Genomic DNA, 576,716 nt, shown 5'->3' on the forward strand with positions numbered 1-576,716 from the left:
CTGATTATGTGATCATCACGCTTTCCGCAACTGATTAGAGATTTGACTACACTTTCTATCTAGACTCCTCACTCAGTTTTCTTGATACACTTTTTAAAATTTTTTTTATATTTTTTATTTTTTAGAGGCTGGGGGTAGGGAGAGGGAGATAGAGAATCTCAAGCAGATTCCACGCCTAGTGCAGAGCCTGACTCGAGGCTTGATCTCACGACCCTGAGATCACAGCTGAACTGCCGTGAAGAGTCAGACGCTTTACTGACTGTGCCACCCAGGCACCCAATAAACATTTTCTAAATTGAAGAGCAGATATAATGAACCAGGATTTTTGGGGATGTGTGAGTGAAAATCCCAAAGAAGCCAGAGGGAGGGATAAAGGGACTGAGCAGGGCAGGAAGGCAGGCAGACAAGATGGTTTGTTACTCATCAGGAAGTGGACTGTCCATCTGTGTGGACTCAGAACTGTCCTTAGGAGGGAGGTGGGGAGGATCTATCCTGTGGGTCCTCCTGTCTGTCTCCCATTGTCAAAGCCCCTTCATGGACCATCAGCTGTTTGTACTTGTGGCTCCTGCCTCAGGGGTTGGAATCCCTCATGGGGAGCTGTCACCCCTTCTCTGGTCAGCCTGGCTTACTTAGGGAACATGGAGTTTTTGTTCTGTCTTTCCCCAGGGCCCTTCTGGTTGGTGGTAGAATGACCATTACCCTCTGCATTAAAAGTGGTCCTGCTGGGTGAAATGGTCCCCAGGATGCTTCCCACTCAGGGATGCTGTCACTTCCACTAACATGACTGATGACCTTCCTCCTGGGGTGGAAAGTGCCAAGAGCAGTGCAGACAGCACCGAGAGAGGCTGGAGATGGTAAGATCAGGCAGGTTTCACCGGAGGCCTGATCTGTGCCCATGGGCTCTCCTATCTTCTCAGTTCTGCTTCTAGCCAGCCTCTCAGACTCCTACTTGTCCATGGGACCCCCATGGCTGCTTTTCTTGGTCCATGGGGCCCCCATGCCATGTTGGCAGATGTCTATGTGTCTATGAAGTGTGTTCCCACCGTGTCTGTTTCTCCCTTTGTTGTCCTGTTTTATCTCCCGCTTCTCTGCCCTTTACCCCCTTCCTTCCTTAGCTCAGCTTTGGAAGAACCTTAGAGATCATTTAGAGCCGTGGTCCTCACATTTGAACAGGCATCAGAATTACCCCGAGGTCTTGTTAAAGGCAGATTGCTGGGTCCCATCCCAGACCCCCAGAGTTGCTGATCCCATAGTTTCTGGTGGGGCCTGAGAATTTGTATTTCTTTTTTTTCTTAAATATTTTATTTATTTATTTGACAGACAGATCACAAGTGGGCAGAGAGGCAGGCAGAGAGAGAGGGGGAAGCAGGCTCCCCGCCTAGCAGAGAGCCCGATGCGGGGCTCCATCCCAGGACCCTGGGATCATGACCCGAGTCGAAGGCAGAGGCTTTAACACACTGAGCCACCCAGGTGCCCTGAGAATTTGTATTTCTATCAAGTTTCCCAGGTGCTGCTGGCCCAGGGACCATGCTCTGAGAAGCACTGATGTAGACCGCCCTCCTCAGTGGTCTCACAGATACGTAAGGTGCATACACAGTAGCTTGGAGTGAAGAATTGGGGTCCCACTTGCCTGGGCTCAAATCCAGGCTGTGGGCAAATTCCTTAACTTCTTTATGCCTCACTTTCCCTGTCTGTGAAATTGGATGATGATAGGGTTGTGAGGGTTTGGAGTGGTACCTCGCTCATTCTTAGGCCTGTATATAAATGTAGGTGGAGGTGATTCTTGTTTGGCTCATGGGGAAAGGGAAACTGAGGGAGTGAAAATCAGATCCAAGCTGGCAAGCCATACATTCTGGAAGCCTAGACTTCTTGTCTTCTCAGTCCAGGGAATTACCTTTCCACTTACGACACAACTCCTTTCGGTCTTTTGGTCCTGCAGCTGCTTAAATCTGCTCTGAGGAGGACTGTTTTGTTACTCAGCCTGGAAGAACATGGCATCGTTTAGCAGAAACCCCAGCAGGTGCCCAACACTTAAGCTGGGGGAAAGGATGCTGTGCGTGGCAGATGGAACACAGGCAGAGGGTGGCCAGTCTCAGCTCCTGAACTTCCAGCCTGCCTCTGTCGGGTCCTGTCCCCTCATGTGTGGGAGACCTACCTCTGAGATTTGGGCAAAGGCTAAATTGATAATGCATTGGCCAAATGCTTAGCACGGCGTCTGGCACAGAGTGAGCGCTCCATGGACGTTTGTTACCAGTTCTTCCCCAGCAGAATAGTGGTGTGTCGGTCACACTGCCAACACAGGGTTTCTCTGGATCAGTTGTCCGGTTGGTTTATACCCCCATCTCTTTATCTCTTCAGGAGGCCTTCTGATGTGTGGGCCCAGCTGTCAAAACAGATGGTTTTGAAAACCATCCATCATGGACACTATTAGAGAGAAATGGTCCCAAGAGAAACCTCGTGATAGGTGGCCACACTGTGCTTCTTCAAGGGGTGTGCCTCCCCAGCCGCCCCCATTGTGCCCTCCGACCACCATACAGAATGACTCATATTTTCTATGTTGTTTTAAACCACTCCTGGTAGTTCTAATCCCACGGTCCCACATTTGTATTGGAAAACCTCTCTGATCATTGGATGTGGTTTTGCCCAAAGTCCTGTCCTCTGGCTTTAATCATTAAACAGTGAAGCCAGACTGACACATTTGAGACAATTTGAGAAAATTCTTCCTTTTTGAAACTCTCCCTTTAGGGAAAAAGACAAATCATAAGAAGAAAACCAGGAGGGGTGCCTGGGTGGCTCAGTGGGTTAAAGCCTCTGCCTTCAGCTCAGGTCATGATCCCAGGATCCTGGGACTGAGCCCTGCATCGGGCTCTCTGCTCCGCAGGGAGCCTGCTTCCTCCCCTCTCTCTGCCTGCTTCTCTGACTACTTGTGATCTCTGTCAAATAAATAAATAAAATCTTAAAAAAAAAAGGAAGAAAGAAAACCAGGAGAGCCAGGGTGGCTCAGTTGGTTAAGCATCTGCCTTTGGCTCCCGTCATGATCTCAGGGTCCTGGGATCCAGCCCCATCTTGGGCTCCCTGCTCAGTAGGGAGCCTGCTTCTCCTTCTCCCTCTGCTGCTTCCCCTGCTTGTGCTTGCTCTCTGGAAAATAAATAAATAAAATCTTAAAAAAGAGAAAATCAGCAAACAAAAACAAGAGACATCGATGATGTATTTAAAACAACTGGGAGGGTGTGTCCTCACATCCCCTACCATTATCACTGGGAGCATGGCCAATGCACATGGAACCCGGGCCAGCCTGAAGCTTGTATTATTTGGGGGGGGGGTTCACTTAAAAAACGAATAATATTAAGTTATGAATGTAGAGTTAGGTATGACAGTAAATATTTACGTAGGAAAGAAAAAATCATCCTCAGTTATAAATTAGATAACATACACATTAAAAAGTCCAGAAAATAACCCAATATTTTATTTTTTAATATGCGTCAATTTATCTTTTTCTTTAAAATTTTAATTTAACTTCAATTTAGTTAACATATACTGTATTATTAGTTTCAGGGGCAGAATTTAGTGATTCATCAGTTGCATATAACACCCAGTGCTCTTTCCGTCATGTGCCCTCCTTAATGCCCATCACCCAGTTACTCCATCCCTCTACCCCCTCCAGCAGCTCTGTTTGTTTCCTAGAGTTCAGAGTCTCTTTTGGTTTGCCTCCTTCTCTGTTTTCATCATTTTATTTTTCCTTCCCTTCCCCTGTGTCCATCTGTTTTGTTTCTTAAGTTCCATATATGAGTAAAATCATATGGTACTTTTCTTTCTCTGACTGACTTATTTTGCTTAGCATAATGCCCTCTCGTTCCATTCATATCATTGCAAATGTCAAGATTTCATTCTTTTTGATGGCTGAATAATATTCCAATGTATGTGTGTGCATGTGTACATCTTTCTCCATCTGTCAGTGGACAGCTGGGATCTTTCCAAAGTGTGGCTATTGTGGACATTGCTGCTATAAACACTGGGTGCATGTGCCCCTTTGGATCACTATGTTTGTATCCTTTGGAATAAATACCTAGTAGTGCGATAGCTGGGTCTTAGGGTAGCTCTATTTTCAACTTTTTGAGGAACCTCCATGCTCTTTTCCAGAGTGACTGCACCAACTTGCATCCCCACCAGTAGTGTAGGAGGGTTCCCCTTTCTCTGCATCCTCTCCAACATTTGTTGTTTCCTGACTTGTTTATTTTAGCCATTCTGACTGGTGTGAGGTGGTATCTCATTGTGGTTTTGATTTGTATTTCCCTGACGTCGAGTGATGTTGAGTATTTTTTCATGTATCTGTTGGCCATTTGTATGTCTCCTTTGGAGAAGTGTCTGTTCATGTCTTCTGCCCATTTCTTGATTGGATTATTTGTTTTTTGGGTGTTGAGTTTGATAAGTTCTTTATAGATCTTGGATACCAGCCATTTATCTGTTATGTCATTTGCAAATATCTTCTCCCATTCCGTAGGTTGCCTTTTTGTTTTGTTGACTGTTTCCTTTGCTGTGCAAAAGCTTTTTATCCTAATATTTTATTAATTAACTGCCTAAACCCCCTCTTTTTCTCTTTATATAGCTTTTTGGGCTGCATTTTCTTTGTTCTCCTCCTCATATGACAAGGTGTTAAGACACAGTATAAAATATATTTAAATAGAGAGAATAGATTGGCAATGCAATCTTTCCTCTATCATCTGTGACCAACATGCATTAATCATTGACAGTTGAGAAAAGATTGAGCAATTGATTGGCTTTTAGCTTTACAACTCATTATTGGTAATGTCAGGTAAAGTTTTAGGACGGTCGTTAAAATGGGACAATGTTTATTGAGTTTCTTTTACACATGAGCTTTACGATTTCAAGGCATTTTAAGTTTTCTTGTGAGTGACTCTTTCTAAATATTCTTTGATTCGACATCTATCACTAACCAGATGGTCATCGATGTCCTTGTTGTGATGTGGGCTACTTATGTACTTATGTTGTGATGTGGACTACTTATGTGACACTGAATACTGACACTGATAAGGATAGTCTCTTAGGACTTTTAGACTATCTTTTAGAGGACTTTTAGACTATCTTTATTCGTGTCAGTATTCAGTGTCACATAAGCAAGAAATTGAAATTTTGTTGCAATGTGTTCCTCTGATTCACTTATTACTAATTGGATATCAAATTATTAAAAATCTATTATTTCTATTATAAATTTACTTGCCTTCATGATATGCTGTTTTGATATAATCTAAACTTTTTTGCTATTAAAATTCTCTATTCAATATTGAAATAATTTCTGTTGTTCGTTTTCATCTGTATAGCTTAAAAATATTCTATTAATTTTTAGAAGCATTTTTCTCTCAATGATATAACAAATTTTAAAGTGTCAAAGCAGCATTTTTCATACATGTCTTATAAGATGTCTGTAATTTCTCACCTTTTTTATTGAAACATTCCAAAACATCTTTTCAAATTGCAGTTAAATGGCATATTCAAGCTTCATTAATTTTTTGAATAATTTTTTTGCATTCCTGTTGTGTTTGGGTTTCTCTCTTGAATGTTTAAAAACATATATCAAAGTACTTATAATATTGTCATATCCAAGTTGCAAGGTTTGGACAGAACATATATTAGAGTACTTATGATATTGTCATATCCAAGTTGCAAGGCTTGACAGATTTTTATGGCATTTCTCTGTAATTAGACTCTTCAAAGAAAAGCCAGTTTATATGTGTGGTTAACATACTCCATCAACGCACCTGAAAAAAAAAACACATAACTCTTGCAATATATCATACTAGTTCACAACTTTAGGTCTTGTTCAGGCAGATTTTCCTCCTAGGAAGCTAAAGAAATGAGATGCACAAGGCAAATATATTGTGATATTGTGATATTTTGTCACCAAACCAGGTGAGTTGTTACAGTGGGCAGGAGGAGTGTTCTTGGAAATTGTTCATGCAGTAGACTAGCTAACAACAACTTAATTTTACATGGAAGTGATTGTGACTCATATACATTTATTTTATTAAACCCAAACTCATGGTAAACCCCAACCCCCTTTAGTGAGATCCCCCAAATTGCTGAGGTACTCCTATTCTGTCAGTCATGAAGGGAAGTAGGATAGAGGACAAGTAGAAGTGGACAGCGACAGTGGTCTAATTCTTGGGTCCCTGTGTTGATGTCATTCATCAGTTTTGGAAACAAATTTTAGCTAGTATCTTTCCAAATAGTTATTCTGACTCATTCTCTCTCTCTCTCTGCCCTTCTCTCCCTCCCATCTCCCCTCCTCTGGGACTCTTATTTACATATACATTGGATTGTTCCATATTGTCTCATATTTCTCTCACTTTTTTCATTCTTTTTTCTATGTTTCAATTTAGAGAATTTCTGCTGATGTATTTCTACTGACATTTCTACATAGAGCTTATGCTCACTAGACTTTTTTTTCAGTCTGCTATTAAGCCCACTCAATGAATTCTTTAATTTGGTACTTTTTTTTTTTTTTTTAGTTCTACAATTTCCATTTGGTTCTTTTTTAGGGTTTTCACTTCTCTGCTTAAATTTTTTGTATTTTTTCCATTTTGCCAATATTTCCACTGAAAGTGCTCACACTTATTCATTAATAAAGTCTTTATTTGCTCATGCGAGTTCTGGATCATCTGTGGGCCTGTTTCTATTGGCTATTTGTTTTCCTTTTAATTGTGGGGCACATTTTCTGGCTTATTCACATGTCTCATAGGTTCTTGTTGTTTGGTTTTTTTGTATTAAGTGCAGCAGTTTATATACAACAGAGTAGAGGAGACTGAGAGAAGTAATAATTTTTCCAGAAAGTGCTTCGCCTTTTGTGAGTTGGATATCTTGGATCAGGATCTGAGCTCTACAATCAAATCATCAGTTGGACCAAGTTAGGACTTGGGTTGCCACTCTAGTTAATTAGGCTTACCTCTGGTTTCAAACGTCTTGAGAATGGGATCACCCTTCCTCTAGCAGGGCTGTGAGATCTAAGCACCATGACACCACAAAATTCCTCTCTACTTTCCTCTGTGTCATCTCTTGAGTTCCTGGCCACCATTCACTGAGGGAATTTCTGTGGGAGAGAGTTGGCAGCCAGTGATGTCCAATTTTTTGTTTGGGTTCCTCCAGATTCAAGTCTACTCATCAGCCATTAATTTCTCAGTTAGTTTCCCTTTATCCCCAACAATTTTTTTCTGCTTGTAGCAGATTGCTTTTCTGCCCACCCATGCTCCCATGCTTAAACTTTGAATCTATAGCTCTTCAATGACTTTTAAGAAAAACACAGTGTAAAAGTGCTTTCCAGTTTATCCAGTGCGTTCTCATTGCTCAGTGTTAGTTTTTTATCATCTTTCATATCCTAGCTGGAATTTGAATCTCTTCATTTCTTTTTGATTTTCTTAAATTCCCTCTTTTACATATTGTTTCTTTTAAGCCATTATTTGTTTTGTTTATTGGCTCTGATGTGCCTTCTAATTTAGTATTTATTTCTGAAAAAATTCCCTTGTATGTCCAATTTTGTTCTGAGTTCTGTCATCTATCTTCTCAAATCTTATATTTCTGAATGTTTCGAATGGTGATTTAAGTTACATTTTTATTTTTTAAAAGATTTTTAAAAAAATTTATTTGACAGAACACAGTGAGAGAGGGAATACAAGCAGAGGGAGTTGGAGAGGGAGAAGCAGGCTTCCCACCAAGCAGAGAGCCTGATTCAGGATTCCAACCCAGCACCCTGGGATCATGACTTGAGCCGAAGGCAGACGCTTAATGACTGTGCCACCCAGGAGCCCCTAAGTTACATTTTAAAAAGATTTTATTTATTTATTTATCCGAGAGAATGAGAGCGAGCAAGAGGAAGAGAGAGAGAGAGCACAAGTGAGGGAATGGGCAGAGGGAAGGGGAGAGAGAATCTCAAGCAGACCCTCTGCCCTGTGTGATGGAGCCTGACCTCGGACTGGGTCTCATGACCCTGAGATCATGACTTGAGCCAAAATCAAGAGTCAAATGCTTAACTTACTGAGCCACCAAGGCACACCAAAGTTATGTTTTAATAACATGTATTATTTTCTTAATTCCTTTCATCTCATTTCAAATATGAAGTTACATTTGAATCTGCATTTTATAGTGTATCTTTTGTTATACTTGTGTTGTCTGTAGGGACAGTATTATGTTCTTATTCTCTTTTCTCTTATAATAAGTTTGTATAAGAATTGTCCATGATGCTTTTCCATTACTCTTTCTTTTCTTCTTTCCCCATTCCTTCCCCTCTCTTCTCTTCTCTCCTTCCTCTTCTCTTCTTTTCTCTTCTCTTCCCTTCTCTTCTCTTATTCTACCTCCCTCCCTCCCTTCCTCCCTCCCTTCCTTATTCTTTCCTTCCTTCTTTCAAGTGAAATGAGTGTTTATGTATTTATAAGAGTGAAGGATAGGTCATGATAGGTTTCCTAGCTTCATGGCTCTACCACTCCCTCTTCTGCTGCTTTTGCAAAGTGATGAAAAAATTACTGCCTTGTGTTTTCTGAGATCTGGCTTTCTCATCAATTCCCCCACTTTTTTTTTCTGTAATTCTCTTTTCTTTGCACCATTTGTTCCTGTTCTGCTCATTGTGGAGTTTGTCTTGAAAGGAAGCTTTACTCTGCTATTTTTGAGGGTGTATAGACTGCTCCACCATGGCCAGATTAGTGTATCGTCTCCTCTTGTCTCACCCATGAATTGGATCCTACTATTCTCAGATTGGACCTCTGTGTTTTCAATGAACGTGGGTCATCAATGTGGTTTTCCTGTTCTCTGGACTGTTGGAATCCCTCCTTTCCTCCTACTCAGATCCTCAACCACACAGGTCATTTGGATGTAGATGATTTACCCTACATGCTCATTTTGTGAGATTTATTGGGAAACCTTGAGACTTATTTTGTTGTAGGAGTTCCAGGTCTTTGATTTTGATATACTAGTTGCTTGGTTTCTTTTTATGTGGGAATTTGGGGGGATTAAAATATACCCTATAATTTCTCCAGAATCCTTGCCATAATTATCTTTAAACAATTATTATAAGAGAACAATAAAAGAGAGTTTATATGGCTTCACTTATTTGTGGAGCATAACAAATGACATGAAGGACATTGGGAGATGGAGAGGAGAAGGAAGTTGAGGGAAATTGGAAGGGGAGGCGAACCATAAGAGACTATGGACTCTGAAAAACAACCTGAGGGTTTTGAAGGGGCGGGGGTGAGAGGTTGGGGGAACCAGGTGGTGGGTAATAGGGAGGGCATGTATTGCATTGAGCACTGGGTGTTGTGCAAAAACAATGAATACGGTTACGCTGAAAAAAATAAATAAATAAATTTAAAAAAAAAGAGAGAGTTTAGTGATGGTTTGCTTCTGATGTCAGTCATTTGGGATAATTCTAGAGAGGATATTTGTCTCCCAGTTTGGTAGCTAGGAAAGGCCATGTCACCATCTATGACTGTTTGAATGGACCTTCCCCTGCATAAATCTCTTAATCTGGTTACTTCACATTTTGTGTTTTCTCTGTTATGAGCTGAATTGTGTTTCCCCCAAATGGTGCTGAAGTCCTAACCCCCAGTACCTCAGACTGTGACTGTATTTGCAGATAGACTCTCTCAAGAAGTAATTAAGTTAAAATGAGGTCATATCTGTGGGCCCTAATCCAATCTGACTGTATCTTTATAGAAGAGAAGATTAGGACACAGACGCACACAGAGGAAAGACTATGTGAAGACACACGGTGAAGATAGCCATCTATAAGCCAAGGAGAGAAGCCTCAGAAGAAACTAATTCTGATGCCCTCTTGATCTCATACTCTTGGCCTTCAGATCTGTGAAAAATAAATTTCTTTTGTTTAAACCACCCTGTCTGGGGTACTTTGTTATGGCAACGTTAGCAAACTAATTTTCTCTGTCTTCTCTCTCTCTCTCAATCTCTCTCTCTCTCTCTCTCTCACACACACACACACACACAGTGCTTGGGAGAATCTCTCACTGCTTGTGAGAATCTGTTCCCAGTTCACCAAACCCTGTGTTGAAAGATTATACCAGGGCTCTATTTTTAATTTTGGTATCTAAGAATAGCTCTCTAGACATTTCACTTCTTTAAAAACTCATTTTGTGGAAAGAATAAGTTGCAATAATTTTTCTTCTATTTTGTGATCTTGGTTCAAGGAGAACCAGGAGGTGTTTGACTTTTCGTGTTTTCTTATTACCTATTCTCTTTATAGCTATGCTTAAAAGTGTTAAAATTATACTAAATATATTCTCTGCATTCTCCTCTCCAACCCCACTCAGAGTTTCACTCCAAGGGCTTTCTGGAGAGGGAGCATGGTAGAAAGAAAGGGAGCTTTGCTGGCAGAGAGGAGTGGGTTCAAACCTTGAGTCTGCTGTTCACTTGTGGGATGTTGGTGAGGCACCTAACATCTCAGAGCCTTTGCTTCTTCCTTTGTTACTGTGAAATGATGTTCCCTTTTGAAGGATGGGTGTGACAGTTACATGAGATAAAGCTGTAATTTTTTTCCTGACACATAAGGGACCCCAAATAAATGCCGTTTTCCATTTTTTCCTCTTCCTTTCCCCAACCATAGTTAGAAAAAAAAATCAATTCTGGACCAAAGAAAAGTCCTGTTAATTGAATATAGGTTTAAATTTGTATAAATTAGAAACATTACTTACTGTATTCCACAATAAATACCACCAGCAAAAATTCAAAGAGGTGCTACTTCCAAACTCAGGAAGCACATCACTAAGCTGTTCCATTAACAGCATCCTGAGTGTGGTCTTCTCTGCAAAAACAGAGGCTGTTTCAAGAATTCTATATGCATTATATTTATTCTGTGACTGGCAAGCTGGTGTCCCACCTAGTGGTCAACAGGGGATAGCCCATTTCAAAAAGAGATGAGAAGGCAATGCACATTATCTTCTGCTGGCAGAAGCCTGAAGATCATTATCTGTTCATCCTTTTCTCCCCATTTGCAGTGACCCAGGTCATGTAAAGCATGAGACATGGCAGGGGGTGCAGTAGGTATGTATGTGTTGTGGGAACGGTGGGATTGAGAAGTTCTGCTTGAGAAAGAGTCATCAGACTAGGAGGCATGTTGGTGAATGGTTTTCTTAAAATATGAGATATTTCAAATATACAGAAAAATTCATAAAAAATCGGTACATTTGTTGGCCATCTCTACTGAGTGTTAACATTTTGGCACATTTGCATCCTGTTTCTTTAAGAAGCAAAATAACATAAATGCAGCACAGCTCCCAGTATAACCTTCTAGGATCCCTGTCTCCTCCCAGAGGAGACCCAGAGGTAACCACCATCTCAAATATGATGTTTGCCTTTAATGGCATTTAAAAATTGTGCTAACATCCCATGTGTGAATCCATGTTTTTGCATGTTTTCAAAGTATACTGATGTCATACTGGATATGTTTTTTCTACTTTAAACAAGTAATGCAATAACTTTCTTGTGGCATTTTCCCTATGGAACTTCTGCAAGAGTTTTTCTGTTACTTTCCTAGAAGTAGATTGAAGAGCAAGTATTTTCTTTCCTGAGAGATTGTACCAAATTACCTTTCAGTTTGGTCATTGTGCCAAATTACTCTTCACCAAATTACCCAATGGTGTAGGTGGTCCCCATTGCTCTGCATCTGCAATGATACTGAAATTGTTAGGCTTTGAAATATTTTCAAAGTTGATAGTTATGAAATATTTCACAGTACTTGAATTTGCATTTCCCTAATTAGTATTTATATTGGGTGTCTTTTTATATGGTTTTTGGCCCTGTATTTTGCTCTCTTGTGAATGGGCTGTTCATATATTTTGCCTTTTATAGTCCAATTGGATTATTTTCTTATTGATTCTAAAGAGTTCCTGATATATTCCAGATATGAATCCCTTTTTTTCCATTATATGTTTGCAAGCATCTTCTCCCAGCCTGTGACTTACAGGTTTTTAGTAAAAATTTTAAGTTGAATTATTTAATAGGTACACAAAATGCATAGATCATAAATACAGAGCCCAGGGATTTAAAATTTTTTTTTATTTTTACAAATAACCACCCAGATAAGGAATAAGAATATAACTAGCTCCCAATTCAGAACCTTTCCAAAATCTGTCACGGCCCAGAGGTAACTACTATGTAGATTTCTGAGTAATTTTGTCCTGTTTTGAACTTTAAATAAATCAAATCTTATAGTACACACATTTTGATTTCTGGTTTCTTTCAGTTAATGGTATTTTTGTGAGATTCATTTATAATATTGAGTGTAGCAGTGGTTTTTAAATTTTCCATTGCTATTTAGTATTTTATTGCATGCATATATTACATTCATGAATCCATTTGACTGTTAAAAATATCTAGGTAATTTCCATATTTGGACAATTATGAATAATGGTGCCGTGAACATTCTGGTGCATGTCTTTTGGTGCATGAGGAGAGGAAGTGCTAGTTCCTAGGGCTTACACATGTTTAGCTTTAGTAAATGCTTCCTGTAGTGATGCTGTGGGCACTACCTGGATCCCCCCTTTGTGACTGAACACTCATCCCCACTTCTCAGGAGTTTGGTTGATAATAGATCTCAGCTGAGGCCTTCCACAGGCATTGCGTTCAGCTGAAAGGAGCTGCCTGACTAGACCATATACCCTCAACATTGTGGCAGCCTAGGCCCAGGGAATGGTAGATGTGAGGATAGAAAAGCTCAGCTACCATGTTACTTCTGGACATCTCTGAAAGGTCATCCTACCTTTTAACAGCAATGTCCACAGTAGCCAAAATATGGAAAGAGCCCAGATGTCAGCTGACAGATGAAAGGAGAAAGAAGATTTTATATATCTAGATATATAAAATCTTATATATAATATAATATATATCATATAATATAAAATAACATTTAATATTATATAATAAAATATTATGTCATATAATATAAAATACATTTTATGTCATATAATATATATTATATATGAGGTATTTAAGATTTTATATATATATAAAATCTTCTTTCTCCATTCATCCATTTATTATCTATTTATCCATTTTATATATAAAATCTTATATATAATATATATGTCGTATATATTATACTCAGCCATCAAAAAGAATGAAATCTTGACATTTGCAATGATGTCAATGGAACTAAAGGGCATTATGCTAAGCAAAATAAGTCAGTCAGAGAAAGAAAAATACTGTATGATTTCACTCATATGTGGAATTTAATGAAACAAAACAGAGGAACACAGGGGAAGAGAAGGATAAATAAAATAAGATGAAGACAGAGAGGAGGGTAAATCATAAGAGGCTCTGAACTCTAGGAAACAAACTGAGGGTTGCTGGAGGGGAGGTGGGTGGGGTGATGGGGTAACTGGGTGATGGGCACTAAGTGATGTAATGAGAACTGAGTGTTAGGTGTAACTGATGAATCACTAAATTCTACCTCTGAAAATAAAAATAAAAAAAGAAAAAAGGAAAAAAAAAACAGTGAGGGTTAACATCTTTGCTTTGTTACCAATATGAGGAGGAAAGCAACCTTGTATCCCTGGAATGAACTGCATTGGTCATGATGTATTATTACTTTTATATTTTCCTGGATTCTATTTGGTGTTATTTTGTTACAGATTTTTGGATCTAACCTGAGGGATATTGTACTGTGGTTTTCTTTTCTCATCTTATCTTTGTCATAAAATGGGAGTAGACAAGTGTTTCCTCCTATATTTCTAAAAAAGACTGGCATTGGGCGCCTGGGTGTCTCAGTGGGTTAAAGCCTCTGCCTTTGGCTCAGGTCATGATCCCGGGGTCCTGGGATCGAGCTCCACATCGCTCCACATCAGGCTCTCTGCTCGGTAGGGAGCCTGCTTCCCTTCCTCTTTCTCTGCCTGCCTCTCTGCCTACTTGTGATCTCTGTCTGTCAAATAAATAAATAAAATCTTTAAAAAAAAAGACTGGCATTTTATTTCTATTTAATATAATTTACTAGTGAAACCATCTGGACCTAGTAATGTCTTTGTGAGGATTTTTTTTTCTTTTAAATTGAGGTATGATTGACAATGTGTGAGAACATAAACTATAAATGCAGTATCATATATATATTTTTTCTTTTTTTCCTATTTCTTCTTGTGCCCATATTTTGAAATATATAGCTATATATAACTATAATTGCTGCTTTGTCTATTTCTTCTTAAGTTCTCTTATTTTTATTTCACATATTTTTAAACTTTATAATTGATCATTGATCATATTTAATATCATTATGGCTTCTTATGTAATTGGTCCTTTTAGCTTTATAAAATCTCTTTCTGTATCTCAGGTAATTCCTGATCTTGACATCTACTATGTCTAATTTAATATAATCATTACAGCTATTTCATGATTAGTATTTGCTTGGCATACTTTTTCTAATTTTTTTATGTTTCACTTATTTGTGTCTCTATATTTTAAAATGCATTTTTTGTTGGGTTCTGCTTATTTTATCAATATGATAATCTTTACTTTTAATTGGTGTGTTTAGATCATTTATATTTAATATAATTACTGATGAATGGGTTTAAATCTATCGTCTTGCTATGCATCTTGCTACTTGTCCCATCTGTTCTTTATTCCTTTTTTCTTCCCTTTACGCTGCATTTATGTTTGAGTATTTTTTTAAAAGAATTTTGTTTTATCTCTTATATTGGTTTCCATATACATTACAAACCAATAAATCTGTCAACCCAGCATAGGTGGTATCCCTCTCCTGTTTCAGAGCAGGTAGGCTTTGACCTCCTGGAAGTAAATACATTTTTCTTGTTCTTAGAAATTGCCCCCTGAAATATAGCAAATGCAGGTCATCCTGACAAATAAAAGCAACAATTTTTTTTAGTATTACTGACAAAATTCTTCATTGAGACGAGCATTTGACCTATGTTATATGAGATCAACATACGACCTGCATTGTACAGTTCAACTTTTATAATTCTCCAATTAAGGAGAACTTAAATCTCCAGGAAAACTTAAGCCACGTGTTTCTCATTGTCTATGGACTTCCCTCAGATCTTCCTGCCCCAGAGTCTCCCTGATTTTAGTTCCCAGACCTTATGCTCATCCTTGGTGATCTTGAACCTCACTTTGTCCCCTTCCATAGGCCTTGGCATTCTTAAGCTCCTAACAGTTCCACTCTCAAAGCACCTGTGGCCTGCCAGCTCCCCTCCCAAGGTCCTCATTCCTGGGGCTCCAGTACCTGTGTCTGTGACACTCCTGCCCAGGAGGAAGGAGTTGTGTATGAGAACACTGGTGGTGACAGGTTCTGGTCCTGAAGCCACTGGATCTGTTTCTTCAGTTTTCTGTTTGCTTGATTGCTGCTTTGAGACCTTCTTCAAACTTTAGACCAGTTAGCCCGAGTCAATTACAGATGCTCATTTTAATCAGTAGGTATCAGAAGATATGGTTCACACAGAAGTTAGAGCCTCTGTAACTTAGAGAGGTAGAAAGGAAGAAGGGAAAAGGAGATGAGGGTGAGGATTTGGCAGCAGACCCTGCCTCCTTCCTGATTCTAAGGATGCAGGTGCCTTGTGGATTTTTAATGGGAAAACCTGATTTGCAGTTACCTGCACAACCTTGTAAGACCCATTTTGCTAGCACAAAAACAAAGACAGCAACGATAACAATGATCAGAACAACTTACTATTACGTACTGTGTAAAATCTCTTCTTTTCAAAACTGTTCCTGGATGTCTAAGTTACCTGTAACCAAGAGAACAAGGGGATGCCCACCAATTCTGAATGGAGACTCCCACTTACTCAAAAGGGAGGTGATGCTGAGGCAGGAGGAGATGTGCTTCCATCCCTGGGGTCTCTGAGGCTAAAATTAATAGCACTTCAAATCCCTGATGCTGGAGGAACCAGAGCCAGGGCTGCAGGGCCCTCAGGACAGTAGGTTTAGTTCTGTGTTCTTTTGGTGGTTGATTTTATGTGTCAACCTGACTGGGCTAAGGGATGTCCAGATGGCTAGAGAAACAATTTCTGGGTGTATCTCCAGAAGAAATTAGCATTTGAATCAGCAGACTGAGTAAAGAAGACTACTCTCACCAGAGCAGGTGGGCATCATCTAATTCATAGAGGTCCGGTACAGAGCAAAAAGACAGAGAACATTTGAATCTTTTTTCTCCTTGAGTTGGGACATCCATCTTCTCCTGGCCTTTGACGTTGGTGCTCCTGGTTCTCAGCCTTTGGACTTGGAGTTACACCATCCACTTGTCTTTGGACTCAGATTGAATTATGCCATTGGCTTCCCTGAATTCTCCAGCTTGTAGATAGCAGATTGTGGGGCTTGGTCTCCATAATCATGTGAGCCAATTTCTATAATAAGTTTATCTATCTATATTGGTTCTGATTCTCTTGAGAACCCTTATTAATACAGTTTCCTTCTCAACCTGTAAAGAGACAAAGGACCCAGGTAAATTCCCACCTTTCTGGGGTCCCCCAGGATGATGCTTAGTATAGTCCAGAGCTCTGTGATTTAGCACCTGTGAGAGCAATTTGGTAGGAGCAGATATCTCAGACCTACAACACGCTTTGTAGGTTCATTTCTAGCATCATTCTGAGCAGGTAAGATGCTCTTGGAGGAAAATGCTCCTATTTTCCAACTGGCAGAACCCAATCACAACTCATGGAGAAACAGTTACAGGAGAGTGCTGGGCATGAAATGAGCACTGAGCCCTCTGACTGATGCACCAGCCATCCACAGTTCGGATATCAGTCACAAATCCCAGGCCCCCACATCTTCTGACAGATGTATAAATCAGAGGTTCCCAAGACCTCCATCCTTCAGGTTTGATAATCATTTGGAATGACAGAGGCAGGAAGGCACTTTACTTACTAGTACCAGTTTGTTATAGAGGAGTTAACTCAGGAACAGCCAAATAGGAGAGACGCAAAGGGGCAGGAAGACACAGAGCCTGGATTTCAGCCTCACTCCCTGACCTCTAGGGAGGCAAGAGGGACTGGAGGTTGAATCAATCACCAATGGCCAGTGATTGAATCAGCCATGCCTACATAATGGAATCTTCATGAAATCCCCCAAACAACGGGATTTAGGGAATGTCCACATTGCTGAGCACATAGAAGAACATAGAAGCGTTGGGAGGGTGAGACACCTGGAGAAGGCAGGAAGGCTCTGTGTCTGAACAGGGGAACAGAACTGAGACCTTTAGCTTGTGGGATCTGATGCTGATGCCAGGTAGATGCTGTCAAGTTGAGTTGAATTGTTGGACACCCAGTTGGTGTTGGATGATCAAAGAAGTGGTGTTAGAAAAGACATCAGGTATTTGGTATCAGGAGGAAAAAGACCTCAGGACTGTACATCCTGTATGTGTGGGGCCAGTCCCAGAGTTAGCAGTTTACAAATTCATTCATTTAGTCCACACATATTTATTGCACAACAGCTTCACACCAGACACTGGGTGGTGAGTAAAATATAAGAAGTCCCTTCCCATATGGGCTTAGATCCTGATAGGGTGGAAGAAAACAATAAATAAGCATGTAACAAGTCAGGCAGTACATGTTTTCTAGGACTGCCTTAACCAAACACTGCAGACTAGTCAGTTTAAACCAATGGAAACATTTGTTTCGCAGTTCTAGAGGCCCGATGTCTGGGATCAAGGGATCCACAGGGATGATTCTTTCTAAGGGCTGTGAGGGAAAACCCTTCCAGGCCTCTTCCCTTTGCTTGTTGGGGGCTGGCTTCTCCCTGTGTCTTCACATTCTCTCCCCTCTCTGTCCAATTTTCCCCTTTATAAGGACACCAGTCCTATTAGATTAGGGCCACCTCCAATGAGCGCGTTTTAACTTGATCACTTCTCTAAAGATCCTATCTCCAAATAACGTTACTCTCTGAGGCAAATGGGGGTTAGAACTCCAACATAATTTTTTTGGCCATGGGGAGGAGACTCAGTTCAGCTCATAATACTGGAGAAGAATATGGAGAGCCAAGAGTGGGTAGGCTTTTGTATGTATAGAGAGAGAGTGGTTAGGGAGGTATTAAAAAGTGGTATCAGAGCCAAGACCTGAAAGGTAGGAGGGAGCAAATCCTGAGGTTGTCAGGAGGAAGAGCGGCCGAGGCAGGTGGGAGATCCGAGACCCTTGCAGGGGTGGGAGTGTCAGTGAGGAGGCCAGTGAGGTCATGGAGGTGTCCATTCCCATATGAAGGACTGTATTCATTTCTTGGCATTAGTATAACAAAGGACACAAACTGGGTGGCTTAAAACAACAGAAATTTGTTCTCCAGTTTGGGAGACTAGAGGCCTGGATTCAAGGTGCTGGCACGGCCATGCTCTCTCTCTTTGCTTCTGGTGGTCGTCAGCAGTTCTCCACTCCCCTGGGCTCGTGGACACATCAGTCCAGTCTCTGGCTCCACTATCTTATGGCCACCTTCCGTCTGTGGGTCTTTATCCTCACACGGAGCTCCTCTCTATGTGTGTCCATGAATCTTTTTCTTATAAGGACACCAGTCATATTGGATTAGGAGCCCACCCTACTCCCGGTAACCCTCACCCCAGTTCACATCCTAATTCCATCTGCAAAGATCCTGTTTCCATGTCAGGTCACATTCACAGGTACCGGGGGTCAGCACTTCAGCATAAATTTTTGGGGGGGCATCATACAAAGCACACAAGGACCTTGCCCTTATTTTGTGAGGCAGGGCCACTAGACGGTAGGCATTCCTGTGTGTCTTGTTTCCTGGTCAGTACCCTTCGATGCACAGAGGCAGCGCCTGGGATGGTGCATTTAGTCTTTCTAGAAATGCATCCCTTGCCTGCTTTAGGAAAACTTGGACACAGCTTACAAAGTTAAGTGCACAGGCAACAGGGCAATTACAAACATCCAATCAAAGGACAGAGAAATAATTATTTCCTGGCCCTAAGAATGTACCAAAGACTGAATTCACTGTCTCCTTAACGCTGAACTTCCGGGCCTTGAAGATAAAAGGAGGAAATTTACTTAGTTTCCATAAATCAGCTATTTAAAAATGAAACGTGAAAGCCACAGGTTAGTATGATGACCACGCTCTTTAGCTGCTGTTTGGCCAAGTCGTGGAAACTCCCCCAGTGTCTCCGGTGTGGATGGGCTCTCAGCCTCACGGGAAAGTTGGTGACCTGGGCGTGGTTCTCTTTGAAAGCCAAAGCATCACACCGCATCTCGATCTAAGGAAGCCTTTCTCTATACAGAGCTGCAACAACACACATAAATCCTCCCAAGGATTTATGTGAGCACACGGTTTGCACTGAGAAATTTGAGAGGGAGGCCTGGCTAATGGAATCCGAAGAAGGAGTCTCAAATGTCAGATGCTCAGCCAGCTTTTGACCTGCCCTGAATTGACCTCAAATCACTGTGAGACTCACCGCACCTGTCAAATCGCTCCCATTTCTCGGGTCTGTGTCGCCTGAACTCCTGCCTCTGCTTTCCTGCCCTGTGCCAGCAGCGCCACGTCCTGGCACGTCTACCTGCAGCTTTATTAGCTTCAGCCTCCTCTGCTCTCAGAGGAATCTTCTCAACACACAGCACGAGCACGGCAGTCCCTTCTCTAAAGATTGTCATGGTCCGGGCCCTTCCGCCTGGCCTCAGAGGACAAGTGGACTTCAGAGCCAGACAGCCCTGCATCCCAATCCTGCCCTGTATTCATCCTCTCTGGGCCTTAATTTCCCCCAGTGAAAACTGGCCAAATTGATGGATGGGGTGGCCACGTGGGAATCCTGCCAACTGGCTTAACCCTGCCGTGCCCAGTAAGGATGCGGGTGTCCTAAGGGCTCTGCTCTGCTCCCCTCTCCTGCTGAAACCACGGTTCAGTGCTCAGGAGCAGTCTTCGATCTTTCGCTTTCAGGTTTTTCGGGGATGTACCACCATGCACCAGCCCCCACTCTTGTAACTCCGCCGGATTCAGGGGCTTTGAGCAATCGGGACTGAGCTCAGTGATGAAATGCTGAGCGTTCTGATTTCTCAGATGACTGCCATCGATGCACCATCCGTGCAGGACTGAGGGGCACATCTCTCTGAGAAGAGAGCTCTCTTAGAAAGCAGAAGGTGGGGGGGGCTCCTTATTTCAGTCCTTTTTAACCCGATATGGATAATATTCTTATTTTAGGGGCTGAGTTAGCAAAGATGAGAGCAACTCTGGGGAAGAAATGATAACTTTCAGTCATGCCCAAAATATTCGTCTCAGGGAGGTGATAAGCAGCAAAGGGTTGCTAATGAAATAATTGGAAATTGCTGCTTGAAGTTTTCCCAGTCTTAATAATGCTGACATTCTTGATTTGGTCTGACAGATGAGACTGACAGGCATTTTGACAGCCAAACCCACCAGAAACATTTATTTTACAGATAAATTATTACCATTCAGGCATTCAAAGCTTCCAGAACTTTCTGATAATGAGTGGGCACGGGGTGCATGGAACTCTTAGTTTCAGTCATTAGAGGGTTCTGGACATACATGGGGAGGGCTTCCCAGTTGCTTTGTGTAGATGCTGGTCAGAATGTAGACTAGACGCTTGGCTCCCACTTGCTACCCTCGAGGCCTGGGACTGGTTCCCGAAACCCTCTGAGCTCGATTATCTCATCTTGGAAACAGGGATAAGTAAGCCTAGCTCATCATTCTGTTGTGCAGAATCTCATGGAGTAATGTTCATGAAGCACGTAGCTCAGTTCCCGGCAGTGGGAGGCCTGGCGGCCACTGTTTTTACTCTACACAACAAATGTTCACAAGTAGAACTTTCTGTGTTAACCAGTCACGTGGCCAGTCTGTTTTTCTTCCTCCAAATGTCTTTCTTTGAAGGAAGAATGAGAAAAGAACTTAAGACTCCAGACTTAGAGGCAGTTGCTTGTTCTAAGCAGGGCCTCCAGGAGGCTGATAATATTAAAGTCTGGGAAGGCTGGAAGGTCAGGGTGTGGGATTCGCTTTCTCCTTTCACACTTTCCAGAAGGGGCTAGTTAGCTTCTGGGGATGTGTTCCCAAAGTTTTCAGGTTCAGAAAAAGAAGGATCTGTCTTTGAATTTGACTTGGGCAGCCTTCCTCCTCCATGCTGTGAGTGCAAAGGCCAGCCCTGTATGCAGGGGCAGCGCCGAGGTAGAGAGGGAGCAATGACACCAAGCATGGTTTGACCTGGTCTTCACTGGGCAACAAGATTAGAAATATGGATGATGGCAGGCCGGCACTGGGATGAAGTAGTAGTCATGGGTCACTGGGGTTTTCTGTCCCATCTCTGGGGTTCTCTGCTTAGGTTATCTTGGAAATTCAGGATGACAAGTTGGATTTTTCCAGTGCAGGAATTTAGAAGGTAATTGATGATACATATCATGACTATAATTGTTGAACACAAGTATGGTCCAGGCACTCAACTAAGCTTTTTTCTCATAGTATCTCATCCACCCTGGCAACACAATTTGATAGAGGTTCTGCTGAGGTGCTGAGGCTCAGGGAGGTTGAGTGACTAGCCCAGAGATACACCAAGTATGACAGATATTTCCTCCCTGAGCCCAGAGCAGGTACATATAGCCTCTGTGCTGTGTCTGTCCTCCAGAACTTTCCCCTGGTCAGCATTCCCAGGTGACCTTGGCAGAGCAGACACTGGCAGCTGGGCCTCCTTCCTGGGCCATGAGCCACCTGAACTTTGTGTTCAAAGAGCTGGCAGGGTCGATGTACATGGGTGGCATTGAACACTGTCATCCTGGCTGTGACTGCAAGGTGCAGAGAAGCATCCTGGTGGACCGATGGCAGGAGGTCCAGGTCCTGTTTCTGACTGTCACTGCTGGAAAGGTGACTTTTGGCCACCTGCAACTCCTTCTGGCCTTCAGCTATGGGATGAGGGATGGGATCGTGTCCTCCTGGTGTAAACCCTTAGAATTCTAGATCTCTGTGTGCTATAGGGTTTTAGGAAAAAAGGAAGCCATATACAACTAGATGAAGTCGAGAATGTGTTAGTGTCCTTTGCCAAGCGAAAGGCAGCAGCTGTGTTTTCTAGGCTATTATGGGCCTTGTCTTGCCCCATGGTGAGCCCTGGCCCTGCCCCTGGGTAAGTCCTGATCCTGCTCCCCAGTAAGCCCTAGCCTTGCCCCAGGGTAGCCCTGGCCTTGCTCCAGATGAACCTTGGTCTTGCCCTAAGTGTTCCCTGGTCCTGCCCCCCAGGGGAGCCCTGATCCTACTCTAGGTGATCCCTGCTACTTACCTGGTTGAACTCTGGGCCTACTCTTTGCACAGCCCCTGGGGAGCATCTAGAAGGCTGTCATGTGCCACGTAAGCAGGGTGAGTTGGTCCAGCAATCCAGCAGGACCTGCTCTGCTCCCAGTGCACAAATCTGGATGACCTGACCTCTTTCTTCGTGGAGGCATTCCCCTTGCCCTCCTTCCTCCTAGAAATGAAGAACTCAGGAAGGACCCCAGACCCCCTTCTCCCTCATGGGACCCGCTAAGATCTTGGATAAGAAGGGGGCCATTGCTTCCTGCAGAAAGCCCGTCCTGAGCCTGTGCTTGGGCTTCATGCTGACAGGCTGTGGCCCCCAGAGAATGGGATGTAGCCAGAAGGGAAGGCATAATGAATCTTAATGCTATTTTTTTTCCTTTAAAAAATGTACTGGGAAAGTATAACTAAATATGGAGAACAAATATCACTCCACAGGCTCATTTCTCTTTTTCGTAACGTGCTTCCGAGCATGGCTGACCTTTCTAGTCTTCTCATTCTCTCACTCTGAAGGATGGCAGTGTGCAAAATTTAGAGCCTTTTATTTGCCAAACAGTGAAGACAGCCATGTGCTATAGAGGTGGTTGACATTTAGACTGTGATCCAGGGGTTGCACGACACCGTCTTTGCTGGGTCATGCCACATTCCTAAAGTCCTTGTGCCCTGTGATTCCTTCCCTGGGCTTGACCCCAGCATAGGCTCCAGGTGGGCAATCGCTTCATCCCTCAGAGCTTTCATCCTTGCCTACAGTGGATGCTACCAGCTCCCGCCTCCCCTGCTGTCGAGGCTGATGGGATAACACGAGCTCCTTCATTCACTTTATTCCCCATGAGCCACGAGGGACAGTGGCTATCAGAGAAAGCTACAGAGGTGACATCTTCCTGCCAGTTCAGGATGCTACAGCTGTGTCTTGGTGGAGCCCAGACACAGATCAGATCCCTCCTGCTCAGGTGGGAGAAGTGTGGACCTGGTGTCTCCTGAGATCAGGGAAACCACGCTCAGTCCTGGACCCAGCAGTGTGGCCAATTCCATCTTGCTGCCTTTGTGTGTGTGGTTCTGTTTCTGAACTTCCCTTTCTTTGCTGATTTGACACTGGGCTCTGAGCTCTGTATTCAGTTTCCAGGATTGCTGTAACAAACCATCACAGACGGGGAGGCTTAAAACAAGAGAAATTTACTCTCTCACAGCTCTGGAGGGCAGAAGTCCGACATCAAGGTGTGGACAGGCCCATGCTTCCTCTGCAGGTTCTAGGGGAGAATGCTTCCTACCTCTTCCAGCTTCTGGTGCCTCCTTGGGTTCCTTGGCTTGTGGCTGCATCTCTCCAGTCTCTGCTCTGCCTTCGCTTGGCCTTCTTTTTGGTGTGTGTCTTTTCCTTTTCTTATAAGGACACCAGTCATTGGATTTACAGCCCACCCTATACTCTCAACTTGATCCTTAACTAATCACATTTGCAAAGACCGTATTTCCAATAAGATCATATTCTGAGATTCTGGGTGGGCATAAATTTCTTGGGAATATTATCTAACCTACTACAGGTGCTAGTGTTGGCGTCAGCATGTGGTAGCAAGACATTCAAGTCTCAGTGGCCTGGAAGCTTCCTCCTCTAGCCCTGAGACAGGCCCACCGATGCTGACCGGACAGGAGAATGTCCCTCTACTCCCCTCCTTCAGCACCAAAGAAGCCCTGAGTTCTTTCTTGCTCCCCTTTGTCATCTCCCGACTCTTCTTGCAGACATATCTTTTGAGAGTTTCCTTTTTTTCTGTCATTTCAAGTAGCCTGCAATGAAACCAAAGCCATAGCCTGAATTCTGTGGTTCTTGAGAAGATAAAAATGAAAAAAAAAATGGTAAAAGCAAATATGATTTTTAAAGATTTTATTTATTTATCAGATAGAGATCACAAGTAGGCAGAGAGGCAGGCGGGGGTGTTGGGGAAGCAGGCTCCCTGCTGAGCAGAGAGCCTGATGCGGGGCTTGATTCTAGGACGCTGGGATCATGATCTGAGCTGAAGGCAGAGGCTTTAACCCACTGAGCCACCCAGGTGCCCCAAAGCAAATATTTTTAATTCAAAAATATCATTGAGACAGTCGCAGTATATAAATAGAAACCGGTGGGGGACTTATATTGGGGTCTTTCTGTTCTTCCCCCTCTCAGCTCTGTTATATGTCTCCGCACTCCTCTTGGGCTCTGTGGGGAATCTCATGCTGCCTGCTTTGTGCATACATAATAGGCTTCCAGGTCTTGGCAGTCCTTAGGGACCAGGCTCTGGCTAGTAATTATGGCCCAGGCTCCGGGCGCCTGGGTGGCTCTGTGGATTAAGCCGCTGCCTTTGGCTCGGGTCATGATCTCAGGGTCCTGGGATCGAGCCCCACATCGGACTCTCTGCTCCGCAGGGAGCCTGCTTCCTCCTCTCTCTCTGCCTGCCTCTCTGCCTACTTGTGATCTCTCTCTCTGTCAAATAAATAAATAAAATCTTTAAAAAAAATTATGGCCCAGGCTCCCTTCCGTTTAGGAGCTCATACACCATTATGGGCTTATACAACTCATCGATACTTAAAAGTAGAGTTTGTCACTTAGAGACCTATCTCCCCATGCATAGATATGTTAGTTGCAGGTGACTAAGTGTCCCATTTGGCTTGGCCCACGGTGAGTGAAGGTACAGCTCAAGGTATTGGTTTTCCAATTTCTGGCAATATGGCTCGTCAGGGGGAGGTGGCAGGGGTGGCAGGTTAAGTCCCACCTAATTTGTTTCTCCTGGATCTTTGGCCCTGGCAGCCTCCCTTTTGCATTTCAAAGTGTGGACAAGACCCCAGAGACTGTTTGTTTGGATTCCACTTGACACCAATTACCTTGGTCAAGCTGCATCCTAGGGCCATCTGAACAGCTGTCTGACTGCATTTCTCATCTAGGGCTTCTCCCATCCAAGGCTTGTTAAGGCCCATTAACTGGTTGTTCATCTCTTATGAGCATATCGTTTTATAGGGCGAGTTTGCTGTGGCTTCCACACAGGTGGAAACTCAGGAATGACAGGAATAGCTGTTGTGTTGTCGTCGGGGAGTCACTACCCTGCTTTAACTGGAATGCTATCAGTATGTGAGGTTCTGGGGCGCCTGGGTGGCTCAATGGGTTAGGCCTCTGCCTTCAGCTCAGGTCATGATCTCAGGGTCCTGGGATCGAGCCCCACATCAAGCTCTCTGCTCAGCAGGGAGCCTGCTTTCCCCTCTCTCTCTGCCTGCCTCTCTGCCTACTTGTGATCTCGCTCTCTCCCTCTGTCAAATAAATAAAATCTTAAAAAAAAATATGTGAGGTTCTGCTTTTCTCACTGTTGTTTTTTGTGGGAGAAGACGTATGTGAACCACAGGGGAGGCAGTGGGTGAGGCCTGGTGTGTGCTGCCCAGGCGGGTGTAGAAGTGGGCAGGGACAGTGCCCAACTCAGGGAGAGAGAGGTAAACCTTTCACTGCGCCTTCCAAGCCAACATCAGAGTGGAAGGGATGGCTGTGCCCTTCAGTGTGGCAGACGGGGTTTTCCTGAGATGACCGCAGTCTCGGGGTCTCAGGGTCTCGGCTTCCTAGGGTAGGCATGGGGACTATGGCCAACCCAATGTGGTGACAAAAGGCTCAGTTCCTGGAGCTGCCCTTCACTGAGTAGCTAGGGCTTCTCACTTCTTGGGAGCGTTGTCCTGTGAGAGGTGAGTCACCTGGAGATGTCTGCAATGGGAAAAGCCCCCATCCTCTGGATATCCTAGCCCATGAGCTTCCACCTGGAGACAGAACAAGTTAAGGAAACTGAGGCAACCAGCCGATGGCCCAAGGATCCGAGACATACTCTCTTGGCATACCCTACTCAAATTCCTGACTCACAAAATTGTGAGCAAAATAAATGATTGTGTAAAACCTCTAATTTGGAGAGGTTTCACATAGTAATGCATTAACTGGGATATTTAGTCAAGACAAGATTGGTCACACAGCTGGGTTGGGGAGAAGGTTATATAAGAAAAGATATCTGATGAAATGGTAGGTAAAGATTTCAGCTCCTCTCCAGGTAAAAGTGAAGAGAGGGGTCTGGTATACCATGCTGTGCCCCAATCTTGCTTGCCCCGATGAGGCCCTGATCTTGCTGCCTTTGGGTGTGAGCAGGGCACTTGGGATAATGAACATACACGATCCACACCCCCAAGGTCTCAACATTTGTTTTGCCACTTAGCAAATGCCTACTGCGAGGCGCACTGAGACAAGAGGGCCAGACAGACACAAGCTGGGCTCTCAGGAACTTACAGTGCAGCGGACAGTCCCAAGAAATCCCTGCATGTCTCCCAGAGAGGAAGGCCATGCAGAGTGGAGTCACTGCCCAGACGTAGGATAGCAGTGGAGTAAGGGTGGGCATGCTGGGAGTTTGGTCTTCATACCTGCTCACGTCCTGGTCTGTCTGAACCATCTCTGCCTTCTAACACAGTGCTCTGGGACGTCCTACTTCATGGTGAGCTTGGAGAGAGACCCAAGCAGGCCTAGTGGAGTGACCCTGCTGAGGAAGTCACTGACACCCCACCAGCTAGTTTCCTCTAACGTTAGCCAGTGTTGAGCCCCTGCTGGCCCTGACTCCTTGGCTAATGTTCTGCTGCCCCCTCCTGGCTGGATCCTAATGACCCTTTCATCACATGGGTAATGACGGTTGGTGCTGGATTCTTTCTCTCGTCCTGAATGGATGAATATCCTGGATCATCTCAGAATGTTTGATATGTAACTGACAGCATAACTTTCAATTCAGTATTATAATTGAGTGGTTATAATTGTAGCTTGCAATTATAGCAAGCAAATAGCAAATTGCAAAAATCTAATTTTGGACTAAATATTATAATCTCTGTGCCCCTGTTTTCTTACTTAGAAAACGGGACTATTATTACTGATTGTGCAGGGCTGTAAGGATTAAAGGTAATGTACACGGAATACCCTGAACCTATACATTAATATGCTAATGAGTGGTGGATGTTATTACTGTGGGTGTGCCCATGATACAACCAGAGTCCAGAAAGGGGAGGAGTCATCTGCTTGCCTTGAGTCTATAAAAGTGGAAAAACAGTGTTTTATGAGAATAGCCTGGTGGGGAAAAAAGTTGGAAATGAGATTTAAAATGTATTGACTACGGCCTTCAACAAGGCTTCTCTGTCATCAGTTTATCCATTCTGGTAAGGACAAGCATGGTTTGAGGAGCTGGTCTTCTCATTCTCTTGCCTTTGGGATTCCTTGATGCTGGAATGCAGAGAGGAAGAGCCTGGTCTGCTCAAAGCATCCTTTGGGGATGGTAGTTAGCTCTGAAGTCTTCTTTCTAGAGATGACTTCAGGATTTTGAGAAAATGAGGCATGAAGTTGTGATTTAGGAAAATTATAACCCAAGCAATTGTTGAGAAGACATAAAAGAATATATTTCTTTATAAGAAAAGAAAGATCAGGGGTGCCTGGGTGGCTCAGTGGGTTAAGGCCTCTGCCTTCGGCTCAGGTCATGATTCCAGGGTCCTGGGATCGAGCCCCTCATCAGGCTCTCTGCTCAGCAGGAAGCCTGCTTCCCCCCCTCTCTCTGCCTGCCTTTCTGCCTACTTGTGATCTCTGTCTGTCAAATAAATAAATAAAATCTAAAAAAAGAGAAAAGAAAGATCATATTGTTTGAGCAAAACTTGTGAAAGGATGTGTGCATTGTGCTTGCTAAAGAAAGTTCAGAGTGACATTCAGGAAAGCATTAGCTGTGAGAGATGCTGGATGTTTAGAGTCTCCACTCTATGGTGTTCTTCTGAGTCCTTTCGGCTACAATGTCCATTCCTCCTGATGGGCCCTGCCCAAGTTATGAATGTGGAAGCACTTGCCTTTCTGTGGGGTATATACTGACCTTAGGTGGCTGAATTGTAGCCTCCTGATTTTAAATAGCTGGGTCACAGTAATGAGTAAAGACAAGACAAGAGGACTTCTTTGCCAAATGTAAATCAATGAATTTCACAGAAATCATGTGTAAGGTTGTGCTGAGATGTGAGCAGTGTGTTATGTTTCGCCAAGATGTCAGATGATGTGATCTGGTAGAAGAACCACTTGACCATATATGGGAGAACATACCAGGTTACTCCAGCTGGCAAAGAGAGAGATTTTCAAACTATGATGTAAGTCTGAGCCAGTAATAGGTGTTTCAGTGACCGCTGTAGTCACGTGAATGGCAAACAATATTCTACTCTTTCTCTTCCTCCATCTACTCTCCTGTCTGCTCATTCCTCTGTCTGTCCATTCAACCACCCACCCACCCGTTCATCCATCCGCCTGCCCACCCATCTTCCTATCCACTCATCCATCCACCACTCATCCATTACTCACATACTTATCCATCCACTCACCCACTCATCCGTCCATCCATCCATCTGTCTGTCCGTCCATCCATCCATCCATCCATCCATCCATCTGTCTGTCCATCCACCCATCCAACCATCCATCCATCCATCCATCCATCCGTCCGTCTGTCCGTCCACCCACCCATCCATCCATCCATCCATCCATCCATCCAATAAATAACCACCGAGAACCAACTAGTGCTAAGCCTTGTGGAAGGTGTCAGGGACATGGATGAGTGAAATAATCTTTGAATGTGAGGAGTTTATTGTCTACCGAGTAAGACAGACAGGAAGAGTTAAAACACAATGCAGTGCTAGTTTATGAGTTCTGAAGACCTATCTTCAGAAGCCAGATGGAATCAGGAGGAGTTTGGGAAAGATGTCTGAGCTCTTCCAGTGGCTCTGGGTTCACATTCCATGCAGAAGGAACAATGTTTTCAGAGCTAGGTGGCCTGGGAAGGTGCATCCTGTCAGAAGAATGTAGACATTTAATAAGGAGTGTAATGAGGTGGAATATTGATCTGGAGAGGGTCCTGGGGCCCATAACCTACAATTCCTTATAGGTCCAGCAAAGGGGTTTGGGCATAATACTGCACAGTGGTGATTATTTTATTTTATTTTTAAAATTTTTTTATTTTTTACTAACATATAATGTATTATTTTCCCCAGGGGTACAGGTCTGTGAATCGTCAGGCTTACACACTTCACGGCACTCACCATAGCACATACCCTTCCCAATGTACCTTGTGAAACTCAACAGTGGTGATTATTAACCTGTGCTCCAAGAAGAGGGGCCCCAGGCACTTGGGCTTGAGGTGCAGGCTTCTGACCTTCTACCCCTGCTGTATCAGGGCAACTTGGCTTTTGTCTGACTTAAATGCTGAGCTTCTGCTTGAGAGTTCCTGCAGAAGAAAGTTTTTCCTGCTTAGTTTGAAACCAACTGGAGTGGATGATGAGGCTCCAGGTATAGAGATAGTCAGGGAGTTGGTTTAGACAATGCCTCTGGGATGATGTGGAGGGTAGTTCCAAGGGAGTCCGTAAGCAGCAGAGATGGGGGCTCTTCCATTGGTGCCTGAAGGAGTGGATGCATCTCCATGGGTTTCTGTTGGGCATAATGAGTGCTAAGTGGAACAGATGCATCAAGGGCTACATGGATGCAGATGATGGATTAGTAACTCTATCAAGCACAACAGCGATGCTGGGCAGGGATCTCAGGAAAAGTGGGATGAAGCAGTGATGGTGTCCTGTCTTTTCTCAACATCTGGCAGCATCTGGGAAAGGAGGTAACCTAGGTATATTTTTATGTTACTTCTTTTGTTCACTTTACAGTGTTCTGTGGTCAGCATGACTCAGAGGCTTCCTTCATACTTCCCTGGAGAGGACTGGCTGGCCATGCTACCAGGTTTCTCCAGGAGCCGGAGCTGAGGTGCTGGGGTCAGGCAAAGCCAACCCATGCAAAATGGACAACTGAGAACATGGAAACTCTTTTATAAATATTTCTTTAGTTTAACATTGGACTTCATCATGTGTTGTTAAAACCCTCTGACCGAGACACTTTGAGCTGTGGCAAGTGGCAAGATGAGCTGCCCTGAAGGTCTGTAGATTCCTTTCATTATTTAAAGTTCTACAAAGTGCAAATGGCAAATGGGCATGTGTTTAAGATGGACCCTGCTTGGGTAGGCAGTTGTGGGAAGCAGCAGAGCTGACTCATTGCTGGGATCTGGCCGCAGACAGAGCCTGGGGAGAGGTGAAGGTGGGGAGGAAGGGAGAGAGGGGAGGAGAGAATGAGAGGAGTTAATTTCAAACCTGTGATACTCTCCTTGGATTATACAGTGGGAACGTCAACATCCTGACTGGTCCTGTGGTGGGATATGGTGCTTCAGCAACAATTTGTATTCCTACCTGTAGAAAAGGCTGACTCTTTGGATACACACACACACACACACACACACACACACACACACACAAACACACACAGAAAAAACCAAGGCCATATCAAATTTTTTTTTATTGTTCCAGTCAAAAAAAAGAGGAACACCTCAATATGTAAACAGTTTCCCTAACACAGCGAGTTCTTAAAGATGTATTTTTTATTCTAAAAAAATTTGGCATTGTAGTGATTTCTCATTACATAATTTGTGCTTTCGCATGTAGCATGCTTTCGTCTCATTGTCCGTGCACAGATGTACTTGGAGTTGAGTAAAGGGGGTTACAAAAAGACCAAAAGGTGGGTCAGGAGCCAAACCAGTACTTGTGCCCTTCCTGGCTTTCCTTTCCAAAAAGCATGGTGGGAAGGCTGACAACACTGACTTTGGAAGCAAATATTAGTTACTCATCACAAGAAAAAGTCAGAAGCCTTGGTAGGATTGTTTGAAAGATGCATTTCCTTATTTTCTTTCTGTTCATATCTAAAGGATCATCTAAAGGTTTTGCCTGAATAAAACTTTATCTTGTACATGTGTTGTTTAATGTCTATAATTCTCTCCTATAATCACCCTTGTGTTTTATGATTTTGCTGGGCATGTAGTTCACTAATAATTGCTATTGAAATTCCACCAATGATTTATTCTGTTTTTCACAGATTCACTGAATTATTTCAAAGTACTTGACAGTTTTGGTGCTATGGTGGATTTATTAATACATGCTGCCCTACTATCTTACCTTAGTCTATCTACCTTAGCTTGAAACCCCAAGTCTTCTACAATTTAGCACCAGTTTTCAAAACGAATATTTTACCAAATGCTTCAATAGGCCAACCCAAGCTGTCTAGGCTGGTCTAGGCATCACTCCCCAGTCTTGCTTTGTGTGTGTTGATCTTTGGACTCTCTGCCACGCTGGTTCCTCACACTGAAAGGAAGATTCCTTCCTGGGTCTGTATCTTCCAGATTCCACCCAGTCTTCTGGAATGTCAGGACAAATGTCTTTCTCTTTCTTGGGAAACCATTCCTGATTACTTACACAGAAGCTGATCTGCTTTCTTTAAATTTCAGAACAGTTTTGTACCTTCCCTATTAGGTTGTGTTATTTCTAAAACTAGAGTATTTCTCTTTATGCCTCAGTTTATTTATAAAGTGGGAGTCAACATTTGATCACAGGGCTTTTGTGTGGTTCAATTCACTCAACACAGTGTGGTCACATGGTAAGAGCTGGTTGCCATGAAGTTATAGGCTTGTTGAAGGCAGAGGATGATGTCATTATTTCTTGGACTTTACAGCAAACTGCCTAGGACATTGTCCATTGTACTGCAAGTGTTCATGGGTCAATACTCAGTCAAACAAATGTCTACTTAGAACAATAAAGTGTGGGACATCCACTAGCTTTCAGAATATTTTGAGTGGAGTTATGTCCTTATCTAATTTTAGTTGGCAGCTTAGACACCTGAGAATGGAGATACAAGGATATGCCTACTCCCAGCATTAGTGAATTTCATGCACCTTGAAAACCAAACATTTAATTTCTTTGTAGAATGTGAGCGTCTTATAAAAAACTCAAGTTCTTAGAAACTCAAGTTCTTAAAACTCTGGGAACAATGTTGAAGGTTTTAGAAGACTTTTATTCTCTAAGAGTGGTTATTGGAACTGGAACACCAACATGTAGCCCAATGACACCTCGGCTTGATGACTTGCTTCTAAGAATGGTTAAGATTTGTTTCTTTTAAATAACTCATAACAGTTATGTGTGATGGTAGGAAAGAGAACTTCCAGGTTGATAGAAAGAAGGCATGCAGCCCTCAAACCAGATTAAGGCTTATCCTCAGTTTCATAGATTCAGGATTAAAAAGACTACTGAAGTTTAGTTACTGCTTTGGACTTTTTGAACTACTGAACTTTCCAGAATAATTTTCTTTCTATCTCAGGAAATGGATCACAAAATGACTCAGATTTTATCGGGCCTTATTAAATATATCAGGCCTTAGTATTGTGCTACTTTATTAGGAAAGGCAAATACAATGAATTATCTTTCTATTAATAGTGAAAAAGAATGATATGCTTAATATAAAAGAGTTGAATTAAAATGTTGTGGTCTAAAAAATATGTTATGTGTTAAGCTCTTTGCTTTCCTAATTACGTTACACTTGATTTAGTATAATTTTTTTTGTGTCCTGAAATCCTAGATACATGTTTAAGGGAAGGTAAAGATGGATTCAGGTTAAAAGCAACTTGCCAATAACCTTCTGGAGCTGGTTGAACTATTGATGGATGATCCAGCAAGATGTAGTCACGCACTTATTTTCTATCAAAGATGCCAACCTGTTTGGGGGCTTTTATCTACTGTAGAGGAGACTGTAGTTCTTGTCTAGTAACACTTCATTTGTCTAGAAGGAATCTAAGTCATAACTTGTCTATTTGCTATAGGGTTTAGTGGTAGTAGAGGAGAGGAGAGAAGGATGTGTTTGGTGAGAGATCCTGGAGACAAGGGTATGGATGGTGGTAGAAATCCATTGCTACAGGCATAGGAATCAATGAAACTATTAAAACAGCAAAGAGTTAAAGCTAAACCATCTGGGGCTATCTAGTTTAGGGTTAGTATAGACTGGAACTGCTATAAGAATCATAGAAGCAGAGACTGGGAGATTGAAACACTTGTTGAAAATGACAGGGAAACTAACAGCAGACATTTTCTGAAGCTCACATGGAATATTCACTAAGATAAACCACATTCTGGTCCATAAAACATACCTTAACAAACCTGAAATAATAGAAATCATATAATGCCTTCTCTAGTCCACAGTGGAATTAAGCTAAAAATCCAACAAAAAATAGATGGAAAAATCTCAAAATATTCAGAGATTCAACAACACACTTCTAAATAGCACAGAAGTCAAGGAAGAACTCTTAAGATAATTTTAAAAATTTTGAACCAAATGAAAATAAAAAATGCAATTTATCAAAATTTGTGGGATGCAGTGAAAACAGTATCACTTAGAAGGATTGGGAAGGAGGAAATGCAATTATCTTTGTTTGCAGATGATGAGAATGTCCATGTAAAAAATCTGAAAGAATAACAAAAAACATCATAGCAAGATTGCAGAATACTAAGTTAATATATAAAAAGTCAGTCGTTTTCCTATATATCATCAATGAACAAGTGGAATCAGAAATTACAAACACAATACCATATACATTAGCACTCCCCCAAATAAATTCCTTAGGTCTAAATCTAACAAAATATGTACAAGATTTTTTTGAGAAAAATTACAAAACTCTGGTGAAAGACAACAAAGGAACTAAATAAATGGAGAGATATTCCATGTTCATGGATAGGAAGACTCAATATTGTCAAGACTTCATATTGTCAAGGTCTTCCCAAATTGATCTACACATTCAATGCATTTCCAGTCAAAATCCCAGAAAGTTAATTTGTGGATATCAACAAACTGTTGTTAAAGTTTATATGGAGAGGCAAAAGACCCCGAGTAACCAATATTGAAGAAGAAGAACAAAATTAGAGGACTAGCAGTATCCAGCCTCAAGGTTTATTATATAGCTAGTGTGATCAAGGTGGTGTGATATTGGTGAAAGAATAAACAAGTAGATTAATGGAACATAACAGAAAGCCCAGAAATAAAACCCTGTAAGTGTGTAGTCAACTGATCTTTGGCAGTGGTGTAAAGGCAATACAGAGAAGCAAATATAGTCTTTTCAACAGATGATTCTGGAAAAACTATATACATTCATATGTGCATATGTCCCCCACCAAATCTGGACACAGACCTTAAATGGTTCATGAAAATCAATTCAAAATGATTTAGATGTAAATGCAGAGCTATATGACTCCTAGAGGATAATACATGGGAAAACCTAGATGATCTTGGGTATGGCAATGAACTTATACAACACCAAAGACATGATCAATCCATGAAGGGAAGAATTAATAAGCCGGTATTCATTAAAATTAAAAATTTTTGCTCTGCAAAAGATATTCTCAACAGAATGAGAAGATAAACTATGGATTGGGAGAAAATATTTGCAAAAGAAGCATCTTATCCAGAATATCCAAAGAAATCTTAAACTCAACAATAAGAAAACAGCCTGATTAAAAATGTGCAAAGACCCAAACAAGCCCCTCATCAAAGATGATGTACAGGTGGCTAATAAGTATGAAAAGATGCTCCATATCATGTAGCCAGGGAAATGCAGATGAAAACAGAAATGAGATACCAGTTCACATCTATTAGAATGGCCCAAATCCAAAATGCTGATAACACCAAATGCTGACAAGGATACGAGGCAACAGGAACTCTCATTCTTTGCTGGTGGGAGTGCAAAATGGTATAGCCACTTTGAAAGACGGTTTGGCAGTTTCTTACAAAACTGAACATAGTTTTATCACATGTTCCAACAGTTATGTTCCTTGGTGTTTACCCAAACGAATGGAAAACTTTATGTCTAACAAAAACCTGCACACAAATGTTTATAGCAGCTTTATTCATCATTGCCAAAACTTGGAAGCAACCAATAGCACGTAAATATAAACCATGGTACATCCAGCCAATAAAATATTATTCAGCCCTAAAAAAATGAGCTATCAAGCCATGAAAAGGCATGAAGTACTCTTAAATGCATACTACTAAGTGAAAAGAAGCTAATCTAAAAGACTGTATGCTGTATGATTCCAACTATATGACACTGTGGAAAAGGCAGAACTCTAAAGACAGTAAAAAGATCATTAGTTGTCAAGGGTCGTGTCAAGGGTTGGAGGGAGAGATAAATAGGCAGAGCACAGGAAATTTTTAGGTGAGTGAAACTATTTTGCATGATACTACATTGGTGGATATGTGTCGTTATACCTTATACAGTTTTCAAAACTAGAATGTACAATACCAAGAGTGAAACCTAATGTAAATTATGGACTTTGGGTGATAATGCTGAGTCACTGTAGGTCCACCAGTTGTAACAAGTGTACAATTCTGGTTGCAGAATGTTGATAATTGGGGAGATTGTAAATGTGTGGGGTAAGGGGATTGTATGAGAACTCTCTACTTTCCACTCAATTTTGCTATGAACCTAAAACTGTGCTAAAAAAATTAAGGTTATTATTTAAAGAAAAGGATGAGAAAACTATTTTTGAGAAGTCCAATGATTGATCGAAGACCATATAACTCATCTGGGGATGAAACAGGATCAGAATCCTGTTCACCTCAGACTGAATCCAAGTTTCCTACAAAACAATGAAAACAAAAAAAGTTTGCTTTGTAACCCATTGCCTGTGAGTACAGGAAAGCCTATGGTACATTTTAGAAAGAATACCACTGTGATGGCTGAGGGAGAGAATTATTGTTATTCTTAAGACTGGTTTTCTGGAAATTCACTTACATGGACTAACTCATAACTGATTAGGAGAGGTATGTGTGTGTGTGTGTGTGTGTGTGTGTGTGTGTGTGTGTGTGCGCACACACGCATGAGAGAGAGCGAGAGAGAGAGAGCGCATGTATACTTGTGTATATGTGTATATATATATGGGGAGAGAGTGTTGATGCATTTGTTAGTTAAAATGTTAGTTACAACGGACTGGAAACACTACCACCGTATCATGCAACATTCAGAGGAGCCTTCTTTCTTTTGGAAAAGGAGAAAAAAAAATATGGAAGGTACAAGTAGAGGAGAACCATGGAATAACAAACCACATGTTTTGTTGATGTCTGTTGTAACAGAACTGGAAAATAAGATGGAAGAAAAGTCTTCCAGTGTGGTTGTTCAGGTCACAGAAATTTCTCATATATTCACTAATGCCCCCTATGGACATGACCAGTGGACTGGGCAAGCTACAGACCAGGTAATCTGATCTGGCCTGATTTGCACGCTATGGGCATGACTCAGAGATTTGAACACTACAATCCTCTCTCCAAAAACAAGCTATCATCTTGTGCAAAATTTCCATGTCCAATTTCTCTGAGGTTGGCGTCTAGGGGGATTGCTGCAGAGTTGTTCTTGGTTAGCAGAGCTTATTCCTACCTGGGTTTATAGGTTCAGACCAAACTGAACTCTGAGAGTTTCAGTGCTAAATTCTACTTAATCTTTCAAGCCAATTTAAAGGAGTCTGTTCTCGGGTTCAAAGGCAGATGGAAAATAACAAGTTCATGGAGAAATGTTATTCTGGAGACTTTGCATCCTGGGGGCAAACATGAACATTTGAAATCAGGTTTTTTAAAAAGAATTTCTTTCTTTTTTTTTTTCCTAAAAAAGTTTCTAAGTAAAAATTTTAAATTGCTTTTCTTTATACTTGGGCTTATTACTAAAGCACTGTTTAGGCAGAGCTTATTTAATGATTAATAAAATGGCAGCACTTCCTTATCTGTTACACTCGATAATGGGAAATTTAGTTTTGGAGTCTCTCTCTCTCTTAAAGACAGACATGATTTGGGTGTGGGGGTGTATGTGGGATAGGGATGATGGCTTAAAGAATTGCTTTTTTAGGAGCAGTTTGGGCACCAAGTGCATACTATTCTAGGAAGAAGAGAGAACAATAGCCTACTCTTGGCCACTGAATGAGTACCTGTTTGCCTGGACGCTGCCCTGTATCTTCTAGGATGTCTGCAGGTGGACCAGCCTTTGGGAACTCCAGCCCCTTGGGGCCTCAGCCAGCTCTCCTCAGAGACTCCATATAGAGGTCTATGCTGATTGGCTGCATGTTGCCATGGCAGCAGCCATGCTGGCCTGGGTAACCAGGCACCACATGGGTACTTGGTTTTTCCCCAGAGCACAGTCTGTGCAGACAGTGGGGGAGGAAAGACCACTTTGCCAACATAGGCATATATTTAGGTAATCATTTCAGAATTCTGTACACGTGTGGGAGTTCACTGTTTTTCCTGTATAACTCTCATTTTAGAAGCTGATCCACTGGGCTGAATAAGGATATTCAGGATCGTCTTTGGCAAGCTGGATAGCCTAACTGCATATTGCAGGAGACAAGAAGATTCCCCTGGAAAAGTCCAGCTGTCCCTTTGGCACAGACCTCACTTTACGCTCTGCTCAACAATGGGCTGATGTCATAATGCCCAACCATCACTCATGGGGTCTCAAGGTGTATACAGGGACAGAAATGAAACATTCTACCTTTTTGGTCTCAGGTGGTCCGACTGTAAACACATTACGTGCTCAGTTAAAATTGGTGGTGGACAATTAGGTGGTAAGAGACGGCACTAACCCCAATAACAGGTTCTTGGCTACCACTCCAGAATGGAGTGAAAACTCGGAGGAAGGAGCCTGGAAAGATGTCTTTTGGTGGCGAGCCAAGGAAGGAATTCAGAAGAGGAGCTGGGTAGAATGCTCGGATGATGACCTGTGGTGACATGACAAACCTGTGGGCACCTGGGGACAACATAAGTTGTATCTCCATGTGTTACAATCCTGGGGAGTTCCTTGAAAATAAAGGGGAGGCTCTTGACAATGTTGTCCTTGTTTGTTGGTTCCTGTTAGAGGAAAGAGAGGGTATGTGAAATTTCTTAGCCAGGGCAACATTTGGATTGGTCCAGGGGTAGGTTGGAACAAATTACTTAAAAAAGGAATAGGCACAGACCATCTGGGGTGATGGTTGGGATTGCCTAATGAAGCAATTGAGTTTGTGCTCACAGCATCATGATATTAAAAAGTGAGAATTTCGCGAGGTTGAAGAATTAGATATGTAAAGTGAAAAAAAAAATCATCCAGGTAATCACCATGGGAAGCAGAGAACTTTCTTTGGACTCTGTACACTTACTCCATTTATGCAGTAGTATTGTTTGGTTTTGACTTAGGTATGGGAGGGGCACCCCTGTGCAGAGGGGATTGAGAAGGTCTTATTTCAGTTCTTCTAGGGAGAGTTATCACCCCTGACCCAGGTGTGTGCTCTGTAGCGTCAAGGATGCTGGCCAAGCTCAAAAGATACAGAGAGTGTCCTTTTCTATGTGAGTAGGAACCAGACCTGGAGGGAGAGGCTCATCCAGAAAGCCTGTAGCAGGTGGGCACGCCAAACTGAACTAGGGGAGGGTTGTTCACACCCACTCCCATTTGCAATAATGGTGAGAGATGATGCCAGAAAAGGCACCAACTGGATCTGAGAACAGTGTTCCATCTCCTCTGAGAATAGTGGCCATGGAGCCAGGGGCTCTGATCATGCCCAGCAGATGGAAGCTCAGTTCTCTGTGCTCTAGTCAGTCCCTTCTGTAGCTGTGTTTAGTGCTGGTAGACCCAGCATTGATATACTCCATAAGGCATTCAGCCTGGACTGGGGTTTTAGTAACCATAGAGATCTGAACTTGGGGTCCTAGCATTTTTTTGCTCCTTTGGATGGATATTTTATGATTTCTATCAGAATTTTAGAAGTAATAATGCATTACATTTTTATTTCACTAGTGCCTATTGGTCGTGGATATTTATATTGCCTGAGAAAAACAGCCCTCCATATTCTTATAAAGATTGGCTGGCTGATATCACAGCATTTATGATCAGTGTTAATACAACGAGTACAGAGTCTTAATCTTGAAATGGTCAATTACCCTTTGATTGTAGGAACATTTCATTCTTTGAAATCAAGATCTGTTGCCTTTGTGGTCGCAATGCTCTGGCCAACCACAGAGCACATTAGGATTCACGAGTAGGGGGTAGTATATAAAATTAACTTTATAAAAGCCACTTTCTTTGGTGATAAATCTTCATCACTTAATCATGCTGACCCATCTCAATGAGCTATTTTTGCATTTCTCAAAGTATTTTGTCCTTGTTTCCTTCTTAGGACTCTCCTATTTGAATTAGGTGGATGCATCAAGCATCAAGCTTTCTTTTACTAAGGCAATGAGGCCAAGTAAAAGTTTGACTCCTTTTACATTTATTTAAGTTTTATGGTGTTGAACTTTGAGATTTCTTTTTTTCCTCTCACTTAGCTATTATGCTGCTGCAGGGTCTTGAACTTTTTGCATCATCTATACTGCAAATATTATTACTATTAAGATTTAGACACAGGACCAAATTTATCTCAGTTTCCATCATTTATCTTTCAGTAGTAGATCACAATGATTTGCGATAGAATTTTTCCCCCCACCTAATTTCCAGGAAAGCACTCATAAGAGAACCTGATATATATTTTTTCCAATAGAACTAAAGAGATAAAGAACCTCCCTTGTCTGACCTATGTCTGGTGTTGGAAACGCTTTCTTGGAACACCAGTGAGGTCAGCTGAGTGATGCTAAAGAATGTCACTTAATATTGTCTAAAACCTCCATTGTCTGGATTTCTTGGATTAAATATTTCTGTAATTACTAATCTTTATCTCATGCTTCAGATTCAGAAGTGACAAATATCTGGCAACCCTTTACTACTCTGTTTCTCCCTGAGCTCTTTTCAAAGAACATCTTGGTTTTTCCAAGAGAAGCATTTAGTTCTTAATTCTCATGTTAAACTTTTGGCCAAGTTTCTGGAGAGAGCCAGAACTAGGACAGCTGGATATGAGCCATCGGTTCATCTTTATCACGTTGATCCATTGCAGGCTAGAGAGAAGTAGCAAGAAGACCCAGGCACAGCTCCATAGTCCAAGGGGGCATAAGAGAGAAGACAATTCAGGGAGGTCAAGCTGGATTGATGTGTGGCAACCACTGAAAATCCAGTTCACCCCACTGGTTGGAGACATGTGTCTCAACTATCTACTTATTTAAACACGTATAGGTTCTAATGACGCAGTGTTTGAGTCACTGGACTGGGGATTCCCATTTCTTCTTTTGTTCATTAAGGAATTGTGCCCTTTATCACTTTCTGAGTTGCCTGCTCAATCTTGGCTGGTTATTTATTTAGTGCTTTGGCAGCATGGTTCTGAAAAGGAAGGAGACTTCCTTTGATACCTGACTATATGACTGTGATATTTTTTCTTGGGACAGATCTGTGAATGACTGCAATGCATTTATATTGGAAAAGAATGTCATCATTCTAAGATGTCCGCAGTACAACATTTAACAATTAGTAATACTTAGTACATGAACAGTACTTAATAGCCTAGTATAGGGGTTAGCAAACTTTTCCTGTAAATGGCCAGATAGTGATATTTCAGTCTTCTGGCCATATGGTCTCTGTCTTAAATACTCAACTGTGCTAGTGTAGTGTGAAAGCAGTCATGGGCAATACATGAATGGGTGTGGCTGTATTCTGATAAAATTTTATTTATGGGCACTGGAATTAGAATTTCACATAATTCTCACATGTCAAAAAATATTCTTTTGTCTTTTCCCCCCAACTGCTTAAAAATGTAAAAGTCATTCTTTGCTCACAAGTGGTGTAAAAACAGGCAGTGGGCTGGAGTCCGAGTAGATTTGGTTTGCCAACCCTTTCTGTAGTAAATAGAGACCATGGCTTAAGACTTGGCCCTGGATTTGAGACTGGGATCTATTATTACTAGACTTATAACCTTGGGGAAGTTACTCAGTTTTCCCAAACCCTATTTTTCTTTTAATAAAATGTAAATTATAATACACAAGCTCTCATGGTAGATAAGAATTAAATGACATAATTTATGCAAGTGCCCTGAATGTTCCCAAACACCGCACAATGTAGAATGTACTATTGTTTTGTTAATGTATTATGTACTGATATTGTGCTTTGTCAAAATTTCTTCGTAGTCTTACAGGCTTTTGACTTCTAGATGCCTGCATCAGAAATTCTCTGAGACATTAACTGCAGAAATATTAGGAAGAGATATGTATTACTCCATTTTACATGAAAGGATTACATTTTCTTAAACAGGTTGACCACAAAATCTAGGAATAAGATAATATGATTTTATAATATTGTAATACAATATCAATGAATCATCTATTATGTATATACTATGTTTTTCAACTTTGTAGCTATCCATTGAAAGGAAATCATAGAAGATACTGTTTCCCATTTATGTAGGGTGTTTAATTTCCAACTACCCTTTTGACTTTTCTGACTCACATAGAGTATTATCCAAGTAAAGGAAAGAAAGACTGAAAACTAGTCCAGACTACTGACAAGCTATCTTGGAGATGACTATGAATATTTTGATTCTTTTTTTAATCTTGAATTACTCAGCTAATCAAATGACTTCACATTCTTTGGATGAGTTCAAGTAGTTTTCTAATGACATTTTTATAATCTTTCTGTCCACCAGCTCCCACCTTTCTAAACAGATTCTGAACATCCCAAAGACATTGGCTTAAGTCTAAATTAAAAAGCAAAGGGGAAAAAGTAAGAAACCTGAAATATAAGAAAATGTAGGGAGGGAAAGCATAAGGATGTTGCTCTTGAGACTTCAAAATTTAGGCTTTTGAAGAAGTCATAAATAATTTTTTAATCAGAGTACAATGAGAAATAGACATTTCAGAGCCCTAGTTTGGTTAAACCTGCAAGAGAAAATTGTGCTTAAGAAATAGGTTGACATTTTTAGAGACAACACCTGGATTGTTGTTAGAGAACATAAGATATTGAACTAAGTCAATGTACCTGGCACTAGGGAACTACGAACAGCACAAAAGAGAGAGACAGAGGGTGGAAGGGAGTGAGGGAAGAGGGAGATCCTTCTCATGGACATGGAGTGGCTATATGTTGGGTCAACAGGCTGGAATGCCATGTTATGAGGAAATGGATAAGCGAAGACCTAGCAGTACAGTGATTGCAAATATGTTAATTCAAAAGAGTATCATTTGCCAAGGGAACAGCCAAAAACATAAATAATTTTATTAGTTACATAAAGTTGACTTATAAACAAATTGGTTTTCCAGTTGGAAAGCATATTGGGGTGAATGGAAGTGAGAATCTGAGGGTCTCATCAGCCCTTGGGGAGGTCGTGCTTCCAGCTGAGTCTGCCCTTTTCTCCAGATTGGGGTCAACTGTGGCAAACCATAACCCTATGGTTCAAAATTCTTATCTGGCTATCAGATCTCACCATGCTTTTATGGAAAGTGACTCAAACACACCAAACTAACAGACCAAAATATCAAGTTGAGAGTGATCCTCATTGGTTATGGATATTGTTGCATTCCAATAGGCTTACTTATTTTCATAGCACTTGATTTCCTAACAAAGTGACTGTGTGAATGGGGACTCGATATGATGGAATAGAACAAGCAGAAATTGTGGGCTAGTCTTTGTTGTACAGTCTTAATGAAAAACACCATTCAATACTTGCTGCTTAGAAAATTCAGTCTTAATGAGCTTCTTTCAATTCCAAATTTTAACAGTTGACACAAAATACACTGTTAAACTGTGTTATCAACAATTGTAGAAAAATAGACATGTTTGATAGGGACATTCTAGTAAAAGGTTCTTCTGGAGCATCCTTGTTTAAAGATTCAGAGGCTCACATTACAAAAACGAGATTTGGTTCATGTTCTGTCTCCAACTACATTGACGCCAAAGACAATGAGAAATAGGGAGAGACCTCACCCCCGGGTGCCCTGTCACAGATAGAGAACTAACACGTGTGCATGACCAAAGGGTTGTCAAGGCTTTGTTTAGTTGTGCTAGAGGGCCCCGAACTACTCTTCCAACCAGACAACAGGATGTGTGTTGTCCTTTGAGCCTTAGTAATGGATTTAAAAAAGGCCCACTGAGTCGCCAAGAGCTAAATTAGCAGATTTTTTGCAGCCCATGCTTCATCTTTCTTTGTGCTACCATGCTTTGCCCTGCAAGTCTGGGGATGTTCCAGGGTTAGCACCCCCAAGTCAAGGGCGCCTTTCATAAGGCTACAGCGAGGTAAGGCCACAGTACCTCCCCACAGCCTGGCAGGAAGTGTATGGGGCTCCCTCTTCCTCCTCGACTACAACCTCCTCCTTGGATTGTGTGGAATGAATAAATGATTCAACAGATATTCAATGCAAAATGTGAAATGTTGGCAAACAGGAAAGGGCTATGGCCAACAGTTTCATTTCCAGGTAAGTCCAAGTGCCAAGAAGCAGGTGTCCTGATGCGAGGTCTCAGAAGTGGGAGAAGAGAGACCCACTGTGTTAAACCGAGGAGCCACATTCCTTATATCTGGGACATGTTTTTTAGTAGATAAGGTCCCCAACCTACAACGAAGGCCTGCGTGATCTGGTCAAGGAAGTCAAGGGCAACAGGAAGTGAGTGATAGCTAGTTTGAGTTCTTTGACCTTCATGGCACAAAGCCTCAAACTGAGCACAGCCGTAGGAGCTGAAAAGGAACTTGAGTTTGGTCAATGAATATTTATGATGGGCGACTGTTTTAGGGAACAAATAGTTTAAAATTGTGAAATTAATGTGAAAGATCTGTTACAGTGCAAAATTTCCACCTGCCCTTGAGATTTCGTCTGACATTCTCTTCCATTTATCTTTTATTTGAATTTTTTTTCATCTTGAATTTAGAGTTTTAGTACAAAATGCCTTCTTTCCTTCTCTTTTTCTCTTAATTTCTCTCTCTCTCTCCTTATATCTTTGCAGATTAAAATGAATTAAGGCCGCAGTTTTTTGCTTGTTTTCTTCTGATTGGGAGACATTTTGGATTTGATTTTCCACCCGTGGCACTCTCTAGAAAGATTTCATAGTCACCTAGATTGTTGATCTAATCTTTACTACTGAACTCTGGTCATTTCATAATAATAGAAGAATAAGAATAGTAATAAATACAAATGCAGGAAATGCTGATGGATAAGCTGGCAGGGACAGGAAGAGAGCCAGATGGATTCAAAGTTTGTAAGGTGAATGATTACAACACATGTCTCCTACTACATGCCTTCATCAATGTCATGGCTTTAGACCCAAACCATCTTCTGCTAAATTACCATGTCTTATTTTTTAAAGTCTGTAGTTTCTCACGATTACAGGGTGGAACAGCTGGAGAATCCATGGTTTTGTAGAAGAGTTTCCCAAACTCTTGTACTGCAAAGGGTGGCAGCTCATGGGAAAAGCATAAACACATCATTGGTGACATGCCAGAGGGTGTCCTCCCCCTGGAATATCCCCCCAGGCTAGTCAGTGAGGCTCTCGTTACCAAAAAAAGAGACCTCAGTTTTGTAAACATTTCACAGTATATCAGCATAATGGTGGTGGGTTTTGCCATGTACTAGACCTCCTAACTTCCCCCAGACCTATGGCTTATTAAATTCAATGAAGGAATCAGCAAGGGAACAGTGAGGTACCCAAACACTACCAGTCTGGGACAAGGAACAAAGGCCATGCACTAAGGGCCAGAGGTCAATGGGACCAAAGAAATTAAGGTAGCAAAGACATCAGAACAGAAATGCCTACTGTACATTGGGAATCTTTTTTTTTTTTTGCATCTTATTTCTAAAGTTATATATCTAAACCTACAATAATTATACATTTATGTACATTATTTAGAAGTTCTACAGTACTTTTGTACATGCTGGGCTTTATTACTAACTGCGAAAAGAAAGTAATTACATAAGGCATATATATGTACAGTGTTTTGTCTTTACCTGACCTGGGTCCTATAACTGCAATGCCTGTATGGGTCAAGCACCTCACTCTGTAGATGAAATTTATTTGAATCTATAAAACTGAGGGTTATATGCTATGTCTCGCTGCATGAATAAATAGGCACCAGAGACCTAACTTGTCATATCCCAGGTAAAATCTTTGACACACTCTTTGAGTGATCTGGTATTGTACAAGACATGCAGGTAAGTAGCTTAAATCCCTAGGAGTCAGAGGTGGTGTATTTCGGGAAGAGAGCAAGCTTGGGCCATAAATGAGGGCACGTTGCGCCTTAACCAAATCCACGTCTACCTTATCAATCTGAATAACTGAGAGAGGGCAGGTAGATATTTTACACCTTGAAGATTTGTTTTCTGATAATGTCAAAATTAAATATAAATAAATAAAGAACCAAGTAAGAGAGACAAAAAAGAAAGAGAATGAGAGACAAGAAAAGGTTGTGCGAGGGGAGAGGAGAAGGAGCTGCCCAGCTAGGAGACTAAACTTTGGATTCGTTCTCTAGGTTTGCCACATCACCATTCCTTTCTGTTTGTTCCTCGAGGTTCTTTTCTTCTTCTTCGGTCTCCAGTTCTGCATGTTGGTTGAGTTTGCTGGACACAGACCAACTCAGGGGCAGCTCCGCCCTGCTGGCTAGCTCAGCCAGCTCTTTGGCACTGAGGGATGGGGTGCTGGTCTCATAGGTCTCATGGAAACTGTTGTAATCGACTTCATAGAACCCGTCTTCCAGCGTCAGGACAGGTGTGAACCGGTAACCCCACAGGATCTCACTCGTGATGTAGGAACTCCGAGCCTGGCATGTCATCCCTGCACAGAAGGGAACAGACGGAGGCTTTAGTATGTGTGAGTGTGGGCTTTCCATCAGCGAGGGGACTCAGTGAGCTGGGCGTGGCTGCTGGTGCAGTTGGTCAGACTGCACCGTGCATGGGGTGCTGCAAATGAGGGGGCGTCATTCACATTGCAGACATACACTAACACACACAGGACCGTGTGGTGGAGCTTCTCCACTTTCCAGGGGACGTCCCAGGGGGCAACTTGAGTTCTGGCTCACATGAAATCACACTTGCCTGCAAGGCCATGCACACACACAGGAAGGCGTGTGTGCACATGCACATGCGTACACCTCATGTGGTTGTGCCTTGTCCACTTTTTGCCCTGGGAGAAACCATGACCCTAGCATCCGATTGTTTTTAGAGGCTTTGCCTGAGGCCTACTGAGACTTGACCATTCTGGCCACAGACTTAGGATGAAATTGGTTTATGGAACTACAGCTAGGATGGCTTTAAGCTGAATGCCATGGGTTACTGCTACTGTCCCACCAGCATGCCATGCAGGCCACGACTGCGGCCCCCAGATGAGTTTGGAAGGTATGCCCACCTGCTTCACATTTTCCCTAGGCTCAGTGGGGATAGTTATTTAGACTGTGCAGTGATCTAATACTTTAGTCTTTCCCCCTTCTTCTTAAAGACAAGAAGCTCTTTCCTAATTTGCACAGAAATGCGATGTGAGCTACCGGAGCCCAGGAGTCAGGGGCAGTTTATATTAATATGAAATGACAGAATGAGGGAAATGCCACCCATGTCCTTAGAGAAGAAAACTAGGTAACTGGCTTGGCATAAAATCTGGGGAATGCACTGGTGCCCTGCTCAAAGGGCTCTCTACCAAAACTTCTCAGGATGAGGAAGCATCCACTGACTAGTTCCACAGGGACGACTTCCCCCTTAGCTAGGCAGGTCCAGGATCTAGGGCCCACAGTGCTTTCAAGGACCTATGAAAGTTCTTTTAAAATCAGAAAAAAAAGATAAACTCTTAGGTGACGAAAATGTTAATATAGTCATCTTTATACTAATCTGATTGTAAAATGTAATACAATTAAACCATTTTGGGGGTCCATAAAGGTAAAACTATCCAGAACTCACAAAAGTTATCCTGTGGGCCCTGTTCATTTATTCAAGAAAACAGCCAGGCAGGCAGGGTGTCATTCACTGGGACAGCCAGTAAGGTGTATCAGGCAACTGCTTTGTGCTGAATGCAGGAAGAGTGGGGGGAAGAGGACACACATGGGTGTTTATACACAGAGTTTCAGAGTCATGGAATGTTCTCAGAGCATTGCACTTGTTCCTTGTGACCAGAAGAAACTGGGGTGCCAGGGACCTAAGCAATTTGCCCCACTCAGCTGTCAGGGCTGGAGTCAGCACTGCCCTCACTCCATCCCTGTGCTCTTCTTCTCCTTCTTTTTTTTTTTTTTTTTTTTTTACATTTAATTTTATTTTTTCAGCGTTCCAAGATTCATTGTTTATGCATCACACCCAGTGCTCCATGCAATACATGTCCTCCTTAATACCCACCACCAGGCCCTCCCAATCCAATTTCCCCCGACTCCCTTCTCCTCTCCTTCACTCAATCTCTTCTTCATCCCCAAACTGAATGCTACTGCCCTCAACCAGTGTTTCTCTTCTGAACTGCCAACTCTTTATCTGTGCTTGGGAGTGATGGGGGAGGACAGGTGATAGCACGGACTTGTGGGCTCAAAGTAATACATAGGAAGTCAAGGGGAGAAGGTGATAAAAATAACTTCAACAACTTTTTTTTTCCTTTAAAGGAGTACATGTTTATTGTAAAGTGACTAGAAAACAGAGATGGGCAAATAAAATAAAATCCACCTAGACCTTCAATTTTGGCTATTTAAATAACCAGCTACAACCAGAAATAAAAAATATAATTATTAAAATTAAAATCTAAATGGATATTTAACATCATATTGGAACTGGCTGAAGAGAGAATCAGAAACTTGGGATATTGTTATCAAGAAACAGTACTGGGTAGAGCCAAGAGGATGGCCAAGAGACAATACATGTCTGTTATTTAAGCCCCCATCATACTTTGTTATGGCAGCCCTAGCAAATGAACACACTTACTGAATTCTATGGGGATAGTAAAATAATCTTTCCATAGTACCATCTTAATGGGACTGTTGAATTTTTGTAGTAAAAAGATGAATAAGCAAGATTTAAAGAAATGCTCATGGATCATTTTCCATTTTTAAATTCATCTTGTGCTGTCCTAATTCATTTAACAAGGGATAAAAAGTAATACTAATGTATTTGCCCAACAGTACAATATTAAAAAGTGATTATTAAAAAGCTGATGTTATCATGGAGATTCAAATTAAAACTACATTGAGATACCACCTGACACCAGTTAGAATGGCCAAAATTAACAAGACAGGAAACAACGTGTATTGGAGAGGATGTGGAGAAAGGGGAACCCTCTTCCATTGTTGGTGGGAATGCCAGTTGGTGCAGCCGCTTTGGAGAACAGTGTGGAGATTCCTGAAGAAATTAAAAATAGAGCTTCCCTATGACCCTGCAATTGCACTGCTGGGTATTTACCCCAAAGATACAGATGTAGTGAAAAGACGAGCCATCTGTACCCCAATGTTCATTGCAGCAATGGTCACGGTCGCCAAACTGTGGAAAGAACCAAGATGCCCTTCAACGGATGAATGGATAAGGAAGATGTGGTCCATATACACGATGGAATATTATGCCTCCATCAGAAAGGATGAATACCCAACTTTTGTAGCAACATGGATGGGACTGGAAGAGATTATGCTGAGCGAAATAAGTCAAGCAGAGAGAGTCAAGTATCATATGGTCTCACTTATTTGTGGAGCATAACAAAGAACATGGAGGACATGGGGAGATGGAGAGGAGAGGGAGTTGAGGGAAACTGGAAGGGGAGATCAACCATGAGAGACTATGGACTCTGAAAAACAACCAGAGGGTTTTGAAGGGGCGGGGGGGTGGGAGGTTGAGGAACCAGGTGGTGGGTAATAGGGAGGGCACGTACTGCATGGAGCACTGGGTGTGGTGCAAAAACAATGAACACTGTTATGCTGAAAATAAACAAATAAAAAAAATAAATAAAAAAGAAAATAAAATGTAAAAAAAAGCTGATGTTAAAAAAATCAACATCCTAGTGTAAGTTGATAATTTTCATTTTTTTCCAGAAAGATTCCTGTCTTACCTATTGGCAGGGGTTCCAGTCCATTCTTTAAAGATGTGATTTTCATTGTACTCAAAAAAGTAACAAAATAAAACCAGCTGAGTTGACATCATAAGAAAGGCAGAGCTGCCAAGATTATATCCGTGTGTATATATGTTGTGCTTGTTTTCCACATCAAGAAGATCATCACACAGTGCCCCTGCAGTAGGTTTTTTTAGTGAGTAAAGTTCTTTTTGGGAAAAGAGATGCTTCTTTTGGTGAAGAGCAAAATGTGAGAAATCTGGTCTCCAGTTCTGATCGCCCTCCACTGTCTAGGCATACTGGCCGCCTTGCCATTTGCATTTGTACTTTGTTTTTTTTAACTCTATTTGATTTTCCTTTTTCTTTTTTAAATTTTTATTGTCTTATGTTAGTCACCATACAGTACATTATTGGTTTTTGGTGCAGTGTTCCAAGATTCATTGTTTATGCACCACACCCAGTGCTCCATGCACTATGTGCCCTCCTTAATACCCACCACCAGGCTCACCCAACCCCCACCCCGCCTCCCCTCCAAAACCCTCAGTTTGTTTCTCATAGTCCACAGTCTTTCATGGTTCGTCTCCCCCTCCAATTTCCCCCAACTCACTTCTCCTCTCCTTCTCCCCATGTCCTCTGTGTTATTCCTTATGTTCCACAAGTAAGTGAAACCATATGATAATTGACTCTCTCTGCTTGACTTATTTCACTCAGCATAATCTTCCCCAGTCCCCTCCATGTTGATACAAAAGTTGGGTATTTATGCCCGTGTTCATCTTCTTGCCTTATCTAGAATAGCCTTCTTGAGTGGGATCCTGCTCATCTGTGAAGAGCTAAATAATTTGTCATCTCCTTTCTGGAGCACTCTGTTACTGACCAGTCCCTAGCTGGAACTGTTGAGCCCAGGGTCCTCTAACACTCCAGGGACACCTTATACCATCAGTTGAAATTACCTCTAAGTGTGTGTTTGCCTTGTTGAGTTGTGATCACACTGGGGCTCATTGGTCTTGTTTATTTCTATGTTCCTAGCCTTTATCTCAGCACTTCAACATTGTAGCTTCCCAGTAAATACTCATTGTCAAGTGAAAAAAACTCAACTTAGGGACACTACAGAGAAGCAGCTTAATTAAAATTGTTGATTGGAAATGTCTGAGATGTATTATTAAATAGAAAGATGGCTTGTGAGTCCTTAGGAAAGTGGGAGGTTTCTGCTTCCAGCATTATGCCAGTCTATCTGTGAAGGCCCTCAGCTAAAATACAAACTAGGTGCTGGAAAATTAAAAATCTTAATTTAACCAAAAGTAATTTCAATTAAAAAAGTAAGGGATAGGACTTTGGTTCTTGTGAAGATGGAATAAATACAGGTTTTCACTCCTGTTGATTACAAACGACTCACTCCTCTAAACGAAACCTTCCACAGGAAGACTCTGGAAAGTAATACTGGCACGATGATGGGGAGGGGCACCAAATGTGAAGATTGACTTCTTAGGTGGTACATTTCTTGTTTTTCCATTTTCCTTTTCCATCATCTGATTTTAACCTGAGAGTGACCCCAACACAACTGAGCAGTAGATGCTAACACTCTTGGGGAGAAACCCCGTCCTTCTGACCAGAGCCCTGGGACAAGGTGCCCCTTGGAGTCGGAGGATGAGAGACAGAGTCCCCTTCAGGTACCCCATCCCCCAGGGCTGCCCCATGGGGAAGTACTCCACATACAACATAGTACAGGCCCCCCAGTTTTTCTGTCCAGAGGACTAGGAAAGGGGATTGTGGACAAAGAGTTTGTGGTGGTGTTTTTCTCATTTCTCACTGCTTTACTGAGAGTAACCTGAGTGTGTGCAACCACACAGAGCCCAGGTAGGCTAGCATTTAGAGGGAAATCCTGTCTTTCTAGACAGGAGATGGAGCAGTGCGGGTCTGGGAGCTGAAAAAAAGTAGGGAATCCTACAGAGGACAGAAATGGGGGAAAAGAATTCTGTGCATGAGCTCATGCAAGTCCTGAGCTTTGCATGCACAGGGCAGAAAGCAAAAATAAAAGATGAATTTTAGAAATTACTACATAATATTCATATATACATAATATACAATATAGTATACATAATATACAATCACATTTTAAACAGCTACCATCAAAGAAGAAACCCTACTGAAATTCAGCAATACTTGATACTGAATGATATTGAAATTCTAAATGTCATAATTATGGGATACATGGAAAGTGAGAAAAATGTATGGGTCTAAATTCTTACATTAGAAAAGAAGGAAGTCTGAAAAGGAATGTGCAGAATATCCAACTTCAAGTAGAAAAAGAAAAACAGGGTGTAGAGATGCTGAATGGCTACCTTGCTCACCTGAAACTATTGTAACATTGTGTGTTGGCATGAGCCCATGGGGAATAGGCAACAAAGATCAGTGGATACATTAATAAAACAGAAGACAAATGAAAAACAGGATTGATAAAGGCAAACATTGTTTTTTTGAAAAGTTTAACAAAAGAGACACAGCTCTGGTGAGATTGGTCCAAGTTACATCCTTGGGGAATCTCTCCTCACAGGCTCAAAAGAAAGGAGATGTTGAGTGAGGCAGATGTCATAGAGGTCTTCTGGAGCGTTCTCAGGTCCAGGCATACCTTCAACTTTGTGTTTGGGAAGGCAATGCTTGGTTTTCATAGCAGTGTTGTCTGGTCTAAGATATTTCCCCAAAGCCCAAAGCTGTGTGTGTGTGTGTGTGTGTGTGTGTGTGTGTGTGTGTGTGTACTCTTTACAAACTATTTCATTTCATAATTTCTCCACTGAGAGCTTCTCTGTTTGGAACTCTGGTTACTCTAAGAGTTTAACCCACAGGAAAGTGAATAGAAACGACCCATCTTTTAGGTAGCCATTTCGATCCTTGTGTCAGACTATGCAAGAGTAAGGAGTGGAGGGGAGGGAGGGCATGTTATCAGTGATGGATGCAAAGCCCAGTCCATTTAGAAGCCACGGAACCAAACTGTAGCACAGCTAAGAAATCTGTCATAACGACTGAGCCAACATAAGGTCAGACCCAGCAAGATGAGGATTTAACAGGCAAAGCCTTGTTTTTAGATTCCCAGCAGCAAATTACGATGGGAAGGGTTTTGAGCAGGATACCATCCTCGGGAGAGAGTCCCCGCCGAAAACCAGAGGTATTCACTCTGTAAACAGATAACGCATCAAAACTGCTTGGAGAACATGATTCCAGTGAAACAAGATGGATATAAACCACCATCACCACCTTTGAATACTGTAAAATTAATCAGTATAGATTGTCAATATTCTGAAACAAAGAACTGACTGTAGATACTTCGCCTTTTTATTTCAGAACCTGACTAAATGACGGGATGTTTCTCTCCACTCCTTGCTCTTCTCGGTAAGAACTGCACTGAATTAGCACAGTAATAAAGTGTTCTGCACTTGTGTTTGTAAGTGTTTGTGTGGGAGAAGAATGTTGGTAATTTACCAAGCCCACTGTCAGAAAGAAGCAGTATAGTGTAATTTCTGCCATAGTATAATAATAATTTTAGTTCAGTAGGTTAAGCCAACTGCTGATTATTAAACAACAGTGAGCCCTGCCTTACACTCAAGCTCAAAGTCCCTTCAATAAACAGTTGTACTTCTTCTGTTACCCAAATATTGGAGGGGCAGTGAGGTCCACCTCCAACTATGCAAAAATAAATGGAAATGTCCATTTTCTTAATGTCTAAAAGAAGACATTCTATGTGTGTGCTCCTAATTCTACTTTCACTGAAGTAGTTGATAAAATTCACAAATTAAGGATTGAATTAAATAATAAATGCTATCTGTTGAGTGCTTATTGCCTGCCTGGCACAACATACCTTATGTGTACCCACTGTTCAATCCATACAGCAGCCCTGCTATGATGTCCATCTTGCCTACGAGTGAACTAGGGCGAAGAAAGGTTAAGTAACTTTCCTAGAAAACATGGTATTGTGGACTGAATTGTGTGCCCCTAAATTTCATATGTTGGAGCCCTAACCCCCTAATGTGTATTCAGACTTCAGGGACTTCAGAGGTGTAATTAAGGCTAAATGAAGTCGTAAGTGTAGAGCCCTAATCCAATAGGACTGGTGTTGTGATAAGAGGAAGACACACCAGAGAGCTTTCTCTCCTGCAGGTACACACAGAAAGGGCCATGCCAGGATGCCACAAGAAGGTGGCTGTGTACAAGCCAGGATGAAAGACCCTCTTAAGGTGTTCTCCTTTTATTCTATAAAACTCACTTTCCTTTTAAAGTCACCCGAGCTGCTTCTGGAAGGGAGGAGAGTGATGGTAGCAGATTCTCTCATAGGTTCTGAATAAATCATTTCTAAAAAGAACTCCCCAGGGGCTGCTGCCTTTTGACACTATCAACCACAAACTTGTGAGGTAAAATTAAAAATTTCTTTGCACTTCTTCTTCATCTTAGAACATTCCCACCGAAGTAGTATGATCAAAGTACCGTGTTCAGAAGTTACTTAAATTCATTCTTTTTTCTATGTGGCTATGTCATCTATTTTAGGTCTAGTTAGGTTCGTTTGTTTCTGCATTTATTTCCTTCTAGGATTTGTTTTAGTTGTCCTTTAAAATTTTTTTAAACTATTTAAATGAAGTGTGTTGGGGCGCCTGGGGGGCTCAGTGAGTTAAGCCTCTGCCTTTGGCTCAGGTCATGATCCCAGGGTCCTGGGATCGAGCCCCGCATCGGGCTCTCTGCTCGGTGGAAACCTGCCTCCCCCTCTCTCTCTGCCTGCCTCTCTGCCTAGTTGTGATCTCTGTCAAATAAATAAAATCTTAAAAAAAAGTAAATGAAGTGTGTCTGGTTGGTGGCCTGGGGCTGGTCCCCGAGTGAGTGTGTGTGGATGTGTGTGTGCGTGCATATGAGTGCATTGTGCACGTATGTTGGTGTGTTAGTGTGTGTGCACATGCGTTTTTGTGTTTGTGTGAGCTACCCTCGTGTGTGCAAGTGTGTGTGTTCTTGAGTGTGTATGCAGGAGTGTATGTGGACAGCTTGGAGGCACTGGCAGGACCAGTGGGGAGAAGCATCCAGCAGTTCCTGACCCAGGAGCTTGGTGAGCCCTTGGAGCCCTGCAGTGAGGCCACGTGACATCCCACAGCCCTTGTGGGGAGAGCCAGGAGGCAGAATGAACATGTGCCACACCCCCCTCACCAATGCCAAAACGATATGTAACTGAATCCAATTCAGATGGCTCTTAGGGTCGGAGAGGGGAACTTTTTGAGTGGTAGTTTAGATCTGAATCAACCACGCTGAAAGCTGGAAGTGACTAAGTTACCTTTAATCCTTTAATTGGAAAAGTATGTGTTTTTTTTCTACTAGGAAACAGACAGGGAGCTTAAGAGCAGAGTTAATTTCAGTAGCAGAGAAACAAAGTCAATTCTATTTCTACTTATCTGAGTATCATGTCTATAAATTATAATCTTTCATTGAACATAGTTTTAAAAAGTTGGCTTAAAATTCTTAGAACTTATCCTTCCCCAGTAAAACAGAAAAGGACATTCCAATGAAAATGGCTTCATCCTGGAACAAAAAAAGCAGAGTCTGTGACTCTGAGAGTGCCCTCTGGAGGGTTTATAAAGCTCATGTGATTCTGTTACTCTTTGCATCATTGGACATAAACATCTTATTTCAACTGACTTTAAGATTCTAGTGAAAAACTCAGACCTTTAAGTCTTGAGTTTGATAATTAGGACAACACAGAGATGGGGATGGGATTCAGTGTTAGTAAGAGACTTAGGATCTTTTTGATGAGTAAAGGACATCCGGATGGGCCATTCTGATGGACCGATGGGCTCTTGTCTCAGCATGTTAATTCACTGGTGTTAAAAGTAAGTTTGTGTTTTTGAGAAGACCAAAACTTCCATGAACCACTGACTACACTCTTGGTGGGGCCATCAAAAGTTAAACATAGTTGAGGCAAACCCTAGATGATGATCTCATCCTACTTGTTACCCCTTCACAGAACCAAAACCTCAGGTGGGGCTACTACTACTACAGGTAACTGATTGCCTGTTAGGTCTTTGAGCTACTTCTACGTGCGAGCTCATGGGGTTGGCTCTGCTGCTGACCCCGCTGGCCATCTCCTCCTTCTAAGTCCTCTTGGCCTCTCTCTGGGGCTCTAAGGTCCTCTGTCTGTACTTTCTCCTTGGTTGATCTCCTTCATTCATGTGGTTTCATGAGCTGCTCACTTTCAGACCTCCAACCCAAATCTCATGCCTGATTTCCAAACCCATACACTCATCTGCCTACTGGGCAGCTTTCCTTGGGGGGTCTCATTCAATGCCCCTAACTGAACATGCGTAATGTGTTTCACCTTTTTCTCCAAACCTGCCACTTACCCCAGGTTCCCAATTCCAGTCAATGGTACCACTGACCAATCCCTTTACACGTATGATTGATTCTACTTCTGAAATATATCTTGGATCTCAGCTTCTTTCTGCCCCCTTTGCCATCACCACCACCTTGGCCCACACCACCCTCGTCTCCAGCAGAGATTCCTGCCTTCTGCTTTTCTTCTCTCCTCTCTTTTCTTCTCCTGACACTAGAGTGACCTAGGAACAAAGCAGATAAGATTATACCTGTGTCTGGCTTAGAGCCTCTCAGTGACTCCCTATTGCTCCTGAAATAAGATCCAAATTTCTTAGGCAGTCTCTCTGGGGCTCTGATCCCCTACATGACTTGTACACTTTCTTGAGGGGCCATATCACCTTCTCCAGCAGGCCTTTCCTGATGTCTGCATCGAGTTAGGTCTCTGCCACACTTGCCTGTCCCACCCCACCTGGTTCCCCATGAGACTTCTTGCTGATAGAACATAAATACCATGACAGGCAGGGACTGTGCCTGGCTTGTGCTTCTGGAGCTGGGGGGCAATGTGGGGCGTGGTAAGTGCTCAATAAAGATTTGGGGAGCTAAAGAAATGAGAAGGAATTACAAAGTATAACCAATATTTCTTGCACTGATATCCCTTACAATGGCATGGATCCCCCAACTCTGAAAAATATAATGGGTGGTCAAGGTAGCACATGATCAAGGCTAAGACAAGCAGCCCAGGGAGAGCCCCAGCTTAAAGACCCTGAGGCTGGCCACCTGGGAGGGCTCCCAGACGAAAAGATTCCCTTAGCTGTGCCCCAAAGAAGAGGCAGGAGGGGATTTCAGGTTGGTGGGGCCCCTGTGGGTCTTGAAACCTCCATGTGTTGCTCGCACACAAGTTTTGGACTAAGGTGATCGACATAGAACGAGACACTTCCAGAAAAGCTAAATTCAGCCTCCTCTGGACACTCGTGGCCTCAGGCCACTTAGGTGTCTAGACCACTCTTTGCCACAGAGTTGCATCTGGCCAGCTGTCTGGGTGTCTGTGAAGGCAGCACAGTGAGGGGAGACTATCAGCTGATGTGCATTTGATCTGGCAGAGGTACAAAGCCATCAACAGCTATTAAAAAAGCTTTAGTTCCCAAACTGAGATTTGTTTCTGCCTCTCAGACACATGCATACAACACGACCCTTTTTAGGAACTGGATGGTTTACGTGCGGGCAGGGAACAGAACATGGACAATCCCTCCTCCTGACTTCCTTCAGGCCTGTGGATTTGAATGTCAGGAGGAGGCGGAGACTGGAGAACAGTAGCTGGAAATTAAGGAGAGCTTGTCTTGGTCTGCCATCGTTCACTTTTAATGGCTTTTTCATAATAGCCTATGTTTTTACTATGTTCATTAACTTTGCACCTCCAGAGCCACGTTGGATTCATCTGTGGACTCATACACGTTCCACTTTCTCGAAGGACCCATTTGTGCCTTGCTTTGTTTGTTGCCTGTCAGAGGGAAGTGCCTCAGGAGAGGCACATACCTTGTAATCTCACTTAAATGTGGCGTGAAAACAAGACAAAACACCCAGGTCTTGGAAAAAAAGATTGGATCTGCAGTTACCAGAGGGGTGGAGTGGGAATGTGGACCTGGTGGAAGGTGGTTGAAAAGGACGAACTTGCAGTTAGATCAAAAAGTACCAGGGAAAGAAATTGAAGAAGACACAAAAAGATGGAAGACTGTTCCATGCTCTTGGATTGGAAGAATAAACATTGTTAAAATGTCTATACTGCCTAGAGCAATCTATACTTTTAATGCCATTCCGATCAAAATTCCACCGATATTTTTCAAAGAGCTGGAGCAAATAATCCTAAAATTTGTATGGAGCCAGAAGAGACCCCGAATTGCCAAGGAAATGTTGAAAAACAAAAACAAAACTGGCGGCATCACGTTACCCGATATCAAGCTTTACTACAAAGCTGTGATCACCAAGACAGCGTGGTACTGGCATAAAAACAGACACATAGACCAATGGAACAGAGCGGAGAGCCCAGATATGGACCCTCAACTCTATGGTCAAATAATCTTCGACAAAACAGGAAAAAATATTCAATGGAAAAAAGACAGTCTCTTCAATAAATGGTGCTGGGAAAACTGGACAGCGATATGTAGAAGAATGAAACTCGACCATTCTCTTACACTGTACACAAAGATAAACTCGAAATGGATAAAAGACCTCAACGTGAGACAGGAATCTATCAGAATCCTAGAGGAGAACATAGGCAGTAACCTCTTCGATATCAGCCACAGCAACTTCTTTCAAGATATGTCTCCAAAGGCCAAGGAAACAAAAGCAAAAATGAACTTTTGGGACTTCATCAAGATCAAAAGCTTCTGCACAGCAAAGGAAACAGTCAACAAAACAAAGAGGCAACCCACGGAATGGGAGAAGATATTTGCAAATGACAGTACAGACAAAAGGTTGATATCCAGGATCTATAAAGAACTTCTCAAACTCAACACACACAAAACAGATAATCATATCAAAAAATGGGCAGAAGATATGAACAGACACTTCTCCAACGAAGACATACAAATGGCTATCAGACACATGAAAAAATGTTCATCATCACTAGCCATCAGGGAGATTCAAATTAAAACAACATTGAGATACCACCTAACACCAGTTAGAATGGCCAAAATTAGCAAGACAGGAAACAACGTGTGTTGGAGAGGATGTGGAGAAAGGGGAACCCTCTTACACTGTTGGTGGGAATGCAAGTTAGTGCAGCCACTTTGGAGAACAGTGTGGAGATTCCTGAAGAAATTAAAAATAGAGCTTCCCTATGACCCTGCAATTGCACTGCTGGGTATTTACCCCAAAGATACAGATGTAGTGAAAAGAAGGGCCATCTGTACCCCAATGTTTATTGCAGCAATGGCTACGGTCGCCAAACTGTGGAAAGAACCAAGATGCCCTTCAACGGATGAATGGATAAGGAAGATGTGGTCCATATACACAATGGAGTATTATGCCTCCATCAGAAAGGACGAGTACCCAACTTTTGTAGCAACATGGACGGGACTGGAAGAAATTATGCTGAGCGAAATAAGTCAAGCAGAGAGAGTCAAGTATCATATGGTCTCACTTATTTGTGGAGCATAACAAAGAACATGGAGGACATGGGGAGATGGAGAGGAGAGGGAGTTGAGGGAAACTGGAAGGGGAGATGAACCATGAGAGACTATGGACTCTGAAAAACAACCAGAGGGTTATGAAGGGGCGGCAGGGGGGTGGGGGGGGGTGGGAGGTTGAGGAACCAGGTGGTGGGTAATAGGGAGGGCACGTACTGCATGGAGCACTGGGTGTGATGCCAAAACAATGAACACTGTTATTCTGTAAATAAACAAATAAAAATTAAAAAAAAAAAGTACCAGGGATGTAATGCTAATATGACTACAGTTACCACCATTGTATGGAGTGGTTGAAAGTTCAGAAAGTAGGGGCGCCTGGGTGGCTCAGTGGTTTAAGCTGCTGCCTTCAGCTCAGGTCACGATCTCAGGGTCCTGGGATCGAGTCCCACATCGGGCTCTCTGCTTGGCAGGGAGCCTGCTTCCTCCTCTCTCTCGCTCTCTGCCTGCCTCTCTCCCTACTTGTGATCTCTATCTGTCAAATAAATAAATAAAATCTTTAAAAAAAAAAAAAAGTTCAGAAAGTAGATCCCCCACGTGCTCATCACAGGGGAAAACTCTTTCCCCCCACCCTTTCCCTTTTCCTTCTTTTTTAAGGGTATCTATGTGAGATGATGAATGTTAACTAAACTTTGGTGAACATCCCACAATTTATGTATGTCCGCCTTCAACTCCCACAGTCCTGCACATCAGCTCTATCTCAGTGGAACTGGAAAAATAAGGAAATGCCCTGAGCATGTGTGAAACTCTTCCTAAAGTTGACAAGATGCCTGAAAAACAGCAACCAGACTCCCTGTCCTCCCCCCTGTCTTCTAATTCCCACAAAGATTCCAAGGTGCCCTTCCCATGGGGGAGGGGAAACGATGGACAAAAGATGGGGCACGTGTGAGAACTCACCACTGCAAGAAAACAGGTATTTTTCTTCAGAAAAACAGACTTTAAGGGATTTTTTTATCAAGGCAATGGACTTTCATTTATTTCTATTTTTTTTTTTTTTTTTGAAGTAGTCTCTATGCCTGACGTGGGCTCGAGCTCATGATGCCGAGGTCAGGAACCACACGTTCCACCAGCTGAACCAACCAGGTGCCCCAACAACGGAGTTCTAAAAACAAATAAGTTCTTCAGAGCCTGATTCACAAATCCATTGCCAGGAAGGTAATATAACAGAGGCAAGGTATTTATGAAAGCAAAGTCATCTTCTTATGAGCTGTTTAATAAATGCGGTCTTAAATTGAAATTTTGGACAAGTTTTGGAAAAGTGTAGCTCGCACCCTGCGTGTCTGTAAAGGTCTGAACGTTGGTGACTTTGGACTGACTGAACCACGTGCCATAAGTGAATTTTTTGCCTGACATAAAGGGATGGCAGTGGTTGCTAGTCTAGAAAACATTATGTGGGAGGCACTTAGGAGACTTTTCTAGAGCTTCCTCATAAATCCAGTCCTGTTCTACTATCAGAAATGTCCCAAGATGTCCGTAAGCCTCACAATAGCTATAGCCTTTCTTGCGATCTGTTGAAATGTCTCCGTTCTTAACTAACCGCAAACAGTTAAGGAAATTGTGGCAAATTCTTCTCACAACTCTATTAATGAACCTACGTCCTTTCTTCAAACTTGGAATCTTTCCTGACCTGTCAAAAACTTGGTTTGGTTTGTAGAGCGTGAGGCAAGCCTTCTGAATGAGCCCAGCCTTGTAAACATATGCGTAATACCGTTAGAAATGAGAGCCTGGTTTCGTCCAAGTCTGGTTTTGAAGTATTGATTTAAAGTAAATATACCACCTAATCTCTACGTTCCTCATTCCAACCCATTTATGGGTGAAAAATGCGGTCCAGGAGGACTGATGTTTCCAATACGGATTTTTGATGTTTAAGGAGAATCAAATATCCCCAAAGAACAGATGAAAACTCGGTGTGGCAAAATATACCCTCACCTTGGTTCATTCTTCGGCTCACAAATCACCTGCAGGTGCCCCTGTTCTGGCTCCGTGGCTGGTTCCCAGGAGTGACAGGAACAGCCCACCAGTTTGGATTCACAAGTCCCCCGTGGTGTCTCCCTGGCCGATACCATATTCTTGCAGCTGTATCATCTACCTGACCCCGCCTTTTAAGGCAAGGAGGCACCAAAGAAAGACAGTGTTCCTCCTCGGGCTAATCTCTGCCATCTCATTTTATTGTTCCTCCCGGAGGGAGGCCGGTATGTTCCGGCAGGCATGCCAGGGATGTTCAGCAGTGTTCTTGAGAGCAGGAACAGGAGGTACCAGGATTCTGTGTCATGGCATGTTTGCAATCCATTTAGACTAGTTCTAACAGCGGGGCTTGCACAAGAGGGGCCTCGGTTGTATGCATGGATCAGATGAAGGGGAGGGACAGAGCCCCACATCTGTGGCCGTGTGAGGAAGATAAGCCATCTCTTAGAGGGAATAATTCATGAGTATCTACACGGTGCAAAGTACTCAACTTGATTACAGCCCATGACACCGTTTATTAAGCCCAGGTTACTAGTGTTATCCTTATTGAATCCTAGAGGTGCTGATGGGATTCTTTCTTCTCAGCTCATTTCTTCAGATGCTGTGAGTCTTGGTCATTCTGAAAGTGTCCTATTAAATGTAAAGACCTGGCTGAGGAGCGTGTGCGTGTGTGTGTGTGTGTGTGAGTGTGTGCGCAACGGGTAGGGTGGGACAGGGGAGCAATACTTCGTGGCTCTTTCAGAAAGAGCTTGGTTCTGAGTTAATGTATTAACCACATCTTTTATCTTCTGTGTTAACTATGTTTTGACATCTGGGGACTTGATGCCCCTGGAGGGACTGCCCATCCCAGTGTGGGCCAATCCCTGCAGATAGACGGTAAATAGCTTGCCTTTGAGAGTGATTTTCTTTTTTGGGGGGAGGGTATTTATTTATATTAACATATAATGTATTATTAGCCCCAGGGGTACAGGTCTGTGAATCGCCAGGTTTACACACTTCACAGCACTCGCCATAGCACATACCTTCCCAGTGTCCATAAGCCCACCATCCTCTCCCGATTCCCCTCCCCCGGCAACCCTCAGTTTGTTTTGTGAGATTAAGAGTCTGAGAGTGATTTTCTAACACAAACCTACCAGTCCAGAGCCCACAACCCAACCTCCTCCAGGCTCTGACACTCCTGGGTAAGGTGATGAAGGTTCTCACACTGGGGCCAGGTTTCAGATCACTCAGGACAGCTCCTAGGCCCAGAGTCCACTGAAGTTATTCCAATTACCCTGCTTCTCTCCCTTCTTCCCTCGGAAGCCAAAGTAAAAGCTCTTGCCACAGTTCCCCGCCAGCCTCTGCCTCCTGACCAACCCTGGTGCTTCCCCCTGTGGTCCCTTGTGCTGTGCCATGGCCCCGTCCTCTTGAGATCTGTAGCAAACTAGCTTTGCAAGGACAGTTGTCTCCTGACCTGCTGGGCTTACTGAATCTCAGATTTTCTGTTGATGCGCTGGATTTTAAAACAGTTAACACCAGGGCGCCTGGGTGGCTCAGTGGGTTAAGCCTCTGCCTTTGGATCAGGTCATGGTCTCAGGGTCCTGGGATTGAGCCAGCATCGGGCTCTCTGCTCAGTGGGGTGCCTGCTTCCCTCTCTCTCTAGCTGCTGCTCTGCCTACTTGTGATCTCTGTCTGTCAAATAAATAAATAAAATCTTAAAAAAACCTGTTAACGCCAGGTAGAAACAGAGAGCAGAGTCCATGGCTTCGTTTACATTGATGCGGTGGGAGGAAGTAGCTACAACCCTAGTAGTGTCCGTGTTTTCTGAACCTCAAACTGGGCCAACCCCATGTCGGATGTCAAACATGTTGTCTGTGACAGTTCTGAGGCTGCCAGGAGGCCCTTCCAGCTGGAAGTAGCCAGGGATGAGCTGGGTGGCGGACAGAGATGACAGATGATGCGGCCATAACTTCCTGATGGCCTTTGGTTGACCCATTGCCTCTTGCTGATGTTTTTGAAGGGGCTGTTTCCGAATGAACCAGCCAGGGTCCCAACTTAGCCACATTAATTTCCTATAGGTTGACTCTGCGTCACTAAATAGGAAGGTGACAATGTGGCATGAACTTGATTCAATGAGTGTTTTCTCTGTGTGCTAGGGACATGCCACTCCCAAGAGCTTCATGAATAAGAAGTTATTTGAGGAATTTTAAGGAGACAGACCTGATCCGTCTTGGGAAAAGGGCTACAGGGTCACAGAATGCTGGAGTACAGTGAGGGTGGACATGGGGAGGGCAACTAGAGGCCTTGTTGATGGTCTAGTCAAGAGTCAGTGGATTGTAAACGTCACAAGAAAGAGAGAGTGGATGGATTCAAGAGATAGTTAGGAGTTGAAATGGGCTGAGCTTGATACTGGATTGGAGATGGTGGGGAAGAAGCAGGTTGTCTTTTGGGTTTCTGGGTTGAGTAACTGAATACCATGTGGACTCCAGGGAAAGGACTGGAGTTGGGGATGCTTGGGAGTTTAGTTTGGATATGTTGATGGTGATGCCTTTGACACCCAAGCTCTAAGAGGAGCTTTCAAATGGGCTGTTGGATAGAACGTTCTGGAACTCCAAGCACAGGCCTGGGTTAGAGGTAAGTTTGGGAGTCACTGGCATATGGCAACTGAAGTGAGTGGAATGAGAACTGAAGACAGAATAGAGTGAGGGAGCCAGAGGTCTTAGCTTGAGCTGTGAGAAGTTCTGACATTTCATGCTGGTTATGGGACTATGACTTTGGATGAGATCCTGAGAAAAATAGACAAGGGAAGGACAGCCTAGGAAAGAGAGGAGTGAAAAGAGAGAAGGAAAATGTGGTCAACATTGAAAACGGATTGGAGGGATAAATTAAATGAAGACCCGAACCAGCTAACTGTATTGGTAGACTGAGGTCCCTGGGGAGTTGGGTAAGAGATGCACCAGTGGGGCAGTGGGGTTAGACACCACAGGAGTGCGCTGAGGTGTGAATGGGCAAGAGGAAGCCGGAGGGAGCAGATAGAGACACTTCTCTTGAAGAATCTGCTCAAAGAGGGAAGGAGAGAGAAAGGGCGATGGGGAGCTGTGGAAGCAGGAAGGTTTTGATTTGCTTTATTTTAATAAGAGAGCCTCTGACACATTTACATCCATTGCAAAGGATTCCTTAGCAAGAGGGAGGCTGAACATTCAGGAGAAAGAGGGTATCATCTGCAGTGTTTTAGGGTGAATATCTGTCCTCATTTGTGCAGGTCAGAGGAGTGTCCTGGCACATTGTGAAACTAGAATGGCTTTGGGTGTACTGGGATGGTTGGTCACCTGAGTTTATGGAGAAGGACAAAGGGGATGAGATCCAAAGCATGGGATCAGGAACTGATATCCACAGGGGGAGGGGCAGCTTTTCTGAGGCAACGGGATCAGAAAAAAGGATGAACTGAGATGGAGGAGTGTTTGTAGGCTTGTTTGAGGGAGTTGGGGGCTGCCCAGCATTTTCTATCTCTTTTATGAAGTAAGAGATATTTCCCTCTGCTGAAGGAGGATGAGGGCAGAAAGTTGGAAATGGCCTTTGTGGAGCCTGTGAGAGCAAGTTGACTGGAGAAATCGTGTAGTGTTGCTGGATGGTGCTGAAGGGGCATGCGAGGTTGGGCACCGTGACTTTAAAACGATGCCCGTTCACCCATTTTTGCATGTGGGATCGTCCACCAGGGATGTGCAAATCAGGGGAAGTTGGTGGTTGTCTTCCTCTAGGGTTGACATTTTTCCAGGAAGTGTAACCACAACAGTAAGGAAAGTTTGGGAAGGGAAGATTTAACTTACTGCCAAGAATTTTATTGAAATGGCAGACCGTGTACCTTAGGTGGGGTGAAGACAGAAGGACAAGAGGAGTTGAGGATGCCCTGGGAGTGAGATCAGTGGGTTGGCATTCCTGGTAAGTGGGAAGGCCAGGCTCTGAGGCGACAAGGTGAGGGCTGTGGCTGAGCTGGATGTGTGCCTCGTCACCATCAGTGCCAGGGCCGTGGGGCACGAGGGCGTGAAGGGTGCAGGCACGACTGTGAATGCATGTGCTCTTGATGGGACGTGAGGACAGAGGAAGGGAGGGACGAACATACTCCAAGGGGAAAGGACAGTGAATGACTGAAGCCCGGGCGAGCTCTCCAAGCGCAGTTTGGAAATAAAGCAAATGCAGTTAGATGCATTAGGGAAATGATTATCAACTGGCTTTCCATTCTAGGATGGATGGTGTTATGGGTGGAAATGTGTCCACCTAAAATTCACACGTTGGAGTCCTAACCCCCAGGACCTCAGAATGTGACCTCATTTGGAAATAGGGTTGCTGCAGAAGTAATTAGGTTAAAATGTGGTCACCAGGGTGAGCCCTAATCCCCCATGACTGGTGTCCTTATAAAAAGGAGAGAGGTAGGCACAGAGACAGACATGCACAAAGGAAGAACGCCATGGAAGACGCAGGCAGAGATGGGGCGGTGCAGCTACAAACCAGGGAGCACCGAAGATCGCCAGCAACCACCGGCAGGTGGGAAAGAGGCTGGGAACGGACTCTCCCTCACAGCCTTGGGAGGAGCCAGCCTGCTCACATTTTGGTCTCAACTTTTGATCCAGAACCTGAGAGAAAATCCATTCCTGTTGTTTAAGACCTCCAGTCTGTGGGACTTTGTTACGGCAGGAAACACGTACGTATGGGGTGATGGGACTTGGGTCGGTATTTGATGCATTCTCCTCTTCCGCATCCCTCCTGGACTCCAGCTCCAGCTCTGGTGTAATTCTAGTTTAGCATTCCTTTAACTACCTTGTCTTTCTTATTTTCCAGTGAGATATTTTTCATGCTTAACCCGGGCTGCACTAGGTAAGAATGTATGACCTGTTTTATATACTGAAAGACTTCGCACAGAAAGTCAGAGGCGTGTTCTTCATTATAACAACTTGCAGACAAACTAGGTCAGATGAATGTGAACTATGAACGACAGTCCTCAGAGTGTGAAGTAAGGCCACCAGCCAGACCCCATGACGACGAGGTGGCTCAGGCGTTGGAGACTCCGACGGGATCTGGACCCAGGTGCTCCAGATACTTGGGAAGCACTTCTGGCGAGAATGTCCTCAGGCAACTTTTGCCACCTCTCAGAACCTGATATCCCACCTCTCGGGATTTTTATGAGCGTCAGAGGTTGGGGATGTCAAGCGTCAAGCCTGGGGCTGGTGTGTTAGCTCTTCCTCCATCTTTTCGGTTTTTCATTCATTTGTTCGTGGAATCAGTGGGCACATGTCGCTCAGTGCTGCGATGGTCTAGGCACCAGAAAGGGGCTGGGGACATGAAACGTGAGTGTGAGCCCAGCGTCCCCTCTTTGTGAGCTCAGCAGAGCGAAGCTACTGGAAGCTCTTCTCTGTGATTCTGGCTGTCTCCTGCCTGCCCGATCTCACATTTCTGTGCTGGACTGATAAATGGGAGAAAAAGAGTGGGTGTCTCCTGATAGCTCCTCCTGGCATGCTTTCTGTGGGTGACAGTCACAGATTCCCTGCCTCACAGCCCCTGGACAGAGCAGGAGCAGGAGCCTGGCCGGTGTCAGAGCCCCAGCTGTGTCCCTGGGTAGTCGTGTGACTCCTCATAGTCAGGACCAGCACACACCTTCCTCCCACTTACAGTGGTATCCACTCACTTTCTCAGCCACTCTGGGAAGCAGCTGCTTGCCACTCCTGCTCCACGGATGAGCAAACGTATGATATGAAGTGTCTCGCTTGAGGGAGAGGGCAGATTAATGGAAGAGGCTGGAGGTGGTGGACGTGTGTGGTTTGCCTCCCCAGCACACTCTTCCTCATCCTCTCTGCCAAGCCACATGGACATCCCCTGGCCAGGTGGGACCCACGTCAGCCACAGGGATTCTCAGAACGTCTGGGATCTACAGGAAAGGAGTGCAGCCCTTCCCCACTGAACTTGAGCCTGAGAGGGTGTGAGGCAGAGGCAGCACAGAGACAGCAGAGCCAAGAGACAGGAGAAGGGAAGGGCCCACAACAACATTGAACTCATGGGTTGAGCCATATCTTCACTAGCTCTCCTGCTCATTGAACACACTTCCTCCGTGCTGCAGAGCATGTATGGGTACTTGTGTGTTTGAGCTACTAGCAGCGAAGGGGTATCTGATCCCCAGGGCTGGGATGTGAATCTCGGAGCTCTTCGATTAACAGCCTCCACGGTGGTAGCCTGATTGCTTTCTGAAGTAATTACACTGTCAAAAATTCTGTCGTTCAAAGATAGCATCTCTGAATGTGACCCACACATCAAAACCCCTGTAATTTATAAAGAAGCTGAGTGAACTCACTGGCTGTTCTTTACAAGAATTTCAACAGACTCTTTGTTCCAAGGAAGAAGTCATTCTAGATTTTATGTGGCTCTCCATGCAGGCTGTGTGAGTGTGTGAGAATGTGTGTGTCGCCGGGAGAAGGCAGGACACGGGTCGGATGGACAGGAAGAGTGATGTGAAGATCCTTTGTGAAGTTACAAGTCTCTCTCAAATGTGAAATGAGCGTCAACTACCATTCAGTTGATTCTTGGCCTTTGAAAGTGTTCCACGGGGGGCCTCCTCCTGGTTCTTGGTGATGGGCAAGGTGTTCCTGCGGCAGCGGCTCCCGTGTGGTTTCTTCCTCAGAGATCAGGACCTGGAGCCAAGTGCTGAGGCTTAAGACAGTGGTGCCGACTGGTAGGCACGGTGCAGGGAGCAGAGGTCTGGAGGCACAACCTGCCTCCTTCTTCCATTGCTTCACCACCTTCTTCTACCCTGGTTTCCATTGTTGCTGACACCCCTACCCGGACTCAGGTGCAGGTCTGTCCTGTGCATGCAGCCCGGGAGGATTGTACAGGGGGATTCCCGGGTCACACCATGGCCTTTGTCACTGGGTTTCTCTCAGCATTCCCATGGCACGTGGGGAGTTCTTGGCCACCCCTGTGGATCTAGGGATTTTGCTGGTGAACTTGGTACAGCTGGTGGGGGGCAGGGCAGGCATGGCAGCTCACATGACATCAGTGGTAGTCAGAAACGGACCTCCGCTAGACCAGTTGGGAGATGGGGACAGGAGAAACAGGTGTGTCTTGGGGGTTCTGCCCTTGTTCTGCTCTAACCCCACAAACCTTAGGGGTAGGTCTCGGGTAGAGCTCCGACATGCAGGTAGTGGTTCAGAGATGGGTGGGGATCGGCACCACTGTCCCCAGAAGAGAGCCCCTCCTCCCCGCTAGCAGTGGAAAGCCAGTCCCATCTCAGTGGGGAACAACAGGCCTTCTTCCCCTCCTTCTCTTGACCCAAGGCACCCATCCACTGGAATGGGGGTTTTTTGGGGTGACCATAAAGAAACCAGAGGGGCTCCCCTCACTTTCTGGACTTGTTGAAAATCACACTCCTCTAGTTTTGCTGTATTATTCTTGGTGAAAAGACAGTTGAATGAAGTGGTGATTTCTCATAACTGACCCGTGTGGGTCACCACCTGGTTTGGAAGGGTCCCTGCGACAGGAAGTGTAGCTCTGGGTAGGTGGGACACATTAGATCTGTGTTTCATGAAGGTGTCTTTCCCATGATTTCTTTGCACGTTGGTGAAGTGGTGAGTGGGATTGGGAGCTCAGATCTGTTGGCCACCCAAGTTCATTGCCCCATGCTGGTCTACACTCAGGTTTGGAAATTCATTCTGTCACTTGGGTGTTTTCTGTTACAATGAACTCCTGTTCCGGTAAACATTTATGGATTGTATTATTACACATATGCAAAGACATTGCTTTGCACGTGGTGGGGGCAGGAGACAGAGCCGTCTGCAGTAAGGGCCCAATTAACTGATTTCATAGCAACCACGGCATGACCAAGACATTCATTTTAGAGATTAAGTGGAAAATAAAAGCGAGCTCGGTGCATTGCAAGCATACGGCAGGAAAGCACAGCGAATTAAAATGGAGGGAGGGAAGCATTTGGTCCCCAAAGACAAGCATGACATTGCAATTTAAATTGGAAGAGAAAACTGAGATCTCTTGGATTTGCCTTCACATGTTTGAGCGTCTCTGTCAATTTCTGCTGCTGTGCAGCCATTTTAAATTGGTCCTAAAATATCTGCAGTGCAGAACATTTCAGAAGAGCTTTTCATTTGCTGAAACGTTGCAGGAAGCAGGCAGAAGGGATGTTTGTATGCAACTTTCTGATGGTTTAAAAAGCCTCGGAGAAGTGGGTGAAAGTAATAGATTTTTAAAAATTTTTTTTGGCTTGTCTGCAGAATGGATGGAAAAAGAAAAAGTACCCAAATACTGTGCCCATTCCCAAGGGCACACCAGGCAATGCAAACACCAGAAGCAGGACTTATGGGAGAAAAAGGTAGCTGAGGCCAAAGAAATTCTCTGTGGTTTGGAATCCTGGCTCATTAGGGGTGGAAAGGACTTCAGAGATCATTTCCATTCCTCTTGCTACAGATGGGGAAACAGAGGCAGCAACCACGGGCTGCAGGCTGTCCAGCAAGCTAGTTGCAGAGCTTGGGGCTTGCCTGGACCCCCCAGTTCCTAGGCTGGTCCTTTTTCCATTCTGTACCCCCCTAAAAAACATTAAGTATCTGTCTAGAAATGTTGGCTCCCACACTTAAAACAGAAAATTCCTTGCTCTCACTCCCCAAACGAATGTGCTCTCACCACTTGCATTAGCTGGAAATTGAGTTGGGAATGCTCTGAACTCATTTTTCAAACAAGATGTGTTTTAATAAAATTTCCTGGGCTTAAATGCTTTGCTGCTTTGTAAAGACTTGAGTTGGTTACAGCTCACTTCATGAAGTTCTCAGAGCCCCTGGTGGAGCTTGGAGGAAGAGTTACAGGCCGCCTCTGGTTTTGTTTTTTTTCCAGGCACTCCTGGAAACTGCAGCACGATCGGACCGCACTGTTCCACGAGAAAAATGTGACTGTGAAGCTGCATTCCTGACCATGAACTCAGTAGCAAATAAGTCATCGATGCGAACAAACTGTTGTGACCAAGAGAGGGGAGAGAACGCTCCAAGGGTGAGTCTCGGCTCTCGGGACACCCTCGCTGGCAACAAAGCCCTCGTTCAGATGGGGTAGGGGACAGCTGCCACCCGATCACACATGGGCAGATCTTTGGTGACGCCAGGTGTATAAGATTCTCTACGTACTCCTTGGGGTGTACAGGCAGGTCTGAGTTGTGGCCAAGAACATGAGCACGGAAAACAGGAAGCATGAGGAAGAGAAAGAAACAGGAATAAAAGAGGCGAATTGCTGAGAAAGGACCGGATGTGAAATCCGCCTGGAGGGGGTCGGGGGCACCTGCACTGACCACTGTCTCAGGACCGACGGGGCGTGGGCCTGGGCATCAAGCAGCCCCTCAACTTCCTCACTGTGGTGCGGCTCGAATGAACTGGCGCTCTCCTGCCTCAACCCAAAGCGGGGGCCGCTGTCATCCCCAACACATGGGGGTTGCGATGCCTCCTCAAGTTTGAGGCTTTGGGACCCAATCTTGTAGGCGTTTGGCTCCTCCTGGCCCTCCCGATGGGCAGTGATTGAAAACCTTTTGTAAAGCTACAGACACATTTTCATTTCTGGCAATACGGCTGTGCAGAGAACCTGAAAAACTGTCACCTTCCAAAATACTTAAAACCCCGAATGCACGATGAAAATGTAGGTGGCAGTGAAAAATGAAGGAAACCCTGAGAAGCCAGAAGAGGAAATGCAGACGGAGGTCCAGGCTGCTGCAGGAGCACAGGGGTGAGGTGGTCCCAGGGCAGGCTCCTGACCCCATGCCTCAGCCTCAGGCGACTGCTCTGCACCCACCTGGATGTGTGACTCTCCTGGGGGCTCAGCACAGCATCACCTGTAGAGCCTCACCCTCCAGGTAGCCTTTCCCAAGCATGTCTGTCTGGCTGCCCACCTGCAGTCTCTGCTCTCCCTTTCTTTTGTGGCTGGTCCCGTTGCACCTGACCCAGAACAAGCAAATTCCACCAGCTTCGATGCTTCCGAGTGCAAGAACCTCTGGAGACCCCAGACCACATGAAATCCCAGTGCAGTGGAAGCCCTTTCCCACGCCGCAGGTGGGCTTCGAGGCAATCCCTGTCTCCCTGGCCCCTCCCGGAGTGGGAAGCCAGGTTCTGGCCCAAGATGCGATGTTCTGAAGTCATATGCGCTGTAGCTTGGGTTGGAATCTGCTTAATCCACTGGATGCTGATTTTCCTTTAGCCACCTTGCTGCTTCCACCCCCTGCTATGGCCACAGAATGTATTGTTCCCATGAAAATGAAACAAAGATTCCTGGACTGCGGAGCCCCTCGTCACCCACACAGCAGACATGTGCAAGGCTCCACACCTGCATTAGAAATATTTGGGGGGTGCCTGGGTGACTCAGTAGGTTAAAGCCTCTGCCTTCGGCTCAGGTCATGGTCTCAAGGTCCTGGGATCGAGCCCGGCACCGAGCTCTCTGCTCAGCAGGGAGCCTGCTTCCCCCTCTCTCTCTGCCTGCCTCTCTGCCTACTTGTGATCTCTGTCAAATAAATAAATAAAATCTTTCAAAAAAAGAAATATTTGGGACTCGATAAGACAATCTGGCTTCGCTGGCTTCAGAGCTGCCCCTCTTCCTGTTCAGTCTCCTCACAGGGAGGAAGAGCTCATTAGCAAGCAGCTTATGGCACCAGGTACCGGCTGCAGGAGTCAAACACCTTACCTTTATTAACCCCACTAATCCTGGTGGTTCCCGTCTTTCATGGGTGTCTCTGTCTGTGCATCATTTGCTTGGTTTTAAGAACAAGAAGATGAAAATCACCACGTTTAGAATATTATCATGTCTTTGAGAGAAGGTCCCATTTATCAGATATAAGTTACTGTTTTAGAGTTTCTTCTACATCTATTCACGCTTATAGGGACAATATTTTTATTATCTTTTGCTAGGATTCAACTGAAACCCTATGCAGCATTTCCATATTCAACTTTTCCTTGGCAAAGGTGTGGGGAAATCATTAATATTTCCATTTTTCTAAAATTTTTTGAAAATATCAGGTTAAAAGAGATGCCTCCAGTTCTAAGAGTAACAGGTAATTAACAGCTATTTGATACACCTCGATAAAGCCCTCTTTTGTGCATAATTCCTTGAAATTGCACATGTGATTGACTATGATACAATAACAAGTGTCTTAGTAAGTCAACTGGTTTCTAATGATTTGCTTTCAACAAAACGGAAACAGGACCTAACTCATTTATCAGCCTACCGGTCATTTAAAAGAATTTTTGATGATTAATCAATATCCAATTTTTAAAACAAATGATTTCAAAGAAGATAAAAAGAACTGAGTGACTTACTATATTGATACTCATTCTAGTCCCTTTTACTTATTTATAGGAATGATGTTTATCAGCACTTGTAGCTAAACTAATAAAAAATTGTATCAGAGTGGGTGCTGATCCCCTTCTCAGACTACTGAAGTAATACTAATCTATAGCCACATATCAAAAATAAATACTCCACCCCAAATAAACATATCTATTAAAATTTTGCTATTTCTACTTAATAATTACTATCCAGAAATTAATAAATCTATTTTATGATCATTTTTATTCTACTTATTTTGTAATGAAACTATCTAGAAGGAAACAATTTCATTCTTTCAGTCTTATGGTCAGAGGATTTTTAAAAAATTTAAATTGATATACATATTCTTATTGCAAAGAAGTCTTTTTTAGGATCAAAAGATTTTGAATCATGTATAAATGTAAGACATTAGGATAAAATCTTTGGGGGAGGGTCAATGAAGATAGAAGTTCAAGGGAAAAAGGACACTAACATTTTAGACGTGTAAAGAAAAGCTTGTCTTGGGGCACCTGGGTGGCTCAGTCAGTTAAGCATCCAGCTCTTGATTTTTGGTTCAGGTCATGATTGCAGGGTTGTGAGATCGAACCCACACTGGGCTCTGTGCTCAACATGGAATCTGCTTGTCCCCCTCCTTATGTTCTTCCCCTGTTCATGCACTCTCTCTCTCTCTCTAATAAGCAAATAAAATCTTAAAAAAAATTACCTCCCCCCCCTTTTTTAAGAGACCGAGAGAGAGAGAAAGGGGGAGAGAGCATACAGGCAGGGCTGGGAAGGGGCAGAAGGAGAGGGAGAGAGAGAAACCCAAGCAGGTTCCACGCCCAGTGCAGAGCCCGACATAGGGCTTGTGTTTTTTTTTTAAATGGATGATGACTAGTGTATTGCTAGAGGTTTATATTCCATGGGACATATTTAAATGACTTGTATAATCATTTTATAGTTAATGCCAGTATTTAAATATGCCAAAAAATCTTTTGCAATTATTTGAACTTATGATAAAATTTTTTGATGTTTCTTTGAAACTATGTGAGAAGTTAATAGTTTGCCAAATTTGTTAAGTACTGTATGAACAATAGAGTTGACAAATCCCCCTTACACCACTGACTTCGAGCACTCAATTAATTCTCTAGTAAAAAGAAAAAGATGGTGCTACTGGATTTTTAGTAAATCCAGCTACATCCTGTTTGTAAGAGGCATTCCTCGAACAGAAGAACATGGAAAGGTCGAAGAAAAATTGTAGGGAGAGAACTTTCAGGCAAATAGTAGCTAAAGAACACTTGTGTAGCAATATTCATATGGGACAAATGGATGAAGGCAAAAGTTATTACAAGAGATGAAAGGGTCACTTCATAATGATAGAATGTTCTGTTCATTGAAAGATATAAAAGTGTTACATTTAAGTCCATCTAATAACATAGATTTTTTTCTTTTTTATTTCTTTTCAGTGTTCCAGAATTCATTGTTTATGCACTGCACCCAGTGCTCCATGCAATACGTGCCCTCCATAATACCCACCACCAGGCTCACCCAGCCCCCCACTCCCCTCCCCTCCAAAACCCTCAGTTTGTTTCTCAGAGTGCACAGTCTCTCATGGTTCGTCTCCCCCTCCGATTCCCCCCAACTCACTTCTCCTTTCCATCTCCCCATGCACTTGTGTTATTCCTTATGATCCACAAGTAAGCAAAACCATATGATAATTGAAAACCATATGATAATTAAAACCAATAATAAAATAATAAGTTTTAATTTTATTATTGTTTTAAATTTTCATTTATTTTATTTTATTTTTTTTACAATGGACTGATTTTTTTATTTCTTATTTTTTTATAAACATATAATGTATTTTTATCCCCAGGGGTACAGGTCTGTGAATCGCCAAGATTTACACATTTCACAGCACTCACCATAGCACATACCCTCCCCATATTTATTTAATTTTTTTAAAGATTTATTTATTTATTTGACAGATAGAGACCACAAGCAGGCAGAGAGGCAGGCAGAGAGAGAAGAAGGGAAGCAGGCTCCCTGCGGAGCAGAGAGAGAGCCCGATGCAGGACTTGATCCCAGGATACCGGGACCATGACCTGAGCTGAAGGCAGAGGCTTTAATCCACTGAGCCACCCAGGCACTCCTGTTTTTAATTTTTAAATAAATATTTCATTTGTTTTATTTGAGGGAGAGAGAGAGAGAGAACATGAGTGAGGTGGGAGTGGGTACGTGGAAGGGGCAGAGGGAGAGGGAGATACAAACTCCCCGCTGAGCAGGGAGCCTGATGCAGGGCTGGATCCCAGACCGCGGGATCATGAACTAAGCCAAAGACGGATGCTTAACCATCTGAGCCAGCCAGGTGCCCTTCACAAAGTTTTTAGACATAACAAGAAGAGTTACATCACTATTGTCATGAAGGCTCTATCAATGACTGATATAACAGACAAGACATGAGTAAGAACCCATAGTAAGAACTGAGTCTGGGTGGCTCAGTTGGGTAAGGGTCTGACTCTTGATTTTCACTCAGGTCATGGTCTCAGGGTCATGAGATCGAGCCCCATGTCAGGCTCTTTGCTGAGTACAGACTCTGCTTAAGATTCTCTTCCTCTCTCCCTTTGCCCCTCCCCCACTGCTCAGTCTAAAAATAAATACATGTAGACAACAAAAGAAACATCATGACCACATGTCAAATACTGCATCCAGTGGCTGGGACTGCATTCTTTTTAAACACATTCAGAATATTTATTAAGAGGACCGTGAACAAAGTCAGCAAACAAGAACTGATAAATCTTAAAGAACTGTCTTTTAGTTCCCTTTCTCTAACCATAATGAAATTAAATTAGGGGTCAACAACAAGGCTAATAAAATGACGTGCTTTTGGAAATAAAGTCCCATCTAAATAATTTATCAGTTAATAACATAAGATCATAGAAATGAGATAACTCTTCAGATTAATAATTAAGAACAAGTACATATCAAAACGTGTGGGATGAAACAAAAGGAAATTTTAGAAAATCAATTCTAAATTGTAGTTGAAAAGAATGAGCAAAGCAACCACTTTAAGATATTAAGGAGGAAAAGTAACAGAAGTAATCCAAAGAAACAGAGGCAGAAAGACGATTGAGATGACATTGGGAAGTAATTAAAATAGAAAATAAAGGGGCACCTGGGTGGCTCAGTGGGTTAAGCCTCTGCCTTCGGCTCAGGTCATGATCCCAGGGTCTTGGGGTAGAGCCCTGCATTGGGCTTTCTGCACAGTGGGGAGCCTGCTTCCCGCCCCCTGACCCGTCCTGCCTGCCTCTCTGCCTACTTGTGATCTTTATCTGTCAAATAAATAAATAAAATCTTTAAAAAAATAGAAAATAAAAATGTAACAAAAAGGATTAAAGTGGATTCTCTGGAAATCATGAAAATGACCAACCCCCCAGGAGATAATACAGTCTAAAAGAGAGGTTATTTAAATAAACAGCATCAGGAATTAAAAGTGTACACACCCGTAGATGCAGTAGAGATGTGAAAAAGTAACAAGAGATATTGTGAATTTATACCAGTAAGTTTGAAAATTCGTGAGGTAGACAAATTTCTAAAAAATATATAGCTTCCTAAAATGGCTCAGCTAGAAATGGGAAAACTTGAATAGTCTCACCACTGTTAAACATCTTAGATTTATAGCTGAAAGACTTCATAAGAAGGAGAACAGTGGATGGGAAAACCCAAATGGTTTTATTGTGGGTTCTCTCAAAGATTTAGGGTTTTATTGTATGTTCTCTCAAACATTTAGGGGTAGAATCTAGTTCTACAGAGATTGGAGAAAGAAGAAAAGCTTCTTCTAAGGGCTAGTCATGGTTCAATGGGTTTAGTCATCTTGGTTTAGTCATCTGCTCAATGGGATAGCAATAGGTCCAACCCCATGGGTTTGATCACTGTGAGGATTCAAGGAGATCACACATGGAAGTCACTTGGGGGAATATGCCTTCAATAAATGGTGACTGTTATTACGGTTATGGATCATGCAACGGTAAAACAGAGAGTGATGATATGGGGAGGCTGTTCCCAAGAGCCTCACTGATGAGGCAGCCCATGGCGGGGGATGCCTGTCATGGATGTCTCCATCGCCAGGAGTCATTTCTCCAGGGAAGAGGTAATCATTACTCACTCTAGTTGTATGGTAAACCTTTAGCAATTGGCAGGATACAGACATACCTCACAGGAATCAGAGGCAGCTCTGAACTGTAAAGGGAAATAGTGAGATCAGGTGGGAAGGTAACTTTTAATTATTCCACCTAATTTCTGAGTGGGGGAGGGGGAGAGAAGGTTGTTATCTTGGTGGATGAGCCTCCTTGCTCATAAGAGAGCTAGGATTCATACAGCTCTGTCTAGGAGAGGGTACCTCTCCTGCCTCTTCCCGTGGTTCAAGGAGGGGAGGAACGAGACTGAGATAGGAAAACATTCATCCATCCAACAAGTATCACAATTTTGTACTTCAAAGTTACTGCTTTTTAGCAATTTAAAGTCTATCTAAGAAACAAAATATCACAAAGGAGAGTTGGACAGCAGTTGAGGGTGATGTGTGAGCTCGTGCTGAAGGCTTGGTGGTTTAGTTACTCAGGGAATAGAAGTGTCAGACATGGTTAGGGCAGCCTTCCTGGAGGGCACATGAGTCCAGAGAATGGATTGCCTGTGGGTGGAAGGGGGAGACAAATGGGCACACGTGAGTGTGCTGTGATGCCTGGGGACTCTGATGGTTGTTTTTCATGGGGGATCTTATTTTATACCCTGTAGCTACCCTGAAAACCAGAGTGGAAGGTAATACTCCCCTTCTGTAGGTAAGAAGACCAGCATGCACAGGTTAAGTGCTTCTCTGCAAAGTGCACAACCAGGAGTGGAGGGCTTCAAACCCAGGGTGGGGGCTCAGAGAAGAGGAGAGAAGACGGGGATAAAGGATAGATTCAGGAATGCCAGCTTCTGTTGATCCAAGAGCCTCTAGTCCTGGCTTCCTGTTGGTAGTGCTAAGTCTCTGCCCCGGATTCTTTGGGCTTGCCCTAGCGGAGCTGGACCCTCGTGATCTGGACAGGACAGCCTGGTGGAGGGGCTGCTGGGTGATGAGAGAATGAGCTGTGAATAAGGATGCTGATCACCCTCCACCGCTACTGTGTCATCTCAGCTGTGAAATGGGGATAAGACCTCGTTCCTCTTCCATTGTTTCCCCTGACAAATCAAGAGACAACAAAGGCAAGGCATCCAGAGCAGAGCTGGGAGAGTAACAAATATCCATAAGTGTTGGTCCTTTTTGCTTCATCTCTAGAACCTCTAGGTCAGGGCTCCTCAGCTGCATGCCCTGGGCATTTGGAGCTGGACAATTCTTGGTTGTCAGGAACTTGACAACTCTTCCCTCCTGCACAGAGAGACCCAAGCCACATCCATCCTCTCCGGACCAGGGGTCCAGTTCAGCTGAAAGTCAGCCTACAGAACCCTAGGTGGGGGGATGGCAGCGGACTTCACAGAGCTCGGTGGGAAGCAAGAGATGGGGGTTTTGGATAGACCTTGTCAGATGTCAAGAGGCATCCCTGCTTCTGCCCAGTGCCCCTCAATCCTCCATTGTGATAACTAAGATATCTGTAAATGTTGCCAAGTGTCTTTTGGGCACAAACTTGGCCCTGACTAAGAACGACTGTTCCAGGTTCGTTTTGTGCAGGTGGGCCAGAGCCAAACTAGGCGTGGACAGAGAGAATAAGCATGCCTGCCAGGGTGGTGGTTCTCGTCCTGGATGCACACCAGCAATCCCAGGAGCTTCTCTAAAGTACAGGTCCTTGGGCTTCACCCCGAGATCTGATGTCATTGCCTGTGTTGGTCTTTCTCAAAGCTCACCAAATGGCTGTGATGCAACCATAGTTGAGAGCCACTGGGGACAGACTCCCAGGAGACTGGAGCCCACACTCCTGGTGGCCCGAGCTCAGCCCGAGTCCCACGTATATTACAAACATAGGGAGAACTTACTACCAAGGCACTCCTGAGCCCAAGAGGGGCTGTTGAGAGGGAAGCTTCCTCTTCCTCTTCCTCCCCCTTCCCTGCTTCTTTCCAAGTAGGAGCTCCTTGAGCTCATCCACCCTCACTCCTGGAGCTACTGGTTTCATTTCCTGATGCACAGGATTCATTTCCAAACCTCCAAAATGAGGGTGCATCTCAGAGCAGTTCTTTCCCTGTTCTGTGGCTGCACATGCTTTTTTCTGTGACTGGATCCAACTCACTCATCACTGCCTGTTAGGGACTGGACATTGTGCTTGACACTGGGACATGGTGAGAGGGGGATGTCAGATAAGAGGATGTAGACACTGACATGCATAGTAAGCAGATATATGGGTGCATTTAATTTTAGAGGCACATACAGGACTGGAAGGGGCAGAAATCTGGGAGGGATTTGGAAGATGGGAGTGATGCAGGGAAGTTTTCAAGAAAGATGGGCTCTGCAAAGTATGGAAAGAACCTAGATGTCCATCAGCAGATGAATGGATAAAGAAGTGTGGTGTATATCTACAATGGAATACTATGCAGCCATCAAAAACTGAAATCTTGCTATTTGCAATGACGTGGATGGAACTAGACGGTATTATGCCAAACAAAATAAGTCAATCAGAGAAAGACAATTATCATATGATCTCTCTGATATGAGGAGTTTAAGAAGCAGGGTGGGGGGTTGTTGGGGGTAGGGAGGGAAAAAATGAAACAAGATGGAATCAGGAGAGAGACAAATCACAAGAGACTCAATTTCATGAAATAAACTGAGGGTTGCTGGATGATGGGGCAGCGAGGGATAGGGTGGCTGGGTTATGGACATTGGGGAGGGTATGTGCTATGGTGGGTGCTGTGAAATGTGTAAGCCTGATGATTCACAGACCTGTACCCCTGGGGCAAATAATATATTATATGTTAATAAAAAATTAAAAAAAAGATGGGCTCTGAAGGATGAATAGGAGTTTACTAGGTGGATCACTGGAAGCAAGAAGGGGAATAAGCTCTCATCAGGACTTGTCTTGGCTGTACATTGCAGATGCTTGAAGGAGCCTTAGAAGAGAAGATGGCCGGAGAGCAGGGTTTATCTGTCCACTTTCATGGTGTGCCTGTCAACCCTGGTGCTTCCCTCTAGTGATTATAGCACATTCCGCCCATGTGAAGTCTACCTTCCTTGTAGCCAAGGATGATGGAGACAGTGAAAACAGACTATTTTGGAGTATGAGACCAGGGAGGAAACTCACAGTCCCTGTCTATGCCCAGCAGCAGATGGTGGGGCTCCCTGGCATCTCCCCCATCTTCAACCCAACCTGCCCCCACATTGCGTCTCTCTGGATTCTTTCTTTTCTGCCAGCTGCTGTCCACATATAGGGCAACCAACTCATCCAGGCTTGCTTGTGACTCTTTCATATTTAGCACTGAATGACCTATCAAGTCAGTCCCCGCAAATCAAGACATTGGTCATCCCGGCTCATATACCAGTCAGACGATCTTTTTTAAAATCACATAATACTTCACCACTCCTTGCTCGACGTTCTCTGTGGCTCCCCTCTTGGAACAAAAGCTGCAGTCCTTATAATGGTCTGCAAGGGCTCCAGGTCTTGCTTTCCTCAGCATAGTTCATGCACCTTCTCACCAGCCACATGGCCTCCTAGCCTTTCTGTAAGCTGCCCATTGCTACAAGACCTCTGCCCTGACATCCCCTCTGCCTGGAACACTCTCCCCTTACTATCTCTGTGGCTCACATCCTCTCCCATCTAGGCCTATTCTAGCACTACCTTCTCAGACAGACCTGACCTGACTCCTTGGCTCCCCAGGTGCACCGCATGTTCGGGCCTTACTTCCCTTTCCTGTATGCACATCAGACTCTGATATACTTACTTCTGACTTAGTCTCTTTCCTGCTCACTTGCATGTAAACCTGAAAGTGGGGCCTGGTTTACTCACTGCTGTGTCCCCATAACCTAGAACACAGCATAGTATGTGCTCAATTAATGATGAATGAACACCTGAACTCTGGATGACCTGCTCAGTTAGAGTGGCCAAGGAGAGGCAGGAGGGGCTCTTCCCAGACAGCTCTGTCCTGTCCCCTAGCCTCCCAGCCCTGCTCAGAGATCCTCTGGTGCCCTGGGCTTTACTCAGTAGACACCCTTCACACCACTTTCTAAGTGTCTCACTTGGACTGAACCCGTGGGCCACGGACTGTGTCCTGTTCACTGCTTTCTTGCCCTGTCTGGGAATAGTAGGTGCTCAATAAACATCTGAACTAATGGTCGGTGCAAACCCCCAAAATCTTTTCTTTAGTTTTCTGGGATTTCAGGGATGACGGCTATACCTCAGAGTTATAAACGCCACGAAGATTAAACCTCAGAGGAGAGTAATAAAATTAAGGTATGTTTTTCAACGGGTGACTTGCGCTGGTTTAACAAAATGCCCCAGGCACCCCGAGTCTGAGGACGGCTCAGCGGGGTTGTGTGGCCGCTTCACCACGCGGTGGCGCTCGCGCCCGTGTGTCTCTCGGGGCTGGGGTGGGGGGCGCCCAGGTCCCTCCGGTCTCTGCTGCCTGCGCTGGGGAAAGAGCACCCGGTGTCCCCGGGAACCTGGTAGAAAAGGTGCCCGGACTCTGCGGGCTGCCCCTCTGGCCCCAGAGCCCCAGGAGCTCTGGGAGAATCTGCGCTTGCCCTTTCCTTGGACCCTCGATTAGGGAGGGGAAGGTGCGCCTTAGTCCCTGGTGCCTGCGCTGTGTCCCCACTGGCGCATAACTTTCCACCCCGAGGAGGGCTGTGTGATGGGAGCGGGCGTCCTGACCGCGCCAACCTCTAGATTCTGACTCTGGAGGCTGTCGGTAGGGGACTTCGCTTGTCCCGGAAGCAATATCAAGTCTGCAAGCAGACTCCTACATGGCTTTGTGTGCTTGGCAAGAACTTGGAGGTTCCTCCCTGAGCGGGCCTCACGGTGTTACCCCCTTCCCAAGTTCCTACGGCCCAAACCTTTAGGGAGAGAGTCCTTGCAGTCCCCAGGTCCCTCGTTAGGAGGCAGAGCACTAACCCTGCTGGTGCATTTGTCTGATTTCCTAACTGGAGCTGGGCCCTCCACTGCTCACCGGGTCCCCTGGACCCAGCCCCAGCACGCCCTGGGAGCTGGGTGGAAAAGCAGAACCCAGACCTGCTGGATCCAAGCCGGCATTTTAACACCACCCACAGGAGATTCCTGGGTGCCCCAGAGCTTGACAAGTGCTGGCAGAAGAGATGGGAGGGCCTGTGATCCGAGGGCAGCCAGCAAGGTGGGCGAGGGGTCTGGACAGGGGACTGATCACTGGTCAGCAGCTTAGTGGGAGCCCTAGGGGATCTCACTCTAAGTGATGGTCCTGCCAGGGGTCAGGCTTGTGTCCCATGACCTCAGGGCATCCAGGGTGAGGTAGGCAGATGGTCTCTAAGCTCCCAAGGGTGGGCCATGCATTTTGCTCACCATTGGACCCCACTACCAGCTGATACAGGCGGCTGGTAAATCGTGGAATGAAACAAGAATGTGGACAGGTTGGGGCGCCTGGGTGGCTCAGTCTTTAAGCATCTGCCTTCAGCTCAGGTCATGATCCCAGGGTCCTGGGATCAAGCCCTGCATTGGGCTCCCTGCTCAGCTGGAAGCCTGGTCCTCCATCTCCCACTCCCCCTTCTTGTGTTCCCTCTCTCTCTCTCTCTCTCTGTGAAATTAAAAAAAAAAAAAAAAAGAATGCAGACAGGCAATCCCAGTGCCTATGGAAGGGCCACAGAGGGGGGCACTGAGGGCTGTGGGCAGGTGTACAGGGTGCTGGGCAGTGGGATCTGCCTGAGAGCACAGGCAGGTTGCTGCAGGGGCTGTGCTCAGGGCCATGCCCTCTGAGAGGTGACAAGTAAATGAACAAAACAGTGGGAACACAGAGGGGTTCTGTTCCTGCTGGAGCAGTGGTTCTCAGTGGAGTCCCTTTGCCCACTGGGGACATGGACCATGTCTGGAGACGCTTTTGATGGTCATAACTGGGGCAGGGCTGCTCCTGGCATCTGTAGGGTGGAGACGTGAGATGCTGCTGCAAAACACCCTACAAGACTGTCACATAGCAAAGAAGCCCCAAATGTCAGAGGTGCCAAGGTCGAGTGGTGTGAGAAAGCACAGGGGCTCTCCCTGCATTGTTGGAAATTTTTAGTCTTGTAGTGGCTCTTCATGATCTCCACTGTCCCCAGTGCTGGGACCTGAGACCTTATGGAGTGAGTACAGTATTGGTCCCAGCTGACTGTAGGGCAGGGCTCCTGGCTGGGCTGAGGCTTGCTCTCAGGAGCTGTATTTGTCCAGTGGCAAATAAAAACCAGTGTCCTCCATCCCTGGTTCTCCCCAGATGGCCAATGCCACCCGTGCCCACTGCCCTGCTGGCCTTGGACTATTGCCTCTCACTGCAGGACCCTCCTGTGGTTTAACACAGCTGCAGTGTGACAGCCTGGGTGTGGGAAGGGACCAGACTCCTCTAAGCACAGCTCCAGAGATCGTGGCTTTTCCATGGTAACAGCTCAGTGCTGGGTGTGCAGCTCTCCCAAGTCCAGACCCTGATCTGGCTGCATGCTGGGCACGTGGGACCCGCAGCCCCCCAGAGAGCAAGTTGGCGCAGAGAATTTATTTTCAATCCTTTGATTCTTGACCTACAGCAACTGTGAGACAACACATGTTTGTTGGTTCAGTCACTAAGTTTTTGGGCGAGTTGTTGTGTACCAGTAGACAACAATTACAGAAGCTGTGGGCCCTTGGGTGAGCTGATTAACTTTCAAGTCCCTCTGTTTCCTCACCCATAGAATTAGGGTAACAATCATGGTTCTCCATCTTGGAGGATCAGTAAGGATTTTGTGAGTTAGTACGCACAGAGTTCTTAGTGTCTGGCACTCAGTAAGTGCTCAATAAATGGCCATTATTTTTAACTAGCATTAGTGGTAATTGCATGAATTTGGGCAAAGGTAGGAAGATGGGGAAGAAACAGAGCCCTTGTTGAATGAATGGAAGATGGAAATCAACACTCATCTTCACCAGTTTCAAGCCCTGCCAATCCAAACTTAGCACAAGGGTTAGGATGTCTGCTGGCCAATGAGGGGGTAAAGAAAGGAGCCCATCTTCCCCGCGGGAGGACCTCTTGTGTGCTAGGGACTGTGCCAAGCCCCACACCCTGCTGTCTCAGTCCCTCGTAGCTGCTTTTGCCATGATTCAGCATTATCACACTTGCTTGCCTCTATTCTTGCTTGAAAGAACCCTGTATGTTGACCTTAAAAAGCTTTACCAAGCATCCTCATTACTCATTTTTGAAGCAACCAAGGGCATCTGTGAGCGTGGGTGCCCAGGGATGCCCTGAATTAGCATAAGGGCCAGTTACTGTCAGGGTGATTTTTATTAAAATCTTTATTTGATTATAACTAGATATTTGTATAAAATAAATGCCATACAGTGAATCATGCTTTTTATCTCTGATACAAAAGCAAAATGTGTATCTTGTTCCCTCTCTCTCAAATGGTTTCCCTGATTGGCCAGAAGTATATATAAATAACGGCCTGTTTTTAGTTGTTGCTTACTCATTTTCCCCTTTTGGAGTAAAAAGGTTAGGAAGATTCCCACTCAGTGGAGAAATTCCTAAGGAAGCAAGCCATCTCAAGACAGATTGTAGAGTGAGATATGTGGCTAAGAATGATGTGTGTGAAGGTAACAGAATTTTATAATGAGGACTAAGACTCTGGTCTGATTGGCCAGGGCCCAGGTGAGCAACTGACTCTGAATTCCTCCCCCGCCCTCACCCCCCCTTCCTCCCTTCCTCCCTCCCTCCCTCCTTCCTTCCTTCCCTCCTTTCTCTCTCTCTTCCTTCCTTTCTTCCTCCCTTCCTCCCTTTTCCTTCCTTCCTCCCTCCCTCCCTCACTTCTTTCTCCTTCCTCCCTCTCTCCCTCCCTCCCTTCTTTCTCTCCTTCCTTCCTTTTTAAAGATTTCGTTATCTATTTGAGAGAGAGAGAGAGAGTGAGAGAGCGAGCAAGCGCACAAGCAGGGGGACTGGCAGGCAGGGGAAGAGGAAGAAACAGACTCCCCACTAAGCAGGATGGACATGAGGCTCGATCCTAGGACCCTGAGATCATGACCTAACCTCAGGCAGAAGCTCAATGGACTGAGCCACAGAGGCACCCCCTGACTGTGAATTTCTAAAAGCACCTGCAAGAAATGCAAATAGCACGTATGGCCACACTGGCTTCCAAAATATTTAGCTGCTGTCAAGGGCACCTGAAACGGGCGGTTTCTCCAATTTGTGCTTTCCATGACCCTCAGCGTGGTCACCCACTCCTACCCCATACCGGAAGTTCTGAGGCTGCCCCAGGCTCCAAGGACATGCACTGCCTGAGGTGACTGGCCAAGTCTGGGTTGCGTGAGGCCACCACTGAAAGCTGAGGTATCCATACTATGGTGGTTAGTGTCACTGAAAGCTGAGGTATCCATACTATGGTGGTTAGTGTCACTGAAAGCTGAGGTATCCATACTATGGTGGTTAGTGTCACTGAAAGCTGAGGTATCCATACTATGGTGGTTAGTGTCACTGAAAGCTGAGGTATCCATACTATGGTGGTTAGTGTCACTGAAAGCTGAGGTATCCATACTATGGTGGTTAGTGTCACTGAAAGCTGAGGTATCCATACTATGGTGGTTAGTGTCACTGAAAGCTGAGGTATCCATACTATGGTGGTTAGTGTCACTGAAAGCTGAGGTATCCATACTATGGTGGTTAGTGTCACTGAAAGCTGAGGTATCCATACTATGGTGGTTAGTGTGTGTCGACCTGACACGTAGGGTGCCCAGATACTTGGTCACAAACATTATTGTGTCTGTGTGCCTGTGAGGGTGTTTCGGGCTATCCGGAATTGGTAGACTGAGGAAAGCAGAGTGCCTTCCCCAGTGTGGGTGGGCCTCATCTAATCCACTGGAGGCCTGAGTAGAACAAAATGTGGAGGAAGGGAGGATTTGCTCCTTCTGCCTGACTCTCTTTAAGCTGCAACATTGGGGTTCTGTTACCTTCTGATTTGGACCTGAACGGGAACTTATGCCATTGGTTCTCCTGTGTGTCCAGCTTGCCAACTGCAACTCTATAGCTATATGATCCAATCCCCCATAATAAACCTCTTATATCTATCTATTATATCTATCTAGCTAGCTAGCTACTTACCTACCTAGCTGTCTATCATCTCTCCATCCACCCATCCATCCATCCTCAATCTATCTCTATCCCAGTGGCTCTGTTCTCTGGAGAACCTAGATGAATACACATACTACATAGAATGCCACCACCTCTGTGACCCATCATGGAGTTTCTTTGATGCACACCTCTGGGACCTCACTGCTCACCAGAGGGTCCATTCTCCAGAGCAACACCACCCATGGCTACTTGTCGATCTCGTTTCTGCAGAGGTTCCAGTCCAGATCATGCTGGTTGTGGAGGGAGCTATGAGCCCTGGAACTGACTGCACAATTTCTAACTAATATTAAGGAATTGCTCTGTTAGCTATTGAGGAGTAAAAAGCTTAGGTCCCCATGGCCCTGGTCAGAAATAACAATGCCAAAGACCAAATTCCCTCTTCTCTAACTCTCCAGGGCTTGAGAGTTCTTATGCTTTACTTTTCCTTGAATTTTTCACTTGGTGCCAACAACTTTAAACTCTCAAATTAGGGGAGCAGATCCCCAAGGTGTAGGCAAGGATAATGTGATATAATGAAGGATGATCTAGAAGGAGCCAGATGGCAATGTGATAAGAAGCCGAGCTTCTCTGACTGGGCCCTTCCCTTCATCTTCTGTGGGTGGTTCCTGTGTTGGTTTCTGCCTGAGAGGAGACTGACAGGTGCCTACTGAGGAATTTAGCAGAGGATCCTGCATTGTCCGGGGCTAAATATAAACATGCAATTTGACTAGGAACTTCTGAAGGAAGTGAAAACTTGAGTAGTGTTTTCTCATCTTGCTGTTCATGAAACTTCCTCTCTCAGGATGCGTATGTGCCGGTGAATTCCTCTAGCGAAGTCAGCTGGCAACAACAACAACAAAGAACTGAGGGGAAGGTCAAGGTTCTGGGCAGCCATCTTAGCCCACTGAGACCACCCACCACAGAACTCCTGTGACATTTGATGTCAAGGAGCGTGAGGCTGGACCTGGCTGAGTGCTGACAGCAAGGACCACCGGCTGCTCTACTTCATGAAGGGAAAGAGGTCTGGTGTGCTGGCATGTTGACGGACTGGCTTGGCCTTCTGCTTTATCCTTGTGTAGGTTCCATTCCACAAATATTGGTGGTCTCTGAGGAGGCAGCAGGGGGCAGGGTTACTGGAGGGATGGTATATTAGATTCTTGGGGCTGCCCTAACAAATTACCACTAACTGGGGGGACTTAAAGCTACAGAAATTGATACTTTCCAAGGTCTGGAGGCCAGAAGTCTAGGTGTCAGCAGGGCTGTGCCCCTCTAAGTGCTCTAGTGGAGAAGTCTTCCTGCCTCTTCCAAGGACTTTCCTTGGCTTATAGCTGCATCCCTCCAGTCTCGCCTCTGTCTTCATTTGTCCTTTCCTCTGTGTGTACCTATGTCTTCTCCTCTTCTATTTCTTTCTTTCTTTCTTTTCTTTCTTTTTTTTTTTTTAGAGATTTTATTTATTTGAGAGAGAAAGAGAGAGAGCACAAGCAAGGAGCACAGCAGGCAGAGGGAGAGGGAGAAGCAGACTCCTCTCTGAGCAGGGAGCCTGATGCGGAACTTGATCCCAGGACTCTGGGATCATCACCTGAGCTGAAGGCAGGCACTTAACTGACTGAACCACTCAGGCACCCCTCCTCTTCTATTTCTTATAAAGACCTTTGTCACAGTGTTTAGGAGCCACGTGGGTAATTCAGAATAATCTCCTCTGGAAATCCTTAACTTGATTACATTCATGAAGTCTGTTTTTCCAAGAAGGTCATGTTCAAGGGTCCTGGGCTTAGGGCATGAACATATCCTTTTGGAGGCCATTAATCAACCCACTACAGAGGGGCTGGTGCCCAAGCAGTGACCAGAGTGGTTCTCTGTTGACCCAAGGATGTCTGGAGTGCTCCTGTCCCTGCAGCCTGTGGAGAATGTGCCCAAAGCCCTGCACTTGCCCTAGGCTTTGGAGTGGTGGTGAACCAAGCCGGGCTGCCTCAGGAAGCCACAGGCCCTTGGGAGAGGTGCTCACGCTAAACCAGAGCTCCAGCGTTCAGACCTGCCTTTGTTTTCCCAAGCGGATCCTGCTCGCTCCCACCCACCATGCTCCAGTGAGGGACGCATTCCTGGAAAAGTATGTCCTCTGAATCATGTTGCCATCCTGGTTCACATTATAATTTCTTCAGCTGTGCATTCCCAGAGGGAGGAAATCAGCTATAAGATATCACCAAAAATTTACACAGAAGCACAAAGTAAGCCCCCAAAGAAAAATCATGTTTGCAGGAAAAAGAGGGAGCCAGTGTTGCAAATGTAGATTCCCTGGTGACAAAAATGGTTGTGGACGCCATTGTCATGTGGCAGCTGAGAAGCCCTCATTCCCAGAGAGATTTTCAAGGCTTTTCCTTTTTCAAAGCAGCATTTAAAGAGAGTGGCTTTGAATGAATCCTTCTTCAGGCTTCCCTGAAGTGACTGTCTGCCCCTCCCCCACCCCCCGTGTGCAGTCAGTGCTTCCTGGTTGAGGAACCTCAGATGCACTGTCTCACTGAGGGTCAGAATGGTCTGTTTTCCCAGCTCAGCATGTTTGTTGGTTTGCAGGAAGAGGAAAAGAATGCTCAGAGCCAACCCCAGCAAGTGAGGGGGCAGAGTCCTGGTGTGACAGCAGAGGGGGTCATGCAGGTGGGTGGTCTGGCCCTGGAGCCAGGGCTCTTCCTGATGGATCACGGGTGGGGGCAACTCTCCTTGGGCAGGTGGAGCAGGGGCTGCCCTGTGCGGGATTGGTGGAGGGGGACTGGGCATGCATTTCTTCCCTGGTGTTCTACAATGCACACTGACCCTGTCTGGGAGGCTGCATCTACACAGAAGAGAGGGGCTGTGCATCGTACCTTCCCTGACAGATAATGACCTGGTTTCAGTCATAGAGAGGAAATCATGAAACGTTCCCTGTAATTGTTGTATTTGCTTGCTGGGGCTGTCATTACAACGTGCTGCAGGCTGAGTGGCTTAGACAGCAGAGCTGTATTGTCTAGATGCTCTGCAGGCTGGAAGTCCAAGATCAAGGTGTGGGCAGGGTTGGTGCCTTCTGAAGCTGTGAGGGAGAATATGCTCTACGCCCCTCTCCTGGCTTCTGGTGGTTTGCTGGCATGCTTTGTGGTTTGATGTTCTTCTGCAATGCCCCAGTCTCTGCCTCCTTCTGCACATGGCCTTCTCCCTGAGCATGTGGCTACATCCCCTTTGAGAAGGACAGCAGTCATACTGGAGTGGGGTCCACCCTGCTCCAGTATGACCTTATCTTCGCTAATGACATCTGCAACGACCCTATTTCCAAATAAGGCCACATTCTTAGGTACTTCGGGTTAGGACTTCTCCATTTGAATTCTGGGGGCACAATTCAACAATTACAGTTGTGAAAAGTGATGGTTGGCAGAGGTAACCGACAGGACCTTAGACTGATATTTGAAAGAGTTGCCATATTCCAAAGGTCAGGGATATTTATTGGCTTTCCTTTCCTTTCCTTTCCTTTCCTTTCCTTTCCTTTCCTTTCCTTTCCTTTCCTTTCCTTTCCTTTCCTTTCCTCTCCTCTCCTCTCCTTTCCTCTCCTCTCCTCTCCTTTCCTCTCCTCTCCTCTCCTCTCCACCCCTCCTCCCCTCCCCCTTCCTCTTCTCTCTCTCTCTCTCTCTCTCTTTCTTTCCTGAAGAAGGATCAGGCAAAATCACAAAGTGGAAGGTTGATGGACACTCAAGTCAATGGAGAAAAGTGGATCATTCTACAGTAGATGGTGTTAGAGCCAATCAGCTGGTTATGCAGAGCACAGTGAAAGCTGGCTCCCGGGCTGAGTCCAGCTGGCTCAAAGATGTCAGTCCAAAAGTTAAACTGTTAAAAAGGCTACAAGAAAACAGCTATTTAACGTTCATAATATAGGAATGGGGAGGGACTATTCTTTTTTTTTTTTAAAGATTTTATTTATTTATTTTTTTTGAGAGGGAGAGATCACAAGTAGGCAGAGAGGCAGGCAGAGAGAGGGGGAGGCAGGCTTGCCGCTGACCAGGGACCCTGATGTGGGACTCGATCCCAGGACCCTGAGATCATGACCTGAGCCAAAGGCAGAGGCTTTAACCCACTAAGCCACCCAGGCACCCCGGGAGGGCCTATTCTTATAACACAAATTATTTCTCAAGTCCTAAAGCACGAATATCTCAACGACGTAAAGCTGAGATCTCATGAAGGAAAATATTGATGTTCACTGCATAAAGTAAAAATATTCTGCAGAAAAAAGATACAAAACATAAGACTACAATGAATAAAGAATGCCATGGAACAAAAGACAGACTCTGAAAAATATTTGTAAGACATATAACTAACAAAGGTCTGATTTCCTTTGTACAGAACAGGACTAGGAAATGCTAAAAATCCACTAGAAAAATGGACAAAGGGCCTAAAAAAACACCAACAAATATGTTCAAAGATGCTCAACTGTACTCTAAGAAATGCAAATAACACCTCCTTTTCACTTACCCTACGGGCAAAGATCAACCAGTTGTCCGTCTCCACTGTGGACGCAAGTGTGTCCCACAGATGTGCTCCCTTCTGGAGTTGGGATTATAAGTCAACACAACCCTAGGTAGGGCAATTTGGCACTGTCTTTTATTTTTAAATATTTAAAAAATAATAATTTATTTTTTTTTAGAGGGTGTGGGGAGCAAGGAGCAGAGGAAGAGAGAGCATCCCAAGCAGGTTCCATGCCCAGCATGGAGCCCGATGCAGAGCTCAGTCTCATGACCCTGAGATCATGACCTGAGCTGAAACCAAGAGTTGGACCTTTAAACGACTGAGCTACCCTGGCTACCATGGCACTGTCTTTTAAAGCAAAATATGCATATTTTCTGTTACCTTGTCCATTTTACTGCTACAGATCTGTCCTATGGACATCAAAGAGGCTCCTTGCAGTGTTAGTGTAAGAGAAAGGGTGGAAGCTATCTAAGTATTCCTCAGCAGAGCCCTACTTTTGTAGACAGCTGCACATGCATGACCCGGAGTGTTATTCTGCAGTTTAAGAGAATATGTTAATCAGTATTTATAAGGCCAACAGACATATGAAAAAATGTTCATCTTCACTAGCCATCAGGGAAATTCAAATCAAAACCACACTGAGATGCCACCTTATGCCAGTTAGAATGGCCAAAATGAACAAGACAGTAAACGACCAGTGTTGGAGAGAATGTGGCGAAAGAAGAGCCCTCTTACACTGTTGTTGGGAATGCAGACTGGGGGAGCCCCTTTGAAAAACAGAGTGGAAGTTCCTCAGAAAATTAAAAATAGAGCTATCCTCTGACCCAGCAATTGCACTACTGGGTATTTACCCCAAAGATACAGATGCAGTGGAAAGAAGGACCATATGTACCCCAATGTTCATGGCAGAAATGGCCACAATCACCAAACTATGGAGGGAGCCAAGATGTCCTTCAGTGGATGAATGGATAAAGGAGATGTGGTCCATATATACAATGGAATACTATTCAGCCACCGGAAAGGATGAATACCCAAATTTTGCAAAAACATGGTTGGAACTGGAGGAGGTTATGCTAAGTGAAATAAGTCAAGCAGATAACCAATTATCATATAGTTTCACTAATTTGTGGAGCATAGGGAATAGCATGGAGGACATTAGGAGAAAGAAGGGAAAAATGAAGGGGGGGCGGAATCAGATGAGGAGATGAACAATGAGACACTATGGACTCTGGGAAACAAACTGGGGGTTTCCGAGGGGAGAGGGTGGAGGGATGTGTTAGCCCAATGGCGGGTGTTAAGGAGGGCACATATTTCATGGAGCACTGGGTGTTACAAGCAAAGAGTGAGTCATGGAACACTACATCGAAAACTAATGATGTACTGTACTGTGACTAACATAACATAAAAAAAAGCACAATGAACCATGTGCAAAAACACATGCTCCCATTTGTATGACAAAATATAAAATATGTTAATGTGTGTGTACATATGCTTGAATAGGTATCAGCTATTTCTGGAAGGCATCCATGTGACTATGAGCAGTGGAGGGTTTGTAGAGTAGAGGATGGGAGTGGGATGCATTTTTATTATGCATTCTTTTATGCTCTTTGAATTTCTCACCATTTGCAAGTATCACTTTTAATGCAAGAACATCAAAATTACAATAAAAAATGAGGAATAAGAAATCGATTCTTCTCTGGCAATAAAGAGGTTTTGCTCTGGGCTATTGTTCGATGCTCCCCTTTAATACACAGTTGAGGACAGTGAGAAGCAAAATTTAATTGCTTTAGACTGAAGCAAATAAAGAGAGATTCATCACACAGGTCAAATTGGAGATGCAGGCAGACGATTAAGGTGGCTGCTGTGTGGAAAGGAAAAGCTACTATGCTTTAAAAAATAATGTGCTGTTTGCAATGACATGGATGGAACTAGAAGGTTATGCTGAGCGAAATAAGTCAATCAGAGAAAGATAATTATCACATGATCTCTCTGATATGAGGAATTTGAGAGGTCGGGCAGGGGCTCGTTGAGGGGAGGGAGGGAAAAATGAAACAAGATGGGACTGGGGAGGGAGACAAACCATAACAGACTCTTAATCTCAGGAAGTAAACTGAGGGCTGCTAGAGTGGAGGGGCTTGGGAGGGATGGGGTGGCTGGGTGATGGACATTGGGGAGGGCATGTGCTATGGTGAGTGCTATGAATTGTGTAAGACTGATGAATCACAGACCTGTACCCCTGAAGCAAATAATACGTTGTGGCAAGTGTCTCAGAGGGCAGGGGTATCTAGGGAGACTTCTTCAGGCTGAGGGCATCTTTCACTCACACCACTTAAGACAAAGTTCCCAGGCTCTTAGAGGTCCTTTGCCTGCTGGCTTGGGTCCAACAGCAGGACAGCGTGCTCTCCCTCAGGACAGCCTGGGCTCAAGAAATTGGTTGCTGGAAATAAGGAAGGCTATTGGTTGGGCCCCAGTGGATGTCTCAGCAATGTGGGATCATATGCCACACAATGATTTCCCCCGATGACTGAGGTTTTTCCCTTTAAGTTGCAATATAAATAATGACCACTTCTCAGAAATCTTTGTGTATTGTGGCAAACACAGCTTCGAAGCGGACTTCACCTTGTATAACCTATGTTCTTTATGTCTCTGGGCTGTCTTGCTGAAACCTCAAATATCATTCTGTCCTGCAGTGCAGACCTAACCCCAGGAGACTGCAAGGTGGGCAGCAGCCTTGCCCTCTCTCCTGAGTGCTTCCAGACAGCTACACATTTGGGCTCTTTTTTCTCTGATGTAGGGTTCTGGGCATTTTTTTCCCCTGGCTCACTGCCAGACTCAATCCTCACTGCTTTCCATGAAACAGTTTTTAGTAAACCCATGGCCTTCTTTTATTTGCTGTTTCCAGGCTATTATGGTCTGGGACTCCAATCAACTGAACTCGTTAGGATTTCTTACTAGATGAAAGAAACATGCTTTGCTTGGGCGCCTGGGTGGCTCAGTGGGTTAAAGCCTCTGCCTTCGGCTCAGGTCATGATCCCAGGGTCCTGGGATCAAGCCCCACATGGGGCTTTCTGCTCTGCAGGGAGCCTGCTTCCTCCTCTCTCTCTCTGCCTGCCTCTCTACCTAGTTGTGATTTCTCTCTGTCAAATAAATAAAATATATATATATATATATATATATATATATATATATATATATAAAGAAACATGCTTTGCTTATCTTCACATCAGTCTCAGACACTTGTGCTCTGTGTATGGTGTTCAATGAATGGACCTTGTGGTTTCTTCTGTGGTTGCATTTCTGTCCTTGCTTTTGGGTTCTTAGTTGTGTTCTACAGTGTAGATGGATGGAGTTTGCAGAGAAGCAAGTGCTTGATTAAAAAGTCTCTTTATTCTATTTATTTTTTCAATGATTCTTGAGGATTGCAGTTTTTTATTGTTGTTCCCTGAGTCCTACCATCCAAGATGGAAGGTGTCCCTCTCGTCTGACCTATTTCAGGGGTATAAAAGGCCGGAACAAGAAGAAGAGGCCTCTCCAATCTTCAGTTCAGTGCATTTTTCTGGAAAGGTTTGGCAGACAGTTATTTTTGTCCCCTTACAAAGGTATACTTTCAGAGCAGAAGAGTTCTAACATACCTGAATCCAATGAGATTCCCAGTTCATCTTATTAAATTCAATCTAAGAATCTCCTGCTAATAAGGGGGATGAATGTTTTTTCTAATTTGACACTTTTAGATCTTTAAACCTTCTGCCATTTTACAGGTGAGTGGAACATCTGAGCACTAGAGATATACCAGCATTTTAAAAGCACCCTTTTTGGAACCCTCCTACACTGTTGGTGGGGATGCAATCTGCTACAGCCACTCCAGAAAACAATATGGTGGTTCCTCAAAAAGTTGAAAATAGAGCTACCATATAACTAACCCACCAATTGCAGTACTGGGTATTTACTCCAAAGATGCAAAGGTGGCGATTTGAAGGGGCACGTGCACCTGAATGTTTATGGCAGCAATGTCCACAATAGCTGAACTATGGAAAGAGCCTAGATGTCCATCAACAGATGAATGGATAAAGAAAATATGGTGTGTGTGTGTGTGTGTGTGTGTGTACACACACACACATTAGAATACCATGTAGTCATCAAAACCCCCAAATCTTGTTATTTGCAATGATATAGATGGAACTAGATGGTGTTAGGCTAAGTGAAATAAGTCAATCAGAGAAAGATAATTATCATATGGTCTCACTGATATGAGGAATTTGAGAAATAAGACAGAGGATAATAGGGAAAGGGAGGGAAAAATGAAACAAGATGAAACCAGAGACAGGGACAAACCATAAGAGATTCTTAACCTCAGGAAACAAACTGAGGGTTGCTGGAGTGTAGAGGAGTGGAAGGGATGGGGTGGCTGGGTGATGGACATAGGGGAGGGTATGTGCTATGGTGAGAGCTGTGAATTGTGTAAGACTGATGAATCACAGACCTGTACCACTGAAACAAATAATACATTATATGTTAATAAAAAAATAAAGCACCCCTTTTTCTCTTCAATTGTCTACTATATTTCAGATTTTATGATAGATTTTTTTGAATCATCTCATTTAAATCTCATTAAAAATCACCAAGTCAGGCAGGTATTATCACCTCTAACCAGGTAGAGGAACTGAGGTTGAGTTAGACCAGATATTTTGGTCAAGGACATGACTCATGAGGAGCCAAATTAAGTCGTGAGCGCATCTTCTGATCATAAGCCCAGGGCTTTCCCTGTGAACCTCACCTTCATTTGTCAGCCTAATGGAACCTAACAATAATATAAGTATGGGAAACATGACTCACTCCTGGTGACCAAGGCACTCCTGATCCCATGTCAGCCAGGCTCCTCTGAACCCTCTTCCCCATTGACCTTTGGACTTCTGCATTTGTCTTTGCATCGTCCAATTTTAGCAAAAGTCCTGCAAGGTCTGGTTAGCCAGAATCTCCCACTCTGATATCTGGTCATCCTCAATATCAGATCAGATTTCTCATCCTTATCCTCCATCCCCCAACGAGGTCTGATCACCTGGCTTGGCTTCAGGAAGACCCTGTGAGGTCCGTGTAGCCAGAATGGCCCTCACCTCCTGCTGGTATTTTCCCATTCACTGGCTCCCCCTTAGCTGGAATCGCTACTTGTCCGTGCTGTATTTGGCCGTAGGTCCAGTTCTGGACTGAAGTCTCTTTCCCTTATTGCAATAGCTCCTGATTAAAATCTGCTTTTACCCCTTTGACTACTGCCAGCCTCTGGTTTTTCTTGAACACTGGCTAAGCCTGTTCTGGGACATGGAATTCTAACAGCAGAGAGGTGGGGAAGAGGGAGGCAGGTGTCAGCTAAGATGCCCGAGAGTATACATTAATGAGACCCGTCTTGCAGATATTGGCTGGAAACCAGACTTGGTTGCTTGGTAAGTATTTCTCTTTGTCCTCCTGTTTCAGAAAAGGTATTTAATAGACACAGTGATATTATGGATGGCAGTGTTGGCAAAGAGAGCATGATAGAGGTCACATGGAGAAGTCTTTGAGGATATATTGAATCAGTGCAATTCAACTGCTGGGAAGATATTAAATCTGTGTATTATCACAACTGTATATATTTCAGGTCCAATTCCTGAAAGTACAGTTGAAGTGCAGGATGGAACAAGAAGTCCCTTTTCCAGAACTTTCAGGGTCTACAGCTTTTATTTTTTTAAATTCATTTATTTATTATGATTAAATAATAATATTTTTTGGCCCACAGCTTTTCCAGTGGACAGGGTCCTAATAACAAGGAAAATTTTGCTCTCCTGCCTGCCACTGTTCTCAGTGAGGTGAAATCTGGACGGATTTTCTGCTCTGGGATCACCTCACAAATATTAAATATCACAAATATTAAAAGGTCTGACAGGTTGTAGAGGAGAAGGGTGACAAGGAACGTTGGCCGGTCGGCATCTTTTCCTTTTCCTTTTCTGCTCATCTTTCCCTTAAAAGGGGCTCTACCTTGTTCTCAGGTGTTCTTATCCTGTTCCTCCCAAGAAAGGGAATTTCCAGCTCAGGTTGAGTTTTTGAGGAAGTTATCTATCCATCTACAGTCCCTAGTTCTTAGTACACTGTGGGAAATCAATATATCCCTCCCCTCTCTCTCACGAATTAACAGTGGGCATGCCTGAGTGGCTCATCTGTTAAGCGTCCTACTCTTGGTTTCAACTCAGGTGGTGATCACAGGGTCATGGGATTGGGACCCATGTGGGGCTCCATGATCAGTGGGGAATCTGCTTGAGATTCTCTCCCTCTCCCATGTCCCTCTGCCACTCATGCTTTCTCTCTCTCTTTCAAATGAATATATATTAAGAAAAAAAGGAATTGACAGTGTATTAGTAAGAAGAAGCAGTTATACCAAATGTCAGCACAGATGACATGTGAAAGGCAAGGCTTAGTCTCCTACTTCTCTCATGCCAGGCATCAGGAGTTGGGTGGGAGGCATTGAGTGGCCTAAGACCCCCTTCCTCACACCATTTAATTCACTTCAGGGAAGCAGTAGCTTCTCCCCATCAACAAAACTGCCTGGGGTCTCAGCCTGAGTCAGAAGTTGGATTTCACTGCATCAAAAACTAATGATGGGTTTTATGGTGACTAACATAACACACACACACACACACACACACACACACACACACACACAGTTGGATTTCAGAAGGCCAAGCCATTAGTGTATTCATCATCAATGGCCCATGCTACTGTATCCTTAGAAAACTTAATTTTGGATAAATAATTTGGAAGGATGGAAGACATCCACTGCAATCAACTAGAGACAATCTTTATAAGTATTTTCCTTCTCAATATAATATTAAGTAATTAAAATTGAATTTAGTTACATATGATATAATCACTTTAAGTTGTCAGTATATATGAAAAATTACCAACAGTAATTTTTATATCATTGCTATGAATTGTTTTATGTCCAGATATTTATCATTTCCATTTATTATTATTATTTGTGACATTTAAGGCTCTCTCCACTATACAGCATGCGCCCCCCCAAGCATCTCCCCCTTGAATCTTCTTTAATTTGTAGAAGTTTAAAGACTGTCTACTACCAGACTTTTCATAAAATGTCTTTTTGGATTGAAATCAGTGGACGCTTGGTGGGGTGAGTTTTTGGCTTCAGCAACTGTCCACAGGGGAGCTATACATCTTTGCATTTGTAACTGGTGTTGGTAGGAAAAAAGGCCTTGGCTGTGGAAATCTTAGGGAACCTCAAGATTTTTGAGTTTGCCCAAGGCATATGAATATCTTTGTGAGTTCTGGGGACTGTACCACAGTTACCACGAATGGCAACTAGCCCAGTTAACAACCTATGGCTGCCATCAGGGCACCAACATGAATTTTTAAAAATCCACAGAGCCTTTCCTTTCCCAAACAGAAAATGAATCATATGCATATGGATCAAGGTAACATATTTCATGGATGAATCTCCAGGTTATTTTCAATCTCGTGCCCATCTTAAGCCATACCTTTGAGGAGGAAGGATGGGGACAGCACTGTGTGGTGGCTGTCTGTATGGGTTCCTAGTCCAGTAGGTGACCACAAGATCAGCTGGCCAGGTTATGGGGATGGAGTTGCCTGAAATCACATTATCTTATCTTAAGTTTCTGACTCTTCGCCATCAGTATGGGTGAAGAGTTGGGCCTCCAAACTGCGTTCTGACTGCTTGCTTTGGACAGCCCATGTGGCACCTGGCAGCTCTTGATGGTAGCTGGAAGGAGCTGACACCCACTGGATGGAGTTCTGTGGACTCTGAGAAACAAACTGAGGGTTCTGGGGGCGGGGGAGGGGAGTGGGGGGCTGGGAGAGCCTGGTGGTGGGTATTAAGGAGGGCACGTATTGCATGGAGCACTGGGTGTGATGCATAAACAATGAATCTTGGAACACTGAAAAAAATGAAATAAAGTTAAAAAACAAAAAGCTTGTTGGTTTAAAGTAGATGGAAGAACAAGTATAATCCCTTTAGCTATACCAGACTCAGTTCCTACACTTACTGATTGTAATAATAACCTCCCTACCCACGTGTCTCATTTTAGTAGAAAAGTCTGGAAATTGATGGGAATGTGGGGGTCAGTATGACTCATGTCTCGACTGGACGTACTACCTTCTCCTGATTGTGGTAGGACTTTGGGACCTAATGGTCAAGCCCTTCCTTCTCTCTGAAATGCAGAGTTTACACCCAGCTTTGGACTGAATCAGAAAGCTGGGAGAACATTTATAATTCACTTTCAAAGAGATACAGAATATTGACAAGTGGACATTCTCTAAGACACAGATCTCCCACTGAGACCCATAGTCACCCAGTGACCTGCTGAGGAACCAACCAGTTAGCCCAAATTCCAAAGTAATTTCCCTCAAATAAATGGTTATTTAGTTAACGTTAAAATTAAAGAGCGGGATTAGATAAATTTTGCTCTTAATATAGGTACCAAAAAGGGATGGCTTGTTATATAAGCCTGTATTTGTGTTGTAAATAAGCACAGTGAAACTAATTCTGTAAGCAACCTTGTAAAGAAGGTCTTGGTAATAACTAGCTACACTTTATTTGTGTTCATTCTGTTTTTCAGCTTTTATTAAAAGGCTTAATGGGTAGAGAGAAACATTCCTGTGATAATTTCTATTTTGACAGCAGGAAATTAATAACATTAATCCAATTTGGAAATCAATCAGATCAATTATTTAAATGTCATACTTTTCTCTTCTGAAATAGATGGTACTGAATGCTATGTTGCCTCTCGAAAAGGGAATTGGTGTTGTAGGAAGTACTCAAGAAATGATGACTTCAGTGATACATAAGCAGGGGTATACAGATACGCTATTGTCTCTTGAATAATGTCACCTATTGGAGGCTGGTGGCTGAACTTCCTCTTTGACAAGAGGGTGCCCCCAGGGTCTGTCTGAGCTGAAGAAGGAAGTAACATGTAGGTCTGGGCTATGATGGGTGAGTCCACAAGAGAGAGTCCCCGGTCAGGGCTTGGAAATGACAGCTTTAGTCCAAAAGGCCAAACCTGGTGGGCAAGAGACAGATAGGAGGAGATACCAGGCAAAGCAGGCTGCGTGGTTCTGGGCCAGGACAAGAGATAGGAAGGGCAACCATATGGGTAGGTGGGAGCTTCATATGAGCCCTTGGACCTTTCTAGAGGGCAGGTGCTCTGAGAACGTGGGGCCCCTCAGACAACGGTAGGGGGAGGGTGGGTGACACAGCAGAGTTGATAATGCAAAGTGAATTGATATGTGATTTTGGACTAAACTCAGAAACACCATGGGTTGAGCTGGAAAAACAGCTTCCCAAGCCTGCAGGTAAACAATGCTAGGTGCTGCACTAGGCACTGGGTAGACAGGATCCTTCCTGGTCAAAGGGCATTGAAGGTAAATGTAGAGAAGTATCTAGAACAAAGTCCAAGCTGTGGGAACATATGTGGTGTGTAGCCATGTGTCCTCAGGATTTTCCTGAAGACACTTTCTGTGAAGACCATTGTACACATGGATGCCCTGCTCCGTGTTTCTGCCAGCAGTTCTCACAAGGACAGTGATGTGGCATTTTTGCCCAGGTCTCAACCTTCCCATCCTGGAGGGCTCGTGTAGAAACCACAAGTTCAGATGTTTCAATAAAGAGAGAAGGCTATGGGCAGCATTGAGGGAGGGACAATGGAACACTTCAGGATTTTTCCATACCGCTTGATTATGGAATAATGAGCCTAGTTCCAGTGCATTTTGCTTAATGTAATTTTAAGATAAAGCACAATTAATCCAGTCATAGATGTGGCCTTTGTTCCATTTGAGCCTGCAGAATGGCAGGTTCTGCATTCTACATGTCAGTCAAGTGTGGGGAATTTCTGTGAAGCTGTCAGCTCCTGGTGAGGATGAAAACACCGTGTTTATTTATTACTCTGACTTGGTCCACAAAGGTTATAAGCAACTTGCAGAGTGTTATGGGCTTAATTGTGTCCCACTTCCAAATTCATATGAGGAAGCCCTAAGTCCCAGTGTGACTATACCTGCAGATGGTGTCTATTTGGAGTTATAAAGGTTAAATGAGGTCATGGGGGGGGCTTATTCCAATAGGACTGGTGTCCTTTTACAAAGAGGGAGAGAGCTCCCTCTTGGAGCACAAAAAGGAAGGGCCAGATAAGGACATGGAGAGAAGGTGGCCACCTGCAAGTCAGGAAAAGACCTCCCACTAGAAACGGAATCCGCCACCACCTCAGTCTGGGCTTCCTACCTCCAGAACTGTGAGATGTCTGCTGCTGCTCACGCCATGCAGCTTGTGGTGTGCTTTATGGCCTCGACAACTAACACACAGAGCATGTAGACAGCAACTTCCATGATGGGGGTGATTGTCATCGAGAGAAACCCATCAAGGTTGGGGCTGTGGGAACCAGTAGGGTTGAGGCTTTGTGAAACACACATAATGATGTGAAGCCTTGCTACATGCACCACATATTTGGTTCTAGGCATTATTGCAACTGCAAGGGAGACCTGGCTTGTTACAGGGTTTACAGAATTCATCACATCCAAGGAAAGAAATTTCTAAGCAGAAGTACAGCTCTTCATAGTGCTATGACATGAGGAAATTTCCCCCAAGAGTTTGCAACAAGTGGTGGGGCTCTGGACTGTAGTCAACACCACCTTCTGGTATACACTCTTACATCATGCAGCAGGCTTCAAAGTACAGGGTCATTCTCTGCTTCTCTGGTAGGTGAGAAAGCTGGGTTTTGAGACTTTCTGGAAGAATGTACGAACTGTGTGGTTACATGCAGGCCTTTCCACGTGTTTCAGTCCAAATCAGCTTTCTGATAAATATTGGAGGTGATGAGCTTGGGCTTTTTCCTGACAAGCTCCTAGGGTGGAGTGTTTTTGAACTACTGGTTTAGGTCAGATAGAAACACTTATCAGCCGGTGGAGCTGGGGTAGAACTGATCTTCTCTTTTGTAACTGAAGGAGTCTAATAAGTATATCTGCTCTGTTCTCCTAGTACCTAGGTCTTGGCTTCTAAAGACCAGGCTTTACTAAAGGGAATGAAGACTCTTTGGAGAATGTCTCATTTCATAGCAGGGACTGGGCAACTATAAGGGGAGCCTAAACTATCTTTTTGTGCCATAAAGGAAGGAAGAGCACAAAAAAATGATGAAGAAATGTCTAAAGGATGAGAAGTCTGCCTGAAGAGGATTCCGCTGGCCAAATCTAGGATTATTAGATAATCTTGAATAAAAAATCATAGGAGATTGTAATCCATTGAGTAAAATAAGACTTAGTGAATCCAAACTGGTATAGATTGGTAGATAGATACATAGATAATGGAGGGAGAAAAGCTCTTACTTGTAGTTGAAAGTCAACACATAAATGAAGAAAGACTCATGGAGCTAAAAAAATCACCATTTGGTGACCATGTTAGTAATGTCTAGTTGATTTAGGTAAGCATCATCAATGAGTGCTAAAATGAAAGCTTGAGGAGGAACAGGATATTCACATGGTCTTAAAATACCTATCCTCAAAGGTTGTGTACCATGGTTGCCTGATAGAGTGCAGGGTCTTTTTGTGTGTGTGTGTGGAGGCATAATTTATAGCAAGGTTGTGTGTCTTTGTTGATGGCTAATTACTGTATTTTCCACTCAGCCTCCCAAAAAAATGGGGTGAAGGCAGAGTGGCCTTTGGACCGAAAACATCTCTTGGAGGGTGGAATGGACTTTAAAATCTTCATCCTCCAAATGGACTGATGTTAAGAATACACGTTGTTACGAGAAAAGTCGGAAAACGTGAAGTAGTGGGAGTAGTTTTCACCCAAGAGCAAAATAGAGCAAGCAAAAAAGGAAACGGGAAGTCAGTGCAAACCCTCGTTAAACAAAACTGCTCATGTCTTTTTATTTTTTCTTTTAAACATGATGCTAATAATGGTACTGTTTACTGACAAATCTCTGCTTTTGAACAGAAGTTAATTTTAGCTCTCTCTCTACGGTCAGGAAACTTCTGCTCCCTATTGTGTTCTCATTCTGGGGGATGCAGATGTGAATGATTTAATCTTTCCATGGATTATGGCTGCTTCTCCTTTTCCAGGGAGGTGTCATGCTTGCCGCCCTCATTGGCAGTGAGAATGTAGAATCTGTCTGAAATACAGTTCTGACCAGAATTACTAGAGGAGAGCTCATGTACACGGTCCCACCTCCCCATTTCCTTATGTACTTTATTCCATTTTGTGTCACATTGTGATTTGTTTGTGTCTGACTCAATGTCTAGAACAAGGGAGAGCTAAGAGTCGTTTCGACCTTTTTAAATGGTTGGGAAAAAACCCAAAGAAGAATATTTTATGACACATGAAAATTATGTGCCCATAAATAAAGTTTTATTGAGACATAGCCTCACTCCTTTTTCGCCTTACTGCCTATGGTTGCTTTCATGCAATGGCAACAGAGTTGAGTCATTGTGACAGAGATGTCGCAAAGTCTAAAATATTCACTACCTGGCCATTTAGAGAAAACATTTTGCCAAATCCCTGCTCTAAAATGTGAGTTCCCTAGGGACAGGACTGTATTTCCTAACTTTGCACAATCCTGGGCACATGGAAGTTTCTGGAAATTTCTTGCCTGCAGACTGAATACAACTCAGCCTAAAACACCTTGCCACTGAGCTTTTACTTTCAGAAAGGCCTCTTCGGAGGTGTCAGGGGTGTGGTGGTATGTCCTGATTCAGCATCGCCCCTCATCCTTCATAACTACAGCTAACAAGGGTTGTCTAGTGAGACCCTCCTTGATGGAAACTTCAGAGGCAGTCCAGAGGCCAAAAACTCCCCCAAAACAAAACAAAACAACAACAAACCCCAAACCCCCACAAAAAACCAAACCCATCATGTGTTCAGTCATTTCAGCTGCATAGGCAGGTGGTGGAGAAAGTCATAGGGTGCTTGGACAGGTGCATGACTGGGACATACAAAAGATTGGTCTTTATTCTTCACTTATTCAGAAGCTGCTGAGAATGTTCCAACTGAGGAGTGAAGGGATGGTATTTGTAGGTTACAAAGTGTTTTCTGACAATTGTAAGGAGGGGGATTGCAGAAACAAGAGTCTACAGTTAGGGAAGACAGTATGGAAGCAGGTAATAGTCCAGGGGGAGGGAGTGGTGCTGTGAATTAATGCAGTGGCCAAGATGATGAAGAGGAGAGAACATTTGGATACTTCAGACAGGTATGAGATGGAATGGACAAGCTTAGCCAGTGCTGCCACATATGGTTGTGCAGGTTGTTCACTGCACAACTTATTTACATCTAAGTACAAATTTGTTTGTTTCAGAAATTTCCCAGCAGATGGCAGTAGAGTGTCTTGAGGAGGGATGCCTTTTTCTCTTTTGCACAAAGGAGCCTGATGGGCTAGCAGCAGTCCAGGGGTCAGGGAAATGGTTAGGAGTGAGAAAACTGTAGTGCCCAAGGGAAGAAAACTGTAGTGTAGTGTAAAATGACAGCAAGTTTTCTGGCCTGGGAAACTGAGAAACTAGTGGTTTTATTCATCAAAGTGTAGACTACAGAAAATATGAATTTAGGACAAATTACATTTAAGAGACCTGAGAGCCACCCAGATGGAGGTATCCAGGACATAGCTAGCTGTCTGGGCCTGTAGCTCAGGAGACAGGTGTGGGGCTGTACCTGTGGGAACCACTGCCCACTGATAGGAGGTGAGGTCAAGATTCAGGGATGGGTTGCTTTGGGAGGATATGTGGAAGGAAGTGATAAGAGCTTAAGACAGAGCCCTGGGGAGTCACTGAAATTTTCTCTCTCACCCTCTGCGAAGATTTATTTATTTGAGGAAAAGAGACAGAAGGAGCAGAGGGACAGGGAGAGAGAATCCCAAGTGGGCTCCACATCCAGCGCAGAGCCTGATGCAGAGCTGGATCTCATGACCCTGAGGTCATGACCTGAGGTGAAACCTAGAGTCAGACACTTAACTGTCGAGTCAACCAGGCACCCTGAGCCACTGAAATTGTCAGTAGCAGATAATGGAAGGGAGCCTTGAAGAAGACTGGGAAGGAGTGGTTGGAGCTAGTTCCCAGAGTGATTCTCAATGCCAGGAGACAGAGGCTTTAGGCTAACCATGACCAGTTGGATTTTTTATTTTCTGTTGCAATTTTAAATAATCCCAGACTTCCTCAAGTGCTTGAGGGACCAATCTAGTTTGTGACACGTAGGATATCTTATTCATTCCTCCACCCATTTATTCTGGTAGCTACATATTTACCCAGTGTCTACTACAATCCAGGACTTATTCCAGGTGCTGGGACTATAGCAAAGAACAAGACGAGGAGCTGCTCTCATGGAGCTTACATTCTGATTAATAATGAACACATAATCAGATGTCAGCTGGTGAGGCGTTCCACACGGCACAATGTATGCACAGTGACTGAAGCTGGTTTCTATCAGGTGATTGGAGAAGATCTCCGTGTGGAAGGTTCCCTGTGCTTAGAATACAGAACCCATGTGGTTGCAGCATGGTGAGTCAGTTGGGAAAGTGGTTGGAGGTAAAAGCAGAGAATCAGGCTAGAGACAGGCCAGAAGGACCTTGTAGGCCATGGCAATGAATCTGGATTTTTCCAGGTGCCATGGGAATGACTTGCTCTGGTTAACATTTATTAAAAGAACTCTAGATGCCATGTGCAAAATGGACTTCTTTTGGATGGTCAAAGTAAAGCAGGGAGACTCTGCTGAATGTTGTTCCCTTCACATATGACAACTTAATCTGGGGTGGTAGCCATAGACGTAGATAAATTTTAAAAATCCTATCTGTAGGACTTCTGGATGGTAAGAGAATGAGATGAATCAAGGACACTGCTGCAGTTTTGGTGTAAGTCAATGAATGGCTGATAATGACATTTATGAGCATGGAGAAGACAAAGAGGGAAAGAAATTGTAGCACATTCTAGAATCTCTAGTTTCTGCTTTGGCCACATTAGTTATACAAGCTTGTTAGGCATCTAAATAGGGATGCCAAGTATGCAGCTGGATTTCTGAGTGCAGAACTCAGGGGAGAGGTTAGGGCCAGAGATAGAAATTTGATGTCACATGCAAAAAAGATGGTAATTGACATCAAGGGCCTGGCTGAAATGGCTCAGAGGGAAAGTGGACAATAGGACTCCAGATAGAATGGGCTCTGAGGCAAGAAGAAATAGGTTACAATGGAGGTTGGAAAGGAGCTTTCACTAAAGAAGGAGGGAAAGCAGAAGAAGCGATAAACACCAGGGGAGAAAGGTTGGGGAAAGAGGAAGTGGTAATTATGTGGAGAGGCCAAGTAGGACAGGAATAGAGGGGGTGGCCTTTGCAACTAGCAGGATGGACACTGCCAGGGAGTTTCAGTGGTGTGCTAGGAATACAAGCCCATTTGGGATGAGAAGTTAAAATATGGCAGTAGGGATGTCAGATAATTCCTTCTAGAAGTAATGTGGGAAGGAGAGTCAAGGAATGGGACAGTCCTGGAGAGGAGCATTGTGCCAAAAGATGTACAGTTTTATTTTTGTTTGTTTTTGAAGACAGCAGAGATCAGAGAATATTTTTATGTTGATGGAAATAGACTATTAAGAAAAAATTGTTGATAGAAGAAAGAGAAAGATGGTGCAGTCTGAAAATCTTTGAGTAGACTGAAGTGGTGGGATCAGAGTTGGCCCTGGGTTGAGCAGGGCTCTCCAAGAATAGGAGGGAAGACAGATAGGGGTTAGCGGCCCAAGCAGGGTGGTAGATATGGCTGTGTAAGGGAGGACCAGTGGTCCATCTTGATTGCTTCCATTTTCTCAATTAAGTTTGAAGCCAGGTTGTTATCTAGGAGAAATGGCATTAGATCAAAGAGAGGAGAAATTAGATTTTTATAGATGGGAACATGAACAGACTAACCATTTAAATTTAAATGCATACTCCTTGGATCCATTTGTGAATTTTGTTTCATCCTAGGAAGAGACTCTAGGGCAGGACATGTGAGATGCTGTGAAGGAAACTGCACATTTTTATCTAATACCCTTCCTGTCTCCTGTCCACTGGGCCATTGCCTTCCAATAATGAATGCTCATTACTCACGAGATGCCCCCTTCTACCAGGTTGAGCATGTATCAGACTGAACTCGAGGAAAGAAATGCCACTGTGTCATTCTATCCTTCATTGTGGCAATAGAGGACACCTTGCTTTGCTGATATGGGAGCTCATGGTGCCCTCAGCAACCCTCTTCAATGTCAGGAAGGGCATTTCCAATTACAGGGGAGCTTTTGCTAATTCATCCACCAAACACAGGGTGCAACTCTGTGTCCCCACAGCAGTGGAGGCTGCAAAGTTGTACTGGAAACGTCTCTGCCCTTCCTTGTTCTTGGCCTGGTTTGTCCATGGCCAATCAAGTTGCCTGCCTCCAAACACAGTCATCTGCCATTGTCTTAATGAATGTGATCTCTTTCTTCCTCTAGCTTTGGGGGCTGACACAGGGTCATCAGGCAAGACTGACTATGTTGAGGTCCCTCTGGGTGAACACAAAGGAATCATGGTGGAAAGTCTCAGGGAGGTGTTTGGAAATCTTTCTTGCCCCTTATTGGACCTTGTAGATTCTTAAAACCTTCTGCAAGAATTATGGACCAGCATCATTTTTGTTTCCCTAAAGTTTAACAATCTTTTAAACTTTGGAGAAACAGGGTGCCTGGGTGGCTCAGTGGGTTAAAGCCTCTGCCTTCGGCTCAGGTCATGATCTCAGAGTCCTGGGATTGAGCCCCACATGGGGCTCTCTGCTCCGCGGGGAGCCTGCTTCCTCCTCTCTCTGCCTGTCTCTCTGCCTGCTTGTGATTTCTGTCAAACAAATAAATAAAATCTTAAAAAAAAACTTTGGAGAAACAGACAATATAGAAAACCAAGTATCTGAAACAAATAAAGTACTAATATTCACTGCTATTTTAGCTCTCCATGTTGTACTAAACATACTTAATTTGGGGCCATTGTGAACAGGGCATTGATTCTCTTTAGACTCAGCCTTTAACTTTGTCTCCTCGGTGCTCGTATTGTGAGTTCTCCTCTAATGTCATCACCCATCAGCTCCTCAACTATTGACTTTCACAGATTCCCATTAATATTCACCCTATATAAAGTATGCTTGAGAAAGTGTAAACGGAAATGCATTTACTTAGCAAAAGTTTAATTAAAATCTTCTAAGGATGATCTCAAAGACTAGAGAAAAATTATTATCATCATCAAACCCCAAAAAGAGTCTTGTTGGACCTTTTGCAATGAAATAGAAGCCCCAAATGTTTAATTAGGATAGTCAAAGTCCAAACATTTTTATTGTTGTACTTTCTGGCAGGGTATTCAGAGTCAAAATTGATTCTTCCCTTTCAATATTAAACTTTATTTTTTTCTTCCAAAGGGTTTGTGAGCTGGCTGCTTGATTGCACTTTGGGTTATACTTGGCATGGCATCAGGTTGTTTTGGTTGGGGTTGGCCCAGAGCATCAACTGGCATGGTCACCTGATAACACTGAATTGGGCAGAATCTGGAGTATGAGTCAGTGGGTGTCTTTTCAGGAGATACAGTGTCAAACGTTAGGCAAGAGCAGATTTCCCCTGCTTTTTATGGTCAGGTGGGGTGAGCCTAATGGGCAAGCCAAGGCCACTAATGAGAAGAGAATATATCATTGAGCCATAATTGCCAGCACACTGATGAACCTGAATCAATAACCATCTCTTTAAATGTGACTGTGTGTACCATGCTGCCTCCAGAGAGACATGGGGCAGACGGACTGGGAGGTGAGCAGCTCTGAGATTGAATCCTGGCTTTATCCCTTCACTGGCTGGGTGACCTTGGAAAAGTTACTCCCCCCTCAAGTGTCAGCTCCTCATTTGTTAAATGAGGATAATACCTACCTTCCCAAATTGTTTTGAGGATTGAAAATAATCTTTGTGCAAACCATGTACTAAAGTAATTGGTATCTGATAGACACTATAAGAATGATGGACGAGAATCGCATGATTCACAGAATTACAAATTCACTCTCTAAATTTACTGAGCACTTAACTATGCACTAGGTCCCATGGTAAGTGACTTACATATATTATCTTATGGAATTTTCTTGTAGATATAAGTATCATTCTCACTTTACAGCATGGAAAAGAAAGTTTGGTGAGATTAAGGAATATGATGTACCAATTTCACTGATAGTCAGGAGTGGAGACAGAATTCGAAGTCAACCTGTCTGATCTGAAAGGCATAGCCTGTGAAGGGAGAACTTAAAGTGGGGAGGGGAAGTTCTACAAAGTAACTAACTACGGATTCAATTCATGGCTAATCTAGAGCTATTAGCAATGTACAACAGCCAAAATGTCAAAATATTAGTGTGATATTTTGTGTCAGAGAAGATAGGCTAGATATCATTATGGTAATAACCCAAATTTCAGCGGCTTAACCCAGTATTAACCAATAACATGAGGTTATTTCTCAGTCATGCTACATGATCCAAGTGACTTGATAGGGGTCTGCTTTTCAAAGCCAGTCAACAGTCCAGGATGACAGAAGCTCCACTGTGACATGCACTTTGAGTGTCGTAGAAGTGGAAGGGAACATTACACATTGGCTTGTGAATTTTCCACCAGAGTGATATGTGGGACTTATGTGTATACGTCTGGAAGAATGCACATCACATGTTCAGCAGGAACAGGGAAATGTGGATCCAAATGTGTCTAGAAGGATTAAAACTGGACATATTTGGTGAATGACTCTGTCCATTTTAAGCCTTAGCTCACAAAAAGTTTTTAACTCAGTCTCCTGGTTTTCAAAACCACTTGGTTATCTGTGGTAGATTGTATTATTCTGTTCTCAATTGTTTATTCCACATCCTATGAGGCAATTACATATGTCAATCACTGCCATATGGCTTGCTATGACTAATAAATGATGAGCTACAGTGGTGAGGTGTCCTGCTATTTTCTATTTTTTCTCCCTGCCATGAGAATGGCAAGTCCTACATAGGACTGCTTGCTCCTTCAATTTGCATCCTGGAGTAAACATGATGAGAACAGAGCTGTAGCTCACATGTAATGTATGTAATGAATGTATGTAATGAATGCATGTAATGAATGTCATGTGAAAAATAAGTCTTTGTGTTTTAAGCCCTTATGCTTGTTTGTTACTGAAGCATAACTTATAGAAATCTGACTGCTACAGTATCTTTATCTTCTTCTTAGTCAATAAAGAACAATGGAGTTGGCTATACAGAAAGTACTACTTACGTTTGACTCTTGAATAACACAGGTTTGAACTATGTGGGTCCACTATGTGTGGATTTTTTACAGTATAGTACTGTAAATGTATTTTCTCTTTCTTATGCTTTCCTTAACATTTTCTTTTTTCAAGCTTACTTTATAAGAATATAGTATATATTACATGTAACATACAAAAATATGTGTTAATCAACTATGTTATTGGTAGGCTTCTGTTCAATAGCAGGCTATCAGTTAAGTTTTGGGGAGTCAAAATTATACATGGATTTTTAAAAAAGATTTTATTTATTTGACAGAGAGAGATACAGTGTGAGAGGGAACACAAGCAGGGGGAGTTGGAGAGAGAGAAGTAGGCTTCCTGCTGGCTGGGCAGGGAGCCCGATGCGGGGTTCAATCCCAGGACCCTGAGATCATGATCCGAGCCGGAGGCAGATTCTTAAGGATTGAGCCACCCAAGCGCCTATACATGGATTTTTAACTGCATGGGGGGGAGGTCAGTGTCCCTAACCCCTGTATCTTTGAGGGTGACTATCCATTTTGTTGAAGTATATCCATAGTTTAAAGCAGAAGTATCTCTAAGGAATTAATATGTAAGTCAATATTATTTAGTTGAGTTCAGTTAAAAGCACAAAACTACATTCTCCAAATTGGGACATCACCCAATACCTCAGAGTTCTTATGAGAAATCTAGGAGGAGAACTGGGAACATGGAAACACCATTTTCAAATGCAGACTATTGGCCTTGTCCTCACTGAGCTGTTGCCTTAGAAGACCCGAGAATAATCTATATTCATGCCCACTTTGGGCAGAAATTATAATGATGAAATGTTACTATCTATAGGAATGCAAAGTCTTTTCTGAGTCCAGTGATCCTCATTAATTCACATCCCATCGATTTGTAATTCATGGTAAGTAACTGGGGCAGAGGCCAGGCTGGCATTTACTCTCAGTTGTGAGTATGCATTTCTTGAACTGGCTATCACAAGTTAACATTTGCCGTTTTGACTATTCAGAGGGCCTTCAGAGGGTCATTTGTTATTCTGTCGAGACTTCAGCTGCAAGGTTCCTGAAAACAATGGTGCCACTCTCTGTGATTGGCCCTTTGGATGGCCAGACTTCCCACCCTCTCCAAGTTTTGTTCTCTGTGGCCTTTCACCTGTGCAGTCTATGGGGAAAGAAATGATATGTTCTCACAAAATCAGGAGGTCAAAAGTTTACCTGTGTTTATTTTGCTTCAATTTTATTGTGGAGATCTCGAGGCATTGAGAGATTAAGGTAGCCAGTGAATGGAGCAACTGTGGTTTGAACCCAGGATGTTCTGGCATTATAAATGAGACCAAAAAACACTCAAGCTTAGCTGTAGCTTAGAGAGATTATTTTTAAAAAACAGGCATACTAAACAATTAATATAACAAACAAAATTTGCAAGTGGTTGGTGTAAGAGAAGAGAAGGGACTTGTTTAACTGGAGAAGAAGCACTCTGGGGGTGCCTGGGTGGCTCAGTGGGTTAAGCCGCTGCCTTTGGCTCAGGTCATGATCTCAGGGTCCTGGGATCGAGTCCCGCATCAGGCTTTCTGCTCAGTGGCAAGCCTGCTTCCCTCTCTCTCTCTCTGCCTGCCTCTCTGTCTACTTGTGATCTCTCTCTGTCAAAAAAAAAAAAAAAAAAAAAAAAAAAGAAGCACTCTGGCTGTTTAGCTCAGTAGGTAGAGTGTGTAGATGTGTATGAATAATTTACATGGTTTCCCCCCGTGATTCTCTCCTGGTCATTAGAAATTGTCCAATAGAACTGTTTCACTGGCAACACGCTGTCCCCACTCATATTGTGGAATGTCCTAAGAAAGAATAAAGCTCCATTGATTTAAGGATATGCTAATTAGACACTTCACACTATTTGACACTCATCTCTTAATTTTCATAGTGCAATTTCATCCCAACATGAGTATTCACTTTAGAGTTTGGGCCAGAGGTAACTTCTAGATGCTAATTCAATTTTTTTTTCTTGGGTTTGAATCTAAATTGTATGTATTGTGTGTCCATCATTGACTTCCATGGGACATCTATTTCAGTAGTTCCTCATGGCCTATTAAGAAAAGGAAGAACAATGGATTGTCGGGTATGGGCATTTAAATAATGAAATTGTTTGTGTCAATTTTGTCAATTTTTTTATTTTGTTAATCATAATCACAATAATATATGGTCACTTTGATGTACTACCTTCTAAATTATGGGACCCTACATGCCTTTTAAATTAGGGGAAATATTTAACAGAGTTATAGTAGTCTTTCCTTTAGAGGGGTTGTGGAAAAGCTTAAAACCTTGTGCATGCTCTGTAGCATCCCACCTCAGATTGTTGGGACATTTGGTGAACAAGTACACAGTGTTCTCAAACTACTGAGGATCACAAAAAGTTTACTCTATTTGGAAAGCAATTACCATTAGTTTTTATCCAGCCAATGACACTACTGGGATATTGAGGTAAACATTTTGGAAAGAAGCCCTGAATAAATCACTTGAACCTAATGCTCCAGGGAGAAAGGATAGTTGGATTTCTTGATGTTGATGAATGGTAGATTTCTACCTAGGAAAAATAAATTCATGTGTCCTTGAAGTTTTTTTTTTTAAATTCCTTTTTATATAGATTTACCAGGAGGTTTTCTCACTGAAGTTCATAACACTTCAGATCCCATCAATTAATTTTTTTCCTAAGTCAGGTAGTTGGGGTTATAACTCTTAAGACAAAAAAATGGTAAATCCCGAGATAATGACTTGTCAATGGAGAGATTAGCCGTTAATTTATCAAAAGGAGAAAATAAGATTTGAAAAATGTAATGGGTATGAAATATCATTACTAGAAATAGCTTAAGAGTACTGTAATGCTCGCACTCAATCATCTTATCTGTGAAGTGCCACCTTTTCAAAATCTGTGATCTCATATTCTCCTCTGTTATAATGAAGTGGCATTTTGATCACAGCAAAGAAAAATGGCACTTGGAAATCCGATCTGACAGAACACCACACTCTCCCGGGGTATTTGTGTAGACATCGCTTACATGATTTGCATTGCAGCGCTGTTCTGCGGCACGTCTCATTTTAATATGTGGCTGCTAAAAATCCACGCGAATGCATGAAGAGCTTTAAAACGAACTGGTAACACCGGAGACCCACAGAGACGCCTTAAAGAAACATAGGAGCTCATGGTACAGGAAAAGGGAGGAAGACTGACTGCACACTGTGCAAACAGAAGCGCCCCGTTTTCTTCGGGTGCGCTTCTCTGTTGAATCTTCATGAGCCAGCAGCATTCAACACGCAGAAAGCCCTGGGCTTGGAGGCTGTAAACGTCACTGAGCTTAGGTTTCAAGTTCTTGCTCTCACAGCGGCCATTTGGCTTCAGCCAAGTACTAGTCTTGTTAGCGACTCATCTTACTTGGGTCTCCATTTCCTCATCTTACTGTAAAGTAAGAGCTGGGTGAAGATCCTTCCAGCTCGGAATTCCTGTGATGGGCGGTGTGATTCTTTGATAACAAAACCCTCTCCACAAGCACGTGTCTCTAGAGACAAACGCCTTCCGATTTGGCGCCCCCACTTCCGGTTTCCGACTTCCGGTTTGCGGACACCCACTTCCGGTTTGCCTTCCCTGGCTTCCTCTCCTCCTCAGTAACCCCAGAGGCAGCGTGCCACGCTGTCAGCCTTGTTTCCTCATCTGTAGTGTTCACAGACCTGAGCTGACTTGGCCGCCTCCTACCCTCCACTTCCCCCAGTTTTCTGGGCAGTATTTAAGTCTTAATACGTAATAATTCAATTCGATTATTCAATTTATTATTTATTAATTAATTTATTAAAATTTAATGATTTTTAAATAGTTTAATAATTTAAGGATTGAGTTCTCTTCTTTGTGAAGAGGACTTCTTCAAAAACAAGTTGAAGGAGAAACGCCCCTCGGAGACGGAGGTGGATTTCGGAGACTCAGAGGCTGGACCGGGATCCCAGCCACAGCGTGTGAGCCTCATCTGGATCGCGGTTCGGACAAGCGGATGGGAAAGCAGTAAAAAAGCATTTGTGAGACGGTTGGAACTCGGACACTAGGTATTGGATCTTAAGGAAAGATCTCATTATTTTACATGTTTTAGGGGCCACAACGGTGCTCTGCTTATTTTGGAAGGCTCGTCTTTTAGAAACACGCGCGGAATGGTGTGTCGATCAAACGGGCTGATGCCCGGGGCTGTTCTCGAGCGGGGGCACAGAGGCAACGTGTTTGACGGCGAAACGACAGCTCCAGCAGTTGAAGGATGGGTCCATGGGAGTTAGTTCTACTGTCTGGTCTACTCTTGTATGAGTTTTATGATCTCCAGAATAAAAAGTGTACGAGAAAAGCTTAATGGGGATTCATCTTAACTAACAGGCCCAGTTGCTGAGGTGTTGGAAAGGACTGCTTGTCATAGTTGCATAATCGTTGGGGGTAAATATGGAAGTTCATCAATCAGAAAGGCTATAGTGAGGCGCTGGCTGGCAGTGGGCCCAGCTCTGTGTAGCTGTCATCTAGCCTCCAGGCCAATTTTCCCTCTATAAATAGCCGTCTATATGAATGCTTTACTATTTTAAAGCGCATTTGCCACAGCTGCTGAGCATGTTTGTTTACGTAGCTGTGAACCCTTCTGTAAACATCACTATCTCAAAATTGCCCATGTGTCAGGAACATAAAGGGCTCCCTTTAAAAATATATTTGCAGGATGAGATACGGCCAGTTCCCAGATGTCTGGGTGGCTGGTGTCAGAATTTTCCAGGGTTTGATTCGTTTTCAAAAATAGAATCACATGACTGGAAGGTTCTTGAGAGGTCACCATGCACATCCCTCTGACTCGGGGCTGGACCAGACTGAAGCCGTCAACCAAGGATGTGGGTCTATCTTATCTGTATCTTATCTGTGTCTTTTGTGAGTCTGTCTTTTATGAGGCTAGAGGACTTATTAGGTGGAGGACTGGGGCCAGATGTGCAGGGCATTAAAGTTGGGCAAGACTCATGTCCTGCCTTCAAGGAGCTTGCTCTCATTTGCTAAAAACATTCCTGACTCTAAGTGATAGAACCCAGCGGGCTTGCTGCAGTACAGCTGCCATGAGAATATAATACGTCAACAGAACACCACTGACCTATGCTAGGCCAGGACACTCAGCAGACTGAAGGACCCCAGTGGATACCCAGCTTACTGCAGGATAGCTCAGATTTACATATTGGGATCACTGTGTAACGACAACATGCATGCTAGGAAGAGAGTGCTGTGGTGAGGTTGCAGCCTGGGGCTCATCCTTGGAAGAGACCTGCTAATTAGGATCAGTGATAGTGGTTTAAGGCCAACTAAGACATTTTGGAAAGGAATGAATAAAACGGAAATTGTTTTGTGTCAGCTTGCTGTTTTTAAGGCTTCTGATTTCCCATCTAGCCCTACAATGAATAATTACATCCTTGCGAATTTGTTTTCCTTGGTGTGCGTTTGGTCCACATTTATTTCTTTCCTGTGGCTTTGACTCCTCGAAGCATTCCCTCTGTCATCCCTCAAAAGCCTGTTTGGTACCCATAAATCCCATTTGGGCTTCTCATTCACAAAGAAAAAGCATCTCACTGAAGTTTAAGAGATCAGATATTCTGGGAGTACTGAACTGTATGAATTCCATCAGGAAAAGATAAAGACATATCCAGCTTCAGACAAACCCAAAACTTTCTAGAACACTCTTCCCTCCACTTAACAGAAATTGGAAAATTATTTATTTTTTTTAAAAGAAAATTAACAGTAGTTACCTTTCCCCAGACACAGGATAAGTATTTTGATTCTTTTTGCTGGCAACTACCAAGTTTTCTCTAAGAAAGCAATAAGAAAGACTTCCGAATGCTCAGAGGCAAGTATCACTGTTAATTACCAAGAGAACAGTGTTCTTCCTTTTAAAACGTCTCACTCATAACAAGCTGTCATCAGAAAGACAGGGTCTGCCTCAGGGAGAATTCCAACTCAGGGAGAATACAAAGATAATTTGCTTATTCTGGATTCATTTATTTTTTGAGACTGGGCTTTGGTTTGAGGGAACATGACGCTCAGCTCCTGTGATGTGAAGCTCAGATTAACACCAATAACGGGAGGGTACATTTCCAGGAGCTTTTGCTTTTTGAACTCAGAGATACAGTGGTAAGAAGCCTTGTCCACTTCCCTCCCTTATGTCCCACTGGGAGAGTGTATAGTGAGAAATCTTTTTTGGAAATTTAAATTTAATTAGCCAACATATAGTACATCACGAATAGTGAGAAATTTAATATTAAAACCACATCATGAGCGGTCAGTTTATGCTGCCGGCAGCTGTACCACACTGGCTACCACTAGGGGGATCCAGAGTCCCTGTACTTAGCAGAGGTGGGAGAAGTTTCTGGTTTGTGAAAAAATGACAGAGCTCCCCATTTGGATTGTTTCCTCTCCTCTCTCCTCACTTTCCTTCTCTTCTCTTTTCTTCTTCCTCCGCACACACAATCATTGCCTCAGAAGTACATGGCACAGTAAGGCTCAGGGTACAGATAGCCCCGTTCACATGAGCAGCTCTTAGTATTTCACATGAATTATTTTGTTATACACTATAGCCATTTCAAATTAGGTCCGTGTTCCTTTTGTTTTATGGAAAGGAGCACATGCCAACCATTGAGCTCCATACAAAGACTTTTACTCACATTTTCATTGTTTGCTGCACTTAAAAAAAAAAAAACTAGCACAAATGTTTCCACCACTCTGAGAGAAGTTAGTTAGAGGTTATGACTTTGCCTGTTGGGTACTGGGAAGTGGAAATAGGGGATCAACGGCTTTCAAGGGATGACCAAGATCAGGTTATGGGCTGGAGAAGACTCTGGGGCCAGATTGTTGGCTGGGCATTTTTGGATTATATAGATGAACCATGAGCCTTAGGTTGCAGACTTCAAAGCACAGAAGGGCAGACTTCAAAGCACAGATCTTGCATATCTAAAGAAGATTTTAAGTCAAATACTGATAACTCCAAAGAACAGAAAAGAAAATAATGAATTTGGGTTCCAGTTAATACTTTTCCTGTAGAGCACTGTTCTTAGCTTAAGTCAGAATGTAAGGATCTATTTTGTGGATTATTACTGATGAATATGGGCAGAGCCTGCTTTGCTGTTGGGACGTATAACACGTATAAAGTTCAGATATGAGTGAAGACATCAATAAAACAGACTGTTTCTCTATTTTGAGGACAGGTCATTTTCCGAAAGACACACACATGATCAGCCATTAACAGCAGAGGGGTCAATAGGATTGCGATGAATGGATCCTCAATTTTTTTCCTTTCCTGTTAGAGTTATTTATTGGATCCACAATGTTACGTCAGTTGGGAGTTCAGCAGGTAGACTACGTGGAAAGACACCTCACCTGCACTTGATATAAAAGAAAAGCCAGTGCTATGGGTCTTGCAAATGGCTTCCAAAGAAGAGGTAAAATAACATTTTTATTAAAGCAATTTGTCAGCTTCCTTTGAAAGGCTTAACTTTTCCCTCCAGGCTTGTCAATAAATAACCTCAAGTATTTAAATTAACCAATGCTTTAGAGCCATTTAAACATGGCTTCAGAGATGGATAAGATTTTAATTTAAGGAAATACTTAGAATTTAAAATATAATAAGTGGTGCTTTCAAAAAATTATTTATTGATTTATTTTCCAAAGGTTCTTAAAAAGTTAAATTATTAGACTTCTTGGTGGGTACACCAAGGTTAGAGGACACGTAGGCATATTATTTCATGAAACAAGGGGATGGAGTGAATAGTGAGTGAAATTCAATTTTCATATTTTATCATAAATAGGTATGTCAGATCCAGCTTAAAATAAACATTGATCCCATAGAAAACCCAGGATGGAGCACGCCTTACCTGTAGCTTCCACCATTCCTTCAAGGATGACCACAATTTCCAGTTCCTCTTTGGGCAGCTGGGCTTTGGAGATCTCCCAGAAAGGACTCTGTTGGTTAATTTCGTGGCTGATGATGAGTGGTGATACCAGAAACAGACGGTCATCCCCGGTGTAATACCCTACATTGATATCTGTTTGGTTCAAGGGGATGAACTCACCCTCTGAGGTCTGTTTAGACTTGATCAACTTGGCTCGGATGGAAGCCTCAACGATGTGGGAATTCCTGAGATCTCCTACTCGGAACATCAGGCACAGTTTCCCATCCCTCATGGAGATCACTGCATGGGTGGAAAAAACCAGGGTCTCTGCCCTCTTCTTGGGTTGCGATATTTTTACAAACATGCATCCCACCATGAATGCATTGACAATGGACCCCAGCACAGACTGGATTAAGAGGAGAATAATTCCCTCTGGGCACTTGTCCGTGATGACCCGGTAGCCATAACCGATGGTGGTTTCTGTCTCTATTGAGAATAAAAAAGCAGAGACGAACCCGTTGAGGTTGGTGACACAGGGAGTCCATGAAGGGTCCTCTATGTGGTCCATATCTCCTCGGATGTATGCGATTAGCCACCAGATCATCCCAAAAAAGAGCCAAGTCACTGTGTAAACCATGACAAAAATCAACAGATTGAATCTCCACTTGAGATCTACTAAGGTGGTGAAGATATCCGTCAGGTAGCGGTAGGTTTCCCTCACATTGCCATGGTGGACGTTGCATTTCCCATCTTTCCGCACATACCTCTGGATTTTCCTTTTGGTCCGGTCTCGGCTGATGTGTCTTGGCAGGTCATCCCTGGCCTGCTTAGGCAACTTTGGCTGGTGAATGGCCACAGGGCTCTCAACATCCTGATCCATGGAGTCGCCCTCCAGGACATTAGCTGGTTAGTTTGGAAGAAAAAAAAAGAAAAATGGAATGAAATGCTGGTTCTTTTGGGATCATGGAAACCACTGTGTATGGTGTATGGTAGTGGGGTGTTAAAAGCTTCTGTTAAAGGTGTTAAAAAGGTGTTAAAAGCTTCTGTTAAAAGCTACACAAATAACATTTGTGTAGCTTTTAACAGAATAGATGAAGCCATTTTTATTTGGCATCTCTGGACAGGCCTTTAGTTGACACGGACTCTTGTGCCTTGCAATCTAGCTCATGTGAATACTACCCCACCCTCCCCACCAGGACAGAGCTTACTGCTGTGAAACTGTCTCCCTCCAGCAAGTTCTAAGAGTCAGCGCCTACATGGGACTGAGATGTCATCACATGGGAGAGGCAACACACCCTGGATAAAGAAATGTTTCAATTCAAACAGTCTTGGTTCTGCCACTTAGCAGTTGTGGACTCTTGGACATCCTATCTCTTATGGGCTGAATTGTGCCCTTCCCCCAGTCTGTGTTGAAGACCTAGCCCCCAATGTGATTGCATTTGGAGATAGGGCCTTTAAGGAGATAACTAACAATAAGGTTGGAGCCCCAATAGAATAGAAGAAGAGGGAGAGACACCAGGGGTATGCACCGGAGTAGGTGCACACAGGTGCTCATGTAAGGACACAGTGAGAAAGTAGCCATCTGCAAACTAAGAAGAGAAGTCTTCCAAACCAAACAAGGAGGACAGAAAGGAATCCTGCCAGCTTCTTAATCTTAAACCTCCAGCCCCACCTCCCACTCTGATATTCTGTTACGGCAGGCAGCCCAAGTAGACTAGCACACCATGCAAATTCCTTGTGCCCGAGTTTCCACATTTACAAAATCGTGATCATGACACCAGATTTATAGGGTTGTTATAAAGTTGAATGAAACCACATATGTGCTATGTGCTTGCATGGAACAGACCATAATAAATATTCCTTTGTCTTAAATTGTGCCTGTGCTAATACTCCCCTTATATAGGGCAAGAATTTTGAGTGAGCTCTTCAAACTGTGACCTGAATTTCAGAGCTGAAAAATAAAAATCCTGGTTTATATTGGTAAGCAGGCATGCCTTATACTCTAATGGTTGATTTCATGCCAAGGTTAGGAAAAAAAAAGTGTGGGGGAAAGTTCTCTCTCTTTCTATGTGTTACACGTTTTATTTAGTTTCTGCCTCAACATGTAACATCTGCAATTTTGGCTCATGATTATTTCCTTTCTGACAGCCTTCATGACTCATGCATTGGTACAGTCTTTAGCTAACAGTGCATTAGGAAAACTCTTCTAGAATCTGAGAGCAAAGGGAAATTTGGAAATGATACTGCTAGTAAACACATAAGCCACTGTATGAAACTACTTGTTCAGTCAATAATTTTAAAGCTTCCTAAAGGTTTTATAAGCCATTTCTTACCCCAGGCTTTCATCCTGAGTCTTTGACTCTGCCATGCATTTTCTCTGTGGTAACTACTTGTTCCCCTGGGTTAAAGGAGAAACACAGTCTGCTGAGAAAACATTTACCTGAATAAGAAAATAGTTGCACAGAGGACCTGAGTGGTACCAACTTCACTTATAGATTAACCTTGTTCATGGTTGGTTAGTCTCCTTAAAAATCAATCCCATAGATCTGTTTTTATATTTCAGCACAAGGAAGAGACAGCACCTGGTCTGCAGAACCTGCTGTTTGGTTTGACAACCTTGACTTTGAGATCACTGCCCCCAATAGCCTTCATTTGTAAAAGAGAAACTTTGCTTGTCCGTTTCCTTCTTCCAATAAAGAGACTGGGACAGGAGTCAAAGGGAAGCAGCTGGGCTCTGGACTCAGGATGGGATGGAGTTGGCTGGGGCGTCTGAATGGAAACAGAGGCCCGCACTCTTACAAGGTGGGGATGTGTGTGGCCCAGAGTGGTCATGCCTGAGCTTGAGCTACTAATTTTGCCCTGGTTGGGAGTCTGTAAATATGACTTCATGTAGGATGAACTCTGGGCTCAAACCCACCATAGTGGGGCTTTGTTTGCAGGATGCAAGGGCCCAGGTGGACCTGGTGTATGGTTTTGCCGTGACCCAGGTGGTAAGCTCTCAGACTATACAGAGCCACCTGAGTCCTGCGTCCTCAAGTCCTTCAGTCCTTCCAACCCAAAGAAGAGGGCTTGTCAGATTAGATGACTTTTAACAGTCTTCAGTGATATTTCACACTTTAAAATGTCACAGAGGAAATATACAATCCTCCTTCCCCCTCCCCCCCACTTGAAGCTGTTTCCTTGCTTTTCCTGGCTGGGCCATAACCTTCAAATTCAGGCATTTAACCTGACATAGAGGAACCTGTCTGAATGGTTAAGGAGTGAGTAGAGACAAGTGCTCTGGTTACTCCTGGGAGCCTGCCAGTTGATCCACCAAATTCTTTTTCTTGGTTGTTTTTTCCTCTTTTTCTAGTTCAGGACTGGGCCACATTTCCCAGGTTCCTTTGAGTCCTGGCCTGTCTGGAGTTGGTATCCTTGCTAATTCAAGGCCTTAAATAGAGAATGTGTCCCCTCCTATGCTCCTGCCCCTCCTATGGAAGAGTCAGAAGGTGGTAGAGGGGCCTGGGTCCCTCGTCAGTGGCAAAGAGCTGCCATATGACTAGAAACAAGAAAGAAAAAGATCATGTTTGAGCCATTATGTATTTTATGTCTATTATCAAACCCAGCCTTATCTCTCATTTTATGGGCAGCCATACTGACTCGGAGAAGCTAAAAGAAGTGTCATCTGGGGGACTGATATGGGAAAGAGGAGGGAGAGAAGAGGGACTGTTTGAGTATGGCCTGTACAATGAACTAGCATGTGGTTGACCGAGGGCTTGGGTTTGGTGTTAGGGAAAATGTAAATGCATATGCTGCTTAAGTGCCCTTTTAAAACAGTTAAAAATGGAATCAAACAAAGAAAGCCAAACCTCCTGGGGAGGGGGGTGGGAAGGTGGCCTTTAAGGGTGTCCCTGTAGATGAGGTAATGGCTGCAGGCAAGTTGCATCCATGGGAAGATGGGGAAGAGGTTCAGAATATGTCACCCCCCCCAACATGCCACATTGGCACACTGATTATTTTGAATTAAAGGTACTTACAAAGGAGCTAGTGCAAGCCCCCGACCCCCCTGTCCTCCTGAAAGCAGGAGATTAATCTCCCAGATGACAGAGGCGTTTCCCATATGAAGAGGGCGGAAGACCACAAGAGACTGGGGGGAATTTGGGGCAGAGAAGGCTGTGTAGACAAACCTTGTTAAACTAACACGCATCTTCCTCATGCCTTCTTCACAATTTATGACCCACGGCCCCAAACTCCTTTGTCTTGCCGATTCTTCACACATTGTCTCTCTGTGTGGATAGACAGCTTCCTGCTCTGTTGTCCGTCCTGTCATGTGCTCCCATGGACACGTGTGTGCTTTTCTCCTGTGATCTGGTGATTCTTAGGCCCAGCCAGAGAGCCAAGGAGAGAGGAGAGTGTTGGCTTTGGGCAGTGGGAGGTAAGGCGGGGCCTCTCTCTTCACAGGGGCCCAGGGCAGGGGCAGGCAAGGGATTGAGAAAAACCACAAAGCCAGTGACATGTGAAAGGACTTGGGGAGCAGAAGATGCCGGTGGAGGAGTCCCAAGGGGCAGAAAGGGTGAGGCCAGTGGGGAGGGGGGTGTGCAGTGCTCAGAAGGAGGGCCGAACTCCCGGGCAGTGTGCCAGGTGATTGCGGGAAGCCCTGGATGAGGGAAAGCGGGGCATCCCAGGTCTGAGCAGGGAGCGAGGCTCAGCAACCCTCAGCAGGAACGCAAATGTGTGAAAGGGAGATACAGAAGGGAACTTCAATGATGGTTCTTAACGTCCCTTTCGTGCCTGGAATCCCAGGTGTGGATTTGAGGGGGAATGTGAAGTGCATTTGCAAGAGCTTCTGAGCTGCTCAGAGCCGCATTTGGAAAGGGGACCTGTCGCCCCGGGATCCTGCGCAGCCTTTGACGCTAACGCCGGCCATATGGTCAGACCCACCCTCCGCACCTGCTGGTCCTTGCGCGTGCTTTTGCCGGTGGCCTGACCAGAGAGAAAGTAGAGGAGCGCTCTGCGGCCCGTGCAGTGTTGGACCGCGGGAAGGAGGACCGCGGCCGCAACGCCGAACATTCTCATGCTTTCTTTCCTGTGCTTTCTACGGGATTTTGGCTTAAAGTAAATGTGGGTCTGTGTGTTAAAGCCAGCTGTTTCTTATCTCCCCCTCTGTCTTTTAGAAAGGTGAGCAACTGATGGGAAACAAGCCAAGGTGCAAAATAGCGTCGTGTCGAAATTTAACCTGAGAGAAATAATAGCAGGGGACCGAGCCGCAAGCTGGAGGGGCCCGACCCCTGGACCACTGGGATCCTGTTGTGGAACCTGCAGGGCCGCGCCGGTCCAGGGAAGGCTGCTGGGGTGCCCTGGTCAGTATAAATGTTCTCCTGGTGGGAAATTGTTACATTTCAGATTACATAGGAGTTCTTCGGGTGATGCTTCCACTGACTAGGGAAACATTCGAAAAGTACCTCAAGAATCTTTAATGCCTTTCGGAAAACCCAGTAGGAAAGCAGGAGAGATCTCAAACCCTTGTGCAAAAATCAGACTTTGGAAGGACATGCACACTGATGTTAACAGGGTAACTCTGAGTGGGTGGTTTATGGGTGATTTAAAAATTAAAAAAAAAAATATTCTGGTTTTCCTGGATTTTCTAGAATGAGTTTATATCACTTTTATAATAAAAAAATTTTTTCAAATAAAACCTTGAGACCCTTTTAGTGCATGATTTAAGGTATCTGAGAAAATGATAACTAAACCCCCACTGTTGGGGTTTGAAATGAAAACACTATGTTAGGTGAAAAAAGTCAGATACGAAAGAGCAAATATAGTATGATTCCACTTACATGAGGTACCTGGGAGAAACAGATGTATAGAAACAGAAAGTGGAATAGAGGTTACCAGGGGCTAAGGGGAGAGAGGAATGGGGAATTATTTGTTTGTGATGATAAAAAAAATTCTGGAAATGGATAGTGGTCACCATTGCACAACATTATGAGTGTATTTAATGCTACCGAACTGTACACTTAAAAGTGTTTAAAATAGTAAATTTTATGTTACATATGTTTTACCAAAACTTAAAAAAATTACCTACTCAAATAGTTCATGTGTTACTGAGAGGTCTGAGATGGTCTATCAGATGTGGCTCACTTTTATTTTGCCTTACTTCTTTTTTTCCTCCCCTGAATCAAAAGAGTGTGGTCAATGTGTTTCAGCATTCTTGATTACAGGCAACTTAAAATGCGGGGCATCTTGCCATGTGAGGTCTACTACAGAGCTCTAAAAAGACCTCACTGGGAAGGAATTTCTCTGGTCAGAAGTAAGCAGCAAATTAAAATACGATATGAAACCAGACAAGGGAAAGGGGCACTGGGAAGAGATCAGCAAGCTCAAATCTAAATCTGTCTTGGGTGGAGCACAGAAGGGGTTTGCTCAAGGAGGTGATGAGTGTGTGTTTGCTTCCTGGTAGACAAAAGCTGGGATGGTGGGACATTTGAAAAGCAGGAATAGCATGTGTGAAAGTCTTGAAGGGATGAAGCAGTTTTGTTTGGGAATGACAGAGGTTTTGGAATAGAGAGCATGTGTGGGGGGAAATGGAGGGAGCTAGGAGAGCCAGGCTGGGCCTTGGAGTCTTCTATACCAGGCTGTGGAGATTGTTCTTAAAATGGGGAGTGATATGATTGAATATTTTATGTATTTTAGAAAGACCCCTCTGGAGGGTAGTCATGCAGAGTAGAGATTAGAGGGAAGCATAGGCAAACTTTTGCTATAAAGGGCCAATAGTAAATAGTTTAGTCTTTGTAGGCAACGTAAGTGTCTGCTGCATATTCTTCCTTGTTTTTTCAAAAAACTTCTTATAACCCTTAAAAAATGTAAAACTAATCCTAGCTCATGAGCAGTACAAAAAGAGGTCACAGGCTGGAGTTGCTGAATTCTGGAGGCAGGCTGCCAGCAAGAAGGAGAAAGAGCTAGGTGCTGGATGAAGGGAGCAGTCATGAGGATGCAGAGATAGCAATGGTTTTAGGGTTGAATAAGAAGCAGGATTGAGATCATTTGGAGATTAGCGACTGTGGAGGGGTGTGGGCAGGGAATCATCTGGGGGATGGCAGGATGGTGCTGGAGGCATAGGGATAGAAGAGGATGCTGGCTTGGGTTGGTTTGGTTGAGAATGTCTGCAGACACTCAGGTGGGAGCTTCTGTGGGAAATCAAGTGTGAAGCTTAGTGGTGATGGACTGGGCTCCAGGTTTGGAAGGTTATCGATGTACACAAGGGGAAGCTGCCATTGTGGGTGTGGGTAGAATTCCTGAGGGGACTGTGGAGAGTGAGAATAGGATATAGAAGAGAGGATCCTGGAGACTGATTACATTAAGAAGTCAGAAGTAGAGGGGCAGCAAGAGGGGGGCTGGAGGAAGGGATAAGAGGCATGAGGGGCAGGAGGAGAGGGCAGGAAGTCAGGAGGGACTCCAGCCCAGGGGTCAGAAAAAGGGGGCATTATTCGGCACACACTGTGGGGACAACTATAAGCCCACTTGGAAGAAAAGTCATGAGTCCTTTCCTTATTTCTTATATCCAAATAAATTCCAAGTGGATTAAGGATTTAAATGCCAAGAAAAAAAACAACAACCCTACAGAAGGCGTAGAGGGTGTATTTTTGTAATTGTAAGAGTTGAGAAAGCTTTTCTAACCACGATAGGAATCCAGAAACTATTTTCAAAGACTGGTATTTTTGTCAGTACAAAGATTTCAAGTGTTTGTTAAAAAAGTAAGATGACAAACCAGGAAAAATATTTGCAACACATAACATATATATTCCCAATTTACAAAAGCAATAAATACCTCTGTAGAAAAAAAAAAACGATCATAGGAAATGAATAAGGATTTTATAAGAGAAGAAATATACAGAGCTAAAAAGCATACGGAAAGACTGTTCAACCAAGCAAAAGCAATGCAAATATAATAACTTTTTTTTTTACTCTAAACTTGGCGCAATTAGAAAGGAATGGCAAATACAGTATGTGGAGTGTGCGTGTTGGAGAGGCAGTGGAATTGTGAATGTGCGTGTTTTGGGGCAATATAACTGACAAGGTCTTCCTGGAGGTCAGGGGACAGGAGGTCTCACATTTTAGGAGTGATTAGATGCCTTGGATCAGCAATTCAGGGTCTAGACATTTATTCTAAGGGAACAATGCCACAAATGTCCATCAATGTATGCAGGGGATATATTTCAGCCTCCCTCATAATAGTGAAAAATTAGAAACAACCTAAATGTCTGTCCACAAGCAGTGACTAAACATACTGTTGCAGATATCATCAGTGGAATGCTAAGTGGCCATTAAAAATGATTTTCCAGTATTTTCGGGTCTCCAACTCTTTGTGCCAAGATCAGCTTCTTACTGAGGACTACATTTACCCCCCTTTTATTTTATTTTATTTTATTTTTTTTTACCCCCCTTTTAAAAGTGCAGTCATTCCTGCCCAGAATTCACCTTAGTCTTCCTTGTGCTACTGTTTGCTTTTCCTGTATCAATTCTCACTCTCAAGGTCAAAGGGATTAGTTATTATGTGTCAGTGATTTTGTTGGGGGTGGTGTCATCTGAGTGATGGGGTTTAAGGTCAGACTGTAGTGGGTTCAGGAGTGATTGTTCAGGGAGAGGGTGAGAATAAAGAAGTATACACAATGTGTTTAAAGTGAAGGGGATGGGAGGAGCTGACGGAGTGGGGACCTTGTGTGTGCGTGTGTGTGTGTGTGGTGTGTGTGGTGTGTGTGTATGTGTGTGTGTTGGGTGTCTCTGTGCTGAGAAGAAGCCAAAGGGGAGAGGTTGCCCTTATAAGGAAGGGGGCAGTGGTGGAGTGAGTTGTTTCATGGACTGGAGATCAATCCAAGGTGCTGTAGGGGGAGGGCTGGGTAAATACAGAAAAAGGGACAAAACTGCATCCCAGAGAGGTGGGGAGGATAAGGGGATGGAGAAGTGGAGGGAAAGATGGGAAGAGGTGTTGGAGACATCTCTCATAGGTTTTCTGTGGTGAAGGAGATTCAAATTGGTTTCTTTTCCAGTGTGAATTCCAAACCGTACTTCAGCAGACACATTGAATTAAATCGATATCTAGCAAAGAAAATAACTGAACTTGGCATCCTCACAGACCAGGCAAAATTTCCCCATGCTTACTAGTCAGGGAAATCATATGAACGCAGCTGTCTGTACGCAACAGGCAAAAGGTGGGAGCAACTCAAGTGTCCACCAAGATGAATGGAGAGACAAAATGTGGTACACACATATTTGGCCTTGAAAAGGGAGGACATTCTGCTACAATGTGGACGAACCTTGAGGACGTTATGCTGAGTGCAACAAGCCAGACACAGAAGGACAGATACTGTCTGATTGCACTTACATGAGGTCCCTAGAGCAGTCAGATCCTTAGGGACAGAAAGGAGAGTGGTGGTTACTGGGGGCTTGGGGTGGGGGGACGGGGTTAGTGTTGCATAGGTATTTCATACATATGAAATGCATAAGTGTTTCAGTTCAGAAAGACTTACAACAATGGGAATTGTTATAAGTGCTCAGTGAGATAGAAGTATTCACTTAGAAATGGTTAGAATGGTAAATTGTATGTTTTGTATATTTTACCGCAATAAAAAAGTAAACTGTGTTAAAAAAAGAAAAGCACATATATTGGCTAAATGAGAGGAGAAGATTAGCTTTTTAAAAATGCTACAGGGGTGCCTGGGTGGCTCAGTTGGTTAAGCGACTGCCTTCAGCTCAGGTCATGATCCCAGAGTCCTGGGATCGAGTCCCGCATCGGGCTCCCTGCTCCTTGGAGAGTCTGCTTCTCCCTCTGACTTTCTCCCCTCTCATGCTCTCTCTCACTGTCTCTCTCTCAAATAAATAAAATCTTAAAAAAAAAAATGCTACAGCCTGAGGATGGGGTGGTATTTTCTTGCCTTACTCACTCCTGCATGGTTCGATTACTGTTCCCATTTAGGACCGAGACACATGTGACAGATGACCCAGAGGTGTGGTTCTAAGTGGTGCCTAAAGTTCAGAATCAGTTTCCCTCGTCCCAGTGCTCATCTTCTTGAATAAGTCCCTGTCTGAAGCTTGTGCCTTATTGGGGACTGGTGATGCTGGGCGTTTATGTCTGATATGTCATGAGAAGGTGAGGTAGATTTTATTTGTCTGGTACTTTGAGCTATTGTGACTTTGGGAGGCAACTGTAGTCAGAAATCCAGAGAGACTGGAGAGTTTAGTGGCATTGTGTGGAAGAACATCTCCTGTATCCCGCTGGCAACATGTGACAGCTACCAAAGGGCAAAGGCTCTTATTAAAATTTTAGCTTGGGGGCTCCACAACATGAACCTAAATTTAGAATGTCTAGTATGCACTGCAAGGTCAGAGGACTAATGTTGGCTGCTCTGTGCATGGATATGGCTTTATAAAATGTGCAGTTTCAATGCTCTGAGGAGAGAAGCGACAGGTTACTTTGGTCTGGATGAAGGAGACCAACATCCAAAAAACTGATTTCTCTTCTCAAAGGATTTCAGGAATCAGAACCTTAGACAGAACCACTGGGAACCTCTTAGGACCACCTCATACAATTGTGTGGGTTGTCCATTGCACAACGGTACCCACAGAAGGGGAACAGAAGGGCTCTAAATCCAGTCTGTGCCTTGTCTGCTAACCCACATGCTCTTTTTCAGGCCCGAGTCTGTTCAGAGGAAAGGGCGCCTTGACATTTGTTCTAAAGCATTTACAGGTGAGCAGCGGTCCTGGAGCCCTGGACATCATTTATTTCATCCTCTTTCTGTTTTGGATATACATGAAAAAATTAAGGCCCCAGGAAGCCTGCTGACATGAGGAGGCAGAGCCAGAGTGAGCTCTGAGACCTTGGATTCTAGCCTGGGCTCTCCTTGTATATCTATGTGTCTTCCCTGTTCTCTGAAGTGGTGGCTACTTCAGGCTTTCCCTCCCTCGGGAACCTTGACTTGCATGAATCCTTTATTACTCCCGTGTGGGCTCAGAGTTAGCCAGACCTGGTAAATCCCTGCCAGGAGACCTGTTCTTTGCAAAACAGATTCTTTGTTTGCAAAACAGGTGCAATGCCACCCTGCTGGGTTGATGGGAGAATTAGATGATGTAATGCATGTGGGGCAGTGTAGCCTGGTGACAGGCGATGGGGTTTGGCCCAGGCAGACCGGGGTTGGAACCTGCTCTCCCACCTCCAATCTGTGTGCATTTGTTCAGGCCATTTCTGTCTCTGAGTTTCATTTTCTCCAGTTAGAAAATGAGAATCGTAAGACCTATCTTGCAGGGTTACTATGAAAAAAAAATAAATCTAGCAAACATAGCATCTGGTACATAGCAGACATTGAACAAATGGTAGCAATTATGACAGGGTCTGGGTCGAAGAAGGTACATAACTTGCAGCTATAATGATCACTAGTTTTATAAGCTCAACATTGTCCTGGAGACTGTGGGAAATTCAGAAGCAATCTGAGACACAGATGGGTAGACCCATCTAGATGTTAAGAGCTGCCTGGTAACATCAGACCTACACACTGTCCTGTATAAATTGCAGTTACATTCTACACTGTGGACAAGAGATTATGAATGTTCCAGCATGCCAGAGACAGAGTCAGCAGGGGCTGGACTAATGGATAGGGAATCATGAGGGTTGTGAGAAATGACTGTGACCCTTCAGTATGAAAAGAAGAAAGCCAACCCTCACTGGACATCTACTGTGTGCCAAGTACTGGGCTGGACACAAGAGCCACACAGGAACTGTTGACCCATCTTACAGATGAGGCAATGGAGGTCTATTAGGTTGAGCTACTTGCTGAAATGTACACTTCTAAACTATGGTAGGCATTGACTTCTTAGGTTGGTATGATTGTTTTTCTTCCACTGTTGCAGACAGATGAGAAGAAGGGTGTGTACATGTGTGTGGTGTGTGTGCATGGCAGGCTCATGTGCATGTTGGGTCTGTGTGTGAAGGAAAGAGTGGCAGAGAGAAGGGCTCCCCACCCATCGCTCATGTGTCATAGCAGCAGATGGTCCTGGTGGGTAGAGGAAGGCAACCAGAGTAGTGGCCAATTTGTGGTTGCTCCTGGGGTAAGGGCCAACTCCAGAGAGGGGAAGGTGGAGCTGGAGAAAGGACAGGGTTCCAAAAAGCCTTTCTAGGACCTACTGTGTCAGCCAACTGTCTGGTAATTTGGAATATTCTGGTGTCTTTCGGGACTGACAGGGTGGAATGAATGTTTATTGACTCCCTACTCTGTGCCTGCACTGAGCTTTCTAGATTTCCATTTCATTTCTCTGTCTTCTCATCCTGCAGACAGCTGTGTGGATCACTAATTCGAGAGAGGCTGAACTGTCTACGGCCATACCACCCTGAATGCTCCTGATCTCATCTGAGAGAGGCTGAACCCCTTGCCCAAGGTTACAGTCAGAATTGTGTTTGATCCGGGGTGTTTGACTCCAACTTGAGGGCTCTTTCCTTTCACCAAACCACCACAGATATGGGAAATAACCCAGCCAGTGGGGCTAAGTGGATGGGTGAGCTAGTCCGGAGGACGAGAGTGCAGAGGGACCACCAAGGAATCAAGACCACAGGTACCCAAGGAGTGTTCACAGATGGCAGTCGGGAGGAGCAGAGGGTGGAGGAGGTTGAGAGGAGCAGTGAGTAATGGAAGTAAGAAGAAGGAGTCCAGATTGGGGGGCCATGGCAGTGCATTTGGCAGAGGAGAGGCCCTTGGGTCTGGCAGCGAGGAGAGCACGGGCAACTCCGAGTAGGTGGTCAGAATGAAAGTTGGGCTGCCAGGGAGGTGGTCATGATGGGCTGAAGCTGCAAGAGGCCTTCTGTTTGCAGGCAAAGGAGGGAGGTGGCAGAGTGGCTGGGAGCAATGAGTGTGAAGCCTGGTTTTCCAAATGATGGGGAGGCGGGGAAGGAGCCATGGGAAATTCAGGAAGGGATGCAAACAGGATCTCCTGGGGGGTTGGGAAGGAATGGAAGGCAAGCCCAAGCATTGCTCTCAGAGGGAAGACCAGCCCCTTCCTACGTGCTGAAGACACCATGCCAGGCCCCGAGGGGCTGACAAGGCTGTGCCCAGCTCAGAATGGTGACACATGTTCCAGTCCTTTCTTCTTCCTGCCAATGGATTTGGTCATTCCTCTAGGAGAACTCACACAATAATCTGATTTTCTAGTTTTGAGGAGGCATGAGGCACGATAGGGAGAGGTGAACAAGTGGTTTCTTACTTCCCCAGTAAAGCCAAAAAATGAGACCCCCCTCCCTCAGGATTTAAAATTGTGGAAAATCAAATCTTCAACCGTGAGGAGAGGGGATGCTCTTTCAGAACAACTGGCCCCGTGACTGGTGGGTGTGATGTGTCCTGGTAAATTCTCTGGGGCCAGACCAGTGGAGGCTTGCTTCTACCACACCACACTATGGGCTTTCTCAGAGGAGGAGAGAACGCTCTCCAGTGCTCACATTAGCCAGAGTTACAATTTTAGACAAATGTCTCAGCCCACTTCCCACAAATCCCTTCCTGTTAAGAATTCCAGTGAGTGGAAAATTGAATTTCATTTCCTTTGCTCTCCCTGTCCTGGGGGTGACAATGACTGGGCTTCGGAAGGAGAAGAAGGGTCCTGGGTTATTCACTGAGAGCAGTCACCACATAATTGAGGTTTTGACATGAAGAGTGCCCATGTCGATGTTGGGAGACTCCACCTGCTACCGGCAAAAAAGGAGAGGGTGCAGAGAACAGGCACTGAGGGTGTTTACCCGCTCTAAAAAGGTATGTTTCATTTTACAAGAAAAGTGTTATTTCCTTGAATCATGCCCCCCTTGAATTCACATTTAATGCACAAACTATAGGCATCACGTTGTTTAACTTTGCACTTGAAATTTATGTGTTTTGAACCGATTAATGCCGACTTCTTCTCCTCCTACGAAGGCTTGTCCTCTGAATGTATTTCAGTGATTATACTAATTCCTGCATCAATAAAAGAGAATTACTTTTACTAAGATGTGGTTTGAATTCCTAGTGAAACTCAATCAGAATGTAAAAGGCCTACATTTTGCACCTCATAAAATCTGTGCTGTTCTGGAGAAAAGTGTAGCTGGTATTTCAGAGTCTTTTGAAGAGAAGCAGGTTCCCTTCAGTCATTGTTTTAGCTGGGGTTCTGGGGGGGAATGCACTGGATTTGGGATCCCAAGATCCAAGTTGTCACATAGCCACTTAGTCCCTTATCTTGAGCCACTGACCCAGCTTCCCCGCCATCTTGGTGTCCTTAGACGGTTGCTAGATACCCTACCTTACCACCTTCCACCCTAAACAATATTACTATCCACATTTTTATTTTCCTAGGGAAAAATAAGAAATTTCTTTTAAAAAGGAAGCTTGGTGTGTTTTGTTCAACTAAGTAAATTGCACTTGATTTACTCCGGAAAGTAGATGACATACGATTTTAGCCATAAGTTCTCAAAGGCTTCGGCAAAGTTTCAGCTGAGGTGAGAGCCTTGTCTCACCATTGACTTACATGTATGAGGCTTGCAGCTCCCTCAGGTGCCAGGGAAGAAAATGCCTCCCCTCCTGCATCCGGCACTCAGGTCCATTACCTACACCTTCATTTCTTGGATAACTTGGTTTTCTGTAAGGGTGTGTCAACACTTTGCATGGTCTTCAAAATGGGACTTGACTGATGGCAGGCCGCCAGCTGCCTGAGAGGACATTCAGCCTCACTGGCTTCCCCTGTAGCTGTCTCTTGTGTTTTAAGTGTTTTTCTCATTTGTATCAATCCTTGTATGTTGTGCACCCAAGGCTCTGAGACGCTGATAAGCAGGGGCCTGAATCCTTAGGCTGGATGTGAATTCTGGTTCTCTGTGTTGCCAGGTTCCAAGGACATAATTTTTCTTCTGAAAACTGTTTCCCTGGGTGGGGATACTTTGTGAACAGCATGTGGTGGGTTTGCTTGCATTAGGGCTGAGAGTGGGGGCATGGTTTTGAAGTGTTCCCACTGGGGCGGCTATGCGTGGGATGTGGCTACCTGCACGTGTCTCTCCTTTTTAGTCTGTGCAAACAAGAAGGGGCTGAGGCCTCCAAAGTCTCTGAAAAGGGGGCCAAGTGCAAGGTCTGCATGGGGGAGGGAGCAAGATGGGAGGAGTCCTCAGCCTCCAAGCCCCCTCCAAGTTCAGGAAATTCTATAAATTAGGCTAAGTCTACTGGCGTGCTACTAAGGTGTCTGAGCGGGGCGGGGAGGGCCCACAAAAGAGCCCTGATCTGAGCATTTACCAGTATCTATGGTATTAAAAACTCTCACCATCACTGATTTCAAACCACCAACTATTGACTAGCTCTCAAAATTCCTGAATATTGAACAATCAGCTCTCAGGAGCTGGGATGAGCTTACTTAACACCCTAATGGATCAAATCCTGCATCCCAGGAGTGACGGCAACGTGATCCTATTGTGCCTGAGAGCTGGTGGGGAGAGAGGGTGAAGGGGAAGGGAAATGATAAAATAATGGGTTTAGGAAATGTTGCCTCCTCTGCCTCCCTCTTGGAGAGTTCTAGAACAGGTTAGCATAGCAATGGTTCTGAGACATCCTTATATATATATAAATTTTATCATTATAGGTAATAATACAATTACATAAAATTGAATTCTTTCAGCTCACTGAAGCTCGAGATGCCCATGACAGCCAGGTTCTGAAAATGCGTTTTTGAAATTCATATGGTTTGCAGGTTTGTGGAATACACATGGAATTGGAGAGTTTGGCTCACACTTTGCTGTCCTCACAACCTGCTCAGGGCCAGTGCCTTGCTCTCCTCTTGCTTCCAGCAGAGCCCCATGCTGCTGTCAACATGCTCTCAGCACCCCTATTGTTCCCTGAGCACACACGCACCTGTGCCCTCCTCTGCCTCCTTCGTATAAAGAGACGTGACTCAGTCACCCAGCCAGGAGTAAAGATGAGAGTGACATATTATCCAAATAGAGGCAGAGTCTCCGACACAAATGGGAGGTTAGCTTAGACTCTGTTGCTAGACTCAGAGAGGAGGATGAAAGTAAAGATTCTAAAATAGAATCACAGAACCAGAAATGGGAACAGCCCAAGGCTGGGAACTACCTACAGACTCTTGGTGGTGCTTTTCCACATTTGCCCAACCCATCTCTCTTGTCATCACCCATGAGTGTGGTGACCCCTCTCCGGATGGCAGGGAGCGCCCAGACCTCCGCACCCAGTTTTGATTTGGCAATTGGGGAGGTGATGCCAGTATCCTGGTGTAATATCCAGATCAGACTCCATTCCAAAGGATCCATGCAAGTCCCTGACCCTTCCCAGAGAGCACAGTGTGAAGCCACAGGGAAGGAAGGGGTACTGAAAGCCTGCATTAATTGACAGTCCTTGAGGTGACTTGTTTGGTGGAAACCCAGAGCTGGAGGCAGAAGACAAAGGGACATCACTTTAAATGAGGCCCAATGCAACCTCACTGGTGGAGGCTGAGGGCAAAGAGCTCATCTCTAGAGCAGCATTGGTTGCTGTTGGAACTGCATGGAATTCCTAGGGGAAAAACATGCTACAGTCAAGTGCTCTTCCTTGAAAAATGCTTGCTATCTCTGCTGTGATGGTACAGCCCATCACAGTGTTCCATGGGCCATGTACGGCTGGGCTTTTGAGGGGAGGTGGAATGGCGTCAAGGACCTCAGTGATGGGATACACCATTCGGGATGCACTTGGGGCTCAGGATTCTGTAAAGGAAGGAGGTTTCTCTCCTCCTGCCTCTCACTGGCTTCCTAGGCAGCAAGGCCATGAGTGAACTTCATGCAGAGTCTATGTGAGAAAGCAGAATGCAGTTCAGAGCTCGCTTTAAAGCAGATGAGCTGAAATATGCTTTTCCGATGTCCCAGTGCAGGCTTAGTGCTCTATCTCGGCCATTTTGGTCTCCCTACTTCAGCTGCATGCCCACCATATGCCAACCAGTGTGCTAGGTCCTGGGGACAATAGGATAAATAAAACATAAATCTCTACCAGGGGAACTCCTAGTTCTTTTGTGGCTGAAAACTGGTCTGAGGTCAGAGTCAGAGGTGGGGGAGGGAAGATAATTTTGGAATTAAATAAGATGTTCTTTTAAAAGTTGTTTTGGCATAGAGGTGACAACCTAATGGGCATGGGGTCTTTTTGGGGTGATAAGAATGTTTGAGGACAGGGGTTGTCCGACGTTGTCAATATACTAAATGCTATTGAAATGCACTATAAAATGATTCATTTTAATGTTATGTGAATTTCACCTAAAAAAGAATTTGCTTTAGAGGGTAAAAATCCAGAACTCTGATCTCTCGAGAAGGTCATGACCCCTCCATCCGCCTAAGCCTGAGAACCACATGCGTAGCTGGGAGATAGAGCATGTTGGGACACCTGCCCAGGGTCACCACCCTCATGAGGAGATGGAGAGGGACGAGGGCACCGGGCAGGTGAACCCTGCATCACCGACCTGGAGAAGGCTCTCCCTGGACACCTACTGCTGTTCATCTTTATGGGCTAGAACACCAGTAGTGGTGCCCAGAGCCAGTCTAGAATATCAGGCAAGTCAGATGTTCTAATAACCAGTGGGTGTGATGAGTGCCTCTGAGCTTCAACCGACTTTAGCATTTCATGATTACTGGACTGGAGGTACCACCCTTAATGATGTTCTTATGCAAGTTGCAAACAAGTTGTCACCTTGGTTGTTATAGTGGACAGGACGACACCAAGCTTTTCTTTTGAGATCAACTTTCCAACAAATTACTTGGGTGCATCACATTTTCCCTTTTCAGATATTGGACTTTGACTTCTATTGCTCAACACTCTCTTCCTAGGTTGGCATTGGAATGTCAGGGATGGAATTAAAAAGTTCTTAAGGAAACATTTGCTTGTTCTTTCCTTGGGGCTTCCACTCGATGTCAGAGTCTGATGCTGAGAGAAGGCCCCTTTCCGTTTGCCTCTGGGTAGGCTTGCTGGATGAGGAAGTCACATTCGGGGTTAGAATGACCAGAAGTCAGCTGGATTTGTGCCTATCATTCATTCACTCCTTGAGGCAGTGCCTCACTTCAACCTTTAATACTTTATGGGGTGTTCGACAGGCAATGGAAATATTTGCATTGTCCTTCTCCCAGGGCAGGTGGCAGGTTTCTCTTAGAAAATAAAGTGCATTTATAAAGTGAAGCAGAGGGAAAATCAAGAGGGAGCTTTCTCTGCAGTTCTTTGCTGGTTGGTTAGTTTGTTTCTGGTGTCACTTTGCTAAAAGGAGGAAAATATCCCTAACGATCTCGAATTGAGTCTCCAGTCATGGAAGGGAAAGAGGTCTGGAAAGGTCTGTTGATTTCCTCCTACCCTTTCATAGCCTCATGAGCATGAGTCTGAGTGGGCTCTGGAACAAGGTCTGAGCACCAGCAAAGGCTCTGGCTAGTTCTCTGTCCCCCAAACTCAATGCTCTGGAATGGGACTGTTTCTGTACAGAAAGGGACAAATTACTGCACAATGAACCTCTGTAGCATTCTGGTGGCCCTTTCCGGGGTATCAAGGCCATTCTGGTCCCAGGGTCTTCAAGTCTCCATTTTGAGCCAGTGGTGAATGAACTTGGCTTGAGGTTGGAAGGATCTGTGACTGAGATGTTCTTCTTATGGAAGATGCCTCCAGCAAAATGCAGAAAATTCTCAGCTCAGCTTGTAGAACTTCACTCCAGCCTCTGCATCTGATGAGCTCTCCAGGAGGCCTGGCTGGGAAGATGGGTTCAGGCCAGGGGCTTCCAGACCTTTCTAGTGCTGTATTTGTTCAGTGTCTACATGGTGCTCTTCGAGTGAGACTGTGAGCTTTCCGATTCTCTGCTCACACAGACAACTGGAGTGGGCTACGGTGACAGGCAGCCTGGGTAACTATGATGCCCTGTTTGAGTTTCTGTATCTCCTGGAGCTGACTTATTAATAGCCCATAGATTACAAATGGCCTCATGCTCCCTGGCCCTGTGGTCTGTGGGCTGCAATGCTGTTTGGGTTTCATGCAGTTGGGATCTAGTCCTTTTAAAATTACATTTTCTCCTGCTTCTGTGCTCCTCCCCTGAGGCCCACTGACACTGTTGTGTACTTTGGTCAGCCTGCACGGAATCATTTTTGCCTTTCAATTCTCTCACAAAGAGAGATTTGATTATTTGATTTCTTTAAAGTCACTTGATTGAATTCTCAACACAAGTACATACACTGAAGTAATTACATATGCTCTTTTTTAAAAAGGAAAAATAGAAATCTGTGCTCTTCTCTGGACATTGCCTTGCCTGTGAAACTCAACATTTGTAAATGGTGTGTCCTTGAAAAGTCATGTTTTATCCAGTTTGCAAACTTTTGACTTATATCATAAATTCACAGATGTTGGTATTCCTAACCTTAAATCTAATACTGTTGATCTGTAAATGATGGAGTTTTGAATCAAGTGTGTCTCTTTAATACGTTTTTAAAAAAATTTTGTTCTATTTTTTCAGTGTTCCAGGGTTCATTGTTTATGTACCACACTCAGTGCTCCATGCAATACGTGCCCTCCTTAATACCCACCACCAGGCTCACCCAACCCCTCATCCCCTTCCCCTCCAAAACCCTCAGTTTGATTCTCAGAGTCCACAGTCTCTCATGGTTCATCTCCCCCTCTGATTTCTCCCAAATCACTTCTCTCCTTCACCCAGTGTCCTCCGTGTTATTCCTTATGCTCCACAAGTAAGTGAAACCATATACTTGACTGTTTCTGCTTGACTTATCTCTTCCAGTCCCGTCCATGTTGATACAAAAGTTGGGTGTTCATCCTTTCTGATGGAGGCATAATACTCCACAGTATATATGGACCATATATTCTTTATCCATTTGTCTGTTGAAGGGCATCTTGGCTCTTTCCACAGTTTGGCGACTGTGTTCATTGCTGCTATGAACATTGGGGTACAGATGGCCCGTCTTTTCACTATGTCTGTATCTTTGGGGTATTTACCCAATAGTGCAATTGCAAGGTCATAGGGAAGCTCTATTTTTAATTTCTTAAAGAATCTCCACACTGTTTTCCAAAGTGGCTGCACCAACTTGCATTCCCACCAACAGTGTAAGAGGGTTCCCCTTTCTCCACCTCCTCTCCAACACTTGTTGTTTACTACATAAGCCAACTGTTAATCAAAATAAAGAGTCATATCGATATGAATACATTAATAGTAGGGGATCTTAACACACCACTCTCAGTAATAGGCAAATCATCCAAGCAGAAAATCAATAAAGAAACAAGAGCTTTGAATGACACATTGGACCAGATGGACCTCATAGATATATACAGAACATTCCACCCTAAAAAACAGAATACTCATTCTTCTCAAGCGCACATGGAACTTTCTCCAGAATAGGCCATATACTGGGTCACAAATCAGGGCTCAACTGATACCAAAAGACTGTGATTATTCCCTGCATATTCTCAGACCACAATGCTTTGAAACTGGAGCTCAACTACAAGAAAAAGTTTGGAAGGAATTCAAACAATTGGAAGCTAAAGACCACCCTGCTCAAGAATGTTTGGATCAGGAAATCAAAGAAGAACTTGAACAGTTCATGGAAACCAATGAGAATGAAGACACATGGGTCCAAAACCTATGGGATATGGCAAAGGCGGTCCTAAGGGGGAAATACATAGTCATCCAAGCCTCACTCAAAAAAAAAAAATTTTTTTTTTATAGTACAAGACTGTAAATGTAGTTTCTCCTCCTTATGATTTTTTAAATTAATTTATTTATTTTCAGCGTAACAGTACTCATTGTTTTTGCACCACACCCAGTGCTCCATGCAATACGTGCCCTCTCTATTACCCTCCACCTGGTTCCCCAACCTCCCATCCCCCGCCCCTTCAAAACCCTCAGGTTGTTTTTCAGAGTCTCTAGTCTCTCATGGTTCATCTCCCCTTCCAATTTCCCACAACTCCCTTCTCCTCTCCATCTCCCTATGTCCTCCATGTTCTTTGTTATGCTCCACAAATAAGTGAAACCATATGATACTTGACTCTCTCTGCTTGACTTATTTCACTCAGCATAATCTCTTCCAGTCCCGTCCATGTTGCTACAAAAGTTGGGTATTCATCCTTTCTGATGGAGGCATAATACTCCATCGTGTATATGGACCACATCTTCCTTATCCATTCGTCCGTTGAAGAGCATCTTGGTTCTTTCCACAGTTTGGCGACCGTGGCCATTGCTGCTATAAACATTGGGGTACAGATGGCTCTTCTTTTCACTACATCTGTATCTTTGGGGTAAATACCCAGCAATGCAATTGCAGGGTCATTTTTAAAATAACATTTTCTTTTCTCTAGCTTACTTTATTGTAAGAACACAGTATGTACTACATACGCTATAACAAAATATGTTAATTAACTTCCATGTTTATGTTATTGGTAAGGCTTCCAGTCAACATTAGGCCATTAGTAGTTACATTTTGGAGAGTCAAAAGTTATATGTGGATTTTTGACTACAGAGGAATCAATGCCCCTAATTCCTGTGTTGCTCAAGGGTCCACTATATTCCTATTTGTATCTTTTTCCCTGAGCCCCAAGAAATATCCTTCAAATAAAGTCTCAGGTGGACCAGGCAAAATTTTGTGTGTTTGTTTCAAATGGACCCTCCATTGACTTGGATAATGCTGATAATGTTGAAAACACAGGAAGGCATATGGATTACATGCCGCTAACCCTCTTCCAAGCCCAGCACTCTTTGATAACTTCTTGATCCACACAAAACAAAGAGATCCTCCTTAGCCTGGTTGGGCTGATGGGTTTGTTTTATCTGGAAAAAATGAGTGACTGTTGCTGGAGAGAATCCTGTGTTGGTCACCAGAGGAGGGCACAGGAAGCTTCTTGGTCTCTTGTGACCTCATAGATTTGTGCTGGCTATTGTGGCAGCCACCACCATGGGTAGCCATTGAGCACTTGAAATGAGCAAGTGTGTAAGTGAATGGTGTAAGTGTGAACTCAATGGGATTTTGAAGTTAGAGTGTGGAAAGTATGGAAAACATCTCATCAATGATTTTCATATTGATTACATGTTCGAATGACAATATTCTGTACATATTGGGTTAAATCAAATATATCCTTATATTAACTTCACTTTTTTTTAACTTTTAAATTTGCATACTAGAGCATGTAAGAGAATACATGTGGCTGGCATGATACTTCTACTGGCAGGGCTGTTTAGAGTACATCCAGGCTCAGCCCTGCCCATTCCTTCTAGCATCTTGGAAATGGAATTAATGCCAAGGAGCAGCCGATTTGTTGTCCCAAGTCAGAAAAAAAAGGATTGCCTATGAAAGGGGTTAACTTGAGGACTCTGTAATTGGAAAAAAAATAATAAGGGTTTGGAACAGAGCACAGCTCAAAGTTTGGGAGATTGCTGACCTATGAGTGTAAACAATTTTCCATCTTAGTTTGGAAGCTGTGGCCATTTAACCAGCTTGTTCCAGAGTGTACTGGCTCTCTGCACACCAACCATAACCTAATTTATGCCTGGTGGGAGAAACTAGATACAGATCACATTTTATGCCGGTGTTGTGCACAGCAAGGTGGGGAAGGCAGCTCTTGGGAAAATGAATACTTGCAAACAGAAAAAGTGATCTGAAAGAAGGTAATAAAACTTTTAATTTGGAAAATATACCTTTGTCTATTTATTTTTAATTTCTTGTCCTTTAAGATTATTTATTTTCTTTTACTTTATTTATTTATTTGACAGAGAAAGAGATCACAAGTAAGCAGAGAGGCAGGCAGAGATATAGGAAGAAGCAGGCTCCCCGCTGAGCAGAAAGCCCAATGCGGGGCCTGATCCCAGGACCCTGAGATCATGAGATCATGAGCCAAAGGCAGAAACTTAACCCACTGAGCCACCCAGGTGCTCCCTTTTAGGATTTTTTTAAAAGGGTTTTTTTTTAAAGTTTTTTTTTTTGTTTGTTTGTTTCTCTTCTTCTTTTCCCTCTTCTTCTTTCTTCTTTTTCCTCTCCTCTCCTCTTTCTTCTCCTCCTCCTCCTCTCTCCTTCTTCCTCTTCTCTTCCTTCCCCCTCCTTCTCCTCGTTCTTCATCTCCTCCCCCTCCTCCTTCTTCCTCTCCTCCTCCTCTGTCATCATCATCATCTTCTTCTTCTTCTTCTTCTTCTTCCCCTTCCACTCTTTTTCCTCCTCCTCCATAACAATAATTACCAGGAATTGGAATCTGTTGCTGAAGGAATGAGTGGTGGTCCCAGCTTCAAAGCACCGGTGATACCACCTGTGTTGATAGTTGATAGTCACAGTCTGTCACCTTGCTGTCTCCCACAAGTCAATTATTCTAGGTTGGCTTGTAAAGAATCCTTGCTGGGATTACTTTAAAAAGTATGTTCAAGCATGTGCAGACCCTGTGATTGCTAGTAACCCCTGATTGCCCTTCCCCTGGAGCCCCCAAAGATCATGTACTTCAAGTGTTCTTTATGTTTGGTGTGATTCTATACCTTTGATTTAGATCTTTGCCTAATCTACTGGTAGACCTCACTGCTGAAAAGTATGACTGAAAATCTGATAGACATTCTTGTTTGTTCCCCTAGGTCTCTGATTGGTTCTTCCTCTTAGTAAGTTTTCCTGTCTTCCCAGGGAAGACCCAGAGTTTGTCCTCAGCCTGCTTCCCTTCTCATTCCTCACTCTCTCCTAGGGAGAGGTCACCTGTTCTGAAATTCTCCTTGTATTTAGATGACTTTCACAACTAGCTCTGCAACTCAAATTTTTCTTTTAATTTCTACACTGTCATGTTGACTTGCTTGCAAGATATCTCCACCTGGATTTCCCCTAGGATCCTCAAAATGAACATTTTCAAGATGGAACTCATCATCCTCATGCTGTCTGGGCTAACAATTTTCTTTTTTTTAAAGATTTTTAAAAATTTATTGGACAGATAGAAATCACAAGTAGGCAGAGAGGCAGGCACAGAGAGAGGGGGAGGCAGGCTCCCTGCCGAGCAGAGAGCCCTTTGCGGGGCTCGGTCCCAGGACCCTGGGATCATGACCTGAGCCAAAGACAGAGGCTTTAACCCACTGATCCACCCAGGCGCCCCTGGGCTAACAATTTTCCTCGTGCCCCCAGAGAGGTTCCCTGCACCCCTCTGATGCTCCATATACCAGGTGAATGGCTCTTAGAGATGCATTAGGATCCTCATGTCTTCTGGCTTCCTGGTGGGTTTGGCTCACGGAAGGCACTGACAGGAGATCAAAGGGCAGGTGGAAAATGGAATCTCCCTCTAGGCCCCAGGCTGAGCTAAAATGGACCAAGTTCCTACCCTTACCATCATACTCTTATTCAGTAGTTCTATCTAATTTCCTCTCTTTGTACCTTTTGGCTCAGTGTGATGATAGCTCCAGCTGTTCCCAGCTCAGGGTGCCTTTCCATCCCTGGCTGGTTTCCCATAGCCTATCCCATACTTCAAGAGTCTTCTAAGCCTCCTTTGTCCCCCTGCCACCATGTGAGCTTCCTGTCTCCTAAAGACTCTGACATGTACCTCTCCCATGTATTCCTTCCCTCTATAGGACCCCAGAGATGGCACCAGCATGTGCTCAGAACCCCAAGCCAGAAGCTAGAGGCATCCTTGCCTCTCTCTTTCACCCCTATTGCCAGTAGATCCCAAGTCAGACTTCTTTTTTTTTTTAAAGATTTTATTTATTTATTTGACAGACAGAGATCACAAGGAGGCAGAGAGGCAGGCAGAGAGAGAGAGGGGGAAGCAGGCTCCCCACTGAGCAGAGAGCCCAATGCAGGGCTCAATCCCAGGACCCTGAGACCATGACCTGAGCAGAAGGCAGAGGCTTAACCCACTGAGCCACCCAGGTGCACCCCCCACGACTTCTTTATAATAGATTTTCCTCATAGTCCCTCTTTGCTATCCCTGCTGTAGCAGAACTGTTCAGGTTGAGGAATTAAGTGAAGCACAATCAATGAGAAAACAAGACTAGAATGTATTTAGAGTTTGCTACAGCAAGGTACTCAGCCATGGCACTTGCATTTTGGCAGAGACCCAAAGGCAAGCAGGGGAGTGGGAAAGCTTCATGGTGGAGATAAAGAAGGGCTTCAGGCAGGTGCTAATGGAGGCTATAAGTCAGGTGTCGCTGTAGGTAGCCAGCTAGCAGCGGGACATCCTATGTGATTAATTAGGATGCATATTTGGCTTTCTCTACTTGGCACTAAGGTAGAAGAAGAAACAAATATTAGGTAAGCTCTCAGTTATTAATCAAGTCCTGGCCATTTGGGGCCAACTGTTATGGAACTCATTGTTTAGCTTCGGGATTGTTACTAGAGACGCATCTGACTTACAGCGGGTTGGCTTCCTGGGTTGCTTACTGTCCATGAGGAGCTGATTTCCCAGGCATGTTGCTGCAGGCTGTGGGTCAGAGCTCTATTTTTATGTGGTCTGGCCATCACCCATCTGTATAGTCAGTCTCTCAGGGTCATTGCCAGTTTTTACTAAATAATAGCAACAAAGCTTTTTTGTTCTTGATTATCAAGATAATATATTCTCATGGAGAAAATTCCAAGCAACCCCAAAAAGTGTTAAGTAGGAAGAAGAGAGCAAAAACCTCACTCTGGGTACTGCCAGCAGACGTAGCCACTGTCAATATTTTAGTGAACATCTCTCTGACTATCTCTGTCCATCCACACACATTTATGTGCAAACCATCAGCCCATTCAGGTATTTTATGACCCCTCATTAGTTTCTGTCTGGATTAGCGCAGTTGCATCCAAGACTGGGCCACAGGACCAGGCTCGCCTCCTTCCACGTGCTTTTCCACAGAGCTCTCTCCCATTCAGACCTGACCATGTGCCTGCCCTGCCATAAACTGTTCAGTGGTCCCATTGACAAAATTCACAGACCTCATCTGGGGCTTCTGTCTCACCAAGCATGTCCTCTTGGGAAGGGGGCAGGGGGAAAAAGTGGTAGGACTCCCATTCCAATGCCTTTCTTGAAAGAAGAAATGCCCTATTCCAATGCCTTTCCCGTTCGTTTATAATAAGGGAGATTAAATGGTTCCTGAAGTAAGGACAGCAAGAAATAGTAAGGGCATCACAGGATTAGCAACTTCTCTCCTAGGTAATGTTTCTCAGAAAGAGCCCCAAGACACCCAAGACTAGAGACAAGGCTTATGGCGGGGCGGGGGTGGGGGTGGGGAGTACGTGTTGGAGGAGTGGCAGCAGGAGAGGGTTTTGGGATTCCGCTGGGTAGCGGTCATCGCAAATGAGGATTCAAACAAAATATGGAATTTTGAGAAAGCCATTTCCCTCTTTCTGCCCAGCAGGTTGGTGATCTGTAAAGTCCACTAACTTGCCCAGGTCTCCAAGTTCCTGACTGAGGTCAAAGCCCTTATCTTCCACAACACTCACTTTGCTCTGAGTAATTCCCCTCTGATTAAACTGGGGAGGCGGTGGGGGAGAGGGTGTGAGGTCTCTTGTGACCTTAAACTCGGAGCTTAAAACTGGGCCTGGCACATAAGAAGAGCTCAATAAATGTTTCTTGAATAAATGAATGAATGATGTCATTTCCTTCAAGACCAAACTTTTGGAGTGGTAGTCTACAAGTTTTTCATGTTTCCTAAACTGTCCTTTATTCTGTTTGATGGCTCTATAGCTTTTTGTTTTTTTACTGTTCTAACACTGTGTCCAAATAGAACCCAAGCAACAGTTTTAAGCTTTCCAGTGATAGGATTTTGTTGGCTATTGGAATTGGTGGCAAAGCTCTACATTCTTTTATATTTTCTATGACTTTTGGAGACTTGCCCAGATAAAGCCTCCACTGTTGCATGTCTTGGTGTGAAATCAATGGAACATTTGAACATATGCACAGAGCACTGTGTGAGCCCTGGTGGATGGTTCCAGGGCTATAGGATGTGGTTCCAGACCCAAACAAGCATAATGGGAGGAAGAGGCATACTGAAGGAGTTCAGACACAAGAAGGCTATTGCAGGAAAGACAACCGAGAAATTGGCTGACCTTTCTCCTTCTCTGAAAGGGGCAGGTATTTGTCCCCTTTGGAGAGGTCCAGAAAGGATTTGTGTCTTGACTTAGAGAAGTACTTTAACATTTTTTTTGATTTCCAAAGCCTTGGCTGTGGGAGGCAAAGAGCTGGATTGTTCCCAAGGGGAACAAAGGGGTGAAGGTTTGGGGTTTAGTCAGGAAAAGCTGGCAGAGGCCTTGCTTAGGGGGAGAGACACCACGGCCTGGAGAAGGTGACTGGGTTTGCAAATGTGGGGACCTGAATGTCTGAACATTACACAGGGAAGTGGCAGGCTCTCTGCAGGAGTGTGTGGCAGGCAGAATAATGGCCTCCTAAGATATTCATGTCTTAATCTCTGAAACCTGTGACTGTGTTAGCTTTCATGACAAGGGGGAATAAGATTGCAGATGGAATTAAGGTCACTAAGCAGATGACATTAAAATAGGGTGATTATCCTGGATTATCTCAGTCGGCCAGATAGCATCACAAGGGTCCCTGGAGGCAGAAGAGGGAAAACCAGAAATTGTAGCACAGGAAAGATTCAGCCCCATGTTGCTGGTCATGTGAGCCATCTCTAGAAGGCAGAGAAGGCATGGAAATGGATTCTTCCCTAGAACCTACTGAAGGGAGGCAGTCCTGCTGAAAACTTGATTGTAGCCCAGTGAGACCCACATCAAACTTCTAATCAACATCGTTGTAAGATAATAAATTTGTGTTGTTTAATATATCAAGTTTGAGATCTTTTGCTAGAGCAGGATGAGGAAACTAACACAGGAGAACATGCGCATGCCTGGGGACTAAGTCATAGTGCTGAGACACGGGAGACAGAGTGAAGGTCTTGGTGGTTTTGCTGGATGTGGAGGAGTGAACTTCATGCCCACACAGACTCACACCTTCCAATGGACTGTGTAGAGCAGAAGACCCTTCACACATTTTGTGAACCATGTGAGCCTTGTGGGCCATTTGTACAACCTGTCCATAATGCCTGATACAGGATGGCTCCCCAGCCCTGGACAGCAGGTACTCAGCGCCAGTTTCGTGCCATGGAGGGAAATCTAGGTGATGAGTCTTGCACCTGAGAGCTGTGAGCCGATCCACAGCTGCTGGGCTAATTGAAGTTTTTCTAAGAGAATATGTGAATCATTACAGATCTGTACTTGTCAGAGCCAGCCTATAAAAGGGATGGGTTTTCAGTTGTGTTTTGGACAGGTTGGAGTGGTGGGCAAGGAGGAGGGGACTGGGCTCAATAGCTTTAGGGATGGGAGGAAACAAGACTTTCAGAGACTGACGTCAGGAGTCCAACCCTAGAAATTGTAGAAGTGGGTTTTTTTTTTTTTTTTTGGTTTTGTTTTGTTTGTTTGTTTTAGAACTTTTCTCGGAGCTTGGCTTTATGTTGATGCAAATACTGCAGCGTTGGATCCTGGTTATAGATAACGGCACTGTTCATAACCACAAGGTCAGGTCTCAGCCAAAGGTTTCAGAGGTGATTTCTTTCAGTATTAGTCTGGGGCTTCTGCTTTAGCCACTGGCTATCAATTCCCAGCATGCTCTGCTGAGGTTGACACCTGCTCTAGGAACTCGCAGTTTAATTTAATTCTTGCCCACTTTACTCAAATTTGTACTCAGCTTTGTAGTACAAAGGACAAACTCAGTGGATCTGAGTGCCCCCACTGGGGTTTTATTGATCTAAACTTGGACGCCACAGAGCTGCAATGACAAGGGAAAGGTCCAGGGATAAAGCTGTGGGAGGGACCTAAGCATTATGTATTTCAAGGTAATCTTTGCATTATGCTGTTTTACTAGGTAAGGAGCAATCCATCAATCCTGAGTAGGCAATGATATTTAACCCTCACATCCATCTCTCTCTCTCACACACATGCACACACACACTTTTTGATAGGAGGCATTCATTTCAGAAATGTGTGGACCAATCCCTTTAATTTCTAGTCTTCGAGGTGGGACATGGACAGTTTAGGTGACAAGTAGGTGTCATGTTGGGTAGCACAGCACAAGTATGTAGCTGGTTATAGGGCATATTTGCCCAGGGAGAGAGGGCAGGAGCAGGCCATTGGAAAGCTGCGTTTGTGCATGTAGCCAGTAGGAGAGCCCAGGAGCAACTCTGCTTGGGAAACAGCTGGGCAGAGATGTGCATGTGGGTGAGCCTGGAAAAATAGCAACATAACTAGAAGAAACATCTTCTAGCAGTGGATGGAATGGGGCACCATGCCAGGAACCCTGCAGGAGCTGCCCAATAAACACACATGGACTTGGTTTGTCACTAGGTTGTGTGAGACGGAACTTTTATTTCACCCACACCCGGAACCTGGCCATAACTCTCTGTGCTGTGAGACAAAGTAGAGATGTCAGGGCTGTCCTGGCCACCTTCCAAGATTTAGAGGCCAGTGTAAAGGAAGGCTTCATGTTTAAGCTCATTGTATTGGAAGGAACTAGGACAGTCATCTTTGTGGGTCATGGTCCTAAGTGACTTCTAGTCTCTTAGCTTAAAGATTGAATCTACAAGATGTTGGAGGTTGAAAAACGGTCTTAAGCAAGTCCTCTGTCTTGCTGCAAAGGGATAACGTATTGAGACAGCGTGGGAAACAGGACAAACTGCTGCCTTTGGAGCCAGTGTGCCAGAGAATGAGTGACATTTGTCAAAGGCAATAATCTTACCTGCCCGCTCTGCCTCATCCTGTCACCAAAGAAGCTCCAACCAGTGCAAACTGACTATTAGTAGAATGTTGTCTTAGGAGAGGTAAGGGCTGGGCTAAAAGTCACAGCTCTGAACTTTTATCAGTGGGGTAACACATTTAGATTTATATAATTAAATCTGTTTGCTGCTTTATTGGTAGCAAAACACAGAAGCCTACATGTTGGTAATAGTTTTTTTTTAAATTAATTAATTTATTTTTTCAGCATAACAATCTTCATTGTTTTTGCACAACACCCAGTGCTCCATGCAATACGTGCCCTCCCTATTACCCACCACCTAGTTCCCCCAACCTCCCACCCCCTCCCCTTCAAAACCCTCAGGTTGTTTTTCAGAGTCCATAGTCTCTTATGGTTCGCCTCCCCTTCCAATTTCCCTCAACTCCCTTCTCCTCTCCATCTCCACAAAACAAACTGGGGGTTGCTGGGGGGAGGTGGGGTTGGGAGAGGGGGAGGGGGCTATGGACTTTGGGGAGGGTATGAGCTATGGTGAGTGCTGTGAAGTGTGTAAACCTGATGATTCACAGACCTGTACCCCTGGGGATAAAAATACATTATATGTTTATAAAAAAAAGAAAAAAGAAAGGATGAATACCCAACTTTTGTAACAACATGGACGGGACTGGAAGTGATTATGCTGAGTGAAATAAGTCAAGCAGAGAGAGTCAAGTATCATATGGTTTCACTCATTTGTGGAGCATAACAAATGACATGGAGGACATTGGGAGATGGAGAGGAGAAGGAAGTTGAGGGAAATTGGTAATAGTTTTATTAGAAACTAAAACTTGGTAAGAACTGGATGTTTAAAGCTGCGATCTTGTTACACACTCAAAGAAGCCCTTGTTGTGGGTTTGGGGTTAGTAAAATCAATGAACCTAACTACAAACCCTCTGAAATGAGAGAACCCTGTTTTTCCTTGGGTTTCCGCAATGTCCTTTTGAAGCAACGTGTGAACAACTGAGAGGACATCTTTGAGAGCCGGGAAGGAATACTGTGATTTAGACAGGACAGCTTGAGCAAATCCAAGCACCGGAGAGACAGAGCTGCACACACAGAGAGAACACCATGGCATTTGTCTTCGATCTCATGAACATTGGCTAACTGTCTAATTTCTCACTGGAATTGTTCAGGCCAAAAATAATTCATGATGTGGCTGTCCTGCGAGCCTTCCTGGACTGCTGGGCATTCTATTAGCAAAGTGTGGATAGTGTGACCTGCTGAGCTGCTGACGAGCGCAGGCTTGGTGTGCCCCCGTGCTAGCGCAGGGTCCAGGGAGAGGAGGTGGGAAGTGGGCACTTACACTGGTACGAGGATGTGCCAGTTTGCACACTCACACACGAGAGTGCTCCGGGACTGAAGTGCAGGTTGGGCTGCTCCCGTGTTTGGTGAGTCTGCACTTGCTGAGTGCAGTGAGAAGTGCTTCTTCGCTCGGCCCACCCAGGGAACTGGACCTTTGTGGGGGAACCCAGCTGTCCCCGGGCGCTCCACCTCCGAGGATACGCTTCCCTTGAAATGTGATGTTTATGGTGCCACAGAAGGGTCTGTGACTAAAAGCGGCTCAGTTCCTGTGTACTGAGTTTAAAAGTGTGACTGCGGCACCTTTTAAAACACTTCCTCCCAGATCCTCACCAGAAGGGAGAATGATGTAGAACGCGAACATGTCACAAGCCGCGTATTGTACTGTAAGCTCTTCACGGCTGTGAGGTCTCTGAAGACAGGAACTGTGTCTTCTCGACTTCCGTATTCTCAGGCCCCAGCGCGATGACATATGGCCAAGTCCTCAGTGTATTCTTGGTGGAGGAAGGAAGGTAGGAAAGGAGGAGGGAAGGCAGGCAGGCATTTTCACGAACAGAATGCACCCAGCTCAGAAGAGCGTGTTAGCATGAAGAATGGGCGGCCAGGGACGCTCTCTATCCACAGTGCGCGGGACTCTCGCTACCTCGCAAATTCAGTTCAACATTCAATGGCTACTGAAGGGAGACACCCGAAGAAGGGCTCTCCCGGCCTCTGAGCGTTGCACGCAGGCTGCTCTGCGTCCTCACGAGACTTTGGACATCAGAGCCTGCCATGCCCTCTACCCTCTTTAGGGGGTTTTTCCAGGACAAGCTTTCTTTCCCAAGCAGCCTTGCTACTCTGCTCACAGCCGATTGGAGCAGAGATGGACACCTGACTGAGAAAACAGCTGCTATAGGCTGACCTTCAGGCCTATGAGGAGGCCTGAAGTGGAGCTCTGTCCAATAGGAGATGACTATAATGGATGGTGGCTGATCACCCCGTGTTTTCCCTTGGGGAAGTCAGTGTGAGCTAGTTGGAGAGGTAGTCGTGGCGCGGAAGCTGGGAGGGACAGAGAGAGGGCAGTAAGCAGAAGCTTTGAGGTAGCAGAGGGGGTCAGATGAGGGCGGAGCAGGGCAAGGAGCAGACACGGGCAGGCCGAGTTGAAGAGGTGGAGAGGCTGGGTCGCAGACATGGCCGACCCACTGGCCTTGTGTCACCGGAGCCACCAAACCCCATTGGTGCTGGTAAATCCTGATGACAGATGAGGCTTCATTTCTTAGGAGGCCTGGCCTGGTGGCCACGGGGGACCAGCCCGGCTTCCTGCAACCTCAGGGAACCTGACACCCGCATTTCACTTCTCCGGGCCTTGGCGTTTATGCAACGGGCAGACCTGGTCTAGGAGCTGCACTGAGATGTGACTTCATAGTTCTGCAAGCTGTGGGGGTCAACAGACTCTGGAGGACTGTAAGACTTTTGTCTGCCTGGGAAGGAATTTATACTCGAGTTCGGGAGGCAGCCCAAGGTGGTATGTATTAAATTGTCAGGCAGGGAGCATGGGCAGGGCCTCTGAGAAGGCAGCCCCAGAGGCCAGGCTGCGTGTTGAATATGGCTGAGATGGCAACACAGAAATTGCCGTACAGACACATGCTCACTGGTGGCAATGGTCTCTACCATGCTGAGGAAGGCAGCCTGGGTGTCTGCAAATCTGTGGGGGCTCCCAGATGCCCAGAGGTGGAAGCAGGGCACTCTGAACTTTTGAAGCAACCAGAGTGCACAGTAGGGGCCCCAGATGGCATTTCCTGGTTTGGATCCTGGATGTTCCCTGGTGCCCCGTAATCAGAACACTGAGGGCACCTGTGTGTTTCTTCATGGGACCCCCAGATTTCTGATGGAAGACGGACTATGATGTAAGAAGCTTCACAAGTTGTAAATGGCAAAGGCGCAGAGTTCACGGTGAGTCCCAGCCTCATAAACAAAACAGAAGCAGCGGGCCGAGTCTGGAGAGATGGACAGCAGTCTGGTAGGACCACAAAGTTCTTGCCAGGTTCAGCAACCGGTGCTGAAAGAGAAATCTGGAGAGAAAGTAGGTGAAGGCCTACTTGGATGATGTTAAGAAAGAATGAATTTCCGAGAGCTCTCTGTTCTACTTTCTTCTACTTCTTTTCATCATTTGAGGTACCTGTTACTTGCAGAATGAAGGAACACTGCCACTGTAATGTGTTTTATAGGTGGGCTTTGCAAAATAAGAGACTACACTCAAAAGAATCACTGGGGCCCTCCGATTGTCAGAGCAGGGCCTGGTTTCAGTCCTCACCCTCCTCAGCCTCTGAGTCAACTGATATCATTACCCTCACTCCTCATCTCATCTTCCCTGGCTGGTGTTTTTATTCCACGGGAAATAGGGTTGGACACTTGGGTGTGTGCTAAATGACTCTAGAGCATAAGGCTGCTTCTTCAGGTCTGAGATCAAAGACGGCATGCCTGTAGCTAGTCTTCACGAATGTTTTAAAAAATCTGGGGCCTGGGAAACAGATAAGGAACTGCAGCCAGCAGAGGCTTAAACATGGGTGTCATCTGTAAATGCACCCTCTAAGTTTGGTGTATGAAAGAGGCAGTTGTGGAAGAAGAGAATCTCTAGGGCAAGGAGGGTCCAAGCCGGGCCATCACTGAGAACGTGTTCCTGTTTGTTTGTCTTTCCTCCTGTTTGTTTTAGGTTAGTGATGCTTCCCCAGAAAGAGCCTCTGGAATTCCAATAAGATGAAACTTTGTAACTCTACAGTATTGTTTGCTTGAGCAAAATGGAACTGGCTTTTTGTGAAACAGTGAGGCAGCTAAATAAGCAGGAGGCTTTTTATGGGCTTTTTTCTAATTCCACGCTTTGTTAGCAGAACACCAGACTGGTCCCAATAGCTCAAAGCTTCTGGTATGAACTGATGTATCTTTCCACAGCTTGGCACTTAGTGGGCACCCAACATGTGTCACTTTGTTGAATACATAAGTAAAAGTTTAAAACAAAGGAAGAAACACACTTTGTCCTTATCTCCAGTGGTTCTGGCTTATCTGGTTTACGACTGTGCTGTACCACAGGACACTGGATTTGGTGCTGTTTCATGACTCAGTTTCCTCACCCATACAGTGGGTTGAGTGAGACTCCAGTGGGGATGCACGTGAAGGGGCTGTGCACACTAGGAATCACAGCACAGATGCGAGGCAGTGTGTGGCTGCTGCAGGGTGAGAAGCCGTGGCCGGGTTTGCCGCATCCCTCATTTTGATACGTTTCTGGCCTAAGATGTTTGTGATGGTGGAGGAAAGGTCTGGAATTCGTCCCTGAGAATTAGAGAAGACTTGCTTTCCCTCCTGGGGGTTGTCCCCAAGACTTTGGCCGCAGCTTACGATCACAGGGTTGCATGGTCATAGGGTGGGTATGTGTGAGTGCCTCTGGGCAGTGGTACAGCTTCCAAAGTTTCATGAAGGACTTCTAGCTTCCCCAGGTAGCAAAGTGAGAAACTCCAGCCAATTCTAATATGTGTTCAATAATAAAACACATAGACTGCAATTCTGCCTGAGAAACAAATTTTAATTCTTCAAAGACCCACATGAGACCCTCTCATAATTCTAAGAAAAGAAGCAGCTGGCTTATTTGATCAAAAGTCAAACAGAATTATCTAATGTTATGGAAGGAGCAGAAATGACAATCAAGAAGGAGTAGAATCAGAAGGATCTTGGCTAACTTTTATAGTCTCTGGTTGTCTATTTCTGGAATGTCTATGCTTAGTGGCATAATGAAAATAAAAAAAAATACACAAACGCACATACAAAGATTCTCAGGGAAGGCAAGGAAAAGCTGGCCCCAGGGATGGAAGAAGCTTTTCTGAGACTTTTTCTTTCTAAGTCCTGCAAATCTTCAAATGCTACCTGAGCGCTTTTCATCTGTAGTTGAAAGTCTCTCTCTCTCTCTCTTTTTAAAGCAAAGCCAAAAATAAAGTAGGGAGAGGCCATGTTTTCTTTAAAACAACACACTGGCTTTGGATTTAGAGAAGCAAATCTGTGTGCACTTTGTCATGAGTGGCAGTTAAAGGGGTGGAGGACCTGCACCATCGTGGTTTAGATGTTCATAACTGGGAGAACAGCAAAGGTGTCCTCTCTCTGCCTTGGACCTGAAAGAAAGCACAGCTACCTTGAGTCCCTGATCAGGGCCATGTTGGGCAGGGGTGCTACCTAGGGTAGCCTTGGAGTGAGAGGGATGGAGAGAAGGAAAGTGGTATAGGCACACAGAGCTCCGTGTTGGTTGAGAGAAGGCTGCTGGTTTGTCCAGGCACTTCTCACACAGCACCTGTTGGCCCGTGGCAGAGCCGTCAACTTTTGGAGACCTCTGTGTTGGGTGAATACTTCATGCAGGACACACAGGCTGTCTGAAGTCTTTACTCAGCATCTGTATGTGGTCACTTGGTAGACATTGAGAGGGAAAATAAATGTCCAGCAGGCTTAATTTCATTGAGATTATTTTGGATTAAAGCTCTTTTGGATTCTCTGGATGGATGGATGGCAGTGCAGCTCCCTTGTTTGGAAACAGGAATGGTGGCATGCCTCTGGAGACTCTGTGGGAATTTAGTGAGATCTGCTTGTGAAACTCCTAATCCTTGATGCAGTACCTGCTGGCCTCAGTTATGACCTGGGCAGAACAGTCATTAAAAATGAACAAAAGCATAAAATTGACTCAAAGAAAATAAGCTATACCAGAGACAATTGTTCGTTCATTCCATCAGAAATGAAAGCCTGAACACTGTTTTATAATAAACATGGGGAGTGCGAGACCATTCCTTAACGGACTGTGTAGGCCACAGACGCCAGTGTTAGAGATCCGTCCTTGGAATATGGCTGGCTTGCTGCCCCAGGAAGAAGACCGCTCTTGTGTGTGGAAATGGAGGCCCATTGGGGGAGGGGGGCCCAGCCCTTGGAGTGCACCCACAGCTCTCTGCCTACCCCTCGGGAGGTCAGCCTGCCTCTCAGAGGAGTGCTCAGGACAGGGTTAATCTCATTTATTGTCAAAGCAATCATTCCATATTACAAACTTGTTTGAAGTCACACATCTAGTTACTGGCTGGCTTGAGCCCATGTTGTCAGACCCAAAATCCAATTCTACCACAAAATGCTTCCCTTAGCAAATGATTCCTTAATTAAAACAGCTACAGTCATTAAAAAGAATGAAATCTTGCATTTGCAACAACACGGTTGGAATTAAGAGGGTATTATGCTAAGCGAAATAAGTCATTTAGATAAAAACAAATACCATATGATTTCACTTATATGTGGAATTTAAGAAACAAAACAGATGAACATAGGGGAAGGGAAGGGAAGATAAAATGAGATGAAAACAGAGAGCGAGGAAAACCATAAGAAACTCTTAACTCTAGGAAACACTGAAGGTTGCTGGAGGGGAGAGGGGTGCAGAGATGGCATAACTGGATGATGGGCGTTAAGGCGGGCATGTGGTATTTTGAGCACTGGGTCTTGTATGCAACTGTTGAATCACTGAGTTCTACCCCTGAAGCTAATTATACAGTATATGTTAACTAAATTGAAGTTAAATTAAAAAAAAAGAAAAAACGAAAAGAAACACCACCATCACCACCACCATGGCCTCAGAATCTTAGATCTTGGGGTTTGATTCCTTTACATGTCTGCATTTGCTCACCACCTGTGAATGACAGTCTAGCATCTTACAGAGAAGTGGCAGTTTTTAGGTCCTAAATGGGCAGGTGGAGGGTGTGTAGGGTAGTAAGGAAAGAGTCCCCAGGTCTGCTTTGGAGGCATGCTTCACCTGGCCATGGTGGAGGGAGTTTCAAGGAAGCTGGCTCCCTCTCTCTCTCCTCTCAGGCTCCTTGGCATGAAGTCCTTAATGGAGTAGGATCATGAGGGTGTGGAGCGGGGCTCACCATGAAGGTGGCTGTGTGCCGATGTCTGCAGGGCTGATACAGTGTGACTCCTCTGAGGTCTTTGACCCAAAGGGTGTGCTGAGATCATGTTTGCACTGGTGGGAGTGTAGAGATTAATAGGAGCTGTTTGGGGACACATTGTGTTAGGTGCTGTAAATACGATCCTTGCCTTCAGTTCTTAAAGGTACACACAGAGGCAGGCTGGTAAACCAGCTCTGTGGAGGGGGTGTGGAGTTGGGGGTGTGGGGTTGTGGGGTTCGGGGTGGGGAGGAGGGTGTGTGTGGGAAGCCCTGATTTGTACTGTTTGCCGATTTCCATTGTATAAATGTTCCTATTGCTGCTGATTGCAAGCTTAGCAGTTTAGCCAGTTTACAAAATCCCTGAATATTTACCAGGCAGCTCTCATGAGCCAGAGGATAATTAAGAATCATTTGCTAAGTATTAGAGATTTTGTAGGCGAGGAAATTGAGGTGTAGAACTCATGTGGTAAGAATAGAACCCTAGTCTGAGCCTTCTTCTTCGCAGTCTCCTGGCCACTGTGTGGCCCTCAGCCCAGTGATGAACTGGTCTGAGTTCAAGCTGGGAGGAGGTAATCCCCCAGTCCAGCTTCCCACTTCTGCAGGTCAGGCAGGGCCAGCGGCTGTAGAGTGATGACTGGCTCTAGGCACATCATTGTCCTCGGCTCACTCTTGCCTTCCTCTTCTCTGCTGGTTCTGAATTGGCTTGCTGCCATGCCTCTGTCTCACCCTCAATGTCCTTGACGTATCCTGGTGCCCTCCTCCTCCCCCCACTGTTCTGGAGTGTGCCACTCTGGGGCAAGCCAGGACCCTGCACCCAGTGGCAGATTATTTGAGAACTTGGAGGTGGAGTCCAAGGGAAGGATGCCACCAGGGAGGGAGGTGGAATGCTGTCTCTCTGCCCTGGGTCTGGCAACACTCACCTGGACCCAGCCTCAGGAAGTTCTGATACCACCTTACAGATGTTCCAGAAGCCTCGAAGGTCTTTCTCTCCTTGGGCCCTTGAGCTGCAGTTCTATCCACCTGGAATGCTCTTGCCTTGATTATCTCCATCATTGGCTTCTCCTGGTTCTTCAGAAAGTCTTCCCAAGTCAAGCCATATAAGCAGCTCTCCTGGTCTTTCCTATATAGCATCCTATTTTTTTCCTTCCTGGCTTTTATATGGTCCTACAACCGTTTTATCTATGTATTCGCTATGTGTTCATCTGACCAAACACGTTGTGGTGGTTTCAAACTATGTCCTTAATTCTTTTTTTTTTAATTTGTTTATTTTCAGCGTAACAGTGTTCATTGTTTTTGCACCACACCCAGTGCTCCATGCCGTACGTGCCCTCCCTATTACCCACCACCTGGTCTATGTCCGTAATTCTTTGACAGCCCTCCCTTCCTAAGGTGAATCTTAATTCCCCTCTTTTTGGATGTGGGCTGGACTTAGTGACTCTTATAAGAGAATGTGGCTGTGGTTATGTTGTCAGAACTTCTGAGGCTGGGTCATGAAAGGGCAGCTGCCACCTGGCTCTTTCTCTTTCATGTTGCTCTTTCTGGGGGAAGCCAGACATTGTGGTGTGAGGATGCTCAAGGAGGCCTACAGGGAGGTTCATGTCAGAAGGAACTCATGATTCCACCAACAGCCAAAACCCACTGGCCAGCTCTATGCCCGAGACCCCTGGGAAGCAGAACCCCAGCCAGTCGAGCCTTCCGATGACTGTTGCTGCAGCCAACATCAGCTGGAATCTGAAGCTGTCTTGAACCTGACCTTCCCAGCCAAGCCTGCCCCAAATCTGTGGCCCATAGAAACTGCTAGAGATGATGCTTCCTGCTATTCAAGCCACTAACTTTGGGAGCATTTGCAGAACGAGGGCTATCATTGGCCTTGTTCTGTGAGTAAGGGGACAGAGATACAGAGAGGTGAAAAAACTCACCTAAGATCACAGAGAGGCAGAATTCAGACAGAGGCAGTTGAACTGTATAACCCACGCCCCTAGCCATACACCATGCTGCCCCCAAACCTTCTATACTTGCGGACCATGTACCCCAAACAAGGGACTGACTGGGTGGTGGGAAAGCCTAAGGTGCTCCTCTCCATAGCCAGTTGCAAATCTGGGCCCTGCCAATGGGAGACAGCCTTCTGGCTCATTTCAGCACTCCACCTACAGGCACTCAGAGCCCTGCTTCTTGGTCTCTGGCCGTCCCAGTGTCATGTGCTGGGGTCCCCGCTTCTGTATCTACTTTGAATTTCCAGTGAGCTCACCTCCTGTCTTCTCCTTTTATCCCTGTCTGCAGCATTTTGGATACAGGAACCTCCTCTAAGACTTGGCAAGGTCAGCCCTCTGCCTTTTACCAGAGCCTGCTTGGTCCTGTTGTTGTCTCAACCAGGGGCCCAGAATGGAAAGGGCTTGATTCCCTCTCTTCCTTATCTGTGCCAGGAGTAAGTCTTCCTTTCCTTCCAGCATGCCTTCTGAAGTTGGCATGGAGGCACTGGTAAGCCTGAGTTGAGAAGGGGTTGGCCAGAGGTCCTTGGGTGGAGTGTTTGGGCTCAAAGAGGCACACTTGGCTCAGACAAAGCCAGGGGGTGAAAAAGGAGTCAGAAGAAAGGCATGTGCCATGGGTCCTGGGGATCTGGTTCAGGCTCATGAAACTGGGCAAGCAAATGTTGCTATTCTGTGTGGTGTGTGTGTGGCATGTGCATGTACGTGAATGTGCATGTGTGTGTACGCTTTTATGTGTACACACAGGCTTACCGTGTTGAACTTTTGATACATTTTACCCCAGAGTCTGATAAAGTCCAGGGAGGAGGGCAGCAAGGTGTCTGACCTGGGTTCACTAAGAACAGAAGAGGAGAAGCTAAGAGGGATTTGGGATATCCCAGAAACTTATAGCTCCATGAAGGCAGTGATGTTTATCTGCCATCTGCTAGTTTTTTCTCAAATGTGTGGACAAGATTTGACCTGGAATCTGAGAAACTGAATGTTCATATCTTTTCCTGATGAGAACATTGCACGCGTTCCTTTTTCACCAGGAGACCTGTGACGTCCATCTGAACTCTCTCTTCTGTTCCTCCCGGTGAGCAGTACAGTTGCCCGGAGGATATAATGACCCTGTAGCTGCCATTAAACATGGCCTGGCAGTGTCCCCATGCCAGGAGTGCTCAGAACCCAGTTCTCAGTCTGACTCTGTCAAGGAGACTCCCCTTTTCTCTGGAAAAACATCTGTCCACAGTTGGTACACGGTGGACAGCAAGAAGCCTACAACCTCTTTCCCTCCGTGTCCCTGCCCCTCATCCAGAGGCCCCAAGGAAAGAGCTTAGTGTTCCAGGGAAGCTTAAGTGAAAGTAAAAACCCATCTAGAGTGGCCTCCCTGATTTCCTGGGACCCTGCTCAGGTTTGTGGCCCTGGGTGTCCCTGCTTATCCTGCCCAACTAGAGCCACGCTTCTAGTGCCTTCTGGGGGTGGGGGCAGACATATGGACTATGAAAGGCAACTCATAAAAGGAAAAGGGTGCAAGGCTTCCTGCCCAAGTTACTAGAAATTAAGAAAATCTAAAGACCAAGATTTCCAGTCCTGGGTTGACAGGCTGGCTGGTCCCAAGCCTCAGGGCAAATGGGCTCCTCCTCCTCCGGGTGCTGACTGTGCAGGACTGCTGAGCCCTCTCATGGGTGCTCCAAAAAAGAGGCCCCCAAGGACCCTGGTGAGAGCAACACTTGGACACCAACAATGCCCACACCTTGTGCACCGGCTGACAAGAGCTGAGAGGGCTTGCCACCAAGATGTGGGGTGGGTTCCCAAGGAAGCCAGCTGACAACACCATGGCCATGGGCACCCTGTCTAGAAAAGAGTCACACACCCTTGGGTCTTTGGGCACCTATGTAGCTACATTTTATGATTAGTGCTGGTGAGTTGGCATCCCCAGCCTTCTGTACTTTTGGATCCCAGAAGATTAAAAAAAATTGTGTCATCTAAGCCCCACCTGAGAGCAATGAAACCCATCTCTGGGGTGGGGACTAGCAGGGCCTATCTCTAGAAATCCCCAGCTCTTTCTCACGGGCAGTGGCTGAGAAGATGTTCAAATCTCATTCCAGCAGGGGACTCTTTCTCCCCCAGAATCTGTTCAGAGGAATGAACATGACAGATGAGGACAGGCTTCTGTGAATGACGAACTCCTCCCTGTGGTTCCCCAGGCTTCTGAGAAGCCCCGAGTCATCGAAAACCACTGATCTGCAGGATCCGCTGACAGAATGGAATCACAATAGAGGAATTTTCCAAAGTGTCTGGAGAGCACATGGACTGGCGTCATCCATCCTGAGGGTCAGAGCCTGTTGGTGCCACCTGGCCTGCACTGCTCCCTGTAGGAGGGGCCCTGCAGACCCCTTCTCCCGCCCCCAGAACATGAAGGCAGGGGCGGAGCTTGATGGGTGCAATGGAACTGTCTTTACATGATAAGATGATTCTCATTTGAACAGCTATCTCTTATATCCTCCTGTCCTGCTTCCCACTCCTCATCCCAGGAGGGCTGTGGAGCCCATCCTGGCCCCGCTGGCTCTCTGTGTGGCTAGGGTGTGCCAGCAGGGTGGTTGGCCTTGTGTGACATGAGGTCCTTGCTAGGCCCACTTCTGGGTCCTTCTCTCTCTTCCTCACTTCACTGCATCTTGGTCCCAACTGAGGGGATGGTGAAGCCTGACGTATTGGGCAGCCCCATGGACTAAGCCTTAGGGCAGGGAGGCTGCCTGAGCCCATTGATCCAGCCCCTGGGGCCCTCTGCTGCAGGAGGGAGTGGTCCCTGGGCATGGGGGCTGGGCACTGGTGTGAGCTGCCACCTGCCGCCCTCACTTTCTGTGTTACCTGTTGTCTTGTAGAAATGAGTAGAAAAGCAATTGGCTTGAAGGGACTTTCTTCTCCCAAAGTAATAGAGTGAGAACATGGATCCGTGTAAGCCATTAGCAGAGTATCTGGGAGGCACAGAAGATGAGGGAGGGAGCAGAGGAGCAGGGAGCTGTTAGCCTGGCATGTTCTGAAGAAAATATTGAAGGAATGTGTTACTTTTTGATGGGACTCCCCCAAATGAATTTCCAGGCAGTCTGCTGGCCGATTGTGTTTTTAAGGCAGGAATGTGTGCTTGGTCACTGAGTAATCTCAGCCTTTGAAAGAGTTTTCAGAACATGCCTTAACTGAGGCAGATCATGCAAACAAACTCAAAACTCCGCTCCAAAGTGCAGGTGTAGAGGCACCACAAAGATCTCACTCCCAAACTGCACCTTCTCACAGGCAGAAGCAGCCCTGGCTATCCTGGCTTGGAGGGCTGATATAAATTTTCAGGAATTTCTATGAGCTTGTTGTCAACCATAGTCATTGTTAAAGATTAAATTATGTGAGCTTACAATTAAATTAATTAAATTAAGGCGAAGGTAATCAACCCTAAAAACTCATTGCCTTTCTACTTCTTTTCCATGTCTGTGTTCTCAAGTTTATTTGCCTCTCTGGCATCTGCATGGTAGAAACACTGCATGATGGCATGCCACTGCATGTCTCTTCCCAAGGGTGATGTCACTTTGATGGCTGGAAACTGGTCAGAGCGGGAGTATTTATTTATAACATGGACTTTGTCAAACATGATCAATCAAGATTTGATTGATTGTTTTGTTGATTGTCAAGGTAAGTGATTTTGAAGTAGGGGCAGTTTTAGCCCTAGGGGACATTTGACAATGTCTGGAGATACTTCAGATGGTCACGAATGGGTTTGGTGGCAGTGGGACTGGCATCTAGTGAGTGGAAGCCAGGGGTGCCATGAAACTTCCCATATGCTCAGGACAAGCCCACAGCAAAGAACAATCCAATTCTCTTGTCTGAAATGTCAAGTGTGAAGCTGAGAAATCCTGGTCTGCATTAAGGCAGCAATTAGTAATGTGGATTATACTTAAAAGTATGACATGTCCTTACCCATTCCACTGTGAATACCACAAAGAAACTGAGGAAATGCTCTTTCAGTACAGAAAACTATGCCTCGATTCAGCAAAGAAATTGCTCAAGACGTTGATGAATGAGTGGCAGGCTGACATGCACCTCAGCTTCTTCGTTTCACTAAATGAAGATCTCAACCAATATTCATGCTGGAGCTATATGTGTTTGTCAGTTGCAGCCCTAGGTTGGCTGCAGAAGCAGGAGTCCGGCAAAAATTAAAAAAAAAATTCTGTAAGAATCAGTTGGCTATGGGGCATTTATGATAAAAATTACTATGTATATTATTAATAATAAATTATGTCTATACCTCTTTTAGACCAGCAAGATTTCTAATAATAAACATGTGCATGTGTGAGTATGTGTGTACATTCTTTTTCCTGAAGAGCCTGTTGATAAACATTTACCAACACACCATTGTTTAGAAGCTGCAAAGTTATCTGATGTTAAATGTAACACCCTCATTCTGTGTCCTACACAGTATGTTCAAGAATCTTATCTCTAGAGATAGCACGGCATAGTTCTGGGAAGCTATTTTCTGAGAGGGATTGGGATAGAGATGAATGCAAATGTGTGCATGGCTGGTCTCATGGGTGGGTGGAGTGGGTTGCCTCTCTTGCAGTGTGGTTTGGCCACACTGGAAGCCAGCCTACCTCTCCTTAAATATCTGCTCCAGGGGCCTGTCTCCAGTGTTTTACACAGGGATTTTTGGAGACAGGTGGGTTGTCACTAGGCACAGGGGCAGAAGGCATGGGGGTGGGTAAGGCATACCTGTCTGGAGTTTTGACAGGATTTTGTTCATATATTTAACCTATTATATCCCATTGTAGTCCATGTGGAGTAAAAGCCAGAGGAAAAACAAGCAGGAATAGTAAGCTTTGGTAGCAGAAACAGGATGGGAAGCCCTGGGTAGGAAGGGGTGCTGTGATGAGACCCCAGGCAGTGGAAACATCCAAAGGGCACATAGCTCTGAGAGAATTTGAGGAGGGCTCCCAACTAAGGGAAGGGGCACGCTTTACTTGCTTGTCAGTTGTATGAAAGGAAATGAAGATAGAATCTAGAAAAACAGGACTCAAGTCTTTTGAGGTCACCTTCACTCTTCTGAGGGTCTCCCTGCCCCCTATATACCATATCTTGGTGCTGGGCATTCTGTGTACAGGATCAGAATAATTCTGAACGTCATATCTGATAGCTTTCAGAATTGTGTACACATCTTTTTGTTCACGTGGGTAAGAAAGCGATACAGGTGGCCTCATCCTCACCCTAGAGAAATCCTAGGTATGTGTCCTCATTTGTTTCCAGATTGGCTTTCAAATCTACTAATGACAACACATATTGGGGTAGAAGTGTCAAACAGAGAGTAGGATTGTGGTATGCAAGATTTGCAGGGGACCCTTGAACCCTCTAGCTAAAATTCCACTGTTCCATGGGAGAGGCTTCCCACACTTGAGTCATGGCTGCCAACCCGCCTCTCACCACCACTTCCTGGCCAGGAGGGGAGGATGGGGAGAGGGCAGGGAAGCTAGAAACACAGACAAAAGAGATTTTTCCCCTCTCCCTTCCCAAATCCCGAAGTTGCCTTTAAAAATACTCTGACAAGAATTTGAATTTAAGTTTCCTGTTTCCACTGAAAGTAGTGGATTGATTAGATTTCAAAACCGGTGTTCGTATTTTATACACCAAAGCTTGGAAAATGATCTGTACTTAGAAGGAGACACAGAAGTCTGGAGGTCTGGGAAATCATATGTGAGAACTGAAAACCTTTTTAGAAATGTGGGTTTTCATGCAAATTATATTTCCAAAGGACTTGGGTAAATTTTTTAAATTAAAATATTGTAGGTGGCTGTGTATGGATTTTTTATTTTCAAGCATCTGTATGAGTCATTGCAAGTTGTCTGACTTTTTTGTCTCAGCCATATGTCAGCCTCTTCATCCTTCTTGAGCTGGTTGGTTAGTAAAGTTGATTTTCTGAGGCCACCCATACAGGTCACTGTGACACAGCAGTCAGGGACAAGTACTGTGTGACATATCAGTCAGGGATGCCTGCCATGTGACTTGGTAGGGACATCTCTGTGATGTGACATGATACTCAGGGCTGTCTACTGTGTGACACAGCAGTCAGGGACATTTGGGACGTTCGGGGAACCCTCTGAGGGATCATGTGCTTTTATTTTGGTTTCTGAATCTGCACAATAATAACACTACAGGAAAATGTCTAAGCTAGTTTAGGAGTTATTATACTTGTATCTCTAAAACTTCTGGCAGTTCCTTATTCTTACCAAATTATCAAGTTAAAGAAAGAAGGAAGAAGAGAAATGAAAAACTGAGCAACCAAAATAAAGCAGTTGAATTTAAAAGATGGAAGGTGGCATTGGAGTTACATAATACATAGACTCTCCAGGCTTCTCATTTTCTTGCTGTTTTGTAAAAGGTTAAGAACTGATCTTGATGATGTGCTACAGGCACTGTATTACGGATTTGTTACACTTGATTTATTTAATATGTATGTGCTTTTGATGCAGGTGTATCTCCAAGAAGCACATGGAATGACAGGCTCAGAGCAGAATGTCCCAGTGCTTCTAGTATGAAATTGGCTTGGAATTCACACTCAGGACTTTTAGTAATAATCGTGCCTCAGATAAACCTCATTGGCTACGATACTGTCACTGCACAAAGCTACACAGAGGAATTTTCTCTATGCTTTGTAGTTCCACTGCCTCTTAGTACAAGGTGGATGATGTGGGGAGATGGTAAAACACAACTGTATGGAAAGGTCACTTGTCTTCTGAGTTGGTGTAGAAACATGTTTTGGGGAAGCCCAGCTATTTGAAGGTGGAGGTTTACCTGAGCACAGGTAAACAGCAATCATGCAGAATCAGCCTGTGGATTACATCCCAGGAAGTGACTGTGAGTGTTGCACAGATGGGAACAGATTTAACTCCATCCAGGTGAAGGGCACTGTTTGGCTCTTCATCTCCTACCTGGATCCTGGTTAGTGCACTTGGTGTTGTGACCTCCTTTGTGGGAACCTGGGGTTCATTAGGCCCCAACACAGTGTATGGTTGGCTTGTTCCAAAGTCAAACCAATGCTGACCAGCTTGACCAACAGGTGGGTGATAGGGTTCCAAAGGGCATGGGGCAGTATGCGGTGGAGTGTGGGCATTAGGCTGAGGCTAACCTGCACTGATGCTATGTCAGTTTGGACAGCACTGCATGTTTACCCCAAGGACTCATCCATGTTACAGCTGAAAACTGAATTGTCTGCTCTTCCTGGAAATGCATGTTTGGGGTAAAAGGTGCTAATGTGTCTATGCCAGCCTGTAGACTTTCCTAGCTTAGGAACTCATGACCTGACTTGGTCTTTTTTTCAAATTTCTTTTTCCAAATACAATTTTACATAGAAACTCGACGTTTGTAACAGGTAAAAATCAAGCATCTCTGGAAGAGATAGTAGTAAGACCCACAGCTCTACTGCTCCTTTTCCCCTGGGAAATTCCAGAACTCCAGAGAAAAGAGTTTGAAAATTGCTGCAAGTAGGAAATTGATGGTGAAGGACTGAGTCCCGAGAACTGGAATGGGGACATATGAGCAGATGCTTATGAAACTGGGAACATCCAACCCCTAAATTCTGCCCAGTCTTTGCTAGTAGAAGAGCCCTCCTGCCACTGTCTGAGGAGGTTTGCCTTGCTTTGCCTCTATACTGTGGTTGCCTCAAGACACTGCTGCATGTCTTCAAGACACACCCTGTCATTGATCTAGTCCTAGGTAGAAATTCTGCGTTCAGTATTTTATCCTGAGAGAAAGAACTCCAAAGCCTTGCTGATTTGTTCAGTTGAAACACAGACTCAAAAGTGGCCTAAACCAAATGAAGTTGAAATGTCATACCTGCCTCAGTATAATGTAGAAGAGGGAAACCAAATGCTTGGGTAGATAGGAATGTTCAAGAGGAATTATCACATAAGATCTGCTTATTCAGTCAGGGAGAGTCCACAGGACATTCCCTTCACCATGAGAATGAGAAATCAATTGGTGTGGGGAAGCACAACATACTGGAGGAGTTGTGTTCTCACTGTTCTCTGCAGGACAGAAATTACAATGGTAACTGCTACCACTGAACTGAAATCCTTAAGTGCAATGAGGATAATTGGATCCCAGGGTGGCAGGGGCCAAGTATGGGTACTTAACTGCAAAATACAAGATGGTCATGGTTACTGTAATGGGCCGAGGAGTCAAAGCAGTAATCATCATATAGTCTGACTCACAGAGACCTATGGCACTGTCTGATTGATCATGATGTCTCTGGAAAAAAAATAGATGGATAGTCTATCAAATTCTTACTTGATCTGTATGAGTGGAAGAGTTTTAGATCAGTGAACAGAAATCTAATTGGATTTGCCAAAACAAAATCATGGTCCCTGATCAATTCCCAGATTTGTGCCAGTTTATAGACCCAGAATGTGTGTGTGTGTGTGTGTGTGTGTGTGAGAGAGAGAGAGAGAGAGAGAGAGAGAGAGCAAGCGAGCAGTGGGAGAGGGACAGAAAGAGAGGGAGATAGAATCTTAAGCAAGTTCCATGACCAGTGTGGGGCTAGATCTCATGACCCTGAAGTCATGACCCGAGCCAAAATCAAGAGCTGGATGTTTAACTGAGTGAGCCACCCAGGGTCCCTTAGATCCAGAACCTCTTAAATGAAGGGGAACCAGATCACCTTAAGGAAGGATCTTAACATATTGCCAAAGTTTGATACTGTTAATCTTTCTTCCATTCTTCCCCAGAGGGATCTAAAGCCATTTACCGAGGTTATTGTGCATTGGGGAAAGGAAATAAACAGACATTTTAGAGTTTTTTTTGACACTGGGTCTGAACCAACACTGATGCCAGGAGACTCAAAACATCACCATGGTCCATCAGAGTAGTCTAGTCAGAGTAGGGGCTTATGGAGGTCAGGTGATCAATGTCAGGTCCATCTCAAAGTGGACTCAGTGGGTCCTCAAAACCAACCTGTGGTTATTTCTCCAGTTCTGGAATGCATATAAATGGATATCACCAGCATCTGGTAGAATCTCCACTTTGGTTCCTTGACCTATGGAGTGAAGGCTGTTATGGTAGGCAAGGTCAAATAAAAGTCACTAGAATTGCCTCTACCTACAAAAATAGTACCCCCCCCCCCAAATACTGCATTTCTGAAGGGTTTGCAAAGATAAGTGCCACCATTAAGGACTTGAAAGATGCAGGGTTGTTGATTCTTACCACATTGCCATTTAACTTGCTTATTTGTACAAAAGACAGATGTGTCTTGGGAAATGACAGCAGATCATTACAAGCTCAATCAGATGGTTATTCCAGTTGCAGTGGCTGGTCCAGACGTGGTTTTGTTGCTTGAGCAAATTAACATATCCCTTGGTAGCTACTTGTACGCTACTATGCAGTTACTGATTTGGAAAATGCTTTTTACTTAATAGTTGTTAATAGAGACCACCAGAGACAGTTTGCTTTCAACTAGGCTAGCTGTACACCTTCACTGTCCTACCTCTGGGCTATCTCAACTCTGTAGTCTAATGTTATAACGTAGTCTTCAGAGACCTTGATTACCCCTCCCTTTACAGGACAGCACTCTGGTTCCTTAAATTGATGATGTTGTGCTGATTGGACCTGGTGAACAGGAAGTAGCAATGATTTTAAGCTTGTTGGTAGGACACTTGAATGCCAGAGGTTGGGAAACAAATCCCACAAAAAGTTTAGGGAATTTATACCTTGATGAAATACCTAGGGGTTCAGTGGCAAAGGGCCTGTTGAAATATCCTTTCCAAGCTGAAAAATGGATGATTGTATCAGGGCCCTCCAACAACAAAAATTAGGCATAATGCTTAGTGGGCCTCTTTAGATTTTGAAAGCAAATAATCCTTATTTGAGGATGCTACTCTGGCCAATTAATTGAGTGACCTGAAAAGCTGCTAGTTTTGAGTGGGACCCAGCGCAAGAGAAGGCTCTGCAACAGGTCCAGCCTGCTGTGCAAGCTGCTCTGCCACGTGGGCCATATGATCCAGCAGATCCTATCATGCTTGAAGTGTCAGTGGCAGATAGAGATGCTGTTTGAAACTATTGGCAGTCTTCTATAGTTGAATCACAGTTGAATTCTTACCGCTTTGTAACAAGCCCTGCCATCCTCTGGGATAACTATTTTCCTTCTGAAAAAAGCCTTTTGGCTTACTACTTAGCAGAGACTGAACACTTAACCATGGGATACCAAGTGACTGTGTTAAGTCACCTACACATCATGAATTGGTTATTGTCCAATCTACCAAACCATGAAGTTGGGCATGCACAGTAACATCCATTCTATTATTAAATGAAGTGATAAATATGAGATGGGCATATAGGAGAGTGGTATAAACTCCAGTCCGTACACCTGATTGATGTTCTGGAAGGAGAAATGGTCAGAGGTATGAGGTTATGCAGATTCAGGAACTGTGACAAATCGTGTGGCTGCATAGTCAGGGACTTGGAAAGATCGTGATTAGAAAACTGGTGGCAGGGAGGTCTGGGAAGAGGTATGTGATAGATCTCTTTGAATGAGCAAAGAATGTGAAGTTGTTTGTATCCCATGCAAATATTCACCAAATGTGGCCTCAGCAGAGGAAGATCCTAGTAATCAAGGAGATAGGATGATCTGTTCTGTGGATGTCAGGCAGCTTCTTTCCCCAGTTCTCCTGTCATTGCCTAAAGGACTCACGAACGAAGTGGCCATGGTGGTAGGGACAGAGGTTATGCATGAGTCAGAAACTCACCAGGCCAACCTGCCTATGGCCACTGCTGAATGTCCAATCTTTGAGAAGCAGATTGCAATATGGCACCTTTTCATGGGGGTGATCAGTCTTCTCTCTGGTGGCAAATTGATTACATTGGATGGAAGGGGCAGACAGCACTCTGCCTTTACATGAATAGATATTTAGTCTGGATTTGCCTTCCCTATATGCAATGCTTCTGCCAAAGCTGGAACTCATGGATTTAGAGAATGGCTCTCCCACCGTCACGGTATTCCACACAGCATTGTTTCTGATCAAGGAATTCACTTCACAGCAAATGAAAAATGGTAATAGGCCCATGCTCAAGGAATTCACTAATTTTACCATTTTCCCCTATCATCCTGAAGTATCTGGCCTGACAAAATGGTAGAATGGCCTTTTCTTAAAAACATTAAATTTAAAATAAAAAAAAAATTTTAGAATGACCTTCTAAAGATTCAATTAAAACACTAGCTAGACACCTTGTCCTCTAAGATGCAGTACATGCTCTAAATCAGTGTCTTTAATGTGATTAAAGTCAATAAACTACAAAACCCAATACTTGCAGTACTAATAATGATCTACACTCTTTATGAATGAAGATTTGGATCACCCTGCTCAGCAAAGATGGTGGTCTCTTAGATATATCCACATGGCTAAATGATGGTCCCTAGTTTTCATTCATACCCTTATCTCAAAGTTGCTGTGAAGGTATTTTGTAGATATGATTACAGTTCATAATCAGCAAACTTTAAGTAAAGACCATCCTAGATATTCTGGTTGTGTGACCAACTGCAGAAATGAGGACTTGTAATAGTTAAGGGTATTTCTTCCTAATATTTTAATGACTATATGTGAGTATATACAACACAAGTATTTTCCATTTTTTTCTCCTCTTATCCTCTAACATAAGATTTATTAATTGTAGTTAACTTTCTATCTCAGCATTTAAGGCAGAGAATATAAAAAAAACACTGAACATTACTCAGGGCTTTTGCACCCTTTTCTGGGGAAAAGATGAGTATGTTTTTGGTTGTATGCGGGATATGTGTGTCCAATTAAGTGGAAATAAGATTGTTGTGTCTTTATTTAGAAAACCAGTATGGTTGAAGGAGACATGTGTGACCGCCAAGTTGACAAGGGGTGGACAGTGGGGATCTTTGAGGTATATCAACATGGCTAAGCTACAGTCTCCAGTTATTCACTCACATATTAATCTAGATGTCATTGTGAAGGTATTTTTTTTAGATATTACTCAATTTCATAATTACTTGACTTTAAGTAAAGGATTATGTGGGACTGACTCAGTCAGTTGTAAATCCTTTTTAAAATATTTTTTTTAATTTTACGTTAGTCACCATACAATACATTTTTAGTTTTTGATGTAGAGTTCCAAGATTCATTGTTTACGTATAACACCCAGTGCTCCATGCAATATGTGCCCTCCTTAATCCCCATCCCCCCACCACCCTCCCCTCTAAAACCCTCAGTTTGTTTCTCAGAGTCCACAGTCTCTCATGTAAATCCTTAAAAGCAGGGCTGAAATTTCCCTCAGAGAAGAAGACTCTGCCTGTGCTAAAGTTCTACCTTCCTCGTTCATTTGTTCCTCCCTCCCTTCCTCTCTCCCTCCCACCTTCCTCCCTCCCTTCCCTCCCTCCCTCTATCCCTCCTTCTTTCTTCTGTTCATTCGTTCATTCATCCGTTCATTCATTTGTTCATTCGTTCCTTCCTTCCTTCTTTCCAGTGTAGCTGACACACAATGTTACGTTAATTTCAGGATTACACCATAGTGATTCCACCACTCTATACTCTATGCTCTGTTCACCGCAAGTGCTACCTTGCTGTTACCAACAGCTTGCCCTACCCATTTCAGATTTGCCTCAGCAATTACACAAACCAATTCTTTGTAGTGCGTTTTAATATATGTCTTCTACTCATTCTGCTTCTCTGGCAAACTTTGACTGATACACTTGCTCTAACCTTCTCGTAGGAGTGTGGATGGGTATTTGTTCATCAATTTCAGAAGTGGGAACAGAAGCATTGCTAGATCCAAGGAGATTTTGCAGATGGTTAGTTCTTATGTACAGTAAATAATGTAATGATCACCTCATTTATAGTGAATGTTTTTTGGTTGAGGTAGGTATAGTTCTATATGCATCACCTTAAACTTTCCAAATTATGCTTTTTGGGGAAAAAAAGGCAGGGGTTTCTCTGGGCAGGTACGTTTATAAAATGATTTTAGAGAGCTGTGTTTGTTTCAGGATTTCTCATAGCTTTTACAATGCTTCTGAGCACCAAGGTCCAAAAGGGACATAATACGAGGTGTTTACTAATTTTATTTGAATATGCAACATTTTCCCCCTCCAGGCATTGTAACACTAGAATTGTAAGAAACATTTATTCATATGTCTATGGTCCATAAATAACATTCTGAGTGGGGAGAATTGTCATATTAGATTTCCTTTTACTTGACTCATGGTAAATAAATGTCCCTACTTTGTAAGACATTTTATCATAAAAACAAAGAATAAGGGGCGCCTGGGTGGCTCAGTGGGTTAAGCCGCTGCCTTCGGCTCAGGTCATGATCTCAGGGTCCTGGGATCGAGTCCCGCATCGGGCTTTCTGCTTGGCAGGGAGCCTGCTTCCCTCTCTCTCTCTCTCTCTGCCTGCCTCTCTGCCTACTTGTGATCTCTCTCTCCGTCAAATAAATAAATGAAAAATCTTTAAAAAAAAACAAAGAATAAAAAATGAAAGTGTTTTAAAGTTATAGGTGAGAGGAGTTTTCGTATGCTAATCTCGAAAGGATGCCCAGCAGAGACACAGTGTTATGAGAGAATTTATCATTAGTTGCATATATTACTATGTTTATACCTAGTTGGTGAAGTGGAAATCTTCTGGTTTGCATTCTTAGGATTTCTTGATAGAAACACACACACACGTGCACATGACTTGCACGTGTGTGTACATACATATTTTACAGTAGAAATTCAACCAATTTAGGTCACAACAGATGGAAGTCACCTGTTGTTTTGTTTTTCAGGCACTTAATATTTATTTTAAAATCATCATACTCATAAACTGTACTCCATGATTTTTCCAACAGTGAAAAAAAGAGAAAGTAAAGCCATGTTGCAGAATTAAATATTCTAAATGGGTTTGATTTTAAAAGACAAAATTCTAAAGCTTGGGTAGAATATCTCATGATTATGCAGCCACCTTAGTATTTTCCAGTTTTTATCTGTTTAGCATATGTTTCTTTTGCTCTTTACTATCTTCCAGCCAAAAATTTGGGGAAGTTTATTTGGCTTTCTTATCTTTACTTTTTACATCTTTTACTTTACATTCAAAAAATTTTATTTTTCACTAAATCTGATAAAGTACATTTAAAACAGTATAAATATATAATTTACATATTTTGGTAGTATGAAGATCTCTGCCGCCATTTCCTTATGTTATACTATATATGCCATAACCCAGCATTAACTCAATAAGGATACTGTGAAATGATTGCATGTTGTTGGGGGAAAATGATGAGTTTGCTGGAAAGATCTTTTTCATCCATAATACATTAGCAAATTCATAATCAGCAAGAAAACCCATCTTTTTCTGTGCCCAACTATTGCTCTAACAAATGTTGTAGCCCCTCTAGGGCAGTCTCAGGGCCTTATGGATTTCTGTGTCCCTGGGATGTTGTAACGACTGCATGCAGTAGGAGCCAAGTAACTGCCTGTGGGTGATGATCCCTGTTTGTTGTTTTCCTTCAGCTCAGGTTGGGTAGGTGGGTTGGCTTCCTGGGATGGACCGAGAGAGTTTGGGAGGTGACAGGTGGGCCAGAGAAAGCTGTCCAGGATGTCTGGAGCTTGCTGGGTCCCAGCCAGGGCACGTCCTGGGCAGTCACTCCCCCAGGTCCTATTTATCTTGGTCTTCCCGATACCAGCATAGCTCCTGGCAAGGAAAACACAGCTGCTATTTTCTCCTCCCTGCGAGTCGGGGTAGAGGCAGGTGTGAAAGCACTAAGGCTGTCCAGGCTGTCCTTTATCCTACCCCCTTCACGTACCCCCTCCATGCCCAGGTGACATGGGACAGCACACCCACGTGGAGGTGAGTTCTTCAGAGGGGAGGATGGACTCTCCACTTTCCTTTGGAATTGTGTTCCTGGTGTGGAAACTGGGATTTAACACGTTGCGCACAGAGACCCTACCGCTAATTCTCTCCAGCCACCCTATGTGGGCACCAAACAGGCCTCCTGCCCGACACCTGCATCAGGGCCAACAGCACGGGGAACACCAGTCCCTCATCATTCTCGGACTACCTTCTGCAGTTCCAGTATGAGACATACCCTGCAGCTGTGCTGCCTTTCCCCTCGGCCACGCCCCCCATATGTGCTGGACTCCCTACTTTACCTTACCCTCTGGACCCCTCTGCGTCCTTCTCTCATTTTCCTAAAAACTGTTTTACCGCAACATACCCTGCTCATCAAACCAAACGTATTACGGTGGTGATGACAATGTGACTTGTTCATGTCTTACCATTTTTTAATCCCATACCAGGTAAGAACAGGGATTCTGGAGTCAGAAGACTGGGTCTGAAACCCAGCTCTGCCCCTGATAAATGTGTGACCCCGAGCAGCTTTCTTAATCCCTCTGGGTCTCCGTTTCCTCATCTGTGAAATGACAACAGAGCTTTTACTTTATAGGATGTTTAAGATGTTAAGTAACTGTCTGTGGCGAGTGTTTCAGGAAATAAAAGTAGCTCATGGTTTTACAAGGTTATGTTCTTATTCTCCTAGCAAATGAGGGTCCTTGCTGTCTGCCCCTGTCCCTCCTTCCCCCCCACCCCCATCTGCTCAGTCCTAGCTCTGCTGTCCTTTTCCCGGTGAATAGTTCCCTTTCCCCGCATCCTCTGGCTGATGTTGCTCAGCGTGGACCCAGCGCTCCCTTGTTCACCCTTAGGATCGATGTCTGGTCTGTACTACTTTATCTGTGGATTGTTAGACTTTTTACTTGCATTTTGTCTTCTCGCAGACATAGTCGGTGCTGCAGTCCCGCACTTAGAGTTAAGCTCATGGTTAGTATCTTTGAGAACTAAATACTAAGTATTACACTCAGCTAATTCAAGTGAAGAATTGGCATCTTTTTCTATAAGTTGAATTGCGTTTTTAAGGATTACTCTCAAGTAGGGTTAATGGCCACATTCCTGCTGTCACTTTTGGGACTCATAGAACCCAAACCTAGCCTATTCACTCAAAGGAAAACAAGCATCTGGTGCAGACTTCTCAGTCTGGCTCTTTTGTCAAGGGTCCTGGAATCCGCTGATAGAAAGAAATGCTTTGTGTGTGCTTGGGAAGGAATCTTCACCTTCACAGAAGAAAGGAAAACAAAGGGTCGCCCTGGGTGGGACTGGAATGCCAGCCTAGTGGTACAGAGCTGCACACTGGGAGTGGGCTGTACTCTGTCAGGAGCCCAGCGTGTGTCTGCTCTCTGCCAGGCAGAGTCCCAGGAATGATTTCCCGTTGTGGAGCACAGGAAAATGTTCCTGATGTCCTTAACCATCAGTTTGGTGGCAGCTGTTTGAAAAGAAGAGGGGGAAACCTGACCCAAAGCGTCAAGGCCACTCACCTTTTTCCGTGCTAGAAAAGACCAGAATTTGATGTGTAACAAGGTTGTATTTGAGCGGAAGCTTCCCGGGGGCATTTGGTGACACCTGATACTGGGGTATGATCTTGTCTTCAGTCAGGGCTTGCTTGAGTGAGAATCCCCAAAGAAAGGATCTGTTCTTCCCACCTATCGCTATTTTGTTTCTTCAAAGTCTGAGTTTCCATATACCTGACCTTTCAGTCTCCTCTGTTTCTGGGACTGTTGCACACACCCGCCTAACCGAACTACCTCTTCCTGGAGCACAGTCTGTTCTAGAGAATAGCGAAAGACAGTGTATCACAATTCTGAATGTGTTTCTCTCTTTCTTTTTGTATTTTCCGCATTTTATAGAATGAGCTTGTGTTAGTTTTACAGGGGAGCAGTACGTTATATACATAAAAGGCAGTAACACCATTGCTTCCGCTCATTAGTTCTTGCTTTTGAATCGACGTTAGAACTCCATGCTCATGAAACTACTCTTCCTATTAAATCCTTCCCAAACCGTTTGGTGACTCTTTTAGGCCTATGGACTCTGGCCCCTTCCCACCATCTTTCTTTTTATTCTTCACACCTTCTGTTTGAATCATGACAGTATCTGTCTCCTGTATTCCGTTGCCTCCTGGCATACACGCAGTGAGTGTTCTTCTGCTCGGCCCTGCCTGTTTCTGGCTCCCTTGCTGGCCCAGGCCCATCCTCCCTTCTGCTTCTGTAAACCCAACCTGCCTGCCAAAGTTCATCTCTGATTCACGATGCTTTCTTGAACCACCCGGGTCCATCCAGACACAGCTGTCTCTTCTCCGAATTGTCACTGACCTTATTATCTACAGTAATTATATGCTCGTAGTAATAGTGCCTTGCATTTGGACAGCTCTTTGCAGTTTTCAAAGCATGTTCACACCCATTATTTCATCCTAGGGCTGGAATTAGGGTGAGGATAGTGAGACGCGGATTTTCAGGGTCATGCAAGTGCTGGGTTGGAGTCTGCCTTTATTTAAAATGTTGATACTTTGTTCACCGTGAATTTTTTGGGGGTGTTCATTTTCATTTTTAAATCTATTGGCTCAAGATGGTATTTGTCTTGATTCCTGAGTTTTTTGGTGCCCTCTTGAGCTTTGCCCTCGAGGCAAGTGCCTCACCTGCTAGGGTGCTATCTTTTAACAGCCCTGTGAAGGGTGTCTAGGGTACCATGGGCCCGTTTCACACAGAACCATCTCTCTCACATGTGAGTCCTAGCTTTGTGGGGGCAGCTTTTTGGGGGGCAACTGATACTCTTCCAGCCCTTTTGGGTCAGCATCTTGAAGTATCTGTTGACAAGTTTAGTTCAAGGTGCAGCAGTAGGATTGGGAGAAGCTGGCTGTTCAGCCATGTGGGGACCATGAACTTGTGCAAAGCCCAGTCCTTGCCCTAGTGCCTGCCTGTAGACCCCACTGCACACACAGGGAGGGAATTTTCTCTGCTTCAAAGGTTTAGTGCTCATTTGACAGAACGGTCATGGAGGATGTCTGGGAGGGAAGGATTTGACTCAAGAAAACACAGTCAAGTGTCCCGAGGGAGCTCAGAGATTGCTTGGGTCCCTGGAGCTTCTGTGTCAAGCAAGCAGGAACAAGCTCCTTAAAAAGAGGCTAATATTTCCATAAAAGAACATAAACTATTGATTCTGGAACAGCTCTAACCTTTGAAGATTTGCCTGCACAGTCATGTGGCACTGAGATGAACTTTCTAGAGCCACAAATAAAAGTGTATATACTTAGAAGCATCAACTCTTTTCTTTTTTTAAGATTTATTCACTTACTTGGGAGAGAGACTGAACACAAGTGGGCGGTGGAGTGGAACAGAGGGAGAGGGACAAGGCACCCTCAACCACCTCCACCCAGGTGCCCCCAAAGCATCTATTTATTTATTTTTAACTTTTAATTTTTAAAAATTTGAATTCCATTAGCCAACATATAGTACATTATTAGTTTTTGGTATAGTGTTGAATAATTCATTAGTTGCAGATAACACCCATTGCTCATCACGTTACGTGTCCTCCTTTATGCCCATCCCCCAGTCACCTCATCCCCCACACCCTCCCTTCTGTAACCCTCAGTTTGTTTCCCAGAGTCCAGAGTCTCTCCTGGTTTGTCTCTCTCTCTGATTTCTTCCCATTCAGTTTTCCCTCCTTTTCTCTCTGGTCCTCTGTGCTATTCCTTATGTTCCACATATGAATGAAACCATATGATAATTGCCTTTCTCTGACTGACTGATTTCACTTAGCATAAGCCCCTTCAGTTCCATCCATGTCGACGCAAATGGTAGGTATTCACCCTTTCTGATGCCTGAGTAATATTCCATTGTATATATGAACCACATCTTCTTTAACCATCCAAAGCATCTGCTCTTGAAATATAAATGTAACAGCATGTGGTATGTGACTTTAGAATGTGGTTCTGTTGGATTTGGTGCGATTCAGGTTAGCTGATGGCTGGGCTCTTATCCTAGCAGGTTGTGTCATCTCACTGCACGTGTGTGTGTGTGTGTGTGTGTGTGTGTGTGTTGGGGGAGCTAGGGAGAGGGTGAGCGGGTCCCTGACTGTTGGCTCTTCCTTTGTTGGTGGGGTCATTCTGCCTGTTTTAGGATTAGAGACAGAGCATGGATCAGGATTTTTACCTTGAGAGAATAAGATAAAGAAGGCATGTGAGCATTATTCAGCAATAAAAAGAAATGAGCCATCAAGCCATGAAGAGACATGGGGAACCTAAACTGCATATTACTAAGTGAAAGAAGCTGGTTTGAAAAGGCTACATACTGTGTGATTCCAATTCTGTGACACGCTGGAAAAGGCAGATCTATGGAGACAGTGAAAAGATCAGTTGTTGCCAGGGGCTAAAGGGGAGGGAGAGAGGAACAGGCGGAGCCCAGAGGATTTTTCAGGCAGTGAGAATACTCTGTGTGATATGGTGGTGGTGGGCACGTCATTGCACATTTGTCTAACCTCATAGGATGTACAGCACAAAGGGGGAATCCTGATGTAAACCGTTGACCTCAGTTGATAATAATGTACACATATTGGCTTAGCAACAGTGTTACAATGTTTTTTTTTAAGAGAGGAAGGGAATGAGGCAGAGGGAGAGGAAAGAGAATCATTAAGCAGACTCCCTGCTAAGCAGGGAGCCTGACATGGGGCTTGATCCCAGGACCCTGAGATCATGACTTGAGCTGAAATCAAGAGTTGAAAGCTTAACTGACTGACCCACCACTGTTAAAACTGTTAACAAAATATGCTACACCGAGGCAAGGAGTTAGCAGGGAAACTGTGGTACGGAGCAAGGTGGTTAAAAGGAATTCTGTATTTTTTGTTCAGTTTTTCTGTGGATCTAAAACTATTCTAAAAAAATAAAGATATTGACTGATTAAAAAGAATGAGAAAGACCAAAAGGAAGTAAGAGAGGATGAAAGAGGTTAAGTCTGTCTCACCTTCCAACAAAGGCCTTAGTTCTAAGAAGTGACTTAGGGAGGGACAGTCACTTGGGGGCTGGTTGGGGCATGGTTCCTTGGTGCACTGGTCTGTCACACAAGACAAATAGGCTCAGAACAGCCCGATTTTTTTTCTAAAGTTTTATTTATTTATTTATTTATTTGACAGGCAGAGATCACAAGTAGGCAGAGAGGCAGGCAGAGAGAGAGGAGGAAGCAGGCTCCTTGCTGAGCAGAGAGCCCAATGTGGGGCTCGATCCCAGGACCCTGGGATCATGACCTGAGCCAAAGACAGAGGCTTAACCCACTGAGCCACCCAGGTGCCCCGCCCGATTTTTTTTAAAGACTTTATTTATTTATTTGACAGACAGAGATCACAAGTAGGCAGAGAGGCAGGCAGAGAGCGGAGGAAGCAGGCTCCTTGCTGAGCAGAGAGCCCGATGTGGGGCTTGATCCCAGAACCCTGGGATCATGACCTGAGCCAAAGGCAGAGACTTTAACCCACTGAGCCACCCAGGTGCCCCAGAACAGCCCGATTTTTTCCAACCCAGCAGCCCTGCATTTAGTCAAATGGAGTGTCTGAGATTGTGGATGGTGATGGAAGCTTCTTGACATGGCAGATGTTCTCCTGGGGATGTCAAGCTTGAGCCCTCTCTTTTGCAGAGTATCTGAGCTGTCTCGATTATGTGACAAATATTTTCACGCACAAGCATCATCCAAACCTTGGCAGAGGCTGGGTGCAGAGGCAGACAGGGAAGTGTTCTCAGAGCCTAGAAGTGTTAGGTTTAGAAAGAAGCAAAGTGCTTTTACATTCTTGACACAGGAGCCCTGAGAGGTCAGAGCAGGAATTTACTCACGAGAAGGGGATAACTCATACTTATGGAGGGGCCGGTGACGTGCTAATGATGACTATGGGATGGAACATGATCAGAGTGTCATCCACCAAAGTTTTCCATGACCCAGGCATCAGTCTAAGCCCTTTATAAGCACAAACTTACTTAATTACGGTAGCAACAGGGGTGAAGTCTGCCATTACCCCAATGTACAGATTGGAAAACTGATACTAGAAAGATTAGTCACTTGTATGTGATTGAATAGTCAGTAAGATGCAAAAGAGAATTCAAATCCAGTCTTCTGGCTCAAGACTCTGTGGACTTTGCTCAACCACGTGGCCTGTGATTAGACCCTGCTAACAGGTGACAATTGTGAGCCTAGCCCTACCTACCCAGCAGCAGTAGAGAGCAGATAGTTTCTGTCTGGAAACACCCACCTACACGATACCTAATGCAAACACTCATCCTGCTGTAATCGGAATAGTGCCTCCTAAAGATGTGTATGTCTTAACCCCCAGAACAGTGAGTACCTGATCTTGCTTGGCAAAAGGGACTTTGCCTTTAATTAAGCTAAGGACCTCGAGATGGGGAGATTATCTTGAATTATGTGGGTGGGCCTAGTGTAATCAGAAAGGTCAGTGAGGAAGAGGGTCAAAGTCAGAGAGAGGAACAGAAGTCAGAATGCAGCAAGGCCATAGCCATGGAAGAGATGAGGAGAAGGATTTTCCCTGAGAGCCCCCAGAAGGAACCAGCCCTGTTGACACCTTGATTTGAGGACTTCTGACTTTCAGAACTGTAAGAGACTGAATCTGTGTTGCTTCAAGCCACAGATAATTTGTCACAGGAGTGATAGGAAGCTGATATACATACATAATACAGAAGTCCCCCTTTATCTGCAGGGGATACCTTCCAAGACCTCCTGTGAATGTCTGAACTCTATACATACTATGTTTTTTTTTCCTATACCTAAGTGCCTATGATAAAATTTAAGTTATATATTTGACATAGTAAGAGATTAACAACAACTAATAACAAAATAGAACAATTATAATTACTGTACAAAAAGTTATATAAATGTGGTCTCTTAAAATATCTTATTTTTTAAAAGATTTTATTTATTTGAGAGAGCGAGAGTGAGTGAGAGAGAGAGTGAAAGAAGGAACAGGGGTAGGGCAGAAGCAGACTCCCTGCTGAGCAGGCTCAAAATATCTTATGGCATCATACTTGCCCTTCTTGTGATGATAGATGATAAAATGCCTGTGTGATGCGATGAAGTGAGGTGAATGACGTAAGCATGTAACCTAATGTCAGGCTACTATTGACCTCCTGATGACACATCAGAGGGAGGATCGTCTACTTCCAGACCGAGATGAGTGTGGGCAATGGAAAGCTCAGAAAGTGATCCTGGATGGGACTGGAGGAGATTATGCTGAGTGAAATAAGTCAAGCAGAGAGAGTCAGTTATCATATGGTTTCACTTACTTGTGGAGCATAAGGAATAACATGGAGGACATTAGGAGAAGGAAGGGAAAAATGAAGGGAGATGAGCCATCAGAGACTGTGGACTCTGAGAAACAAACTGAGGGTTTCAGAGGGAAGGCGGGTGGGGAGATGGGTAAGTCCCATAATGGGTATTAAGGAGGGCACATATTGCATGGCGCACTGGGTGTGGTGCATAAACAATGAATCTTGGAACACTGCATCAAAAATTAATGATGTATTTTGTGGTGACTAACATAACACAATAAAATAAATAAACAAAAGAAAGTGAAACTGTGGACAGGAGAGGGACTATGGTGCACACGCACACACACACACATATACATGTATAGGGCTATACTTGCTGACTGACTCTCAGCCCTTTTGCCTTCCTCTCAAGTGCTGGATCCCCAGAGTGGCTGCCTCCATCATGCCCATGACTCTCCCCTCTGCTTCCCTGGGGGCCCTAATCTGGACCTGGTTTGGGTGATAAATGATATGGTTGTCCTATCTCAACCCACCTCTTGGTTGCCTGCCTGTGACTTATGCCCTGAACATTTTAAATTCTGGGTAGCCTCCTCCTGTCACCCAGCAAATCCCAGATACCACTTCTTTGAAACATGGGATCATCCAAAAAAAAACCTGTCAAGCCCAACATCTTAATTTTATAGAGGAAGACACTGGGATCTACAGAAGGACACGGGGGACACGGGGAGATGGAGAGGAGAAGGGAGTTGGGGGAAATTGAAGGGGGAGAAGAACCATGTGAGACTGTGGACTTTGAGAAACAAACTGAGGGTTTTGGAGGAGAGGGGAATGAGGGGTTGGGAGGGCCTGGTGGTGGGTATTAAGAAGGGCATGTATTGCATGGAGCACTGGTTGTGGTTCATAAACAATGTATCTTGGAACACTGAAAAGAAAAAAAAATAAAAATTAAAAAAAGAAGAGGAAATTGCTCAAGGTCACATGAAGTCAGTGCCAAAGCTGTGCCTTGAGCTGAGAATCCTGCAGTGATGTTTCTAGGAGAGGAATCTTCCCCAGTGATTGACAGAGCTCAGTGCACACTGAGTGATTGTTGACCCAACAAGACCCAACGGGGAAGGAGCTTACGCACCAGACAACTATGTAACCTGCCAGGCCTGACACCTGAGCACTTGGAGTACTTGGTCTCCCGACTGAAGGTATCTTTCCCCTGATCAATAATTTTTGCTATTGTCATGGACTGAACGTTTCTGTCTTCTCCTCTCACTCCCCAATCCATATGTTAAAGCCCATATGTTAAACCTCCAGTGTGACTGTATTTGGAACCTCTATATTCGAGGCCTCTGAGGAAATAACGTTAAAAGAGGTCATAAGGGTGGGACCTTGATCCTGTAGGGTGGCTGTCTTTATAAGAAGAGATACAGAGAGCTCTCTCTCTCCTGACTCATATCTACCGAGGAGAGCAGATAGCAAGAAGGCAGCTATCTGCAAACCAGGAAGACAGATTGCTTCAGAAATGGAATCAGCCAGCACCTTGATCTTGGACTTGAAACCTCTAGAACTCTGAGAAAGAAATGCTGGTTTTTTAAGCCCCCCACCCCCCCTCCCCGCTGTGGATTTTTGTTACAGTAGTGTGAGCAAATTGCTACAGCAGCCTCCCTTGGAGTCTGCCTCTACCTAGCCTTTGTGCCCTCCATTGTTTCCTCCTTCCTTTCTAGCTTTCTCTTGCCATCCCACTCACAACTCTGCTTCCAAACACAACTCTTCCCCACTGACAAACAGGGCACCGATGTGTCCAAAATGTGGCCTGGCCTGCACTGCTCTTGCTGACCATCAGTGGTTTCCCAGCCCAGAGCCACTGCTCCCAGCTCCACATATTAAAATCCCACCCCACTGTGGGGACCTGCTGGAAGTCTGTTTTGTCCGTGGCCCTTCCCATCCTCAGCCAGACCCATCCCCCTGCCTCTGATGCTAGAGAAGTTTGGGCTTCCCAACTGCCATGTGCAGAGGGATAAAGAGGGTCCCTCACATTCATGTCTACCTAGAACTCTGGAATGTAATCTTATGGAACTAGGGTCTTTGCAGATATAATTAATTTAAAGATCTTGAGATGAGGTCATTCTGGATTTAGGGTGCATCCTAAATTGTCCTTGTAAGAAGAGGAAAGAACCACAGAGACAGAGGGAAGAAGCCGTGTGAGGACAGGAGCAGAGATTGGAGTGATATGGTCACAAGGCAAGAACACTGGGAGCCACCAGAGACTGGAAGAGGCAGGAAAGATTGTCCCCTAGAGACTTCAGAGGGAGTACCACCCTGTTAACAACTTTATTTTAGACTTCTGGCTTCCAGAGTTGTGAGAGGATACATTTCTGTTGTTTTCAGTCCCTAAGCTTGTGGTGATTTGTTGCAGAAGCTCCAGGAAGCTAATACCTCATGCATCAACAGGTATGTGATTTCACACCTGCTGGTCAGGCTAGGTGCCCCATTCTAGTTAGCACAGGGCTTGCAAACTGTTACATTGTGCTACATCACAGTAGATGTCCTCTGGTTGCTGTCACTGGTTCTGCTCCTCAGAGGTCCAGTGGCTGAGTCTGTATTTCTCAGCACAGAGCATGCCTGCTCGGCTCCAGGGACGTGTGAATTGCTGGCAGAGCTGGATGTTAAGATTCTCAACCAGTACCCCAGTTTCTCCATCTGCTTGTTATGACTTGTCTCTTAGAAATGTTCTCAGGATTCTCATAAAATGGTTCTTTTGGGTGAATTTAATATTTTCCTCCAGAAACTCACTGTAGGGTTATATGGTCTTCTAAGCCTCAACCATCAATGCGATGTGTGATTCTGAGCATCGTTTGGGACTATCCTATGGATCTATCTCCTCAGGTATAAGAACCCTCAGACTCATGTCTGGCCCCTTTCAAGGGCAGGCATTTCTGTAAAGAGGAGCGAAGAGGCACTTCCTTAGACCACAGAGCCCCAGGGACAGCTGCCCCTGAGATTGTTTATTGTCTCCTGGAGACCTTAAGGGGCACTGGTAGAGGCTGAGACCCAGCATGGGGCCCTGCAGTAGGAACCAGTAGAATCAGGTTATCATTGTTAGTGTGACTCTGTATGCACCCAAGAGTGAGGAGAATCAGGAAAACAGGCTACAAGTGACTTCTGAGCATTATAGAGAATGTTCAAAACTCACTGAAAAGGACATTTTAGACTAACACTGTATAAGCCAAGGAAAATTTACATTGGTCGATGTAAATAAATCCCATGGCAGTTTCCAGAGACCCACTGTGGTACTCCCTTAACTAGTAGGCATCCATATCTTAACATCAGGGAATGACAGTGCTGGGGAATTGCTTTATCTCAGTGGAGTGGTTTTGGCCATTGTTTCATTTTGTTTCTGTGTTGCTGACACAGGAAAACATGTGCATTAGCCCGGATGCACTATTAACAAATAGAAGCAATATCTATCATTGTTGAGTGCTTACACTAGAGAGTAGAAAGGCAATGTGCGAAGTGCTTTATGTTTGTCCTAGTTGGCTTGGGCTGCTCTAACAAAATACCATATTGTGGGACTTAAACAGACATTTATTTCTTACTGTTCTGGAAGCTGGGAAATCTAAGTAAGGTCAAGGACTGGCAGATTGGGTTCTTGGTGAGGACTCTGTTCCTGACGTGTAGACTGCTGCCTTCTTCCTATGTCCTCACTGGTGTCTCTTCCTCTTCCAGTGGGAGCACTAATCCCATCCTGGAGGCTCCACTGTCATGACCCCTTCTAAAACTAAAACCTCTGAAAGGCTCTCCATACCATCACATTGGGGAATAGGGCCAGGCATAGGCCAGGCATGAGTGCAGCTGTCCCAGTTGTGGGAGCCTTCAAGGCCACATGCACAACCTGGATCCGTTTCTCTATCGTCACTTCCACTTGGCTAATGCCACCTGTTTCTAGTGTGGAGGAAAGTTAGAGTGAACGCGAGCAGAGTTTGATTCTTGGATCTGCCTCTCATTAGCACTAAGGTCCTGGGCATCTTACCTAATTTCTTTGTGGCATGGTCTCTTTATTTTAAAATCAGCTGTTGGGAGGGCTAGCCGCTGTGAAATGGACAAAGTGACCACCATGGATCTTGGCAGATGAAAGGAACTCAGTAAATGATGGGTAAACATTTTAGCTATGGTTGTTAAGCATTACTTTCCGTTTAGATTTTATGTCTCTGAATAGACGGTAAGATTCTTAAAAGCACAGCTTCCCTCGGAGCACCTTCCAGGGCTTGCTTTGCACACAGTAGGACCTAATAAGCAAATTCTCTGAGTCATGGTTGATATACTTTTGAAAAAGATTCTGGTCTCGGTTGACCTGGCTTCTGGTTTTTTGTCTTCAACCTTGAATTCAGGCCAGCATCTTGGAAAATAGTTCATAAAACAACAGATGAAAAGGAGTTTAGATCTTAAATATCTCCCATTGTCTGTGTATGAAACTAAATGCCTAAAGCTGTATAAAAACTTGCCCAAAGCCTCTCTGGGAAGAGCTGAGGCTGGAAGGAGTCTGGGGTGGAGGGTGGTTGATTAGCAAACAGCTTCATGCTCTGCATGGATCTCTGCCTCCCTCCGTGCAGCATTCCCACAGCATACTTGTTGGGAGGCAGAATCAGGGCCTGCTTATCCTTCCCGTAATGGGGATTCTTGAACAGTATGCCGGCTGTTTTCGCATCAGGGAATACCAAAGAATGTCAAGGAACTTCACTTTCCTCTGAAATAAGGACATGGTCTCTGACAGTATTCTCTGTTCTGAGCCACATATGTGTAGCTTTTTTTCTGCAGCATATCCAAAAGGATAGATACTCTGGTTTGTCTTGGAATCCCCAAATATATGAACATATTTGTTTGGAAACTCGCAGTGAATTTTAATGAACACAGTCATGCTGGGAATAAAATAGACAAGGTGATGCCTGATGCCCATGGGAATCTGATACTGATTATTTTTGAAAGCATAAGGGAATTGGCCTACCAAAAAAAATCAGCATACTACTCTGCAATAAAATTAGAAAGAACTGGCAGAAGAACTATGAGGAATATTAATTAAAGTTATAGGTTTGAGCCTAGTCATGGAAAGGTCAGAAATGTTTTCCTTAAGGTCACAGGTCCATCAGCAGTGCCTTTAATTAAGAATAATGGGGTTGGATCCTCTCTACCTTGTCTCCATGTCTTGACCATCCTGGGTGGAGAGATTCTTTCTGCAGGTCATGAGCAGAAAGCTAATGGGATTGTGGTCTGCCTTTCACATTTCTCAAGTACTAATCATGTGCAGACATGAGGAAAAAGATCTGCTATTGCTCAAGGCATTTGTTCATGCAGTTTTAATACCATTCAGTGCTTATTGATCGCTTAATGAAGCTGCTCATGGATTTCCAGTTTTCCTCCAGAGCCCTGCATTAATTTTAAACAAATAATATTCATCAAAGTGCTTGTCATTTTTGCTTTGATGGAAGGTGAATACATGAAGATTTAACAGACTTGGGGCCCAATTCCCATAGCTAGTTATGGAATTTGGAATCCATCCATCCTTCCTTCCTTCCTTCCTTCCTCCTTCCCTCCCTCCCTCTCTCCTTTCTTTCTCTCTCTTTCTTTCTTTCTTTCTTTCTTTCGTTCGTTCTTTCTTTCTTTCTTTCCTTCTTTCTGTCTTTCTTCATTTATTTTGATATAGTGTAGAATGTTCACTTAAATTTGCTTTGGGAGTGATTACTAACATAGTTCAACAAAATACTGATTTGGAGCATCCTTCTTTCTCTTACTCCACATTTGTTCAGCATACTTCTTCTTCTTCTTTTCCAAGGAGTAGGCTCCATGCCTAGCATGGAGCCTAATGTGGGGATTGAACTTGAAACTCTGAAATCAAGAACTAAACTGAGATCAAGAGTTGGAGGCTTAACTGACTGAGTCACCCAGGCACGCCAGCAGCATACTTCTTCTAACATGACCTGTGATAGATTGTAAAATGGCCACAGTTCTCCCCCTGCCTTCCTCATGATTTTTGCAATGTGACTTGCAGCTTTTTCCAGTAGCAAGTAGTGTTTGCTCTTCTACCCCACGAATCTGGGATGACCAGGTGATTTGCTTGGGCCAGCTGAATGTGATAGAAGTGAAGGTGTAACAGTTCTCTTCCTCTGCAGACACCTGCCCAGGTGCCTTGTGAATAAGCCCGGGCTAGCCTCCTGGAGGAAGGGAGACCATGTGCAGCAGAGACAAGCCATCTCAGCCAGCCTCAGCCAACTTTATTGCAGGCCTAGATACATGTTTGAGTCCTTCCAAGACTAGAAGAATCATCTAGAGGAGCCCAACTCAAATTGCCACGCCATGGAACTATCAACTTTTGGGAATTTTTTTTTTTGATGTAGTAAAAGCTAACTAATATAGTGTGTAGCAAGTGTTCTTCTGTTAATCTATCAAGAATTCCTTAAAGACAGGGCGCCTGGGTGGCTCAGTGGGTTAAGCCGCTGCCTTCGGCTCAGGTCATGATCTCAGGGTCCTGGGATCGAGTCCCGCATCGGGCTCTCTGCTCGGCAGGGAGCCTGCTTCCCCCTCTCTCTCTCTCTCTGCCTGCCTTTCTATCTACTTGTGATCTCTCTCTGTCAAATAAATAAATAAAATCTTAAAAAAAAAAGAGTGTTCTGAATTGTTTCCTTCCACTGTTTGTATGTGAATTTAAAAAAAAAAAAAAAGAATTCCTTAAAGACAAAAATGACTCTTACCATAGACTCATCATCAAAAAGACTGAAACTCTTCTGGAAGACTAACAGTTTCACAATCTCCAGAAAGTCGTGGTAAACAGTTATATCAAACTTGGTGTGCTGCATACACAGTCAATCCCAGCCAGTTCTCCAACAGTCCCTCTCTTAATTTTTAGACTTCCCTCAACTGGGGATGACCCTGGGACATAATGGAAGCCCGTCAGAGAGTTGTATCCTGAAAAAGGGACATATTTTTTTATACTCCTTTCCTTCTTCCTATCTGACATGCAATGCCTAGACTATGGCAATGACTTCCCCCCCAGCTAGGGATTGAATTGTGTTCTCCTCATAATTCATATGTCCCATTCTTAATCCCCAATGTGACTGTATTTGGAGATAGGGCTTTTAGGAGGTAATTAAGGTGAAAGGAGGTCACAGGATGGGGTCCTAATCTGATAGGATTATAAGAAGAGGAAGAGAGAGACATCTCTGTTTTTCTCTGCATGAACATGCACTGAAAAAAGGCCATGAAAAGAAGACAGCAGTCTACAAGTCAGGAAGAGAGCCCTTCCCAGAGCCCAACCATGCTCATTTTGGATTTGCAGCCTCCAGAGAAAAGAAATTCCTGTTGCTTAAGCCACCAGACTATGGCATTTTGTTAGGGCACCTGAAGCAGACCAAGACACCCCCTGAGACGAAAAACCTGAGGATGTAAGTTTAGCTTACTAAGGTTGGCAAAGATGAAAGGAAGGCCTAAATACAGGACTTGGATGGCATCTTTGGATGACTGGGTCAATAATCACTCCCACCACCAATTTCATATTATGTGAGAAAAGCATACTGTCCACAGGCTTCTCTGTTATTTGCAGCCCAGAGCAATTTCTAAATGATGCAGGTAGATATAATTCTCCTCTGGTTCATATCTTTGAATGTATTTGGCCCTGTTGGGCACATATCCATTGGTTTGTGGTCAAAGCGGAGACTAACAGCTCTAGAGAGTGGTATAGCTCTCATGAACTCAAAGGCCACTGCAGATCCGAATGTGTGGTGATGGGGTGGGGGAAGGACTAGAGGTCCGTTCAGGGTGAAAAGACCATCCTGAGATCCTGGTGAGTCTGGGATAGATGAACGTCTAGTCTCCATTGTGACCAGTCTCATCTTCCCAACTTGGATTACCGCATCTGGGATCAGTATATCTCTCTGTGGCTTTTGGGGGCATGGGTTGTGACTTCTTGAATTGCGACTAACAGACATGCCCTCTTCAGCTCTGACTGCATCAGGGAGAAGATATCAACTCCCAGGGTGCTCTCATCAAAGGAAGATGAAGGGAAATGGGGGAAGCAGCAAGGAAGGAATGGGGGCCTTCTGTCACTTAATGCTGCACAAGACTGAAAAACAATCCTGAGCACCTATAGGGGCCCTCCTTCTGCTGGGCAGGGTCACTGAATATTTTATATGTTTCTCTTATTGAGTTTTCAAAGTAGCCTCATGCTCCTGCAAGTTATGATCCCCACTTCATAAATGAGAAGCCTGAAGCTTAAAGGGATTACATTCCTTGCCCAGGGTTGGGTGTCCTCAGGTGGCAGAGTCAGGATTAAAACATCTAGCATCTTCATACTACATAGGCTGTATGACGAAACCAAGCGATTTGGAACCCACGTGGAATTCTGATACCTGTAGGTGACCTACATATGACAGAAAGGATTGTGGCAAGAATAAATTTTGCCAGATAACTTCTTCATTTCCTCCCCTTTTGTGAGCATTTGGAGAAAACATTGTAAACAGGACTGGAACAGTAGGGCTAATCAAATCTAAACACCCTCCCCCCTTCAGAGGATCATACTGGGGTTTGCTAATGTGAATCCTTTCTGTTCAAAGTTTAATGCCTCATCCAAGGGCTCCACAATTACATTTCCATTACTTCCCACTGTTTATCACAGTTGGATTGCAAAAGCCAATTTGTGTTGTGATTTCTCCTTTGCTGGATCTTTGCTGTCTATTTTTAAATTTGTCTCACAATCCGATTGGGTGCCTCATCAAGAAGTGTTGGCTCCATGATGCTGTTGGAACGCCAGCCCTGAGAGGCACCTTGTCCTCCAGCCACACAGCGTCCTCTGGACCAGTCTCGAGGTCAGGGGAGGACTCTGTCTTTGAATACAGCGCCAGCTCTTACCCACTCCTCCAGGGCAGTTTCTGATTAACCTTACATTAAAAGACCAAAAAAAAAAAAAAAAAAAAGAGGTTTCCTTGTGCATTCTAAAATGAAGAAAAATGATAGCATTACTCCCAAATGCCTCTGATCTGGGGTCTTGAACCCAGACTTGCCCCAAGGAAAAACAAGTGCTTGCATCATCATCTGACTATCCTCCATCACGGCTCTCACAGCCCATGCTGGGGTGACTGGGGCATTGAGCAAGTGGCTGGGCTTGCTAGGGTACTAGCAGGGATGGACATGTTGTCCTCTGAGAAGAAGAAATGTTTCAAGAACAGCTTTAGAGATGGACCAGCAGTCTGGACCAAGGTTATTTTTATTGGTATAAATTACTTCTAGTTAAAGCAGGAACCAGAGTATATAAAAGAACGTAATTCTAGAATGGTTTTGACCATGACTGTCTAATACTTGAAGAAGTTTTTCTTGATGGGAGATTTTATTGCCCCCTGTCTTTGTTTTTACAGTTCTCCAGGTGACAGGTAGCCCTGCTTTCCTTAACTATTGACAAAGATTGAAGTGTTGGTTTTTGTTTTTGTTTTGTCCTTATCTTTTGCACCTGATTTTCTTTATACAAATGGAACAGGAGTTTTTATTGATATCAGAGAGATGTGACTTTATTCTTCAGTGGTTGAGTCATGTGATGCACACCCTCCTGGACCAGCAGGTTCATCGGAAGATGAAACAAGGGAAGGTAGGTGGAGAAATACCCCATCCATGGGCACAAACACTGGTGCATCCACGACCACTGTCTTACTCACTGCTCTGTGGCTGGTAAATCATCCTCTGACGTAAACCCTGGGTCTCCAGTGAACACCCGCCCCCCGCCCAACTCTAGGTGGTGCTGGTTCTGTGGTCTCGGGTCCACCCTGGCAGAGCCACCGCCTGCCCAGATCAATCACCAAGTTAATGATTTTTGTCTCTTTTGAACTCTGTTGTCCTCTCTGTATCCATCCCTGGCGCCTACTGTGAAAAAGACAACCGCGTCTGTCTTTGCCCATCTCTTAAAAGAGCACAGTGCTAAACATTTGCAAGCAACAAATCAACCCTTCATACAACACTGTGGGAAGCAAGGGGACTCCAGTATGGTAGGAAGAGGAAGTGAGATGGAATCAGTGGCTGAGATGTATTGAGAACCTACCATATGCTAAGGGTTGTCCCACTTAACCTCACACTGGGTTCAGTCATTACTGAGTTTTGTGGATGAGAATGTGAGTTCTGGTGAGGGTAGGTGATTTCCCCCATATCTCACCAGGACACCAAAGCCAGGCTCCTCTCACTCTTCCTGCACCCTTTTATCTTCTTGACAGTGACAATGTCTGTCCACTTTAGTAGGGGGCATTTTCAGGTACAGTTACATGAAACAAAATACACATGAGGCATCTTCCTAAACTCCGGAGCTCTCTACTAAAGCTAATGACTATTGCCTGGAAATCCTCTTGTTCCTAGCCACTTGGCCACTTCTGCAAAGTAGGCTGCCCAGGGTCCTGTGATGTGTGAGGCCTGGCCAAAATGCAAGGTCACAAAGCCACGAGCCACTGCTCTGGTGGTGCTATCAGCACTGGGTAAGGGTGTCCCGTGGGGGAACTTTGCTTGTCCCTTTCAGGGTTACTGGGAGTCTTATTAGGAATTAAGACCTGTCAACCCCATTAATGCCTGGGAAAAGTCATTCTTTCTGTTTATTAGGATTGAGTAGAATGGCTAATCCTGAGGAAGCTGGGAGAGATTTAGGGTTGGAAAATCTTCATGGTTTAGATGCTATTTCTAGAATGTTCCCTATCTGTTAAGGAACAGCTCCTTTTTGAGGGGTTGGTTTCTCATGACTTGTCAAGCAAAGTAGGTTATTTCAATTATACATGCAGGAATAGTGTAGGCTGTAATGGCTGTTGATATAACCAGAAGGGCCGCCCCATGAAGACGACCACATCTGTGACACTAGACGTCACCTTCTTCTCCCCTCCCCCGCCCCTCACCCCCGCTGTGGGCTGGGAGGCCTTAAGCTTCACCGGCACATCTCTCTGGAGTGAAAGGTGTGGTTAAGGGAGCAAGAGTTGCTGCAATGCAAAGTCTTCCTAAGTGCCAAGCTTGGTGACAAGCGTGATGTGCATTATCACCTGTAGCTCTGGCCAGAACAACACAAGGGAGCTGTTGGTTCCAAGGGACCCTAATGCTAGAGAGGTTAGGTAGTGTGCCCAAAGTATGCAAGTGGGAAGTTTAAGAGCCAGGTTTTAAATTTTTTTTTAAAGAAGATTTATTTATTTATTTGTTTGTTTGTTTATTTATTTATTACTTTAGAGAGAGAGAGAGAGAGAACCAAACAGACTCCCCTCTGAGCACAGAGCCCGACCCAGGGCTTGATTCCATCACCCTGAGATCATAACCTGAGCTGAAACCAAGAGTCGAACGTTGATCACCTGAGCCACTCAGGGACAGAATCTGGGGTTGAGACTGTTCGATCCCAGAGCCTGGGGTCTTAAACACATTGTCACACAGCTTAGACAGGGCTGGTGTGTAGCTTGCCATTTGAAGTGGGAATTTGCTGGAAGTAAATTAATATCACCTCTTTTATCATAAACAGAAGGCCGGAAATCACACACATACCATGTAAATAAAGGGTAACCCATATGTTAAAAAAGGAGAGGAGAAGTGAGTTGGGGGAAATTGGAGGGGAAGATGAACCATGAGAGACTGTGGTTTTGAGAAATAAACTGAGGGTTTTGGAGGGGAGAGGGGTGGAGGGCACGTATTGCATGGAGCACTGGGTGTGGTGCATAAACAATGAATCTTGGAACACTGAAAAAATAAAAAAAAAGAACTTGTAGTTTAGCATTGTTCTTCAGCTTTTTTGATGTTATCTCACAGTAAGAAATGTATTTTTTTCGTGACTCAGTGGACATACGTGTGTGTGTGTGTGCACGTGTGTGTGTGTGTGTGTGTGTGTGTGTATCGACTTAACCCAAAATTTCCATGGAATAATTCTTCTTTAACATGTACTCTATGCTGAAAGATTTTCTGTTCCTTTTTTTCTATTTCAGTGTTTTTACAGTGCTGATTAAATCCATTTCATCAAACTGGTTACTGTCACAGACCTGGTTAGTGGGGCTGCATGTCTGGAAGAAACTGAGCTGGAACTGTAGATTTTTTTACTCCTTAACTGCTTGACCTTGGGAACATTCCTTATCTTCTTATGCTTAGGTTTCCTCATCTGTAAATTGGACATAATAAAATAACACCCTCCCTAAAAATGTTAGAACCAATAGGCAAAATAGTGCAGATGACAAAGTGCTTAAACCAGAGACTGGTTAAAAAAAATCCAATTAATGTTCATTATTGTTTCCTAATTATTACACATGATTTTTCAACAACATATTTATTTTGGTAAGTTGGCTTCTATACATGCTGTTGAACAACCTTTTAAAGAATGAAGGCAGTGGGTGTCTGTTAGGAGCCATATAATTCTGTCCACAAGTGAGAGGTCTGGTAATGATCATGTCAAACCCCATTTTTCTAGGACTTAAAGGCAGATATGACTGATATAAAGTAGGAAACAGAAGAACTAAAGTTCAGACATAACTATGTCTTAGATTCAAGTGTTTTCATAATACAGACACAAAGTTGTAGACAGAAGGTTCTAAATTACACCTAGTCTAAATTCTACATAAAGAAGGTGGGGGAAAAATGTAACACTTCCTACAAGAATTTCTATGAAGATAATAAAATGAAACCAAAGTGTTGGCATTGTTGGGAGCAAACGTCTGTTATGTGGAAGACTATTTGTAAGGAGACATTCCCCACAATACCCATGAGTAAGTGAAAGGTTGTTTTATGGAATCTTTCCCATTTATGATTTATAGTTTCTACAGCATGAGGTGTTGGGATGATGGAAGTTAGGACAAAGAGAGGTTGGGTCTTTCTTAAGAAGGACAAGGGAATTTCCTTGAGTTAATCCTTTGACAAAGTGAGATCACCACACAGAGTTCACTCAGAGTTTTCTGGGGCTTAAAAAAGAAAAGAAAAAAATAATTATATAAATCCTTTGGATCCTAAATAATTTTTTGGAGTAGGTATTCTTTTATTATGCCCATTTTATAGATGAGAAAACCAAGGCACACACGGTTAAGGAATTTTCCTTAGACGTTAAGGGACATCTTAGGCATTCTGGGATTTTCCTTCACTTTATGTAGTCTGAACAAAGTCTCATCCTTCCCCTTACATTTACAAAAAATTATGCATTCTATGGGAGACTGAGGTGAAGAGGTGACTTTTAAAGAACAACATGGAAAAGACAGGGAATCTGCCATAACAGAACATTATGACTGGCCACCACTTTGCCTTGGGCCAGAAAGTGCAGTTTATGTTCTCCTTAAACCAAGATTTCTTCTAGATGTTTCTTTATGTCTTTTTTTGTGGACACTGCATGGAGGTGAAAAGACTACAATGCTGCGAAGACAAATAAGCAAACCTTTCTTAGGAGCTTGGTATACTGGAAAATAAGCAAAATTAAAGTGATATTAAAATGGATTAATCCTGTGAATGCAAGGAAAGGTTGACTTCAGTGTCAAGGAGCAAGGCAGCTGGCTACGTTGGAAGTGTAACGTGGCAAGTTCAAGGCCAGCAGCCTGACTTGAATGGCCAGAGACAGGACCAAGCTTCATGTAATTCAGAATTATGTGGGTCTTAATTCATTTTCTGGCTTCAGTTGTTTCCTATACAAAGTGAAGTACTTGGATGAGATTGTCTCTGAGATCCCTCCTTGTTCTAAAACTGAGACTTAAGATAGTCAACATAGGAATTTCCACATTCCCCAACCCCTAACTCTCACCCCATTCAGGTCTTCTTGGAGACCATTTGCCCACATGTGGCTTTCCTTACCATATAACCTAAGTTTCAGTCCTTATGGTTGCTGTTGGCAGTAAGTGGCCTCTCTGGATTCTCCTTTGTGCCTTTTGTAGTTACCATACAGAAGGATTTGGGTGTGGACTATAAAGAGTGAAACAAAAGAGATTCTTTCTGTAATCATGACAATCTGTAGAAACCCCCATCTGGAGTGAATGGACAATAGAATATTGAGTTTCAGAGTCAATAATTTGTGTGGTTGTATTTCCATGACACAGTTATAACAGCTGTAAAAAACAGTGGCAACACTATTGACTCCCTACTAATGGGTATTCTCTGTTTTTTTTTTTTTTAAACCCATCTACCGTCCACAACAGAGGTTAAAAGTGCCAGATACCTGCTTTTCCAGCTTCCCTTACAACTAGGGGGTTGGCTGTGTTTTCTGATACTGAAAAGTCAGCAGATGACTTGAGGGGAGGCAAAATGAAAGAGAAGAAGATCCTTCCTGCTCTGTCCTGCCTTTGAACCTAGTTGAGGCAGGATATGACATCTGGAGCTGTGGCAGCCTTCTTATCTCCAAGGGGTATGAGCTAGTGGCAAAGCAAGGTGGCCACTTATTCCACACTGGTTCATGGATAAGGAAGACAGAATGCAGCCCTCATTAGGCTGGGGAGAGTCCACAAGGGAATCTACTTACATAAAAGGGGGACTTTCATGTTGAATAGTGAAAAACAAAAAAGAAAGGTGTAGTTGTTGGGACTTTATCTTGAAAACTGAGACAAAAACTAGGAAAATAAGCTTGTGTTATCTTCTTTTGGATGTGGTTTTGGTTGTAATTACAACTGTGCACAAGTTCTTTGGAAAAAAGTAAGAATTAAGTGTTTTCTTCTGGGTGATTTTTCTGGAAACTCTAATCAGACAGCCTTCTTCTTACATACTGAGCTTATTAGGATGGTCATAAAGAAGGTCAGTTCTATGAAACTGTGCAGGGGCTATATTTCCCCAAGGGCATCTGCTGTCATTCTCTTTGAAGGCACTTCCTGTTTACCGCATTCCCCATCATTTCCTTCTCCTTGGTTGTCAGGGGCCCACCTCTGCATGGTCATCATACATCAATGACTTCCCCTGAGATCAGAGGATACCCCAACCTTATCACTGTCAGTGACTTCATGAAACCCTGCATCTGTTCCAAGACTTCAGATTTGTGACTCCCTTGCAATGGATTACTACACCCGTCTGTGACCCAGAGATAGAACCTATATAAGATTTAGTGCCATGGTTGGGGGTTGATGAGGGATAGAGAAGAGAGATGGTGGTGGTAAAGGGAAAGCTGTGTGTAAGGAAGAACCAGTTGCTAAAAGTAGCCAGTTCCTTGGAAAGTGTTCTTGTTTACTACAACAACTATTTCCTGACTCAACCTTTCAACTTCTCTGACTCAGATAACAAGGATCTCTTTTATAGTATCTGGACTCAGTTTCCTAGATATTTTGTATCAAAAAGTCCCTATTTTCTTTGAGTTATCTTGCAAATAGTCTCAAATTTCTGCTTAATTTACTGTTTGTGGTTTGATACTAAATGACCATTTTCTGAGCATCCACGGAATACAAAGCTCTAAGAAGACCACTAGAATTCTAAGCAAGCCCTGCCCATGTGTTTTCTCCTGCAGGGTGTCTGGAGAGCTCCATCCTACTCAAAATCAAAGCAGCACTCTGGGAAGCTTAGTTGTAGGTTCACCCACAACACTCTTCACAGAATGCACCCCTTTCTTACAACTGCAGCTACCTATGTGCAAATGTGCCCTCACCCCAACTGCCCTGCTGCGGAAGGCCGAGTGCCTGGACAGCTGATCTCCACCCTGGTCCTCTGACTTTTTCTCCACACCACTGAAGGGGAGACACATATCTTTTCCCTAACCCACAGGGGTGTGGTCAGGACAAAGGAAATAACCGTGAACAACCCACATTTATTTGGCACTTTCTCTCTAAAATTATTTTGGAATTCATGTAAATTATTTCAAAATTATTCCTCCCAGCCACCTTTTGTGGTATGAAAGATACTGTCGCCCCAGTGGGTTAATAAAATAATACCGTGACTATTCTCAGAGAAGGTGTGATTTGCCCAACGTCATGTGGCCTGTGAATGGGTACAGCTGGGGCTGACACCAAAGCCTCAGAGCTATTCATGGGCACAAAGCATGCTGAGGGCTTTGCGTGGGTTTTTTTTTTTTTTTTTTGTGTGTGTGTGTGTTTAATTAATTTATTTTTTCAGTGTAACAGTATTCATTGCTTTTGCACAACACCCAGTGCTCCATGCAAAACGTGCCCTCCCTATTACCCACCACCTGTTCCCCCAACCTCCCACCCCTGACCCTTCAAAACCCTCAGGTTGTTTTTCAGAGTCCATAGTCTCTTATGGTTCGCCTCCCCTCCCCAATGTCCATAGCCCCCTCCCCCTCTCCCAATCCCACCTCCCCCCAGCAACCCCCAGTTTGTTTTGTGAGTCATTTATGGTTTGTCTCCCTCCCAATCCCATCTTGTTTCATTTATTCTTCTCCTATCCCCCTAACCCCCCATGTTGCTTCTCCATGTCCTCATATCAGGGAGATCATATGATAGTTGTCTTTCTCTGATTGACTTATTTCACTAAGCATGATACGCTCTAGTTCCATCCACGTCGTCGCAAATGGCAAGATTTCATTTCTTTTGATGGCTGCATAGTATTCCATTGTGTATATATACCACATCTTCTTTATCCATTCATCTGTTGATGGACATCTAGGTTCTTTCCATAGTTTGGCTAATGTCTACAATAGCCAAACTTTGCGTGGGTTTTAAGGCTAACTACTGCCCCTAGTGAGAAGGGTCATCCAAGATAAGGCTGAGGTATCTAAGCATCTTTTCATTATTTACTCATCAGATGGTCTTTTTCAGTCTCCTTCCTAAGCAAGAAGCAAACTTTTTGCAGGGGAAAAGTCCCCAAATCCTCTGGTGTCCAGGTCTGGGAGACTGGCAGGCTGAACAGAGGACCTCCCCAAGATGTCCATGTCTGAGTCCTGCAATGCCTGAATAGTTTACCTTACAGGAGAAAAGAGACTTTGCAGATAGGATTAAGCTAAGAATCTTGAGATGGGGAGGTTACCCCGGATTATCTGGATGGGGCCATTGTAATCACAAAAGTTCTTAAAAGGGAAAGTCCAGAAAAAGAAAGAGGCGATGTGTTGATAGAGGAGGTAAGGGAGAGAGATTCAAAGATGCTACACGGCTGGCTTTGAAGATGCAGATATTGCCATAAGCCAAGGAGTACAGGGTGACTCTAGAAGCTGCAAAACACAAGAAAACGGATTCTTCTCTAGAATCTGCACAAGAAACTCAGCTAGGCCAATCATGTTAGATTTCTGGCCACAGAGACCCTAAGAGAATAAATCTATATTAATTTCCTATTGCTTCTATAACAAATTACTACAAACTTAGTGGCTGAAAACAACACAAATTTAGGTGTTTTATAATCATCCCACTAGAAAATAAAGTTTTAATCATTTAGAGATTCACAGGAAACCATGGCCAGAAAGAGCTGCTCAGAAATGAAAGCACAGGAGGCAGAGACGAGGTGTCTGCAGCAGTTCAGGCAGCAGTGTAACAGGGCAGCAATGACTTGCTTGTGTAGACATTGGACTTTCCCACCCAGAGGCCAGTGGGCTCCTTTGTCCTGCGCCCGCCCACTCAGACCCTTCACTCCTGACCCTGATATATTTTACCCAGGAGTGCCCACAGGACTTTCAACTCTATCAGAATCAGTAAGAATTTCAAAAACCTTTTGAAGGTGGTCGAGTTTCAAGTAGGTGACTTTCTCTGCTCACTGTTGTCCCAGCATTGGAAGGTAGTCAAGCTTTAAGCCTTTGACAATGATTTTGAAAATTACATTTCTCTCTCCAGAGCCAGTTGGAAGACCAGGAATGGGATGGGGAACAACAAATCAACCCATCACCCTGCCAGGGACTGTCCTTCTTCCTTAGTGGCCACAGAACAGCTGAGTAGACAGTGGGGCTTAATTTCTTCCTTTTAGTGCTTTTCTTCGGGCGACAGTTCTGGCTGAGATTCTGTGACCGCAAATCCACACGTCTCATAACGCAGCATTGGAACTATCTCAAAATGTACTTAGTAGGACAAGACATCCTCCCACCATAGAAATAAGTCTGAGGGATGCTGGGGCCAGAGTGGGCAGAAGACTCATGGGCTACAGTCAGTCTGCCTGGGGCCACAGTCACAAAATCTGTCAGCGTTCCTTCCACTCTAATCGGTTGAGGTCTCTACTTAGCACGGTGCTGGACAGAATTTCATCAAGGGAATTTGTTTTCGGAGTGATTTGTAACAGAAAATCACCACTGCAGCTGATGACTGCTCCCTCAAATTGATGGGGAAGCATTGCCCTGCTCATGGCAGACAGCAAACCAGAGGCAGAGCGACAAGACGGTGGTATCCTGTAGCAAATTGAAATGAACACATGACAGCTACTCTCCACTTGAAGAAATAACAATATTCTATCCACTTCTGTTTCCTTCACAGTATTTGCATCGGGCTCACCTTTTGGCTGGGTCCTCTCCATTTTAACCCCTGACCTGACTTCATGGGGGCCAGTATGGAGGGAAGAGGCATTCGTTAGTGAGTGAAGAAGCTTCCAGAGAAAATTCTACCTAATGTTGTCTGCCCTGCACTTCATTCCAAATCTCCCTTTCTGAATTTTATTTCTGGGCTCAAAATCTGTGTGAACAAAAATGTTCTGCACCTGATTAAAAAGCTGAGAAATTATTTCTCCAAAGAAGATATAAAAATTGCCCATAAGCACGTGAAAAGATGCTCAACCTCATTAGTCACTAGGGAAATGCAAATCAAAACATCAGGGAGATAGCACATCATACCCACCAGCAAGCCTATCACCAAAAAAGAGACGGACAATAACAGGGATTGGTGAGGATGTGGGGAAATTGGAAACCCCATTCATTGCTTGTAGGATAGTAAAATGATGCAGCTGCATGAGTGGTTCCTCAAAAAGTTGAAATATAAAGTTAGCAAATGACCCAGTATTTTCACTCCTAGGTCCATACTGAAGGGAACAGAAGACAAATGTACACACAAAAATTACTTCATGAATGTTCATAGCAGCATTACTCATAATAGCCAAAGGATAGACACAACTAAATGTCCATCAATTGACGAATGGATAAATATACATCCATACAGTGGGATATTATCCAGCTATAGAAAGGTATGAACACGAATGAACCTTGAAATCATTATACTAAGTAAAAGAAGGCAGACACAGAAGGTCATGTATTATACAATATGATTTATATGAAATACCCATAACAGGAAATCTACAGATTTTCAGAAAAGAGCTTAGTGATTGCCTGCGGAGGGGAATGTGGGATGACTGCTAACAGACACAGGGTTTCTTTTAAGGGTGATAGAATGTCCTGGGATTGGTAGTGGTGACGATTCTGCAACTTTGGAATATATTAAAATAAAACTCACAAAATTGTACACTTTGGAAGTGTAAATTTTATGGCATATTTCAATAAAAAATTATATGACAAAAAAGTCACCTCTGAGGAGTGATACCAGGGTTCCAAGGAGGTCCTATTCTTCTGCTTGAATTTTCAAAACTGTGCTATTTTAATGAAGATCTGATATTTGCAGGAAGAAAATATACGTTGCCAATCTCAGGTGTTGCCTCCTTCCCCTGTTGGTGTTCAATACCAAGGCAGGTGCTTGGCCATCTGAATGTGATGTTTGCTCTCTGAGCCTGGCTCTCTAATGGCGAGCCCCCCGAGGGCCTTTGTCACTACTGTATTCCCCTTTTTCTGAGGGTTAAATTGAGTCTTTTAAAAAGATATATATTCAAGTCCTAATTCCTAGGATCTGTGAACGTGACCTTAGTTGCAAACAGGGTCTTTGCCGAAGTGATCAAGGTAAAATGAGGTCCCCCAGGGTTAGGGTGGGCCCTCATCCATTGACCAGTGTCCTCAGAAGAGGTAAAATTTGGACCCATAAATATGCATGGAGGGAAGACAATGTGCAGACACATGGGGAGAATATCATGTGATGTGTGATGCAGAGATGGAATGCTGCAGTCATGAGCCAAAGTTTGCCCAGAATTGCTGGTGGCTACCAGAAGCTGCAACAGGCAAGAAGGGATGCTCCCTTACAGGTTTCAGGGAAGCACGGCCCTGCCAGCATCTTCATTTCAAATTTCTACCCTCCAGAACTATGAAAGAACTGTTCATTTTAAGCCACTCATTTTGTGACAATTTGTTATGATCACCCTAGGAAACTGATACACAACCCTAGTGGAGAACCTCACACACAGAGACCTAGGCATGTCTGCCCCACAAACTAGTCTTCTGCTTCCACGTGAACTGTCATGGCTGAAAGGCCCCAGGAACTGGCTGATAAAAAATGGAAATGTTACACATGAGGGATCCAGAGAGAGAGGAAGTGGTTTCTCCTTGTAGGGAGCAGAGTGGAGGATCTAAAATTCTGTTTAGCTCTGTCAACCCTTGGTCAACTAAGGAAGATGGGAAACAGAAATGAGCTTGTCAAGTCTTCTGTGAGTCAGGCGCTGGGGATATGGTCCAGTTTAATTCTCTACACAGCCTATGCCACAAGTATTCTTACTTCTGAGAATTAGGTAATTACCGTGAAAACACAGATTAGGACTCATACCCAAGATCACTTGGTAAATGGCAAGTCCAAAGCAGCACCTAGATCTTTAGGATTTCAAGGTTTTGCTTCCCCCAGCTTGCTAAGGAGATCTACTGATCAGACAGATTTCAAACTTCAGGGAGACCTTTCAAGTTGATTTGGAAAAGGACCAGGAGCTACTTACCTTATAAAATCAAGTTTGGGAAGAGAAGAATCAATTTCCTATTTTATAGTCACTGATTATAATGATTATAAATTCACAAATATAAACATTTTCTGTGATCAGTAGAACAAAAGTAATATTTTCATGTATATAGTGTACTTTAGCTTTCTTGAGAATAATAAATTGCTAAGAAAAATCCTATGACCAGTCAGTGAAACCTTAAACTTAACTAAGGAGATTTGGTATTTAATATTTATACATGAAGTGGCTGACAAACACTTTGGTAAAGGCATAAAATTATTTGTAGACTATATTGTTTTATCATTTTGGGAGTAGTAAATGGAAATAACTATTTAAAAAAGATTTGTTCATTTGAGAGACAGAGAGTGCGGGTGGGGGAGGGGCATTTAGCGAAGGAGGGAATCCTCAATCGGACTCTTTGCTGAGTATGGAACCAGGCTCGACCCTGGGACACTGATATCATGACCTGAGCTGAATTCAAAAGTCAGATGCTCAACTGACTGAGCCACCCAGATATCCCTGGAAATAACTTTTAATAGAATATGCAAGATGTTTTCTTTTGGGCATAATTTCTTCAAAAATAAAAATCTTTTTGGGTGCTTGGGTGCCTCAGTCATTTGGGCATTTGCCTTCAGCTCAGGTCATGATCCCAGTGTCCTGGGATCAAGCCCCACGTCGTACTCCCTGCTTGGTGGGGAGTCTGCTTCTCCCTCTCCCCTGTTTGTGCTTGCTCTTTCTCTCTCAAAAATAAATAAAATCTTAAAAAAAATAAAAATCTTTTGTTACAATTTAGAAAGATTGTTTTTCCATTTCTTTTTTCATTTTCCCACTAAATCTTTATGGGGTTTGGCTTATTTTGAACTTGCTAACAATCTGTGCAACTGGGAACAGCTTTTAAGATCTAATGACGTATGCTTGCTTACCCCTCGTGTCAGGCGCATTGAGTGTAGTTGAACGAATGTTTTTATAATCTTTGAAAAAATTACTTTTATTAGAGCAATTGCTAATGTAGTCGAGGATGATTTATTCCATTTTCCTGCAGCTTTCAGAGAAATGAACATAAAACTACATGCCATAATTAAATTAAGCCAGTGAAAAGAAATGCAACAGTTTAGCCCTGGAATGAGTCTCTCAAACTTAAAAGTTACAAGTCACAAATATGTGATTCCGATGGTCAAGGATTGTAGGACTTTCAGTAGCAGCTGTCACATTTAAGAAGATGCCCATTGGACTCTCCCTTTTGCAAAAATCTTTCTCTATGGAATTCAAGGTAGGCAAATATTTGCTATATGATAAGATTAGCATGAGTTGTGTGAATTCTTTCATGAATTAAATAATAAACAATACCTGTCAGTGAGATGACTTTAGAGTATATTTTTTTTAAATTTTTTTTTAATTTTTAAAGTTTTTAAATTTTTATTTATTTGACAGACAGAGATCACAAGTAGACAGAGAGGCAGGCAGAGAGGAAGGGAAGCAGGCTCCCTGCTGAGCAGAGAGTCCAATGCGGGGCTCGATCCCAGGACCCTGGGATCATGACCTGAGCCCAAGGCAGAGGCCTTAACCCACTGAGCCACCCAGGTGCCCCTTTAGAGTATATTTTAATTGTCTACAGAAATTTGTGGAATTCATCTTATCACAGGGCATGGGAACATTATGTTAAAAGTATTCATTGTAATACCATGCATGACCCTAAAAGAGCTAAGTATTTTGGTCATGGGTTATCAAGTTACCTTCACCATGTAATTCTGAAGATGGGGCCAATGGATCCCAGTCTGCCTTACAGAAAAGTCATGAGTATAACGACCCAAGAGAGACTATGGACTCTGAGGAACTAACTAAGGGTTTCGGAGGGGAGGGTGGTGGGAGGTTGGGTGAGTCTGGTGGTAGATATTGTGGAAGGCATGTATTGCATGGAGCACTGGGTGTGGTGCATAAACAATGAATTCTGGAACACTGAAAAGAAATTTAAAAAATTAAAAATTAAAAAAAAAGTCGTGAGTAAGAATAATAACTAAAAGATGGACTGTTGGAAACCTCAATGGAAGTCTTAGTAAACTTTCCCATGCTCCATTCCGGAAATACATGAATCATTCACTTTTATGAGATTGTGCCTGGACTACTGTGCACTTTAAAAAAGATAGTGGCAAATCCATTAATGATGCAGTTGATTTTTCACTGTGTCAAAGATCAAATTCAATAATTATCATCCTCCTTACTGCCCTAGAGATCTAAGATATCAAAACAGAAAGATGAGTGTTTGAAGGCTGAGCTCATTCCATTCTCCAAGTGCTTGTTGACTGAGGTTGGAGGCAGGAGCACCCAGGAAGAGAAGCCACCTGACCCCTGGAATAAGAGCCAGATACGCAGCTACATTGGCTCTGCATGACTCATAGCCCCTGCATTCTCTTGGGCTGGCTCTCCCAAATTGTCTCGACTTGTCTCCCTTTCTCTCTCTCTTCTATCATTCTTTCTCTTAAAAGAAGATGATATGACTCTATGAAAAAGAAATGTGCTCCAATCTTTTCTGCATATAGAGGTAATGCAAGCTCATTTGGAAAATCCAAGCAATTCAGAAAAAATATAGAAAGTGAAAATTGGTATATCTTGGTATATCTTAGATATGGGGTATTCATTCAATGCATTTCCTCTTCCCTGTGGGGACACAGCTGTGCTAACATGTCAGTCCCTCTTGTAGTTAGTGAGGCTGTGAAAGTGGGATGAGTGGTCCTCCTGAGGCTGACTCATTAAGAGACTTCCTTGCAGTGTTGCATAGTCTTTCTTTCCTCTCCAGCCTGACTGGAATGGAGAGTTCCACCAAAGTGATCGTGGGCTCCACACACTGGAGGTGGCAAAGCATAAAATGACAGGATCCTGAATTCCCTCCACAAGCGGCTAGCCCTCTCATTTGGACTTTAAATGAATGGAAAATAAAGTTCCATTGTTTTGGATCATTACATACTGGGGTTTATTTCTTAATGCAGTTTAGCCTATCCTACCCTGACTAACACAATATCTTACTAGCAGAGATAACAATGTAACATTTCAGTAAATATAATTCCATACGTCTCTTTATGAGTCATACCAATGGGGGTGCGTGAATATGTACACGTGTATGTGTGCGTGTGCACACACACACAGATTCATGCATACAAACACATTTTTTTCCTCGTAGGATCACACTACACATGACACCTTTTCCACTCGTGTATCTGGTGTGGATATTACTGTATATTGTGATCATTAATATGTACCACCCTTATAAAGGGCTTCATGCTATCCCATTGAATGATTATATCACATTAAAGAAATTAACTTTTCGTTAATGGAAATTTAGTCTGTTTCCAAATTTCATTATTATAAACAACCTTGAGATGAGTAACCTTATATATACCTCTTTGTGCACTTGTCCAATTATAACCTCAGGATAAAGTGTGGGAAGGAGAATTTTGAGAGCAAGGTTTGATCCATACTACCTAAGCTGCTCGCCAAAGGTCAAGGTAATCCACTTGTCATCTAACAGGCAGTGAAAATCACCTGTTTTCCCCACTTCCATCCACTGGGATTGTTAATCTGAAGAATCTTGGCCCATTTGTACTATGCTAAGTGAAATCAGTCAGTCAGAGAAAGACAAATATCATACACATGATTTCACTTATATGTGGAATTTAAGAAACAAAACAGATGAACATAGGGAAAGGGAAGAAAAAATAAAATAAGATAAAAACAGAGAGGGAGGCAAACCATAAGAGACTTTTAACTCTAGGAAACAAACTGAGGGTTGCTGGAGGGGCTGTGGGTGGGGGGAGGCATAACCGGGTGATGGGGATTAAGGGCGGCATGGGGGAGGCATTGACGGAATGAGCACTGGGTATTGTTTGCAACTGATGAATCACTGAATTCTATCCCTGAAACTAATAATACACTCTATGTTAACTAAATTGAATTTGAATAAAAAATTAAAAAAAAAAAAAGAATCTTGGTCCATTTAACAGGCAAGGAGAGACCACGGTGGAGATGCTGGCCTTCTGTTCCCGTGTCCATGGATCATGGACAACTTGTGTTTCTTCTTTTGTGCATAACCTGTTTGATTTTGTCCAGTTTTTGTGTTGGGAAGTTTGTCTTGTTCATATACATTTGCAAGAGTTTGTCCTAATTAATCCTTTTTTTTTTTTTTTTTTTTTTTTTTTGCCAGTGTAATATGCTTTGGAACTGATAACTACCAAGCACTGGAACTTAAGTGATCTTTGGGGGTTTAGCAGAGCCTCCTCCCAACGTCAGACATGCCAGGAAGCAGCGAATTCCTTGCGGTTTCATGGCTCATAAGGCAGAGCTCACCTGGGGAATCTGGAAGGCGACTCTGCAGAGGGGAGACAGCAGACTAGCCAAGAGACACAATACTGGTAAAACATTTTGCAAATAGAAAGGCGTCTCAGAAGGATAAATCGCACCTCTGCCAATTTGGCAAGACAATTAAATGGCAAGGCTATTTATACCACTCAGGTGGAGAGAGAGGAAGAGTTTCCTGCTTTGGAAGAGCTGAAGTACTAGGGGAAATTGGCCATCGTAGGGTCCCTCCTTCCCCATGAAATTGGAAAGAAAGTAACATTACTTTCTGAATTATAAAGCAATGCTTGTCTCTCTAGCCTTTGGGGAATCCTCCTGGCTACACTTACTCTGTCAGCCCCATTAGCCCCTTGGTCACACTGGAGAGTCACAGCCGGTATTCCACTTAGAGATGAGTGTTAAGCAGAGTAAGCATTATTTAGTCTCAGAGACTCTGTATTTTCTTGCAAATGGTTAGCTGGAAGAAAAAAAAGAAAAGGGTCCATCTAATTTGGCATTGAACTGGAAATTCAACGGAAGGGTCACCTCACTCTGTCATTACAACGTGGATGTGACGCGGGGAGGGGCTGGGGCCATGTGATATGACCTCTGGATCTTGCCTTCACCAGCCCCCAAAGCTACCTAGGTCAGGTATTGGGGTTAAGTATCCAGAATGGGGTTCTGGAGAGTCCTTCAGGGACGTCATGGGAAGTTGGTGCTCTGGGGAGCTCATCTAACCCCATCTGCTCTGCCTAGGACAATGCCCGTCTATAAAACAGCCGCAGAGGTTAAGAAACACAGATGGTGAGTGTGCATTCAGCTCCCCATAAATCTGGATGGATGGTAAGGAAACGAGGACAAGGGCTGTGGGCTCCACATAGCCAATAGCTTAGCGTGGGCATGGGTGAAGTTGGGGTGGTCTCTGGTGGAGCAGTCAGCACCCCTTTGACTCTGTCGGGTAAGTACTTTGAAGAGTACTCGAGCCCAGACTTTAGGGAATAGGGGTCTTAGTTTTCTGGAACTGTTCTCCTTGGGATGGGAGTCTGATAAAAGCTTTGAGCCCTTCTTTGGCTTTAGCCTTCACCGTGTAAGAAACTTGAGCACACACAATGTTTCAGAATCGTTCAGGTGTTTCACAGGGCCAGATGGACCCCTTACATATGGCACTAGGAGGTGGTGATGAGTCCCCAGCAGGAGCAAAGGCAAAACGAGGAGGGGGCTGGGCATCTTGGGGAACTTGGGCTCTGGTTCCTGCATGCCCACCTCCAGTCCCCGTCCCCTGCTTCCTCATTTGAGGTGACCACAGAAAAAGGTGGTGGTCGTGCTGGCCTCTGAAGGGAACAAAGCCAGGTGCAGAGGCCAAGCCCAGAGCAGCACTGGCTTCCCCACCTGGACTTCTGGAGGGTCTCCAGGGAGTACCCAGGGGCTGGGTGCCCAGTACCAGCCCTTCCCAGAGTAACTTCGGACTCTTGCTCTGGGCTGGGCACTGCCTCAGGGACCAGAGAGAGATGAGGCTCCTGATGTTTTAGGAGGCTGCCTTAAATTTGTGACAGTCAACTCTAAAACAACTCCTGGAGAGTGGGGGAGAAGTTATGTCACGGGTTTGAGGATACTTCTGTGTACTAAGTCCTGGAGATAAAATAACTGGTTTTCCAGTCCGTATCTGTGTTCTTCTTATTCAGTGTGAATGTATGCTGTGGTGATCACAAATGAGATGTTTAGGGATCAAGCCGGTTTAACTGTTTGTCATAATGCATTTCCCTAACTCTCCTGTGGGAATCCTTGAACTGTCTGAGGTTACAAAGTACTCTCGATGTTGGAGACAGGTAGCTCTGGCCTGGGGGACCTCGGGGGTGGGGGACAGGGTGGTGCTGGTTGGCGGAGGGGGCTCCTTGGTGGCTCTTGCAGTGAAATCTGCTGACCATGGATCCCCCAGCAGGAAGGGACGCAGCGGGTGCTATTTATGCTTAGGGCAGAGGGTGGGGAGGTGCGGGGTGGGGGCCTTCTCACCTTGTTCTATGCTGGCCCAGAGCTTTGGTCCAGAGAGAGGCAAGCTGCCCACCTCCCCAGGCTAACTCACACAAATGTGCTGAACCCAAGAGATGAGTCTCGGACCCGGCCACTGGCCACATATGTTTTGAAAAGGTTTCTTCTGCCACTCTTTGGGGTTTTCGGTTCCAGTTGCTCTGCAGCCTGAATGCGTGAGCTCAAACCCCAGTGCCCTCAATTTCTAGCTGTATCGCTTTGGGCAAGTTATGTTACTTCTTTGTGTCTCCATTTCCTCATCTAAAAGTCTGTTAGCACCAACTTTATAGTATTGTTGAGATGAAATACATGAATGCATGTGAGACACTTAGAATAAAAATGATTCAGTACTCTTAGCATTACACAAAGTGCTACGGTGTGGAGGCTAAGCTGCTGGGGTTACAGCTTGGGTTTGAATCCTGACTTTTCCTTCCTAGCTGTGTGATCTTGAGCAAGTTTCTTAACTGCTCTGTGCTTTTGTATTCTCACCCATAGTACAAGGTTAACACCATATTCATCTCAGAGGATTGTTGTGATGAATTAATGGGAAAATAAAGTGCTTGGCAAAGCTCCTGACACATGCTAAGTGCCATACACATACTAATTCATTAATTTTGCTTTCCAGATGGTGAAACAGAGAGGTCAAGTAACTTCTCTAAAGTCACACAGCTAATTCGCCATGGTGCTGAGGCCATGGGAGATCAGAATCCCCAATAAAAGGGGAAATGTTCTTTCATTTCCCTAAAGCATTTTCTTTATGGAGAAAGCAAGGGTGTTTCTACCACAGGCCAGAAATTCCCTTCAGGCTGTGTACAGCTCTTTCCAAATCTGTTGACAATAAACCCCCAGAACGCCCTGAGAGGGATTGTTGGCCACGGCTGTTGTTCCGGTCCAATATGGATATGTTGATGCACACAATTGCTCTGGGAAGTGATCCTGTTGTCTCCCTGGCTCCCTGCATGGTGGGGTAATGGGGTTGGGTTTTAACTCCTCACCAGGCCAGGCCCGTCAGCCCTCAGAGAAATCTTGCCCACTTGGGTACAGCGATCTTTGTAGAAGGCCCATCTGCCTGAGCCCAGGATGCAGACAAAATGGCAACCTCCTTTCATCCTCAGCTAAACACATAATCAAAAGCTTACAGAAGCTTTAAAAAAAAAAAAAAAGAAAAAAAGTCGGTTTCCTGCAAAACATCCCCCAATCATGTCCTTATTTTTCAAACTCCAGTTGCCCCTTTCAATTACCTTATATTTCTTGCTCTATATAGCCAGTTTGTGTAGCTGAGAAGAATGTGTGTGCGGGCGTGTTTGTATGTGTGCACACGCTGAGCACTGGGGCAGTTTCTCTCCCTTCTGTAGGGAATACCAGCAAAGCTGCAGAACATCTCCATGGAAACCAGCCTCTCAATCCATCGGCCTCTGCTGTGTGGAATGCATCATCTGAAGGGTGGGCGGGCGCTGACGAGGCCCTTCATAGAACACACAACATGCCATTTTTGAAGGCAGTGCCCCTTCCTCGGGACTCCTAATTAGCCAGAGGCATCTGAATGATGAGGGAATCCCATGTTTTTACTCCGTGGGAGCTTCAGTGTGCGCAAGTTCTGACCATCATGTAACTCCAAATGGGTTCACTACCCCCCATCATGCCACTAAATGCAGGTGTCTGTGGTGACCTACGATACGGCCAATTTCAAATCATAATTTCTCCATAGTGCTAAGACCGCTGCCCCTTTCCCCATTGCTTTTTGGGTCTCCTGTGTGGTCCTAATGGGTTTTCCCTTGTTCTATTGTCACAATGATATTTTTCAATTCACTGAAAAACGGGAGGTGATTTCGAGAGAAATATTCCCGATTTTTTTTTAACCTTTCTCTCACCTCCTCCTAAGTACCCATTAGAGGATGGGTATTAAGGCTCTAAACAATATATATTCAATCTGACAGGGATATTCAACCTGTTTCTGACAGGGATAAAAATTGTCATGCATCCCACTGATAAGAGAGCTAAACTGTTGGGTATGAGACTTCCAAGGTCTGTTTGAAACTTATAAGTATTAAGAGATGGGATAAAACAGATATTTGATGAGGTGAAAAAATTAAATCCACAGGCATTATTCACAGGTCTGTTTTACCTCTCTGTTAGTATTAAAGCTTTCTTTGTATTATTATCATTGTCTGAATATTTGAACGGTTTTTCAAACCATGTGATCTTATCCACCCTGGGCCAACCGGATATTTGCCTTCAGTGGTTATGGCTAAGTGTTTGTTTATAGTTCCTTCTGCTGTTCTGGATCCTTTTGGCAGCAACTAGTGAAAGATTCCAACTTTTTTTCAACTTGACCTTTTAATTTGACATTTTCCCTGGACCATTTCTCTGGGAAAACAATGGAGGATGAGATCATTTGAGAAGCAAATTGTTCTAAGTTGTCTGTGATTTTAGAACTGACCTCAGAATGTCATTGCCTCAAAACGGAAGGTTGTTCTTTTGTTTGCTTTTTAGATTCATTTAATCCTGGCATTTAAACACCATTGTTACCTGTCTCCAACATATAATAGGGTTATACCCCAAGAAAGCCATCAGGAGGGGCACCTGGGTGGCTCAGTGGGTTGGTCCTCTACCTTTGGCTCAGGTCATGATCTCAGGGTCCTGGGATCAAGGCCTGCATTGGGCTCTCTGCTCAGCGGGGAGCCTGCTTCACCCTCTCTCTGCCTGCCTCTCTGCCTGCTTGTGGTCTCTCTCTTTCTGTCAAGTAAATAAATAAACCTTTTTTTTTTTAAAAAAAGAAAGCTATCAGGAGTTGAAAATCTCCTAAGTTGAAAATGCACTTAATACACCTAACCTACTGAACACCACAGCTTAGCCTGGCCCACCCTAACTGTGCTCAGAACACGTATATTAGTCTGCAGTTCGACAAAATAATCTAACACAAAGCCTCTTTGATAATAAAGGGTTGAACATCTCATGGAATTGATTGAATATTCACTGAAAGTGAGGAACAGAATGGCTGCTTGGTTAGAGAATGGTTGCTGGTGCACGAGTGGTTACCGTCCTGAGGGCGGGCTGACTGGGAGTCGCTGCAGCTGGGGCTGCCCGGCATTATGAGGGAGGGTGGTATCTCCTGTTGGCATGAAGAACAAAATTCAAAACTCAAAGTCTGGTTTCTTTTGAGTGCACATTGTGTTTGCACCATTGTAAAGTAGGAAAATTGTAAGCCGAACCATTGTAAATGTTTATTAAAGTGGTCACGGCAAGAGACTGCAGTTTGAGAATGTTTGTAGATTGAAATTCTATGTGACAAATTTGAAAGGAAATGTGTATTTATGGGGAAAATCTTGTCTGAAGCCATATTCCCTATTAAATAATGTACTCCAATTGACCCTTGGACACTACGTGTTTTGATTGCGTGGGTCCACTCATGCACAGATTTTTCTCAATAAATACAGTATGGTGCTCTGAATGTATTTTCTCTTCCTTATGGTTTTCTTAGTAATATTTTTGTCTCTGTAGCTGACTTTATTGTAGGAATGCAGTATACTATACAACACATACAACACACAAAATATGTGTAAATTGTGTTATCGGCAAGTCTTCTGGTCAACAGCACGCTATTCATAAGGTTTTGGAGGGGTGAATAGTTATATGTGAATTTTCAACTGTGTATGGTCAAGGGATGGGGGTTGATGACCCTAACGCATGTGTAGTTCAAGGGTCAACCCTTAACAAGTGTCAATTTGTATAATTATAAAATTATATGATTATGCTTTTTCATAAATCTATGGGACTTCTTAAGTTTGGCCTTTCATTTCATCAGAATGCTACTCACTCTGATAAGTAAAGGCTCCTAAAAGAATGAGGGTATGCCTTTTAAAGCTGCTGAAAGTTGATTCATTTATCTTTTATATTTGGCTGTCAAGAAAGCCAGGTCACCAAGAAGGCATTAATTAAATTCTAAGTAATTTTCCTACCAGAAAAATCTGGAATAAATGATGAGAGGAAAAATAGGTTAAAAAAAACCCACCTACCTTCCTAATTTCATGTGAATAGGAGTAATATTTCTTCTGCTTGACAAAAAAAGAGCCAAAAATTGCATTAGGAATCTATCAGAATTCATAATTCTGAATGAAAATAAATTACTTTAATTCTGAAATAGGTTTTATTGTTTTGGCTCCCAAAGTTAAACTGTCAGAATTTTACCTGTTTAAGCATGCTTTTCACCTTGTTTGGTGAGGGGCAAATTGAAATATGACATATAAAATAAGAATTATATAATAAGCACAAAATAGATAAATATAAAACTTATAACATAACATTGGCCACAGCAACTTCTTTCAAGATGTGTCTCCGAAGGCAAAGGAAACAAAAGCAAAAATGAACTTTTTGGACTTCATCAAGATCAAAAGCTTCTGCACAGCAAAGGAAACAGTCAATAAAACAAAGAGGCAGCCCACAGAATGGGAGAAGATATTTGCAAAGATACTACAGACAAAGGGCTGATATTCATGATCTATAAAGAACTCCTCAAACTCAACACATACAGAACAGATAATCATGTCAAAAAATGGGCAGAAGACATGAAGAGATAATTCTCCAAAGAAGACATGCAAATGGCTAACAATACATGAAAAAATGTTCATTATCATTAGCCATCAGGGAGAGATTCAAATCAAAACCACATTGAGATACCACCTTACACCAGTTAAAATGGCCAAAATTAACAAGACAGTAAACAACAAATGCTTGAGAGGTTGTGGAGAAAGGGGAACCCTCTTACACTGTTGGTGGGAATGCAAGTTGGTGCAGCCACTTTGGAAAACAGTGTGGAGATTCCTTAAGAAATTAAAAATAGAGCTACCCTATGACCCTGCAATTGCACTACTGGGTATTTACCCCAAAAATACAGATGTAGTGAGAAGAAGGGCCATCTCTATCCTAGTGTTCATAGCAGCAATGGCCACAGTCTTCCAGCTGTGAAAGAGCAAAGATGCCTTCAATAGATGAATGGATAAAGAAGACATGGTGCATATATACAATGAAATATTATGCCTCCATCAGAAAGGATGAATACCCAACTTGTGTATCAACATGGACGGGACTGGAGGAGATTATGCTGAGTGAAATAAGTCAAGCAGAGAGAGTCAATTATCATATGGTTTCACTTACTTGTGGAGCATAAGGAATAACATGGAGGACATTAGGAGAAGGAAAGGAAAAATGAATTGGGGGAAATCAGAGGAGGAGATGAACCATGAGAGACTGTGGACTCTAAGAAACAAACAGGGTTTGGGGGGGGGGTGGGGGGTTAGGTGAGCCTGGTGGTGGGTGCTGAGGAGGGTGTGGTGCATAAACAATGAATCTTGGAATACTGACAAAATAAAATTAAATAAAAAATTAACACAATAAAAAAAGACCTAAAAGGCAACTTACGGAATGGGATGAGATACTTGCAGATACTGGTAAATGGTTAGATACTGCAGATCTGGTAAAGGGTTAGTATCCAAAATATATAAAGAACTGATACAACTTAACACCCATGAAAGAAATAATCTAATTAAAAATGGGCAGAAGTCATGAACAGGCACTTAGACATACAAATGGCCAACAGGCATAGGAAAAGATGTTCAACATCACTTATCATCAGGGAAACGCAAATGATAACTGCAATGAGATATAACCTCATGCCTGTCAGAATGGCTAAAATCAACAATAAAAGAAACAACAGATGTTGGCCAGGATGTGATGAAAGAGCAACACTCTTGCACTGTTGGTGGGAATGCAAACTGGTACAGCCACTCTGGAAAATAGTATGGAACTTCCTCAGAGTTAAAATTAGAACTACACTATGATCCAGCAATTACACTACCAGGTACCTCCCTAAAGAATGCAAAAATAGGGGAGCCTGGTGGTTCAGCCATTTAAGCCTCTGTCTTCTCAGGTTGTGGTCCTGGAGTCCTGGGATGGAGCCCTGTGTTGGGCTTCCTGCTTGGTAGGAAGTCTACTTCTCCCTCTCTCTCTGTCCCTCCCCCAGCTCATGTTCTCTCTCTCACACTCACCCTGTCTTTCAAATAAAAATAATTAAGATCTTAAAAAAATACAAAAATACTAGTTCAAAGGGATACATGCATATCACAATAGTTAAATTATGGAAATAGCCCAAGTGTCCATCAACTGATGAATGGATAAAGATGTGTGTGTGTGTGTGTGTGTGTATGTTGGTGTGTGTATAATGGAATATTAGCCATAAAGAAATATGAAATCTTGCCATTTGCAACAAAATGGATGAAGCTAGAGAATATAATGCTAAGCAAAATAAGTCAATCAGAGAGAGACAAATACCACATGATTTCACTCATATGTGGAATTTAAGAAACAAAACAAATAAACAGAGTAAGAAAAAAGGAGAGAGTGGCACAAGAGAAACCAAGAAACAGACTCTTAATTATGGAGAACAAACTGTGTGTTACCGGAGGAGCGGTGGGGTGGGGGGATGGGTTAAGTAGGTGATGGGGATTAAAGAGTGCACTTGTGATGACCACTGGGGAATGCATGGAAGTGTTGAATCACTATACTGTACGCCTGAAACCAATATTACACTGTATGTTAACTAAATGGAATTTAAATAAAATTAAAAAAAATCTGAAGATTCCCACAAAAAAAAACAACACAAAAAACAAAAAAACCAACTAAAACCTGTTTCTACTCTAACTGGGTGTACTGCAATTCAATTCTTCCACTAACCACCTGGCTATGCCACTGGACTCCACAAGTTAAGTGCTCAGTTGTCTACAGTATTGCCCTTTTTCAGAGGCCAGCCACATTTGGGGGGCCCTCAGATCACCTGCACTTTTGATCTTTATTTCTGACTACACTAGTAGCTATAAATTCTGGGGTTCCCATGACCCCTCCAGAGTCGATGATTTGCTGGAATGATTCACAGAACTCAGGAAAGCACTATATTTGCTATTTCAGTTTTATTATAAAGGAAACACATAGGCAGGGTCTGGGAGTGCTGAGCTTCCATGCCCCCTCTTTGGAAAGTCAGGGCACATCATCATCCTGGGATGTCAAGGTCTTTATCGACCAGGAAGCTCCACTGAGCTTATGAAATCATTGACTACATGAAAAATTCAATCTCCAACCCCATCTCCCCACTCAGTCAGGCCTGGTATTTTAGGGGAGCAGCTCCCATCCTGAAGCTACCTAGGGGCTCATCAAGAGTCACCTCATTGTCAGAGCAAAGATATTCATTACTTAGGAAATTCTGGGCCAGGACCCAGGGACAAAGACCAGATTCATTACAACATAGCTATGCATAATTGACGGGACAAGTCACTCCTGATGTCTGCTCTTATTTCCCCAGCATCAAGCACAGGCTGCTTTGTGTTGTCATTGACAAGTTTGTCACTCTCCCTCTAGCATTGTTAAGTACCTAATCCTTTATCTGATGATTTTCCCTGATTCCTGCCAAAATACATCAAAATATCATGACACATGAGTTCTGCCCAGTTTCAAAATGGCAGTCTTAATTATTTTTATCCTTTGATTCTGAGTTTCCCAACTTGGAGTTTTATGTAAAAAATGTTTCCCTTAACACAGAAATTTGGAGTCTTCTGGTTCAGGTTTGCTTTTTCTGTCTACCCCTGCCTGCCCTCCTGCACCTCTAACCTCAACAATAAATTATCCAGTAGTTTATTTACCTCAGTGTCTTCATCAATTGCATGACATTTTTATCTTATGGAAAGAACTATGGTCCCTGGGGAATTGAAGGATCTAATCTTTGCATCTTGAGGGCTTCATATTTAAGGGAAAGACTTCAAGCAGTCCAGACTCAGAAATGGATAATCTAACTGAGAAGGTCATAAACAGATGGGACACATAGAATTTTCTGGAAATACTTTTGTTTTATCAATGGGTATGGCCACCTAGAGGATTCTCTCACATAGTGATTTGTTGGCTTATGGACTGTTCTGTTGCACAGTTTTATGAAGACATGGCTAAATTTATTTTGTCCCCAGTACACCATAACTTAATATGGAAAGTAACTTAATGTTTAAAAACTGAAGTGAAATTCACATAACATAAAATGAACCATTTGAAAGTGAACAATACAGTGGCATTTAGTATATTTGTAATGTGTGACCATCCCCACTATTAGTTCTAAAACAGTTTCATCACCCCAAAAAGAAACCCTGAGCACTGGGTGTGGTGCATAAACAATGAATTCTGTTACGCTGAAAAGAAATAAAAATAAATAAATAAATAAAAGCAAGTCCGGGAAACCAGTCCCAGGTCGCAAAGCCCAGATACAGGGGTGAGTCAGGCCAGGTGGAGACATCCAATCAGTGGGGCGCCCATACTGCCTCCCTAGCTACCAAGGAGAGTGGGCCCTGCCTTTTGGGTGCCAATTCTGACCAAGGTGATAGGCTAGTTCAAATATCTACTAGGGTAAATTGAAATCCAATTGGTCACCTGTGTGTGACCTAGCATGACTGTGCACTTTTCTCTGTGTATTGCAATCTCATTGGCCACCTGTGTGTGGCCAGGCTCAACCACATGGCCTTTGCTCTGTAAAAGTTAGTCTGTGAGGCTGGGAGGGGTCGCCTCTTTGTAAGAGATGGCCCCGACCTGTTGGTTTGATTCTCGATGCTTGGCATGAACACCAGAGGGTAATTATTTTATTGTTTTTAAACAAACTTTCTGTTTTCAGGATTCGCTTAAGAAATATTTATGCCACACTGCTAGGGGTACATGCTGATTACTTTTTTCTTTGTCGTTTTCTTATTTTCCCCAAATTTATCATATATAGGTATGGGAAGATTCTAGTCAGTTGGATTTGGTTAATCAGCTGGTAAGTTCTACTCCATAGACTGAGTCCATGTCGTCCAGCAAAAGGGCAGACACAACAAATACACAGGAAATGCTGAATGACAGAGTTTTACTGTAATCCCATTGGATTAGAATTATATTATCATGCAGCCATTATCATTTTATGAGACAGCCATGCTACCTACTGTGCTAAGGAGGCACCTGCCATTATCATTTTAAAGACCTCTTTAGGCTAGCGTAAGTTAGGAGCAACCAGAGATAAGATGAATACCCAACTTTTGTAGAAACATGGATGGGACTGGAAGAGATTATGCTGAGCGAAATAAGTCAAGCAGAGAGAGTCAAGTATCATATGGTCTCACTTATTTGTGGAGCATAACAAAGAACACGGAGGACATGGGGAGATGGAGAGGAGAAGGGAGTTGAGGGAAACTGGAAGGGGAGATGAACCATGAGAAACTATGGACTCTGAAAAACAACTAGAGGGTTATGAAGGGGCGGCGGGGGGGTGGGGGGGTTGGGAGGTTGAGGAACCAGGTGGTGGGTAATAGGGAGGGCACGTACTGCATGGAGCACTGGGTGTGATGCCAAAACAATGAACACTGTTATGCTGTAAATAAACAAATAAAAAAAAAAAAGAAAAGGAAAAAAAAAAGATTGAGTATCTGAGTCAGTACTAGGATTCAGACTGTGGGGAGAATCCACGAGAAACTGTCACACCTTTTTGTTAAAAATGTGCATTGCTCACAGGGTTTCAGATGAGACCTTTTGAACTAACTGTGATCTGCTGCTACTGTACCTGGTGAACCAGGTGCCCTGAGTTTGCCTTCTGAGAGACTTTGTGAGAACAATCCAGATGCACATGGACGGTGACAAATCTCTCATTACCGAAGGTCTGGGAGTTGGGGGGTGGCCCTTAGACTTCTTTCACGATGAAGAGTTTGTCAGATACAAATGGCTATCAGACACATGAAAAAATGTTCATCATCACTAGCCATCAGGGAGATTCAAATTAAAACCACATTGAGATACCACCTAACACCAGTTAGAATGGCCAAAATTAGCAAGACAGGAAACAACGTGTGTTGGAGAGGATGTGGAGAAAGGGGAACCCTCTTACACTATTGGTGGGAATGCAAGTTAGTGCAGCCACTTTGGAGAACAGTGTGGAGATTCCTGAAGAAATTAAAAATAGAGCTTCCCTATGACCCTGCAATTGCACTGCTGGGTATTTACCCCAAAGATACAGATGTAGTGAAAAGAAGGGCCATCTGTACCCCAATGTTTATTGCAGCAATGGCTACGGTCGCCAAACTGTGGAAAGAACCAAGATGCCCTTCAACGGATGAATGGATAAGGAAGATGTGGTCCATATACACAATGGAGTATTATGCCTCCATTAGAAAGGACGAATACCCAACTTTTGTAGCAACATGGACGGGACTGGAAGAAATTATTCTGAGCGAAATAAGTCAAGCAGAGAGAGTCAAGTATCATATGGTCTCACTTATTTGTGGAGCATAACAAATAACATGGAGGACATGGGGAGATGGAGAGGAGAAGGGAGTTGAGGGAAACTGGAAGGGGAGATGAACCACGAGAGACTATGGACTCTGAAAAACAACCAGAGGGTTATGAAGGGGCAGCAGGGGGGTGGGGGGGGGTGGGAGGTTGAGGAACCAGGTGGTGGGTAATAGGGAGGGCACGTACTGCATGGAGCACTGGGTGTGATGCCAAAACAATGAACACTGTTATGCTGTAAATAAACAAATAAAAATAAATATTAAAAAAAAAGAGTTTGTCAGAAAGTAGCAGTCACCCCTCTCTTTATGGGTGGGAAGACAGGGTGCAGCCAGGTGCCTGGTTCCCTCTGCCAGACCCCACGTGGTAGCCAGCATCCCTGGACCAGCTTTGGGGCCTCTACAACCTGGGAGCTCACGTTTCTGAAAGCCTGCAGGGTCCTCTGCTTCTTGGCCTCTAAAGCACGATTGTTCTTGTCTGTCCAAAGAAAGTCCTTAACTGTCCTTTCCTCCCCAGTATTGAGAAGCAGGCTTTTGCTGAGAGGATGCTTCACATAAGAAAATGTCTTTCTTTCCTTTAGACGTAGGAGTCCACACCTTTGCCAGAGCGGGCTCTCAAAGACCAGTGGGAGACTTCTCAGAGGACACGTCTCCATGGATTAATTTCGGTTTTATAATAAAACCCTCTACTGGTCTTAGGTTTCCTGAGGGATGGCCGCTCTGCCTAGGGGCCACAGAGTCAAAGCCATTTCTAAATGAACATTTTGGCTATGTCTGATATAACAGTGCAAATTACTTCATTGGAATTGACATCAAAATGGGGCTTTTGTACAAAATAGTGAATATTTTGGTTCTGGTCAACTTAGAGGGTCAGTGAGTGTCAGGAAAATTCAAAATTCCCAATTGATACATTTACTGCATTTCCTACTAGCCAAATCTTTTCTTAATGTCATGTTTGACACCTTTATAATCTTTATGATGATATAGCTGTTAGACAAATGTAATTCAGAAGCAGAACAGTCCTTCAACTAACATCTCTCTTGCGTTCATTTCCTGGGGCTGCCGTAACAATCTACCCAAACTTGAGTGGCATGAACCAACAGTGATGCCTTCTCCACAGTTCTGGAGCTGAGAGATCTTGAGAGCAAGGCATCAGCATTGACACACTCCCTCTGGACTGTCCTCCTTGCCTCTTCCAGCCTTTAGGGGCTACTTGGACTGTGGCTGCATTACCCCAGTCTTTAAGGCAAGCACCTCCCAATCTCTCTGTTTTGTCTTCATACTACCAGCTCTGCTGTGTGATGTCAAATCTCCCCCAGCCTTCTTCTCAGGAGTGTACATGTCATTGCCCATCTGGGTAATGCAGGATAATCTACCCAAGTCAAGAATCTTAAATTAATTACATTTGCAAAGAACTCCTCGCGCTTTTTCTCCATACAAGGTAACATTCCCAGGTTCAGGGATTACGATGTGGATCTCTTCTGGAGGTCCATTTTTCACCCTACTGCAGAAGTTAGGCAGATTTCTTTACTACGGGCACCTTAGAGCTTTTTAAATACTGGTAGGCACGGGGAATCTCAAGCAGAGGGACATGTTCTTCCTAAAATAATTGCCTCACTGACACCCTGCATCAACTGTACATTTTAAAATTTGATTTTGAGGGTGTCATGGGACTAATGTCCTGAGGAATATACTTCAGAAAATGTTGGTCTGTCAGATAACTTACAAACTTCTTATCCGGCATTCAATGTCTCACTGACCCCATCCATTGTTCTTAGACTTTAATTATCTCCCTACTTAAAATATCCAGCTTTTGTCAGGACATTCTGATCATTGTTCTCCACACACCCCTGTGCTCTTCTGCCTCCATTGTGTTCTCCAAAAGAATGACCACCCACCCCATGTCCACCCCCTTTGCTCTCCATGTCCCCTTAACCTACAGCACTGGAACCCTTTCTTCTTTCCGTAGGAAAGCCTGTCCACTCTCCAAGGCCCAGATTTCCTGAAGCCTTCTTGGACCCCCACAAATGAGTCTCTTGTTTTTCACATCTCAGCTTCGGTGTTGAGAAATTCTGGGGTCAATAATACTCAAGCCCAGAAATGAGCAAATGGTTACCATTTTGTTTGACAGTGAGTAGATTCAAGGTTATCCTTGTGGATGATCTTGTCTTTGGTAAATCACAATGTACACTTGGTTCCCCCAACAAGTGTGCAGTTGAGTTGTACTTATCTGATGTGTTATGGTTTAAAAAGAATCAAAGGTGGGTGGGGTCTGCTGGTGTACCCCACTCACTTGGAATTTTGTCATTTACTTTCTTAGGACAAGACAAGAGCTCTTATAACTTACCTCACCCCCCACAAACACTCATGGTGCCTATTGGTAAGCCCTTCGCTATTACTTGGTCAATTGTTTGTGATGGACTCACTCCTGATTTTCATTAAAAAAATCAGATTTTTTTTTAAGAGGATGCAGAGAAAGATCATGCAAAGTAATTGAGGAATACAACTCGATTTGTCCAAGAAATTATTTCTTCTTTCCTCAGTGGCCACAGAGTGATATTTATAAGTTTGAAAAGAAAGGATGGTAAAAAAACCTTCTCCATGGGAGAGTCTTGGAGATGTGTCTGACACCTTTCCCTTCATTAAGGCCAAGGAAAGAGAATTTGGAACATATACAAGAGGAGAGCATTCTGAATTAAAAAAAAAAAAATCCAAACCGGCATCCTGGATTTTAGGAGAAAAATCCAGACTTGTTTCTTCCTAGCCATTATCTTACTGAGAATATTCTTGTTGAGAATGTGTGCTGGAAAACAGAAAAGGCCTGTCCCTGCAGGCTAGGGCTTAGCAACTTGGAGGAGAAAATTATCTAGGGAAGGGGATTACTTAGCACTCAGGGCACACAGATCATTGGGTTCTTTTTTTTTGATTTCATTGGACATGTAGTTCTAGGTAAGAACTAGAACCACGATCTGAGTTAAATAAATATTTAGTGAAAAACATCCCTAGTGACCCAGAAGGGAGTGACGTTTGGTTTGGGTTTGACTTCAGAAAATCAAAAGTGAGTTTTCTCTCTCTTAAATTTGAGATCTGGACTGTATGAGTCCAGGGAGCAGACACCATCAATATCACATCTGTGCCAGATGATAATGGGAGGGAAGAGTCCGTAGATTGAGTTGAAAAGAGTACCTATGTATGGCAACGAAGCCCATAAGGAGACTCTCATGAGGTCACGTGTTGGGCACAGACGTCACACAGGTAACAAACACCACACATTAACACCCTCCAAGTAGTCCAAATCATCCAACAAGAAATTTTTAGTACCTAATGCCAATTTATAAAATCATAGAGCTGTGTCATAACCCTTCGTTTTTTAAGAGACTTGGATATAGTACAAGGTGATGAAAATGGACAATATAAATATACTTATAGCAGCTAGAGAAGAGTAAAATGAGGTGCATCGATAATAGTACCTTTTGTGGGACGACTGCTGTGTTAAATGCTTTTAGGTTAGCTTTCAGTATAAGAACATATATTCTACATATATGTAAACTTTCAATGTACCTATTAACTTACACATGTGGATTCATATTTAGATGCAATTATTTATAGACATTATGTAATATATTTATATATATACATATATATATATACATAATATATTATGTCCATAAATACACATATTAGTTTGTGTGTGTGTACACACACACACACACACACACACACACATAGTTCTAATTCTATGCACATTATTAAAGCAGTGCTGGGCGGTTGCTGTGCTCAGTTGCAGAGAAGAATGGACAATATGCCAGTGGGTTCATGACTAGGATGTGGTGCAGCCAGACTCAGCAGTACCAGGGATCACAATGGCGGACAGACCTCTCTTTGGGACCCCGCATGCATGTCAGGGATGTTTGCTAATTGTGTAGAAACCTTTATAAATGCAGTTCTGGGCTGCAAAGCAATTCTCTGAGTCAATATTTAAAATCAAGATACCTCCCTCCTTTTAAAGCCTTTGTGTCTGAAATTTAATATCTTGTGAGGGAGATTAAATCAAAGCAGAAAAGCACATGAGAAATGTAGGCAGCAATGTTTTTACTGCTGACTCCCTTAGCTCTTTCCTCTTGGTGAAGCCAAGACTTGGTGAGGTCTGGGAAGTGACTTGCTCTCACTAGGTGCCACCCACCTTCACCTGATTTTAGTCTTCCCCAGTGCCAGAAGCCAGGTGCTTCCCTTGCCTGCCTCCCCTCCCCAGGCAAATTCAGGGAGGCAGTGGGAAGTGGTGAGCCCACAGCCTGTCCCAGCTTGTCATCAGGAGGGAGAGCACGGCTGAAAGTGGGAAGGAGAGTAGACCTGCAGAGGGGACCAGTCTGGTTCCCTTCCCTGGGAATATCAATGAAGCAAAAAGGGCTGCACAAGGTAAAAAGCAAATTCCTTTGCCCAAGAGATCACATCGATCCGGGTGTGAGAAAACACTGTGCACTTGTCATGGGCAGGGTCCCCTCCCCAGTCCTGGTGCTCTGTTTTCAAGCTGGAGCCTTTAGAATTCACTATTCTCCACCACTCCCTCCTATTATATGCTCACTCACATATCCTGTGCCTTATCTCAGGCTACCTGAAATGAAAACATGCACAGACCACCCCCACCCTCCCCCCCCCACACTCACATTTTCCTACTCTGGGTTGCCCATTATTGCTTGCCCTGTTGGGCATCTGTCCCTTACATTCCAGCCTTCCTCATGGCCACATCTCTGGGCAGGGCACCCTTTGCTTAGCAGCCTGTGAGAAAAGCTTGGGACCCTAACATCCAACCCCACAGCCTGCCTTGGGGTGACCCAGCCCTGGGGAGACACATCCTTTCATTCCCCCTCTGTCTTCCTTGATGAGACCTGTTGTTAGCAGAGCAGTTGATGTGGGGGGTGGGGGAAAGAATGGGGAGTGGTGGGAGGGGGGAGGGAAGGATCATGAGCTGGTGGCAGGTGGTGGGAGGCTGGAGCAGGCTCTTGGAGCCAGGTGGCAGCATGTGGGAGGAGGGAGGGGAAGGACAGTGAGACGGGGTGGCATTTGGTGGGAGGCAGGGAGGCGAGGGAGGAAGTGTGAGGGAAGAGATTTTAAAAATGTATTTGTTTACTTTTTTACTTTGGGCTGGAGCAAAGGCAAGTGGGGGTGGGTGTGTTTCCCGTTCCCTATGGGATCTGGGTCCCCATCTTGGGCCAGTAGCTCAGCCCTTGGGTCTTGAGTGGGAGCCATGGCTCTTCTTCCATAGCTCTGGGATGTCATCTGAGCACCCGACTGGCTGGGCGAAGAGGGCCTGAGGAGCACAGCCTGTTGCTGCGGCATGTGTGAATTGGAAGAGAAGACGGAGGTAGAGAGTTTTGGTTGCTTGTGGCTGCAGTGGATGGTGATAGCAGCCTGGCTTGGGCAGCTGACTCCAAGTTGCCATGGTGACTCATGCCTCCAACATCTGCCTTGCGTGTGATTACCTTCTGTAAAAGGAACAAAGTCCTCGTGATCCTAAACAAGGGAGGAAGCCACTCCAGTGAAACGCCAATGACACTGGTACCCCTGAGATGGGGACAAATGGAAACCAGTGAAGAAGGTCAGAGAGGATGTGGCTGCTCCAGAGCTGGGCTTTCCACCACCAATGGCTTGGAAGGACAAAGTGAGGGAAAAAAATCATTATTGAGAGAGTCCAGGGGAAGGTCCTAAAAACTGCTGTTTGGAAAGAAGGACACCCCTGGTAGTCTCCAGAAGAGCTCAGGTCTCCACCTCCTCCCATGCCCACTTTCCACCCCTCCAGTTTCTGCCAGTCCCAAGAGCTGTGGTATTTCCTGCTCTCTTCTTGAACACTAGTGGAAAAATCACTCCATCTTTCTGAGACTCAATTGCATCATCAATAAAATAGAAATACAAATGGCTTGGTTGTCCCCAAAGTCAGGCAGTCAAGGCAGATAGACTCTCTTGGTGGCCTCCAGGAGTGGCTCAGGTTGACCATTCCTGCATTAACCAAGTAGTGGTCGGAAGCTGGGGCATGGATGGACACTGGAGACCAAAGTCTCAGGAGGGTCTGCGGTCCACTAGCAAATCCCACCATTGCTGCGGAAGAAAAGTAATTAGCATCTGTTTCACCTTCCTCCTGCTTTTCCCTAGAACAGTGATTCCCACCCAGCCTCTCCCCAGGCCAAATCAGGGAATGTCTGAAGACACTAGCTGTCACAACCGGGGGAAGGTGCTACTGGCGTCTGGTGAGTTGAGGTAAAGGTGCTCTTAGACACCCCACCATGCACAAAACCTCACAACAAAGAATTACCCAGCTCCAAATGTGAATGGTGCCCAAGTTGAGAAACCCCAGCCACAGTGTTCCTGGTGCCAGAAAGGAGGCACAGGGGTCAGAGAAGAGTTTCTTGGTGACCAAGTCTGACATTCATCAGAAGATGGGGGTCAAAGCGACCTCTGAGATCTTGGATGGAAATAAGCTTGAGAAAACAGGTCTAGCCTCATTTCCACTGGCACCAAGACCAGTAATAACTTGTACAAATGTCGGGCACCCTATGCTGAAATTTACTCACTTTGCCATTTTGAACATTGCTGTGTGTTTCCACCAGTGAAATCCTTTAAATTACAGGCTGTTCCAGGACAGGCTGTTCCGGGGATGGCAAGGGAGGAGCTGATTGTTGGAGGCAGGCTCTGCAGTGAGAGGCAGATGGAGATCACAGGAGCAAGAAGTCCCACCTTAGGGGACAGGGAAGGGGAGGACGGGTGGCCAAGAACCCACCCCCATGGAGACCAGGCTCAGGCTGCTAAGCAGAAGGAGGACTAAAGTCCATTCCTGGCCCTCAGGCTTCTGAGCTAGGAGCTCTGATTCCACTGAACACGCCCCTGATCTCAGCTAGAGAGCAATTATCCTTGAATTTGAAAGATGCTTTCCAGTAAGGACAAGCACGTGCCTCATAGTGGAAAAAAAAAATAACAGCTTTTCCGAGGAACACAGACAGGGAAACGCCTGCTGACTGTCTTCTGCTTTGGATCAAAGGAAGTTTTTCTGCCTAGTGGTGGGACTGAGATGGTATATTGCCTGGAGACTGAATGTGCAAGCCAAACTTCTGCAAAGATCTACATTCTGCTCCCCTTGGAGCTGGGCCCTCTTGGCGTCCACCCTTGTGGCTCCTTCCCCTCATATAGGTCAGCCTATATCAGTCCGAGTTACTAGTCGAGATGTCAAAGCCAATCTGGTGAGTGTGACTGGGTGAGTTGTTTAGGGATAGGATATAGCTCCCAGGGTTAAGGGAGAATGAGAGAACCGGCTTCTAGGCTGGGCTTCCAGAACCTACTCCCAGAAGTACATGGTTGAGTGGCTTAGTACATACAGCAAGGGCTGCTGCGGTCAGCGTGAGTGCCGGCTCACACCCAGCCTGTAGCTCCTCAGCATCCGTGCGCCTGCAGGAGGGGTGGAGGCTGGTTTCCTATCTACCCAGGAGGCTGGGAGGTATGAAAGGAGGGGAGCTGGGGAACTACCGGAGGAGAGTCGAGAGGAGATACTAAATGGTCACAGTGACACACACCCTCTGTCACAGAGGAAGGCAGATGGGAAGAGGGAGAAGGGCAAGGCAGCCAGGAAGGGCTGAAGGCACCGTGCTAGAGAGGATTGATGGAGGCAGAGTGCTGGGGGCTTTACAAAGACCCGAAACTTCCCTGCTAGAAAGACCCTTTGCCTTGGTAAGAGAGGCAGCTATGCTTTACTCACTGGCTTTCACTGAGGAGCTCATTTAGAGAATGAAGTAAAGAAGCGTGATATAGACTGTGTAATGGCAGGACTGAGGAGTCAGGAACAATGAGCTGGACTTTAAGTTGGTCCCTTGTGAGATGATGCTATGACTTCCTGTGTGAGTGTGAGCTTCAGGGACAGATCTTGAAGTGTCTGAGTTTTATTGGAAAGGAGAAGGTATGCCTTAAAAAGCACTATCTGGTGGATCCCGTGGAGCTTTAGTCTCTGAGGATAAAGTGGCATTTAGCATCCCAGTGACTTCATACAAGAACAGGTCTGCCCCACCTGAACTGTCCTCCACGGCCCCTGACTCCCAGTCCTGCTGCGAGGTCTGGGCCGGCCATGAGTGGAGGCCAAGCCTGAGGGCCGTGTCTGCCTGGACCTGTAACTTTGGTCCCTTCCCATGGGGTAGGGGGTTGCAGAACTGTGCTACATTGTGCTAAAATCCTACACCCTGCCCAAGAGGGTCTAGCCTGGGGCACTGGAAATGACGCATCTGAGAGGGTGGGTGGGCGCTTTCTCCATGGTGGCTTATGATATCCCAGCAAGCAGGACAGGCCACATGGGCTGAACACGAAAGAGGATCATGCTTCCATTCTCCCTCTCTTTGGAACCCTGGAACCAAGTCACAAAGAGACTTTCAAGGAAAATTCCGATACCTGCTTTCCTGGATTCTCTGTCTTGGCTGTTCCCATCCACATTTCCTTTTCAAAGATACTTCTTCAGGATATTTCTATTTCTCTTCTAGGCCTCAGGAGGAAGGAACCTCTGGCAACAATCCCATCTCCTGTGTAGCTCCCAGATGCCACCGCCTTCCATCCCCATGACTGTAGGGTGATGGTGGTCCCCTGCCTTTGCTTGGCAGTGAGTTGTCTCCCTGCCTCTCATTCTGGCTTCTCAACATTTCCACCATACATTTCATTCAGCCACTCCATCCTTGGTTAGAGCTGGCCTTACATCCTCCCTCCAAGCACCCCTTCCATCTTGGAGGTTGGGTGTGGTGTTGGCTTGTGGCTAATGCAATGAGAGTAGAAGTGACATTTGTCACGTCTGGGTGGAATTCTAAGGTGTAGTGTTGATATGCCATGTTCTCACTATCATAGCGGTGACCCTGAAGCCATGAGAGAAGATAAAACCTTCGGGTGATCCTGAAGTGCCCAGTGCATGTCTGACCAGTGTGGGCATGTGACACGGAGGAGCAATAAATTCACGTGGGCACATTTGGGTGTGTGTAGGTGTGTGCAGGTGTGTGTGTTAGGTGGCAGAAATCCTGGTCACTCCCAACATGTTCACGGCTGCCCATTTGCACCCCTGAGAGAGGGGACACCTTTCCTACAGGCACACTGACCATGTTGACAAAGAAACTCCGAACAGGTGGAGCCTGTGCCCTACTAGGGTACATCTCCTCAGCTCAGTACCTTCAAATTTGAACCCATTGCATCATCAACACCTCAAATCACTCCTTCTCCTGTGGGCATTTCCAGCACCAGGGGCTCCTGGAAGCTTCCACCTGTTCCCTTCCCAAAGTTCAAAGCCTGTGCTGCATCCCCACATCCCTCCTTCTCCTCTCCGTCACATCAATCACTGCCTCTTTCACACATTCTGGTCTGCCCTCGTCTGCGGTCCCAGTTCCTGGTTGCCTCTGTCTGCCTTTGCCCGGATCAGAAGTGCACGCAGTGAGGTCTTTGGCAATCTTTCTAAAAGGTTGATCTGCTTAAAAATCTTAAGTGCTGCCCCTCCCCCACAGGAGAAACCCAAGCTGCACCCTTGTTCACCGTCTGACTGGTTCACGTGCCCAGCCGTCTGCTGTGTCCCTGCCCCAGCTTCTTGCTGAGGCCACATCGACACTTTGCTCTTCCCCCCACTGGCCACCACCTCACACCTCTGTCCTTCCCGGTGCTGGGAGCAGGTCCTGGCACTGACATGCCCACCGGCTGCCTGGTGGCATCTGCACACCCTTTGGGCACCTTTTTGGAAGTCCTTGGAGGGGGATCTTTGCTGGGCATCTGCCTCCAAATGGCAATGTTCGTCCAGCAGCCTCTGCCAGGACGTCCTGCTCTGTATGGCAGCTGTGAGTTTCCTGCCTCCCCCAAATGCCACACATGGTGTAGGCAGGGACCCTGTTTTTTGGTCTTTCCACACCTTACCACAATGCCAGGGTTATGATAGCATCTCCGTAAGGAGGGAATAAATGATTAAAAAAACACTGCGCTTGAATGGAGCTAATTTCATGTGCAGTGATTGTAGCTGGTTCTCACTCTTCATTTCTTTTGACACTAAACAATTTCAAATCTGGGCTAAATCTGAGCTGTTTCTTTCATCACAGGAGGAATTCCCTCTGCATTAATGCAGACAGCGAAAACCTCTAAGCACCTACAAAACAGGTTCCTGGCTCTGTTTATGGGCAGTGGGAGGAACCACAGCCCACTTGTCTCTGCCCACGCTGGGAGGGACCTCCCTGGAGCTACTCAGGGCATAGTTGGCACTCGGCTGTGTATCTGAAAATGGAAATGAGCAGCTCTTGTCTTTCCTGTGCAGGTGTGTGATGGTTGTGATAACCATAGAAACAACGGGGCGGGGAGGGTGGGTTGAGCCCAGTGGGATGGCTCCTGGGGAAGACCGGAAAGGATCCCACGGCTGGCAGAGGAAATGCTTAGGGAACATGTGCTGAGAGAGGTGGGCAGGTGTCAACAGGAAGCCGAGGAAGTCAACCCATGTTAGCATTTGGAGTGAGACACAGCTGGCCCTGGGCACCATTTGCTAATGCATTGACAGGCTGTTGCTTCCGGGAAGGAGGTGGGAGTGGGGTGCCAGCAGAGTGCCAGGTCGGGGGCCCCGGGGGGAAGGCAACAGGGCCAGCGTCCCTACCTGTTCCATCCTTGCAACCCCATCACCATGCACAAGATGGATACTTGGTTATAATCCACATTATGAAATGGCCCATGTGGTGAGACTCCCCATGCTGTGTTTGACATGTTTACTGGAGCTGGAGGTGTGGGGATGATGCATGAGCATGCACTGACCATGAAGTGAATTATCTACAGAAACTTATGTAAGCACAACCCACAGAGGTGCCTCATGCAGACCAAGATTCTGGAACCCTCAGGCCAGGTGCACGCCTTTGGACATTTCCAAACTGTCACTGCTGACCTAGATCCCAGTGACCAGGACAGGCCCTGCCCTCCCCAACCACACCTCTACCGGCAGCACAGTGCAGCATGCGGTTTCCTTGTTTGGGTCACCAGATGCTGACTTATAGACAAGGTTGTCAGTCTCCACTGGTCGGCTCAGCTCGGTTTCAATTAGTGCCTGGGGTAGTAAACTGCTGGTCACTGATGGGCAAGCTCAGAGTAATTTCTTCTAAAGTGCGTTTTGTTTGCACTGTTTGGAACTGGGTTTCTGGTGGTGTCAGTATGAATATATCCGTTTCCAAGATGCAGACAGAGCCTAAAATGTCAACTGGCAGTGATAAAAAATTAATAGCTTTGAAAGGTTGAAAGCCCACCACTGGTCAATGCAAGTGTGCGGTCCACTAATTTGAGACCCCACTAAGCCTGTCTCTGTGAACACCTCTCCTCACCTGCTGCCCTTTCTGCTTACTTGTCTCCTTTTGCTCCTCGTGATTTGGTGCCTTTCCTTTTTAACAGCTCCTTCTCTGGGTCTTTCTCATAGATACTTTTCCCCTTGTATTTTTCTCAGGTCTACTTTTACTGTCTATCTCTTCCTCCACATCCATTTTTTTTCCTTTCTGTTTTTTTTTCTTCCTTTTTCATGCCCCTCCTCATTTTAACAATGTGGCATGAAACTATTTTGAAAAGTTATCTTGCTTTGATGAAATCAATTTTCCTTTTATTAAACATTTAAAAATCTGCTAACATTTTTGTGTCTTCTGCTTGCCCTTTGAAAGAATTGGTAGATGAACATAGATTTTTTTTTTTTTTGAGGTGGTGATTAATGGCACATAGAAAAAAATACTCCTTATCCCTGGTCTAGAAGATGGAGAAGATACCATATCCCCATCGTGGTACTTGCATACCCATTGATCGCATTTGGCCCCCCATGGTGATAGGAGAAGAATCTCCATCTGATTCTGGTTAAACATAGAGATGTTCTAGTAACCAGATGGCTTTTGCTTGGCAGATTAACAAGCAAAGTGTTTACTGACTCCGGAAAACCATTCAGAGCGTTGTGTCCTAGGCATTTGTGGTTCTGTTTATGTCTCTTTCCCCCAGTGGCCATGGATTTGATGTTCCCACCAAACTTATTGTGTCGTAATTGCATGCTAATTCTTTGCTTAGCCCACTGATAGAATCTCCCTACTTGTAATTATGTATTTACTTCCTTGTAAATTTCCTATGTACCATCAACGTATAGCTGTTTGTAACATTATTAATGAGTTTAGTTTTGATGAAATGTTTATTAGTGGTGACTGCATGATTAACTTTCATAGCAGGTGCCTACAAGAATTAGGTATTTTTTATAATTGTGTTCTTTACCTTTGTAAGGGTCAGTAAACTGGAATGTTGAGTAGGATTCTAAGATCTGTTTTCACTCTCTAAATTTCCTTGTGCATTGAACATACTCATGTAATCTTTTTCATAAAGACAAAGCAAATTAGAAGAATGGTTCCACCATTTCACCTACCCAAGGGTTTAGAATTCAATTTTTACAGAATTCTCTTAAGCCAATAGATTCATAGGTCAAAGTCATTAAAATTATTGCAGAGGTAAACTTGAAACTGGAACTCAACAAATCAGCACCTTTATCAGAAATACTGACCATGTCGAAAATATTGACTCTTATAGTGCCCTTAATGTTTTACAATTCAGTTAGAAGAGTTGAAAAGTTCACTGAACTAGAACATCCATTTCTAACATGGACCTCATTGTGAAAACTGTTAGCATCCCAACTCACATGCAACACCATGCAGTTCAACCTTCTCCCACACTGAAGACTCCATTCATTGGCCGTGATGCTGCGTTCCAGGCCACTCATCCTTCTAGTGTTGGGAGAATCTGTGAGGGTCTTTTGTTCTGGTGACTTTAGACTTGGAGATTAGAGCTAAATCTGAGAATGTGCCATGGATTGTGAATAAATGGGTGCTGTCCACGGTCCCACTGCATAGTTTGGCAGCACAGGTTTGTCAGTTTTGTGCTGGTACTGAGGTGACCAGTCTGAGAGGAGAGCACATCCCATGACTTAAGGTCCTTTTCCTTACAGGGAACCAGTTTAGTGTCCTTCAAACCAAGTCACAAATACTTTGAAATGTTGCAGTCTGCAAGACTTGAGGTAGGAAGAAGAGTGGGGTCAGAGATAGGGCTGGATTGATACAGAAATGTTTGGAAGAAAGGCTTGTACATTGTGGGGCGGTGGTGCAGCCCCTGGAATCACCATTTGTATGGTTAAAATTAGCGTTCAAGATAAATGAAACCATGCATGGTTTTGGGCCAGGAATTAAAGATATGCAACGTAAGATCTTTTTAACATTATTTTTTTCTTGAAGGGGGCAGATTTTGGGGGGATTCATTCAGTATACTACAGAAGAACACTTCTATTTTAATAGTCTCATGATTTGAGGAATAGCAGAAGGAGTAAGCAGGGGCCCAGTTAAATGTGGGCAGGGTTAATGGTTAACTATGCAGGTCAAATTTAATAAGGTGTTCATGGACTGAATGATGACGGAGAAATGTCTGCAAGCTTCCCTTGTAACTTCAGATATGAATTGTATCACCAGGAAACTGCATTGTCTGTGCATTTCATATCCACATGGTCTTTAATATTCAAACTTCAATGCATGGAACTATATTTTTCATTTTGCAGGAGGATTTATTATAATTAATTCTTCTTTCCTCTTAAAAATGTGTTGTGTGTCCTGTTTATTTAACTGAACAGCTTAGAGCATTATGCCACTGATCATTCCAAACCTGAATCATTACCAGTTACTTCCACATCAAACACTCCATTTTTAAATTGTTGTATCCTAAAATTCTGAAGTACACCTGAAAGGTTTAACAGTGACAAACATTTCTTTCTTCTCTTTAGGTTACCCGGCCTATGAAATATCTGCTTTAACTAAACCTCTTAAGAGTCAGATTGGAATTATTATTATTATTTTTTAATATTTTATTTATTTGACAGAGAAATCACAACTAGGCAGAGAGGCAGGCAGAGAGAGAGGAGGAAGCAGGCTCCCCGCGGAGCAGAGAGCCCGATGCGGGGCTCGATTCCAGGACCCTGGGATCATGACCTGAGCCGAAGGCAGAGGCTTTAACCCACTGAGCCACCCAGGCGCCCCCAGATTGGAATTATTATGGGTCCCAATCCTCAACACAGACCTACAAATAAAACCCCATACATTAACAATTTCAGCACAGAGTTCAACTCCAGACAAGGCGAATTTCAAGTAATGCATATTGTAACATCAACACAATATAATATATGTAAAATAAGCCTTGGTGATCACAAGAATAGATGAGAGAGAGAGAGATAGTCATGAAGAAAGGGATTTTTTTTGCATGATTTTATGTTTTCCCATTAAAAACCAAAAATAAAGAATAAATTTCAAGTTAAAAAAATAAATTTCAAGTTACTCACTCATGGATTCTGTCAACCTGGCCATTGCTGCGGTTTCTTCTTTGTGCTTTTTCTGGAGATGAGAAGAAAAGACATTTATGTGTAAGATACCTCTGATATGGGAATAGACACAGTGGCTTTAATACAACTTTACCTCTTCCCTTTCTTTTTCCGACATTAGAGTTTGGTCACCAATCATGAACTGAATTTAAAAATCTTATATTATGGCTACACGATCAGTCAGTCACTGCAAAGAGATTTTTAGGGCATTAAAAAAAACTTGCTATTGCTCTTGGAAGGGAGTATCTGTCACACTGATCTTGGATATATATAATTGGTGACGCACGACCAATTTTCAAAACCTCTCTGACACTAGAATCTTGACATCCATATGCCAATCTTTGCTTTCTATTTTCTCCTGTTGAAGCTTTTTGGTATTTTTGGAGCTGATATTTTTGTCATCATTTGATTTCTTTTTTCCCTAAAAGCTAAGTAGATTTTATACATTTTCCTTTGTCTTACTTTTTTTGAATTCCTGGTGTCTTTTGAAAGTTATCAGTTTTAGTGGGTTTATAACCTTACCTATTTTGGGCTGAAAACATTTTGTTTCAGCTGGGATATAGGTTATTACCCACTGAGTTTGAGAGCCAGAGTGATACATATATAAATTAGATCTGTCCTAATTAAAAAATTACTTTATTACTTTATTCTGTTAAGAATAATGGTCACTTCTCCTGAAAAGCTCTCTTCAGTTTCTTCGTATTTCTTTGATTTCCTTGGGTTCTTAACATGTTCAGTAACCAAAACACTGGCCACTGTTATTTTACTTTTCTGCAACCTTATTCTTTTTCTGATTATGAAACTAATATATGCTCATCATTTAAAAACTCCAAAAATATTGAAAAATTATAAATCAGAACGTACAGTTCTCTCCCCGACTGCCAGAGGACACCCCTGTTACGTTTTGGTGAATGCTTTTCATTCCCATTTCTGTACTTGTGAATACATATGGGTATGGAACTATAATTCCTTTTTTATAAGTGTATCTATACTCTATGTGCAATGTTGCCAGCTACTCTCTTATTTAACATCGTGTCACACTCTTTCTATGTCAATTAAGGTAGAATACACCATCATTTTTAAGTGACTGCATAGCATTCATCATGGGTAAATGCACCATAATTTCTTCAGCCAGTTCCATTTAATTCACTTATGATTTTCCACTATTTTATAAAAATGCTGTGATGAGCCTCCTTGAACTCATCTTGGTGCCCTTGTCCTGTTAAGTACTGAGGACAAATCTTAGGGTTAAGATTGATCAAAAAGTGTGAATATTAAGAATTTTGACATATATTACTCAATGGTTCCCCCCGCAGAGATTGGATCTGACAGTGTATAAAGGTGTTTATTTCCTTACATTCTTGCCAACTTGCCAGTGGCACGAGAACTTCTTCCCCTTCAATCTTGGTCAAACCAATAGGCAAAAAATAGTTTCTTGTCATTATTCCTCTTCTGACCTTTTGTTGATGAACAACAACTGTAGCATTCTGTCCATGGAAACGTGTGGCATTGACTCCTGGCTGCCTGTGGTCATGCTGCAGCGCCTCTGGCGTCAATATTTTAGTTCTTAGAAGCCAGAGGTGGCATTTCTTATTCCCGGTGGCCATGGTACAGTGTTAAGCAAGGCACAGTGGCTCAACTAGCCCTAGAGAGGATGTGTCATGACTTGGGTATTGGAGCACAGCTAACAATGATTATTCATCCTTCTGGCACCACTATTCCCAAACCAGAAGACTCTCTTTGAGAGTCAGCAAACAACTTTGTACATCACGAATACACTTGATTTTCACTAGCCCTGTATTCATAGCAATGAAATTAGTGTGATGCCTCTTACTTAAACTGGTACATGCCCTTGAGAACAGAAAGACCTATGATCTACCATCCTACCCACAGTGGCATCCAACCCTTCACAGTTAGCCTGCCATCTGGTTCTATTGAGATGCACAGATAGCATGATTATGGAGAGGTTAAGAGCACCATGTAGCGGAGACAATGAAAACAGGCAGAAAGGGACTTGTCACAGCAACACAGGTTCACGGGCGTGGGCATTAAGGCTGCTTCAAAATGGGCCCACTCTAGCAGTTCCTGACAATTCATGCAGAGAAGCAACTCCATGATGAGGACTTAATGACACTCATCCTTGACCAGTAGGAACCTCATTCTGTCTCTGCTGGCTCTGTGTTGACTCTCCACTTCAAGCCCTAGCCTAACTCTCTCTTAGCCTGATTCTCCTTCATTCTCTGTCTCCGTGCTTGTAGGTCCTCACCCTGGATCTCAGATCGCTTCAGCTTGACGGCCTTTTTTGTGGTAAAGGTCCCCACAGTATAGGCACCCTGATTCCAGGCATTATGTCCTTATAAGGCCTTGTCAGTTTTGGCCATCTTCCCATGTGTGTCACCACTTTACTTTTGGGATACAAGGACCCTGCCGACTTTTGTACCCCAGTCCTGCTAGTGGGTGGACATTCCAGCTACTTTTATTCAGATGTGTTGAATATCCTAGTCCTTGAGAAATAAAATACAGCCTGTATCAGGGTTTTTCTCTTCCCTATAGTTAGGTGGAAACGTCTGACATCAATGGGGGAGGGGCCTTTAAAAACTCTAAATTTAGCTCTCTCGGTTTGACTCATCTATACCATAACTTATTGTAGAAATCATTTCTGTTTAAGTAGTTCAGTCATTCTGTGAAATGCCTTTATTTCATTTTATTTTTAAAATTTGTATTGTGTTATTTTAGTCACCATACAATACATCATTATTTTTTGATGTAGTGCTCCAAGATTCATTGTTTATGTATAACACCCAGTGCTCCGTGCAATACGAGCCCTCCTTAATACCCACCACCAGGCTCCCCCATGTTCCCACCCACTCCCCTCTAAAACCCTCAGTTTGTTTCTCAGAGTCCACAGTCTCTCATGGTTTATCTCCTCCTCTGATTTATCCCCCTTCACTTTTCCTTTCCTTTTCCCAATGTCCTTGTGTTAGTCCTTACGCTCCACAAGTAAGTGAGACCATATGATAATTGACTTTCTCTGCTTGACTTATTTCACTCAGCATAATCTCCACCAGTCCCATCCATGTTGATGCAAAGGTTGGGTATTCTTCCTTTCTGATGGATGTCTTTAAATTCCTTCTGTCCTTCCCTCATGATCAGAGAGTTGAGAGTTGCAACCGCGTGGCACATAGAGCCAATAAAGCATTGATATTCCACTCTCAGTCTCGGGAAAATCTTCTTCCTTTTCTAAAGGTAAGATTTTTCCTCCAGAGTAAATATGTTGGCTACCAGATTTACAATAGTGGAGAGAGGTTTATAATTACAACATATTAAACCTGGAAGAGATCTTTTTGGATATTGTCAAGTCCGGCCCTATGGTGATACGGTTGAGGAAATTGGAACCCCTGCCCAGAGAGTAATTTCCATCATGCTGGGCTCTTCCCTTTATCAACAACCTCTACTCCTCTGGAAATGTTCAGGCCCACCACCCGTGGGTATATTGAGACAAGATTTCTCAAATGGCAATCCTTAGTGTCATGTCAGGTTTTTCCGGATTTGCCTTTTCTGTATTCTACAAAAATATCCCTGATTCCACAAATGGCCGATGACTTCCTAGCTTATATACCCAGTTCTGACCTCTCCACTGAACCTTTGCTGTGAACTGAATGGCCCCACCCAGATGTTCAATGGATTCTCCAAATCAACATGCTCAACACTACTCTGTCCCCCACAGACTTCCACCAGCTCTCATACCTGGCCTTCTTTCTCCATTCTCTGTCTTCAGTTTATAGGATCACCACCCACATTGTGCCTAAGCCAGAAGTCTGAGAACACATATCCCTCTCTTTCTTCCTTGCTTCCAGTATTTCATGTATCTTAAATCTTACCCCCCTTAGCTGCTGTCTCTGAAAGAGATTATTAATGTTACTTCCATCTGCCTCTGCACCTACCTCCTTTCACACCTGCAACACTGAGGGTTTATTGTGAAACAGCCCTGGGGATATATCTAAAATGCAGACTTGACCCAGGCACTCCCAGGTTGAGATCTTCAAGTCCTTGTCTAGCAAGTAGATATGTAATCGTTGTCTTTTAGCCAAGGCCACATGGATGGATGGTTCTGTCTTACACACTCACAGTCTAGTTATAGCTACGTTACTTCTGTGGCAATCACTATTCCCTCTGCCTGGACACTCTATTTCTTCCTTGTGCTCCCAAATTTATCCTTAAGAACTCCACTGGTTATAAAGTAACCTTTGCAGTTTTCCCCTACTCTTCTGACTATGTTTCCTGAGTTTTATTTCTACACAACTTCATGCTCAAATGCATCCTTGTATCACATTGCATCATTTGTTATGGGGATAAGAGAGTCCAGGACCTTTGGGAAAGTCAAGCCCTGCCTCCCAGTAGCCTCCTCTGGAGGCCCCCACCAGTACCACCATCATAGCTGAGAGGCACTGCTTGGTAGACCAGAAGTCTCTGCTCCTAAAAAGCCCTGTGGTCTTGAGCAAGTCATTTTACATTTTAGGCTAGTTTCCTGGACCTTCTCTTTCTGATCTGGTTAGAAGTATGCTAAGGTGTTCCCAAGACTAGTCGTTATGTGAAGAGGATGTAAATGCTTATGAGTATTGGTGACATTTTAAGATGGAAAAAAAAACCCCAGATGTGTTCACTTCAAAAATTTTCCTTAAGAAATATCTTTCCCCTGGGAGGCAAGAGTTTTGATATTTGATATAATCAACAGGTTTACCCCTTGTAGAATTAAAAGAAAACCAGAAATACAGAGGAATCTTACTATTCTAAAGCAAAGAGCTTACTGTGGCCTGAAAATTCATTGTTCTGAGACAGTGCAAGTCAGTGGGAAGTACAGAAGATGGGGAGTCTAGGAAAGAGCCTAGGTCTAGAAAGATGTTTGACTTGGCTTTGCCGTTTCTTAGCCAGTTACTCTGACCCTCTGGAAGCTGCAGTTTGCTCATCTGTAAGATGGGATAGGTAGTATGTATGTGTTTCTTCATTCCCAGGCTTGTTGTGAGTAACCAATGAGGAAGTGTGTGTTAATCCACTCAAGGGTTATATGCCTGTGTGTGAGTGTCTGTGTGCGTCATCATTCCCTTTGGCTACCATGTGAGGACCGAGGGTTGTAGCCTGTTCTTGCTATTTGAGCATGAATAGTGACCTCTGGCATGTGTGCCAAAAACATCAGTGCACTTTTCCCTGAGGCTAAGAAGTTGCAAGCCTGCCTGTCTCCCAGGGACTACTCATGATTTCAATGGCTTGTGGCAATGCACCTCACACCCCTATTTCCAGAACCCTCCACCAGAAGATAAAGTTCCTCCTTGAAGAGCTGAAATCATTTGCTTTAGAAGCCATTCCACTTACAATTGTGGGGTCATACATTTAATAGTATAACAGAAACATTTGGCTCAGTGGGTTGAGCCACTGCCTTTGGCTCAAGTCATGATCTCAGGGTCCTGGGATCGAGTCCCGCATCGGGCTCTCTGCTCGGTAGGGAGCCTGCTTCTCTCTCTGCCTGCCTCTCTGCTTACTTGTGATCTTTCTATGTCAAATAAATAAATAAGATCTTTAAAGTTTGCAGGAATCATGATGACATGTTTGAGCAAAACATGCCCACACACACTGGAAGAAATTCTATGTGGGTTGTTAAAATCATACGGACTCCTCAGGTAGAATATAGACCCTCAGGGACAGTGGGTATTTCATTTTCTTATTGTTTGACTGTGTTCTTTCTATACTGGGAATGTAAATAAAAGCTCAAAAATTTGGGGTGTGTGTGTGTGTGTCTATGTGTGTGTGTGTGTGTGTGTGTGTGTGTGAAAGAGAGAGAGAGAGAGATATTTATACCCACATTTCTGTTTCAGCTAAGACGTGTGTGGCTTTCTACTGGGACCATGCCAGAGATATACTTCTGTCTGAAACAACAGAGTGGTTTTTAATGAGGGCAATTATAACTGAATCTGACTGTAGCTCTAAGCTAGGACTAAGAAGTGTGTGTGTGCATGTGTGTGTGTGCGCGCACGTGCGTGTGTGTGTTTATGGGGGTGTGGAGAGAGGGAGAGAGAGAGTCACGAATGCAAAGCTTTTGGAGAAGGTAGAGGGAGTGCTCTTCTGCAAATGCCAAGGGCTCCCTTGCACAGAGGGCAGGGATGGCAGGGCTGAGTGAGGTCTGCATGTGAGCAGCACTCCCGCCTTGCTTTCTGCTATCCAGGGCTTTTATGGACGTTGGGAAAACGCATCATAGTTGATATATTTCAAACCAGTCATATTTACATCTAGGATATTTTTATCTCTCTAAAATATGTCCTTATATTCGTCAGAAAACTGTGATTTTTTTCAAGTTGCAACTGTTTAAAGGAACATTTATATCAAGTGGGAAATGGTAAAGTTATTTTATGAGTTTGTATCCTCAACTGGACCTCACCTCCCAGTTAAAGCCGAGGCCCTCCAATCTCACACCCCGCTTTTAGGGTTCTCAATAAACGTGCCAACTGTGGTCTCTAGTTCAACATCCCCCTTCCTCTTTCCTGACATGATGCCATTGTAGGTCACCTAAGGACTGATTTAAAAGGAAAATGCCACATCCTCAAATAGCCAATTAGATAAGTGTTCTTATAAATGGTACCATATATATTGCCTGAGTTGCTGCTGAAAAATAAAAAGCAGAGGATTTAAGAATCACACATTAGCTTTTTGTCAGCATGCAAGTATGGCTTGGGGCAATAAAAACAGTAATCTCTAACATTTATTTCACATAACTGCAGCATGGTTAAGTGCATTACTGGACCATCTACCTCATTTATTCTCACAGTGACCCTATGAAATAGATACCGCCATTCTCATTTTGCTGATGGAAAGATTGAGGCATGGAGAGGTTGAGCAAATTGCCCCAGGCCACACAGCTGGAAGAGGAGCAGAGTTGGGTGTCAAGCACAAGAAGTCTTCATTTAGCACCTGTGTTTTTCACCATGCCACCTCCTGCAATCCTAAGAACTAGTGATAGGCTGGAAATGAAGGCTGCTAGAGCAGGAGGCAGTGTGGTAAGGACCCAGGTCCAAGATCCTTCCTAGGCTCACCCATTACTTAAACATTTATTGATTTACACAAGGTGGGAACTAAATATAACAGGAGAGAAGTCTCTCTACCTGCCTTCAGGGAGCTTCCAGCGTAATCAGGGAGCTCAGATGGACACATACATAGCTGTAATACATGGTATTGAGGGGAAGCTACTAAGGGACTTCCATAGGACATCAAAGGGAAGAGGGCAGAGGAAGAGAAAGGAGTGGGATGGGAGAGAACAGAGGGGAGAGGAGGAAAGAGAGAGATCAGAGAAAGATAGGAGAGAAGGAAGTTCTAACTCAAAGAACCAGAGCAGACTTACAGAGGAAGAGCTTCAGTGTGTCAAGAAGGAAGGAAGAATAATGAGGGAAAGGGAAACACAAGGCAGAGTGTTTTAGGTGGAGAAACAGTATGAGTAAAGGTGGAGAACTTGGGTGTCTGAGGAATGGAAGGTAGCAGGTGAACTGCAGCCAAGTATGAGAAGTACGGTAGGGGACTGACTCTGAAATTAAAGTGTACATTGTGGAGGGCCATGGTGTCAGGTGCCATGGTGTGAGGCTGAGTTGAAGACCAGGGAAGCCTGGTCTTCAAATTCACAGTCACAGAGGGAGACTGTGACTGGGAATGGGGTGGCGTTTGAAGCTGTGGAAGGAGGATGGGGGCCAAGGTCTGAACCTGCATGAATACCTTGGGGAAGTAGTACGTACTCGCTCCTGGAAGACAAGCAATAGAGGGGTTTGAAGAATTGAAAACTCACCCATTAGAGTGTGATACAATTTCATGTAGAAAGTTAGTATTTGTCCTTGATTTACTCAGTGGAAGGCTCCTGCAGTAATCTAAAGTTTTCTTGGTTTGGGGTAAAAAGTCTGGAAGGGACTGTTTGAAGGAGGACCATGAAGGTTGCCCTTGGTGATACAGCCCTCTTTGCAACAGGTGGGGCGCCCTTGCCTTACCCAGACAGCCTTTCTAAGATCTGTATAGGTTGCCCTGCTGTGTTCCTTATGAGGAAATCACTGGCTATCTTGACCAGACTAGACTAGGGAGGGCCTTAATGCAACTGAGGTATTAGGATATCTTATAGAAATAAATTAAATCAAATTCAATGCTGTGCTTATACTAAATTACTTCAATTCACCTATGCTTTCTGGATTAGCTCTTAGGTGGGAAGAAGAGGTTTAGAGCACCTCCCCTGATGCCTTCTTGGAAGTATGTTGAATACATGGTCTTCCCTTGCCAAGAGGAACAGGCTGAAGGACAGCAGCAGGAAAACTGCTGGGCCATATGGCTGCAGAACTCCCTCAACTCCACCTCTGTTTGTGTCCTCCCCTGCTTGAAATTCTGTAGGCTAACCTCTAGATTCCCAGAACCAACATCCCAGAAACATTTCATGAATGCCCAGTGTGGCTGGTTTCTTTGAATAGGATGAGTGACTCATTCCTCCTTTCCTAGAGCTCCTGGAAATATCATAAAATGTAGGACAAGCATTATCACCAAAGTCATATCAAGAAGTTTCTTTTAAAGAAGATACTGAGCCAGGCTGCAGAAAGGCATAGAGGATTTCTAGGCAGCTGAAGTAGGCAGAGCCTGTTCACCACCAGTGGACTTGTTCCCAGGCAGGCATTCTTGCTCTCAAGACACATCTGCCCTGGGTTTGCCCCCCTTCTCCCCAGGACTCAACTGCAAAGTGCTGAATCTTGGAAGCAGCAAGGACTCCTCTGTTTATCTCATGTCACTCAATCTGTTGATTCCCCTCTGGGCCAGCAGATCTTTGAGGGTTCATTTTGCCTCCAGGGCTATCTTGGAGGGATCCTAAACCTCACAGTGGCCAATGCCTCTTTCACTTACCTTCATCTGAGACACAAGCTTTGCTAAACCCTCTCTGTTCACCAGAAGGGGAACAGATACCATACTGTTTCCTGTCTTTTCCCTTTACTCTTCTGGTTTGTCCACAATCCAAGTTCTGGGCATGCTAAGTCTCTAATAACTTTTTTGCACTCCCAGCTCTGCCTCATTCCATTTTAAGTCAGGACCTCAGCTTCAAGATCTGACTTCCACCTACCTATCCAGGCCCATTTCCCACCCCCTCTCTTGTAAACTCTGCTCCAGCCTAATGAGCCTCTTTAGGTATGCACTGAATTCCCTCATCCCTCTTTCTGCTCTCTGCCTACATAATTAACTCCTACTTGTCTTAGTGGGCTCAGTTCAGATTTTGTTTCGACATTGTCTTGACATTTTCCCTGGCTATCCCTTTCCTAGTGACCACTCTTTGTACCTCAGTGTCTGCACATACTTCTGTCATAAGACTCCTCAATCCTGGAACCATGACTGCCAAAACAGAGCGAGTCAGAGGCAATAGTCATGACTTCAGGGACAGCAAGAAACTGAAAGAGGATTGATCCCTTTGTTTCCAAAGAAGAAAAAGCAAAATCTGCCAAGGAAACTAAAGTATGAGTAGGATGAGTAGGGTTTCCTTGAGTAGTCATGAGTTTCTGGACATGAATTGCTGATTGATCATTTATACAGAGCATTCTGGAAGGACTTCTGCACAAGAAAGTGGTGCAATGTCATATCTATAAGAGCTCTTCTAAAATTGTTTAGGAACTGTGGTCATTATTCAAGGATAAAAAAACTCTCATTCTTCTTATTTTTGTTTGTATGGAGATGTTCTCTCTATTTGATCAGATAGGGATGGAAGAGGTGTTAGTGGAGGCGAAGTAGAAGGATAATTGGGACAGGCCAGTGAGATACTAGTAAGTGGATAGTAACAAATAAGGGATATTAGAAAATAATCACTTGACCCAGCAGGTTGACCCTGTCTTATGGAATCATTCAAGTCAAATGGTGGGACTGACATGGTCACTAGAATACCTTATGCTTGTCTATTGGTGCAACATTTTATTGAAGAGTCTAATGCAAAGATACTGTGGCAGGCTCTTGGTTATCCAGAGAAAGCAATTGCTCAGTGCCCAAGACTTTTTTTTTGCCTTTTAATGTCTTCCTCTAATTTCCATTAGTGGGAATGAGCCAACTTCCTCCTCTGGGGCTGTGCTGTACTGTGCTGTATGAGGCCATTTGTTATGTTTCCCCTCAAGAATTGGCTGGGTTGTGATAAAAAGGAAGTGGTTCATTTCATCATTCATTCGTTCATTCATTCATGGCTCAACCTTGTGAGGCTATGATAATGCAGAGATTTTGGGAGGGTTGTGATCATTTTTTTTTGGATAGGATATTAATCCAACTATGTAATTTAAAACTAAGCTGACATTGGATAAAACCCATGTGGTGATCCCCCAATCATATGGGTGACAAGTGGAGCACAACAATAGATCCTTCCCAGGCCAAGCAATTCGTGGGCACTTTCAGCATCCAGGGCAGTGGTGTGGATGCTTGTTCTCTCAACTGTGTTACAATGGAGCCCAAAAGACAACTGAGAATCCCAGTTATTGGAATCATTCAGGAAGTCAGCCTGTTAACTTATGCACCTGAGAAAGTGTATAGGGGACATATGATTTGATTCTTCAATTTCTATCTGTGTCAATAGTTACAACAAATACTAAGTCAAAGGAATATTTTTAAACATGTTACTTTGCAAAATTCAATTTCATAACCAAATGTGACATTTACAGGGCTGGAGAACATGGAACATTTATTGATAGACATCATATCATTTTCTTGTGCTCTTGCCACGTATTTTCAGCTTGAACTTCTGTTTGGGCAGAGGAGGGAAGAGAGAGAAAGTGACTCTTCATTAGCTACCTTGAAACTGATTCTCAGTAGCACAGATCTCTGAGAAGAAAAGAAAATAAGAAAACACCATCCCAATCTTCTTTTTTGTTGTTGTTTTTTTTTTGTTTGTTTTTTATTTCTTTCTGTCTACAATTAATTTCCTGACTTGAGCTTCTGGGAAGAAGGAGTAGATGCGGTTTTCCCTATGCTTCTCACTAAATACAACTAAAAACTCTTGAACATTACATTTTATATTTTGTAACAAACATAAGGAGACTAAAAAGATGGAGAGAAGAAGACAAACCAGCCAGAGATCTTGGGGTGTTAGGAACAAAATGCTGTTGAGTTTCCAGGGTTTTTTTGTTTGTTTCTTATATCTCAGAGTGGATACTGGAGAAACCAGCAACTCAAAAATGTCAATGGGTAACAGACAAAAGTGTCCCAAGGGAAGTCTGCCATCTCTAGTGAAAGGACAAAGAAAGAGGCAGCCTAGAAACAAAACTTTAAGACCTTAACTGTTCTACTCTAGCCAAACTCCACAGAAAAAATTGCAACCCCTCTCCCTGTCCCTCCCTTCTTACCCTAAGAGTAGAGGATGAGTGGGGGGGCTAGACTTTCACCCTCGCCAGGCTGTAAGAAGGGATCCCAAACTGCCTTCCAGGGTGGTGTCAGAGAAAATGGAGAAAAAAACCCAGATTTTCATCCTTGCTGAGGGGTAATGGGTCCCCCAGAGACTACATGGGAAGCCTGGTCTTCAAATTCAGCAGTAATGAGGCAGCTTCCCTATTCTCACTGAGGTAGCATTAAAAGAATTCTGGTTTAGAGTCAGGACTCCCATTAGTATGCAGCAGTAACAATGCAACTCCTCCAAAGGATGGTGGAGACCACATGGGAAGCTTAACAGGCTGCCTTTCTTACTGCAGCCACGATGGCATCACTGGAGGTCCAATGGGGGAGCCTGAACTCTCATTCCAACCCATTAGTAACAAGGATCCTCCCCTACCCTGTCAATGGAGACTGACACCCCAATAAGGAGTTATAAGGTGGTATCCTCCTTAAGCCACCCAAGGGGTGTCAGAGGGGTCCTGCCATAACACAAGTTTTAAATAAGATCCAGAGTCTTATAACATAACACCTAAATGTCTAGGTTTCAGTTAAAAAAAATCACTTGCTACAGAATCAAAAAGAGATCAAAGTGAATGAGAAAAGACACTGATTTTGAAATTATCTGGGAAGGATTTTAAATCAGCCATCACTAAAAAGTCTCAGCAAAGAAATAGCATGCATCAAATGACATATCAGATAAAAGGCTAGTATCCAAAATATATAAAGAACTTACCAAACTCAACACCCAAAGAACAAATAATCCAACCAAGGAATGGGCAGGGGACATGAACAGACACTTCTGCAAAGAAGACATCCAGATGGCCAACAGACACATGAAAAAATGCTCAACATGACTTGGCATCAGGAAAATAAAATCAAAACCACAATGAGATATCACCTCACACCAGTCAGAATGGGTAAAATTAACAATTCAGGAAATGACAGATGTTGGAGAGGATGCAGAGAAAGGGGAACCTTCCTACACTGCTGGTGGGAATGCAAGGTGGTACAACCACTCTGGAAAACAGCATGGAGGTTACTCAAAAAGTTGAAAATAGAACTAACCTATGACCCAGCAATTGCACTATGGGGTTTTTACCCTAAAGATACAAATATAGTGATCCAAAGGGGCACGTGCATCTGAATGTTTATAGCAGCAATGTCCCCAATAGCTAAACTATGGAAATAACCTAGATGTTTATCAACCTGATGAATGGATAAAGAAGATGTGGTATATATGTATGTACACACACACACACACACACACACACACACACACACACCCCGGAATACTCTGCAGCCATCAAAAGAAATGAAATCTTGCCATTTGCGATGACGTGGATGGAACTAGAGGGTATTATGCTGAGCAAAATAAGTCAGAGAAAGACAATTATCATATGGTCTCTCAGATATAAGGAATTTGAGAGGCAGGGTGGGGGTTTGGGGTGTAGGGAAGGAAAAAATGAAACAAGATGGGATTGGGAGGGAGATAAACCATAAGAGACTCTTAATCTCACAAAACAAACTGAGGGTTGCTGGGGGGAAAGGGGGTATGGAGAGGGTGGTTGGGTTATGGACTTTGGGAAGGGTATGTGAAATGATGAGTGCTGGGAAGTGTGTAAGCCTGACTATTCACAGACCTGTACCCCTGGGGCAAATAATACATTATATGTTAATAAAAATAATTAATAAAAAAAGAAGAAATAGCATGCATCAGCAAAAAAAGTTTGGAAGGTATAGAGAAGAACCAAATGGAAATTTTAGAACTAATAATTTAATAACTGAAATGAAAAACTCAATGAGTAAGCTTGGCAACTGAGTGGAGGGGACAGAGGAAAGAAAGAGTGAACTTGAAGATAGACTAATAGAAACAATCCAATCAGAAAAATAGAGGAAAATAAACTGGAAAAAAAAAAGTGAGCAGAGCCTTAAGAACATGTGGGTCTATAGTGAAATATGTAGTATTCATGTCATAGACTGTCAGGAAGAGAGGAGAATGAGGGTGGGACTGAAAAAGTATTCAAGGGGATAATGGCTGAAATCTTTCCCAATATTACTGAAAAGAAAATAACCTACAGACCTTCAAAAAACTGACTGAACCCCAGGTAGAGTAAATCCAGAGACACATCATAGTCAAACTTCTGAGAACTAGAGAAAATCTTGAGAGCATCCAGAGATGTGTCATGTTACCTCTAGGGAAAAAAGAATTCAAATGACAGTGGATTTCCTATCTGAAACCATGGAGGCCAGAAGGTAGTAAGATTTTTTTTTTTAATTTATTGGAAGAAAAGAGCCATCAACCTAGAATCTTAGAGCAAAAAAAAAAAAAAAAAAAACAAAAAAAAAACAAAAACAAAAACAAAACCCAAAAAAAACCCCCAAAAAACCAAAAAAAACTTTCATTAATTAAGGGAAAATTAAGGTATTCTCAGATGAAAGAAAAGACAGAACTTACCAACAGCAGAACCATCCTAAAGTAATGGTGAAAGGAACTTATCTAAACAAAAAGGAAATAATAAAATAAGGATTTTGGAATATCATAAGGGAAGAAAGGATATGGGAAGAGCAAACACATAGATAAATACAGTAGATTTTCCTTTTCCTCTTGAGTTTTCCAAATTCTATTGATGGTTGAAACAAAAATTACAGTATAGTGCAACATGATTCTCAATGTATATAGAGGAAATATTTAAGACAATTATGTTATTAAGTGGGGAGTATAAATGGTCAATAAGGGCAGTAAGGTTTCTACACTTTCCTGGAAGTGGTAAATGTTGGCCTTAGTAGATAAGCGATGTAGATGTAATGTAATGGTTAGAACAACCACTGAAAAAGCTAAACAAAGAGATATACTAAAAACCACTATAGATAAAGAGGAATTCTAAAAAATATTCGAGTAAGGTGTAGAAATTCCAGTAAAAGTAAACAGAGACTCAAAAAACAGAAAACAAAAAATAAAATTGCAGACTTAGGCCTTAACATACTAATAATTACACTACAGTAAATGGTCTAAGTGCACAAATTAAGAGACAGAGTTTATAAAGAGCAAACCTCCACAACTATATGCTGTCTAAAAGCTAATGGTATTGTCACTAGGAGACCTATACTAAATGAATGACTAAAGGAAGCAATCTAAACAAAAAGGAAATGAAAAAGAATTTTTGAATACCATAAGGAGGAAAGCCATGGAAACAGAAAATATATAGGTAAATACAACAGACTTTATATTTCTTATTATGGTATAGGTAGGTTGAAAGTGAAAGGATGGAAAAAGATTTACCACACAAATACTAATCAAAAGAAAGCAGGTGTAGTATATTATATACAGTGGACTTCAGAGCAAAAGAAATACCAGAGATGGAGAGAAGCATTACATAGTGATAAGGGATCAACCAATTAAGAATACATAACAATCCTAAATGTGTACGCACCAAACAACAGAAATGTAAATATGCACACAAAAACTGACAGAACTGAAAGGATAAATAAACAAACCCATAAATAGAGTTGAAAACTTCAACACCCCTCTCTTGATGAATGCTAAGACAATTCATGAGAAAAAATCAGTGGGGATATAGAGGAACTCAAGCACACCACCAACCAATAGGATTGGTTAACACTCATAGAAAACTCCATCAATGACAGCAGAATTTTTTTGGGGGGGGGGGTATCCACAAAATATATACCAAGATAAACTATATCCTGGGCTAAAAAAACCAAACTTCAACAAACTTAAAGTAATTGAAATCACACAGATTGTATTCTCTGACCATAATGGAATCAAACTAAAAAGCAAAAACCCCTTATTTTTCTGTTTCTTTTTTTCAATCCTTTTAATCTTTTCCTCTTTTTCTACTTTGTGCCACCCCATTCCTACTCAGCCACTCTGGTCTGCCCTCATTCTAAGTGTTTCAGGGAGGATGCAGTTTTGGAGTGGAATGTGGTTTTCATACCCGAGGGCTATAAAGGAAAGGAAGGAATGGACTTTTCATTCTCATAAGCCTTTCTGTTAGAACCCTCTCTCTCCTTCCTCTTGCAGAATTATGAAGATCCTCACCTTATTCTGTTCAGACTATCCCTAGGACCTTCCTATATAAAACCAGGGGAGAATGGAGGATGGTTGCGATTCTGAGTCTGTGTCGGTATAAAGTGAGCTTGCATCATTTGTGCAGTTTAAGTGGTTTTGTGACAAAAAAAAAATTAAATAGAGCAGAAAAAATAGCTTTCCTTATGCCTTATGAGACCTAAAAATTCAACCATAAACTTCCAATTCAAAAGGCAGAAACCGAGAGTGACTGCATCTGCTGGGGACCCTCTTTCCCTGTGGACTAGTTATTGCATAACCATGTGCTGTGTTCATATGGCTCTCCCATGCTGCTAAGCCATGAAACCCAGTTCTGCTCAAACATAGTGAATCTTTCTCAAAACCGTGTATTCCCAATAATGAGCTGCTCACTGACAAGTCAGTGGTTCCTAATAATTTGACATTTATCCAGAGGAAAGGGAGAATGACTTCTACCATCATAATTACAATGTAGGCTATTGGCCAAGCATGGCCAGGAGCCTTGGTCTCTGACAGGCAGCAGCTGTTCAGGCTCCCTGTCCCAGAGGACAGCAGAAGGCAAGGGGGAGGGAGTGGAGGTAGGATTCAGGGAACTCAAGGCAAAAATTCTTTCCTAAGGCTGGATCCTTCCTGGGACTGGGCACTGGGGCAGATGGTGTTTGCTTTTTCCATCAGTCAGGGAGCCATGGCCAGAAGCTTGGGTGGTGGGGGTGTCCAAACATCATTTTTTGAAGTTCTTCAGGCTCCTTGCACTTTAAAATCACATAGTTCTGCTTTCAAATATCACAGAGGCGATTCTATACAATGTTGTGGCATTCACTGGGCCATATTCCCTAGTGTGAGGGTGGGGACAAAATTACTCTGCTTAAGGCAGCAACCAGCTTAAACATTTTTATCTTCTACTTGTGGTCTGAACTCTTTCCTCTGGAGATGGTCTAATCTTTCTTGCTCTCTCCCTACTCCCTGCTTTTACTTTCTCAACTCAGGGTGCTTCTGGAAGCCAGATTCTCTGTTCCTGGCTTTCTATTTCTACCTAGATGAGCAAGTCAGCCTGTGCACCAGGCAGAGAGAGTCCTTGTTCTCAGGAGATACATGCTCAGTTATTAGGGGTGAAGTACCCTAACATCTACACCTAGTTCTCAAATGGTTCAAAAGAGAGAAACTACCTTAATAAGGCAAATGTTAACAGTTGAGGAATCTAGGTGAAGTGTACAAGCCCGGATACTGTATTAGTCTTGTGACTTTTCTTGTTGATTTAAAATTTTCAAAATTAAAAAAGCAATTGTGAAAAACCAGCACAGTGAGGATAAGCCTCCTCTCTACAGCTTTACATCTCAACAGTAGTCTCCACATTGGGGAGGTATATGGCTACTTGGTATATGGTTACTTGATTTCTTTCCATTTCGAGATCCTCTTACATGATTCATCAGTCTATACTCTGGATAGAAACAGCATTAGGTGGCACCCTAAATGCTTCCCTAAATGCACTTAAAATATTTATGCCTGCAGGCTCTCCATAAGCCTAGAGATGCCTCTGCTCCCCTGAAGATGTACTGAATTGAAATCTGGTTGTAGAAACAGAATAGGCATTTATTTAAATAATTCTCTGTGGAGATAACTAATTTTAAGGTGGTAAGACAAGGACTTCTCCACCTCTTCTAGAAAATAGTAAAGAGACCAAAAAACCAGAAAAAGAAATCATTATTTTTGGTGAAACTAAGAAATGTCTATAGGGATATGCAATATATATGGTAGAAATTGGGCCAGGATGAAGGTGATCAGTGAGGAAGGAGGACTGATGCTGGGGATCTATGGCAGAGTCAGGACAGCATTGCCTTCTCCATCCTGGGGTCATATCCAAGGTATGACTGATGTTTAGAACAACAAGATAAAGTTGTATGATCGGCTTTGGGAGCCTCCTGGACAGTGTGTGACACCACAGAGGGGCTAGAAGAAGCAGAAGAAAATTAGAAAATGTTTGAATCTGCAAGAAGTCATTTCTCGGTATGGCTGAATAAAGGAGAAACTGTGATTGTTAGCATTTCTGTGGCTGTCAATCTTTGTTAGTTTTAGAAATGTAAGGATTAAACTGTCTGACAAAACCCACTATTAGATTTCACATGGAGCCAGAGAGACTCTCTGCTAACTTGCAGAGCTCTCTTGCTTGCTCTCAAGACCATCCTTTCAAAAATAGCTGATTCAGGAAGATCTTCCACATTCATTAGGAATAAGCAGAGGATCAATCCAAAATATTGTCAAAAACAAACAAACAAACAAATTAACTAACAAACTAGAAGCTGTCAAAGAAGCACACAAAGAAACATTTTATAACAGAGTAGATGAAAATGCAACAAAATGATTCTCCATAAACTCAGATAACTAGTGAAAAACTACCTCAGTATTTCAAGAACTAAAAGCAGAGACTCAAGAGCTGGAGGAGGAAATGGTAAAATAATAGAATGAAAATAAAAATGTTCTAGAACAGGAAAGTAAAGTGATTATGTTAATAGAAGCAACATGGGATTTGGCCAAAAGAGCAAAGATATGAGTGTGAATACAATTAAGGACATGAAGCACAGACTTGAGAAAATAGAGCAAAATGAAAAGAAAAGGAACAAACAAAAAGTTATAAAAAAGATTGAATAGAACATGATGGGCATGGATTACAGAAAAATGACTCAACATATAATTTATGTCCTTGGAAAAGAAAACAGAATAAATCAGTAGAAAAATTATTGAGCATATTATTTAAGAAAAATTTCAGATAAAGCTAAATTCTTCACATTGATAGGACATACTATGCCCTGAAGGAGGAAGGATTCATTGTTATATATAACATTGTTATACATACATAATATATAACAATGGACATTGTTATATATTCTGATATAGTTACTGGACTCTAAAGAAAAAGAAATAATTCTATAGGCATCAAAGCACACACTGAGAAGGGAGTAAAACTACATTGTCTTGAGACTTCTGTCTGGAAACATTCAATGGTGGAAGACACAGAACATGGTCTAGAGTTCTTAGGGAAAGAAAGTGAGGCAAAACTATTTTATACCCAGCCACATTAGTGTTCAAACAAAAAGGTACCCAAGAGATATCTTTTAAAGATGCAAGCACTCAAGGAATATAGTTCTTCCTCAGCCTTTTTGAACACTTCATGAAGACAAAACTCAGCTGCCTAAAAGAAAAATGGAGAAACCATGATAAAAGTTTGCAGAAAATGATGAATTCATTTACATACAGACCTAAGGATAAAGCATGGAAATTATGATGATAGAAAAGAACAGAGAAGTGAAAAGCAAGACAATAGTATAACTAATAAAGTTCAGGTGGTTGAGAAAAAGAGATGGTAGTAGTAAAAGAGAGTTCAGTTCCTTACCTCACAGAGACAGGAAGATTAGATACATTTAAAACTAAAAAATTCACATAGGAGGGTGCCTGGGTGGCTCAGTGGATTAAGCTGCTGCCTTCGGCTCAGGTCATGATCTCAGGGTCCTGGGATCCAGCCCCGCATCGGGCTCTCTGCTCCGCAGGGAGCCTGCTTCCTCCTCTCTCTCTCTGCCTGCCTCTCTGCCTACTTGTGATCTCTCTCTCTCTCTCTGTCAAATAAATAAATAAAATCTTAAAAAAAAATTCCCATAGGAAACTACAAGAATGTTATTGAAGGGAATGACGGTATACCCTAGATGAACTAGAAATAACAATATTGACAATAATAACAATACTGACATTGTTGTGAAGGAAAAGGAGGCAGTGAAATAGGAAGTAAGGTAGTTGAAAATCACAGAACCTGAATTTAAATTAAGTTTATGGTGTAGAGTCAATAGATTTAATCAATCGTATACATTATAGAAGAACAAAATGAGACCATTAGTCTTCTGAAATTTGCAAATTTCAGAAAACACACACAACAAAGTGAAGCAAACACAGAACATAAAATGAAAAGCAAAAACAATAAAAATATTTGTACAATTTTAAGGCTGAATGTAAGTAACAGCTCTAAGAAATAAAAAAAAATAAAGCTTTAGGTAACTGTTACAAAAAAATCTCCAAGATAATGTGGTTAAGTGAAAAAGCTATTTATAAAAGAAAGTGTATGAGTAGCCTTCTATTTGTGTGTAATACAGTATATATACTCTATATTTTTATACTGTATAAAACTAAGTACACCTAAACACACACATACACACATATGTGTATACATATGAACAGACTATCTCTGGAAGAATACACAAGAAACTCTTAACAGGCATTGTCTCTGGGACAGAAGGCTGGGAACTGGTGGCTATGGAAGTTTTTTCACTGTCCATGATTTTATGCTTTTTAACTATGGATTTTTATTACTTCTTTCAAAATATATATAATACTTCCAAATCTCCATAGGCAACCTGCATCGGGGGCTAGGCAGGCCTGGTTTTTCATTTTAGGGCTTCTGACAACCTGATGACTGTTTCATTGTATCGCAGTGGTAGGGATAAAGATGATGATTGCTATCTCTGTTTCATGTGGGGTTTTGGCAGACCAACAAATGGTCTTATTGATTTACTTGTGTCTGAAATTTCCTGGTTTCAATAGATTATAGTCAACTTAGAAAAGGTGAAAACAAAAATCTCAATTATGATATTATAATATACTGGGGCTTTGGAGTCTTATCTTCATTTAAATTCCCCTGAACTAACAGAATAGACACTTAGTGATTATGCTGAGTGAAATAAGTCAAATAGAGAGAGTCAAGTATCATATGGTTTCACTTATTTGTGGAGCATAACAAATGACATGGAGGACATTGGGAGATGGAGAGGAGAAGGAAGTTGAAGGAAATTGGAAGGGGAGGTGAACCATAAGAGACTAGGGACTCTGAAAAACAACCTGAAGGTTTTGAAGGGGCGGGGGTGGGAGGTTGGGGGAACCAGATGGTGGGTAATAGGGAGGGCACATATTGCATGGAGCACTGGGTGTTGTGCAAAAATAACGAATACTGTTACACTGAAAAAAAAATAAATGAAAAAAAAAAAAAGAATAGACACTTAGTTTACATCCTAGGCTCTGGCCTCTGTCTTTCAATTCCCATTTTCCCATTTTTCACCCTGCTGGTCCCTTCCACCATGGCTCCCTGTAGGCACTCCATCAAACACACTCTGCTGTCGGGCTCTAAACACCTAGGGCAACATCACACCAGTCTACCTGCCATGCTGTCCAGGTACACCGTTCACCACATTCATGATGCTTATTTCCATCTTTGTTCCTGTTGCTTCCCCAGTTGGGAATAATCCCAAACCTAGACCCACATAGATTCTTTTCTTTCCTGAATCCTATTACACTCACAGTCAATATCTCACAAGTTAGCCTTTACCTGTTTTTCCATGACCTCACCTGTGATCCCTTTTCTACAAGTTTAACCACTTCAGGGGGAAGACCACGGTGCTCTATTTTCTAAGGAAATCCCAGAACTGATAATTTCCTACCATCTTCCTAGATATGACCTTAATTGGAGCCACTAGCCCTTTTTTTTGCCTGTTTTGCTCCTGACTTGTGTCCTTGCTATCCTTTTTGTGCCTCCTGTGGTTCATTCTCTACGTGACAACTAGAACGATTGTTGGCTTTGAGCATAAATCAGACGGACGGTCTTACTCTCTGGCTTAAAAGCCTCTGAGGGCTTCCCAGCATGCCTGTGACAAGATTTAAGCTTTAGGTGATTTATAAGCCCTAGTAGGATCTCCAAGCACACTCTGCATTACTCACTTCTTCACTCCCTGATTTCCTTCATATACCAACCTCTTCATGCCAAACTCATTCCCTCCTGGGGCCATTGTACTTGTCAAGGAAGCTCTTCTTCTGTGTCCCTGCATGTCTCTCTCCATCATCTCCTCCAAGTCTTTCCTGACACCTGACCCAGTACAGAGGTCCCCTCTATCCCCATCACTTTCTGACCTTCTTTTCTGCTTTATTTATCTCGGCAACTTTCATCTTCCTATGGAGGGGAACGGAAAATGTAACCTGGGGTCCAACTGCCTGGGTTTAAATCTCAGCTCCACCACATAAGCTGTGTGACATTGTGCAGGTTCTTCACCTCTCTCTGTCTGACTCACTTTTCTCATCTGTAAAATGGGGGTGATATGACACCCAGCCTATGAGAACATAGTGAGGAATGAAAAACATTTAGAAGGCTGGCAGGCAGAAGATGAGGATAACATAAGTTTTGTTATTTTTATAAAATTGGTATTTATCTACTCATTGTTTCCTGACTCGCACTTAGGACTGTCACTCTGGTGTTTTATGTTGCTAGGGATGTGGTGACAAAACACCAGAGACTGAGCAGCCTTAAGCCACAGTCACTTATTTCCTCAGAGAAAATTTCCTCCTTCCTGGAGGCTAGAAGTGTCAAGATTAAGGTGTTGGCAGGGTTGGTCTCCTCTGCAGCCTCCCTCCTTGGCTTGCAGATGGCTGTCTTCTCCCTGTGTCTTCACCTGGTCTTCCCTCTGTGCCTGTCTGTGTCCCGATTACCTCTTCTTATTGTCACATTGGAGTAGGGCCTGCCACAATGACTTCATTTTAACCTAACTGCCTCTGTGAAGGCCCTATCTCCAAATACTGTCATAAATTGAGATGCTGGGGTTTCGGACTTCAGAATATTAATTTTTGAGGAAAAAAATTCAAATTCATAACATCTACAAGATAAGATTATGAGCTAGTAGTAATGGCCACAGTCGCCAAACTGTGGAAAGAACCAAGATGCCCTTTAATGGACGACTGGATAAGGAAGATGTGGTCCATATACACTGGAGTATTATGCCTCCATCAGAAAGGATGAACACCCAACTTTTCTATCAACATGGACGGGACTGGAAGAGATTATGCTGAGTGAAATAAATCAAGCAGAGAGAGTCAAATATCATATGGTTTCACTTATTTGTTGAACATAAGGAATAACACGGAGGACATGGGGAGATGGAGAGGAGAAAGGAGTTGAGGGAAATTGGAGGGGGGATGAACCATGAGAGACTGTGGGCTCTGAAAAATAATCTGAGGGTTTTGAAGGGGCAGGGGGTGGGAAGTTGGGTGAGTCTGGTGGTGGGTATTATGGAGTGCATGTTTTGCAGGGAGCACTGGGTGTGTTGCATAAACAATGAATTCTGGTACACTGAAAAGAAATTAAAAAAAAAAAGATTATGAGCTAGTGGACTCCCTATCTCAGCAGTTAGAAGTGTGGTTAGCATACTTCAGTGTCTTAGTAACTGTCTCTCAAAGGGATAGGAGAGACTCCTAACCCCTCCCTCTTACTACGCCCGGTGTATTCAGTGTCTTACTACCTCTTGAAAGCATGACAGCAACTCCTACCTATCCTTGATCCATCCTGTACCCATAAAGTACAGAGCGGCTGAGCACTGGAGGGAGGAAACATTTGAGGACCGTGTTGAGTCCTTGAGAAGTACCAAACAGGAGAACACTTTGCATCTCGGTTTTTGTCCCCCCAAATTGAAATGATCCCCTTCACAGTTCAGAGGCAAGTAGGGGACCACCAGCTTCACTGAGGAGCTGATGTTGGACTCTGGTGACCCAGGGACTAGAGAGGAAAGAGAGGCAGAATTCCCAGGGCTTTTGGTAACAGAGCTGCAGGTCAGCACCCAGTTAAGCAGATGGTTCAAGCAAGCCTTGCAGAAGGACAGATCTCCATTCTAATCAAACAACCAGTCCTTGGCCCTGTTCCTCAACACCTTGACTGAAGTTTGGAAGACAGCCTTTCTTGGAATAGGCTTCGATCTTACATAAGGTGTCAGAATTGCCAATAGTTGGCATTTCTCCTGTGGGTGCTGTAGAAAAAGGCTATATTTTGCTTGTTTAGAATCAGATAACCTCACTCTATACTACAGTTGAATTCTTTAAATGTTGATTGTGAACTTTAAATTCTGGTCTACCTTATATGCACAATGGACAGAGTGGGAGGGGTCACTATTTAAAGTAAATGGCCCGTGTGCCTCTTTTGGCAAGCAAGGAAGTCTTGTAATTTATCTTTTCTGTTTTGTAAATGTGATTTTACACACACACACACACACACACACACACACACACAATTATTTTGCCCTTAGCTTGGTGAGGAAGGACTAGTATCTAACTCAGATCTAACACTAAACGGGATAGTAGTGTTAAGTAGCTGAAACTGCAGAGAAAATTATGACTTCTCTTCCCACTCTAGTTTAAGCTAAAAATCATGAAAAGCTGAGACAGCATCTGTCAGCTTTGGGGACCTTGCTTTCCTCTGGGCACTAACGTGGTAAAGTCTGACTTTGCTATGGAGACAAGTGATTACCAGGTGTGGCTTGTCAGAGAAATGTGAAGAAATTGGATTTCCTCCTCTTAAATTTGCGCTGTCTGGTAGGCTGATTTAGTTGAGCACATTTTGTTGGTTTTGTGAAAGAGTATAATGCCTTCAAAAGGTTAAGTTGCTGAGTCATCCCTCCAGACAGCCCCAGGGTTTAACTGGAAAGAGTTAGGGTGGATGCCTTGACTGGCCTGTGACACCTGTATTGCCACGGTAAAAAGAAGCAGCGTTGAGTCAAGGACGAAGGGGTCAGGTTTACACAATAACCACAGCTGGGGGATTTTCTAGGAGGTAGACAGAGTCTCTTGAAAAGGCAAAAAACATTATAAGGGGAATTCAAGACACCTAATCACAGTGCAATATCCATGAGGAATTTAGGCTCTTGACACTAAGAGCTGGGAAAAAACCATTGTGGAAGATCAATCCAGTAAAATCGAGGGGTGGGGCTAAACAGGTTTTGTGCTCTTTCAAAGTCTTGCCTTATTTTGGAGGTGCCTGGGTGGCTCCGTTGGTTGAGCATCCGACTCCTGTGTCATGGTCTAGGGGTCATGAGATCCAGTCCCACACAGAGTCTACTTGGTATTTTCACTCCCTCTCCCTCTGTCCCTCCTGCTGATGTGCGTGTGTGCATGTGTGTGTTTGTGTGTGTGCATGTGAGGGCTCTTTCTCTCTCAAATAAATAGTTAAAAAAATAAACAAAAACTTTGCTTTATTTTGCATTATTTTATTCATTAATATTTTAGAGGAGTAGCTCCTGATCTGTTAGTTTGTTTTGTTCAAATTATTAAGAACACGAATTAAAATTTTTTTTCAGCTCAAAGCTTTTGAAATGCGGTGATTGCTAATACCTGAACTCTGCCCCCAAAAGTAAGCGTGGCAGTGACCTGTGATGATGTGAAGAAATTGAATGGCTCTTTGACCACATGCTGTACCCTCAGCATTTACTTGTGGTGGCTACATGGCAAACTCTAACTTAGATGTTCTAGAGATCTGGTTTGGAGATCTGGTTTAGACTTGAGTGAAGCCTTTCTATTTTATCATTGAGTCCTTGAGAATTCATTCTTCAGGAAGTACATCTTGTGTCAGACATTCATATTTTTAATCTTTTCAACTCTATTTTGCTTTATTCACAGTGTGTGCAGTTGACATCTAAAATCGATTTTTATGCATAAGGAAATGGTACTATTAAAATGGGTTTTTTTGGGGTGCCTGAGTGGGCTCAGTCACTAAACATCTGCCCTCGGCTCAGGTCATGACCCCACAGTCCAGGGATCAGCTCCACTCAGGCTCCCTGCTCAGCGGGAAGCCTGCTTCTCCCAACCACCCCCCCGCTTGTGTTCTCTCTTTCGCTGTCTCTCTCTCTGTCAAATAAATAAATAAAAATCTTTAAAAAAATAAAAAAAAATAGGTTTTTGGGGTGCCTGGGTGCCTCAGTAGGTTAAGCATCCAACTCTTGTTTTTGGCTCGGGTCATGATCTCAGGGCTGTGGGATCGAGTATCAGGCTCCATGTGCTCATTGCAGGGTCTGCTTGTCCCTCTCCCTCTACTCCTCTCTCTACCTCCCTTGCTCTCACTCTCTCTCCCAAAAATAAACAAATAAATCTTTTAAAAAATAAAGTAAAATAGGTACATTGCTATGTGTGACGAAACACATAATTAGCGGGAACTAAGAGCTAGTGAGTTTATAAACCCCTATACAAAGGGCTCCCCTTCTAGAATATGTTCCGCTGATACAGGCATTGCTAGGACTTGTGTAAGAAACAAATTCTTCCATGATTTATAAAAGCCTTACTGCCTTAGTATTATTTCTTTAAGCAATTTAAAAAATATGGAGCTTGTTATTTTTTTTTAGCAGGGAAGTGGGAGCTTATACAATATTGACAGTTTGGAGGTTGAGCTTAAACTGCCTGAAATGTTGGGAGCCCCAGAGACACCCTCTGAGAATGTGGGCTTGTCACAGCCAGTGTGTCACTGGCAGTATTGACCGCATTGGAGCTCTGGGGCTGGTGGGACAGCAGTCTGTAACCACGCATCTGCCTGCACCTGACGTTTGACAGAGACGAGGGAAAGGGATGTCCAATTCATTAATTTTTTTTTATAATTTTATTGGTATATATTTTTTAATGTCAGAAGTTGAGTGAAACAATTTTTTGCCACTGTTTGGTGCATTGCAAAACAACCCAGGGAAGAGATGTAGCCTCCAGAGAAGTAAACAACAATGTACCCAGACATGCAAGCTGTTTTTGATTACGTATCTTAAAAGACAAAAGACTTGAGTGGCGCCTGGGTGGCTCAGTGGGTTAAAGCCTCTGCCTTCGGCTCAGGCCATGATCCCAGAGTCTTGGGATCGAGCCCCGCATCGGGCTCTCTGCTCCATGGGGAGCCTGCTTCCTCCTCTCTCTCTGCCTGCCTCTCTGCCTACTTGTGATTTCTCTCTGTCAACTAAATAAAATATATATAAAAAAAGACAAAGACTTGAAGAAATGACTGGGGCTCAGGTGTGACAGAGAGACCCTTCTGCTGAAGTCACATGATTAAATTTGAACTGTTACAGGAGAGGTCTCCCCAAAGGTACCTGCTTCCTGGAGATATATGCCTTGTCAGTGCCCCCTCTCATAATGCAGGTGACACCATTTTATTTCCCTTTAACCAAGAGTGTTTTTGGGGTCATTAGTACCCCCATGATTCCATGAAGGATCAAGGGCCCTGATTTCTTTGCCTTCACTGCTTCGAGCTAGACCATCAGTGGGTCTTGAATTGAGCCCTAGCCTTAACCCCAAACCTGACTCATACACAGAATATCCCTATAGGAATGCTAGAAGAGCTGGAGTAACTGTTACATATAATTTGAATATTTGAATTTGAATATACATTCAGACTGTTAGAGAGTGTGTATTAAGTGAGAGAGAGTTGTGTTTTCAAAGTGATACTGAAAGGCATAATCTACTTCAATTCACATGAAAACCAGAAATGACCACTGTACAGAAAAATGTGGAACAGGAAAGGCACAAACATTTTTAGGTAACTGTGGATATTCTTCTTTATGCTCAGGTACCACCCACATCTACATCCAGTTCTTGGCCATTTTGTAGGGTGCAAGAAAAGAAGAGGAAAGACAGAGGCCCAGGGTGGAGGAGGAGGGATGTATCTGACCTTTCAGAACTCACTTGTTCTTCAGCTTGAAGATCTCAGCACCTCTGTTGGGAGCCAGAGGTAGAACCAGCAACCCTGGCTTATAGAATTAATCACTCTAGAAATTAGTGGGTGGCTCCGATGTTTGGGCATCTGCCTTCAGCTCAGGTCATGATCCCCAGGTCCTGGTATCAAGTACTACATCAGGGTCCCTGCTCAGTGGGAAGCCTGCTTCTCCCTCTGCCTCTCTCTCTCTCTCTGTCTCTCATGAATGAATAAATAAAAACAAATCTTTAAAAGGGCTTTAAGAGTCTATGTTCTTGCTGACATGCTAACATGAAAACTCAGGTTCTTGTTTCTTTGGTGTTTATGAGAATTTAGTGGCTGAGTGAAAACCCAAGGGCCTGTGTTGAAGGGAGTGATTTTTTTAATGTTGAAGATAAGTGTGTTTTATCAAACTAGGGAGTATTTCAATGATGAATTCTCCCAGTACCTTAGAGATCAATGAATGGATATCCTCCAATAAGATTAAGTTCCAGTTCCTCCTCACCGCCATCTGATGAGGTTAATAGAACTGTACACTGGAAGTGTTAGCTGTGATTTTCTCATGATTAAAGAAATGGAAGGAAAAAACAAAACCTGTCATCCTCCCTGTGTGAAAGCCAAATTTTGTTACATGCAAATTCTCCAAAGTGAGAGTCTATTATTTCCCAGGGCATATCCTCACAGCCTTTGAGTTTTAGAACAGGGGACCTGGGAATTAAGCTTCTTTCTGTGTTTGGTTGATATTTCCATGACATGGAATTGAAATGAACTTCCACATCTTGTATTTAAACTTTTTCTCATAATCCCATGTAACACTGTTTTCACCCTGAACGTGACTGAGGACAAAGGAATAACATGCACTTGCTTTTGAACTTCCTATTTTTGCCTTCCCTCCCAGGGTCTTCTCTGCTAATTTACTTCCACTCTGTGACATGCTACATTAAAGTAATTTGTTAAGACCTGAAGATTTTTTAAAAAAAGATTATTTATTTATTTATTTGACAGAGAGAGAGGGAGAGAGATCACAAGTAGGCAGAGAGGCCGGCAGAGAGGGAGGGGAAGAAGGCTCCCTGCTGAGCAGAGAGCCTGATGTGGGGCTTGATCCCAGGACCCTGAGATCATGACCTGAGCCGGAGGCAGTGGCTTAACTCACTGAGCCACCCAGGTGCCCCAAAACCTGAAGATGCTTTATTAGGGGTAACCTGGAAGACACACACCAGTTTCCAGTTAGTTGCCCATACACATATCAGTAGCAATCCCTCACAAATACAAAACAACGCAATCTGACGAGTTCAGTGGGTCAGGTATCTTACCCAGACTAGAGATCTCATTTTACAAATAAAGGACGTACATGGAAGCTGAGTGGCTCCAGTGACAGCGTCAGGTCTGGAACCCAGGATTTGTGACTACTACAAATCAAGTGGTTTTTCTTTACCACTGCAGCATAACCTGATTTTTGTCTTTAACTCAATTTTGTGTTTTCCAAATCTTATGTCTATCTGGCTAGGCTACAGTGCCCAGTTATTCACTCAAATAACTGAAGTACTGTGAAAGTATTTTGTAGATGTGATTAAAGTCTCTAATCAGTTGATTTTCTCCTAGATAACCTGGGTGGGTCTGATTGAATCAGGTAAGGGGCCCTAAATGTGGGGCTGAGACTTCTCTAAGAAAAATAATTTTCGCCTGCAGCCAGAACTTCAGCCCATGCTGCAGAATTCTGGTCTCCCCTCTTGACAGCCTGCCCTGTGGATTTCTGACATGCCTTGTTGGCCCCTCAATCATGGAACCCAACAGCTTGCCATAAGTTTCTTCATAAATGCCTTTTATTGTTTCTGCTTTTCTGGTTGAACCCTGACTGATACCCAAGGGAGAAGTTGTAATTAATCAGGTCATATCCTGAGGTTTCCATATATGGGTAGAAAGAGAAGGTAAGACTTTGTGTGGCCTCATGGAACCAGGACTCTAATCTTTTAAATACTTCTGTGGTGCAGTTCTTATTGAAGGAGCAGAGGTGGTCTTAGCTGGACATTGAGGTGAGGGGCATTCTGATGTAATGGCTGATGGGATGTTGGCTCACTGCCCAGCAGTGACTGGGTGGAAGAGGGAGGATGGGTAAGTGAAGTATAGACCAGAAACAGTACAGGAAAGAGTTGAGTAGTCTACTGGGGACTCTGAGAGCACCAACAGATTCACCTGCTGCCACACCGTGGCCAAGGTGGGAGGTCACAGGATGAGTGGAGACAGCTAATGGCTGCCAGAAGGAGAATGGAGGAGGGAGAATAGGCAGCCAGTCGTTGTGTGTGAACATTTAGGAATAAACAATGAAGAATACTAGATGTTTTCAATGGAAAACTATGCATTATTTAGAGCACACTCTTCTAGGCTTCTGCTTAGCTTTTTTTTTTTTTTTTTTTTTTTTTTTTGCCACGGAGCTATTTTTGTAATTTGTAAATTGTAAAGAACCAATGGCAATGCAATCATAATTACCAATGCAAAATAATTCTTTTGCATAGACCCACAAATAAATTCTGTCCACAGAGGTTTAATCGATCTTCCTCCCCACTGAAAGACCATTTCAACGCTCCTGTTCTCTGAGTAAATTTGTGGTTCTTTGACTTCTTTGAACCTGTTATGACATCTGTACAATTTCCTTTTTTAGTGAATGAGTTCAATAAAATCTTTGGCACATATTCATTTTATGTTCGTACAAGAGTCATAATTTTACCTTTTTAAAAAAGAAATTATCTTCTAACAACACCTGAGGTGTCCTGGGTACACGCAGGGAAGAACAGTGCAGGCTGCATTGTCTTCAGATCAAAGGGACAAGAGTCTGCCCGGTGAGAGCAGCTGAGGGGTCACCAGGCCCTGGAAGGCCTGAGCCACATGCTTGCAGCACAGACAGCATCAATACAAGTAAATTCTTTACTTTTTCTTTTTTTACTTTGGGTGACATACAGATCTCCTTTCTCGCCCTTTGAGATTTTGATATCAGAGTTGCTTTTATAGTTTTTTGAAGAAGAGTTACATGCCCTCTCTGTCTCTCATGTTTCTACACACACTTGTTTATGCATGTATGTTTATGTCTTACTTGCTTCCAAAAGCTACATTTGAAGTAAATTAGACAGTAAACGGAGGGAGAATAATAGACTGAAGAGCAGGCCAGACCTTACCTTGCAAAGAGCAATGTCACTTGTAGAGCCACACGGCAGATGGTGAAAAACCATATGATAAAAATAACAGAAGGCTGCATGGTAAATATATTGCGACAACAAGCAGGCAGCTAATGAGACGGAGGAACAGAGATGAAAGCCGGGGGAGGGGGGTCATTCAAGGTCACCAGCTCTGAGGTATTAATAGTATCTTGCACTTTGGATTTATGTGTCAGTGGTTTCCAAAGAGCAAAGGGGGGGTGGTCATTTTCATCATCACCTGGCCTTCCTGTGGAGGGTGGGTCAGGCAGGAAAGTGCAGGCTCCGGGCACCAGACACTTCTAACTTTCTTGTGTGGATGTGGATGGAAACACTGGAGCAGGGAAGGGGATGGTGCCTTCCCCAGGAAGGACCTCATTGCCAGCAGGGGAAGGAAGAAGGAAGTGCAAGTCTCCCACCAGTATGGTGTCCTGGCTAAGTCATCTCACGCCGTGGTGATGGTGGAGGAGACAGTGTCAGGGGTCAGTGAGGAGGGGCCCATTCTACATTTTCTTAATCTACATGGCCTTGTAGAGAAAGAAATCTGCAAATTTGGGAGTGAGTTGTATGGGATCTGTGATTAGCGATTTATGCAATCCAGAACATAATTCTAAAAAACTTCCCTAAAAGTATTTTTAAGGACAATATCACAGAATTAAATTGAATATGTGTGTGCTGTGTTAGAAATAGCCTTCATGAAATAAATTGCACACATTATCAAGAAGAGCATTTGGGAAAGTTAGATAGAGTATTGACTCTCTTACTCTCTAGGGACTGCTGTTAAGAGAAGGTCCAGACTGAAGCTGAGCTCCAGACCAAGGAAGAACATCTGTTTGGGACGTGTGGGGGCAATACAGAACTCATACAGCCCAAGACCTGTCTAAGCAGAATGACAGCGGGCTCCCACGATGGGCAGAGACTGGTGGGGAGGAAAGAGGAGCTGGCAGTTTTCAAATAAAGCAAAAATGTTCTTGAGAATTCACAGTACAGAAAATTCTTGGAAGTTGTTTATGAGGGTGACAGTTTTAAAACATGGTTCTCAAGCTGTGTGTTTGATGTCTCTCTCATAGCTTAGGGGAGGGAAAATGGAAGGAGGGAATGATGACGGGGTGCACCTTGCATGTGCTGCTAGAAATCCACAGTGGCCCCAAAATGGGTGGGAACAGGGGAGATGAGGTTCTGTGGGTTCCCGAGCAGAGCTCTAGGCAGTGAATTATTCCCTGGGACTGTCAAACCAGCCTGTGAGTCAATAATCTGGAGGATTTGGGAGTAAATAATGAATCACATACTGTGGGGGCCTGGAAGGAACCAGAGTTCCTGCTTGTGATGAACTACTCTTGGTATAGGGTTGCTATCAACATTTCCATGGACTCCAGGTCACATTCTCCACATGGGACCCCTCTTCTGATCTTAAGAACGGCTAACATTTATTAAGCACCTGTTATATGCCAGGCATTGCTTTCTGTGCTTTTCATGTATGAATTCATAGACATATTCCAAGAGAATTTTTATAGATTTGGATGGAAAAACTCATCAGGTACGTAGGCTGGAGCTTGCGTTTTAAATGTATAACCATTTTCCTAAGTTGTTAGTTTCAATAATTCTTGGAGCTGGTTAAGCTGGATTCTGATAAGAACATTTGCCTTAGGCCTTTACATGTTTGTGTAATTTTGGTTTAGCTCACTCTGCTCATTTCAAACCCAATCAAGAGTTGGAACAATGTGTAAGTATGATGTGGTGGTTGATGACTGACCATGCCTGGAAGGAAGTAAATAAGTTCTCTCTATGCTTTGTAGCACCATTCCATCCTTCAAGTAACATGGAACCTTTGTCCTTCTTTGTGCTTTAAAACTCCCATGTCATTCATACTTCCAAACAAGGTAGCAAAGTGCTATTTTGGATCCATTAAGGAGAGAGTTTGGAAAGCCAATTCATCTTCCATTAAGAAGCTGGTGTTGGTTGACCAGATGGCTGTGGCCCCTTTAGTAGAGACTAAGTAGTAAAGATGGGGCTCAGGAAATGACAGTGTAGATGACGGACCGTGTTCTCTTGAGGGCAGGCCTGAGGGATGAGGTGCTGTGGGCAGTAGGAGTTGACCAATGCACCTGAACAAGCAGAGGCAAGCCAAAACAGAGAATGACATAGGTCCTGGGGAGGATGTGTGGAATTCAAAAAGGAGACCACAGGTCTCCAAAGTGGGCATCTTGCATAGCAACTTCTTATATCCTGGACGTGTGGGAGAAAGGAGCCATTGTACATGCTGAGTTAACCCTTCCCTGTAACTCATGTGTGTTGCAGTAACGAAGAGGACATACACTTCATGAGTTTCCCTGGCCTGCTGAAAAACAGATGGACAACGAGCTTTATGTGTCTGGTTAGATAAATTAAAGATTTGAAAGCAATAATGTCAGCAACAGCCACCATTAAACAGAGATTGCAGAAGTGGAACAGACCTTTTAAGCATTTGTTTTACTTGAAGCCCAGTATTTATCTCTTTGGCTCAAGCCCAAGTACCTAGCTGGTAGGGACCTAAACTCACCCCCGAGTTGCCTCTTGGGAATCTAACCCAGTCTGCCACGGATGAAAACTGCCTCTCTGGGTTTCAGAGTGCTGTTAGAATCATTCCAGGATATTCCACATAGTGAATTAAAATAGTGAAACTATTCAGTAATATTCTGTTTGATTGTGTCTTCAAGGGCCACTCTTGGGGAAGGGTTAAAAATGGTTGTAAGTCCACCGATATTTTTCAAAGAGCTGGAGCAAATAATCCTAAAATTTGTATGGAATCAGAAGAGACCCCGAATTGCTAAGGAAATGTTGAAAAAAAAAAACAACAAAACTGGCGGCATCACGTTACCCGATTTCAAGCTTTACTACAAAGCTGTGATCACCAAGACAGCGTGGTACTGGCATAAAAACAGACACATAGACCAGTGGAACAGAGTGGAGAGCCCAGATATGGACCCTCAACTCTATGGTCAAATAATCTTCGACAAAACAGGAAAAAATATTCAATGGAAAAAAGACAGTCTCTTCAATAAATGGTGCTGGGAAAACTGGACAGCGATATGTAGAAGAATGAAACTCGACCATTCTCTTACACCATACACAAAGATAAACTCGAAATGGATAAAAGACCTCAACGTGAGACAGGAATCTATCAGAATCCTAGAGGAGAACATAGGCAGTAACTTCTTCGATATCAGCCACAGCAACTTCTTTCAAGATATGTCTCCAAAGGCCAAGGAAACAAAAGCAAAAATGAACTTTTGGGACTTCATCAAGATCAAAAACTTCTGCACAGCAAAGGAAACAGTCAACAAAACAAAAAGGCAACCCACGGAATGGGAGAAGATATTTGCAAATGACAGTACAGACAAAAGGTTGATATCCAGGATCTATAAAGAACTTCTCAAACTTCTCAAACTCAACACACACAAAACAGATAATCCTATCAAAAAATGGGCAGAAGATATGAACAGACACTTCTCCAACGAAGACATACAAATGGCTATCAGACACATGAAAAAATGTTCATCATCACTAGCCATCAGGGAGATTCAAATTAAAACCACATTGAGATACCACCTGACACAGAGTTAGAATGGCCAAAATTAGCAAGACAGGAAACAATGTGTGTTGGAGAGGATGTGGAGAAAGGGGAACCCTCTTACACTGTTGGTGGGAATGCAAGTTAGTGCAGCCACTTTGGAGAACAGTGTAGAGATTCCTGAAGAAATTAAGAATAGAGCTTCCCTATGACCCTGCAATTGCACTGCTGGGTATTTACCCCAAAGATACAGATGTAGTGAAAAGAAGGGCCATCTGTACCCCAATGTTTATTGCAGCAATGGCTACGGTCGCCAAACTGTGGAAAGAACCAAGATGCCCTTCAACGGATGACTGGATAAGGAAAATGTGGTACATATACACAACGGAGTATTATGCCTCCATCAGAAAGGATGAATACCCAACTTTTGTAGCAACATGGACGGGACTGGAAGAGATTATGCTGAGCGAAATAAGTCAAGCAGAGAGAGTCAAGTATCATATGGTCTCACTTATTTGTGGAGCATAACAAATAACATGGAGGACATGGGGAGATGGAGAGGGGAGGGAGTTGAGGGAAACTGGAAGGGGAGATGAACCATGAGAGACTATGGACTCTGAAAAACAACCAGAGGGTTTTGAAGGGGTGGGGGGGTGGGAGGTTGGGGGAACCAGGTGGTGGGTAATAGGGAGGGCACGTACTGCATGGTGCACTGGGTGTGATGCCAAAACAATGAACACTGTTATGCTGTAAATAAACAAATAAACAAAAAAAAATGGTTGTAAGTCATTTGAGGGAGAGTGTGTGCATGGTACAATGTACACGAGAATGCTTTGGTTTCTTTATTATCCTATGTTTATATTTGATGAAAAAGTTTATAAATTTTGGAATGACTCTTTGAGGGTGTCATCCCACCGAAATCAAAGAGTGATCTGGCGATGGCCTCATTCATCATGGTTTTTCTTGTTCCTAATATCCACCAAAACTGTTGCTCAGCTGGGCCCCTGGACACTGCAGCTTGGATGCTTGTGTGAGCCTCATTGTAGGATCAGGGGAACTCTCCACTGGTCTCACAGACTAAGACCGGGTCCTGGGAGAGGCATTGTTAACCTCTGTCTCCCAGATTTCTTTGTTGTGCTTAGAGCTTCTTCCTACTATCTTGACTCTTCTTTCCCATTCACTACCTTCCACTTCCTATTATCATGGTCCCCTTTTGACATTGAGGGCTCCTAAGACAGTTACTAACATGTCACTGGCATAAGAGTTGAATAACAACACAGGAGACAGTTGAGTTGACAAGAACTAATGTGGGGAATGACAGGACAGATGGAGTCAGGCCAGCTGTGGCTTCTAGACTAAGAATATGTCTTGGGGGATGTCATAGCCACAGCTGACAGGGAATGGGAGTTTTGTCCACCCTCTGACCCTGGTGATCTCTGCCTTGCACCATATTCTCAGATGAAGGCTAGAGCTCAAACCAAAGTCTGGGCTGGGTGTTCTGGGCATATGGGAGTTGAGGTGTGAAGTGCAAGGCTGAGGTAGACCCTGTGCCCCACCCGCCCATCTTCCCAGCAGAACATTCAGATGGAAGGGCTGGAAGAGAGCCAGATGAGGCCCCGAGGCCAACTCTACCCTTGACAGGAGGACAGAAGTCTGGGCACAATAACAGCCAGGGCGCTGAGACTTTTTCCTGAATAACACCCGCAGAATTTGTACTCTTGGGTATTCTTTATACCTGAGCCATGCTCCCTCTTCAAATCTAGAAGTTACTCAAAGAACAATGTGTTTTAGTAGACAGATGAGTAAACAGACAGACGGCGAGGCTGCTGGATCAATGGTGATGGAGAGGTGAGTCTATAACATGAAATGTGTCCAAAGCAGCAGAAGTTTGGTGTTTGGATATATTTCCCATTCTCAAAATATAACCACCTGTTCCTTCTTTTATTTTTTTTAAGAAAAATCTTTTTAAAAACCTATTAAGAAACATCAAAATGTTTCTTGGGCATTAGGCAGCTGTTACAATGTTTTGATAGATTTAGGATAAGTGAAGTCAGAAACATATGGATTTCATTTTTTTTTTAATTAAATGTGTGGATTTTTAAGTAAAAGGTGAATTCCCCACAAAAATATAGTTCAGCTTCTTTTAAGGGCGGGGGAAGGGTGTTTAATTATTAAACAAACAAATGTTTACATGCAAATGAAAATAAATATGTATAAGGCAAGAATACCCTTATCGTTGCTCTAAACAGACAATACAGGGCAAGGCAGCTGTCTAAAACTGTCCTTTGAGAGCGAAGCTGGTTAATTCACTCGCTACCTAACGTGTGAAGTAACATCTGCAGGAAGCACCAAGAAAGAATGCATCTTCCAGGCTTAGTGGCATGAACCAGGCCCAGAATCGAATCAAAGCTGCTGGAACATGAAAGGAGCCGTGACCAATAACATCCCAGACAGAATATGTGGATGAACCTGAGCAGGCTGGCCACCTGGAGTCTGGATCTAGGACGCCCAAAGGGCAAGTGTTCTTCTGTGTCTCTGGCATTAGCCGGGGGAGCATCGCAACTGGGCCACCCACAGGAGATGTGGGTCCACACTGGGGGCCTGCTCCATCTCCACTGGAAGTTCTAGAAATGTGCGTGCAGGGGTTTGTGGAGCTCTCTCCTATGTGGTCACCCCTCCAAAGTTAACCTCAGCTCTCTCCAATGAACAGGCATTATTTCCATAAAAGGAAGAAGAACCTAGAAGCAGAAGCCTGCTGTCCAAGAGTGGGACTGCTGTCTGCCTTGCTCTCAGAGAGGGGGTGGTGCAGAGCACCGTCTTTCCTGCGAGTTCCAGATGCCAAGCCCTCTTGTGCTGTTTCCTCCTCTACTTCCAGCCTGTGCTTGCATCCCCCACTGACCAGAAGAGCCCAGACTGCAGGGTGGAGGGTAGAGCCTCTCCAGGACCCCTGCTTCTTTCCTGGGCTTCCTTGGGTTTAGCGGCTGGTGCTTCCATGCTTCTGAAGTTGCTGCTGGTTATATGGCAGCTCACAGTTGATCATTTGGGTCTTCCCTTATTACCGGCCTCACACTTCAATGCTTATGAGAGGTTAAAGTTGAGTAATTTTCTCTTTGAACCAGACTCAAAAGTAGAAGGACGACCTTGGCCGTTTCCATAGTAGCCCCTCAGGACATGCAGGCAACGTTTGTTTCATCTTGTGTGATACTCTCAGTCCTAACTTACATTTTTCTATTATTGATTAATTCAGAGCCCTAATGGTGTTGCTGAATGGATCACCAGTCAAAAGATAAGAGTAAAGACCATAAGTTTTGACTGTGTGCTCAGCTTGGAAATAATAAAGAACCCATGGCGATGACTAATAATATCAGTTAACATTTACTGGGTCCTGGGCCGGCTACATAATTCGAAGGGCCCAGTGCAGAATGAAAACGCAGGACTCCTTGTTCAACATCGTTAAGAATTTCAACACGATGACAGCAGAGCGTTAAACCAAGTGTGGGGCCCTTCGGAGCCTGGGCCCGTGTGCAAACGTGTGGGATGACAGCCCTCAACTGGGTGCCGACTGTGTGATGCTCTGGTCACACGCACAATCTCATTTCATTCCCGCCAAAAACTCTTTGAGATAGGAATTGTTATTTCTATTTTACTGATGAGTAAATTGAGACTTTCAGAGGTTAAGTGGCTTGGACCAAAGTTACCTCACAAGTGCCAACATTCAAATCAAGGCAGTGACCTCAGAGTCACAGCTTTCAGAGACAAACCTATGTATCTCCATGAGAACTGAACACTGGTCACGGTAGTACATGTGTGTGGGTTGGTGAACAAGCAAGCACACACTCTGAAATGTACATGGGCAGGCTCATGTGTGCACAGCCTGGATAGCCCAACAGGAAACAGGGAAGTTGGACAAGTCCAAGCTCAAACAATGTTTTGGATGATTTAATCCACAAAATCATATATTTTGGAAAGACTGGGCAAAAGCCCAAAGATATCAGATCTGGGGTGGCCTCGGTTCAACTACTCAAGCAACCACAGCATGCAAGGGCTGGAGGCTTGGCCCCTCCACCTGTAACACCAATAGTTTCACTGTCTAATCGATCTTGTATGGTTCAAGTCCGAGCAAACTGAACATTTTTAATCTTGCAAGTCATGTTCCAAAGCGCTCAGCCCCTAAATTGATATCGAATGGTTTTATGGAAACTGTTCTGCACCTGTGTGCCATGCAGACACTATTTGCATGTGCTACACCTTTATGGCAGGGAACTCACAGTGGCAAGTTTGAGTAAGAAGAGGTATGGACCAAAGCCTGGTTGTAAAACAAGCAACCTCTGGTTTGGTTATGATGACTAAACCATGAGACACTTCTCACTCACTCCCGCCCCCTCCCCAGGTCTATCCCAACAACTGTGGAAGTCTAAAGCAGGTCCACTGGCATTATCTGCAAATTTCTGCCAGTCAACAATCAATAAGACAACCGATCACATAAGAATATCCTTGTGATTTTTATCTAATAGCGTCAAAATGGGTCTCTGAGGAACGTGCTTAGGAAAAACGTCACTGATCTGTGAGATGCCTCTTCCCCCAAACGTGAAAACTTGAGGAACAAGTATGAAATTCACACAAACAACTTTCTTTGTAAATGAAAAGAGCTGGGATATTATGTTAATATACTAAACCTAATGTGGAGTGAGTGGCAGTTAATTCTGCTTAGGCTGAGAGACCCCTGAGACTTAAACCTAAGCTAAGTTTGCTTTTCCTTACAGAAGGTAGAATAGAAGCATTGCGGGACCCTTCTGCGTTTCTACCCATCCAGGCACACTGACCAGAGGTGTGCTCCAAGGCTGCTTTCCTCCCTTGCCCTCCCTCTCCAGAGCCTTATTTCCTGGGACTGTGGATTTGGACACTGTTGTTTTAGTTTGAACTTAATAGAATACCAGGTTTCAGAACAAAAGTGGGTGTATATTGTCTGTCTCTTTCTCTGGAGCACACCAGAAATTCATACACTTAATTTGTTTGACATTTTGCAAGATAAAACACCAGTCAGAGAAGAGAAAATTAAAGAGCAAGAAAAGGATTACAAGATTTTCTTAAAGAAGGCGTAAGTAAAGAAAAAAAAATGACAAGTCTGAATCTATCCTCGATAGGAGTACGTGGCTAAATGGTTTTTTTAAAGGACTGAGCTCTTTTTGTGATTTTTCTGCCTGTTGTCAATCTGCATTGTGAGAATTTACGCATTCAGCTTTGAATAACTGAGGCTAGAGGGAGAAAACATAACAAAATGCTAGTTTCAGCTTAAGTAAACTTGGAGGATAATTGAATTATTTCTGGGCATGGAGTTATAATATCACACCCCATTGTGACTATTGCTGTGTTGATGGGGATTTTTTAAAAAGAATTACCTTCTTCAGAGAGGAACGGAGCTAGTGCTTCACACACACACACACACACACACACACACACACTCATATTCTCTTTCCTTACACTGTGACTTGAAATTCCAAGCAGATAGCTTTGTAAGATTGCAGTGATTGATTTAGCAGCATTTTAAATCAGCGAGTGATGAAACAAGCTCAGTGCACAGCTCTCTAGACATCCCTGAATGGGTTGGGCTGTCTGCCAGCAGGCTTGCTGGTCAACCAACCTCCTCTTACCAAACACAGCTCAGGCAGGAGGCCAGAACTGGCCAGGAAGGTGGAAAGTGCAGCATCGGGCCCTCCGCAGGGGCTGTGCCCAGCGTCAGAAACCAGGGAACTTGTTTGTCCCAATCATGTCTGTTTGTTTGCATTTTTACTCAGCTGAGATCCTATCAGGGCATTTAGTGTGTTTTGCAAACTCTACCTGCCACTGAACCACAAAAGGATAAATAAAAGTGGGGCAGGGCTGGGGGTATTGTAGAAGGGAATAAAAGGAAGGCCAAAGTGGCAAGTGGGAGGAGGTTAAGTGAATACTGAGGACCAGCTCTGACTTCATGGTAGTTGGGGTGGGGAGCTATCATCCCTCTCATATGCCCAGTCTGAAAATGGTGTTCCTCCATGACACTCCTGATATGTTCACTTGTTGCTCATACCACCTAGTTTTATAATGGATTGTGTATATGCTTGAATGTACTACTAGACTGTGAACCCCTGGAGGACATGCACTGTATAGTAATCATCTTTCTCGCTCACAGGAGGCTCTTCGGTAAGGTCTGTAGAAGGAATGATTGAGAAAGGCAAAAGGAATCCAACCTTCAGCAACAAGGTAATTCAAAAAATGCTGGTTGCCTCCTGCTAGGTACCCAGTATTGACAATCAGCACTGATTGTCACTAATGGGAGGTAAGCCAGAACAAAACACAGTCCCTTCCCTCAGGGTTCACAATCTAGATACGGTTATGGCAGATATATGAAGAGCTCTAAAGAAAATTTACACAAGTCAGAGAGCTAGCCACAGTTTACTCTGAGGACGGGGAGAATGAAGTATCTCCAGAACAAAGCTGGGTTTCATTATTGGACTGAAGGGTCACTTATATTCCTAATGGCTTCCCCAGGATGCTCTGTTTAATGCTAAGCTCTTCATTATGAGGCTTCCCTGTATTGGAACAAGGTAGCCTAGTGGGAGGTGGTGAGGGGATCAGATATGACAAACACTGGCTGCTCCCAACTCCACACTTGGTCACTTAAGTCATGGTTCACCTGAGATTATTTCCAGGTACAAGGAAGGCCTGTTACCCTAAGGCACATCACCTTCTCCCTTTGCTACAGTGTGGACTATGTTTTAGCATTACAAGCAAAGTAAAATTATAAGCTTGACACAGATGCCCAGCTGTTAGAAAAAAAAAATCAATGCCTACCTTGCACAAAGATGTATGTTTGTGTGTGTGTGTGTGTGTGTGTGTGTGTGTGTGTATGCACATGTATGCAAGCTGGGTTGGGAGCAAAGACAAGCAGTAGTTCCAGGTTGGATGAGCCCATGTTCAGAAAAAACTGGAATTCTTGCAAGCTGGGATGGTCTGGTCTTTGGAGAGCCCAAGCAGCAGCAGGAGAATGACGTTTTGACCCATTTATACAGGTTTCTTGGGATCCTAACATTTGTATCTCATTTCCTATCATAAAAAGACAAAATGCAAGCATTGTCCAGGAAAAAAAGAGTCATACGAGCTTTTGTGAAGCACCTGTACACCAGCTCCCACTTCTAGAGAGACTCAGTGAAAGTGCCTCTTTGTTTGGGGGAAACCCAGACTCTCATGTACAGGCAGAGTTTGGACCACTCCAGGGCTCTGAGCCAAGTCATTATCTTCTGCCCCCTCAAGGAGGTGAGGAGGGTGGGGAGGATGCTCCACTGGACTTGAAGTCATCCACCGAAAATTAGGTGTGTTTGGGACTTCGTGGAATGTAGTCCTGTCAACTGGGGGTATGCAATCATGAGGAGGAAGACAGAAGCAGACAGTTAAGCAAGACTAACCAGACAAGGGGCGCCTGGGTGGCTCAGTGGGTTAAGCCGCTGCCTTCGGCTCAGGTCATGATCTCAGGGTCCTGGGATCAAGCCCCGCATCGGGCTCTCTGCTCAGCAGGAAGCCTGCTTCCCCCTCTCTCTCTGCCTGCTTCTCTGCCTACTTGTGATCTGTCAAATAAATAAATAAAATCTTAAAAAAAAAAAAGACTAACCAGACTATCCTAGATTCCACATTATACCCGTCCTTCAAAGGCTAATAGATTGCTCACAACAACAAAGTTCCTTGGGCAAATACATTTAGAAAATTCTGGGTCCCACAAAATATGTGTTTTCACCTGGGCCTCTCCACTCGTAGTGTTTCCCAAGCTGGTTTGACCCTGAAGTTTTTTGGTAGGAAACGTATTGCTAACTCATGGACCTTTGTGCTTGGAGGAAAGCAAGAATCTGCCTCTAAGTTTTTAGAAGGCAAACTCCAAAAGATTTCCGAGAATGTATGGATAAGAACTCATGGGCAGAGATGGCTCAGGAGGAAAAGAGGATTCTGACAAACAACCTTTGAATGACACCAAGGAGGACGATTTAAAGCTTAGACCGCTGGTGAAAATTTGAGTTCACCTAGAGTCTGTGGGTAAGACAGGTCATCTTCCCGCTGTAGTTCTTCTCTCATGATGCTTTAAATATTTATTAAGTGGTTTCCCTGTAGCCTAGCACTCGAGATGCATTGGAAATAAGCACAGTTTTGTGTTTGTCTGTATTTGGATGCAAGCCTGTGTCTGCATGTGTGCTCAAGGAGTTCCTGGTTCAGTTCGGAGGACAGAGAAGAAAACAGGGAACTAATGAAGTAGGTGTCATTTCTGGGTAGAGAAATGTGCATGCATCATGGACACGTTGGAGCACATCCAGGGGAAGGCAGCTGAGAGCTGAAAGGTCTGGGATCCCAATGTAGAGAAAGGTTGTAGAAAGTAAGTCTATTTAGTCTGTATCTTAGCTCCAGCTGTCATCACAAAATACCACAGACTGGAGGGCTTAAACAACAGATATTTATGCCTCACAGTTCTGGAGGTGGGAACTCCAAGATCAAGGTGCTGGCAGGGTTCTGTATCTGGTGAGACCTCTGTGCCCAGCCTGTAGACAGCCAACTTCTTGCTGTGCTCTCATAGGGCTTTCACTCGGTGTGTGTGCAGACAGTGAGATCCCTCTTTTCCTTTTGTTTAAAGCCCACTAATCCCATCAGGAAGCCCACTGTCCTGACATCATCCAGTCCTAATCACCAAAGACCCACCTCCAAACACCATCACATCGGGGTTAGGATTTTGCCATGAATTTTGGAGGGACACATCACTCACTGCGTAGTGAACGAGAAGACAGCTGGATCCTGAGACTTGCTTCAGGTGCGGAGTGACAGCGCAGTGCTAAGACAAACGAGGAGGTCTCAGAAATGTGCTTTGGGGAATCTCACGAGGAAAGTTCCTTAAAAATAACAGGACTTCCTTGTGAGGTAGCAAGCCTCCTGTCCTTGGAAGCATCCAGACAGAGGCTGGAGGTTTTTCCTTGTGATTTTTTGCAGGTGGGTTTCCTACATAGACATAATTCTCTTAGAGGCTCCCAGACCTTCCTTTCCTAAAATTTTATCTGGGTTCACTCCACAAGCTTTTTCTTCCTTTTCTATTCTTCACGGTGTATCCAGAACGGTTCTCTACCGTTTCCATAGCGGAGGGGGCGGTGGGCGGACAGAGCATGCTGAATAAGCGATATGTGTGCTGGGGAAGTGGGGCTGTTCTGTCAAAGCCAAGTTTGATAAAACCTGTCCCTGATGGGTGCCTGAAGCTGCGGCGCATGCGTGCCAGAAGCTGTGGCGCATGCGTGCCAGAAGCTGCGGCGCATGTGTACCAGAAGCTGCGGTGCATGAGTAAGAGAGTTACAGCGCATGCGTACGCGGTGTCTCAAAGCCACTACTCTCGACTGTACGTTTTATTGCACACTTCGGTGCTCTGTTCACCGTGTTGCTGCCTGTGCCACTCACACTGAGCAAATCCCCATCCCTCTCCCTCCTGGTCTCCTGGAAATAGGTGTCCCCAGCCTTCTCGGTTGCAAAGTCACTCATTAAGGGAAGTGCGGAGACGGCGTGGCCCTGCTCTTCCTCACTCTGGCCAGGCGCCCCATGGTTTGCAGAAAACAGCAAGAAGCCAACTTATGAGGACAGACAAGCTGCTACTGATGGAGGAATCTGTCGTGGTGCCGTCACCGGGACACCTCCAGTCCATACTCCATGGCCAACACCCATCGGACTGTAGAGGTCCGCCTCTAATACAAACCACCTCTGCCTCGAGGGCACTTTTGTTTGCAAACTGCTTTCATACTAGACTGTTTTACAGGCTCCAAAGAAAAATCAGTGTCATTAGTTCAAGATCATAGGTCCTGATGCCAAGTCCTCTCGGGGTCTGTGGGACCTGTGCACGTGCATGTGCGTGTTGTATGTGCACACGTGTGTGAATGTGTGTGCATGTGTGTGAACACTCATGGGTGAATGTGCCTGTGTGTGTATGTGTGTGTGTCAGCATGTGCCTGTGACTGTGTGTTCACATGATTTTACACTGTGACGCCCCTCACTCTAGATAGTAGAATAAGAGACTGGGATCCTAGTTTCCAGCTCTGTTTCCAAGTAGCTGCGTGATATTTTAGAAGTCTCTCCACCTCCCCCGACCTTGGCAATTCTTTGAAAATATAGGCTTGCCCTGGAATTCAGGGGTTGGTGAGCTTTTCCTTAAATAAAACACTTAATAGTACTTTATTCATTGCAAACCACGTGTTGTCTGTCTTGAATATTTTTTTCCCCTCAAGCTTTAAAAAAATGTAAAACCATTCTTAGCTCAGGTGTTACAAAAATAGGTGGCACTGTCGACGCGGCATAGCTCCAGGCTCCACAGCTCTGGCAGGACCGGGTCTCCGGTCGGTGAACCAGTTGCCACGAACATGGATAGGGAGCTTATCACTTGATGGTCCCACCTGACCAAGCAGCCAGCACAGGGGGGTTGGGGCCAGAGCTCTGATTCCAGGGCTGGGAAGCCAGCACTGTCTTTGCTTCTTTTCCAAAAGGAGAAGTCTGGACCCTCCTTCTATGGCTTCCCAGTGGTGTGGCCTCAGGCACTTCTCTGGCTGCTTGGGCAATTGTGTTCAAAGCTGTTCAGGTTCCTTTTAGATTTGAAATTGTATGATGTATCCTTAGTTATGCTTGATAGCAGAGAGTTTGGAGGCCCTTGTAGGTAAACATTCAGTCCCACCAGTCGCTCTGACTTGGCAGCCTACGTGAGCCCCACGGCTACCTGCGCCGTGACCTCAGAGGCCGGGCCCTGGAGGAAGCTGCCTGTTTGCCGGAAGTCAAGCTGCAATCAACAGGGGTGAAGATGCTCCTTGGTTCACCTGTTCTTTGACTTTGTGCCTCATGGGCTGTCTGTGGAAGGAAACTTTCCTTTTCCAATGCCTAAAGCCACATTGCCACTTTGCTGGAGTGGAAACCTTTCGACTCTGGGAGCTGTTCATCTGGGTTCTTGATCCCCGGCGGGTCTGGGTAGAGCCAGATATGCCAGGCGCATCGTCAAGACTCTGTCAATGCAGGTCCACACCTCGACATCCCTCCTTCTTAGGAAAGCACTAGAAGTCAGTGATGTAAATGCCCCCCATGGCTTTGGGGCAAGTCCGGCAGTCACTCACGCTCATGCCTAGGTGTGGTCCAGATAGAAGAGCAGCCAAGGAGGAACCTTGACCGGGTCTCACCGCCTCCCCTGTGAGCTTCCCAGGGCGCCTCTACCTACCTGCATCCTCTCTGTTTCTACCTCAACTCTCTGCCCTTGCTTTCTGCCTTTTCCTCTGGTCCATTGTCTGTCCTGTTGCCAGCTTCACCTTCTGAAGGTGATGACTTGCCCACTGATGTCACAAATTACCTTTACTCAGAAAGCCTTTGTGATTACTCAAAGCCTAAAGCAAAACCCAATCTCCACTAAACCTCAGACTTCCACACTCTTCTCTCTATGGTCCCCTCAACATATAGTCATAAGCAGACATCAGGGGCTCATCTTCGGGGACCTGGGTTCAGTTGGTCTGGGCTAGGCTGGCCCTGGGCTGAGAACCACAGCCTGCTCAACCCCTGCCAGTCTACTCACCCGTCCTTGAACTTCTAAATGACAGCATGTGTCACCTCTAGTCGGGATAAAACAGTGAAGATCATCAGTTGTCAATCACCAGAACCCTGCCACGCACTGTCCTGCCTCCCAGCCTTCTGCTACACAGTCCTCCACCTGTCTCTTCTCTGTTGTTCTTCAGCTGGTCGAGAGTTTCTCACTCTCAGAGAAACCTTCCAGTTCTCGGTTCCTGTGGACCTCACTCACTCTGCCATGCTTGTGGAGCACAGCAGATGACACCATGTATTAGATCCTGTCTATGCCGTGTTCCCATACCCTCCCCAGTCTGACTGCACCCAGAGATCTTGGCACAGGGACGGGTGAGAATTCATGCTGTGTTGAAAACTGGTCCCTAGAAAAGGCTCCTTTAACACACAGCAGGGCTCTCTGGTCATCCATTCAGGGTGGGATTTGAGGGGCAACAGAAAGGGGGAGGAAATTTTCAAAACAGCTGTTGTTTGATAGCTTGCTGAACCCTAGAAGACATGGGCTGAGGTGCTTGTCTCATGGTTGGCAGAATTCCAAGGTGCTCTCCGAGATCCCTATCCCCAGTGTACACACACCTTCTCCCAGGAACCCACTCTGATGCTAAACTATATGCTTTTGTAAAGGAAATCTGCAGATATAATTGGGGTTGAAATATCAGTTGACTTTAAGAGAGATTGAAGATGATGCTGGGTGGGCCTGGCCCAATCAGGTGAGCACCTTAAGGCCATTGGGCTCTTCCTTGCAGATGAGATTTAAAGCAGGAGAAGGATTCAAGTGAGAGGGAGATACATGGTAAGGGGCCGTGGGCAGCTTTAAGAGTGGAACTCTGTCCTAGGCTTGAAGTTAATGAAAGAATGGGAACCCCAGCCCTACCACTGCCCGGAACTGGATTCTGCCAAAAGCCACATGCGTTTGTGAGAGGACCCAGGAAGGAATGCTGCCCCACCAGCACCTTGACCGCAGCCTATTGAAACCCAAGCATAGACCCAGCTAAGCTGTGGCTAGCTTCTGACCCACAGACACCACGGGGTCCTAAATGGGTAGTTGTGTACTCTGCGTGGTTTGTGGTGATGTGTCACAGAACAGCTATAGTAAAAGGTGACTACTGCATTCTCCCTTCCCTCCAAACTATCCTTTCTTGAGATTGTCTTCCGTTTGATTTATAAATACTCTACTCCCATCAAGCTCATGAACCACACTGAAGAACCCTGGCAGGGCTGTCCCTCCCAGTAGATGACATGACACAAGGGACCATGGCTTGTGATGGGCAAGACATTCTCCCAGAGCACAGTGGGGCAGAAGAAAAGCAGATCCTAAGTACATTCTAAAGACTTTGCAACCTGCTGCCAAAATTTCTAACCTGCTGGCTATAGCCCTCCAAAAAATTGAAAAAAAAAAAAAAAAGGTTATATATATAAAAAGTCCCTTTATCTTTTATATCAAGCTCCAAGGTAGCATAACTCTATATCAGAGCCTGGGTCATGCTTTTACTGGTGGACTAGGATATGCGGCTGTCACCATCTTACTGTGCAACCTGCTGTTCCCAGCTCTGCATGGTGACATCCAGGACATGGCCTCATCTCTAGTGTCCCCCAGTGCTAACCAGTGGCTTCTCCCTGACAGCAAGAGCAGGGGGTCAGCAACAACGTGAGCTTGGGGCTGGGTCACCTGGGTCTTTGCAAGCTTCTTAAAGAATTTCAAATAATTAGAGCTACCCTGTCCCAATTTCAAATCAAAAGGTAGCATGATTAATATCTTCTAAAAATAGTCAGAAAAAGGCACTTTTAATAAGGCACCGTGCATGTACGCTCCTTTTAAATATAACCTATGATTAAGTCTGTGAATGTGCCCACTGGAGGGAGCCGGGGCTGAGGGCCCTCCCAGCAGAGGAAGTCCTGCCTGCTGTGTGCTGTGCTCACCACCACATGTCAGCTTCCTTCAAAGTCTAGCTATCACTCCGGCTTCACAGCCATTTCTAAACCTCTGGCTTACACTTCTAGAGGGTGGAATCGTGACTTTTGGGTGTCCTATCCCAAGCCCCTAACACCGTGTTGACAGAAAACAGCTATGTTGTTTCAATTAGTCAAAATTCACTCTTTTTTTTTTTCTTCCCTGCCTGGTTCAACCTTGGCGTAGCCCCCAGCTCACCCACAGACGGTTTCTTCCACCTCCACCTTCCCCAGTGCCCTCATGTTCTGTGGCTTGTTTAGGCTCAGCCATGGGCCCCTCGTGATCAAGGTCTTCGCCAAGGCCCTTGGTGAAGTAGTTCTGTTTGTGGAGAGCTCCACGATGAAATAACACTTGTGCCAACTCTGTAGGATAAGGTGGCATTATTCTGTTTTACAATCAGGCTTACCCCAGAGTCAGCACAAGGTTCTGTGTTTACTAAGATACCCTCTGTGCCTCAGTTATTAACCATAGGTCGGCACGTTACAAAACCAAGTCCCATTCGAATCTGGATATAATTTTCAGTTGTTGCTGTCACCATTCTCTGAACAAACCTTTACTAAGTGTCAACTCTATGCTAGTTACTGTTCCAGGTCCTGGGAACCCAGCGATGAACAAGGCAAAGTCCTTTTCCTCATGGACGGTTTACACTTTGGTGGCAGATAGAAACAAGAAATAATAGCTGCATATTATAAACACAATGTAAATTTCAGGAAATGGTACGTGTATTGTTATTAAAGGAAGGAGAAAGAGAAGGTGGGCAGTGATGGGAGGTGACTATTTTAGGGCGAGATCACTCTTTTGATGAGATGACATATGAGAAGAAATAGAATGCACATTTCCTGGGGAGTAGAAGTGATGTGGGCAGAGGGAACAATAAGTGCAAAGGTCCTGAGGTTAGCAGTAGCAGTAGTCCTGAGGTTAGTAGCAAGCACTTCACCACAATAAATGCCTTGTTGTTTTGGACACAGCTTCTCTTCTCTTTCCCCCTGGAATTGTGGAGGGAAAGTCAGTCAAACTGGGATAAAGCAAAGGAAGGCAGGCTTGGAGGATGGTTAGAGTCTACCACTTGTTTGGCCTTAAATGGCAAACCCACCTGGGCAGTCAGCATTCAGGAATTGTGTGAGGTTAAGGCAGTTGGCTGGGCCAGCCAGACCGAGTGTCATCTTGTGGCTACTGTAGCTGGATATCAGGGGACGGTGTAGCAAATCTGGGGAAGGGATTGGGGGGTTCCCTGGAAACTGAGGCCATTCCAGAAGGGGTTGGCTCTCCAGGCTCAGCTGGGTTAGTGGGGGAAAGGTCAGTGAAGGTGTTACAGGAAGCCTTTTGGGGTGCTGGTGATCCTTTGTGATTCCCCTAACCTCCTCCCCCCGCCATGCCTGATGTTTCCATGGCATTTCCTCCTTTCTTTCCTCCTTGTTCTTTGCCTTGCCACCATTTAAACCATAGGTGGAAGCTCCTTGGCCCTGGGAAGGGTGGCACAAATGGGCACTGTAAGAACAAAAGACAACATTCTTGGCTTTGACATCCAAATAGTCTGGGGAGCCAGGGTTCGGGAGTGTGAGAGCCAGACAGATTTTTCTTTTTTCTAAGTTCTCCAAAGTTTGGCTTCAGACACCAAGCATAAAGCCTGAGGGTCTCAGAGGAGCATAAAGCTTATAAATTTCAGATTTGGAGAGCAGATATGATGACAGAGCAGCTGTTTTCTCACCAGAAAAGAGATAATAGCCCCTATCTGGGGTGGGAGAGAGGTGGAGAAGCTCAGTACGGAGAGAAGAAAAGTCAGTTCCTTGACATCGGAAACCTGGAGTGGGTGGAAAGCAAGCCTGGGGATTGCAGGGTAGAGCCATGTTGCACCTGGTTTGCTGAGGTTGGGCCCAGGGAAGGGGCAAACCAATCATAAAGGTTCCCAACACCTTGGGAGCTGGAGGGTCAGGAGGGCTGTGGGTTGGCAGAGACCCTGAGGTTAGGAAGAGGAGCCAGTCCTGCTGGGGACCAGGTGGCAGGTACAGCAGGGACAGAGATCATCACTGTATTGGCCTCCCCCAAACCCACCTGCATCTATAAGCAAGAAGGGAGGAGCTCTCTGTGGGGAGGCCCCAAGGACACATGCAAATCATACATGACTGGGTCTACCTTAAATTGGCAATAGTTTCTCTGCTACTTCCCAGAAATGGGGGCTTGTATGGGGTTCAGGTCGAGGGAAGTGAAGTTTCACCTCCAAATGCTCTCAGTTTTGTGATTCAGTGATTGAGATTCCTATCTGTGGTTCCTAACATCCATTTCACAGTGAGAAATAAGGCTCAGTGTGCAGTACGCTTGCTAGAGCCCGACTGGGGACTTTGGGGAAGGCTTCCCCAGGAGGAGGTGGGCTTTTGCAGAAGGGGCCATGGGGAGGGAGGCCCAGGCTTGTGTCTCACGGTTTTCCTCAAGGCAGCTGACCCTGACAAAATGTTCCTGGATAGTGTGTCTGCTTCCTAGGGAGCTGCTATAACAAGGTACTAGGTGCCTTAAAACAACAGAAATGGGTCACTGACAGTTTGGGGGGCTTCAAAAACCCCAAATCAAGGTGTGGGTAGAACCACCTGAAGGCTGCAAGGAAACATCTATTCTGTGCCTTTCCCTTGGTTTCTGGTATTGCCAGCTGTCCTTGGCATTCCTTGGATTGTAGACGCATCCCTCCCATCCCAGGGGCCTCTTCCCTCCCTGTCAGCAGTCATTTTCCTCTTCTTACAAGGACACCAGTCTTATCAGATCAGGGCCCACCCTAAAGGCCTCATTTTGACTTCATTACATCTACAAAAGCACTATGCTTTTTTTTCTTTCTTAAGATTATTTATTTATTTGAGAGAGAGAGAGAGGGAGAGAGAGTGCACAAGTAGGCAGAGGGGCAAAGGGAAAGGGAGAATAAGGGTCCCCACTGAATGGAGAGCCTGATGCCAGGCTTGATCCCAGGACCCCAGGATCATGACCTGAGGTGAAGGCAGCCACTTCACCAATCGAGCCACCCAGATGCCCCCAAAAGCTCTATTTCTAAATAAGGCTACCTTCATAGGTATGGGGTTAAGATTTCTGCATATCTTTGGGAGGACCTAATTCCACTCACATCAGTGAACTAGTTTGTAGCAATTCATTTGTCTTGCTTGTTTCCTGGCTCTCGATGCCAGGTTCAGAGAAATCAGATTGCAGAACTTACATCTCTCTCAAATATATTTTACAACCCATTCACCTTTCTCCGGTAAAGAACTTGAACCCTATAAATCTGTTCAAAATATGAAAGGACCATTTCTTCCTGAGAGTATTTAACTGACATCCTACAATCCTTCTGCTTGCAAGCCCTACTCAGGCTCCAGAAGACACAGCTCCAGGAACTCTAACCCAGCAAGATGTGCCTGTCTGTGAGGCACGCAGACTCCTGGTGGGGCTCAGATCTCCTATGTGTGAAATGGACTCTGAGACTTCTGATTCCTGGGGTTGAAGGGAACCAGGCAAATGTAAATCACATACTGAGGAATAACACTTGGCAGCTCTGGGTGTCAAAAGGTCTTTCCTTGCACGTCCCACAGACACAGGAAGCATACCATTTGGGTACAGTTCAGGAGAATGCAGACTGTACTTCTACCCACCTCGCCCCCATCCCAGCAAGCAGCAGGAAGCAGCAAACAAAACGACCCCACATGAAGCTGTAACCTACTGTGTTCTTCCCAAAAAGCTTTACAAAGTCAAATATAGCAAGATGGCATTTGGGGGCAACTTTGTAAGAATGTTTCCTGTAAAATAATGTGTACTTCAAGTTGGATAATAAATTCTAGAAATGTCTTCCTGAAGTTGAACACAAGGAATTCCAAGGGTATAACCTGATCTTCTAAATCTAAGTAAATAATGTTCAATGACTCCAGAAAAGTGAGTTATAGAGGGAATGAGCAGAGTAGAAGCATAGGGCAGAACTTTTTCTCCTTTTTGTTTTCATAGAGTAGCTTAATGGGGTGGGCCTCTCAGCAGAATGCTGGGGAGTTTAAAAGGCAAACACTAGTTTTACAAAAGCAAGTTACGGGAACTTAGTCTCTTCGTGTCTCTTTCTCTCTCTCTCTCTCTCTCTGCCCTCTCTACTCCATACTGTACACCATTTTAATTGTAGCAAAAATACCTTTTTTATACTTTGGTTGAATTTGGCCTACACCTACCAAGTTTTCATACTAGCTAGAAAACCAAGAATTATTAAGCACTGCTTAGAAATGTGTACCTAAATGCTACAAAATTAAAAAAAAAACACGTATTTTAATTTAATGTAAAGGGACACTGATAGATTGATTGCTTGTAGGCTGTTTGGATAAGAGGGAATGTTTCTAAGTTTTCCTATACCCAGTTAGATCTAAAAATACCCTTGGGGACCTAGGTTGCAAGTGTTTTAGCTCTCAGCTTATAAAACCCCATGCCAGATCACTCCCATATGAATTTTAAAGGTTTGAATATCCAAATGAAAAAGTTGGTAATTAAAAGTAAGTTCCTTACCTCTATATTTTACCTTTTTCCCTGGTTGTTATTGTTGGTGATGGTATTGGTGGTGGTGATGGTGATGATGATGATGGTGATGATGGTGGTTGTGATGGTGGTGGTGGTGATGGTGATGATGGTGGTGGTGGTGATGGTGGTGATGGTGGTGATGGTGATGATGATGGTGGTTGTGGTGATGGTGGTGGTGATGGTGATGGTGGTGATGATGATGATGGTGGTGGTGGTTGTGGTGATGGTGGTGATGGTGGTGGTGATGGTGATGGTGGTGATGATGGTGATGGTGGTGGTGGTGGTGATGGTGGTGGTGATGGTGATGGTGGTGATGGTGATGATGGTGGTGATGGTGGTGATGATGATGGTGGTAGTGATGGTGATGGTGGTGGTGATGGTGGTGGTGGTGATGGTGGTGATGGTGGTGATGGTGATGGTGATGGTGATGGTGGTGGTGATGGTGGTGGTGATGGTGATGATGGTGGTGGTGGTTGTGGTGATGGTCGTGATGGTGGTGGTGATGGTGATGATGGTGATGATGGTGATGTGATGGTGGTGGTGATGGTGGTGATGGTGATGATGGTGGTGATGGTGGTGATGATGGTGATGGTGATGGTGGTGATGGTGATGATGATGGTGATGATGGTGGTGATGGTGATGATGGTGGTTGTGATGGTGGTGATGGTGATGATGATGGTGGTGATGGTGGTGATGGTGGTGATGGTGGTGGTGATGGTGATGATGGCGATGATGATGGTGGCGATGATGTGGTGGCGGTACTGGTGATGTGGAGGAGTGGTGGAGGCAGGGCAGAAGATGTAGGATGGGGAGAGGACATAGAACAGTGAGGATGGGGATATGGATCACATGACTTTCAAATGGTTTCTGGTAACAAGAAAAATATAAAAGATTTTCATGTTGAGAGCTTAAATGCTTAAGAATTTTCAGCTACCTTTATAAAGCACCCTGATTATTATTCTTTAAACCACTGGTTCTCAAGCCTGACTGCACGGTAAAACCACGTGGAGAGCTTTTAAAACATACCAGTGTAGAAGTTGCTTCCTGCTGTGGTTCTGATTTAATTAGTTTGGGGTGAGGCGCAGACGTGTATATATTTTACAAGCTTCCTAGGAGATGCTGATGTGCAGGCAGGGTGTTGCGCCACTGCAGGTCAAACACAGCCTTCCAATTAGGCGCAGGTCATGGTGAGAGCCTTGGCGCCTCCTCCTCTGACAGAGCAACCTTGTCCTCAGCCTGGTCAATAATAAAGCCACCCACTTCTTTTCTTGATAGCTATTACAAATTATTTAAGAAGTTCAGAAAGAGACATAGAACACACATGTCCTCACTTCCAGATTTAATGGATATTAGTATCAGACTATATTTATTTCTGTATCGGTCTTGAAAATGTACCTTTTAAAAAGATATCTGAGGGTGCCTGGGTGGCTCAGTGGTTTAAGCCACTGCCTTCGGCTCAGGTCATGATCTCAGGGTCCTGGGATCGAGTCCCACATCGGGCTTTCTGCTCAGTGGGGAGCCTGCTTCCCCCTCTCTCTCTGCCGGCCTCTCTGCCTACTTGTGATCTCTGTCTGTCAAATAAATAAATAAAATCTTAAAAAAAATAAAAAGATATCTGATAGAGATGAATGGATTAAGAAAGGCGGACTATATTTGGGCAATTGTATTAAGATGGAAGGTTGCTCATTTGGGTCCCCTGTCGGGACATTTACACTTTATTATAAATGAGGGAACTGGGTGGAAGCAATGATTGTGATTGATGGCTGAGCAACGATGGGTAGATAAGTCAGGAAAAGAGGTGCAGAATGGGCATTAGGCTTAGGTTGTCTAAGGAAACCCCCACTTTGTCTCCTGGTGACCTTGGCAGTGACGTTATAATATAATTATTAAGGAGTTTTTAAGAAGAAACCGCTATTCAGGAAGGTGAGCAATCCCAAGAATTTTAGCTTTCTTTGCCATTCCTCTGGTTCCTTACACAGCTTTTCATTAAGTTCCTGGATATTCCTTTTAGTGTTGTTCCCCTTTTAGCAGAAAAATGTTTATTTCTTTCATCACAAGCTACTACAGTACACTTTCTATAAAGGGCAACGTGTACAGCTTTTCATCGGTGGCAAAGGGAGGTCTTTCTTTTGCTCTGGTCTGCTGACTGCCCTCCCTTGTTTAAAAATCGATGCTTTTTGACATTTCTGCCCAACAAACACTTCCTTGGGTTCTGGATTATATCTCTAGGACAACAGCAGAAATTTCCTTGGTCCTTTCATTTGAAGATGTTTCATTTGAAGATGTTCTTTTTTTAAATCGTAAATTTAAAATTTAGAACTTAATTCTAAAATACTTCAACAAATAACCTCTTCCAAGTTCCTGTAATCCACTTTGGCAGAGAGATGTTATATACGTAACCCAGGGCAGTGTCAAAAATAGATACAAACAAGCCGTGCTCACTGCTGGCCTCTTCCTTTCTCTTTTTTCCCCCCTGGGATTCTCTCTAACATCATGCCCTCTGAAATCCTAAAATGTTCTGTTAAATTATGGTATAATCAAAACTCTGCCATCCTCTATCATTTCTTAACTTCCAGAAGCATTATAATTCTTCCTTAACCATTACCAACAAACTGAGGGTTTTGGAGGGGAGGGGTGGGAGGATGGGTGAGCCTGGTGTTGGATATTAAGGAGGGCACGTATTGCATGGAGCACCGGGTTTTGTACATAAACAATGAATCTTGGAACACTGAAAAAACAAAATAAAATTTTAAAAGTAAATAAACACTAAAAAAATTACAAAAAACCAATAAACCAAAGAAACCAACCCCACAAAAATATAAGGGAGATGGTCTGGGAAGCTTATTCATCCTTCCCTGATGTCTGTCCACACTAGACATCTTGTCTGTAACAAGAACAAGGTACTCAGCAAATAGCGGAAGTTCTTAATAGACTCGTAGCATCAGCACGACCAGGGAGACTGTCAGAAATGCACAATTTCAGGGTGCCTGGGTGACTCAAATGGTTAAACGTCTGCCTTCAGCTCAGGTCATGATCTCCAGGTCCTGGGATTGAGCCCCCTGTTGGGCTTCCAGCTCAGCAGAGTCTGCTTCTCCCTCTCTGCCTCTTCCCCAGCTTGTGCTCTCTCTGTCTCTCTCTTTCACAAATGAATCAATAAAATCTTAAAAAAAAAAAAAAGAAAAGAAATGCACCACCCCATGTTCCAGCTCAGAATCTGTATTCTCTAAGAGTGCAGATGGTTCCTGTACATGTTAAAGTTTGAGAAACACTAATTTAGGGCACAAAGTCAATACTTGTGTACTTCAGTTCTGACATACGATGTTTTCTTGCCTGGAAATTTTGATTTACACCTTTTTAGATCACTCTTGGGTCTGCTAAATGTAAGGCAGTTTTAGGGAAGAAAATACCAATATATAAATATTTTTTCCAAATCTCTTTTGTTAACATGACAGTGGTGATTATAATTTTATGTTTTTCAAAAGAAACTAGAGATTGTCACATTACTTATAAATTGTGTGACGGTGTCATATTTACTACTTTCTCACTAAAACTGTATGTGCTAAGCAAGAAAAAGAGTCATACAACCTCCGTGTTACAGCAGAACAGCTCTTTTCTGAGTCCCAGATAACAGTCCCTGGCATTTAGAGATGAGCAAGAGAAGGGCTCTTCTTGAGGTTTCAGGAGGCAACATGGTTTGTCCTCAAAGACCTGAGTGCTCAAGAACCATCTGCCGAAGTTGAGCTCTTCAGAAAATGGAAAGGTCCAGAATCAGCCGGGGAAGAGTGGGGAACAGCTAACCTTCATATAAACTCATTACCAGCCCCTTTGGGGAGACTACTCCTAGTGGGGGAATATTACCAGACTCTTGGATGGATCCAGCCTTGTTTCTGACTGATGATGGCCTCCTGGCTTTACTAACCCCTTCCTCACTGACCTAGCATCTCTGTCCTCCTTTCTCTTTCTTCCCTCTGCCTCCCTCTGGTACTGGTCTCCCAACCCTGGAGGTCATTCTTTGGACAGCATCTGCTGTTACAAATTCACAGCCCTTTCTCCCTCCCTCCCTCCTACCTTGTGAGAGGTGGACCTTCCCAGTGAGTGGTCCCGACTGTTCTCAAAGGGCAGCAGAGGTGGAGAGAAGTAGGAGGGATGCGGGGGTGCTGGGAGGTGGAGACAAAGGGCATCCATCCTCCTCAGTGCCACACCAAAGGCTGACAAGTGTGCTCTATTCCACTGCTTTATTGTGAAAGTTGGAAATGCGAGATAAAGCCTCAAAGTACAACCTTGTCGTTTCTCGGGTCTTCCCAAGGTGAAGTCGCCGTCCTAAAAACAGTCTGATCAGTGCCTGTTGCCCCATAACAACTGCTGGTGCTTCTGAGCACTTTGCCGTGACCAGCAACTTCACATACCCTCCTTTCACCCGGAACACTAAGGCTTGTGTGTGGTTTGAGGCTTTTCGCTGACCTGACGGGGTGGTTGTCATGCCTCAGAAGGGGTAGGGGTGCCTGCAGTGTCCGAGGCGAGGGGCGTGCATTTTCTTGAGTACTGTGAAGGGGCACAGGTGACCTTTCTTGGGCTTCAGTGTGAACCTGGAAAGTGCCGTAGCCTAGGAGTGCAGAGCCCTGCATGACTGACCGTGTCCTGGAGGAGACGTCGGGGCAGCATATGGGCTTGGGGTGAGCAAACTCAGCCGAAGCTTGTGGGAACACTCAGCATTTCTCTCTGGCAGGAGTTAACAGACAAGCTGACAGCCTTCAGAGAGAAGAGATCTGGGCCCAGAGGCAGCGGGGAACACCACGCTGGCAGACGCATCCTTGCCAAAACCCGAGGTGGGCGAAGCCGGTGCCGGCAGCACAGGTAAGCCTCGGAAAATGGAACTTGCTTCATTGGGGAGGGGAGGCGAACCATAAGAGACTATGGACTCTGAAAAACAACCTGAGGGTTTTGAAGGGTCAGGGGTGGGAGGTTGGGGGAACAGGTGGTGGGTAATAGGGAGGGCACGTTTTGCATGGAGCACTGGGTGTTGTGCAAAAACAATGAATACTGTTACGCTGAAAAAAATAAATAAAATGGGAAAAACAAACAAACAAACAAACAAAATTAACTATTTCTTCCCTCCCTAAAAAAAAAAAAAGGAAAAGACAGCGCTAGCGTCTGCTGCTGGAACCTCTGGGAACTCATCTTGGAACTGTGGCAGCCGGCTGGGATGGATCAGAGCCAGGAGGGAATCCAGTGAGTGTGGAAGCCGGAGATGTGCCTGCAGGAACCAACACTGTGGCTTCATCTTGCTAAGGGATTTAAACAGAATATCTACACGCTGGCACTGACAGTTTTTGGGACCGGGTTCTCTCCACCCCAGGAGGCTGCTCTGGCTTCCAAATCTTTGGAAGACAGCTCTGAACGGAGGACCCTCTGTTACCCTGCAGACCCCTGGCTGGGGTGTGGACCCCCATCCTGTCTCTGCCCAGCAAGGAGGGAGAACAGTCAGGCATAGGAAACGTGTGAGGGCAGTAACTCTCAATGAGAGCCAAGCCACGGCCAGGGAAGGTCCTAGCAACAGGGGGGGGAGAAGCCTGAAGCCACTGCTGCTGTGGAGGTAGAAGGGAATGTCCACCCCATGTCAAGAGCGCTCCCTGGCTCAAACTTATGCCCCTTGCTCAGGGAGAAGCCCCTCAGATGCAGATTGCACTGACACGGTCTTCAAGGTGCTCTCGGCAGGAGCGGGGCCAACCGGGAGTGCTAGGAAATGTTGGTTCTAAAAATAAGCTCTATTCCTGTCTGTCTTACTGACAAATTAAATATTGTGACTGATATCACCATTGGAAAAACACAATGATCATTTTTCTAGACACAAGCTTGTCCATTCTACTGCCTTACCTAAAATCTTGCTTTGGCTCCCTATTGCATCTGGGATGAAATCTAGGGTTCTGGTCCAGGAGCAGTGGGTCCCTGGGGTCTGCCCCCTTGCGCCCTCCTCACACCCAGTCTCTGGGCTGCACCTCATTGGCACAATGCTTTCTGCTTCCCCATCCTACTGCTCTGTCCTTCTCACTGCTACCTTAGATGCCCATGTCCATCCAGTGGCATCACTGCCTTCTAACCTTTGGCTCCCCGGAGGCCTCTGCAGACCTTACAGCTGCTCCGTATCCAGCACAGGAATCCCCTCAGCACCACAGACATACTCTGCTCTACCCATCCATAAGAAAAGCTTTGTCTTCTGGTTCCCAAGCATGACACGGTGTCTAGGATCCAGCAGGACCCAATCCCTGTTTGCCAAGGAACTGAGATAAGAGAGAAACCTCAGGGGGAGGCACTTCCTGAGATCTCGGAGAAGTGTAAGACAAGATGTCCATTACTGCCATGAAAGAAAACCTTGAACCTGGGCTGTATGTGCTTGCTACTATGGGTTCTTGACCCCGGATGCCCTTGGAAATCACCTGGGGGGCTCTAAAGAAGCACCCCTGTTTGTGGGGAGGTAGTGCAGACCTGACAGCGCTGTGTGGCCCGAGTGGCCAGGGTTGTCTGAGAGCACTGTTTGTCTGATGCTAGCCTGGCATCCGTGCAGTCTCTTGTTTTTCACTTGGCCATCAGATTGGCTCTAGAGTCTTTACTGATCATGGAAAATTCCACTCCAGATGGGCCACTGCAAAGTGCCTTTCAAGAGTTGTTCCCAGTGGATTTCATTTCTTTTAAATTTTAAAAAATGTCAATAATTGTATTACTGGCTTTTTCTTTTTTAAATTGTTCTCAAGAGGCTGTGGAGGGTGGACGTAGTTACAGATCGTAATCTGCAGGCATCGTGCACTGCTGCCAGATAAAAGTGATTTCCTTCTCAGCCTTAGTCTTTCCATCTGTAAAATGTGAGCAATGCCAAAGCACTGGATACCAGGGGTCCTGGGGGACAGGAATCACTACGATATTTCTGTAACCGTGCTTCTTACAATGAAAGACATAGGCAGGGAGAGAGATTTCTTTTTCTATGTTTATGCATAATTTATAGATGTTAACAATGATTGTCATCTTTTCACTATTTCTTCATTGAAGTTTCAATGCAGACAAAACTTTTAAATATCCTATTTTGACAAGAAAGTATTTTTCAGTGTTTTAAAGTAAGACAGATAAAAATATTTTTTTTTCTTTTGCTAAGAAGTAAAAACCTCTCACCATTTAATGAGTGCACTTATGTCTTGAGGGGGAAATCAGCTAATAAAGGGAGGGATGATTCTGTCTACTGAGAAAATATTATGTTGAGATGCTCCGGGTGCAGGGTGGGGGGGCGGCGCTGGAACCATGTTGGCAAGAGGAAGAGATTTTTGTCTTTTGTGTATAATCTCAGGAGACATCATGACATCTCTCTAATGATATTTTGTACATGAGAGACTAATAATAGTTTGTGAACTCAGAAACTGTTTCGGCCTTGAAATATGGCCAAAGATGCCACAAAAGCTATTGTTAAGGAAACTGCCCCTCACTGGATTGTTCTCTCCCTCCCTTTCTCCCTCTCCCACTCTTCCCCCTCCCTCTCTCCCTCTCCCTTTCTTCTCCCTATCTTGCCCATCGCCTCTCTCTCCAGTCCTCAAGTCTAAACACTGTAACAGTACTTCGAGAATCTAATATCCCACTGCAGTTTTGCTGACCCTCTAAAACCCCCCTGCAGAGAACACACCTTGGACCCGGGCAGCCAGGGTGAATATTGATCAGAGAGTGGGTCTTAATAAAGTCTGGGAGAATTTTGAAAAAATTTCGAAGAGGAGCCAGATGTTGGGACTCGTCACTCTGATCACAAATTCTGGTTATCGTATGAACTTGGCTTTGGTTTGCCATCTACTAAATGGGACACCAGCATGCACCATTCCTTACTGCGCTCTTGTGAGAATCAATCAGCTTAATGAGTGGGACATGACTTGAAAATTGGTGGTGAACGGGTTCTACCACAAGAATGTTTTTGCTCAATGTCTGATAATAATTCTTTCTTCATAACCGGGCTGGCCTGTGTGTCTGACTGGCTCCAGTAGGCATGGGTTCTCTTGGCTGAGAAGGCCCTGGTCCAGTTTCTCCAAATATCCTTGCATCCAGTTAGGTTGGTTGTGTGGTCAGTGAATCAGAGGATTAGCGATGGCTCTTCTCTTAGGTGCTGGGGAAATATATAAACAGGTACAGTCTTCTAGAGGGCAGTTTGGTGAACTGTGACAAGAGCTTTAAAAACCATGTACCCATTTACCCAGCAGTTGCTTTTATATACTTTATACTAATGAGACTTTCTGATATGGCGTGCGCAAGGATGCAGTGTGAGTTGGATGTTTATAATAGCAGTGTTGATGACAACAAAAACAGAAAACAACCCACCTGTCTAAAACAAAGGATGTGCTAACTACATAATAAATCAGGGACATCAGACAGGGGCAGACAGGGACATCAGTGAGGTGGCTGAGGGGCAGGGAGTGAGGCTTGCAGCAGAAGGAAATGAAACCAAGCAAACGTACCAACACTCCCAGTTACTGACTTGGAAAGAATTAAGGATATATTATCAGTTACAAAGGCAGGTAATGAAAAGTGTATAAAATGATCCGATTTTAGTTAAAAACCATAAATAAGCCCATGTATTTACCTTATGTGCCGTTCCCTTTCCGTTTTCCCCTCCCTTCTTCCTTCCTTAACTCCCTGCTTGACTCCCTGCCTTCCCCCCTCCCATTTTTAGCTTAGTAGAATTCTCACATTTTTATACATTGTGCATAGTTTAGTTGGACAACAAATAGGGGAGAAATACGCGGGTAAAATTAATTCATGGTAGAGATCGCCGTTAGTCCGTCTGTATAAGCACAGACTTCTTTCATGTCACCATTTATTTACCTTCTAAAGTAGCAATAAACATTTCTTGCTTTGTAGAAATGTTAAAACAATAAGAGTCTTAAAACTGGCAAGTTTAAACTTTCAGAGAAAGAGAAGTTTGGTTTCTAGAGGTCAGGCCAACCCAAGATACACTATCAGTGAATTTCCACTGGTCTTCCCCAGGGTGAATCTGAAGGCTGCCGCTTGCATGGAAGCCACACATGCAGGGTTATACAAGCAAACACGCCGAGAACCCCCCATCCATCCACGTCTGCCTAAACACATTTTGAGACTCATTTGTGTTCACAAGGTTTAGTACTGATGTTGTTGTAAAACTTTAAAGGTTGAACGTACTTCAAGAATGGTGTGTTCTGGTTTTTTTTTTTTTTTAAGATTTTATTTATTTATTTTAGAGAGAGAGAGAGCTGGAGGAGGGGTGGGGGAGGGGAAAAGAGAGAGGGAGGGAGAGAATCCCAAGCAGACTGTGTGATGAGCAGAGCCCAATGTGGGGCTTGAACCAGGACCCTGAGATCATGACCTGAGCTGAAATCAAGAGTTAGATGTTTAACGGACTGAGTCACCAAGGCGCCCCGGGAGTGTTCTGGTTTTAAGTGAGTTATCTGATTCTCTCTTCAACCCAGGATTAAACAGAATTTCAACCTAGGATTTCTAGGATTTCAAGCTTATCTGTCAAAGATCTTTCTAAGCCATGAGTCCACCTCCCTATGTTGATGAGTGAGCGGGGCTGGGACAGTTCATTCATTCTGGTCTGGGAGCCCTTGGTGTCGCTGAGGCATTATTTGACCCATAAAGTTATTCCTCCTTTAAAGGCTTACTGATGAAGCTTTAAGTAGCACATCCCTCCCTGTATACTTGACATTTAAAAAAGGGTCAAATCATTAAGTTGCTTATTATAATTTTCCATATCCTCTTAGAAGCAGGGGATAGGAAAGACAGCTTGCTAATTTATTGCCTTTCTCCCTAGAATCATCCCTTTTTATGAACCTGATATAGAAAGAAGTTAAATAGCTCATCTGATAGAGCTCAGTGTCTGTTAAATCTCATTCTACCATGTGACTCAGAGGTAACTCCAGTCTTTCGAGCTTCTTGAGGGGAAATGTGGTTGTGGTGAACGTCATGAGGGCTTAGGTTTTGAAGATCTTCAAAGCAATCCAGAATATAAATACCGATACAGACAAGTCAGAAACCAGTGACCTGGAAATGACTGAACTCCAAAGTTTTATACGACTCAGAGAAGTACATGTCACTCACTTTGCCCCATCTCAAACACACTTTCTTTCATTCAAATATTGCATTTGAGTGACATTTAAAATAGATGTTTTCACTGGTAAAGGTTTCCAAGGGAAGAAAAAACTTTCCCTCTTATGTGTCCCCTCTGACCTCCATATACAGAATTTGGGCATTTTATTTCTTGTTCAGTGGGTTCTTGCTGAATTTTTAGAGATAGCTACAATCAGATTACACAGAATAATGTAATCTATGTTCGTTTAAAAAAAACTTTGTTTTTTAAAACAATTTTAATAGTGTCCAACAGCTTCCTTGGAATCAGAATGTGGAGGCATTATAAAAAAATTACTCAAACACCATATATTGAATGGCTTTTTGAGGAAACTCTTGGGGAGCAACACAGAGGGGTGCAGTGATGTCTAAGACTAACCCTTGTTGGGGAGGAGGTTTGAGCCCAGCAGAGAGATAAGCCAGCAGGTACACATCAGCTCGTGTAGACAGCTGCACGACAAGGCCCATAGAACGGTGCCACAGCGACATGGAGAAGCTCAGGTGAGGGCATGACTTCGAAATTTGGTAGCATCTCAGATTTAGTGATGTGGACATTTCACTTAAGAAGCCACTGGTTGATCCTTTTGGTTTCTCTGAGATGACAGCAAAAAAATGATGCTCCCTTCCTATTAAAGCAAATTTAGGGTGTTAGATCCTCTGATCTGGGCACATATCAGAGGGCTCTTTTCTCTCTCTTTTCTTACTAGAAACAACTGTCCATTTCCCCTCCCATCACAATCTGAGATCCTTCTCTTATGCTTAAGGCCCTACTCCACATTTTCCCTTTCTTTGCCAACTCAATAGGATTTTCTTGTCTTTTCTCATGCTATTGGTCATTTATAAACTCTTGTGGGTGCTATAAAGCGTGAGGTGTTTTGATCTGTTTTGTGGTTGGCATATGAGGCACAAATGGCTCAGCCAGGTGGCCTATGTCTAGAACTGGGTGTGGGAAGAAGCTAGGATGGTGTGCAGGGCTTTTCACCTAGGTGGGCGCTCTGTTTCCCATCCGTCCTGTATCCAGGGTCACTTTATTCTTGCAATACCAACAGCTCCTCTGGAAACTTAACAAGGAAAGAAGGGACTTTAGTGCTTGAGTCCAGATTCCTTATATGACCAAAGGAATGAACTACAACAGTAATTTCAATGGCAAGAGCTTGGGCAGCTGAATGAAGATTCCACTTCTCACAAAGACACTCAGGGCCCATCCTCAGTGCGAAGATCCTCCCCATACTTCTTTAACAGTAAAAGGAAAATCTACTTTCCTAGTAGTACTACTACTAAAAATCTACTTTCCTTTAGTTAGAGGTAACCAAAAAAGTTCGAGAATAGCTTAACCATAGCTTATTTTAAGAAAATCTTATTAACTGAGTAACAAAAATTGGAAGTTTATTTGAAAATGATTAGTGGAATTTAATTAAATTCTCCTATCCCAGGCTAGTTCTATGGGTCACTATAACCCCTGTATTATCTTCTCTATCAGCTGCTCTAAAATCCAGGTTTTATACACTTCATGGGTGAGCTATCATGGAGGATTTTGGTATTGTTTTGGTGATTATTTATAACCAGGAATTTTCAAGAGAGATGTACTTCCTGATCTGGGAACCCCACATAATTACTATTATTATCCAGTGCCCAATATAACCTCTTTGTTCTCCCCACGATAGCCAAGTTTCACAAAGATTCAGCCCTGCTAATTTCACATAAACTTCACTGATGCACACAATGGGAACAGAGAATGAAGCCTGTTATCTCCATGGTGCACACTAAATAAACTATTTCTCTGAAAAATAAAATTCATTGAGAGAAAGATATTTTAGCTCGTTTTTATTATTTTGACACCTCATAAAAATGTCTTCCCTTATTTTGCAGTTCTGGATCTGACCCACATCTCATATTGTGCTGAAGTGGGTCATGCCGTTGAGGTTATTCCTAGACTAAGGCAGGTCCATGTAAATCCCATTTTATGTTTTCTCTTTGGTGGCAGCTCAGTGGGAGCTCCAGATTAGTGACAGGTACTGAGAGGATTCACCTAAGACTCCACATGCCTTGAGCCTCCATTCCTGCCGTTCAGAGCCAGGCTAATTCCTCGGGGACTTGATAAAGGGTTAAGTGATTTTTACTCCATGGACAAACAAAATGTTGCAGTTTGACATACAAGATTGTGAACGACTATCGGATGAATATCAAGCACCCCTAGTTTTGTAAATGAGAAAGGAGTCCTGTCCCTTCTCTGCTCCACATTGATATGGGAAACAAAGGCAGAAGAAAATGTATTAAATTTCCTTATGACCTACAGACCACTGTCAAGTCCTTGAAACAGGCAGAGTGACCTTCCTCTAGGGACTCAACTGCTTTGATGTTAATACTTTGCTAAGGGCAAAAGACAACCTTAGCCTGACCCCCAGGATCCTATAAGACTACTTTAACATAAAAATTCCTTTAGAAATTTCCTTTATCTCTAAACCCCCCAAGCTATGTGTTGGCAATCATCCCCCAAGCTATGGCCCACTGATATACATCTGAAGGGCCTCATGACTAAGGTTTTATTATACAGTAATAAATGACTTATTCCCTACCATAGCTAGCCCCCTCAAGGTCCTGGAAACCTTGCTTCCAAAATTCCTTTGAGATTTACACTATCCCTAACCCCCTCCCAACTTGAAAGTATATCATGGGCCACTACTCATGACCTCAGGGCAGCTCTTTCTGTCCACAGGTCCTGTCCCATGTTTTAATAAAATCACCTTTTGCACCAAAGACATCTCAAGAATTCTTTTTTGGCCATTGGCTCTGAACACTAATGTCTTTTCCTACATGACATATCATAAAATAAAATGGTCCGTTCACCTTCAGGATTAACAAACATCCTATTTGTAATCCTTGGCATCCCCCAGGGTGCTTCAGGAAGGACAAATCCCTGAAGACATGCTCTTCAATGCCACAGCCCCTTGCCTGCACATGAAGGTAACAAGTGGCAGCTCTCTCTCAGTTATTCGCCTCAACACTCCACACCTGGACTGTGGCCACATGTGATCCCTCTTGGTCATAGAGTGCGATGGCAGAGCTTTCTTTGGGCTGAACCCATCATCAGCCTGGTCTCCCAGCTCATGAGGGATCTGATTCGGCCACTAAAGGTACTAAAGTGAGGTGATTCTTCTATTGCCAGTTTATGACTCTGAGCATATTCTGGTCTTCTTCCCTTCCTGTCAGTGTCCAGCCATGTCCCGATCCCACTGTTTCCACTCAAGTCCACCCTGCCCATAGCTGCCAGATTAAAAGCTACTGTGTGTCCTCCCTGCCCCCCAGCCTCTAATCAAAGCAGTTAATGTTCAATGATCTACAACTTCCAGTTCTATGCCAAAGCATGGCTCCCTGTTTCCTCCCTGGTGTGCTGGACCATACCTCTGCCAGATGAACCCTCACTGCCAGTACTCCCTGGATACACATGGAGTCCTTGTCTGGAAAGCCCTCTTCCCATTTTCCCATCAAAACTCTACTTCTTACAAGACTCCTCACATTCCACCATATCCTTGGATGATTCCCTACTGACAACAGTCTCTACTTAAAGTCCAGCATTCTCTTGTTTAATGCTATGCTTCTTTGTGTTGTACAGTGTTTCACTGATACTCTTGTCTCCTTCAAGTCCAATGCCTCTGAGGGTTGGACTTAGGATTTTCTTTTTTAAGAGAAAATTTCCTTCCCATTTTCCACCTCAGTCTTCTTTACCCAGTAGATACTCATTAAAGATTTGCTGACTGACTGGTGCAAGGAGCCATGACCATCCAGGGTGCAGCCATTAAAGGTCAGTTTATGGAAATATGCAGATGGTCAAGAAACGTTTTAAGTAAAAGTGAATGTTACATAACTCTTATTATTCTTCACTTGACTGCATAGAGGTTTGCCATGGTAATCCTTCTATTCAGTGTTTTGTAATGTCGCTTTTCTCCAGGGTACACCATTCTTATTCACTGATGGTGTCTTTTATTCAAAGGATAATAGATGAGACTATTAATTTACAATAAGTACTAGAAAACTTCTGCATGGATTAACTGGAATTCCAGAAGACTAAGCAGTTTATTTATACAATGAGAGCAACAGAGAAGCTCTTGCTTTGTGTCCATAATCTTTGCCACTTAGTGTGATTGTGCGTATTTTATCTGTTGGTACAAAAGCCTATTGTTTTTGTCTTTTTCCTCTAGGCTTTGAGTCCAGGTTAGGTCTGCTCATGGGGTGGAAGATAAGGGCAGGCATGCCATGTCTCCAGCTGTGCAGGCCTGTCTGAAGAGCAAGCTTATTTTTTTTTTAACTATGGGAAAAACCCTGTAAGAGGGAGAAATTTGAGGAAAAACTCTATGATTCCTTCTCAAAGCAAATTTGAAGAAAATCTAAGGCAGTGCTTGTTAAATGTTACTGTGCTTCAGAATTCCTAGAGGTGATATTCAAGTGGTTGGCCCCATCCCCAGAATTTCGAATTCACGGGGTCTGGGGTGAGCTTGAGAATGTGTATTAATAACTAGTTTCCCTGGTGACCCTGCTGCTCCTGCAGCTTCAGGGACACACTTTGGGAACCACTGGCCTAAACTGACTTCTGTCAGATGTCATCTCAGACAGAGATGGTCAGTCTCTGTCCAGAGACTCACCTGTGGTCAGAGAGGAGGCAAGAGTGATGCTGGTTTGGGGTTCAACACTCCTTAGCTGTTGCTAAGAATGGGAGCCACCTAATTCAGCCTCCTTCTCAATGAAGGAGTCCCTTTTTTGACAGCACACCTATAATGGGCTCTTTATTTGCCTCCCTATTTGTGTCCTCTCTGTTTAGATACTTCCCTGCTGTCGCCTGGACACACCAGGTGGGCTGATGAAAATTCAAGGCGGTGTGTATATATTTAGTATTCACTGGTGAGATTTCAGGATATAGCTGAAAAAGAAGAAACCCATCCCTTCTTTGCTATTACTGAAACTGGATTTTTTTGGAGTGGGAATTCTATCTTACTAGCATCATATTTGGCACATAAGAGATGTCCACAAATCTGAAATGTACTCTGGCTGATGTGTCATGAGTCCCAACTTCGAAAAGAACATGAGGCTATTCACAAATTAGTTCAGAGCACTGTGAGAAGCCTCCAAGAGCTATTTCATTCCCTGTATGTTGACTGAGAGTAGAATTGTATGGAAAACATAAAGCAGAGGGAAGTCTTTCCTATGGGTGAGGAGTTCAACAGACCTCCTTAGTCATGTGATCACTATGTTCCAGGCTTGCTCTCACTGACCACACATTTCATGTATGGACCAAAGTGTCCTTTGGCGAAACAGAACTTAATTCTTTTATAGAGAAATGGCAGTTCCCCAATAATAAAGCCATGGCCACGTAGAGTGCTGAGGTCCAGTGTGATATGCTGACTGACCTGAAGGTGGTTACCACTGTCAGGAGAATTGCAAGTATCTTGTGAGGCAGCGATTTCAAAAGACATGCACTCCAGTGCCATTTCTGGGTTCCCCAGCTTCTTCATGCCTTCCAGCGATGGGCATTCACAGCTGTGCCAATGGAGAGGGCAGATCCTACTGCCTCTTCCCAGTTCTGACTGCAGAAGATTATTTTTTATGTGTCACTTTGTAGCTTCCACTACTGGGTCCTACTTGTATTTCTTAGAGCTTATTAGAACCCTTCTAACTCTAATCCCTCCTTTATCTTAAAATCTCAGGATACCTGAAAACAACTCTCATGCCTCCCTACCCCTGCGTGTTCTCTGGGGGAAGCATCCACAATTCCTTCATCTTCTTCCCACATGACATGGTTTGGACTTGCCTACCAGCCTGATTACTCCCTTCTGCACATGACTGAGTTGGGTCATGTCCACTTTAAGTTGAAATGAAAGGAGGGAGTAGTGGAATATACCTTGAAAACACTTTCTTCATTAATCAAAAGCTCTCCTCTAAGACATTATTCATGTTAGGATAGCAAGAAACTTAGAGTGTTCAAAAGTTCTCTAATGTGGTATAGCTGCCCCACAGAAGGATTAGCACACATTAGGGATAGTCATTATTCCAGGTTGGTGACTTTGGGCCCTTCGTGAATGGACTTTGGCTCTGTCACTCACACTGGAGGGTGGGGAATGAGGGCAGCTGGAAGCTTCATGAGTTGTCACCATGTTTCTTCTGGCTCTTTCTCTCATAGCTTTCTTATACTTCTCCACCTAATACTTATCTTTTCTAGATTGTGTCTCCCTTCCAGGGAGAAGGTGCAGATTTTAGTTTCCAAGGGTACCTGCTCTCCTGGAGGGAAGCAGGAATTCTCAGAGACGACTTACAAATTACATGAAGAAAACACAAACTATTGTTATGTTAATTCACCCTAAACTTAGAGCATGTGTCTAACCTACAGATGTTTTTGAGATTCAAGCAAAATGCAAATTGCTAGTCAACAGCAAGTTTGAGAGATTGGAAGATGGCATCTAATTCTTGAGCATTCTTAGACAGGATGTGGATGTAACTGTTAGGATCAGAAACTTGCTCCCAAGCAAGGGCTGTGAAGTCAACGCTTCTTTGTGTCTACTTTAATGGCTCAGCTACTAGAAATCAAACAATATAAATTTACATTTCTTTTGTAAGCATCCGATACACCCATTCCAAAGTAAAAGACCCCAACTAATTTATTAAAAAAAAATACTCCCCTGAAGAATGAACAAGAGCTCAACAAAATACTGTTTCCACCTCGGATTTTTTCACCACTGGGACAAATCATTTGTCCTGCCCCACTTTTTCCTGACCCACACTAGCTATATTTCTTTGATGCCAGACACTGGTATTAAAATAGTCAAATCGCTTACTTGTGGAGCATAAGGAATAACATGGAGGACATGGGGAGATGGAGAGGAGAAGGGAGTTGGGGGAAACTAGAAGGGTAGACGAGCCATGAGAGACTGTGGATGCTGAGAAACAAACTGAGGGGTTTGGAGGGGAGGGGGTTGGGGGGTTGGGTGATCCTCATGGTGGGTATTATGGAGGGCATGTATTGCATAGAGCACTGGGTGTGGTGCATAAACAATGAACTCTGGAACACTGAAAAAAATAAAAAATAAAAAATAAATAAAATAGTCGAATCAGCATAGTTAGCATTAGATATCAGGATGCCTGGGTGGTTCAGCTAGCTGGTTAAGCATCAGCCTTTGGCTCAGGTCATCCAAGAGTCCAAGGATCAAGGATCCAAGGGTCCTGGGATCAAGTCCCACAATGGGCTCCTTGCTCAGCAGGGAGCCTGGTTCTCCCTCTGCCTGCTGCTCCCCCTTTGTGCTCTCTCTCTCTGACAAATAAAAAAACAAAACAAAACAAAAATGGGTATCTATCCAAAGACTCTAGTATGCTTACCCCACCAATGTACTTTCCTCCCGGACACAGAGCTAAACTACAATTTCCAGCTACCCCTGCAGTTAAGTACGGCCACAGAACATGGGCAGAAGTGATATATGTTACTTCCAGGCCTGGATCATGAAGAATCTCCTGTGTGTGGTTCCTCTATGGTACCAGCCAATTAGGTTTACAAGAATGAAAATAACCTTCTATTTTGCTAAACTATTGAGATTTAGGGATTTTCTATTATAACATCTATCTAATTAATACAATCTACATGGCCTCACTGAGGACCGCATTTAATGCCACTTTGTAGCAAATGAATAACAGCACCTATTATTTATCAAGTGCATACTTTGTGCTGGACATGATGCTAGGAACTTTACATTATCACATTAATCCTCAAAACAGCTCTGGAGTAGACACTCTTATTTTCATTTTATAGATAGGCAAACCAAGAGATTAAAGAGGAGCAAGGTCATGTAATGAGTGTAGTGGATTATATAATTGTCCCCAGTTATTGACTTCCCTCTTCCTAAGAAGATTATGTGTCTGCACCTGCTGTTATATGTAGGTGCCTCAGTGGGAGACCTATGCATCTCCATCTCATTGTCCATCGGCATTGGTATGACGCATGACCTGTTACTGGTCCATGGACTGTGAGTGGATAACCTGAGCCATCCCTGAGCAGGGCTTTTTAAGAGTCATTGCTTAATCTGGCATTCTCCTTCCACTCTGAGGCTAGCATGGAATGTCCCAAATCAGACTGATCTCTCAGCTTGGATCTCAGAATGAGAAAGAGACAGGAGTGCAGGGCCATAGAAGGGCCATAGCTGACCAGCAAAGGTATGCAGCTTGAGGGAGAAATAAAGCTTTGTGTGGTAAGCCACTGGGATGTTGAGATTGCTGTTACTGCACCAAAGCTAGGAAAAGCTGACTAATACTTAGAGCTTGATGCAAATACGGTTAGTTAGATGCCAGAACCTGTTCTTCATCACTGAATAACACCTCCCAAGCACAATGTCGCATTCACATACATTCCTGTTAGATGATATGAGGAAAATTTAAGCATCATAAAAAAAAATCAACTCTCATCCTGGGTAAGGAGAAAGTGGATGCCTGTAAGTTTAAAGAGGAAATTGCAACAGCACCAGGATTCAAACTTTATTTATAGATTTGTCTCTCACTTTGCATGTAATATGTTCAGATTTAGTGGCACAAAATAATTGTTGGCAAGGACGTGGATCTTTTTATCCATAGATCCACTTACTGGTGAATTTTGTAAAGTGTTCACACTAGAAGCCACGTCTCTGTGACCAGGAATCTGACTGGTGGTGAATGTCAGTCAAAAACTGTTCTCTAAAGGAAAAACCAGGACTGTATGGTTTCTGGTTCTAAGCACATAGACCGAAGATGCTTGGGGGCTTCATCTGACCTGGATAAATCTGTAGAGACATGATTTAAAGAGCTATTTGTTAAAAATGTGGGGTTAACATCATACATTGTAATTAGAAAAGTTGCTTGATGCCTTAATGCATCCAGACAAGATAAAGATTTGAATGGTCATTTGAACACGATGCAAAATCACTCTCTCAAGATTTGTTTGAATCACTAGTCAGTTCAGTAATAAATAAACAAATATCTACAATTGATTAAGAGGCATGGCTAGATCAAAGCTACAGACAGTTTAGGGAATACTGAATATTCTTTATTCTTTTTAAGATGACGTTGCCCTAAGAGCATAAGAACCAAGATGGCAGCATGTGAAGATGGTGAACACACTTCTTCCCATGGACACACCAAATCTACAGCTACATATGGATCATTTCCTTTTGAAAAAAGATTTCGAAACTAGGTGAACTGCTTTCCACAACAAGGAATAAAAGGACCATATTAAGATGGATAAGAGTCAGAGACACAGTCTTGAAGAAACCCCCTCCCCCACCTACTCCCCTCCCCAGTGCAGCAACACACAGTGGATAAGGATCTTACCAGAAAGGTATTTCTTTTTGAGTGAGAGGTGGGTGCCCCACATTAGGCAACCTAACCTCCGGGAGCTGTACCAGAAAGATAGCCCTTAGAATGTCTGGCTTGGGGAACAATCAGGCTGATGTCTGGAAGTCCCAAAGTGCTATAAGGAAACTGAGATTCCCCTCTTGAAGGGCTGGGGTATGGTCTCAATCACTCCAGACCAAGCATAAAGCAGCAGTTTGAAAAGTACCAAGATTATATGTGAGGGAGATTCATTTGCTGATCTGGAGACATCTGCTAGAGGGGCAGGGCACAGTTGAGATGTTCCCAGGAAATGAAGATGCTGAGGGACACCATTGTTGCACACTCCCCCTAGCCTGCTAGTACAGGCAAGTGGAATCAGACAAGGCACCCTCCCACTAACTTGCTTGGAAGGGCAGAGTGAGCTGCTGTGTTGCTTGCTGAGACTAGAGAGTGCAGGCAGTTGCAAGACTCCCTTGTTCCCTGGCTAGGGCTGGCAGTGCTGGTGGTCACAGCATTCTCCTACTCCTAGCCTAAAGCCAATACGTGCACTCAGAGAAGACACACTCTTGCTGCACTGCTGAAGCTCACAGGCTTGTGCAGACAAGACATTTTCCCACTACCTTTCTGAAACCATTGAGTTTGCTTGACAGTACAATCTCCACTGCCTTGCGAAGGTCAGAAGGCACATTCAACCCACACAGGGGACACTCTTTGATCACCTGACTCTGGTGGCCACAAGAATTGGCATTCCGGAGCTCTATAGGACTGTAACAAGTAGGAAGATAGTTCTTGGTGGGCCACCATCCTAGGGTACTGCACAGACAGCAGAGAAACACTTCAGTCCTCCTGTGAAAAGGGCCTATTTACTGAAACCTGGTGCTTCAGTCTGAGAGACAGGCCTCATGTTTCCTACACATCCAAGGGGCTAAAAAGGCATACCCAGGGAACAAAAGCAGAGAGACATCACCATCATGCACTCCCTTAGCTTACCCACAGCTCAAAGAGATTTCCTGGAAAGCTTATACACTTGTCTGAAGGCCCAATTTTTGCAACTGTTGCTCAGTGGAGACTTCCAGATCTTCTGATCTGGAGGCCAACAGGGATTATGCTTGTATTCCCACAAAACTGTATATATTTACATATTGTAAAAATGACTACCTGGGGTCTGGCTTCCAATTAACTTCAAACTAGATGTTAAACAGATTCTTCCCCTTAGAACACTGACAAATCTCAGTGCATCCTCAAGAATAGGGGCATATCAATAATAACTCAGGCAGCTTAGACCATCACAAAATTTCAAGAAACAACCAAGAGCTAGGACAAGGTTGAACAAGAAGGTTTATCATCTCCATACAGCCACTCCTTCAGGCCTGTGAGAGGTAGCTATTTGGCCTAATACATAGAAACAAGCAGTCAAACAAAATGAGGAAACAGAAATATCAAGTTTATTCAGATTTGAAGGAGAGAGAGTTTACTAGATAAGCAAAAACTAAAGGAGTTCATCACTACTAAACCAACCTTATAAAAATATTAAAGGGACTTTTTTAAGCTGAAAAGAATTGGCACTAATTAATAATAATAAAAAAACCCCACAAAGTAAAAACCTCACTGGAAAAGGTAGATATAGTGAAGGTAGTGGATTAATCACTCATAAGGGCACTAAAAAGGTTAAAAGACAAAAGTAGTGAAATTAACAAACTACAATATAGTTTAAGCGATACTGAAAGTAAAAAAGATATAAAAAGTGACATCAAAACATAAAACATATAGAAGAGGAGTCATGTGAACACATGAGATGTGTTCAAATTTAAATTGTTATCAACTTAAAATACTGTTTTATACATATATGACAGATATGAACTTTATACATATATGACATATGAACTTCACGGTAATCACAAACCAAAACTTAAAATACACAAAAGAAATGAGAAATGAATCCAGCGCAATGATAAAGAAAGTCATCAAACCACAAGGGAAGAGAGACAGAGAAAAAAGGAACAGAGAAGAACTACAAACCAGAAAACAATGGACAAATTTGAAATAAGTACATAACTATCAATAATTACTTTAAATATGAATGGACTAAATTCTCTAATCAAAAGACATAAAGTGGTTGAAGGGATTAAAAAAGATATCTATATGCTACCTATAAGAAATACACTTCAGAAGTAAGGATGAACATTGACTGAAAGCAAGGAGTTGAAAAAAGATACTTCCTGGAAATGGAAATGAAACTAAAAATCAATTACAAGAAGAAAGCTGAAAAACCTATAAACACACTGAAATTAAACAATATATTTTGAAGAACTACTTGGTCACAGAAGATGTCAAAGGAGAAATGCAAAAATACTTGGAAACGAATGGAAATAGAAATATGCCATACTAAAATCTATGGGATGCAGCAAAAGCAGTTCTAAGAGGTAAGTTCATAGCAATATAGGCCTATCTCAAGAAGCAAGAAAAATCTCAAACAATTTAAATTTACTTCTATAGGAACTAGGAAAAGAAGAACAAACTAAGACCGAAGTTTGTAAAAGGAAGAAAATAATAAAGATCAGAGTGGAAATAAATGGAATAGAGACTAAATGACAATTTTTAAAAAATCAATGAAATTAAGAGTTGGTTCTTTAAAAGAGAGAAACAAATTGACAAACCTCTAGCTAGATTCACCAAGAAAGAAAGAGAGAGAGCTCAAATAAATAATATCAGAAATATAAGAGAAGTTACAACCAATAGCACAGAAATGCTAAGGATAATAAGAGACTACTATGGAAAATTATGGAAAAATTATGGAAAAAATTATGGAAATTATGGAAAACAAATTGAAAAACTTGGAAGAAATGGATACATTTCTAGAAATTTACAATCTTCCAATATTGAATAAGAAGAAATAGAAAATCTGAAGAGGCTGATTACTAGTAAGGAGATTAAATCAATAATTAAAAACCTCCTAACAAACACAAGCACAGGACCAAACAGTTTCACTAGTGAATTCTACCAAACATTCAAATAAGATTTAATACCTATCCTCAAACTCTTCCCAAAAATTGAAGAGGAGAGAAAGCTTCCAAACTCATTTTGCAAGGTCAGTGTTACCCTGATACCTAAACCAGACAAGAACACTACAAAAAAAAGAAAATTATAGGCCAATATCCCTAATGAATATATATGAAAAATCCTAAAAAAATGAGCAAACCAAAGTCAACAATACATTAAAAGGATCATACACCAAGATCAATGGGATTTATTCTAGGGATGGAAGGATGGTTCAACAACTGCAAATTAATCAGTGTGATAGACCACATTAACAAAATGAAGGATAAAATCAGATGATCATCTCAAAAAAATGCAGAAAAAGCATCTGATGAAATTCAACAACCACCTATGATAAAAACTCTCAACGAAGTTAGTATAGAGGAAATGTTCTTCAGCTTACTAAAATCCCTGGAAATAAACTTAACTAGTAAGGTGAAAGACCTGTACACTGAAAGCTATAAGACACTGATGAAAGACATGATCATGCACTTCTCCAATGAAGACATCCAAATGGCTAACAGACCTATGAAAAAATGTTCATTGTCATTAGCCAGCAGAGAAATTAAAATCAAAACCATATTGAGATAACACCTTACACTAGTTAGAATGGCAAAGATTAACAAGACAGGAAACAAGAAATGTTGGAGAGGATGTGGAGAAAGCGGAATCCTTTTACACTGTTGGTGGGAACCCAAGTTGGTGCAGCCACTCTGGAAAACAGTGTGGAGATTCCTCCAAAAATTAAAAGTAGAGCTATCCTCTGACCTGGCAATTGCAGTACTGGGTACTTACCCCAAAGATACAGATATAGTGTAAATAAGGCCCCAATATTCATAGCAGGAATGTCCACAATAGCCAAACTGTGGAAAGATCCAAGATACACCTTCAACAGATGAATGGATAAAGAAGATGTAGTCCATGTATACAATGGAATATCACTCAGCCATCAGAAAGGATGAATACCCAACTTTGGCATCAACATGGATGGGACTGGACGATGAAATGAGTCAAGCAGAGGAAGTCAATTATCATAAGGTTTCATTTTTCTGGAACATAAGGAACAACATGGAGGACATTAGGTGAAAGAAAGGAAAAGTGAAAGAGGGGAATTCAGAAGATGAGACGTACCATAAGACACTATGGACTCAAAGAAACAAACTGAGGGTTTTAGAGGGGTGTGGGATGGAGAGATAGGTGAGTCTGATGGTGGGTATTTAAGGGCATGTATTGCATGAAGCATTGTGTGTTATAGGTAAACAATGAATCTTGGAACACTACATCAAAAACTAAAGATGTATTGTATTGTGACTATCATAACACAACAAAAATTTTAAAAATTAAAAAACATCCTAAAAAGAAGCACTAACTCAAAGGGATATATGTATATCGATGATTATAGCAGCATTATATACAATAGCCAAATTATGGAAACAGACTAAGTGTCCATCAATTGATGAATGGATAAAGAAGATGTGCTTTCTATATACAATGGAATATTATTCAGCCATAAAGAATGAAATCTTGCCATTTGCAACAACATGGATGGAGCTAGAGAGTATTATGCTGAGGAAAATAAGCCAGAGAAAGATAAATACCATATGATTTCACTCAACTGTGGATTTAAGAAACAAAACAAATGAGCAAAGGGAAGAAAAAAGAGAGAAGCAAATGAAGAAACAGACTCTTGACTATATAAAGCAAACTGATAGTTACCATAGGGAAACTGGGTGGGGGGGATGGATAAAATTAGGGGATGGAGATTAACGAGGGCATTTGGTATACTGAGCACCGGGTGTTGTATGGACTTACCATCACTATATTGTACACCTGAAACTAATATTACACCGTATGTTAACTAACTGGAATTTAAATAAAAATTTAAAAATAAATAAAAAAGAAATTAAAAAGACATAAATAAATGCAAAGATATTCCATGCCTGTGAGTTGGAGGAATTAATATGTTAAAATGTTCAATAACCAGAGCAATCTACAGATTCAATGCAATCCCTACCAAAATTCTAATGACATTTTTTATAGAACTAGAACAAATAATTCTAGACAATGTTGGGAAAGAAGAACAAAGCTAGAGGTGTCATCCTCCATGATTTCAAACTATTCTGCAAATTGATACTCATCAAAACAGTGTGGTATTGTCATAAAAACAGACATATAAATCAAAAGAACAGAACAGAGAGCCCAGAAATAAGCCCTCACATCCATGGTCAATTTGTAAGAAAAGAGGCAAGAATATAGAATGGAGAATGGACAGTCTCTTCAATAAGGTGTTGGGAAAATTGAAGAGCTACAGCCACATGCAAAAGAATGAAACTGGACCACTATCTTACAACATTTATAAAAATCAACTCAAATTGGATTAAAAACTTGAATTTAAGACATAAAACCATAAGACTTCTAGAAAACATAGGCAGTAAGCTCCTTGACATTGGTCTTAACAATGTTTTTTGGATCTGCCTCCAAAAGTGAGGGAAACAAAACAAAAAATAAACAATAAGACTATATCAAACTAAAAACTTATGCACAGTGAAGGAAACCTTCAACAAAATGAAAAGGCCACCTACTGAATGGGAGAAGATATTTGCAAGTCACCTATTCAATAAGAGGTTAATGTCCAAAATGTATTTAAAAAGTTATATAACTCAATAACAAAAATCGTCTGGTTAAAAATGAGCAGAGGATCTGAATAGACTTTTTTCCAAAGAAAACATACAGATGGCCAACATGCACAAGAAGAGGTGGTCAGCATCACTAATCATGCGGAAATGCAAATAAGAACCATGTGCCAATCAAAACGTCTAATATGATTAAGACAAGAAATAATTAGTGTTGGTGAGAATGTGGAGAAAAGGGAACTCTTGAGCTCTGTTGTGGGAACAAAATAGTACAGCCACTATGGAAAACAGTACAGAGCTTCCTCAAAAAATAAAAACCAGAACCACTATAAGATCCAACAATTCTACTACTGGATACCTATTTGAAAAATCCAAAACTCTAATTTGAAAAGACATATACACCCTTTTGTTCACTGAAGTATTATTTTCAAAAGCCAAGATATGGAAACAACCAAAGTGTCTACTGATAAATGAATGAATAAAGAAAATGCGGTGTATATCTACAATGGAATATTACCTAGCCATAAAAAAGAATGAAATCTTATCATTTGCAACAACATGGATGGGTCTTCAGTGTATTTTGCAAGCAAAATAAGTCAGACACTGAAAGACAAACACTGCATTTCACTTACATGTGGAATCTACAAAACAAAACCAACAAAACCTTGTCACATAGATACAGACAAGATTGGTGGTTGCAGGGGGTGGGGATGGTTTGTAGGAATCAACTGGCTGAACGGGATTAAGAAATAAAACTTTCACTTATAAAATAAATAAGTCATGGTTGTATAATATACAGCATGGGGAATATAATCAATAATATTGTATTAATTTTGTAGCATCATAGATGTTAATTGAACTTACTGTGATGACTGGTTCACAGTGTATACAAATGTCAAGTAACTATGTTGTATGCCTGAAGCTAATACAATATTATACATCAATTACACCTCAGAAAAAAGAAGATGACATCATCCTTCTTTATTTGAGAGAAATAACTTTGTGTTATTAATTAGTGCTAATAAAATGGTATCAAGTATGTGTATATTCTAGTACTTTATCAGAGTATCATTAGAGCACTAACTATACTTATGATGACCTCTTCTTTGTTTAAGGATCCTAATTATTTCTAGAGCTAATTATTTAATATACATTATAAAATGTATTATCCCATATGGTTGCATTTTATTTTTTTATCTCCCCGAACACTCAAACTACAACTAGAAAGAAAACCTTAATTCGACAAGTGTCTTGATGATTTTTCAACTTAACTACCAATTTCCCTTTAATTGATATTAAATTTAATAATTCTGAAAAAAATCCAGAGTGAATCAATTCTCCTTTAATACTTAAAATGACATTTGAAATAAAGGAAAGAAACAATAAATGCCATCTCAGTAAGCTATAAATCCAAAGTTGTTTACATTTAAACATCTCAGTTCCAAGAGCCTTGAAGTCCTATTACAATGAGTTAAAAAACAAACAAAAAAATCCTTGGTTTCAGAAGTGTCATTGCTTTAATGCTGGTAAAAATATAGTAACCTTAAATGCTAGCCTTTCCCCCTAGCTTTCTTCCCCTTGTTCTGATGCTCTCTGGTCTCTTTCCCTTATTAATCTACATATTCTTACATATCATTTGTCAGAGTTATTGAAAAAGGACTTCACCTTGCCTACTTGCCCATATTGATAAGGAGGCTTTATCTTATTTCCGTGAAGATTCACATAACCAAGATTCAACCTTTGAAAAAAGCAACACTTTCTACCTATGAAAATCAGTGAATGGGGTTAAGCTTCAATAAGAGCATATTATTTATTTTTAATTGCCAATAAATTTTTTCTATTGCTTATTAAACAGCTCTTCTGATGTCTTATTTTCTTTTATCCTGTAACGCAGATATAGTTTGTAAGATGGGGGAAAATTTGAGAGTGAATTAAAACATTTCTTTATACTCAAAGGAAATAGCCTATATAAGTCTTATGTATTAAATAAAGACCTGGGTCATAAAAGTTAATATACATTATTTACTGATGCTTAGGAAATACCAGGGTTAGGTGTCAAAATTATTTTTAAAATATTATAAAAAGCTTCCAAGTGCACGGGGATCAATTTTAAGTCTCCTTAACAAATCTTACTTGAAATGGGTAGACTAATTATTTTGGAGTATGCCATTGACTGCCATTAGGGCATAATGATGCTTTGATTAGCAATTAGCCCCCCAAGAAGAAGAAGAAAGCAAGTCCTAGTTTGAAAAATTAGCACCAAATATATGAACATAGAATCTACCAGAACTGAAGATAATTGATTAAACAATTTTCTATACCTAGATCATTTATATTCCCATCTTTTTTTTAATTCATGAGAGAAATTGAGCTTTAGAACTCACAAATACATGATAAATGATCTTTTTAATGGAATGACCTATATTCTTGTATGGCTTTATCTTCATAACTAATCTCTACTTCTCTTCAGCTGATAATACGAGATGGAGAAAAGCCAAGGTATCATAGCTTCGAGTCCTAACAGTACTCCATGCATCATTTCTCTCTACTTTAGATAGGAACTCTTTTTATAAATTACACCATGGGTAAACTTATCAATATCCATCAGGAACTGAAATGGAAGAAATAGTGTAACATCTCATCTTTTAACCAGGTTTGGAAGAGATTGCTTCTGCCTTCAAAAGAGATCAAGAAAAACAAACAACAACAACAACAAAAAAAAACTGGAAGGTATGAGCACACTGCTTTAACCAAGTCCTGAGTGCTCTGCTCACATCACCTTTAGAAAGCAATGGCACAGCCACAGTTGCAAAATCCAGCAAAGAAAACCAGGATTCCTCTCATTTGGAGAGAACAAAGCAGAACCAGCTCAAGACTAAACACAAACACACACATAAGGGCATCCTCAAAAGAGAAAACAACCCAGTGTATTGTAAAGGCACTCAGTATCTCCAACCAATTGTCAAACTTTGGGCTCTGCAATTCAAACCGTGCCTTGTTTTTTTAATTTTTTTTATTTTTTTTAAAGATTTTATTTATTTATTTGACACAGAGAGATCACAAGTAGGCAGAGAGGCAGGCAGAGAGAGAGAGAGGAGGAAGCAGGTTCCCCGCGGAGCAGAGAGGGGCTCGATCCCAGGACCCTGAGATCATGACCTGAGCCGAAGGCAGCGGCTTAATCCACTGAGCCACCCAGGCGCCCCCAAACCGTGCCTTGTAACACCTGGATGCTATTCACAAAAGCAGTTTATTAGAAATGTGACTGCACCCTCCTCTACTATTTTTCCTCATCTGTATTGGGGGGCCTGAGGGCTTAAGACCAAAGATGAGGACAGCAGGACAGAGACCAGCTTTGCCCCAGGTGAAGCCAGAATGGCGAGAGAGACTTACCTGTTTTCACTCAATGAACGCTGAAACGGAACTTGAGTGATAATAAATCCTCCCCTCTTGCAGTTTCTTCCTTGTTTCTATTAAGAGAAGTGACTCCGTCTCGTCTCCCAGTTTCCTATGCCCTACAACCTTGGAAATGTAGCTGCCCTACTCACATGCTGCCTTAAAGATACACTTACTGCTTCTCACCTCACTAGCATACTCTCTTCACTTTGCTGGAGCTCGTTAGCTCTTTCAGAAAGTCTGTCAGGTCTGGACAAAGAGTATTTTATTTCTCTACCCTCCAGGATCTCAGGACCCCTAGAAAGGATTTGGTTAATGGCTGTCTCACTGACAGGGTACTCCCAGAGTCTTTCTGTCATCTAAGCCCAACAAAAAGTACAGAGGACTGTGAGAGGGTAAGACATGAATGGACGCTTTTGAAACCAAAGGGTCTTGGCTGAAACTAGGCAACTCTCATTAGGGACTGGTCTGGTGTGCGTGTGTGTGTGTGTGTGTGTGTGTGTGTGCGTGTGTACACACGTGCGTGGGCGCACCACACCCCTTTGCTCCCCTAAGGACAGGATCATTCTCCATTATCAGTTCAGCTTGGATCTTTGGCTGCTTCAGTGTTCTTGGTTTTGAATAGTTACTCTGATGCACCGCCATGCGTGAAATGGATGATTTGCAAGCTTCTCTGTCCCACGCAATTCCGTGGATAATCAGATATCCAGATTCTGCACGGGCAAGAGAACCGGTCATTTACAGAAAGTGATCGCTTCTGTCACCCAAGGAGCTAATAATATTCGCAGGGGTAGTCAACTGGGAGGTGGGAACCTGGAGCTTGTGCTCTGGCCTTGGTGCTGAATCTGAAACCTGCTGCCTGAACTATCTCCGTGGCCTCCGGACAACTTTGTGAGGTTTGAGTGGTTGCCGGCCAGTTCTAGAAGCCCCCTTGCGGGTGGCGGGCACGAACTTGGGCACTGCTGATATCCTGGGACCCTCCACAGAATACCTGACTGGCTTCTTTCTTCGCCTGAAGCTGGGAAAGTTTTGTCCAATGTTTTTTGTTGTAATTGGAGCTGCCTTCTCCCCTCCCACCTGGGTCGCCATGGAGACTCAGCTCTTTCTTTCTCCAGGCAAAATGGGCGAAGCTTTTTAGCTATGCCCTGACTACAGCAAGCCCCCCTTTTTTTCTAATCAGCTCCTGGGTATCCCACTCCCCTGTTTTTTTCAGCAAAAGGAAGGTAGGCAGGGTGAGGAGCCAGTAAGGATGTGATATTACAGCCTATATGGTGGGGGCTCCCCGGAACCATCAGACTTTGGATAAAAGCAAGCAGGAGACACTCTAAACATATAATGAATTTCCAACTCCTAAACACAGTTTTTTCCCCCTCCTTTCTCTCTCTTCCTTTTTTGGGAGTGGAGGCGGGATTCTTTGGAAAATTCTGGTATTTTGTTTCTCCATCAACCTCACCCCATATCTGTGGCTGTTTCTATTACCATGTTTCCTCCTTAAGCATCTCTCCATATTGAGGTTGGTACAAGAGATATACCTGTGGATTGACCCAAGGTTTTATCGGGTTTGGGGAATACTAATGTTATTTCTGTTAAAAAACTAATTCAGGCTTAATGTCTTCATGCAAATGAAAATATACCCAGGAGGAAGCCAGTCAGGGGATTAGTCTAACCCCCTACATGCCATAAACATCTCATTTTATCTGAAGGTTTCTTTCCCCTTCCAGTTACAAAACAATTCAGTTTACTTCTAGGGAGAGCTTCCTATTCACTGTTTGTAGCCATCATATCACATCCTTGGTTTTACTGATAGACAACAGTTAGAAGTTATTGTTTCCCATTTTCTGCCGGTTTCTCCCCACCCCTCACTTTCCCTTTTCCTCCTTCTCATGTTCTCTGTCTCCGTCTCTCTCCTCTATGCAAAGAACAAGGATACAGCTTTCCATAAAGACAATGGACTTTTCCCAACTGTAAATGACTACACCACAAGCCGCCCCTACCAGTTAATCAGTGCATTTCTTCTTTGCCAACGTATGTTGAAAATGATGTCTGCAATGACTGCCTGGGTTTCTCTGAGCCCTGGGCATGCAGACCCCCTCCTCTCCCCGCCCCCCTTGCGAGTTTTCAGTTGCTAATGAAAACCCTATGAAACAGATTTCCCTTCCGTTATGTAACCGGCTTCTCCCTTGCCTTTCCCTTGACTTGGGCATCATGTTTCTCATCAGCGTGGAGCATGCAGCGACGGAGACTGGGGAGGGGGAGGTGGAGACCCGAGGGCACGGAATGTTTTGCCCAGATTGATGCTAGCTTCTCGCCTTCGAGCAACTCAGCGCACCGCTTACCTTGCTGCGGACAGGGTGGTTTCACTCAATCATGATCTCTTCTTGGAACGGAGCAAGATTTGATAATTGAGTACACGATGGATGGGAGGGGAGAAAATAAAAAAAGAAAAGGAAAGACAAGCTGGAATCAGATGGTCAAATTTCACATTAGCCCCGGGAGGCTGTTAGTGGTCTCCATTCTCCTGGCGGTGCACCCAGCTCTGGGTCTGGCTTCCCGGTTCCCGCGGATCCCCACCCCTCCACCCGCCCAACCTCTCCGGCCAGGTGCGGCCGTCTGCAAACTGGCTCCCTCTGGCAGCGAGCGGAGAGGAGGGCTGGGCGCGGGGTCACAGGAGGGGCGGAGGGGTGTGCGTCGGGCAGGGACGCGGGCGGCAGACCGCTGGAGGGAAGGGGGAAAAGGCAAGAGTGCCCGAAAAAAAAAAAAAAAAAAAAAATCCCGGCTGGGAGAAAAGTGATGGGCCACGCAGAGAGACGTCATGAAAGCCGCAGATTCAATGAATGCTCCTCAATTCCAGCGGACGGGCTGAGCCCCGCTGGCCGCGCACGAACCCGCGCGGCTCCGTGGATAAAAGCGAACGCAGCGCCGCGTGCTGGAGGAAAGCGGCCACACAGTGTGTTCCGGAGAGGCAGGGGGCAGGGACGCGGAGGGGAGGAGCGCGAGGTCAGGAGACGCCCACCCACCGCGCATACCCCTCCCCGGGTTGGGGCGGAGGTGGGGGACACTCCACCCGCCCCTTCCCGAACCCGAGCCGGTGCGGGGGCGACCGAACCAAACCTCACCCCTCCAAAATGAAGCTGGAGACGTGGGGACGCTCCACGCTAGGGGACTTTGGGGTTAGCCTCCGTTCCCACCTTTCCTCCTCTGCCACTAAGTAAGTTATTCCCGGAGAAGAGCCTGGACAACAGCAAAGAGCCGAAGCTCTGGGATCACTTTGTGTCTGCTGCTTGGAGGGGCTCCATCTTTCAGGTTTCGTGAAAGCACCAGAAAGAGGGTCTTGCCTCTTCTCCCTTGTGCGGAAATCACGCAGTCAGCCTGGACTCAGGAGCTGGAGCACGCAGTGTGCGGGTGGCCAGGAGGGGTCGCCACGAGCCCCTGGGGCGGGGTTGCCGGTGCGGGGCCGCGCCCCGCGGGGGGGGGGGGGGTCGGTATCCCGTGGATCCCCAGGAAGCCCAGTCCGTGCTGTTCACAGCAGCTGGGGTCGCCGCCGCTGCTCCATCCCACCACACCCCGAGTGTTCTTGGGGGCAAGGGACACTGACCTTTTTCATGCATAACCCAGCTTGCCTTTCAAGTTGATTTTGTCAGGATTTGGGTAATTGCCTACTCCATCCTGTCCTTTGATTTTTAACTTGCTTCGTATTGTTATTCCAGAGATCACCTCACATAGCTCCCCTCTGCACACCCTCTTTTTCTTATGGTCATCACAAACAGTATTTCCACGTTTCCAAAGCTTTTCCACAACTTGCTTCTATCTCTGTAAGCTCCACTCTTTAATGCCATCTTTTCCCTGAGCATAAATTGATTGACCACTGAATTTTAGGAGCAACGAGTACCGCTGACTAGTAATATTTTTACAACAGTTTCGTTTCTGGCACTTCTTTTGCCACTTTACAAAGTGGTTTTCCTCTCATAAGACGCAGAATTTCTATCTCCAAGATGACCGTATTCCAGAGAAAGGGTTGGTGGAGACCTCTTATTTCCAAGATCATTGTATTCTACATTTATGCATTGTAGTTACACAGCAATTCAGCCCTTCAAGAATGCTGTCTGCTTTCTAAAAATGACTTTGGTGTGGAGAGGTGTTTGCCTTAATTTGCATCGACGGCTATACACAAATCAACCATGCCAATCGGGCACACAGCCTGTGAGCCGGTATTTGTTGCTGATTTTCCCTGAGAGGTTGTGATCTCGCTTGCCCTTACTTCCTTATTAGGATGGCTAATATGTGATTTTTATGCTCCATCGTGCTTACCAGATCTAGTCATTGTCTTAGAGATAAAGACAAACAAAGAATGAGTGGGACTCCACAGTCCCTGAGGAATCCCCAAGCAAGTATGAAAGAAGCAGGATTTTAGTGGAAACAGCCGTCCAGCATTAAAGGAACAGCTCACACTGACTCCGGGGAGATGCTCTGGATACGCTTGCTAATTTTGACTAGATACATTTCTACCAACAGAAGGATATCTCAAGATTTATTTCTTACAAGACCTCAGACTAAGTAGGTGAGTCCAGAGAGAATAATATCCCCCTTTTCTCCCCTAATTTGAAACTGGCTAGAGTGCTGTGGGTTGCATTTGGGCAAAAGCTTGTGTTGAATGAGGCAGATCATACTAACATGATGGGGGTGGGGGGGTTGACCAAAGCCAGAGACAAGAGCAATAGGTTTAACTGAATTCATTTACTCCTGAGAGATCTCAGGCAGTGGCTATCACTGGTGTTAACTAAGAGGAGTCTCAGTGGCATCTGGAAATCAGGCATGCTGTCCTTCCCAGCCACATGTTACTGCTTCTCTGAGCTTCCAAGAGCCCTGTCTGTCAGGCTACACTGTGTTCAGCATGTCTGGAATCTCACTTAAAAGTCTATTTTATGATTTCTGCTGAAGCCAAGACCTCAGGTTGGGGGAGTGTTGGGTGGGTACCAAGGGGGCCTTCTAAGCCTTAGCTTCTCCCACCTCTAGGTAGGTCAGTACTCCAAAGCTGACCAAGATGGTGGGTTCTAGGATTGATCGATTCTTTTATACAGACTAGGTTGGAGTTTCCCCCACACATCAGACAGTAATGGAGGCTAGCAGAATTGACAAAATGAATTATCCCAACTGGGTGTCATGTGCTGTGTATAATCTTGTTTTTCTTCACTATTGATTGTGGCAATTTACAACCCAGTTTAGCTCCCTCACCCATGTGTAGATCTGGACCAGGTTTGGACAGGCTAACGCCTGTCAGTCTGGGTGCTGGGTGGTGGTCTCTGGTCTCTGTCTTCTCTTGTTTTGTCTTAAGTCTGTTGCTCGTTGGATATTGAAGCCTTTAGCCCTCTGTGGGCGACCATTCCTCTTCACCTCATTCCCTCCCCTCCCCACAAAACCAACACTAAAAGCGTCTTTAAAGTGCAGAGAAAGGAGTATAATTTCTAAATAATTTATTTTAACTATAAAGGAACATTTTATTTAAAGAGTATCAAGAAAGAGATTTAAGAATTATTCTGTTTTACAGCTCTGCTTTCAATGGAATAGATTGATTCCATCCATGTTTCTTATTGAGGGGATATCCAGAAAGAGCTATTGTCTTTCCTTCTTGCATTTTGACGGTAAATTTTGAGAAACATTCTTTTTGTTGTTGTTTGTTTTTTGTTTTGTTTCGTTTAGAAATACATTCTTTTTTGTTGTTATTGTTCAAGTTTTAATTTAAATTCTAGTTTGGTAACACGTAGCATAATATTGATTTTGGGAGTAGGACTTAGTGATTCATTACTTGCATATAACACCCAGTTATATTCTGTTACGCTGAAAAGAAATTAAAAAAAAAAACAGTTATATGTAACTTATTGCAAGAGCCCTCCCCAACACCCATCACCCATTTAGCCCATCTCCCACATACCTACCCTCCAGCAACCCTCAATTTGTGGAGACACATTCTCTTTTTTTAAAAGATTATTTATTTATTTGATCAAGAGAAAGCAGGGGCAAGGAGCAGAGGGAGAGGGACAGAAACTCTGCAGAGCATGGAGCCTGTCACAGGACTTGATCCCATGACCCCAAGATCATGACATGAGCCAAAATCAAGAGTCTGGTGCTCAACCAGCTGAGCCACCCAGGCACTCCTGTGGAGATACATGTTTGATAAATATATCCAGGTGTAAGAAATTAAGCGCTTTTGCTGAGAAGGGAGTTTCAGATGGTTTTATTTTTATTTTTATTTTTTAATTTTTTTTCAGATGGTTTTAACTCTGAGGGATTTTCGTGCTGATCTTTAGCACTTTCAACCTCCAATTATTTAATTATTTCTTCTCTTTCTTTGATAGACTTTCATTTCCTACACATTTCCCACAGTTACTTTCCTTCCTTACTTTGGAATTCCATTCACTATCCCTACTAATCTTAAATTATAAGTGCTTATAAGCATTTCAAAATTATGCATTTTTGTTTTTGTTCTGTAGCTTGATAAATGAGTCCAATCTAAAGGCTCATTTGATAAATTCTTTCTTATAGAATGTTTTATTAGTTCATCATTTAGTAGGTATCATGCCTTTTAATCACAGTGTCCCCCCAAGGAATTCATTAAAATACAATTTAAGAAAGTCATAATAGCCTCAAATATAATATTTCAAAAGACCATAGGAGGTGATGATTACAAACAATTGCATAAATTAGTCTTCTTGTACCTCTTACTGGAAATAATTTGAATTAACATGAAATCTGGGCAACGTAAACATTGCAGGCCAAAATAAAGGACTTAGATTTGTAAGATGCTCTTTCTATAATTAACATGTGCTAAAATACCCAGATTCTTTGTTTTAGGTTTTTGTTTTTATTTTAACTGACACTCTTAGCAAAGAGGCTATGAGTTGGAGAGAATGAAGTACAGTTCCTTCTTTTGTATGCTACTGCAACTGTGTGTCCTCTCCTGTAGTCACGTGGGACACCAAGCAGACCTGGGCCTTGTTTGTCCTCCATAGAGGTTGGACTCCAGCCTAGCTTCCACAGGCTTCCATGGCTCTCCCAACATGGCCTTCCCAGCCTTTTCCCCTAGAGATACCTCCCAGATTCCTGTACTAAATTCCAGATCAGCTTTGGTGGTCTTAAGCAAGATTTATCTACTTTAGGACTCTTGATCCCCCAGTGTTCATGCCGAGCGTTGATGTAGCTGGCGGATTCCTGCTTTATCATCTCATCTGTAAAACGGTGTTTGCAAATGGGATCTTTGGGAAGTAGACCCTGAAATGGACTTTAGCATGCTGGATATTTTTAGGGATGTTTCTCAGAATGTTATGTCCATGAGATCAACACCTATGGAGGAGAAGGTAAGGAAGTATGGGTGAGAAGCAGGGCTGATCTCAGTCTTGGCGCATCCCACAGAGAGCTCCAAAGATAAAATGAACCATTAGAATTGTCCTGTATTCAGCCAAGATAGCCCCCCAACTTGATCGGTCCCTGGATATGAGCTATCTGGGAAGGGCATGACTGGGCAAGGAAGATTTAGATAGTCTGCATCTGGTGGCTAAAAACTGTCGGCTTATAGTGTTCTAGCAGTGAGGTCAGTAAGCCCTCTCTTGAAGGAAGGTCTTAGTGACAGATCCCTCTATTTACCAAAAACGGACATGTTAGCATTACCTATTGCACAGTGTTCCTGTGACTATTATATAACATAATCCGTTTAAAAAGTGGAGCCCACAGTCTGGCATATAGTAGTTGCTTAATAAATGTCAGCTATTTATTAATGGATGATATTTGTTATTTTTATGATTAAACAAACTCAGGATTTGTTTTCATGTACCTCCAGATTTGTATCCATAGAGTTTCAAGTCCCTTTCCAAGTACCAGAAAAATATTGAGAGTACTTCTTATTGTCTCTAATGAGCTAACGAGTCCAATCCCTAAATCAATTACTGTGCCTGGGAGGATACTATGCTAGATGTTGTCCTTTCACACCTAGCATCTATTTCTACCCATTTCCGATACCCTGATTTTGGAATAGGGCACATTAATTCATGTTCAAAGAGGAATTTAATATCAGACTGGAAGTCAGACATTTCCTGGAATAGGAGGAAAGGAAGGCTCTGACATCAACAGCTTTCCCTTCAGTCTGGAAGGGAAGAGGTGTAGAGAGAAGTAAATGTTCAGTATATGTAATACATGGAAGTCTCTAATAATACAATGCATATAATTCTCTAATTACACAAGGAAGTTAGTTTCTCTCTTTGTGGGAAACAGTGGTAAGAATTATCTTTCGTAGTCTCATAGGAGACTCTGGTAACCACAGATGGTGGTTTGCTTCTCCTTGCTATGCAATTCTCAACAGTGATTTATTTAGGTAGTTCTTTCCTCCTATTTTCTGTTTATTTGGAACCAAAGTGGGAGAAATGGAATATAGAATCAGTAAAAATTCCGAAGTCCACAAGGAAAACAAACATCCCAGCCTGGAAGCTACAGTGATGCTGCAGTTTAGCATGGGATCCATGAAATTGATTGCTCGTGGCAAACAAAGAACAGAGCTCATTTGCAACTTCAAGTCCCCAAGCTGTAGTCACACACACTACTTGTATTCTTCTGCTGACTCAAGACCCACCGAACAGCAGGAAGGAGAACAGTGGTATGTAAGACAATATAAAACCATAGACTATAGAATGTTGAAGTCCCCTCAGAGATTTTTCGGTCCCTTTTCAATTCCATGAGCCTTTCTCTGAACCCAGAGGTAGGCTGCCTCTATCACCTTAACACTGGTTCATTTCCACTTTCCAGCTCTTAGATCTAACTTTTCTTTCTTTCTTTTAAGATTTTATTTATTTATTTGACAGAGAGATCACAAGTAGGCAGAGAGGCAGGCAGAGAGAGAGGGGGAAGCAGGCTCCCTGCTGTGCAGAGAGCCCGGTGTCTGGGTCTATCCCAGAGGGCTTGAGCCAAAGGCAGATGCTTAACCCACTGAGAACACTCAGGCGCCCCAATCTACCTTTTCTTGACCAAGTCCAAGCCTTTAACACCTACTCTCAGACTTTTAGTTTGTTTCTTATCTTTGACCCTCCCAGAGTTATTTCCCCTCTTCTTAAAGCTGTCGGTTCTCAAATTTGATCCTATTGACTTGTTCCTTCTGGTTCCTATCTTCTCATTCTGTCTCATGCATTAAATAGATTATTTATATTACCATAAATATGACAGACATATACTTGTTTCCCATAGAGTTACATGATCCTTTCCAAACAAATATAATTCAGGAAAGAAATATGACACAAGGTAATAAGATAATGGGATAGGTTCTTATCGAAATGGTTCATGAGTAACACGATAATAATAAAGTCTTTAGAAATTTCAGGGAACTTCGGGAAACTACTTAATTTTTTAGGCTCTCTAAAACAGGAATAATTATAACACCTTTTATTAGTAATCTATTGCTGCATAACAAATAACTACAAACTTTGTAGCTTAAAAAATACCCAGTTATTAGCTCTTACTTCTATAGGTCCCAAGTCTAGCAAAGCATGGATGGGTTCCCTGTGTAGGACATCACAATGTGGAGATCAAGCTGTCAGCCAGGTTGAGTTCCAGTCTGGGGAAAAAAAATCCACTTCCAAGCTTATTTTTGCTATTGGCCGAATTCACTGTCTTACAGTTGTAAGACTGAGGTCCCCGTTTCCTTATTTGCTGTTAGCAGGTGACATTCCTTGTCATGTGGTCCCTCCATCCTCAGGCCAAGAAAAGGCAATAGGATTCTTCTCATATTTTAATTCTCTGATGACTTCTGCTGCTATGAGCCAGAGAAAACTTTCTGCTTTTGACAGACCCATGTGATGAGATCAAACCCACCTAGATAAACTATTTTAAGATCAGTTGATTTGGGACCTTAATTATGCCTGAAACATTCCTTCATAACAGCACTTAGGATAATGTCCGACTGAATAAGGGGAGAAGGTGTGTGTACACCAGGGGCTGAGAATCTAGGGGGCTCTCTTAGAATTCTGCCTACCACATACCTGCTTCACAGATTATTAGATGAGTTGATACACGGGTAACCAGTATATTAAAAACAACGTTTTCATGGAAACACCAAGAGATACTCATGGTTGGTTGCTCTGCTGATTCATTTCATTGTCATGAAGCAGCAGCTGATCCTGCAATGAACTGAGCCTCTTCCTCTTCCTCCAGCTTCTCTGACTCCTGAGCTTCTGTGTTTCCAGATCTGTGATGACGGATTTCTGCACAGTACTCCTGTCACCAAGGGCAGAGACAAGAAGAACTGACATGAGGTTCATTTCATCCTCGTGGGGTTCCAGTCTATGCTTGTGGGTTCCAGACTGTTTGTATCATATTATGTCACTGCTGTAGTTGCCACATCTCTAGCTCATCCTCCAGCCAAGATCATTGTAGTGGCTGCATTTTTCTTTCACTATCTTGTCTTCCTCTTGCTGTCAGCACATTGACAGGATGGACTTGGACTTGGACTTCATTACCTAGACAGAGAACTCCAATAATTATTGGTGGTACTATCATTGTTAAGTTGTTATGGTTTTCCAGGACTGTTGAACAAGGGAATAATAAGAGGGGTTCCAGTATGTTCCTGAGTTCAAAGACAAACCTTCTTGCCCATGGTACTGGAATTACCATTCAGCTTGTCTCTGGTAATCAGGATTGGTCACACACCCAGGGCTCCTTTTCCATATGCTGGTTTACTAGCATAAAGAGTCCCAAAAGGCCAGGGTGCAATCTCAACATCTAATGCATCAGAACTGCTACGATGTTTTGTGGTTGGTGCCTTCTTCCCTTGGACGCTAGGACCTTAAACCCAACAAGTCAAGGTAGTAGGATGAGAAGCAAACATAATTTGGTAAAACTCCCCCCATCACCCCATTGGTTACTGGCTATGCATTCTGTGTGTTCTAGCTATGGCACTGATAGCACATATATTGGTTGCCAGATTAGGGCATTTAGTGACTGCTTCCCAGCTGGTACCATAAGAGAGCTTTCTGAAGACCATCTCACCTTTCCCCCTACTTGGCTGCTTCCTGGTAATGGGTCATATGGGAGGACAAGGGAAGTCTATTAGCATGAGCCCACTGTCACACTTAGTTTACCACAAATCTGATCCCTGCTCAGTAGGACCCTATGATATGGGTAAGGGTTAGAAATTGTTGAAGCAATGACCCTGGATGGAAGAGTTCAGTGTACTGCATCTACTACAAATTGGCCTCCTGGTTCCCCTAAGTTTGGTTCTCTGCAGGGGATAGTGGCTTTGATTAAGACATAAACACCTTCACATTCTGTGCCCATTCATTAAGGTCCATGTATATACTTCTCCCTAAAACCCATTATTATCAATTTTCTAATTCTGATGGCATGAATCAGGGCATATCTGTAACTCAGTCCATTTTTCCTTCCACATTACAAAGAAAATTTAGAACACTACCCACATACCTGCCCATGGGGAGATGTCCCTTCACCACCACCTTTTTGGAATAGCTTCTGTCTGGTATAATAAACAAATCAGGCTCTTGAGTTTTCTTCCCTCATTAACCGATCATAAGAAATTCCTATTAAGCCATGAACATGTGTTGATGGATAAAAAGCAGAGCAGTAGAATCAATAAGTGTCTGGCCAACTTCCTTTTGCAGTTTACTTGGAACTTCCATTCTGTTGCAACCGAAAGTCCTATTTGCCTGTGTTAGATTGTTATACTAATGGCCCCCAGTAGAACACGTCTCTGGGTGTCCAAACTCTTGTATTGTCTCCTGTCACACTGACTGTCCTTGGGCAAGTGTCTTGCATTAGTTAATGGGGTATCATCAAATATGATAAATGTTTGTGTGCTGGGGTTAATCCTCTTGGAACACTCTCCCGAGACTGCATGTGAGGAAACCATACTTGGCCTCCCTGACTGAGCATGAAAGACCACAATGAGAGAGACCTGAATTTCTCAACTGTCTCCATTGAGCCCCGTCCCCAGCTAGCCCTTCAGCTTAAAAACTAAGGAAAAACCAGCATGAGAACCAACCATAGTAAATCAACAGAACATAAAAAATATTAAACTACTGTGTTATTTTTGATTGAAACCTTAGGTTCTGGGATGGTGTTATTCGGTGATGGATAACTGAGAGAAAAATCAGTACTTAGTAGTGGGGGGCTTCTGTAATAAAAACCCCAAACATGAAGGATCGACGTTAGGGCCAGGCAGTGAGCACAGACTGGGAGGTAAGGAAACTGCCATTGGAGACGGGGATGTGAATTGAAGGCTTACAGTAGTAAGGCAATTTGCAAAACTGTCCCCAGTAGTAGTAGCTTGTGAGACAGAAAATGTACCTGATCTCAAGGATCTTGCTCAGGAGATTTCCAAGTAGAATATTGAAAATACCCATGGCTTCTTTCAGCTGTATGTAATTTAGGGGAAATGCAAGAGACAGAATCTGCTGGTTGGAAAAGAAAACAGTTTCTCATTTCTAGTCTTTCCTACCAGCAAATAAATCTCAAACTAAGGAGGAGTCACAGGGCAGAGATCTAATGAAGGGTATGGCTGTAGGACTCTGAAAAATGTAAGATGGTGCATAGTTGCTTCAACTGGCAGAAGAGCTTTTTAAATACCTCAAGGGCATAATCCTCAGCAGCTGTACACGAAGCTCAAAGTAGAGGGATCCGTCTTGAAAGAAATTATGGTTTTAGCTTGGGGTATACGGTGGATCACAGTCGCTCTATAGAAAGTTCATAATGGTCTACGGCCATACCACCCTGAACGCGCCCGATCTCGTCTGATCTCGGAAGCTAAGCAGGGTCGGGCCTGGTTAGTACTTGGATGGGAGAAAGTTCATAATGTGAGTTTTATGTATATGAAGATTTTATTTATTTATTTGTCAGAGAGAGAGAGAGGAAGAGAACAAGCACAAACGGGGGACGGGCAGGCAGAGAGAGAAGCAGGCTTTCCACGGAGCAGGGACCCTGATACAGGACTTGATCCCAGGACCCTGGGATTATGACCTGATGTGAAAGCAGATGCTTATCCGACCGAACCACCAAGGTGTCCCACTCATAATGTTTTTACAGGGTTTTGCCAACTTGAATTAAATGAGACAGTCAATTCAGAATAAAGAGGCTCCAAATCCCCCAGCTTTCTACGGCAGGAAACAGGCTGAGAGAGCTATTCATGTGCAAACATGAGATGTTTCTTATGGAGGGAGGCAATGGTCTGTGAGAGGACAAATGGTCTGTGAGAGAGACCTCTTGAGAAAGCCAAGAATGATGAAGAACTGCCATTTTAATCATGAAACATTTCTTGTCTTTAGGAAGTCCTAACATGTCTCTGGATGTATTTCAGAATCACTGTGGACCAATGACTTTTGGATGTCTCTCTCCTTACTACTCTTCAACACTTCATACATATGGCTTCATGGGGAATTCCACATGGTCAATCTTCCACAGCCTCTTCATCTTACCCTCCAACCCAAAGATTCTTGCATTTCCATATGCAAAATATATTCATCCCTTCCAAGACTCCTAAAGTCTCACCCAATCATGTCATTAGGCGAAAGGCCAATGATCTATTTATCTGCATTAACTTCAGATATAGACAAGAAAATACGTCTGCAACTTGAGCTGGCATCACCCTGAACAGACCGCTACCTGAGTTCTATTCTTGGGGGCCCAAGCATCCCCCATCAGCCTATTTTGGAACCTGAAAGTTTGAGGAGCAATACTAGCTTCTGGCGGATACAAAACCCCATGGTGAATGACTCAAGCTCAGGAAATGCACTAATGGTAATAAAGTAGCATCAACTCTTTTGGCAACTTACTTGGGAAGATAACTCGTACTTTCCATTGGACCCACTATATATATACATGGTATATTGTTACACCAATAGTCCAAGTAAACCCTACCATGCCTTCATGTGCCCAGGTAAAACCAGTGGAAAGGCACAGCAATGCGTAGGTGGTAGAGTGCCATTTGCATTTTCCAATGAAATGCTGCTATGAACATCGGGTTTTGGATGGTTCAGATAAGACTCAGTGAGGGATGGCTTGAGTTGCATGGTCACTTGGTGATCTGTGGTGGACTTTCCCTCATCACTGGGTTGCAAAGATCTAGAAACTAGGACTGAGTCAAGTGTGTGTCTTGTTAAGATAACCCTACAGTTGAAGACCTCAGACTTCATAATGTCACTGTCGCAGCGACAAAGAGTCTGTCCAACTCCTGGAGAGAGCATAAAATGATCTTTCTACTTTTTATTTCTCTTCTGATTTATGCATTTTTTCTTTAGACACTGACTTCACAGCTAGAGGTGTATGATTTTATTTGAAACATTGTTAGCCATAAACCATTGGATTTACAGAAATGAGGAATTCTAGTTTATATTTCTTTTTCCTTGAAACGAAACAAATCATACGCTGTTCTGTTACCATTAATGACAAATTTCTTGGAACAGCAAAGAACTTAGAGCTATTAATCAGTCTATTGAAATATTCATGGTGTTTAGGGTGAAAAAATATACTTGGAGGAGGTGTTTTTAAGCAGCTCTGTGTTCCAGGTAATTAAAAAAAAGCAACACAGTTAAAAAACAAACAAACCACACAAATGTATCAGAAAGTTCCCCACCCCCTCAAGCCATTGACTACAATCCATTGGGTAATATTTTAAAGTGAAATTTAGGTGCCGTTATAATGTTATATTTTTAACTGAATTAATAGCGCACCTTTTCCTTCTCTCCAGTTAGGACTATGGAGAGCTAAGGTCCTTGGAAAAAAATAAGCCATTATTAGAAAGGTTCTTTTAAAGGTGTATTTTGTGTGCTAAGGGAACAGCCATATACCATGGATGTGGATCTATTCTTACTCTGCAAAACCCCAGATGGAAATCAACTTCATGATTTCAGAGAAGGAAATCTTTCAGATTTCTAGACAATGGCCTTCCACACTAGGTGTTAATATTAGCCCTGAGGATGTGAGTTTGCCTCAAAGAAAGGGGTGTGTGTTGAGGGTGGGGTGGTATTGCTGTAAGAGATAGAGATCTATGATAGAAGCAAGGATGCTGGCATCTTGAGCTGGCACTACCCTAAATAGATCCCTCCCTGAGGTCTATCTTTGGGGGCCTAAGAATCCCCAATCAGCCTATCTGGAATCTGGAAGTTTGAGGAGCAATGCTAGCCTCTGGCTGATACTAAACTCCAGGGTGAATGACTCAAGCTCAGGAAATGCACTAATGGTAACAGAGGAATTGATGTTCTGCCTAACTTTGTGTGTTAGGTGGTGAGTCCTTCTGGGTAGGGCTGATGTTCTTCACTAGGTAGGAAGAGATTCAAAAGGGAAAAGTCTGGCAAGGATTTTTGGAGGGGGGCACTTTTCTGATGGCAGATGAACCAGTTGGGGCACAGTTATGACGTCACCGTGGTGAGCAAACCATACGTGCTTTCCCTGTGAATTTGAAAGAGTCTAATTTAGCCCCTAACTTCCTCCTTTCCTCCCCATGTGTGGTATTATCTTTTGTAACTTTTTCCAGCATTTCAGTAGAGATTCATATGTGCTCACATAGGCATCTCAGGCTTAGGCAGATAGAAGTGTCCTTTGATCACGAAAATGGTGGCCTGTACTACCTCTTTCGACATCTGTGGAGGAGCAGGGGACAGTTACCAATCACAGATCATTCTCCTGGTCTCAGGAGCGAACCTGCAGTGCTCAGGGACAGCTTTCAAACGGACAGCTCCAGAGGGTTTGAGACTTAACCTTCTGCTTTCCAGCCCAGACATATGAAGACATAGGAAAGAAAATATCTCTTTTTTCTTTTCTATAGGGTTGAGAGTGGGAAGCAGATTGCCTGATGTCTGCGTTCTATCTAGCGTAAGTGAATCAGCTGGCTATTGTTGTGAAAGAAACTAATTGATGCTGATGAATGTATGCATAGGTCAGAAAAAAAACTCCGTTGGACAAATTTATAAACCTTTGTAAATAAGAGATGTATTGCAACATTTATGTATACGTTCTTAATTAACAGTGCATAATCATCACGTCAAAATGAGTTAAGTTTGAGTGTGGATTTTTATTTTTTAATTTTTTATTATTTATTTATTTATTTATTTATTTATTTTGAGTGTGGGTTTTTACTGTTGAGCTAGATGGCAAGGCACTGTGGCTTTTAAAATATGGAATGACTATAGCTGTGCTAAAACATACAACATATATCAATATCAGGCTAAGCTTTCGATTAAGTAAAATGTTATCCCTTCTAAAGAGAATTTTATTTATTACTTTTTATTTATTTATTTCATTTATTACTTTTCTAAAGAAAGTATTAATAAATTTGAATTCATTAAATTAAAATAGTTTCCCCTTGGAAAGTCTCTATTAACAAAATGAAAAGACAAGCCATAGACTAGAAAAAGTTCTTATAAAATATTTATATGCCACCCACCAATCCTGAATGGTCTGCCTCTTTCTTTGATCTCCCCTTGCCTTCCTTACAGGGGCCAGTTTGCAAACCAACAATTATACTGAGTAATAGTTTGTGGTCACAACATAGGTCAAAAATCAAGATGAGAAAGGGAGAGATCTGGGAAAGACCCCCACCCCCAATGTGGAAATAATAAAATAAATGAATATGTAAATAAAACAAAATTTGTAGGATGCAGCTAAATTAGATTTCAGTGAGAAAACAGAAGTTTAGAAAAGAAGAAAACTCAAAGTCAGGGCTTGAAGCTTCCACCTTAAGATGCCAGAAAATCTGATTAGAAGAAAGGAAAAAATCAGAGTGAAAGTAAATGAAATAGAAAGTGAATATGTGGTATCTCAGTGTGGTAGCCATCGGGGAGATTCAAATCTAAACCACATTGAGATACCACCTTACACCAGTTAGAATGGCCAAAATTAACAAGACAGTAAACAACATGTGTTGGAGAGGTTGTGGAGAAAGGGGAACCCTCTTACACTGTTGGTGGGAATGCAAGTTGGTGCAGCCACTTTGGAAAACAGTGTGGAGATTCCTTAAGAAATTAAAAAAAAAACTTCCCTATGACCCTGCAATTGCACTACTGGGTATTTACCCCAAAGATACAGATGTAGTGAAAAAAAGGGCCATCTGTACCCCAATGTTCATAGCAACAATGGCCAGAGTCGCCAAACTGTGGAAAGAACCAAGATGCCCTTCAGCGGATGAATAGATAAACAAGATATGGTTCATATATACAATGGAGTATTATGCCTCCATCAGAAAGGATGAGTACCCAACTTTTGTATCAACATGGATGGGACAGGAAGAGTTTATGCTAAGTGAAATAAGTCAAGCAGAGAGAGTCAATTATCATATAGTTTTGCTTATTTGTGGAGTGTAAGGAATAACACGGAGGAGATGGGGAGATGAAGAGAATGGAGTAGGGGAAAATTGGAGGGGGAGACAAACCATGAGAGACTGTGGACTCTGAGAAACAAACTGAGGGTTTTGGAGGGGAGGGGAGTAGGGGATTGGGTGAGCCTGGTGGTGGGTATCATGGAGGGCACGTACTGCATGGAGCACTGGGTGTGGTGCATAAACAATGAGATCTGGAATGCCGAAAAGAAATAAAGAAAAAAACAGATATGGGCCATTAAAAAAAAAAAAGGAAGTGAATACGTAGTGAAAGACAATACTATCTAAATCAGTCTTTTTTATTAGAAAATGATTACTTAGAATAAGCAATTGATCAAGAAAAAGGAGAAAAATACACATTATCGATACTTGGATGAGGCAGAACACAAGAGACCCTACAGACACCAAAAGAATGATCAAAAATATTATGAACAGCTTTATGAAAGAGTTTCAGGAATAAGTTCATGTCAACAAATTTGGCCATCTAGGTGAATGAAATAAATTCCTTGAAAATACACACACTGTCAAGACAGCTCAAAGAAAACCAGAAAACTTGAATATTTCTGTATGAAGTAAAACAATGGAACTGACAATTTAAAACATCCCCAGTAAAAAAAATCAGTGTGAGTTTGGTGGTGAGTTTTGTGAAACACTGAAGGAAGGAAAAAGCAATTCTCTTTCAGAAAAGAGAGGAGGAAAGAATAATCCTGAGCTCATTCTGTGAGGCCAGCATTACTCAGATTCCAAAGCAAGACAAAGACATCATAAAGAAAGAAAACTAGAGATTAATAGCCTTTATGAATGTGGATGCAAAATTCTTCAAATTTTAGCCAATTTCACCCAATAATATGAAAATGTTATACACTATGACAAACTGGGTTTTACCATACAAATGTCAGGTTGATTTTAAAATCCCCAGATCACTTAATAAATATACCATATGCGGTGGAAAAAATAATGACTTCCCAAAGATATCCATGTCTTAAATCCCCCGAACCTGTGAATAGGTTATGCTACATGGCAGAACGGTCATCACAGATGTGATTTGGGTTAAAATCTTGAAATGGGAGAGATTATCCTAGATTATCTAGGTGATCCCAGTGAAACCACAGGACCTTCATAAGTGACAGAGGAGAGTAGAGGGATATATGGCTACTGAGGATGAAGTCAGTGTGATTCTGTATGAGAAGAACTTGACCCACCTCTTTGCTGGCTTTTACGACGAAGTCATGAGCCAAGGAATGTGGGAAGTTCTAGGAGCTGGAAAAGGCAGGAAGTTGGATCCACTCTTAGAACTTCCAGAAAAGAAGGCAGTCTTGCTGACACCTACATTTTAGTCCAGTGAGACACACCTCAGACTTCTGAACAGCAGAACTAGAAGATAAGAAATTTGTGTTGTTTAAGCCACTAAGAGGTCACGAATTATAGCAGCATTATACCATATTTATGAAATAAAGATGAAAACCATATAATCATTTCCATAGAGGGAGAAAAAAATTTGATAAAATTCCACACACTTTTGTGGTTAATAACTCCTAGCAAACTAGGAATAATAGGGAACTTCCAGAATTTGATAAAAAGCATCTTCTGAAAGCCTACAGTTAGCATCATACTGAATGTGTTCTACCCAGGACTGATAACAAGGCAAGGAAGTCCATTTACTACATGTCTTAAACCTTGTCCTCACTAGTGCAATAGGGCAAAGCAAAGAAACAGAAAGCCGATACACTGAAAAAGAAGTTAAACTGTCTTATTTGCACAAGGCATGATTTGACAAATACAAAAACCTAAGGAAACTACAAAAAAATCTACTGGAACTATAATGTGAATTAGCACGGTTATAGGCTACCAGAGCAGCATATAGAAACCAGCTGAATTTCTATATACTAACAACACATGATTTAAACACAGAATAAAAAAAAATTCCTTTGGCAATAGCATCAAAAACAAAATACTCTGTATTCAGTTTAGCTAAAGAAGTGTGAGATCAATACACTGAACACTACAAACTCTTGTTGGGAACGTTTAAAAAGACCAAGGTAAATGAAGAGTCCTGTGCATTCAAGGATATTGGAAGACGCCATAGTGTAAAGATGACAATTCTGCTCAAACTGACCATAGATTACATGCAATCTCAGTGAAAACTCCAGCAACCATTTTCAGAAATGATGAGTTGACTCCAAAATTTATATGGAAACATAAAGTACCCAGAATAGAAAAAATGGTTTTATAAAACACAAAATCAGAAGAATTGTACTACTTTCTTTCGGAACTTATTATAAAACTCATCAATCGTGAAAGAAAAATCATACAGTTAAATGGAATAATAATGGGAATTCTAGAAATAGAGCCACACATATTGATTTTTGTCAGAGGGGGGCATGTCAGCAGGGATATATGAGTCTTTTCAATAAATAATGCCGGAATGACTGGATATCTGTATGAGGAGAAAAGTACCTTGATTGTTACGTCACACATACATAAAATTAATTCAGAATTTATTATAGACCTATATAATGGGGTGCCTGGGTGAGTTGGTTGGTTAAACTCTTGATTTTGGCTCTGGTCATGATTTCAGGGTCAGAGTCTTGGGATCGAGCCTGCACTGGGCTCTATGTTCAGCACAGAGTCTGCTTGTCCCTCTCCCTTCCGTTGCTTGCTCTCTCTCTCAAAAATAAATAAATAAAATCTTTAAAAAAGCCCTCAAAACTTTAGACCTATATACTAAGACCAAAGCCTTTGGTGTTAGATATGTACTTTGCTACTTATTCCTTATTGACTTTTACTTTACATACAATCCTAACGAACTTGCATATTTAGATTTCCAGCCCACAGCAAGTGAAAATGAGTGGTTTGGGGAGATTATGTACTATCGGCAGAAATATTGTTGATAAAAAACCCCACAACACTGTACTTATTTACTGTACTATATTAAATAACCATGACTGTTGATTAAAAATTTAAATTGTGTTCATTGTTCTTTTTTTAGAAAGATAGAAGCCATGCTGTGTATTTTAGGATAATTTCCATTAAAATAGCTCGTTTTGAAGGGTCAGGGGTGGGAGGTTGGGGGAACAGGTGGTGGGTAATGGGGAGGGCACGTTTCGCATGGAGCACTGGGTGTTGTGCAAAAAGAATGAATACTGTTACACTGAAAAAAATAAATAAAATAAATTAAAATTGCCATCTTAAAAAAAAATAGCTCATTTATTTAAATTAATTCTTATGCTAGATGAGGAAGTTGTGATTCTCTGGAGATCACTCATATAAAAATAGAAGCTGATAATGCTAAATGACCAAGATATTAACATAGGACACGTGCCTCTTTTTCTCTTCTCCTGTGTAAACATTTTATTTTATTCATGCTGTTCAATTTCTTTGCATAACATGTATCTGCCTTTAGAGCCAAGATTCTGGGAAAATATTTTTTACAATATTTTACAATATTTTACAGGTGTCTTTGGGTCTTCTGCAGAGAACTCTCTCAGACAGTATGTAGATTTTGAAATGAAATGGTTCATAGAAAATAGGAATGATTGTTCCTGCTTACAAAATTCCAACCAGAGCAGGGCTTTTGTTCAGGAGACAGAAGGGGAATTATAAATACCAGTTGGAAAAATTCAGCATAGATGGGATTAGGCACTCTATGCTCCAAGGTAATGCTTGAGAGATGAATTGTAGTCAGTCTTAAGTACTCTGCATTACAAGCTGCAGGTTGGGTTGCCAGTTTGTTGAGAAAGGCAGCAGAACATGCCTGTCCTACTGCAGAGCAGCAACTTCAGAGGGACTACAAGAGGCTCAGTGCCCAGTGTTGAGCCAGACTCCTTTGTTGTGTACTAGGAGTTAGGCACCCAGCAGCAAGGGCAAAATAAGGTGAAGAGTCTCCTAGTGTAGGCTGGTTCCCTTTCTTTCAGAAACAAGATCCCTGAAATGGGTGGGAGGCCAGCAAGATAGATAAACATCCAGGACAGGAATGCAGCTGGGTGGGTTTTTAGATCCAATTCCCCCCCGCCAGGCTATGTGTAAGCAAAGTGGGAAGTGAGTGCTTCCCTGGCCAGTTCCTCTCCAGTCTTTGAGAACATTCTGCACATGTACAAATGATTCCAACAACCTAAGACTTGAGAGACGCTGGGTCCCATCATACAGAGTGTACACCACGATTATTGAGTTGGTCATCAAATGTGGTCCACTCCTTGTGCAGGTGGTTTAAAATGTGGATCTTATAGCCAGATCCATGCTCTACCACTGTAATTGGGTGACTCAGGCAAGTGCATTCATATCTCTGATCCCAGTACACTCATCTTTAAAATGTGGTTCACACACAAAATAAATAAATAAATAAATAAATAAATAAATAAATAAATAAATAAAATGTGGTTTACAACAGCACCTACTCATGGGGTTGCTATGTGAGATGAAAAGGGAATTTGTTAGCACATTCAAGCACTTAGCCCAATGTGTGGCACAGAATAAATACTTGCTACGTGGTGGGAAATGTCTTTTTATGTGTGAGTCTAATTCTGGATTCTTTAGTCCTTTTTTTCTTTTTTGTCTTTACACCAATACCACGTTGTTTTGGTTACTACTGTTTTATAATGTCTTGAGATTAGGTAGTGTTAGCTAACTTTATTCTTTTCTGATTCTTAGTCCAAGTTGTTTTGTCTCTTCTAGGTTCCTTGCATTCCCATATGAATTTCAGGATCAGTTTGCCAATTACTGCAAAAAGGTTTTCTGGGATTATGATTGGGATTGCATTGACTTTATAGATCAATTGGGGGGATATTTACATTTTAACAACATTGAATAAAAGAGGTTTATCCCTCCCTTCATTTATGTCTTTAATGTCGATTAGCAATGTTCTATAGTTTTCACCATAGAGGTTACTAAAATCTTTGTCATATTTATCCTTAAATATTTCTTAGTGTCCATTGGTAATAGACAGAAGTGCAGTTGACTTTTGTATATTGTTCTGTCCTGAAGACTTAGTGAATTTACTTACTAGCCTCATAGCCTTTTTGTATGTTCCATAGGTTTTTCTGCATAAATGATCCTGTCACTTGTGAATAAACAATTATATTTCTTCCTTACAGTCTACATGCCTCTTGTTTCCTCTTGCCTGATCGCACTGGCCTGAACCTCGAGTCCAATGTCGAAAACGAATGTTGAGAGTGGACCTCCTTGTCTCATTCCTGATCAGAGGTATAAAGTAACCTGATTTCGTTGTTAAGTGTACTGTTCACTGTGGGGTTTTTGTACATGCTTTTATCAAGTGGAGGAAGTTTTCTTCTGTTTCTAGACGGCTGAGAGTTTTTATTAAGAATAGATGTTGGAGTTGGTCAAATGCATTTTCTGCATCTACTGAGATGGTCATATGGTTTTTTTTTCTTTCTTTTTTTAAAGTTATTAATATGGCGAAATACATTGTTTTTTGAATGTTAAATCATTTTACATTCTTGGATAAATCCCACTTCATCTTGATGTATTACTCTTTTTATATATTCTTGAATTTGACTTGTTAAATTAGAAAAAAAAAAAAAAACTTCCCTGTTTATTTATCAGTGATATTGGTCTATAGTTTTCTTTTCTTGTGTTTTTGCTGGTTTTAATATCAGGGTAATATTGGCCTCCAAGAATGTGTTGGGAGGAGTTCTTTCCTCTTTGATTTTCTGGAAGAATTTATGTAGAATTGGCATTCTTTATTCCCTAAATGTTTGATAGGATTTGCTAGTAAAGCCATGTGGGCCTGGAGTGTTTTTCTCTAGGAAGTTTAAAACCCAAGTTCAATTTCTTTAGTAGATTCAAGGCCATTTGGGTGGATTCTGGTCCTTTATTGTTTCCTACAACTTCAGGCATCTCGCCTCTGGCCCTGGGAGCTAGAAGATTCTAGTTCTCCCAGAGCAAGGAGTGCCCCTGGAGCGTGCACTTCCACTACTCCCCCGGTCTGAATCCCCAGATGCTTTACTCAAATGCCTTTTCTAAGATGTTGTAATACAAGCGCCCAGCATCGATGCCATTTCCCTGTAATCGGTGGTCTTGTTTATATGCCATCCCGAGAGCACTTCTGCTTGAGTCTCTGGGCCCTCTGATGGAGCTACTGTTCCTACGCAAATTCTGATGTTTTCTGGGTCAGGAGATCGAGGGAGAAAACTGGAGCTCCATTACGTTAGAATCCACTGTCCTTGGGGAATCAAGAATCTTGATCAGTCCCAAAATCAAAGGAGGAAATGGTGGCTCGTATTCTTTTCTGGTTTACTTAATATGCAGAAGGGTGGCTGGTTTTGAGGGGAACGTGAACAAATGAGTTTTCCTGGCTGTGATTCTCCTTTTTAAGGGCTCTTCATTTATTAACTTGACAAGCCTCTGATGGTCCGTAAATGATGGGGACATTATAATTGCTTATCTTGTAATCCAGTGGTTCTCATCTCTAATGGCCATCAGGAATCATCTGAAAGGATCATCAAGATAGATTGCTGGGCCCGCTCCCAGAGTTTCTGATTTACTGGGTCCTGGGTGGGAGCCTCACAAGGGAGGGAAGAGAAGGCTGCAGAACGGCTGTGTTCCAGGCACTGCAGACTGTCACAAGCAAGAACAACCTGTGGAACAAGATCTTACATAGGTGAACCTATGCAGGCTTCCTTCTGGGTAACCATGGTTACCATGGGCTCTCTCTGTCCTTTGCAGGATAGCACCAGGAGAAAAGCTTCAAGGCAGAGCAATGAACAGAAAGTGTGTGTGGAATAGCTTCCTCTGGCTACTCTGCAGGAGGTTTGGGCTGGGACTGGAGGGACAGTCAGTGGAACAGGCAGGGATGTGTCTTGAGATTGTGGATTAAAGATGTGACGTGGTGCTTCTGTCCCTACAGTTTCCTGTATTGATGCCTAGTCGGTGGCCTGGCTAAATGAAGGCAGTTGCTAATCCAATCACACTGCCCCCTCTGACCTGCTGGTAGGGGAGGAGATTCCAGCTCTGGGGGTCAGCTGGACCCCTTCTTCCAGCACAGGGAATGCAGAGAGCTTGCTTGAGCCATTAGCACTTGTTACAGACTACTCCCTCTGGTCCTTGGTGGCACAGAAAACATGGAGCCCACTCCTGGAGGAGAGGCTAGGCAAGCAGGGAGGTTTTAGGGCACCTTGTCTGGGTGGGAAGACAAGAGGAAGATTCTTGTCTCAGCTGCCAGTCTTCTCGAAGCTGGCAGCCTTCACTGAGCAGGACCACACACAGGACCCCACATGTTTTGCCTGGGCCATGATGCTGGGCTTGGCTGACTCCCTTACCCAGGCAGATACCACCTTTTCCTGCTTTTATGACCTAGCTACCAATTTCTCATTTCCCCTACCTAGGAGATATTGACAACCTCTCAAGGGACATATGTTTGTTCTAAAATAACTTATTTCATATACTTAACAAAATCCCCTTTACTCTAACAACAAAGGTCAATCTGGGTCACTGTACCAAATTACCTGGAGTTTTAAAAATTTATCAGTTCTTTCTTAGTTCATCCAGAAAACACTTAATGAGTGTCTGTAGTATACTTGGATACTGTGTTGGGGAATCAATAATAAAGGTCCATGACCTTGGGCAGCTCAATTAGCTCACAATCTAGCCAGAAAACTGGTCATGAACAAATGTTACTGTAGTTGGTAGGATCTATTGTAGAAGTTAAGTTCAGGGTGCCTGAGGAACATGGAGGAAAATCTAACCCGACCAGGAAGTCTTCTTGGAGAAGGTGACCCTAGAGATTAGCCTGAAAATATCAATAAGATTAGCTGGTCCGCAACGGGAGCAAACGCTCCAGGAAGAGGGAAAAGCATAAACAAAGCCATAAAGGCAAGAAACAATCGTGTGGGTGGTGTGTACATGCGTGCATACGTATTGGTGTGTACGTACACGTATGCATTTGTGTGTGTGCATGCACGTCTGTGTAAGTCCATGGGTGTGCATGCATGTTTGTGTGCATTTAGGTGTGTGAAAGTGTGTTTGTGTGCATTTAGGTGTGTGAAAGTGTGTTACATGCATGCATGCATGTAAGCTCACACATGGCTCTGTGGGGGTCTGTCAAAGGAGGGGTGGGGGTAAAGAACATGAGTAATTCCACATTTCTGAAAGAAAAGCACAAGGAGTGGTAGGAACCTAAAGTTGGAAGTGGATCATGAATGGCCTCAAATAACACATCAAGGAGACTGGCTTTGGGTTATTCTTCCGGGATTCTCTCAATGATAGCCAGGGAATGAGACCTGTAATGGGAACAGGTCGGGGCAGTAGCTTCTTATGCCTTTGGAATAGGTTGGGTTCTCCAGACATAGAGCCTGAGGCAGGGATTCAGGAGCCCTGGTCTGTAGAGTCTTTACTCTTGAAAGAAGGAGGCAGGACAGGGCAGAGGGAGATGTTAAGCAAGGCTATGGGCTCCGCTCAAAGTCGGCTTCAGCCTCATTCTGGTGGGGTGAGATCGCACCACAGTATCAGCCCCTCCTCCTGGAAAGGAGACAGCTCCTCATCCTGCTGTCAGTCAATCATGGGCTGCAGGCTGGGGAGAGGAGAGTGACCAGTGCCAGTCCTCCGGAGAAGAGGAGCTATGCACACTTACTGTTCCACGCCTGAGGGAGGAATGCACCAACTGTGTGACAGGGATCTGGGCAGGGCACAAACAACTTCTACTACTGGTGATATGTCTATATATTCTCTGAGAAGTTCTAGAATTTAGGGGCTGCCTTACTTTGACAGTGGTTGCTTTACTAAAAAACCTTGCTTCTTTAGTGTTTTCTGGGAGCTAATATTCTTTTTTTTTTTTAAAGATTTTATTTATTTATTTGACAGAGAAAGATCACAAGCAGGCAGAGAGGCAGGCAGAGAGAGAGGAGGAAGCAGGCTCCCTGCCGAGCAGAGAGCCCGATGCGGGACTCGATCCCAGGACCCTGAGATCATGACCTGAGCCGAAGGCAGCAGCTTAACCCACTGAGCCACCCAGGCGCCCCTATTCTTGATAACTATATTATTGATCTTTGCAGAACGTTCCTTAGCTTCACATTGGATTTCTAAATTCTAAGATTATTGATTTTTGCCATTGGTTTTATAAAAAAACACTTCTGTAACATTCCACATAGAAAACATTTTTTTTTACCAAAGCCTTAAAAAATAAGATGAGTTTGAATTAATAGAACCTCTACCGGAGAAGCCAGCAACACACTCGTAGTGATTCTTCTGTCTGATATTGGCATAGAGCTTTGATGCTCGTTTTCCCATCCCTAACCCATGAGGATGAGAAGAGTGGAGAGAGGGCCAACCATTAAACTGAAGTTTGGCTACTGTTAAAGAGAAATTATTCTGACACTTGTTAAAATGGTAGAGGTTTTATTCAAGACTGTAGCATAGGGAAGAGAGACTGAAACCAAGTCCAAATACAGCAAAGACACTTGGGATATATGAACCATGGAGAGAGTGACAGGGTCAGTGGATGGAAAACTGCTCAGGGAGAGACATTCTTGCTAAAGGCAGGCCTCGAATTTAGAGGGGGTGGGATGAGGAATTTGATCAGATATCAGGGTTAGAGGATTCACTAAACTGATGTAGCAGGTATAGGAATTGTGTTTTTAATTTTCATGTACCTCATGATGTGTGACATCTCTCAGGGATTTTATAGTCCTTGGGAGAGACCTACCTCCCAGGCCCAGCTAATTCTTGGGGGTTGTGGGCAGATTGCATGGAACATGCCTTTCATGAGCTTACAGGAGGTCTAAGGCCATGCCCTCCCCACCTTACCTGTCACACAGCCAGCCAATGTTGCTCTGCTCTAAATCAGACCAAGGACACGTGCCTGAAAGCCAGAGACCACCTTCTGTCCCAAATCCTACCCCAATTATTCAAAGTAACAAATCCTAAAGTGTTTACTCTACCCTGCCTTGTCTTCCCCGCAGAGACCTGAGAAAGCTTAAGGCCAAGGTCTTCGCCTCACTCCTGCTACTGTTTCCTGACCCTGACCTGGTGGCCCTCCTGTGGCCCAACATGTGAGCCAAGCCTCTTGTTTCTGTGGGAACGGTGAATAACATTCAGCTTTTCTTTCTATGGCATGGACCTTTCCCTGTCATATTCAATATCTTTGTAAATTACGGCCTGGGCACAGGACTGTAGGATTCTTTGCTAAAACTGGGCTCAAGAAGGATGGGTCTAGTTGAGAAGAGGGCTCGGGGGAGCCTGACCGATGTTTTGTCAGGGACGGTATCTTTGTAACCACAATACCCCACTGCAACCATCCCCAAGGATGGGTTCCTGAGGCTTGAAGCTTTAAAGCAATGGGACTAATAATTAATAATCATGAAGTGAGTTGGCCTTGAAACCCTGGAAGCATATTACAAGGCAGACCAAACTAAAGGAGTAGCAGCTCTGACCCAGACGACTTTGATGGACAGCAGGACTCAGTCTTCAAGAATACTGAAGACGGACTATTACCTCAAGCATTAATCAGAGTCATGAGGGGCATGACGAATTAACATTTAAAGGGATTGAAATACTATGGCATAGCCTTTCTGGTGTAAATGGTCTTAACGTAACCATTTTCCAGTTTCAATCCGTGGGTTCTGTTCTACTTTATGTACTTAGAGAAGCAGAGCTTGCTTGGTCAGTGGAGCCTGGCGCAGGGATGGCCAATGGGGCAGAAGGGCTGCCTTCTTGCTGTGGGGGAGGGAAATGTGTTCCAAAGAACCATGCAGCTCTGTTGAAAATTTCCAGGGAAGGCTTAACTTTAGACAGGAAGAAAAATAGTATGTTTTAAATAATATCCACCTCTTCCCCAAATCTATTAAAAAAACAACAATCTTGCAAACTCTATCTTAATCTTCCATTCTTTTTAGAAATTATCCTCCTCAGGCTGGTTTAGAAAAATAGCTTATACGGCACTTAACTCATCAGAGTGAGAGCCCGTGATGGGGTTTATTTGTTGTTTTCCATATCCTCTCAGCCATACAGGCATATTATCAGTTGTGTACCCAAGGCCTCCAGTGGTCAGTGAGTAATCACCGCTGATTCACTTGGCGAGGGCCCAGAAGATGTTGAATTTAAACACTGACGTTCCTAAAATGTATGCAATGACACATATTACTAAGTGAAAGCAGACAATCTGAAAAGGGCACATACTGTATGACCCCAATTATAGGACATTGTGAAAAAGGCAAACCTATGGAGACAGTAGAGAGATCAGTGGTTGCCAGGGGCAGAAGGGGTAGCAATGGTGGGTGAATAGTCAGAGCACAGAGGTCTTTTAGGGTCATGAAACCATTCTGTATGGGACTATAGTGGTAGGTATATGTCATTATACATTTGTCCAAACCCACAGAATGTATGACACCAAGAGTGAGCTATAATATAAACTATGGGCTTTGGGTCATGACAAGTCAATGTAGGTTCATCAGTTGTAACAAAGATACCACTCTGTGTGGGGATATGGATAGTGGGGGAGGCTGTGCATGGGTGAGGGCAGGGGGGAGATGGGAAATCTCTGGGTCTGATGCTCAATTTTGCTGTAAATGTGCAACTGCTATAAAACATGAATCTATTAAAAATACATGCAGTGCATTCTCTCAACGAGCTTGTGGGCTGTGGAAGAACGTCAGACTGGTCATGGCTTAAGGCCATGGAGTTTTGCTTCTTCCTCACCTTCCATGTTCTCCTTCATGGACTTGATGACCTAGCCCAAGTCTCTCCTGGTACAGCCAGTTCCTGTCCATGGTAGTTAGTATTCTCTAGAGTTGCTGCGAACACTAAGTTAGCAAAAAATGAGTCTTGGCTCCCAAGAGATGATAGGGCTAGGTTCCCAGGAGCCTCTGGTCACAACCTTTCATCAACAGGTTGAAATATTACCTTATTTTATGTATGTGTCTGTTTAAAGACACTTTAGTATGTATTGTTGACTCATTAACACCGAACTCATGGCCAACGGCAAAATCGCTCACGCCTAAAGGGAGGTCATTTAACACACATATTTTCTTCATAAGGCACATATGGCCTTCTTGCTCTTAGGGATACAAACAGCACTTTAGCACTACATGTCACGTGGGAGCCATTTTAAACAGCAAAATCACCAACAAAAAGCACAAACATGCAAAACAAAAGATTGCCAACAAGTAGACGGAGAAAAGGACGCTTGTCTGTAGCATGAGAGTTGAAACAAGAAGGCGGAGTGTTACCTTGTTCATCTCCAGCTGGGAACATAAATGTCAGGAAGTTAAATTTTTCACTGGTCTGTGCATGCCCACAAATTGCCACTAAACATCATAGCATCGGTTTTGTGGCTGCAAATAAATTCAGTGGAGTAGGTGAATTTGCATATACTGAAATCTGCGAATAATGAGACTAGGCTGTACATGCTTTGGATCCAGACAGGGGCATGCTGCCTCACTGCTGATGTATCGTGTTGGTTGTCCAGGAATCTTGGCATAACTCTGGCTTGAAAGACGTGGAAAACATTGGTAACTTGAGAATGACGTTAGAACATTGTGTGGGGGTTTGTTTAGAGAAGAGAACATTTCAGCTTCATGTCTCTGCAGACCATGAGAAGAAATACAGCCTACAGACGGTGAAGGTCAAGGCGCCCAGCCTGTGTTGACATAGGCTCCAGCTCATTTCTCTCTCTGTTGGCACAAGCCCCTGGATCAGAGAGACACCCTGTGGGCTTCCCTGAGCGCTCCCCGGCCATTACATACCACTATCCCCTGTCTCCCCCATCCTCTGTTTGGCAATATTTTTCATTCATTAAACCCTGCTTCTGTCTTGCCCACTGAGGACCTTTCTTATCTACCAGTGACCTTTGTCTTGACTTTGGATAAGAACATAATTCACTTTATTGACTGTGGTCATCCAGGGTGGCCAAGTGGGCTTACCCGTAACCTGACATTCCATCCCATACTGCCTCTTTGAAAGATGTGAATGAATACAATGAAAACAAGTCAAAGCTTTGGATAGTATACATTGATATAATAAATTTCAAGCAAGCAAAGGGACACAAGAAAACTTTTGGAGGTGATGGAAATATTTATTATCTCTGTTGTAGTGATGGTATCATGGGTATGTGCAGATGTCCAAACTCATCAACGTGTATACATTAAATATGTACAATTTTTAATATATCAATTAAACCTCAAGAAAGCTGTTAAAAACTCCAATCAGCAATTGTTAAGTGTAAGTATGGACCATGAAATATTTGAGATATGCTTATATTAAGAATTTTTTTATTATTTATCTGAAATTTAAATTTAATTGTCTTCCCTGTGTTTTTACTAGCTAAATCTGTCACTCTTGTCTCTCAGGAGTCCTGTGGGGCAAGTGGCCAGAGCTGGCAGTGTTGTGAGAATCACACCAGTGACCCACGGTGAGGTCTCAGGAAAGTTACCTCCCCTCTGGACCTCTGTTTCTCCATCTGTGAAATGGACATGATTTCTAGTACCTGCAACTTTCTGAGGTTGTCACTAAGAACCAGAGTTTGGACCTTGTTTTTATATTCTTTTTTCCTACCTGGTAATTTGATAGTTTAGAAGTTCCCAAAGAGAGCTCAGCATGTACATGTGAATGCACATATATATTTTTCAGCAGAACTTTTCTGTTGCTGAAAGAAAGCCCACCTATCTGGGCTGCCTTGGCAGGAGAATTAATTTGCTGAAGATCATTAAAGTGCTTTCTCCCTCACCTCCCTGCCGGGCCCTGGTGCACAGGATATTAAGAGCATGTTCTCTGAGAAAACAAGCTGGCGAGTTGCAGGTCCAGGGTTGTAAATCACCGCTTCCAGCCGAGTGACAGCTGAGTCTCCGTGCTCCATGTCCCATTAGACTGTGCTCCATGCACAAACAAAGGGTAGTTGAGGAACTAGGCCTCTGGGCCTTGGGGATTTAAGATGGTGACAACCAAAGTCTCGTTCTCTACCTCCAGCAGAGCAAGGCAAGCTCCAGGTTCTGCAGCAGTGAGCATGTCTTTAGCTGTGGGGTGTTGCTACTCAGAGATGAGCTGTGCTTTCCACAGAGGTGGCTGGTAGGCTCCTGGCAAAGCCATGGTCTGTCCTATGAACAGAAGCACCCATGTGGGGCTGGTGGGTGGTAGCAGAGGACTGGAACTGGAATGGGGGAGACAAAGGTTTTCATGCATTTACTCTGGGAATCTTTTATCTCAGAAACTTCAGACAGCACTGCCCTCCTGGTCTGAGCAGAGGCCTGGCTCTCTGGGAAGATTTCCCAGCAATTGTGGTCATCAGAGAAGGTCTTTCCTTCAGGGAGAACCTCACCTGTGAGTGGTGCCAGGGCCCTGCAACCACAGACCAGTGGGCACCTGGCTCTGCTTTTGCTGGCCTTGAACTGAGTCCCATCAAGGATTTGAAGGCTACAGGATCCCTGCATGCTATGATTAGCAAATGCTCTCTGAGGTTCCCAGCCTCCTGTGCATCTTAGGTAGTGGACAGGTGGGGTGAGATAAACAAGTAATTTTTTTCAGATAAACAAGCGATTCTTTTGTATATGTATGTTTTATCCAATATTTGGGACATACTTACACTAAAAATATTTTTGTTAATATCCAAAGAACAAACTGGTTGTTGCCAGAAGTTTTTATTTTGATGAAGTACCATGATGAATTTGTTCTTTTATATTGTTTTATCTAAGAAATTTTTGCCTTACTTAACATCACAAAGGTCTGGATTATGCATATAAGTCTGAGATCTAGTTTAGGTTAATTTTTGTGTATGTTGTGAGGTACGCATTGCAGTTTCTGTTTTTGCATTTGGAGATCTGATTGTTCAGCACCGTTTGGTGAAAGGATGATTCTTTCTTCACCAAATTGTCTTTGCTCCTCCATCAAAAATCAGTTGCCCCTTTATATGTGAGTCTAATTCTGGACTCTGCTCTTCTGTGTGGTTTTATAGGCCTAGCTATATAATAGTGCCGTCTTGTTTTGTTCGCTGTAGTTTTATCATAATTCTTGAATTTCGGACCATCCGCTCTCCAGCTACAGCAGGGAATCAAAGCCCTCAGAGCCGGGGCGGGGGAGGCTTTAAGAATCAACTGGTCTCGTACTTGGTGGTCTTTGGAAAAGAATGCTGAATGCCGTTTACATTTAAGAGAAGAGAATCTAACCAGGTGCTGGTGCAGAATGGAGAAGAATCTAGGATCCAGCTCTCCTTCGTATCAGAACCTTAGCAAAATTCTAGATCTATTAACTGGATCTGCCTTTTTTTTTACCACTAGCTACGATGCTGAGCGCCGTACGTGTAGTATTTCACGTAACCGTGCACGTCTGTGATGCGTCTCGTTATTCCGTGCTTGAGTGCCGTGGGGTAGCTGAGGCACAGAGAGGTTGAGTCATGCGTGCAAGGTTGCACAGCTGCTGGGTGGCTGGGTTGAGCTACAAATCCGGATGGCTCATGGCAAAATCTGCCCTCAAAGTGAAGTCCCTGAACAGTAGCATTGGCTTCTGACAAGGGGAGTTTGTTAGAAATGCAAATGATCACCCCTGCTGTATTCTGATGCCCACTGAAGTCAGAAATACTGAAGGGACACGTCCTTCAGCTCTGCCAACAGGCAGCTCCCATGTGCTTAAATCTTCGGAGACGTAAAAGAGCCCAGAGGCTGGGGGTATGTGTGTGTCTGTGGCTCTCTTTCTCGGCTGCACTCTATGGTAGTGATTCCAGGGGAAGGTGTCATGTATGCAGAGGACAAGTATCGCATACAAGTCAAGTGCATGGGCTGGGAGGGATCGGTCAGAGCCCAGCGCACCCGATTTTACCTCCGGGCTTTCCTTCTCCTCCTCTGCAGCATGGTGACAATCATGCTGATAATCCTCCTAAGAGGGTCACAGGCACGAATGACACAAGTCAGGGAAAGTACTCAGCACAGGATCCAGTTTACTCAAAGACTGGCCACAGATGGCCATCCTTCCGTGGAAGTCCCTGGGGGGCTGGTACGTCTCTGCCTGGTAGGGTTGCCAGATAAAACACAGGATGCCTAGTTACATTTAAATTTCAGATAAACAAGTAATTCTTTTCAGCATAAGTCTATCTCATGCAATATTTGAGATATAGTTATTATAATTTTTGTTGTTGCTGCTGATGTCTGAAAATTAAATTTAATGGGATATCCTGTAATTTTATTTGGCAAATTTGGCGACTCCGTGATCTGAACAGCAATGACGCTTTCAGCAGGAGGGATTGGCTCTGCAGAGTAGAGGAAGTCTCCTGCATGACTCTAAGCCCGGTCTGTTTGCTTTCCGGGTGGGGGCTTGGGATGTGTTCATGTTGCCTGGAAAGTGACAGCATGGCCAGAGGCGAGCAGGGCTCCCGTTTCATCCCTCTTCTACAATATTCAGACACATGGTATGAGACAACAGTGACAGGTTGAAAAACACAGGGTGGCTAAGGGGCCTGCTAGAAGGACTACAATTTGTTTGCAGCTGAAAAGTCAAAGAGAAGACACTGGCTGCTTTGTTCTGGGGGATAAAGAAAAAAATCCCCCACCAGCAAAACAAGCCCCCTACAAGTCCCACAGGGACATTTAACCAGAAGTAGATTTATTTAGTCTTCCGAAGCAGCTTTGTGTGAGGCTAGCTGTTCTGTTTTGTAAATCTGAATTACAGGGAACTTGGGCTGCTCGGCTGAGAACATTGCAGGATATTTACAGGAGGCGTCCATGGTATTAATTGCAGGGTGGAGTTGTATTACTTAATTAACCTGAGAATATGGACTTCCGTTAAAAATCCACCTCTTCCAGGCAAGCCTGTGTTCCAGGAACAGCAGAGTTTAAGCATTTATTTTTTTTGTTAAAAGATTTTATTTATTTCTTTGAGAGAGAGAGTATAAGCAGGGGAATGGCAGAGGGAGAGGGAGAAGCAGGTTTCCTGCCATACACCGGGCTCCATCCCAGGACCTTGGGATCATGACCTGAGTCGAAGGCAGACATTTACCTGACTGAGTCACCCAGGCACCCCCGGTTTAAACATTTAAAGGCTGTTATAAACATTCGGGTGCACGTGCCCCTTCAGATCACTATGTTTGTATCTTTAGGATAAATACCCAGTAGTGCAATTGCTGGGTCATAGGGTAGATCTATTTTCAACATTTTGAGGAACCTCCATGCTGTTTTCCAGAGTGGTTGCACCAGCTTGCATCCCCATCAACAGTGTAGGAGGGTTCCCCTTTCTCTGCATCCTTGCCAGCATCTGTCAATTCCTGACTTGTTAATATGATCTCCCTGATATGAGGACGTGGAGATGCAACATGGGGGGTTAGGGGGATAGGAGAAGAATAAATGAAACAAGATGGGATCGGGAGGGAGATAAACCATAAGTGACTCTTAATCTCACAAAACAAACTGGGGGTTGCTGGGGGGAGGGGGGTTGGGAGAGGGGGAGGGGGTTTATGGACATTGGGGAGGGTATGTGCTATGGAGAGTGCTGTGAAGTGTGTAAACCTAGCGATTCACAGACCTGTACCCCTGGGGATAAAAATACATTATATGTTTATAAACAAATAAGAAATAAATAAAAAAATTTAAAAAACAAAAAAAAAAAACCAAAAAAACATTGAAAGGCTGTAAATTCTTGATGGCTGCTGTCAGTACTCTGACAAACAGCATACTGGGTGACTGGGTTGGAAAACCAGGAAGTTGGAAAACACTGGATCCCTGTAGGTGGAGATGTTCAGAGTACAATAGTCTGTGGCAAGTTCTTTCCCAGAACCACAAATCATGGGGTGAGCCCCAGGAACAGCGGTCCCCACAGTCCCGCAGCGTCCTCTCTCCCTGTCGTCCCTGCATGTCCCCAGACTGTGTCCGATCTGCTCCCCATTCTCAGCCTCTGCTTGGGTCGTGGGAGGGGAGGAAATAAGCCAGGTGGGAGAGGGAAACATCTGAGCAGAAGCCACGATAGGCGGAAATGGAAATTCACAAAGGAAATCTTGCATATCATCCTCATTTGATTCTTTCCGCTCCTTATTCAGACAGGGATTTTTGTTTTTAATGCTGATTTTTTTTTTTCTTCCTCGAAGGAATTGTCTTATATAATTTTAGCTGGCAGAATAACTGAACTTAATTTGATAGAATGAAGGGAAATGTGCCTTTGGTTGCTTAAAAAGAACAACTGTTTACCATTTCTTATTTATGAACACAATAAACCAGGCTCTGCTGGGGAGAGATGTGGTGGGGAGACAGAAGTTCCATGGAGAAAAGGACATGATGTTTATAACACTGTGAATGAAACGCTGAAAACGGACGAATGGGAACCATCCTCCTGCTGAAGGGACATATGTATTGCTCGGAACTCAGACGCAGATGTCCCATCCTCTTCTTTGCCATGGGCTCGGAATGCCGAGCTGAACCATAATGGGAGAATGTGATGTGGAGCTTGTGTTCTTAATCGCCACACGCGTTCATACACAAGTAACGTGCAAGTGAGGAAACGATGCAGCATCTTACTTCTTTCTGGAAGCTTTTCAAGCAGAAAAATGCCATTCTCTGTCTCACAGGGTGGAGACTAAGTCAGAGGAGAGAATGTTTTGACTTTAAAATGTAATGTGCAGTTCCACCCCAAGATATGTACGCAGAGCCGGGGGAGCCCACGTCCGCACAAAGACTTGCCTGAGAGTGTTCATAGCAGCCCAAACCCAAGAAATGACTCAAATGGCCATCGAGCAGGGAATGGAAAGATAACTTGTGCATTCATACAGTGGAATAGTACCCAGCAGTGAAAAGAAACAGACTGTTGGCACATAGAAAAGTGTGGTTGAATCTTGAAAACATTATGCTGAGCAAGTGAAGCCAGACGTATGTCAAATCTGGATTTTTGTACGGAAAGAGGATTTTCCAGAGCATATTGCGAAGGGTGAGGGCTAGTGCCTCAGGGAGACCCATCCCACCCTAAGATCAGAGAGTGTCTCTAAGGATAGGCACACAGGATTCTTCTTGATTGAGAGGTGTGAACAAGGTGGGAAAGATGCCAGTGTGGGGGAGTGGGGTGAAGGAGGAGTGGTTAGGTAACAGACTGAGAATGTTCTACCCCAAAGCCAGCCTGTGTTTAGGACTCAGTGGAGTCTAGGCTGTTTGTCTGGGAGGGGCTGTCTGCTGGCTCAGGCTGGGGATCTGGGGAAGCTAGGGCATAGTGCACTGCCTGGGGAAGGAAAGACTCTTAACCCAAGTTTTGTTAACAAGCATTTTGTTCTGATTGATTAATGGGGCCAAGCAGTTCAGCTAACCATTTATAAAAGAAAGGGAATTTGCAGGATCTGTGTCTGGCCCTGTCTTACAGATACAGGGGAGCATCTAAATCTTAAGAGGAAAGGTGTTCTTTGCAGTAAGCTGCTTTCCAGAGCACAGAAGAGTGGGGAGTTCCTTGAACCTGTGCTGTTTTCTAGGATCCCAGGGCTTGGGTAAAATTCCACCTTGTTATATTAGAGAGTATCATTCCATTTCCACGACATTTTAAGCCTTGGTGACAGAAAGTCGGTGGGCAGCGGTGGTGCAAGGGCTGGATGCAAAACAACACCAGGACCCTTCTGGAGGTGACAGGAATGTTCAGGATCTTGGCTGTGGGGATGGTAGCATTGAGGGTACATGTCCCAAAATTCGTGGAGCCAGACCAAATTCACCCTTGTGAGCTGCGGGGCAGATATCAAACAATCACTTATCCTCCTTGAGCACCATTTTCTCCACTAGTGCCCACTGCCTGATTGCTTGGAGCTGGAAAGCCACGAACCTCGTGGCGACTTGTCATGTGAGCCATTATTCTGCAACAATCATGACTCCATTTCCCTTCCACGCAGTGTGATTTTTTGGAGAGAAAATGCAATTTCAATGCAGGATATCTAGGCTGCATTTTATTTTTTTAAAGATTTTGTTTATTTATTTGTGAGAGAGAGATTGAGAAAAAGCACAAGCCAGAGGAGGGGCAGAGGTACTAGCAGACTTCCTGCTGAGCAGGGAGCCAGATACAGGACTCCATCCCACTGAGATCATGAACTGAGCTGAAGGCCGACAACCGAGTCCCCAGACACCCCAAGGCTGCATGTTTTCTAGCTTCAGTGTCTTTGGATGTTAAATCTCTGCTCAACGAAGATACAGTGTAGTTATGAAAATTAGATGTGAACATGGCTGGGAAAGTGTTCATAAGCTAACTCAGTACCACAAGTACAAACAAGCTAATAAATGGAACTGATCATGAGTTTTCTTTTTCTTCATTATGCATCTGCACTTTCTGATTTCTTTTTCATAAAGAAGATGGATTATCCTTATAACCAGGAAAAAAATTATAATTTCCATCCAGAAAAAGATGCGATAGGTCTAGATTAAGTACTTAGATGTTTATTTGAAAAATGGGTATATAAGAAGAAGTGATTCTATAATTTATCTTCTAAGGTCATTTTTGAAAGTTCAGACAAGGTGCTGTCACTAATGATACCACACAGTGGTACAGCTCCTTGTCTGGGTGATCAGAACAAACATCTCCGATGAGTAGCAGTAGGTGTTCCCTGTCTCTGGCTGTGAGTCCCTGAGAAGGAGAAACTGCCACTGTGCAGAATTCTAGCTGGGAAGGTACTACCTGATCATGGGGAAACATCAAAGAGATCCACTTTGGGCAATTCATCTAAATAAAAAATTAAAATAAATAAATGTAACTGGTCTGAATTAGAGTCGAATTTCCTAATAATTCAGGACAGCTTTACTTACTATGAAAATAAAACAAAACAAAGCAACCAAGAACAAACACAAATGACTTACATTCTCTCCGGATGGGAACTTGATGATGGAGAGATAGGTCAAGTGAAAAAGTCTAGAGACGTGACAAACTGAGTTCCGTGCCCAAGGGAAAATTGCACAAAGGGCACCTTTAGGCAACTGACAACACTGAAATATGGTCTAAATTTAGATAAACGTATCTTAGCAATGTTATTTTTTCTCCGAATCGGTAACTGAACTGTGGATGTGTGTGTGTGTGTGTGTGTGTGTGTTTCCAAGAGAACATTCTTGTTCATAGGAAATCACACTGAAATATTACTAGGCAAGGAAGCATGAGGTATGAAATCTACTTTCCAAAGGTCCAGAGAAAATAAATTGTGTGCACACGGAAGTCATTTACTGGGACTTTGAGAGAACATGGTAAGCCGATACAGTAAGATATAAAAATGGATGAATCTGAGTAATGGGCCCAGGGGAATGATTCTCAGAATTATTCCGGCAAATAGTTTTGTCAATTTAAAATTAGTGTGAAATAAAGGTTTTAAAAAATTCAGGAAGGTGCTCAGTGGTGATGAGTAAATGGATATCAGGCCGTCATAAAGCCTGGCTGCAGGAGGGGCTGCTGCAGGCATGGGTTGGGGACAGAGAAGCGGAACAAGGTTTGAGAGACAAGGGGAAATGAGGGCATGCCGTTCCCTTTTGTTGCTGTAATTTGGATTTGTAGGCTTTGCTGGGGCTGGCAGCGAGGGGGACAAGAAGTATAGGGACAGTTGGGGCTGGTCCATCTGGGTCTTCTTGGAATTAACCCCTTGGAAGACAGAGATTATCCAGTAAGGGGTCATTGCCTCCCCGAAAGCAAATACTTTATGCATTATAATGCCCAGTGAAGATGCCGAGTCATTCCTACAGAGGAAGGCGTCCTAGACCAGGCTGCAGTTACCCCCTTTACAGAGTCAAACACAAGTCAGAGCATGAGGCCCAGCACAGAAACACTGGATAACGTCATTTCTAAAGCATCCGATGAGGTGCCAGGCTTTGCGGTGGGTAATTAGGATAAAGATCTAGACTGAAGGAGACAATCCAGTCATGGTTCTCTCATGGCAACAGTACAAGCAAGAGGCAAAACAGAGGTACTGACTCCCCGCATTCCACTTCCCCTGTGGGATCGTACCAGCTGAAGGTCAGGTTCAGGAAGAAGCTGTTCTCACAGCTGAGGAGCTCTGATCTAAGGGCTGCTGCCTCTTTACGGACACAGGGGCCAGAGGGCAGGAATGGGGTAATGCTAGGAGTGGAAACATAGTCAGAATGGGTCCTTAGCCAAGGACCCCCAATAGGCAGGTCTTGGTGGAGGCTCTGGGCTAAGAATGTGGATGTGTGTATGAGCGTGGCTGGCCTGGCGGGGCTCAAGCATCGACTACAGAACCCTGCATGAAACCACAATTCATGGCTGTGCGCCAAGCACGGTGTGAGGGTAGCAGCTTCCCAGCTGAGGCCTGCCAGGGAGTGCCTTGTGGGGATCAGAGTCTCCAGAGATACAGAACCAAGGAGGCTGAGGAGTCCGAGATTTCTGGTTGGCAGGCTAGAGACCCAGGAGACCCATGGCATCATCCCAGACCAAGCTGGAGTTTAAAGGAAGAAGACCAGTGTCCCAGCTAGGAAGATAGGGAGAGAGCTAGGGTTGGGCCTGAAATATCACACATAAGATTTTTTTTAAATTTGAGTACAGTTGACACACAATGTGATTAATTTCAGGTTTACAACATAGATTTTCTTTTTTTTTTTTAAGATTTTATTTATTTACTTGACAGAAAGAGATCACAGGTAGGCAGAGAGGCAGGCAGAGAAAGAGAGGGAAGCAGGCCCCCTGCTGAGCAGAGAGCCCGATGCGGGACTCGATCCCAGGACCCTGAGATCATGACCTGAGCCGAAGGCAGCGGCTTAACCCACTGAGCCACCCAGGCGCCCCTACAACATAGATTTTCAACACCTCTTATGCTCTGTCCACCACCCTCTGTTGCCATATAACGCTGCTACAATATCCCCAGATGGCCAACAGACACGTGGAGAGATGCTCAACACCACTGACCACCAGGGAAACGCAAATGAAAACCACAGTGAGGGATCACCTCACACCTGTCAGAAGAGCTAAAATCAAAAAGACTAGAAATCACAAGTGTTGACAAGGATGTGCAGAAAAAGGAGCTCTGATGCACTGTTGGTCGGAACGTAACTCGGTGCAGTCACGGTGGAAAACATAGGATGATGGTTCCTCAAAAAATGAAAAACGGATTCCCTGCATTCTTTGAGGAGGAAAACCTGAGTGAAGTTGGGACTGCTCTCCACTGGGTGGTGCTGGGTTGCACTTTCTCCATGTAGGAGCCCAGTAGGATCTTGGGACCTGCAGCTGGAATGCCCAGCCAGGCTTTCTCAGCTCCTGGGAGCAGGCTGTGCAGGGCGGCAGGGGGGCTTAGGTGCCTCTTTAGTGACCTGCAGGTCGGTAGCTATGTGAGCCTCTCCTAGCCTCATTCCTTTTGTCTCCTGGCTTCCGCAGGACAAAGCTGCTCATGATGCTACAGGAAACTCAGAGTTGAGAGTGTGCTTCTTGCCCTGTGACACCATTTATAGCCCGTGGGGAAGGGACTGCCATCTGCTGCTGTGAGCTGGACTCGGTGAGACAATTCTGAAGTTCCAGGCCAGTGCAGGTGGATGGGAAAAGTCACAGCTTCGTGACACAGAGATGGACTCCTGTGCATTCCCAGGACATAATTTAAACTCATTCGTTTGTGAAATCATAACCGTGATAGGCATGATCCACAGCAGACGGCGGCTCCTTCATTGCTTTCAAGAGAGGGAAGGGCATCCTTGGGTGACAGTGAAAGGGTAGTACACAGAGTAGGGAGACACACATGGCCTGCATCTGCACGGGGCCCTCCACCATTCGGCGGCTCCCCCTCAGACAAGGAATTGGAACTATATCTGTTTCCTGTCCTATGATTCACTGATTTTCATAGTAACTCTTCCACAAGGCTGCCATGAGGATTGAGTAAGATGAAGCTAATAAAATCACCAGACCAGCTGGACCCACTCTGAGTGCTCAAGGGACGCTGGCGGTAAATACAGGTATATTCACATACACATAGATTGTGTATCACACCTGCATGTAAGGATGCTGTATTATATAATGAATATATGTATAGAAACATGTTTACACAATGGTGAACGGTGTTTGTAGTCAGAGTAGAGTGAATCTATTTGCATGCTAGACAACAGTGATCACTTGGTGAAGCTTTCAGAGGAATGATACATTGAAAAGTGACTTTTTAAAAAAAATCATTTTTTATTAATATATCACAGCACTCACCATAGCACATACCTTCCCCAATGTCCATAACCCAACCACCCTCTCCCAACCCCACCTCCCCCTGGCAACCCTCAGTTTGTTTAGTGAGATTAAGAGTCTCTTATGGTTTGTCTCCCTCCTGATCCCATCTTGTTTCATTTTTTTTCCTTCCCTACCACCAATTCCCGCACTTTGCCTCTAAACTTCCTCATATCAGGGAGATCATATGATAAATGTCTTTCTCTGATTGATTTATTTCACTCAGCATAATACCCTCTAGTTCCATCCACGTCGGAATAATGACCTTTTTTTTATTATGTTATATGCTATTATGTTATTTTTATTATGTTATTATGTTTATAACATACAGTATATCATTAGTTTTTGATGTAGTGTTCCAAGATTCATTTTGTATAACACCCAGTGCACCATGCAATACGTGCCCTCCTTAATACCCATCACTGGACTCACCCATCCCCTCACCCCACTCCCTTCTAGAACCCTCAATTTGATTCTCAGTGTCCATAGTCTCTCATGATTCATCTCCTTCTCTGAATTCCCCCCTTCATTTTTCCCTTCCTTCTCCTTTTTTTAACTATGGGGATGGACTAGTTTTCCAAGACATATTCCTTGAGGACAGAAGGATACAAGCCTCTGTTAGGCTTACTCACTGTGGGGTTAGAAGCGGGCACGTCCCTGAGGTAGTAGCAGAAGGTGGTCATAGTTTATTTATTTATTTACTTGAGAGAGAGACAGTGAGAGAGAGCATGAGCGAGGAGAAGGTCAGAGAGAGAAGCAGACTCCCATGGAGCTGGGAGCCCAATGCGGGACTCGATCCGGGATTCCGGGATCATGACCTGAGCCGAAGGCAGTCGTCCAACCAACTGAGCCACCCAGGTGTCCCAGGTGGTCGTAGTTTAAACTGCTGACCTTGTGTGCATGTGCACACGCACTGGGATCATGTGCCAAGTTTTGTGGGACATGGGCCATGACCCTTCACAGGTATCCTTTCTTCCAGGCTTCTCTTCTTCCGTCCATTCTTTTCTCTTTCTCCCTTTTCTGTCCTTTTCATATTTTCCTTCTTCTGATTTGTCCTTCTCTGTGTTTGCCTCCTGGCTATCTGGCATCTATACTTACTCATTTGAGATTCTAAAAAAGTAAGAATAAAGTTGGTATATATTTTCCAAGTTTTTCTTTACTGCTAGGAACATCTCCCCCTGTTCAAAAATGATCATGAAAGTTGATTCTCGGGAAACACAGGAGTACTTAGAAAAGTGTATTTCTTCCTGACCCTTTGATTGTGAGTCTGAGGTCACCCATAGCTGTGAACTACTAAAGGAGGAAGGAAGCATCAGTGGGGAGACACGGGGGCTGCTGCTCTCCGTCAGAGAGCATTTCTGGCATGTTCCCCAGCCACAGCCCTTATCAGGGCACTACGACTCGACTCTCTGCCCCCACCCTGCCTTTGGAGGATGGAATGTCTCCCTTCTACTCAGATCCCAGGAGTAAGCTGCCAGGAGTTCGCTTTAGCCTGCCTGGGTGTGCCAGGGACTTCTGAGCACAGAGATTTCCACTCATGGTGAATTTATGGAGAATCTGGTCATTCAGGATAAGAAATGGAGCCTATCATAAGTGGGTATTAATGAAACTGGAGATTTTGTTGTTTTGTGGAAAATGTTTGCAAATCTTTCATGAGACAGTTTGATGAGTGCTTGAATGCAGTGGAATGGTGAACCCACATGCATTTTGTTTTCCAGGATAAGTTTGACATAAATCAGTGCATTGATTTGGAGAAAACGTTTCTCATGCTAATTAAAAAACCCCATGTAGGGGCGCCTGGATGGCTCAGTTGGTTGAGCGGCTCTCTTGATTTCGGTTCAGGTCATGATCTCAGGGTCCTGGCATGAAGCTCTGCGTCTGGCTCTGCACTCAGCAGGGAGTCTGTTTGAGATTCTCTTTCCACCTCTGCTCCTCCCCACTGCTCTCTCTCTAAAATAAATAAATCTTTTTAAAAAACTCATGTATACCAAGATGGAATGTAAGAAGAAAGAAGTGAGAAAGGCATGCATGATACTTTGAATACCAGTAACTTTTATTTGCACATAAAAGAGAATTGAGTTAAATCGGAAAAAAAAAAAAAAGAAAAGAGAATTGAGTTTTACTATTTCCTTCTGTTATTATTGCTCTTTCATTATTTCCAAACACCGGTGATGGAGGTAAGTTTGATGGAGTTTACTAGAGTATAGGCAAGGAAAATATAAATACCTCACGCTGCCAATTTATTTAGTTGCCTCCCATCTATCCTCACAGCTAAAGAACTCATTTTGGAGTTGACCGAATAGGACACTTAGTTCAAGATGATTTGAGTGTCCAGAATTCTCATCACAGCAGCATAAAATCGTGTGATACCTATTATTCAAAACATGGTGCAAGAAAACAGTTCTCCTGCAGAACACGAATCTGTATTAAATGTCTTCATCTGAATGCCATTCTGTGTCTGGCAATTTTCAAATGCAATTACTCACATCAAATGCTGATGTTCAGAAATAATAAGTTCGAAGCACAACAGCCCTCTTTTTCTTGAAAGTGCTAGTTTTCTCCCATTATCTTTGCTTAAGTGTGTTTTGGAGTCTTGCTCGAAATGTTGGTTTCCTGAGTATCCACCCTGAAACAGACTTTTCTCTTCCTCCCACATTTCCTGAGTGCAAAGTAGCTGATCAATTAAGTACTTTATGGAATGGCAGGGAAGGAGTATCCAGACCTCATGTTCTAGGTGACTTCTCAGACACTACACGTTTGATCAGGAGGTAAGTCATTCGTAGCCAGAAGTTGGGAGGACATCTGCATCTCATGGCTCTTGACACCCATTGTCCTTAATGTGGATGGCCCCTGAGTATATTGGAGAACCCCTGAGGGGCTGGGTTGGACAAGAGGGTCAAGTCTGATTAGCCAGGCTGGAAACAATTATAACAACTCTGTGTTAGGCTCATTACATTTTAATCTTATTTGATATTCACAAAAGCCCTATGAGGTATATTTTATTATTATAAAAGACAACCTTGGCTAAGCCAGAGATTGGGCCCAGATAATGTACAGGCTAGTAGGATCAGGCGAGAATCTGGGGAAACTAGGCAGAAGGGAATGCTGCACTGCCTCAGATGTAGAGATTTCGTGTTCATGAACCAAAGGATCAGAGAGCCACCAGGAAGCAGTGTGAGTGAAGAAGGACCCTAGCAGCCAGTTCTGTGTCCAGGCTGGACAATGGACACTTGGCTGGACAATGATGAGTGGCTTCTAAGCATGAAGTAGGGACTTTTTCCAATCGTGTACTTGACCAATGCAAGGGGTCATGGTAAAATCAGCAGGCCATTAGCTCACCTGAGGGGTGGCCAGGATTCACAGGGTTATGCACACTCCCTTAGGCTCTAGAAACAATAGAAATTCCCAGGCCTGATCCACAATGCTGACAGGAGCCATCTGGGACTCTAGCTGACTCATCTGCTCAGCCACTGGGCTCCACTCAGGGGGTTGGAGAGAAGCAGACCTGGTTTCTGCACTGCCTTGCCTTCTCAATGTGTCATTGCAAAGCCATGAGCTGATATCCTCAGCATTTGGGGTGTGTGTGTGTGTGTGTGTGTGTTTTGTCTTTTGTTTGTTTTAGTGTTAAGAGATAGCTGAAGCTTTGCAGGAACAATTATGTTGTCAGTACTGTTTGACGACGACACTGAGCTAACTCCTTGCTGATCAAGCCATTACGTTTCTAAATATCATGTATTTGTGTCACTTGTGTCAGCTACTGAGCTGTCTCAGGAGGGGATGACAAGCTGCAGCATGACACCCCCTGTTCAAATGGATGACATTACTAGATGGCGATGTTACCCCAACTCAACCTCAAGAAATCTTTCTTGCAGAAATTCTGGACAGCCACTTTTTATGGGTTATAATCACCTGCCATTCTCCTGGAGAATGTGATGATATATGAGTAGCCAGGAATTAAGCTTTTAAGAAGCTTGACTTCCAGTGGCTTCTTGGATTATAGCATTGCAACAATTATTTGTCAGTAGATATTTTATCATTGATGTGGACGTAATTTGTTGCACATACATTCCTGCTGATTGTACTTTTACTTAGAACATCCTCTACCTCCAGGCTTCTGTCCTCATCCCCAGCAGAGAAGATCGGAAATCAGCTACAATACTATCATTACAACAGTCTGTGCCAGTCATTCTGCTCAAGGCTTCCAACTCATGTTCCTGCTGAGTCTTCACAGCAGCCGAGTAAGGTCAGCATGAGTATTACCTTCACTAAAGTGATGGGAGACTGAGGCTCAGAGAGGTCAAGCAACTCGCCCAGAGTCACACAGTAGATGGCAAAAGGAGGATTGGAAGCCTGGTTCACCTGACTCCAGTGTCCATGATTTGTCCTGTAATCTTACGCTCAACTGGCTTGAAAGGCTCCTTCATCCCTTGTGCTGTGGGAGGAAACTGGATCGTGCCATCATCCATGTGACCAGTCTGCTAGGGTGGTCTGCTTTCTTCAAGTCTTCCTGCAAGCAAGGTGTCCTGAGGATGGTCCAGAACTCACCTAAGGGCTGGGTTAGTACCGGGATGAACGGAGCTGACTGGAACAGGAGGCTGGTCTGACTGGGAAGTACAGCGTAGCAGAAGTGGGGGAGCAGCGGAAGCAGCGCTGGGAGCTCCTGGCTGCTGTGTTCTGAGGCACTTTCTTCGTTGTATTTCATGGCAAAGGAACACTGTTTTGGTTGATTTTCAATGGGGAGGAATTGAAGGAACCAAGGCTGGCTGTGAAGGGGATTAAGAAATTTAAGGCTAGATGCTTTCTGGGCTGGGTTTTGGAATTCAGGAGGTTAACACAATCTGAATTTAGGAAAGATTGTCTTTGCCTGGTTCAGAATATTGTGTTGTTGTCATTGTGTGGTAAAAAACAAAACAAAACAAAAGAGTGTGAAGGTACCAGTATTACTATTCATAATAAAAATTAGTGTCTGTGAGACTCAAATGGTCTGGGCTCTTCATTTTTCTTTTATTATTAACATCATTTAGCACCCTCAGAGAAATTATTAGACTCAGATGTTCCTGTGCCATTGCTGTGGGAATAGGAATTAATGCCATTCTCCTTTGGTTGTAAATCCAGCTTTTCAAAACAGAGCATCAGAAACACAATCTTCAATACTAAGTGATCATCACCTCAGTGAAAAAAAAAAAAAGAATATGAATGAGACTGTGTCCTGGCCATTGGTACAAACGCTGCAGGCTTTGGGCAGAATTGCTATTAATGACTGAGTCACAAGCTTGGGTTAGAAACAATGACTTTACTCAAGACCTCATCACAGAGATTATGAGGAGCATTCTTCATTTTACTCAAGACGTGTAAACAGCTTTGATAAGGGGCTCTGGGCACCTGCCGTATTTTCCCATTTGGGATTGACCAGTGCCTGACCTATGGGCATTTACTTGGTTGTAGGGCAGAGCTGCTGGTGTGAGTAAAGGACTGGTAGCAATGTTGGGGGAGAAACAATTTTAAGAGCCTCGTACTCTCGTGTCTGAGCTAGCCAGGCAGAGAGAGACAATTTTAAACCCTATTAATTCTGCTGTGCTCCCTGAATTTGGAAAAGCCCTTTAGTGTGAGCTGGCCTGGGAAACTATGCCATCTGCCACAATCAGTCCTTTGTTTCCAGAATGACTGTTAAGGTATAGCGTGGTGACCTCAGACTAGCTCTTTAGTGCTGGACAAAGATTATGGGTGACACACTTCTTCGATGCCGTGCCTGATTATTTTTAATTCTAAGATTTTTAAAACAACTTGGTGGAATTTCCAGGACACCAGGAGTCCTAGCCGTCCTGGGGATGTTCTCTACTCCAAATGAGACCATGTGGCATTCAGGGGGCTACATCTCTGCTTGAGAGAAGGTTTTTTCCAAGCCCATGAGTGGATATGGACAGCCCTCCTACAATTTTGCGGGAGTAGGTGTAGATGTTTTTGCCCATCCATGGAGATGTCCTGATTCTGTTATTGACCTACCTTTGGGCTACGACATTGAAACGGACCCTATAAGTCCATTTCCTCCCTCAAGCTGGTTCCACTGCAGAAGCTTCTGTCTTGCAGGTGATGCACTGTAGTAATAAGGGAAGATTCCCCACCTTCATTGTTAAGCATCATTGGAGCATTATGTGTTTTTTGTGTAGCAGAGTGTGCACACTCTCTTCTGAAGGACTCACGTATCTCAGGGTCATTTAAGTACAACACTGACAGTTTGCTGGTTATAGCAGTTGCTCAAAAGGGAGAGGAGGACAATCTCTAATTGTGCAGCAAAGGCTAGGGAACTTTGGACCGTAAAGGGAATTTGAGCAAGGAACTCCTGGCACCTCGAGCCAAGTCATATATTGTGTGGGTCCTCAGAGAAGCATGTGTCAGGAGGGGATTAAACAGGCATGGGCTTTATTAGGGAAAGCTACTGTGTGAGAGAAAATGGGGAGAAAATCAGGCACGCTGGAGGACACATCCTGGATGCGCACGTTGCTAGTCTCTGGAACATCCTGTGGGGCTGTTGAGGCACACTATGTCTTCAGGAGCAAGCCTGCATAGGTCATTGGCTGAGAGCAGCCTGAGGAAGCTGTGCAACCATGGGAATGACCAATTTCAGCACAATACGGAGGGCTTGGTCAGTTACAGTCCGGCCGCTGAAGGTTTGTGGGGCGCCTACAGAGTTGCCACCATCCACTTCTTTGAGTGTCCATGCCCTTTAATTAAAATAGAGAAGTTTCTTTAACTAAATCCCATATTGTTCCAGATGGTCACATCCTAGAGTCATAAAGGGCTGCCAGAGGGAAACAGGCAGGGACCATGTGCCCCGCAGCAGAGGTACTTTCCCCGCCAGCCTCCCTCTACAGACCAGAATTTTGTAGGCTTGCTAACACGTGACCAGCGGTGGCAGAGCCAGGTTCACAGACAACAAAACCTCTTGGCCTGGTAACAGCCCCTGTCCTAGCGCTGCTGGTCATCATCACGATTATGGCCGGACACCGGCTCCCATCACTCAGGGATGGCTTATGTCCTTGTTGCCTCCACTCCGGAGCATTTTTCTCACCCTCCCTTGATAAGGCACAATTGAGGAATTTTCTCTCACATTCCTCTGCCAAGTTTGTAATAGGAAGGAGCAGCCACTCACACCCTTGCTTAGTCGGAAGTGAGGTTCCCAGTTTCCCCTTTGAATTTGTGCAAAAGGGTTTCCAGTGTCCCTCTGTCATCTCTGCTAACTGAGAGTCTCATGTTTCTTGAGAGACAATGCCAGCCTGCCTACCTGCCTCTGAGTTCACTCTGAACCTGCTGGCTTCATGACTTGTGGTATATTGTCAAAGTCTTACTTGAAATCAAGGACAGCAAAACTCATGCACCAGGACATTGCTGTCCTGGCTCCTTCTAGTCTAGAAAGCCAACCAGTGAAGGAGCTGGTTCTCTAGATCTTCTTGTATAATTTCCAGGCTTTTCCATGGCTTTACCCTATTTCTCATTTTCTCAGAGCCTGAGTCTTTCCAAGGAGTAAATAGAGCAACAAAGAGACAGTAGAGCACAGGGAATCATTGGGATTCACCCAGACAAGATCCGTGGGTGACCACTTGGCCTGAGCTTTCTCCACCACTGCATTTTCTCCATTTCTGGGCAGGGTCACTCAGCTGCTCTTCCCACTTCTCTGTCTCCATCATAGCCCTGAATAGGACAAAGCAGGCCAGGGCCCATTTCTAACTATTCTTTAGGCATGGGCTTAGGATTAATTCTCCCAACACAGTGTTGAAGGAGTTTGAATTATCATAGATGGTTTTGGGAGTAAGGTGCACTTGGCATCCTGACTTTGGTACAGAACCCCCAGGCCATGGGTGAGGTTCCAGGGAGGTGAGATGCTTGCACACACAGCCACACAGCTGGGCCAGGAAGAACTTGATTCTGTTATTTAAATCCACTGCGTTCCCCCATAATGTTAAACTGCCTCTCCTGTAAAAATGTATTGGTATTCTAACAGTGGCTCTGGGAAGTATATGGGTTGACTGTAAGGAGCACCTGTGATTTTAGGCACCCACGCAGAGGTGAGGACAGGGATCTCAGTCTACCAGTGGAAGTCCCTGTCTCTCACCATCAGAGTTTGCCTACACAGTAACCTGAGTGGGTTCTCAGAAGGAGCACCATTCATTCTATGGCTCGCATGGAAGAATTCCCATGGTCCTGCAGAATGGCAGGCCATTTTCTGCAAGGGCAGGCTCTTCACAGAATCAAGATCACCACAGGAAAATCTGCTTGGGCACTGGTGGCTAATTTTATGTTGTCAAATTGACTGGGCCATGGGGAGGCCAGACAGCTGGTTAGACATTACTTCTGGGTGTGTCTGGAAGAGTGGAGCATTAAGTGGGCAGATGGAGTAAAGCAGGTTGCCCGCCCCAGTGTGAATGGGCCTCGTCTAATACACCAGGGAAATAAATAGAATGCAGAAGCAGAGAGGAAGGAGTTCTCTCTTTCTGCCTGACTGCTGAGTGGGAGCATCATCCTCCTTGACCCCTTGGACTTGGACCAGGATTTCCACTATCAGCCAAACTGGTTCTTGGCCTTAGGACTCAGACAGGAACTGACACCATCAGTTTCCCTGTTTCTCAGAACTTTGGGCTTGGATTAGAACTAACCACTAGCTTTCCTGGGCTTCTACCTTGCAGATGACTGAACTCCCAGCTAATTTGTTTTCCTATTTTGATGCCAAAACTGACATCCAATAAACAATCACAGTATGGACATCTCAAAACAAGCTCTCCTTCGGTTTTCTAAGGCAATTTCTCTGGGCAACACTGTTTATATGTAGAGTAGGCAGCAATGTGCTTGACTCTAATTTCAGGGACATGATAAGTCCCTCCAGACTAAAATCTTTACTTATCTTATTAAACTTTATCAAACTCTTGAAATCTATCTCAGGTTTCAGTGGATTGGCTTTCATAATCATGGACTAGCGTATATTCTGTAATCCCTAAAAGACTGACAGCAGATAAGTTAAGACCGAATAGGGACGCCACAAGCCAAGATAGGATCACGCATATGTCCCTGTAGAATTTGAGAGGAACATCCAGGCCTTTTCTTTTTCTTTTTCTTTTCTTTTCTTTCTTTTTTTTTTTTGATTGAAGATTTTATTTATTTATTTGTCAGAGAGCGAGAGTGAGAGCAAGCACAGGCAGACAGAGTGGCAAGCAGAGACAGAGAGAGAAGCAGACTCCCTGCCCAGCACGGAGCCTGATGTGGGACTTGATCCAAGGACGCAGGGATCATGACCTGAGCCAAAGGCATCTGCTTAACTAACTGAGCCACCCAGGCCTCCCCATCCAGGCCTTTTCTAATGTGGACTAGAGGAAGCAGGGAGCAGGTAGAGTTCCAGGGAAACCTGAAGGCTGGTTTGTGAGGGTGTGATTGCAGTAGTCACCAGGAAGGTTCACCCCATCCTTTTTCCTTTCTTCAAAATATTGAGCTATAACAATGCATGAGAAGGAATTAATAGATCAATCAGGATTTTTAATTAGTTTATCAAAGAAGGGTGAGGGTTTTTAGAAAGAATTAGATATCTCATAGGGTTGGTTGTCAGACTTATACAGTAATATTCTTAACAAGTAATTTTTTATATCTAGAAAACAGAACAAAATGAAGCAAAACAAAACAAAACACATTGTTGTTGTTGTTGTTGTTGTTATTTTTAGAGGAGAAGGTTCCACCATTCCATCACCCACTCATACATTCAACACATATGTTGAGCACCTTCTAGGAGTCATACCCTATTGCAGGTGCTGTGATAGGATGAAGAGCCAGACACACATGGTCCATGCCATCACAGATTTTACAGTGGGGGGATGGAAGGAGACACACAATCAGTTAATCACTGAAGCAATAAGAAAACTTGGGAGTGCCATGTGCAAGAAGGAAGCAGAATGATTTTGTAGAGAATGACTGTGCATCAATTGGCTGGAAATTTAAGTGATATTTGAAGGTCAAGAAGGAGTCAGACGTGAAGGTGAGAAAAGAAGAACAGTAAATGCAGACCCCTGACTGGTCCAAGGAACCATAAGGCTGGTATTCTTGAAACTTAGCAGGTGAAGGGAGACAGTTTATGGAAGTAGACTGGCAAGATAGGTGAGGATCCGGGTCACAGAGGTCTTTGTGAAGTGAGAGTTAGCTCCTTGTGCCTTTCTAGACTAAGTTGTTATTACTCCATGTTTTTTTTTTTTTCCCAGCACACATCAATGTGAAAATAATATTGTGACAAACCCAAGCTCTGTGGAGGTAAAACTGCCATAGGCCACAGAGGACTCGAAGGGGCACATGGCAGGATTAATCATGGAAAGAACACCACTTGGTGAGGACAGAAGGACCTCTTACTTTACTTAAGGAACACACACAGCTTAAACTAAAAGCAAAATATATGACCATAGTAGCAAAATTAAAACTAGCTGTTTTTTAAAAGTAACATTAAAGAAATTAATAAGCCACAGACTGGGGGGAAATATTAGCAACACATATACTTAGCAAAGGATTTATACCCAGAACATATAAAGAATGACTGCAAATAAATATGAAAAAGAAACACAATTCAAAAACAAAAAATTAGGCAAAAAACTTGAACAGACACTTCACACAAGAAGATATGGGAATAGCCAATAAACACATGAAAAGATGCCTGACAATATAAGGAAAATAGGAAGATATAAATTAGTCATTGGAAATATATAAATTAAAACCATAAGATACCACTGTGCACCCACTGGAATCTGCTAAAATTAAAGACTGATAACATTATTCATTGGCAAGGGTGTGGAGCAGGCAGGACTCACAGACATCTCTGATGGCAGCATAAAATGGCACGATCACTTTGGAAAACTGTTTGATGGCTTTTTGGAGAGTTAACCACATACCTTTCCAGTGACTCAGCAATTCTGCTCCTGGGTATAGCCCAAGACAAATAAAAACATTTACCCACAAAAAGACTTGTACAAGAACATTTTCAGGAAGTTCATTCCCATCAAAGACTGGGAATAATCCATACCTTCATCAACAGGAAAATGGATAAACAAATTGTGGTATATTTGCAGGCATTTATATGTGTGTCTCTTGGTGTTGTTATTCTCTAGTGCAGTTAGGTCTGTATCTTGTATTATACACAACACTGTATTATAGAAGAAACTCTGCTAAGGAAAGGAAGTGATTAATATTGTTATTACTAGTAGATCATTTGTAGGTCAGTGTGTTATTGATTTGTGAACACTGAGCTTTTCTCTCTTTCTTTCTCTTTCCTTTCTTTCACATGTTCCCTTTCTCCCTTCCTTCTGGATTTCTTTTTTACACATTTATCTCAGACAAAATATCAGACAGCTCCAGAATCATCTTCAGACAATACTTGTCACTTGCAACAAAAGTATCACTTGCCAAAGATTTTACTGCTTAGATGCACAAACAGATTCACCTAGTGCCACTCTATGACCTCATACATGAATCAGTACACTGGCTTCCTAACCTGATAGCCCTATGTTTGCATTTTCTGCCCTATCAGTAACCAACACACAGCAGTATTAAACTTCCTAAATGATAAGTTAATGGAAAATATCATAAGCCCCTTTAAGGGAATCCTCATTACCCAAAGGACGAAGTCCAAATTTACTTTCCATCTAAGATTTGCAATGATAGACTTCCACATTCTTGTCCAATTTTACATTCTGGAGCTGCTTTATCCCAAAGAAAATGTGGGTTCTATATTGTCCCCATCTACCAAGTATGTTTCTAACTCCAAACTTGTGTTCACATTCTCCCTGATAGAATGCCTTTGCTCCTTGTCCCACATGAATGTCCAAATGAATCCTACCTGACCCACCAAAGGTTCAGCTCCAGTGTCCCTTTTTCCAGAAAGCCTTTCCAAATGGCTTCAGTTCTCACTGAATCTCACTTTCTTAAATTTCCTCCAATATTTGTTGCTTAAAACACTCTCAAGTATGGAAACCCAGAAAACATCTAAACCCAGCCAATATACTGTCCATGTTGAGTTGACCTGACCTTACAATAGTAATAATACTGTTTTCATGAGTATACTTTACTATATTCCAGGAACTCTTTCCTAGGAGATTAAATACTGCAAAAACTATATTTGTAGAAAGTTTAGGAACTTCCTTAAAATTTTTAAATGAACATAAAGCTGTTAGATTTTTTAATAGAGAGCATCAAACAACTCTTTACTCTCCAAGGCTTCATGAAATCCTATCTTTGAAACTTTCCCTTTGCTGTGTCTGCCAATCTTGAGTGATTATATTATGATCATTTGCCTGGTCTTAATTAATACTCTCTTGCATTGAAAGCTATCACTTAAACCAAACCCTAAACCTCATCAGTATCCCTGACTGTGTCATCTCTTCTGGTAAGTTCTACTCAGACTCTACTGTGATGGTGGCAAGCAATAGACTCAGTTTTGCCTTGTTAGCAGATTGTTGGAGTGGTATTTTGGGGGAATCAGGACTCAACAGGTACAGTGTAAATTCCCTTTGTGTGCATAAACAGGTTGGACCTTGCATCCAAAATATGGTTTGGATGTTGAGACTGATGAGGCCACACACCAAGAGGGTATTAAGGGTTTATCACTGGCACAATGAGGCTTTCTGAGAACCTGGAACAGGCTCCTACACAGGTCTGATAGTGGCTTTAGAGAACAGACAGAATTTCTAGGGCATTTGTGGTGGTTAAGGGAAGGATTGGGGTGCAGATTTCTGTATATGGGCTAGCACTCTCATGGTTTGAACCTCCCATTGGTGTTAATGATAGGAGCACTTAGACTTTTTTAGCTGCGCAGATGTGGGGCAGAAGAAGAAGAGAGTAGATGGGGCCTGAAAACTGTCAGCAGTCAGACACTAAACACGGAGCCAGACTCTGCATTACACCTCTACTCAACCCTTCTGTTACCCCCTCTCTATTCCTTTCAGCATCTAAAGAATCCCATGAATAGTCCACAAACACATGTGAAGGGTATTGAGAGAATACGGTGCATTGAAAGTTGTTATACTTAATGTTTATAAGAATTCAATCGACATTGAGAATGTAGTACTAGCTTTAGAAGCAAATTACTAAACTATGCTGTGGTAGACAGACCCTAAGTTGAACCTCACTGACCTGTCTTCTGCTATTCATACCCTTTATATAATCTCCTTCCTTTGAATGGAAGCAGATTACACAACTTTAAGAATATGGCAAAGGTCAAAGTATTTCTCAGATGCTATTAGGATCCCAAAGAAATTGATCATGAGTTAATCAAAGGGGAGATTATTGTTAGTGGATCTGACAGTCAGTGAAAACCTTGGAAAGAAGGACAAGGCCTTTCCTGAGGGAAAGGGAGATTCCCTTTGCTGGCTTTGAAGAGGTGCATTGCCATTGCAAGTCCATACAGAAGGCCATGTTGTGGGGAGATGTCTGAGGCCTCTAGGGTATGAGATTGGTCTCTGGCTGACATTCAGCAAGGAACTTGGGAGCTCAGTCATACAACTGCCAGGAGATACATTTTGCCAACAGCCTGTGTGAACTTGGGAATGCCCAGTCAAGTCTCCAGATGAGAATGCAGCCCGAGACTGTGAGCAGTGGACCTGAATAAGCTATGTCCAAAATCCCGATCCACCAAAACTGTGAAATAATAACCACGTATTGTTTAAAAACCATGAAGTCTGTCACATTTTTTATACAGTAATAAATAACTGATGCATATGTGTTGAAGTAATAATTTATTTGCTCAAGGTAAAGAATGGAAACAATATCTCAAATTGCTTTAAGAGTATAAGAATAAAAGAGTTAGTGTATTGCTGTACTTAAAGATATTTAGCAGGGTAGTCTTATTATACAAAAATGGATTGGCCATTGTTTCAGTAGCTTCGGCATTTCACTCTCTAAGGAATACCGTCTTTCCTGACCAGGTTTTCCCTTGCTGTCAAGTCCTCATTACCTTGCATGTAATGTAGGCAGGCAGCCAGGAGTGTTTGTTCACCTGACTCAGTTCACAGATGCCACAAATATTATCTACCTATAATGGGAAGACTCTAATTACACACCGACAATTGAATCCATTCCAGTCTTACAACCTTCTAAATTATTTGCATCAGAATATAACCTCTAAGAGCCATTTCCAGATATATGGCACCATAAAACATAACCTAAATTAACTTGGCCAATAGTTTCATACCCTGTAGCTGAATGTTTGCTTGCTAATATTTGCATAACTCATTACTACCATTTTGTGTATTTAGACAATGTACTGTTCATTTCTCCCTGTGATTAGCATTTTATTTAGATGCAATTTTTCTCGATTATTTGGCACAGCCCCTCAGGCAGAGGCTTGGGGCAGTTCCTCACTATGTACTTGTTTATGGAGTGGATGACTTGCCTGTGGCTGCCTTCTGGGTTGCCTAAGGCAGTGACGATGTATTCTGGAATAAGTCATAGCTAAAGTTTTTCTTTCTCATAAGACTCTCTCTGCCTGCTTGGGGAAACAAACGGAGGGTTGCTAGAGGGGAGGTAGTTTGGGGCATAGGTAACTAGGTGATGAGCATTAAGGAGGGCACTTGATGGAAAGAGCACTGGGTGTTATATGCAACTGATGAATCACTAAAATCTACCTCTGAAATTAATAATATACCGTATGTTAATTAAATTGAATATAATAAAAAAAATAAATTTTTCCTCTTTTGTTGTTGTTTAGTTTGCAAGGGCAGCACCTTCCCCTACCTTATCACTCTGCCCTGCACTATTGTGATAGACACTACATGAAAACATAGCGTAAAGCTCCCTTTGCCTACTCGAAATTATGTATATCCTTACTCTCATCCAAGAGAATATTTCTAGAGAATGTATAGGACAGAATACATATTTAATAAGATTGTGAGTGGGCCAAAGTCTATTTGGTGACAAAGCGTATTTTGTGACAATTTGCTCTCTGTGGGAATCTCTGTGGGTTAATTAATCTGCATTAATTAACCAGGGCTACTATAACAAAATATCGTAGACCAGATGGCTAACCAACAGAAATTTCTTTTTTCACAGTTCCGATTTTGGATACCTGAGGTCAAGGTATCAGGTTTCTTCTGAGGTTTCTCTTCCTGGCTTGTGGATGACTACCTTCTCACTATGTCCTCATATGGGTTTTATTCTGTGTGGGTGCATATCTGTGTTCTAATCACCTCTTCTTATGAAAACAGTAGTCATATAGGAAAAGAACCCAACTTAATGACCTCATTTTATCTTCATAGCTGCTTGAAATCCAGATCCCCAGTCACAACCTGAGGAGTGGGAGTTAAGGGCTTCAATGTATGAATTGGGGAAGGGCACAATTCAGCCCATAACATCATTCCACTTGGAATCTGACTTCACCAGTGTAATGATGATTGATCCTAGAAGTGGGGGAACCCCTGGAAACATCTGAAGTGATAGGTACAGAATTGGTCTTCAGGACTGGCCAAACTTTTCCTTCGACAGTGAGTCAAGGATGGCCCCTGGTCCTTCTCAGAAGTTGGATCAAGGGAGGCAAAGCCAATGCCTTCTTCAAGATCTAAGAAAAGGCAATAGAAATCCAGAATTCAGATTTTCTACTAGGACAGTGTCCACAAAGAGATTGAGAAGTTTCGTGTTATAATGGTAGATGGGAGGGTCTTACAAGGGAATGGCAGATGGAACACAGGACCAAGACAGAACCAACTCCTCTTCTCCAGTACTTGTGCAAAGAGATGGGCAGTGGAGACAAAGCAGTCCAAGGTGCCACAAAAAGAATCAGACAGCCAAATGGTTAGAAAGGAGAGGTATTGTGGACACACAATGAGACCAGGGCTTCCCTGTAGACTCATCCCAGGAGTCCAGGACAGGAGACACTAAAAGCATGATAGGACACTCTTCTTCTGCAAGATGGAGAGACAGGTAAGCTTCTCTTGGAAGGGTTCCAGAAAGCTCACAGACAACATTCCATACTGTTGGGAAGAATTTTTGATTTGTTGCAATATTAAGAATAATTCTGTGAAGCAGTGTTGCCTTTAGTAAATTTCTGCTCTGCAGGGTTTGCCTCAGAATGTAAAAGTTTAGGAGGGGAGCATTTTTCTTTAAGATGTGTGGGGTTTTCCAGGGTCCCAGCCTGACATGTATTACATGCTGAATGTAGGACAGACTTAAATTAAGGGAGGAAGAGAGTCAGGACACGTTCCCTCTTACCAGTGATAGAACCTCATTCATAGACTAAGAAGACTGAGCAAGTTAGTCTTCTGGATTCGAATCCCACAAACAAACAGGCAAGGAAAAACAAGGAAAGCCTTATCTGTTTTGATGCAAAAATCTGTGGACTTTGCATCCCTTGTAACACTCCTTTAAGGGTGGGGATGTAGTTATGACACCAAAGCGGAAATTTCAGGCCTAATAACTTTGGGTGCCCTATGATATATCTGACAGCAAATATCACATGGTGTAGAATTTCATGAACAGAATGTACCAGATACCTGATGGGCACCTGGGTGGTGAGGCAGGTAAGTGTCTGACTCTTGATCTCAGCTCAAGTCTTGATCTCAAGGTTGTGAGTTTAAGCCCCACTCTGGACTCCACACTGATGTGGAACATACTCAAAAAAAAAAAAAAAAAGGAATGCATCAGACACCTCACTGAAGACCTCCTACCTTCAAATAACTTAACTGTCAGGAGGAGGATCTAAGGATGCTTCCATCAAGATACTTTCTTTCCTCCTAGGAAATTCTCAGTAAGAGGATAATTTTGTTATTTGTTTCAGGAATTCCTCAGGTCAATTTATCCAAACACTGGATGTCTTAAACAGCCCCCTTCCTGGATGGTAGATCATCCAGCTGGGTAAATGATCGGTTTACCATCCCACAGTTTACTTATGAAGACTTGCTTCAAAACCCTGGTTGAGCTGTGCTTCTAATCCTCAATGAATATACTATGAATTTTGCCCAATCCTGGTTAAATCCTTTCATAGAAAGACATGCCTTGAGTCCAGACTCTGAAATGTTATAAATATACACCGTGATCTCTCCCTTCTGAGACCGTTTTACTCTGTCAGGATGGCACCTTTCCTCACTGCCGTGGGTAATAAACTTGGCTTCGTTTGATCAACAGATAATTCTGGCAGCCTTTCTAGAGAGCTGGTAGTCGACATGCCCCCAAATTAGTTTGTAATGAAAAGTTAAGACTTTGGATGGTTTCTTGGGTCCATTTTCTACCCGAACATTCTGGCAGAGTATGAGACAGCGCAGAGGAAATATCAGAAATGCAAAGTCACTCTCCTTTTGCTTTCCGTGGGTCTGTACTGTAGACAGTGTCATCTTCTTAAAAGGCAAATGGAATAAATTGACTCATTTGCCTCTCAGTGTCCTTAGAACCTCTGGATGCCCTGCTCTCAGCCTATCCTAGCATCTATGCCTAGGACTGAAGGACTGAAATGGGTGGAGGCACCTCTTGCCAGATGCTTAAGGTGTTCTCAGGTCAAGTCTGACTAAAAGTGTGTCCTGTTTGGATCTGCTGAGGGCTGATCTGGAGTTAGATGTTGACCACATGGGGGCAGGAGCAGAGCTCATTTTTCATACTACGTTGCTAGCCTCAATGGGGCATGAATCTGCTGGGGCATCATCAAACCCTCAAAGGGGCATGGATCTGCTAACCATCATCTGCTCCCATTCATCCCTGAACGTTTGTCTCCTATGAACCAGGACTCTCCTCAAATCACAAAATTTCTGGGGGTCCAATTTAAGGTCCACTTTTTTCACAGAGATCAAGTGATTTGTGAGTGAATCCCTAAGCACTCATTAGCAGCAAGAACAAAAAAGTAAGAAAGAAAGAAAAGAAAAAGAAAAGTTTTCCTGTAATTTTATGAATCAGGACACTTTGGACTGTGGATGACACATGTTTGACTTAAAGGGGCTTAAAGAGATGACATTTATCATCTGTGACAAGAGAAGCCTAGGAGTGCCAAAAATGTTACCCTCTGTGGTTCCTAGATGGCTGTTCAAGCCAAATAACAGTCTAAAAGTAGGAAGGTATGTGTGGGGAAATAAAAGTCCCCTGGATTTCTCAGTGTTCCTATGCAAGTCTTGGCCTCCTAAGACTTTTCACAAATGAAGGCAATAATTTCTATAGCCATCTGGCTAATGTTTTCTGATGGATGAATGGATAAAGAAAGTGTGTTGTATACATATAGTGGAATATTATTCAGCTTTAAAAAAGGAAGGAACTCCTGCCACAGGCTCCAACATAGGTGAATGTTAAAGACATTACAGTAAGTGGAATAAACCAACCACAGAAAGAAAAACATTGCATGATTCCATGTATACAGAGTATCTAAAGTGGTCAAACTCACAGAAATGGAGAGCAGAATGGCAGTTACCATGGCTTGCAGGGAGGAGGAAATTGTTCAGTGGGTACAGTTTCCATTCAGCAGGATGAGGAACCGTGCCCACAATGCCTCCAGTTAACAATATGTTGTGTCTTGAAACTTCATTAAGAGGGTAGAGTTCATATTAAGTATTCTTACCACAGTAAAAAAAGAAATAAAGAAAAAGAAAAACAAAAACAGTATTTTTAGCATTTCAGAAGCAACCTTCCTGCCCCACTAGGTTAATACTTCCTCAATGTCTTCAAATTCATTATCTTTGATGAACAAATTATTTTTTTTATAATTTGGTCTTCATATGCATATAATTACAAGAAATGTACCCTCTTTTCATCTAGCTTCCACTTAATGTCATTCAGCATTATATATGTGAGCTCTTTCACACTGTGACATGGCTTATCTATCCTCACTGGTGTAAATCACTCCACTGCACAAATACACCAACTTTTTACATTTTACTGTTGATGGATATCTGAGTTGGCTTTTGCAAACAGTATGTTGCTGTATAATAACAACAAAGAGCTTCTCTGATTGAGCTTATAGGTACACGTGATAATTTGATGAAAAAAACAAAAACAAAAATGAAAAAAACTCTAAAGGATATTAAAAATTTCCTTCTCCCTCTCTAAACTCCAGATAGTTATAGCCCAGAGTAGGAACCACAGTTAAGTCCCACTGGGGTGCCAGGAAGACTGAACATGTTACCTGCCTAGGTTTTACATTTCAAGGGGGGAAACAAGATCTGGAATACTCCCAGGTCTTAAATCCTGAGACACACCTAGGGTTACTTGGCTGCCAGGAGGATCCTTTTCAGGAGGGGAGCTGCCTCCTTTTCTTGATAATCAGGGAAAACTCATTTCTCTTTGTGCCCCATCTATGGGCTATTGGGCCCCTTGTGCAGAAAGATTTCCATCGGCTGTTGCCATGCTGCATCATGGTTCAGCCCTGAAGCAGGTGCAGATAGGTATTCTTTATTACAAAATATTTAATAAGAAACCTGAGTCTCACTCAGAACATCTTGTGTGCACATTTAGGATAAAATGCATAAAAACAAATATTAAAAATGCAACAGTAGAGCACAGTGTTTCTTCTACTTCATTCTCTCTTCCTGGTCAGTTTTTCCCCCCTTAAAACCCCTCTTGCATAATTTCCCTTCCATCTCATGGAGAGCAACCAGATTATAAACCCAGCCCTGGCTGAGAAGGTATATCTCTGGCACTCATAGCCTCTCCATTAGAGGCAGGGTCCCAACAACAGGAGGGGAGAGACGGAGAAGTGGCGGGTCTACAGGCCATCAACATCAGTTCCACATATTATTGGTATCAGTGATGATGGATGTGGTCTTCCAATAAAGCCCATGTTTTTAGTCAATTTTAGAAAATTCATTACTTTTTGTCCAGGCCTCAACAATACTAAATTTTATTACCTGTTCCAATTTAATTTGTATTACATTGACAATTACATGAACAAAAGTTACTCTCACAGAAGAATACAATATTGATGGAGACAGTGGCAAGGCAGTTACTCGTCTGGAAAGTGTCCAGGCTGGTTGCAGTCCTGTTGGGCTCTGAGCTTGCAAAACCAAGCCAAAGATATACTTTCTCTCACAGGAGTTGCATTGTGCCCGAAGCTAAGGTCAGTCCACTAGCCCAAGACCAACTTCTAGCAATTAAAATACCATTACTTGTGTAAGGGAAACATACATCTTTCTATCAGACCAAAATAGTTCAACCAATAGATTATTTATGTCAGAATGATGTTATAATGGAAAAGTCTGTGTGGGTTTCCCTGTTCTCTAACAATGATCAGCAGCCCACAAAAATAGAAAATCACTAGGTTTACATTGTCCTAGTGATAGCTGTGTTTCTCACAAGGGAAGACTAGGGAAGGTTTCACATCTTCTTTGCAGGACTAAAACAAAGACACTGGGAGCCTAGGAGACACACACACACACACACACACACACACACACTTCTTCTTTAATACGCACACACTCTTACACACTCACTACATTCCAAGCCACCAAAAAGAAGGGCAGGCTGTGACTTGATGTATTCAGTTTGAATATATTTTGAATATTCCCACCTTCTTTTCTCCTTATTATGCAGATCTGAATATAGTATACTGACTGTAATTTGGACAGATCAGAAGAGGACAGACTATCATCGTCCTTTTCTTAAAAACATTATTCTGCTCTTACAATTTAATTCAAAATTAATTCTTGGATGTTTTACATTGTGTCTGTGAGCTTCCAAGATCTTTAAGTTTTGTTTTATAGTCCTCATTGCTGTTGTTAAGTCATGTCTTCCAAACAAAATTCAGGTTGAAGTTGGATTTGGGACTTTGCCATAGGCTATTTTCTCAAACTTGGCCTCCTCCCTTCCCCTCCTTCTCCCCCCCTGCTTCTCCTCTTCCCTTCCCCTCTTTCTTCTTCCCTCCCCCCCCCCCGTCCTTCCTCTCTCTTTCCCTCCCTCCTTCCTTCTCCCTCCCCTTTACCAGGCTTCTCTCTTCCCCTTTAATTGATTTCTCCATGATCTTGCTCCAGTTCTCCATACTCAAATTCAGCTACTAAACTTCTTCTGTATTTCTTTTTTTAAATATTTTTATTTATTTGACAGACGGATCACAAGTAGGCAGAGAGGCAGGCAGAGAGAGAGAGAGGAGGAGGCAGGCTCCCTGCTGAGCAGAGAGCCCGATGCGGGGCTCAATCCCAGGACCCTGGGATCATGACCTGAGCTGAAGTCAGAGGCTTTAACCACTGAGCCACCCAGGTGCCCCTTCTTCTGTATTTCTAATTGGTATCTACAACGTCACATTTTGTAAATTATTGCTCCCCAACTGTCCATTTGCTCACTTAGAGATCCTGACCAAGATGCTGCAGTATCAAGTAAGGAACATCAGTTCTAAGCTAAAACTTCTAAAACCTGGTGCTGGACCCTCCTGCTTTTTCTGCCTAAGTGACCATGGGTGCCTTTTCTTCCAGAAGGTGCAGGAGCTTGGAGTACTAGTCATATAATTAAATTTCTCATCATTTGAAGAGTTTTATGTGTGTCTATAGTCAAATATACTAAGATGCTTTATTATATCTAGCCTAAGTGCTACTCATAATATGTTGATCTAGTCTTTTAATGGTTACATAATGTGATTTATTCTTAGTAGAATATTTTAAATTAATGCAGAAACTTAGTTAATGCCAAAGGACATTTTCTTCTCAAAATTGAAAATATTTCTGGTCTTAGGGTTGGATAAATACATTAAGCTGAAAATGGCATCTTTGATTTGGTTTTGGCTCTCCTCCATAATTGTTAGAATTCCACTTAACATTCTTGTTGTCTATAAAGAGTCATGAGTTACAATACATTAAAAGTTAGCCTCTTTCAGTTGGGATTGTGATTCATCAATAAAAATGTTACATGTTGATAGTTTCTAGATTGATTACCATCCCATGAAAGACCACATTGGGTTGTGATCATCTACGACTACATCATATAGCGTGAAGCTCTGCTTGGTTAACAAGTGGATGATTTCAAATTTTCTCAAATTATTGCATGATATTCTTTCACCTACATTATTGCTCTTTACATTGAGGGGAACTAGGAAGAAAAGAAAGTAAACTCTTAATGCTTAGTTTATTATCCAAAGTTTTATCATCATATTTATTTGTGGGTCTACACAAAGTTCTTTTTTTAACCCCGTCTATCAAAGATGATAAAACTAAATTTGCTAATTGGAGAGATGAAACAGAGGAAAAAGTAAACAATGATTTCTATTGTTTGTCCCTGAGGATGCACTGGACCATTGCATTATGACTGAAAATTGGGTAGGAACAGTGTTTCTGAAGATCAGACTTTGGGAGGCAGCCAACAAAGTACCCTGTTTCTATCTTATCGTATTGGGATAAATTAATCACCTACTGGCCAAAGTAAGAGAAACAAACACTTACTGAATGTTTAATCTCTCTTCATGTAGGAACCCACTACTCTCCATCAGATCATTTGGCTCAGCAGCCAGCTCATCCCTGCACTGGTGATTCTTGACCCAGCACTTACCTGGACTACACTTAATTTTTATTCTTCCTCGATGGCTGTTTTCCTGCTCAGAGTTGCTCAGAGTTGAGCTATTGCTGTGGAGATCACACATTTTTACCATCTGGCCTTTACAGAAAATGTTTGCCAACACCTGGTTTAGATACAGTTTGTAGGGTCTAAAGTGAAAGTGTTATTTGGTTCACTCTCTTTTAGTTTTCATGAGATGACCCAGCACTTTCCCCCATGATTCACCATTTCTCTAAATCTCAGTCCAAAACAAGTAAGTCTCCTCATCATGGAGTATGTTGTTTCCAATTCATTCAACCTTGTTTCAAGTTAAGGGAAGAGATAGATGTTTAGTTATCACTATGTCAAATACTATGGGAATTCTCAGATTCCTACAACAAAAGTGCAATGTTTCAGGTTTCAAAACAGCTCATCTGGGACTAGAACAAGGGAAGGAGTTGTGATGTACTTCTTTGGAATTAGGTTCTGAATATCACTGAGTCATAAGGCAGGCCACCCCATTTTGCCTTTATGGAGAACAGCGAGCATCGCCAAGGAGCTGTCAGCACCCCCATTTCCTCCCCCACACAAACTTAGCCCAATACAAACGGCTCAATTCCAACATCTATACTCAAGCTCAGTACTTCTCAGCTTTCTCTTTCCCTTGTGAAAAAAGAACAGTGATTGTTTTTGTTGCTGCTTTAAACAGTGAATCTGATGGAAAACTCTGAAACAAAATGATTTTCTCCTCCTAAAGTCCTTTACAAATTGGCTTGTCTTATGATTCCACCTTTGCATCATGCTGGATATTAGAAAATCACGTGAGTTTTTAAAAGGGTTCTGGAAAAGCAGGAGTTCCAGGGACTTCAGACACCTTGATGGAAGGGACATTCAGTAGGGTTCAGGAGGCCAGAGCTTGTTTGAGCTGGGAGAGAAATGGACTTTTTCTTTCTCCTGCTGTCTGAAGAAACTCTATGAAGATGGGAGTGGAGTGATGGATATAAGGAAGAAGTTGTCTGAAGGACAATGTTTATCTAGAAAAGACTCGAAAGGATATCTAAGGATGGTTGGGGAATTCTAATCTTGAAAGTTCTCTCAACATAGGATCCCAGTCACCTGCCTTAAAAGGTTTGGCTATAGATTTTATTCCTGTCAGGGTAGGTAGGGATGGGGCTGTGTGGGTACTTTCAGTTTGGTGGCTCCAGACTTAGACTTTGACAATGTCCTGAGCTGTCCAGATGTAATGTTCTTTAAGTAAGAAGGCATAGATAACCTTGGCTCATCACCACTGAGATAGTCATGGTTCCTGTGTTGGCAGGTGGGTACCAGAGTGGATTTAACTCTGTCTTAGTTTCCTAGAACTCTTGAGCAAGTTACCATGAGCTGAGTGGCTTCAAGTAGTAGAAACATATTCTCTCACAGTTTGGGAGACTAGAAGTCCAAAATCAAAGAGTGAGCAGGTTGGTTCTGCTGTGAAGGTTCTGAGGAAGACCTATTTCTATGTCTCATTCAGCTTCTGGTGATTGCCAACAGTACTTGGAATTCCTTGGCTTATAAATGCATGACCCCAACAGATACTTCTGTCTCATGGAGTTTTCCTCTAGATGTCTGTGCTGTGAACAAAGTTCCTTCTTCTCATAAGGATAACAGTTAGTTGAGTAGAGCCCACCTTAATCCAGTCTGTCCCCATCTTGACTTTATTATATCTGCAAAAACACTACTTCCAAATAAGGTCACATTCACATACAGGTACTAGGAGTTAGGACTTGAAGGCACCTTTTTGGGGTGGGAAACAATTCTACTCACCACACTTAGCATGGCTTTTTCAAGGAGGCCTGTGCTGTTGAGCCAGACAGTTTCTCCTATAATCTTCTGCAGAAATCCCACCAATCACGCACCATGCCTGGTTGTGCTCCTGGGACACAGCACAGTCTGGGAAATCCCTCCGCCCTCCTCCCATGACACTCCGTGCTTTACTCTTCCTTCCTTCCTCTTCCCTTACTTCTTCAACCAACAGGGTTGTGTCCAGGGTCTGGCCGGAAGCTCCTGAGTTGCCGTCAGCTGATACCTTTATACTGATTGCCCTCTTGGCTGTAGAGAGAGCAGGAGAGCAGGAGACTTGAAAGGTGGTTTTAAATTCTTTTATTTTTTTAAAATTTACATCTTTTAAAAAAATTCTGAGTGGTTTGAAATTCTGAAGACTTTGCCAAAAAACTGCAACTCTTACCCCAGGGGTTATGGTCTATATTTTGCAATAACTAAAATAAGAAATCATGGGTGGTGACAGCAGGTCTAGCGTTTGGGTTTCTGCATTCTGAATCTAAAGATGATGAAGAAATCTGGGAGGAGAAGTGGCTACAGTGGGTATCTGCAGAGTGTTCCAAAACCCGTGATTCCTCCCAATGTTGCAGATCACACAGATACCACCAAGCCATCAGTACACCCTTTATGTGACACATCAGAGAGTGAACAAAATGGCATGTGATTTAGAAATCTTAACTGGTGAACAGAGCTTGTTATAAGACAACATGAGGAGAAGCACGGTGGCCTTGTCCTTCACAGAAGGAAAAACAACCTTAAATACTAGCCTGACTTAAAGTTGAGACCTGGAGGTTCAGCTCAGTTCCACCACTCACCAGTTGTGTCTTTCGGGAAGGAGCTGGTGGAGATCTATACAGATATCACACTTTCTAGGTGGAGCAAATGTAGTAAGTTCTCCCAGCTGGACCACAGTGGGAGGAGACCCCCCTGTGCTGGGACTAGAGGCAGTTCTTCCTCCCACCTGGCTATCTCTTCACTGAAAGGGCTGGGGAGGTCATAGAGTGGAGTGGAGTTGAAACTCCCATTTGATTTTGCCCATTGTGATTTTTAGGGTGAAGTTATAGCAAGACAGTAGTAAACAAAATTCTTTTTAAGGTTGAAAAGTAAAAAATGCAGACAAAGTACTTACTGGATCCCATGCAAACTAACACATAATAATCCTGACCCACTAGTTTCTTCCTCTGCCCTATTACCAAACAAAGTGAACCTAATTGTGCTGGCAACAACTTGTGTTTGAAAAGCTGAATCCAACCAGATAAGTGAGCAAGTAGAGAGAGGGTGTTACCTTGATCTTTGAACCAGACTGGGTCTGCTGACTATCCAGCCCTTTCCTCACCTGTGAAATGGGCATAAAAACATGTTGGCCTCACAGAGCTTTTGTGAGTTATACACCCAGAACTTGTAGAGCATCACATGGTGCATAGTGAGTGCTCATTGTGTGATTATTGTTATGAAGTGGAAATCTCTTTGTATCCCTCACACATACCAGAGCTTCTTGCTTAAAGGATTTCTATCCACACTTTATTCATTTATTATATTTGTTTACTTGTCACATTGTAAAAGTAGTATTTGCTTTCAGAGAAAAATTTAGAAAACCAAAATGTAAAAGAATCATGCATGAGCACTCCTTTTGTTGTATTTTAATCTTTTAAAAATGGTGGGATTATGGAGGGCACTTATTGCATGGAGCACTGGGTGTGGTGCATAAACAGTGAATTCTGGAACCCTGAAAAGAAATTAAAAAAAAAGATCAGTACAAATGGTCTAGATGCTACCTCATAATAATTTACTTTGACCATACTGTAGTGATTATATAGGAAGACAAATCTTGTGTTTAAATTAAATGTGCAAAATAATTTAAAAAATTTACAGGTAAAATGCATACATTTTTATTTTTATAAAATTAGGATCATACAACAGTTTTGTATGCCTATTTTTAAATTTAATATTATATATAATATAGATATTATATATAATGAAATTTCTCTAGATCATTAGGTGTCTTTTGAAAACAAGAAAGATTTGAAGCACATGGGGGAGTGCCATGTGAGGATGCAGGCAGAGATCAGGGTGATGCTTCTACAAGCCAGTAGATGCCGAAGATGGTCAACAAACCACCAGAAGCTTTGGGGAAAGGATGGAGCAGATTATCCTTCATGGTCCTCAGGAGAAACCAATCCTGCCAACACCACACTTTGATCTCAACTTGTAGCCTCCAGAACTATTTCAACTCGAGGATAAGAGAACATCACAAGATTGTTTGAACTGTATCATGATGGGGCTTCCTAAGAGCAGAATGGATGGGACATTGTAAATGACTTCAGCTCTCATCCATCACACATTCACTTTCCAAAGCACACCAACCAAGAAGAGCTAACCAAGATATTAAGTTAACTCATTCATTATCTTCTGTCTTCTTGAAAAATAGGACAGATTTTATAACCAGAAGATCAACCAACCAAACAAGCAAGCAAACAAATGAAATCCAGAATGGCCAGAGATTGGGAAGGAAACACCTGGATACTTTGGAAGCCCTGATGGGTGTTTAAGGGCAAGGGCCAACTGCATTTGTTTTTACATAGAAAGTCACCTTTCTGCCTCCTCTGATGTAAATCTATAGCCATGTATGGTATGTTGTCTTTTTGGATTTTTCAGTGTTTCCCATTGGTCTGTCCTATAGAAGTTTTACATATTTTTTGGCAGATTTCTGAATACTTGGTATTTTTTATTGATAATTTATTTATTTAAATTATTTTACTTTATTTATTTTATTATTTTTTCTTTTTTTTAAATTTGTTTATTTACAGCATAACAGTGTTCATTGTTTTGGCATCACACCCAGTGCTCCATGCAGTATGTGCCCTCCCTATTACCCACCACCTGGTTCCTCAACCTCCCACCCCCCCCGCCCCTTCAAAACCCTCTGGTTGTTTTTCAGAGTCCATAGTCTCTCATGGTTCACTTCCCCTTCCAGTTTCCCTCAACTCCCTCTCCTCTCCACCTCCCCATGTCCTCCATGTTATTTGTTATGCTCCACAAATAAGTGAGACCATATGATACTTGACTCTCTCTGCTTGACTTATTTCGCTCAGCATCATTTCTTCCAGTCCCATCCATGTTGCTACAAAAGTTGGGTATTCATCCTTTCTGATGGAGGCATAATACTCCATTGTGTATATGGACCACATCTTCCTTATCCATTCATCCGTTGAAGGGCATCTTGGTTCTTTCCACAGTTTGGCGACCATAACCATTACTGCAATAAACATTGGGGTACAAATGGCCCTTCTTTTCACTACATCTGTATCTTTGGGGTAAATACCCAGCAGTGCAATTGCAGGGTCATAGGGAAACTCTATTCTTAATTTCTTGAGGAATCTCCACACTGTTCTCCAAAGTGGCTGCACTAACTTGCATTCCCACCAACAGTGTAAGAGGGTTCCCCTTTCTCCACATCCTCTCCAACACACGTTGTTTCCTGTCTTGCTAATTTTGGCCATTCTAACTTGTGTCAGGTGGTATCTCAATGTGGTTTTAATTTGAATCTCCCTGATGGCTAGTGATGATGAACATTTTTTCATGTGTCTGAGAGCCATTTGTATGTCTTTGTTGGAGAAGTGTCTGTTCATATCTTCTGCCCATTTTTCGATATGATTATCTGTTTTGTGTGTGTTGAGTTTGAGAAGTTCTTTATAGATCCTGGATATCAACCTTTTGTCTGTACTGTCATTTGCAAATATCTTCTCCCATTCCGTGGGTTGCCTTTTTGTTTTGTTGACTGTTTCCTTTGCTGTGCAGAAGCTTTTGATCTTGATGAAGTCCCAAAAGTTCATTTTTGCTTTTGTTTCCTTGGCCTTTGGAGACATATCTTGAAAGAAGTTGCTGTGGCTGATATCGAAGAGGTTACTGCCTATGTTCTCCACTAGGATTCTGATAGATTCCTGTCTCACATTGAGGTCTTTTATCCATTTCGAGTTTATCTTTGTGTATGGTGTAAGAGAATGGTCGAGTTTCATTCTTCTACATATCGCTGTCCAGTTTTCCCAGCACCATTTATTGAAGAGACTGTCTTTTTTCCATTGAATATTTTTTCCCGTTTTGTCGAAGATTATTTCACCATAGAGTTGAAGGTCCATATCTGGGCTCTCCACTCTGTTCCACTGGTCTATGTGTCTGTTTTTATGCCAGTACCACACTGTCTTGGTGATCACAGCTTTGTAGTAAAGCTTGAAATCGGGTAACGTGATACCGCCAGTTTTGGTTTTGTTTTTCAACATTTCCTTAGCAATTCGGGGTCTCTTCTGATTCCATACAAATTTTAGGATTATTTGCTCCAGCTCTTTGAAAAATACCGGTGGAATTTTGATCGGAATGGCATTAAAAGTATAGATTACTCATACAGCAATTCAGTAACGTGGCAGGATACAAAGTCAATGTACAGAAATCAGTGGCTTTCTTATACACTAACAATGAAAATACAGAAAGGGAAATTAGAGAATTGATTCCATTTACTATAGCACCAAGAAGCATAAGATACCTGGAAATAAACCTAACCAAAGAGGTAAAGGACCTGTACTCGAGGAACTACAGAACACTCATGAAAGAAATTGAAGAAGACACAAAAAGATGGAAGACTGTTCCATGCTCTTGGATTGGAAGAATAAACATTGTTAAAATGTCTATTTATTTTCTTTTTTAGCCAACATTAGTACAACATTAGTTTCAGATGTAGAGTTTAATGATTCATCAGTTGCATATAACACCCAGGGCTCATAACGCCACACACCCTACTTAAGGCCCTCCCCCACTTACCCCCCCACCATGAACCTCCCCTCTAGCAAACCTCAGTTTATTTCCTATAGTTTAGAGTGTGTCATGACTTCTCTTCCTCTCTGATGACCTCCCATAGTCTTCCCCTATGGTCTTCCATGTTGTTTCCTTTCTTATATGTTGTACATATGAGTTAAACCATATAATAATCGTCTTTCTCTCATTGACTTATTTTGCTTAGCATAATACACTCTAGTTTCATCCCTGGTGATGTATATGGTAAAATTTCATCCTTTTTGATGGCTGAGTAATATTCCATTGTGTGTGTGTGTATATATCATATCTTCTTTATTCATTCATATGTTGATGGATCTTTGGGCTCTTTCCACAGTTTGGCTATTGTGGACGTTGCTGCTTAAACATTGGTGTGTATGTGCCCCTTCATATCACTGTATTTGAATTGTTGGGATAAATACCTAGCAGTGCAATTGTTGAACCATATGGTAGTTCTATTTTTAACTGTTTGAGGAACCTCCATACTGTATCCCAGAGTAACTGCACCAACTTGCATTCCCACCAATAGTGTAGGAGTTTTCCCCTTTGTGAACATTTGCCATTTCCTGCCTGTTAATTTTAGCCAGTCTGACCGGTGTGCAATACTTATCTCATTGTGGTTTTTTTTTTTCTCATTGTGGTTTTGATTTTGATTTGTATTTCCCTGATGGTGAGTGATGCAGAGCATTTTTTCATGTGTCTGTTGGCCATTTGTATGTCATCTTTGGAGAAACGTCTATTCATGTCTTCTGCTGATTTCTTCACTGGATTATTTACTTTCTGAGGTGCAGAGTTTGGTAAGGTTTTTTTTAATTTATTGACAGAGAGATAGAGAGAGAGAGTGAGTGCATGTGTGAGAGACAACAGAAGTAAGGGGAGAAGCAGGCAGAGGGAGAGGGAGAAGCAGACTCCCTGCTGAGCAGGAAGCCTGATGCTGGGCTTGATCCCAGGACCCTGGGATCATGATCTGACCCAAAGGCAGTTGCTTAACCAACTGAGCTACCCAGGCACCCAAGAGTTCTCTGTAAGTTCTTTATAGATTTTGGATACTAGCTCTTTATCTGATATGTCATTTGCAAATATCTCCTCCCATCCCATAGGTTGTTTTTGGTTTTGTTGTCTGTTTCCTTTGCTGTGCAAAAGCTTTTTATCTTGATGAAGTCCCAATAGTTCATTTTTGCTTTTGGTTCCCTGCCTTTGGAGATGTGTCTAGCAAGAATTTGCTGTGATTGAGGTCAAAAGGGTTGCTGTCTGTGTTCTCCTCTAGGATTTTGATGGATTCCCTTCTCCATTTAGGTCTTTCATACATTTTGAGTTTATTTTTGTGTGTGGCGCAGGGAAAAGGTCCACTCTTGTTCTTTTACATGTGGCTGTCCAATTTTCCCAACACCATTTGTTGAAGAGACTGTCTTTTTCCCATGGATATTCTTTCCTGCTTTGTTGAAGATTAGTTGACCATAGAGTTGAGGGTCCACTTCTGGGTTCTCTATTCTGGGTTCTCTATGTGTCTCTTTTTGTGTCAGGGGCATACTGTCTTGATGATTGCAGATTTGTAATAGAGCTTGAAGTCCAGAACTGTGATGCCACTAGCTTTCGTTTCTTTTTCAATATTCTTCTGGTTATTCAGGGTCTTCTCTGGTTCCATACAAATTTTACAATTAATTATCTGTTCCAGCTCTGTGAAAAATGCCGATGGCATTTTTGATATGGATTGCATTAAATGTGCAGGTTGCTCTGGGTAGCATAAATTTTTAAATTATATTTCTTCTTCCAATCTGTGAACGTTGAATGTTTTTCCATTTCTTTGTGACTTCTTCAATTTCTTCCATAAAGGGTTTTGCAGTTTTTCAAGTACAGATACTTTCCCTTGTTGGTTAGGTTTTTTCATAGGTATCTAATGGGTTTTGGTGCAAATGTAAATGGGATTGACTCCTTAATTTCTCATTCTTCTACCTCATTGTTAATGTATAGAAATGCAACTGATTTCTGTGCATTGATTTTATATCCTGCCATGTTGCAGAATTCCTATATGCGTTCTAGCAATTTGGGGGTGGAATCTTTTGGGTTTTCCACAAAGAGTATCATGTCATCAGTGGAGAGTGAGAGTCTGACTTATTCTTTGCCAATTCAGATGCCTTTTATTTCTTTTTGTTTGTCTGATTGCTTAGGCTTGGTCTTCTAGTACTATGTTGAACAGCAGTGGTGAGAATGGACATTACTGTCATGTTCCTGAACTTAGGGGAAAAGCTCTCAGTTTTTCCCCATTGAGAAGAAAATTCACTGTGGACTTTCCTATATGGCTTTTGTGATATTGAGGACTGTTCCTTCTATCTCTATCCTGTGAGGAGTTTTAGTCAATAAACAATGCTGTACTTATCAAGTGATTTTTCTGCATCTGTTGAGAGGATCATATGCTTCTTCTCCTTTCTTTATATGGTGTATCACAATGATTGATTTGCATATATTGGACTATATTTGAAACCCAGGAATAAATCCCAATTGGTCATGCTAAATAATCCTTTTTATATGCTATTGGATCCTATTGGCTAGTATTTTTGTTAGAATTTTTGCATCCATGTTCACCAGGGAAATTTGTCTGAAAGTCTCCTTTTTCGTGGGGTTTTTGGTTTTTGGATCAAGGTAATGCTGGCTTCATAGAGTGGGTTTGGAAGTTTTCCTCCCATTTCTAATTGTTGAAAGTGCCTCAGAAAAATAGGTATTAATTCTTCTTTAAATGTTTGGTAGAATTGTCTGAAAAGCCATCTGCTCCTGGACTCCAGAAAGCCAACTGCACAAACGAACCCTGCTCACCCAGACTAGACTACTTTGTGACCCGTGTTTTTGCCTGTGATGGGCCTTTTGCCAGAAATGCCGTTACCCCCTTCAACTGTCCCTGCTCCAGGCATGGTCACCTAAGGATTCATGTTCCTCCGCATCTGGTCCCAGCAGAGACAGCACATGGGGGCCATATAGGATCTCAGCTACATGACCTGAGGATCCAAATTTTCTGGGACAAGGTCTCCAAGAGGTTCACATGCTCTTTAAAGTGTGAAAGCACCATTGGTACCTCCTGCTCCTCCATCAGTATTCAGCTCAGAGGCCACTTCCTCCAGGGAGCCCTCCTGCCCTGCCCTGCCATCCATTCCCACTGCACCCTGAAGCAGGGACAGGTAGAGAGCCAGGGTGAACCAGCAATGGGGGCACACGCCACATTCACGAGTATTTCCAGTCCCTGAGCCTGTCTCCTGCTGCCTGTGACTCTATGGGGGAACATGGGTTACTTGTCGGGGTTTCCACTGGTAGCAGCGTCCACTTGATCAGGTAGGATGTGCCTCCCCTTGGGAATCCTTACCCTGCACTCCATCCCCTCCCAAGGCTGTCCTTGATTTCTGTGGTGGGAGCAGCTGGAGATGAGAGCACCTGCTCAGGAGGGCCTTCAGGGTTGGTGGAAACCTGGTGGGAGCCCAAGTGAACAGCCTCCCTCCATGCCTTACTCCTCAGACAGCAGGCTGCCCACTGGGTGGAATGGGTCCATGCCTTGCTGACCTTCCACAGGGACCCACACAGAGATTTTCTAAGGGTTACATGAGGAAGCCCTGAAAACACAGGGTTCTTACAAAAGGTGGGAGTCTTTCTTCCTGCTTCTACTCTGACCCCCAACTCCCCAAACACAGTCCCAGTCTGTCCTCCTCCTCCATCTCCACGATGACCACCCCAGGGCCAGCTCCCAGTGCTCCATGCTGACCCTATGAGCCCCCTTCCAGAATAATCCAGCCCTGTCTCACCCACTCTCGTTCCCCTGTCCCCACCATCACACAGATCTGTGCCGAACACACATCACACCCGAGCCCACCAGCGTCCTGTGTCTCCAGGTGTGCACCCTCCCCTACTCTACGTAGGGAAGGGCTGTGCAGTGACCCTGCTCCCTGCCCCCTCCCCTGACATCTTTTCCCTTTTCCTCCAGACCCCTGGGAGCACAGCCCTCAGCATTTATATTCCTGTGCTCCCTGCCTAGAACCTGCCCCTGCCCTCCCAGACTACCTCCTCTTCCCCTAATCTCAGCCTGAATGTCTCTTCTGACTGTGGCCCCTGACCCTGTTCACCATTCCACTATAGGAGTTCTCTGCAGAGAAATGACTGCTCTTCCCTGTCCCCTTGTTCTTGATTCCCTGGCTTTGCCCATCAATAGGACAGAAACCCTGGGGGTCCTTGAGCCTCACTTTTTTGTTTTCTCCATCACTGCCCCGCACGTGTCAAAATGGCAACAAAGACATCGGAGAAGCTGCAGATATACTCCATGTGTGGGTGCGAAGGCAGGCAGTCCCCCCCAGACGCACTTGGGTCAAATAGACTCACGGGGGTGGATCCTTCTCCAAACTCCTTCTTGACAGGTTCCTGCTGGCTCTGTGCCTGAGGCTGCATCCCCTGCCTGCACTCCCAGGCCTTCTGGGGGGTTGCCCTTCACCAGCAGTCCTCTGAAGCCAAGTGCCTACCTTGGCCCCATTGCTGGGACAGCCCCCCCACTGGGCCCTGCAGATGCCACTTCCCTGTCCTCTCTCCAGGCCCAGGGATGGGACCGCCTCCTTTCCTCCTGTGACCGGAGCCTGGGAGCCCCGTCCTTGGTCCTACCCTTCTCCCTGCTGCAGCTGGGGACTGTCCCCTGGCCTCCTCCTCCTCTGCACCCCATGGGATAGTGCTCCCTGCCTCCACCTTCCTTTCTCCCTCAGGGCACTCTGCTCTCTGGGAAGAAGACAAAGGAGGCTTTCCTCTCCTTACACAGGGCACACACACATTTTTTCTTTCCCATAATTTATTTATGCGTAAGCAAATTATTACAATTTCAATTCTATTTATACACTTTCAGATCCTCACAAAACAACTACAATAGTTTAGATTCGGCGTCAGGGGGAGTGAGTGTGGGCATGTGCCCTCCTGCATGGCGGGGGCGGGTGTGTGTCTGCCATCTGGATCTCGGTGTTTTGAAAGCTTAAATTTTATAAATGGTAAAAAACAAACAGGATCTCCAACAAAACAACAAAAATTAAGAAAAAAATTATAGAACAAGGAGAAATGGTTGAAATTCTTAAGTTACCCTAATTATAAATTTAAGATAAAACTAATACTATGAATTTAAGATTAAAACATGAATTCAGGACTAAAATTTGAATTTAGCATTGAAATATGAGTTTAGGACTAAAGTTGGCTTTAGGACTACAACATATTTTATACAGTTTGAGAAAGATGTTGTTTTAAGTCCTTTTTTTTTTCTATCTCTTTTTTTTAAAAAAAAGAATCACATGTTATTCAGATAAATACTAACATCTGCAGATTTGTAACATCAGTCCTGGCCCACAGAAACGGTCGTGTTTGGAGTCTCTGTCCATGTCCACAAGAGAGGATGTCTTCAGTCCTAGTGACATGGATTTCCATGCAAACAGGATCCTACATTACACAGCTGTAGAGGGTCTGATGGGGAAAGTCCATACCGAGGACAACAGGCACGGAGGTCTGTCTGGATGTGCAGCGGCAGGGTGAGCGGGCTACACGGCTGAGCGTCCCTGGGGCCCCAGTGGAGACGCAGGCGCTTGCTGAGAGAGAGAGCCGGCAGACATCCTTCCCGGACCTCCCCACAGAGGCTCCCACAGGCAACACAGGGTTGCCCACAGGCAACCCTGGATCCCGGAGCCCTCACAGGGGTACCTCCCCACTCCCCGGGGGCCTGGTGACTCCAGGAACCCCCTGACACTTCCCCAGGTCTGCAGGCTGTGGGAGGAGCCGCAGGAGCAAGAGGGTCACTCGGGACAGGCAGGCGGTGGGACTCCAGGCCGGTGAGCATCTGTCTCAGGCGGTCATGTTCTCTCCTCAGCTCCCAGAACTTTCTCTCCCTGGACACAGCGGCCTCCCAGCCTCTCGCGGCTCTGTTGTGCTGGAAGAGGACCAGCTCGCCGCAGTGGGAGCTGTGTCTCTGCTGCTCTCAGCGCATGTCTCGGGCCATCTCCTTGTGGAGGTCGCGCAACTGGCCCGTGAGCTCCAGGTCTCCATGCAGGCCGGCCAGTTTCTTCTGCAGGGCCTTGCGCTTAGCTGCCCCTCTAAAGAGGGTTCTGTGCAATTCCAGGGCAAGTTCGTCCTGCTGGTCCAGTGGTTTCTGCAGGCTCCGCCTCAGCTGCTGAATGTCCTGGTCCAGCTGTGCGTTTTCCCGCTGCAGAGCTGCTTCCCGGGTGTGCAGACGGCCGATGTGTCGGGCCAACTCGGCGATCTCTTGCCTTTCTGCCTCCAGGCGTGTGGCTCTCTCTTGCGGATCCCCTTCGGGCCTTGGAGGGGACACAGGGGAGCCAGTGTCCTCGCTGACAGCCTGGGGATCAAGGGCTGCCTGGCAGGCAGGGTGGTCGCCATTCCAGGCTCCGCTCTTTTGTGGGACTCCGCAGGTCCTGGCACCAGAGTCACCTGCGGGGAGCTCGAGTCCTGGGATGGCCTGCAGCCCGGGTCCTGCCCTGGAATGTGATGGGAGGACTTGATGTTTCGGGCCTGGCTCTGTGCATGCCCTCGACGTCGCTGGCCTTTCTTCCCCCTCCTCTTCCTTCCCTCTCTGCCTCCCTCTGGCACCCTATTGGCTGAGCAGTCCCCGTGGCTCTGGAACAGGAGTGTGGTCACTGCCGACCTTCGCTCTTTTCCTCCCGGGTTGCTCTCCATCCTCGTCTGCTATTCCTCCGACGGCGTTTTCTCCAGGGACCCGGGGACATTGAGGGGGCTGGCTCCTCGGGTCCTTCTTCAGGACGTCGGCAGGGTCCCCAAGGACCAGCCTGCTCAATGTTTGATTGATGGCTGCCAAGCACAAGGTCTGTAAGGAGGGAGGACTGGCCAGCACCCTGGGGGGGCCCGCGGGCCCTTTTCCTGGCAGCTGGCTCCACAGACTTGGGGGCGGGAAGACCCCCTTCGTACCAGTGCCTTCGCACTTCTCAGAGGGAGTCGTCTCCTCAGTAGGAAAAGGAGCAGCAGCCCGGTCCCTAGCAGCACCGCCGACGGCCACCCAGGGCTATGTGTCCAGCTTCTGGACATCAGCAGCAGTGCATCCCACATGTTCTCCAGGACCACCTGGCAAGTGGATCTGCTGGCCAAAGGAGGGCCCTCCATGGCTGCATCGAGCTCCACAGCGAGGCCTCCAAGTACAAGCATCCTGAGGCCCCAACTGACCACTCAGAACCCTGTTCAGAGTTCCATGTCAGAGGTCAACCTGTGCAGACAACCAGGGCAGAGCAGTTGGGCTGGGGGAGGGGTGTTAGCCATGTTTTAAAAAATTTTTTAAATTATAATTCAATTAGCAACATATAGGACATCATCAATTTATATGTAGAGGTCAGCTATTATTAGTTGCTTATGATACCCAGTGCTCATTATAGCTCATGGCCTCCTTAATGCCCATCAGCCATTTATCCAAACCCCAACCCCACATGCCCTCTACCAGCCCTCAGTTTGTTTCCTATAATTAAACATCTCATGGTTTCTCACTTTCTCTCATTTCGTTCCTTTTAGTTTTCCCTACCTTCCCTCTGATCCTTCTGTGCTGTTTCTTATATTCCACATATGAGTGAATCCATATAATTGTCTTTATCTAATTGACTTGTTTCACTCAGCATAATACCCTCTAGTTACATCCATGTTGAAGTAAATGACATGTATTGATGTTTTATCTAAATTGAATTTTGAAACTTTTATCATTGGTATACATAAATACTATATGTATCTCTGTATCTACAGTATATATAGAAGTACATATGCAAAATATATGTTTTTCCAATAAATTTTTAAGTATTACTAATTGTGTTAAATTGTAGGCTTCATCGGATATTTACTTGTATTATTTTATCATCTGTGATTAATGAGGATTTTATTTCTTACTGTAACGTCCTTAAAGTTTCATATCTTTCTATTGCTTGATATAATGAATCATATCCCATTGCTGAATAGAAATTGTTACCATAATTTTTAATTAGAAATTGTGTATGCTTGTTTTTTTCCTGGATCTCAAAACAAAGTTTTCATTGTTTTGACATTAAATGTTTCATAGACACACGTATCAGAAAAAAGATGCTTTCTTCTTTTCCTAATTTGCCATGAATATTTTGTTAAAGGAATTGGTGTTCCTTTTCATTGATTTTTTTCCCTGCATCTCCTGAGATGGTTGTACTTTTTAAATGATTAATATGGTTGATTATATTAGCTGACATTCTATTGTTAAACCAAATTATCATTCCTCAAATAAGCTGATTTCTTCATGATGTGTTAAAAAAAAAACCCCAAAACTAGCAAGATTGCCATTGTTGAATAATATTCCAGGCTATAGATTAGTGCTTCTGAAACTTGTGTGTGCCTACAAACCTTTTGGGTCTTATTAACACAGACTTGTTAACTCACTAGTTTGGGTCTGGCACCTCAGCTTCTGCATGTGATTGTGAAGCTGGTCCATAGACCACACTTTCAGAAGCAACACTATAAACATTGCATAATTAATGTAAACAACGACTTACTGATAGATACACCAATTAAACTTTTTTTGACTTTTTAAAATAATTCTCTGATGAGACTTGAATTTAAATATTTTCCTAATTTCCTGGATATTGAATTGATGGGCCAAAGACTCTTTAAACTTATTGTCAAATGCTTCTGTTAAAAGGTGTATACATCATGGTCCCACGCTCAGTAATAAGATCTCCTTTACCTGGCAACTTAAACTAACTGTAAGTCCTTCGGTTTGTAAGTTGCCATGATCTTAGTTTTCTATGGAGGGTCACACATTTGTCAGGTTAAAACTTACTATCTTGCAGCTCTGTAGGTCAGGGTTGAGCACACTGTGGCTTGATTCTCTGTTCAGAGTCTCACAAGGTCAAAATCAAGGTTTTGGCAGGACTGGGCTCCTAACTGGAGGATTTGGACAGGAATTTGCTTTCAGGCTCCTTCAGGTTGCGGTCAGACTTCAGTTCTTTGGGACTGTGGGGCTGGGGTCACCATTTTTCTGCTGGTTGCTGGATGGGGACTGCCCTTAGTTCATGTAGACTGCATTCCTTCTCAGGTAGCCCCGTCTCCATCTTCAAAACAGCCATGGTTATTGAGCCCTTCCGACTTCTACTACCAGCTGGAGAACACGCCCTGCTTTTGAGGGCTTGTGGGGTTACACTGGGTCACCTCTGGATAATCCAGGGTGACCACCCAAGTTTAAGCTCCACCATGCCATGTAATATGACATGATGTTAGGACGTGATCATCTCATCCCATTCGCAGTTTCTTGGGAGTAATAGAGGACATTTTGCCGGGACCCATTTAGAAAGTCTGCCTACTGTTTCATCCAAATAAAATTTGTTATTTCCCCCTCGCTTTCTCTATTTAAAACCAGCTTTATTCCTTAGTCATAACCTTATGCCTTTGTATTCTAACACTTTGGACCCTGTTTTTGCTTTTGTATTTATCTGACATGTCAGGGTTATTGATGTCCCCAAGGTACTCTGAGTAAAAATGGGAAACCAGCAAATAGATTACAAACTAAAAATTGCTTTGATAACCAGCACCATCACTGCTCTGAACATTTCTTACTAAAGTCCTTTCAGGATGAGCAAAGTGATGAGCTTTTGCTCTGAGGTTTAAATTTTCCTACTTAATTTGGAAGGCTCATTAAAGTGAAAGTTTATGCACTGGATGGAATATCATTTCCCCAGCATGCCCAGGATCTGCTCTGTTCTAGGCAAAGAACATTTCCAGATTTTTGATAACTAAGTCCAGAACAGTGAACTTAACTGATGTAATTACCCCCCAAATCACCTTAGCATCCAAGGAAACATTGTTCAGGTTCAGGCCATGCTGTCTTTATCATGAGACAAACGTGTCTTGACAACTGGAGGCAGCCCAACCACACACACACACTGTCAAGAAACGTTCTTCATCGATTATAAAGCTGTGCTTCTTCCAGATGGAGGAGTAAAAAATTATTTTTGGGGCGGAGCCGCTGGAGGGGCGGGAGCGGCCGGGCGGGGAGTCTGGCAATGGGTGGGGGGGCCAACTTCCTGGGGCTGCCTGTAAGGATGTCGCGACGGCCCCGATGCTCCTCAGCCCTGGAGATGCAGCTGCTGCGGAGCCCGGAGCACCCCTGCCTGAGGCGGCCCAGATCCGGCCCCTCCCCTCCCAGGTGCGGACCCCTGGGCTGGCGGGGCAGGTGAGGAGGCGTGGCGGCAGCGCTGGGATATGTGAGATTTTATCATGTGGGCAACCCAATGCAACTGGTTCTGCTTGGATGCACAGCCTGAGGAGGCCCCACCGGCGCAGGGAGCCAGGACCCAGGCCTACTCCAACCCTGGGTACAGCTCCTTCCCTTCCCCAACGGGCTCGGAACCAAGCTGCAAGGCCTGTGGGGCCCACTTCGCAAACATGGCCAGGAAGCAGACCTGCCTCGACTGCAAGAAAAATTTCTGCATGACCTGTTCGAGCCAAGTGGGGAACGGGCTCCGCCTCTACCTCCTCTGCCAGCGAGTCCGAGTCACGGCCTTTCAGCGGGAGGAGCTCATGAAGATGAAGGTGAAGGACCTCAGGGACTATCTCAGTCTCCATGACGTCTCCCGAAATGTGCCGGGAGAAAGAGGAGCTGGCGCTCCTGGTGCTTGGCCAGCAGCCCGTAATCTCTCAGGAGGGCAGGACTCGCGCCCCTACCCTGTCCCGGACTTCCCTGAGCACCAGGCCTTCCCGACGCAGCCTCACACCAGGACAGTACCTCCTACCTCCGCGAGACTCCCCACTTCGCCCACACAAGCCACCTCTGTGTCCCCCGCCCAGGCTCAGGAAAGCCAGCAGGCCAATGACCAGGTGTCTCAGGACCAAGAGGAACCTGTCTACCTGGAGAGCACAGCCAGAGCACCTGCTGAGGAGGAGACCCAGTCTGTCGACTCAGAGGACAGCTTCCTCCCCGGCCGGAGGGCCTTCCTCTCTGACCTGACCGACCTGGAGGACATGGAAGGTCTGACCGTGCAGCAGCTGAAAGAGATCCTGGCGTGCAACTTCGTCAACTACAAGGGCTGCTGCGAGAAGTGGGAGCTGATGGAGAGGGTGACGCGGCTGTACAAGGACCAGAAGGGGCTCCAGCACCTGGTGTGTGGTGCTGAAGACCAAAACGGTGGAGCAGTGCCCCCAGTGTGGAGGAGAACCTGTGCAGGATCTGCATGGACTCGCCCATTGACTGTGTCTTGCTGGAGTGCAGTCACATGGTCACCTGCACCAGTTGCGGCAAGCGCATGAATCAGTGTCCCATCTGTCGGCAGTACGTGATCCGAGCCGTGCCGGTCTTCAGATCCTGAGGGCTGGCGCCGGCTTCTTCAGTGCCTTACAGGGACAGAGCTGGAAGGGTTTGGGCTCCAGATTGACCAGCTTGCAGAGGGGCAGACTAACAAGAGAATCTGCAAGCAAAGATGCGGTCACCTCTGGGCATGCCTGGCTCACATCAGCGGCGTACCTCTTGGCTGGTGGAGCCTGAGGCCAGTGGGAACTGGTACAGATCGCATGGGCAAGTCCCTGTTCCAGTGATCTTGGGGTAATGATGGTAATTGATGAAGAGAGGATTTTCCAGAACTTGGACCAGATTTTCCTCCCTTCCTCTGTAAACCTAACAGTTTCCCCCTTCCCCCTGTATCCCGGCCATCCCCGAGCCACCTGTGTTCCAGCCGTCAAAGGTCCTGGTAGAAATGGTCCTCTTCCTCCCCAGCACATTTGGGTTTATTTCTGGTCTCTGGCTTTCTGTGCTTTAACCAGCTTTGCTAGTCTTTTGCTACATTGCCTAAAATTTGTTTCTTCAGACCAAAAAGATGTTAGCTTACCAGACCAATAGTGATCCTCCTTAGGACTAAATCTGGACCAGTAAACTTTTTCTCTGGTGAGAAATGAAACACAAATGCTACTGGAAAATTGCAAAGTCATTTAGAGTTGCTTCCTGAAGTGCTGGATTGGAAGCTAGGAGTCTCCTGACTGAACCCTGGAGGCAGCAAAGCATCTGCAGGGACGTTTGAGTCTGTGTGTATGAGATGGCATGGGCATTGAGCTCTGGTGCTCTGAGGGCCTGTACACCACCCTTGATTTTAGTTTAGGAGAAAAGAGAAAGTTTTGGGTGGAAGCAGTAACTTCCTGCTTAATTTTGACTTCTCCAACACAAAGGAATTGCAAACCACTTTCCCCTGGGAATGAAGTCCCTCTCTTTCCCGCGGAGGTTTTAAACATGGTCTCACTAAGGCAGAGAGACTAAGGCAAAGAGCCTTGCTCTTCTCTAGCCACACTTCTCACGAGGCTCCTGGAGACTGAAACTGAACTCCTAAGGGGTATTGGAAGATACTGAATGGGACTGGATTCAACCCTGGGGCAGACAGCTTCAAGTCTTGATTCCCTAGGTTAGCGGGGACTCCCAGCTCCCATTTCCTTCCTTAGCCTACTGATTTGAGGGGAGGTCAGGAAGAAGCATGGTCTTGAGCCGTCTTAGGGTGGGTCTACCACTGGAAGAGCCAAAGGGCTCAAGTTTGCTGGAGCAGCTAGGCCAAGAACACATGCTATCAGAAGAGCTGTGCGTGCTGCTGTTCCCCGGGGGTGAACTATGCAACCCCTAAGCTCCAGAGAGCCTTAGCAGACCACCCGCTACCCTTTCCCCCTGCTGTGCAGTCAAGTTCACACAGACTGGAAGCAGTCAGGACTTTGGAAAACAGTGGGAAACCTCCAAGGGGACCTGCTTATTGGTACAGACATACTTAGGCCTCCCCCAACCAACCACTATTCCCCTTTGGAAGAATGAAATTATTTCATAAAGCAGCTGCCAGTTGCACACTGGGCCACTTACCTTGACATTACACCAAGTCCCAGATGATCTGATTCTGGGACAGCCTTCGTAGGAATCGGGGGAATCAAGAGAGGTCTGCGATGAGGACCTTTCACTCTTCTGCTGGACAGTACCTACTACCATTTACAATGCCTCCCAGTTTAGCAGAGGATTCAGCTGCTTATTGATTCCACTGTAACAGGTGTGTGTGTATATATACATATATATATATGCAACTTAGTTACTATCTAGCAATAACTTCAGGGCAGAAGCTGGCTCTCTTCCTACTTCAAACTTGCTTTACCTCTCCCTACCTCCTACATTCCCTCCTAGACAGAAGTTAAAAATAATATCCTGAAGGTTGGTTAGTAACCTCAGTAAGAATTAGAACTGCTATCATTTGCTCGTTTTGGAGAAAGAACTTGCCTTTAAGTCTTTTGATCTCGGTGAAGGTTTCCATTCAGGAAAAAAGATGTCAAACCACCCTGATTTGTTGTTGTTCATCGTTATTAAACCAAATAAAGGCTGAATTCCAAGATCCCATTTCAGTTACTATCTAATCTAGGTAGAAAACTTGATTTTTATCTCCGAGTGCCCTCCCTTGCCCCTCATGGATCCTTGGTCTTAATTATCATGAAACATCTTAATTCTTCCAATTATTCCATAGCTTTGGCTCTGATCATTTTGAGACTTGTTTTAAGACTTGGGAGAGCTGACTGGTTCTCAGTACCCTGGAATAGCTGGATCCAAGCTCATACCCAGAAGCTATGCAGGAGTCCATGCACAATATATATTGTATAAATTTGTTGAAATCTTTCAGATGTGAATGTGTTATTTCAAGTGGCTTATATTAAGATTCTCTCAGACTTACGTGGCTGTTAAAGCAAACCCAAATGTGTATTTTTTGTTACAGAGCTCTGCTTTATAATTTTATAACAAAATTTCACTGGAGAAAAAAATTAATTTTGAAGTCATTCTGTTCTATTGGTCAATGCATTTGTTTTGGCTCCCAGGAAGGGAGAATCTTCTCAGTAAAAAGGGTGTCTATTTAATGTCACAAAGTCAGAATCATCATTGAAAGAAATACAGAAATTACAGAAAGAAACTGTTATTTTGATAGATGAAAAATGGTGTTTCAATTTGAGTGAGGTAGAAAACATTTTAGGCTAGTTACTCATTTATGTTTCCATTTCTTATTTTTGTCTTGTCTGTTTTTCACCTGTTGTAACCACTTCATGGATTCTAGGTATCACCATTTTATCTGTGATATTTGTGATATACATCTTGTCCTTTAACATTTTGTTCATGTTTGGACCTATGGACAATTCAAACTCTTCTGAGATAATATTTTTCTGATTTGACTTCTCCAATCATTTTTAAAATATTTTTTATTGTTATGTTAGTCACCGTACAGTATGTCATTCGTTTGTAATGTAGCGTTCCATGATTCATTGTTTGCCTATAACACCCAGTACTCTATGCAATATATGCCTTCCTTAATACCTGTCACTGGGCTCACCCATCCCCAACCGCTCCCCTCTGAAGCCCTCAGTTTGATTCTCTGAGTTCATAGTCTCTCATGGTTCATCTCCCCCATTGATTGCCCCTCCTTTTTTCCCCTTCCTTCTTCTAATGTCCTCTATGCTATTCATTATGTTCCACAAGTAAGTTAAACTATATGATAATTGTCTTTCTCTGCTTGAGTTATATCACTCAGCATAATCTCTTCCAGTTCCATCCATGCCAATGCAAATGGTGGGTATTCATCCTTTCTGCTGGCTGAGCAATATTCCATTGTATATATGGACCATATCTTTATCCATTCATCCATTGAAGAGCATCTCATTTCCTTCCATGGTTTGGCTATTGTGGACATTACTGTTATGAACATTTGGTGCCTATGGCCTTTCTTTTCACTATATCTGTATCTCTGGGGCAAATACCCAATAGTGCAATTGCTGGGTCATAAGATAGCTTTATTTTTAACTTTTTGAGAAACCCCCACACTGTTTTCCAAAGTGGCTACACCAACTTGCATTCCCACCGACAGTGTAAGAGGGTTTCCCTTTCTCCACAACCTCTCCAACATTTGTTGTTTCTTACCTGTCAATTTTTGTCATTATAACTGGTGTAAGGGAGTATCTCAAGGTGGTTTGGATTTGAATTACCCTGATGGCTAACTTTACACCTTAAACAACTGGAGAAAGAACAACAGATAAAGCCTAAGCCATGTATAAGAAGAGAAATAATTAAACTTGGAGCAGAGACCAATGAATTAGAAACTAGAAATACAGTAGAACACATCAATGAAACTAGAAGCTTGTTCTTTGAAAAAAATTAATAAGGTCAATAAACCACTTACCAGACTTATCCAAAAGAAAAGGGGAAGGACCCAAATAAATAAAATTATGAATGAAAGGGGAGTGATCACAACAAACACCAAGGAAATACAAACAATTATTAGAAATTATTATCAACAACAGTAAGCCAATAAATTAAGCAACCTAATGGATGCCTTCCTGGAAACTTATAAACTACCAAGACTGAAACAGGAAGACACTGACAGCTTGAATAGACCAGTAACCAGTAATGAGATTGAAACAATGATAAAAAACAAAACAAAACCTCCCCAAAACAGGAGTCCAGCTCCTGATGGATTCCCTGGGGAATTTTACCAGAAATTCAAGAAAGAAACAATAACTATTCTCCTGAAGCTCTTTCAAAAAAATTAGAAGCAGAAGGAAAACTTTCAAACTCACTCTATGAGGCCACATCACATCTATCCCAAAACCAGGCAAAGACCCCATTAAAAAAGAGAATTACAGACCAATATCCCTGATGAATATGGATGCCAAAATTCTCAATAAGATCCTAGTTAATAGGATCCAACAGTACATTAAAAGGATTATCCATCATGACCAAATGAGATTTATCCCTCGGACACAAAGGTGGTTCAACATTCACAAATCAATCAATGTGATAGAACACAAAAATAAGAGAAGGGACAGGAATCACACAGTTCTTTTAGTTGATGCAGACAAAGCATTTGAAAAAATGCAGCACCCTTTCCTGATTAAAACTCTTCAGAGTGTAGGCATAGAGGGATCTGTCCTCAATTCCACAAAATCATCTATGAAAAGCCCACAACGAATACCATTCTTCAAAGTGGAAAAGCTGAGAGCCTTTCCCTTAAGATCAGGAACACAACAAGGAAGCCCACTCTCACCCTATTGTTCAATATGGTACTGGAAGTCCTAGCAGCAGCATTCAGAGAACAAAAAGAAATAAAAGATATTCAGATTGGCAAAAAAGAAATCAAACTCTCTCTCTTTGTGGATGACATGATGCTTTATGTGGAAAACCCAAAAGACTCCACCTCCAAATTACTAGAACTAATACAGCAATTCAGTAATGTGGCAGGGTACAAAATCAATGCACAGAAATCAGATGCTTTCCTATACACTAACAATGTACCTGTAAAAAGAGAAACTAGGGAATTGATTCCATTTACAATAGCACCAAAACCCTTAAAATACCTTGGAATAAACCTAACAAAAGAGGTAAAGGATCTACATTCTGGAAACTACAGAATACTTATAAAGGAAATTGAGGAAGACACAAAAAGATGGGAAAACATTCCATGCTCATGGATCAGAAGAAAAACATTGTTAAAATGTCCATGCTGCCCAGACTAATCAATACTTTCAATGTCATCCCAATCAAAATACCAACAACATTTTTCAAAGTGCTGGAACAAGCAATCCTAAAATTTGTTTGGAACCAGAAGAGATCCCCAAATCATGAAGGAAATGTTGAAAAGAAAAATAAAGCTGGGGTCATCACATTGCCTGATTTCAAGCTATATTACAAAGCTGTGATTATCAAGACAGCATGGTACTGGCACAAAAACAGACACACAGATCAATGGAACGGAATAGAGAGCCCAGATATGGACCATCAACTTTATGGTCAACTAATCTTTGACAAAGTAGGAAAAATATCCAATGGAAAAAAGACAGTCTCTTCAATAAATTGTACTGGGAAAATTGGACAGCTATATACAGAAGAATGAAACTCGACCATTCTCTTACACCATACACAAAGATAAACTAAATGGATGAAAGTCCTCAACGTGAGACAAGAATCCATCAAAATCCTAGAGGAGATCATAGGCAGTAACCTTTTCAACATCAGCCACAGCAACTTCTTTCAAGGAAAACAAAAGGAGAAATGAGGGCTTCTGGGACTTCATCAATATGAAAATCTTCTGCATAGCAAAGGAAACAGTCAATAAAACAAAAAGACAACCCACAGAATGAGAGATGATACTTGCAAGTGACACTACAGATAAAGGTCTAGTTTCCAAGATTTATTAAGAACTTCTCAAACTCAACACCCAAAAGGCAAATAATCAAGTCAAAAAATGGACAGAAGACATGAACAGACACTTCTCCAAAGAAGACATACAAATGGTTAACAGGCACATGAAAAAATGTTCTCTCAACATTTTTAAAAGATTTACTTATTTTATTTGAGAGAAAGAGGGAGCATGAGTGGGAGGAAGGGCTGAGGGAGAAGGAAAGAGATTCCTAAGCAGACTCCCCACTGAGCACAAACCCAACATGGGGCTTAATCCTAAGATCCTGAGGTCATGACCTGTGCCGAAATCAAGAGTGAGACACTTAACTGAATGACATATTCCTCATATGCTCTTGTCTTTTTTTTCCCATAGGTTTTTTTTTCTTTTTTAATTAATTAATTTTTTTCAGCATAATAGTATTCATTGTTTTTGCACAACACCCGGTGCTCCATGCAATACGTGCCCTCCCTATTACCCACCACCTGGTTCCCCCAACCTCCCACCCCCGCCCCTTCAAAACCCTCAGGTTGTTTTTCAGAGTCCATAGTCTCTTATGGTTCGCCTCCCCTTCCAATTTCCCTCAACTTCCTTCTCCTCTCCATCTCCATCCCCATAGGTTTTTGATGCTTCCAGATTTACTAAATTCTAAGGTTGGATTTACTTGCTTTTAAGTTTTTATTTTTTAATTATAGGTCCACAGGAAGTTGTGAAAACAGTGAAGAGAGATTCCATGTACCGCTCATCCAGGTTCCCCCAGTGCTTACATTTTAGGCAACTATTGTTCAATATCCCATCTGGGAAATGGACATTGGTATGTGTGTGCAGTTTTTTGTCATCTTATCATACGTGTAGGTTCCTGTAACCACTACTGCAATCAAGGTACAGAACCGTCCATCCACACAGAGCCTTCCCTCATGCTATCCCTTTACTGTTTGCCTCATTCTCCTCCCCATCTCTAACCCCTCTGAACACTAGTCTAATCTTCACTTCTGTGATTGTGTCATTTCAAGAATGTTATGCAAATAAAATCATACAGAATATGGCCTTTTGAGATTGGCTTTGTTCACTCAGCATCCTGCCTTGAGATCCATCCAAGTTGTTACATGTATCAACATTTTACTCCCTTTAACTGCTGAGGAGTGCTCCAGGCTATGGCCATACCAGAGTTTGCTTAGCCATTCCTCTATTCGGGGATATTTTGGTGGTTTCCACTTTTGGGCTATAACAAATAAAACTGCTATGGAAAGTCAGGTACAGCCTTTGGTATGGACATAACTTTCATTTCTCTGGGATAAATGCCCAGGGGTTCTACTGCTGGGGTGTAGGGGAAGTCTCTGCTCAGATTCTTTAATAAACTGCCAAATTATTTCCCAGACTGGTCGCACCATTTTGTACACTCACCTGCAATGTATGACAGATCCAGTTTCTCCGTATCCTCACCAGCACCTGGTACTGTCACTGTTCCTTCTTTTAGCTCTTTTGGCAGACTTGTTATGGTCTAATTTGCATTTCTCTGAAAGCTAATGATATTGAACATTTTTGTCACCAGCTTATTTCCCATCCACATAGTCTCTTTGGTGAAATGTCTCTTCATGTCTTTTGCCTATTTTCTGATTGGATTGTTTCCCTATTTAATGCCGAGTTTTGAGGGTTCTTTATAAATTCTAAACATGGGTCCTTTGTCAGATATGTGGTTTGCAAATGTTTTTCTCACAGACTGCAGCTTGTCTTGTTATCATTTTAATGGGGACTTTCACAGTGTAAAAAGTTTGAATTTTAATGAGGTTAAATTTATTGATTTGTTCTCTTATGCATTAGGTTTTTGACATCACGTCTAGAACTCCTTGCATATCCCTAGGTCATGAAGGTTTTGTACACTTCTTAAAGTTTTATCATTTCATATTTTACCTTTAAGCCGGCGGTCTATTTTGCGTTAGTTTTTGCATATGGTGTGAGCTTTAGTTGGGGTTCATTTTCCTTTGGCCACAGATAACCTGAATTGCTTCAGCACCCTTTGTGAAAAGACCATCCTTCCTCCATTTAATTGCTTTTGTGCCTGTCTCAAAAGTTTTGAATTTTGCCTCTTATAGAGCACAGAGCCCAAATTCAGATATGGTGACAGCATCAGTTCTGTGACCTGAAATATCCCATCTGGGGACAAGCCACACTGGGACTTAATGGTTGTGTTGGATTAAGTCTTGTAGGTGTTCAGTGTGTCATGGAGAGAACTTAACATCAGGGACAAGTTGTTATCAGAGCTGAATACAATAGGCAATTTACTGGCAGGTAGAGCAGATTGAGAGAGAGAGAGAGAGAGAGAGAGAGAGATAGTTTGTAGATGGGAGAAAGCGTTCTTTTTTAAAATTTTAAATATTATTTTATTTTTTCAGTGTTCCAAGATTCGTTGTTTATGCACCACACCCAGTGCTCCATGCAATACATGCCCTCCTTAATACCCACCACCAGGTTCCCCCAACCCCCCACTCCCCTTCCCTCCAAAACACCCAGTTTGTTTCTCAGAGTGCACAGTCTCTCATGGTTGGTCTCCCCCTCTGATTTCCCTCAACTCTCTTCTCCTCTCCATCTCCCCATGTCCTCCGTGTTATTCCTTATGCTCCACAAGTAAGTGAAACCATATGATACTTATTTCACTCAGCATAATCTCCTCCAGTCCCATCCATGTTGATACAAAAGTTGGATATTCATCCTTCCTGGTGGAGGCATAATACTCCATAGTATATATGGACGACATCTTCTTTATCCATTTGTCTGTTGAAGGATGTCTTCTTACCGAAATGTGCTGGCTGAGAGGCAAGTGGCCTACGAGATCATCAAGAAGCCAGCTTGGAAATGCTTGGTACATTCAGAGAAATGCTCCTGCATCATGAGCCAGTTCTCGGATGTAGCTTAAAACCACTGAACTTTTTTCTACCTTAATGATGCTTATACTCCTGATTTGGAAACGATAGAACTCTGGTTTGAAAATGCTTCTCACTCTAAGATCTCCCCAGAGAAGGGACAAAACCCGACAACTCCAATCTTTTTTGCACAATGTATGAATTGATGTCAAACTCACAAGCAGGATGAAGTTTATGTGATCGAGTGATGAGACCACAGATTTTCTGGGTGATAAGTTGCAGCTACAATAACATGAACTTCCACTGGGGAAACCACTCCTTCAAATAAGGCTACAGTGGATTGCCCCTTCTGGTTGACTTCTGCTCCTTTGCATACATACCCTGCTCTGGAGTTGGGGACACAGGACTGCTTCTTAGGGACAGGAATGACCGAGGTGAAGGGCCTGCTTACTTTCTGCTGAGGGACTTGACTGAGTGTAAAACAAAATGGCTCTTGCAGCCTCTGGGGTCGGGAGCACAGCCAGCTCCACGGAAATCACCACCAGCTTCTTGCTCAGACCCAGACTGAAGGTTTAAAACAGGCTCTCAGTCCCAGTATACCTGGCTGAGAAACTAAAATTTTTATGACCTGACTTTGCATTCAAGGACCTGAATGCAATTTAATTGTCTAAGAAACAAAAGCTGGAAAAAAGAGGAAGAGCATCCACCAGAGGAGGAGAATACATCTGAAGGACAGTGACGGAGAAAAGCGAATCATGAAGACAGCTGCTTCATCTGACCCGCTGGCGCCCAGCTCCCTGTCGCGGGCACATGGGGCCTCGTGCTTGCCTGTCGTGGATCATTTGTAAATGCATCCAGGATCCCCAGCAGCTTTTATGTGTTCACCGTAGGTTTTGAGCTCACTCCAAGTGTCTACAAACAGACTGTAGACCACAAGGTGAAGGGATAGCAGTGTGAATAGGAAAGAGACAGCCTCTGAAGACCAAGTTAGACTTCCTTTTTGTGGTAAAATACACATAATATGCAATGTACCATCTTAACCATTTTCCAGTTACTGTTCAGTAGTGTTGAATACATCCACATCGTTATGCAGCTGTCTTCACCATCCATTTCCAGAACTTTTCCCCTCTTGTGAAATTAAAACTCCATACCTATTAATCACTAACTCTCCCATTTCCCCTCTCCCAGGCCTCTGGGAACCACTATTATAGTTTCTGTCTTCATAGTTTTGACCACTCTAGGGACCTCATATAAACGGAATCATTAGTATTTGTCTTTTGGGAACTGGCTTATTTCACTGAACATAATGCCCTTGAGGCTTATCCATGTTGTAGCAGATGTCAGAATTTCCTTCTCTTTAAAGGCTGAATAATATTCCATTTATGTGTAGACCACATTTTGCTTATCCTTTCATCTGTTGATGGATACTTGTATTGCTTTCACATTTTTGCTGTTGTGAATAATTCTTCTAAAAACATGGGTGTGCAAATATCTGAGACAGTGCTTTCAATTCTTTTAGGTATAGACCCGGAAGTGGAATGGCTTGGTTACATGGTATTTCTATTTTTAATTTTTTTGAGGATTTGCCATACTGTTTGGCATAGTGGCTGCACAATTTTACATTCCCGCCAATGGTGCACGAGGCTTTCAGTTTTCCCACATCTTTGCCAGCACTCGTTGTTTTCTGTTTTGTAATGGTTGCTGTCCTAATGGGGGAGGTGATATTTCATTGTGGTTTGGATTGCGTTTCCCCAGTGATAAATAACATTGAGCATCTCCACATGTGCTTGTTGGCATTTGTATAACTTCTTTGGACAAATGTTTGTTTAGTCTTTGCTCATTGTTGAGTTGTTTTGTTGTTGTTTGAGTACTGAGCTAGAGTTTGGAAAGGGATGATAGAACTGTTTTTTTTTTTTTTTCTTTTTATAAAATATTTAAAAATAATGAGGGGAAGGAAATGAGGCCCCAAATGGGGAGGCTAAAAACCTGTGCCAGCCTCAAACTGAGTTGTCTTTTGAGATTAAGCCAAGAACGTGGCTTCTGTGAATTTCAGGTCATGTCTTTTAAGCAAGAAGATGGGCACGTATCTTGTGTTGTTGTCCAAGCAATGGGATGCTTAGAGGTGTCTGGAAAACAGCCACATGGAAGCTAGCTGAGGGCCAGAGCTTGGTGAAAATCAGGTTATGGTCCATCCAAAATAGAATAAGCCACTGTCTCCCCTTTCCATTTCTTCATATTTTTCATTTGAAAAGATGCTGCTTCTAACTCTACCTATTTTTCCACACATTTCTATAACATGTGTGTTTTCTATAAACACACATTTTTATAAATGTGTGTTTTCCAACATTTCTATCACGGTGAGTTTGAAGGAGTTGGGGTGTGCAGAAGGGAGGTGGATGGTGATAGTTTTAATTCATCAAGAGTCTGCTGGACACCCACTGGGAAGCTGGCATGGGGTGTGGTGGGCACTCTGAGGGAAAAAACAGAGAATGACAAGATGTCTGATTGATAGGGAAAGCCTGAAGAATTTCCAAGCTCACTACAGAGAGAAGATGCCAGCTCAGGAACAGTGCAACAAAAACACAGTGGGGTGTAATGATTAGGAAAATGAAGGGACAACAGAGTTGACAAGGATCCAGGAGTATTCTCACATTGGTCTGGCCCACAGAACCTTAGCAGGTTGTACTGACCTTCAGAACAAGTGTCAAATAAGACCACGATGCTTGTTCCTATTCCTATAGTTCACTCTGCTTTTTCAGTTCCTGTCTTTCTGCAGAGTACAGTGGGGAGGCTGAGGCAGGGTTGGGAGGGCTCTGCCACTGACCATTATGGAGGCATCTGCTCATTCATGGGGATGTCCTTCTGAGTCTGCTAGGAAGGTCTACTTTGGGAAAGCCTGTTTAACATCATCTTGGCTGGAGGGTCTTTTCTCAAGGTCTAGCGTTAGTAGAGCAGAGGCACATAAGTTGCTTATCAAACAGGAAGGAAAATTACCAATTTTTTTTTTTAATAAACAGAAGTTAGAAGTAATCCTGGGAGTCCTTTTCAGTAGTTAACAACTGCAGGGGCAAGAGAGGCTGTAGTGGCCTCCAACACTGGGGTGCAATGTGGATATAAACCCCGGCAGTTTTTTTTTTTTTTAGCTTTTCTTTTCTTTTTTTTAAAAATTATTTTATTTTATTTTATTTTTGGTTTTTCATTCCTTTAATTTATTTATTTTTTCAGCGTAACAGTATTCATTATTTTTGCACCACACCCAGTGCTCCATGTAATATGTGCCTTCTCTATTACCCACCACCTGGTTCCCCAACCTCCCACCCCCCGCCCCTTCAAAACCCTCAGGTTGTTTTTCAGAGTCCATAGTCTCTCATGGTTCATCTCCCCTTTCAATTTCCCTCAACTTCCTTCTCCTCTCCATCTCCCAATGTCCTCCATGTCATTTGTTATGCTCCACAAATAAGTGAAACCATATGATACTTGACTCTCTCTGCTTGACTTATTTCACTCAGCATAATCACTTCCAGTCCCATCCATGTTGCTACAAAAGTTGGGTATTCATCCTTTCTTTCTTTTTTTTTTTTATAAACCTATAATGCATTAAACCCCGGCAGTTTTAATGTCAATCTCTTGTGGTCTTAATTGCGAAGCCCAGGACAGGCTGCTCAGTGCTTACTGAAGATGACCTGTAAATGATAAGATTGTCCAGGCCAAATATAACTGACAAGCTGGACTTTTATAGACTGAATATTTGTTAGATATGGTGTGTCCATTTAAACTTTCAACACTCCCATTTTTCAAATAGCATTTTCCCCTGAAAGACCCTTAAATATGTCCAAACCACCTAACTACCAAAAGGGCGGCTTGAAAGAACAGGATGTGGGCCTGCCACCCCAGTGGGACCCCCTTTAGCTTTCATAGGTGTCTTTATTTCCAGGATGCCAGGGAAGAGAACCAAGGGCTGTATTTGGATCCCTCCCTAATCAGCTTTGCCTCATGCTTCCCTCTGGCTGAGGGTCTGTGGGAGGTGAGCCCAGGATCCTCAAGGCTGTTTCAATTATGTCTCTATGTCCTTTCAATGTTTGCCCAGCAGATGTCTGTTCATAGGTAAATCCAAATCAAAACCACAATGAGATATGACCTCATACCCACTAAGATGATTAAAATAAAAGATAGATGGCAAAAAATATTGGCAAGGCTGTGGGGAAATTTGGATTCCCACAGGTCGCTGGTGGGAATGTAACATGGTGCAGCTTCTTTAGACAACAATCTTGAAGTTCTTCAAAAGGTTAAACATAGAATTATCATATGATCCAACAATTCCACTCCCAGGTATATACCCAAGAGAAATGAGAATATGCCCTCTTCTGTGGTGCTAGAAAAGCTATTTTGGAGCTATTATAATTGTTATACATACAAGAAATCAACATGCATTCATTCATGTAATTCATTCATTTAATAAATATTAAGTGTCTACCATGAGTCAGGCACTGGGAAACAGTAGTGAACAAAATAGAAAAAAAAAACCCTGCACTCACCTACCTTACAAGCCAGTGGGGAGAGGGTCACAGGCTGCCCACTCCATAAGTAGAATAAGTGATAATTTAAGTAGAAATGTTGAGGTCAGGGAGATAATGCAATTTCAAGTATGATCACCAGGGAAGGCCTCACTGGAAAATCATGTAATTTGAATGAAGACCTGAAGGAAATGCAGGAGAGAGTTGTACAGATATCTGCAAGATTGTTCTAAGAAAAAGAAGAAGAAGAAGAAGAAGAAGAAGAAGAATGTTCTAGACAAAGGGATAGCAAGTACGTGGCTCTGAGGTGGAGGTGTGGCTGGCCCACCCATGGGGCAGCAAGACCAGTGGGACAGGTTGTGGAGTGGGTGGGTGGTGGCTTTTCCTCTGAATGAGATGGGGAGCTGTGGAGAACTGGGGACAGAGGAGGGATAGGTATGACCTGGGTTTTAAAAGGACCCCGCCGTTTATTTTGTGGGGAATAGAGTTGCTTGCTCACAGATACTCAGGACAAGGGGGAAGCAGGAGGACCTATTCAGAAGCTGTTATAGTAATGCAGAGGGGGATGGTGCAGTCCCGGAGGAGGCAGGTGGTGACTCGAAGCATCTGCCAATGCCCTTGGAAGAAGAGATGGATGAAGTGATGTAAGGTTTTGTCGTAGAGTTAGAGGGAATGTGGGCGGGTAAAATCCAGAGAGAAGCAGCAATGGAGAGAGGAGGTCTGGGCCACAGGCCAGCTGTTGCTGTTTTCTATACACAGAGGAGGGAAAGGGCTGCTGTCCTCGTCAAAGGATTGCTGCTGCCCATCTACTATGACATTGCAGAATTAATCGCTCGCTGGCTCCATTGTAAATGGTGGTGCAAAAGCGACATTAGTAAATGGAAAGGATAAAGTTGCTTTATTGGTTTGGTTTCCAAATCATGGAAAGAAAAACACTATATCGGTTCAGCGAGTAAACACACCCAGGTGCTTCTGAATCAGGAGGCAGAAAACCATTTGTGTTTACTTTTGAAGCTGGTTTTCTGGATGGGCCAAGAATAGAACACCATCGTTTCCTTCCATTGTGTGAGGGCACATTCAGATTCCTTTTCTGTCTTACATGTTCACTTCCTTTCTCCTCCTCTTTTTTTGATTGTTATAATTACCTGTTTTGGGTGGTTCAGTTGCATTCTGTGGAAAATAAAATAAAAAATATCTCTGAGAAAATATAAAATGGACAGGTCTGGAAGAAGCTCCTTGTCTAAGAATGTGTAATTAAGAAGACAAATTTACTGTAGGAAAGGTGCTCCTTGACTGGACTTAAAATATGTTTTGAATGTTCAAACTTTGATTTTATTGCAGGTTTTCAGGGACACAATTATTACTTCAAATCCTGGAGACTTATTGCCGGTGTCGAGAATGCAGCACTGGTAACACAGATGAATCCCGATGTGACGGCTTATGGCCTAGGGCTTCTGTTGGCTGGCAGGGTGGTAATAGAGGGGAGGTAAAACATAGGTTCTGGGGCAGGATGATTTGCTGATGGAACAGATGCAGCTGGGCTATTACGCTACTGTGAGGCAGTTACCCTGAGACAGGCAGGGAGCACATCATCATGAGTAATCTCATGGCCCACTTCTAGGGTAAGGTAGTATGCTAAGTGGTCTGCAACAGGCAGGGAGACTGGATTCCATCCTTGCCTCAGAGCAGTTGCAATGTGAGTGCAGGATTCATCCTAGGAACTCGGGGAAAGGTAAATGAGTTCAAGACTTCAATTCAATGTTCTGGAGAACACTAGACATATTGCAAGAATGTAAACTACTAATCGCCATAGGAATTCAAATATATGACTCAGGGCTGCACTAGCATTGAGGCAAGGCTGAACGGGGGAGGCAGATGGGATTCAGGAAGAGGGCGGGAGGCTGTGCTTTCTGAGGCAGGATATAGATGTGGAGAGAGATGAGGCTGAACAAAGCAGACAATTCCCTTTTAAAATGCAGAAGGGAAACTTCTTTGTCATCATTTGACTGATCATAAGATTGAGCTCAACAATTTCATTCCAGATCATAAACCAATTGCCCTCTTGTGAAAGATTAACTGCTAGAAGGACCTACTGGCTTTTCTCCAATGATGGGACAATAAACAATGCACATGACAGATTGCTTGGAAAATAAATCATAATAATGAGGGTTAAACCCGGGTATTAAACCTTGTGCAAGGAAAATCAAGAGGAGGGGAAACCGCTGTTAATTATGGTGAGAAAGCTGGATCATAAAATGGTCAGAGGGGGTTTTCTACAGATGTTTGAATCGAATACATTAGGAGACTGTCAAAGAGGTCCATTAACTGGCAAATACGTTCTGGCTACAGTGGGAATTAATTACCTGCTCTTCCTTCAAAGGAGGTAAATGAGATAGCATACAGTATTTTTAGTAACTGAGACTGTTTCTTTGATTGAGACTGTATTTTATTTTTCCTGGGGAAAGTTGCATAGCCCACCTTCAGGTATTAGAAATGATTCTCTTTGAAGCCCAGAAGTGAGGAGCTTGTGTCTTAGAGCCAGGCTCCCTCTGCTCTCATCCCTGCTTCTCGCTTTACTCCCCTTTCATCTCTTGGTGCCTCAGTTTCTTTATCTGTAAGATGGGATGATGGTGATGGTGGTGTCCACTTCACAGGGTTGCTGGAGCATGATCATTAGCATTGGTGCAGCAGCTTGCCAGTACTCTGTAGTATCGGCTGTGAGCCCAGTGGTCTGCTTTTCTACCCATTTCCAATGTTTTATAGCTAGCCTGTGTGTTTCCTGTTTGTTATAGATTTCCTTATGCTTTACACAAGTTATAGGGTTTCCAGTCTTCCTGGGAGGAGGAGTTACTTTTCATGGATAGCAGCCCAGTCAGTGGCTGTAGGAGAGTTAGAAAACCCAGACAAATCCCCACAATGTCCTTAGATGCTGGAGCTATGCCATGGGTTTATCCACTCATGTCTCCTGCAGCCCTTAGAGAGTATTAGCTCCATTAGTGAGTCTATGGAGGAAAAGACCATTTCATTCTACATCTCACCTGAAATCCTTGATCGAAGTACTTTGTGAAATTCATTCAGTAACATTTACTAGGTCTTCTGTATGCTGGACACTTAACCATCTGGTATTCAGTCTAAGATCAGTAATCTTCATTATCATCACCATCAGTCCTATGTACACACACTCAGCCTCACTGGGTGGCCTACAGAAATGTTCCTAAGCATTTCGGAGGTCATGAAAGGACTCCAGGTGTAATAGGAGTATAGGAAGAGTGCCAGTGTTATGCATGCACTGACTTTGGAAGCTCCAGGGGTATGGCTTGGATACATGAGGAAGAAGAGGCAGCACTAAAAAGGATTCTCGTGATTCAAATGTCTCTCTTTGTGGTTTGGTCTCATTTTGGGAGCAGGGATTCCCAGGTTAACTGCAAATAGCATGATTGAGAAACTATCATTTATTCCAGTCTTGTCTCACTCCTCTTGTCCACAGGCACTATTCTGGTGTTCTCTTCTGTCCAAAGGATGTCTTTGCCTCAGACTGTTCAGCACAGAACTGGTTGTTTCTTCTTTCATGGCTTTTAAAATAATTATGGGGAGTTTTCAGACTTTGTATCTCACATGCTAGAAGGCTGATATTTCTTTTTCTTTCTTTTTTTTAGAGGGGGGAGGGGCAGAAGGAGAGAGAGAAAGAGAATCTTTTTTTAAAATGATATTTTATTTTTATTTATTTAACAGACAGAGATCAGAAATAGGCAGAGAGGCAGGCGGGGTGGGTGGGGTGGGGAGAGCCGGTTCCTTGCTGAGCAGAGAGCCTGATGCAGGTATTGATCCCAGTACCCTGAGATCATGACCTGAGCCAAAGGCAGAGGCTTAACCCACTGAGCCACCCAGGCACCCAAGAAAGAGAATCTCACGCAGACTCCATGTCCATTGTGGAGCTTGACCCAGGGCTTGACCTCACAACCCTGAGATCATAACTTTAGCCTAAATCAAGAGTCAGACACTCAACCAACAGAGCCACCCAGGCACCCCTAGAAACTCAACATTTTTTTTTTTAACAATCATCTTCTACTAATCATCTCCCCTTTAAAACATTCTGCCAAATGCTGGATAGTAGATCAACCTTAGTAATATATCAGTCAGGATAGGCTAGGCAAGGAGGCAGTAACAAATAACCTCAAGATCTCAGGCACTGAAACAACAGAGTTTATTACTACCCCCACTACATGCCCACTGCATTTCAGCTGGGGTCTCTGTGCACATTGTTTTTTGGGATATCCCAGTTGGGAGTGCTCCAGCTCTGTGCTTCCACAATAGCTTAAGCAGGAAAAGGAACACTGGTTCTTAAAGCTTCCATCTGAAAATGACATAAAGCTTTGTAAGTCACATGACCACATATAACTTCGAGAGGAGGCAGAAGAGTGTGATTCCTCATGTAAGCAGAAACTAGGGGGCTGGAATTACCTACTGAAGAGCAATGATGACCACTGCCAGTGGCCAATGGGAAGGCATGCAAGATGCTTGATCTTTCTCTCACTATCCTAAGCACTCCACCCTATAACCTTGTTTGATTAATTGGTTGTGCTATTTTGGATTTTGTGCAAGGAAGGAAAGAGCTGCTTCCTTTGTTGGAAAGAGAAGTGGAAAATGACTTCTGATACTTAGTTGTATGAGACCATAAGGTATTCTGTGTAATTCTGTAAAACATCAACGTGAAAGAGAAATATGTTTTGTACACACACACATACAGTGATAAAATATACAGAACACAAAATTTGGTCTTCTAACCATTTCTCAGTGTACAGTTCAGTGGCACTAAGTACATTCACCCTTTTGTGCAGTCATCACCAACATCCATCTCCAGAACTTTCTTACCTTCCCAAACTGAAAGTCCATTCCACATTAAACACTAGCTCCTCATTTCCCCCTCAGCAGCCTCTGGCAACCATCATTCTACTTTCTATCTCTATGAATTTGACTACTCTAGCTTTCTCATATAAATTGTATCACACAGTATTGTCCTTTTGTATCTGGTTTATTTCACTTAGAATGATGTCCTCAAAGTGCATCCCTGATACAGCATGTGTCAGAAATTCATTCCTTTTTAAGGCTGAATAATATTCCATTGTTTGGATAGACCATATCTAGTCTTTTATCCATTTATCCTTCAATGGATGCTTGGGTTGCTTCTTCTGCTTGGATATTGTGGATAATGCCTCTGTAAACATTAGTGAATAAGTGTCTGTTCAAGCATGGTTTCAGTTCTTTTGGGAGGAAACCGAAGAAGAACTTAAACACTTCGTGGGAACCAATAAGAATGAAGACACTTCAGTCCAAAACCTATGGGATACAGTAAAGGCAGTCCTAAGGCAGAAACACATGGCCACACACGTCTCCCTCAAAAAAACCCAGAAAAAATCCAGAACTCACCAGCTCTCTTTACACCTTAAAGAACTGGAAAATCATCAACAAATTAAGCCAACCCCACACACAAGAAGGGAAATAATCAAGATTAGAGCAGAGATCAATGAGATAGAAACTAGAGATATAGTAGAACACATCAACAAAACTAGAAGCTTGTTTTTTGAAACAATCAATAAGATCGATAAACCATTGGCCAAACTAATCCAAAAGAAAAGAGAGAGGGCCTAAGTTAATGAAATTATGAATGGAAAGGGAGAGATCATGACTAATACCAAGGAAATAGAAACAATAATCAGAAATTATTATCAACAGTTATATGTCAATAAGTTAAGCAACCTAGATGAAACAGATGCATTCCTGGAAACATAAACTTCCAAAACTGAATCAAGAAGAAATTGACAACGTGAATAGACTAATATCTAGTAACAAGGTTGAGGCAGTGATCAAAAAACCTCCCCCAAAACAAGGTCCCAGGACCTAGATTTCTCCCTGGAGAATTCTACCACATATTTAAAGAAGAAATAATACCTATTTTCCTGAAGCTGTTTCAAAAAATAGAAGCAGAAGGAAAATTTCTAGACTCTTTTTATGAAGCCAGAATTACCCATATCCCCAAACCAGGCAAAGACACCACCAAAAAAGGAGAATTTCAGACCAATAACTCTGATGAATATGGATGCTAAGATTCTCAACAAGATCCTAGATAATAGGATCCAACAGTACATTAAAAAGATTATCCACTATGACCAGGTGGGATTTATTCATGGGATACAAGGGTGGTTCAACATTCACAAATCAATCAATGTGATAGAACAAATCAATAAGAGAAGAGAGAAGAACAACATGGTCCTCTCAATTGTTGCAGAAAAAGCATTTGTCAAAATATAGCATTTGTTCCTGATTAAAATGCTCTAAAATATAGGGATAGAGGGAACATTCCTCAACTTCATAAAATCTATCTACAAAAAAACCCACAATGAATATCATCCTCAATGGGGAAAAGCTGACAGCCTTCCCTTTGAGATCAGGAAAACGACAAGGATGCCCACTCTCACCACTCTTGTTCAACATAGTACTGAACGTCCTAGCAACCACAATCAGACAACAAAGAGAAAGAAAAGGTATTCAAATTGGCAAAGAAGAAGTCAAACTCTCTCTCTTCACAGATGATATAGATACTTTATATGGAAAACCCAAAAGATTCCTCCCCCAAACTACTAGAACTCATATAGTAATTCAGTAATGTGGCAGGATACAAAATCAATGTACAGAAATCAGTTGTTTTCTTATACACTAATAATGAAAACTTAGAAAGTGAAATTAGAGAATTGATTCCATTTACTATAGCACCAAGAACCATGAGATACCTGGGAATAAACCTAACCAAAGAGGTAAAAGATCTGTACTCGAGGAACTACAAAACATTCATGAAAGAAATTGAAGAAGACACAAAAATATGGAAGAACACTCCATGCTCTTGGATCAGAAGAATAAACATTGTTAAAATGTCTATACTGCCCAGACCAATCTATACTTTCAATTTCATCCCAATCAAAATTCCACTGGCAGTTTTCAAAGAGCTGGAACAAACAATCCAAAATTTGTATGGAACCAGAAGAAACCCTGAATTGCTAAGGAAAAGTTGAAAAAGAAAAACAAAACTGGGGGCATCATGTTGCCTGATTTCAAGCTTTACTACAAAGCTGTGATCACCAAGACACCATGGTACTGGCATAAAAACAGACACATAGATCAATGGAATGGAAGCCCAGATATGGACCATCAACTCTATGGTCAACTAATCTTTGACAAAGTAGGAAAAAATATCCATTGGAAAAAAGACAGTCTCTTCAATAAATGGTGCTGGGAAAACTGGACAGCGATATGTAGAAGAATGAAACTCGACCATTCTCTTACACCATACACAAAGATAAACTCAAAATGGATAAAAGGCCTCAACATGAGACAGGTATCTATTAAAATCCTAGAGGAGAACATAGGCAGTAACCTCTTTAACATTGTCCACAGCAACTTCTTTCAAGATATGTCTCCAAAGGCAAAGGAAACAACAGTGAAAATGAACTTTTGGGACTTCATCAAGATCAAAATTTTCGCTGGATATTTTGTTGATCTTCTGGGGACACGAGCATAAAGAAGACAGGTACAAATGGGGAAAATCTGAAGGAGATTAGTGGTTTGCATTACGTTGATATACTTCTTGTGTTATATTATGGCTTTGTGTGATGATTTTACTGAAGTCATCTGTGCAAAAGGTATATAAGATCTCTATATTGTTGATTACACGTGCATGTGAATGTGTGATTATCCCAAAATAAAGCTTACTTAAAACCCAAAAAAAAAAAAAAAAAAAATCAAAATTTTCGGCACAGCAAAGAAGACAGTCAACAAAGCGGAGGCAACCCAAGGAATGGGAGAAGATATTCGCAAATGACTCTACAGACAAAGGGCTGATATCCACGATCTATAAAGAACTCCTCAAACTCAACACACAGAAAACAGATAATCACATCAAAACATGGGCAGAAGACATGAACAGATGCTTCTCCAAAGAAGACATACAAATAGCTAACAGACACATGAAAAAATGTTCATCATCATTAGCAATCAGGGAGATTCAAATCAAAACGACATTGAGATACTACCTTATACCAGTTAGCATGGCCAAAATTAGCAAGACAGGAAACAACAAGTGTTGGAGAGGATGTGGAGAAAGGGGAACCCTCTTACACTGTTGGTAGGAATGCATGTTGGTGCAGCCACTTTGGAAAACAGTGTGGAGATTCCTCAGGAAATTAAAAACAGAGCTACCCTATGACCCTGCAATTGCACTACTGAGTATTTACCCTAAAGATACAGATGTAGTGAAAAGAAGGGCCACGTGTACCCCAGTGTTCACAGCAGCAATGGCCACAATTGCCAAACTGTGGAAACAGCCAAAATACCCTCCAATGGACGAATGGATAAAGAAGATGTGGTCCATATATACAATGGAGTATTATGCCTCCATCAGAAAGGATGGATTACCAAGTTTTGTATCAACATGGACGGAACTGGAAGAGATTATGCTGAGTGAAATAAGTCAAGCAGAAACAGTCAAGTATCATATGGTTTCAGTTACTTGTGGAACATAAGGAATAACATGGAGGACATGGGGAGATAGAGAGGAGAAAGGAGTTGGGGGAAATTGGAGGGGAGATGAACCACGAGAGACTGTGGACTCTGAGAAACAAACTGAGGGTTCTGGAGGGGAGGTGGCTGGGGGATGGCTGAGCATGGTGGGTATTATGGAGGGCACGTATTGCATGGAGCACTGGGTGTGGTGCATAGACAATGAATTTTGGAACACTGAAAAGAAATAAAACAACATAAAATGGAAAAATTCTTTTTCCATATATCTTTTGTGGAGATATATAAAAGGATGGTAATTCTGTGTGTGTGTGTGTGTGTGTGTGTGTGTGTGTGTGTGTGTGTAGAACTGCAGTGACAATACTTAATCTGGTGTTTCTTAAAGTTATTTTCTGTAAAGTTATGGCCCCATCCTGGTGACTCAGCTCATATGCCTAGTAAATTCCTGGTAATTTTTATAGGAAAGAACCCCTGTATCTTGGATTAACACAGTAGTTACTGTATTTGTTTAACCATAGACTCTCTACCCTGTTTTTGATTGAGTTATCCACTAAGACCCTATGACATGTGATTAGCGTGAGAAATATTAATGAACTGTTAAAATCTTAGCATCTTGTGGGCTGCACAGGACACAGCTAAAGGACCTAGGGAAAAACCTTAAGTGTGGAGGATAAAAATGTCACAGTATGACTGACTGGTCAGCTCACTAGCCAGCATTTTTGTTAGCTAAAAATGACTAAAATCATCCCAATTCCACCCAAGCTGAGAAACATAGTTGAGTGAAAGTAATAAAATCTGGAAGGGAGGAAGCAAGGGTTAGAGATCTGGGAGGGAGGAAAGTAGAAGGAGGGGAAGGAAAAGACATACCTCGTGAAGAAGTCCATGTACTGGGCTGGGCTGGCTGCATTCCCTTCCCACGCTCATTCAATCTGCACAATTGGAAAGTAGAAGCTCTGTTCTTCCAGTTGAGGAGACTGGGCTCAGGATGACACACCTGATAAGCAGTGCTCCTGGGACTGGAGCTGCTCTCATGACCCTTCAGCAGAGGAGAGGCAGCGGCTCTCAGTGAACATGGAGGGAGCACAGAGATGCCTGCAGGGGAGAGCCATGCCTGGCTTCAGCGGCAGCATGGTGGCCTGGGGAAAGGCAGCATGCGGAGTTCGTCCCCCAGCTGTAGTAGACTCTAATGTCCATCTTAGGAGGAACTTTTTCAGATCCTGGTGTATATAGAAACTGGTAGTATTTGTAGAATGCCTGGGGATGGGAGGGAGAAGGCTGCTTGAAGCTCCCAACACCCAGACCTCAGTCCAGCTTCCCTGTGGCCTGTAAAGGTCACAATCCCAGGGACAGCACCTTGTTGGGAAGCTCTGCCCTAAGTGTTTTCTATCACAACACAGAACGTGGAATTGCAGGGAAAGCTATGTGTGTTGGTGGTGGTCATTGGAAAAAGCGGGATGCCAGCTTCTGTGGCAAGGCTGAGGACTGGTGGCCACCTACCCTCATCTAAGGTGGCATCATGCTTTTACCAGTGGTCTGTGGAACAGACTGTGGGACTGAGGTGGGGGAAGAAACAGGACATTTGATTCCCTTGAGTGTGGAGAGCCAGCTGCTCCTGGCCTCTGAGATAGAAACTTTGTACTCAAGAAGGAACTTCCAGGCAACAGATGATGATGACCTTACAAGGTAGGATGACAGAGCAGAGGGGGATGGAGGTGTTCCCAGTCATGGAACTCACTAGCCCATCAGAAGCTGGTAGGGTTTTTGGAACTAAAACGGAAATGGATTTTATCATAAACTGTAATATCTTTATTTCCTTATAAGAATAATACATATTTATGGTATAAAACCTGAAAAATAGCCTAAAAGTAAAGCAGGGGGAAAAAAAGATTGGTGGATCTCCTAAAAAATAAAGAAAAGAAAGAAAAGATTTTATGTATTTATTTATTTGAGACACAGAGAGAGAGCACGCATGTGTGCACACACAGGAGGTAGGGTGGGTGGGGAGGCTCAGAGGCAGAGGGAGAGGGAGAGAGAGAATCTCAAGCCGACTCTACGTTGAGCATGAAGCCCAACATGGGGCTCCATCCCACAACCCTGGGATCATGGTTGAGTCAATACCGAAGTTGGACACTTAACTGACTGAGCCACCCAGGCACCCCAAGAATGACCTTCCTGAAAATAAAATTTTGTTCAGAATACTCTGTTTTCTTAGACATCCGTGTGTGAGTGTAAGTTAAATGATTTATAATGAAAATTGTTAAAAGTGTAAGTTTTTTATTTCCATAGACTTAGTTTTTTATTTCAAAGAAATTTTTAAAATTTGAAGTACTTTTAGATTTACAAAAAAATTGCCCAGACTGCGTGGAGCCTTTCCTTGGAGACAGCTCACCCAGTTTTAGCCTCCCCTAATGACAGCCTCTCACGTTAGCATGGTGCATTCATTGAACCTAAGAAACCAACACAGGAACTTTAATGTTAACTAAACTAAATAGACTTTATTGACATCTAGGTTTACTGATTCCTGTAATACCTCTCTCTGCATCCATTTTGCAGAGCACTTATGAAAGCTCTCGGGTTTTCTATCTCTCACTCTTGAATACAATTACCTGATTTAAAATACCTGCCTCAAATTTCTGGCACTCATCTGCACTGTGAAAGAATGTTTCCTATTTCCAGTATATGCTTTTATATGTGATAGCCTGAGTAGGATAACTAAGCCACAATTCAACAGATCCTACTTACCGAGATTAGCATCATCTTTAGTGACCAACACCGCATTGTGAGGTTCCTAATGAAACTGAGATTTTTCATGCCTTCCAATTATTTTGTTCTTCCTCTTTGTTTATTCTGTATTATTAAAAGAAAAAGAAAGGGGAGCTGTATCAATCAGAGTCCTAGAAGAGAGTAGATGCTCAGGTGGAGCAACTGAGGACATTTTAGTCAGCTGTTGGGTGACAAAGCTACAGGCAAGTTAAAGGACATGCTGAGGGACAGAGGGACACTTTGGCACAACAACAGTAGGGAGTGGTTATGACCTCCAGGATTGAGGTACCAGAGAGGAGCTCTTGTAAGAATGATGGTGACACAAATGCAAATGAAGTCAACACTGACGTCTGTGTTCTGGAGCAGACTTCTAAAATAGTTTGACTGCAAGAATTTGCAGCATTCAGTCTAGTTGCTGTTGTCACATCAGCTGTGTGGAGCTCAACAGAGAGAAATCAGCACTTCTGTTAAAATAAAGGGACAAGTTTGAGACGTTCTTTATAGATCCTGGATATCAACCTTTTGTCTGTACTGTCATTTGCAAATATCTTCTCCCATTCTGTGGGTTGCCTCTTTGTTTTGTTGACTGTTTCCTTTGCTGTGCAGAAGCTTTTGATCTTGATGAAGTCCCAAAAGTTCATTTTCGCTTTTGTTTCCTTGGCCTTTGGAGACATATCTTGAAAGAAGTTGCTGTGGCTGATATCGAAGAGGTTACTGCCTATGTTCTCCTCTAGGATTCTGATGGATTTCTGTCTCACGTTGAGGTCTTTTATCCATTTCGAGTTTATCTTTGTGTACGGTGTAAGAGAATGGTCGAGTTTCATTCTTCTACATATCGCTGTCCAGTTTTCCCAGCACCATTTATTGAAGAGACTGTCTTTTTTCCATTGAATATTTTTTCCTGTTTTGTCGAAGATTATTTGACCATAGAGTTGAGGAGGGGTGGGAGGTTGAGAAACCAGGTAGTGGGTAATAGGGAGGGCACGTACTACATGGAGCACTGGGTGTGATGCCAAAACAATGAACACTGTTATGCTGTAAATAAACAAAAAAAAAAAAAATAAAGGGACAATACGTCTAGTTCAACTTTAGGGCCACAATCTCCCTAACTTTCTGGTAAATGCTGTGCCTAATGGCAGCTGTGTCAGAGCGTTGTGAGTTTTGTAGACTTAGAATGGTCAACATCTTTGGTGCAGAAGGAGCTGTCGGCTTCACTGTGTTGTCTATACTGTGAACACACACTGCGAACCTAGGCATCTTCTGGTCTGGATGTCTGGACTTGTCCCTTTCCTATGTTCATGTGGTCAGTGGTGGTTTCCTGCCTATGAGCATGGTAAGTGAGTATACGTCCTTACTGTTACGTCTCCATGTTTGGGTGGAGAGACTTCTTGGGTACATTCCTTGTCAGACAATTTGTATGTCAGTTGAGCTTTGTTAGGGCCACCATAATTTCTGAAAAATTTCTGGTTTGATCTGCAGTGTGAGGACATGGATTTTTCAGTCATCATTCCAACCAGGAAAAGCCTGCTCAAGAGCGTGTGCAGACTAATGGCAGCTAGATCGAAGAATGAGTTCATTCTCCCTTCACTCATTCCCGTGTTCATGTTTTGATAGACACATTTTGGACCAAATAATCAATAACTGGCTGAAACTCCATTTTGTTTGTCATAATAAAAAACCTATTTGTAGAATAGCTTTATTTTAGGATTTCATTAGTAGGTTATGAATTTATGATAAAAATAGAACATTTGAAATTTTTCAAAAGGTTGAAAAAGAAGACATTATACTAACCTTGTAGATGAGAGAAATGTAAAAGGTAGGTCATTTAAAAATAAATTAGGGAAGTTAGTTTTTATGATTAATGACTGGTAAGAGAATCAATGTCTCCACAGGGAAATTTTCTCTCCATGTGCTGCAGTGCTTGTCTTTGATATTGTCAACCAACCCTCTGGGAACCGAAATCAATGACATCCAAAATAGCATCACTAGCAACAAGAGTAACTACAAGTAACAAGCACTAGCCCATCTATCAGGCTTTGTGCTAAGTGGTGAACCAATGCACTCAGTTAATTCCCACAAGAGATGGGCCTTATAATGAACCCATTCTTATATAGGAAACAGAGGCAAAGAAATGAAATACCTCCAAGATCACAAAGGGGAGACAAAATTTGACCCCAGTTTTCCTGACTTCATTGCCTATTCTTAACTATAAGACTCTGCTATCCTCCAGTGATTCATATTTATGCAGAATTGGAAGAAGAGATGCCTGTGAGAATCCTGACAACCCCAAATGATCAGAACCTTGCAAAATTAGATGTCACATGGTTAACTTCTTAACATAACTACACTCAAAGTCCCTATGCAAAATGGAAAGGGGAGATTTTCAGTACCAACATTTACAAAACATTTTTCAAGTGAGTCTACTATAAATTGGCTGCTATATACGCCAGACAGCACATGGGAAAGTGTTTTGTAAACTATAAATCACTGCACAATGTTGTCTGTACAAATATGTTGCATTGATGATATTGATTCTACTATAAAAACTAGAAATGGCCTATGGGAAGTGTTTTGTAAATCATAAATCACTACACAACATCACATGTGTGCAGGCGTATCTCATTTGGTCAAGCTTCACTTTACCCCGGATACTGTTTTTTTCAGATTGAAGGTTTGTGGCAACCCTGCATTGAGCCAAGTCTGTTGGTGTTATTTTTCCGAAGCATTTGCTCACTTTGTGTCTCTACAGCACATTTTGATAATTCTCACATTGTTTCAAACTTTTTCATCATTATTCTATTCATTTTGGTGATCTGTGATCATTGATGTTGGTATGGTAATTTTTTGGAGCACCACAGACCACATTCACGTAAAGTGGTGAACTTAATATTTAATGTTGTGTGTGTCCTGACTCCTCCAACTAGCCATTCCCCCATCTCCCTCCCTCTCCTTAGACCTTCTTATTCCCTGAGACACAAAAATATTGAAATTGGGCCAATTAATGACCCTACAGTGGCCACTAAGTGTTCAAGTGAAAGGAAGAATCACACATCTCTTACTTCAAATCAGCAGTTAAACATGATTAAGCTCAATGAGGAAAGCATGTTGAAAGAAGAGATAGGCCTAAAGCTAAGTCTTTTTGCATCCATAGATTCAAGACAAATTGTGAATACAAAGGAGAAATTCTTGAAGAAATGAAAAGTGCTACTTCAGTGAACACCCAAATAACAAGAAAGAAAAATAGCCCGATCGCTGATATGGAGGAAGTTTGAGTGGTCTGGATAGAAGATCAAACCAATTTCATATCCTTAAGCCAGAGTCTAATCCAGAGTAAGGCCCCAACTCTCTTCAAGTTTATAAGTCTGAGTGAGGTGAGGAAGCTGCAGAAGACAAGTCTGAAGCTCGCAGAGGCTGGTTCATGAGGTTAAAGGAGAACAGCTGTGTCCAAATATCAAAGTGTGAGGTGAAGCAGCAAGAGCCTGTGTTGAAGCTGCAAAGCTAGTGATCCAGAAGATCTAGCCAAGAGAGTTCATGAAGGTGGCCACACTGAACAACAGATTTCCAGTGTAGACCAAACAACCTTCCATTGGAAGAGTCATCTAGGAGTTTCATAGCTGGAGAGGAGAACTCAATGTTTGTCTTCAAAGTCTCAAAAGATAGGCTGACTGTCTTGTTAGGAGCTAATGCAACTGGTAACATTAAATTGAAGCCATTGCATATTGACCACTCTGAAAATCCTAGGGTCCTTAAAAATTTATGCTAAATCTACTCTGCCTGAGATAAATGAAACAACAAAGCCTAGATGACAGCTCAGCTATTTGCAACATGGTTTACTGAATATTTTAAGCCCACTGTTGAGACCTATTACTCACTGGCAATGCACCAGGTCACCCAAGAACTCTGATGGAGATGGACAGTGGGATGAATGTTGTTTTCACATCTGCTAACACAACACCCCTTTTGTAGCCCATAGATCAAGGAGTAATTTCAACTTTCCAGTCTTATTATTTAAGAAATACATTTTGAGAGGTAATAGTTGTTATAGACAGTGGTCCCTGTGCTGAATCTGGGCGAAGCAGACTGAAAACCTTCTGGAAAGGATTCACCATTCTAGATGCCATTAAGAACATGCAAGATTCTTAGGAAGAGGTCAAATATCAATTGCTCACAGGAATTTGGAGAAAATTGATTCCCATACTCATGGATGACTTTGAGAAGTTCAAGACTTCAGTGGGGTAAGTCACTCTGGCTGTGGTGGAAACAGCAAGAGGACTAGAATCAGCAGTGGAGCCTGAAAATGGGATTCAATTGCTGCAATTTCATGATAAAACCTGACCAGTTGAGGAATCGCTTCTTTTGAATGAGCAAAGGAAGTGGTTTTCTGGGATGGAATCTGCTGCTGGTGAAGATGATGTGAAGATTGTTGAAATGCCAACAAAGGATTTAGAATATTACATAAAATTAGTTGATAAAGCAGCTGGAGGGTTTGAGAGGATTGACTCCAGTTTTCAAAGACATTCTATGGGTAAAATGCTATAAAACACTGTGTGCAATGAAGAAATCATTTGTGAAAGGAAGAGTCCATTGATGGGCCAACTTCACTGTGCTGTTCTAAGAAATTGCCACAGCCACCCCAGCTTTCATCAACCACCACCCTGAGCAGTCAGCAGCTGTCAGCGCTGGGGCCAGACTCTCCACCAGCAAAAAGATTATGACTTGCTGAGAGCTCAGATGATGGTTAGTTTTGTTTTGTTTTGTTTTAGCAATAAAGTATTTTTATTTTTATTATGCATTGTTAGTCACCATACAGTACATCAATAGTTTTTTTTTTAAGATTTTTTTTATTTATTTGACAGATAGAAAACACAAGCAGACAGAGAGAGAGAGGGGTAAGCAGGCCTCCTGCTGAGCAGAGAACCCAATGTGGGGCTCAATCCCAGGATGCTGTGATCATGACCGGACCCAAAGGCAGAGACTTAACCCACTGAGCCACCTAGCACCCCACATCAATAGTTTTTGATGTAGTGCTCCATGATTCATTGTTTGTGTATAACACCCAGTGCTCTATGCAATACTTGCCCTCCTTAATATCCATCACTGGGCTCACTCATTCCTCCCCCAAAAAGCCCCTTATTTTGATTCCTGGAGTTTATGGTTCATCTCCCCCTCTGATATCACCAACTTCATTTTCCCCTTCCCTCTCCTAATGTCCTCCATGCTATTCCTTATCTTCCACAATTGGAAGATTGTCTTTCTCTGGTTGACTTATTTCATTTAGCATAATCTCCTCCAGTTCCATCCATGTTGATGCAAATGTTGGATATTCATCCTTTCTGATGGCTGAGTAATATTCCTTTGTATATATGTACCATATCTTCTTTATCCATTCGTCTGTTGAAGGGCATCTTGGCTCCTTCCACAGTTCGGCGACTGTGGCCATTACTTCTATGCATGCTACTGTACTTAATAGAGTACAGTGTAGTGAAAATGTAACTTTTATATACACTGGGAAACAAAAAAAAAATTGACTGGTTTTATTGTGGCATATCCTTTATTGGAATGGCCTGGAACTGAATCTGCAGTATATCCAAGGCATTTTTGTACACTCCTGCTCCAGTGATAGACATTTTTAAAAGGAGGAAGAATTTGGAGCAATCCTCCCTGTTCTTGGCTAGAGTCCACACCATGTTTTTGGAGCATGGAGCTCACAGCTTATTTGCACAGGCTTAGAGAAAGTGGAACATATTATAAGAGAGTCTTTGGGTTAGTGAGGAAGCTAAAACCAGATCCTATGAGGAAGAATAAAAGACATACTGAGGCTGATATCTGCTTTCACACAGCTAGAGCTTCCTCAAAGAAGGAAAATCAGGCTGTTACCTGTGGCCACAGAGTTAGAGCCAGAGCTAATGGGTGCAGAATGGAGGTGGATTTTGCTCCACCAAATGGGGAATGACTAGACTGGAGTTGCCCTAGTCAGAAAGTGTTGTGTGAGAGGCACAATGTTCAGCCACAAGCTGGATGAGTAGGTGGTGTAGGGTGGTTGAGGATGATGGCACATAGACCTTTGAAGTCCACTCCCAAACCTGGAAACTTCGTGTCAGTGACTATTGGGCAAACTCACCAAATTAACTAGTTTGTCTGAAGCTTTGCCAGATTCATCAGTGAAACCTCAATCCCTAATCCAAAGGACACATTCTTATATATATTTAGGCAAACTTTTGTAATGTAATCTTTTTTTTTTAAAGATTTTATTTATTTGACAGAGAGAGAGATCACAAGTAGGCAGAGAGGCAGGCAGAGAGACAGGAGGAAGCAGGCTCCCTGCGGAGCAGAGAGCCCGATGCGGGGCTCGATCCCAGGACCCTGAGATCATGACCTGAGCCGAAAGCAACGGCTTAATCCACTAAGCCACCCAGGCACCCCTGTAATGTAATCTTGGATAGCTCCGAGGTGTGTCCTAAATTGACAGGTGAAACCAGGTAACTGCAGGTCTTGAGTGGCCTGTGGTGATCTGCAAGTGTTTCTCTAGAATCACTTCCTTGACTATAATTAGGCTGTAAAGTAACTGGACCTTACTTCCAGAGCGTTCTGAGAGGACCATACACTTTCTAGATCAATCTCTGCGGTCTGCTGATGTCAGAGTCCAGACAATCAGGAACTGTCATGAAATGTTTCCTTTTTCACTTTGGGGAAAGGTGCTGGCTGTGGCTATTTGTTACTGTAACCAGAATGTTGAAGAAACAAGGGACAATTTCACTGGTTTTCCCTCTACCCCTTCAACGTTGCTTATTTCCCCTTGCCCTTAGAAGAAAAGTTAGGCCATTGCATATTTCTGGTCAATCTCGGGTATTAAAAAACCCTATAGTCACTTTTAGTCCAGTTTCAGTTCTGTATTTAGAAGGATGAGTCTCACATAAGAGTCTCCATGTCCACCCTCCATTCAAGGTACAAGATTTATGTAGGAGGTTTTTGTGAGCAGAAAACTTTCAACTTGGCGGGTAAAGGGGTTGGATGGATTCTCTTGTCTATGATTCTCCTTCCTCATTTCCAAAAAAATTTGGCATGTCCCCCCACCCCACCCAGACCAGTAAGAATGGGGAAAGAAGAGTGATAAAGGAGTCAGGAATAATATTCCTTACCAGGTACTGCTGGAGGCCAGCGTCATGCCCTCTGGACCTGCACAGTTTGTGGAAAGCTAGTGCCTTTCTCTAGCAAGCTTCTTTGTTCAGAGATTGCTTCCTTGGGAAGCAATTGCCTTGGTGCAGATGCAGTCCATTCCTTCTCAGGGCTCATCACTGACTCGTCCTGTAGACCCCAAGAACCCTCAGTTCCTGTGGCTTCCCTCTATCCATGGCAAATTGCCAAGGAATCCCAATCAAACAGCATTATGGTCTCCTGCAGAGGCAGATGGAACCTACCTGAAATTTGTTTTCAAATGTTCAAACTGATGATGCCACACACATATTGAGAGGATATGGAAAGGTATATAGCTCACATAACTGAAGCCTTTGGGCAGCAGGCCAGGCCTCTTAAAGTAGGCTCCAAGTGGTTTGAGGGAGCAAGGGTGGGAGAACAGCCTGGGCTTTTAATGTGGGGGCAATAGCTCCCACCAACAAAGGAAGTCCCCAGGCTTTCTAGGAGAATGTTCACATGAGGGCACTGGGGGAAGAGGAGGGTAAAGCTTGAAAGCCATAAATATTCAGGCAGGAAACATGGAGTTAGTTTTCCTCATTACAGTCTCTGCATGCGTGCGTCCTGTACAAATCAGTGTATGGGAGTCCCTCATGCACACATCTTTTCTCCCTTGAACTTTCTAGGCAAATCATAGTAGTATGGTGAACTGTTAATATGATTTTTATTTGTTTATTTATTTATTTATTTAAGAGTTTTTTAATTTGTTTGTTTATTTATTTATTGGGGGGGTAGTGTGAACAGGGGTAGGGGCAGAAGGAAAGGGAGCAGACCCCCACTGAGTGTGGAACCTGACCCAGGGCTTGATCTCATGACCTGAGCTGAAATTTGGGTTGGATCCTTAATGGACTGAGCCACCCAGGCACTCTTGAAAGAAAGTCTTTTTATTAAGAGTTTACTGAAATCTAGATGAAGAGAAGTTGGAAGCTGAATCTGAGTTGGTTACTTTCCGGAATGATTCAGGTCTGCGGCAATGAGGAAGCAAGAAAGGAAACCAGAGTGTGGATTCAAAATATGTTGTAGAGATATGTTTCCCACATTTTGTTAGATTTCTCACTATCCAGGACTTGATGGAGGAAAAGCTGTTGTCAATCAGTTCAAGTTTTGTGTTTATATGACGAGACATAGAAATATATATTAATACAGAAAACCATGCAGTGTGGAAAGAGCTTTGGAGAGTTGGTGGACTGTGCTATTTGTTACAGCTAATTCTGAAGATGGTAAGGAGGCTGGGACCCACAATGTGATCAGGATTGCTTGACTGAGCTGGGAGTGAGTGGCTCATTTTTTTTTTAATATTTATTTTTATTTGTTTATTTACAGCATAACAGTGTTTATTGTTTTGGCATCACACCCAGTGCTCCATGCAGTATGTGCCCTCCCTATTACCCACCACCTGGTTCCTCAACCTCCCACCCCCCCACCCCCCTGCCGCCCCTTCATAACCCTCTGGTTGTTTTTCAGAGTCCATAGTCTCTCATGGTTCATCTCCCCTTCGAGTTTCCCTCAACTCCCTCTCCTCTCCATCTCCCCATGTCCTCCATGTTATTTGTTATGCTCCACAAATAAGTGAGACCATATGATACTTGACTCTCTCTGCTTGACTTATTTCGCTCAGCATAATTTCTTCCAGTCCCGTCCATGTTGCTACAAAAGTTGGGTACTCGTCCTTTCTGATGGAGGCATAATACTCCATTGTGTATATGGACCACATCTTCCTTATCCATTCATCCGTTGAAGGGCATCTTGGTTCTTTCCACAGTTTGGCGACCGTAGCCATTGCTGCAATAAACATTGGGGTACAAATGGCCCTTCTTTTCACTACATCTGTATCTTTGGGGTAAATACCCAGCAGTGCAATTGCAGGGTCATAGGGAAGCTCTATTTTTAATTTCTTCAGGAATCTCTACACTGTTCTCCAAAGTGGCTGCACTAACTTGCATTCCCACCAACAGTGTAAGAGGGTTCCCCTTTCTCCACATCCTCTCCAACACACGTTGTTTCCTGTCTTGTTCTGAGTGGCTCATTTTGTATGCCTCCGTCCTTGTCTGCCAGCTCCCTTGAAACATGTCCTCCCCAACTCCATTATTCCCACCTTCTTCTGGGCTGATTTTTACCTTTATTTTTGACACCTTCATTTGTTTTGTCTTGTAAGCTTGATTAAAGTTTAAGGAGGGCAGACATTATTGAAAACAAAGTGATTAAAAATTAGAAAACATTAGAGTATCAAAATAACGTGCCCCAATTCTAACACTCATCAATCACCATTACAAGTCATTTGGTTTATATTTCTATGCAGTTAGTTTAAAAAGTACCACATTCTGCACCTTAAAAAAATCTATTTAGTTGAAAATCTCATACGATAATCCTTTAAATATAATTAGTAATTCCATATTTATCAACTGAACACCTACTATGTACTCAGCATGTGAGATACTGGGCACAGAACGGGGAACAGATGTACTCTGCCAGAACTTACAGTTTGGTGGAGGAGACAGTCATTCATGAAAGACCATGTGGTATGTTGTTATAGACTGTGATTATAATGTGCAAGAAGCACACAGTGTATGACGAGAGGCTGGTATAATTTGGAGGGTCAAAGAGGTTCCCTGTGAGGAAGGGACTTTGAACTGCTATCTTAGGATTGAGTGGGGCATTTAGCTGGTCAAGACAGTGGTAATCACCTACTTACCTTTATGCTTCAGGGGCTGTGTCACTGACCTTGCTGTAGTCCTAGTATAGTTAGAAAGCCCCCCTCTGTCTCCAACCCCCTTTGCTCCTCTTTATTGGGAGAGTAGCCTCGAGATCCATGAGTGTGGCTCTAAGCCTTCATCATGGTGCTGTCCAGACTCCCTGTTCATGTGCCCCTGAATCTCTGTCCTATTATACATTCTTCTCTCTTCCACATTGCTCCAATATCAGTTCCTTTATCAACAGGGGAGAGGAGAGGGATTTTCTGTTCTAATTACCACTTGCAGGAGGCCAAGACAAGCTCATTCAATAAAATATGTGGTACAATAGTGAGGCCCTTTGGTTGTAGGTGAGAAGACTATTTCTCTAACAGAGCCAGAGTCAGAGTCATGCCTCATTGACCAGCTGACAATGCCATGTCAGCATAACCTAGTAAGGGAGAGGCAGGCTTGGTTTCCCAGGCCCTCCAGGGCATGTCTGAACAGCACTTTTGGGAAAACCTGGGTCTTTCTCTTAGTGGATGTATAACTTAGACAGGTTGTTGAAACTTTGCCAATCTCAGTTTTCTCATTGTTGAAGTAGGGATGCTGACTCTGTTGTTGGTTTCTGTTGTTTTGTCTGCTAGGTGTCTCTTTCTTTGGGGAATGGTCCAATGCCATCTGGTGATGGAAGGTTGCCATTCACCAGTTCCACATCTCTGGCCCAGGCTTGATGAAATATAGTGACCCACTTTCTTAGTCATGGAGAGCAGCCTACAGCTGGGAAATCTACTTGAGTGAGGTCAATCAGAATCCTTCTCTGGAGTCTTATTTATTCTAAAGACAGAGGCCAACCCTGTCTTTCTCCTTGCATCAAGAACTAAAGGTAGCTGCTGAAGCTATGTTTCATCTTACATAGGGGAAAGCTGGTCTGGAGTAGGAGAAAATAAACTGAAGAGAGTCAAATGTAAATGGGAGGAGGAGAGGGGAAGGTGTACCAGGCTCACGACACTCCAGTAGAAATTGTGTCCCTTGTCATCATCCCCAAAGCCACATTTGCCTCTTGACAGCTTGTTTGGAGCTTCCAGCAGGGGAGCACAGCTACTCATATACCCTCGGCCAAAGAATGGTCCTCGTCTATTAGGAAAGGTTGTCCTCTCCAACCGTGCACGCAGCCTTGGGAGGGATGCACATGGAGCAGTGAGGGGCGAAGGGGTCACCCGCCTAGCCAGCCAGATCAGCTGAATCAACCCTGGCAGTCAATGGGGTGAAAAATGTCATAGCCAGATTGTCCTCATATCCTCCAAACTTCCCTCTTAATGTGTTTCTTCAAAATTCCTTTTTTGTTGTTGGTATTAATTTTGGTTGGGTTTTTAACATTGGACACTAAAACTTAAAAAAGTCCTGGCTAAATAAAATATCACCATTATAGAGTTGTGAGCATTAAAGGAACTGTTGTATTTGTCAAGGGCTTATAGCCCAGTATCTGAAGAATGGCAAGTTCTTAATAACTTACATTTAATAGTGTTAGCGGGACTTGTCTTCTTCCTTGAACCCGGCTGATAAAGTGTCACCTATGACATTCAACAGCATCAGCATCATTTGGGAGCCTGTTAGAAATACTAAATCCCGGTCCTTATATGTGATCAGAACCACAAGCAAGAAAAATAAAACCAGACTAATGAGAACAAAATTAAATTTCTGTGCATTAAAGGACACACTCCACAAAATGAAACACGATCTAAAGTATGGAACAAAATATCTACAAATCATATGCTAGATAACATATAAAGAACTACAACCGAACAATAAAAAGCCTCCAAACAACCCAGTTAAAAGACAGGCCAAGGATTCGAACAGACGTTTCTCCAAAGATGATATACAAATGGCAATAAGCACATGAAAAGATGCTTAACATCACTGATGATAAAGAAAATGCAAATCAAAACCACAATGAGGTATCATCTCGCTACTCTCAAAACAAAACAAAACAACCCCCGGAGAATACTGAATTTTGAATATGACGTGTTAACATTGGAAACCTTGGACAAGGTTGGTGGGACTGTAGAATGGTGCAGCCTCTGTGGGAAAGTCTGTCAGATCTTCAAAAATTAAACAGTTACCATATGATCCAGCAATTATACTTTAAAGTAAGTACCTAAATGAACTGAACATGGAACTCAAAGAGATGTGTGTCCATCCATGTTTATGGTAGCACCGTTCACAATAAGCAAGAGACAGAAGCAACCCAAGTGTCCATAGATCGATGAGTAGATAAACAAGATGTGGTCTGTCCATACGATGGAGCACTATTCAGCTTGAAAAGAAAGGAAGTTGTGACATCTGCTCCAATGTGGAGGAACCTTGAGGACATGGTCCTGAGTAAAATAAGCCAGTCACAGAAGGACAAATACGGATTCCACTCACACGAAGTATCTAGAACAGTCAAGTTATAGAGACAGAAAGTAGAGTGGTGCCTGCCAGGATGGAGCGGAGGGAGTCAGAGTGAGCAGTTGCTGTTTCATGGGTACAGACTTAGTTTTACAAGATGAAAAAGTTCTGGAGTTTGGTTGCACAACAGTGTGACTATATTTAACACTTCTGAAATGTACACTTAGAAATGGTTAAGATGGTAAATTTCATGTTCTACATTTTTTACCACCCCCTAAATTCAGACAAATGGCAAAAATAAAAATTAAAAAGCATTGGCCTGGTTGACTGGAAGTTCTCTGATGGAAGGGTCAGAGGGAAAGAGATGTCACAAGCGACTGTCCTCCTAATTCCAAACAGAGACACTCCAATGTGTGCCACAGAAGTCAGAAAGTCATGAGATAGGACAAAGTCTTCACAAACAAGTGAAAGAGTTGGCAGTGAGAATATCACTAGCAAAGAATTTATGACTAGCAGCCTTAGTCTGTCACCTGGCCTTCATGGAGCACAGAAAAGTCTGTGCATAACTGAAGTTTGGCTTGGCTCTTCCATAGCTGTTACCAGGCTCTTTGTAGTAAAGCTACTTGGAATTCTTTTCCAACCGAATTAGGGGAAGTTTGTTTTTGGACTGAATGTAGCCCTCCCAACACAGAAGGGCCTTGTTCTGGAAAAATTCATTTCTAGGCCAGTGGAGCAAAAGTTTAAACTGATTTGTAATTTGAAAACAGTCCTAGAAATGGTCTTTAAGTTGTCAGTTCTTATCATACAGATCCTATGAGAGTATCAATGATCTGAAAGTTCTCAACACCAACTTCATTCACAGCCAGTGACCACTTGTAATGGATGGAACTTTCCGTGGTTGAGTCAAGGAGTTTAAGAAAAAGAATTTCAGGCCTGAGACTCTTCCTTCCTTCTAGGATTCAGGTCAATGCAGTACATACACAAAGGATGCTTTCCAAATAGAGACCAAAATATTATATCAATGATTGGACAAGTGCCAGGCACCCACTCAAATGCATGGCTTTTGGGAAACTTTGATGGGGACACAGGTTCAACCTGTGCTCAGAGTAGGGGTTTGGAGGGAGACTGTAAAATGGCTCGCCAAAAGACATCTATGTCCCGATCTCTGGATTCTGTGAATGTGACCTTAAATGGTAAAAAAGCATCCTTGCAGATGCCATTAAATTAAAGATCTTGAGACAGGCAGGTTTTCCTGGATTATTCAGGCAAGTTAGAAATGTCATCACATGCAAGCTCTATAAGAAGGAGGTACAGTGTGGTTGGACAAGTCACAGAGAAGGTGACCTGAAGACAGGCAGAAAGAGACTCTAAGATGTTGGCCTTGTAATTGTGGTGATGTGGCCACAAGTCAGGGAATGCCAGCAGCCACCAGAGGGTAGAAGAAGCCAGGAACAGGCTCTCCCCTAAAGCCCCTGGGGCACAGCCCTGCTGACACTTTGATTATGGCCCAGGGATCTTGATTTTAGATATCTGGCCTCCAGAATGGAGAGATAATAATTTCAGTTGTTTTGAGTTATCCAGGTTGTGGCAGTTTGTTACCACAAACAAAAATGAACACATTTTTAGTTATTAAAACTAAATAAGGCCCCTATGCCATGTGCATCCTTCTTTGGCTCTCTGATGTATGCACCCAGATGCAGGCGTTCCCAGGAGGTTAGCTTCTGGGAAACAGGACCAGGGGCGATGGGCAAACAGAAGGCTGGTGCACTGATGAGAAGGAGAAGGAAGAAATTTACATTTGAGGCCAAGTGACTAGTAAATATGAGGCTAGTAAATATGGCCCTGTGAACTTCATGTTTCAGCTCCCTCAGGGAGGAAAGATCAGGAAGGGCAGGAAGGTAACAATGTACTGAAATTGTTTCTTTCAAAACGAACCATCCTTGCCCCACCACCTTCAATGTACACATTGCGGGGGAAAAGGAACTTGGGTCACAGACAGTGCTCCTTCTCCATCCCCACCCCCTTTGTCCTCTACCAATCCCATCTCCCTTTTCCCTCTCCACCATCTCAACTTACTCAGCCTTCCATGCCCCATTTCAGTGCATGCTGTCATGCCATGCCCTATGCACACCAGGAAAAGGGGACCCCCTTGATTCCCCTTCTTCAATCATACCCCTATATCCAATTGGAAATTTAAGCCTTTTTAATCCTCCACTAGAAATTCTTGTGAAAGAATCTCCCTTTTCCATTATTTTGTCCTTTGATATTTTTGATCTTTTGATCTTTCTGGCCAGGCTTATGAAAGTGAGATAGCTAGCTTGGTAACTCTGTGAAAAACCACCATGTATCCTGGGGGGACCTTTTGGGCTCTGTCACCCCTGAGTCCTGCCTAAGGGAATGAAACAACCTTCCTCTGCCCAACTGGGACTCTCAAATGGTACCTTTATTTGTTCATGTGGAAAGTCACTGGAATGTTATCATACGCCCTGTCCATTGCAACATCTTCCTCCAGCTAAGACCAGTAACTGTGGGAAGGAACAGCAGCTGAGGAATAGCCACTCTCTTCTGGAACATTTTCCATCCACTGGCAAATCCACCTACATCTGCCTTGACGACACTCCTGGAACCTGGTTTTTCTTGTGGCAATTGGGTCCATTGTTCTTCTGATTCTATTTCCAATGTCCTCCTCTGCCCCACAACCTACAGTAGTGCTTCCACCCATGGAAATACAGAGGATACTTAATCTACCAAAGTTCTGGGCATCAAAAGAGTACTTGACAAACAAAGGTTTATTTCCTACTCATTATGCTCAGAAGTATGACTCATGGAAGGAGCACAAAACTGATTGGAAAAAAAATGGAAAAAATAAAATTAGGCATGAGAAAATAAAGGAGTGAAGTCTTGTAAGCTAATAAGAGAAAGAAACAGCGAAAATAGACTCCAAATGGATGAAGGACCTCAATGTGAGAAAGGAATCCATCAAAATCCTTGAGGAGAATGCAGGCAGCAACCTCTTCGACCTCAGCCGTAGCAACATCTTCCTAGGAACAATGGCAAAGGCAAGGGAAGCAAGGGCAAAAATGAACTATTGGGATTTCATCAAGATCAAAAGCTTTTGCACAGCAAAGGAAACAGTTAACAAAACCAAAAGACAACTGACAGAATGGGAGAAGATATTTGCAAACGACATATCAGATAAAGGGCTAGTATCCAAAATCTATAAGGAACTTAGCAAACTCAACACCCAAAGAACAAACAATCCAATCAAGAAATGGGCAGAGGACATGAACAGACATTTCTGCAAAGAAGACATCCACATGGCCAACAGACACATGAAAAAGTGCTCCACGTCACTCGGCATCAGGGAAATACAAATCAAAACCACAATGAGATATCACCTCACACCAGTCAGAATGGCTAAAATTAACAAGTCAGGAAATGACAGATGCTGGCGAGGATGCGGAGAAAGGGGAACCCTCCTCCACTGTTGGTGGGAATGCAAGCTGGTGCAACCACTCTGGAAAACAGCATGGAGGTTCCTCAAAATGTTGAAAATAGAACTACCCTATGACCCAGCAATTGCACTACTGGGTATTTACCCTAAAGATACAAACATAGTGATCCGAAGGGGCACGTGTACCCGAATGTTTATAGCAGCAATGTCTACAATAGCCAAACTATGGAAAGAACCTAGATGTCCATCAACAGATGAATGGATAAAGAAGAGGTGGTATATATACACAATGGAATACTATGCAGCCATCAAAAGAAATGAAATCTTGCCATTTGCGACGACGTGGATGGAACTAGAGCGTATCATGCTTAGTGAAATAAGTCAATCGGAGAAAGACAACTATCATATGATCTCCCTGATATGAGGACATGGAGAAGCAACATGGGGGGTTAGGGGGATAGGAGAAGAATAAATGAAACAAGATGGGATTGGGAGGGAGACAAACCATAAATGACTCACAAAACAAACTGGGGGTTGCTGGGGGGAGGTGGGATTGGGAGAGGGGGAGGGGGCTATGGACATTGGGGAGGGGAGGCGAACCATAAGAGACTATGGACTCTGAAAAACAACCTGAGGGTTTTGAAGGGTCAGGGGTGGGAGGTTGGGGGAACAGGTGGTGGGTAATAGGGAGGGCACGTTTTGCATGGAGCACTGGGTGTTGTGCAAAAACAATGAATACTGTTATGCTGAAAAAAATAAATAAAATGGGAAAAAAAAAGAAACAGCTATGGTGACGGGACTGAATTTGTAGCATAGATAGAGTGGGGGGCGACACACACAGGACGTGATCAAAAAAGGCACAAAACACAGGTGGAGATTAACATGAATGTGAGCCATTAGCAAATGGAACAAGGGGTTTTGTTTTGTGAGTGAAAGTTCCAATCAGTTCAGTCCACCAATCGATTTTATTGTTTTGTTTTGGTGTTCGCCCCCATAGAATTGACTGGTTGTCAGATTCCTCTATCTTCATTAAATTGCCTGGTTTACTTTAAAGATATAATGACCCCCTCTTAATGACAGATGGGGCAGAGGAGAAAATTATCCTGGAAACATGATAGAATTTTCACAGGTTTGGTGGCAGGAGGACTGTCATCAGCAAAACAGAGAGGAAAAGGTAACAAGGAGAATTGATCACTCTGTAAACTGAGGAATCAGAGTGTTCCCTGGATGGAAAGACTCCGCATCCTGGGATTAGATCTTTCTGTGAGAGTTAGGCTACCCATTGTGTCTGATTCCACAAGAAAGAGAAAATAAAGGAACAGAGAGTAGATGGAGAAGCAAAGTCCAGGGAACCAAGTGTGTCCAGCCTGATGTCCATCTCTTGCTTCCAACAGGTGCTTCTGTCTGCAGAGACATTTTTGTCACTGAGTGCCCTATGGTCTCCCCAGTGTCAACATGGGTCCCTTGGCAGCCTTATAAGGAGGCCATAGCAGGGTCACTCCAAGGCCAGGAAGGGCCAACATTTACTGAGACACTTTACATAGAGCCTGCACATCCTTACATATGAGGAAACAGAAGATGATAGAAGTTCAGTCATTTCCCCAAGTTCTGCTAAGTGGTGATGCTGTGCTTTGAGGACATCTGATGCCAAGCCTGCCCTGCCTCATCTGAGCCATGCCATCTCATTCACAAGATAACATTTCAGACTGTGTAGCTGGATTAGGAAAACAAGCCTAACAAATAATGCAGGGTCACATTGTACTAAGATGTTCTTTGGCTTGTGCTTTGAGAGAGAACTCAGGTTTGCTGACTTTTCCCTGTATCATTTTCTGTTTTAAGGCAGACATCTTGAAGGATATTTCAGGTAGACCCTACATCTCCTTGAAAATTAACTCCACAACTTTGTTGAGTACCTTCTAAGATCAATTTCCATGTGAAGTGTCTAGAGATAATAAAAACACATCCCTCCTATAAAATGTTCAAGGTTAAGTGAAGGGGACAGTCATAGGCAGTGAGCTCTATATAACCTGATGAATGTAGTGGTACAGGCCAAGCACCAGGACCAAGAAAGAGTCTCATACCTTCAATAACCATTTACTGGGTGCTTACTATGCCTCTCTGTTTCTCTCTTCTCTCTCTGTCTCTTGCATGCCCAAGCATGCTATTTCAAAGAATTAAATATGGGGGTATAGTGGATACCTGTTGTCTTTTCCTGTCCCCCCTTTCCCATTGTTTTGGTGGTACCATTCCATTTTTCCTCTGGGGAACTGTTCTTTCTCCACTCCCTGTCCTTGGGACTCTAAGTGTGGCTTGACCCACTTCCTGGTCTGGAGACATGTGCATGTTTCACACTCCTGTCCAGAGATAGATTTGGGAATGAGCATGTGATCCAAATCAGACTAGATCAGAGTTATCCCAGGGCATTCATTGGATCCACGGAGAAAGAACACTCTCTTCTGTGGTTGCTAAGCAGGTGGGGTGCACACTTGACTATGCAGGCTCCTCCAGTAGGAAGCCTCATGGAGAATGAAGCTGATGTAGGGGAAAGACAAACAAAAGGCAGAGATGAACTGGACCTGGGTGGTCATTCTGCGTCTTGGGCCCAGCCCACGAACATGTCTGGGCAGATGTGTGGACTTGCAGATATGTGATCCTCCAAACCTCCAGCACAAACTTCACACCAGGTCATCAGGAAGAGCTGAGCAGTTGTTAATCACATGATACTCCCTGACTTTCATCTGCTATTGTTCTTGGTGAATAGCTTCTTTGGGAGGAAGGGTGTCTGGCAAGGTAGGATCCAGGTGTGCTTGGGTTCTTGGTCATAATTTCAATTGTGATGCTATCAAACATCTTCAATGCTCTCAGCAGAGGCCACGCAGTCATTTTCCCACTTGTATTCAGATAGGATTTAAGTTCTCTAAGAGCTTTTGTCAACAACATCAATGGTTCTTTGCAGGATCATTTCATTAGTTTTCTCGTCCATTAAACCATTAATGAACTGTGGCTACAACACCTGAAAAGGTATGAAATGGAAACACCCAAACCTCTGTCTCCCATGATGTTTGTATACAACCAATTATTTGAAATCATCACAAAGGACTTTAACTAGAAATAAAACACCCTTTCCATTATACCTTAAAAAGTATGGTGACAGATGATAGCTACGCTTGTGGTGAACACAGCATAACATATGGAGAATTTGAATCACTAAGTTGTACACCTGAAACTAATGTGACATTGTGTCAACTCTACTCAAATTAAAAAAAAAAATTAAGTACAGATACCAGGGGGCCTGGGTGGCTCAGTCAGTTGAGTGTCTGAATCTTGGTTTTGGCTCAGGTCAAGATCTCAGGTTTGTGAGATGAGCCCCATGTGGAGAATCTGTGCTCAGCAGGGAGTCTGCTTGTGATTCTCTCTCTCTCCCTCTGCCCCTCACCCTGCTCATGCAGTCACTCTCTCTCTCTCTCAAATAAATAAATCTTCAAAACAATAAAGTACAGATACCATAGCCAGGCCTTTCTACTAATATAAAGTGCTAGTTGATCACCACCCAACTATTAAAATGGCTAAATAAAATCCAAACTAACAGTAACATATCTGTCCAGAATGTGGAGCAACAGGAACTCTCAGTCATTGTTGGCAGTGATGCCAAATGGTACAGCCACTTTGGCAGTTGGTTTGGCACTTTGGTTTGTCACTTGTTACAAAGTTAAATATAGACCTACCATATGATCAAGTAATCAGACTCAGAGGTTGAAAACTTATGTTCACAGAAAAACCACTGAATGTTGATAACAGTTCTATTCACAATTTCCCAAACTGGTAGAAACCAAAATGTCCTTCAAGATGTGGTTGGATAGCTGTGGCTCCTCTATACACTTGAATATTGTTCAGAAAACTATGCTGTGAAGCCACAGCATGAGGAAAACTTAAATGCATATTGCTGAGTGAAAATGCCAGTTTGGAAATGTTACACAGAGAATGAGTCCAACTACATGACACTCTGGATAAGGCAAAAGTATAAAAACTATAAAAAGATCAATGACTGCTGGAGGTTTGAGGGTGAGGGGCAGGGAGGGAGGGAGGAGGGGGCTGTGTTCAGATTTTCATGACTTTAGTGAAACTGTTACGTAGGACCGTATGGCCATGCACGTATGGACAACTAGAACTGTAAAACACCCAGTGTGAACCATAATATAAACTAGAAACTTTAATCAAATTTAACAAATGTACCACACTAATACACTGTATTAATTGTATTACGATTAGGGGATACTCTAAGGGAGGGTTTTATGGGAACTCTGTACTCCCTACTCAGTGTTCTATTCTGTAAATCTAAAACTATTTTACAAATGAGGAATTAACTTAAAGAATGCTATTGATAAATCAATTTATTCAATAATTCAGAATGTTGACAAAAGCCTTGCATAAAATGCAAAATAATAATTTAGATGTGTGATGTAATTTGACATATTAAATTTTGTAACAAGTAATAGCAATCAGATAAAAAACTATAAATAGATAGTATTTCTAAATACACATGCAGTAAAATTTGCTGAGAAATATTTTTCTCACTTTCTAATCTTTTATGCAGTTCTAAACAAAAACAAAATTACAGAGAATTTGGTCAATCAAAAAATAACTTTGAATATTAAAAAGAACAAAAATGTTATAGCACAGCTAACATTTTAGTGTGAAAATCTGTATGTGCATGGAAAACAATCAATGTACACATTGATAAACACATATTTTGTAAGTAAAAAATAAAATGAAACATTAGTTAAGGAAATAAGCTTATTAACTCTCCACCCCATTCATATTGCAAACAAAATATTAAACATGGTACAGAAGAACCTTAAACACCCACCTAAAAGTTCAAACCACAGGTTATGCTTTGGTGCTACTAAATAAATTTTATTTATTTTAAATGTCATTTTATTTATTATGTCATTTTATTTATAATTCATTTATTTAAATGTCATTTTAAATAAAAATGACAATACCTATGGAAGTATATTTCTAGTAAGATTTTTCATCTGTGACGGCATAAATCTTCCTGCTGTAAATTACACCATGCGTTGCCTGCGGTCTTTAAGAAATCACTTCCCTGGAAATGACTCTAGATTGAATTTTTGTATTTCTATGTGAATTCCTGAAGGAGACCTATATTTCTTCAAGAACGAGAACATTCCCCGGTGCAAGCTCTCTCTTCCCTCTGTGGGATATTCTGTGCCCCGTGGCAGGACTAATGCTTAACCATTAGCATCATAAATCGCTTAAAGGACAAGGTGTGGGTGATTTGGAAGATTTATCGAGTGGAACCGAGCAAATTAGGCCTGTCCCTGTTGTTTCATCTTTATTTATTAATGGCAATAATTCTGTCCTAATCTTTTGTACAGCACTTTATCCATTATGTGGCTTGTAAAACTCTTCAAATGATTTTCACTGATGTCTTCCTTCTTTTCCCACATAAGGGAAAGGTGCAGAGGGCTCTAATTCCCTTAGCGTGATGCCATGAGAGCAACAGATTCTATTTTTTTTTAAAGATTGTATTTATTTATTTGAGAGAGAGAAGAGAGATCACAAGTAGGCAGAGAGGCAGGCAGAGAGAGAGGGGGAAGCAGGCTACCTGCTGAGCAGAGAGCCCAATGCGGGGCTCCATCCGAGGACCCTGAGACCCTACCTGAGCCGAAGGCAAAGGCTTAACCCACCGAGCCACCCAGGCGCTCCGAGAGCAACAGATTCTTATGGTTCCTTCTGTTAAGGGGTTCTGTACAGACTCATCCTCTCCTCCCCCAAACAAGAACTTATAATTGATGACGTTAGCAATAAACAGGTCAAAGCAGACAAAAGTAATGTCATTTTAAAGAGACACAAGTTTTCAGGCATTGTCATTAGTTTTCTCATCCATTAAACCATTAATGAACTGTGGCCACAACACCTGAAAAAGTATGAAATGGAAACACCCAAACCTCTGTCTCCCATGATGTTTGTATACAACCAATTATTTGAAATCATCACAAAGGACTTTAACTGTTTAAAGTTAAAGTCTGAGCATGATTCAAGAAAGAGCATGTCAGTCAGAAGAAGTGAGGCTAGTCACCCCTGTAAGTCATGAAAAGTGAGTCATAGAGGAATATGGGCACTGCTCATTTAAGCTCTGCAGCCTGGGGAGAAGTCAGTTGGGTTTCCAGTGGTCTGGTCCCAGCTTTTGAGTGGATGGATAAATGGTAAGAGAGCTGATGGACCCATTGGTAAGATGATTTCTACTAAACATGTCTCCTCCCCTCTCTGGTCCCCTGCCATGGTCACCTCACAACCTTCTGATTATGAGGTAGCTTTTCAGATATATGTTCTAACTCCAGGAAGAAACGGTTTGGCCATATACATTTTGAATTTTAATGTTTTTCTGATAGAATTTCTTACTTTTAAAACAATTTTTATTGTGGTAAATATACACATATCATGGGGAGGCTGGGTGGCTCAGTGGGTTAAAGCCTCTGTCTTCGGCTCAGGTCATGATCCCAGGGTCCTGGGATCGAGTCCCGCATCGGGCTATCTGCTCAGCAGAGAGCATGCTTCCCCATCTCTCTCTGCCTGCCTCTCTGCCTGCTTGTCATCTCTGCCAAATAAATAAATAAAATATTAAAAAAAATACACATATCATATTATTTACAATTTTAACCATTTCTAAGTATAACAGTTCAGTGGCATTAGGCAAAGTCAGTGTTGAGTTACTATCACTAACTACTATCCATTTCTAGAACTCTCTCATCAGCTCCAACAGGAACTCTGTCCCCATTAAATACTAACTTCCCATATCCTCTCCTCTTAGCCCCTCACAAGGACTACTCTTTGTATCTCTGAATTTACCTATTCTAGATACCCTAAGAGGAAAATGCAGTATTTGTCCCTTTATATGTCTTCTTTCCTTTTTTTTTAAAGATTTTATTTTTTTTTAATTTTAGAGATTGAGAATGAGAGGAGAGAGGTCAGTGGGAGAAGCAAACCCCCTGCTGACCAGGAAGCCCGATGTGGGACTCCATCACGGGACTCCAGGATCATGACCTGAGCCAAAGGCAGTTGCTTAACCAACTGAGCCACCCAAGCGCCCCTGTCTTGTTTCTTTTGGCATAGTGATTTCAAGCTTCACCCACATTGTAGTGTGCATCTCAGTTTTACTCTTTTTTTTTTAAATATTTTTTAAATTAATTATTTTTTTAAGAAGAATTTATGTATTTATTTGACACAGAGAGAGAGAGAGCACAAGCAGGAGTGGCAGTCAGAAGGAGAGGGGGAGGCAGGTTCCCCACTGAGCAGGGAACCCCACCTGGGGCTTGAGCCCAGGACCCTGGGATCATGACCTGAGCCAAAGGCAGAGGCTTAACTGCTGGACCACTCAGGTGCCCCTAGATTAATCTTTTGTGTGAGAGAGAGAAGAGCAGAGGGAGAGAAAGAAGAAGATTCTCATCTGAGCAAGGAGCCCTATGCAGGGCTTGTTCTCAGGACCCCATGGTCATGACCTGAACCAAAGGCAGATGCATAACCAACTGAACCATCCAGCTTCCCTGGAGTTTTACTCCTTTTTAAGGGTGAAATATATTCTATTGCATGTATATTACATTTTGCTTACTCATTCATCTGTTGGTGGGTATTTAGGTTTTTTTCCACCTTGTGAATAAAGCTGCTGTGAAAATGGGTGAACATGTATTTGAGTCCCTGCTTTCCATTTGTTCGGGTGTGTACTTAGAAGTGGAATTGCTGGATCACATGGTAATTCCATGTTTAACTTTTGAGAAACTGACGAAATGTCTTCCATAGTGGCTGTGCCATTTTGCGTACCTACCGGTAATGCAGAAGGATACCAGTCTCTACACATCCTCACCAACACCTGTTCTTTCCTTTTCTTTTTTTCAAGGAGGGAGTAATAGCCATTCAAATGCACGTGAAGTGGCCTCTGATTCTGGTTTTGACTTGTATTTCATGAATGGTTGCTGACTGTGAGCATCTTTTCATGTGCTTATTGGCCATTTGTGTATTCTCTTTGGGGAAATGTCTATTCAAACCCTTTCCCACTTTTTAAAATTGGGTCGAATGATGTAATTTCATAATGTAAACTTGTGTAAGTTCTTCTTTGGTTGTCTAATTCCTGGGCAAACTGGCCGGGAAAGACGGGTAGTCATGTCGACTCCAGAAGCTTGGCATAGCAGTTATCTCTATTATGAATTAAAATTTCCCCATATTTTATACTTCAGTCTTCTAAATCTGGCTAATGTGACTTCGTGCCCAGGACATGGCTTTGCTCTTGAGGTGCTGACAAATGTGTGAGGCAGAGGTTTAAACCCAGATCACTGTTTATCCCCCTAGTGATGCAAACACGCCTGTAGGTTTTGAAGAGAGAACTACTAGTGCTCCATGTTTTCTCAGTTTATCTAAAAGCTGCACAGTTTAGTAAAGTAGCCACTAGCCACATGTGGCTTTAAAACTAGCCTTTTTTTTAAAAAAAGATTTTATTTATTTATTTGACAGACAGAGATCACAAGTAGGCAGAGGCAGACAGAGAGAGAGAGGGGAGAAAGCAGGCTCCCTGCTGAGCAGAGAACCCCATGTGGGGCTCGATCCCAGGACCCTGGGATCATGACCTGAGCCAAAGGCAGAGGCTTTAACCCACTGAGCCACCCAGGTGCCCCTAAAACTAATTTAAAGTTAAATTGAAACTAATTAAAATTAAATAAAATGAAAAAAGTCATTTCTGTCATCTCACTAGCTGCCTTTAAAGCTACTTGGTAGCCACAAGTGGCCAGTGTCTACTGTATTGAACAATACCGATATGGGATTCTACCCATCATTTAGCAAGTTTATTGCACAATGATGATTTAGAAAATATACATTTTAAAATGAACATTAGAAACAGATAAGTAAAACAATAATAATCAAAAACTGACTGAAGCAGTAAGGAAAATGTTAGAAGAGAATTGTAATAGATGCCATAACTACTAGGAAAGAGTTCACTAGTATTCTGTGTTGTAGACTCATTTGTAAAAACGAGCTTAATGCTGGTCTCTGTGGCATAGGATTGGTGAAAGCACTGAGTGAAGGTAACAGCCTAGCACATAGTCAGCATTGTACAAGCATGTGATGAGCACAGAAATGCGTGTTCAGATCTCTCGCTCAGGGGAGTGCAGTTGAATGTACTGTGTACACTGAGGCCAAGCTTCTTGTGGACCGCCTCCAGAGTGTGGCAGGATGTTAGTGCCCAAGGTGCTTTGACTTGAGGACTCCCCAGTGGTCTGTTTTAGACCTTGTGGAACTGAGCAGCACTCCAAAATTCCTCCTTATCCAATCTGTCTTCTTTCCTTCTCTCTTTCCACAGGTGTCAAGCCTACAGCATGGTCTGAAGGCCGTCCCATCTCCATCTCCTCCTACTCTCCCCCAAGACAATATTTGCATGTCTAATTTTGTCTTAGCATTGGCTATGTGGCAGACCCAAACTGAAGAAAGTGGTTGCTTCTGTGAGCATTACTTTAAAGGAGACGTATCTTCATCTTCTGCCACACGAAGCTTCCCGGCATCCTTCTTACATTAGAATGACCACATCAGCTGAGCAAACACTGTTCCTTCCATTTCTTCTGAGACCTTCACAGTGGGAAGCTCTTCTGAGCTCCCAGCTCTGAGAGCACAGGCTGGCAGCACATCTTTCTGGTGTTCTCCAGAGGCGATTGTAATTTGGAGCTCTTAGAAGGGGCGTTGTCTTCTATGTTACATTCAGGTCTCTGAAACACATTCAAAATCCAGATATTGCCTAAGAATTTTGCTGTTGGGTATAGGTTATGTACTTCCAATTGCTTTATGCAAGAAGATGTTATACATGTAAACTGTCAGTTTCATGGAACAAGCTGGAGATACTGCTTTTCTCCTACTTTCAGAACCTTCCATCAGGCTTACTATCTTCTTTCCCAGCTTGGTCAAATCCCAAAATGAAACCCTTGGGAGCACTGGACCTCAGTTCCAGTTTTCAATCTGTTGCCCAGTCAGTCTCGGGCCTCTCCTCCTATTAATTTTACCTTTTTGGGTGTTCCCTTTCATCCTCCTGGACCATGTCTATCCAGATTGTCACCATTATTTACCTGCACAATACCCGGCATAAATACCAGTGTTTCCCATGACCTGAAACAACCTGCATGTTCTGCAAGGTAAAAAGACATTTGTAGCAGATCTGAGGGCCCAGTCAGTAGCCCTTGGGTCCTACCATGGTAGCAGCCTGGCTTCCAACTGCCAACATCTGCATCTTTGCCAGAGGGCTTTTCTTGTCCCTAAGCACTCTGTCTATGTGCACTGTAGGCCAGAATGCCTGAGGAGGAGCTCCTGCTTCAGTTTCTTCACTGCAGGAACCCTGCTGGTGACCTGCTCAATGACACCTTGCTGCCTGCCTTCTCTTCCGTGTCTTACTGCTCATTCTCTTATTGGTGTTTCCTCCAGTCATTTCTCAATAAACGTCTTACAGTAGAATATCAGGGTAACCCAAGCTGAGATAGTGTTCTATTAAGAGAAGATGTCCTCTGGTCAAGGAGATTTAGGAACTGCTAGGCTCAACAAAAGTAAATAGGTTTCTTAACCGTACAACTTCAAAACTCATCTAATCTATTGATTTACTTAGTGAACTCTAAGGATGGGAAGTAGAGAGACTATGCAAAGTTATCTGGTAATGTGTTAGTGTAGAATACAGGTCATGCATGCACGGGCATCCATGACATAGTTTAAGGACAGCTATGATGTAGTAAGTGAACCAAATGTTTAGGAAGAACATGGTTTTGGGGATATTTTTTGTTCCCTTTTCAAATATAATTCTATATGAAATGTATAAGACTCATTAATTTGAAAGCACACAAATACTAAAACCATTAACATATTTTCAAGGAGCAGTGGACAAGTTATTGAGCACTGCTTACTGTGGATTGTGGATCAGCATGAAATCAAAGCACCCAGAGAATGGACCGGAAGGCAAGCCAGCCAGGACTGGCATACTTATGGAGCAGTCGATAACAGGGACTTGCTTAATTAAGCAGTTCTGATTGTTCTTCAAATATGAGAAAGTGCATTTGGAGATTCATGCTAGTGGTTCTGGCCTCTCAAATAATCTAGTTACAAATAGGTCCTTAGCCAATTCACTTTTTCATTATTAAGGGAACAAATCGTAACAGAGCGTGAACTAGAACTAATTTAGCATGGTAAATACTTCAAAACTGAAGTGGAGAAGAAATTAGGTTCATTTAAACCCCCAGAGCAAATCTATTTCCTCTTTCAAGACCCTTGCCTTTGGGGGCTTAACGGGGACAACTTATTTAGTGTCCAAGGTGAGGCTCAGCATAGGTCTGACGTTCCATCACTTCTGGGGGTGTCTCAGGATGGTCTCCCTTCTGTGAAAAGTGAAAATCTGCCCCCACCCCTGATGCTCAAGAGAGCCAAGAGAGCAGACTTTTGGATCTACACGTCAAATTCAACCTTCAACTATTATTTACTGGGGGACCAGTATATGTGTGTGTGTGTGTGTGTGTGTGTGTGTGTGTGTGTGTGTGTCTCCTTTCCAGGCTTCCTCCCTCCATCCTTCCCTCTCTCCTTCTTCCCCTCTCCCAGCCAACATCTCTTAGTTTCTCTTCTGAGAGAGGACCCTCCCCCAAATCATACCTAAGACAAATTAAATAAGCATACACATTTAAACTTAATACGTGGATTTAAATCTCACCGAACTTCTTCATGTAAAATATTTTTAAAAAATCTTTCCAATTTTATTTTCTCTGCAGATATTAGAATTTTTATAAATTACACATTTGCATCATTTTAAGCAATATTTGTTAGCATCCATTTTTAAAATGCTTTTTCTGTAAGTAATCTTTCCTTCCTTCTTTCCTTCCTTCCTCCCTCCCTCCCTTCCTCCCTTCCTTCCTTCCTTCCTCTTTGTTTCTTCTACTTTTTTTAAAATCTTTACCGCAAAAGTAGATTTGGGAAGAGATTTTCCATTTTTATCCCTCTCAAAACATAAGGAAATGCAGATTCAGAATAACAACAGTTCTTTTCATAGTTTGCCCTTTGAACATGGTCATATGTTCCTGCGTGGGTTGTGCTGCTGGGAGTGGGAATGGAGAGCTTTTTCTTTTCTCTCTTCTTTTTTCAGTTTACTTTCAGTTTTGTCTTTTATTTTCCCCCTTCTCATTCTACAGGTTTAATTTTATTTTTAAAAATATATTGACAATTAACATGGTTCTAGAAGTCAAAAGTATACCTCAAGTTAATTTAGGGAAGTACTACTCCCTTCTAAATGCCTTCCTCCTATGCCCCCTGTATTTTATGAGCAACCAGTCTTCCAATTTTCCAGTTGACCCTCCTGGATTTCCTTCTGAATTGTCATTAAAGCATCGCCTACCTTTTCAAAGGGAGCATTAACTTTTTTCTTTTCAAACACTGTGCTAAATAGTGTACCGTTGTCACTTATTTTTCTGGAACACTTGTCACTTTGAAGCGCAGTCATAGAACCCAATGGTCAAGAAAGAATTCTTGAGACATTTTACAGTGCAAAAAAGTGTTTTTATTGTACCACAGGGACAGGACCTATGGGGAGAGAGAGCTCCACGGTGATTGTGAGGAGGGACTGATGATATACGTTTAAGTTTGTGGAGGGAGGAGAAGGGAAGGATAAAGTAAGTTTCCAAAGTATTTTGAAGCAAAGCTTTCAGGACCTTGAGGGGCTACCTACTGTTAAGATAAGGTTACTTTCGGTCTCCAGCAAATCATTAGCATTAAGGCAGCCATGAGTTCCTTGAGGAAGATCATGCTCTGTATGTCTCCATGATTTATCAGTGGAATGCAAGCTGTAAGGAGATTTTAATTTAAGCTACATTTCTCTTGCCTTGTTTTCCTCATCTCCAACCCCCTCTCCCTCCCACTGCTGAACAATTTTGACGCTTAATTCTTTAAGGTCGTTGAATGTGGGAGGTCTCATCTTCTGTAGCTTCTTCCTGTTGAATAGGGGCATAGAGATGTCCCTGCCTATGGGTCAACATTGTTCAGTTAGGGGACATAAGGGGGAGTTAGGAAAGGCAGGGCCGGCAGAGTCCAATGTGGAAAGCAAAGAGGTATCTCTGTGGGTGGTCCGGACCAGCTGTCGATGTGAAGCTATTGTAGAGATGGAGTCTTGGCACCAAGTGGAGAAATACTAGAAAAAGAAACCTATTAGGATTAGGATGGTTATAATAATGAGAAGTCCAACAGAGACCCTTAATAGCTGACCATAGTCCTCTGTGGAACCAGGAACTTAACCAGTCCTTGAAAGAGAGGGAATGATTTTGTGGAGACTCAGTTTGGGGATTCATTCCTTTTAATAGCCTTGTGACATTTTTGTGGCAATCTGGAGTATACACATAACTCTTGAAATAGAGCATAGGTTTCTCCTTGAGCTGCAGTTACGATATCAAGGGCCATTCAGTGTTGGAGGGCCACCTTTTCAATTTGTGGGTGACTACAAGTTGGGCCTGGTTAACGGTGGCTGCTGTATGCTTAGCTAAACCTCTGTTTGCAATTTTATATCAATAAAGGTGTCTCCTGGTACAAATATGGCTAAGGGATGAAACCACCAAGAAACCCTTTGTTTGATATCTAACGTTAACTATAGTCTAATTATTAGGAATCACTGGAGAGTGGGAAAAGATTTGTCTGGGGATATGGGTGTCCCAAACTGCATCATTCAATCCAATCCTATGGAAAGTGGAGCCATCCATTACCTCCACCAGGCCATAGTTAACCCCACAGAGTGGAGTACGCTCTGGCTTTTAAGGAGCAATTTTGTCATCCCGGCCATTGACCAATTGGCCAAGGTGAAAGCTGAATAATACAATTTCTGGGGAATCCATCCCATTTTCCAGCTGTTCAAATAATCTTATGTCCATGGGGTCCTATTATTCCCAAAGAATAACAAGCAAGAAGACTGTCAATACATGAACTGTTATGGCAATTTCTCTGAAATTTACCTCAAGTTGTCTAGTTTAGGCAAATAACAAACACTTAAAGACAATAAGACCTAGAATTTAGCATCCTCAAAGATGTGTTATTGAAACAAAATTTTTCTCTCCAAATCACCCTTATTTTCAGAGACAGCCAAGTCAAGACTAATTTATTTGAAAAGTAAGTTTAATTTTAACAAACTTGGTCTAATTATTTACATAAGCTCAGCAGAATCGTGATTGATCATACAGATCTTCCAAAATCTGCTTTGTTGGAACTTTTCAAAAAGAATCTAGATTGAACTTTTCCAGGCCAGAAGCCAAGCCAGATATCTGACATCAGACATGCTTGCAATGCCTGAAGATTTGGGTGAATTCCTGTCCTCAATGTCCCCAAAATATCCTGAGGTTCCAGAACCTGCCAGGAAATGACATTTTTTACTCACCTGGTGAGGCTGCTGGGAACTCTGCAGGCAAGGTATCAGGCCAGCAGTTCCAAGGGACTCTATTGACTCCATGTTTCATAAAGTCAACCTCAATTCCTTAAAACTGTCTGGTCATATCTGAGACTACACCTGTCTCTCAAATACGAACAACCCAGTTAAAGCCTGGGTAAAATAACCAATGTTTCTAATGGTGTCCTGTTATGAGGAGAACAGATTCTTATTGAACTTATGCAAATGATTATAAATGCCATGGAAGAAAGATTAGTCACTGAAAGTTTCTGAATTTTAAAGGGTTCAGGTAGAGAGAAAAATTAAATGCTCCAATTTGTTTACAAAGGATTATTTTCTGCTATTTCTGTATATTAGGAGTATCTTATGAGAAAGTTCCCTTAATCTGGGAGAGCAAACACTGGAGAACCCACAGTGTTTTAAAGAAGAATCACAAAACTGTAATCATTTCCTTCAATTTGTTTAGTTCCATGCTGCTAATTCTTTTCCATTTGAAGGCAGTTTTTAGTTAAGTTCTGAAAATTCTAAATTTTAATTTTATGGTTTTAAAGATATCAAAAACGTGCATTTGTTAATAAAATTCATTTTTATGAATCTCCTTGAAGATGAAACTCATTTTGTAAATGACAAAAGTCTATAATGTAGCTGACAAGGAAATTCAGCTATTTCTGTAACATTTAACATTTCAAAAATCAGAGTATCAAGTGATGATCTTATTGCACAACATATTAAAACTTCAGGAATTTCAAATATATATATTTCAAATATATATATATATATATATATATATACACACACGTGTGTGTGTGTGTGTGTGTATAGTTATATATGGTTATAAGCTTATATATGGTTATAACATTTACCCAAGCAGTACAACCCAAGGCTAGTCATTATTTGTCTGACAGTTTTCCAAGTCACTTAACATACCAAATAAACAAGACTAGTTGGTCAAAAAGACTTCATTTACAATTCAAATCTTGGGGAGGTCTGTTAAAACCCTTAGAAACTTTTAAAGCACATGCTTAAATAGGATTATGGATCATTGTAAAACTTAAAACTTAGTTACTTATTTAATTTGGTGGCAATAAGAGATTTCAAAGGCAAATATGTAGTGTTATATAGTTAGCGAAACCGCTTTCTTAATATTGAGAAATTTTAACTATTTTAAGTAATTAAAGACTTGACAATGACGAAACAGAATTAACTTGGGTTTTCTGGGCAGACAAAAGAGAAAAAAGCTTTTGTTTACATTTTCTTATTAAGAACAGACCAACAATCCAAGCAAACTTTTGTCTTTTTTTTTTCTTGAGAGAAAACCAGAATTTCAATCTTATACCAAGATGCTTTTAAAATTCATTCATTTCAACCTTAGTCCATTCTGACTGCACATAAAATTCCTTTCCAAAGATATCCCTTTACAAACCTTTTACAACTTTTTTTACTCATTCAGATTTTGACCTAAACCTTTCCCTCCCACCTGTCTTAATTGTATTTAGCAGAATTTTCACTCTTAGAAACCTTAGTCTCCAGTGAAAACTATTAACTTATTGTGAATGGTCTGTTGCACCAGAATTCTTTAGATCTGAAATTTATAAATACTTTTTATAATTAAAAAAATGCTTTCTCTCGTACAATTCTAATAAAGCACAAAGCATATTTGCCAACAGACCCAAGTATCCTCAGCTTTCTCTGCAATGAAGAAGCCAAAAGCGATAAACCTTAGGGTTAACGATCAATGCTTCAGTATTTTATCTCATTTGGAAAGACGATTTCAATCCAATTTACCACCCAAGCAAAACTTTAAAATTTCAGGTTACTAAAGACTTTGAAAGCTATTTTAACAGTTACCCATAAAAGCTCTGAGACACACATAATTAACCATCATTTTAAGTCCTCTTTTGCTGACGAATTGCACAGAGATCATGAGCTTCTTTGACCATCAGCAAACCTTGGTAGAATACAATTTTATGTCTCTCTTAATTAAACTTGTTAGTTTAAATACTGAATATGTTCCACGTGGATCCATGTACTCTTAATTCAATCATTTTGTTTCCCACGGGCGGTTTTTACCAGGGGCACTGGTGGGGAAGCTTCCTTGAAAGGAGTTTGACAGCTGTCTGGGAATATTCCTTCAAGTCCCTGTCCTGAGGTAGAAGAACCAGAGAGAGTTGGCTCCAATGATCATAGCTATTAACTCAGGAAATGAATGAGGGAGAAGCCCTTACCTACAGGAGAGTAACCTGGGTCTGTTCGGAGGAGCAGTGAAAGAGAGTGCCAGCATCCCCTTGTCAGGGATGGCTCCTGTTTCCTCCAGCAACCTGGGTGTGTTTGGAGGAGGCCTGTTTAAACAATCATCCAATATATCAGGAGGGAGTTTATCAGTCCGGTTAGTGGCCAGACACATTCTGGAAAAGACCCTTTGATTGGGGTCCTGATTTAGGGCCATTCATGGCTGGACACAGGGTACCTCCGTCAATTTGCCCTGTTGTCCTGCAGAAGAGATCTAACTGATAGGTCGAATTGAAGCTTAATGACACATTAATGGGTCATTTTCCTCATCTCCTAAGGAGTACTGAGGCCATACAACATTACAGAAGATCAGTTTTGTTTTTTTTAATTTTGCAATCTGAATTGGTTCCAGCAGGTTAAAAGGGATGCCAGGGGAGAGTCCTTATGAACTGGAGAAGCCTAGAGAAGGTCCATTACCAAAAATCCTCCTGACTCCCAGGTGACATCCTATGCAGGATATGTCTGGTTCCAGATGCCAAAGTGACTGGAAGTGTCCCTTGAATGGAATTGCTAATCACCATCTCACCATACAGCCCACAGGAGGGATGCTCCTATTCTCCCACTCACCGTCTCCTCCTATGCTACAAATGGGGTCCAGGGAATGGGCCAAAATACCATGCTGTGCTTTGAAGAACCTGACCTTTCTAACCCATGGAAAACACCAGAAAAGTTTTACAAAGGGAAATTCTTAATCAGGGGACACTGATTAAAAAAAAATAGTAAAGATAGAAATCCACAATGATCTAAGGTACATTCCAACACATAATGTCCTTATAGCAAGCCTCCCCTGGAAACATCCTGGTTGGGTTTTAATTCAATCAGGTACTGATTTTGGCTGGTTCCAAGTGGAGGTCCTTCGGCCAGAAGCGGCTAGACCAGGGATGGGAAGGGAATCACATTAGACCAACCAGAAGAAAACTCCCAGGGGAGTCTTAAGATTGGCAGCATTGCTAATCACTTAGGTGGCTGTCCTGTGCCCAAGACAGATAACTTTGTATAAGAATAAGAATAAAGAGAGGACATCAAATTTCTGGTTTCGTGTTTTGTTTTATTTGTTTGTTTGTTTGTTTGTTTTAGGATTCTGGATCTTCTTACCATTCCCACCAGGTTACTAACTTGCAGCTAAAATTGACTTTCAGTTAAGACTGTATTTCTTGAAAAGTCCCTGAAGTGAAAGTAGGGGAAGAGAGTAACTCACCAAGTTGGCACTGAAGCTTGAAGTCAGATGAAGGAAGATGCAGAATCCCCACCAGGGTCACCAACATATGATGCGGGACCCTCGAGCCCAGCAGTCAAAAAGAATTCTTGAGACATTCTACTGTGCAAAAAGGTTTTCTTTCTTTCTTCTTTCTTTCTTTCTTTCTTTCTTTCTTTCTTTCTTTCTTTCTTTCTGTCTTTCTTTCTTTCTTATTATAGCACAGGGACAGGACCTATGGGTAGAGAGAACAGCACAGGGATTGTGAGGAGTGACTGGTAAAATACTTTTAAGCTTGTGGAGGGAGCGGAAGAGAAGAATAAAGTAAGTTTCCAAGAAATTTGAAGCAAGACTTTCAGGACCTTGAGGGGCTATCTGCTGTTAAGATAAGGTTCCTTTTGGTCTCCAGCAAAACATCAACATCAAGGCAGGCATGAGTTCCTCGAGGAAGGTCACGTTCTGCATGTCTCAGAGATCTATCAGTGGGATGCAAGCAGTAACATTTGAATTTAAGCTACATTTGTCTTGCCTTTGTTTTCTTCATCAATTTCATAAAGAAAACACAGTTGATAGGTTTTTAATTTTGACTACCCTCTGAAATATTTTGTCATAAATTAGCCATTAGAAATCTATCAGAAAGAACGATATTCCTGGTCATTCTAGACTCATTACAACATCTACAGATTCTACTACATTTGACAGGTTGTGACAGATGGACTTGAAAGTAGACCCTATGAGATTCTGGCCTCCTGGTGCATACTCCCCTGTGCATTCCCTCCCCTTCAGTGGAGTACAGGACCTGTGACTTGCTTCTAACCAATAGAATATGACAAAGGCAATGGCCTGTCCAGTCCATGATGATATGACTGTAACTTCCGTCCAGCTAGGGCCTGTCTCTGATGACTCTCCCTTGCTGGTCTGGGGTTGAGCAGGTGTGTGGAGATGACCTTGCTACCAGGACCTGGGGGCCACCTCCAGCTGGCAGCCAGCAAGAAGCTGAGACCTTCATTCTCAAGGCTGGTGCAGAGCTGAACACAGACCCTGCCAACCACATACCCTTCCCAGGCTGAGCCTCAGGGGAGAGCTGACCCCACCTTCCTCTTGACTGCAGCCTTGAGAGAGACACGGAGGCATCAGACCCAGCTAAGCTGTGCCTGGATGCTTGACTCCAGAAACTATGAGATAATGCCTGTGTGCTGTTTTAAGCCAATAAATTTGTGGTAACTTGTTATGCAGCAATCCAGTGACAAATGCACGGTTTCTGCCTTTATAAATGCAGCCAGCCCTTGCAGCCCTAACTTCTTTTGAAGACTGCAGTGCCTGAATTTCATCAGTGGATTTTAAGGCCACCTCCATAATCCTCACCCACAAATTGTTATTATAATTCTGGTCAAGTCAGCCTCTCCACCAGGAGCTCCACTATACTGTTTCTCCATCAGACGTTTTTATTTTAAAAATTGCTCTTATGAAAATATCTTCTCCAATAAATCTTTCAGTTGGTGATTCATTAAAATAAATGTCATTTATTCTACATCTCCTTACTGGAATAGAATCTAGCAGATACATAAGCTGAGGCATTGGAAACATCCATGCTCTCACCCAACTATATAACTGATATTCCCCACCACATAATTTATTCCAACACTTTTATCTTTTCAATTCAGTGATGTTTCCTAAGTCTCTCCCAGGTCTGCTGGCAAAGGAAAGTGGTTTAATTTGTTGATACATATTAGTTCCTATGTATTTAGTATTTCCTTAGTGAGGGTTTTGCTACTGAGTGAGAGACTTCAGAGGAACTTCTAAACAATTATCATTAATCTTAGTGGGATTTTTGAGGTATTGGGTATCCTGTAACTTTAAACACAATGATGAAACAAATTAGGTTGTTTTTTTTTTTCCATTTTATTTATTTTTTCAGTGTAACAGTATTCATTCTTTTTGCACAACACCCAGTGCTCCATGCAAAACGTGCCCTCCCCATTACCCACCACCTGTTCCCCCAACCTCCCACCCCTGACCCTTCAAAACCCTCAGGTTGCCCCAACCTCCCACCCCTGACCCGTCAAAACCCTCAGGTTGTTTTTCAGAGTCCATAGTCTCTTATGGTTCGCCTCCCCTCCCCAATGTCCATAGCCCGCTCCCCCTCTCCCAATCCCACCTCCCTCCAGCAACCCCCAGTTTGTTTTGTGAGATTAAGAGTCATTTATGGTTTGTCTCATGTATTCTTGTTTCATGTATTCTTCTCCTATCCCCCTAACCCCCCATGTTGCTTCTCCATGTCCTCATATCAGGGAGATCATATGATAGTTGTCTTTCTCCGATTGACTTATTTCACTAAGCATGATACGCTCTAGTTCCATCCACGTCGTCGCAAATGGCAAGATTTCATTTCTTTTGATGGCTGCATAGTATTCCATTGTGTATATATACCACATCTTCTTGATCCATTCATCTGTTGATGGACATCTAGGTTCTTTCCATAGTCTGGCTATTGTAGACATTGCTGCTATAAACATTCGGGTACATGTATTCTTCTTGTTTCATGTATTCTTCTCCTATCCCCCTAACCCCCCATGTTGCTTCTCCATGTCCTCATATCAGGGAGATCATATGATAGTTGTCTTTCTCCGATTGACTTATTTCACTAAGCATGATACGCTCTAGTTCCATCCACGTCGTCGCAAATGGCAAGATTTCATTTCTTTTGATGGCTGCATAGTATTCCATTGTGTATATATACCACATCTTCTTGATCCATTCATCTGTTGATGGACATCTAGGTTCTTTCCATAGTCTGGCTATTGTAGACATTGCTGCTATAAACATTCGGGTACACGTGCCCCTTCGGATCACTATGTTTGTATCTTTAGGGTAAATACCCAGTAGTGCAATTGCTGGGTCATAGGGTAGTTCTATTTTCAACATTTTGAGGAACCTCCATGCTGTTTTCCAGAGTGGTTGCACCAGCTTGCATTCCCACCAACAGTGGAGGAGGGTTCCCCTTTCTCCACATCCTCTCCAGCATCTGTCATTTCCTGACTTGTTCATTTTAGCCATTCTGACTGGTGTGAGGTGATATCTCATTGTGGTTTTGATTTGTATTTCCCTGATGCCGAGTGACGTGGAGCACTTTTTCATGTGTCTGTTGGCCATCTGGATGTCTTCTTTGCAGAAATGTCTGTTCATGTCCTCTGCCCATTTCTTGATTGGATTGTTTGTTCTTTGGGTGTTGAGTTTGCTAAGTTCCTTATAGATTTCGGATACTAGCCCTTTATCTGATATGTCGTTTGCAAATATCTTCTCCCATTCTGTCAGTTGTCTTTTGGTTTTGTTAACTGTTTCCTTTGCTGTGCAAAAGCTTTTGATCTTGATGAAATCCCAATAGTTCATTTTTGCCCTTGCTTCCCTTGCCTTTGCCATTGTTCCTAGGAAGATGTTGCTACGGCTGAGGTCGAAGAGGTTGCTGCCTGCATTCTCCTCAAGGATTTGGATGGATTCCTTTCTCACATTGAGGTCCTTCATCCATTTGGAGTCTATTTTCGTGTGTGGTGTAAGGAAGTGGTCCAATTTCATTTTTCTGCATGTGGCTGTCCAATTTTCCCAGCACCATTTATTGAAGAGGCTGTCTTTTTTCCATTGGACATTCTTTCCTGCTTTGTCGAAGATTAGTTGACCATAGAGTTGAGGGTCGATTTCTGGGCTCTCTATTCTGTTCCACTGATCTATGTGTCTGTTTTTGTGCCAGTACCATGCTGTCTTGATGATGACAGCTTTGTAATAGAGCTTGAAGTCCGGAATTGTGATGCCACCAACTTTGGCTTTGTTCTTCAATATTCCTTTGGCTATTCGAGGTCTTTTCTGGTTCCATATAAATTTTAGGATGATTTGTTCCATTTCTTTGAAAAAAATGGATGGTATTTTGATAGGGATTGCATTAAATGTGTAGATTGCTTTAGGTAGCATAGACATTTTCACAATATTTATTCTTCCAATCCAGGAGCATGGAACATTTTTCCATTTTTTTGTGTCTTCCTCAATTTCTTTCATGAGTACTTTATAATTTTCTGTGTATAGATTCTTAGTCTCTTTGGTTAGGTTTATTCCTAGGTATCTTATAGTTTTGGGTACAATTGTAAATGGGATTGACTCCTTAATTTCTCTTTCTTCAGTCTTATTGTTGGTGTACAGAAATGCAACTGATTTCTGTGCATTGATTTTATATCCTGACACTTTACTGAATTCCTGTACAAGTTCTAGCAGTTTTGGAGTGGAGTCTTTTGGGTTTTCCACATATAGTATCATATCATCTGCGAAGAGTGATAGTTTGACTTCTTCTTTACCAATTTGGATGCCTTTAATTTCTTTTTGTTGTCTGATTGCTGAGGCTAGGACTTCTAGTACTATGTTGAATAGCAGTGGTGATAATGGACATCCCTGCCGTGTTCCTGACCTTAACGGAAAAGCTTTCAGTTTTTCTCCATTGAGAATGATATTTGCGGTGGGTTTTTCATAGATGGCTTTGATAATATTGAGGTATGTGCCCTCTATCCCCACACTTTGAAGAGTTTTGATCAGGAAGGGATGCTGTACTTTGTCAAATGCTTTTTCAGCATCTATTGAGAGTATCATATGGTTCTTGTTCTTTCTTTTATTAATGTGTTCTATCACATTGATTGATTTGCGGATGTTGAACCAACCCTGCAGCCCTGGAATAAATCCCACTTGATCGTGGTGAATAATCCTTTTAATGTACTGTTGAATCCTATTGGCTAGTATTTTGGTGAGAATTTTTGCATCTGTGTTCATCAAGGATATTGGTCTGTAGTTCTCTTTTTTGGTGGGATCCTTGTCTGGTTTTGGGATCAAGGTGATGCTGGCCTCATAAAATGAGTTTGGAGGTTTTCCTTCCATTTCTATTTTTTGGAACAGTTTCAGGAGAATAGGAATGAGTTCTTCTTTAAATGTTTGGTAGAATTCCCCTGGGAAGCCGTCTGGCCCTGGGCTTTTGTTTGTTTGGAGATGTTTGATGACTGTTTCAATCTCCTTACTGGTTATGGGCCTGTTCAGGTTTTCTATTTCTTCCTGGTTCAGTTGTGGTAGTTTATATGTCTCTAGGAATGCATCCATTTCTTCCAGATTGTCCAATTTGTTGGCGTAGAGTTGCTCATAGTATGTTCTTATAATTGTCTGTATTTCTTTGGTGTTAGTTGTGATCTCTCCTCTTTCATTCATGATTTTATTGATTTGGGTCCTTTCTCTTTTCTTTTTGATGAGTCTGACCAGGGGTTTATCAATCTTATTGATTCTTTCAAAGAACCAGCTCCTAGTTTCATTGATTTTTTCTATTGTTTTTTTGGTTTCTATTTCATTGATTTCTGCTCTGATCTTTATGATTTCTCTTCTCCTGCTGGGTTTAGGGTTTCTTTCTTGTTCTTTCTCCAGCTCCTTTACGTGTAGGGTTAGGTTGTGTACTTGAGACCTTTCTTGTTTCTTGAGAAAGGCTTGTACTGCTATATATTTTCCTCTCAGGACTGCCTTTGCTGTGTCCCACAGATTTTGAACTGTTGTGTTTTCATTATCATTTGTTTCCATGAATTTTTTCAATTCTTCTTTAATTTCCTGGTTAACCCATTCATTCTTTAGAAGGATGCTGTTTAGTCTCCATGTCTTTGGGTTCTTTCCAGCTTTCGTCTTGTGATTGAGTTCTAGCTTCAGAGCATTGTGGTCTGAAAATATGCAGGGAATAATCCTAATCTTTTGATACCGGTTGAGACCTGATTTGTGACCCAGGATGTGATCTATTCTGGAGAAGGTTCCATGTGCACTAGAGAAGAATGTGTATTCTGTTGCTTTGGGATGAAATGTTCTGAATATATCTGTGATGTCCATCTGGTCCAGTGTGTCATTTAAGGCCTTTATTTCCTTGTTGATCTTTTGCTTGGATGATCTGTCCATTTCAGTGAGGGGAGTGTTAAAGTCCCCTACTATTATTGTATTGTTATTGATGTGTTTCTTTGATTTTGTTATTAATTGGTTGATATAGTTGGCTGCTCCCACGTTAGGGGCATAGATATTTAAAATTGTTAGATCTTCTTGTTGGACAGACCCTTTGAGTAGGATATACTGTCCTTCCTCATCTCTTATTATAGTCTTTGGCTTAAAATCTAATTGATCTGATATAAGGATTGCCACCCCAGCTTTCTTCTGATGCCCATTAGCATGGTAAATTGTTTTCCACCCCCTCACTTTAAATCTGGAGGTGTCTTCGCGTCTAAAATGAGTTTCTTGTAGGCAACATACTGATGGGTTTTGTTTTTTTATCCATTCAGATACCCTGTGTCTTTTGATTGGGGCATTTAGCCCATTAACATTCAGGGTAACTATTGAGAGGTATGAATTTAGTGCCATTATTAGTCTGTAAGGTGACTGTTACTGTATATTGTCTCTGTACCTTTTTGATCTACTACTTTTAGGCTCTCTCTTTGCTTAGAGGACCCCTTTCAATATTTCCTGTAGAGCTGGTTTGGTGTTTGCAAATTCTTTCAGTTTTTGTTTGTCCTGGAAGCTTTTGATCTCTCCTTCTATTTTCAATGATAGCCTAGCTGGATAGAGTATTCTTGGCTGCATGTTTTTCTCGTTGAGTGCTCTGAATATATCATGCCAGCTCTTTCTGGCCTGCCAGGTCTCTGTGGATAAGTCTGCCGCCAATCTAATATTTTTACCATTGTATGTTACAGACTTCTTTTCTCGGGCTGCTTTCAGGATTTTCTCTTTGTCACTAAGACTTGTAAATTTTACTATTAGGTGACGGGGTGTGGACCTATTCTTGTTGACTTTGAGGGGGGTTCTCTGCATCTCCTGGATTTTGATGCTTGTTCCCTTTGCCATATTAGGGAAATTCTCTCCAATGATTCTCTCCAATAGACCTTCTGCTCCCCTCTCTGTTTCTTCTTCTTCTGGAATCCCAATTATTCTAATGTTGTTTCATCTCATGGTGTCACTTATCTCTCGAATTCTCCCCTCATGGTCCAGTAGCTGTTTGTCCCTCTTTTGCTCGGCTTCCTTATTCTTTGTCATTTGGTCTTCTATATCACTAATTCTTTCTTCTGCCTCATTTATCCTAGCAGTGAGAGCCTCCATTTTTGATTGCACCTCATTAATAGCTTTTTTGATTTCAACTTGGTTAGATTTTAGTTCTTTAATTTCTCCAGAAAGGGCTTTAATATCTCCAGAGAGGGTTTCTCTAATATCTTCCATGCCTTTTTCGAGCCAGGCTAGAATGTTCAGAATCGTCATTCTGAACTCTTGATCTGACATATTACCCATGTCTGTGTTGATTAGGTCCCTAGCCTTCGGTACTGTCTCTTGTTCTTTTGTTTGTGGTGATTTTTTCCGCCTTGTCATTTTGTCCAGATAAGAGAATATGAAGGAGCAAATAAACTACTAAAAGGGTGGCAAAGACCCCGGAAAAATGCGCTGTAACCAAATGAGAAGAGACCCCAAATTGTGGGGGGGAGAAAGGGGATAAAAACAGCTTCTGAAAAAAAAAGAAAAAAAAAAGAAAGAAAAAAATTTTAAAAATAAAACAAATAAAAAATATAAAAAAGAAAGAAAAAATATATATATTTAGATGAACTAGTCAAAAAATGTTAAAAAAGAAAAGGGTAAAAGTTTTAAAAAATTTAGCAGAAGAAGAAAAAAGAAAAAAGAAAAAAAATTGAAAAAAGAAAAAAAAAATTGAAGTAGCCTCAAGACTAAAGAATCATGGGGAGAAAGCCATGAGTTCCGTGCTTTGCTTTCTCCTCCTCTGGAATTGCTCTGCTGTCTTAGGAATTGAATCTGCTTTCTCCTTGATAGATGAACTTCGTCCTGGCTGGATATTTTGTTGATCTTCTGGGGGAGGGGCCTGTTGTAGTGACTCTCAAGTGTCTTTGCCCGAGGCGGGATTGCACCGCCCTTACCGGCGGCTGGACTAAGTAATCGGCTCGGGTTCGCTTTTGGGAGCTTCTGTTCCCTGAACGCTTTCCGTAGAGTTCCGGAGGACGGGAATGAAAATGGCAGCCTCCCAGTCTCCAGCCCGGAGGAGCCAAGAGCCTGGGGCCCCACTCCTCAGTGCGCCCCCAGAGGACAGCACCCAATCACTCCCGTATCCCCAGCCTCTAGCCGCGCTCCGAGCTCACCCAGCCCGCGACCAGTTCAAGGTAACCCCGAGCTGAGAGTTTAGTCCTCGGCTCTGTCTCTGCAGCCGGCTTCTCCGTTCTAATACCTGCAAGCTCTCCGACACTCCGACACCCCCGATCCTTCTGTGACCCTGCGGGGCCTGGGGCCACGCTGGCCCCGCGTGGGCTTCACCCCGGTTTAGCCCCTGGAGCAATGTCCCTCAGTGGAACAGACTTTTAAAAGTCCTGATTTTGTGCTCTGTTCCTCCGCCGCTTGCCGGGAGCCGGCCCCTCCCCCCGCGGTCTATCTTCCCGTAGTTTTAGATTCACTTCTCCGCCAGTCCTACCTTTCAGAAAGTGGTTGATTTTCTGTTTCTAGAGTTGCTGTTCTTCTTCTCTTCGCTCTCCTGTTGGATTTGTAGGTGTTTTCAATGTTTAGATAAGCTATCGAGCTGATCTCCTGCTACCTGATGTAGTCTCAGGCTGCTACTTCTCCGCCATCTTGACTCCTCTCCCGATGAAACAAATTAGGCAGCAGCCTTTAATTCTGATTTTTAACTGTCTTAGATATTTAGTTTTTAAGTGTTTTACTAATCGTGGTGACATTAATATTTACCAGCTCAAGGCTCAATTACACATTTCGATGAGTAGCACTATTAAAGAAAAGTGGATTTATATCCACGTGGCAAATCCAGTGACTCCTGTCTGGTCTCCCTGGTTCTATCCCCACTCCCTTTTGTCAATTTTTAGCCAGAGGATCATTTGAGAAGGGGTTGGTAATAGGTTGGTAATGTGGGGCTCCATCCCAGGACCATGATCATGACCTGAGCAGAAATAAGGAGTCAGCCGCTTAACCAACTGAGCCACCCGGATGCCCCATTCAGCCAGAGGATCATTTAAAAATACACCCTGTCACATCCCTGTGCAGACAGTCTACTGCCTCTCATCCTGTTCACAGTAAAAAGCACAAGTCCTTACAGAGCCCGTATGGCCTTCATCCTCATCTGCCCTGAAGTTTGGACCTCATCAACCCCTACCTTTTCCCTTCTCACTTACTTCTCCTCAACTGACAGTTCTCCCAGATTGAGTGAAGCAAGCTCTACCCCCAGACTTTGTAACTGCTGTTTCCCTTCATGAGATAATTTCCTCACTTCCTTTAGGGTCTGCTCACCTGTCTCCTTGGCAAAGAGGCCTCCCCCAGCACCGTACCTACACACATAACCATTTCCCATACTCTCCCATCTCCCCTGCTCTATTTTCTCTAGAGTATGTCTCTTAATGCTTTACATACATACCTGTTGTCTGCATGTGAGAGTGCACCTGCTTCATTCCTGTTTTATCCCCAGAGCCTACATTGTGTGTGGCTTAGAGAGGCACTCAATGAATATTTATTAAATGCAAGAATACATTCAAGTAGCCTTCTTGATGACACTGATTTTTTTCCCCCTATTGTTTTCAGCTCAATTTGGATTAGGCTATCATTGTTTTTATCTTGTAATGGGATGACAAAGAGGTTACACCAGGAATAGACATGTTAGCTCTTGTCGTGTTGTGGTTCTCTTGTGATTGTGTTATATATATATATATATATATATATACACACACATACACATACACACACACCTATATATGTATATATATTTTTTTTTTCTTTAAGATTGGTTTTGAAGACAGTCACTCATTTTGTCATGGAGAGTTTAGTTTAAGTGAGATAATATAGTCCCTGTTGTCAACTATATATATAAATGCAGGATGATGTGATATATGGGATTGAAGTACTGAAAGGGGGGGTGCCTGGGTGGCTCATTCAGCTAAGCATCCTACTCTTGGTGTCAGCTCAGGTCTTGATCTTAAGATCATGAATTCAAGCCCTTCCTTGTGCTCCTCGCTGGGCATGGAGCCCGCTTTAAATAAATAAATAAATAAGTGTAATGAAGGAATGGAGGCCTTCAGTGTTTCAGTACAACACACTTGCTCCCTCAGGATATCTTGCATAGTGCTTGTGACACGTGAGAATCTGGCTTTCAGTCATCAGGCAGGATGTACTAATCAGGGAGGTATGCTATGTCCCAGGTCTCAGTGGCTTCCCATAAGGAAAGTTTGCTTCTCACTTTCCAGGGAGACTACTGTGGGTCAGGCAGACCTTCTCTATGCTACTCCTCTTCCTCTAGGGTCACTGTAGTAGTCAAGAGAAGACTGTGATCAGGCCTCTGTGGCCAGTCCCACCGGGGCGATGCTAGTTTCATGACTCCAGTGTGACTGCAAGGGAGGCTGGGAATTACAGAGGGGCCCAGGAGTATTTGGTGAGATTAAGAAACGCTGCCACATTTTCAATCCATATATATGAAATATTAGCAAAGTATAAATGTTCCAGTACAACGATATAAATATTTCCATTGCCAACTTTAATATATCCTTTTTGTGTGTGTCTACCACACTGTGAAGTCCACAGCTAAAACAGAAATGACAGAAAACCCATATTTAACCAAAATGTGATGTGTCATCTTGTTTTTGTCACTTTCTTCTTGGTCCTAAGATGGACGAGAAAACATCTAGTTAATAAAGATGTCTTTTAAGAGATCTTCTGGATAATCAAGATCTGTTGCCACATCCACATGGATGTGCTTATCACCTGTGTCTCCATCAGTAGGCTAGTCAATGACGTCAGCTAGGAGACTAACAAATAAAGGAAGACGGTCAATTATATGCAAATTCAAAACATATGAATTATATGGGTTTTTTTTTTGAAGATTTTATTTATTTATTTGACAGACAGAACACAAGTAGGCAGAGAAGCAGGCGGGGGGGGGGGGGGAGCAGGCTCCCTGCTGAGCAGAGAGCCTGACAAGGGGCTTAATCCCAGGATCCTGAAATCATGACCTGAGTCAAGGGCAGAGGCTTTAACCCACTGAGTGACCCAGGTGCCCCCATATTTCTGTTGTGATTAAACTCTGTTTCAAAATCAGTTCTGCAAATTATAGATAAGAATGATTGCTAGAAGATTCTATTTGGGATGATTCTGCCTACTAGGGGCAGAGAAGAGGAATTAAAAAACATTCCTTCTTCTCAAGGAACAGAAAACAATAGACCAGAACTATTTGCTGAGCATGCGCTGAGTAGGTGCTAAGTGGATGTTCTGGGTCCATTACAGGCAGTCCCAGTCAAAAGAGAAGATGGGTAAGAAACAGGCAGAGCTGTAAGCAGCAGGTCATGAAAATGGGAACAACACCTTCCAGTGAAAAAGGTCAAGGAAGGTGACTTCCACAGCGTGGGCCTTATGGATCTGTAAGAGCAGACCACCCCATTCCCTCAGTGCCAACTTCATCTGTGGGTGCTTTCTCTTTCTCCTTCACCTACCTTCCCAGTTTCACAGCTTTTGTGATGTGATCACCTCCACACACCACCTCCCCAAATGTGCCTGCAACCTAATATGAGAACTGGCCTCCAGCCCCCAAGGAGGTCCACATCCCCAGTTTTGGACAACTTCTCCCATGAACCATGTTTCCCTGAAGAAATTGTGGTGGATTCCAAGGCTTGGCAAAACTCCCTTCTAGGAAAGGGAGCATGGCCATTGTGTCTGGGTGCTGATTTACCCTCCCAGAGAGGGTCCAGATTACTTGATCTTGATGATGTTCAGAGATAAACTTCTCTAATGAGCTTCTGGAAGACTGCTTCCTTGAGCTGGGTTTGTGCTTTCAGCCTCTTCCTAGGATGTACCGTGAAGTCATTAGAACCACTTGTGATCCCACGAGCCAGATTTTCTGCATTGGATATGTGGATGGTCCAACAGCAACAGCCATCACAAAATCCTCACCTCATCCCAATGAAATGTGAGACCCAACCATGGTGTTTCAACCTTTGTTGTCACCTACACAATCACTACTCTGGTTATTGGTGGACTGTCTTCTCCAGCCCCTCATATCATATAACCACACTGGCTGCCTTTGCATTTCCATTCTACCTACTGACTCTTCTGATTTCTGAGAACTTTGAATATCTCCCAATATGTGTATCCTCAGTCCAGGTGGGCTACTACCTCCCACCCTATGCTGATGGCATCTTTCCTCTCTCTACTGGCCAGGCTGACCTTTTTAAATACTACTTGGGGTTAATGAGCTATAATTGAGCAAAGCTATAATGAGTGGGTTATACTTTCCTTTCCCACCTAAAGGAAAACATTGGGGCTTAAGGACTCATGCCCAGTGGCTTACTAACATTATGACCACAGACATCATTTAATATATCTGAAACCCAAGGGGCTCCTGGGTGGCTCAGTGGGTTAAAGCCTCTGCCTTCAACTCAGGTCACGATCCCAGGGTCCTGGGATGGAGCCCTGAATCAGGCTCTCTGCTCAGCAGGGAGCCTGCTTCTCTTCCTCTCTCTGCCTGCCTCTCTGCCTACTTGTAATCTCTGTCAAATAAATAAATAAAATCTTTAATATATATGTATGTATTTCTGAAACCCAAAATTCTTCATCTATGGATAATAAAGCCTTTCCTGTCCCCATATGGTTGTTGCAAGAGTGGGAGTAAGTCCACCATGAATGCAAAGGACTGAAAATGTTAAGCTAATGTCATCACTCTATTACTGAGAAGTTCCTGATGCTGGCTTTTCCCCTTCATTCAAAAATGTGCTTATTATATTATTTACACACAACTTTCATTTATTATTTAAAAATGTCATCTCCCTTTTCTGTGTCCCCTGAAAGCACAGAAATCAACAGACCTTCAAGTTATACTTTGTTGTTGTAACCAAAGAATGGTGTATCAGCTACTTGTCTTCAGCTACAAAGCTAGCAAGCAACTATTTGCCTGGCACTTTTGAGCATTTCCAGGCATTCTTCTACTCTGTTCAGCTGCAGTATTAAAGGCCCTTCCAGAGAGCACACTGGGATAGAGAGGCATCTGCAGATTTCAAGGTTATGGGAGAGGTTAGATGCAGCTGTTGGGATGAATTTATGCATGAACATACCAGCTTTTTCCTGAAGCATGTTCTTCATACTGAAAATAAAAGCCACTGGGTACAGAATTGCATGTGTTTATGAGAAATTAATATTGATCTTTGCATATCAAACAAAAATGGCCAAAGAGGTATTTTAATATAATATACTTTTAATATAGTAGAATGATGATTGATTCTTACCACTTAGGGAAATACATTTGTTTCGTCTTTGGGATTCATTCTTGTAAACTGATGCACATGTAGAAAAGGGAAATGTGAAATTAGCATTTAGCATAAGAGACAATCTTGAGCATTTATTACCCTACGATGTCTGGTGAGCTAAGGGAATCTATCTTTATTCAACATCTCTGTAAAACAGCAGTGTTTACCCCACACAAATGTCTTGGAGCTCTACTCTAAATGACAAAAATCAGTGAAGAAAATTCATTGCTAGATTTCTCCTCAATTACCATGCCAGACACTTGATTCTTAACTGGACAGAAGAAGGGGCTGATCCCAGGGGAAGTTGTGAGGAGAGGAGGGCATGAAACTTAAAATAAATGCCAACTTAACTGTTATTCCCAACAACCATTTTGAAACTTATGAAAATGACTCATTTTGCATATGTGCCGTGGTAAGAAAAGTCAGTCAAGTTGGCCATAAAGTTCAGCAAGTCTTCCTAGATTAATGAATTGAAATTAACTTCAGAAGGGAGAGAATGTAGTAAGAGTCTCAGACGCAGTCGTTTCAAGTGCCCATCTGATGATCACTCAAGGTAACATTCCCCTTTCCTATTGGGTCGGAGAACACAGAAGCACTTATCCGCTGAAAAAGGAAGTTCAAGGGTGATTTGAAGTCCTGGGTAGGGTCCCCAGACCTAGAAATCAGGCATCCAGGCCAGCGTAGACTAATTCGCATGTTTTGTCCAATGTCAAACATTATGAAGCCTTGATTTAAGAAATTCCTGATTTAGAAAACATGTTTTGGATGTAGAGGAAGTACATTGATTTTTTTGTCAAAGATCATTTAATTATTATTTATCATTCAAGCGCATATTCTGTTCAAGATGGTGGGCCACAACCTCTGAGTAATGTGGTAGGTTATACTTTTTATTCAATGTTTCTATTTTCCTAATAGCTTAGGATATGGTTATAGGAATAAAAATTATAGATGGAAAATAGTTAACAATAGTCAGTCCTTAGCACTGAATCTCTTTCCTAAATTATCACCTGAATTTTTCATTCTTTAATTTATTCTTAACTTAGTTTACCATTTTTTTAAACTTAAATTCAATTCATTAAAATATTTTTTTTCAGTATTTAAATTTATTTATTTTTCCAGCATAACAGTATTCATTGTTTTTGCACAACACCCAGTGCTCCATGCAATACGTGCCCTCCTCAATTCATTAAAGTATAATGCGTTATTAGTTTCAGATGTAGAGCTCACTGATTCATTACTCTTATATAATACCCAGTGCTTATTACACCACATGCCCTCCTTAATGCCCATCACACAGTTACCCCACCCCCAACCCCATTCCTTCCATCAACTCTCTATTTGTTTCTTACAATTAAGAGTCTTTTATGGTTTATCTCCCTTTCTGATTATGTCTTCTTTTATTTTTTCCTCTCTTCCCCTATGGCCCTCTGTTTTGTTTTTCCACATATGAGTGAGATCATATGGTAATTGTCTTTCTCTGATTGACTTACGTCACTCAGCATAATACCTACTAGTTCCATCCACATCATTGTAAATGGTAAGATTTCTTTCTTTTTTTTTGATGGCTGAGTTGTATTCCATGGTATATATATACCATATCTTCTTCATCTATTCAACTATTGATGGACATCTGGGCTCTTTCCACAATTTGGCTATTATGGACATTGCTGCTATAAACATTTGGGCGCATGTATCCCTTCAGATCACTGTATTTGTATCTTTGGAGTATGTACCCAGTAGTGCAATTGCTGGGTAGCTCTATTTTCAACTTTTTGAGGAACCCCCATACTGTTTTACAACAGTACAGGGAATGCAACAGCTTGCATTCCCACCAACAGTATAAGAGGGTTCCTCTTTCTCTGCATCCTTGCTAACATCTGTTGTCTCCTGACTTGTATATTTTAGCCATTCTGATTGGTCTGAGTTGGTATCTCATTGTGGTTTTGATTTGTATTTCCCTGATGTTGAGTGATGTGGAGAACTTTCTCATGTGTCTGTTTGCCATTTGAATGTCTTCTTTGCAGAAATGTCTGTTCATGTCTTCTGCCCATTTATTAATAGGATTATTTGTTCTTTGGGTGTGGAGTTCAATAAATTCATTATAGATCTTGGATACTAGCCCTACATCTAGTAAGACAATAGGGAATATCTTCTCCCATTCTGTCAGTTGTCTTCTGGTTTTGTCACCTAAATCTTTTCCTGTTCAATAGCTTTCTGTTTTGATGAAGTCGCAATATCCATTTTTGCTTTTGTTTTCCTGCCTTTGGAGATGTGTCTAGCAAGAAGTTGCTGTGGTTGAGGTCAAAGAGGTTGCTGCTTTGTTCTCCACTAGGATTTTGATGGCTTCCTGTCTCACATTTAGGTCTTTCATCCATTTTGAGTCTACTTTGGTATAGTGTAAAGAAATGGTCCAGTTTCATTCTTCTGCGTGTGGCTGTCCAATTTTCCCAACACCATTTGTTGAAGAGATTGTCTTTTTTCCATTAGGTATTCTTTCCTGATTTGTCAAAGATTAGTTGACCATAGAGTTGAGGGTCCATTTCTGGGTTCTCTATCCTGTTCCACTAATCTCTGTGTCTGTTTTTATACCAGTACCATACTGGCTTGATAATTACAGTTTTGAAGTAGAACTTGAAGCCCAGAATTGTGACCCCCCCAGTTTTGGTTTTCTTTTTCAACATTCCTCTGGCTAATCAGGGTCTTTTCTGATTCCATACAAATTTTGGGATTATTTGATCCAGCGTTGTGAAAAATGTCGATGGTTTTTGAAAGGGATTGCATTGAATGTGTACATTTCTCTGGGTAGTAACATAAACATTTTAACTATATTTCTTCCAATCTGTGAACATATTCTTTGTGTCTTTCTCAACTTCTTTCATAAGTTTTTATATAGTTTTTTGAATCAGATCCTTTTCTTCTTTGGTTAGGCTTATTCATAGGTATCTTACGGGTTTTGGTGTAATTGAAATTTGATTGATTCCTTAATTTCTCTTTCTTCTATCACATTGTTAGTATTTAGAAATGCAACCGATTTCTGTGCATTGATTTTATATCTTGCCACATTGCTGAATTCCAGTATGAGTTCTAGCAATTTGGGGTGGAGTCTTTCAGGTTTTCCACCTAGAATACCATGACATTTGTGAAGAGTGAGAGTTTGACTTCTTTGCTGATTCGGATGCCTTTTATGCTTTTGTTTGTTGTTGTTGTCTGATTGCTGAGGCTAGGAGTTCTGGTACTATGGTGAATAGCAGTGGTGAGAGTGGACATCCCTGTCATGTTCCTGACTTTAGGGGAAATGCTCTCAATTTTTCCCCATTGAGAACATTCACTGTGGGCTTTTTGTAGATGGCTTTTATGATATTGAGGTATGCTCCCTCTATCCCCACACTGTGAAGAGTTTTAGCCAAAAAAAGATGTTATTCTTTGTAAAATATTTTTTCTGCAAGAATCATATTGTTCTTGTCCTTTCTTTTCTTTTTTTAAAGTTATTTTTTATTATGTTCTGTTAGTCACCATACAGCACGTCATTGGTTTTTGACGCAGTGTTCCCGTGCAATGCAGATTCATTGTTTATGCACCACACCCAGTGCGCCAAGCAATGCGTGCCCTCCTTAATACCCATCACCAGGCTTACCCACCTCCTCACCCTCCTCCCCTCTAAAACCCTCAGTTTGTTTCTCGGAGTCCACAGTCTCTTATGGTGGGTTCCCCCCCCCTCCAATTTCCCCCACTTCATTTTTCCCTTCCTTCTCCTAATGTCCTCCATATTTTTCCTTATGTTCCACAAGTAAGTGAAACCATATGATAACTGACTCTCTCTGCTTGACTTATTTCACTCAGCATAATCTCCTCCAGTCCCATCCATGTTGATGCAAAAGTTGGGTAATCATCCTTTCTGATGGCTGAGTAATGTTCCATCATATATATGGACCTCTTTTCTTAATATGATGTATCAGGTTGATTTGCAGATATTGAGCCACCTTTCTAGCCCTGAAATAAATCCCATTCGTAGTGGTGAATAATCCTTTTACTGTACTGTTGAATCCTATTGGCTAGTATTTTGCTCAGAGTTTTGGCCTCTGTGTTCATCAGGGATATTGTTCTGAAATTATTTTAGTTGGGGTCTTTGTCTGATTTGGGGATCAAGGTAATGCTGGCATTATAGAATGAGGTTGGAAGTTTCCCTTCCATTTCTACTTTTTGAAACTGCCTCAGAAAAATTGGTATTAATTGTTCTTTAAGCGTTCTTTAAATGTTTGTTAGAAATCCCCTATGAGCCAATCAGAACTGGACTCAGAGCTAACTGCCTTGCTCACTGAGATTAGGTTGTTTACTGCCCTGTGTTTGGCCTAAGCTGTGCCTTCTGCCAGAAAGGCCCCTGCACAAATCAACTTCCCCACTCATATCCCATCATCACTTAAGGATCCTTGCTACTCCAGGTCTGGTCCCAGCAGAGATAGGACATGGGGACCATGCATGCGGTGTCTCAGCTCCACAACCTGGGGAATCAGAATCTTTCTGTGACAAGGTGTCTATGACATTCACCTTCTCTTTCAAGCATGAAAGCACCACTGGTCCTTGCTGCTCATCCATCAGATTCAACTCGGAGGCCACCTTCTCCAGGGAGCCCTCCGGTCCTGCCCTGCCATCCCATCCCATCCCATGGCAGCCTGCAGCACGGACAGGTAGAGAGACAGAGTGGCCCAATAGTGAGGGCACACGCCACATTCATGAGTGCTTCCAGTCCCCGAGTCTCTGTCTCCTGCTGCCTGGGACTCTGTGGGGGGACCCGGATTACTTGTTGGGGTTCCCACTGGTGGCAGCATCAACTCGATCAGGGAGGATGTGAGTCCCCTTGGGAATCCTCACCCTGTACTCCATTCATTCCTGAAGCTGTCCTTGAGTTCTCTGTGGTGGGAGCTGCTGGGAGGTGAGACAACCTGCTCACAAAGGCCTTCAGGGATGGTGGAAACCTGGCGGCAGCCCAAACGCACAGGCCTCCTCCACACCCCACGCTTCAGACAACAGGCTTCCCACTGGGTGGAATGGGTCCACATCTCACTGACTTTCCTCAAGGCCACACACAAATATTTTCTAAGGGCTCCTTGAGGACACCAGACAACACACAGGCGTCTTATGAAAGGTGCCCATCTTTCCTGCACCTAACCTTGGACCCCACAACTGCACAAACTCAGCCCCAGGCTGTCTTCCTCCACCATCTCCATGATAACCACACCAGGGGTAGCCCCCAGTGCTCCATGCTGACCCTAAGAGCCCCCTTGCAGAATGATCCAGCCCTGTCTCCCCAACCCCTCTATCCCCTGTCCCCACCATCACGCAGATCTGTGCAGAACACACATCACACCCGTGTACACCAGTGCCCTGTGTCTCCAGGTCTGCACCCTCCCATGGTGTCTCTACCCTGCCCTAGAGAAATGCTGTGCAGTGGCCCTGCTCCCTGTCCGCTACCCTGTCATCTTTGCCCTGGTTCTCCAGCCTTGGAAGCACAGACCTCAGCATTTATACTCCTATGCTCCCTAGAACAGTCTGCCCCCGGCCCTCCCAGACTACCTGTTATTACCTTCATCTGTTACACACCTCTGGGTATGGCCTCTGACTCTATTTGCCATCACACTGTTGGACTTTTCTGCAGAAACTGCTTTCCTTGTCCTCTTGTTCTTGACTTCCTGGCCTTGCCCCTCACTAGGACAGAATTCCATGGGTCGTCAGGCCTAACTGGCTTCTTTTCTCCATCACTGCCCCGCCCCCCACCCACCATGTGTCAGAACAGCGTCCAAGACATCAGATAAGTCCTCCTGACTTTGCTGTCCAGTATCAAGTTGTGTCAATCACACAAGCCCAGGGGAGGTGGGAAGGGCTCACAGCCGCCTGGGGCTCAGCCCCTCCAGGCCCACCTGGCCCTCCGGGAAACCTAGGGGCTTGAGGCAGGGTGGGGTCCCTTTGCTCCGTGCCCACAAGACAAGTCAGGGCAGACAGAGTGTGAAGGACTCCTCTCGGGGACGAGGCCAGTTCTCCTGATCTGAAACTTCCCTCTGCTATAGGGACTCTGGTCCTGTCTGCAAAGGTGCCACCTTGTTCCGTCTTCTGAGGCTCCCTTCCTTGTCTGTGTGGTCACTGTGGGCAGGCAGGTGACTGTGGGTCCAAGGCCAATTATGGGCTCCAAGGTGTGAACTCAGAAACCAGGACACCGGTGCTAATACCTGGGGAGAACTCAGCAGGAATGGGCGTGGTCTCAGAGTTTCATGGACTCTGTGGAGCCAGCCTGTCCTTGTTCCACCCAAGGGTCACTGCAAGGGGGAGACTCTGTTACAGGGTGACCCAGTGACTGGGCTGTTTCCCCTGTGGGGAACCCTGTCTACAACCTATGCCCCCAAGGAGGGCCTGTGGGTGACCAGCAGGCTTTCCCCATCACCTGATAGTCTGGGGCCCATCATGGAGCCCAGGAGCAGGCTGGTCACTCTGGGAGTGGTGGGAATGGCCCGCTCTTCCAGGAGGGTGGGCGGACGGTGAGTCCTGGGAGAGGGAGCACCCTCGATTTGTCATCCTAGCAATGGATGGAGGACGCTTCGAAACCTAACTCGGGACACAGTCCCTCACACAGGTTACCAGGGGGTTAGCCGTTGCTGCTTAGGCATGAGCTCTGGTGGGGTTTGATGTGAGGGGACAGCAGAGCCTAGGGATCTAGTGTCCTCCCTCTGACGTCGTGAACTCGAGGCCGGGGTGGGGTTTCGCTTTGAGAACCATGCCTGGGAGAAGAGCACAGCAATGTCCCCAGGCCCTCCCAGGAAGATTACAGCTGTCATGGGCAGGGGTGGACTCCAGTGGGAGATGCCCAGCATTGTGAAAGCACCACTGGTACCTCTTGCTCCTCTATCAGGATTCAGATCAGAGGCCGCCTCCTCCAGGGAGCCCTCCTGCCCTGCCATCCCATTCCACCTCAGCCTGCAGCAGGGACACTTAGGGAGCCAGGGTTGCCCAGCACCCAAGACCTTGGAGAAGCTGCAGAGATACTCCATGTGTGGGTGCGAAGGCAGGCAGTCACCCCCAGGTGCACTTGGGTCAAATAGACTCACAGGGGTGGGTCCTTCTCCCAACTCCTTCTTGACCCTTTCCTGCTCGCTCTGGGCCTGAGGCTGCCTCCCCTCCCTGCACTCCCAGGTCTTCTGGGGGCTGCCCTGCACCAGCAGTCCATGGAGGCCTGCATGGTCGAGGTGGGCATTAGGCCCCTTGCTGGGACAGCCCCCCACTGGGCTCAGCAAATACTACTTCCCTGATCTCCCTCCAGGCCCAGGGATGGGTCTACCTCTCCTGTGGCTGGAGCCTGGGAGCCCCCTCCTTGGTCCTGCCCTCCTCCCGGCTGCAGTTGGGGACTGTCCCCTGGCCTCCTGCTCCTCTGCACCCCGTGGGACAGTGCTCCCTGCTGCCACCTTCCCTGCTCCCTCAGGGCACTCTGCTCTCTGGGAGGAGGAGCACGGAGGCTTTCCAATCCTTACACACGGCACACATACGTTGTTCATTTCCAGTAATTTATTGATCTACAGATACATTTCTGAATTTCTTTAAAATTTAATGTAAATCTATTTTAAATTTTCCAACTGTATTTTTACATTTTTCCGGTCCTCACAAAGCAACTACAATCGTCTAGATTCGGCGTCGGGCATGTGAGCGTGTGCCCGCGTCCTCGTGCGTGGGCCGGTGTGTCTGTCATCCAGAGAACACTTGGTCTTTTCACCGCTGAAAGTTCATAAATGTTAAACAACAAGCAGTATCTTAACCAAACTAACAAGGATGAAGGGAATGTGTTACAGAACAAGGAAGAAATGGCTGCAAATTCTTAAGATTTCCTATCGATAAATTTAAGACTACACTAATGCTATGGATTTAGGACTAAACTATGAACTAAGGACTAACATTTGAGTTTAGGACTAAGGTTTGAATTAAAGGCTAAAACTTGGATTTAGGACAAAACTATGAGTTCAGACTAAAATTCAGTTGAGAAGTACACTAGCAATTTTTTACAGTTCTGTGGAATGTTGTTTTGTTTAAGTTTTCTTCTCTTTTTCTTTAGGGCAATTCCACGTTATTCCCGTCAATACAGAGTTCCTTCTGCACATCCGTAAGGCCAGTCCTGGCCCACAGAAACGGTCGTGTTTGGAGTCTCTGTCCATGTCCACAAGAGAGGATGTCTTCAGTCCCAGTGACATGGATTTCAATGCAAACACGATCCTACATTACACAGTTGTAGAGGGTCTGATGGGGAAAGTCCGCACCGAGGACAATAGGCATGGAGGTCTGTCTGGATGTGCAGCGGCAGGGTGAGCGGCTACATGGCTGAGCGTCCCTGGGGCCCGAGTGGAGACGCAGGCGCTTGCCGAGAGAGGGAGCCGGCAGACATCCTTCCCGGACCTCCCTGCAGAGGCTGAGCCAGGCTGTGGCTGTTGAGCGCCCAGCGGCCCTGAGCCCGGTCCCACCCACAGGTGACCCCCGATCCCATTGCCCTCACAGGGGGACCTCCCCACTCCCCAGGGGCCCGGTGACCCCAGGGACCCCCTGACACTTCTCCAGGTCTGCAGGCTGCGGGAGGAGCCGCAGGAGCAAGAGGATCACTCGGGACAGGCAGGTGGTGGGACTCCAGGCCGGTGAGCATCTGCCTCAGGCGATCATGCTCTCTCCTCAGCTCCCAGAACTTTCTCTCGCTGGACACAGCGGCCTCCCAGCCTCTCGCGGCTCTGTTGTGCTGGAAGAGGACCAGCTCGCGGCAGTGGGAGCTCTGTCTCTGCAGCTCTTGGCGCAGGTCTCGGGCCATCTCCTTGCGGAGGTCGCGCAACTGGCCCGTGAACTCCAGGTCTCCATGCAGGCCGGCCAGTTTCTTTCGCAGGGTCTCAAGCTGAGCTGCCCCTCGAAAGGTGGTTCCGTGCAGTCGCAGGGCGAGTTCGTCCTGCTCGTCCAGTGGCTTCTGCAGGCTCTGCCTCAGCTGCTGTATGTCCTGGTCCAGCTGTGCATTTTCCCGCTGCAGAGCTGCTTCCCGGGTGTGCAGACGGCCGATGTGTTGGGCCAACTCGGCGATCTCTTGCCTTTCTGCCTCCAGGCATGCGGCTCGGTCTTCAGGATCCACTTCGCGCCTTGCGGGGGACACAGGGAAGCCAGCGTCCTCGGTGACAGCCTGTGGCTCAAGGGCTGCCCGAGGGGCGGGGTGGTCACCCTTCTGGGCTCCGCTCTTTGGTGGGACTCTGCAGGTCCTCGCACCAGCATCACCTGCTGGGAGGTCAGGCGGGGGGATGGCATGCAGCCCGGGTCCTGCCTGGGACGGTGACCTGCAGGTTTGATGTTTCAGGATCGGTTCCATGTGTGCCCTCGTCGGCTCCAGCCTTTCTTCCCCCCCCTCTTCCCGCCCTCTCTGCCTCCCTCTGGCACGCTGTTGGCTGAGCAGTCTCAGTGGCTCTGCAACAGGACTGTGGTCACTGCTGTCCCTCCCTCTTTTCCTCCCGGGTTGTTCTCCATCCTCGCCTGCTATTCCCCCGACGGCGTTTTCTCCAGGGCCCCGGGGATGTTGACGGGGCTGGCTCCTCTGGTCCTTCTTCAGGTCGTTGGCACTGTCCCCAAGGAGCAGCCTGCTCAGCGTGTGGTTGATGGCTGCCAAGCACAGTGTCTGTAAGGAGGGTGGACTGGCCAGCACCCTGGGTGGCCCGCGGGCGTCCTGGGCTTGTGTGGTCGGGCCCGTATTCTGGCGGCCAGCTCTGAAGACTAGGCGGCGGGCAGAGCACCTTCGTCCCCGCGCCTTCGCCCTTCTCGGAGGGAGTCGTCTCTTCCGCAGGCAAAGGAGCAGCAGCACGGTCCCTAGCAGCACCGCCCAGGGCCACCCAGGGCGATGTGTCAGCAGATCCCACACATCTAGGACCACCTGGCAAGTGGATCCACTGGCCAACGGAGGTCCCTCCATGGCTGCGTCGGGCTCCACAGCTACGTCTCCGAGTGCCAGCATCCTGGTGACCCAACTGAGCACTCAGAACCCTGTGGAGAGTTCCATGTCTGAGGTCATCCTGTGCTTGGCAACCAAGGCAGAGCAGTTGGACTGGGGGAGGGGAGGCCAGCCAGGTTCTAGAAAGACTTCCTCCTGACTTTGCTGTCCAGGACCAAGTTGTGTCAATCACACAAGCACAGGGAACCTGGGAAGAGCTCATGCCTGGCTGGGCTCAGTCCCTCCAGCCAACCTAAGGGGCTCGAGGCAGGGCAGAGTCCCTTTGCTCCGTGCCCACAAGAGAAGTTAGGGCAGATAGATTGTGAAGGCCTCCTCCCCGGCCTAGGCCCATTCTCCTGATTTGAAATTTCCCTCTGCTAGAAGGGACTCTGGTCCTGTCTGCAAAGTTCCCAAGTTCTCCTTCCATATTTTGCTATATCTGAATTGCCTTTTTGATTTCAACATGAGTAGGTTTTAGTTTTTTTATTTCTTCAGGTAGAGATTCTCTCATGTCTTCTCTGTTTTTTTCCAAGCCCATCTAGTATATTTATTATCATTATTCTGGTCTCTGGTTCCAACATCTTACTTAACATCCATCCATACTCTTCAGTTACCTGGAACTCAGTACTGCCTCTTGTTCCCTTTCCTAAGGTCCGTTTTTCCATTTGTCATTCTGTCCATGAAGAATATAGATGAACTAGGAACAAAATACCAAAATGGAAACAATGAACCCAAACAAAATGGAAGAGATCTGAAACCGAAAAAAAAATTAGAATTTAAATATGAAACAGATAATATAATCAGACAGGTGAACTGAAAAGAGCATTACACGGGATATTGTGTATATTTTCGTCTGTTTGTTAGAAAACTAGATTCCACAGTTTTAAAAGGAGAAAATCTTATATGTGTACAATAATAAAATGAAATGTAATGAAAGGATAGGTTATAACTGTAAAAATGAAAATTAAGAAAGAAGAGAAATAAGTTAAAAAAGAAAAAAATGCACACAGGTGAACAGAACAGAGCTTTATGTTATATCCTGAGTTTGTTTTGCTCAGTTAGAAAAAACTACATCTCAAAATTGTAAAGAAAGAATAACATATATATACAAAAATAACATTAAATACTTTGAATGGGTTGAATATACGTGTAAAGATGAATGTTAAAAATGACTTTAAGAAACAAACAAACAAACAAAAAAAAGAAGGTAAAATAGAGAGAATATGATCAGACAGGTGAAGAAAACAGAGCCATATATTAGATTCTGGGTTTACTTTGGTCTGTTGGAAGAAACTTCATTCCAAAATTGTAAGGAAAGAAAAACCTATATATACATACAAAAATAAAATTAAATATAATGAAAGGATAGAATGTAAATATAAAAATGAAAATTAAAAAGATTTTTTAAAAAGATTTGATGAAATAAGAAATTAGTTGAATAAGGAAAGAGAAAAAAGTAGTGGATAGACTTTAAAGAATCATGGGGATAAGTCATGAATTTTATATACTATTTCCCCCTAGTGTTGGACTCTTGCAGTTCTCTGTGATTGTTGAACTTGGTTTTAGGTGGATGTTCATGCATCATCTGGGGGAGGTACCTGTTGCCCTGATTCTCAAGTATCTTTGCCCTGTGAGGAATTGCACCACCCTTGACATGGAGTCAAGATAAGTAAGTAGCTTTCAATTGCTCTACATGTTTTTTTTTTTTTTTTTTTTTTTTCCCCTGAAAGCTTTCTACACTGCTTTAAAGGATGAAAATGAAAATGGAGTCCTTACAATCTCCAGCCCTGGAGCTAAATTTGAAATTCCTGTCAAATTTCATATATTTATTTGTCACAAGGGCATATTCTCTTCAAATTCCTTGTCTATGTTTCTAATTTGCTGTGTGTTTATTCTTATTGATTTATGGGAACTCTTTCTATATTCTGAATACAAGCCAATTGTTGATTTTCTATGCAAATTCCTTGTCACCTCTATGACCATTATAAAGAGAAGTTATTTTTTTTTGTTTTTAAAAGTTGTTTTTTCCATTATGAATTTGGAAGTTGAAATAGTTTCCTAGGGCTGTTGCAATAAATTATCACAAACATGGTGGCTTAAAACAATAGAAACATATTCTCTCACAGTTCTGGAGGCCAAAAGCATGAAGTCAAGGAGTGACAGGGTCATGCTCTCTCTAGTCCTCCTAGAGGGAATCCTTCTTTGCCTCTTTAGCTTCTGGTGACTGTTCCCATCCCTTGGCTTGTGACATTGTCACTCTAATCTCTGCCTCTGTTGTCCCATAGACTTGTCCTCTGTGTGTCCATCTTCTCTTCTGGTTGCTAGAGGGACACCTATCTCTTAGGGTGGATTTAGGGTGCACTGAGGCAATCTCTGATGATCTCTCAAGATCCTTAACTTAATTACATCTGTGCAGACTCTGTATCTAAATATGGCCACATTCATAAGCTCCAGGAGTTAAGATGTGGACATATCTTTTTGTGGGTCACCATTCAATGCACTACAGAAGTAATACATTCACTTAACTCCTTAGTAACGACAAACAATGGTAAAACACGCTCTTTTGACTTACTACAGACAAATATAAATTAGTGCCTCTGATCTTTTCCCAGAAAATATAGGACAGAAAAAAATAGGACACTAGAATACGTTAACTTCATTTACTATTCCCACAATCTACATATCATTGCTGAACTATACTTTATTGTATTTATTGTAAGCCTAAGAAGGCAGTGGAATATAAGAAATAACACAGAGGATCACAGGGGAAGCGAGGGAAAACTGAATGGGAAGACATCAGACAGGGAGACAAAATGGGAGAGACTCTGGACTCCAGGGAACAAACTGAGGGTTGTGGAAAGGGAGGTGGTCAGGGGGATGGCATAATTGGGTGATGGGCTTTTTTTTTTTTTTCATTTTATTTATTTTTTCAGCGTAACAGTATTCATTCTTTTTGCACAACACCCAGTGCTCCATGCAAAACGTGCCCTCCCCATTACCCACCACCTGTTCCTCCAACCTCCCACCGGGTGATGGGCTTTTTAAGGAGGGCACGTGATGTGATGAGCACTGGGTGTTACATGTAACTAATGAGTCATTGAACACTACACCAAAAACTAATGATGTACTATACGTTGGCTAATTGAATTTAAATTTTAAAAAAAGAAGGCATTATTATTGCTTTATACAGTCAATACATGGACAGCATGATAAGTTGGACAGAAGTATTAATTTTTGTTGAAGTATCTAATCAATGAATAATTATTTTTTTCTTCAAGTGGAGAAGGATCGATTGGATTTATTTTTCTCAAGTGAATCTTTTTTTTATTTATCCGTGTTTTTAATTTACAAATGCTTATTTAATGTCTTCTCTGTGACAGAGATAAAGAAAGAGGGAAAATGACAGACAAATTCTCCAAAGCTTGGGTTAGAAAACTGTTTTACTGTAATTTTTGCCTAGAGAGGATTTCTAAGATTATGCCGTAAACTTATCATGCTATTGAGGAATCTGAGGGTTAGTAGGTGGAATGACTTTCTGCACCAGGAAGTCACACAGTCAGAACCATTAGGTCCTTAAGCTCTCCATGTAGTGTTTCTAATTTCTAGAGCAGGCATGACTTACCCACTGCATTTGAAGCAGGCAAGGCAATGTGGGCATCTAAGAAAGATCTGTAAAAAAAGGTTTTATGGACACAATGGATCTCCACCCTTTGGAAACTATCTCATACATGTGTATCTTTGGTTAAATATAACACCTATGACCAATTTTGGAAAAGACAAGATCTGTGGAAGGTTCTAGTAGTGGGAAACTTCAATACGTTATTAGTAATTATCATAAAATTACGATCTCTTGAGCACACACAATACACCAGGTGCTGTGTTAAGAGTTTTGTGGGGGCATTTAGGTCTCACACCAGCTTTATGAAGTCGGTGTCATAATGCTCATCCTTTTTTTAAAATGTGAGGCCACTGAGGTGCTGGAATTCAGGAGCTGGCCTGGTCAGGTGGTAACATGATGGTCGGCATAAGCAAGTGCTCATCTGGAGAACTGGGCCTTCTGCAACGCTCCAGGCAGTCCCCGATGTAGGTGCTGACCCACAGAAGGAGCAGCTCTTCTTTCCAGAAGTTCCCTGTGCTGTTCTAGCAAATTCCCAAGGTCACACCAGTCCTCCCACAGAAAGAAGGAGAGAGAAGAGCCCCGTCCTTTCCCCCTTCTCTTCAATCTCTTCTTAGAATGCTGCCCTTGATGTTCTTCTTCCGTGTATTGTATTAAAGAAAAAAAATACTCTTTCCATCTAAGTACGGCCATTGCATCAGGAAGAGGAAGAGCTATGAGAACAGTCCATGTGTCCCATGTGGTTTGTCCACATGATACTGGCACACTGACACAGTGAACGGGGACAGATGAGCAGAAGACTGCTGGATGTGTCCTGTTTTAACAAAGTGTTCTCTCTTCGGAAGAAATTACCTCGGAGTGTTTGCTTTGCAATCAGGCAAGCCCTTGTTAAAAATGCCCATATTTCTAAGAGGCATGAGGAACTGACAGAAACATGCCGCCATCACTTGTGAATTCACACTAACTGTAATGAATATGAATGAGAAGGAGCTGGAGTTCTAAATGGATCTGTGCAGACTCATCACAGGACTCTCGACATTTGACAAGCTGGTTTTCCAGGAGGACCTGCAGGGCGCGGGTTGGCAGTTGCTGGTGATGACGCCAAGTGCCACTCGGGACCAGAATGTCAGCATTAGTATTCTCTGCAGGGAGGATGCCAGCTTCAGGCTCTAATCACAAAGCTATATCGGTGCATCTCAAATATCATTTAGGTAAAATTAATTCTGATTGATCGGGTCCCATTCTGGCTTTTAGTTTGGACTTGCTTGCTCTGTCGATAATTGGACTGAGACACACACAGTGGCTTTGAGAACGATGAGGATAAGCTGGCTTTGCCATCAGTGCGCTACAATGTGCCTCTTACATTACGACCCTAAATGTCACATGTCCTCTTGGAGGGACAGATTGCAATGTTATGGGCACCAGTCTTTTTTTTTCCCCTCACATTTTCTAAATGAAGCTTTGTAAAATAACCTTTAAAATGTTAAAAAGTGAAGTTCCAAGAGATTGTGAGGGTCACTTTCCTCCTTTGCTCACAAGGGAGGCTGAGGCAGGATCTAAATTCTCTTCAGGGCCATGTCCATGACTCTAGGATAGTCCCAGCATGTGCAGGTATGTTAAATACCTCATCTATGGCACCGAGAAGGACCTATGGCTGCTTTCTCTGTTGCCTCCTCCTCTGGGAACTGTGTTAGTAGGTAGGAGAAAACTCACCCATAACATCTAAGAATTAAAATGCTTAACTCTTTTAAAAAATATTAAATAAAAGTGATAAAAACAATTGTTTCTAACTACCTCTATGAAAGAATTGGGAGCCCAGGAAGGTGCCTGGCCCCAATGCCAACATTAGCTAGAACAAATGGCCTAAGCTAGGGACATCCAAGGAGCTGAAGACAGGGGCCATCTCAATCCTAGGGATGACCACACAAGGATGGACACAACATCAGTCCAGACCAGGGATGGGCAGGATGGAAAGTTGTTTGTCTTGGACATAAGTCTAATTGGACCCCAAGAGTCAGGGCTTGCTCTCAGCAAAATGATTTCATGCATTTCCAGTGGGCAATTGACACAGCAGACTTACATCTGATTTTTACCTTATCAAAACCTATTGCTACTACGGCAAACCACAAAATAGGCTATGCTAGGAAGAGTTCCTGAAAAACCAGTCATATTCAAAGCCTTGACAATAGACTTTCTCTCCAAATTGCAGAACTCATGCATGCTGTTTTGTTTTTACAAAAGAGAATCTTCTCCCCAGACCACTCTGCAACTCCACCTTCCTGGAGACCTAACATTAATGGCACGTGCTTCCTCTGCCTTATTTTCGTGTTCCTATAAATCTTTCCTAGGCAACTATAAAAAATTGGGAATTTTCATTTTTTTTTACCAAAATGTTTTCTCAATGAATGTATCAAAAAGACCTCTCAATAAGTTCGTGGATATGGATCTATTTTTCCCCACAGGTTAGTAACAACAACTATGATTTATTCAGAATTTTCACATGCAGTCTTACACAAGCATGGGAAGTAGAATCTGTGCCCATATCTCAAAGAGAAGAAATGGAAGCTCAGCGTAAGTGTTAACACTTCCCGGCTGAAGCTGGAATTCCAAATCGAGGCTCTCACCCCCAATGCTATTACATGACAGCATCATGTGATCATGAGACCATCCTGATACATGATACCATCACATGATCATGATACCATTCCTCAAAAGCATAATCCTTTCCAGTCCCAGTTTCATATAACAAAAAGCCCCAAATAGCCACATATTTGTGGGCAAAGACCTGCAACTTACTTAATTCATCTGAACACTTTTAATAGAATTGTTCGTCTGAAGGAGACATGGCAGCATTACTATTTAGTTATACTGCTAGTTAACCTTCTACTCTTTGTGACACGTAAGAAATAACAGTGTTCACATATTCGACCTGTCTTTTACCTTCCCCCTTCTTCATGCCGCTGTATACACATGTGCAAATTTACGCCACGGTAATTATACCAGACATGGTAATATTTGTGGTGCACTTTAAAAAAAAATTGTACTTGTCTTTCCTACCCCAATTATCTCTCCTCTGGTGCTTCTCTCTGTGCTGACTTAGTCATATACTAATACACACACACACACACACACTTGTTTTTATGGTTTTTGTTTTGCTGTAAATGCAATCATTTTACACACCCACACATCTTGCTTTTCTTAACTGGCAATGCCACATGATGTTTCTACAAGTCAGGGGCTAGTGCCCTAACTCATTTTCTAATAACTGTATACAATTCCACAGTGAGTAGAGTTTATTCTGCCACTTCTCTCTTAATGGGCTTTCACTTGATTGTCATGTTTTTTTTTCATGGAAACAAAGCTATACAGACCATTCTTATACATGTATCTGTATATGCTGATCTTTGTTCTCTGGGATAATTCCAGAAGACTGGGATTGGTGGGATTTTTTTTTTTTTAAGAATGCAATTTTTTTTGACATCATTAGTTTTGCTATGATATTCGATGATTCATGAGTTGCATATGACACTCAGAGGTCATGACATCACGTGCCCTGCTTAATACCCTAGGGTTTCACTCATATGTGGAATATAAGGAATAGTGCAGAGGACAATAGGGGAAGGAAGGGAAAACTGAATGGGAAGAAATCAGAGAGGGAAAGAAACCAGGAGAGACTCTTGACTCCAGGAAACAAAGTGAGTATTGCAGAAAGGGAGTTGGGTGGGGGGATGGGAAACTAGGTGATGATTCTGCATCTTAATAGGTTTTTACAGGATCACATTGCAGAAGGAGGGACCAACTCATGCTCCCGTTTCCTACATTAGAGTTCCTATTTCTCCATATTCTCAACACGGTCGGGGGCTTTTGTTTTCTATTTGTCCATCTACGATTGTGACACATTGTCACTTACTCCTGAGTTTGGGTATCTTTCTTCTCATATTCAAAGGTGCTCCTTTGAACTGGCTTTTCTCTGAACCAATTTTCTATCACGTTATTATATTCTCTTTACCAACATAAGACCTTTTTATTATTTTATATGTTTTTCTGAATCTGTAGCTTCTTAAAACTCTGCTTATAGTATACATCTATAGAGATAGATATATTTATAATGATATCACTATAAAATTTTTCACCTTGCAACAGAGAACATCTGGCTTTATCTCCCTGTGGATTTCCTCCCATGAGACTCACTCTCCTCTGGATGATGGGGCTGGGACCGCCCAGCCCAAGAACCCTCGGAGCACACGGAGATGGTGAGCTGCAGCCAGGTACCACCTGTGCCCTTCTCACCACCATGCAGAGCCTTGGTCTCCTTTCAAAGTGGGCATGGATGGAGAAGTCATTGGGGGAATACTGATCTCTCTCAGCATCATGGCTTGGACCGAGTAACCCAGAGGAACGGTGCTAAAGGCCTGAACTGGGCACTAGCAGTGAGAGGGAAAAGTTAGGAAAAATGATAAAAATAGCATTATTTCATTCCTTTTTCTTATTGAAAAGATTTAAATAATATTGCCAAGAACTTTGTGAAGTACCCCAAATAGTATTATTGAAATTAATTGGATGACAGACATTTTCTTTCTTTCTTTTTTAAAAGATTTTGTTTTGAGAGAGAGAGAGAGAGAGAGCCCACACGCATGCGAGTTGGGGAAGGGGCAGAGGCAGAGGGAGAGAGACATTCTCTAGCAGAATCTGTGCTGAGCATGGAGCCCCATGGGCGCTCGATCTCATGACCCTGAGATCACAAACTGAGCCCAAACCAAGAGATGGATGTTTAACCCACTGAGCTACCCAGGTGCCCCTAGACATTTTCTGGAGTTGCAATTAATTAATACCATGCACTATTTCTGGGGTTCACGCCTTTCAAAATGTCTCCCCTTGTTAACAGTGGGTGAGGATTTCTTGCCACTCTCTTGACTACAACTTTTCTCCAAGGCAGAGACATTTTCCTATCCTTTGTGTCTCCATCATAATTGTACCCTCTGGACCCCTAAAGACACACACACACACACACACACACACACACACACACACACACACCCCTCCCAGCTACCTAGCAGCTCTCTGCAAGTTTGCCAGAGAGACCCTGTCTCTCGAGGACCCCTCAGTCTTAGTGACAGCTGGTACCAGCAGAAGCCACAAGGAATTGGCATGACTGTAAGGCCTGGGCACAAGACAGATGTCCCGCTGCTACTGGTGCCACATCACGGCTGTTGTTTTTCCATATGGGCTCACATGGCCACTCAGTGGGAGACACTAATGGGATATTTAGGAGTTCATAAATAATACCCCTCTTTCCCACAAGAGTTATGAACCAACAGGAAATCAGACACAGAAGCAGACAGATGGAGACCAAAAATCAATTTTATTGCTCATCCAAGGGAGGTCATTTGATGTAGCCTAGGCCTTCTCCTGATGGGCTTGTTGCCTCTCTGCTTGTCCCTTCTCCCATCTGCTTTGTGGAGCAGCTCTCTTGACTGTAAAGTTGGGATCTCCAAGTCAGAAACTGTACCCCATTGCTGCCTCCCATGGGTCCTAGGTGGAGAGGGAAGAAAGGAGATTGAATCCCTGTTATTTCTAGTCTTCTAAGAGATCAGCTTTACGCAGTCATGGAACATAAGCTAATGGCAACCGTCTGCATTTCCATGGTGAGCAATCAGGGAGGCCAGAGCAAGAGGCCAGAAGTCATTCAAGTAGCATTCCCTCCGCACGTAAATGTGAGGAATGAGGAACTGAGAGTTACCCTGTGCCTTTCTTCTCTTAACCTTTGGATCCAGGGGTGTCTTGCCCTGCTCTGGTGAGCTGTCCATCTGGTTACCTACCTCCAGCAGCCCACATCTCCTTGGGGTACATTCCTAGAACTACCACTAGGCTGTATATATTTTACTCCCAGAAACCATCAATTGGGTTGAAGTAGTGAAATATTAAAATTAATTTTGAGCCACACTAGAGTTAAGGCTAGACATTTATTCCTCTTTATTTCTTCACATTTTTTTCTAGCCGTATTGCCCAATAGAGCTTCAGCAATGTGATTAAATGTCAACATTAAGATGATCTGGGAATAAAATGTTAACAATCTGGAGATGGTGCAAGTTAAATACAAAGCCCTTTTTTTATTGAATTCGGTCTTAGTAGGATAGATCAGGTTATGCTGCTATTACAAGCAATCCACAGATCTCAGTGAATTAATACTAGAAGGTTTATTCCTGAGGACTTCACTGGGCAGCTGGGGGTCTGTTCTGCTTCACTGAGCTCTTCTCTCTGTTCCCTATCTGGGAGAGCCACCATCTGGAATATTGCTGGCAGAGGGAGCACCAACCTTAGCTAAGCACACACCAGTGCCTGAAGTTTTCACTTGCAAGTGACAATATCTTTTCTGCTCACATGTCATAAGCCAAAGCAAGTGACATGGCATGCTTGAGTTCAAGAGTGGCACCGAAGCCCAGTGCTCCCACGTGCCTGGAGGACAAGAGCCAGAATAGTACAAAACAGCTGTAAGGACCAGCACAAAATTTCAGGAAGAAGTTAGAAGCCACAAAATTATATATTCTCCTAAGTTAATGTTCAATTAATTTTGTTTTTGAGGTAATAAAGTCCAAATTTAAATATTCTTGCCCTTTGGAAGTCAAGTCTCAAGGCTATGCATTATTCTTAATTTTAAATGAATGTTCAATGAAATTAAGGCCCTTTTGCTTTTCTTTTTGTGTTCCTTAGAGCCTGGGATTCTCCAACAATCATGTGTGAACCAAGTCACCATCTATCCTGAAGGGCTCAATGCCTTTGGGCTTCAAGGTTGAGTTAGTTCCATTTCTCATTCCCCACTTTAGAGAGTATAAGGTGATTATGGAACCCACAGAATTATCACAACACTGACTTTACATCACTAACCAACCTCAAGTCCTAGGGAGACACCCCAAGTGAAGTGTGGCTCTCAGGACATCATCCTTGGCAAATCTTGACCTGAGTTACTGATATCAAATATGAAGTGGAAGCTCCATGGGATCTGAGAGCAGGTTAGTGGACAGAGGATCGATGGCTTCATCTTTGGAGGATGCTATTGGCACCAGGGCACCATGATCTAGGAAGTTCACTCCATGGCAAAAAACTGTCTTTCAAAAGGTCAGTTGTAGCGTTGCTTGACCTATATATATTGTCTCTCTTTGGAGGAGGCATTTTGGAGACACATTTAGAACAATGCTATTTCTTTGTGTAACATGAATTTGGGGTGGTGGCAACATTTTTTCTTTCTTTTCTTTTTAAGATCATTTATTTATTTGACAGATAAAGAGATCATAAGTAGGCAGGTAGAAAGAGCAGGGGAAGCAGGCTCCCTGCTGAGCAGAGAGCCTGATACGGGGTTCCATCCCAGGACTCTGAGATCATGACCTGAGCAGAAGGCAGAGGCTTAACCCACTGAGCCAGCACAGCACCCCATCTTTTCTTTCTAATCTTTTCATTTCCCCTATGAGTCTTGTGTTTGATGTCCCTTAGGCTGCTTTGAGGGTGTGTCCAGTGGTGTGGTTGCTCCCAAATTTTATGATCCCAAATTTTAGGTCCTGTGACATAGTGACTTGCCTCTGTTGCCTCTTGTGGAATTACAAAGGTCCAGGAAATCTGGCTTCTGGAAATGATTTCCCTCTGGTCCTCACATTGGTTTTCAGTGAATCAAAGAACCCTTAACTGAAGGTTTCAAAAAACCCGTAACTAAATATTTCAAAAATCTGTGTCCCTAGAGCATAGTTCTCATCTTTGAATGCGACTTAGAAAACTTGGTGGGGGGTGCTTTAGAAATCCTGAGGCTCACATTGTACCCCAGAGAACTGCGTCACGGTCTCTGGCATGGTATGATGGTTAATTTCGTGTGTCAACTTGGTTAGGCCACAGTACTCAGATATTTGGTCAAACACCAGTCTGGATGTTGCTGTGATGGTATTTTTTTAGACGAGATTAACACTTAAATCAGTAATAGACTTTAGGTAAACAGACTATGCTCTGTGATGCGGCTGGGCCTCATCCAGTTAGTTGAAGGCCTGGAGAGAAAGATACTGACCTCCTCTGAGCAAGACGGAATTCTGCCAGCAGGTTGCTTTTGGGTTTGAGCAGCAAGACTTCCCAGAGGCTCTCACCTGCTAGTCTACACTGCAGATTTTGGCTTCGCCAACCTCCATAACTACACGAGCAATGGAAGTGATGGTCATTGTGGTGATAGCGGTGGTGGTGGTGGTGGTGTGGCTGGAGACAATGGTGGTGATTATGGTGGCGGTGGTGGAGGCGATGGTGATGGTGACAAGGGTGGTGATAGAGATGGTGGAGGTGACGGAGATAGTGAGGGTGTAGTCAGGATGGTGGCGATGGTGGTGTTGGTGACGGTGGAGGTGATGGAGAGGTGGTGGTGGTGTGGCTGGAGGCGATGGTGGTGGTGATGATGGCGGTGGAGGTGATGGTGATAGTGAAGTCGAGGTGACAGATAGTGGTGGCAGTGATGGAGATAGTGATGGTGGTAGTCATGATGGTGGTGATGATGTGACGATGGAGGTGGTGAAGGTGGTTGTGGTGTCAGTGGAGATGATGAAGGTGATGATGGTGGTTGTCATGATGGTGGAGGTGATGAAAGTGAGTGGTGATTGGGTGATGGGGATAGTGGTGGTGGGTGAGCAATGCTGGTGTGACTCTTGAAGCCTCTGGAGAAGGCACGTGGTGAGGAAAACTTAGCCCCTCATTTTCCTCTCCACGCCAGATGGGGTTTGGAATAGCGACATTGTTGGTCCCGTCCTCTGATACTATCAGTTTAAAACTGGATCCTCAAGCTGGATCCTGATGCCCCTAGAAATACAGCGAGCTTACTGATTATAATTTAAAACCCCTGCCTACAGACCTGGCTGAGATCACCCAGAAAGCAGTGATTATTTTTCCGCCACCATTGCCAAGAAAACACCGGATGCGCGGGCATATTGCACTTGTGTGTTTCAAGAGTAAATGGCAGCCATCTGCAGGGTGAGCCCTGTATTGCCAGCTTGAAGGGGCAGGGATGTTAAGCGTCCCCTTGTTGTGAGCAGCTCAGTCCCTGTGAACACCAGCTGCTGGCCACAAGCCCCGGCCCTGTAGGATGGCGGAGGGGACAGCCATGGCCATTTGCAGCAGCTCCCAGCAGCTACATGTCTCCACTACGACCCAACCTTTAATCTCACCAACTCTCCTACATTACTCAAGGTTCTGGCTTATATCCAGACATCTACACCCAGTGCTATCTATACATTCCATATACCAAATGCGGGGATGTTAGGGTTCAGTAAGTAATGCTCCCTTTTTTTCCCCCATGATTTCTGACCAGACAGAATACACAGATCCAGACTTGTAGGGATGTTTATCAGTCGGTTTATCAGTGATGAGAGCTGGGCGGGAGGACCTGGCTTAGTCAGGTGATCGCTCAGGTGGCCCAGTGTCCGCTTCCTCCTTCCCTTCTGCACTGTCTTTGATTCAGTCCACCCCAGCTTGCTCCTGTCTCCCAGGCAGAGTCACTGACTCAGGACTACTGGCTCACACTGGTCATGGAAGAAGAGAGATGAAATTTCATTCATTTATTACACATTCATTCATTCATTCATTCACTTGGCAAATATTAATTGACTGCCTATAAATGTTAAGGGTGGGCAAAATGGAAAATAATTCTGCTTTTGTGGTACTTATGTTCCATTTGCTTGTTTCTTTTTATTGGATTTGTTCTAATGAAAGTGAGTAAAGGCCAAATGAAGCTCCCTTCTCATGAGAAATGAGGTACACATCGTTATCCCTAGTCATTCTGAGGAAGTGAAGTGCAATTTCTCCTTGGTAAATGTTTAGACATATTGAAAGAGGCTTTGCCCACCTCCTGGGCTGGGTGGGACTATCGCGCTTTGGCAGACCCTCCAGTGTTCCTCTGCCATCGCTCAGAGCATATCTTGTGGGACTGGGTTTCTGACCCCCACGCCCTCCACAATCTGGGACTTAGTGCTTAAAGTTTGTCAAATTAGTGAATGAGGCTCCAAGTCTGGGTCACTTGGGGTGTGATAGTGTTTGTAGATGGAAATGGAGGTATTGGAAAGGTATTCGTTTTGAGGGGGAAACTGACACGCCTGGGTTTCCTCCTTGTGAACTCTTGGAACATTTTTGTCGCTGACTTTATCACTGTCTTGCATCAGTTTGCATTGTTGAGGTGTTAGAAGGCTGGCTCTCCATGTGCTCTGACCCACATTAGCAGTCACACGTTGTATCAGTTTGTGTGTATCTTTCTTTCTACACTCTTTTTTTATATTTTATGTTTTTATTTTTTAAAGATTTTATTTATTTATTTGACAGACAGAGATCACAAGTAGGCAGAGAGGCAGGCAGAGAGAGAGGGGGGGGAAGCAGGCTCCCCACAGAGCAGAAAGCTCCATGGGGGGCTCGATCCCAGGATCCTGGGATCATGACAGGCAGAGCTGAAGGCAGAGGCTTTAACCCACTGAGCCAGCCAGACACCCCACTACACTCTTTTTTAAAACCCCCATTTCAGTGTTTGAAGATTTTAACCCATCTTCAGTATTTTCAATTCCTCACTTCTCTTCCAACATACAGCGATGGATGTTGGGACAAATACCATAGCCCTCGAGTCGATGCATAGAGATAATTATGCTGTCACTGCGGGGACGACTCGTTCTGTGAATTGTCATCAGTAAGGTTATAAATAAATCCAGGACAAATGAAGCTGGTTTGATACCAACAAAGATAATTTGACTCTGAGGGAAAATGAGTAAGCACAGCAGATCCAACAGCAGGAAGACAAGTGCGGAATGTGGTGGGTCCACGTCTGTCTCCCTCTGAGGCTGGGGCTCCTTCAGGTGACTGGTGAGGCTATGATTTCACTAAAAAATCACTGTTTCCATGCCTGTCCCTTAGGATCACCATATAATTAACATCTCTGAGCAAATGACGTTTTGTCATTTAAATGTATGTATTTCACTGCTAAATGGGAACAAACAGCCAGCGTCTGATTATTACAGCTTCATATTATGAGTTGATAATGTATATACTTTTGGGCCTTGCTTGGCACCAATATTTGAGATACAAATTTAGTTCTCTACAAATAGAAGTTTGCTGTTTTTTTTTTTTTTAATGATGTATTTTGTCAGGGTGAAAGAATTAAGGAGGGGCCTAGATTTTCTTTAATTTGCAAATTCCTTCTAAATTTCTCTAAGCTCTCTGTCCAGCAATTACTTTGTCTTCCATACCATTTTTTAAAAAGGATTTTATTTATTTATATGACAGAGAGAGAGGCAGCAAAAGAGGGAACATAAGCAGGGGGAGTGAGAGAGGGAGAAGTAGGCCTTCCACCAAACAGGGCGCCCAGTGCGGGGCTCGATCCCAGGACGCCAGGACCATGCCCTGAGCTGAAGGCAGATGCCTAAAGACTGAGCCACCCAGGCATCCCAGTCTTCCATACCATTTTGACACACTCTATTAATCTATCAAACCACAGGAGGCCGAGCAAAACCAAACTCCTATCTTGTAGAGATATTTGGGTCAGTTGAGGTCAAACTTTAATTGGTTTTGGCATAAAAACTACAGGAAAAACTTGAATGAGGAATAGTTACCATGTGATCTTTGAAACACATTTCAGAGATGCAAACACAGCAAAACTGGTTTCTAACTATCAAATAGTATTCTTGCCAAAAACATATAAGTTGAATTGGCACAGAGATATATTTCCATGCTCTTTTAACTCTTGGGTATAAAGTGATCAAAACTCTAAGTCCCAAAAAGAAAGACTTTGCTAATATTCAAACACTTGGTTGTGGTAAGTTTCCTTTGGGGTGTAAGCTAAGTAATGTCTTCTAGTGTTGTTCTAAGAAGGATAATGAATAAAATTGTCCTTTGTTCATACCAAGCAGGGGTTTGCAGCAGCCATGCCTTCAGTAAACAAGGCTGGAAGTCCAAGATCAAGATGAGGATAGGGTTGGGTTTTGGTGGTGGTTGTTTATTTGTTTGTTTGTTTGTTTGTTTTTTTGAGGGCTCTGAGGGAGTCTGTTCCAGCCTTCTCTTCTAGCTTCTGGTCATTCCTTGGCTCACAGAGACACAACTGTAAGCTTCACAAGGCACAAGGTTTGTGTGTCTGTGTCCCAATTTCCCCTTTTTATAAGGATATCAGTCGTATTGAATTAAGGCCCACCCTCATCTAGTATGACCTCATCTTAACTAATTACACCTGTAAAGACCGGATTTCCAAATAAGTCCATGTTAAGAGGTTCTGGGGGTTAGGTCTTCAACAAATGAATTTAAGGGACTCAGTTCAACCCATAACACCACCCTGGTGATGCTCGGGCAACCTCAGGGAATGCCCGACTCCAGGCTCTGAAGCCTGTTCTGTCACCCCACCTTCTCTACCTGTGCTCGCCGTGGCTAGCTCCCATCTCACTGATCCCATCCCCTTGACTGGCACTTGGGTTGGCGGTTAGCACCTTCTAGCTGCCCCTTGACTCCTGCTCTTCCCTTCCCAGAGTCCGGGCCACCTGGACCCTGGCTAGGGATCTGACTCTGTGCTCCCACTTCTTCAGAGAGGGAATTGTGTATACTTATTAAGCCACCAATCTGCTTCTAGACAGTTGGGGAATGCAAGTCCTGAAGAAAGAGCCAGGAGCAAGGGACACAGAGACCCAGCCCGACTGGCTTGTGGCTCTTGCTTTGAAACGATTTGGTGTCTGCTTGTGAGCACAGTGCCCTAAAGGCTCCTTTGAGTTAGGAAAGGTAAAGTTGATAAACCATAATATTCTACTGAGATCACTTTGAATATCTTACATCCCCTAGGGAAAAAAAAATTATACATAAAATGTCCAACCTGTCAGACAAAGAGCTTTGCCTGACGATGGGATCACACAACAGATGCTGCTGACAACGTGGGCTGTGAGTGCTCCAGGAGGGACGCAGGTGGGACATGACAGAAGATGGAAAACCCAGTCCTTACAGTGTGAGTGAGGGGTGTGGCTTCACAGGAGGTTCTCGGTGGCATCTTCTGTTTTTCTTTTTCTTTTTTTTAAGGATTTGTTTATGTATTTATTTATTTGAGGGGTGGGGGAGAACACAAGTGTGTATAAACAGAGAGAGAGGCAGAGGGACAGGGAGAGAGAAAATCCTAAGAAGGCCCCCTCTGAGCCCCACCCGATGCTAATCCCACAGCCCTATGATGATGATCTGAGCTGAAATCAAGAGTTGGAAGCTTAACCAGCTGAGCCACCCAGATGCCCTGTACCTTCTGTTTCTCTTAAGTCTTTTATTAAGGACTTACAGGTGTGGACTCTAATGGGCAGGAACCCCCACTCACCTGTTGCCTAGAGCTGTAAATGTAACGTCGTTGTAGGTGGCTAATTTATCGATCTCCTGGTCTGTTGTATGTGCTCTAGCCAAACTTCCACCTCTGCTCTGTAAAGAATTTGGGTCATGTTTGAGTATGTGAGAGCTCGGTCTATTTAGGCTGCCATGCCTGCTCCAGTAATATTATAGTGTTTTTTCCATGGTTTCAGAAGCTATGGATGTTACTGACCTTGGTATATGATTCCTGAGAAAAGGTTTGCTTAAATAAATATCTCTGAATCTAAAATTTCACTATTTGAACAGATAGCTGAGGGGCCACCCACTTATTCCCTAGAACATTAAAGTCTGAGTTGCACTTTTAGTTTAATTTATATTTATTTTATTTTTAATTCATATAAACAATAATTTAATCTTCTCAGTTGTTTCTCATGGTTGCGATGCACAACGGTTATTTTGACATGCTCTATGCAGTCCTCTGGGTGGACTGACAGACGCTGACTTGGATGTAGAAGGTGAATGGCACTGAGTTTAGTACTCTCAGAACCTGCTTTCACAGAGATCCTTTGTCCTTTTAGATCACTGAATTTTTAACAAGTTGGGAGCGAGACTCTTAAGGGTCACTTAGCCAATGTCATGTACCAGCCTCCCTGCATACTCAGGGCATTGAAGCTTGAGCCTGTCTCCGTCTCTCATTGAGTGCTGTCCTCCCCAAACCCTCCTGTTCACATCAGGCCAGTCCCCTTTGTTTCACTGGGATCACCCACACCTGTATGGTGTCGTGAATCCAGATCACATCAGTTTGCCTCTACTTGGTCCTCCCAGACTCCTTTGTAAAAGCTGCAGGAGGATGTTTCTCTCCCCACTGAAGTGATCTGGGCAAGGGAGGTATGGGATAAGCATACTAACTCTAAAGCCCTGGTTCTCAACCAGGGATGAGTTTGCTTCCTCTCTCTAGGGAATATTGGGCAACGCCAACAGATATTCCTGATTGCCATGACAGAGGGTAGAGTGCTATTGGCAACTATCAGACAGAGGTCAATGGTGCTGCTCAACATCCTATAACAGGGCAGCTCTCTGCCCCTCATGACAATCCCAAATGTCATCAGTGTGGAGGTTGAGAAATCCAGTTCCAAGGAGAAGACATTTTGGCCAACATGACACAAGCCTACAATCCTTTATAAGCTCTCTTTATGTTTGAATGATAATTCAGATTTCCAACTTCTGTTAAAAATTGCATCTAAAAAATAAAGTTCCGAAAATTTACCTCCATGGTGGATTGATTTCTTCATACAATCTCTTCTCTAATATGTGCTTTGAAAACTTCATAATCCGTTGGTTGGATCCAGTAAGGTGGGAAGTGAAGGAGGACGTTAGTGAAAATAAATATATAGGACATTAACTCTGAACTTGGAAGGTGAGTTCAGCTACTGTCATGTTCAAATTGAGGCATTATCCTGGGATCAGTCTACTGTCTGTATTAGTACCTATGACTAAGAAACTATTACAAACTGGGTCGCTTAAACAACAGAAATTTACTCTCTCACAGTTCTGGAGGCCAGAAGTCCAAAATCAAGGTGTCTTGAGGGCTACACTGTTTTCTGAATGCTTTAGGGCTGTCCTTCCTTGCCTTTCCAGATTCTGGTGGCTGCTGGCAAGTCTTGGCATCCCTTGGCTTGTAGCTACATCACGTCAGTCCCTGCCTCTTCTTTCATGACCTTCTTCCCTATGTCTCTGTGTGTCTCTAAAGCTCCCTCTCTTTATTAATATCCCAGTTACTGGACATAGTGCTCATCCTAATCCCGTGTAACCTCATCTTGATTATATCTGCAGAGACCCTGTTTTCAACAAGTTCTCATGGATATGGACCAGAGGTTAAGACTACAACATATCTTTCTGGGGGACACAATTCAACCCACCACAGTCAGTAACCAAGACATTTGAGGTCCCATGACCAAACCCCACAGAAGTCTTTTTTTCCAATCAATGTTTAGTCACTGTCCAGGGTCTGGTGACAATGATATTATTGCTGTGCCAGATTGTCCATGACCTGGATGTCATGCTGCCTGCCCAACTTTACCAGTCACTCTACCCTCCTGTGTCTTTCCCCCTTCCTGCTTCTTTATTTTCCTGTCAGTTCTCCTTGTCTGCTGGGTTTTGTCACTGGCGGTCAATCCAGTCCCCCTTTCCTTTCTGGTAAAGATGTTCACCCCCTCACTGAGCACAATATCAGAGTCATTGGATCTTCCTGGTAGTGTTCAGTGGCTGGCAATTGCTCCGGAGCACCTTCGGAACCGCAAAATATATTTTCTTTTATGTGCTTAAATGCTGAGACTCCTTAGGAGAATCTGATGCTTTCAGAAAAGAGACATTAGATGGCAAAGCTCTGTTACATTAATAACTCAGGGAGAGTGCAGTTGAGATTGTTTCATTTTCGGATGTCATCATTTTGGTTTTTAATTTACTTAGGAAAAGTAGCCTTTAGGGAGCCCTGAAGGTAAAAGATAGTAAGAATTTAGAGGCTTCGTGTGGACAGTAGAGAGTAGAGTTGCCAAATGAGGAAAAAGAAAAATGCTGATCCAGAAAACCTTTAGACTGGGCAAGACCATAGAGGCTTGTGAGAAGAGGTATAGGGCATGGGCTCACCCCACCCTTGATCAGTGCAGAAGAGCCTGAAAACCTTGTCTTGTTCTAATTCTGATATTGCCGGAAAGATGCTCAGGCAGAAATCCAAAATGACCACCGTCCCAAAGGCAAATATCAGCACTTGAGCTGTGTTCCACTGATGAAACCAAAAAGTTTAGTTGGACTAGTTGGACGTGTAAAACTGCTAACTATAAGGAGTGTTCTCTTAACATGAGTAAGTCATGCAGTGAAGAGTTGCAGAACGCCTGGTCACTGGGCCCAACCCTGTGTGGAAGCAGGTGGTTAGAGGGAAAGACACGGGCTGATTTTCCTCCAGTTTCTCACCAGGTTAGTGTTTCCTGTAACGCTGGGAGGTTCACACATATGGTCCTTTGAGAAATGGTTCCCAAGGTCCTATTTAAATATTGACAGGTCAGTTCACAGGAATACTGCTGTTTTCCACCTTGTTTAAGGTGCTCCTCCCTCCTCCCACATCCTCATGCTGCTTCTGAGTTTTATTTCCCTGCTTAGCATAATCACGTCCAAACATACTATGTATTTACCTCTTACTCTTACCCATCATATGGCTCCTCTCCCTAAAATGCCAGCTCCATGAGGGCAGGGGTCTTGTCTGTTTTGTTCATCACTCTGTCTGCCATACCTGACAGGGTACCTGGACCACCCTACATCCCAGCCCTCAACATGCACGTGCTTGTTACTACTTCGGGTCTGATTTAACTAGAGGGGACCAGTTGATGTTGCAGGCACAAGGCATTTGTAAAATGGGGAATGCAATAACATTCAGCTCATATAGTCATTGTGCATTAGTACCTGTAAAGCCCTAGCATAATGCCTGACCCACAATAAGAGATCAGCAATATGCCTGCCCTTCACTCTCTGTGCCCCTTGGAGCCTATACTCTGATGCCAAAAGGAATTCATATTTTGTTTCTCACCAAATCTCAAAATGAGTGTAACAGATAAATACTGTCAGTGTTCATTTTTGGCTCCTCATTTATATTTCTTAACCTTTTGGAGTTTAGTCACTGCTTCTCTGTTAGGGAAATTACTAATGAAAGGGGTAAAAACAAACAAGGAAAGGGACATGATAATGCATATTTCAACGATTTGCCTTTTCATAGAATTATAAATATAGCTTATTGTCTTTAAAATTATCCCAACTTAGTTAATACCTATTCTTCTTAAAAAAAAAAAAAAGATTTTTGGGCGCCTCGGTGGCTCAATGGGTTAAAGCCTCTGCCTTCAGCTCAGGTCATGATCCCAGGGTCCTGGGATGGAACCCCACATCAGGCTCTCTGCTCAGTGGGGAGCCTGCTTCCTCCTCTCTCTGCCTGCCTCTCTGCCTACTTCTGACCTCTGTCTGTCAAATAAATAAATAAAATCTTTCAAAAAAAGATTTTATTCAAATAAATAAATAAAATCTTTTTTTGAAAGATTTTATTTATTTATTTGACAGACAGAGATCAGAAGTAGGCAGAAGCAGGCAGAAAGAGAGGGGGAAGCAGGTTTTCCACTGAGCAGAGAGCCTGACAAGGGGCTCGATCCCAGGACCCTGAGACCATGACCTGAGCCAAAGGCAGAGGCTAATTGGCTGAGCCACCCAGACGCCCTTAGTTAATCCCTATTCTTAATTTAATTAAGAATGTTAAAGTTTCGTGGTCTTTCATAATTATATTGTGACCTCATACACTTAGTTATTTCACTCATTAATTTAATTTGTTATTGTCTGGCTATTCAGGGAGATCTATGCCCTTTGTGGGCACTTACATCTTCCTCATGGGCTATAATCAGTGCTGAATGTTTGTGTCTCCCTAAATCTCATATGGTGAAGTCCTAATCCCTAAAAGGGTGGTATTTGGAAGTGGGGCTTTTCTGAGGTGACTAGGGTTCAATGAGGTCATGAGGGTGGGACCTTCATGATGGGATTAGCGCCCTTGTAAAAAGAGACACCAGAGAATCCTCTCTCTTCCTGCCATGTGAGGGCACAGCAAGAAGACAGCTGTCTGCAAGCCAGGAAGGGGGTCCACACCAGAACCCAACAATGCTGGCATCCTGTTCTCAGACTTTCAGTCTCCAGAGCTGTGAGGAAATACTTTTCTGTTGTTCAAGCCACAAGTCTGTGGTATTCTGTTATGGCAGCCCAAGCTAACTAAGACAGACTAAATGCAGGGCTCTGCTCTCCTCTACATAAAGGGCAGGTATGGCTAACCTGAGCTGTTTAGACATCTTATCCCTGGAAGTGAGTCTTGAAAAAAGGGAGGAGAATAAAAATAGTTGGAATTCATTCAGTTGTGCTGTAGGCCCCCAATCACATGCTTCCCATTATGGGATATCCCTACTACTCCTACATGCTTGTCTCTTGGAGCTGCCCATCCTATTGCCTGTTTCCAAGCCCAAGTCTGTTATCTCCCCCAGTGATACCGTGAGGTCTTGGTATTCTATCAAAAAATCTTTCTCTACCTTTGTTTTCATTAGACAGAGTTATGGTCTGTTGCTTATGACCTAAGGATATTAATTAATACATCTATGTGCCATGCCACTTAATGAGTAAGACCTACATACTTTATCAGCTCTCCCTATAATATATTATAGTTATATTTTATGCTTATCATTGGTTAATAAGCTTCTGAGATGAAGTTGATAATTTCAAGACTTTTGACATATTTGAGTCATTGGTTATATTTTGATGGAGTGACTCAAAGTTATTACCAACTAGAATTTCATTCATAAAGGAATATTTGAATAAATGATCACAATCATCCTTCCCTGTGTTGAATTGCTCATTATATTTGGGGAAGAAGGACCTAAAGGATGGGGGGATAGAGAAATGGTATGTAAGCTTTTGAATCCATTAGCTTTAATAGGCACTGGATAATTTTAGATTTGCTATAGATCACAGAACTAATAATTATTTGTATAAGTAAATAGAAAATTACAAGTTACTTTATGGTTAGGAAATTCTGAAAGATGTATGGTATTGACTTTTACTGAGACTATGTAATTGGAAAAAGTGAGGTGATTTAAGATGAAAATTGATTTACATAAATGTCTATCACACTCTTTTATTTCTGTGGAGAAGGGCTATTAATTTATTACTTATATTTAAATTCCTCAAGCCTAGTGAACATTAAACTTTCATGATACAAAGTAAGATTGTTGCAAATTGGATTTCATACCAGAGTGGTTGATGTTTCAGTCCCTGTGATCAGCTGCACTGAGGATGGTAGAGGTGTTTGGAGCAAAGTTGATGCTTATTCAATTAATTAACTCAACAAATAATTATTGTGCCAGATCTGTTCCTGCTACTAGGCTCTTTGCTAGAAATGCAGTGCACAACATGACTCTTTGCCATCAAAGAGGATGCAGTCTAAAAGAAGCCATAAAGAATACAAATGAGAGCAATAAACTATAGACTTTGAGACAGAGTCTCAACAGCTGAAGAGAGGCTGTTCGGTTGTGCAAGTAGAAGGAAGATGGGAAAGTATTCAGGAAGGGTCTTAGAGATAGTCTCTATCCCTCTCTCTCTCTAATAATTCTGGGTAGAAACCACAGTGTGGGGTTTGAAAGGATATGAGGTGAGAAATGGGCAAGGCAGGTTGATAAATGCAAGTTCAGTGGGATTCAAATGTTGGATGTGGGGAGAGATGCAAAGAGAATCAAGTCTGGGAAGGCAGGTTGGCCAGTCCTTGGCAGGCCAAGCACACAGGAGCCACCCAAGTATTTAAGTAGTAGATTGAAAGGATCAAATTGTTGTTTTCAGAGAGTCACTTTGGTGGGTGAGAGGAACTCCAATGAGAAAAGGAAAAACCAGAATCCCTAAGACCCGCTAGGAGAAGGCTAGAGTGGCTGTGGGAAAATGGTGCTAACTTGATCAAGGCAGCATCAGTGAGGACAAGAGAGGAAGGGAATGGGAGAGGCATCAATGAGAAACATTAACCTGACTCAATGCCTGATTTGAACTGAAGTTTGGAAATTGTTGTGTGGGAAAGGGAAGACATGAGACTGACCACCACGGTTGGGCTTGGGTAGACCGTGATGCGTGCATTAATGAAGAGGAGAAAAATCAAGACTGTGGATGGGAAGCAGAATAACAGCTCCATGTTACATGCACTGAATTTGAGATGCTTGAGGGACATTCTCATAAATAACTGGAAACAACCAGACAGTAAAGTTAGGAGCCCAGCAGAGTTCTGGCCCCAGTATGTACTTCTGGGATCATCAGCATACAGGTAGAGTTAAAAATAGATAGTGAATGTGATTGTCTAGGGGAGATGTGGAATGAAGACATGCCACTGTGTGGGAGGGTAGGAGGACAGAAGCTCACAAAGGAGATAGGGAGGAAGTAGTCAAGGGGCATGCCCAGGGAACATGTGTCCTGAGAGAAAAGGAAGAGGGGCTTCAGGTGCCACCAGAGACACCACATGGCACAGGGAGGGTCAAATGGATTTCAACTGCTGCTGTGTCCTGTTTTGGAATAAAGAAAAGTAAGCTACTATGAGTTGTCTAAGCTGGGGATGCGAATCTTTAGGTCAGTTGTTGTAAAGAGGAATAAAACTCTGGGTCCCATCTCTGAGTGGCCAAATGTGCCTTTGCTTGGGTGATATCCCCTCTCAACTCCCTGATATGCTGCCAAGATATGACGGAGCAGAGGATGGAGATGTGCTCTTTCCCTGTCTGATGCAGGATTTCTTTTAATTTTTTTTAATTTATTTATTTTTTCAACATAACAGTATTCAGTGCTCCATGCAAAACATGCCCTCTCTATTACCCACCACCTGTTCCCCCTACCTCTCACCCCTGACACTTCAAAACCCTCAGGTTGTTTTTCAGAGTCCATAGTCTCTTATGGTTCGCCTCCCCTTCCATTTTTTTTTAATAAACATATAATGTATTAATGTTTAATAAACATATAATGTATTTTTATCCCCAGGGGTACAGGTCTGTGAATCGCCAGGTTTACACACTTCACAGCACTCACGATAGCACATACCCTCCCCAATGTCCATAGCCCACTCCCCCTCTCCCAATCCCACCTCCCCCCAGCAACCCCCAGTTTGTTTTGTGAGATTAAGAGTCATTTATGGTTTGTCTCCCTCCCAATCCCATCTTGTTTCATTTATTCTTCTCCTATCCCCCTAACCCCCCATGTTGCTTCTCCATGTCCTCATATCAGGGAGATCATATGATAGTTGTCTTTCTCCGATTGACTTATTTCACTAAGCATGATACCCTCTAGTTCCATTCACGTCATCGCAAATGGCAAGATTTCATTTCTTTTGATGGCTGCATAGTATTCCATTGTGTATATATACCACATCTTCTTTATCCATTCATCTGTTGATGGACATCTAGGTTCTTTCCATAGTTTGGCTATTGTAGACATTGCTGCTATAAACATTCGGGTACACGTGCCCCTTCGGATCACTATGTTTGTATCTTTAGGGTAAATACCCAGTAGTGCAATTGCTGGGTTATAGGGTAGTTCTATTTTCAACATTTTGAGGAACCTCCATGCTGTTTTCCAGAGTGGTTGCACCAGCTTGCATTCCCACCAACAGTGGAGGAGGGTTCCCCTTTCTCCGTGATGCAGGATTTCTTAACTTCAACCCCATGGACTTTCTGGACAAACACCTCTTTGTTGTGGAGGGACGGCTGTGCACTGTAGCAGGATTAGCAGCATCCTAGACTTTGGCAGGTGCCAGCTCCACCCTCTTTCCCCCCACAAATTTGACAACCAACAATTTTTCCTGACAATACCATATGTCTCTTAGGGGGTAATATTGCCCCAAATGAGTGCCACTGCTCTAGATCTGTAGCAAAGAGATCAAGCTGTACTTTTTGAAATGCTTGTCAGGGTGGGAGTATAGAACATAGAAATAGATTTTAGATGAATAGTGACCCAGCCATAAAGTTGTCTCAGAAAAGATGTGTGTGGGAATGGAAGCCAAAAACCAAACAATAGAGAACTTAACTGTTTGAGTAGAATGGTTCTGAAGCAATGAACAAATTGTCTCTAGAAAGGCAATGCAAACTGTAAAAGTCAATAATAAAACAGATTGCACATAGTCACACATGGCACATTCCTTGTATACTAAGCATGGGCAAGCAAGAGCTCATGGCAGCAGCCATTTATTCTGGGCCTGTGGTGAGCAGGACCCGTCTATCACAGTGATAATAGTCGCCATGGATCTTCGGGAGTTGAACAAGTCTACACTCACATAATCTGTTCTCTACCTCACCTATGCTTACCTTCTAACAGAACGTTCAGGTTCTTTTAATTCTTATGGAAGAAGCAATATTTTTTTTTTTTCTGTTGGTTTTCTGCTTCCCAGAATCTGGGTGGTATTCATGGTTATTATCAGACTGACTTTTCCCTGTTTACGCTAATAAAACAATGGCATGGATCAATACCTTCTTGAGGATTTTCCTCTCTGACTGAGCATGCAGCCGTGACTCACACTCCGGTTTCAGGAGGGTCATAATTCATTGGTTTTTTCAGTCAGTCAACAGGTAATTATCGCACATGTGCTGTGTATGAGGCCCCGTGCTACTTACTGGAGAGACCAGATGTCCCAGCAGATACAATGGTTGTCCTCCATTTTGTTCAACTTGAGGAGAGAGGCAATAAACAAGTCAGATGTAAATAAAAAAGACAAAATAAATACAAACTGTGATCATTACTGTTTGGGAAATAAGTAGGACAAAGTGCTCATAATTGGGATGGGTGAGACCAGAGGTCTGATTTGAATCAGATGGCCAGGGAAGGTGGAGCTGAGGAAACAGTGTTTGGTCTGCTGCCTAAGGATGGGATCCGGCCATGCATTTAAAGAGCTGGGAGAAAGGGGCACCTGGGTGGCTCAGTAGGTTAAGCCACTGCCTTCGGCTCAGGTCATGATTTCAGGGTCTTGGGATCTAGCCCCACATCGGGCTCTCCACTCAGCGGGGAGCCTGCTTCTTTCCTCTCTCTCCGCCTGCCTCTCTGCCTACTTGTGATCTCGCTCTGTCAAATAAATAAAACCGTAAAAAAAAATTAAAAAAAAATAAAGAGCTGGGAGAAAGGTAAAGAATCTTCCAAGGGAAGGAAAACTGTCTAGTGAATAAGGCACAAGGGCCGTGGGATGAGAAGCCTCCAGCATAAGAGAGGCAAGCAAGTACCAGATCACAAAGGCCTTTTGTATTTCAATTTGAGTCTCAGTAACAAACAGGGGAGGGTTATACTGGAGGTAGGAGACGATTATGCATCTATCATTTTTTCTACTTTGTGGGGAAGAGTAAGAGTGGAAGCAAAAAGAACAGTGAGTTGACCATTGGGTCAACCCAATGACAGAGGATGGTGGTATGGTTGAGGGTGGTGGGGTGGAGAGAGAAATGGGAACCCATCAGAGATAAGTACTGGCTACAGAACAGATGGGAAGAAAGCAGAATAATGACTCCTGAAGATGTTGGTATCTAATCCCCAGAATCTGTGACTGTGTGACCCCACATGGTCAAGAAAACCGTGTGAGCGTGATTAAGACTGCAGACCTTGAGATGGAAAGATTACCTTGGATTACCAAGAGTGTTTAATCTAATGGATGCTTAAAAAGCATGGTATCATTCCCAGCTAAATCAGAGAGAGGTAATAGATGAAGAAGAGATTTGGAGCATGAGAGTGACTTGACCTACCATTGGTGGTTTTAGGGATGGGGGAAGGGGACTGTAAGAAGGTGGTGGAAGGAAAGAAGGAAGGAAGGAAGGAAGGAAGGAAGGAAGGAAGGAAGGATGGATGGATGGATGGAAGATGGGTGGCCTCTGGAAGCTGGGAAATGTGCTTAGCTGGAAGCCATGCAGGAAAAGGGTTCTCAGTCCCACAGCTGCAGGAAGACAATTCTGCCAACAAGATGACTCTCCCATAGAGACTCCAGAAAGGAGCATGGTCCTGCTAGCATCTTCATTTTAGTCCAGAGGAACTTATGTCAGACTTCTGGCCTACAAAACCATAAGATAATAAATTTGTGCTGTTTGAGCCACAAGTTTGTGACACTTCCTTATAGCAGGAAACTAATGCGTGGGACATGGTGATTGATTGGGTAGGGATGGTAGGAGGACAGGGTAGACTCTTGGGTTTCTAGTTTGGTAATCCAGTGGGCAATGATGTCATATATAGGAAACTCAGGTATAAGTAGACTCTGATGGGTAAAAACCCTCCTGATGTTTTGGTCATATTAAGTTTGAAATGCCTGCTAGATATTTAAGTGAAGGTACCAAGCACGAAATTGTTAATGCAAATCTGGAGTTCAGAGGAGAAGCCTGAGCTAAGGCTGCACTTCTGGACTAAGAACACGGGTGATATGAGACTAACTGGGAAGACCTAAGAAGGGAGTATAGTTGGAGAAGCAAGAAAGACTAAAGGCAATTTCAAAGACAGTGCACTATTTAGAGGTTGCACAGAGAAGGAGCAGGAAACAACAAAGATGGAGAAGAACGCACAAAACCATAGGGAGAAGGCCATGAGCACAGCATCAGAAATTCAAGAGAGGGAGATGTTCTGGGAAGAAAGAGGTGGTCAGCTACCCCAAATACAGCTGAGTGGTCAGACAGGAGGATGATACAGAGGTGCCATGAGCTTGACAGTGTGAAACAGGTCACGGACCTTGGCAAGATGATATGAGTTTCATGGGGAGGATGGAGGACTGGACCAGGATGGAGGGCTGGTGAGGAGACAGTGTTCAGACAATGAGTCATAGGTATAGTTTGCTTCACAAGAAAGAAGAACACAAGAAAGAAAGGAGAAACCTGAGCTGGGTGGAAGAGGGCCAGGAGGTGCCTTTAGTCATGGATCACTTCATACCCTGGTAAGAGTGATCTGACAGGGAGAGAGAAACATTGAGAACAAGCAAGTAGTGGGTAGTTTGGGAGGGAACAGCAGGTGGCAGAGAATTTCTTGGCTTTGTGGGCTGCAGAGGAAAAGAAGCAGAGAGGATGGACAGAAGTGAGTTTTGGTCTGTAGCTTCGTTGGTGGAAGGGCGAGGGAGAGCAAAGATTTCTGGCAGCAACCCCCCTGCCCGGCCTTTCTGTGTCAGCTTGGGAGTGATCATCAGAACATTCAGATGCAGGCAGAGAGATGACACTGTGTCATTTTGATCCAAAGGCATTTTTATGACTGTACTAAGTGTTTTTATGACATCTCTAAGGAGAAAGTCTAGAGTGCTGAGCAAAATGACACCCCTGGGAGAGGACGTTGACATTTCCACTAACAGAGTGACCACCACACTTGTCTCCTGGTTCCCCCGGGCCTTGTGTTTCTTCTAGTCATTTTATGGCCAGGCATCTGAGAGGCTGATCATGAGGCATTGTCAAGGGACCAGGCTCTCTGCGGTGTTATCCCAGGAACAATGGGATCTCTGAGTCAATCACGTGTCTTCCCAGATGAACTGGAATGCAGGGATAGTAATTCCTGAGCTGACATGACAGCCTTAAAAGGGATGGCTCAGATTCTAGAGATCTTGTCCCCCCGCCCCCGGGATGAGCTAACTAGACTCTCTGGAATGATTAGTACCTTGCCTGGTCTTAGGGGTCTACAGGGAGGAAGAAAATACTAGAGTTTTAATGATAGTAATAAGTTAGTAATTTTTATCTTATTCCCTTAAAATGTTAATATGTTGTAGCATATACAAAATATTAATACAATGATATACACATGTAATTTATGGCTAAATAAAATGCCACATAGCGATGACTGCTCGAAACCTTTATCCCAAGAAGGAAAGTAGTCCAGGTAGTTTTTTGTGGGCTACTACTGTAAATAACTAAGCCAACTGGCTAGGATATTTTTGTCCCTCTTTTTTTTTTTTTCTTCTTCAAGAACCCAGGTCCCCAAGGCAGGCTGTGATTGGCTGTTTGAATACTTTTTCAGGCTGTCAGGAACTGAAACTCTCTGCTCCAGCATGAGTAAGATCTGAGTCTGGTCCCTTGCATAAGGAGGGTGCTTTGACTAGGAGACCTCGTGCACAAGAGCAGAAAAGGGAGGGGAACTGGGACGTATTCAAGGCCCTCCTGGCTTTGCCAGAGGTCAAAGGGGCTTAAAATGCTGAGCCTTGATTTTACATCTTAACACTGCAATGAGACAGTGATGACTGTAAGAGTTCTGCCTCCCTCTGTGTAGAGAGTCCTGTCACCCAACTACAGAATCCTCTACTTCCTTTGAGAACTGCCAGGGAATCCTATAGAGAAGACCCTTCCTCAGCTGGGGGCCCTGTCACACCCCTGTCCAGGCTTCCGTCTGTGTGGATTCCATTCTGCCCTAGGCACCGAATCTCAGTTTTGCTGCCTGGCTCTTCAGCCCTGCCAACAACTTCTGAATCCCCAACCTCTGCATCCCCAGCATACCTTATCATCCTATTTCTCATTTCCAACTGCTCTTTGCTCCCCCTAACTACTCAGCAAGACACATAAGGACGCACACTGTCCTCCCACCCTCCCGTCTGAACTCCATTCTCAGCATAGACTGATTGCCTTCCCTGCAGCCCATCGGTCCCCTGAGGATTTTCCACAGGCTCTTCTTTCCTGATGATCCCCATCCCTGCCTCTACCTTCCTTCTCAGCCTTGCCTCCAACTCTCTTCTACAGAGACCGCTACCGGTGCCTTTACCTGGTAACTTCTTAGCACTACGGGATGGAGAGCACCTTCCCCAACTTTTCACTTGACAGTCTTTCTCTCTTTCCCTCCCGCCTCTCCCCTCCTCCCACCCCCTCCCTTCCTTCCTTGGTTCTGTTCATTCCTTCCTTCCCTTCTCCTCCTTCTACCTTTTTATTGAGGTATAATGAGATACAACATTATATTAGTTTTAGGAGTAGAACATAAGGAGTTGATATTTGTATACATTGCAAGATGATGATAACAATAAGTCTAGTCAATACCTGTCACCACTCATAGTTACAGTTTTTCTTTTTCCTTTTTTCTTTGTATTCATAAGTGATGACTCATTTTAAGTGGAAAAGCAACTATTTAACAGCTCTACATACACACATACACACAAACACTCACACCCTTGGGCATGGTCGCTATGTGATACAAAACAGTGAATTTTCACCTTTGTTCTCATTCTTGATGGTTCTCTTTCAACAGTCTCACCTGATGGGTTTGGATCAGAGAGAACCTTTCCCAGAGAATGGAGGTTACACTGAGGGACCGACCCTGGGGGGAAGGAGGAAAGGATTGGGGGAAACCCTGCACGAGAAGGAGAAGGAACACTCCCATTCCCCTCCTAGAGGGTGGTGGTGGGATGGATGATGGACATGTAGGGAGAGGACCCCGCCCTTCCAGGCTGAAGTCCTGATAAGGGCTAAATGATGGAGGGAGAGAGCCAGAAGGACATCTGGGTGACCCCCCAATGAGTGTCCCTGGTCAGCATCTGGAAGTCTGGTGCCCAATGGGGAGCTGCGGTTTTGCTCCTGGTGCCCTGATTCAGACAGGAAGTGAGAGCAGAAGTCTGAGGACCAGATAATGAGGCTGCAAAGAGTCAGACTTGGCACAGCGCAAATGGCAAGGACTGCCAGCTTGGTCAGTCAGTCCCAGCACAGGTCCCGGTGGACCTTCTGTGCTCCATCCCAGGCACTACATCAGACCAGCCTCCCCTAAAGCAGGTGCCAATCTTCCAAGTGGAGACCTTACTTCAAGGGGTGGGAGCCAACTTACTGACTTAAAACAGAAATCATGGATGCTTGCTTGATAAGTTTGAAGCTTGTCCCTTCCTAACTCTTCCCAACTCATACGGATGACTAAAACCATTGTAGAAAAGGAGAATGTTTGCATCTTGGCATAGCATTTGAGCGAAAATGATGGTCCTGAATTATTAATACATGTATCTATTAGGTTGTATAATGCTATGTATATATACCTGCAAGGCACCCTTCTGTACTGATTGATCGGTCCACAAGGCAGTGGCTGGGAGGTGGGGATCATGACTGTTTCCCTATTTCCAAGGCTCCACACGCACGGGTGCTCAGTGAGGATACTTGTGAATGAGGTTATCAGTATCTCACCCATCCAAACCCAAAGGGCTGCCCTCAAGATTTCTTAATGGTAATAGCTAGTGACCTTGTGCACTCACTCTGTACCAGGCACTATTCAGCTTTAATGTTCAGATCAGTCCTTTCTCTTTCTAAACTAACTTGAAAGCTAAGGGAACAGAGGACCTGGATGATTGAGTTGCTCACAGCTGGTCAAGTGGTGGCCTTGGAATTCGGTTTCATCTAGACTATCTCTAGAGGTCTGGGTTACAGTGCCTAGCACGTTCTAGACAGCTTGCAGCCATATGCACAATGATCTAGATTTGCAATGCCCTGTTAAGTTAGGGCATCCACACTTACATCGACAATTTAAGGAATGGCTTATGAATAGGAAGAGCTACTCTGCCCACTTGAATTTTTTTGAGAATGTGGCCCCAAGTTTTCATTTCATTTTGCCGTGTGCACATATTCTCAGGTAATTTCTACAAGCTAAAATATCCTGTCCAACATTTAAAGGTTACAAACAGAAACACTGGTAGCTCTGCTTTTGTTTTAATGACCGAAGGAAGGCAGATAGGAGGACAGTGTGCTGGCCCCACTTACCCGCATTAAGAGTGCTTTTTGGGGAAGTATTTTCAAGAAGCCTTATGAAGCCAAGTAAGACTTTGAAAAGAAAATTTATTTTGAAGTAACATGGATGTTTCACCCATTATTTGATTCATATTATTTACAATTGAATCAGCTGAAAATAAAGTACATTTATTGGAGTAAGTGGCATGTGTCAGCTGCCCTGACATGCTTTTTTCCTGTTTTTTATTTTTTTAATTGAATTTCAGTACTCTGCACTGAGCCAGCACTAGAGCAGGAATGAAGACACACAGTTTTCAGATTATACAGGCCCCTGGGAGGCAGCTCTTAGATGGGGGCTGGCTTGAGGTCATGAGATTTTGAAGCAACTGATAAAGAATTAACAGAAGTCCTTCCTTCATGACAAGGATGGCATATGGAGCTGCTTATGCTTGGTGAACAAGGCAGGCCTGCGTCCAAGGCCACATCTGACTCATGTCAGAAATTTTTATGGCCTTCTCTGCCCTCCACTTGACCTGGCCTGGTCCAGCTATCGTCACTCTCAAAACATGCCGCACATTCACATTTGGTCTTCTCCTTTTCTGTAGTCCTTCAGCTTCTATGGAAGAGACTGACTTCCGGCAGGCTCTGGGAGGAGAAAGCTCCAGTCCTTCTCTGTGGGTTGTGTCTCTAGGCTGTGCAAAACTGATTATCGGCTATTGATGAAAGGGGCAGCTAAGAACCTGCCCACAAGACCAGAAGGACGAGGTCAAGGTGTCCTCCCTTCACCTGCTGTGGTTTCTCTCATTTACAAAGTTGTGTGTACATCTTGGGCAGGCAATCAGCATGTGGCCCTAGTTCTTCAGGGATACATAATCAATCAAAACATTATAGCTAGAATATAATGTAATCGGAAGAACAACAAACGAGACTCCTGGTGTTTATTCCAAAGAGAATTCATGTAAATACCTTATTGCCCTCCTCAACTATGCTTAGTGGGACAGAATGGTAATCCCAAATTATTCTTTGGAAGGGGCTGATGAGCAGGTACCTGGTTGTGTGGACAGAGGCACTTGGAGAGCTGTCTAGAAGCCATGTTTTCTACAAGTACGTTGGTTTTACTTAGATTGTATGTTATTCGAATGGTTTGGAGAAATACCCACCTAAGCCATCCCTTGGGTTATGTCTCAGAGGTGAGAGAGACGCTTCTAGAGAATGTGATGTGAGACAATTAAAGAAACGCTATCATTTCAAACCTCTCAGAACTGTGAGCACAAGGTTGACAAGACTGACTCAGGAGATACTGTGAAGGAACTTTGTGTGTATTGCAGATGGGCACCAGGTATCAAACCAGCCTGAAACAAGAGTGGTTGAAGCAGAGATTCAATTTTTGGGTTTTACATGTACATCAAGGAATTTGGGGGCTCAGGGAGGAAGAAGACTAGGGCTGAGTCTAGACCCAGAGGTGAGGACTGGCCACAAAGAAGTATCAATGTCCTTGGCTGGTCTGATTATGTACTGTTAGGGAATGAAGAACCTAAAGCTGATGGCTTAAACTATTAGCCATTTTATTATAGTCCCAATCTGCAGGTCTCATGATTCATCTGCTCCATGGGGCACTGACTGGGGTCACCTAATGGGATTCAGCTGGTAGCTGGGCTGAGCTGGAGGGAGGCTGGGCTCTGGTCAGCCCCTGGCTATGACTCCTTTTCCCCTTGTAGGTTTTGTGGCCTCTCCACATGGTTTCCCCTACAGGTCAGTAGGATGTATTGCAGAGCACCTCAGGCTCCAAGAGCAAGAGTTCCAACAGACAGGAAGTGGGAGCTTCTGGTTTTGGATGGGGTCAGGTATAGCACCATATTCACCATATTGTATGAGCCAAAGTCATCACAATCTCACTCAGATTCAATGGGGGGCAAGAGACGCTACCTCTCCATGGGAATAATGTCAAAAACTATGTGGCCATCTTTAATTTTCCATATCTGCCATTTAGTTTGAAATTGGCTTTTGTTCTATACATTGTTTTAGTCCACCTCTCTCTTCCTCCAACATTTAGTAAAAGAGAGCAGAAGAAGGAGAAGAGGCTGTGTTCTTTCCTAGGACACAGTTGGAGGTCAGGAATCCATGGGAACAGGGATTGAGAGGGAGGTGGCCAGAGGACTGTAAGACACCTGTAAGAATATTTGGGAGAGCTCCAGATGTCCCAAGTGTGTGAGATGAGCCATCTCACATATCACGTACCCATATATTTGGATAATAACAGAAGACTTGAGGACTTGGGGATACTTTGTTCCAACAATAAAGTCCAATGGAAATCACTTTTGAGCTTCCTGCCCTCCAGAAGATACACTTCACAAAATCAGGGATTGTATCTACCTTGTTTGTTTTCTGTGTCCCAAATGCCCAGCAATTACTCAGTTATTCTTTGTTGAATAAATAATAGCCACAAACTTATTACTTGCTGTGTGCTATTGCTCTGTTGGCATTTTACATAAGTTTCCACATTTAACAAAATGACAATCCTACACTGTTATTATCACCACCTGACAGATGACAATGATCACCAACCCATATTGCTTCAATCCGACAGGTCCAACCCCAAGCCTTCAAATCAATTAAACCTTTTGGTTCATCACTTGCAAGTACAATAAGCACAGCACGGAATCCATCCCTAGGGTGTTATGGTTTATTTCACTGGGTAAGTGAAAATAAATTCACAGTGAGATGGTGAGAATATAGTAAATAATGATTGAAATATGTCACAGGCAGTGCAGGAGTACCAACAGACAAAAATATAAGGACAGTAAACTCTGTGAGTTTGGAGGACCAAGAAATGTATGGACCACAGGGGCTTTAGGAAGTTTCATGGAGAAGTTGAGACTCCTAGTTTGGAGAAACTGCAATAGATTGGGGTTGGGGGGCAGGATCAGGCTTACCTGCCATATGTGGGGGAGATGACAGGGGCAGGGAGAAAACCATGAGTCAGGATGTGGAGGCAGAAAAAATACAGGCACCTTGGAAGAATGGTGACCGGGTTCAAGAGAAGGTCCATGCTGGATTCAAAAATGTTCCCCAAACTGGAACCCTCCTCCACTGTTGGTGGGAATGCAAGCTGGTGCAACCACTCTGGAAAACAACATGGAGGTTCCTCAAAATGTTGAAAATAGAACTACCCTATGACCCAGCAATTGAACTACTGGGTATTTACCCTAAAGATACAAACATAGTGATCCGAAGGGGCACGTGTACCCGAATGTTTATAGCAGCAATGTCTACAATAGCCAAACTATGGAAAGAACCTAGATGTCCATCAACAGATGAATGGATAAAGAAGATGTGGTATATATACACAATGGAATACTATGCAGCCATCAAAAGAAATGAAATCTTGCCATTTGCGATGACGTGAATGGAACTAGAGGGTATCATGCTTAGTGAAATAAGTCAATCGGAGAAAGACAACTATCATATGATCTCCCTGATATGAGGACATGGAGAAGCAACATGGGGGGTTAGGGGGATAGGAGAAGAATAAATGAAACAAGATGGGATTGGGAGGGAGACAAACCATAAATGACTCTTAATCTCACAAAACAAACTGGGGGTTGCTGGGGGGAGGTGGGGTTGGGAGAGGGGGAGGGGGCTATGGACATTGGGGAGGGTATGTGCTATCGTGAGTGCTGTGAAGTGTGTAAAACTGGTGATTCACAGACCTGTACCCCTGGGGATAAAAATACATTATATGTTTACTAAAAAAAAAATTTGGAAGGGGAGGCGAACCATAAGAGACTATGGACTCTGAAAAACAACCTGAGGGTTTTGAAGTGTCAGGGGTGGGAGGTTGGGGGAACAGGTGGTGGGTAATGGGGAGGGCACGTTTTGCATGGAGCACTGGGTGTTGTGCAAAAACAATGAATACTGTTACGCTGAAAAAATAAATAAAATGGAAAAAAAATGTTCCCCAAATAATATCATTTAATATATTTTATATAATATATATAATGTAACATAAATAATATAATGATATATTATATATCATATTTTATATAATATAAATGTTATTTATATTATATATAACATAAATATAATATTACAAATTATAAAATAATTTTCACATGAGAAACAGAAGTGTAAGAGATGGAGAGATGATTACCGTAATATGATTTAACTTTTAAAAAGTAATTCCAATTGACCATATATAATCATGAGATCTATCTATCATCTATCTATCTACCTATTTACCAGTTATCTATCATCTCCCCATCTCTACATCTATCCATCCATCCATCCATCTGTTTATCTATTTAATTTATGTGCAGTAAATTCTACTCTTTCCCGAAAAGTCTTATGAATTTTGACAAATGCATAGAGTTATATAACCATGATCAACATCATGACAGAACAATTCCATCATTTCAAAATAACTTCCTCGTGCTGCCCCTTCCTGCAGCCCTAATCACAGGATTGTAGCTATATGTCCTGTTATATACTTGTGGTGACAAGTGGAATTTCCTTGTACATTTTTCTTCATTATCCCGTATGGCTTAGCGCTATCCAGACTTTTGTGGGTTCTAAGATAGGGGATGAAAAAGAAAGTGGTTTTGAGGTTTTGAAGGAGAACAAGTAAAAATAAAATGAAAACTCCTGAGGGAGAGTAAAAAACAATCAATGTGTGGTACACTTCTTGCACTTTTCAGAAAAAGATGATCATGCTCTCTCAGGAGAGCTCAGATAACTCCAATTACCATTATTATTACTATGCTTCAAAAAGAAAGAAGTATCTCAGGCCCATTTTATGATAAACATCACTCAGTTGTCATAATTTTTTCCTAGAAAAGTCATCACTTTTCTAAATCAAACATTCGTTTTTCACATTTAATGTTTTGACTTGGGAACTGGTTATAAAAGAGCTTTGGACCCAGAGACTCTAAAGCATGAGGTTGAGACATTAACAAGTCTTAGGACAGAGGGGGAAACATTTAACTTCTTTGGATTTTCCTTTTGGTCTCTGCAAAATGCAGGCATTTGATTAGAATGACTTCCAAGTTCCCTTTAACTGGGAACGAGAACTGGGTGGATAATGCCTGTGACATGTTTCCTAAATACATTATCCATCCATACTCCATAGAGAAATACAAGACCCACAGGATTTTTGTCCCTACTATTTCCAAAATTTTCTGTTTTCAGACCCAATATTCCAACTCTACCACGTTTTCAGATGAATACTCCATGATTCTCTCATGGCCCATTTTTTAAAAAATGTGAAATTAAACATGTTCATTTGTATGACATCTATTTCTTCTACAAATTCACTAACATGTGTCAGTTAATTCCCATGATACATGTTTATCTCACTGTGGTAAGGATGAAACCAAGTTGAGAACAGGAAACTAAAACAATCCTCAAGACCCCGTCACAGGAAATAAAACAAGATGGAAAAGGAAAGGTCTGGGTCCCCAGTACAGAACCAGGGTAAAAATGGCAAGTCAGAAGTCCTTGGGAGTTCAGTACCAAGATCCATAACACCTTCATTCTTGCAGAAAATATCCCTAGGGATTCAGTGTTGACAAATCCTGGGTGTGTATGACTCACTTATTCTTATAAGACAACCCTAACTTTAGTGGAAAAAACAGATAAAAATAAATACCTATCACTCAGGTCTGTTGATTGCCTTTCTTATCTCAACAAATGGAAATAACTCCACACCATGTATGGGCTTTCTCATTCCTGTTCCTAAGAAATTTCGGGTTGTTGGCTACTCAGGCATTGCATCCCAAACCTCTGCCTCTCATCCCACGGGATGGAAGCACAGCCTGGTTTCTGTCTTCAATATAGTAATACCATTTTAAGGACAGTCACGTCATCTGAATGTGTTATTATTTTGGCTCGCTTTAAACCCAGTAAGCCAGCCAAATGCTGATAAAGCAGCACCTCTGAGCTCCCCACATTGATTCAGAACTCAGAGGCATTTACCTCTTATCTATCAATAATATGAAGATGATAACAGCAGGATACTTAAGCCAGAGGCTGCTGTTTCTTATTTAATATCGTTAGACTCTAAAAGATTTGCATTGAATTTAAATGGAATCACCCTGAGAACATTTAATTCCAACCGTCTGAGGAAAGTGTTCTTGTGCTCAAGACTATTTCTCATCGTTTCAGATGTGATGGGGGACAGATTTCTCTCCCCAGCAGCCCCGCTGCAGCCTGAGCGGCCGTCACTTGGGAGGGTCCAACGTGCAGTATAGAATCCAGTTTCTGAATGCACTGGGAAGCAATTTGCTGGGACATCATTATTAGTAAAAAAACAATAGGGATTTGCAAAAATCTGAGAATCCTGGCAGCATATAATATGAAATGATCGGGACCATGTCTTCAGAGAGGTGAAATAACTGTTTTCATGAGCACCCAACCATCCAGTGAGCTGCATTTCTCACTATTCCTCACCCTGGGTGCAACCAATGTCAAATCTGTCACTGTTATGTGATCACTGTTTCCCCTCTTCCTGGAATGCTCTTCCCTCCTTTTTCTTTGTAGAAACTATATGTGTGTGTCACAACCAAACTCAGATGCTGGCCCCTCCACCAAACTTTCTCTCTCTGACACCTCCTTCCCCTCTGCCAGGAAGAACAATTCCTTCCTTACTGGAGACTTTTATTATCCTTTACTTGTAGCTCGAGGTTTCAACTTAAATTGCCTGATCTATGCCCATGTCAACTCCTGGGAGCACCCTGCTTGAGGAAGGAGGCTGTGTTTGCCAAGGCCAAGGCCAGTAGCCTGTAACGCTCAGCAATCCTGTAATCAAATGGGCTTTGTGTTGATCTCCCTGAAACCTTCTTCACTCACCGCTTTCCATTTTAATAGAATCACTCCTGAACAACTGGTCTGAATTCATGAGACATAATAGCATCTATTGAATCCACCGTGAATCGTTGTTCAAAACATGAAGACAGTAAGTAGGAGCCAGGAAACTGACAGCATGTTTAGAGTGTTTGTTTATGCGGTGATGAACGTGAATTATGTGGGCACTGAGTGAATAACAGAATCTCAAAAAGGGACAAATATATCTGCCCATAGCATTAATCTGTGTCTGTAGGCTAGCAGGAGAAAATCGATGCGGCTTCCGAGAAGAGAAGGCACCGCAGCAGGAGTTCAGTAGCTTGAAAAATTAAGACATTATAGTGAAAATTAACCAATGTCCTTTTTTAAAACTTTTAATTTTGAGATATTCTTAGACATTCAGAAGAATGACAAAAAACAGTACAGAGGTCTTAGATCTCCTTCATCCCCTGTTAACGTTAACATGTAACAAAACCATAGTACGATGCTCACAACTAAGAAATTAACATTTGCACAATGCTGCCAACTAAATGGGAGACTGAATTCAGATTTCACCAGTGTTTCCCCTAATGTCCCTTTTCTATCTGAGCTCTAATCCAGAATGTCACCTTGCATTTATTTGTCACGTCTGCTTGGTCTCTTCCAACCTGTACTGATTTCCCCATCGTTCCTTGTCTTTCAAAAAATTGACAGTTTGAAAGTAGTGGTCAGTTACCTTGTGAAATGTCCCTGAAATTTAGTTTCTTATGATTAGACTGAGCTTGTGCATTTGGGGGATAAATATCACAGGGGTGATGGAGTGCATCATATTGAAAGATGCGTCCATGATATTTATCTGTCTTCCTGCTGGTGAATTAACCTTGACCACTAGTCTAGGGTGATGTCTGCTAGGATTCTCCATCATAAACTCATTATTTTCCCTTTAGAATTAATAAATATTTAGTTTGAGGCAGATCCTTTGGGACAATGAAAATAACCTATCTCCTTTTAAAAATTTATTAATTCTAGCCTCTATTGGTGGATCTTTATGGTGAGATTCCAGTGGTCATTTTCTATTTACCTCATTCTTTCTACTTTTACCAGTTGAAATTTCTCTAAGAACACGAAGTATCCCTTCTCCCTCATTTACTTATTTATTCAGTTTTTTGGTTTTTTGTTTTGGTTTTTTTTTTTGTTGTTGTTGTTTTTTGGCAACAGTATGAACTCAGAGTTATTTATTTTATTCTTTGGGTTAAATTCCAATACTATAATTATTTACTTTGTTGCTAATTTTTTTCAGATTTCACTACTGGGAGCTCTTTCAGTTTGACTCCTGTATTGTTATAGAATTTCATCCTCTTTGTTTGAGCACATCCTTGTTTTCTGGGCTTACTAAGCCTTCACATATTCTTTGATGCAGCCGTGGAATCAATCACTTCTCCATAAGCCCTGGTTTCTTATACTGCAAAATAGATTTAGGAACCAAAATCTGGGCACTGGATGTGCTCATTGCTACTGGAATGTCATTGCTTCAAGGTCTGCCGACAGAACCAGGGAATGTATGTGCACACACACCATATTTATTTCTGTATACTTCTACATGTACATCTGTTGTCTAAAAACACGAGTCTGTATTGATACTTCTGAGTCTGGTCCAGCAATCACAATATGCAGTCTAGCCACCTTCCTCTGTTGTAATTTCTTTCTCCCACTGAGAAACCTGATACTCATGATATACAGTACATTTCTTACTTGTTCAGACCTAGGACACACACAAAGTGGTTTCAAATTGCTGAACTATACCCCAGAGGAAAACACATTTACCAAGTAAGGTACTGTGTCATGCATAGTTCAACTTGTCTTGAGCCTTTCAGTACTCAGTCAAAACAGATTTCCCAAAGATACATAGATCAGCTCTTCCACAGTCTGATCAGTGAATTATATTACTCACTTGTGACAGAGTCATTTCTCATAGTCTGCATCCCCTCTTGACTGTCCCAGCTACACAACAGGCTGGTTCGTTTTTAAAAGTGTAGGTCACATATGGCAAATTTGTTCTTTGTGATATAAAGTTTTATGGATTTTTGACAAATGAAGAGTCATGTGTTGATAGCCACAGTTCCTTGGAGAACAATTACATTCCTTCTGCTCTCACCCGACTCCTGGCAACCACTGATCTGCTTTCCATCTTAATAGCCTGGCCTTTCCCAAGATGATATATAAATAGAGTCATATAATATATAGCTTTGGGAGCTGGACTTCTTTCTCACAGCAAATGAGTTTATGATCTATCCATGTTGCTGTGTCAATCAATAGTTTGTTTCTACTTATTCCTGAGTAGTATTCCATTGTATGGGTAGTACCATAGCTTATCCATCTTTGTTTGAAGGTCATGTGGGTTATTTCTAGTTTTTGGAAATGGTGAATAAAGCTTTTATAAAAATTCACCATAGGTCTTCATGTGAACATAAGTTTTACTTTTGTTGAGTAAGTAAATAGGAGTGGAAATGCTAAGTAATATAGTAAGTGTATATTTAACACTAAGGAAGTGCTCAGCTGTTTAACAAAACTGCTTATTGCTTTCCTTTCTCACCAGCAAACTAGCAAGTATAAAGGTTTGAGTTGTTCTGCATTCTTGCTGGCATATGATCTTGTCAAATGTGTTGGTTTTAGCCATTCCAATATGTGAGTCGTGGTATAATATTGTGGTCTTATTTACATTTCCCTAGTCACCAATGAAATTAATCATTTTCCTGTGCTTAAATGCCATTATTGGCAACATGCCAATTAGATCATTTGCCCATTAAAAAATTGGGTTGGCTTATTTTCTTATTTTTGAGTCTTGAGAGTTATTTTTGTGTTCTGGATACAAGTCCTTTGTCAGAAATGTGATTTGCAAATTTTTTTTCCTATTTTGTGGTTTGTCCTTTTAATCTCTTAAGTGTGTCCTTTTTAGCGTAAAAGTTTTTAATTTTGATAAAGTCTAATTTATGACTTTTTTCTTTTATGGATTGTGGTTCATTATTATAATTAAAAACTAACTAAAGGTCATGAAAGATTGCTCCTAGGTTTCCTTACAGAAATTTTATAGTTTTATAATTTAAATAAGTCTGTCACCTACTTTCAGTTATAGTTTATTTTCTATAAAGTATGAGGTATTCGTTTAATGCTTTTCTCTTTTGCATATGGATGTCCCACATGTCCAGCTGCCTTTATTAAGAAAGCAATTCTTTCTACATTTGCAACTTTGTTCAAAATCAACTGTTATTTTTTGTTTGTTTTGTTTTGTATTTTTGGTGGGTCTATTTCTATAGTCTCAGTTCTGTTCCATTGATCTCTATGTCTTGCCTTTTGTTAGTATTATACTGTCTTAGTTATTGTAGATTTATAGTAAATCTTAAAATCCAGTGTTATGCATCCTCCAACTTTGTTTTTCCTTCCCAATCTTGTTCTAACCATTCTAGTTATCTTTCTTTCCCATATATACATATATACATATGTATATATATATTACAATTAATTTTCAATGGCCATAAATAAACACTTCTTGGATTTTGATTGGAGATGCCCTGACTCTATAGATTAAATTAAGGAGACTTGACATCGAAAGAATATTTTCTTCTAATGCTTTACCACACTCTGTATGTCTCCATTTAGATTGCCTGATTTTTTATCAGAATTTTGTAGTTTTTAGTATACAGATCCTATACATATATATTTTGATTTCTAATACTAATTTTTTTAAATTCCAATGTTTCATTTCTAGTGTATATAAGTCCACCCTTATATATTGCCTTTGCATGCTGTGACCCGGATGAGCTCATTTACTAGGTTTTTCCAATCTGTGTGCTGCTTATTGCATAGACTAGGAATGTGATACAGTATTGGATAGAAGTGTGACAGAGGACATCCGTTCCCATTGATGGTTGGAGGGTGAAAGTACTCAGGCTTCACCAGCAAGTACAAAGATACTTAATCTTTACATATCCTTATAGGTTAAGGATTGGTTTTTAGGTTGCTAAACATTTTTATCATAAATAGATCTTGACTTTTGTTAAATGTTTTTTTCTGCATATATTGATGTGATCATATTTTTCCTCTTTTTAGTCTGTTATTGTGTAAATTATATTGACTGATTTTTGAGTATTAAACTAGCCATGGAATCCTTGGAATAAACCTCGGCTTGTCATGATGTTTTTTAATGTAAATTTAGAGAAAAAAATATTGGTAGAATACGTGCATTATTAGCAGGAAAAAATCTCTCTGTTCTCGTATAAACCGAAAACTGCTGAGAATCAACCTTCTCCTCCTTTAAGTCACACAGAGCAGGGTAATGGGAGACAGGGCTCTCGAAGACAAGAAGGCAAGGTGCTGCATCCCTTTCCTGCCTGAAGTGGAAATAGCTGAAACAGCGGCAGCCTTACCTGACCTCATCCATCTCCCGCACAAGGCAGATTTCTAACGCTGTGTCCTGAAGATACCATCCCCTGGTTATTTAATTAAACACCAATCTTGGTAGTGCTGTGAAGGGACTTTGCAGATGGATTTATGGGGCTAATCAGCTGACTTTAAAACATGGTGATTATTTAATGGATTATCCAGTGGACTCAATGTAATTTCATGAGCCCTTTAGTGCAGGAAAGGAAGTCAGAGAGATGCAGGAGAAGAGGAAGTTGAGGAGATTCAAAGCATGCGAAGGGTTTGATCTATCATTGCTGGTTTGAAGGTGGAGAAGGGGAGCCACAAGACAAGGAGCGTGGATGGCCTTTAGGCATAGGGGATGGCACCTGGCAAACAGCCGGCAGAAAAACTGGGGTTCAGTCCTACAACCCATGGACTGCAGTTCTGCCAACAACCTGAATGGGTCTGGACGCGCACTCATCCCCTAATCTTCCAGAAAAGAATACAGCCTCGCTGATACGGGATTTTGGAGACTCAGCTCAGAGAAGTAGCTGAGCCACACTGTGCCTGGATTTCTGATTTATAGAACTGTCACATAATAAATAGGTGCTATTTTAAGGCACTAAATTTGCAGCACTTTTTTATGGCAGCTTTAGGAATGTAATCCCTTCATTTCTGAGGACCTTCTATGTGTCTGGGGGCTGCTAGGTGCTAAAGACACAGAGATGAGAAAGATAATTGCTTTCTTCGGGAGCTCACAGACTAGAGGGAGAATCTGACACCAAACAAAACATTTAAGTATTCTGAAAATATGCTACAAGGGAAACTATCTCTTGTTTGCAAAGAACAACAAAGAATTCTGGACAACTTGAAGCAACTGAAAAAAAAGGGGGGGGATGGGGTAGTAGGGAGGGGAGAGAAATAGAGAGAGAGGGTGTGAGCATGTTTTCAATTTTAAGAAGGAAAGTACTGAAGGTTCTAGTAAATTAAGAAACTTAAAAGATGTCATATTTGGGGAAGGATGATCCACATAGTCCTAGGACCACCAATAATAAATGTTTGTAGACTTACTGCTGCTTGCCATGGCTCAACCTCCACACTTCTTGTTCTTCATTTCCCTTTCTCCCAAGTTCCAAATTAAGAGGAGAAGAGAATATGGCCTAGTTTGAGTCAAAATCAAATGGCTGTGGCCAGGAGACAAGTCCTGTGCGTGTGTGTCTATCTCTATCTATTATCTCTCTCTCTCTCTCTCTCTATCAATCATCTATCTATCTATCTATCTATCTATCTATCTATCTATTGTCTATCAATAGAGAAAGAGAAGAGAGAGAGAAATTTATATTAATGCATTGTCTCGTGTGATTTTGGAGGCTGGCATGTCCAAAATTTGCACTGTAGGTTGGCAGGCTGGAGACCCAGGGAAGAGGGGATGTTGAATGTCAAGTGTAAACTCAGTTGGGGGCAGAATTCCCTTTCCCTTGGAGAACCTTTGACTTTTTCTCTTAGGGCCTTCAGTTGATTAGATGAGACTCCCCTGCACTATGAGAGATAATCTGCTTTACTCAATGGGCACTGGTTTAAATGTTAATCTCATTTAAATATCTTCTCATATTCTGAGGACATGGAGAAGCAACATGGGGGGTTAGGGGGATAGGAGAAGAATAAATGAAACAAGATGGGATTGGGAGGGAGACAAACCATAAATGACTCTTAATCTCACAAAACAAACTGGGGGTTGCTGGGGGGAGGTGGGGTTGGGAGAGGGGGAGGGGGCTATGGACATTGGGGAGGGTATGTGCTATCGTGAGTGCTGTGGAGTGTGTAAACCTGGCGATTCACAGACCTGTACCCCTGGGGATAAAAATACATTATATGTTTATAAAAAAAAAAATTGGAAGGGGAGGCGAACCATAAGAGACTATGGACTCTGAAAAACAACCTGAGGTTTTTGAAGGGTCAGGGGTGGGAGGTTGGGGGAACAGGTGGTGGGTAATAGGGAGGGCACGTTTTGCATGGAGCACTGGGTGTTGTGCAAACAATGAATACTGTTACGCTGAAAAAATAAATAAATTTAAAAAAATATCTTCTCATATTCTCATTTAAAATACCTTCACAATGACGTTAGACCAAATAACTGGGCACCCTGGCCTAGCTAATTTGATCCATAAAACTAGCCATCACATCCTATGGTACACATGACCCCTGGGGGTTACCTCTCTGAGTAAGGGTCTGATCTCCAGAAGGAGTGGTGTTATGAGCCCCAAAGCTAGTCCGACAGATTCATACAAGGCTCTGACTAGCCAACAGCCTCGTTTTCCTTACCCCTAAAATGAAGTTGGAAATACCCACAGGGCTTTGTTTCATTAACAAAGGATTAGGAGGGTAAAGTGATGGTCTTAACTATTAAGTTAGATGCATATGTGAGGTTGTCATTATGCATTTTGAATTGAAACTCAAGGAAAGTTAGTAAACTAGATTTTGTGCTTACTACTTCAAATGAGTAATTTCTAAGTGAGACATAAGAAACCCCAGAGCTTCTCAATGATTGCAAATGCTTCCAGGAACTCCTCAAAGCAACATTATAGTGTGTACACTTCAGATTGAGAAATGAAATCTCTGTAACCCTCCCTAATAGGAGAAGGCATGGGTCGCTGAACTGCGTGTGGGGTCAGTGTGTCCCAGCCCAAGGTGACAGAGGATCATTGTCTTGAAGGACAAAAGGGGAACAAACCTAAACAAAGTTACAGGCTGAGCCCGGTCTTTGTGACCAAAAGAACAAGAGACTTTCATTTTCTCTCAGGCTTTCTAATCTTCGCCTAATGAAATGTCAGGGTTGTGTGTCCTGGTTTTATTTTGCCAAAACTATCAGAGACCTTAATGAGTCTCATAAACTGTGCGTAGCTCTCACACCACACAGTCAGCCCTTGCTTCATAGTAGGGTTGGGTGCTAACCTTCATATATATATATGTGTGTGTATATATATATATATAATTAAGATTTTATTTATTTATTTGAGAGAGAGAGAATGAGAGCGAGAAAACATGAGAGGCGGAAGGACAGAGTGAGAAACAGACCCCCTGCTGAGCAGGGAGCCCTATGCTGGACTCAATCCCCGGACTCTAGGATCATGACTTGAGCTGAAGGCAATTGGTCAACCAACTGAGCCACCCAGGCACCCTATATATTTTTTTAAATTAGAATTGATCAAAATTGCAACCTTTTCCCCATCCCTCCCTTCTATCCTTATAATTTCGGGAGAAGGTAACATAGGCAGAATTCCGATATTTATGTCTCCAAACTTGCCGTGGTCGGTATCAGTCTGCCAAGTGTTCATGATCATTTCTGAAGGGTTGCATCAGGCTGATTCTCCAAGCATGGAAGCCCCAGCCAGACAGTTGTCAAGGCAACAGAAAATGCACACTGTGAACTACCAAGGAAAGGCCCTTTCTGGCTGCTTACAGTCTGTACAACGTTGAAGTGAAAACTTAATTTTCAAGCTTGGCAAAAAGATCTCTTTTATGGCTAATTATAAAATGTACCCAACGTTATTAGACTGGGTGATAGATGATTGCCTGCTAAATGTGACATGAAAAATTAAGGCAGTTTTCAAAGCAGAGGGACCTAAATTAAGTGTGCCTAAAGGATCAATTGCTTATTTTTTTCATTCTGTCTGACCTGAACAGAACACTGTGCGTGTGTGTGTGTGTGTGTGCATATGTGTGTTTGTGTGTGCCTGTGTGTGTGTGTGTGTGTGTAGGAGCTTCCAAACTCATATTTACTTGAGTTACATCATACTTTTTGCTTCCAAATGCATTCCAAAGAAGGTAGGAGTTACCCCTCCCATATTTAGATGTTTTGGGGGAGGAAGACTTTAAATTGAATCCTTGTAGATCAGCATTAAGAATTTTAAGTTACTCCCAGCAGGTGAGATTATAAAATCAGAATTTGCATGCTAATTTCAGATGGTTAAGCAATATTGTATCTTCTCCTTTTTTTTTTTTTTTGCCTGCTATAATTCTCTTCCCACATTCTTGCTTGTCAACAAAGTCCAAATCAACACTAACATATTAATTTGATAAAAGATGTGGTGGCTCAGGACCCAAAGGGTCAGGGTAAAAACCCTGATCTATTAATCCACTGTCTTAGTTAATGTGTTCCTTTGAAAACAAACTGTCTTTAAATCTGACCTTATATGGTGGCCAGTCTGAGAGTGACTGGGAATTCAGTGAATTAGGATGTGGAATGAGCTGATAGGAACTTTCCTCTATTCTTTCTCCGGTGAGCCCCAACTCCTGGTAAACAGGCCAGACTTGAACTGAGGGTGACAAAATCAGCTACCTTTCCTTGGGCTCTCACCTTGGGGAAAGATAAACAGAACTTTCAGCTTTTAGAAGAAGAAATGAGATTTACCTGAGGGAGAGGTAAGGTCTTTTCACTCTTGTAGACCCCGCCGATTGACTATCGAAAACTATAGGGTTTGTTGTCCTTGCACAGGTACAGAAGGCTATTGAGACTGATCTCCTGGGAGGTGAAACTGTCATGGAAACTAGTTATGCGTGGGCCTGTAATGTATAGCATATTTTCCCATACATAAGATAGCCACATGTCTCTCCTTAGCCTGAAATGCTCCTGGCGCTGCGTCTTATACGCTGGGTGCATCTCTATAGGCACAGGGGTGGAAAAGATTCTTATGTGGTAAATAGACCTGTCAATCAGGCCTGTTTGGACAATGCACAAGAACAAACCAGGTTTTTCATTTCCTCAGTTGCTTTTTGGGATATTATTGTTTCTCTTTATAGCCTTTCCATGTGTGTTTAAATAGGTCCTAAATGTAAGAATTCAAGATATTAGAAATAGAGTTTCACTCTATTTCTGAGTATAATTAACTCTTGACTTAAATTCCTTTCCTGTTTTCTAGTCTGGCATGGAGGTAGTGGAAACTGGAGGGGAGAATGGCCTCAAATAAATAGGTGAATTGAGAGGCATCTGGGTGGCTGAGTAGGTTAAAGCCTCTGCCCTTGCTCAGGTCATGATCCCAGGGTCTTGGGATTGAGCCCTGCATTGGGCTCTCTACTCAACAGGGAAACTGCTTCCTCCTCTCTCTCTCTGCCTGCCTCTCTGCCTACTTGTGATCTCTGTCTGTCAAATAAATGAATAAAATCTTTAAAAAGGTGAATTGAAAAGAAATGGCTGAAGTCTCTTCCCTAGTAACGAGCTTTCTGAAATCGTATAGAAAATGCAGGGCAGGTATGGACTCCCTCTAGGAGTGGATCAGTAGCTTGCTTCAATTCCTTAAATGTTTCCTTGGACCCCAGAAAATTAAAGATGAGCACAACCCAAGAGTTTGTAAAATATGCAAATGGACTAGAATGCCATCAAAGAGCACTATGTCAAGGGAAGTTCTGTCTGCAGGCACTATTCTGGAGTGAGCTGCCCCAACCCCAGTGAGCAACACAGGAGGGAGGGCAGGGCACACTGGAAGTCCTTGTCCCTTCAGCTGGGTGCCCAGAATGGCTGTTCCCAACTCCGAGTGAGTGTCTTCTCTCCAATTTCCCATCAGCGCTCTACTTCGGTATTTTACTGCAGCAACCAAGGAAATAATGTGAATAGAGGGCTTGTGAACTCTGAAATGCTTGACAGATGTTTGCTTATCATCTAAAAAGGGAGATTTGGCATCACAGTTTCATGCCGCATAAACGTTGATCGGTTCTGCCTGTCACTATTGGAAATGTCTGTGTCATTCAAAATGCCTGCTAATGTTTCCATTCGCTAATCTTTTTCTGAATAAGCTAGTTCATAAAATTAACACACCCCAGATACTAAGATCCACTATCCATACGTGCCGATGCTTCCTCCTCATTCAGGGCTGAGTAGCATGCCCCCTGAGAGGCACTGAAAGATGTTTGAATGACTCAGAGGGGGGATGCAGAATGTAATCTAGGGGCGCTGAAAAGCGATGCAGTCAGTTAGAAATAACATCGAACTTTCCAGGGCAGCTTGAATGATGTTGAATTAGCTGCAGTGGCGGCATGGTTATGTCTCAACATCGCTGTGACAAATCTGACCAGGAAAGAAATCCTGCGTGCAGAGAGCAATGGCAACAGAAAGGTCTAATAGGATTTATGGGATGTGTTTTGGAAACGATAAAAACAACGAAAAATGCAAAAAAAATTTGTTGTCACCTTTGTAGTGTATTTGAGAAAACTGGGCACATAATTTATAGTCTGGATTCCCATTTCAAGTAAAATGCAGTCAGATTGCCAGAACTGAGATTTGAGCCATAGAATTAATAATGGAGTTGCTGGAAGTAGACTCCCTGCATTTAGATTTCCAAGGTAAGTGACAAGAAAGAACCCTCTGGTAAATATGTGTAAAATAGCCAGTGGTAATTTAATTTCAAGCACATTATCCATCAAAGATTATTGAACACATTTTTTCCTAATAGCAGATTTTATAAGCAAGCTGGCAAGGAAAATTAAAAGGATCCCCTTCTTAAATGAGTTAGTGAAGACATAGATTTGATTAGTGATGTCCAATAAGCAGATGAAATTACATGTTAGAATGATTGAAGGTAAAACAATCACTCTTCTGTTGTGAAGGCAAAAGGAGGAGTGTTCTAATCACAAAAGAAAAATACAAGTAAAGCAACACAAAAACCAATGTGGGGTTGTGTAATGGGCTGAATATTTGGGTCCTTCCAAAATTCATATGCCGAAATCCAAACCCCATAATAATGGGAAGTAATTCAGTGATGAGGGTGGTGACCTCGTAAATGGGATCATATGTATCTGCCCTTACAAACGGACCCCAGAGAGTGCCCTTTACCCAGAAACAGCAGGAAAGTGCTCTCACCAGCCCTTGACCATGCTGGTGCTCTGGTCTTGGACTTCAGTCTCCAGCGCTGTGAGCAGTAATATCTGCTGTTGATAAGACATCCAGTGTTTGGTTCTCTGTTATAGCAGCCTGAATGGACGACGGCAGGTTGGAAGTCAAAACTCAGCTTTTCTGCATCCCAGCCCCGGCATTCAGTGGCTGTGAGGTGTATGCCTGGTGCTTCTCAGGGCTGTGCCTGGCTCCGATTCTACAAAAGAATGCATACAATTTCCGCTGTCTGATGGGTAAGAGAACAAAGATAAAGTGAGATCACCGTACAAAAGCGCTCTGTAAACTAAATGTTATATAAGTAATTAATTCATTCTTTGAAAGAAAAAAAAAGTCTACAAGGAAATTTTCTCTGTTTATCACCACAACCTCCTACCCTTATAGAAAAACATTTTCATGAGCCGTCTCGTTCAGAGTTAAAAACACAGAGGCAAGGAGAATAATTATTCAACCATAATTGATGTCAAGCAAAGTGGGAAAATCTCTTAATTTATTGGAGCCTAAATGTCCTTGGTTATGAAACCCAAATGACAAAATGCAGTGTTTTGTAAACTCTAATGCTTTATACAAATGTATTTATTTGAATTTCTCTCTTACTCATTAGAACACATTTCTCTTTTTTTTTTTTTTTTTTGCTGCTGGTATATTTTTGCTCTAGTAAGCTTAAAAAAGTTAAAATGCATTATTCCTGGATTCAGATACCTCCCTGGGAATTTTTATAAGAATACAGCATTTGACACATATAACAATCAAAACAAATGTTAATTGATGATTTATGTTATTGGTAAGGTGTCTAGTTAATAGAAAATTATTAGTAACTAATATTTGGGAGAGTCAAAGTCATATCCAGATTTTCAACCGCTCAAGGTACTGGCGTCCCTGACCCCTGTATAGTTCAAGGGTCAACTGTACATTGAAATATAGATCTGCATTTCCTTCCTGATAAAACACCTCAGTTGGTTTAGTCACTCCCTAACAATTTATCTCATGAGCCTGCATCTCACCCTTCTCTCACCTCTTGCCTTGGGAACTTTAGCTCCATTCCCAACTAAGACAAAAATAATATCTAATTTTCCATCCATTAAAGTAATGCCTGGTGATTCAAAACACATCTCAAGATTCTCCTTGCTGAGAAAGCTTATTTCAAGGTCTTTAGAAGAGTCATGAGAATGCATTTGGTTAATAATTGTAACTCTTCATATTCACAGAATGCTGCAATTAGAGAGTGCTTCCTCATATGTACATGTCCTCACTAATTTTCACTTGTATAAGGAAGAAGGTAACATCTGTCATGAGGCTTTTTACATGCATCCTTTCATTAGTTATAAAAGAATACCACCAATGTTTAAAAGAGGTGAAGTCCAGTATTTCTTGGCTAGGAAGCAGGACAGCTTTCTATCAGACAGTACCCATTTCTATCAAAACCCAGGACTCCTGCTTTCAATATTTTCTTTAGTTTCTTGCACTTTGACTATGATAAGCCTAGCTATATTTGTTACTTATTCTGCTCTGTGGTCTCTGAGTTTCCTGGATCTGTAATTTTGTACTTTACATTATGTTTGGAAAATTCTTGGCCATTGTTATTTTAAATATTCCTTCCCCACCATCTTTTCTTCTCCTTCCAATATTCTCATTATATGTATGTTATGTTTTTTTGAAATTGTCCCACAGTTCTTGAATGCTCTGTTATATTTTTCTACTCTTTTTGCCTTTGCATTTTGCTTTGGAAAGATGTTACTGATCTATCTTCAAGCTCAGTAACTCTTTCCTTGGCTATGCCAGCTCTACTAATGAGGCTATCAGAAGCATTCTTCATTTTTGTTAGTGTTTTTGATTTCTAGCATTTCCTTCTGATTCTTTCTTAGAGCTCCCATCTCTCTGCCTATATTACTCATCTGTTTTTGCATACTGTCTACTTTCTCCATAGGACTTTTAATGTATTAAACAGTTATTTTAAGTTCCCTGTCTAATAATTCCAATATATTATCATTTCTGAGTCTAGTTCTGATGCCTGTTTTTTCTCTTCAGACCGTGTTTTTCCTGTCTTTTGGCATGTCTTGTAATTTTTTTGTTGAAAGTCAAACATGTTGTATTAGATAATAAGAACTAAGGCAAATAGATATTTAGTATGAAAATGTAGGTCATCTGGCTGGGAGTTTCGCTGAAACTGCATTTGCAGTATTGTAGGTGCCGGAGGTCTCCAGTTCCTCCAGTGTCTCTGTTTTTGTCTCTGCTCTTGACTTGGGCCTCCCTAAGTATTCCTCTTCGTGGGGAGGGCAGGTCAGCTCCCTGAGATGGACTCCACTGTTATCATGCTGGAGTCCTTTGATGTGGTGATCATGTATAGAGGAGGAGAAAACTTTCTACAGTCTCTTGAATTAATCTGATTCTCTTAATGTATCTGTGTCATGGAGTTGTGATTTCCACAAGCATTTCCTCTATTGGTATTTTCTCCTTGCCCCTACTCTTTTCTGAGTGCAACTTTCCCAATCTTTTTCCTTGGAACCGTAATCCATGTTGATTATGCTTTGTTTTTATCCCATAAACAAGTACACAGGAAGTTCGGATTCTGCTGTCATGGGAGAAATGTCCTTTCCTTTTATTGGTTATGGTTCCCTAGTCAAGTCTTTTCTGATGGAGCAAAAGCTTTTTTTATGGACACATTTCTCATTTCACAAAGATTACTCTTCTTTTCCTCCCAGAGCCATGAGTGGCTCCCTCAGATCTGCATCTTGAGAACCTGTAAGTTTCTTGAAGATAAAGTCCATGAAAGAATGTCTCCTACCCCTGCCCAAGACTGTGGACCTCCATGGCTTCTCACTCATGTGAATCCATGCTCAGCCCCGAGCCCATCAACGTTACCATTTGAGCGTTTCTACCAGTGTATGTCTCCAGTAGTTTTGCTCCAAGTGAACAGACCTGTGTCTTTCAAGATTTTGGGTTGAAAGTTTGCCTTGTAACTTCAACTCTCTCATGAACCCAAGAAATGTCATTGATTTTCCAAGAAAGAGTTCAGCTTCTTGTTGTTGCAAGGATAGAATGATTTCCAAGCTTGTTACATGTCCAAGCTGAAACCAGAATTTCTAAATCTTTCCCTTTACCTGAGAGCCTTCACCAGATTCTAAGAAAGAAAATGGAAAGTGTACAAAATAATCCAGCATCTACTCATTGCAAATTTGTGCCTTAGCAAAGAGGAAGGACATGCCAACATATTAATTTCTTTATCTGTCTGTGTTTTATAGAGGAAGTCCAGCCAGAAAGCTGCTGAAATAGTTTGGGGGCAAAAAACTTTAGGTGTACCATATTAAAAGAGGAAAACAATCTATCCAGCCCAGTATCCCAACTGACTGCTGACCGAGGGCACTTTGTGCGGGAGCAAAACAAACAGAGATTAGAACAAATGTAGTGACAGATCTATTGTCCACAAAATCATAAGGTCCCTTAAAATCACAACAGCATAGCATGTCAGAATTAGGAGGAGGATAGAAACTGCTCCTTTATGTTGCTATTTAAATTCTGTAGACTTTCATAAAGGTGTAAATTGTCTTAACAATATAACATGAGTGCTAATGGGAAAAAAAAGTCAAGCGACACCTACTTTTCTCATATCTTATCATCAAGGCATTTTTGAACACATCACAAAGCTGTGTACATTGTAAACCTGCTGTCACCTCCTTCCCCTCTCCAGCCCACATGAATCAGTGTCAGAAAAAGGAAAGAGGAAGATGTTTATGCTCTTCTCGCTCATTGGTTCAAATGAAGAGAAAGACTGGAACAAGACAGACAGAAAGAGGAATGAGGCACAGCAAGAATAATAAACCTAAGGCCACAAGTGCATAATAAGAAAATATTTATGCAAGACTTCAGATTCTTCAACATGAGTCATCTGAGGATAGTCCTGGAAATGGTATTTTTGTTTTGTTTGCCTGGAATGTTATATAACTCGTCATATGTTTGGTTGTCTTAGTCTTAGATGTCAGAATAGGAAGCAATGCAAAAGTCAATCTTGTTTAACATTCTTCAGGCTGTGCTTGACTCCTTTGGATTGTCAAGGACCTGGTGACCGCTGCTGAGCCCCCAGCTCCACAGGGTGCATTAATTCCCAACCAACTTACTTTATGTTCCAGAGCATTGGTTGTTAGAAAGTTCTTTCTCTTACTGAACCCAATAAGTCTATAAATTGATCTTAATTATTGTACCAAATAAATATCCTTGACAACTCAGCAACTAGCCCATCTATGAATTTTGTACTTACTGGACACAGTTTATTTGAGACAAAATCTTGGATGAAATTTGATAATCCTTTCTTTTATTTTTGGGAATCTCAAAATAGATGAATCAAAATGCCTAGCCTAAATGATTTAAGGAGTCACTAAACTGACCTATAAATAAAGCAGCTGAAAAAAGTTTGGAACATAGCACATAGAAATGTCTTTATTTCTCCCCCAGGATTGAATGAACACATGTCCCCGAGAGGCCCCGTTTGTGCAGATTAAAGACCACTTTCTCATCTAGAATGGTAAGTGACTGTTATTTGGAGGATAGTAGAGAGTTACATTAAAGGAAGCATTTCCAATCCTAACTATTAAGATACACATGAAAATTGACAGCCGTGGCTATGTTAAGTGAGAACATAATAGACTAGATATCACAGAGAGAATGCCACATTCAGTTGTGATAGGTGAGACAGAAATTAGTTTCTAGAATATTCTCTGTTTCAAAAAACATTGGACTTTGAATTGGAAAAACATGGAAAAATTAAAAGCATGGAGATTTTATTATATTGAAAGTGATTGCAGGTGGGTGGTTTTTACTAATCTCAACCAAAGTTGGGGCCCAATGGGAAGAAGACAGCACGCTGGTGGCAGAAGGAGGGACCCGGAGAGGGGAAGGTGTGGAAAATATGGATCCAAGGGAAAATGGCCCTGGGAAGCTAGGCAGAGGGTTTTTAAAAAAAAATTACTATTATTTTTGTTAATTTTTATTTGAGTAGGGCTGTTACACAATGTTACATTGGCTTCAGTTGTACAACATACTGATTCAACTTCTCCATATGTTATGCTCACCACAAGTGTAGCTCTTGATCTCCTCCAGTTGGGAACAACTGTGAGCAGGAACAGCAGTAGAGATAGAGTGGGCTCCAGCTCCTGGAATCTACAGGGAGCCTTGGGGGAAGAGTTTATAATCTCAGCACCTGAGCTCTGTATATAAACAAAATGCAAACACCAGCTGAGCACCAAGTGATAAGACAACCACAAGGACAAAGGAAAAGAGACAATGGCCAATTTACAATGCAATGTCATTAACTAAAAAAATTCAGAATCTGCTGGAGGATCTTGCTCTGGCACATTTCCAGAATCTAAGTTGATTGATCCTTAAAACTAAAAGGTGAGTCATTTTGTTTAATGTATTAAATGTGGTAGGGATAATAACGTCTTAGTGATGATTGAAATTCAAACGTTATTGTCATAAAGAAGGATCATGTTTGAAGAAAATAATGATTAGAGAGCCACAGGTAGTAATTACTTTTCTGAGAAAAAGTGATGATTCCATCTGTAAAATCTTTCATCCTTATAGAAGTTTATTTGGCATAGCCCCACAGCATTTCCTTAAGCTCACTTTTGATTGGACAAAGCTAAAGAAGGCTGTCTTTATTGAGTCATTTGCTTTAACAAATTGGCATCTAGAAAATTTGTAAGCAACTTGTAACAAAACCTAACAGAATTTTAGTTGAGCTGTTTTTAAAATAAGATTTCTCTATATTAGAATTTTCAACAGCAGCTTACCTCCTTTATAGACAGACCAAAAAAAGGAAAGTTCTTGGTGCTTTCCCTTGGGGGAAAATGCCCTAATTCTGAATATGTAAGAAAAAGAGTGTTATGAATATTTTATCTTATCACAGATACATATAGCTATTACTTGGTTTCTTTGTGAACTTCACAGCTGGAGTTACAGACTGATGATCCTTTCATGTACCATCCTAATTTCCATGGCAGTTGTCCACATGAGTTATTTAACTGAAAAATATATTCAGACTCTCGAATAGGTTATGTATGTGTTCATCCTTTTAGTCTTCAAGGGTAATGCAAAGCTCAATGCCAATTAGTCGAGAAGCTTCTTAGAGGGGTGAACAGCGGCAGGAACTACTCTTGTTTCTCACAGGCTGAGCTTATTATAAGAACTAAATTAAAATCAAAATAGGGGCCCATGCGTAGCTCAGTCATTTAAACATCTGGTTCTCGATTTTGGCTCAGGTCCTGATCTCAGGGTTGTGAGATGGAGCCCCGCATCAGGCTCCACACTCAGCATGGAGTCTGTTTGAGATTCTCTCTTCCTTGCCCTCTGCCCCTCCCCTCCTCAACAGAATCTTAAAGAATTAAAACAAAATAATAGGTTGCAGAAAATTAATCTCTAATTTCTTTTTTTAAAAGATTTTATTTGCTTATTTGAGAGAGAGAGAGAGAACACGAGTGAGAGAGCACACGCAGGGGCAGCAGCAGAGAGAGAGGGAGAAGCAGATTTCCCAATGAACAGGGAGCCACTGTGGGGCTCTATCTTGGGCCTCTTATATCATGACCTGAGCTGAAGGCAGGTGCTTAACCATTTCAATCACTCAGGCATCCCTTATCTCTAATTTCTAACCTAGTTGTGGAGCAAATTATTTGAGGGTTGGTGGTCTCTCCCATCCAATGTTGATAGAGTAGTTACTTAATTTTACCACCATCATAAACAAATGCAAGCATTTATGGCATCCTATTTCAAATTAAAAGGCAGAGGGCAACACCCCCCACCCAAACACGCGCACGTGAGTGCACACACACACATAGATTCCGAAAACCAGCTACCTGAATCTGAATCTCTTCAAAAGGCACATGGGACGATGAGGATTTCAAGAGTCACCTATGACCCTTACCTATAACAAAACAAAGAGATATAGAGTAATATAAACTATAAATGTAATGCAGAAAGCATTTTGAAGGGCAGAGCCAGACTCAGAATCCAGGCTGCAACAGAGAGAGGCAAGGGTTGAATGTCAGAGAAAGATCACAGTGCAGGTGTCACACTGGTGGGGGAGAAAACATTTCTTCACCCTCTTAGGGTGCCTGGCTGAGTCAGAAAATTAAACTGACCGAGGCAGCTTAACAGGAGAAAAACACACTTTTCTTTAATGTAAGTTGGAAATCACAGAGCAGCCTTCGAAAGAAATAAAAGGCGAAGGAAACAGATCTGTGTATTTTTATTTTAGGTCTGAGGAAGACTGGATGGTCATGGAGGAACATGATAGGTTAAGGAGAATGAAGTCAGTATAGTAAATGGGTGTCGTTTTGTCTTTGGAGATAATGATGTTCCTTTCCTTGGGTACCTTCCCGGTATGTGGAAGGAAACTCTGATGTGAGGGCTCTATGACCTCTTTCAGAGAAGAGGGGTGAGGGATGTGGAGGTCAGAGTGACCTTTCTGCATCTGCTTGTTTCTCAAAGTCCTTCAGCTTAAAATATGCAATATGTAATATGCCATATTTGAGAATAGTATGGCCTGTATGTTCCCCATCACGGTGGTGGAATGAGAAAACAACCCCAGGAGAAGATGGCTCTCTTGAGTAGGGAGATGTTGAGAACAGGCCTGAGAACTTGGGGATCAGATCACTGGCTAATGTGGGATTAAAATGCCTCTGGCCCTCCCCCTGCCTTGTGTTTTTTTTCTCTCTCTCTCAAATTAATAAATGAAATCTAAAAACAAAAGAAGGAGGAGAAGGAGAAGGAGAAGAAGCAGAAACAGAAGCAGAAGCAGAAGCATCTTAAAATTCATTAGACCGGAGGTGTGAACCTTCCAGGGGAAAGAGAACCAACAGTGAGGCCCGAGGAGGAAGGAAAGAAATGTAGCAAAAGGCTATGTTATAGGAAGAAAAGACTATTTCTCATCACAAGGCACTTTGATGACCCTGCAAATTAGAACACAATGAAGATCAGACCCCACTTCAAAGGGGGGGAAAAAGAAGAAAGAAAAGAAAAATACTTAAATGTTATAAGGAATGGGCTAAAAAGAAATGAACAAGAGTATAAGACACTGCAGAAAAACACATAACAGATTTGAATAATAAGGAATAATAAGGAAGATATAAGTATAACATTATAAATCTGCCCATTCTTCTGAATCAATATACAAACGGAATACAATCAAAATAAAAATACTAATGAATTTGGTTTATTTTTCCCTTGGGCTGGATATTTGATTCTAAAATTCATATAAATTCCTTAAAAATATGTAATAATAGCCAAGGAAACTCAGAAAAGATAGTGAAGGGGTTTTCACCCAATGAAGTATTATAATACTCCATCAAGCTTCTGCAGTTAGAGCAATGTGGAAATGTTCCATGAGCAGACAGACCAGTGAAACAGAGTAGAAAGTCCAGAAATAGATTCAACTATATGGAACACTTGTATGTGATAACAGATGCATCTCAAATTATTGGGGAAATTATGAACTTTCTCATAAATGGTGTTAAGAAACTTAGATTCACTGATGAAAAAGCAAAATTGGATTTATACTTCACATAAGAAGAAACCCCAAATGATCAGTGATCTAAAGGTAACATTGAAACCATGTCAATGCTCAAATAGAACATAATCTTGGAGGGAGGAAGAACTCAAAATCCAGATACCCTAAAAGATTGATAAAATCAACTCTGTTTCCGCATGGGTGTAAGCATGTGTTTCAGTGTAGTGAACAGAACAGAAGGAACCATCAAAGCTAAAATAAAATAATATGCTTAAGAATTTAAGTTGGTTGATCAAAATACTTTACCTATTTTTAGGTGAATAAAAACAGAGCAATATCCAGATGGAACTTTGTGAAATTTAGAAATCTCAGGGCAAAAGGAATATCCTTCAAGTATTCAGGCAGAAAAATTCAATTTACCTAAAATAAAGTAAAATAATCTTTGTCTCAGACTTTCCATAGTAATGAACGTCAGATATAAACAAGAGTGTCATTTACAGAGATTTAAAGGGGAAATGTTGTAACCAGGAATCTAGACTAAACAAGTTTTCCTTCATCTGTAAAGGCAAAAACAAATAGTCAAGGCTTTAGAAAGTAGTTCATTTCCATGCTGTGTCTTTCCTTAACGACAAAATAAAACAACAAACGCCCATGCTGAATATGTATTGCATCAAAGCAAAGCAAAAAACTTGAGAATGTGGGAATTACAGCAGATAAATTAGAGAACATTCAGATATTTTTAAAAAATTGTAATAGTTATTGAAAAAATAGTTGAAAACATAGTGCTTATGTTTTTTAAATGTTCCTAAAATTCAAAGTGTCCCCTTTCTCTCCATCCCCACCTTTAAATTACAGATTATTGGCAACAAAAACTAAGAATTAGATGGAGGAGAAGAACAAGGGGATGCAAAGCTGCTAATTTTCTAATTTTACATCAAGAAGTATAAAGAGAAAGATTTTTTTGGCAACAGTAATGAAATAAATATTATTGCAAGTGCATGTTTTAAGATTCAAAAGAACTTATCAGATAATTAAAAGTATAGTATGCACCCTTGTATATTGTATACATCGTTGTTAGAGATTAAAAAAAAAGTATTAAAAATAGTCAACTTATTAAAAAAAAGAGAGAGAGAGAGAACAAGAAGAAAAGAGCAGACCAACAGGAAAACAAAGATATAAAATGCTAACTCTCTAACCTTGATTTCCTTACCTATAATGTGGGTTACCTTAAACCTAATTCATAGGTTAATTTGGGGGCTGAATAGGATAATGCTCAAAAAGTACTTAGCAGTGCGTGGTTCATAAAGTTCATGCAATGCTCCTGCTGCTGCTGACTATTACTATTATTATTACTAATCACCATCATTAACAATTAGGTATGATCATAGATATCACCTACAAAAATAAATTTAAATGGATAAGTTTGATAAACTGTTTTAACCGTTTTTATTAAAAGAAAAAGATCAATAGAGCTTGAAGTCCGGAATTGTGATGCCACCAACTTTGGCTTTGTTCTTCAATATTCCTTTGGCTATTCGAGGTCTTTTCTGGTTCCATATAAATTTTAGGATTATTTGTTCCATTTCTTTGAAAAAAATGGATGGTATTTTGATAGGGATTGCATTAAATGTGTAGCTTGCTTTAGGTAGCATAGACATTTTCACAATATTTATTCTTCCAATCCAGGAGCATGGAACATTTTTCCATTTTTTTGTGTCTTCCTCAATTTCTTTCATGAGTACTTTATAATTTTCTGTGTATAGATTCTTAGTCTCTTTGGTTAGGTTTATTCCTAGGTATCTTATAGTTTTGGGTGCAATTATAAATGGGATTGACTCCTTAATTTCTCTTTCTTCAGTCTTGTTGTTGGTGTACAGAAATGCAACTGATTTCTGTGCATTGATTTTATATCCTGACACTTTACTGAATTCCTGGACAAGTTCTAGCAGTTTTGGAGTGGAGTCTTTTGGGTTTTCCACATATAGTATCATATCATCTGCGAAGAGTGATAGTTTGACTTCTTCTTTACCAATTTGGATGCCTTTAATTTCTTTTTGTTGTCTGATTGCTGAGGCTAGGACTTCTAGTACTATGTTGAATAGCAGTGGTGATAATGGACATCCCTGCCGTGTTCCTGACCTTAACGGAAAAGCTTTCAGTTTTTCTCCATTGAGAATGATATTTGCGGTGGGTTTTTCATAGATGGCTTTGATAATATTGAGGTATGTGCCCTCTATCCCTACACTTTGAAGAGTTTTGATCAGGAAGGGATGCTGTACTTTGTCAAATGCTTTTTCAGCATCTATTGAGAGTATCATAAGGTTCTTGTTCTTTCTTTTATTAATGTGTTGTATCACATTGATTGATTTGTGGATGTTGAACCAACCCTGCAGCCCTGGAATAAATCCCACTTGATCGTGGTGAATAATCCTTTTAATGTACTGTTGAATCCTATTGGCTAGTATTTTGGCGAGAATTTTTGCGTCTGTGTTCATCAAGGATATTGGTCTGTAGTTCTCTTTTTTGGTGGGATCCTTGTCTGGTTTTGGGATCAAGGTGATGCTGGCCTCATAAAATGAGTTTGGAAGTTTTCCTTCCATTTCTATTTTTTGGAACAGTTTCAGGAGAATAGGAATGAGTTCTTCTTTAAATGTTTGGTAGAATTCCCCTGGGAAGCCGTCTGGCCCTGGGCTTTTGTTTGTTTGGAGATTTTTGATGACTGTTTCAATCTCCTTACTGGTTATGGGCCTGTTCAGGTTTTCTATTTCTTCCTGGTTCAGTTGTGGTAGTTTATATGTCTCTAGGAATGCATCCATTTCTTCCAGATTGTCCAATTTGTTGGCATAGAGTTGCTCATAGTATGTTCTTATAATTGTCTGTATTTCTTTGGTATTAGTTGTGATCTCTCCTCTTTCATTCATGATTTTATTTACTTGGGTCCTTTCTCTTTTCTTTTTGATGAGTCTAGCCAGAGGTTTATCAATCTTATTGATTCTTTCAAAGAACCAGCTCCTAGTTTCATTGATTTTTTCTATTGTTTTTTTGGTTTCTATTTCATTGATTTCTGCTCTGATCTTTTTTTTTTTTTAAAGATTTTATTTATTTATTTGGCAGAGAGAGATCACAAGTTGGCAGAGAGGCAGGCAGAGAGAGAGAGGGAAGCAGGCTCCCTGCTGAACAGAGAGCCTGATGCGGGACTCGATCCCAGGACCCTGAGATCATGACCTGAGCCGAAGGCAGCAGCTTAACCCACTGAGTCACCCAGGCGCCCTCTGCTCTGATCTTTATGATTTCTCTTCTCCTGCTGGGTTTAGGGTTTCTTTCTTGTTCTTTCTCCAGCTCCTTTACGTGTCTGGTTAGGTTGTGTACTTGAGACCTTTCTTGTTTCTTGAGAAAGGCTTGTACCGCTATATATTTTCCTCTCAGGACTGCCTTTGCTGTGTCCCATAGATTTTGAACTGTTGTGTTTTCATTATCATTGAATCATGAATTTTTTCAGTTCTTCTTTAATTTCCTGGTTGACCCATTCATTCTTTAGAAGGATGCTGTTTAGTCTCCATGTATTTGGATTCTTTCCAGCTTTCCTCTTGTGATTGAGTTCTAGCTTCAGAGCATTGTGGTCTGAAAATATGCAGGGAATAATCCTAATCTTTTGATACCGATTGAGACCTGATTTGTGACCCAGGATGTGATCTATTCTGGAGAAGGTTCCATGTGCACTAGAGAAGAATGTGTATTCTGTTGCTTTGGGATGAAATGTTCTGAATATATCTGTGATGTCCATCTGGTCCAGTGTGTCATTTAAGGCCTTTATTTCCTTGTTGATCTTTTGCTTGGATGATCTGTCCATTTCAGTGAGGGGAGTGTTAAAGTCCCCTACTATTATTGTATTGTTATTGATGTGTTTCTTTGATTTTGTTATTAATTGGTTGATATAGTTGGCTGCTCCCACGTTAGGGGCATAGATATTTAAAATTGTTAGATCTTCTTGTTGGACAGACCCTTTGAGTAGGATATAGTGTCCTTCCTCATCTCTTATTATAGTCTTTGGCTTAAAATCTAATTGATCTGATATAAGGATTGCCACCCCAGCTTTCTTCTGATGCCCATTAGCATGGTAAATTGTTTTCCACCCCCTCACTTTAAATCTGGAGGTGTCTTCGCGTCTAAAATGAGTTTCTTGTAGGCAACATACTGATGGGTTTTGTTTTTTTATCCATTCTGATACCCTGTGTCTTTTGATTGGGGCATTTAGCCCATTAACATTCAGGGTAACTATTGAGAGGTATGAATTTAGTGCCATTATTAGTCTGTAAGGTGAATGTTACTGTATATTGTCTCTGTACCTTTCTGATCTACTACTTTTAGGCTCTCTCTTTGCTTAGAGGACCCCTTTCAATATTTCCTGTAGAGCTGGTTTGGTGTTTGCAAATTCTTTCAGTTTTTGTTTGTCCTGGAAGCTTTTTATCTCTCCTTCTATTTTCAATGATAGCCTAGCTGGATAGAGTATTCTTGGCTGCATGTTTTTCTCATTTAGTGCTCTGAATATATCATGCCAGCTCTTCCTGGCCTGCCAGGTCTCTGTGGATAAGTCTGCTGCCAATCTAATATTTTTACCATTGTATGTTACAGACTTCTTTTCTCGGGCTGCTTTCAGGATTTTCTCTTTGTCACTAAGACTTGTAAATTTTACTATTAGGTGACGGGGTGTGGACCTATTCTTGTTGACTTTGAGGAGGGTTCTCTGCATCTCCTGGATTTTGATGCTTGTTCCCTTTGCCGTATTAGGGAAATTCTCTCCAATGATTCTCTCCAATAGACCTTCTGCTCCCTTCTCTGTTTCTTCTTCTTCTGGAATCCCAATTATTCTAATGTTGTTTCGTCTTATAGTGTCACTTATCTCTCGAATTCTCCCCTCATGGTCCAGTAGCTGTTTGTCCCTCTTTTGTTCGGCTTCTTTATTCTCTGTCATTTGGTCTTCTATATCACTAATTCTTTCTTCTGCCTCATTGATCCTAGCAGTGAGAGCCTCCATTTTTGATTGCACCTCATTAATAGCTTTTTTGATTTCAACTTGGTTAGATTTTAGTTCTTTAATTTCTCCAGAAAGGGCTTTAATATCTCCAGAGAGGGTTTCTCTAATATCTTCCATGCCTTTTTCGAGCCCGGCTAGAATGTTCAGAATCGTCATTCTGAACTCTTGATCTGACATATTACCCATGTCTGTGTTGATTAGGTCCCTAGCCTTCGGTACCGTCTCTTGTTCTTTTGTTTGTGGTGATTTTTTCTGCCTTGTCATTTTGTCCAGATAAGAGGATATGAAGGAGCAAATAAACTACTAAAAGGGTGGCAAAGACCCCAGAAAAATGCGCTGTAACCAAATGAGAAGAGACCCCTAATTGTGGGGGGGGGGAGAAAGGGAATAAAAAGAGGTTCAGAAAAAAAAAAGAAAAAAATTTAAAAAATAAAACAAATAAAGAAAAAATATAAAAAAGAAAGAAAAAATATATATATTTAGATAAACTAGTCAAAAAACGTTAAAAAAGAAAAGGGTAAAAGTTTTAAAAAATTTAGCAGAAGAAGAAAAAAGAAAAAAAATTGAAAAAAGAAAAAAGAAAAAAAAATTGAAGTAGCCGCAAGACTAAAGAATCATGGGGAGAAAGCCATGAGTTCCGTGCTTTGCTTTCTCCTCCTCTGGAATTGCGCTGCTTTCTTAGGAGTTGAACCTACTTTCCTTGATAGATGAACTTCGTCCTGGCTGGATATTTTGTTGATCTTCTGGGGGAGGGGCCTGTTGTAGTGACTCTCAAGTGTTTTGCCCGAGGCGGGATTGCACCGCCCTTACCGGCGGCCGGACTAAGTAATCGGCTCGGGTTCGCTTTTGGGAGCTTCTGTTCCCTGAACGCTTTCCGTAGAGTTCCGGAGGACGGGAATGAAAATGGCGGCCTCCCAGTCTCCGGCCCGGAGGAGCCGTGAGCCCGGGGCCCCACTCCTCAGTGCGCCCCCAGAGGACAGCACCCAATCACTCCCGTATCCCCAGCCTCTAGCCGCGCTCCGAGCTCACCCAGCCCGCGACCAGTTCAAGGTAACCCCGAGCTGAGAGTTCAGTCCTCGGCTCTGTCTCTGCAGCCGGCTTCTCCGTTCTAATACCTGCGAGCTCTCCGACACTCTGACACCCCCGATCCTTCTGTGACCCTGCGGGACCTGCGGCCACGCTGACCCCGCGTGGGCTTCACCCTGGGTTAGCCTCCGGAGCAATGTCCCTCAGTGGAACAGACTTTTAAAAGTCCTGATTTTGTGCTCCGTTCCTCTGCTGCTTGCCGGGAGCCGGCCCCTCCCCACGCGGTCTATCTTCCTGTCGTTTTAGATTCACTTCTCCGCCAGTCCTACCTTTCAGAAAGTGGTTGAATTTCTGTTCCTAGAGTTGCTGTTCTTCTTCTCTTCGATCTCCCATTGGATTTGTAGGTGTTTGCAATGTTTAGATAAGCTATCGAGCTGATCTCCTGCTACCTGATGTAGTCTCAGCCTGCTACTTCTCCGCCATCTTGACTCCTCCCCCCATCCACTTATGCTTTTAAACTGAGAGAGATAGATTTCAAATGACTTATGGAAGAAGAGGCAATATTTTATTGGTAAGTTTAGGCTTCTCTCTTAATATTTAGTCTTTTTCTTCTTTGCATTTCATCCACTTCGGTGCTTTAGAGAAGGAATTCCTGTAGTTCTTTGAGTTCAGCATAGTTGCTAAAATTTGTAACTCAAATAAAAATACATGATTCCTGAAACTGACTCTCTTTCTTCACTTCCAATATGGATGTCAGTTTGGTTTTCCTGTTACTAAATTTGAGGTGCGAGCACAAAGAAGTGACGATAGCTCAAAAGGCCTGGACATTTACAGTCACAGTTTCTGAAATAATTGGGACAACTACCTGAACAACCTAGTTGAAAGGAAACTTTTCTTAAACTCCCTACATATTTTTAGAAAATCTGGTTTCATTTCTTTAACTAAATTAACCCCCTACTTCATTTTATCAGTGGAGATCTGGCTTTGTATCCCTCAAAGTGGAAAATATAGGAAATAAAGGAAAAATATAGGAAAAATATATTTTGAAACCCTGAACACATATCCTTGTGTTCACATTCAGAAGGAGAAAATTTAAGTAGAAGGGTATATTTTGTGTATTATTTATTTAATTTGCACAGACATCAACCCTACCACTGACTACAGAAAGTCTTTGTGACAGAAACAGAAGAGAGCACAGAAGAAAGGAGGTTAAGGAAGAGTTGGTATGGGTGCATAAGCCTGGACTCTGTCTGGTAAACATGAGCTGGGGCCTCTAGCACAAATTTAAGCCAAAAGATGCCGAAAGATGCTGCTCTTCTGTTGCACCTCCAAATGAAGATGCAAGTAGAATGATTAGTCATTACTCAATTTACAGGGCTTTTGACAAATATCATCGTTTAAGACCTCCAGGTGTTTATCTGAAATTCCCAACATATTTCACAAAGTGGATAAAGTCATCTGCTCTTTAATGTTTGATATGTTTTCTTGTCCAGACATAGAGAAGTCTATCAGTTTCATACAGTTAACCTAGTCTGTAAAAATTCATAAAACTTCTGAGATTGGATGAGATCAGAAACATTCAAGGTGGTATGGACGTTCACAAAAATTCATAGAATTTTATAATGATTCCAACTGCCTTCTCCACCACTATATTGATTGATTCTGCCAAGATGTGTGACTTACAAAGTCCATAAAACATATAAAAGTAAATTCATTACTAGATATCTTTCAACATTAGGAGAGAATGTAAAACAACTTATCCCCTATCCTTTGATCCTGATTTATTTTCTTCATAACACCCAAGTCTATCTGAAATTGCATTACATATTTTTTAATTTTCTTATTTATTGTTTGTTTCCTTTACCACAAGGCAGACTGAGGAGGGCAGGGACTCCCTGGTATTATCTACCAGTGAACTGCCAATATCCTGACAGTACTCCATAAATACTTCTGGTATGAATATCGAGTAAATGAATTTGGAAACAAGTATTTATATTGTCAGAACGAATATTTGTTCATGGTTTCATCTAATACTCCCTGCGTTTACTATTTATCTTGTTACAAGTGACATTTCCAATGTAATCCATGCCCTGTTGAAATCATCACTGGCTGAATGTAAAATTTCCATCAAACTGTATTTGAATATCAATCAAAATGGCAAGAATCCTTTTTGAAATATTTCTTGACCTTGAGCTTGTGTTACATTTGCATAATGAAGTTTTCAAGTAGAAAACATTTTAAAGAGCACAGAGCTGCTCTCTTACATTCTATATCATGAACAAGAGACAAAAAGGACAACATCAGATTAATGAAAGAAGACAAAAATAAGGAAGATGAAAGATCAAGAAAACTGAAAACTGGTTTTCCGAAAAGTTTAAAAAACAAACTCTGAGTGAGACTATCCTGGGTGGGGGAGAGAAAGAGAGGACATAAAGAAACAATATTAAGAATGAAAAAGAACATAAAAGTATAGGATATTGTCAATATTTTTAATATTACCAGAGAATATGATACCAATAATTTCGAATCTTAGATAATTTTCTAACAATAGAAATTTACCAAAATTGACTCAGGAATAAGCAGAAGATCTGAATAAACCACTTATTGTTAAAATTGTATATGCAAACTCATTCAAGCCTAGAAAAAAATTGGAAGTCCTCAACTCATTCTGTGAGTTTAGTATAACCTAGACACCAGTGCTTCACAGATGAAAAAATTTATCTCTCCTTATAAGTATATGTGAAAATCCTAAATAAGACCTTAGTAAATTGAATATTAAAAATCAGTTATAACCAGGAATGAAGCCTGCATTGACCCTAGAAAATTCATTAATGCAACTCACCACATGAAAAAAGTCATGTAGAAAAACATATTCCCACAAATACTGAAAAGGCAATAAAATTCAGTCTCATTCCTCATAAAAACTGGAAGTAAAGAGAAAACAGAACAGTTTTTTCCATCCAATGAAGGTCATCCTCCAAAAACAAAAATAAAAGCAAAAGTAAAACAAACACATAAAAACAACTGTGGAATGCTCACTCTTTGGCTGTAGATGCAGAAATTTAGGGTCTCTAGCCGCTGACGCACCTGAAGAACTTCTCCTGTAGAAGGACTTTGAACTCTAAGGACAGATGGTTCAAGTAAATTTGCACAATTCCGCACCAGCTTTAAGAAAAACTGAGCCCTTGTCACGACCAACTCAGATTACTGAATGGGAATCTGGTTACAAGAAGAACTTTTTAAAAGGATAAAATAATGATTCTCATATAATGTTAAAATGAATGTGTGTTAAAGATTTAGCTCATGGACGAATGAGGGAACCACCGAAGTGCCACTGTGGGTTCAGACAAGAATTCAACATCCACACACAGGAAATGAGAAACGCTAATGTGAATTTACAAGTAGAAGCAAAATGGATTAATATTCCTAGAGAAAAGATGAAATGTTTTTCCACAGGACACAGTTTTTTGAGTTTGTGTTTTTTGAGTTTTTGAGTTTGTGTTACATTTGCATAATGAAGTTTTCAAGTAGAAAACATTTTAAAGAGCACAGAGCTGCTCTCTTATATTCTATATCATGAACAAGAGACAAAAAGACAACATCAGATTAATGAAAGAAGACAAAAATAAGGAAGATGAAAGATCAAGAAAACTGAAAACTGGTTTTCTGAAAAGTTTAAAAAACAAACTCTGAGTGAGAATATCCTAGGGGGGAGTGGAGAAAGAGAGGACATAAAGAAACAACATTAAGAATGAAAAAGAACATAAAAGTATAGTATATATAAGTATATATAAACTCATTTGAGTTTTAGGGGTGAGATCAACTGTGTGACAGGCAGAATTCTGTCACTTAGGGGCAGTATGGGAGCTCAAGGACAAGGAAAGACAGAGGCAGTCCAGAGGCACTCACTGGACAGGACACTCAGCCATCTTTCTACCCATTTCCAAATCTCTCAGTTTGTCCAGACTGTCTAAACTCTAGTTTAATGCTGATCTCCTGTAATACTTGATCAGGAATATCTTTTATTCCTTGGTGTTTCTAATTGCCTAGCTTCCTAAAGAGTTTTAATTTTCTCATTTTTATTTTAAATAAGAAACCATAGGAACAAATACACCAGTGCTACTGAGATCTTTAGGAAGCCAGGCCACACCCCTGGAGGCCCACCGGTTTCTCTCTGTTGCTGGTGAAATGTGTGCATGGAGATGTATTGGATCAGTCTCAGTGTGAGAAACCACCTCCCCTGCCCCTGACCCTGCCGATAACATATGTTTTCAAACATTTAAACAAAACATAATATTGTTTTAAGTAGATCTTGACAGTCTTTCTCCCGACCCATCTAACTCCCATCATGTCCTTGTCCCGTGTGGAAGAACTCCTAGAACCCCCAAGTCTGGAGCAGCGCCTGTGGATTCCATATCCTAGAGCCTCGTCTTGTGAAGTGCAAGCTGAGGGTGGAGTCCTGAGGTTACAGGCTGCAGGGCTTGGCAAGTTGGAGGCTGGCAGGGCAGTCAGGCAACCCACTGAGGGAGGGAGCAGAAGAAAGCTAGCAGCACTATCTGAGCAAAGCGGGCCCTGGGGATTAGAAGCATCTCACAGTGAAGAAACAGGGACCTGGAAAGAGATGGGAAGGTGCTAAGAGCAAAGGTTACCTCTGTGTCTTTTCCCCATCTGATCAATGATTACCAGCATGATCCCGTTTGCTGTTTCTGATGCCAAAGACAAAGAGAAAGGGCCTGGAGCGGGAATCACCTATGCTGTTTGTTTAGATACAAGACATTAGTTCTCTGGACCACTGACCTTGTGAAGAACAGAAGGCTTTGGCTCTGCCTGCTCTGTATCTTCCAGCAGGCTGCAGGCATCCAAGAATTAGCCTCTTGTAATAAAATCAGCCCTTTCAACCACTCAGAAGACTTATGATAGGGATCACTACCCAGATTAATTTGCTACCAAATAAAGAATCAGATGCCAAGATAAACAAGAGAGAACAGCCAGCTGGTAGAGTCTGAAAAAAAAAAAATGCAAGCTTTTCATTTTCTTTTGTTCTGGTATTTTCAATTGAAGTAGGATGCTTCATCTTTTCTCAGATGGTATCTGTTTAATTCTTAATGGTTTTAAATTTGCTCATTTTATTTCCACCAGAAGTGGGTTCTCTGAATAGCCAGTCTCCTGTCACTGTGCCTTGAGGCCCTCCACGGTTCCCAAGGCAACCTCCCAGGGAGGGTCTTGGCTTGGGTTTTACCCTTTATCCCTTGGGCAGTGAATGGGGGTGAACAGGATTGGTTACATAGTTTGAGGGACCCGATGCAAAATGAAAATGCAGGCACATTGTTCAAAAAGTGTGACACTTTCAAGACAGCAGAGAATTAAGTCAAGCGTGGAGGCCTTTGAGCACAGGCCAGGGTGAGCACACAGGTCTCACACCCATGAAGCTGGGAATACCGGTGTTAGTGGAGGGGTGAGCAAATCCTTTCCCCCTGTTGATGTAGTCATTTGTCACACCCGAGATTTGAGGTTTATCATGTGGAGGTTGGATAAACTCTTTAGTCCAGAAAGCTGATTTAATAAAAGTTTGTGCAACCAGAAGGCAACGGTCTATTTGCAGAGGTTTCCCTTTGGGTTTTTTTGTTTGTTTGTTTATTTATTTGTTTTTGAAATCTTCAAGATGATTTGGATTAGTTTAAAACTACTTAATAATTATACCTGGGGATCTCTCTTGGAGAAGATTTTTTTCTTTCCTATAGTTTCCATCTACGTCTACGTAGCTATGTTCATAATGTGGATCATTTGGGTAATAGCTTCATGCATTACTGGGATATTCGAGGGCCCCATTTGTGTTGGGCCCCCATTTGTTGGCTTTATGATTATGTCAGCATGAAGCAATCACCCCTGTGGACAGTGCTTAATTTTTAATGCTGTGCTTCTCAAGCTGGGGTCTGTCTGCAGAGGCGTTCTTGGATGCCCTACCTTTCAAGCTAGGAAAACACGGTTTGAGGTGCCAGTCAAATTCTAACCCAAAGGTTTTGAAGTCTTAATGATTAATGGGGTCTATGCCTTTTAAATGACCACAGTGCACATCAAATGTTTAAGAGAATAATTAAGGAAAAGGGGAGAATGGCAATCTTCATTCAGATAAGATTTGACCTGCTGGTTAAAAAAAAAATGTGGGTAGCCAGTTATTAAAGAATAAAAATTAGTAAAGAAGAATTATGTTACCAGCAACAATCACCGTTTCCAATGTTTATTGCATGATACAAACTTTTGAAGTACCTTTTCCAAGATTTTTAGTTGAAACCCAGTTGAGCCTCCTTTTTTGCAGACAAGAGGCCAGAAGCCCAGAGAGGTGCAGTAACCACCCAGTTCCACAGCAGAAGGGGTAGGAGGCAACCTCAGCCCCTGTCCCAGGAATCTGCCTCTGAAGCTCGTGTCTCCCCCTCCAAGCTATTTCTTTGCACATTTGTGCTAGAACATCTTTAACACATGCAGGTTTGGGTCACCTTCAGCTTTTAGAGGAGCACAGGGATCTGTGGCATTTGTTGGGGATGTGACTCTTTAAAAGTGTTGATTTTGTTATTATTCAAATATGGTGAAACCAACCAATTAGATGACTGCCATTGAAAGGATGGTGTATGGCTCCAAGAGGAGAGGCCAGGCCACACCATGCGGGCCATATGGGAAGAAATGGAGTTGTTCAGGGGACAGAACGTCAGGCCAGGACATGAGCAAGAGCCTTTATTGTGGTTTCCGTGGGAAGGGACAGATGAAGAAGAGTAACCAGACATAGGATTGGCTAGCTTGAATAATTTTGATGGGCTCTGAGGTGTAGAGGCTTTCTCTACCTGTCTGGTTCTTGAGCCCCAGCTGATCCGTACAGGAGGGTAGGGGCCCAGAGTGTGAGAGCCCAGTAAAGGAGGTGGTTGGGAATGAGCTCTGTATTGGTTGGCTTACATATAGAAAGTATGTTTGCAGGTGAATCACTTACTATCTCTAGGAATTGGCCAGCCCTGTGAGGGACAGTCTCTCCAGGCTGGCAAGGCCCCAGGAGTCAGAGCATCAGAATAAAGAGAAATGTTAGGACAGCGACCTGGACGATCCAGGCTGACAAGAGATCCAGGAGTTGCATCCTGGTTTGCAGAGTCACCTCTTAGGAGCAGTGCCCTGTCCTTTGTTAAGAGAAGACAGTAAGTCCTTCGAGAATGACCACCTAGAGATAACGCAAAAGTGCGTGTACAGCCTGTAGAGATGGCCCCGTTCATCAGAGCTGCAACTGCAACCCTTGAGATGTCGATTCGGGAGTGCATGTCACTGGGGAAAGAAGCAGTTGGGACCCTTAGTGACTGAGTAATCATGGTGATGCTTCTTGGTAGTGAGACAGAGATGACAAGCAATTTCAAAAAGTTTCAAATGCATACTGCTTTACTGCTTTTGATTTTCTCTACTCACGTTGTTATTACTACTGTCAATACCTAGAATGATGAGATAGACCTTATACCGGCCTCTTCTCCCCAGCCCCCAAGATGGTCAAGAAAAACAGCTAGGGCAGCGCCAGCAGAACGTGGCACTACCTCGCCCCTGCCACATACAGCAGCAGGTGTAGTCCCTGGGGCCCCACGGCTAGGGTCTCACTCCACCTGTGCTCCACCCTGTCCACCTGCTTTTCAGTAACTAGCCTCCCAGCTGGACTTCCAACTGCCCTCTTATCCCGGCTGGGGATCGGCAGTCTCAGGGCTTGAGGACGTAAGGGCATGGAGAGGTCTGGGTTCAGAGGGGAGGAGTTCAGTGTGGCAAGAGTGAGTGCTAAGGGTTGGCACTGAGAAGCAGAAGGCAAAGAGAAGATAGATTGGCCAATTGGCCACCCAGGTCTGCCCCTGCATCAGGCCCAGTAGATGAGTGCCAGTCTCTAAACTCAGAAACGCAAGGGGTGAAGAGGCAGAAGACTCACAGAGTGGATCTGCAGAGCCTGTATGAAGCTCTCTCTTCCTTAATGGGTGGAGAATGTCCAAGTGGGGGGCATGAGGTGAACATGTTTCTTCCTCTGGACTCGTCAGGCCATATGAGGAAGTCTCCAAATATGGGATCTCACTTAGTCCTCAGATAACCCAGTGAAGGTTTCCCAGAGCTTGGGTGCAAACATTTCCAATCTATTCTTTTTTTTTTTTCCCCTGACTAAAAATGGATTCACCCTTCAAGGTCCATCTTGTCTGGAAGTCCAACATCTCCCCCTTGAGGCTGTCTCCTCTGCAAATTGCTCTGGAGCTCGGTGGGGTTGACCTGACCCAAATGGGCCAAGCTCATTCAAACTCCACACACAGAGCTGGGGTTGGATTGGTGACAACAGCCACATGGCTTGGGCTCACCCCGGTTCCATCCACCTGAAAGGCTCTGCCAGCCAGCTGCTGACCAGACCACTCTGAATCTTCCAGGGTGGATGATATGCCTCAGAGCAAATCTCTGCTGATGGGACACCATGATCTGACCCAAAAGGTATCAACAATTAGTGCTCAGCCCACTGGGATACTAAGTCCCCCACTGTCCCTCTCTCCTATGGCGGCACCCCGAAAGATCCCTTGGATCCCAGGGCTTCAAAACCCAAAGACTGACTGGACTCCTTTGCCCAGAAAGTAGAGTTGGCCTCTGCCTAGCCACAGGCACCTCCATCCCCCTCTTGAGCTTTTTCCAATGTCTCAAGCTTACTTTACTCAATGTCTGGAAGGAAAGGGGACGTTCTCGTATTGGTCTTGCTAGAACTGATGAGAAAAAAACAAACAAACAAACAGGAAGAACATTTACTCTCTCCAAGGGCATTATCTTGCACCTGCCTTCTTCTTCTTCTTTTTAATATTTTATTTATTTATTTGACAGACAGAGATCACAAGTAGGCAGAGAGGCAGGCAGAGAGAGAGAAGAGGAAGCAGGCTTCCTGCTGAGCAGAGAGCCTGATGCGGGACTTGATCCCAGGACTCTGAGATCATGACCTGAGCTGAAGGCAGAGGCTTAACCCACTGAGCCACCCAGGTGCCCTTGCACCTGCCTTCTGAATGGTGCTGCCATTTCCCACCCAGCCCCTCTGCTTTCTCTTCCCAGCACAAACATCTGTGAGTAGAACTTCAGGCCCAATGACAAACTTGTTTTGCTCCACATACACACCCTGACATCTCAGCTGCCTGTTCTCTGATACTTAAATCCACTCTTAAGTGGAGATAAGGTCTTTCCTTCTAATATTTTACTTGATAACTACAACTTTATGATCAACTGGTAGAAATGACATGTTTCACTCCAAATTCCTTGATTCATTCTGCAGTTCTTTGTCAAGTCCGAACCTGTGATGGCCTCGATGAAGTTTTGGCAAACCATAGCCCATGGGCCAGATCCAGGCAGCTGCTGGTTTTGGGTGACTCACAAGTGTCCACAAAAGACTTACTGGAACACATCCATGCTCATTCATTCACATGTTTTCTGTGGCTTTCTTGCTATAATAGCAGAGCTAAAAATTTGCAACAGAGAATGTACGGCCCACAAAGCCTGAAATATTTACTATCTGGCCCTTCACAGGAAATATTTGCTAATCCCCAGTCTAGATGATGAGAGAATTGGTTTCTGGTTCCAACACTTGCTAGTGGAGTTGACACTGAGCTAGTCACTCAATCTCTTTGCACCTCAATTTTCACACCTGTAAACTGGGTATATATGACCTCAGGGATGTATGAGAGAAAGGAAGCAATACTTGGAAAGTGCTCAGCCGTGTTTTGCACCTAGAAAGAACTCCATTTAGTAGTTATTGGCAACTGGGATCTTAAGGAAAAAAATAGTTGACTTTGGATAAGCCTCTTGAAACTTTCAGTTCTCAGACTTCCTGGTTGCATCATGTCTATACAAACAAACTCTGTGCCTTGAGGTTTTTCCAGCTCATGTCCATACACATATCTTGCACGTATAAGGAAATGGAACAATGCCTTTAACCTCAAACAAGATGATATGTCCCCGAGCATCTGTGTTGTTGGCCAATATTACACCAACACAATGTTTGACACCTGCTTCGGGAATGTCACAAAGTAAGGCATGTGGCAGGGGACAAAAAGTATCAGAAGATACAGACAAGATACAGACAAGAAGAAGTCAGAAGAGTCTAAGATAAAAAAAAAAGGCAATTAAAATGCAGTTTTCAGATGAGCTCAGATGTAGTCTGTCTCCTACTCCTTATTGTGGGCGAGATCTGGTCTTTCTTAGTTTGGGGGTTAAGCACTAGCTCTCATAAACAAAAGTGCTACAACTTGGAAAAATCATATGCCTTACCTAATTTTAAAACACATTTTGTGGTTCCTGTGTTTCCATTTCTCAAAGCAGCAAATAACAGACAATTGCTATTTATAAAAACTTTTATTTGGCGCATCAACTACAAATGAATTGACAAGAGGGAACTAAAGCTCCTGCCATTAGACGGCAGATCTCACGAACAGGGCACCGTCACTCTTTCCTTACCCCTTTCCTCGAGGGTGGCGCATGGGTCTCATGGTTTCACAGGGAGATGGTGTGGTGTTATGGTCATACTGACTGGGGAACCAGAAGACCTGAGCTCTGATGTTGGCTTTGTCATGTTAACTTGGACTACAGACTCAACCCTTCTAGGTCCTATATTCCTGTGATGGTTCATTTTATGTGTCAGCTCGGAAGGCTCTTTTGTATGAGATTAACATTTAAACTGATGAACTTGGGCTAAAGCAGAAGGACCTCCATAATGTGGGTGGGCCTCATCCAAACAGATGAGTGCCTGAATAGAACAAAAATGCTAGCCTTCCTAAGCAAAAGAAAATTCTACAGAAGGCTGCCTTTGGACTTCATCTGCATAAATGTCTTTCCTGTGTATCCACACTGCATTTTTGGACATGTCAGCCTTCCTAACTGTGTGAGGCAATTCCTTCTAATAGAACTTTCTCCTTTTCTTTCCTTTTCTCTTTCTTTCCTCTTTCTTTCTTCCTCTCTTTTTCTTCCTTCCTCCCTCCCTCCCTTCCTTCTTTCCTTCCTTCCTTTCCCTTCCTTCCTTCTTTCCTTCCTTCCTCAGATATATATATATATCTGGAGTCCACCTAATGGATCAACCCTTGATAAGCAAATGCATATCATGTGTCAAGATATATATATAGACTAATACAGCTCCATTCATAAAATAAGACTTTAGTACAGGCCGTGGTAACTATGATAAGAAGCTATTATGGACTTATGGACCCCTGGGTTGACTGTCATATATAAATACGCCTCTCCTGAAACAGATGACTTCATTTTGCTCCTTGCACAAACTAGGGCCTTCTCATCCTTTGTGTGATTGAGGGTAGAGGTGCTGAGGCCTGACTCCACATGTTCAAATCTAAGCTCTGCCCCTTGGTGGAATTGACCACTTAACTACGTTAAGCCTCATTTTCCCCATCTGTAAAGAGGAGATAATAAAATACCTACCTCATCGGGCTATTGTGAGAATTAATGAGTTAATATATGTAAAATGCTTAACAAGGTAACTAGCACTCAGAATAGATGTAGTTATACTGCAGTGATGAATATGTCATTTATACTAAGGTATTATTGGCTGGAAATTCTTAAATAGTCAAGTACAGCCTTAAGGAAGCAGGAAAAAAAAAACAAACAACAACAATGTGCCTAGTAGGGGAGAAATAATACTTGGAAAACAGAATTAATAACTTCCACCTTTATTCATATTATGTATTTATATATACGTATGTATATACATATTTAATTGATGTTATGTAATATGTGGCCAACTTTCCTCTGCTTCTTTGTTTAAGGCAAAGGACTTTTTCCAACAATGTTTTCTGCAGGAAACATCTCTGCCTTGCTTTAGCAGAGATAACGTGGTACAGCTCCTCCAATAGTTAGAGCCCTGAGCCGTGAGATCATCAGTATCCATGTAAATAGACACAGTTTAGCATCTTGGGTTTATATCAAGGAGCTTTTATATGGAAGCAATTATATCCCTGGTGGTGGTAGGGAATAGTTAAAAATGCAAATATATCATTATTTACTAGCTCTTGGAAGTCATGCCTTTTGCATTTCATTCTGAACTTTTTGCTTAATGCCTTTCAAATCTCCCCTGCTATTTTTGCCTTCTCAGAAATAATTCCGCCAAGTCAGAAAATTGGCAGTTAAATAAGTTTCATTGGCTTTTAGATGATTTTATTTCTTAACTTGTGTTTTTCCATTGCTCTCTGCTCTTCATTGACTTTCCATTGCCCACCACTTCACACATACAGCATGCAGCATTGATCTTGACACATGATATGCATTTGCTTATCAAGGGTTGATCCATTAGGTGGACTCCAGCCAGGGAAATGTGGGTCATGTCTTTCAATTTAAGAATGTTCCATATTGATGTGCTATATGCTATTACACATAACTTTTAAACCTGTGCACAGAGAAAATGTTTCTAAGGAACGTTTAAATGGATTTTCTTTATTTTCATCTGAATCCCTATTAAGAGTTTAGGTGTATGTCAGGAAAACAGTCTGTGTCCTCAATAACTTTGTAATTTTAGAAGTTGCCATTTGATTTCACCAGGGTCTTATGATTGTCGCTAGCTCATGGAGAGAATATCCTGAGAAAATCAGCTGACTGTGCCTCTTGTGTAGCTCAAGTTCTCTGAACAGAGGAGTAAGACCATCCACTTATGCATTCAACCACTTTTTATAGATTGCCAACCTTGGGCTAGGTACAAATCTAAGCAATGGGTACAATGCCAATTAAGCCCTCTTAGAATGAACATTCTAGTAGAGGGCATAGATAGTCCCAAAGAAATTTTGTAAATAGTGCAATTTCAGAGAACGATAAACAGGCTAAAGGATCAGAGAAGGGGTGTTTGAGGGGCTATTTTAGATGGGTAGTGTGAAAAGTTTCATCTGAGGAGGCAGTTTTTGAACAGAGACCTAAATGAATTAGAAGAACAAACCACGGGAAGGTATAGAGATAAAGGAATCTAAGCACAGAAAATAGTAATACACACTGGGTGCAGATTAACTTGTCATTTCCATTAAAAAACAAGGAGACCATTACAGCGTAGCAAGGAGATGGCTGAGGGGAGGAGTTCATTAAGGTGGGTGAGGGTAGGGTTTCAAGATCTTGCAGCTGAAGTAAGGGGCCTGGATCTTATACTTGAGGTATGAGGGAGTGACACTCAGCATATATTTTGGAGGAGTATCTAGGCCGACTTTTTCCTAGACTGGATGCAAGATGTAAACAGAAAAATGAAGAGTCAAGGATGACTCCTAAATTTTTGTTCTTTGCAAGTGGGTAAATTTTGGTCTTATTAACTGAGAAGATGGGAAGCCATATCAGCGGTATTCATAGAAGGGAAAAGAAACCACTCTAGGTATTTTAAGCAGAAAGAGATGTAATATAGGGAATTGACTGCTTATAAAAACATTGGAAGAGCTAGGAAACACAAGTTAGGAGAGGTGCCTGGTGACATTCAGTTCTGTCATCACTGCTGGTTCAGTGAACGCAGTTGTTGTTGCTACCACTCAGAGATTAGGAAAGTAGAGGAAATTGGGCTTGATGGTCACAACTGGGCCATAGCACTGAGAGGAGTTATTGCAGTGGACCACGCACAGGTTACTGCAAAAACTCACATGTGCCAAAGCTTTCATGTCTAATGTTGATGTACGGGGAAGCAGAATATATTCTATTTCTCTTCCACCTTCAAAAATTTCACACTTGGGTTCTTTATTAGCAGAACAGGGATGCAACCAGAAACTGAAAGGCAGATGAGCCTGGCAGGTAAAGTACCCAGCCTTTCAGCTTTTTTGCTTTCCAAGAAGTACATGAAAGAGGGGGAGAAATAGAACGTTGTAAGCTAAAGGGGAGATAATGAAACATTTTTATATTGTTTTGTCGTGAGTTTGGCCTCTGTATGCAAACACATCAAAGTTGGCAGTGTTGAATAGGCAGCTGGATATGCTAGTCTAGAATTCAGGGGAAAGGTTGAGGATGGGAATGTAAATCGGGAAGCCCTCAACATATCGATGGTAATTAAAGGTATGCAACTGGACAGTATTACCTGCTTAATAAGTGTAGCTGGAGGCGAGGTCCAGGAACAAAGCCCCATATGCTCTTAGGAAAACTGGGATGTTGGGGCAATTGAGAATTGATTATAGGATTAAGAGAACTGAAGTCAGGATCTGATGTAAGTTCAAAGGAACAGCTTAAGTATTGCAGTCAAGACTACTACATGAGTCCTCGGAGGTCAGGAAGAAGAGCAAGTACCAGCCAGTGAACTGAGATGGTGGGAAAACAATGCAGAGAGTATGGTCCTCTGAAAGTCAGGTGAAAGAAGAGATAGTGACTATTGTGTCCAATATGAAGAAGAATTTTTAGTGAGGTGCAGTGTGAGAATTCAACAATAGACTTGGTGAGATGGAAGTTGTAGGTGACCATAACGAGAGTGAGTTTCTAAAATCCTGAATGAAGTAGTTTGGAGAAAGCATATGTAGTAAGAAACAAGAGTGAATTTACACAACTCTTCAAAGTAGTTGTGATGTCAGAGGAGTAGAGCAGCAGTTGGAGATAACGTAGAGTCTAGGGAAGGAGTCTTTTTGAAGAAAGGCGATTTGAAAGCATGTTTGTGTATTACTGAGGATGGTGCATGATCTTGGAAGTCAACATGAGAGTGTAGTGCTCAAGACTCAAATTAATTGGTAGGTCTTGTCCAACATGATAGGAATCTCTATTCTGATTTCAATTTATTCTTGACATGGATTTTCTTTTAAGGAAGATACAGACTTCATTTCTATAGAAAGTACTAGACTGTTGAAATATATACATATGCAAAAACCGAGGAGCAATTCCCAATAAAATATAAACAAGGTCAATATTTTAGCTTATAAATTATTTCTGCAAGTTCTGAAGACAGTAAATAAAGAATGAATTACAAAATTATGGTGGGGAAGAGAGATGTACACTTTTTGAAACCTCCTTTCTACCTGATATTAAAGAAAGTTAAAAAATGAATTTGTGGAGATTTGGAAGGTGAGCATTCTTCAGGGAGAGGGAAATATGACTTACTGAAAATGATGCAGAACAAGGAACCAGCAAAGCATGTTGGAAACATCAAAAGAATTGGGATAGCTGGAGCAGAAGGGCTTCAGTTGGAGGACCTGAGTGAGTTTCTTTGCTTTTATAGGTGGACAATAAAAATCCACTTAATAAGTAATAGACACTCTGTCCTCAAAGGAGGGATTCCAATCACATATTTTGCCCATATCAGGGATCCACAAATCATTTGATCTAAAGAAATGTTGTTTTTTCAGGTAAACCTTGGAGATCAAGGAAGTTCTTCTGGAATAATAAAGCTGTCCATGCCCAAATCTAAAACATCAGGCCAGTATGATCCATTCTGATTGTGCTGTGTCAACCTCCCTTGGAACAATTTTTTATTGCTGGTTCTCGTCTGCCTCCATATTTAGTGAACATACACTTAATTGCAAAGCTGTCATCAATAAAAATTCTTATGATGCCTCATTGCATAAATATCTCTCATGCATGCTAGACATTTTCAAAAGCTTAAAATTTTTGCATCTGACTTACATTATCTTATTTAACAGAGAATTGACCATACTGCCTCCCAACACAGACTTCAAGAAATTACAATATGGGGAGGGCACGTTTTGCATGGAGCACTGGGTGTTGTGCAAAAAGAATGAATACTGTTACGCTGAAAAAATAAATAAAATGGGAAAAAAAAAGAAATTACAATAATTTTTGTAGCTATGTAGTAAGAATCTCTCTTCTGAGTTTCCAGTCCTGCTCTATGCTCTCTGAAGAAAACTGGGGCATTGGGTTGGGGAGGTGGGGATGGAAAATGCCTCTAGGATTAAGAAGATTGAAGTTGAAACTTGAGGAAAGCATAAAGGAATGGCTTATGTATTCCAGTCAGAACTTTGTAGACATGTCACTGGTAATGACCACATTCTCTGGTGAATCTTCACCCATATGGTACGAAACCCATTTCCTTTCATCTTGGAAACCCCCCACAGACTCATGCCCCTGACTCAGCAGACCATTTCACATGGAAATATCACTCTGTGTGAGTTAGTAAATAATCAGTGACCTTAGAGAAAGAAATGTGTATAACACATTGAAGGACTTAATAAGAAGGTAATTGATGCTTGCTTTTTCCCGTTTTTTAGTGAAGTACAAGCATATCTCATTTCATTGTGCTTCTCTTTATTGTAGATATTGTGGGGGTTTTTTCGTGTGCTTTTTGTTGTTATTTTTTATTTTTTTACAAATTGAAGGATTGTTTTAATTGTGTGTTGTACAAATCTATAGGTGCCATTTTCCCAAAGCATTTGCTCACTTTGTGTCCCTGTATCAAATTTAGTAATTCTTGTAATATTTCTAACTTTTTCATTTTTATTGTATTTGTTATGATGATGAGTGATCTTTGATGTTATTATCAAAATTGTTTTGGGGTGCCACAAACTCTATGCATATAAGACAGTGAACTTAATCAATAAATGTTGTGTTATGATTGCTCTCTGACTGCCATTCCCTCACTTCTCTCCCTCTCCTTGAGACACAACAATCTTGAAATTACACCAGTAAGTAACCCTACAAGGCCTCAAAGTGTTCAAAGGAAAGGAAGGGTCACACATCTCTCATTTTAAATCAAGAGCTAGAAATAATTGAACTTATTGAAGAAAGCATCTCAGAAGCTGAGATAGGCTGAAAGCTAGGCCTCTTGCACCGAATAGATATCCAACTCATGAATGCAAAGGAAAAGTTCCTGAAGGAAATGAGAGTGCTACACTAGTGAACACACAAATGATAAGAAAGCAAAACAGCCTTACTGCTGATATGGAGAAAATTTTGGAGATCTGGATGGAATATCAAACCAGCCATAACATGCCCTCAATCCAGAGCTTAATCCAGAGCAAGTGCCCAACTCTCTTCAATTTTATGAAGTCTCAGTGAGAGGAAGCTGTAGAAGAAAAGTCTAAAGCTTGCAGAGGTTGGTTACTGATTTTCAAGGAAAGCACCTGTGTCCAAAGCATGAAAGTGTGAGGTGAAGCAGCAAGTGCCTGTGTTGAAGCTGCAAAGCTAGTGATCCAGAAGATCTAGCTAAGATAGTTCGTGAAGGTGGCCACACTGAGCAACAGATTTCCAGTGTAGACAAAACAGCCTTCTGTGGGCAGAGTCACCTAGGAGTTTCATAGCTGGAGAGGAAAACTCAATGCTCGGTTTCAAAACTTCAATGCCAGGCTGACTCTCATTAGGGGTTAATGCAACTGCTGACATTAAGTTGAAGCCAAAGTACATCAGCCTCTTTGAAAACCCTAGGGCCCTTCAAATCTTAACACTAAATCTACTGTGCTTGGGCTCTATAAATGGTATAATAAAGCCTAGATGACAGCTCAGTCTTTGCAACATGATTTCCTGAACATTTTAAGCCCTCTGTTGAGACCTACTATTCATTGGCAATGCACCTGGTCACCCAAGATCTCAGATGGAGATGAACAAGATGAGTGTTGTTTTCACATCAGCTAACACAACATCCCTTCTGCAGTCCATAGATCAGAGTCATTTTGACTTTCGAGTCTATTATTTAGAAATACATTTTGTAAGGCAATAGCTGCCATAAACAGTGATTCCTCTGATGAATCTGGGCAAAGCAGATTGAAAGACTTCTGAAAAGGATTCACTATTCTAGGTGCCATTAAGAGCATACATGATTCTTGGGAAGAGGTCAAATATCAACATTCACAGGACTTTGGAGGAAGATGATTCCCGCACTCATGGATGACTTTGAGGGGTTCATGATTTCAATGGGGGAAGTCACTGAAAATGTGGTGGAAACAGCAAGGGAAGTAGAATCAGCCGTGAAGCCTGAAAATGGAACTGAATTGCTGCAATCTCATGATAAAAATTGACCAGATGAGAAGTCGCTTCCTATGCATGAACAAAAGAAGTGGTTTCCTGAGATGGAATCTACTGTTGGTGGAGATGCTGTGAAGTTTGTTGAAATGACAACAAAGGATTTAGAACATTACATAAACTTAGTTGATTAAACAGCTGTAGGGTTTGAGGCTATCAACCCCAATGTTCAAAAAGTCCTACTGTGGGTAAAAATGCTATGAAACAGCATCACATGCTACAGAGAAATCTCATGAAAGGAAGAGTCAACCTATGTGGCAACCTTCATTGTCTTATTGTAAGAAATGGCTATGCCCTCTCCAACCTTCAGCAACTACCACCCTGATTAGTGAGCAGCTGTTAATATCAGGGCAGGACCCTCCACCAGCAAAAAGATTACGACTCATTGAAAGCTCAGATGATTGTTAGCATTTTTAGCAACAAAAGAATTTTCAGTTAAGGTGTATATATTCTTTTTTTAGACATAATGCTATTACACACCTAATAGACTACAGTATGATGGAAATTTTATATGCACTTGGAAATCATAAAATTCATTTGACTCATTTTATTGTAATACTTTGTTGGGGATGTCAAACAGAACCCCAATATTTTGGAGGTGTGTCCGTGATGGACAATGACTCCTCCATGCTGCGGCTTTTGTGCTGTAAAAGAAACATAATTCTTTAGGGTTCTTGGAAGATGAGGTTTCCTGGAAACTTATTTTTTGGCGGGAGGGATGGGTGGCTGGCAATGCAGAGAACTACAGAAGCAAGCTCAGGGAACAGAAATAAAAATGCTTCGGGGGAGGTTGGAGTATCCCATACAGACAATGAAAACACACACACACACACACACACACACACACACACACACACACACATCTTGTTTAAAAGCATTAAAGCAAGTTAGAGTCTATAAATCTCCAGCACACAGAGCCCTACAAGGGTGATTTTGTTATCTTAAAGGGAAAGGATAGTCCTCAGTAATGGATGTAGTTCAAATTCTTGTAGATATTCAGCTGGTGTGTGCTACTGATGTCTTACCAAACTTGAGGATCTTTAGGGCAAAATACTCTGAGCTTCTGAATGGGGAGCACTGATTCCACATGAGCTCACACTCCTGCCTGCCCAGTTCTAGGGACGTTTTAAAGTTGTAATTTTATTCCACGTCCAGTGATTCAGAAAATACAGAGTTTTGAGTTTTGGTCCTAGCTAATGAATCCGCCGGCGTTGTGGTGGCTTTTTAAAAAATGTGCCATTGCTGTTGATAATTTGGCTTGTCCTTCATACAGTTCTCTTTGTGGTTTAGGACTGCATGTGGAATTTGGCTTGGCATATGGTCAATCACTGAGATCTCCTCCAGTCTGGGGTTCTTCTTCTGGCTTGCACTGCACACCCTCATTCTGCATGTGGGATGAGCTTTGTCACCTCTAAACGCCCAACAGCCACCGGGCTTTCAAGGAATATAACTGAATGAAAGAACAGATTTTCCTGCTCTGACATATACAGCAGAAAACCCCTCTGAATGCCTTCTCAGAACTAAACCCTTGGTTGGCTCTGGCCTCCTTTGAAGAAAGGTGTGGCTTTCCAAATAGGTCTGTTAGTGTTGAGAAGCCAGCATCTTTCTAGAGACAATTGTACCTAAAGCAAAGCTATGTCTTGTGCTATTGAAAGGAACAAGAGCTCCATGGGTGTGTGTGATTTCACTGCAGCTTCCTGAGGCAGAACCCTGTATCCTGCGGCTGCTCTGGGACTCGAGAATGTGACACCTATGTGTTTTCAGCCTCTGGGACTTCCACCCATTTTGGAGCAGATAGGCTGAGCCAACTTGCCTTGACACCCTCCAAGGCAGAACCTAGCACAACAAGTACCAAGATGTCCTCAGCCTCAATACGCCTGTCTCATCAAAACACAGTGATGCTGGCTCACTTTCCCACATTTCCCCCCTGAAACTAAATTTACTCAGGGAAGTAGATTTATGAACATTTTCAAACAAACCCCAGGGTTTTACACAGGCCATTTAGCTTTGGACTTTGTTCTTATTGTTTAAGCCTCTCACACGACTTATTCTCCAGTTTCTATATTACTGAATGAAATGTGTTGGTCCTCACCCCTTCTGTCAGGATGGGTTGAGTGAAGAGTCTTATCAGATTCCCAATCTGTTCCAATTACAATTCAACAGTCCCAGCCCAATAACACGTGGCCTCCAGCATCCGCAGGAGGTAAGAATACGTTTCAATGTGAAATTGATTTCCCTGCAGATGGACCGTCAGAGAGGTTACTGTAGGACACACTCATTGTGTGTTGCCAGCAGTGCAGGAAGAAAAATAAGGGGAAAAAATCTCTCTATGGCTGGATTTCTTTTTCTAGAAGGAGGGAAAAGTGCCCATGTCAAGTCAGCAGGTGCTGAAAACAAAATGCTGTTAAAAGTCTTATTTCAGGGGAAACTGAGTCTGAGGGTTCTCTACTCACAGGTTCTCTAGTGTAGTCTGCAACTCATTCCAGGAAGGGGTTGGGGAAAGGCATCAGGGGGCTTGCGAAGGGGAACACCCTGCCCTGAGGCTTGACTTGGCCAAAAGTCTCCTGCAGAGGCCCAGGTGGTCCAGCTTCTCTCCCTCCCCACGATGTACTGACGGCAGCAGGCCTATCCCATCCTTCCCTTCTAGCTGGTTCTGAAGTGTGCTGGCAAAAGGCATGAGTTTGGGAGTCAGGCCAACCTTGCTTCAAACCCTGGCTTTGCCAATTACCAGTAGACTTTAGGCCTCTTGCGGATTTGAAGGATTTCATAAGACATTTGGTGGGAAATGCTTAGCTCATAGTGTATCTACAGGACAGCGGTTTCTTCCACCTCTGATCTCAGTCCTCAGTCCCTGATGGGACAAGTAATTGGGGGCACAACTGGAAAACCCAAATTTAAGAGACAGAGTAGATTGGATCTGCTTCAGAGACCATCCACCTCGTGGGCGAGGGAAAATCCTCTAGGCCACTAGGGGGCACCAATTACATGGGAAAGAAAGGGTTGGAGGCTCAATCCCCTGCAATGTATACATATCATTTAACTGATTTAGTTTCTTCGAGCAAAATTTGGGAATGCTTGATGCAGAAAAGTGCCGACTTGAGTATTTCTGCTGGGAAAGGTGGTTACACTTACACATCATTTTAAGAAAGTTTTCTTAGATTGTTCCTGTGTGACTCACTAACTATTGTAAATGTACAATTTAAAAAAAAAAAAAGCCCCTTTTACTTGGTCCTTTTTTTTCTATATGTACGCTACAACTGAAAGAGACAGAATTCTTGGAGCGCCTGGGTGGCTCAGTGGGTTAAAGTCTCTGCCTTTGGCTCATGATTCCCCGAGTCCCAGGATCAAGCCCAGCATTGGGCTCTCTGCTCAGCAGGGAGCAGGCTTCCCCCCACCCCCTCACCTGCCTCTCTGCCTACTTGTGATCTCTGTCTGTCAAATAAACAAATAAATCTTTTTTTTTTTTTTCAAGAGACAGAATTTTTCCTGTGTGGAAGAAAGAAAGATCTTTACCTTAGAATATTGCAGACTTTTTGAGCCAACCAAATTTGTATGAGACCTTGCAATCTGAAGCCATTTGTAACGAAATCCTGGGAAGCATGAGATGCAGTGGGCGTCCTGAATCCACAGTAGGCAGGAGGGAAATGGAGAAGAGTGAAAAGTATGGCAAGCTCACTTGTTTAGCACAGGACACACTATATCTCCAGGGTATGAAAGCTATTTCGCAGAGGCGGAAGAATTGGTGTTGTCCATCCCTGGTGGGTAAAGGAGTCTGTAGGGCTTGTTGGGCATTGACCAAAGCTCTCCAATATGGCCAAACATCTTCTGCTTCAGAAGTCTCCAGGCTGTCTGTCAAGACTCCAGGCTCTGGACCCTAGTTCAAAGTTAATCAGCCTTGATGCATAGGATATGCAACACATCCACAGGTGGTTTTGCGTTCCCTAAATTTAAGAACCACCGCTCGAGAAGATAATAATTCTATCTCCACTGACATTAAGAATATATTTAAAGTGTCTCCCTAAAACTTTGTCTCAGAAAGTCGCCACCTTCTAGAAGAATCTTCAAAAGGTCTCATCCCACAGCAAAGCCCCGAATGATCAGAACTGTTTACCCTGAGACTCTGTATGCCCCCAGAATCCTCACCAGGTGTGGCACACTCTGCTAGAGCTGGTTCCTTGCGACCTCCCACTTGTGTGCTGAAGGGCTCAGAACCGCGTTTTCCTTTCACACTTGCCCCTCCCGAGTCCAGTGCCTGTAGGCTGACCGCACGGAGCGTGTGAGAAGCTAAGGCAGAAACCAGGCGTATCTGGATCCAGTTCTGTTTTGTGACTGTGTTGTCCTGCACAAATGCTAGTATCCTCTCAGCCTGAGTTCTTCCATCTACAAAACAGAATTACTAAACCTTCCCGGTGAGATGGTTGTAGAGACCAAGTGAATTCATCCAGCATATGCACCTGGCCTTGGTCCTGGCAGCAGCTCCGTCCACACAAATAACTTGCACCAAAATTAATATGAGTCAATTGCACCTAGTTCTTGAAATATACGGTATATTTAATTTAACAAAGAAGAAAGTGTGATTCTTGAGTGACTCTTACATGTGCTACCCAAAAGTCCATGTTTACTAACATATCTTAGCTCAGTAATCATTCTGAGGAAGCCAATTAAGTAAGATTTTGAAAGACGAATCAAAGTCAACTTACACCAGCTAAGCATTTCTTTTTTTTTTTTTTAAAGATTTTATTTATTTATTTGACACAGAGAGATCACAAGTAGATAGAGAGTCAGGCAGAGAGAGAGAGAGGGAAGCAGGCTCCCTGCTGAGCAGAGAGCCAGATGCCGGACTCGATCCCAGGACCCTGAGATCATGACCTGAGCCGAAGGCAGTGGCTTAACACACTGAGCCACCCAGGTGCCCTCAGTGAAGCATTTCTGTTGAGAAACTGGATCCCCTTTTATAGTGTCTGGAGGCTCAGAGCCTGGCCCTGTCTCCTAACATCCGAGAGCAATGTGTCTTGGATAAGCGAGCAGGAGAGCAGATGGACCCCTTGAGAACAGAGGCATTTCTGGCACTTTGTCTTAACCTGTATGTGTTCTTCTATTGTATTGTATTGTATTGTATTGTATTGTATTGTATTGTATTGTATTTTAGTAGGCTCCATGCCTAATGTGGGGCTTGTGCTTATGACCCTAAGATCAAGAACTGTGTGCGTTTCCACCTGAGCCAGCCAGCTACTCTTGTATGTGTTATGTATGTAGCAAGAAGGGTGAGGAGACAGAGCCCTTTGCTGGCTTACCTACTCCCTAGTGATCTTGGCAAGTTACTAAAGCAACTGAACTTCAGTTTCTTCCTTTGAAAAACAGGATAAATAAAATCTTAAAAACAACAACAACAACAACAAAAACCTCTGTCTGTCAAATAAATAAAATCTTAAAAGAAAAAAGAAAAACAGGAGGTGTAGGGGTCGTAAAGCATTGTTGGTGGGGTGGGATGGAAGTCTAAATAAGCTTATAACAGGTGAAAACTTTTTGTATACTCTCAAGTGGTACACGAATGCAAGACACCTTAACACATTGTTGTTCAGCCAGTGATCCCCAAAGGTGACGAGGGAATCCCAGTTCCTCAGGGGTACTGAGGGGTTCCTTGGTATCTCTTTGAACCTCAGGACTTATCAGAGCCCTTAATGTGTTAACAAATGTCAGAATTGCAAGAGGAGAACACAGTGTGCAGCATTTCCCAAACACAGCTGTCCAGAAGCGCTTCCCATAGAACCTCTTGAAGGACCCAGTGTGCTGGAGGGCATGCCCGGCGACACACTGGGTGCCTGTGTAGACCTGAACGGGCTTACTGGGCACAGGGCTCATGCTCACCCATCGCCTGTGGCCTCTCTACCCCGTCACACACGCGGGGCTCCCAGTTGAGCAGCAGGGAGAAGATATGAAGAGGCTGGCCATCTGGTTCTTATCCGGCTTTCACGGAATGGCCGTCTTCCTTTGGGCATCTCTACATAGTTCTCTCCAGATCGAATGAATCTGAAGGCAAAGTAATTGACCCCAGATTGAGCGCTGTAGCTGTTTTTCTTCCTTATATTCTTTCTTCTTCTTCATCTCCTCCCTCCTCCTCTTCCTCCCTTTTTTTTCTCTCTCCTCCTTCTTCCCCACCTCCTCTCCCTCCCCTCAACTTTTTACTTAACTATTTGAAGATCTAACTTTAGTACGCTGCCATTGCTCATCTGGGCCACAGTTTACAAACTGTAAGTGAAACACACACCTCGAGCTGGAAATACTGCTCTTCAGCTTTGTTAAAGTAGATCTGTTTCCAAGCGCAAGGGGGTTATTAGCCAGTTAGCTAACATGAGTCAATTTTGATTTCTTTCCGTGCCAGGTTTAGGGACTGGTTCACACTGGTAATCACGACACAGCAGCCCCCACTGAAGCTGGGGGCTGCTAATTCGAGGGGCTTTCATGATGTGGAACTCCTCTGGACCTGGGAATTCCTAATGCCAAAACCTGGGGTTTAGGAGACTAAGAAATTTATCAAAGAGCCCACAGTTAAGGAAGGCAGAGGCAGTGTTTGAACAAAGATGCAGAGCGCAAAGCTGCCCTGCAAATCAAAAGCAAGGGAGGCAACCCCCTGTGACTCCACAGCCTTCTCTAGCATCCCCACTGTCCACCTTGTCCACCACCCCTTCTGTCCTTCCTAGGATATATCCCCTCTGTGTTTCCTAAGCTGTATCCCTTCTCCCTTGTCTCTTGTCCCTTCCTACTCCTATAGAACCATCTCTCCCAGTCCCAAATCCTGTGATCCCTTGGTGACTGAGAAAACCTGAAAGCTCCTCTTGCTCAGCCCAAAGGAAGGAAATGACACGAATAAAAACCCTTACTGTGTGAGATGAGACGGTTTCGGAGCTGCCGCATGAGCATACGGCCCCCCGGGGTAGAGAGGGAAGAAACCCCGAACCACAGGCGACATTAAGTTTCAGTTTGGCATTTCAGTAATATTTTTCCTGAGAGACAATGGCCTGATTTCATTTCATCAGACCCAATTCTTCCTGCTGGGGTATCGATACTTAATGACATCAAACCCCAGAGATTTTGCCACGGACCCATTGAGAGTGAGACAAACTGCCCCATGCTACACCCATGGGCTCTCCTTTGGGGGAGCACCACGGGGGAGGCTTCCAGTCCTGAGAAGTGCCAGGGACACCTGTGATGCTGGCCTTCCTATGGGTCCATGGGCACGTCTGTACTCACCATCGAGGCACTTGGGAAAAAGTCTGGTTACAGAGGACCCCATTTTTCTTTCGACAATAGACAAAAGACAACAGGTAGACACATAGATGGAAAAGGAGAATGCAGATTTCAAAGGCCTGAGAAGGACAGGTGTGTTCACCCTGACTCACCTGGGAGCTCTGCCAGCAGCTGGAGGGCCTGCCCTACCTTGCAGCCCTCCCTTTCCGTAGGCTCTGGCACACTTATCCTGAGCTAAAGGTGACATGTTTCCTGTCCTTGATAACGTGACAGGGACAAAGTGAAGCTCCTGCCAGCACATGGACAGTCCTCGGGAGCCACCTGGGTCCTGTTGCCTTAACCAGGCAGGCTGCTGGGCCACGGGCTTTCTGGTTTCTATCCCTCCCAGGCCATCTGTTTCTCACCTGCCTGATAGCGGCAGCCTGCTTTCCATCTGGTCATCTTTCCAAAAACATGGGAAGTCGAGTATGACAAATGGTGATAAATGGAAAGAAAGGAACCACAAAAGTTCAAAGTTGATCACCAGCAGATTGGCCAACAATTATAAATTGTGCATATTCTTAATTAATTTTCATCTACATGCCAAAGCGATCGATTGTATTAAAGACCACTGTGCTTTATGTTTTACTTGCCAAGTCAGTCAGAGGCCAGATGGTGACATTGACCTTTGATGAGCTCCTCATTCTTCCTAGGAACTGTATATTCTAGGAAAAGTCAAGCCTCTTACTTTTAATGCAGGAACCTGGGTATTTTTTTAAATCATACACATACACACACAGCCCGTGATATCCTGTCTGGTCTCATCTAATGGTAATAATGAGGATGGTAATTTTGTACCCAATGAGAAGTAAAACTTCTGTGTAGGAAGGCAACCCTTTGGGCTTCTGTCACTCCGCCTCCCCAGAGGAAAGGCACGCATAGCATCCTCTGTCCTCTTCAGGATCTGATGCAAGCGGCATCAGCACCAAGGGGAGCTCCGAACATCTCTTGGAGGCCGGGGTTCTGTGGGTTCCCAGCTGCCTCGCACCTTGGGGATACTCGCCTTGTCACTCAGGATCCACCAAATTTTGGCTTTTCCCTTGCAATGTCACAAGGGTGTGACAGTTGGAGAAGGATAGCTGTGACCTTGACATGGAACCCACATTCTTATGTTATCAGACTTCTCCAATTTTCCAGTGGAAATGAAGCTGTGAAGACATCCCGAGTATGGTCATGGCCGAGTCTGGTTCCTCTCAGGGTCTGACTCTGCTAACAGTTACAAGGGAGGGCGGTGGAGGAGGGTCTGGGTAAAGACGGACCCTGCAATGAATGCCATGCCAGTAATTACAAAACATGATCAAAAGACTCAACATGAATGGAATCAGCTATTTGCCAACACTGTGCCTCTGTTGCCCGCTGGGCACTCTCCTGTTACTGAAATACTCGCGTTTCCATAAATCCTGTTCTAATTCAAGGAAGATGTCATTTCACATGAACCCCATCAGATGGCAGGCACGAGGGGTTTCTGGCTAAGAATCAAAGTACATGCCCGGATCTTCTTGTTTCCATGTTCCTTATTCTTGGTTGTTTATGGATGCAGAACACACTTAACTTTCCTCTCCGTTCTGTAGCAACATCTTCCTAGGAACAACGGCAAAGGCAAGGGAAGCAAGGGCAAAAATGAACTATTGGGATTTCATCAAGATCTTTGGGGATTTAGAATAACAAGAGCTAGTTCTCCCCCCGTGCCGGGATCTGTAGCACATGCTTTATACATCTTAACTCACCGAGCACAGGAAGCAAGGGCTTGGTGCTGGGGCTTCTATCATCAGCCCCATTTTACAGATGCGGACATCAAAGTACAGAATGGGTTCATTTGCCCATTGATCACCAGCAGATTGGTGCTGGTGATCAGCAGCACCATCAACACTAGCAAGCTATCCTAGAGGGCATCCAGATTTGAAGGAGAGTCAGCTATCGCTGGGATCTGTGCTTCTCAACGTGTTGTTGCTACGCTCTCCCTGAGAAGGCAGAGTGGGGGGTTCGCAGCGGGTCACAATTTTGTATTTGACGAGGGACATTTGGCCCTGTTTAGAGGACTTTTGTCTTTCACAGCTGGAGGAGCACTACTGGCATTAAAGGGGTGGAGGTTAGAAATGCTGGTAACTCCTTATAGGGCATGAGATGTCCCCACCACAGAGTCACCTGCCCCAAAATTTCAGTAATGCTGATGTTGAGAGCCCTGGTAAAGAGTAATCACAGGACACACACACATCACAGACACATAAATAAGGTATCTGTCTATGACCTGTCTGTCTATCTGTCTGTCTCTCAACCATCTATGACCTCCCTCTGCTTTTAGAAGACAACTAGAAATCCTAGTCTTTTCAAAGGTCTTTTAAATATTCATTGAGTGCTGGGTGTCATACACAACTGATGAATCATTTGAACATTGCATCAAGAGCTAATGACGTACATTGTGTTAGCTAATTGAATTTATATGAAAACTAATAAAAATAAAGTATTCCTTATTTTGAAAGCCTTGGAAAATAATTTTTTTTCAAAGACAGAAAAGTAAACGACGAGTTATCTTTCCTTGAAAATGCAGTGTGTTTGTGTGTGCATGCATGTGTGTGTGTGATTGGCTCCCATTTCCATTCCTGTGGACTTTTCCTCGACTACGGAAAATCCAGGTCTTTCCCTGAGACCTTGTAGCTGTGGCTTTGTCCCCACTCAGCCTTTGAGAAAACACCCGGGCCGGGGTAGATCATGTGGGATGTGCCACGTCCCCTAGTCATTCTAGTCACTCATTCTAAGGTCCAACAGACCTTACCAGCCTGTTAATGACATTGCATATCACACCAATACACGTTACGTATTATTGCACTTTCCTTATTGCACTAACATGTCACACATTCCATTACTGACATATTATACATCACATTAACATGCATTGCATAGTACATTAACACAATATTACATTACACACAGTGCACATTCTGTTAACACACCTGACACCTTACACTAACACGATACATATAACGTTTTAATGCATTTCATATTACAATAATAGCACATTGCCCGTTATATCAATACCCATCACATAACTCAGTAATACACTCTGTGTATTATACTAACACCTTCTACATTATGTGACTAGCATGTTACATCACACTTGCGCACATATATTATGTTAATAACCCATCACAGGATTACAAGACTCATTACATGGATAATACATCACATTAGCACACATTACGTCTTACACTAGTGACACTATATATTATATGATTATCACATTACATGTCACACTCATCCTAGAGGGAATCTCATCCTTTTCAGAGACCACTGTTTCAATATTCCTGGTGCTTGTCACCTCTGGTGCTGCTTGTCACCTGCAGCTAGACAAAACTGGCTGCACAAATTGCTGACAGTTCCCTACAGGGCAGCCCCTGCCCTCGCCCACACAGGCCCCTGAGCCGACAGGGACTGGTGCTGTGGTCTCCCCAGATATTCTTTTTTGCAATGCACCCAGTGAGACCCTAGTCCTCTGAATCACTCCCCACAGCTGGTTCACTGAAGGCCACATACCTAGCCAGGGAAGCAGGTGAAAAGGGTCAGTTCCTGCCCCTGTGCAAGGCCCACCCATCCATCCCACAGTACTCTCACTACCTATCAGGTACCAGGCCCTTAACCAGGTAGGGAGAGTGTGTGATGTAGAAGACAGGGTCCCTGTCCCCCGTAGGGCTTGGGTCTGGCTAGGTAGAGGTAAGACTGCAAGCAAAATACCCACTAATTACTAACAACTGAAGACAGTGCTGCATTATATCTAGCTGGGGAAAAAACCCCACTTGTTTCCACTTCTTTGGACTTTGCACTGGCTTTGGGGAAGCTTGCCTTCCCCCCCTCCTTCTTGGACCGTTCTGTCTCAGACCTTGCCTTCGCTGGGTCTGTCTCTCCTGCAGCGTGTGTTTGTGGACATTGCCTGCATCCCTCAGACCCAGTACAGTGAATCCGAAAGGCGAAAGGTGCTTAAAGCTTTTAATTCCATGGAGCCTCATCAGCCTGACAAAAATGCTTAATGAAAGTGAGCACTTGAGAGGAGACGCCTGTTTTATGTACATGCAATTTGATGGCCCATTTGGGTAGAAACCATTCTAGTGTCCATTTAAGCTCCTCTATTGCTGGGCAGACAACTGGCTGCTACCGGAGCTGATTTATGCTGCTCCTATGTAGAGACCCCCACAGTCCCACCAAAATCTCAAAGGCTGAGAGCCCATTTCCAGCCATGCAAGGATACTAGTGGCACAATGATATTAACACAGGTTTCACAGTAAATACACTAAGGTATCTGCAGCTATCAGATTCCGGGCACAATTTGAGCTCTCAGATCTGCAAGCATGATCTATGTACCTCACCCTTAGTCCTCCCCCAAACACTGCGGAGATCTATCAGGATTCCCCCTCACCACATCTGCCTGGAGGCAGAGTGTCTATTCTTACCTTTTTCTCATGGAATGTTGGTCATCATATATTCTTTAAAAATATTTAATTGATTTATTTATTTGAGAGAGAAAGCGTGAGAGAGAGAAAGAGAGAGACCACAAACAGGGGGAGTGGGAGCAGAAGGAGAAGCAGGTTCCCCACTAAGCAGGGAGCCCCATGCGGGGCCTGATCCAGGACCTTGGGATCATGGCCTGAGCTGAAAGCAGAGGCTTTAACTCACTGAGCCACTCAGGTGCCCCTTGGTTCATCATATTCTAAGCAACACCTAGTGCCCAGTCCTGCCTGAAATCCTTCCCTCATGGTGATGCCAGTCTGGGGAAAACCCACTGCACCTGCTTTGTGTGGGCCCATCTCTTGTTATACCAGTGGACTAATGCTGGGTGGGGAAAGGTGGGTAGGGGGTGTCAGGTGCTGTTCCACAGTCAGGCTTACCTGGGGCTCTCTGGGAGAGACTGGTTCTACCATCTTAATCAGGTAGAGACATTCAGGGTTCAGTACATCCCACCCATGGCCACACCTGACACCCCCAAAACCCATACTCCAAGATGTTTGAATATGCATCCCACCTATAGAATTTCAACTTTGACATTGAACAGACACATCTCCAAAGAAGACATACAAATGGCTAACAGATACATGAAAAAATGTTCATAATCATTAGCCATCTGGGAATTCAAATCAAAACCACATTGAAATACCACCTTATACCAGTTAGAATGGCCAAAATTAACAAGACAGGAAACAACAAGTGTTGGAGTGGATGTAGAGAGGATGGTTTCCCACTATTGGTGGGGATGCAAGTTGGTGCAGCCACTTTGGAAAACATTGTGGAGATTTCTTAAGAAACTAAAAATAGAGCTACCCTATGATCCAGCAATTGCACTACTGGGTATTTACCCCAAATATACAGATGCAGTGAAAAGAAGGGCCATAAGTACCCCAATGTTCACAGCAGCAATGGCCACAATCGCCAAACTATGGGAAGAGCTAAGATGCCCTTCAACAGATGAATGGATAAAGAATATATGGTCCATATACAATGGAATATTATGCCTCCATCAGAAAAGATGAATACCCAACTTTTGTATCCACAAAAACTTTTCCATGGGTCTGGAAAAGATTATGCTGAGTGACTTTTACATTTCAGAAGGAAATATTCCTCTACTGTAATCATCCCAAGGGCAGAGACCAGAAACTAGAGATAGTCCTTATACCCCATAGCCCAATGAAGTTATCTAAACTGGCCAATCCTAAATCTGCTTAGTTTGTTTACCTTGACACCACAAAGTCTTCTGCCCATGTTTTCCTCTAATTCATTCTCCTTTCAGTCCCCAGAGCTTTCCCATGTGAACCTGCATGGCATGGCATGCCCTCCCTTCTTGGGAACAATAAATAACAAGCTATGTTTGCAAAAGCTGTCATTTTCTGATGGTTTGGCCCCTGAATAATAATAAAACCTACCTTTAAAATAAAATGGTGAAAATCTGATGTCTACACAAAATCCTGCACAGAAATGTTTATAGCAGTTTTATTCATAGTTGCCCAAACTAGGAAGCAACCAAGATGTCTTTTGTAAGTGAGTAGATAAATTGGATATTACTCAGCACTTAAAAGAAATGGGGTATCAAACTATGAAAAGACATATAGGAAACTTACATGCATATCACTAAGTGTAGAAAACCAATCAGGAAATGCTACATCATGTATTTTTCCAACCACATGACATTATGGAGAAGACAAAACTGTGGAGACCAGAAAAAGTTTAGTGGTTTCCAGGGGTTATGTTGAGAGAACGGTTAAATAGGTGGTGGGCAGAGGACTTTCAGGATGGTGAAACTACTCTGTGTGATACTAGAATAATGGATACATGTCATTATACATTTTGCCAAAACTCATAGAACGTACAACACCAAAAGTACACTCTAATGTAAACTGAAGATTTTGGGTGATAATGATGTCTCCGTAGATTCATGAAGTGGAATAAGTGTATTGTTCTGGTGGGGGAGTTTGATAATGGGAAACGTTGTGTATGCATTGTGAAGGGGGTATTGAGAAATCTCCGCACCTTCCCTCAAACGTGTTGTGAACCTTAAACTACTCTAAAAATAGTAACAGTGGGGGGAGAAAAGATGGCAGATGAGTAAGGGACCCTATTTCAACTAGTCCCCTGAATTGAGCTGGATATCTATAAGACCATTCTGAAAAACTGTGAAATCAGTCTGTGATGTAAGAAGATATATCTAGATCTCTACAAAGAGACTATCTCAGGCAGTTTGCCTGGAGGTATGAAACAGTGAGCCTGGATTCTGCAGGCAATTATCAGAAAATAAACAGAAAGGGGAGGGAGCCTCTGGGATCCTGTGCCCCCAGAGCAGAAAACCCTCCTGCACTGGGGACCTGGCAGACTGGTAGTGGCAGGGAAAGGACTCTAGGACAACCCCTCAGACTGAAACCTGGAGCTGCAGCATGATAACTGGGGGCGGCTAGCAGTTTTAGAAACACAAAGGGCAGAGATGTGACTGGACCTGGAAGCAAGAGCTGGGAGTGCTGCTGTGGAGTGCACAACCCAAGATGCTGTGGTTTTTAGCAGCACAGACAGAAATGGAGACAGTATGGCCTGGAAAGCTCACTGAAGAACAGACTGTGATCTCTTCATTCTGAGACAGAGGTTTGGGTATGATCACTTTTTTTTTTAAGATTTTATTTATTTATTTCACAGACAGATCACAAGTAGGCAGAGAGGCAGGCAGAGAGAGAATGGGAAGCAGGCTCCCTGCTGAGCAGAGAGTCCAATTTGGGGCTCAATCCCAGGACCCTGGGATCACGACCTGAGCCGAAGTTGGAGGCTTTAACCCACTGAGCCACCCAGGCGCCCCTGGATATGGTCACTTTTATTCTGACTCTCAGAAGAGATGCAGAAAGCCACCAGGGAAAGCTGTCAGAAAACAAAAGCCCCCAAACAAGGTTTTCACTGAGCCCATCCCCCCCCCCAAATGGGTAGGACAACTTTGTCCAAACAGGGTTGCCTGAGTAACGGCACAGCAGGACCCTCCCCCGGAAGACAAGTTGGAAGAACAAGAAGCCATCAACCTTAAGGTCCTTATAAAACAGGTGCATCTTGCTTGGACTGTGGTCAATAATCTGGACTCTGTACATTTCTTCAACCACCACTGAACAGAATGACTAAGAGAAGGAACCCCCAACACAGGAAAGATTCAGAGACTGTGACCTCTGCCATAGAACTAATGGATATGGATATAAGCAAGATGTTAGAAATAAACTTTGGGGTAACAGTTATGCAGACAATAGCTAGGTTGGAGAAAGCCATTAATGGCAACATAGATTCTCTAAGGGCAGAAATGAGAGCTGATCTGGCAGAAATTAAAAATGCTATCAATGAGATCCAATCTAATCTAGATACTCTAATAGCTAGGGTAAACAAGGGAGAAGAATGAATTAGTGGTTTAGAAGACAAACTGATAGAAAAGAAGGAACAGGAGGAGGCCTGGAACAAACAGCTTAAATTCCATGAAAAGGGATTAGAAAAATAAATGATGACATGAAACATTCCAATGTCAGAATTATTGGGATCCCTGAGGGGATGGAGAGAGAAATAGAGGACTAGAAGACATATTTGAGCAAATCGTAGTTGAGAACTTCCCTAATCTGGGGAATGAAACAAGCATTCATGTCCTAGATGTAGGGAGGACACCTCCCAAGATCAAGAAGAACAGACCAATTCCCTGGCATGTGATAGTAAAACTCACAAATCTTAGAACCAAGGAAACTATCTTAAGGGAAGGTCAGGGGAAAAGATTCCTTATGTACAGAGGGAGGAACATAAGAATAATGTCAGACCTGTCCACAGGTCTGCCAAGCCAGAAAGAGCTGTCAAGACATATTCAGGGTACTAAATGAAAAGAACATACAACCAAGAATACTTTATCCAGCAGGACTGTCATTTAGAATGGATGGAGAGGTAAGGAGCTTCCAGGACCAGCAGAACCTGAAAGAATATGGGACCACTAAGCTGGCTTTGCAAGAAATATTAAGGGGAGCTCTATAAAGACTGACATAGAACAGAAATTTACAGAGACAATCTCTAAAAACAAGGACTTTCCAGGCAACATGATGACAATAAAATCATATCTCTCAATAATCACTCTCAATGTGAATGGTCTAATTGCTCCCATAAAATGACACAGTGTTGCCAATTGGGTCAAGACAGGACCCATCCATATGCTGTCCACAAGAGACATATTTTTGACCTAAAGATACATCCATACTGAAAGTGAAGGGATGGACAATCATCTGAAGGGATGGACAATCATCTTTCATGCCAACAGACTGCAAAAGAAAACGGGGATAGCAATTCTCTTACCAAATAAATTAGATTTTAAGCTAAAGACTGTAGTCAAAGATGCATAAGGACACTGTGTCATTCTTAAAGAGTCTATCCAACAAGGATAACAATTGTAAATACATATGATGCCAACATGGGAGCAGCCAATGTCATAAGCCACCTGTTAACCAAAATTGATATATTGATAGTCATACATTAATAGTAGAAAATTTTAACACTCCACTCTCAGCAATAGACAGATCATGTAATCAGAAAATCAACCAAGAATCAAGAATTTTGAATGACAGGAACATTCCACCTAAAACTAGAGAATACTCATTCTTCTCGAGTGCACATGGAACTTTCTCAGAATAGACCACATACTGGATCATAAATCCGGTCCCAAGTGTCACCAAAAGATTAATATTATTCCCTGCATATTCTCAGACCACAATAATTTGAAATTGGAATTCAATCACAAGAAAAAGTTTGAGAGAAATTCAAATACTTGGAAGCTAAAGACCATCCTGCTCAAGAATGTTTGGGTCAACCAGGAAATCAAGAGGAGCTTAAAAAATTCATGGAAACCAATGAGAACAAAAACACATCGGTCCAAAACCTATGGGATACAGCCAAGGCAGTCCTAAGGGGGAAATACATAGCCATCCAAGCCTCACTCAAAAAAATGGAAAAATCCTAATACGCAAAATTTCTTTACACCTTAACCAGAGAATCAACAACAAATTAAGCCTAACCCACACACAAGGGGGGAAATAGTTAAGATTAGAGCAGAGATCAATGAATAGGAAACCAGAAATATAGCAGAACACACCAATGAAACTTGAAGTTGATTCTTTGAAAGAAATAATAAGATTGATAAACCACTTGCCAGACTTATCAAAAAAAAAAGAAAAAAAAAGAAGTAGAAGAAGAAGGAGGAGGCAAATTAATAAAATTATGAATGAGAGGGAAGAGATCATGACTAACACCAAGGAAATAGAAACAATTATCAGAAATTGTTCCCAACAACTATATACTAATAAATTAAATGACCTGGAAGAAATGGATGCTTTCCTGGAAACCTATAAACTACCAATACTGAAACAGGAAGAAATTGATAACCTGAATAGACAAATAACCAGCAATGAGATTGAAGCAGTGATCAAAAGACTCCCAAAAAACTACAGTCCAGGACTTGATGTAGTCCCTAGGGAATTCTACCAAACATTCAAAGAAGTAATAATACCTTTTATCCCGAAGTTGTTTCAAAAAATAGAAAAGGAAGGAAAGTTTTCAGACTCATTCTATGAGGCCAGCATTACCTTGATCCCCAAACCGGGCAAAGACCCCACGAAAAAGCAGAATTTCAGACCAATATTCCTGATTAATAAGGATGCCAAGATTCTCAACAAGATCCTAGCTAAATTAGGATCATTAAACATTAAAAGGATCATCAACCACGACCAGGTGGGATTTATCCCTGGGATGCAAGTATGGTTCAAAATTCTCAAATCAATCAATGTGATAGAACACATTAAGAAGAGGACAAAAGAGAACCATTTGGTCCTCTCAATTGATGAAGAAAAAGCATTTGACAAAAAACAATATCCTTTCCTGATTAAAACTCTGGAGTACAGGGATACAGACAACATTTCTCAATTTCATAAAATCCATCTATGAAAAACCACAGTGAATATCATTCTCAATGAAAAAAAGCTAAGAGCCTTTTCCTTAATATCAGGAACATGACAAGGATGCCCACTCTCACTACTGTTGTTCAACATAGTACCAGAAGTCCTAGCAACAACAATCAGACAATAAAAAGAAATAAAATGTATTCAAATTGGCAAAGAAGTCAACTCTCTCTCTTTGAAGATGACATGATGCTTTAATATGTGGAACCCAAAAGACTCCACCCCCAAATTACTAGAACTCATATAGCAATTCAGTAATGTGTCAGGATACCAAATCAATGCACAGAAATCGGTTGCTTTCCTATACATTAACAATGTAACTGTAGAAAGAGAAACTAGGGAATTGATTCCATTTAAAATAGCTCTTAAGATACCTTGGAATAAACCTAACCAAAGAGGTAAAGGATCTATACTCTGGAAACTACAGAACACTTATAAAGGAAATTGAAGTAGACACAAAAAGATGGAAAAACATTCCAGTCTCATGGATCAGAAGAATAAACATTGTTAAAAGGTCTATGCTGCCCAGCCCAATCTATACTTTCAATCCCATCCCATTCAAAATACCAACAGCATTTTTCAAAGTGCTAGAATAAACAGTTCTAAAATTTGTGTGAAAAGACAGCAAATTGCCAAGGAAATTCTGAAAAAGAAAAACAAAACTGGGGGCATCACATTGCCTGAATTCAAGCTATATTACAAAACTGTGGTTACCAAGACAGTATGGTACTGGCACAAAAACAGACACATAGACCAGTGGAACAGAATAGAGAACCCAGGTACAGACCCTCAAATGTATGGTCAAATAATCTTTGACAAAGCAGGAAAAAGTATCCAATGGAAAAAAAGAGGCTCTTCAATAATTTGTGCTGGGAAAATTGCACAGCTATATACAGAAGAATAAAACTGGACCATTTTCTTATACCATGCAAAAAGACAAACTCAAAATGGATGAAAGACCTCAATATGAGACAGGAATCCATCAAAATCCTAAAGGAGAATATAGGCAGTAACCACTTCGACATTGGCCACAGCATCTTCTTTCAAGACACTTCTCAAAAGGCAAGGGAAACAAAGAGAAAATGAACTTTTGGGACTTCACGATAAAAAGCTTCTGCATGGCAATGGAAACAGTCAACAAAACAAAGGGGCAACACACAGATGGGGAAGGGAGAGGATATTTGCAAATAACACTACAGACAAAGGGCTGGTATCCAAGATCTGTGAAGAACTTCTCAACACTAAAAAAACATTTAAGTCACCAGGGGTACAGGTCTGTGAAAAAATGAGAAGACATGAACAGACACTTCTCCAAAAACATACAAATGGCTAACAGACACATGAAAAGGTGTTCACCATCGTTAGCCATCGGGGAAATTAAAATCAAAACTACATTGAGATACCACCTTACAGCAGTTAGAATGACAAAAATTGAAAAGGCAAGAAACAACAAATGTGGGAGAGACTGTGTAGAAAGGGGAACCATCTTACACTATTGGTGAGAATACAAGTGGTACAGACCCTTTGGAAAACAGTGTGGAAGCTCCTCAAAAAGTTAAGTATAGAGCTAATCTATGACCCAGCGATTGCACTACTGGGTATTTACCCCAAAGATACAGAAGTAATGAAGGGCCATATGTACCCCAATGTTCATAGCAGCAATGTCCACAATGGCCAAACTGCAAAAAAGCTGAGATGCCCATCAAAGAATGAGTGGCTAAAGAAGATATGGTCCATATATACAATGGAATATCACTCAGCCATCAGAAAGGATGAGAGGATGAGTCCGCAACTTCTGCATCAACACGGTTGGAACTGGAGGAGATTATGCCGAGTGAAATAAGTCAAGCAGAGAAAGCCAATTATTATGTGGTTTCACTTATTTCTGAAACATAAGTATAAGACAGAAGACATTAGGAGAAGGAAGGGAAAAATGAAGGGGGAGAAATTGGAGTGGGAGACAAACCGTGAGAGAATGGACTCTGGGAAACAAACTGAGGGTTTTGTGGGGTGGGTGTGGGGATGGTGAGCCTGGTGGTAGGTATGAAGGAGAGCATGGACTGCATGGAGCACTGGGTGTTATACGCAAACAATGAACCATAGAATACTGCATCAAAATCTAATGATGTACTGTGGTGACTAACATAAATAAATGAATGAATAAATAAATAAATAAAAAGAGCAATAGCAACAACAAACTGGTAGGGTTGTTTGGCTGTAATTTCTTTTAAATATGAACTACTCCGATTCCCCCCAAACTTTAGAAGTATAAATGGTAAATGAAGATGATATATCTTTTATTTTAAAGATTTTATTCATTTGACTGAGAGAGAGAGGCAGAGTGAGAGAATGACTGGGATGGGAGGCAGAGGGAGGGGGGAGAAGCAGACTCCCTACTGAGCAGGGAGCCCATGTGGGGCTTGATCCTAAGACACTGGGATCATGTCTAGAGCCAAAGCAGACACATACCCGACTGAGGCCTCTAGTTGCCCCAGATGGTATATCTTGAACCAGATTGGATTTTGAAAAAAAAAAAAAAATAGAGAACTAAAACATCCTTCACAAAGGACAACCAGCACACCTTGGCTTTTTCCCTTCTTACAGATGTTCAGTATAAGCTGAGAGAAAACTAGAAGGATGGGAAAGATTTTTCCAGACCAAACAGAACAATGGGCAGAGTTCCATGTCAAACACCTGGTTGTTGCAGGCAGCCAATACCCACTTGTGAGAAAACAGAAAAAAGTTTTGCTTCGTACAATGTTTGTCAAAGCCTTTGCAATGATTGAGTCCTGGAATGGACATGCACAGTGCTCTTGATTGCTTAATTTTATACCATATACTTTCAGGCTAACCTTCCTTACATTCCTGAACTCCAGGAACATACCAATGGTCTGTTGCTTTGTTTTTCTCAAAGAAAAGTGAAATCTTCCTTCTGTAGCTAATGATTTAGGCATTTCCTCTCTAGAAACAAATATTCAAGCAAATGATTGAGCACTACACTCTTTTTTGCTTGTAATATAAAAGAGTTATAAAGAAGGTCAAGATAGGTATTTGTAAATAAATTACCTTTTTTTCATTTTTTAAGATT

At 43.0% G+C, this 576,716-nt stretch overlaps 1 protein-coding gene and 1 pseudogene across 1 annotated transcript; one reads left to right on the plus strand and one right to left on the minus strand.

Moving 5' to 3' along the window:
• Positions 1 to 42,233: 42,233 nt before the first annotated feature.
• Positions 42,234 to 313,063, minus strand: KCNJ6 (potassium inwardly rectifying channel subfamily J member 6). The gene is made up of 5 exons (XM_046003617.1): positions 312,983 to 313,063; positions 312,131 to 312,171; positions 229,456 to 229,507; positions 116,687 to 117,607; positions 42,234 to 45,797 (listed from the first exon to the last, which is right to left on the minus strand). The coding sequence occupies exons 3-5, from the start codon at positions 229,478 to 229,480 to the stop codon at positions 45,472 to 45,474; spliced, it is 1,272 nt and encodes a 423-aa protein (XP_045859573.1). The 5' UTR covers positions 229,481 to 229,507; positions 312,131 to 312,171; positions 312,983 to 313,063; the 3' UTR covers positions 42,234 to 45,471.
• A 77,480-nt stretch (positions 313,064 to 390,543) lies between these two features.
• LOC123940576 lies at positions 390,544 to 391,761 on the plus strand (annotated as a pseudogene).
• Positions 391,762 to 576,716: the final 184,955 nt, after the last annotated feature.

Source organism: Meles meles, chromosome 4, assembly GCF_922984935.1.
Source record: "Meles meles chromosome 4, mMelMel3.1 paternal haplotype, whole genome shotgun sequence".
Classification (NCBI taxonomy): Eukaryota; Metazoa; Chordata; class Mammalia; order Carnivora; family Mustelidae; genus Meles; species Meles meles.

Excerpts from the sequence above, each read along its gene's own strand:
- KCNJ6 (XM_046003617.1), bottom strand. The coding sequence starts at position 229,480 with ATGGCCAGGTTGACAGAATCCATGA. Across the intron at positions 117,608-229,455 it reads CAGGTTGACAGAATCCATGA|CTAATGTCCTGGAGGGCGAC; the intron begins GTGAGTAACTTG and ends CAAACTAACCAG. Across the intron at positions 45,798-116,686 it reads AGGAATGGTGGAAGCTACAG|GGATGACATGCCAGGCTCGG; the intron begins GTAAGGCGTGCT and ends CCTTCTGTGCAG.